This window comes from Coenobita brevimanus, chromosome 61 (genome assembly GCF_032717465.1).
Source record: "Coenobita brevimanus isolate Jiangsu-jjx chromosome 61, ASM3271746v2, whole genome shotgun sequence".
Classification (NCBI taxonomy): domain Eukaryota; kingdom Metazoa; phylum Arthropoda; class Malacostraca; order Decapoda; family Coenobitidae; genus Coenobita; species Coenobita brevimanus.
Window position 1 is genome coordinate 35,144,440 of NC_137014.1, and position 546,371 is coordinate 35,690,810.

A 546,371-nucleotide genomic window follows, 5' to 3' on the forward strand; every position below is an offset into this window, starting at 1 on the left:
TTTCTATCTCTTCCTTTTGCAAGTGCATTTGCTTCTTTATTTCATCAATTTCATTTTTGAAAGCCATTTCTAGTTTGTGTACACGTTCAACCAGTCTATTGTGAGTCTCCACTTCAACCAGTTCTTGGTAGAAATCATCATTTTGCTTTTTACTTTTATCCCTTTTCTTTTCCAAATTTGTTTTACTGAAGTATGTATCCATTTTGTAAAACTAAATGAACAGAGTGTGTACTTACAAAGTATGCACGCTTTCCCCGTCTTGCTGTAGTATAAACAAACCCAGCTGACTCAACGCATCGTGGTTCTTTGTTGTTTGAACCAGTCTTATTTAAACTTATTATTTCTTTTCCTTTTAATAATGAAAAATCATTTAGTCTAACCTGGTACAGAGCTTGACTCATTCAAAGATACTTATTTAGGTAATGCCTCTGGCCGTGTTGAGCTGGTATGGAGCGCCGGTACAGACGTCCACCTCCGACGATGCCGTGTGTGTGTGTGTGTGTGTGTGAAGGTGTATTTGTGTGTGTGTGTGTGTGTGTGTGTGTGTGTGTGTGTGTGAAGGTGTATTTGTTTGTCGATGTGCGGATGTGTTGTGGTTCCGTGTTCTGAAGACTAGGCTGTCACCTGCTGTCTGTACCCTGGCTGTCAGTGTGACGTAAGTGGTGATAACTGACCCTTCTCTCACAGTGCAAACATCACCTACTATACCTCATACCAATTAATCTGGCCAGGCATGTATGGCAACACTGTTCCTGCCGAGATTCTGATTGGCTGGAGGTGTTTGTTCGATTTCGTTGTTGCTAAAACTGATACTCTTTTTATTATCAGATGTGATACTGAGTTTGTCGACAATACAATCGTCAAAAGCAATAAGAAATCCGTTATATACTTATCAATAATGAAATTTTCGTAGGAAGAGAGAGATATGAGTCAACAAAGTATTATACCAGTCCAAGTCAAGGTCAGCATTCGACCAATTCCTTTAAATCTCCGACACTCCGTAATATAACAGAAAATTAAGGAAACCTGCTTAATCTAAGCGTTGGTGTAACACACATTTAAATTTTAAGATCAGTCCGCACTGTGATAATAGAGGATATATGATGAAATAGTTTTCCTTTAGCCTACTTTGATATTTCGCGATTTTTTCAAACCTCCCTCCCCGCAGAACTCGTCTTTTCATTAGAATTTCTAATTATTCAGAGTTGTGGCACGATTTAAGGGTGCGGACTGATCTTAAAATTTAAATGTGTGTTACACCAACGCTTAGATTAAGCAGGTTTCCTTAATTTTCTGTTATATTACGGAGTGTCGGAGATTTAAAGGAATTGGTCGAATGCTGACCTTGACTTGGACTGGTATAATACTTTGTTGACTCATATCTCTCTCTTCCTACGAAAATTTCATTATTGATAAGTATATAACGGATTTCTTATTGCTTTTGACGATTGTATTGTCGACAAACTCAGTATCATATCTGATAATAAAAAAAGTATCAGTTTTAGCAACAACGAAATCGAACAAACACCTCCAGCCAATCAGAATCTCGGCAGGAACAGTGTTGCCATACATGCCTGGCCAGATTAATTGGTATGAGGTATACCTGCACCGACACACATCTGTCCACCCAATAGCGTCCAATATTCAGCCCCTTCAGGCAGTTTTTTTTTTTTTTTTTTTTTTCCATCTGACAATTTTGCTCGGCTTTTTTTTTTTTTTTTTTTTTTCCCCGACGTGGAAGCTTAGACTGTTCGGTGGCTCTCCTGATTAATACACAGTCGTCTATCAGTAGCAAGAATAACGTAGCAAGTACGTCATCGCTGTGAAGCTGTGAAGGGGTTTTACCTCAACTTTAGTGGGAAAATTTTCCGCAAAATCTGGTTTTGTAATCTTGTGGAAAATATGTTTATCATCAAATCATTTTAGGTATTCGTATAAGCTTTGCAAATGAAGATTATGTAAGTTAATTACACAACGGCTCTTCCTAAGAAACCGAAACAAACACTACTGAGTATAGAATATCCATCACCACACAGAAAAGACTTCATCCATCCATCCATCATCCAATCCTATGTCGCCCCATAAGGAGCGTAGGAACCCGGGGCTAGGCAAGTTGGTCCTAACACTTAAGATGAGAGTTACCACCCTCACTCATCCCTGAGTGGCATTACGTGAGAATAAATCCCAACCACCCCTTTCATATAAACCTACACAGGCTCAATCCGAATTGGAGCACCTTAATTACCCACTAAACCACCAGGAGCCATAATTTGGGTTACCACCCAGCGTAATAAATGGTTTCCTGGAAATCATTTTTTTTTTTTTATGCGAGGAAGAAGGAACCAAAGGCCATGAGCCCGCAATAACAGTTCCCTCCAAGAGAAAAACAAAATACAATAGAGAGCCAAATTGAAGATCCGATCATTTTGAGATGCCTGGACACACTGCGTTTGAAAGACTGGAGATCATAGGCAGCAAGAAATACAGAGGGAGACAGTTCCAGAGTTGACCTGTTGCATAAATGAAAGACTGGGAGTAACGGTTAACTCTTGCATTAGAGAGTTGGACAGAAAAGGGATGAGAGTTTGCTCCCAGACGGGTGCTACGCGCCCGTCGTAGAGGTGGAGGAATGCAAGCAGACAGTTCAGAGGAGCAGTGACCATTAAAGTAGCGATAGAAAAGAGATAAAGATGCAACAGTGCGGCGAAGAGACAGAGGTTGAAGGGAGTCAGTAAGAGGAGGAGAGTAAATGAGACGAAAAGCCTTTGACTCCACCCTATTGAGAAGAGCTGTATGTGGGGACCCTCCCCACACATGAGAGTTGTACTCCACACAGGGGTGGATAAAACCCCTGTGTAGAGTCAACAATTGTGCAGGGGTAAAGAAAGAGCAGAGTCGGCTTAGCACACCCAATCTCTTGGAAGCAGATTTTACAAGAGATGTAATATGATCTTTCCAAGGTAAGTCCCGAGTAAATGAAACTCCAAGCATGTTCAAGGATGATGCAGGATTAAGCTGAATATTATTAAACATTAATGGGTATACCTGTGGAAGATTTTGTCGGGTTGATAGGTGTAAGAACTGAGTCTTAGATGCATTAAAAACAACCATATTATTTTTACCCCAGTCAGAGATACGAGCCAAGTCAGACATTAGGTGTGCCATAGCCTCATCCCTTGTTTGTTGAAGTAACTGTTGAGATGGGCGTTGCGGGAACCGAATGGAAAGGTGAAGGGTGGAGTCATCAGCATATGAGTGGATAGGGTTAGATGTACAGCTTAGAAGATCATTGATGAATAAAAGGAAGAGAGTTGGTGATAGGACAGAGCCCTGAGGAACACCACTGTTGATAGATCTAGGAGAAGAACGATGGCCGTCTACAACAGCGGCTATAGAACGACCAGAAAGGAAGCTAGCGATGAAGGCACAGATAGAAGGATAGAAACCGTAGGAGGGCAGTTTGGAAATTAAAGATTTATGCCAGACTCGATCGAAAGCCTTTGAGATGTCAAGTGCAATGGCAAAGCTTTCGCCAAAGTCCCGAAAGGAGGATGACCAGGAGTCTGAAAGGTAGGTGAGAAGATCGCCCGTGGAGCGTCCCTGACGGAACCCGTAGTGACGATCAGAAAGAAGGTTGTGATACCACTCAGTGTAGAGCTGCCCATAGACAGAAGGAGGAGGAAGGAATGGAGGAAAGAAAAACAGAAGAGGGAGTGTTAAGTCACCTGCAGGCAGGAGGAAAGAATGAAGGAAAGACAGACAGAAGAGGAAGAATGGAAGAGAGGAAAGGGCAGGCACCTCAAGCAGCACTCCATCGAGGACTTCACATGTAATTATAGGCTTCTCTACAGACTCTAAGCCTCATACCGCAGCCTGCATATTTCCAAAGTTAATGAACACATTATACTCCCTTCCACATTGACATTAACATTATTGTATTCGTCTGACCAGATTATAAAATTAAGGTAAACCACAAAACCATACAACAAAGATCACTCACAAAGTGCAACGTCTTCGCCCTGAAATTGGTGCAAAAACTGAACATGTGACTTTGTATTGTGACGGTGATTTTAGAATTTCCTTGAAATCGACTTGCTTCATCGTTTTCATACCATCAACATTTTTACCAAATCTAGTCTAAATCTGATCAGATCTGTTCGAGTTGACCTTTCCCTGAGAATTTGGTCATTGACTCAGTTTTCTCAAAATCGGATATCTTAATCCTTGACTAACCCTCAACACATCCATCAATTTAGTTCAAATCGAATATAAATTGCTTGTGTTATATGGTCAAACTTTTGACCTCGACCTGTGACCTTGGCTTCAGACTAATTAATTGATCTGAAAACCGATTACCTTCATTCTAGCCTGACGATCACCAACCCATCCGCCAAGTTTGGTCTAAATTGGATCAAAGCTGTTCAAGTTAACTTTGCCGTTTGACCTCGAACTTTGATATATTGTTCTCAAAAACACTTTGTCTGCATGGAAGACCTTTAACCTTTCCATCAAGTTTGGTCGAGATCAGATGAAATCTTTCTGAGTTATTCGTTTGCACACCAATAGAGGAACAGAATGAGATCTGCATACATGCCGCACTCTTGCGTGCAGCAGAGACCTTATAGGGTCTCTAGTTCGTATGGGGTCGGTGAGTGATGAAAAAAACACCCACCTATACACCTCTCTCTCTCTCTCTCTCTCTCTCTCTCTCTCTCTCCAACTTCATTACTTTTATTTTTTTTTTATGTCCTTCATTGGTACACTCTAATGACTTTAGTATGTTTGTCAGCGGCATAAGCGGATCTAGACGGCTATTCTGGGGGGGAGGGGGGGAAGGAAGAAAGGGGCGCCAGAGACAGCTATTCTGGGGGGGAGGGGGGAAGGAAGAAAGGGGCGCCATAGACGGCTTTTTTTGGGGAGGGAGGGGGCAAGAAATGAGCGCCCGCTAGTAGCCAGCTTATTTAAATTTTCACTACTTATTACGCATATATCTAATTCTTATGAGTAACTTTTGAAGGGTTAGACTAGATATACAGTGAACGTTTTCTGCAGGAAAACGTTCAATACGACCCCTTTTCCACACACACACGAACACATTTAACGTTGTTTTTTGTGTGTGACATCAATATGTCTGGGTGAGGGTAAAGGTGCCCGACGCTTCTTCTTGCCTATGGCCCTAGGAGTTGAAAGGAACAAGAGGCGCAAACAACTAGAAGGAATTACAGAGGGGCGCCAACATAACTCCTGGGGGGGCCATGGCCCCAATGCCCAACCCCCCTCCACTGAATCCGCCAGTGGTTAGGGGCTATGGTCAGGCTGTATAAGACGGAGTTTATGATGTAAATATACAAGCAAAATATGTACTGGATCTAGTGACGTAATGAATGTGGCAATTGCTAATCAGTGTAGGACAGACTGAAGAATATTGTTGAGAAGCAGGATTTACTAGAAGTTTCTCACAGATTCTCGTACCGTCGTTCCGTAACGAGCAAAAGTTGCCAGTTAGCCTGCTGTCTGTGTACATTAATTTTTATGTTCTTTTTCTCTATGATGTTTTGTTTATGTGATTGTGAGACTATGTAATTATATCTCAGTGTGTATGCTAAATTATTTAGAGTGTTATGAAATATAAGGATGCTCTGGCATGTTTTGGATTACTCCAAGTTGGTAACCATTGTAACCATTTCTCCTTTCGGGAATGCACGAGAAATGTGGAGAAGTGTAGAACACTCTAGAATATTGGAAGCTTATATAACGATGAGGAAGAAACTAGATCAGGTTCAGTCGGTTTTCAGTTCAGTTTGAGTGTAGTGCAGTGTCAGTGCAGTGCAAACAGTTCAGAGGAGCAGTGACCATTAAAGTAGCGATAGAAAAGAGATACAGATGCAACAGTGCGGCGAAGAGACAGAGGTTGAAGGGAGTCAGTAAGAGGAGAGTTAATGAGACGAAAAGCCTTTGACTCCACCCTATTGAGAAGAGCTGTATGTGGGGAGCCTCCCCACACATGAGAGTTGTACTCCACACAGGGGCAGATAAAACCCCTGTATAGAGTCAACAATTGTGCAGGGGTAAAGAAAGAGCGGAGTCGGCTTAGCACACCCAATCTCTTGGAAGCAGATTTTACAAGAGATGTAATATGATCTTTCCAGGATAAGTCCCGAGTAAATGAAACCCCAAGCATGTTCAAGGATGATGCAGGATTAAGCTAAATATTATTAAACATTAATGGGTATACATGTGAAAGATTTTGTCGGGTTGATAGGTGTAAGAACTGAGTCTTAGATGCATTAAAAACAACCATATTATTTTTACCCCAGTCAGAGATACGAGCCAAGTCAGACATTAGGTGTGCCATAGCCTCATCCCTTGTTTGTTGAAGTAACTGTTGAGATGGGCGTTGCGGGAACCGAATGGAAAGGTGAAGGGTGGAGTCATCAGCGTATGAGTGGATAGGGTTAGATGTACAGCTTAGAAGATCATTGATGAATAAAAGGAAGAGAGTTGGTGATAGGACAGAGCCCTGAGGAACACCACTGTTGATAGATCTAGGAGAACGATGGCCATCTACAACAGCGGCAATAGAACGACCAGAAAGGAAGCTAGCAATGAAGGCACAGATAGAAGGATAGAAACCGTAGGAGGGCAGTTTGGAAATTAAAGATTTATGCCAGACTCGATCGAAAGCCTTTGAGATGTCAAGTGCAATGGCAAAGCTTTCGCCAAAGTCCCGAAAGGAGGATGACCAGGAGTCTGAAAGGTAGGTGAGAAGATCGCCAGTGGAGCGTCCCTGACGGAATCCGTACTGACGATCGGAAAGAAGGTTGTGATAGGAAAGACGCTTTAAAATTTTTCTATTGAGAATTGACTCGAAAACTTTTGAAATACAGGACGTTAAAGCAATTGGACGATAGTTGGAGGGTTGGGAGTGGTCACCCTTCTTTGGGACTGGCTGAATGAGAGCAAACTTCCAGCAAGAAGGAAAGGTACAAGTTGACAGACAAAGGCGAAAGAGTTTGCCTAGGCAGGGTGTAAGCACAGAAGCACAGTTCTTGAGAACAACAGGAGGGACCCCATCAGGCCCATATGCCTTGTTAGTACTGAGGCCAGTGATGGCAGAAAATACATCAACTGAAGAAATTTTAATGTCAGCCATGAGAAAGTCAGAGGGGGGAAGTGATAGAGGAACAGCACCGGAATCGTCTAAGGTGGAATTGGAGGAGAAAGTCTGTGCGAAGAGATCTGCTTTATCAGTAGAAGAAATAGCTACAGAACCATCAGAGTAGAAAAGAAGAGGGAAGGATGATGAGGTAAAATTGTTAGAAAGATTTTTGGCAAGGTGCCAGAAGGAGCGGGAAGAATTCGATTTGGAGAGTTGAGAGCATTTAGTATGGATGAAATTATTTTTAGTAGAGCGAAGAGCAGACTTAGCACGGTTCCGGGCAGAAACATAAAGATAATGTGATTCAGGGGTGGGTTGGCTCCGGTACCTTTTGTAGGCCCTCTCCTTGTTGCGGACAGCATTAGAACAAGCGTGATTAAACCAAGGCTTTCTTGCGTTAGTCAAAGGATATGAGAAAGGAATGTATGATTCCATGCCCGAGAGAATAACCTCCGTAATGCGCAAGGCACACTCAGATGGCTCACGGCCATGGAAGCAATAATCATTCCAGGGAAAGTCAAAGAAGTACTGCCTGAGGGCCTCCCAGTCCGCGGCTCCAAAATGCCACAGACGACGTTTCCCTGGAGGGTCCACAGGCCGTACTGGAGTGATAGGACAGGTTAAGGTAATAAGGTTGTGATCGGCGGAGCCCAACGGAGAGAAAAGATTAACAGAGTAAGCAGAAGGATTAGTTGTGAGGAAGAGGTCAAGTATGTTGGAGCTCTCTCCAAGGTGGTCAGGGATACGGGTAGGGTGCTGTACAAGCTGCTCTAGGTCATTAAGGATAGAAAAGATGTAGGCTTGTTCACCAGGTGGATCCGTGAAAGGAGAGGAGCCAAAGGTGGTGGTGAACATTGAAATCTCCTAGAATGGAGATTTCAGAGAAAGGAGAAAAGGATAGAATGTGTTCCATCGTAGAAGTAAGATAGTCGAAGAATTTTTGATAGTCAGTAGAATTAGGGGATAAGTAAACAGCACAGATATATTTAGTCTGAGAATGACAGGAAAGCCGAAGCCAGAGTGTAGAGAATTCAGAAGAATCGAGTTCAGGAACACGAGAGCAAGATAAGTCGTTGCGTATATATACACAACAGCCACCTTTGGCTTTGAAATGAGTATAGAGAAAGTAGGAGGATACAGAAAAGGGTTTGCTGTCAGTTGCCTCAGACAGTTGAGTCTCAGTTAGAAAAAGAAGGTGAGGTTTAGAGGAGGAGAGGTGGTGCTCAACAGAGCGAAAGTTAGAGGAAAAGCCGCGAATGTTGCAGAAATGAAGAGAGTCAGACAGTGGTTCCAGGCACCTCGAGTCATCACCGGGAGAGGGGCGGATGGTGGGGGCATTTATGATCCCTGCCCCTGGGAACTCCGAGGCTTGGTATATATATATATATATATATATATATATATATATATATATATATATATATATATATGTATGTATGTATATATATATATATATATATATATATATATATATATATATATAATTTTTATTTTAGTTTATTTTTTTGGTATTTTTATTTTTATTATTTTATTATTTTTAATATTTTTTGAACTTACATTATTTATAAACACAAATACCTAATCTAAAGACCCTAAAACTAATAACCTAACAGACAAATCGCTAACCTATACTAAATCCTAATAAGACAAATAGCTAAACCTACAGTAATTATTAAAATAAAAATACCTCGACCAAGAGAACACCATCGACTGCAGATATGTAATGCTTTTCTACATTACATACCTGCACTCATCACCTGCTGACTCAGTCGAGGCACAACCTAATACAGGGGACATCAAAATATGAAAGGGAACCAGATGAGTCAGGAACATTTCCACATACGTCGGTTGTCGGCCCTAATTAGAATGACTTAAACAAGATGATATAATACATTTACGTAATATGTACAAAAAGTGAAGGACCTCGCCCAACCGACCACCATCGACTGCAGGTGCCCAATACCTTTGTATATTGCACACTTGCACTTATCAGGTGGTGACTGTCAGGCGAGGAACGGGGTTTAATGTAGGGGACAACAATATTAGAAATAGATCAGTGGGAAGGAGGAACTATTTCAAATATGTCAACTGTCAACCCTAATTAATATTACAATATATATGTATTTAAAGTCGATAAAAACCATAACCATACAGTAAAAACGTCACATCACTCTGATCAGTTCGGTCTCTCTCAAGAAAGCCATCAATTTATCAGTTATAACAATGTCCCCATCACCCAGGATGGTGGAAAGGGTGAAGGGGATGTCTGCTGCGCTGCAGTGATTTACAAGTGAAAGCCTTTCACGAATAAATCGCCGACAGCACAGGATGATATGACTGATAGATAACACCGCATCACAGATGTCACAGTGCGGTGGGAAGCATCTTTCCATATAAGGTTTCATATGTGTTAAAACGGTGGCAGCCGTAATCGTGCCAACACTTTTTCTTCCAGGCGACTGGGACGGTTGGCAGTGTCTCAGTCGCCCAGGTACGGCTTGCATGTTGAAATATTTAGTCTGATTCACTGACCTTGCCACAGAAGATTTATTGATTTCTTTCCGAGAGAGAGAATCGACCGTAGATCACGAGGAACGTCCCAAGTCTCCTCGAGCTCTACAGTCGACTTTGCAAGTAAGTCAGCCTGCTCATTGCCGTAGATACGACAATGACCAGGCACCCAGATCAGCGTGAAGGACTTGTTGCATGAATGCAACTTATTAACGATGCGGCCCTGGATCTCATTAGAATCCGTAGTGCAAGAAGCAATCGCCTGAAGGGCTGATTTTGAATCTGAAAATATGACAAATGAGTCATGCCTAGAATTTAAAGCATAGTCTATGGCTCTGTCAATAGCAAAAAGTTCGGAGGTAAACACAGATATATGAGTCGGCAACCGATACCTGAGGGCACATTCGGTCGACCATACACTTGCACCCACACATTCACTCGACTTGGAACCGTCGGTGTACAATTGTAGAGGTGTATGGTATGTAGAAGGACTGCTGGGCCTTGATAGCAGGCTGTGAAGCCTATGCCCAAAGTCGGACACATAAAAAAAAAAAAAAAAAAATTGGTGGGACCCCAAGTGACGCAAGATGATATTACGAAACAAGTGGTGGACCTCCTCCTCCGGCGCCTTGGTCTTTGGTGCTGGGAGCCACGACACATCAGTGAAACCAGGTGGCTCCCAAGGCGCTGTATTTTTACTCACCAACTTGTCACAGTCACTGAGGTCCACACCAAGCTCCTGAGTCAGTAAGTGGAGGCGAACAGCAAGTGGCCAACGCACCCCCCACATAAGATTGTGGTATTGACGCAGGGGGGTACAGGCCACATTGCCGATATTACTCTTCCTTGATGTTCTTAACCCGTGCGATAATGCCAGGTTGTCACGGCGAAAATGGAGGGGAGGCACATTCGCCTCCACTTCCATACGAGCTACACGGGTACACCGGACGGCTCCAAGACACATTCGCAAACTTTTATTCTGCAACACATCCAATCCATTCAGTGTGGCATCGGTTGCCGATCCATACACCTGTGCACCATAGTCTAGCTTCGATCGAATAAGGGACTTATACACCATTAATATACACCATTAATAAAGATTTTCTGTCGGCACCCCATGTAGTACCTGCTAGGTACTTGAGGACATTTACCGATTTATCACAATGAGCAATCAAATTATTAACATGAATTTTGAAGTTCAAATGACGATCAAAATGTATTCCTAAAACTTTACAGAATTTTGAAAAGGTACCGCCCGATTATCCAAAGTTAAACACAAATTAGGTACGTTGCGATTAGTGAAGACTACAGCGGCACACTTAGGGACAGAAAACTTAAATCCCCACTGCAAGGCCCATTGATGGACGGAATCAAGGGCTACTTGAATCCGCCCAGCCGAAAATTGTGCATTGCGGGAGGAGTGCCATGTTGCACAATCGTCAGCGTAGAGCGAGTATTTAAGATTCCTCGGGATGGGAGCTGATGACAGAATATCATTGATTATAATAATAAATAAAGTGGGACTAAGCACACTTCCCTGCGGCACCCCGTTTTCCTCGATAAATATATCCGATGTTACGTTACGGGGCAATTTGACAGAGAAAGTTCTGTCCGTTAAGAAATTTGAAATAAAAATAGGCAAATTTCCTTTAAAACCATAAGCATAGAGCTTCATCAGTATACCGCGTCGCCATGTCATGTCATAGGCTTTATGATGTCCTAGAACACCCCTATCATGAATTCTTTATTGGCAAATGCCTCTGCAATACAATGCTCCAAATTTATTAAATGATCTAGTGAACTTCTGTATTTACGGAAGCCACATTGTTGATCATTTAACAAATTCTTCGACTCTAAAACAAAAAGAAACCTGTTATTAACCATACGTTCCATGACCTTACATGGACAAGAAGTCAACACGATAGGACGAAATGAAGTGGGATTCATAAGACGACCAGCCTCTTTGGGCATCGGTATGACGTGCGCAAAGTGCCATGAGTTTGGAAACGTTCGAGACGCCCAAATCTCATTGTACAATGCTAACATCTTAATCAGGCTGTCCTGATTAAGATGCTAGATCATACCGTACGTGATGGTGTCTGGTCCAGGGCTGGTGTCTTTACAGGATTTAAGGGCCAGGAGCAGTTCATCTAGCGTAAACTCATGGTTGTACGGGGAATCTATGTCTTCTGTGGCAAAGTCTATTAACCGTAGCTCAGCCCTGCGTTTATGATGTTGGAAACTATATATCTATCTATTGCCAAACGCCACAATCCCGCAAGGGGTGGCCATTTGACTCTGAGTTATTTGTTTTACGGGGAGGGGCAGTAACCCCCCACCAACCCACTTGTTGACACGTAGGGAGCACGTATGGTTTGGTTACATGGTTACCATCCAGCGTTGTAAATGGTTTCTTGGCTTACAGGAAACCATTTGGCTTGTCACTCAATGTAAAGCCACTGTAAAGGAAAGAAAAGCAATAAGAAGTGACAGGAAAGGTGGGAGAAATAGGAAGACAGGAGGGCAGGCACAGAAAAAGAATGATAAAGGCTGAGGAAGAAAAGCTAGTCATAATTGGCTGAGCTACTTACATGAGAAAAACCCCTGGCGAGGATGTTAGCAACGTCCACGGGCTCGTCATAGGTGGTGTTATTCACCTGCAAGGTGGTGACAGGGAAGTATGGGCGTTTATTATTTAATAATCTTATAGTGGACCAGACTTTATGTAATGGTGTTGTGCGAGTCACCGTGGACACAAAGGACCGCCAGGAGCCACGTTTGGCCCTTCTTATTATTCTCCTTGCTTCAGCCCGTGCCTGTTTGTATGCAATAAAATTTTCCTCAGTGGGCTGACTATAAAAAAATCCTGTATCTCCTATTGCGTTTCCTTAATGCTTGTCGGCAATCCGGTGTCCACCAATGTGCACTATGCTTTGCATGAACTGTAGAAGTCTTGGGAGTAGCAGCCTCAGCTGCGTGTAATATGGATTTGGTTAAACTTTCGACCTTAACATCCATGGTCTCCCCAGATATATCTAAATTGGCGATCCTTGAGAAGGATCCCCAATCTGCTTTCTTACAGTTAAATTATGGAGGTGGAGGGTACGAAACGACGTCGCGTGTATAAGAAAGACAGATGGGTATATGATCACTTCCCAAGGAGTCGTCATAAGGGTCCCGTGAGAAATCTTGATGTATACCAGGGGAGGCCAGAGATAAGTCTATGGCCGAAAAGTTACCAGTATGATCATCTACACGAGTCGCTCTACCATTGTTCAGATGACAGGTTGGACTGTAGTATTAGGTCGGCTACTTACTCCCCACGACCATCGGTCCTCAAGCTACCCCATTGATAGTGATGGGCGTTAAAGTCGCCCAATACTAACTTATTTCCAAGTAGATGTTCAAATAGTGAATTTAAAGCATCACTATCAATGAGGCCATGTGGAGGACAGTACAGAGAACAAATAGACAGATATGTGTTATTAGATTTTACTCTGCACGCAACAGCTTCCAGAGTAGAATTTAGAATCACTTCCGTTTGTGGGTGTGATTTGTGTGTGTATATGGCAACTCTGTGACCCTCATATCTTCTATACGAATGGTAGTGTTTGAACTGTGGAGGATCAGGATGATCCTCCAGGCGCATCTCCTGTAAACAACGTCTGGCCTGTGTAGGGAAAGCAAGATTGCTATATTTTGTAACTTATTCCCAACACCTCTACAATTCCATTGTAATATAGTGAAAGCGACGGTTTAAGATTTACGAGGGTGGTCGGTGCTTAGTTTTTTTTTATGCCACCTGCCAACAGGCGAGTGGCTACCGGGGGACCTTTCCCGGTACTTGCTGACGGAAACCTCCATATTTTCGTCAGTAACAAGACTCCCAGACTCCACCGAGGAAGAGCTATTCTTTCTCTCCCTTGCTGGACCAGGAGCAGGAAGAACATGAGGACGTGACTGTTTGGTGAGGGTGGTCAGATTTATCTTATCAGACTTGTCGGCCTTCGATTTTGGTAGCAACGACTGCGAAGGAGCAGTGGCAGCCTGAGAATATAGGAGGTAGCGACAGGGATGTCTGTAAGAGAGCTGGAATGTACAGGGGGTCTAGACTGAGAGGTAGGGCGAGTGGCATGAGAAGCGAAGGTAAGGTCAGTCTGTGTCTCCACGGTGCACATCACGGGACGGGACACAACCGCCGATGCATAGGAGATATTAGGCTTGGGAGTTGCATGTAACTCCTTCACCTTCCTAGCATCGTAGAAGGAAATGCCCTCTGTTGCTTTCACTGTGCAGACTTCCTTCTCCTCCTTCCATTTGGGACAAACCCTCAAGGAAGTGGAGTGAGCATCCTTGCAGAGAAAGCAGCACTGAGTCTCAGATGTACATTTGTCAGCAGAGTGACCTACAGCCGCGCACTTGCCACACGCAACGTTGGAAGCCCGACAAGTCTTTTCGTGGTGTCCATAAAGCTGATATTTTCCACAACGAAGGGGATTGGGAATGTACAGTCTCACATTGATAATTTCATATCCTACTTTCACATTAGTAGGGAGAGATACTTTTCCAAAAGTCAAGACTATTGTGGCTGTCTTCGTCCTTATGCCTTCCTGGAAACGAGTTATGAAACGGGCATCAGTTACATCTTGCTGAGCAAGTTCACAGATGATGTCGTCCTCTTCCATTACCATGAGGTCCCTGCAGGTGATAACACCTTTACAGGAATTCATGGAATGAGGGATCCTCGGCACAACATCATAACAGTGGAATTTACTCAACATCATCAAATCCTTTACCTGGCGCGAGTTTACGGTCTTTACTTGAAGGTCCCCACTAGCAAGTTTTTTCACTTGTTCCACCTCACCGGCACACCCATCAATCACCTTCTTGATGATGAAGGGATTGAGGCTGGACAGGGGAGTGGAACCAACCGCATGAAGTAAGGCAAAGGATGCGTTATTTACATTAATGTCTAGCGGGGTGTCTGGGGCATTCAGTCTCGGGGCAGTCTGTCCGTGCAGCAGTCGGGGGTCGGTCAGGACTACCTCCCCCCCTGCAGGGGAGGGAGGCAGTAGGGGCGTCTGCCATAGGAACCACTTCCCCCTCGCGGGGGAAATGGGAAGAAGGAGGAAAACAAGCAAGGGACAAGGTACCCGGGAAAGACACACCTAGTCTAAGATTACCCTCTCAAACCACTCTCGGGAGGACGCGCCTGTGTATAACTCACACCCCATAGCGATCAGAGGAGGGTACACTCCAGAGGTGAGTAATCAAAGGCAATCTCAGTGAGTAGAAACAGACACCTACTATATCTCTAAGAAAGGTAGGGAGGAATATGAGAACTAGCTAACCTAACTTTATTAGGGAAAAATGCAAAAAAAACTATTGCCGGTGCAACAGCCCTAGAATCTGGAGGAGAGTTCAGCCCGTTGTTAGACGCCGCTCCCTGCCTTTTTATACTCATCATCTCAGTATTCAGGAATCGACTAGAACTTTAACTGATTACCTTGTAACATTATTATTTCTACCAAGCTCTCCAAAAGAATACGAAGAATACGTTTGCACTCGACATATGTAGGAAAAATGGCTTACGATGTTTAAATTTTTTTGTAATAGGTATATAGGAACTTTAATCATAACGAAGCCGAATCAGTTAGGAATCCAAACAATTTATTTCCATGCCGGTTTCATGTGCTTACGTGATTGACAACACGACGACAATAATATGAATTTTGCGCTTCACAAATGACTATCATCAACAGTCATATAACTCAATTCTCCACTGCAGGGTTCAAAAGGGGAATACTATTAACTTTGGCATGTAAATTTCTGGATCAGAATATGAAGGAAGACATTCGCGATTATTAATCCCTACTAAAATTTCCGCGGTTACACGTCTTTGTCATAACGGCTGGTTCATATGTAATAAAAGTTACTGTAATCATATTCACACCAATACTCGACTTAGTAACATCAATAACAGAATCATGCTCACATTATGAATAACAACTAAGACTAAAATTTAGGACATAACGGCTAAATTATGAACTGTACAAATTGTATATACAACAATACCTAAGCTTAAGATAACATTTGCAATACTAGGTTATACTAACTTATGTTAATACTTAATATTATGGCACTGCATGGGTCCCTTCCTCCGCAAAAAAAAACAATAAATAAATAAATAACATCGCAAGTCAACATTCAATTCATTCATCTACATTTCCCAGAGACGTGTGTGCGGACGGGACAGTCTTACCAAATTTTGACTGTGAGCCTCTCTATGAACTTCTCTTTAAAATGGGATAAGTTTTTCTTGACTCTTCCCCCAATAAGTGGCACCTGTCGGTCCACAAGTAAATTCACGCATCCCAGGGGGTCGCTTCTGTCACGATAAACTCTCGAAATTCAGTGGAAAGATGTGCCCCAGTCAACCTCCTGCCTGGGTGGCAACATTGTCGTCTCACCCGGACAGACCCGTACTCTCGCTGCCAGGATCATTCCAGGGGCGCTTCCCATTCATACAACCTAGCAACTAACCCCATTCACGCTCCCATCCGCTCAATCTACGCTTCCAGCTCTCCACCTAGTAACTGACGAGAGCCTGTCAGGTCCCTGAAGTCACTGTTCCACCCTAGACCGTGTCAGCTGTAATGTGAGAGGTTATATCAAATACCAATATGCAGTTGACACTATTTTAAACTTCACTTCATCCAGTTTTGATTACTCATTATATAAATTAATTTGTCAAAACATTACCAAATATATTTGTGTAGTTTATCGTTCCCCCAATGCTTCTTCGGAACCCAGTGTATTTGATTCCATATCCACTCAGTTGAGTAACCTTGACCTTGCCCTTGGCACCGAAATTACCATATTGGGTGATTTTAACATACACAATGTTGAATGGTTATTGCATTCTGCCCGGACTGACGACGCTGGTCTAGAGTGCGAGCTGTTTGCGGAATCGTTTAATCTCACCCAGTTGGTAAAGCAACCAACCAGAATACCTGATAATCCTGACCATAATGCCCATCTCTTGGATTTATTCTTGACAAATAATCCAGATCAATACAGGATAGTGGTACTGTCACCACTTGGATCCTCTGACCACAATCTCATCAAAGCCTCATTAGTTAACCCTCCCACACCTCCCCGTTCTGAACCTGTCAGGGTGACCCGATGGCACTTTGACAGGGCAGACTGGGATGGATTTAGAAATTATCTTGCTGATGTTCCATGGCAGTCTTTCTTCTCTAGTGATCCCAGTTCTACCCAGTCCCACATTTGCGACTTAATACTAGCTGATATGGATTTATTCATACCAGCTCAACAGTTCACTGAAAGATCGAACTCTTCAAAATGGTTTGATGGCAATTGTGCCAGAGCAACAGCCCAAAAGTGATTAGCATATAACTCTTACTTAAAATCAAAAACATCTGAATCACTCTCCCAATTTAAAATTGCTAGAAATCATGCAAAGGCTGTATTAAATCTATCTAAATCAAACTTTCATCAAAAGCAAGCATCAAAATTACTTAACAACCCTAATGACAATAGAATATTCTGGTCAACTCTTAATTCTTTCAATAATAACTTTAACAAGTCATCTTCCATTCCCCCACTAAAATCTGCAGGTGGCAACATTAGAAATGACCCACGTGGGAAAGCAGATATCTTTGCCAGTACCTTTACCAGAATCTCTACCATAGACGATACCAGCCAGAATGTCCCAGTACTGGACCTTGATTCTCCCGAAATTGCCCCACTTAAAATACAGACAAGATACGTAAAATCCATCCTAGACAATTTACCTACCAACAAAGCTCCAGGCCCAGATGGAATTCCGCCAATTGTTTTGAAAAAGTGTTCCCCTGAACTTGCCTCTGTCCCAGCTAAATTATTCAGACTATGCATACGTACTTCTTTATTCCCAAATTCATGGAAAGAAACCAATATCCACCCAGTTCCGAAGAAAGGAAGTTCGTCTGACCTCTCCAATTACAGACCAATAGCTGTCACATCTTCTCTTGGTAAGGTATTTGAAACTTTAATTAATAAGCACATTGTTAAACATCTTGAATCCAACAACTTAATTAGTGATAGACAATACGGTTTTCGCCACGAAAGATCCACCATTGACATACTCAATCTCTTAACTCATACCATCCATCAATCAATTGATCTTTTTGGAGAAATTCATGCAGTAGCTCTTGATATCTCTAAAGCTTTCGACAGAGTATGGCACCGTTCCCTGCTGTCCAAACTCCCTTGCTATGGACTAACGTCTTTTGTTCCTTTGATTTCTTCATATCTTAGTGACAGGAAAATAAGAGTAAAAGTAGATGATGTATATTCCAAATTCCACTCAGTTAACGCCAGCGTGCCGCTGGGATCAGTTCTGGCACCAACCCTATTTCTGGTTCATATTAATGATCTCTTATCTGTCACCCACAATCCCATTCACTCATATGCAGATGACTCAACACTACATAGTTCATTCACACTCAGACATCCATTTACAATGTCTAATATCTCTACCTCTCAACTCAATACAGCCATCTCCATAAATCAAGATCTATCTACAATTAGTGAATGGGGACAAAACAACCTTGTCGCTTTTAATTCTAGTAAAACTAAATATATACAGTTTACTAATAGACAGATATTGCCAGATTCGTACATTACCTTCAGTGCTACTAATATTCCCATCTCCAAAAGTATTGAAATTCTTGGTGTCTCACTTAACAGTGCCCTCAGCTGGACCTCTCATGTCAGATCACTTGCTAAAACCTCCTCAAAGAAACTTGGATTATTGTACTGAGTCCGCAACTTCTTCGCCGATGAGCAGTTAGCTATAATTTATAAGAGTCATGTGCGCTCTCAGCTTGAATGTTGCTCACCCTTGTGGAATGGTTGTGGAGAGGTTGCATTAAGACAACTAGACAAAATTCAGAATAAAACTGTTAGAATCATTAACAACCCTGCCATTACATAAAAACTACCTCCCGTGCAAGTAAGAAGGAATGTTGCCTCCCTTGCATTATTTTACAGATATTTTTTTGGCAAATACTCTGACAAAGTTGCGTCCATGGCGCCACCTCTCCATGCCTTCCCTCGTGCTACACAGGCATCTGGTAGCGCTCATGACTGGAATGTCACTCAACCATATTGCAGAACTTCTGCCTATCAGAATTCTTTCATTCCCCGAACTGCATCTCTCTGGAACTTGCTTCCCCAGAGTTGTTTTCCTCCGAATTTCAACCCACAACTGTTCAAGTCTAACTGTTACAGATATTTTTTGAACAGAGGACACCAGTAATCTGGTGTATGGATTATTTTTTTTTTACTCATTTGCTTTTCTTTCCTCCGTTTTGTTATTTAAAAAAAAAAAAAAAAAAAAAGGTGCACATTGCCCCTCGAATTAAGGCAACCTAATATTCCCACTGAACTGGGCTGCGCCCATAACCCAAACTCCTATGAACACTCTAAACTGTCACAGTCAATAGTCAGACAGTCCGACCCGCACACATTTCTCTATCCATCTCTTAATACTGCAAATAGCAGCTTAAACACTCAACACTCCTCAATAAGTCTCCGGGGAGGGCGTCTCTCACGGGGTGGCAACTATTCATCCACCGGATCAGGCTCAAAGGCCCCCTCCAGGGGTTCCAAGAGCCATTCTTCTCCGTAATAGGGCTTCACTTGTCCTGCGACTCTTTGTATCATTTTCCCCGTGAACACATCCACCATATACACACCTCCTCCATTAACACTTCCACTACACGATGGCGTGATGTGTGTGAATTGCCTTGTTTTGAGGGGGGGGGGGACATAACGAATCGGCTATAATGGTCCATTCAGCTACACTCGTTCTTCTTGACATGTGACCCCCAGTTTCCGTCAACAACTCATCCTCGACTTTACTCCTCCTCTCATCAGACCAAACCACAAAATACGTAAGTTGTGTTTCCATCTCGGTATTCATTCTATTATCAGTGAAGAATATTTTGCTCGTCCTCTTGGAGATTCAAAAATTATTAATTCTAGAAATATCGCGATATTAAGTGGGCCTCCAGTATACTGAAGGATTCTATCTCACAACAATATCTATCCCTCAACAATATCTTATCCCACAGCTATATCTAATCCCATAACAATAGCTTATCCCACAACAATGTCTTATCCCACAACAATATCTAATCCCACAACAATATCTTATCCCACAACAATATCTTATTCCACAACAATATCTTATCCCACAACAATTCCCACCGCTTTAGCCACCAGTGTAATGTTCAGTATATTTGATACCGCCAGTGTAATGCTGGGAATTTTAGTCACCGCTAATGCCACCTTAGCAATGATGAGAAATTTTAATCACCAGTGCAATGATGACAATTGGTCACCAGTGTAGATGAGAAATTTAGTCACCCAGTGAACTGATCAGAATTTTAGAGATTATGAGGGAATCAGGTGACTAAATTGCTCATCATTACACTGGTGACCAATTCTCATCATTACACTGGTGATTAAAATTTCTCATCATTACTAAGGTGGCATTAGCGGTGACTAAAATTCCCAGCATTACACTGGTGGTATCAAAAATTCTGAACACTACACATGTAATGTAAGTAATGCTTTCTATAACCCTGGTACAAATTCAGGATATTCACGGAGAATAGAATAATCACATTCTCATTGATTAATCACGAGATTTGCTCATAGTTAGCGTAATAAGTTGTGGATTCTTAGATTTCGTAGTCAGAGGACATTTCATAATATAGTGATGCAATGTACAGTATGTGTACAGGAGGAAGCAGTCCGAACAAAGGGCGAGGAAAGGTTGCAGGAGGATTTTCAAAAAATGTAAGAGAGAAGTGGAGATTCAATTGGGTAAATATGATTTGGAGCAGATGGGGGAGGTGGAGGGCCTGTGCAAGGTATTCACAGAGGAAATTTGTGCAGCATGTGAGGTGGTGTGTGGGAGGAAGAGAAGACGAAGTGGGGTGCAAAGAACAGCAAGGTGAAATCATAAATGAAGATATGAGACAGGCTGTGGTTCAAAAGAAGAAAGTATATAGTGAGTGAATGGGAAGTAAAAGCATGGAAGAAGTTGAGAGGCCGAATTGAGTTATGTGTAGAGAAGAGGAGAGAGGTGAAAAGATTAGTGTGAGAGAGAGAGAGAGAGGAATTTGGAAGGAATGTAAAGCGAGGAGAATGTAAGAAATTGTTCTAGAAGGACGTTCAGTCAGACAGGGTGATAAGGTAGCAGGGGAGTGGAAGATAAAAATCGCAGATTGCTGGTGAAGAACGGAGAAAAACTGATCCATCTGGTGAACAATCCTACACCTTTTCTATCCTCAATGACCTAAAGCAGCTTGTACAGCACCCTACCCGTATCCCTGACCGCCTTGGAGAGAGGTCCAACATACTAGACCTCTTCCTTACAACTAATCCTTCTGCTTACACTGTTAATCTTTTCTCTCCGTTGGGCTCCTCCGATCACAGCCTTATCACCTTAACCTGTCCTATCGCTCCGGTACGGCTTGTGGAAACTCCAAAGAAACGTCGTCTGTGGCACTTTGGAGCTGCGGATTGGGAGGCCCTCAGGCAGTACTCCTTTGATTTTCCCTGGAATGATTAATGCTTCCATGGCCGGGAGCCATCTGAGTGTGCCTTGCACATTACGGAGGTTATTCTTTCGGGCATGGAATCATACATTCCTTTCTCATATCCTTTGACTAATGCAAGAAAGCCTTGGTTTAATCACGCATGTTCTAATGCTGTCCGCAACAAGGAGAGGGGCTATAAAAGGTACCGGAGCCAACCCACCCTTGAATCACATCTTTTATACGTTTCTGCCCGGAATCGTGCTAAGGCTGTTCTTCGCTCTGCTAAAAATAATTTCATCCGTACTAAATGCTCTCAACTCTCCAACACAAATTCTTCCCGCTGCTTCTGGCACCTTGCCAAAAACCTTCCTAACAACTTTACCTCATCATCCTTTCCTCCTCTTTTCTACTCTAATGTCTCTGTAGCTATTTCTTCTACTGATAAAGCAGATCTCATCGCTCAGACTTTCTCCTCCAATTCCACCTTAGACGATTCCGGTGCTGTTCCTCCATCACCTCCTCCCTCTGACTTCCTCATGGCTGACATTAAAATTTCTTCAGCTGATGTGTTTTCTGCCATCACAGGCCTCAATACTAATAAGGCAAATGGGCCTGATGGAGTCCCTCCTGTTGTTCTCAAGAACTGTGCTTCTGTGCTTACACCCTGCCTAGGCAAATTCTTTCGCCTTTGTCTATCAACTTGTACCTTTCCTTCTTGCTGGAAGTTTGCTTTCATTCAGCCAGTCCCAAAGAAGGGTCACCATTCCCAACCCTCTAACTATCGTCCAGTTGCTTTTAACATCCTGTATCTCAAAAGTTTTCGAGTCAATTCTCACTAGAAAAATTTTAAAGCGTCTTTCCTATCACAACCTTCTTTCTGATCGTCAGTATGGGTTCCGTCAGGGATGCTCCACTGGCGATCTTCTCACCTACCTTTCAGACTCCTGGTCATCCTCCTTTCGGGACTTTGGTGAAAGCTTTGCCATTGCACTTGACATCTCAAAGGCTTTCGATCGAGTCTGGCATAAATCTTTAATTTCCAAACTGCCCTTTTATTATTTCTATCCTTCTATATGTGCCTTCAGCTCTAGCTTCCTTTCTGGTCGTTCTATAGCCGCTGTTGTAGACGGCCATCGTTCTTCTCCTAGATCTATTAACGGTGGTGTTCCACAGGGCTCTGTCTTATCACCAACTCTCTTCCTTTTATTTATCAATGACCTTCTAAGGTGTACATCTAACCCTGTCCACTCATACGCTGATCACTCCACCCTTCACCTTTCCATTCGGTTCCCGCAACGTCCATCTCAGCAGTTACTTCAGCAAACAAGGGATGAGGCTATGGCACACCTAATGCCTGACTTGGCTCGTATCTCTGACTGGGGTAAAAATAATCTGGTTATTTTTAAAGCATCAAAAACTCAGTTTTTACAGCTATCAACCCGACAAAATCTTCCACAGGTATACCCACTAATGTTTAATAATATTCAGCTTAATCACACATCATCCTTGAACATGCTTGGGGTTTCATTTACTCGGAACTTATCTTGGAAAGATCATACTACATCTTTTGTAAAATCTGCTTCCAAGAGATTAGGTGTGCTAAGCCGACTCCGTTCTTTCTTTACCCCTGCACAATTGTTGACTCTATACAGGGGGTTTATCCACCCCTGTGTGGAGTACAACTCTCATGTGTGGGGAGGCTCCCCACATACAGCTCTTCTCAGTAGGGTGGAGTCTAAGGCTTCTCGTCTCATTAACTCTCCCCCTCTTACTGACTCCTTTCAACCTCTGTCTCTTCGCCGCACTGTTGCATCTTTAACTCTTTTCTATCACTACTTCAGTGGTCACTGCTCCTCTGAACAGTCTGCATGCATTCCTCCACCTCTATGACGGACACGTAACACCCGCCTAATAGCAAACTCTCATCCCTTTTCTGTCCAACTCTCTAATGCAAGAGTTAACCGTTACTCCCACTCCTTCATTTATGCAACAGGTCAGCTCTGGAACTGTCTCCCTCTGTCTGTAATTCCTGCTTCCTATGATCTCCAGTCTTTCAAATGCAGTGTGTCCAGGCATCTCAAAATGATCAGATCTTGAATTTGGCTCTCTCTTGTATTTTGTTTTTCTCTTGGAAGGAACAATTTTGCTGGCTCGCGTCCTTTTGTTCCTTCTTCCACACACACACACACACACACACACAAAAATATGAAGAGAAAACACTTTAAGGAATTATTAAACATACAGAGTGAGAGAAACGCGAATATAAGGATGGAAGTAGTAGAAGGAATGAAGAAAGTCAAAACGTGGAAAGCCCCATGCAGGGACTGATGGAGTGTGTGGTGAAATGCTGAAGTTCGGGGAAAAGAGAGTAGTAGAATGGATATAGAAAATGTGCAGATTGGCCTGGGAGGAAGGTAGCGTCCCGGAGGATTGGAAGTCAGGTATAATTATTCCCCTGTACAAAGGAAAAGGGGGGGGGGAAGTGTGGTAATCATTGGGGCATATAGGAAAAGTATATGGTAGGATACTTAGTGACAGTGTTATGGAAATAACAGAGGAAGTAGTTGGAGAAGAAGAGGAAGGTTTCAGGAAGGGAGGAGGTTGTATAGATCAGATATTCATCCTTAAGTCTTTGGTAAAAAAGTTTTTAGAGAAGGAAACGAAGTTGCATGCAGCCTTCATGGATTTGGAAAAAGCATATGACAGAGTGGATAGACAAAGAATTTGGAAAAATATTTAATATATACGGAGTAAAAGGGAAGCTGTTGAATGCCATTAAGAGTATGTATGAAGACGCTAGGGCTGCAGTGTGTGTGGATGATGAACTAAGTGAATTTTTCTATCTGAGTGTTGGATTGAAACAGGGATGTCATGTCTCCATAGCTGTTCAGTCTGTAGGCTATATGGATGGGGTTATAAAAGAGATACAAAGGTAGAGCAGTGGATGAGAAAGCTGTCCAAATCAGAGGGAGCAGCTTTAGGAAACTTCCTGTTCTACTGTTTGTTGGCAGATGATACTGTGTTGTTAAATCAAGAGGAAGAGGAACTGCAGGGCTTGGCGAGTGTGTTTGGGAGAGTTTGTAAGAAACTGAATCTAAAGGTGAATGAAGAGATAAAAGAAATTGTGGTCTTCGAGAAAAAGGAAATCACTGAATGCATAGTGGGGCTGGATAGTGAGGAGATGGAAAATGGGAGTGGACTTTAGTACTTGGATAATGTGATGAGTAAGAATGGAAGCTTAGAGGATGAAGCGCTTGAAAAGATACAACAGGGAAGAAAGGTTGCCGGTTCATTGAAAACAGTGATAAGAAATAGGGAAGTGAGCATGGAAGTAAAATGGTAGCTGAATGACAGTCCTGTGACACCCACTCTAACGTATGGAAGCGAAGCTTGGACCGTGTTGGAAGAGCGCAAGTCAGGAGTGTAGAGCAGGGGAAATTAGTTATCTGATAGGAGTATGTGGAGTTACATGGAACCTAAGAATATAAGAAGAGAGGATAACTGCAGTAGGCCTGTTGATCCATGCTAGGCAGCTCCTAGAAGAGTAACTGAACTACTAGAATGATATAAAGACTTCAAAGAAGGCTCTCCCCCGTCCCCCAAACCCTCCAGCCGAAGCCGGCAGGAAAAAGTCAGAAAGAACACCACGCAGTACAGAAAAACTGCATTGACATTTTATAGGAAAGTGTGAAAGGAGAAAAAGAGATATAATGTAACCTGAAAAGGAAAACGAATGAATTAGTATTGGTTACAAGATTCTTTTTTCTATACCCACTCCTTATTTGCCATATGCTTTTCTAGCCTATGTTTATAACTCAATGGAGGGGCAGCAACTACATAACTAGGTAGTTTATTCCATTCGTCTACAACTTTATTGCCAGACCAATTTCTACCTACTTCCTTGCTGAAACGGAATTTTTCTAGTTTGAAACCTTTACTTCTAGCTCTGACCTGTATGTTCACTTTAATTACCTCGCTAATATCACCCTTATTTATTTCCTTCATCCACTTCAGCACCTCAGTTAAGTCTCCCCTTACTCTACGCCTCTCTAGTGAGTGAAGACTTAGTCTTTTTAGTCTGTCTTCATATGATAGGTTCCGAACATCATGTACCATTTTTGTCATTCTTCTCAGTACGTTTTCTAGCGAGTTAACCCTTTAACCGCGGGTGTCATTCCAGATTGACATTGCAAAAACTGGACCAAACCACGGGTGTCATTCTGGAATGTTTGTGAATATTTTGAATACCGCATGTTTTTTCCACGTGCCAATTGTTTCAAGGGAGAGTAGCTATTAAGTTCTTTCACTCCAGCCGACCCCCACCTCCCTCCTCCCACCCCCCGGGCCCCCCACCCCACCCCTGACCAAACACGCATCAGTATGTGTCCAGCTTTGTGAGTGACAACACCGCTGATGTGGCAGTGAAGTGCGGGCAATTACAGTGCCTTTTACCTGCCTCAGTGAACACAGAGTGGGTGTTTATCGTATGTGCAGTGTTCATATATGGTTATATTATTATTATCAGAATGAGGTTGGCATTTGGTAATGGTGTGTGAGCGAAAAATAGTGATTTTAGATCGCTCACTTCTACTGGCATTGCCCATCCAGTGATAGTCAATGAAATCATGAAACCTACATCATTGCAAAGCCGAAGGTTAGTACTTTCTAATGGTACCTTATTTTTTGCTCTAGATTTATTCTGTGCAGAGTTATGAAGGTTTAAAGTTTGTTTACATTTTGGCTGGAACCCCCGCGGGGGGGGGGCCAGTCGGGTCAAAACATTGCCCACGTTTAAGGGTTAATATCCATTCCATAGTAAGGACACCAAAATTGTAGGGCGTAGTCAAAATGCGGCCTTACAGATGCTAGATAAAGTTGCAATATTACTTTTTGAAATGCAGCATAGTGTCCCCGGGAATGCCCAATCACCTCCACCATGGATTCAGCATAGTGCCCCCGGAAACTCCCCGACACCCCCACAAGGACCCCACGGAGGAGCAGCAGCAGTACACCGAGACTCGGCGCGACAACGACACAAGTCAGCCCGGGCCATATGCCCCTATGACTCGGAGCCGCCCCGCCATCGCCATAGCAGGAATCCTGCACTACCTTCCGGGCGAGGTTCCACCAAACCATCTCGGGGTGGAGCTGTCTGTCCAGCACCGATCAGCGCTCCTCAGGAGTTGACCTGTAGCCACTCCCGCCTTCTACAGGAGTGTGCCAGTAGCCTCTCCGAAGGTGTCTTCCCTCTTGGGACGGCTGGTAGCCATCCACCCCTCATAAATGAATTGGCCAAAAGCCGACCTGAGGGTAATCAGGAGACGGCCTGTAGTTGCTCCCACCTTCGTCAGAAGGTATCCTTCCAGAGATGGCCGGTAGCTGCTCCACACCCCCTCCTGAAGGAGTCGGCCCGTAGCCGCTCCACACCCCCTCCTGAAGGAGTCAGCCTGTAGCCGCTCCACACCCCCTCCTGAAGGAGTTGGCCCGTAGCCGCTCCCACCTTCGTCAGACAGCTGGTAGCCACTCTGAAGGTATTGCCCCCGAGTCGGCCTGTAGCCGCTCCACACCCTTCCTACAGGAGTCGGCCTGTAGCCGCTCCCACCTTCATCAAACGGCTGGTAACCGCTCCGAAGGCATTGCCCCTGAGTCAGCCTGTAGCCATTCCACATCCCTCCTGCAGGAGTTGGCCTGTAGCTGCTGCCGCCTTCGTCAGATGGCCGGTAGCCGCTCCAAAGGCGTTGCCCCTGTCGACCTGTAGCCACTCTTCATACCAGCTGAAGGAGACGGCCTGTAGACGCTCCTGCCTTCGTCAGACAGCCAGTAGCCGCTCCGAAGGTGTTGCCCTTGAGTCAGCCTGTAGCCGCTCCCCACCCCTCCTGCAGGAGTCGGCCTGTAGCCGCTCCCCACCCTTCCTGCAGGAGTCGGCCTGTAGCTGCTCCTGCCTTCATCAGACGACCAGTAGCCACTCTGAAGGCGTCCTGAGGTGCACTGGTACTTATTTCACCTCTCAGGCCACGGCCAGTAGCTGGGCCTCGGCTCCTTATGGTCACCCCCCTGGGAAGCCACAGCCAGTAGCCGGGTCCCACGGCCGGAAGCAGTCGAGAGCATCCCTGCCGCCCCAGTGTGAGACGAGTATCCTGACTCCCAATGCAGTGGACGTAGGAGAGTACTGGAGAGGCCCTATCGCCTACCCCAGTCTCTACTCCCTACGCCTGGCCCTGGAGAAAACCCACCTGACGGACCCTGACTCAGACTGGTGCCGTAGCCCCTCCCTGAAGGTGCCGCCTGGCTCTGGAGACCGCAGTCCTCAGGAACTCCAGGCCCTCCCCAGAACACCCAGGCGGGACCTCCCTACGCCCCAACAGGGGAAGACCTCCACCTCCAACTGAGACCTGACTGAAAGGTTCAGGGAATTGTTCGGCCCCAGTCCTGAGGGCCATACTCCTGTTCCTAGCCCAGAGAACTCGGGCCCCTTCACCACCTGCAGCCCTGGACGAGAGAAGACGCCCCTGTGTGTCATCCCATGCCCTCTCGGCACGACCTCCCCTGGCGGTGTCCCTGCCCCGGCAGAACTGTCGCCAGTGTGTCTCCCTGCCGCACCCGCCGTCCAGTAACTTGAGACAGTGATTGTACCCTGAGTACAGTGTAACAGTGACGAGGTAATAGTGTACTTTCCTAGCACCAGGCCAAGTGTTTACATGACGTTGGAATAATGGTCTAATGTACAACAGGGCGGAGTAATGAATAACCCATGTAGAATCCAAGTGATAGTGAATAAGACTCATGTGTGACTCCCTTCATGTTATAATCAGTGAAACGCCCAAGCCTTGGAATTCATATTAGTAAGTTACCCAAATGTCCCTTGCTCTTAGAAAATAAGAAATCGAACACGCTATCAGTACCCTCCACTTCATATTACTATAAATATAATTAGACCCCAGTGCCTTACACCCTCCCCTAGTGAGCTTTATCTCTAACTCCTCCACGCACACAGCAACCTTGGACCTTATTGAGATCATTAACCAGTAACCCTTTGCTCTTAGAAAATATAAGTGAATGCGCTATCAATAACCTCCGCCTCATACTACCATAAATTCAATTAGACCCCAATGCTTTACACCCTCCCCTAGTGAGCCCTATCGCTCACTCCTCCACGTGCACCGAGACCCTGGACTATACTAATTCTGTACACTACCCCTCGAGTGTTATTCCAAGTGCATACTACTGTAGTATCCTGCGAGATACTGAGAATCTAGTTATAAGAGTTTGTAATTGACCAAATATTGTGCTGTATCATCTGCTGTTGTCCCTTGTCTGACTAAGTAATACACATGTAAAGGTTATTGCCTGAAGTTTTTGTGTCCTGCCTCTCTTATTTGTCCCAAGCCCCGGTCTCGGAAGAGGACCCCGCTACACGGTAGGTGTTCTAGGAACGAGAAGTTGAGCCTTAAACACCTACCATTACACTTTTTATGACCTGTTGCTCATGCTTCTCGCAATAAATCCTAGGAGCTTTATTTCTCGCATCAATACAATGTTGCCTTGATTAGACGTCTTTACTAACCATAACTCCTAGATCTCTTGACTCGCATTCCGATTTACACATTTCTGTGTTATCTAAGCTGTATTTAGTATCTCCAATGGTCTTGCCTACATTAAGAACTTTACATTTTTCAAAGTTAAATTCCCTTTGCCAAGTTTTAGACCATTTGGACAATATATCAAGGTCATCTTGTAAGTTATGGCAATCGTCAGTCACGTTAATGATACACCTACGCCCTATTTTTGTGTTGTTGGCAAATTAGCTGATACTGCCAGTGATTCCTAAGTCTAGATCATTTATATATATAATAAATAATAAGGGACCGAGTACTGAACCCTGTGATACACCGCTAGTTACTAATCCCCAATCCGACTTAGTTCCATTTATTAATCAAAATGCCGGGAATAGTGACTGAGGGCAGGACGACACCCCCGGGAGGAGCCTACGGAGGGGCAGACAGAGTGCGACACGTCCCCGGGCGACAGGGACATAAGTCCGCCCGGGCCGCATGCCCCTATGACCCGAAACTTGCCCGCCTCCACCATAGCAGGAAAAGGAGACTACCTTGCAGGTGAGCTGATCCTTGACAGGATCGGGGTGGAGCTACTTCTATAGCTCCAAGAAGCACCCGTGTGATGACCAGCAACCGCACCCTTTGTGAGACAGCCAGTAGCCACTCTGACCTTCAGGAGATGGCCAGTAGTCGCTCAGAAGGCTTAATGGAGACGACCTGCAGCTGCTCTGCCCTTCAGAAGACGGCCAGTAGCCGTTCCCCGTTAATAGCCATAGCCTGTAGCCGGGCTCAGGTGACGACTGGTAACCGCGCCCCTAAATGGCCACAGCCTGTAGCCGGGCCACATGGCAGGAAATGGCTGGTAGCCACCTCTCCGTCAGGTGCTGCTCTACCCCCCTACAGGAATCACCGACGGCCAGTAGCCGCGCTGGGGAAAGAAGGGTACGTCCCCTCTCCTCCTGTAGTTGCCTCAGAGAACAGGACACAGGCAACGGCTGGTACCCACGCTTGTCGGCGGGAGATGGCTAATATCCCCTCCTCATCAGCACGTCGTTCTCTATACGGGGATAAGGCGACAGCCAGTAGCTGCGCTGTCAGCCAAGTGATGGCTGGTAGCCACACTTTGCCTGCTCCCCCATCAGGGAGTTGGACCTGGGCTACGGCCGGTAGCCGCGCCTATGACGAAGGGATGGCCAGTAGCCACCCTCACTTCATTGCCCATGGGAACCCACACAACGGCCGGTAGGTGCACCGGGGAGGAACATCAAAGCTTCTCGCCCCCTGTGACTCCGCTACGAGAGGATCCTCTGCCATCAGACCTGCCAACAGGTGGGGGTGCAGACGACCCTATCGTCCACCACCAGAGAGGCAACCTGCAGGAGGAAAGCCTCAGTCCCGAGGACCTGTGGGGAGGCCCTGTACTATCCTTGGGTTGTTCTCTGCCCAACCGGCTCCAGAGGGACCCTATCTGACATACTTTGATGAAGGCTGACGCCGCAGTTCACCCCTGACAGCTTCCCCAAGGGCAGGAGACCGCAGCCGATGAGCCCCCGAGGCTGTCCCCAGGACTCCTGGGCGAGGCCTCTCCCCACCCAGACACAGACGACCCTCGTCCTCCATCAGGCTCCTAAGCGAGCGCCTCAGAAGCCTCTTCAGCCCCAGCCCTGAGGGCCACACTCCAGTTCCCAGCCCCGACAATGAGGGGCCCTTCGCCGCCCATAGCCCTGGACGAGAGAGGACGCCTCTACGAGTAATCCCGTGGCCGTTGGATTCAGAGGCCACAGGCGGGACTCAACCCCCATCAGGAGTCGGGCTGTGAGCTCTCCACGCCGCCACCCTACCCAGTGCCGACAGTGAGTGACAGTGAAAGTGCAGTGACTTTATAACAGTGACCTAAAACATCGGGCAGTGTGGTATATTACTAGAGGGAAACTAAACCTAAAGATCTATTGGTGTTGTGGCAGCTACAGTGGGGCAAACAGTGAAACAGTTAGGAAATAAAGAAAACTCAAAAGTGACTCCAGTGAACATTTGTCTCGGCCATAGCAGTTAATTCCCCCTTACCATAAGACCTGTGAACAAGTTGCCCATTCTAAGTACAGTGTAAACTTCCCTCAAAGTGACAGTGCTCGATTCCCCTGCCCAAAGACCTTAAGCTCTGTTCATTTTGCTATTCACTTTTTGCCCTGAACTATTGTCCACCTAGTAAACTGGGCAATACTATTGCCCACGATCTCTGTATATGACTTTTAATTGCCTAGAATTCCTGTTTTGTGACAGCTGCCTGTTCCACATCTAGAATTTGTCAATACACGTGTAAGGTTGTTGCCCTGAGTGTTTATGTCCTGCCTCTCTTATTTGTCTAAGCTCCGGTCTAGAAAGGGAACCCAGCTGCGCACTAGGCGTTCAAGGGACGGAAAGCTGACCCTTAAACACCTAGCATATAAGATTAATACTCTGCTTTCGTCCTTTCAGCCAGGATTCTATCCATTTTAAGATAGCACCGTCTATACCTTGTGCTCAAACCTTTCTAACTAATCTTTCGTGTGGGACCCAATCAAAAGCTTTACTAAAGTCCTGATAAATAATATCGTAAGTTTTATCGCTATCCACTGCCTCCTAGACCTCCTAGAAGAATGACAAGTTTGTGAGGCAGGATCGTCCTTGCCTGAATTCGTGCTGACTTGCATTGATTAAATCTTCCTAAATGTTCTCTAATCTTATTTGCCAAAACTGACTAGCATTTTTTCCTACTATTGACGTTAGACTTATCGGACGATAATTCGACGCAGCTGCCTAATCACCCTTTTTTAAAAATGGGCACTACTTTTGCGGTCTTCCACGCCTCTGGAACTTCTGAAATTAAAATCACTAAATAACGTTAAAAGTGGCAGGCATAATACTTCTTTGGTTTCTTTTATAATTTTTACATATATAAAGTCCGGACCTGGCGATATTTGAGGTTTTATCTTATTAATTTCTTTCAATACGTCCTCTTAGTAATGGTTATTTTACTAAGAATATTTTCCGTATTATCTGTCTATCTATTGCCAGACGCCTCAATCCCGTTCGGGGTGGCCACAAACAAATCGTCTCCACGTCGCCCTGTCCCCCGCCATTTCACTGCCCCGCTCCCAACCACACCCCCCTCTCTTATATACCTCTCCACCCCATCCCTCCATCTCATCCTCGGCCTCCCCCTTCCTCTTCCCCCCTCCACCTCACATACACTCTCTTCGTGAGTCTTTCACCCTCCATCCTCTCCACGTGGCCAAACCACCTCAGTGTATTCCTCCTAACGCTTCCTATCACATACACATCCACACCACAGCCTTGCCCTTAGATCGGACTATATGAGCTCTCAGCTCCCTTCCGGGAGGGTAAAAGCTGACGATCACGACCATCAGGTGATCCTGACCGACCCGGTGAATTACCACAATGCTCCTTTAATATCCTTATTTGTCAGCCTCTCTCTCCATGTGACTCCACAGGCTCCTCTTAAATAACTCATATCCACTGCTCTCACTCTTGACTTGTGTCCTTCCAGCAACGTCCAAGCTTCACTTCCATACGTTAAAGTTGGTATCACAATACTGTCATGCAGTAACTTTTTCACTTCCATGCTCACTTTCCTGTTTCTTATCACTGCTTTCAAGGAACCAGCAACCTTTCTTCCCTGCTGTACCCTTTCAAGCACTTCACCCTCCAAACCTCCATCCTTACTCATCACACTACCCAAGTGTAATGCTGGGTAGAATTAGGCTCGACTTCTCGTACCTATTTCACCCAACGTGGAGCGGGGTCCTCTTTCGAGACCGGAGCTAGTGCAATAAAGAGAGGTAGGACATAAAAACCTTCGGCAACACCATACACGTATATTACCACAGTCAGATACAGGACACTTCAGCAGATATTACAACACAATATACAGCAATACAAAAACCTTATCTAAGATATGTGTATCTCGCAGGATACTAGCTTTCTAGATACTAATGACAATACAACAAATCTTAGTACTAGGAGTGCAGTAAATACAGGTGCGCGCGGAGCGCGTAAGGGGGAGGGGGGGAGTTTTTTTTTTTTTTTTTTTTTTTTTTTTTTCCTATCGACCATTGAGGCCGGAGCCTCTGGTCATTAAGGCAAATTATATATATGTATATATATTTACACATATATACATATATACATGAACATATATATATATACATACATACATACATACACACACCCATGCATATGAACATACACACTTTCATGCACACGTACATATATATATATAATAAGTTTTATTTTATTTTTTTGTAATTTTATTTTTATTATCTTTTTTATTTTTTATTTTTTTATTTTTTTAACCTTATATTACTTATAAACTAAAATACCTAATGTAAAGACCCTAAAACTAATCACCTAACAGACAGATCGCTAACCTATACTAAATCCTACAGAGACAAATAGCTAGACCTACACTAATGGTAAAAATACCTCGACTAACAGAACACCATCGACTGCAGATATGTAATGCCTTTCTACATGACATACCTGCACTCATCACCTGGTGACTGTCAGTCGAGGCACAACCTAATATAGGGGACATCAATATATGAAAGGGAACCAGACGAGTCAGGAATATTTCCATATACGTCAGCTGTCGTCCCTAATCAGAATAACTTAAGCCAGATAATATAATGTATTTACATAATTTGTACAAAAAGTGAAGAACCTCGGCCAGCAGACCACCATCGACTGCAAGTGCCCAATACCTTTCTATATTGCACACTTGCACTCATCAGCTGGTGACTGTTAGTCGAGGAACTTGGCTTAATGTAGGGGACATCTATATTAGAAATAGATCAGTGGGAGGAGGAACTATTTAAAATACGTCAACTGTCAACCCTAATTAATATTACAATATATACATATTTACTGTTGATAAAAACCACAACCACACAGTAAAAAAGTCACATCACTCTGATCAGTCCGGTCTCTCTCAAGAAAGCCATCAATTTATCAGTCATAACAATGTCCCCATCACCCAGGATGGTGGAAAGGGTGAAGGGGACGTCTGCTGCACCGCAGTAATTTATAAGTGAAGTACGTTCACGAATAAATCGCCGACAGCGCAGGATGATATGACTGATAGATAACACCGCATCACAGATGTCACAGTGCGGTGGGAAGCGTCTTTCCATATAAGGTTTCATGTGTGTTACAACGGTGGCATTAAGCCGTAATCGGGCCAACACTTTTTCTTCCAGGCGACTGGGGCGGTTGGCGGTATCCCAGTCGCCCAGGTACGGCTTACAGGTTGGAATATTTAGTCTGGTCCACTGACCTTGCCACAGAAGATTTATTGATTTCTTTCCGAGAGAGAGACTCGACCGTAGATCACGAGGAACGTCCCAAGTCTCCTCGAGCTCTACAGCCGACTTTGCAAGTAAGTCAGCCTGCTCATTACCGTAGATACGACAATGACCAGGCACCCAGATCAGCGTGAATGACTTGTTGCATGAATGCAACTTATTAACGATGCGGCCCTGGATCTCGTGAGAGTCCGTAATACAAGATGCAAGTGCCTGAAGGGCTGATTTTGAATCTGAAAATATGACAAATGAATCATGCCTAGAATTGAGAGCATAGTCTATGGCTTTGTCAATGGCAAAAAGTTCTGAGGTAAACACAGATGTATGAGTCGGCAACCGATACCTGAGGGCACATTCAGTCGACCACACACTTGCACCCACACATTCACTCGACTTGGAGCCGTCGGTGTACAAGTGGTGGGACCCCAAGTGACGAATGATGATGTTACGGAACAAGTGGTGGACCTCCGCCTCCGGCGCCTTGGCCTTTGGTGCTGGGAGCCATGTAACATCAACGGTAAAGGCAGGTGGCTCCCAAGGCGCTATATTTTTTAACACCAACTTGTCACAGTCACTGGGGTCCACACCAAGCTCCTGAGTCAGTAAGTGGAGGCGAACGGCAAGTGGCCGACGCACCCCCCGCAAAAGGTGGTGGTATTGACACAGGGGGGTACAGGCCACATTGCCGATATTACTTTTTCTAAATGTCCTTACACTATAAGACAAGGCCAGGTGGTCACGGCGAATACGGAGGGGAGGCACATTCGCCTCCACTTCCATACGAGCTACACGGGTACACCGGACAGCTCCAAGACACATTCGCAAACATTTATTCTGTAACACATCCAATCCTTTCAGAGTGGCATCGGATGCCGAGCCATACACCTGTGCGCCATAGTCTAGCTTCGATCGAATAAGGGACTTATACACCATTAATAAAGATTTTCTGTCGGCACCCCAGGTAGTACCCGCTAGGTACTTGAGGACATTTAACGGTTTATCACAACGAGCAAGCAAAGTATTAACGTGAAGTTTAAAATTCATTCTACGATCAAAATGTATTCCTAAAAATTTTACAGAATTTTGAAAAGGTACCGCCTGATTATCCAAAGTTAAGCACAAATTAGGTACGTTACGATTAGTGAAAACTATAGCGGCACACTTACGGACGGAAAACTTAAATCCCCACTGCAAGGCCCATTGGTGGATGGAGTCAAGGGCTGCTTGAATCCGCCCAGCCGAAAATTGTGCATTACGGGAAGAGTGCCATATTGCACAATCGTCAGCGTAGAGTGAGTATTTAAGATTCCTCGGGATGGGAGCTGATGACAGAATATCATTGATCATAATACTAAATAAGGTAGGACTAAGCACACTTCCCTGCGGCACCCCGTTTTCCTGGATAAATATATCCGATGTTACGTTACGGGGCAATTTGACAGAGAAAGTTCTGTCCCTTAAGAAATTTGAAATAAAAACAGGCAAATTTCCTCTTAAACCATAAGCATAGAGCTTCATTAGTATACCGTGTCGCCAGGTCATGTCATAGGCTTTATGGATGTCCAAGAACACCCCTATCATGAATTCTTTATGGCAAATGCCTCTGCAATACAATGCTCCAAATTCATTAAATGATCTAGTGAACTTCTGTATTTACGGAAGCCACATTGTTGATCATTTAACAAATTCTTCGACTCTAAAACAAAAAGAAGCCTATTGTTAACCATACGTTCCATGACCTTACATAGACAAGAAGTCAACACAATAGGACGAAATGAAGTGGGATTCATAAGACGACCAGCCTCTTTGGGTATCGGTATGACGTGCGCAAAGTGCCATGAGTTTGGGAACGTTCGAGACGCCCAAATCTCATTGTACAGTGCTAACATCTTAATCAGGTTGTCCTGATTAAGATGCTGGATCATACCGTACGTGATGGTGTCTGGTCCAGGGCTGGTGTCTTTACAGGATTTAAGGGCAAGGAGCAGTTCATCTAGCGTAAACTCTTGGTTGTACGGGGAGTCTACGTCTTCTGTGGCAAAGTCTAATATCTGTAGCTCAGCCGTGCGTTTATGATGTTGGAAACGCGGGTCATAATTGGCTGAGCTACTTACATGAGAAAAACTCCTGGCGAGGATGTTAGCAACGTCCACGGGCTCATCATAGATGTTATTATTAACCTGCAAGGTGGTGACAGGGAAGTATGGGCGTTTATTATTTAATAATCTGATAGTGGACCAGACTTTATGTAATGGTGTTGTACGAGTCACCGTGGACACAAAGGACCGCCAGGAGTCACGTTTAGCCCTTCTTATTATTCTCCTTGCCTCAGCCCGTGCCTGTTTGTATGCAATAAAATTTTCCTCAGTGGGCTGACTATCAAAAATCCTGTATCTCCTATTGCGTTTTCTTAAAGCTTGTCGGCAATCCAGCGTCCACCAATGTGCTCTATGCTTCGCATGAACTGTAGAAGTCTTGGGAATAGCAGCCTCAGCTGCGTGTAATATGGATTGGGTTATATTTTCGACCTTAACATCTATGGTCTCCCCAGATATATCTAAATTGGCGATCCTTGAGAAGGATCCCCAATCTGCTTTCTTATAGTTAAATTTTGGAGGTGGAGGGTCCGAAATGATGTCGCGTGTATAAGAAAGACAGATGGGTAAATGATCACTTCCCAAGGAGTCGTCGTAAGGATCCCATGAGAGATCTTGATGTATACCAGGGAGGCCAAAGATAAGTCAATGGCCGAAAAGTTACCAGTACGATCATCTACACGAGTCGCTCTACCATCGTTCAGAAGACAGAGGTTGGACTGTAGTATTAGGTCGGCTACTTGCTCCCCACGACCATCAATCCTCAAGCTACCCCATTGATAGTGATGGGCGTTAAAATCGCCCAACACTAACTTATTTCCAGGCAGATGTTCCACTAGTGAATTTAAAGCATCACTATCAATGGGGCCATGTGGAGGACAGTACAGAGAGCAAATAGACAGATACGTGTTATTAAATTTTACTCTGCACGCGACCGCTTCCAGAGTAGAATTTAGAATCACTTCCGTTTGTGGGTGTGATTTGTGGGTGTAAATGGCAACTCCGTGACCTTCATATCTTCTATACGAGTGGTAGTGTTTGAACTGTGGAGGATCAGGGTGATCCTCCAGGCGCGTCTCCTGTAAACAAACAACGTCTGGCCTGTGTATAGAAAGCAAGATTGCTATATTGTGTAACTTATTCCCAATACCTCTACAATTCCACTGTAATACAGTGAAAGCGACGGTTTAAGATTTTCGTTGGGGGCCAGTGTGCTTTGTCTTTTTTTGTCTCCCGCCGGCAGGCGAGCGACTACCGGGGGACCTATCCCGGTGCTTGTTCACGGAAACCTCCATATTATCGTCAATAACGAGGTTCCCTGACCCCCCCGAGGAAGAGCTAACCTTCCTCTCCCTCGCTGGAGTGGGAACTGGAAGAACGTGAGGACGAGACTTTGTGAGGGTGGTCATGTTACTTTTACTAGACTTGTCGGGTTTCGCTTTAGGCAGTACTGATGGAGAGGCAGCAGCAGCCTGAGAGTACGTTGAAGCCTTAGGGATGTCAGTGAGAGAGTTGGAGCGGACAGGAGGTCGAGATGGAGAGGTACTGTGAGTGGCAGGAGGGAGAAAGACAGGGTCAGTCTGGGTCTCTACAGAGCACATCACAGGACGGGACATTACCGCCGAAGCATAGGACCTATTCGGCGTGGGAGTTGCATGCAACTCCTTCACCTTTTTCCTAGCTTCGTAGTAGGAAATGCCCTCCGTTGCCTTCACTGTGCAGACCTCCTTCTCCTCCTTCCACTTGGGACAATCCCTAGAGGAAGTGGAGTGAGCGCCCTTGCAGTGGAAGCAACAGACCGTCTCAGATGTGCAGTGTTCCGCATCATGACCCTGGCTTGCACACTTGCCACACACTGGCTGGGAAGCCCGACAAGTCTTTGAACCATGCCCATATAACTGGCATTTCAAACAACGGAAAGGGTTGGGAATGTATGGCCGCACATGAACAATTTCGTAACCAATTTTTACATTGCTAGGAAGTGATACTTTACCGAATGTCAAAACAATGGTCGCTGTCTTTGTCCTGACACCTTCCGAGTAGCGAGTTATGAATTTAGCATCAATGACATCTTGCTGAGTGAGTTCATCTATGATCTCTTCCTCACTCATCACCATGAGATCCCTGCAAGTGATAACCCCCTTGCAGGAATTCATGGATGTTGGGATCTTGGTTTCGACATCATAGCAATGAAACTTGCGCAGCTTCAACAAGTCCTTAATTTGAGATGAGGTACAAGTTTTTATGAGGAGGTCTCCGTTCCCAAGTTTTTTGACTTGTTCCACCTCCCCAGCACAGCCATCAATAACCTTCTTGATCATGAAGGGATTGAGACTGCTCAAGGGAGTGGAACCTAGAGCAGTGATGATCACATATTCGGCATTATTTACAGGGACATCACGGGGCAAACGAGTCTGGGGCCGTTCTGTCTGGGGGCTGTCAGTCCGTGTAGAAGTCGGGGGTCGGTCAGGACTACCTCCCCCCCTGAGGGGGGGGGAGGCAGTAGGGGCGTCCTCCATAGTACCACTCCCCCCTAGCGGGGGAAGTGGGAAGAAGGGGAGAAAACAAGCAAGGGACAAACAACCGGGGACCACACACCTAAGTCTGAGGTTGCCCTCTCAAACCACTCCAGGGAGGCCCGACCGTGTTTCTTCACGCCCCAGAGCGATCAGTGGGGGGGACCCTCCGTGGGCGATAAGCAAAGGTAAACTCAGGAAATAGATACAAAAACCTATTGTATCTCTAACCGGGAGGGGAGGAAAATGAGAACTAACTAATCCTAACTTTATTTAAAAAACGCCCTAGTGGCGGAAAAGCAAAATCTATGCCGGTGAAGCAGCCCTATAGCTAGAGGAGAGCTCAGGAAACACGTCTGTACTCTCCACGACCATCCATCAAAGTCCCCCGACTGCTGCAGCCTGACTCGGGGTTTGTGACACACCAGGAGGAGGTAGGGGAGACGCGGAGAGTGACTTAAAACGGCGAGGAGAAAGTTATGGTAATATTGAAGGATGCCCGATATTAGCAAGGGAGTTTAGGTGTTTCCTGTTGGCGAAGATTCTTTGACAAATAACTCTGATTCTTACTTTGGCTTTAAGAGCGTGAGCGAGGAATGGATAGAGTTTTTAGGAGTAGCGTGCGGAGGGGGGGAATATCGTTAATACTCTCCTTCCTTGATATTTAGGGTGGGAACAGGTTTCTGTAGGCACAAGCTTATTAATTACACATCTTCTAGGTATGATATGTAGACTCTCGCTTTATAACGCGTAACAAAGTCGGAATACGCGTAAATACTATTCCACAATATTACTTAGAGACTAGCCAATAGAACTCCAATAATATTTTAGTCTTTCTTCTGGTTCTAGAGATATGTCTTTAGAAAGATTCGGGGTGACACTCGCACGTATTTTCACTTTAGGTCTCAATCCACATTCTCGTCCTTCAACTGGATATTGTGTTCTGATTTACCCCAATGGAGATAACATAAAGTCACTGCACAATACTTATTCTAAGAGAGGGGGGAGTCACACTTAACCTACTTCACGATTGATACAGGGTCACTCGTATTTCCTCATGGAGAGAAACAAGGACACGTCATCGGTGATCCGGTCGGACTGAGGGCGTCGTCAGGGCGGGGCGAGCCGAGAGGGCACGGGGCGGCTCGTGAGGGCGTCCTCTAGCGTCCGGGGGTTTCCGGACTGGGCTCCGGCGTAAGGCCCGTAGGACTGGGGCCGAAGAGGTCTAGGAACCTCTGGGTCAGGTCCCGGCGTCGCGGGGGCGTGGTGAGGTCTCGCCCGGGTGTCCTAGGGAGGGCCGGAAGAGGCGACAGACTGCGGTCTCCCACAACCAGAGGCGCCGTCAGGGGAGGGCTGCGGCAGCGGTTGTCACGGGGGCCCGACAGGTGTGTCTGCTCGAAGGCCAAGCGTAGGGAACAGAGACCGGGGGAAGCAGGGGGGTCTTTCCGGGATATTCTGGAGCGAGACCCCTGAAGTTCAGTCTCCGGTTGTGGAGACGTCCCTTTCCTAACTACGCCCTGGGAGCGACCATCGATCGTCTCTACCTGGACACTGGGGGAGCGACCATTGATCGTCTCTACCCGAATATTGTGGGAGCGACCATTGATCGTCTCAACCGGAGTGCTGAGGGAGCGACCGTTGATCGTCTCTACCTGGACACTGGGGGAGCGACCGTTGATCGTCTCTACCCGAGTACTGTGGGAGCGACCATTGATCGTCTCGACCGGAGGGCCAAGGGAGCGACCATTGATCGTCTCTACCTGGACTTTGGGGGAGCGACCATTGATCGTCTCTACCTGGACTTTGGGGGAGCGACCGTTGATCGTCTCTACCTGGACGTTGTGGGAGCGACCATTGATCATCTCGACCGGGGTCCTAAGGGAGCGACCATTGATCGTCTCTACCTGGACGTTGTGGGAGCGACCATTGATCGTCTCGACCGGGGTCCTAAGGGAGCGACCATTGATCGTCTCTACCTGGGAATTGTGGGAGCGACCATTGATCGTCTCGACCGAATCTCTGTGGGAGCGACCATAGATCGTCTCTACCAAATCACTGTGGGAGCGACCATAGATCGTCTCTACCAGAGGGGCGCTGCCTGGAGCGTTATTTCTGACTCCACCCCTAGCTAACTCAGTGATTCTGCCACGCGAAGGTAGTGTCTTTCGCCTACGGTAGCGGCGGCGTGGTGGTTGAATGTCACAGGGGCGCACGGCCCGGGCTGACATGCGTCGTTGTTGCCCGGAGTGGTGGTGGCTAGTGGCGGCTACCCCGTGGGGTCCGAGTGGGGGTGTCGGCATTCTCGTGGGCGAACTCCGTTGTTTCTGGTTCGCCCTGTTGTAGGGAATACTATGGTATTCTCCGGGAGTTTCTTCGGGAGTACCGTATATGCGTCTGTTAAAGCCACGCATTTCACCAAGTACTTGAACGTACTCACATTTTCCAATTCCTCACCATCCAACCTCGCTGTACATTCACTGACTTCACATCTCTCAAAGACCATCACTTTACTCTTCCCTACATTCACCTTTAGATTCCGTTTCTTACACACTCTCCCAAACTCATCCACCAAGCCTTGCAGCTCCCCTTCGTCTTCACTCAATAACACAGTATCATCTGCAAACAACAGTACAGGGAGTTTCCAAACACTACCCTCTCTCACCAGGACCACTCCAACGTCCACTACCCTACCTTGTACCTCTTTTATTACCCCATCCATGTACAGACTGAACAACCATGGAGACATGACACATCCCTGTTTTAACCCAACCTTGAAAGAGAAAAATTCACTCAGTTCACCATTCACACGCACTGCAGCCTTGGCACCATCATACATACTCTCCACAGCATTCAACAACTTCCCCTCCACTCCATATATTCTTAATACTTTCCACGATCCTTGTCTATCCACCCTGTCATATGCTTTCTCCAAATCCATGAAAGCCGCATACAATTTCTTTCCCTTCTCTAGAAACTTTTCCGTATTACCATTGTAAATATTTGCTGCTTGAGGGACAAGGTCTAGATTTTCCTTGGTAAATACTGATACGAAATAATTACTTAGGATGGGGCACATTTACGTCACCTGATTCTGTTCTGAAAGGTCCTATCCTATCTATTTTTCGTACGGTACATTTTGAGCAAAAACCCTTGGGGTTCTCTTTCGATTTACTAGCAACCTTAATTTCATAACTTCTCTTTGCTTTCCGTATCTTCCTCTTTGCTTCTCTATTCAAAATCGCGTACCGGTTACATAAGTGTTCCTCTCCATGTTTTATTTTTCTATAAATATTCTTTTCCTTTGGCCTATGAGAGATTTTAATCTGTTGTTTAATGATCTTGGTTCTGAATTATTCGTTCTAAACAGTTTTGAAGAGATATATCTATTTTGGTCTCCGTGTATTTTATTTATTAACTCGTTATATTTCTCACTGGCCGAATGGGTGCTTGGTACTGGACATGACCTAACCTTCTCTAGAGACGGGCATTCCCACCCGTTTCCTGCCCCTTCACCCCTGTGTAGGCTACTGTACCTTCCCGGCCAATACCTACAGTATACTGTACCTGGTAGGCTGGTATTTATTGTATTTTATGTCAATTCATTTGCTAATTGTATTAAAAAATGTATATTTAAGTAATGGTTAAGTTAGCATAATGTAGTTTTCCGTTTGGCATGGTTTGAGCTAAGTTAGCACATTCCCAAAACTGGCTTAGCATAATTTCGTTCCTGTGATATGGTAACACTGAGCTCTGCTCACGCAAACGGCGAGGGGTTTATATTGTTCGTTCAGTGGCACGTTGGAGCATTTAGCTGCAATGGTAATGTTATAATTCGATTGTCATGTATTACTTTGTTATGAGGAAGGAACATTTTTCACGGCACGTTGAAATGCGGTTAGATTTATTTTCCCCCTAGAAATTTGAACTTTAAGGTTGTCGCTGATTAGGTTCACGAGTTACAAACAAACTAATTAACCTGTTCTTAACCTCGAAATGATAGCAGGCTATTACTTGGCGATTTAGTTTAGAGATATACCAACAGTCAGAGAATCAAGGTTTACCATGACAACCTGTCTTAGATATATTCAAACCAGACCTACGTTATACCGGTATACCTTTTAGGCAGTCAAGTTAAGGGAATGCAAACATTCAGAGTTAGGAGCAGATTAGTAGTTGTAGGCTCAGGTTCATGTGAAACATGAACCAAGTGGTCTGTAAACCGCAGCTAGCCAGAAGTTGCTCCCACCAGGAAGTTCACCATCCTTTTGATGTGTAGGGAGGGAGTTGGGGAACATATGTATAAGTGGGTAGAAGAGTTTTAAGATTAAATGCTGTCATTACATGTCTAACCATAACTTGCCATCCCTGCCTGGGGGATGTAATCATTCCTCAGGTGGATGGTTTAGGACTGGGGCAAGAAGCTCCATGATTGCATCCATGTCTCTCTCTTGTGCATGCTGTCTGGAAAATGGAAATAATGGTGAATATTGAAAAAAAGAAAAAGAAACTGCAGGAGCCCCCATGCATGAAATTAACAGCTGTATTTGGTGAAACTACAAGGGTGCACCCATGCATAAGATTTACTGTTGTATTATTTTCTCAATAAACTCTAACTTAATTATCATCTTGAGAGCTTTAAAAGTTGCAGAAAGGTGTAATTTTGAAGCTATCAGTTATAAAACCACCAGTTTTACTCTCAAATTGTGGTAGGCGTCCACCTGCTATATCGGACTTTTAGGTTGAGTCATCTCCAGAATCAATCCATAACAAATCATTCGTCCCAGCTGAACCTAATGTGACCTAACTTAACCTAGTTCAGCCAAACCTAACAATTTAAACTAACCTAACTAACCAGAATGATTTTGGGACGAATGACTTCTTGGTCTGAATTGACCCATCACTCTCTGCAGGACACCACCGACGATGTCAACGAACCTAACGATGCTGTTGAGTAACGTGTTATATTTGCAGAATTTGGGTGTCATGAATGAATTATACAGTCTTCATTAACTTAAAGGATATTTCCATGGAATCTTGATTGTCCATCCATCCATCCATTGCCAGACACCATGTATCCCAAACGGGGTGGTCAAGGGCTTAGAGTTCATTGTTTTACAGGAAGGGGCACTAATCCTCCACCAGCCCCACTTCTTGGTTGTCATTAATGAATTTACAATTACATCATTTGACAGTGTGAGCTCTCCTGAAGTTTGCCTCTTTTATTTTTTCTTCAGTAAACCATAATGTAATAATCATTGTGTTACCTTTATAAAGTTGTGGAAATGTGTGATATTGAAGATGTCAATTAGGCAACCTCAGCATTTTACACACAAACTGTGTCAAGCAGCCACCCACTGTGTTGGACTTTCAGTTTGATTTGGCTTTATAGTCAGTCTCTCACTAATCGTTCATCCTTACCAACCTAATCTAATATGATCTGACCTAAGCCAACACAGCTAAACCTAATTCAACCTAACTTAATTTAACCAAACCTAACCACAGTAAGTAGCTACGCACAGTCTGCGAATTGCATAGTATGTGAGGACCTAATTTTTATTGAATTTTAGTGTAGTTTTTAACTACGCAAATTGAACTCGTAATATGCAAGATGGCAGCGAAGAGTGGCCCAAATCTTGGGTTACCCTGAGGCCGATGCAGAGCAGGAGACCGCAACAGAACAGCCAGGAGCACCAGTGATGGAGAGTGGAGACTTGTCGGTGATGGGGATCAACTGGGTGCTGTGTGCCCTAGATAAATTCAAGGAAGAATTCAAGGACATTGAACACTGTCAGTTGCGAGTGGAGGAAGTGATGACTTCACTGGACAGAACCTTCTGCTACTACACAGACAAGCACAAGCAGGAGGTTAACAGAAGGAAGCAAACCCTCATCATCTGTTACCTGTGGCTTCAAGAAAGTGAGGAATCACTCCCTTCAACATCAGAAGAGCCATTTCCTGGGGAGGATCAAGAGGATGATGCGATGTCTGGGGTGTCAAAAATAGCCTTTGAAGGGTTTATGAACGAAGTGAGTGCCTTAGCTAGTGAAAGCATCAAAAGTGCTGGTGACGAGAGTGGTGAGGAAGGTGGTGTGCCGGGTGGTGCAGGAGGTGCATGCCAGGTGCTTCACCCTGCCTTGGATCCCCTTCTTACATCCATCAAGCCTGTTGTCCTCTTGGGTTAAGGTGAGCAGCCATCTTCTTTATCCTTGTTGATTTAGTAAAGCCATAATCTTGTTGGTTTACTTTATCTTAGGTATTATGTCTTAGTTTCCCTGTAGAGTACAATACTTATGTCTGAAGGGGGGTGCCACCCATATGTAATGTTTCCCAAAAGTTTATGTATTCACAGTATGCGAAATCCTAGTAGCTACGTGGCCTCCTCTGCCGCCCATAAACTCGCGTCCTACGAGTGCCTACTGAAGGTGGAACGATATAGGGATGAATGAGTTTCAAGTCTGAATAAACCTATTGCACTCTATAGGATGCCACTGCTGATGTCAGCAGACCAGCTTGGTGTTCGTTAGTAACATAAATGTTATTTCCGCAGAATGTCGGTGTCATGAATGAATTATAGTTATATACAATTAACCCCTAATGCGTGGCCATCGACAGCTGACCCCCCCCCCCCGGGTGGCAGCGTTCGATCGCGGTCTGAGTACCTGTAGGAAAATATTAGCCAAAAATCAGAGATTAACCCTAGAACATTATACTTGGTATGGCAGATAGTACTTACATTCAGCTTTCTCCAGAGACAGGTGTTGAGCCTTCGTGGACTACCCAAGGACTTGTGGAGACTTGCAATGTTGGGTAACAAAATCTTCACTTTCACACCTCCAGCAACCTGGTTTCCCCTCTACCACAGCCTCATTCTGTCACAGTAAACTTTATACTACAACGTACAGGTAGTTTGGAATCCGTATTTGTACAATAAGCACTGAAAGTAAGGCTAAAATCAATGAAGCGCACAGCCGACATGCAGAGCGGCGGTGGTCTTCCCGTCACTCAACAAACATTTCCATTTTCACAGCTAAAAACACGTATACTACATTATTTTCAATCATATTACTTCCCAAAAGATTACCGCAGCGCGCTTTTTATTCTGCCTTACGCCCGTCACTTTATTCTCATTCCTGTTGGCTACTCGCACTGACTCGGAAGAGCTAGAACTCGCCATACTGTCACTTTGAAAGCCTGCGGTAAACTGACGCTAAACAGGGGCAAACCGTGCGAAAAAAAGCTAGTATTACAACGGGAAACAAGCGTTTCCGATTAGCATAAACTGCTTGTGAGAGGAGAGCGCAGATTTACAGTTCTGAGCAGTCAGAGCGCTGCCATGTATCACAGCCAGGCTGGCCGGGCCGTGGTGGGGGGGGGGGAAACACGATACTTGGCAACAACGGAGGTCAGTAGTACAAAGGTAAAGTATGCTAATTGTAGCTAAAGGGTGGTGGTACTGATAGACAATACCAGCTGGAACATCCTTGCCCACGTTTATTCAAAATTAACTCGAATCGCAAATGCGACGCTCCGCCGTTATGTCCTTTTTGGCGAGCGTCGCAAATGCGACGCCCATGTTTTAGGGGTTAAGAAAGATATTCTTGTCATTAAATTTTCATCATTTGTTAATGGGAGCTCTCCTGCAGTTTTTTTTTTTTTTTTTTTTTTTTTTTCATTAGTGGTATTCTTTGAGCTACTGATACATTGACAATTTCATGGGGAAACCCTTGCCTGTAATTTGAGGTCAGTTGCAACCATTACCGCTGCACTTGCTATCAATCTTGAAACTTAGCTACAGAGGGGACAGCTTTAAAGATCAGGAAAAATGAGCGGTTAAGACATGCTGTACCCTTGGAAAACAACATGATAAAGAAACGTGGCTGTGACTTATAAGAATAGACTATAGCAATTTCCAAGAATTTCAGAGAAGTGTTGAATGAATATGACCCAAGTTTTAGTCAGACTTGGTTTAAATTTAAAGTACTCTGGTATTACAATGTAAAATACTAAAAGTAGGAAATTTGAACCAACTTTTACCCCAGCCTGCATAACTCGGGAGCTAACCAGACCTAACCAAGGTGGAGTATATACCATTTTGGTCCCGGTGTCTGTTCGGCCCTTATCTGAGCACCCTTTTAGTCTTGACCTAGACATCCTTTTGGTCTTGACCTTGGCATTCATTTGGTCCTGACCATGGCATCCTTTTGTTTTTTTGAGCTTGAGCATCCTTTTTTCCTAACCTGATTACCCATTTCTTCATGACCTAGGCACACTTTTGGTCCTAATCTGAGCTTTTATTTTGGTCCCAACCAAGGCATTCTGTTGATCCTAACCTGGGCATTCTTTTAGTTGTAGGTTGGGCATTCTTTTGGTCTTAGGCTGAACATCTATTTGGTCCCAACCTAGGCATCCTGTTGGTACTGACGTGATATCCTGTTGTTCTTTTCCTGGATTTCCATTTAATCTTAACCTGGATAATTCTAAGCTAAGCATCTAGGCCTAATGGTTCTTATCTGGGTACTGTATCCTTTTGGTCCTAAAGGGGCTCTCATTTTGGTCTTAACCAAGGTATTTTTTTTTAAAGAGTCCTAATCTGGGTGTTCTTTGACCCTAACCACAGCATTCTGTAGCCTTGATGTTGGCACCTTCAGTCTTAACCTTGGCATTGTTCAGTCCTTAGACTATATTGGCATCTTTCAGTCCTTAGATTATGTTGGCATCCTGCAGTCCTTAGACTATATTAGCATCCTTCTGTCCTAACCTTGACATCCCCTGGCCAGTAGGCTGACATACGGTAGGCATTCTTTACTCCTTACATATCCTTTGGCTTTGTTCTAGGCATCCATTAGTTCAAACATGGCCACTCTTCAGTCTTGTAAGGTTTGTCTGGGATTTTCCATTTTTCACTTTCTTTCCCTTGAAAATCATAAATTTAAAATAAGATTTGGCAGGGACTTGGTGTGGATTTCCAGCTGTATAAGACTTTAATTTTATGATTTATGGTATAGCCATCTGATTTTTTCTTTTTTTCCTAACTTGTCATTTTCTCTATCCACCTGATCTTCAAAGTCCATTGTACATTTGTTGAGGTTCAGTCCTTGCAAATAAGACTTTTATTTTATGATTTACAGTATAGCCATCAGATTTTTTCCTGTTTTCCTAACTCGTCATTTACTTTATCCGCCTGATCTTCAAAGTCCACTGTACATTTGCTGAGGTTCAGTCCTTGCAAATTGACCTGAGCATGATACACAAAATAAAAAGGTATACTTTATATCTCAGAAGGGGTAATATATGGTTGAGTATAAGCATTTTCAGCTTTTTTTTTTTTTTTTTTTTTTTTTATTAAATATTGCTACCACCAAAACATACTGGTACCTAACTTTGTACCTTCATACAAGGTTGAGTGACTGAAAGGCTTGTGCCTGTATGCCAGGTTATTCTAATATTCTTGTTAATGGTGTTATTTTGTGTGGCAGCACAGTAGGACTTAGTTCATAATATTCAGAAGCATTATGTTTTCCAGTGGAGAGGTATATGAGAGAAGGGGGTGTTAGTTGGGAGCAGGGCAGTGAAATGGCAGGGGACAGGATGACATGAAGGCAATTTGTTTGTGGCTACCCTATGTGGGATTAAGGCGTCTGGCAATAGATAGATAGATAGAGAGATTATATTTTCTTGTAAAAGTCTAATTTCTTTAAACCCCTCAGCACAGAGCTGACACAACATCATGTGGTAATGAATTCCAGTCATTTGCAACTCTCCTGGAAAATGAGTATTTCTGAACATACATGCTGTTTTTTTAATGTGGTGGTGTCCAGTTGTAATGAAATCCTGGAGGTCAAAAAAGGTTCCCTTCCCAATTCACACTAGATCATGCATAATTCCTGCTGAGACAGGGAGCAGTTTAAGGATTTGAATTTTGTTAAAGTAGACTTTAGTTACTTTGCTGATCTACCGTAGGAGCTGCCGATATGTCAAAAAAATTTTGCTGTTGATACCACTGTACACCAGTCCTGTATGAGACAGCCCTACCATGTATTTAGTGTGGATGGTGGGCTTTAGTGCCAAAGTGGTGACAAGTGGAGGTGTATGGTTCATAGGAGGGCTTCTGGGCCTCAGTGAACAGGTTGTTAAAGCCTATTCCCAGAGTGTGACGCATAAAAAAAAAAAATCATACAGTAGCTACCAGTATACTTTAATCATATCGTTCCTTTTCCTTTGGATTCACCAAACTGTTTCCTGCAGTAGCCTGGGAATTAGGAATTGAACTTGCATCATTGCAAAAACAGACGATTTATCAAACCACTCAGCCACCACAGTCGTCACAAGGAAATACGGGTATACCCCGATTTAACAATGCAGTTGGTTAAGTAAAAACCTATTGCTTGGCGGGATATCATATCTTGGGGTAGATTTAACATGTAAAGTATAGGGATGTGTTTTTGAGCCTTGGGTTTCCCCCCAGCCAAGTCCTAAATCCACCCAAATGAGTCCAAGAACAAGTTTCTAGCTAACCGAAACCCCCAGATAGCTTTAAAACAAGCTAAACTAAGCCTAAAAACAGTTTATAACTCACCTAAACCCAAAAATAAAATCTGAAAATTGTCAAATATAACGGCCATACCACGTTGAGTACACCGCTTCCCATCCGATCAGCGAAGTTAAGCAACGTTGGGTCTGGTTAGTACTTGGATGGGTGACTGCCTGGGAACACCAGATGCTGTTGGCATCCCTACGTGTCAAGTGGGGTTGGTGGAGGATTAGTGCCCCTCCCTGTAAAACAATTAACTCTAAGCCCTTGGCCACCCCGTTTGGGATACATGGCGTCTGGCAATGAATGAATGAATGAAAGTCTGGAAAAAATCAAACAGTAAACTGTGCCCCAAAATGACAATGTTCGCTCTACCATTGACTAAAACACATTAATCTGAAAACATGTGGAGGTGTAGGAGGACTACTGGGCCTTGGGATAGGCTACTGCCCCCAAGATATAGGCCCTGAAGCCTTTGCCCAGAGTCGGACACATAAAAAAAAAAAAAATAAAAAAATAAATAAATAAATAAACCTAAACATAAAATTTGAGTCTAAAATATCATCAAAATTGGTAAGAAAAATCAAAACTCATCATTAAACCGGGGTTTGGCCATCGTTAGGTTGGGTATGGTGGTATTTCTACCCCCATCGCTAAGCCGGGGTATTGTATCTCGGGGTGTACGTGTAGTTATTTGACAAAATGTTTCTCCTGTTTTATCACCCCTCCCCCCCCACAGTTGTAAGTATAATAGCAGAGGTAGCCTTTAACCTATGGTAAATGTTGTGAAATGTGGCAGGGTAACCTATTGTGGTGGATAATGCCCCTTTTGTATTATGCTTGCTGCCAGCAAATGATTTTATTCGGCATAGGGCAGCCCCTACCATTGTAGTGAAGAGGTTAATCAGTGCATGCCAGGGACATCTTACCCAAGCTGAGTAAAATCATCTGGCATTAATCAGTATAAAAAAAAAAAAAAAAAATGTATGGTCTAAATGGTTTATTGACAGTGTAGGAACGGTTGGGCAAATATGAATTGGAGCAGATGGGGGACGTGGAAGGTGTGTGTAGAATATTTACAGAAGAAATATGTGCAGCATGTGATGTGGTGTGTGGAAGGAAGAGAAGATGGAGGGGGGTGCAAGGAACAGCGTGGTGGACTGAAGAGGTGAAACAGGCTGTGGCACAAAAGAAGAAAGCATACAATGAATGGATGAGAAATAGGGGCGTGGAAGAGGTTGAGAGGCAGAAGAGAGAGTTATATGTAGAAAGAAAGAGAGAGGTGAAAAGATTAGTAAGAGAGAGTAAGAAGAGAGTGGATGAGGAATTTGGAAGGAATTTGAGTGTAAAGTGGAGGGACTGTAAGAAAATGTTCTGGAGAGAGGTGAAAAGAGTAAGACAGGGTGGAAGTGAAGTTAGCAGGGGAGTGAAAGATAAAAATGGTAGATTACTAGTGGAGAAGGGAGAAAAAGTGAGCAGATGTAGAGAACACTTTAAGGAATTGTTGAACGTAGAGGATGGAAGTAATGCGAGTATAAGTGGCTGGGGAATGGCTGGGAGAAGGAGGGAGGTGAGAAGACAGGAAGAAATCAGTAGGATAGAAGTTGTGGAAGCAATGAAGAAAGTTAAATCAGGGAAGGCCCCTGGAATTGATGGAGTGCGTGGTGAAATGCTGAAGCATGGGGGAGAGATAGTAGTAGAATGGATGTGGAAGATGTGCAGATTGGCCTGGGAGGAAGGTAGAGTCCCGGAGGATTGGAAGTCAGGTATAATCATTCCCTTGTACAAAGGAAAAGGGGAAAAAGAAGTGTGTGGTGATCATAGGGGCATTTGTCTTCTTAGTATAATAGGAAAAGTGTATGATAGGATACTTATTGACAGAGTTAGAGAAAGAACAGAGAAATTAGTTGGAGAAGAACAGGGAGACTTTAGGAAGGGAAGAGATTGTGTAGATCAGATATTCATTCTCAGATCTTTAGTGGAAAAGTTTCTAGAGAAGGGAAAGAAATTGTATGCGGCTTTCATGGATTTGGAGAAAGCATATGACAGGGTGGATAGACTAGGATTGTGGAAAGTGTTAAGAATATATGGAGTAGATGGGAAGTTGTTGAATGCTGTGAAGAGTATGTATGATGGTGCGAAGGCTGCAGTGCGTGTGGATGGTGAACTAAGTGAATTTTTCTCTTTGAAAGTTGGGTTGAAACAGGGATGTGTCATGTCTCTATGGTTGTTCAATCTGTACATGGATGGGGTAATAAAAGAGGTACAAGATAGGGTAGTGGATGTTGGAGTGGCCCTGGTGAGAGAGGATAGTGTTTGGAAACTCCCTGTACTGTTGTTTGCAGATGATACTGTGTTGTTGAGTGAAGACGAAGGGGAGCTGCAAGGCTTGGTGGATGAGTTTGAGAGAGTGTGTAAGAAACTGAATCTAAAGGTGAATGTAGGGAAGAGTAAAGTGATGGTCTTTGAGAGAGGTGAAGTCAGTGAATGTACAGCGAGGTTGGATGGTGAGGAATTGGAAAATGTGAGTACTGTACGTTTAAGTACTTGGGTAATGTGATGAGTAAGGATGGAGGTTTGGAGGGTGAAGTGCTTGAAAGGGTACAGCAGGGAAGAAAGGTTGCTGGTTCTTTGAAAGCAGTGATAAGAAACAGGGAAGTGAGCATGGAAGTGAAGAAGTTACTACATGACAGTATTGTGATACAAACTCTTAACGTATGGAAGTAAAGCTTGGACGTTGTTGGAAGAACACAAGTCAAGAGTGAGAGCAGTGGAAATGAGTTATGTAAGAGGAGCCTGTGGAGTCACATGGAGAGACAGGCTGACGAATGAGGATATAAAGGAGCGTTGTGGTGTTGATGTGGATGTGATAGGAAGCGTTATGAGGAACACACTGAGGTGGTTTGGCCATGTGGAGAGGATGGAGGGTGAAAGACTGACGAAGAGAGTGTATGTGAGTGAGGTGGAGGGGGAAAGAGGGAGGGGGAGGCCGAGGATGAGATGGAGAGTGGGGTGGAGAGGTATATGAGAGAGGGGGGTGTGAGTTGGGAGCAGGGGAGTGAAATGGCGGGGGACAGGGCGACTTGGAGGCGATTTGTTTGTGGCCACCCCAAATGGGATTGAGGCGTCTGGCAAGAGATAGATAGATAGATAGATAGTATCTTAGTTTGACAGCTGGGAGATATTTGACCAAAGCTGAATAGATTTTCTGGTGTTAGCTAGGAAAAAAAAAAAAAAAGATAGACATTCCAAGCTGAAAGATTTAATGAAGGGTATTTACCAGTATGTCTGATGTCTTTGGCCCTAAAATTGTAATGTCCCTAAAGATGAACCAGACTGTCTTGTGATGGTAAGAATGAAACATTGAAGTCATTGTACAGGATTTACTGAAAAGGTTAAAGATGGATTGGTGCTGGAAGTATGGATTGAGGCTAATAAGAAAATATAGTCAACTTGGAATTAGTGCTTCCTATTCCAGTAGATAGATTTAGTGGCATATTTGCATGATAGATTGGTTGGGTAGATAGATAGATGGTGATGTGGAAGAGGTGAAAATGATTAAGAAGCTGAATGGGCAATGTTGCAGAGGGGAGTATGGTTTGACTCAGCTTCCACCATCTGTTTGCCCTTACTTGCTTTACAGTAGTTTTTCGTTTTTCTTTACTTCTCTTGTCATGTCATATTTCTTATCCTCATTATATCTTCCACTTTAGTTTTTCCATTCCTTCTGTATTCTTGTTTTCCACCACCCTCTTTTCTTCTTTTCTGTCCTGTCTTCTCTTTCCTCTTTACTTTTCCTTCTCTTTTCCTTCCCACTCTTCTCCCTTTTCCCTTCTTGCTTCCCACCTTATCATATCTTCTTTCCCCTCCCCCCCTTTTTTTCTTTATATGTTCCCTTCTCCTCATCTGTCCTCTTCCCATCCCTTTCACTTTTCTTGTATTCCCCGTAGTTTTCAGCTTTCATCTGTCATTATTCTCCATACCATCTTAGCATCACCATACTTTAGATATCTACTGCTAATTTACTCACCTTGGTCTTCACATAGCCTTTCACAGACCTTGTTCATTTTCATTTGTATGCATTTATTAACCATTTACATGTTCTTTTGTTTGCTATGTACAGGCATTCACTAATGCTTACACTTTTACTGTACAACCTAACCATCCATTGAAGCATTCACAAGCCACCTTGTTAGGTATCATGCTCATCCATCTTCAAACACACACACACACACACACACACACACGAAATTCACCTTCACAGTCTCCATCTCAGGGTATTTGCCCTGTATTGGCCTGGCTACTGTTTGTGCTGACTGGACTAATGCTTAGTCAGTAACACTCAAACGTCACATGTCCTGTACCCCCTCACACGCTGCAATCCTCCTCCTCCTCCTCCTCTCTCTCTCTCTTTCTCTCTTTCTTTCTTTCTTTCTCTCTCTCTCTCTCTCTCTCTCAAAATTTTCTCTTGCTCCATATCCCCCCTCATCATCTTCACCTGCACCCTCTCTCTGTCTCTCTCTCTGTCAAAGTTTTCTTCTCTTGCTCTCGATCCCCTCTCCCCCCTCATCTTCTTCACCTCCTCTCCCTCTTAACCTTCTTATCATCCTTCCTTGTCCCCCCCTCCCCTTTCATCCCCTCTCTATCACACCCATCTCCTTTCCTCCTGTCCCCCTCATAAAACCCCCCTTCCCCTGCCCTAAGCTGTTAGTGGCAGCACCTCACTTGTTTTTCATTAGTGCCCAGGATAGCTTGGTCACTGCTCAGTCCTAGTGTTTTAAGAGATTTTTACAGTGGGTTGTGATACTGTTTCACTTTTAATTCTATATTTCACAACCCATCAGGGCACAAGATTTATAGCTAGTGCTTTTATAATACAGTATTATCTTGTGGATACACTAGAGATCATCACATAGATTAACTAATTTTCATCCATGTAGTATGGAGTAACAGTATTAAGACTTACAATAATGGAAAAAGAATTTATGAATCTTTACTGGGAGAGATCAGAGTTCCAGAGCTTTGGTTCCCTCCCACAGTGTTACTGCAGTTATGAAGTTGAGGAATGTGTCACTCTTGAGGTGAGTACTGTACTGAGTTGCATTAGGGAGTTACTGTTGTGGATGGTGGATTGGGGGGGGGGGTCTGCAGATTGAACCCCCACCCACACTTTTTGAGATGTGCTATTAATTTTGTAGACTTCCCCCCCACCTTCCCCAGAAGGAAGAGATAACTTTCCTTTTGATAGTATAGACAGCATTGCACATTTTTCAGCCTCTTGTATTAATTTAGCCTTATTGATAATAGGTAAAAAAAGAGAAAAGGTACAGTACAGTATTGGACCTTCTTCCCTGTCCCCCTGCTTTTTTTTTTTTTTTTTACTAGTGATCTGTTGTGAGCCATTTTCATTTTGACTCTACAAATCCTCATTACTGGTTGGCAGTACTGTACAGTACTACCTGTACTCTGCAGTGGTAGTCTCACAGTTTGATTTTCTGACACCTTACTCATACTAATCTTTAACTCTGCCAATGAAATTAGAGGTGGTTACAAATTCATCTGTGTTTGTCCATCTTCTGTTTGGACAAGATGCCTCAAAAAGTTGTTACTGGGTTTAAGGGAAATCTTTGGTGGATAGGTGAGTATTCCATGAAGGAAGTATAACCGCCTGCACTCTTGGAGGGGGAAACAGGGTAATGAAATCCGCCCAGCTGGACTCAACTATTTATTTGGTCATAGGAATTGGAATTTTACTCTCTCAGTATGCTATAATGGCATCACTCGTCATTGTTACAACACTTGGTCATACACATAATTACAATTTACCAAAGCTTACTTCGTATACACATATTGCTTTAATTCTCGTCCTTATTTTCCTACATTTATAACTTGATTATGTCGTGACATCAACCACGTGCAGATCAATAAGCATTCTTAAAAGTAAGCAAGGGCAACTCACTTGTGGCAGGTCCAATTTTCGTCTTTCAGTATCAGTGTGTGGGTAGGGGTGTGAAGTACACAACACTAGTCCCTCACGGGCGTAATACAGTGAGTCCTCGAAATACGAAAGGGATAGGGACCAAAAAAAACTTTCGTAATCCGAAATTTCATGTATCGGAACAATTTTCCCCATTGAAATATACAGTACATGTAAAGGGGGGGATGCGTTCCAGGACCCCCACTAAAACTTTACCCCTCCTATTTAGAAGTATGCAATAGACGTATACAGTACTATACTATTGTACAGACATAAAAAAATAAAACATACAACTAATTACTGCAGTACCGGGTATTACTGTAGTACACTGTACATTTAAATACAGACCTGTGCTGCAGCTGGAGATTCGTGTCATTGATATGGTGCTAAGTCCATGCGAAAGCTGCAGGTCCTCGTGGCTTGGCAGGCAGCTGAAGATGAAGAGAAGGAGGTGGCCATCTTCTTGTACATTTCCTTTTTCTTCATCACAGTCCCAATGGTTGATGGTGCAAGGCCAAAAGCTCACCCAATCTCCGAGACTCCCTGCCTCTCCTTGTGGCATCTTATTATTTCCAATTTCCTCTCAAGAGTAAGAGTACGATGCTGTTTCTTCTTTGGTCCTGGTTCCCTGGATGCTGGAGATGATGCAGGGCACTTGGGAGGCATGGGGAAAATACGAAAAGGTGAAGAACAGCGAAAAACAGAATAACGTACACCGAAGCTGAGAGGAGAGGATGGACGTGACTCGACTGGGAAGCGCGTGAAAATGTGTTTACCAGAGAGGGGTTAGTTCGTTTTCTCGCCGCAAGCGAACGCGGCGCTGTGCAGCGCGCCCATTTTGAATTTTTTGTATTTCCTCTCGTATCGTTTTTCATACCATCGAGGCAAATACTTTCGTATTGTGGAATTTGTCCTACATTTATCGCTTTCGTACTATCGGAAATTTGTACTTCGAGTTTTCAAATTTCAAGGACTCACTATATTCTCACAGCAATAATACTTTCACAGGATGGTCGTGGAGTTGCACATCGCTTGAACTCCACCCTTTTGGAGTATCCGTCTAGTAAATCCAGGGATCAACGTCACCTAGTCCCTCACTCGTCCCCGACTACCCACACACTGCCCGCACACTCACCCATAGCGTCTGTTCTAAGGCCTGGTGTTCATTACTGCTAGGCTAATGGATGTTATGCTTATGCGACCGTACATACATAAAAACACTATGTCAGCATCCTTGTGCCTCTCTCTCTCTTCCTCTGTCTCTCTCTCTCTCTCTCTCTCTCTGCATTAGATGCAGTAAGACTTCCCTTATTGGTCAGTTACGACCAATACCACATACACTTTCACTCGCCGCTCCCTTCCAGCAGACACAGCTTGTTCAGAGGGCTGGTTAGAGTTTTGTGTGTTGACGTCCTGACCTTGACATGCCTCACCACACCATCATCACTGGGATTCACCTCTACCAATCTTCGCAGAACCCAGTGATTATGGGGTACATTCCAATCCGTCACTAATACCAGGTCCCCCACTTGGAAATTACCCAACCGCTTGAATTGCTTCTGGTATTGTCATAAGGATGGTAAGTACACCTTCAACCATCTCTTCCAGAACTGGTTCGCTTGGAACTGTGCATGCTTCCAACTCTTCCGGTAGATGTCCCCTACAGGCTCTTCAGCCTTACCTCCTAATGGGAAGTGGGGTACCATCTTAGGGTGCAGAATATGCAGTGGAGTAAGTGCTTCGGGGTCGCTGACGTCATTGGAGGTCGGGGTGATGAGTCTTCCATTGACTATCCTCCACTTCACAGAAGAGTGTGTGGAGTCGCTCATTGTCCATAACTTGCACGCCTACTATCGCTTGCAAGACCTTCCTGACTGTCCGGATCTGTCGCTCCCAGACACTTCCCATGTGCGATGCATCCAGTGGGTTGAACTCCCACTCAAATCCCTTCCCCAGCAGTGCATTGTGGACCTTGTCATTCTTCTCCCAGCTGAGAGCTGCAGCCCAGAGCTCCTTATTTGCTCTAATCATGTTTGTTCCATTGCCGGAACGAATGTGCTCTAGTACACCCCTCCTTGCTGAGAAGTGTGTTATTGCATTGAGGAGTGAATCAGTGTCTAGTCCGTCAAGAATCTCCAGGTGTATGGCTCTTCAGTTCAGACAAGTGAACAGACAACCCCACCGCTTCACCCGTTTCCTACCCTGCTTTGCGATGAATGGTCCAAAGCATTCCACTCCAGTGTGTGTGAACGATGCCTTCACCATGCATACCCTGTCGGCAGGGAGGTTAGCTTGTCTTTGCAGTGACTCCTTCCAATTGACTCGGCGACGGACGAGACACTGTTTTAGCACCCGGTCAATCGGCCTTTGTCCCTTGGGCACCCAGAACTCCTGGCGCAGTACCGCTAGTGTATGTTCTCTTCCTGAGTGCCCAGCCTTGTTCTCATGGGTTTCTCTTACAATTAGCTCTGTGACATGGTGGTCCTGCAGCAACAGCATGGGGTATTTGCTGTCCGTCATCAAGGGGGCTTTCTCCAACTGTCCACCTGTATGGAGGAGTCCGTCCTCCCCCAAGTGCGGCTCCAGCTTGAACATTGGGCTCGTTTTCCTAAGTGCACCCTGCTCCTTCAGGTCCTTTATCTCAGATTCATAATATTCCCGTTGTACACAACCCAACAGTGTTACTCGAGATGCTCAGAGCTCACTCACCCTCAGTCTTGATTTGTCAACTTGCCTTGGTCCTTCCATTTGCCTCCAATATAAAAACCTAATCCATGAAACTCCCTGCAGCAGTCTGTGCTAGGATGAGTATCTGGACCACAATCTTGCCAGCAGGTCTTCTCCTTGCTTAGCTCCCATTGCCATAGTTGTAGCATCGCCCTTTACCTCTGGATCCGTCCCCAGGTCGAGTATAAGTCATGGCTCTTGCGGCCAGTAATTGTTCTCTCGCCGGAGAAAGTTGGGCCCTTCAATCCATCTACACCCTCTGTTCATTTCGTAGCAACTTAGTCCTCATGTCGCATCATCTGCTGGGTTCAGTACAGTATTGAACCCATGTGCCTCCACTGGGTCGCTTCTGATTGTTCGTGTATGGCCGCCACTCGATTGGCTACAAACGTGTGAAACTGCCTCTCTGTGTTACGTATATACTGTAGTACTAATACATTGTCTGTCCAGAAGACGGACCCTCCCGCATCCACCGACAGCTCGTGCCTTAATGTCTCGTCAACCTTGACAGCCAACACAGCAGCTTGGCCTTTCCGTAGATGAAAGCACAACGACCATCTCCGGTCCCATCTGAGATCCTTAGGTATGATACTACTCCATACGCCACTTGCGAAGCATCACATAAGTGATGTAGTTGAAATGACATTCCCTGCACCTGTCAGGTCATAGCACCGTGGTATCCCGAAATCTGTGAGGTGAGTTAATTCTACCAGTCACCGTCGCCACCATACCTCATTGCTGTCAGTTATAGCCTCATCCCACCTTTTCTTCCCTGCATTCCTCTTGGAAGATGACCTTGGCCCGAATGAGGAATAGCGCAAGGAATCCAAGCGGATCATATACTGAGCTGATTACACGCGAGAGATCCCTCCTTGTAACTGACCCCCCTTGCTCAAAGCGTTTGATGACCACTGCCATTTGGTCCTTCTCTAGGTCCCACCTTACTCCAAGTGCTCGTTCCGCAGGAAGAGGCTTGCGTTCTTTGTTGATCTCCTTTACTCCCTTATGCTTCTCTGATTCAGGAATGGATTCGGGTACTTCCTTACTATTGCTCTCCCAGTTGGTGAGTCTGAAGCCGCCCAGCGAGGTGATGTGTCACAGTTGTTCTGCCAACCTTATTCCTTCGTCAGCAGATTGCATTGAGATAAGCAGGTTGTCCGCATAAAAATTCCTCTGGACATCCACCACGTCGTCAGGACATACATCTCTGTGATCTAGGAAGGTTCATTTTAAAGCATACGAGGCACATGACAGACTCCAGACTCCACCGAAAAGTGTACCGTCATCCGGTATGTCAGGGGGGGTCTGCTTTACATCCCCTTCCGGCCACCAAAGAAATCGTAGGGCATCCCTGTGTTCCGGAGCTACCCTGACCTGGTGAAACATAGTCTCTTTGTTCGCCATGAGGGCCACTGATTCTTGGTGAAACTGGGGGAGTACCCCCAGCAGTTTGTTATTTAGATCAGGCCCTTGTAGCACCTGGCTGTTTAAAGACACCGACCCACATTCTGCTGCACAGTCGAATACGATGCACATCTTTCTGAGCTTGTTCAGGTTTAACACCGGATGGTGTGGCAGATACCAGGTCACGTGAGGCCTTGCGTGAAGTTCATTATGAGGCACCGATTTGACATACCGTTTATCTAGCAGCAGCCACATCTCTTCTGCGTAGCGCTGGTGTAAGGGCGGGTCTTTGAGCAGCCTCTTCTTCAGGCCCTTTAACCTCCTCAGTGCCATTAACTTGTTGTCTAGGAGCTTTGGGTGGATTTTGCCTGAATGGTATAAGGAATTGGTAGTGCCCCATCACCTTTGTCACCGTGCTTGACCACAATTTCATCACCCTATTGTCTTCAACGGACAAGCCATCTCCCTTCTTCAAGTAACTTGCATTCAGTTCCCAAAACTGTCGTACTTGCTCCTCCAATCGTGTTTCCTGGGAATTGTAGTCCACTACAGCCACACATCCTACCTCCTCTGGTCTGTCTTCCACCTCAGCACAAGGTCGTACAGGTCCGCTGACGGTCCATCTCAGCGGCGTCCTTATTGCAAAGGGTTCTCCACTGCTTCCTGCCCTGACCTCCAAGGGCGTCAATGCATGCGGAGCATCAAGACCAATCAGTAGTTGCACCTCATCTTCGTGTTCAGTGGCTCTAATCCCACCAAATGACTCCATTGTGCCATGTCCTGTACAGAGGCTACTGAATCCTTCAGTGTTGCAGGGAGTCACTGAGGGACAATCACCCCATGCAGCAATATCTGCCAGTTCAGTTTACAGGAACACCCACTGCTAACTACTAAGTCTATCTCCTCAGTTCGCTGCACCGTCACCTGAGTTATAGTGTCTAGTGTTACCCATACGGTTCTCAGTGGTGCCCCCAGCCTGCTTGCCAACTGGGTCGTACAGAAGGTTCGGTTGCTGCCAGAGTCCAAAAGCGCTCTCGTCTGTACTACGGCATCCGAGCCTTTACTAGCCGCCTTTACTTCAATAATGGGCAACGCCACCTTGCAAAGCTCCCCATGTATCCACGTTGTCCCTGCCGTAGCAGTGAGTCATTCGTTCCCGCATTTGCCCCTTGCGAGCTTGGGCCTCTTAAATGTTCCCTCCATGCTTGCTTCATCACGTTTGTCGGTCTGTCCACAGGAAGCACTTCTCTTCTCCGGTTCTGCTTGGTGTACTCCCTGCTCTCTTCCATGCACCTGTTCCTGCTGAATGTATCAACAACAATCATCTCTCGGCCTCCTCTTATCCTCCATCTGTGGTTTTGCTCTGTCTCCCTTCCTGGGTTCCCAGTGGTACCAGGACTCCTGCCTTTGCCTCATGGGGCCGGTCGGATGTATCCATCGCGAATGTTCTCAGTGCAACCCTCTATGTCTCACCATACTGAGGCCTGGCACTCAGCTGCCAGGTGGGTATCATTCAAGCAAACATAACAACATTTGAGCCGTCTGACCGTGGCCTTCCTTTCCTCCACTCTCATGGTATGGAATTTCTCGCAACCCACCAGGGTGTGCAGCCACCCACACAGCTGACACGTCTCTGTCACTCGCAGGTTCGTCATCACCAATGGTGGCCAAGCCGATCAATGCCCATCTGGATTCCTTCTAACACCAACCTTGGTGGCTCGCTTGGTGGTTGCTCCCCTTTCCTCGATTCGCCTCCTCACACACACTCTGTCCGCTTCCTCCAGTATAAAAGTTTTCAACCATTTAATGCCGGGATAATACCCATATCGTTTGTTGTGGGCAAAAGTTTCGTCCTCATACGGCATAAGTTCCCTCTCGGGTAACTGACGCGACAGCACGTCCATCGAGCGAATGGTATCCAACTCTTGCAATCTCCCTATGGTCTCCAGACTCAAAATACAAGACCCCAACTCGTCGGCAAATTTTCTAAGGCCACCCTCATCCTCACCTCTGAGCATGGACCCTTCAAATATTCCTTCCACAATCTCTCCAACATACTGATGTATGTCTCCGTATCTGTCCCCCAATATGGCCATCGCCTTCTCATAACCCTGTCTTGGGTCCAAATAGTTGCATGTTTGTGGCGTGTTCCTGACAAGCATTGCGCATGCTTGCTTGAGCGCCTGCAGCTTATATTCCTCTGGGACTGCAGCCCTCCCTATGTGTTGTTTGAATGCACAAATGAACTCCCAATACTCCCTCCGGCAATTCCCTTCGAAGGTTGGTAGTTGGGTCTGTGGCAACCTCATGGCAGCAATCAATTCCTTCAAGCCAGAACCTATCACCTCCATGCCCATGGGGGCAGCGCATGGCAGCTCTTCTGTTCTTGATCTAGTCAGTTTCGAATTCCCTGATCTCTGCCACCCTGGCCTTTGTCCGCTAACTGTTGACTTTTTGAGGTAGAGTTGCGGCCTCTTGCATCTGTTCCTGCTTTCCCTGCTGGGATCCTCTAGTCTTCCACATTTGTTTGTCTCCCGTGCCATCACTAGATCTTGGCCTCTTGCTGGTCCTTCGTGTACCACTACAGTCTCTGGTTGCACTTTTGACCTCAAGCTCATCTCATTCCTCCCTTCCATTCCCATCAAGTTCTCCAACTGTGTCAAGCGATCATGGATCGCCTTGTTCTGTTCTTGCAGGGTTTGCAGAGTCAGCTGGAGGACTCTCATGCACACGTTCTCACGTGCCTCATCCAGTCTCCCTTCAACTGCCGGCCACTTCTCTAAGCATTCTTGCAGCCCAGATTCGGCCCTTTCCTCCTCTCTTTGTTCCATCATCATCCCCGCAGCCTCCGTCTCGTACTTTTCTTCCGCCATTGCTTCCTTGGCCTCCTCGACTATCCTTCGAGCTGTTCCATGGGTTACATTCTGCTCGCCATGTTCCTAACGTTCCTTTCCTTCTGGGTTGTCCATGCCGATATGTTCTGCCCGGTATGTTAGGTTGGGTTCCTCCCAGTATGTTGGGTTCCTCCCGGTACGTTAGGTTGGGTTTCTCCCAGTGTTAGGTTGGGTTCCCCCTGGTATGTTAGGTTGGATTCCTCCTGGTATGGTAGGTTGGGTTTCACCTGGTATGATAGGTTAGGTTCCGCCCGGTATGTTCAGATTCCCCCCCCCCCATCTCTCCCCCCCCCCTTTTTTTTTTTATATATAAACTCTCTTAGTCACATTCTCGTTCCTGCAACGTTTAAAGCCAGACAGCGAGCACTGAGCTTAGCCTTTAAAGTACAGTGGCACACCAGAACCTTCTCTATGATAGCCTAGTATCATTCACAACTCTTAATATCCAAGGTGCACTAATTAGTTTTGATTCACAACCTTATAGCATATAAGCGACGTTACGATATCAATACCGACCTCCAGAATATTACACTCACATTTCTCATATTTAATGTGTCACAATTAATTAACATTGTCTGGCACACGGGCGATAAATTCCTACCCCAGCACGTAAACTAACGTGTTTTCTTCACAATGCACCAGACGTAACATATCAGCTCCCGGCTTTCAATCACCTGAGTAAAGTTGTTTATCAATACTCGCAGTCCTGTGGAGTCTACCCACTCGCAACCCAAGATGTCATGAGTGGCGGTGTCGCCGATCATAGGTAGGCCACCTCCGTAGACTTTGACACCTCCCAGCAGCTGTCGTAGGTCATGGTTGAGCCCACTCCTGCCACCAACGGACCCACAAGTATGACTGTAACCGCCTGCACTCTTGGAGGGGGAAACAGGGTAATGAAATTCGCCCAGGTGGACTCGATTATTTATTCGGTTGTGCCTGGAATTGCAATTTTACTCTCTCAGTATGCTATAATGGCGTCACTCGTTATTGTTACAACACTCAGTCATACACATAATTACAGTTTACCAAAGTTTACTTCGTATACACCTATCGCTTTAATTCTCGTCCTTACTTAAATACATTTATAATTGGGTTATGTCGTGACATCAACCATGTGCAGATCAATAAGCATTCTTAAAAGTAAGCAAGGGCAACTCACTTGTGGCGGGTCCAATTTTCATCCTACAGTATCAGTGTGTGGGTAGGGGTGTGAAGTACACAACACTAGTCCCTCACGGGTGTAATATTCTCACAGCAATAACACTTTCACAGGATGGTCGTGGAGTTGCACTTTGCTTGAACTCCACCCTTTTGGCGTGTCCGTCTAGTAAATCCAGGGATCGACGTCACCTCGTCCTTACTCGTCCCTGACTGCCCACACACTGCCCCCACACTCGCCCATAGCATCTATTCTAAGGCCCAGTGTTCATTACCGCTAGGCTAATGGATGTTATGCTTACACGACCGTACATACATAAAAACACCATGTCAGCATCCTTGTGTCTGTCTCTGTCTCTGTCTCTGTCTGTCTGTCTGTCTGTCTGTCTCTCTCTCTCTCTCTCTCTCTCTCTCTCTCTACCGCTTTAGTTGCGGTAAGAGGAAGAGTTAATTAGATTTTGAAGTGAATTTGTAGGTTGTTTGGATACAAGAGTAACTCATAATTTTATTGATGTCAATGGAGGTGTGTCTTCTCTAGATTGACCCATATAGTCATACCCCGCTCTACAATCCATCGCTATATGATGCCCTGCTTTAGCGATGTAAATAAAATTAACACCTTTCCCGCCTATTGATGGCAATCCCTGGTTATCCAGTGGGCTTTTTTTAACCAATTTTGATGATATTTTAAACATAAATTTTGTGTTTAGGTTGCTTTATAAACTTTTTTAAACTTAGATTAATGTGTTTTAGCTGTAGATGGGATGAACACTCATTTTTGGGTACAGTTTAGTAAGTCTGATTTTTTTCCAGACATTTTTGATGATTTTCAGACTTTATTTTTGGGTTTAGCTGAGTTATATATTGCTTTTAGGCTTACTTTAGCTTGTTTTAAAGTCATTTGGTGGTTTAGGTGAGCTAGAAATTTGTTTTTGTACTCATTTGGGTGGGTTTAGGACTTGGTTGGGGGGGAGATCCCGAGGCTCCCAAACACATCCCAATACTTTCTATGATATAACATCCGTGTTTAACGATACCCCAACTTAGTGATGGGTTTTCTCAAGTGCCATCTCATTGTTGTATGGTAACGAGGATGGCCTGTACTTAATATATGCTGTAACCATTTATTGATCGTACTGTATTTAAGTTTGTATTACCGTACTTCAGTAACAAATGCACGCATTTCTTTTTTGTAGTATGGTACAGTATTTACTGTTATTGTATCATAAATTGTATAAGTTTGCATGCATTGCTATACTTTACAGTTCCCTAGAATCAAATGATTGCATTGGGCTTTTTATATGGTTTTCTGAGACTGGTTCAGTATAGTCAGGTCATATTATATGCTAGTTTGTTATACGATAAATTGCTACAGCGATATATTAAAGTTATACTGTTTTCGGAATAACAGTGAAAAAAATCATCACAGATTCAGTAGAATTATATTAGCAACAGCTGCCAGTGAGAATCTCATGCGGATACGGTGATGCACACAAGCCGACAGTCTGCTGTCTAAGCCAACATGGCCACCCAGTGTTTACATGTGCACAACCCCAATCTTGGGTTTCTGAGCTGGCAGCAGTCTCCGTGCTGCCTCTCTAAAAACTCTTGTCTCACTAGCCCACTAACTCATACGTCCCACACCTTTAAGTGTCTCCCTTGTGTTCTCTGAGTTACCGTACATAACCTCACTTGCATAAGGCCATTGCAACACCATGGCTATTGCCAATTAACCATGCAAGTATGCAACAAATAGTGCTGTGTGCAGTAGTAAATCAAGAGAACTTTTAGTGTGTAAGATAAATGACTAACTTGGAAATCATGTCTGGTGCTACCCCTGATGAAAAGTGTGGTGCTACTGATGCTGCTGAGAGCAAGGCTAAAAGGGCAAGGTGTAGCCTTTCCCTTGAGGTAAAATTAGACATTGTTAAGTGCCATAAGAATGGGCAGGGACCAAATAAGATTGCTGGTGCTCTAAAGCTGCCACAGTCCACGGTCTTACTGATGATAAAGAAATCAGATGCTGTAATTGCAGTGTCACAGAACATGCCTGCCCTGACTGGTGAAGATGGAGTGTCTCCTAGCTCTGTGGGTTAATGAACAGAATCAAACAAAGTAGCCTCTTCACCAAACTTCTATCTTCACAAAAGATCTTGATATGTGGAAGGACCGGAAGGATAAGAAAGGTATTGAGGTCATAGAGGAATTACCAGCACAGGTTGGTTTGAGAGGTTTAAGGCTCATGCTGGTCTTAAACATGTGATCATGCATGACGGGGCCGCTGGTGCAGGTCATGTGGTGGCTGAGGCCTTCCATGCGTAGTTGAAAACAGTTATACTGTAGAGGAAGGGGAATACTCTCCTCTCCAAAACAGGTCATTATCTTTGATTAGACAGTCCTGTTTTGGAAATGCATTAAAAAGAAGAATCACATGTGCCAGGGTTTAAGGCAGCCAAGGACCAACCCACCCTCCTCCTTGGTGTGAATGCAGTGGGGGACCTGAAGCTCAAATCACTCTCAGATTACCATTGGGAGAACCCCCCCCCAAGCAGTGGCTGGGTTTGTAAAGAACTGTTGAGTTATTTGGAAGAGTAATCCCAGGGTCTGGCTAACCTCTGCACTCTGCTGCTTGTACATGGCAGGATACTTGTCCCCGTCTGTGTGACTAACCCACCCGAAGCAGTCTTGCTAGTTGTTTCTCCTGCTAGTTGACAGTGCCCCAAGCCACCCTGAGAGCATAGAGGACTGGGGAGATAATTTCAAAGTGATATACTGTCCTTCAACACAAGATCGTTGCTCCAGTCCATGGATCATCATGTCACTTCAACATTCAAGGCTTGCTACCTCTGCCTCACCATGGAGCAAATGGTGAGGGTGAGTGATTCTGGGGTAAGTGACAGCATGTTATTCTGGAAGAATGACATCAAACATGCCATTGACAACATTATGGCAGCATGGAAGGAGATGCAGCTGAGCACATTGAATGCTGTCTGGTGCAGGGTATGGTCGGAGTGTGAACACTCCTTCACTGGGTTGCTGGCGGTGGAGAACTTGCATCATGACATCCTCAATCTCTCGCATGAAGCAGAATTTGAGAAGGCTGACAAGATTTGCAAGAGGTCCCAGACAGCCACACAGAGTAGCTCATTGAACTAAGGGAATGGGTGGTGGTGGCACAGGAAGGTGACAAGGATGGGCACCTTTGTATTCATGACATAAAGATCTTGAAGGAGTTCCTTGTGGTAATGAACAAAGGAATTGCATTCACTCAGGACTAGACCAAAACTTGGTGAGGAGTGACACATCAGCCCATGGTACTGAACATCACTTGAAGGCATACATTTAGCTCCTGGCAACTAGGAAAAAGGCAGGATGGCAGACCACAGTCACCTCCTTCTCCCCTGTCAGCAGCACCGAGGAAGAGCCAAGGCCATCAACGAGTGGTGTGCAAATGCAGTGTCCTGCATCATTGTCCCCTGCGATATCTGTCTCATCTTCATCACTGCCAGGCACACTTGTATGCCACGTTGTCAACTACCACGCTCACCCTTGCCTTCATCATTGCGCTCTCCATTGGCCTTATTGCATTGTTATCCATCAGCCTCATCACATCACTCTCCATCGGCCTCATTGCATTACTCTCCCTTGGCCTCATTGCATTACTCTCCCATGGCCTCACTGCATCACTCTCCTTGTCTTTCTTCACCTCCCGAGGACCTGGAGTGATCGTCAAGATGCCCCAGCTGTCCCCCAGCTTTGGGAGGAGGACCCTTGGTGACAACTTTTCCTGATGTAGGGTATAGGCTACTTTAGGTGGGTGGCAAGGTTTTTTTTTTTTGGGGGTGGGGGGAGCCTTTTAGGTTTCATGGTTAAGGGCACCCCTCCGTTACCCCATTGAACCCATGTTATGTTGATCTCTTTTTATGATAATTCGTTATGTGATAGGTTTTCACCTGAAATAACTTCATTGCATAACTAGTTGTGACTGTACTGTCTAGTGTATATCCAAAATTTTTTTTATATAGTGAGAGCTCACTCTTATCTGACTAGTGTTTTTATCAGGCTTTGTGTTTCCCCGGTTAGGCTGATAAAGTAAGGCTTAAGGGTATTATAGTTGAACCTGGAAGGTATTTACTATAACAGCTTAACCACATGGTGTTGTAAAATGTAGTTGCCAGGAAATTAAGTATTCTGTCAAGTTTGGGTCTTTTGAATAATGGTTCTGTACTTTGTATAAATGCTGGTACCACCTATATTCCTTGTGTTAACTGAGGCCCCTAATTAGATGATGCCTGCAGTTGATTACACTCAGTCATGCATGAGCGTACTGTACAGTCATTACTCGTTTTACGATGGGGTTACATCAGGTCATACCTTATCGTATACCGATTTTATCGTAAATCGGGAGATTGAAACCCATTATAAAAGGGGGTTATGCCAACTCAACTTCCCAAAGTCACCTAACCAAGATTGAACCATAAATGACTACCCACCTTCATTCCTACCTGTGTTGGTCCAAGTCGTCTCCAAGTCGTCCCCTCCGAGGCTGGGGGACGGCCTGTTCTTACAGGCACTAGTGGTCAGCCTCTGAGTCAGACAGGAACAGGTTAGGGGGAGGGGAATCCAGTCCATACCTGCACCAACCTTAGCACTGGAACCCATACCTGCACCAGCCATAGCACTGGAGCTTACACTGGCACTGACCTTACCACTGGGCACACAAATCCACAGAAGTAATCCCTTAATTCACACGAACTTTTTTCACGCAGTTTCGGTTATCCACAAATTTTTTGTACAATAATTAAAACATAAACTTATAGTATTCAAATAAATAATTTTAAAATACGAGAGAAATAAATAAAATATAAAAATGCCTACCCGCTGCCCATGTGCATACATTTGTGTGTGTGTGGGAGGTCAGTCTACCATGCACCACACAATCAGTTTGAATCTGATGGTCGAACTGTGCGTGATTCGTGAATTGTTATTTGTGGCTTATTTTTCTGCCTTCCAGTGATTGCTTGCCTTGTTTGCCAACATGGGCCCTAAGCGTAGTGCTAGTAATGCATGTGGTAACACACCAAAACGGACTCGTAAAGTGATATCGCTGACAGAGAAAGTTAAAGTGTTGGACAAACTTTGGGAAGGAATGTCGGTGACAGTTCACTGTCAGGACGATTCCCCGTCTTTTATTTACATACCAGTTTATTTAGCAAGTACAGTACACTAGTTTTTTACTTATATGAGTTATAAAATCCTCCTGAAAATTAGTTATTAAAGTATTAATTAATCAATAATAAGTATACTGTATTTGTAGAATGACGGGGAATCGTCCAGGGTGCGAATTGTCCTGACGGGGACTCATCCATGTTTTGATGGTGAATTGACTTGACGGCGAATTGTCTAGGAACCGTATGTTTGGGGTGAATGAGTCAACTGTTGGTACAATAAAGAAGGCAGAACGTAGAATACGGGAGGCAGTGAGGGCTAGTGCACCAGACTGCTAAAGTGTCTCCACCTACGCCTGTGCCTGGTGCATTCCGATGCCAAAATCGTTATAGCAGGAAATTTATTGTAAATCAAATTTTGGGGTGGAACTTTTCTATTATCATTGTTGCAAATTATCATAAACCGAATCATCGTAAAACGAGTAAGGACTGTACATACTGGTAGATATTAAATATTTGTGTACCAGCCACTGGTAGGCTGGTGGGCTAGGGGTCCCAGATCCATTGCCTGGACCTGGGACTGTGCAGTGAGTGGGGCCTGTGGTATGTCTACCCCCTTTATTAATACTGACTATGACCAAAAATAAGTTTCAGAGCAAGCCTGAGGACAGTAAATCATCCAGGGGGATGAGGGTGGCTTCGTAGAATGTGGGAAGTTTGAGAAGAAGAGCAAGAGAAGTCGTTGAGGCATTCAGTAGGAGGTGGGTGGATGTGGCATGTTTGCAGGAAGTCTGGTACAGGGGTGGATCAGCCAGAAAGATTGTTGGGAAGGTTTGTTATTATAAGTTGTCTTGGCAGGGGGGAAACAACGGATATGGGGGTGTTGTTGTTATGGTTGTGGAGAAGTGGGTGGAATATGTCATGAATGTTATGCGAGTAAGCGAAAGGATATTGGTAGTGAAAAATCTGGTTGGTGGAATGATAACTGCAATTATATCGGCATATGCCCCACAGACAGGCTTGGATGAAGTAGAGAAAGGTAGATTTTGGGATGACTTAATACGTGTAGTAGGTGGTATGTGGGATGTTGAGATAGTGGTTTTGGGAGAGGACTTAAATGGTCATGTAAGTGAAGCAGCTGAAGATTATGAAGGAGTACATGGGGGACGTGCGTATGGTATAAGGAATGCGGAAGGGGAAAGGATACTCGAGTTTGGGGAGGCAACAGACATGATTGTGTGCAACACAAATTTAAGGGAAAGAGAGAGTAGGTTAATTACGTATGAGTCAGGGGGAAACAAAAGTCAGATAGATTATTTTCTGGTTAGGAGGGCTGATAGGAGGTTAATGAAGGATGTTAAAGTTATAGGAAGTGAGGAGTGTGTGCAGCAGCACAAACTATTGATTTGTGATGTGGTGCTTAAGGAACGAGTGATGAAAAAGAGGACTTATGTACCCAGGAGGAATATATGGAAGCTGAAAAACCAAGTAGTAAGGGATGCCTTCTACAGTGAGATGAGGAGAGTGATGGCTAAACAAAGAGCTGTAGACAGAGGTGTTAATGAACAGTAAGAGCCCTCAAGAACAACCTCTTGAGATTTACTGATGTAATATGCGGTTGGACTAGAGGCCCACCAAGACATAAAGTAACTTGGTGGTGGGATGAGGATGTAGAAGCTGCAGTTAATGGAAATGAAGGCTTTTCCGTGAATGGAAGAAGGGTGGTAACAAGGAGGAATACTTGGCTGCTAAGCGTAGGGCTAGAAGAGAGGTATACGGGGCGAAGTCTGAGTCACAGAGACTTTTACTTGATAACCTAAATCATGGGGAAAGGAAAAATATGATATTTAAGGTGGCATATCAAATGAAGAGGGATAATCGGGGATATTATAGGTGAACAGTATGTGAAGAATGATGAAGCAAGGGTAGTGGTGAACAGTGGGGATATTAAAGATGCATGGAGAGAGCATTATAACCGGTTGTTGAATGAGGATGGTTTGGACCCAGCAGATCCAGTGTTTGGCCCTTGGCCATTGATTGACGCTGCTACTGTGAGTGAGGCAATAGGCAAGATGCAGGTGTGGAAGGCAGCAGGTGTGTCGGGGTTGACTGCCGAAATGTTGAAGGCCTCAGGAGATACAGGGTTGAGGTTAGTCACTAGCCTGATAAATATGATTATATATGAGTGTGTTGTCCCAGATGATTGGTTGAAGAGTGTAATTGTAAATGTATATAAAGGGAAGGGTGATGCCCTGGAAAGAGGAAATTATAGAGGTATAAAGCACTTAGACCAGATAATGAAGGTAATGGAGAAAGTTCTAGAAGGCATTATTAGAGAGAGCGTGAATATTGATGAGATGCAGTTTGTGTTTATGCCAGGCAGGGGGACCACTGATGACATATTCATTGTTTGACAGCTTCAGGAAAAATATATTGGGAAGAGAAGGGATCTGTATTTTGTTTTTGTTGATTTAGGCATTTGACAGAGTCCCTAAAGAGGTGGTGAAGTGGGCAATGAGAAAGCTTGGCTTGGAGGAGTGGCTGGTTAGGGTGGTTATGACCATGTATGTGGGTGCTTACACCCAGGTAATAGTGAATGGAAATTTGAGTGATGAGTTTTCTGAGAATGTTGGTGTGCATCAGGGATCAGTTTTGAGCCCCTTGTTGTTTATCATGGTACTTGAAACCTTCTCATGTGACTTCAGAAACGGACTCCCGTGGGAGATGTTGTATGCTGATGATTTGGTGTTGATTGCAGAGAATGAATGAAGTCAGAGGAAAGATTTTGGAAGTGGAGAGATGGTATGGGGCATAAAGGCTTAAGAATAAATGCAGATAAAACAAAATTGATGATATCTAAGGTTGGTGGCGGTACTGTAAAAGACAAGAGAGAGTGGCCATGTGCAGTTTGCCACAAGGGCATGGGAAGTAATTCCATCTTGTGTAGTGTTTGTGATAAATGGGTGCATAAGTGGTATCAGAGGTAGACTGCCAGATAATGCTGATTTTATGTGTGCGGTGTGTCGGGGAGAGCAGGTGGAGATTGTCAGGTGTGAAAGGATTGAACTTGCTGGTGAGTCTCTTGAGTGTGTGGAAGAGTTTTGTTATTTGGGAGACATGTGTGCTGGAGGTGGGGCTGGAGCTAGCTCTGTGGCTAGGGTAAGAAGTGGTTGGAAGAAGTTCAGGAAGCTGTTGCCTCTCCTGACATTGAGAGGACTCTCCCTGCATGCTAAGGGGTCTTTGTATGCAGCATGTGTTAGGAGTGTAATGCTGTATGGTAGTGAGACCTGGGAAGTAAAGGAAGAGGATATTCGCAGGTTCAGATGTACAGATATGAAAATGATTATGTGGATGTGTAGTGCATCCCTTCATTCAAGGCCTGGGGGGGTTGGGTTAACCATGGAAGAGTTGAGAGGTAGGATGGGACTGGAGTGTATTGGTGTTGTGATGAGGAGAGGTAAATTGAGATGGGATGGGCATGTGGAGAGGATGGGTGATGATAATTGGGTGCAGAAGGTCTATCTATCTATCTATTGTTAGACGCCTCAGTCCCATTTGGGGTGGCCTCAAACAAATCGCCTCCATGTCGCCCTGTCCCCTGCCATTTCACTGCCCTGCTCCCAACTCACACCCTCCCTCTCTCATATACCTCTCCACCCCATCCCTCCATCTCATCCTTGGCCTCCCCCTCCCTCTTCTCCCCTCCACCTCACTCACATACACTCTCTACCACCTCAGGGTGTTCCTCATAACGCTTCCTATCACATCCACATCCACACCACAACGCTCCTTTATATCCTCATTTGTCAGCCTTTCTCTCCATGTGACTCCACAGGCTCCTCTTAAATAACTCATTTCCACTGCTCTCACTCTTGACTTGTGTCCTTCCAACAACGTCCAAGCTTCACTTCCATACGTTAGAGTTGGTATCACAATACTGTCATGTAGTAACTTTTTCACTTCCATGCTCACTTCCCTGTTTCTTCTCACTGCTTTCAAAGAACCAGCAACCTTTCTTCCCTGCTGTACCCTTTCAAGCACTTCACTCTCCAAACCTCTATCCATACTCATCACACTACCCAAGTACTTAAATGTACTCACATTTTCCAATTCCTCACCATCCAACCTTGCTGTACATTCACTGACTTCACCTGTCTCAAAGACCATGACTTTACTCTTCCCTACATTCACCTTTAGATTCCGTTTCTTACACACTCTCCCAAACTCATCCACCAAGCCTTGCAGCTCCCCTTCGTCTTCACTCAACAACACAATATCATCTGCAAACAACAGTACAGGGAGTTTCCAACCACTATCCTCTCTCACCAGGGCCACTCCAGCATCCACTACCCTACCTTGTACCTCTTTTATTACCCCATCCATGTACAGATTGAACAACCATGGAGACCTGACATACCCCTGTTTCAACCCAACCTTCAAAGAGAAAAATTCACTTAGTTCACCATCCACATGCACTGCAGCCTTAGCACCATCATACATACTCTTCACAGCATGCAATAACTTCCCCTGTACTCCATATTTTCTTAATACTTTCCACAATCCTAGTCTATCCACCCTGTCATATGCTTTCTCCAAATCCATGAAAGCCGCATACAACTTCTTTCTCCTCTCTAGAAACTTTTGCACTAAAGATCTGAGAATGAATATCTGATCTACACAACCTCTTCCCTTCCTAAAGCCTCCCTGTTCTTCTCCAACTAATTCCTCTGTTCTTTCTCTAACTCTGTCACCCGTGAGAAGTGTTAATATTGGGGGTGGGGTTTGAGGGGTAGACCGAGAAAGACATGGGATGAGGTCATTAAGTATCACCTCAGGGTTGAGGGACTGAACAGGGAGGCTGCAATAGATCGTACAGCATGGAGAGCCGCCATTAGGTGGAGCCTTCAAAAACAAAATGACGATGATTAGTACATGTGTTTTAGATTCAGCTCGTTTGTTAATACCTCTTCATAGGCTTCCTTGTCTGGAATAGCAAAACTTATTACAGCTGAATATGCAGTAGCCTATCCATATTTGCATGGGTTACTATACTGCTGTGTTATAAACTTCCTTGCAAGCAGTGAATTCCTTGAATTTATCTCCAAATAATGGCCCATACAGTCATAATCTGGTTACAATATTGTATATAATTGCTTAAAAACCCTTTGCATTGCCCATGAACATCATCAGAGATTAGAATATACTTCCTTTAAAGTGTATGTTAAGAGGATGTAATAACAGGCTTTTGATTCCTCCCAGAATTCATCATTGGAGAGTGTATTCTGATTAGGTTTATTAACCTTGCCAAGCTGAATATTTGTAAGGTAGTTTACCTCCCCTGAGTCATTGTTTTATACCTAGTATAAATTTGTCTTACATGAGGTGTAAAGCTTTGTCTGTGCAGACCATCATTGTGCCTCATATGAGGTTTGCAGCATGGCAGGAGTTAACCTGTGAATATATCCTGAGGTGGTTTATTAGCTGCTGCAGGGTTCAGTATTTGTAAGGTAGTTTACCTACCCTGAGTCATTATTTTATACATACGTACATACATACATCATCTAATCCTGTGTTGCCCCATGAGGAGCGTAGGAGCCCGGGGCTAGGCAAGTTGGTCCCGACATTTAAGATAAGAGCGACCAGCCTCAGTGGTGTTACTTGAGCAGTAAACCCCAACCACACCTTGGATATAAACCTACACAGACTCAGTCTGGTTGGAGTGCCGTAATTACCCACTAAACCATCAAGCATCATAGTTTGGTTATATGGTTACCACCCAGCATAGTAAATGATTTCTTAGTGTACAGGAAACCATTTGGCTTGTCACTCACTGTAGAGTCACCCATAGACAGAAGGAAGAGGAAAGAAGGAGGGAAGAAAGACAGAAGAGGAAGGGAGGAAAGAAGGAAGGAAGAGAGGAAAGGGCAGTCACCCGAGAGCAGCAGTACATCAAGTGAGTGGATGGTGAGCACTCCCACCTACCACTGTTATTTTATAACTAATGTAAATTGTACTTCATGTGAAACTTATTATTATTATTTTTTTTTCAAATGCAAGGAAGAAGGAACTAAAGGCCAGGAGCTCATGTTGACTTTCATTGTGCCTTACATGAGGCCGACAGCTCAGCAAAGGTTAACTTGCAAATATATCCAAGGTGATTTATTAACCCCTGTTGGGCTGATTTGTTTTATAGCCAGTGTAACTTGTTCCTCATATGAGGCAGCTTTGCCTGTGCAGGCCATCATTGTGCCTCATATGAGGTCTGCCTCACGGCACAGGTTAACCCCTAAAAGACGGGTGTCCACATATGCTGTTCTAGTGTACTAGGGCCAAAAAGACAGGTGTCCGCATGTGCGGTCATGTCCCCCCACCCCACCAACCCCACCCCCTACCACCACACCCACACACCACCCACCCCCACCCCCACCCTAACCTCCCCCCAATGACTGCCACCATCCCATCCCCAAACCTCCACTGCCCCCCAAATCCACCCACCGTCCTCCCAATACCCTCCATAGCTCCCTACCACCCCTAACCCCCACCCTCTCACCACCCCTACCATCCCTACCCCCCTCCCCATCCCCCCCACAATCTCCAATCCCCCCAACAGCTCCCCCACCATCCTCCCACCACCCCCCACAACCCCCCACCCCCCACAACCCACCACCCCCTATCCCCAACTCCCTACCACCCTCCCCCTACCCCCACCACCTCCAATCTCCTACCCTCCTCTACCCCTCACCCCATACCCCCCAAACCACCCCCCCCAAAGCCCCCCACACCCCCCAAAAAAACCCACACCTCCCAAAAAAACCCACACCTCCCAAAACCCCCCACACATCCCAAACACCACCACCCCTCTAACCCCTACCACTACCCCCACCCCCTCCTGACCCCCACTTACCACCCCCACACCGCCACCTCCCCCAAGTACCTAGTCCCCATCCCCCCCCCACACCCTGCCACACCTCCCCACCCCCACAAATCCCCCACCACATCACACCCACTGATTATGCCCGTCCTGAACATATGTCAAAACATTATGGTGCCTGTCCTTTAGGAGTTAACCTGTGAATAACCAGAACTGCAAATGCCAAGCCAAGAATAAAGTTCGAGTTTGAAATTATATTGAGGGAGAGGAGAGCTGAAATATTATCACCTTGCAATAAGTCACAGAGGAAAATACTTTAGATACTGTATATAGAGAGATTTTATGTTGAGGTGGACAAATAATCACTGTTGCACCAGCACTGTTACATACAAGGTATGTTGTAGTATTGCAGATTGATACCGTAGCCTACATTATGAAATGCATTGCTCTATGCATGCATAAGGCACCCTTGTTAACACAAATACACACACACACACCATTTCTTTAGTGAGAATGAAGTTATGATGATGTTGATAATGATGATGAACTTCCCTTTTTGCTTACGCCAGAGTGGAACAATACTTCTGCCACCCTCTCCAAATTGGTTCCTGAGTGATACAGTAGACTGTCGCCCAGAGGATGGCCTGCTGGTTGCGGCTGCCTTCAAAACTATTGTTGTTTTTCACATCAGCACAGAAGAGCACCTACCAAAAATACTTAAGGTATGTCAGTTAGTAGACTGTGTGATATTTGCTGATTTCATGTGTGCGGTGTGTCTGGGAGACCATGTGGAGGTTGTCAGGCATGATAGGATTGATCTTGCTGGTGTGTGGAAGAGTTTTGTTACTTTGGAGACATGTTACGTGCTGGAGGTGGGACTGGAGCTAGCTCTGTGGGTAGAGTGAGGAGTGGTTGAAAGAAGTTTAGGAAGCTGTTGCCCCTCCTGTCATTGAGAGGACTCTCCCTCTGTGTTAAGTGATCTCTGTATGCAGTATGTGTTAGGAGTATAATGTTGTATGGCAATGAGACCTGGGCAGTAAAGGAAAAGGATATTAGCAGGCACAAATGTACAAAAATGTCAATTACTAGGTGGATGTACAGTGCCTCCATGAATGCAGGGACAAGGGGGGCTAGGTTTTCCATTGAATTGTTAATAGGAAGGATGGGACTGGAGAGTATTGGTGTTGTGATGAGGAGAGGTAGGTTGAGATAGTTTGGGCATGTAGAGAGGATGGGGGATGACTGTTGGGTTCAGAAAGTGAGAAGTATGAACATTGAGGGTAGGGTTGCAAGTTCATTTGTTCGTTTTTGAAAGCATCAACATGGCTTGCATGCGTTGGCCTTGGTCACCTAATTTTGGCTTTCTTTGCTGCCCAGTCTCTGGCAGCTTCCCTGTTCAGTCCCTTATCCCTGAGGTCACACTCTATGACCTTGTCCCAGCTCTTTTTCGGTCTGCCTCTTGCAACCCAACCTCTAACATTATCGCTTCTCACTTTCTGCACCAATTATCATCCTCCATCCTCTCCACTTACTCAAACCACCTCAATCTACCTCTCCTTATCACAACACCATTACACTCCAGTCCCATCCTACCCCTCAACTCTTCCATTGTAAACCTAACCCTCCCAGGCCTCACACTTAGGGAGGCACTGCACATCCACCTCATCATTGTCATTTCTGTACATTTGAGCCTGCGAAAATCCTCTTCCTTTACTGCCCTGGTCTCAATACCATACAGCAGTACACTCCTAACACATGTTGCGTACAAAGATCCCTTAGCATGGAGGGAGAGCCCTCTCAATGTCAGCCAAGGCAACAGCTCCCTGCTAGAGATTTACATTAGCCAGAAATGCTTTCACCTCGCTTAGTCCGACTTCACCCAGCCTCGCGTGACACGATAAAACGGCGGTTTGGCGGTCCGTTCAAAATGGCGCACAGTTATAACTTACTGACGTTTTTACCAGCCCTTGAATTTTCCCGTTTTTCTGAGTACAGTAAAAGTCCAATATTTCGGCATCCAATTCCCCGGCAAATCTGACATTTCGGCAGTTTTGAGAAATAGTCCCATTTACGAAAATCTCCGATCGTTCGGCAGATTCTCCGATTTTTTTCGTCAGTCTTGAAATTCTCCATGAGGCTCGCCAGCTAGCTACCCGCCTTTACCCGCCTTAGTGAGTGAGATAGTGAAAGTGATGGAACGAGTCTACCACTGCCATGAAGCTCAGAGGCTAGCTCTTTCTCCTATAGCATAAAGAGAGGACAAACATGTAGTGAGTCTAGCATGGGAAAGAGAATCTGTTTCGCCATTCTTCCGCCATTCTTCCGAGTTGTTGCCGTGCTGCTGCCGACTTCTCTTGATTCTTCTGTGTGCTTTGTGAACTTCGTACCGAAATACCTCTGAAATTACTATTCGAGTGTGCTGTAAGCACTGTAACATCAGACAGGAGCTTTGTAACACCTGAGTGGACCAGCCGTGTGTTGTGAACAGCATAAACATCTTCTGCGTGCTTTGAAAATGGCCTCCACGTGTGGAAAGTTAACTGGTGTTAGCAAGAAGCGTACACATAAGTGTAGGACTACATAATAGATAGATAGATAAATAGATAGATAGAGAGACAGATAGAAGCAGGAAGTCAAATGATGAGAAGGTGTTGTGTCTGCGAGAATCGAGCAGTGCTAAACATGCTTACACACTCTTAACACTGAGGAAAGCTGACGACAGCGGCCAGTAAGGAGATGATGCAGTTAGCTGTCAGCAGTCCTCTCGTGAACAAAGATCTGGTAACCATGAGGAACATACGTGACACACCCCTGCTACACCAGATTTTAGGAAAGAGAGTTTAGAAGGAGACAAGCGACCCTAGAGAGAGGTCGAGACGGAGATTAGCCTTAGAACAGAAAGAGAGAGAGAGACAGCGAGACAGGGAGGTAGCTACCCGGGACTTATACTCTTCCCATGGGAGAGACCTGTTTAATATTTCCAAGACAAATAAAAATAGTCCCATACTATTCTTTACCTCTCCCGTCACTACATGACATCTGGTGGGGAAGCTACTACAAGATATAAAAGCCGCTTGACCACAAGTCTAAAATATACTTCTCTACAAGTAACTACAAAGTCTTTATGACATAAGTTGTTGACTATTGCTCGGAAAATTGAGCTGTTGAAAAAATTAGAGGCTGGCATGAGTAGGAAACAGATTATGGATGAGTTTAACGTAAGCTCCTCTGCTCCCTCCTCTCCATCACCAACAGCAGTCTCTGAACCTCAAGCTCTACTGCCGCAGCAACAGGGAGAAGAGTCCTTAGAGCCTGTTGCAGGACCCTCTACTGCTGGGGACTTCTTCCAGCAGTAGCAGACTCCAATCAACCCCTTCTATTGTACATATGTAAATAAGGAACCTACTATAAGTTTAGGTAAGTGCATGTGAACTTGTAGGCCTTCTGTACCATTACATTTATATACAGTGTGTTCACTAATTTCTTTATTTTTCATATTCATGTATAGTACTGTATTCATTACAGTATTGTACAGTATCAAACAGTATACAGTACTCTCTCCAAACACATTTGTAATGATATGAGTAGTGATGATAGTGTTCACCGAAACATATAAGGTACTGAGTGGGTAGGGTTTTCGATAATTCGGCAATTTTGATATTTCGGCACTTGCCTGGTCCCATAGATGCCGAAAAATCGGACTTCTACTGTATTCCGTTTGTCTGGATACCGGATAGCAGGAATTGTACTGTATTTAATAGAAATAAACAATGTTAAGGGATCTCACCTTAATCCTATGACGATATTGCTTAAATGAATGGAGTGGGGTGGTGTTGGGAAGAACTTAGAACCTCTCAGCATGAGGTGGGGGTGCTCCCTCATGTTGTTCTCCCTTCTCCAGCTCCTCTGCCTCCCTCAGGAAGCCCTCAAAGTCTGCCTCAGAGATGACTGATGCTACGTCATCCACATCCTCAGTGTGTGAAGGGCCAGGCTGTGGTTCAGGCTCAGCTTCTGCCCTTACCCAGGCAGAATAATGGGTGATGAGGTCCTGATGTTTCTCATTAACTCTGCGGCATTAGTATGCACACTTGCCACCAGGGACGGGTGGTGATTGGTTGTTGGGTCGCGATTTTCAAATTGAATGCTGCGGTTTACGATTCTCCTCGGAAAAGACCCACTTCGGTGCCTAGGTCCGCGATTTTCGTGACTTAACAGCGATTTAAGGGTGCCGGCATATATATATATATATATATATATATATATATATATATATAAGCTTAGGAGTAATTTAGGGAGTACTAAGTGAGATGTTTTGCTATACATGAATTTTTGGCTTTTTGTGAGGCCTTGGGAATGTAACCCTCATGGAAGCTGCAAGGTGACTGTATTTGGCTTGAGGCATCAAGAATAGAGTGAAAAATGTCATTGTAGTGAAGGGGATAGTTTTCTGAAGCTGGAGTACTTGGCAAATGTTCTGATGTTACCTTAAGAGTACACTAATATATAGTGCTTGTAGTTACACCAAATCTTTAAATGCAGATGATAATTGTAGAGTGAGTCCCTGCTATGTTATTACCTCTGTCCATTTGTTTGTTTGTTGGTTGGTTGGTTTGTGGGCAAGATTACACAAAAACCACTGGATGGATTTCCACGAAACTTGGTAGAAAAATGGGCCTTGGCCCAGAATAGACTCCATTAAATTTTGGTGCAGATCCAGTAATTTTTTTTCACTTTCTTTAACATTGTGAGATAGGGCATTTTTCGACATTTTTGTAAATTTTGCAGTGAATATTGCATGGATTTTGATGAAAAAAATCAGGCATATTTAGGATGTTGGTATCTACGAATGTTTACAGTTTGGCGCGAATCCATATAAAATTCTGGATCTAGTCGATTTAAACATGATTTTATAAGGGGGTAGTCTTTTTCCAGCTGCTGTACAATAACAAATAGAGCTACAAACTTACAGAGCTGTACATAATAACAAAGATGTTACAACTTACAGAGTCATGAGTTTGATATTGGAGTAGACTTGATTGAATTAAAAGGAACTGCATGTTGGGCCTTGGTAGAGGTATGCTTTCTACTGAGTGCCATTCTAGTTTTTTTAATGTTTTTTTATTGCATGATATCCTCAGTTACTTGAAGAAAAAATGCACATTAAAGTTCCATTGCAACTCATAAAGATGATTTGCCATTTTCTTCAGTTTTCAGTACCAACTGTATGAAAGTAGTTGTGATAATTTGGTGCACATCTCTGATTTATGAGGACTGCTGGTACGAGGAAAGTATTTGTTTTTATTTCTTATTCTCTCTGTGCTTTCTGTCTCATTTCCTTTTATCTTGAAGATGATTCGTGACTGCTGGTACTAGGAAAGTATTCATGCTTTGATTTTTTATTCCCTCTGTGCCATCTGTCTTATTTACTTTTATCTTGAAGATGATCATTTTACCAGAATAAGAAGTTCCATGTGGTGAAATTAGGAAAGTATTTTTGTTTTTTTATTTTTTATTCCTCAATACTTTATTTGCTTTTATCTTGAAGATGGTCCCATATCAGAATAAAATTTTGGTGAATTTGTTGTTTATTTTTTAAAACCTTCGTACTCTGTCTCACTTTTAATCCTACAGATGATCCCATACCAAAATGAGAAGGTTCTTGTGGTGAGATTGCATCCAAATGTAAGTGATGTTGACTATGGACATTCAGTGGCCAGTGTGGGCGACGAAGGCAGTGTACGGCTCCACAGCTTGCACACTGGCACCCTCACCTCACAACACACTCAGCATAAGGTTCAGTAATTACTCTCATACTGTATTGTTGTAGTTTGTTCACCTTAGCTTGAGGAGATTATTCTTTTGCAGGCAGTTTCTTGCAGCTGAGTGGCAAAATATTAAAGTACTGTACCTGTACTGTGACTTTACATCCTTCCCATAGGACTTCCTCTATCACTAGCTTAATATTATAGTGTTTAATCTTGTTTTGAAGCTCAGCATTTAAGATGGAGAGGTGGCTGCATTAGGGCAAGTTCAGGTTGACAAACTATGTAGTTATACATATATAGTACACTGAATATGTTTTCCTATCATTGTGAGATAATTTTTATAAGAAAAAGTTTTCAATCTAAAGCTGAATCTGATTGTGAAAATCTGGTTTAGGAGATCAGCTCGTCAGTTTACTGGAAATCCAGTGCAGTTTGATTTTTTAACTACAGTTTTGTTGAGCATTACAAGTACTCTACTTACTTTCAAGTTACACTTACAACTCTTACATAATATGTAGAAGTGTAATGGTGAACTTTTGCTGTGTATATACTGTACATAACTATCTGTATCACGTTATCTATAGCTAGACATCCTAATCCTCCAGCTTACACCCCTCAGACTCTTGTATAGCACCCCTCCACTCCATCTGTTCCTCTCATCCTTGGTGTAGCTGATATACTACAGCAGTAGCCTTGTGTTTCTGTGTGTGTGTATTTTGGGCAGCCGAAACTACACATTCAAATCGCACCAGAATTGGCACAAAAATTGCAAAAAATTCGCTGATGTAAAAAAACTTGGTCCCATCACAGTTGAAAAACTTTTACTATATTTAACCCCTTAACCGCGGGGCGTCACTTTCGTGATGCTCCTGAGCAAGGGATCATACCGCGTGGCGTCAGTATTGTGATTCTGTGTTATTTTGAATTCCCCGGGCTTTCAAGTGGTGGCTTGTATCATCTATCAGTACTACCAGTGTCCAGCTATACTCAGTTCTGCTATTGTCACATGTACTCCCATCCACTGTTGACAATTTAGCCATTTTTCTCCTGTCCTTGACTCCCCCCCCTCCTTACCTCCCCTCCATTACCCTCTCCTCCTGCCTGACCAGCTGCGCTGTGCTACACAAATGCTGGACGGATTTTTCCACTCATTTTATCCATTGAAATGTGCCCTTTGCCCTAATCTTATACAATATAATATATGAAAGAAAGAGAAAAGGTAATTGATACTGCCATACATCTGGAATGGGCTAATTATCACCTGGCAACACGTCACATGCACTCGTTCGCTGATTTTCCCTGTTTATTTCCCCTTGAAATATGCCATATGACCTGTTCTCATAATAAAAATTTATATAAGAAAGGAAGGGAGAAACCTAAGTGATACTTACATTCACCCGGAACTACCTAATTTATTATGTATTGTCTAGATTTCCTGCTAGTCAATTCATACCTTATATATTAGCAGCTGTCACCACGCTGGCATTGGCAGCCCTTCACTTCCCCCTAGGCAACAGCATTCAGTTTACTGTCGTCTTTCAAGGTGAAACCAAGTCGGATTCACGCCTGTCCAATTCCGCAGCTTTGTAGCCCCATGCAAAAGGCCCTGTGACCTCTACCCTACTAAACCTCGTGTGGAAAGGGGTAAAGGGCTAAGTGACTGCTGTGAACGTGAACTGGCTAATTTATCAATGAAAATGATGGACAGTGACTACGATCTTTCTGGTGACTCTAAAACAGTGCAAGAGGATATGTAAATAATGTGTAAATAATGTGTAAATAGCTAGTGAAAGCAATGAATGTAAATATAACTGAACAGTGGAAAATAGTTTTATAAGTTACTGCAAGTGACAGTGCATAACAGTGGAAAATAGAAATGTAAATTATGTAAATGAAATAGAGAATGTAAATAGGAATATAAATGAGTAGTAATATAAGAATACGAGTATGTATACGGTACTAGGAGTAATGTAAGTGAAAGTTTCACTCTAGCATGTATGAATAGTGGGAGTTATGAAAGTGACAGATTCGCTCTCAACGCTAGTATACAGGACGTGGAAGTGAATGCCTTGAGTGAAAATAAACTACTAGTACTGAAAGAAACTTGTAGATAAATATTGTATATATAAATAAGTGTAATAAAGTACTAGGAATATAAGGTGCGAGTGTTTATAAATAATAAATGACAGCTCCGCCTCAGAATACCATCAGGGAACCAGCACTGGAGGAAAGCTCGTATGCGCTCATAATTTACATTGCTTTCACAGTGTTTTTTTTGGGGGGATATGGATTCCAAACTACTTGAAATTCATAGAATAATGTTTGTAGTTATAATATCAGGCAGTGGTAACCATATTATGGGGTATCGGGATGTGTAAAGTGGAGACTTCGTTACCCAACTTCAGAAGTCTCCACAAGTCCTATGGTAGATGTTGAAGGCTCAACAAACATCCCAGGAGAAAGCTGAAGGTATGTGCCATATGCATATTTAATTTTAATATTCTAGGATTAATAACTGATTATTGGCAAATATTTTTAAAAAGTCAGTTGGAGCGCGAATATCCTTGCGGGATGCGGAAGGAGCACAAAAACAACCACGTGGTGTAGGGGTTAATGAGCGATCACATTTTGACTAAAATAAGCTCCTCCCGGAGCCCGGCATTGGATCTCCGTTGAATTTTTTGCCCAGAGGTAGAACTGAAATAAACAATTGGGTTCCATTCCCGAAGCTGCAGATAACATGATCAGTTGGTTAGCTGCAAAAAATCCAAGTGACAACATTACACTAGAACAGCACAAAACGTGAGAGCCCTCCACAGGAGCAAGTGCAAGGGGCCCGAAGGGCCTATGAGCACTTGTATACCCTATAGTGTATTGCATTTGAAAGGCAAAACATTATATCATTCATTCTGATTGTGTATTTTTTATTTCATTCCTGCTGTCTGTAGACATTTACTTAGCTGAGAGAGAGAGAGAGAAGCAAAACCAGATGAAGTTAGCTAAATGAAATATATGGAAGTTGTTTACTATATCTCAGAATTTCACTTCTAGCAGCAAGGATCAGGTAGACTAAAAATAAAAACTGTGTGATAAAGAGGGAGTAACTATATTTCAGAACTTCGCAGGAGTCTGGCATAAGTGGATCTAACAGACTTTAGAAATATATTATCAGACGGAGGAAATGAACTTTGTCTCAAAACTTTGCAGGTGCCCATCATAAGTAGATTGAATAAACAAACAAACAAACAAATTATCAGATGGTGAGGTGGTAACTGTATCTCAAATCTTTACAGGAATCTGGAGTAAGTGGTTTGTGCTGGGGTAGTGTGGGAGGTGAGGAGGTGGTGGCAAGTGTCGGGAATGGAGGCCGGATGGTGGTGTGGCAACCCAAGTATGGAGTCACTCGGGTCTTTACGCTGAAGAACTTTAATAACCTCTCACTGGTGGAAGCAGACCCCAAGGACCGTTCACGGGCACTGACTGTAGCTGAGAAGAGTATCGCTTTGGTGTCACTCAAAGGTAAGGCTGAAGAGTGTATAAGGGGCTTAGTACTGTAAATCGGTATGCAAAAGCATTGGTATTGGTATCGGTGGGGAAAAATTATCCGACGATCAGAATTGTCTGTATAATGATGAAAAGTACATAAATGTTTGTTTTACCCTGTGACCCTAGATGCTGGCACTTATTTCTCCACCATTGTAGGTGTGAACTAGGCTGTAATTATTTTCCAAAGATAAGGTCATATCCCACATTCTGTCGATTATTAATGGTCATATGCTTGAACTAAAACATAGAATATTTATGACATACCATAATAATATCTCCATGGTTTGAAAGAAACTCAAAATAAATGCCCAGACAGCAGCCTTATGTTATGGAGCTGTGGGAGACAGAAATAGGCTTTCGAATCTCTCACACACACACACACACACACACACACACACACACACACACACACACACACACACACACGAGTCGGATGTATATCACTGAGTTCCGCTCTGGGGATACCTAAGTTGTGTCTATTTATGAGTCAGGCTCAATTAGGCTAATTTAAGTGATGACCCAACATAGTAAAACAAGAAACAGCAAAAAAGGGTAGCCTAAAGTAAGTAAACATAAGTAAACATCTATAAATCAGTCTCCAGGAATGTACTGAGTTTCCTTATGTCAGCTTGATAACACCAAGGCAAGCAGATGACAGTAATGCAAAAACTGTAAGCAGAGATTATCTTTTCTTTAAGATGGCTTCATATTTTGGAAAGATGCCTTTAGAAGGTGCTAAGAGAAGAAAAGAAGGTAAAATCAGGATGATGACATCTACTCACAACTGGTTGAAAAGGAAACTTATGATAAGTTTGTTGAAAAAGTAAGTAGACTAGAGAGAACTTTTCAAATGGAAATCAGTGAAATCAAGAATGAGCTACACAAGCAGAAGGAAAATAATGAAGAATTAATAAAGGAAATAAACAGAAAAGCCACAACAGTTGATGAGCTATCAGCAGAGGTAAATTCACTGAGAACATGGGCTAGGGAAATGGGATGTACAGTTATCACCCATGAGCAAAGTATGGGTGATTTCAGAAGTGATTCGGAGAAAATCAGGCAAGCAAACAGTCTGATAGACCAGAGTAGTAATATTAACGAGAAAGTAACACAGGTAAATGAAATGGTGAGAAATTACAAAGATGGAGGGATAGAGTGGAGAGGTATATGAGAGAGGGGTGTGTGAGCTGGGAGCAGGGCAATGAAATGGCAGGAGACAGGGCAACATGGAGGCAATTTGTTTGTGGCCACCCCATACGGGATTAAGGCGTTTGGCAATAGATAGATAGATAGGTACAAACTACTTATGCTGAAATGGTGAAAGTAAAGAACGATTTAGATACAAAGGTAGAAGAAAAAAGCTAAAGCTAAGAGGGGAAGTGAAAGAAATCATAAAAGACAACCCAAAACTATTCACAGAAGCTGTCGAGATTAACATATCTGTAGTAATCTGGCATAGGGGAAGAAGAAATAAAAAACAATCTCCATCCATCCATCATCCAATCCTACATTGCCCCATGAGGAGCGTAGGAGCCCAGGGCTAGGCAGTTGGTCCCGACATTTAAGATGAGAGTGACCAGCCTCACTCATCCCTGAGTGGCATTATGTGAGCAATCAACCCCAACCATCCCTTGGATATAAACCTTCACCGGCTCAATCCAATTGGAGCGCAATAATTACCCACTAGACCACCAGGCACCAAAATTTGGTTACATGTTTACCACCCAGCATAGTAAATGGTTTCCTGGTGTACAGGAAACCATTTGGCTTGTCGCTCAGTGTAGAGTCACCCACAGGCTGAAGGAAGTGGAAAGAATGATGGAAAGAAAGACAGAAGAGGGAGTGTAAAGTCATCTGTTGGCAGAAGGACAAGGAAAGTTTGAAGGAAAGAAAGACAGAAGAGAATGGAAGGAAAGAAGGATGGAGAGGAAAGGGCAGACATCTGAGATCAGCACTACATCGAGTGAGTGGATGGTGAGCGCCCCCACCTAAGGAGATGGAAAATATAATGAACATACTGAAGCAAGTAGCAGAGGATATCTGTGGTAAAGATATAGAAAAAGGCTAGGGTAATATGAGAGAAGTAGGTCAAGGCCTCTGAAAGTAACCTTCCAGAGCACAAACACTGTAGAGGAGATATTAGAAAATGCCAACAAACTCATGGAAAAAGGAATTTCAAAAAGTAGTTTAGTGGGTAATTATTGTGCTCCAATCGGATTGAGCCAGTGAAGGTTTATATCCAAGGGGTGGTTGGGGTTTATTGCTCACGTAATGCCATTCAGGGATGAGTGAGGCTGGTCACTCTCATCTTAAATGTCAGGACCAACTGCCTAGCCCTGGGCTCCTACGCTCCTCATGGGGCAACGTAGGATTGGATGATGGATGGATGGATAAAAAGATGCCTAACTCAAGAGGAATTAGGAACACTAAAGGAGAAGAGGGAGGAAGCAAAACTAAGAATGAGGAAAGATCAGAGGAAGATTGGTGTAAATTTTTTTACAAAGCAAGTGGATTTCAGTTGATAGTGGTACGTAACCAGCAGGGAATAAAAAGAAGGAAGGTAGTACACTCAAGCTATGGCAAGTATGTAAACAAGATGGTTAAGTTGATGTACTCAAATGTAGATGGAATGGTATCTAAATTATTAGAGATGAAAGACTATACCAGGGTAAAGGAACCACATCTTATTTGCCTAGCCGAAACAAAATTAACCCCAAGGTATCAAACAATACCCTAAACTTAGAGGAATACAGTATATGGAAAAGAGGTAGGAGTGTAAAAAAACGAGAAGGAATGATAATATTAACAAAGGAAAATCTACAAGTCAGTGAAATAGAACTAGATATACCCTCACAAGTAGAACTGATTGCAGTAGAGATTAACACATCTGAATGGAAAGTAATTATGGCTAATTTATACCTGCCACCCAGAACAAACACTTTGGAAAGAGGCGAATATGAAGACCTGGCAGAAAGTACAGTTCAGAGTTTAAGAGCATTATTACATAGAATGGAAGAGAAATCTGAAAGAACTATATTAACTGGAAATTCCAATACAGATATAAATTGGAATACTCTAGATATAAGCTGTTGGGACCAAAAGCTCCTGGATCGTTCTGGAATTTTTCTTAACACGACATGTAGAGTAAAATGCCAGAAAAGAGGACTTGATGATCCATCAGTACTAGATCTTATATTTACTAGGCAAGAAAATGATGCTGACAATATAATGTATCACCCTCCATTTGGCAGAAGTGACCATGCAGTATTAAATTGCAACTTCAGGATTTTATTTTACTTACTGTAGTTACAAGTAATGGGAGTTACAAAAAGAGTCTAAACTACAAAAAGGGCAACTATCATGCCCTGAAGAAATACTTCTTAGAAATAGATTAAGAAAACGTGCTTACAGGACAAGATTTAAATGTTATATATAGAAAATTCTGTGGTTTTTATGAAATAGGAGTCCAAAATTACATCCCTCAGCACAAAGAAACAGAAATGAAAATAAAGAAGTTGTTTAATGCAGAATGTAAAAAAATCAAAAGTAAAAAGATATGCTGTGGAATAGATACAGAAGACAGTTGTGAGAGGGCATATAACAACTGTAAACTGGCAAGAAATGATGATACAAGGATAAGGAGGGACGCTCAAAGGCAGTTTGAGGAAGACATTATAATTAAAAGTAGTGATCAACCTAAGCTATTTAACAGCTACATCCAAACCAGAGTTAAAGATAAAATACAGTCCTTTACGAATGAGGGGATCATCTATACACAAGAATGATATTTGTGAAGCACTAAATAAAAACTTCCCATCAGTTTTTACAGAAGAAAATAATTTTGAAAGAGAGGATATGGAACATGCATGCCTATACATATTACCAGATATACAGATATCAGAAGAAGAAGTACAGGAAGAGTTAAATAAATTAGACAAAGGAAAAGCATATGGTCCTGACAAAATTTCAGGTTGGGTGCTACATGAATGTGCAAAAGAGTTAAGCAGACCATTGTGTTTAATATTCAAGGATTCCTTAGGTCAAGGTAAACCACCTGATATTTGGAAGAAAGCAAACATTATTTCCCTAATCAAGAAAGGGAATAGACAGAATCCACTCAACTACCAACCAGTATCACTGATCAGTGTTGTAAGTAAGATACTAGAAAAGCTGAAGTTTGGGTAAACCATCTAGAAGAAAACGGTTTGATAACAGAAAGGCAGTTCGGTTTTAGAAAGGGAAAATCATGTGTTACTGTTAAGCTACTATGATAGAGTTACAGAAACATTACAGAAAAGAGAAGGATGGGTGGACAGTATCTATTTAGATTTCAATGAAGCATATGACAGAGTACCTCACCAAAGACTTTCATGAAAACTGTACCATCAAGGAGGTATCCGAAGCAAGCTGTGCTGTTGGATGCAAGATTTTTTCAGAAAAAGGGAAATGAGAATAGTAGTAAGGAGAAATTACTCATCATGGAAGCAAATGACTCGCAGTTCTACAGGGCTCAGTGCTGGCACCAATTATGTTTTTAGTGTATATAAATGACATTGACAGTAACATTGGAAATCGAAGCTAACTAAATATGTTTGCTGATGATGCAAAAATAAAAAGGAAAATTGGTAACACAGATTCTTGCGGAGAGCTACAAGAAGAATTAAAAAATCTCCATGAATGGAGCAGTAATTGGCAAATGGAATTTAATGTGGACAAGTGTCATGTAATTAAGTTCGGTAAGAGTGTAAAACGACCAGACTGGGATTATGAGTTAGGAAGTTCAACACTACACATATCAGAGAGGGAGAAGGACCTAGGAGTGATTATCAGTAACAGACTATCTCCAGCTGACCACGTCAGTGAGATGGTGCATAACATGTATACACTGCTTGCTAATATGAGAATAGCATTCACATATATAAATGAAGACATGCTGAGAAAGAGGATGACATCATTCATCAGACCTCCCTGGGCTGAGCATCAGTAATCTGGAATCCTCATCTCAAAAAACACACAGATATGTTTGAAAAAGTACAAAGGGCAGCTACAAGATGCGTACCAAGCTTAACCCATCACGTCCCAACCGATTTTCCACCACTGACTCCCCCCATCCCAACCAATTTTGGAAAAAATTTTTTTTTGGCTCAAACCTCCGCTTTTGGTGAGAAACATAAAAATTCAAAGAGAAATTGCTTACCTGAGGTTTTAAAGACTCGATACAGATAGGAGTACTCCTTACCTTACTGGGTTTTCTATCAGGCTGGCTCCAAAGAAAACGAGTTCTGTGGGAGGGTAACTATTCCACACCACTCATAAACGGTATTTATTTATTTATTTGGTACGAATTTATATGTAGTACAAGAGTATATTGGTTTTCAAACAGTAATATAGGCAATATAAGCATTGTTTCACTCACTAACACATCAACATACCTGACCTTTTTTGGCGACATTACCTGATCATCATTTCTGACTGTTTCTTCCTCCAATGCTACGTAAACTTTGTCCTCCACATTATCATCGATTGGGGAATCACTCTGGCCCTGAATGCCTTTATTGGCCAGGTCACTGGTAACAGGTGAATTGCCGAGACAATGGTGTGCGGGGGGGGGGGGGTTATGCAGGGTAAGGCATTGTCTCTGCCTGGCATCTTGTAGAGGAATGGAGGAAGATGTCCCGTGTATACGTACCAAAAATCTCGCATGAAAATTGAAAATTGTGCAAATTATGAGCTTTGCAATTGCGCAATGTACAAGGACGTCGACGGGTCTAGCTGTGACAAAATGTTGCGACGTACCCATACATCGATGGGATGCCTCGGGTTAAGGGATCTAAGGTATGAAGAAAGACTAGAAAAATTGAATCTACCAACACTACAGGAGAGAAGGAAAAGAGGAGACATGATTATGCTACATAAATGCATTGCAGGGAAAGAGGAAATAGACATAAATGAATATATAACCTATGGGGAAGCAACAGCAAGATGACACTGCAAAATCCGTGTAAAACGAGAGGCAATAAAGACATGAGGAAATTCAGTTTCCCAAATAGGGCAGTTAATCAGTGGAATGCTCTGCTGAGTGAAATAGTGTGTGCCAAAACTATTGAAAAGTTTAAAGATATGTATGATAAAAATGGCTTAATACACAGGACAGTACGAGCTTGACTCATTCCTGTAAAGATACATTTAGGTAAGAACACACACACACAGGTACGAAAGTGGTACACAAACAGGATGGAATAAAAAGGAGGAAGGTAGTAGAACCATGTCATGACAAGTATATAAACAAGATGATAAAGTTGATGTACTCAAATGTGGATGGAATGGTATCAAAATTACTAGAGATGAATGATTATGTCAGAGAAAATGAACCACAAATAATATGCCTAACTGAAACAAAATTAACACCAAGGATATCCAATGACATACTAAACTTAGAGGAATACAATATATGGAGAAGAGACAGAAATTTAAAAAAAGGAGGAGGAATTATAATATTAACTAAGAAAAATCTAAAAGTCAATGAAATAAAACTACATATACCATCACAAGTAGAACTGATTGCAGTAGAGATCAACACATCTTAAGGGAAAGTAATTGTAGCCAATTTGTACATGCCACCCAGATCAAACACATGGGAAAGAGACGAATATGAGGACCTGGCAGAGAGTACAATTCAGAGTGTAAGATCATTACTACATAAAATGGAAGAGAAATTGGAAAGAATTATACTAACTGGAGATTTTAATACAAATATAAATTGGAATACTCTAGATATAAATAGCCAAGAAAGCTGTTGAGACCAAAAGCTCCTGGATCTCGTGCAAGAGTTTTTCCTAACGCAACATGTGAGGAAAACCACCAGAAAAAGAGGACTCGATGTACCTTCAGTGCTAGATCTAATATTTACTAGGCAAGAAAATTATATTGACAGTTTAATATATCACCCTCCACTCGGCAAAAGCGATCATGCAGTACTAAATTACAACTTCAGGATAGCATATGACATAGTTAACAGCAATGAAAGTTACAAAAAGAGCCTAAACTATAAAAAGGGAAATTATCAAGACCTAAAGAAGTATTTCTTAGAAGTTGATTGGGAAAATGAGCTTAGAGGACAAGATTTAAATGCTGTATATAAAAAATTCTGTGAATTTTATGAAATAGGAGTCCAGAAGTACATCCCACAGCACAGAGAAGCAGATAAGAAAATACAGAAATGGTTCAATACAAAATGTAAAAATTCAAAAGAAAGAAGAGATTTGTTGTGGAATAGATACAGAAGACACAATAGTGAAAGGGCATATAATAATTACAAACAGGCAAGAAACGATTATACAAGAATAAGGAGGGAAGCCCAAAAACAGTTTGAGGAGGACATAATAAATAAAAGTAGTGATCAACCAAAGCTGTTTTACAGCTACATCAGAAGCAAAACCAAAGTAAAAGATATAATACAATCCATTACGGACGGGGGAATCATTTATACACAAGAGAAAGATATTTGTGAAGCACTAAATAAGAATTTCCAATTAGTTTTTACAGAAGAAAAAAATTTTGAGAGGGACTATGTAGAACATGCATGTCCACACATACTACCAGATATACAAATAGAAGAAAAAGTAATACAGGAGAAGTTAAATAAATTAGATAGAGGAAAAGCAAATGGTCCTGATGAAAGTTCATGTTGGGTACTACGAGAATGTGCAAAGGAGTTAAGTAAACCATTATTTTTAATTTTCAAGAAATCCTTGAGTCAAGGTAAACTACCTGATATTTGGAAGAAAGCAAATATTGTCCCCTCATTCAAGAAAGGAAATAGACAAAATCCACTCAACTACCGACCAATATCACTGACCAGTGTTGGAAGCAAGGTATTAGAAAAGCTTATAAGAAAAGCTTGGGTAAATCATCTAGAAGAACACAGTATGATAACAGAAAGACAGTTTGGTTTCAGAAAAGGAAAATCATGTGTTACTAATCTGTTGAGCTACTATGACAGAGTAACAAAAACAATACAGGAAAGAGAAGGATGGGTGGACAGTATGTATTTAGATTTCAAGAAAGCTTTTGACACAGTACCACACCAAAGACTTTTATGGAAACTGTACCATCAAGGAGGAACTCGAGGCAAACTGTTTTGTTGGATGCAAGATTTTCTCATAAAAAGAGAAATGCGAACAGTACTAAGAGGAAACTACTCATCATGGAAAGAAGTGACTAGTGGAGTACCACAGGGTTCAGTGCTGGCACCAATCATGTTTTTAGTGTATATAAATGATATAAACAGTAACACTGGAAATGAGAGCTATCTGAATATGTTTGCAGATGATGCAAAAATACAAAGGAGAATTACTAACACAGACTCTTGTAAAGAGCTACAAGAAGAATTAAATAAACTTAATGAATGGAGTAATACATGGCAAATGGAATTCAATGTGGACAAGTGTCATGTAATCAAGTGGTAAAAGTTTAAAAAGACCTGATTGGGATTATAAGTTAGGAAATAAAACCCTATACACATCAGAAAGAGAGAAGGACCTAGGTGTGATTATCAATAACAGACTCTCTCCGGCTGACCACATCAGCGAGAAGGTACGGAACATGTATACACTGCTTGCAAATATGAGAATAGCATTCACATACTTAAATGAAGACATGCTAAGAAGGATAATAACATCATTCATTAGACCAACCCTGGAATATGCATCAATAGTCTGGAGTCCTCATCCCAAAAAACACATAGACAAGATTGAAAAAGTTCAAAGGGCCGCTACAAGATGGATACCAAGCTTAAGGGACCTAAGCTACGAAGAAAGACTAAATAAACTGAATCTACCAACACTACAGGAGAGAAGGAAAAGAGGTGACATGATAATGCTATATAAATGCATATCAGGAAAGGAGAAAATAGACATAAATGATTACTTAACATATGGAGAAGCATCAGCAAGAGGACACTGCAAAAAACTGCATAAGAAGAGAGGTGATAAAGTCGTAAGGAAATTCAGTTTCCCAAACAGAGCAATTGATCAATGGAATGCACTACCGAATGAAATAGTGTGTGCCATAACAATTCACAAATTTAAGGATATGTACAATAAATATGGTTTAAGACACGGGACAGTACGAGCTTGACTCATTCCTGTAAAGATACAATTAGGTACAATTAGGTAAGAACACACAGGTTGCCGACAGAGATGGAGCTCTTCCTGGATCGTGGGGAAACAATCGCTGAATCAACGGCAAAAAGGTGACCAGCCTATTGTGATTATGTGAATGAGTGTGTGAGTGGTGGTCCCGTCAGACAATAGTTAAAAAAAAAAAAACAGGTTTTGGTCATGAAGAGTACAAGGTACAGTGGAAATAGAAAGTTTCCATGGGGTTGCATCATGGCGGAGAGGGACGGTGCTTTGTTTACATTTGGTGAAAGGGAATTCGTGGGGTTCTCCGAAAATGATGTGGGAAATGGAGGTACTAAGTTGAACCAAATAAGAGTAACAGGAGTATAGAAAACAGCAGAGAGGAATGCCCGGTAGTTAAAAAAGGTATGGGCAGTAATTAGAGAGTTACAGGAACAGACCTTTGAGCAGGAGAAAGAAATCAAAGTCCTACATAATAAACTGGAAAAGTTTGCACACGCAGTGCTGAACAAGAAAGAGAAGTAACAGAATTAACCCTTTCAGGTCTCAAATAGGTCCCAAGGTCATGTTTGAGAGGCGCATTTTTTTTTTTTTTTTTTTTTTTTTTAAGTTAAGGTTTGCAAAGAAAGAAAAAAAATATCATATTCATGCACAAGGAAGTAATACACATCTGCCTATAAAACATTAGAGCTCTACTCACTATGCAGGTTCTGCAAAAATGATGTGAAGTTGCATAGCAAGTGGTGTGTGGTAGCGTGATGAGTATTGCCATCTCAGTGTGTAGATGATTTCTTGGTGCATAGGCGACATGATTGCATTGTTTGTTTCCATATTTTTCCATAGAAAACAGTGCACTAATATATGTACATTATATCTCATGTGATTTGTGAATGATTCTTGAGATGTTTTCTTTACAAAAAACAAAAATAATTACAAGATCCATATAAAACTATCACTTACTTACTAGTTACTACTGACTAATTTATTTTCCTTTGCTCTTATTTTGCTTAGTACTGTCCAAGGCTGTGGGGGTGAGGACATGGGGGTAAGCCTACAAGCTTGCCTTTTGTATGTACATATGTTTGTTTTGTTGCTAACTATATCATCCTGTGTACTTACAGGCAGCAGTAGAGACAGTGATCAAATATTTATTATTTCTCAAAATTGATGGTGTTATAAGTATAACCAGGAAATGTGAGAAGCTCATGAAATCTAAATCAGAAAAAAGTGTGGAGACACTAACAATCATTTTTCAATGAAAAAGGCAACACTCGCTGCACATGTATATCCACCTGGTAAGAAATAAATGCGTGGTACATGTATAAAAGGCTACAGAAACAACCTTAGAAACCTAAAATCATAAATCTGTAATTATTTTCCCTCAATCAGACACACTAACCCCCAGGAAATGAATAAATAATGAGACAAACAACGCGGAAATCTCTTGCTTGCCTGTGACGCGCCAGCTATATGTGTAGGCAGGAGGCAGGGGGTGGGGGATTGGAGGGAGAGTGGAGAGTGGAGGGTGGGAGGGAGAGGGGTGGGGTATTGGTGGGAGGTAGGAGAGTGGAGGAAGTAGGGGGTGTGGGATTGGAGGGAGAGTGGAGGGTGGAAGGGTGGGAGGTAGAGGAGTGGGGAATCGGTGGGAGGTAGGGGGATGGATGAAGGGGGATATGAAAGAGAGGAGGGAGGTGAGAGCTATATATCCTCCAGAGCAGTAAAAATATATTGCAAACAATATTCTTTTGCTAAATGAACTGTCGATACCAAACTGTTAAAAAATATTGCCAAATCAACAGCATACTAAAACCAATATGTGCAACCCAACCCCCCACCATGATTAGCTCTTCCCAGTCTGTTTAAACTAAAATATTGTGATCTGCGCATGCCTGGTAGGTGTAGAGGGGTCTGGGGAGTGGCTCATATCCTTATTTCATTCACCAGCCTTATGCAACAGTTTTCATTCATGCCTAAATATGCTGCCACGTGAGTGGCTAGGAGACCCCAACCGAGAAAGCGATTATAGTGGCCAGGACACCTGAAAGGGTTAAAAGTGAGTAACGAATCTGCCTCAGATGATATAAAACAGCTCAGAAGAGAGAATAAGAAGTTGGAAGAGGAAAGGGACAGAATGAAAAGTAAACTAGATGAATATGAATAAAAATCAAGGATGCATAATGAGCACATTAAGGAAATCAAGGAGCAACATAAGGGTTGGAAGAAAATTCAAGAGGAAGGAAATGTAAATTTAAGAGAGATCATAGAACAACAAAGTAAGGAAAAGGTGGAGATGGAAGTGGTTAGGGTACAGAGAAGTAGAGAATCTTTAGTCAGGGATGTAGCAGATAAGAAAAAATGTGTAATAATTTCAGGAGTAAAAGAAAAACTTATGACAGTAAGATCAGAAAGAGAAAGAGAAGAACTAAGTAAGGTTAAAGAATTAATATCAGTAGTTATGGAGGGGAAATGACGAAGCTCAGGAAGAGATTGAGGAAGCATTTAGGTTAGGAAAGTATGAAGGAGGAGGAGCGAGGCCATTGAAGGTAAAGTTTAAGTCCCAGGTGATGATAAATGAAATCATCAATAAAACATGGAAATAATCAGACAAAGAGGGGTTCAAAATTGTTTGGATAAGGAGAGATGCAAATGAAGAAGAACGAGCTAAAATAAAGGAGTTAGTAGAGGAAGCAAAGGCAAAAAACGAACAGAGAACGGAGGAAGAGAAGACAGTGTTTTTATTGGAGTGTTATGGATCAGAAATTGAGGAAGTGGTACCGACAGAGAGAAGGAGAGAAGAAGGTATAAAAAACAACAAAAAAAAGTTTGAAAGTGGCATATACTAATGTTGATGGTTAATATCGGCAAGGTTAGAAATCAACGATTTCTTGAGGGTACATGAACCTGATGTTATGTGCATTGTAGAGACCAAGTTAAGAGAGGATATTGATATCCATATGTGAGGTGGTAAATTAAAACTGTGGAGAAGAGATAGAGAAGAAAAGACAGGAGGAGGAGTGATGGTAGCAGTGAAGAACAACATAAATGTAGATACTGTGGAAATGGGAGAGGGTAGGGCTTAAGTGATAAATATGAAATTAAAAACTGAAGAGAATGGCAAGGGAGATATGGCAGTAGTATATGTTCCCCCTAAGACAAGAGCATGGAATGACGATGTATACCAGGAGATGTGTCAGACATGGTTAGTTATTTACAGAAAGTTATTGAGAATAGCAACAATATAATTCTAATGGGTGATTTCAATTGTAAAGAAGTGAACTAGGAAGAATGGGACTCAGGAGGCAGTAAAGATTCATGGGACTTTATAATATTAAATATAGCAATGAATAATGTAATGTCACAGTGAGTCAAAGAAGAGACATGATTCTAAGGTGAGGACACACCAGCAAGATTAGGTTTACTACTGACCAAAGAACCTGATGTAATTGAATCCTTGAAATATCTGTGTCCCATAGGAAAAAGTGATCATGTGGTCATTGAGTTCCAGATGATAATAGGGAACGTGGTGCCAAGAGACGAGCTTTATAGGCAGGGAAGTACAACTTTGGGAACATTCTTTACAGGATTGAGAGAATTTTTCGAAAATGTGGGTTGGAGAAAATTCAGAGAAATGAGAGATACAGAGGAAGTGAGATGTCTTTCTAGACCTCTGTAATTTGGGAGTGGAAAAATATGTGCTTAGAGTAAGGGGGAAAGAAAACAGGAAAAAGGAATGGTTTAATAGAAGGTGTATGATAGCAAAAAAAAGAGAGAGACACGGCGTGGAACAACTGGAGAAAGAGAGGTAATAACAGAACAAAGGAAGAATATAAAAGAGCTAGAAATGAATATACAAGAATGCGTAGAGAGGAAGAAAGGAACTTTGAAAAAGGTATAATAGATAATTGTAAGGATGAAACCAAATTGTTTTATAGATTTGTCATTGGCAAATTAAAAGAAAACAAAGGAATCACTAAACTAAAAGTAGAAGGAGAGGTCTATAAAGATGTGACAATGCAATCTGAAATAATGAATAACTGTTTCCAATTGGTTTTCATGAATGAACGGGAGTTTGTGGAAGGGGAGGGAGTGACTAGAAATGTAGTGATAAAAGATAAGAAAGTGGATGTGCAGAAAGTGTATAACTTACTGGAAACTCAAGATGTAAGGAAGGCCCCAGGACCGGATGGAATCTCTAATTGGATACCAAAGGAAAGCAGAGAACAACTGGTGGATAAGATTCACAGTTTAATTGTGTGTTCTCTCAAAGAGGGGAAAGTGCCTCGGGAATGGAAGAGGGCAAATATGGTACCAATATATAAGGGAGGAAACAAAGGAAGAACCCCTGAATTATAGACCAGTGTCCCTAACCAGTATGGTCGCAAAATTGTGCAAGAGAATCCTGAAAGATGGGTGGATAAAGTATCTGTAAGAGATGAATTTTTTGGCTGAAAGTTGGTTTGGATTCAGAAGTGGAAGATCATGTGTTTCCAACTTGAGCTTTTACTCAAGAGTAATTAATGCACTACAGGAGAGAGACGGTTAGGTGGATTGTATGTATTTAGATTTGGAGAAGGCCTTGAACAAGGTACCTCATAAGAGACTAATGTGGAAATTTAGAGCATATAAGAGGACTAAAGGGAAACCTCCTGGAATGGATGAGAGACATTTTGAGAGACAGACAAATGAGGACAGTAATAAAGGACAATATGTTTGGATGGAGGGAAGTAACAAGTAGAGTCCCACAGGGCACAGTGTTGGCACCAGTAATGTTCCTGATTTATGTAAATGATATGGTAGATGGAGTGAACAGTTATGCAAGTCTGTTTGCTGATGATGCAAAGATCTTGAGGAAGGTAGAGGTTGAGGAGAACTGTAAATTGCTGCAGGAGGATCTGGATAGGATACATGATTGGAGCTGGATATGGGAAATGAAATTCAATGCGAAGAAATGTAAAGTATTGGAAATGGGTAAAAGTACCAAGAGGCCATCGCTAAATTATTTGATGGGTAATGAACCAGTCACAAAAGTGAGAGAAGAGAAAGCTTTGGGAGTGCTGGTCCAGGATAGTTTGTCACCTGAAAAACATATTAACAAGACAGTTAGAGAGACATATAAACTCTTGACGAACATAAGAGTAGCATTTCATTACGTGGATGAGGAGATGATGAAAAAATTGATTGTGGCCATGATCCGCCCTAGGTTGGATTATTCGGCAGTAGTGTGGTCCCTACACAAGAAGAAAGATATAAATAAAATCGAGAGAATACAAAGAACAGCAACCAAGATGGTCCCCAGTCTGGCAAATCTGTCATACAGAAAGAGGCTGGAAAAGTTGGATCTACCTTCCTTAGAGGAAAGGAGAGAGAGAGAGGGGCGACATGATTGCAGTGTTCAGGACCATGATGGAAGTAGACAAAATTGACAGAGAAGATCTGTTTGTATGGGATAAGAGAGTAACAAGAGGACATGGAATGAAACTGAAGAAGCCAAGCTGCTTGAACGATATCAAGAAATGCAGTTTACCTAATGGGTGCATAGAGCTGTGGAACAGCCTGGACAAAGAGATTATCCAGTCTAAAAACTTAAATGACTTTAAAGCAAAATTTGACTTACTGAGAAACAGAGTCGGGACCCCACGAGCGTAGCTCATTACCTGTATATCACAATTAGGTAAATTAGCTAAATTACAGTAGCTAAATACACACACACACACACACACACACACACACATTCCATCCCACAATATGATTACAATATCAGTACTGTACAGTAATTTCTGTACCAGTTCATATCATAATACTGAGTATAGTATGGTATGTGTGTATGTACAGTACTGTACATTGCACTTCCATTCGGTATGGGTACTCGTTTCAACATCACAGTCAGCCACCTTAGCCAAGCAGCCCTATTAGGATTGGTTAGGTTTGGTAAGGTCAGGTAAAGATATCCTATGTAATTTTGCTTGGGAAACACATTGAGTGTATCTTCGAGAAAATCCTGTGTGTTTTTTTTTTGAAAGGACGATGCTCGCTTGGTTCCCGGCTGAGGGGTACCGGTGACCACCGCGTGTGTAACACAGGCCACAAGCCACAAGTACATATTCAGTGACAGTGCCCATCCGCCTCTCTACCGAAGGTTGAAAGTCACATGGCCACCGGGAGAGAGAGAGAGAGAGACACACACACACACACACACACACACACACACACACACACACACACACACACACACACACCGCATACTCAAAGAGAGAGAGAGAGATTCCCTCCCACAATATCAGTAAAGTGATTTCTGTACCAGTGCATATGATAGTACTGTACTGTACACAGTACAGTACTGTATGTGTGTATGTACAGTACAATACTGTACAGTACACTTCCATTCGGTATTGGGTATTTGTTTCAGTACCACAGTCACCCACCTTAGCCAAGCAGCCCCGATGGGATAGGTTAGGTTTGGTAAGGTTAGGTAAAGATGGCGGTGGCTCAATCGGTAGAGAGGTGGCCTGCAGTCCTAATGGACCCAGGTTCGAATCCCGGCTGGGGCAGGGAACAGTTTAAGGATTTGAATTTCATTAAATCAGGCATTACTGATCTACCAGGAGACCCGCTGACATGTCGTAAAAATACCCCCGCTAATACCAATACACCAGTCCTGTATGAGACAGCCCTAGCATGTATTCAATATGAACGGTGGGTGTTAGTGCCGAAGTGGTGACATGTGAGGTGTATGGTATGTAGGAGGACTGCTGGGCCTTGATAGCAGGCTGTGAAGCCTATGCCCAGAGTTGGACGCTTTAAAAAAAAAAAAAAAAAAAAAAAATGTAATTTTGCCTGGGAGACACATTGAGTATATCTTCGAGAAAATTCTGTGGTTGTTTTTGAACGGAGGAGGTGAGCTTTGTTCCTGGCTGAGGGGCACCGGCTACCATCCTGCGTGTAACACACCACAAGCCATGAGTAAACGTATGGTAAAACCACCCATCCGTCTTTAGACCGTATGGCGGGAGTCCCCCGGCCTCCGGTATTAGTGTGGAAACCCCCCACCACACACACCTGTCCGCTTCCCTACCAAATGGTCAGAGTTGCCCAGCAGGCCGCATTAGTCATACACTGCCTGAGGCGGTGATCTACTGGTCATCCGATGTTGCCATTACGTACTAGCCCTTGCCTAGGCAAACGGAAGTGAACCTCATATGCAGATGTCAGTTTGCTGCCTGTTGCTTCCTCTGTGCTCAAAAGCAACTGTTGGGTGTGGTATGGCAGCACTGTACTGCTTGCTGGTGAACAGAAGCCTGCACCTCAGTTCCTGCCTCTCTGCCCCTCGTGAGTGGTAGCACGTGCAATGATGGCCATGACTGCAGTTGCGTTTGTGGTAGTTCTGTACGATCTTCAGGTTGTGGCCCTGCTCTGCTGTATTCTCGTGTGATTGATGATGGCCCCACCACCACCTGAGAAGCGGAAGAGGAAGGTTCTGAGTCTGGAGAAGAAACATGACATATTGGGCAAGGATGATGCGGGCTGGAACATGGGATGCAGTCTTCGTGAATATGATCTAGCCCATTCAGCATTGTTCAATATCAAGAAGTCACATGACAAGCTTATGCAGTATGGACAGGACTTTGCCGAACGCACATGTCACGGTGACAGGAAGGTAATGACCCAGGCCGGGCAGGCCATTATCAACCAGTCGACATTGATGTGGTTTCGTTAGCAACGTGGTGCCGGGTGCTAGTGCGTGGGACCGAGGTGAAGGCTGCTGCTGAGAAGTTTGCACACCTGCACAACGTGCATGACTTCAAGGCGTCCGAAGGATGACTTTTTCGCTTCAAACTTTGCCATGGACATCCTGGCTGCAAGGCACACGGTGAGGCCATGGATGTGGCAGTGGAGGAAGTAGACCCATTTTGCCGGAAAGTGCATCACCTGATCAAGGACAAGGACCCTGCCATTGGTCAAGTCTATAACGCTGACGAAATTGGTCTGTTCTATTGCTCCTAACCCACCAACACCCTGGCTGAGGAAAGGGAGAAGTCTGTGCCTGGTCAGAACTTGTCCAAACAACGTGTCTCTGTTTTGTGCTGTGCCAATGCTAACGGGACACACTGCCTCAAATCTGTTCTTGTTGGGCGTGCGAAACAACCATGTTGTCTCCATTGGTTGATGGATAGCCTGCCTCTTGTGTGGTACCATTATGTGAAGGCCTGGTTTACCTCTAAGATCTGCATAGATTGGTTCCTCAAACATTTCATCAAGGAGGTTATCCGTTATCAAACAGAGGTCCTTGGAATCGCTCACGGCCAGGTGAAGGCACTCCTGCCACAATGCCCTGCTCATCCGTCTGAGAAGGATTTGGTTGCTTTTGATGGGCGGATTAGGTGCACGTTTCTGCCACCTAATATGACTGCTCTGAGTCAACCAATGGAGCAGGGTGTTATTGTGGCTGCAACTGCCAATGGAGGTTCCTGAATGAGCCGATGGTGGTGCTGGAGGATGAGGACACAGTCGAGGACACACTTGAGGATCAGACCTTGCAGAATCTTTGGCGTTACTACCTGAAGTCTGCAGTGTTCAGCTGGGCGAATCCCTGGAAGGAAGTCTCCGTCAAAACCCTCAAATGCAGTTTTCTTGTGTCCTGCAGGGAATTGATGCCAAGCACGACTTCGAGGGGTTTGACGTGGACGATTTCCATAGTCGCATTAGAACATAAGGAGAGCAGGTGGACATTGATGACTTGCGGGAGTGGCTGGATGACGACGGCAGTGATCCTGGTTACCAGACCATGTCTGATGAAGAGATAGTCGCTGCTGCCTCTGCAGGCACAGAAGAGGACAACGGGACTGATGAGAACCAGGATGAGGACAGTGCCTTGCAGCCCTCCACAACTCCTTCAGTCCCTCATGTCATTGTCCTCCATGGTTACCTGGAGGGGGTGCTGGAGTATGCTGAGCACCCACACTGTGACAGTGAGTTGGTGCCACTCTTCATAGCAATGGAGCTGTGGGGAGTCCGGGACACTGTCATCCTCCGGCAGAATCACTGGTCCTATCGTCAGATCAGGATCGACTCATTCTTCAAGCCTGCTAGCCCCCTCTCATCACCACCACCACAACCACCACCACAACCACCACCACCACCACCAGCTTGTTTCCGGCCTTCACCTTTGGACCCTCACCCAAGCACGTCGACAGCCGTTGAGTCTCCATTGGACGTAAGTTTGCGGCTGTCTTTGGAGTCTCCTGAGGTGGGTAGGCCACCATCACCGCACCGCATTTCACCAGTCATTGCCCAGCTCCAGCAGGTTGAGGATGACGAGGGGGAGTTTCTAGACCTTTGTTAGGCACTACTGTTTGCCACTAAACCACACGGGACAACTCTTCACCTACTGGAGGTGGCAGGTTACAAAGCATGGCAGCAGTGCCAGATAACTTTAGGTTTCTTTCATAGTTTCCATGGTGCTAAAATTTATTTAGGATATTCCTATGTGTGTTTTGAGGTCACAATATAGCAGAATGACCTGAAAACTGTTCCAAAAATAGGAAGGGTACTGTACATACAGTAGTGGTTAGGTAGGGTGTTTTTTTTTTTTTTTTTTTTTTTTTTTTTTTTTTTTCCCCATGGTTTTGTTGGTGTTGAAAATTATTTTGGATAATCCTGTGTATGTTTTGATGTCAAAATATTCCAGAATGACTGGAAAACAGTGACAAAATACGGTGAGATACTGTACATACAGTTGTGTTTAGGTAGGGTGTTTTTTGGTTTTCAGTGTTTTTTTCCACTCACTTGATGATGTGCTGCTTACTTCTGCCTTTACCATTATCACTGTTTTTCTGTGTCTGCCCTCTTCTCTTCCTTTTTCTCCCATCATTCCTGTCGCATTTTATTACTCCTCTTTCTATTTCAGTAGGCATTACATTGAGTGACAAACCTAATGGTTTCTTGTAAGCCAGGAAATCATTTACAACGCTGGGTGGTAGCTATGTAACCAACCCACGTGTTCCCTACGTGTCAACAAATGGGTTAGCAGAGGGTTAGTGTCCCTCCTTGTAAAACTGCTAACTCAAAGACTGAAGGCCACCCCTTGTGGAATTATTGCGTCTGGCAGTAGATAGATAGATAGTGTTTTTTTGGATCATTTTCTTGGTTTTGAAAATTATTTTGGATAATCCTGTGTATGTTTTGATGTCAAAGTATGCCATAATGACCTGAAAACACTACCAAAATAAGGAGGAGTACTGTACATACAGTAGTGTATAGGTAGGGTGTTTTTTTATTTTCAATAGTTTTCCTGCATGGTTTTCTTGGTGTTTACCATTACTTTTCATATGCCTATGTGTGTTTTGATGTCTGAATGTGCCTGAATGACGAGAAGACACTGCCAAATTAAGCATAGGTACTGTACAAATAGGTTAGGTATAGGTTGGAGGTGGGTATAGGTATGGTCTGGGTATGGTAGTGGAATAGTGTTCGTTATCCGGATGTTGCCATTACCCGGACATGCGCTTGGCTCTATTATGTCCGGATAAATGAGAAATTACTCTGTGTGTATATATATATGAATACATATATATCTTGAATTTGGCTCTCTATTGTACAGTAATCCCTCCACTATCCGACATAATAGAGCCAAAGGCATGTCTGGAAAGTGGTCCTGTCCGGATAGAGGCCACCAGCCTCCTGGACTGGTACTTATGGACCCTAACCAGCCTAACTTTGAAAGCCACCTAAATAACTCCCTACCGGACATGCATAGCACCTATTTAAACCTATTTAAGACCTTATTCACACCAATAATGGACATAAAGCATGAAATAAATGAAAAGGAAACAAAGAATGAGGAATTAGGAGTGACTGTACCTCAGCCATTACTTACATCACGTTTGTGGCTGCCTTTCTAAAGTTTTGGCAGTGGTGAAAATGCTCTTGAAGCACGTACAGTAATCCAGCGTTGTGCTGCACTTAATTCTTTGGTGAGGATATGGAAAGTGTGAGTGCATTCAAGTACTTGGGTGGTGTGATTAGTAAGGATGGAACTTTGGGGGATGAAGTGCGTGAAAGGGTACAGCAGGGAAGGAAGGTTGTTGGTTCATTGAAAGCATTGATGAGAAATAGGAAGGTGAGTATGGAAGTTAAGAAGTCACTGCACGATAGTATTGTGATCCCTACCCTGACGTATGGAAGCGAGGCATGGACCTTTGCAAGAGGGGAACAAGTCAAGAGTGAGAACAGTGGAAATGAGTTACTTGAGAGGAGCATGTGGAGTGACATGGAGGGACAGGTTGACGAATGAAGAAGTGAAGGAACGTTGTGGGGTGGATGTGGATGTGGTTGAGAAGATCAGGAGAAATACACTGAGGTGGTTTGGACATGTGGAGAGAATGGAGAAAGAAAGACTGACTAAGGGGGTGTATGTAGGTGAGGTGGAGGGAGGGAGAGGGAGGGGTAGACCGAGGATGAGGTGGAGGGATGGAGTTGAGAAGTATATAAGGGAGAGGGGGATGAGTTGGGGGGAGGGAGGGCAGTCAAATGGTGGTTGACAGAGCGACTTGGAGGTGTTTTGTCTGTGGCCACCCTTTGTGGGATTAGGGCATCGGGCTATAGATCGATAGATAGATTTATCGCTCGTAGAATATTTTGGCTCGTAGTAGGTTTGGCTACTAAAAATTTATTTGGCTCGTAAATCTGAAACCTTATGAGCCAAAGGACTCACAACCATTGGCAATTAACAAGAGCCCTGACTTGGTCAGCGCCAGGGCAGTGTAATAATTATCGATATACAGAATGTGGTGCCTGTTGAAATGCCTTTCCATGAGCACTTTCCTGACTGATGCTGAGAACCCATGAGGATTGTCACTAGGTATATCAGCATCTGTTGCTGAATGAACTATCACATCTAGCACATATGCTGTTTTGCAGTCGCAAAGAACAAAGAATTTGAGGCCAAATTGGTGATGCTTTGATGGCACATACTGAATAAATGCCAGCCTCCCCCTGAATAACACCAGCGACTCATCGATAACCACTTCTGGAATGGACAACAAACCGTGGAATATGACTCCTTGAGCATTTTAGGATTGGTCTTATTTTCCACAACCAGTTGTTTGGTGCAGGCCCGTAATTTCTATTGAAATGAAGGAACCTTAGGATGGCCAGGTACCTGTCATGGGCCGTGTACTCACCAAAGACACGTATGTCCACAAGTTTATCAACCGACCAATTGTCATAGAGCACATGTTTCCTTGTGTGCACCATCAACATGGTAAGGGCTAGCCACACAAACATCTCCCCCACCTCCACAAGTATCCAGTCACGCATGTGCGTGCTCTCACTGGCAGCCACATCCAGCCATCGCACACATAGCCTGGTGGAAATTGATTTCCTCCACCAGGTATTGCATGATAGCAGTTGTGAAAATGGCACTAAGTAAACTGCTAATAGTCCAGGACCTGGGGGGAAGTTCATCCTTCTGCACACGTGCTCCCTCCTCATCAAATACCGGCACAGTTGGCTCAAAGCCGGCACCGTCCTCCCACACAAAGGTATTGACTCTACCTCCACGTGGTAAAACCGGCCGTCTGGCAGTTGCAGGACATTTTTTCATCACTCGTGCACGCCCACAGGCAGGGGGTGAAGGGGAAGGAGAGAGGTGTCGGCGGTAGGGGGGGTAAGCGGGTGATGACTCACCTGATGTGAAACTTGCCTGGGGAGACGCTCGGTGCTGAGTATCTCCACGTGGGTCTCATGTGGGAAATACCGCTCCCACAGGGCCTGGTTGTGGAGAATCAACCCTTGAGGTGCTAGGTTGAGGTGTTGGGAATCATCGTAGGACGAGATGTTGGCGAGCAGGCGACAAGAGTGTGGAAGAGATGGCTCTTCAGCGTTTGTTCCACAGATGACCAGCTCCACGACCACCTACCTGATGTTCTGGGTCATCAGTCACCTCCTCCTCACCGAATTCGTCACCTTCATATGCCCTTCCCTCTTCTAGAAGCAGTTTCACAGCCTTCTCTGGCATCGGAAAGTGGGTAGGGGTCAGAGGACGAGAGAGGTCGCTCTCCACGTGGTAGCTCTTCCTCTCCTCTGAGAACGTGCCTCTTGCTGTGTGTCTGTAAGGACACGGTGTCATCCAAGGCATGTCCAATAGCACTATCACTAAACCCTTTCCCCAGCACTATGGGCAGAACTTCCCCAGCACTATGGGCAGAAATTTCACAGAGGTCGATGAGGCAATTGGCCCTTCACACAGTGCTATAGAATTGGATGATGACGAGGAAGAAGACATGGCTCCTCACGCTACCACTGCCATGTACAGACTGAACCGTGCAACTGCGGGGTACCTGGGGGTCCTACCTACCCAGTGGGTATCACAGAAAATGGTCATGAGTTCAAAGGGTGGCGGGAAGGTGAGTCTGGTATATGCTGTCAGCCGGCAGCGATCCACGCCTTGAATCTTGATGGCTGTACGTGGCAGCCGGTAGTTAGGGGTTAAATATTATGACTAAACAAAGAATATAAAAACTAATGGATGCGGTCAGTTCATGCTTATTTAAACTCTGTGCATACACTGTTTACGTACACAAACCCACACAGCCAGCATACTTACACACCACCAGTATGCGGAGTACCTCGTTCTCAACTCGTTGCTTTAAGCCATCAGTTCTTATTTTCTTTTCTTTTCTCTTTTCCCACCTACCCACTTATAATAATGAACCTTTAATAGTTTTCAGTAAGACTGTTAACCCTTGAACACCAGGGTATTTTTAACGCAGTCGTAATCTCACTTCGGGCAATTTCCCAGAAACCGCTGAAAATGGCTTGTTTTCAAACCTTAATATCTCGGAAAGCATAGCACTGAGGGAAATGAATTAAGGACCATTTTACTCACAAACTTTTCCTCTTGCAAATGAAAATATCACAGGTCTGTAGGTCTTTGCGTTGATGAGTAATGATGTGAGAAATGAACTAATTTTTGGCACGGGAGCATGGCATGTTCGTGCGTCTGCTGGTGGCGCCATCTATGGCTTTGCTCCTAGTGTGATAACTTCTCCACTACGAGATAAACTAGACACTGTTGCATCCAAGGCGTGACTTACGGCACTATCACTAGGCCATTTTTCTAGTATCCTTGGAAGGAGGCTTGGCAGGGGTGGATGATGCAATTGGCTGCAAGTGGCGTCGACAGAATCAGACAGATAGGAACCTGAAGACATCATTATACACATGCTAAAAGAACGGGACAGACTGACTCTGCCTGTGTGCTATGGAGGGACTCCCTCCCTACCCTTTGGTGGCGAGATGAAATGGCGGCCAGTTCAAATGGTGGCTGGAAGACATTTGCATGTATAGCCACTAGTGGCCGTCTAGCACCCCTATTGTGATGTGTATAGATGTTACCAATCAGTTAGGGGCTAAGCTGAAAAAGTGTCAGGGTAATAACATTCTTTCATGCAGGATCGAACAAAACAATGAACGAGATCTTCTATGAGAGTAATCCATATCCGATATCCTGATATTGGCTGTAGATATCGGTATCGGTTAGTGTCTGAAAAAATGCGAATACGGTATTGTCGATATATCGGTTCAGTGTATTACAGCACTTAAGGGATTTGTTGTGGTTGGATTGTTAGATGGCCCTAGTTGGAGTGACAGCCTTTCATACTGTAGGTTCAGTCCACGAGAGCTGATTTTTTTCTTTTTCCCCCAGCCATGATTGAAATAAGGTAGTCATCAACCCATACATGTGGTGGACTGTGGTAGTGTATCTTCAGATCTGAACATCTTGAAGGGGTAATATGGGATTGTATCTAACTGTTACTTTGTCATAAGTAAGGGACATGTTCTGTAATTTGACAGCTGTTTGAATTCGGGTGGTGCAGTAAATGAGGAAAACATGTCCAGTCAGCACTATAGGTAGCTATTGATCATCCATTGTCTGATCCTTTTCTGCTCATCAGGAGCATAGAAGCCAAAGGCTAGGTACTCAGTCTCAACATTGAAGATGAGGGTGGCTAGCCTCATTCATCCCTGAGTGGCATTATGTGAGTACGCCCGCAACCTCATCTTTTTGGAGTGCCATAACCCACTGGACCACCCGGCATCTTTTGGTTATATGGTTACCACTGAGCATAGTAAATGGTTTCCTGGGTTATTGTGAACCATTTGGCTGGTTACTCAGTATAGAGTCACAAAAAGGCAGTGTTATATTGTTACTACAGATAGCATTGGAATTTTATTGGCAGTCATGTTTGGTTTACCATGGACATTTTAGAAGGTCAACAAAAAGGTGACTTTAAGCTAGAACATACTAACGTTGTGGAGTTGAAATTGTGGTAACTGGAATAAGAATGAATGGATATTTAGTCCATTTCATGTTGAACTCTGTTACCCTAATAGGTTGCCTTTGTTATTTTGCTACTTGTCCCATTGGTTTGATGATGCTGAAGATGTTAGAACATTTTTTTTTTTTTTTTTTTTTTTTTTAATAGGTGAAAAAAGTGGTAGGTGGAAGTGTCTGCCATCCATTTACTCCTTGTGCTGCCTTTGATTATCTCTTCACTGAGTGATGAGTCAAATGGTCTCCCCTGAACTGGTTAGCCAGATAGTATGGTGGGCAGTAACCACATAACCTAATGATTCTTTGTGGTCTAGTGGGTTAAATTGCTTCTACCAGATTTAGCCTGTAAGGGTTTCCATCTAGGGAGTAGTTGGAGTTTATTGCATACTTACTGTCACTCAGGGGCCAGTGAGGTTGGTCACTTTCACCTTAAATGTTGGGATTTGGTAGCCTAGTTTCGGACTTCTATGTTCCTGACAAGCAAAAAGGATTGGATGATGAATGGATGACAAAAAAGGTAAAAGTATTGTAGGTGACAACCGTCCTTTACAGGCACTGATATTTTAATTCCTAATGATAATGTCTTATTACAGCTCGGTATTGAAGATCAAGAGACGACAGTTTTGTAACTGACATTGTAGCATCATGTTCTAGTGTTAGTCTCATGTAACAGAGATGAGAATTTTAAGGAAGGTTAAATCAGAGCATAGGCAGTCTTATTTGTGTTACTTTTTCTTTTTACTCAAGATGGGAGAATACTAATGAACCTCCATGGACATGACTGTAGCATCTACTGCTTGCGATGGTACCCAGAAGAAAGCAGTCCCTTTTCACAGAAAGTTCATGTCACAAATTGTCGGGCCGAGGCTATGATAGAGGATGGGAAGAATACAGCCAAACAGCCAGAGGAAGAGAAAAAGAGAGGTAAGAAATGTTAGTGATGTAAAAAAAAAAAAAAAAAAAAAAAGTGGGCAGGATGATGACAACTTAGCAGGTGAGGAAGAGAAAAAGTAATGTAAAAAACTGCATCATTGTGGATATGAATAATAACTTTGTTATATTTTGTATTGTGCATTCACGTACATGTACCTGGATAGAACACATCGTTATGGTCTGTCTATTTTATGAAGTGCATTTAGGCGTTGTCCCTCTTGGGAATTTCCTAGGCCGCCTCTCTGCCAAACGTGTACACCTCTCTGTCTCAAGTCAGCTATTTACTACTTCGAGATGAAGTTTATTTACAGTATATATATATTTAATTCTCCAGTAAGGCTATATAGTGTTATAAATGTCTCTTTTTTTTCTGATAATAACAATGACTTTTTATAAATACCACAACACTTGGCAACGTTGGAAAGCAACGTTGCCATGCTTGTAAGGGTAGAGTGACCGTGTTAATCCAGGTTATTTCCACTCTGGCCGCTACCTGAGATGGACGCTCTTACTCCTGCTACTCGCTCTCGTGTGCTCCACAGTAGAGAAAAAGAACTTATTTACAACGTAAATAAGTATTTTTTAGACTTTAAGGAAAGTATCGCGTTCATAAGAAAAACATAATGTTGACGGACAGACAGTAACAGAGAGAGAGAGAGAGAGAGAGAGGAGGGAAAGGGAATGGAGAGAAGGGAGATAGGTAGACAGCGAGTGAGGGAGGTTGGAGAGGCCGGCGATAAGGGAGAAAAGGCAAGACGGAGGGAGGGAGGGAATGTGGTGGAAATTGAATAGGAGTGCAGCAAGATAGTCAGGAGGCTTTTCCTCAAATTCTAATAATTCATAAACCCGTATACACTTTTTATAGAAATAAATCTACAAAAAATGCAATTTCTATATGGAGAGAGAGAGAGTGGTATGCTGGGGGGGAGAGTTGTCATTAGCGCCTTGTCTCTAATCCGATTAAGTTGCCCAGTACAAAGTATGGCAACACTGTGGGACGGGGACTCCCCAAGAGGGACAATGCCCAAATGCTCTTCATAAAATAGACGGACCATAGGAGTGACAGCCTTACCTAGACCCCCCCTGGGGGTAGTTTTTTTTTTTCTTTCTCAAGAATACTCCCCCAGTATCCCTGCTTGTCGTACGAGGCGACTAAAAGGGTTGGCGGAGGGTTAGTGCCCCTCCCTGGAAAACAGCTAACAAAAAAAACGAACAAGAAGCCTCAGACAAAGACTGACCAAGAGATGACGACCAAGGACTGGACAATGGACATGGTACGGATCGCAACATGGAATGTAAGGGGTACGAATGATGAGGTAAAAGAAATAGAGATTGTTCAGGTGCTTGAGGGGGCGAAAGTGGATGTATGTGGAGTAACTGAAACTAAATGGAAAGGAGAGTGTGAGAGAATGGGAGTATGGATGGGGTATATGTGCAGGAGTAGGTGAGAATGAGAGGGCAAAAGAAGAGGTGTGTATTGTTGTGAGTAAAAGATGGAAGAAGAACATAAGAGAATATGGATCAGTTGGGTCAAGAATTGTGTGGGTAAGATTGAAACTTGGAATACGAATGTGGGCGATTGTGTGCTTGTATGCGCCAACACAAGATCGTGCAAGCAGAGTGAGAGAAGAGTTCTGGACAAATGTGGAAGTGTGCATGGAAAAGTTTGAAAGGAATGAGAGAGTGTTTTTGATCGGTGATACGAATGGTAAAGTTGGGAGATTGAAGGTGGATGGAATATTTGGTGAGTGGGGTGTGCCTGCTGAGATAGATGAGAATGGCAGTGCGATAGTGGACACTTGTGCCAGGAGGGGGTTGGTGATAGCCAATACCCTCCTCAGGCACAAAATGATCCACAGGTATATATGGCGAGTGATGAGAAGAGTGGGTGGTGAACTGAATGAAAGGAAGGCAATGATTGATTATGTGTGTGTGGATGAATGGATGTGAAGATGTGTAATGGATGCAAGAGCTTATAGAGGTTGGGGGAGTGGACTTTCTGACCACTACTTGGTGGTGGCCAGTATCAAGATCCAAACAAGATGGAGAAATAGAAGAAGGGAAGGATGGGAAGAAAGAGTAGTTGCAAGGAGAGTGGAAAGGTTACAAGAGGATGAGAAAATGGCAGAATATAAGAGAGAAGTAGCAGAACAATTGGGTAAATATGAATTGGAGCAGATGGGGAATGTGGAAGATGTGTGCAGGATATTCACAGAAGAAATATGTGCAGCATGTGATAATATGGTGTGTGGGGTGAAGAGAAGACGAAGGGGGGTGCAAGGAACAGCTTGGTGGAATGACGAGGTGAGACAGGCTGTGGTACTAAAGAAGAAAGCATACAATGAATGGGTGAGAAATAGGGGTGCGGAAGAAATTGAGAGTCGGAAGAGAGAGTTACATATAGAAAGGAAGAGAGAGGTGAAAAGATTAGTAAGAGAGAGTAAGAAGAGGGTGGATGAGGAATTTGGAAGGAATTTGAGTGTAAAGTGGAGGGACTGAGAAAATGTTCTGGAAAGAGGTGAAGAGAGTAAGACAGGGTGGAAGTGAAGTTAGCAGGGGAGTGAAAGATAAAAATGGTAGATTACTAGTGGAGAATGGAGAAAAAGTGAGCAGATGGGGAGAACACTTTAATGAATTGTTGAACATAGAGGATGGAAGTAATGCGAGTATAAGTGGCTGGGTAATGGCTGGGAGAAGGAGGGAGGTGGGAAGGCGGGAAGAAATCAGTAGGATAGAAGTTGTGCAAGCAATGAAGAAAGTCAAATTGGGGAAAGCCCCAGGAATTGAAGGAGTGTGTGGTGAAATGCTGAAGCATGGGGGAGAGATAGTAGTAGAATGGATATGGAAGATGTGCAGATTGGCCGGGGAGGAAGGTAGAGTCCTGGAGGATTGGAAGTCAGGTATAATTATTCCCTTGTACAAAGGAAAAGGGGAAAAAGAAGTGTGTGGTAATAATAGGGTCATTTGTCTTCTTAGTGTAATAGGAAACATGTAGGGTAGGATACTTATTGACAGAGTTAGAGAAGTTAGTTGGAGAAGAACAGGGAGGCTTTAGGAAGGGGAGAGGTTGTGTAGATCAGATATTCATTCTTAGATCTTTAGTGGAAACTTTCTAGAGAAGGGAATGAAGTTGTATGCGGCTTTCATGGATTTGGAGAAAGCATATGACAGGGTGGATAGACAAGGATTGTGGAAAATATTAAGAATATATGGAGTAGATGGGAAATTGTTGAAGGCTGTGAAGAGTATGTATGATGGTGCTAAGGCTGCAGTGCGTGTGGATAGTGAACTGAGTGAATTTTTCTCTTTGAGGGTTGGGTTGAAACAGAGATGTGCCATGTCTCCATGGTTGTTCAATCTGTACATGGATGGGGTTTGAAAGAGGTACAAGATAGGGCAGTGGATGTTGGAGTGGCCTTGGTGAGAGAGGGTAGTGTTTGGAAAGTCCCTGTACTGTTGTTTGCAGATGATACTGTGTTATTGAGTGAAGACGAAGGGGAGCTGCAAGGCTTCATGAATGAGTTTGGGAGAATGTGTAAGGAATGGAATCTAAAAGTGAATGCAGGGAAGAGTAAAGTGATGGTCTGAGAGAGAGGTGAAGTCAATGAATGTACAGTGAGTTTGGATGGTGAGGAAATGGGAAATGTGAGTACGTTTAAGTACGTGGGTAGTGTGATGAGTAAGGATGCAAGTTTGGAGGTGACGTGCTTGAAAGGGTACAACAAAGAAGAAAGGTTGCTGATTCCTTGAAAGCAGTGATAAGAAGCAGGGAAATGAGCATGGAACTGAAAAAGTTACTACATGACAGTATTGTGACACTAACTCTAACGTATGGAAGTGAAGCTTGGACATTGTTAGAAGGACACAAGTCAAGAGTGAGAGCAGTGGAAATGAGTTATTTAAGAGGAGCCTGTGGAGTCATATGGAGAAACAGGCTGACAAATGAGGATATAAAGGAGCTTTTTGGTTTGGATGTGGATGTGATAGGAAGCATTATGAGGAACACACTGAGGTGGTTTGGCCATGTGGAGAGGATGGAGGGTGAGAGACTGATGAGAAGAGTGTATGTGAATGAGGTAGAGGGGGGGGAGAGGGAGGGGGAGGCCAAAGATGAGATGGAGGGATGGGGTGGAGAGGTATATGAGAGAGGGGGATGTGGGTTGGGAGCAGGGCAGTAAAATGGCGGGGGACAGGGCGACGTGGAGGTGATTTGTTTGTGGCCACCCCAAATGGGATTGAGGCGTCTGGCAATAGATAGATAGATAAATGAATAAGTGTAGGGTAGCCAAGTATAAAGTGACAGGTTTGTACATTGAGACCTTCATTTACTAGCTCAAAGAATTCATTGCCTGAAAAGTTATAGCATATCCATATCATGCCTAGATTGGGCTCAGTCCTTTTCTGATTGCTTTGGTTACAGAGAAAATCACTTTCTCTTCACTATTTGCATATGCTGACTAATTCTTCTTATATTTTTCTCATTCCTTGCCTTCTGGACCCAGCCTTACCCCATCGTTAGGTGTGAAAATGTGGTCTGGATGATGATGAGGATGATTTTATAAACTTTTTCATCAGAGACTGGCACAGAAAACTGGCGAAGTGAACCAAGTGGAATGGAGACCTCCGGCCCATATTTTGCCTCCTCAGACTATGGTCGGAACATCTTCATCTGGGATCTTGCCTCCAAGAAATATGTTACCAGGTTCAATGTCCCACTTTCAGCTTCAGGATATAAGAAACAATTGGCAGTAAGTGTATTATTAGCATCGTTTTCATTTTCTTTCATCTTCTGTAGGATTAACCTCTCTAGTCTGGTGATATCTAATTTAGTTTTAGTCTTGCTCTCTGTTAATAATGTTATTCAGCCTAGGATAGACTTCTGGAACTTGAGGAGTTTGATATAGCTTGCACAGATCCTTTCAGTACCAGAGAATATTCTTGTTAATATCATCTTGAAGTGACAAGAATAAACATAAATCACTGTATTCAAGGATTAAAGTCTCACACAAAATTAAGAGAGCAAACTGGTGAAACATGATTTCAGAAATGGTGGTAGATGTGATTGCCCATCATCCACTCACTCATTGTAGGGATGCCTTATTGCCTCTACACTGAGTGACAAGCCAAATGGTTTCCTGTACCCAGGAAACTATTTACTATGCTGGATGGCAACAATATAACCGAGATTTTTCGCCGGGTTAAGTGTCCCCCAGATTCCCCTATCTAGTATCAGTTAATCATGGCAAATATTACGGAGAGCCTCAGAGGGCCCAATACCTGCCCAAGGCCCCAACCAAATGGGGAGATTCACATGGCCATGTAGAATGTGAGAAGTGTGAATGAGGAGAACAATAGGGTGTAAGTGGTGAATGTGGTGCTAGAGTGCGAGATATGCTGTGATGGCATTGTGTGGAACAAAGATGAAAGGGTGTGAAGTGGAGGAGTGGGAGGATGTAAGGTGTGTAAGGTCAGACATGAATGGGCGAGGAAGATGCAAAGAAGGAGTTGCTTTGTTGGTGAATGAAGTGTGACTGAGTGGACTGAGAGATTACAAATGTGTTAGCTAGAGATGTATGTATGTCAAGTTCAAGTTTGAGAAGGTGAAAGTGGCAGTGGTTGTAGCATGTGCACTATATGATGACAGGAGTGAGAGAGACAAAGACTGGTTTTGGGATGAGCTGGATGAAGCAGTGGGAGGAATGCAAAGGAGAAGTGATCATAATGGGCGGCATGAATGGAAGAGTAGGCACTGGTCCTGAGGAGGACATTATGGGTTGTAATGGAGTACCCATAGAAAATAACAGTTGGAAGCAACTGAAGGATATGTGTCAGGAAAGAAGTTTTTGCATTTGTGACTCGTATTTGAAACACAAAGATGCACATAGGTATACATAGTATAGAGGGAATGTGATCATGCTGAAAGGAGCCTGATTTATTACATGCTCGTAGAGAGTTTCGATGCTGGGAATGGCTGCTGATATGAGGACAGTCAGAGGACGATGTGGATGTCTGTCAGATCATATGACTGTGGTGTGCAAGGTCAAGCTGAGAGGAGTGGAGTGGACCAGGAGAGAGAGGAACAGTGAGGGAAAAAGACTGAAAGTCGAGAAGCTGAGGATCAGTGAAATGGCAGATAAATGCAGGACCAAGCTAGGGGAGGAGTTAGAATAAGTGAATTTGAATGAAATGGATCTGGATGACCTGTGGAATGCTTAGTTAGGAATCCTAAAGTGGTGTGTGGCATGGCAAGAGTAACAACAAAGAAGAAAGGTGCAGCATGGTGGGATAAAGAGGGTAAGACAGCAGTGGAGGAAAAGAGGAAGAAGTGGCTAGAGTGGTTAAAGGACAGGGATTCACTTGAAATAAGACCTGGGTATATTGAGAGCAAGGAGCATGTAAAGGGACAAGTGAAGAGGTAAGAAGGAGGTAAATGATGATCTAGGAAGAAAAGTGAATGCAAATTACTCTGAATCTTCTGGAAAGAGGTGCTGAAATGTAGAACCAGCAGTGGAAAGAAATGTGAAAGTGTGAAAGATGTAGATGGTAGATTATCAACCCATGGGGATGAAGTAAGGACCAGATGGAAAGAATATTTTGAAAGCCAGATGAATGGGAACAGAGAGGGCAGAGTGGCTATAAGAGTGAGTGATTTTAGGAGTGTGCAGAGAAGGAATGCAATGCCAGGAAATGTGACTCTCGCATAGGTGAAGAACTCTGTGAAGCTGCTGAAAAATGGGAAAGCAGCTGAAGTTAATGAAGTGTATGCAGAGATGATTAAGTGTAGCAGAGAAAGCAGAATGAATTCTTGTTGGAGATATGTAAGAAGGCATGGATGAGTGAAACTGTGCCAGCAGAATGGAAAAAGGCTGTTATTGTACATCTGTACAAAAATAAAGGTGAGTGAAGTAAGTGCAAGAATTATTGTGGCATAAGTGTATTGAATGTTATAGGGAAGGTATATGGAAAAATTATTATAAAGTAAGAGAGATATCGGAAGTCCTAGTGAGTGATGAACTGGGTGGCTTTAGGAGTGGCAGAGGATGTGTGGATCAAGTATTTGCAGTAAGACAGATACTGGAGAAGGCTTGTGAGAAGGACTATAAGGTGTTTATGGCATTCATGGATCTGGAAAAAGTATACCACAAAGTAGACAGAGAAGGATTGTGGAAGATTTTGTGCATGTGTGGTGTAGATGGTAAGATCCATGGTGCCGTCAAGAGTTTTTGTAATGGTAGTGAAGCATTTGTAACAGTAAATGGGCATCTAACTGAATGGCATGTGTGGATCAAGTATCTGCAGTAAGACAGATACTGGAGAAGGCTTGTGAGAAGGACTATGAGGTGTTTATGGCATTCATGGATCTGGAAAAAGTATACCACAAAGTAGACAGAGAAGGATTGTGGAAGACGAGGTCTTGGCTGGTGGAGGAAGTAGTACCAAGAAGGAGTATGAAGATAAAGTTATTGGGCCAATCTTTCAAGCAATCAGAGACGTATCAAATAGACTGGAGGCACTAGAGACCAAGGTCTCATCACCTATGGCAGTCACACAAGATCAGGCCAAGTCATTTGCGGATGCTGTTCGTGGGTCTCTCGTGGGGGGAGGGAAGGATCTGCCTGGGGGCGTGATTGAGATCAGTGCTCATGGCCAGAAAAAAGCCATTCGTAGTCAGCATGTACTGATTGTGAAACCAGAGAGTGGCGCTAGTGCCCTGACAAATCAGATGGGACCAGAAGACATCAGAGGCGTACTTAACTCGGTACCGGTTGACGGCTGCCTTAAGACCAAGGCTGGTGGGCTGGTAATGAAGTTTCCGTCGGCTGAGGCCAAGAGAGAAGCAACTGGGGTGCTGACTGATTATTTTGGCTCTGAGGGCACTTTTTGCATATCAGAGCCAAAGAAAATGTTGCCTAAAATGACCGTGACAGGCCTTTCCTCTTCTTTGGATGACTCTGACATCATCCCAAATATTCTGAGAAAAAACAATAAAATTAAGATGCTCGTTGATCGAGGTTGTACCCTCAACCTTCTCTTCACAAGGACAAGGAATGACACCAAAACTGCTGTCTTGAAGATGTCGCCAGAGGTGAGATCCTCCATTGTAGAACAGGGCAATTACATCTATGTGGATCTTACAAGATGCCGCGCTTTCGATAGATTCTGGGTTACACAGTGTCATCACTGTCAAGGCTTTGGTCATACATTTGAGAGATGTTCTAGGAAAAGTGATGAACCTAAATGTGTCTTTTGTGCTGGAGCCCATAAATCTAAGGACTGTAGTAACAGAAATTCTTCCAAATGCATCAACTGCTCCTCTTTAAGACAACAAGATCCTAATTCAAAGTCACAGGTGGTTGCCCATTTTGCTTCAAGTAGAGAATGTCCAATTATGTGATCTCTTAGGAATAAATTGATTGAGAACACCAATTTTGACCATTCAAAAAACTGACTACATCCCTCTTGAATCAGTTAAGGATGGGTCTTTTAAATATTCGTTCCATCCGTAATAAGATAGACTATATTAATGAAACCCTAAATCAGCATGAGCTTGACATATTGTGCTTGACTGAAACCTGGTTGTATGAGTCTGATACCGATATTATTCGTAATGCTTTGCCTAAGACACATTCTATTATTAGTATTCCCAGGCCTGCTGCTGACTATCCGGGAGGAGGCGTAGCATTCATCTATTCGGTAGCACTTGCAAACGTTTCTCTCATTGACTCAGACCTGACCCCATCATCATTTGAATTTATGGAAGTATTAATAAATTTCCATCAGAATACCATTAGAATTGCAATTGTCTATCGACCAGGTCATCCGGGCAGAGATCGAGGTTTTATGGAGGAGTTTGGGCAGTTTCTTGAAGGGTTTTCTCTTAAACCTGGAGGACTTCTTGTTTGTGGTGATTTCAATTATTGGGTTGACTGTCCAGTCAAAACCATTTTCTTCAGAATTCCTTGAGTTGATCACCCAGAACAATTTTTTCAATCATGTGAGTAATCCAACTCATGTCTCAGGACATGTCCTTGACTTGATCTTGTCCCCTGTTGGTTGCAGGCGCGTATCAGATGTGGAGGTTGACTCATTTGACCCCCTCATCTCTGATCATGCTCTGATCACTCTTAGTTTTGGTGTCCCGAAATCCCCTTCATATAAAAAGGTCATCAGGTTCAGAAATTACAACAATGTTGACCGCCAGTTGATGTGTTTTGAAATTGATCAACGTTTAAACTCCATCGATTCTTCAAGTCTTTCTTCTGGTGAATTGGTTGATATTTACAACAACGAGCCCAGGTCAATTTTTGACCATTATTGTCCTGAGGTAGTAAAAACAATCACTGTTCGTGATAATTCTCCGTGGTATGGTCCATCCATTAATTCTTTGCGTAGACAACGTAGAAGGGCAGAGCGTGAGTGGCGCTTGCAGCGGACTGAAGTAACTCGTTTGCGTTATGTTTTTGCGAGAAGAGCAGTCGTTCACACTGTAAAAGCCCAAAAGGCTAGGTATTATCAAAATAAAGTTGATTCATGTGGTGGTGATAAAAAAAAATTGTCTGCAGTTGTGAACAATTTGGTTGGTTGGAGGAATGTAATTGTTAAACCAACTTCTTTATCTGATGCCCAATTGGCTTCTGATTTTGCTTCATTTTTTACAAGTAAGATATCTCGCATAAGAAGTGATTTAGATAGCAGTCCTCCTAGCGAAGCGTACTCAGTTGACTTCCAGCCACGGTGCACCGGGGATCATTTGCTTTCAACATTTCATCCACTGGATGTAAACAAAGTCAAATGTTACATCAGAGAACTTAATAAAACATTTTGCTCACTCGATCCATGTAACATGTCACAACTGCCTGATGTGTATGAGCATGCTGCAGACTTTATCTGCAACATAATAAATAGATGCTTCTTAGAAAGTAATTTTGTGCAGTCTAAGAAACGTGCTTTGCTTAGGCCCCTAATTAAGAAACCTGGCCTTGATGTCGAGAGCATGACAAATTATCGTCCTGTCTCTAACCTGTCTTTTTTATCCAAGATTATTGAGCGGGCCATACTCAACCAACTCTTACCACTACTGGAACACAACAAAGTTGTTCCTGTTGTTCGATCAGCATACAGAAAATACTATTCGACTGAAACTGCACTAACAAGGATTCAGAGCGACTTGGTGGCAAACACTTGTAGTGGGATGTCCTCTCTCCTAGTTCTTTTGGATCTGTCTGCAGCTTTTGATAGAGTAGATCATAAACTATTGTTGGATGATCTGTATTTTTATGGCATTCGTGATGGTGCCCTTTTGCTCCTTAAGTCGTATCTGTTGGACAGATCTCAGAGAGTGGTTGTTGATTACGCTAGCTCTGATTCTGCTCCTCTTCTATTTGGAGTCCCTCAAGGATCAGTTTTGGGTCCAATTCTATTTACTATCTACATAAGTAGTTTATCGTCTCTTCTTGATGCTCATGATGTGTCCTATCATTTTTATGCTGATGACACCCAGCTCTATGTTAAGATGTCAGATATCAACGATACTAAGATAAAGTTTGAATCTCTAATGTCTGATATTAAGATTTGGATGGCTAAGAGGAAACTTAAGCTGAATGATGGTAAAACTGAGATCATCATCATTAGAGGAAACAGAAGGGGTGATGACACTGACAATGCCCTGGCTTTGAACATTGGCGTGTCACAGCTGCATCCAGTCAGTTCTGTTCGAAATTTGGGTGTTTATTTTAATTCTAAGTTAAATTACAAAGAACGCATTAATCAGGTTGTAAGAGGGTGTAACTTGCATATCAGAAATCTGTACTCTGTGAGAAGATTCCTGAATAGACAGTGCCTCTTAACATTGGTCCATGCAGTGGTCTTGTCTCGTGTTGATTATTGTAATTCACTGTGGGTTGGTCTTCCAAATAATATACTAACAAAAGTTCAGTCTGTGTTGAACAGGGCGGCACGGCTTATCTTTGGTCTCCCCCCGAGAACCTCAACTACCCCGTTTCTGATTGAGTTGCATTGGTTACCAGTAAAGGCTAGAATTGAATTTAAACTGTGTCTTATTCAAGGTTCTTAAGTTTGGTGAACCGAAGTATCTTGCTGAATTGTTAAAACTCCCATCGACACGCCCGGGTGTGATGTTACGCAGTGAAGATGATTCCTTGCGACTTGATGAGCCAGGAGCCATTCACCAGTCATCTTTCTCTGATCGCTCTTTTGCACATAGAGCCCCTAGATTATATAACAGATTGCCATTGTCCATAAGACAACTCTCTACTGTTGAATCCTTTAAGAGACAGCTGAAAGCCTTTCTTTTTTCAAAATGCAACGACCTGGAGAGAGGTACTATGACGGATGATTATAGGGTTTAATTTTTGCCACTTTCATGTATATATGATGTAGCTTGTATTATATACAAGAAATGTCACAATTCTTATAATTGTAAAAATAATTTATGTGTGTCGAGCGCTAGTGAATTCCCAAAAGGAAGAACTGGCGCTTTTGAGAAAAAAAAGGCCAGATTATTATTATTATTATTATTAAGATTTTGTGCATGTATGGTGTAGATGGTAAGATCCATGGTGCCGTCAAGAGTTTTTGTAATGGTAGTGAAGCATTTGTAACGGTAAATGAGCATCTAACTGAATGGCTCACGATTGGTGTGGGTGGGCAACAAGGTTGTGTGATGTCCCCGTGGTTGCTTAATATACATAAATATGGATGGGATGATCTGTCTGTCTGTCTATAGCCCAACGCCCTAATCACTCAAAGGGTGGCTGCAGACGAAACACCTCCAAGTCACTCTGTCAACCACCATTTGACTATGCTCCCCCCAACTCACTCCCCCCTCCCTCATATACCTCTTAACTCCATCCCTCCACCTCATCCTCGGTCTTCCCCTCCCTCTCCCTCCCTCCACCTCACCTACATACACCCCCTTAGTCAGTTTTTCATTCTCCATTCTCTCCACATGTCCAAACCGCCTCAGTGTATTTCTCCTAATCTTCTCAACCACATCCACATCCACATCCACCCCACAACATTCCTTCACTTCTTCATTCATCAACCTGTCCCTCCATTTACTCCACATGCTCCTCTCATATAACTCATTTCCACTGTTCTCACTCTTGACTTGTTGCCCTCTAGCAAGGTCCATGCCTCACTTCCATACGTCAGGGTAGGGTTCACAGTACTATCATGCAGTGACTTCTTAACTTCCATTCACTTTCCTATTTCTCGTCACTGCTTTCAGTGAACCAACAACCTTCCTTCCCTGCTGTACCCTTTCATGCACTTCATCCCCCAAAGTTCCATCCTTACTCATCATACTACCTAAGTACTTGAATGCACTCACACTTTCCATATCCTCACCATCCAACTTCACTGTGCATTCTGTGACTTCAATCCTCTCAAACACCAGAACTTTACTCTTGTTTACATTAACTTTCAGATTCCTCCTCCTACACACTCTCCCAGATTTATTCACCAAACCTTGCAACTCCCATTCATCTTCACTCAACAATACTGTATCATCAGCAAACAGCAACACTGGAATCTTCCAAATCTCACCCTCATTCATTAGAGCCACCCCCACATCCACTGCCCTACCTTGCACCTTTACAACCCCATCCATGTATATATTAAACAGCCATGGAGACATCACACAACCCTGTTTCAGTCTCACATTTAGATCAAAGAACTCACTCAGCTCACCATCCACTCGCACCGTAGCCTTAGCTCCTTCGTACATACTCATCACAGCACTCAACAGTTTCCCCTCCTCTCCATATATTCTTAGTACCTTCCACATACCTTGCCTATCTTGCCATAAGCTTTCTCTAAGTCCATGAAGGCAGCATACACTTTCTTTCCCTTCATAGATACTTCTCCACTAAACATCTTAGAACAAATATCTGATCTACACACCCTTTTCCCTTCCTAAATCTCCCTTGTTCTTCTCCAACTAGCTCCTCTCTTATATGCCTAACCCTGTCAGTGAGTATTCTACCATACATTTTTTCAGTCACACTAAGAAGGCAAATACCCCTATGGTTACCACATGCTTCTCTCTCCCCGTTTCCTTTGTATAAAGGAACAATTATACCTGGTTTCCAGTCCTCCGGAACCTTCCCTCTTCCCAAGGCAGTCTACACAACTTCCATATCCACTACAATCTCACCCCCCATACTTCAGCATTTCACCACACACTCCATTAATTCCTGGGGCCTTTCCCATCATGATATTCATTGCTTCCACTACTTCCGCCCTACTGATCTCTTCCTCTCTCCTCTCATCTCCTCTTCTCCCAGCCATTCCCCAACTACTTATACTCGCACTGCTCTCTCTCTCTACATTTAACAGATCCTCAAAGTGCTCCTTCTCTCTCCTTAATTTCTCTCTCTTCTCCACCAGCAGTCTGTTATTCTCTTACCCCCCTACTATTTCCCCTTTCACACTGCCTTACTTTCTTTACCTCCATCCAAAACTTCTTACTCTCCCTCCATTTCACACTCAGATTCCTCCCAAACTCTTCATCCATTTTCTTCTTACTCTCCATCACCAGTCTCTTCACCTCCTTTCTCCTGCTCACATATACCCCTCTCTTCATCTTCTCCCCTACCTTTGCTCGTTAGCCATTCACTGTATGCCTTCTTCTTTTGTTCCACAGCACATTTCACATCATCATTCCACCTTGCTGTCCTCCTCCTCACACCCCTGCATCTCCTCCTCACTCCACAGACCACCTTACATGCTGTGCCTATCTCCTCCATGAATATCTTGCATACATCTTCCACCCCTTCCATTTGCTCTAACTCATACCTTCTCAGTCTTTCTTCCACTATACTCTTATACTCTGCCATTTTCTCACTATCTTGCAACTTCACCTTTCTCACAGGAGCTGTTTCCTCCTGTCTTCCCCTTCGTCTCTTCACCCATTTTCTTTACAGCCTTACCATGGCCATCACTAAGTGGTTGTCCGAGATTCCATTCCTCCACCCTCTCCACACTCTTGCATCCAACAAGTACTGTACACTTGTCTTCTCATTTGCTCATCCACACACACGTAGTCAGTCATTGCCTTTCGTTCAACAAGTTCACCATGCATCCTCCTCATGACTCTCCATGTATACCTGTGGATCATCTTGTGCCAAAAATAGGTGTTGGCTATTGCCAACCCCTTACATTCACAGATGTCCTCCAAAGCACTACCATTCCCATCTACTTCAGCTGGCACACCCCACAGACCAACCACTCCATCCACTCATACATTCCCAACTTTGCCATTCATGTCTCCAATCAAAAAACACTCTCTTGCTCCTCTCAGACTTGTCAATACATGCTTCTACACTTACCCAAAACTCATCTTTCACTCTTGCCACTCAGTCCCCAGTCGGCGCATATGCACATAAAATCGCCCAAGCTTGTATGTGTACTTTCATCCTCACCCATACAATCCTTGCACCCACTGTTCCATATTCTCATATATTCTCCATCCACTTCTTGCTTATCATCAGACATACTCCCTCTCTTGCCCTCTCATTCTCATTAACCCCCGCACATATTCCTAAACCGTATTCCCATTCTCCCACCCTTTCACCTTTCCATTTAGTTTCAGTCAGTCCACACACATCCACTCTTTCATCCTCAAGCACCTGAACAATCTCTCTCCCTTTCACTTCATCCTTCACTCCTCTCACATTCCATGTCCCCACCTTCAGAATGTCCTTTGTCTGTTCCTTAGTCGTCAACGTATGGTCCATCCTGGTCCGAGGTGCTTTATTCGCTTGTTTAGTTAGTTCTTTTTACGGAGTGGGGCACTAACCCACCACCAACCCTTTTAGTCGCTTCATATGACAAGCAGGGATACTGGGGGAATATTCTTGATGGGATGATGAAAGAAGTAAAACATGAGTAATGGAGAGAGGGATGACGTTGGTAATGAATGGTGATGGATGGGATGTCTCAAATTTGTTGTGTGCTGATGATGCAGTACTACTTCCAAATACCAGACATGAACTTGGTAGACTAGTGCAGAGTTTTGCTGATGTCTGTGAGCGTCGTGCCTTGAGAGTAAATGTAGAAAAGAGTAAAGTGATGGTTATTGAGAGAGAAGGTGACTCCCAGTGCGATGTTACAGTGAACGGAGAGAGACTGGAATTGGTGTGAGAGTTCAAGTACCTGGGTACAGTGATAGAAAAAAAGAGAGGAAAATGTGCAAAAGAAGTGGAAAGTAGAGTGACACAAAGATGGAAAGTAGCTGGTACCACGAAGGCCTTGATAAGAAACAGAGGCTTGAGTGTTGTAGCTGCACAAGGCTTACATGAAGGAGTGTTAGTGACAACTTTAACATGTGGATGTGAGACAATGGTGTGGCATGAAAGTGAAAAATAGAGTGAAAGCAGTGGAGATGGGATTGCTGAGGAATGTATGTTGAATACAGAGAGTGGATAGGATGTGAAACAATGTGATTCGTGAAAGATGCGGAGTGAGGAAGTCTGTGGACACCAGAATTGAAGAGAGTGTACTGAGATGTATGGTCAGGAGGAGAGAATGGATAATAATAGTGTTGAAAAAAGTATATCTGGGCGAATTTGAAGGAGGGAGGCGGCGAGGTAGGCCAAGGAGAAGGTGGAGAAATATGGTGGATGAGTGTGTGAGGATGAGAAGTATGGAAGTCGTTCAGGCTAGGGGACTGACAAGAGATCGAGCTGGCTGGATGAATGTTGTGAGAAAGAGTGCATGATGAGGGATTTGGCACCCTTTTTTAATTTGACAGCATCCAGGTTGACTCTCAGATATGTTTATGTGAAAGTACAGAACATGGTGAATGCTTTGGTGTATCCGATAGAGCCAGGATTCTGGGGCCTTGAATGATGAGTGAATGGAAGCCTGGCCCATTGGATTGGTCAAACTTGGGCTGTCTAGACATTCCTACTCCTCACCTAGCCCTTGGGTGGGAAAGGAGGTCCGGATGATGATGATGGTGGTGGTGGTGGATTAATTATTCTGGTTATGGACATGTGGAAAGGGTTGAGAATGTTTAATTGACAAGGAGAGTTTGAGTGAGATGGAAGGAGAGAGCGGGAGGGGAAGATTGAGGATAATGTTGAGGGGTGGGGTGGAGAGGTACTCTATATTAAACACTTAGGGTGGTTTAAGAAATGGCAGCCTGATGGTGGAGGAGAGGTAGCACTGACGTGATTTGTTCATGGTCACTTCTCCCGAATGTAAGGGTCAGGCAATAGATAGATAGACCATTTTATTGACATCTTTTTTTCCTAGTTTGAAAAATATGCATTCTAGTACCGTAATTGTGGGAACTCTGATTGTAGTTGTAGTAGTAGTAGTAGTTGTTACCTAGGCAGTTTTTCCGAACAGCCCCGAGTCCCTTAGGAAGGCCATGGCCGAGACCGGGCTTTGCCACAGAGCTCTCGAAGAGCGTATGTTGTGTTGTTGGCGTAGGTGATTGTGTGCAATGCAGTCTTCCATAATGTGCTTAATAGTATGGGGTGCTGTGTTGCATCCTGGACAGGCATCAGCGACAGAGTCATCCAGCCTCTTCTGGTAGCTTAAGAGGGCTGGATGGTGCCCACATCTCAGCCTGGCCAGGTGGACCCTGTCCTCACGAGGAAGATAGGATTCGGAAGGGTGGATGTCAGGAGGCCGTGCATGCAGCTGTGTGTTGTCTTTAACCTGCCCCATCCTGACCACTTTTCCACCACTGACTCCCCCTAATCCCGACCATTTTAGGATTTTTTTTTTTTTTTTTTTTTTTTTTTTTTTTTTGCTCAAACCTTCGCTTTTGGTGAGAAACATCGAAAATTCATAGAGAAATCGCTCACCTGAGGTTTAAAATACTCATTACAGGTAGGAGTACCTCCTTACCTTACTAGGTTTTCTATCAGGCTGGCACCAAAGAAAACGAGTTCTGTGGGAGGATAACTATTTCATCATCATCATCATTGCCAGACGCCATGTATCCCAAATGGGGTGGCCAACGGCTTAGAGTTAATTGTTTTACAGGGAGGGGCACTAATCCTCCACCAACCCCATTTGACACGTAGGGATGCCAACAGCATCTGGTGTTCCCAGGCGGTCACCCATCCAAGTACTAACCAGACCCAACGTTGCTATTTCACACCACTCATAAACGGTATTTATTTATTTACTTGGTACGAATTTACTGTATATGTAGTACAAGAATATATTGGTTTTCAAGCCGTAATATAGGCATTATAAGCATTGTTTCACTCACTAATACCTGACCTTTTATTTGCCACATTACCTGATCATCATTTCTAACTGTTTCTTCCTCTAATGCTATGTAAAGTTTGTCCTCTACATTGTCATTGATTGGGGAATCACTCTGGCCCTGAATTTCGTACCGTGGCATGACATGGCTATACTGGCCAGGTCACTGATAACAGGTGAATTGCTGAGACAATGGCATGCAGGGGGGGGGGAGGTCATGCTGGGTAAGGCATTGTCCCTGCCTGGCATCTTGTTGAGGAAAGTGTCATGTGTATACGTACCAGAAATGACTCGCGAAAATTGAAAATTGTGCAAATTTGGGACCTTGCAATTTTTTCGCGTTTATGTATGTCGACGGGATTGGCAGTGACAAAACGTGTGGACGTTAAAGAATGTCGACGGGACGCCACGGGTTAAGTGACTGAATGGAGCGGCGAGTGATCTGAGTGTGGATATGCTTCTGGAAGCTGGTCTGAGGTGGGCGAGAGGGGAGAGATGACAGTATTTGTGTATGGTATCGTGTGCTGGGTGTTGTTTTGATGTTTCTTGGTGTGGGTGGATGTGCTGCCATGTACTGTAGTGGATGTTGTGGGTTTATGGAGTTATGGAGGCTGCAGCAAGAAACTGGGTGCCTCTCATGTCTAAGTGATCCTTGGCTTTGAGGACTTGATTGTAGTAGTTTTAACCGTGAATCTTAGAGAGTAAGAGTAAGGCATGCCATCAGTTTTGAGGATAATTTCCAAGTCAGATAAGAAAGAATGTGTTTAGCTTCCCCTTGTCATTGCTGACTGCACACTGTGTAATTTGGGATGTTGGCTGACCACAGCTGATTATTATAGATGTTCATTAATAACCATGAAAAATTAAGGACATAAAAAATTAGGGACTAGCCTCTCTTTGTGATGTAAAGTTTAAGCATTTGGTCTTTTGTGTCTGTAGATTCCTTGGATACGATTGTCTCCCAACCTCCTCAGGGAAAAGATCGGGGGTCTGGAAAGCAGCATATCCCACTGGCCTGGTACAAGGGGGGACTGTTGTCCTCAACGATACGAGGTGAATTGCTTCAGTGGACGCTTTCATTGGGTCAGGCAAATTATAAGGTGAGGTTTTTCGTATTTATATGTGTTTCTACGGCTTTCTCAATTTTTCAGTGTGTGATATCCTTGTTACCCTGATACAGTTTTATTCAGCTTAGTAATGATATCTAGAAATGAAGAGCTATTTGAAGGTTATGTCTAATCCCTCTATCTTCAAATCCTATCAAAAGTAAATAAAATTTTCTCGAGATGTCATGAATAATGTGTTATAGTGATGTCATCAGGCTGAAGGGGTAAAACATATTCTGCATGACCTTCACTCCCTCCCAGTCATCATACACTGCCAGAGTAACCACTCATTCTTACTACTTACTTGAGTGGAGAACAGTTGTCATGGGAATAATAAGGATAAGGAGATCATTGTGGGTAAGATACAGAAGCCTTTGAATCTCTTCCCTGCCCCCATCAGTGAAGGGGGCAGTGTAATGATGGCCCAGTCTAACCCAAGAATGAAGTCCCCATCATACTTAGCCTCATCTCTGTAACTTAGGCCTTTAGGCCTTTGAGTGTGTGACTGGTTATTCATCCACTCTCTATACACACAAGTCCACTGCATCATCTAGGTTACCATAGTTACCTCTCGTAGTTGTTACTCTATTTACTCCTTTTACCACAAGCCCATAAATGGTAGATGGACACCTAAGGCAAGTGGCAAGAGTTGCCAGGACCAAGATTTGATCCCTAGTGCTGTTGGACCAATGGCTTGGTGACCAGTAATGGTGACCACTTGCATACCATACCAGTATACCTGTTTAACCGATGATATGTGACCTAACTCTGTAAAGGAAGCTGTCCTGATTGCAACGTTGCTCTTAAGAGACCCACATTCAATTAAAATTCCTGGTAATGGGAGTGATCACCCTCAAGCTCTTGTAGAGATTTATGATGCATGCGAGCTCATTGCATATGCTGGCATGTGTGCTGAGGGCTCAGTGTTTGTCCAGCTACGTGTCAGGTGATTCTTGGCCTTCAACCTCCTCTGGAGCTGATTCTGGGAGGTTTTGATGGTGTCCACAGCTGAAAAGAAGGCTTGACTCTGTTCCATTGGATCAAGTGATGTGAAGAGTGAACAGAATCCAAGAAAATAACATAAATATGAGGGTGATCATGGAAAGTCATGAATGAAACATGCCTATCTCATATTTATTCCACACCCACTGTACCTTGCACAAACCTGTTGCTTTTATGACTACTGCTTCTGCCAATTATAAGTGATGCCAGATGTGTATGAGATAAGTAGAAACAAAGACATAATGAAAAGTGAAATCTGTAAATGATTAATAGTGACCTAGTGACTAAGTTTAATAGTGGAGGTTACTACATAATAAGTGGAGTAACTAGATAAAAATAAGTGGAAACAACGACATAGCTAATGATTAGTGAACTAAGTGATGTAACTAGACAGTAGTATGTAGAATGAAAGAAATCATGATAAGTGTAGTAAGGGAAGTACTGTATCTAGGTAAGTAGAAACAAAGAAATGATGATAAGTGAAGTAAGCAGAAAATAAGTAAGTGCACTTGGACCTTCAGTTATGCACAGATATGGTTGACAGTGCGCACCACATTTTTGAAAATGCGCATAATTCAAGTACTATAAACAGTGCAATAAATAGAATATGGAACGTCCTCCCCAGTCGACACATTTTCTCTGCATTTTACTCATCTTTTCATACACACAGACACATTTTAAAGAATTGTATAGTTGTATATTTGTTACAAAAGTTAACCATAGTAAATAAGGGAAAAAAAAAAAAAAAAGTCAGTTGTTGCATTCGTGTATATTTGTTACAAAATGTTAACCATAGTAAATAAGAAAAAAAAAAAAAAACAAGTTAAATGTTGTATTCATGATACAAAAAGTTAACCACAGTAAGAAAGAAAAAAAAGTCAAATGTTGTATTCGTGGGCTGGCGGGGCTGGGGTGGGGCTACTGGGGCCCCACGAGGCTTTGATCGTCGCCACAATCGCTGTCGCTTCTGTCCAAAGAAACCCTTTCACTTTCTTGCTGGGTGGCTACTTCACTCATAAATCCCTCAAAATCTTGGCTTCTAGCTTGAGTTTATCAGCATTCTTTGAAATCAGCCTTATGGTTGATTCACCCAAGCCAAACACCCGAGTGATTTCACAATTTCTTGTTTCTTCATCTCAGTAACCTTCAGTTTAGTTTCTAACTTAATCTTCTTCTTCTTGGCAGGTGGCAGTGCCATTGTGAGAATTCACAATTCAGTGAACACAATGTATAACACGGGAATTATGCCTGGTAGACCCGAACAATGTGAGAGCGTTTGAATACTGAGCAGGAGTCGGGATGCCTAGAATAAGGTGACCTGAGTCACGCTTTTAGGAGGGGCAGTCCCGCTATTTTTAAGTCTGTCCCGCTTTTTTAATTGTGACTAAAATGTCCCACTTTTTGTGCATATTTTCTTAAATTTCCTGCTTTTAGAAAATTACTCTTACATTAGTTATAACATGACCTTCTTTTATGAAATTATGATACATTAGTAAAATTATGAATAATCCAAACAAAATGAAATACTGAACTGTCTGGTCACCTTATGCATTCATCTGCCTTGTATAGTACGGAATGTAGTTGGAATGGCTCGGTCTTCCCAGACGTGCCTGCACAGTTTAAAAATACGCTCATAATATGAAAATTATTTAATCATATTTTTTGGGAGCATATATTTTAGGAGCATGTGGAGTCCTATAGAGAGAGAGACTGACAAATGAGGAAGCAAAGGATTGTTGTGATGTGGATGTGGATGTGATAGGAAATGTTACAAGAAACACATTGAGGTGGTTTGGTCATGTGGAAAGGATGGAGAATGAGTGACTAACAAGGAGAGTGTGTGTGAGTGAGGTGGAGGGGGGAAGAGGGAGGGGTAGGCCAAGGATGAGATGGAGGGATGGAGTGGAGAGGTATATGAGAGAGGGGGGTGTGAGCTGGGAGCAGGGCATTGAAATGGTGGGGGGATTGGGTGACATGGAGGCAATTTGTTTGCGGCCACCCCTTATGGGATTAAGGCATGTGGCAATAGATAGATAGAGATTTTTTTGGGACGGTGCCTGCATAATTGGCGAATCACACAATTCAAATGCGCATTTTTCAAGGATGTACTGTAGATAATAAGTACAAACAAAGAAATAACAGTAAATGAAATAAGTAAGTAGATGGTAAGTAACTAGAAAATAATAAGTAGAAACATAAAGAATGCTGGAAGTCGCTAGAAAATAAGTGCAATACCATAATAATTCTACTCCCCATCCTCGCTCCACCACACGCCACCACTAGGGCATTTCGTAATCACAGGGTGATGTTTCCAAACTGGACGTGGATGAACGCACACACACATATTAGTTTCTGTTTGGAAAGAAATGCAAACAGATGAAGTCTCATTTTATTAACAGTGGCGAAAAAAGAGGAAGAAGTGGTTAGAGTGGTTACAGGACAGGGGTTCAGTTGAAATAAGAACTGAACATACTGAGAGCAGGAAGCATGTAAAGAGACTAATGAAGAGGAAAAAGGAGGAGGTAAATGATGATCTAGAAAGAAAAATTAATGCATATTACTTTGAAGATAGGAGGTTATTCTGAAAAGAGTTGCAGAAATGTAGAAGTGACATTAGAAATAAATGTGAAAGGTGAAGGTTGTAAGTGGTAGATTATTAACCCATGAGGATGAAGTAAGAACCAGATGGAAAGAATGTTTTGAAAGCTTGATGAATGGGAATAGAGAGGGCAGTGTGGCTGTAAACATGATAGGTTTTGGGGGCATGCAGAGAAGGAATGCGGTGCCAGGAAACATGACACTTGCACAGGTGGAGAGTGCTGTAAAGCGGCTGAAAAATGGGAAAGCAGCTGGGGTTGATGAGGTGTTTTCAGAGATGATTAAGTGTAGTGGAGAGAGCGGAATGAAGTACTTGTTGGAGATGTGTAAGAAGGCATGGATGAGTGAAACTGTGTCAGCAGAGTGGAAAAAGGCTGTGATTGTACCCCTGTACAAATATAAAGGTGAGCGAAATGAGTGCAAGAATTATTGTGGCATAAGTTTATTGAGTGTTGTAGGGAAAGTATATGGAAGAATTATCATAAAGTAAGATAGATTATCAGAAGTCCTAGTAAGTGATGAATAGGGTTGCTTAGGAGGGGCAGAGGGTGTGTGGATCAAATATTTGCAGCAAGACAGATGCTGTAGTGGAGAAGACTTGTGAGAAGGACTATAAGGTGTTTATGGCATTCATGGAGCTGGAAAAAGCATACAACAAAGTAGATGAGAAGGATTGTGGAAGGATTTGCACATGTATGGTGTACATGGTAAGGTGCTAGGTGCTGTCAAAAGTTTTTTAAGGTATAGTGAGGCATGTGTAAGGGTAGGTGGGCATCAAAGTGAATGGTTCCAGATCGGTTTGGCGTGCGACAAGGTTGTGTGATGTCCCCGTGGTTGTTCAATATATATATGGATGGGGTGATGAGAGAAGTAAAAACACGAGTAATGGAGAGAGGGATGGCATTGGTAATGAATGATGATGAATGGAATACCTCAAATTTATTCTGTGCTGATGATGCAGTATTACTTGCAAATACTGGACAAGAACTTGGTAGACTAGTGAAGAGTTTTTCTGAAGTCTGTAAGCGTTGTACCTTGTGAGTAAATATAGAATAGAGTAAAGTGGTGGTTATTGAGAGAGAAGGTGACTCTCAGTGTGATGTTACAGTGAACAGAGAGAGACTGGAATTGGTGAGAGAGTTCTGAAACCTGGGTACTATGATAGAAAGAAAGGAAAATGTGCAAAAGAAGTGGAAAGTAGAGTGACACAAGGAGGAAAGTAGCTGGTGCTATGAAGGCCTTAAAAAGAAACAGGCTTGAGTGTTGTAGCTACACGAGGCTTACATGAAGAAGTGTTATTGCCAACTTTAACATTTGCATGTGAGACTATGGTGTGGCATGAAAATGAAAAGTCAGAAATGAGAGCAGTGGAGATGGGACTGTTGAGGAATGTATGTGGGGTACAGAGTGAGTAAGATGTGAAATAATGTGATTTGTGAAAGATGTGGAGTGAGGAAGTTTGGATCACCAGAATTGAAGAGAGGGTATGGTCTTGTGGAGAGAATGGATAACAGTAGAGTGGTGACAGAGGTATATCTGGGCGAATTTGAAGGAGGGAGGAGGTGATGTAGGCCAAGGAGAAGATGAAGGGATATGGTGGATGAATGTGTGAGGATGAGACGTATGGAAGTTGTTGAGGCTAGGGGACTGACGAGATGAGCTGGCTGGATGAATGTTGTGAGAAAGAGTGTATGATCAGGGATTTGGCACCCCTTTTTAACCTGACAGCTCTGGATTGACTCTGTTGGATACGTTTATGTGAAGCTACCGAATGTAATGAGTGTCTTTGGCATATCAGATAGAGCCAGAATTCCGGGGCCTTGAATGATGAGTGAATGGAAGTGTGGCTCATTAGATCGGTCAGCTTGGGCTGTCTGGTCATTGCTATTTCTCACCCTGCCCTAGGGTGGGAAAGGAGGTCTGGATGATGATGATGATAAAAGTAAGCCACCTGCATAGGGTGTCTTGTTTTACACTAATGGCCCATGAAGGCAATTACGAAATCAAGACAAGAAAATGAAGACATTTTCTGACAGAAAGATCAAAGCTTGATTATAGGACAATAACCTCCCTTGCACAGTATCGCCTGAGGGCAAAATTCCCCCAGACAGTATCCCCCCATACACGATATCCCTTGAGGACAAAATCTTCCTGGGCAGTGCCCATATGATTGAGCCAGAGCAGGTTTACATATCCAAGGGGTGATTGGCGTTTATTGCTCACGTATTGCCACTCAGATGAATGAGGCTGGTTCATCTCGTCTTAATGTCAAGATCAACTTGCCTAGCCCCAGGCTCCTACGCTCCTCATGGGGCAAGAGAGGATTAGATGATGATATATATACATACAGTAGGCTCGCACAGTGCATGTCATCACAGTGCGCGATTCGCATTGTGCGTGAGTGACCAAAAATCATAACAAAAAACCTTGAATGCGCGAGTTTACCTCACAGAACGTGAGGTAGAGGCAAGGAGTGGCTCAAAAATGCCATTTTCTATTAGTACGCGACCATCCCTCACACAACGCGTCACGTGTCGTCATGTTGATGCACAGAAATTCCCAGGCATTCTACTGCGCAGCTTGGGGTACAAGGCGGCGGGCGCACCATAACAATCCTGGCTCATGCACAGTGCGGATCCGCTCTCTGCAACTAACCTGTCATGTACAATGTGTGGCAGTTTTTTTGCTGCTCCATCCTGGCCTGTACTTTGCCGCACCATGGCTCCAACCCCAAGAGTTAAGAAACTTTTGACGCACGCCACCAAGTTAGAGATTATCAAGATGAAGGAGGAGGGTCAAGGAAACACTGCCATCGGGAAAGCCCCGGGACTGGCTGAATCAACAGTGAGAACAGTGTGGAAGAACCGTGATGCCATAAGGGCTGTAGTGAAGACGTATGGTGCCTCTGACCTAGACAGCCATTCGCGGGTGGGAAATCGTGCGTTGATACCAATGGAACAGTCTAGCCACTTTCATAATGAGGAAGGAGAAGAAAAGTGTTCCACTGAATGGCATATTTATTCGGAACCAAGCCCAGCTCTTTTATAAGGCAGCATCTCACAAGTTAAATGTGGACAAACCTTTCAAGGCATCGGTTGGATGCCTGGACCGCTTTCTGTAGCTCAAGGAAGTCCGTCACGTCAAACTGTTTGGTGAACGTGCCTCTGCCGACAAGCTGGCCACGAGAGACTATCCTGCGATATTTAGAGCGCTTTTTGAAGAGGGACAGTACACCAAGGACCAGATCTACAATGTCGACGAAACGTTGTTATGCTACAAGGCCATGCCCAAATCAACTTACATCGCTAAAAGACAGAAATTAGCCCCTGGTCGCAAGCTCCAGAAGTGTAAGATGACTGTAATGTTTTCTGTAAACCTGTCTGGGAGCCACAAGATGAGGCCAGTTGTTGTACACACAGCTTCACACCCAAGGTGCTACAAAAACCTCACGAACATGGATGCAAGTGGCGTGTACTGGTACAAGTTTGCAAATGGTTGGATGACCAGGAACATTATGGCAGACCGGTTAACGAGGCGCTGCTTCCCCGATGCCAGGGCCAAGTGTTGGGAACTGGGCATTCCATTTAAGATGCTCATTGTGCTGGACATGCATCAGGTCACCCTCCATACATAGAAGATCTGAACTTGGATTGTATTGTTGTGTTTCTGCTGCCCTGGACAGGGTCACTAGTGCAGCCACTGGATCAAGAACTGATCGCCACTGTGAAGAACTTCTACCTTAAGCAAGTGTACGACTACCTACGCAGGAAAACCGACACCCAAGAGGAGCTTCTTGCCCTACAAGAAGATCATGACGAAGACCTCGTTGAGGCTTCTGCTCTCGTTCCATCTTCGCCAGCAGCTGTATCTTGACCCACCACAGGTGCCATGACTGTTGAGGCATTTTGGCGTCATTTTACAGTGAAGGACGCAGTTGACTTTCTCCTACAAGTATGGCACCAGATTACACCTGCAACGGTGAACGATGTGTGGCGAATGCTCATGCCTCACTTATGCATGACCCAGGAGACGGCCATTCAACCACTGGCTGAGGCTGAGGCAGCAACACTGACAGCAGCACAAGCTGTACCAGGTTTCGTGGACGTTACATTGGCGGACATACAGGAAGTGCGCGCTGCTAATGAGGAACAGCCTCCCGAGGAAGTGTTGCAACGGATAGACAAGGCTGACGCAGAGCCTGACACCAGGCAGAGTCAGGTTGAGCAGCCTAGTGTGATGGAGGGGAATACAGAGCTGTGTATGTCAAGAATAAGCAAGATCTTTGCTGCCGTGAATAAGCTCAAGGAAGAGGTGAAGGAACAGGAAGTGAGCAGCCTAAGAACGGAGGAAGTTCTGGTTGGTATCGACAAAGTCTTCTGTTTCTACACAGGCAGGCACAGGCAAGAAATAAACAGAAGACTGATGCTCATAACAGGTTACACACAGCGGGCTCAGGTTATTGAAATTAAGGATCCAGCTTCATCGTCTGCTCCTGTTCCTGTTGAGGATGAAGAGGATGCTTTGTCAGAAGTGTCAGCATTGGACTTTGAGGAGTTTATGGCCGAAGTGAGTGACTTTGCGGCTCCTGGGGAAGGTGCTCAAGAGGAGTCTGTGGAGGGAAGTGTTGGTGCGGCAGGGGGTGCGGCGCTGTAAGTGTTGCCCTGCCTTGGAACTCCTATTATTTAAGTCCATCAGGCCGGTTGTCTACTGTTGTTAAGGTGACTACCCATATTTTTGTCATTGTAGCTATATCTGTAGTACATTGTGTGAAAAATTTGACCTTTATTATGTCTTTAAGGGCCACAAAATATTTAGGTATGAGGGGATACAGTGCATATGTAATTTTTCCCACAAGATTATGTATTCACTGTGCGCGAGGTCGTGGACTGCCCAATCTCTCACGCACTGTGCGAGCCTACTGTATATATAGTATACAGTATATATACATATATATATGTGTATATATATATATATATATATATATATATATATATATATATATGTATATGTATATATATATATATCCATCCATCCATCTTGCAGTCCTATGTTGCCCCATGAGGAGCATAGGATTCCGGGACTAGGCAAGTTGCTCCTGACATTTAAGATGAGAGCGACCAGCCTCACTCATCCCTGAGTGGCATTACGTGAATATAAGCCCCAACCACGCATTGGATGTAAACCTTCTCTGGCTCAATCCGATTGGAGCGCCATAATTACCCACTAAACCACCAGGTGCTAAAATTTGGTTGTATGGTTACCACCCGGCATAGTAAATGGTTTCCTGGTGTACAGGAAACAATTTGGCTTGTCACTCAGTGTTGAGTCATTCACAAGCAGAAGGAAGAGGAAAGAATGAAGGAAGGAAAGACAGAAGAGGTAGTGTAAAGTCACCTGTAGGCAGAAGGACGAGGAAAGAATGAAGGAAAGAAAGACAGGAGAGGATGGAAGGAAAGGAAAGGATAGACACCCGAGAGCAGCACTACATCGAGCGAGTGGATGGTGAGTGCCCCCACCTATATATATATATATATATATATATACATACAGTACATCCCCACAGTATGCGAGTATATGGGCGGCAGAGGACGTCGCGTACCAGGAATTCGCGTACTGTGAATACATAAACTTATCGGAAAAATTACATATTGGCGGTACCCCACCTTCATGGGCAGCTCTTGAGTCCCCTTTCAGACCTAAGTAATGTACTATACAGGGAAGCTATCTAAGACCTATTACCTAAGATAAAGTAAACCAACAAGATTATGGCTTTACTAGGTAAATCAACAAGGATATAGCTTAACTAAACCAACAAGAATATGGCTGCTTACCTTTACCCAAGAGGACAACAGGCGTGATGGAGGTAAGAAGAGGATCCGAGGCAGGATGAGGCACCTAGTGTTCATCTCCTGCATCACCCACCACGCCACCCAACGCACCACCTTCCTCACAACTTTCGACACTTGCGCTGGCTAATGCACTCACTTCATTCATAAACCTTTCAAAATCTATTTCTGACACCTCAGACATCGAATCAGTCTCTTAATCCTCCTCAGGATATGGCTCTTCTGATGTTGAAGGGAGTGATTCCTCACTTTGTTCAAGCTGAAGGTAATGGGTGATGAGTGTTTGCTTGCGTCTGTTTACTTCCTGGTTGTACTTGTTGGTGTAGTAGCGGAAGGTTTTGTCCAGTGAAGACATCACCTCCTCCACTCATCACTGAGAGTGTTCAATGTCCTTGAATTCTTTCTTGAATTTATCAAGGGCACACAGTACCCTGCTGATCTCCATCATGGACAAATCTTCACTCTCCATCACTTGTGTTGCTGGCTTTGCTGCGATTTCCTGCTCTGCGTTGGCCTTGTCCACTCGCTGTACGATTTCCTGGGATCCTGCTCTGCTGCTGAATGTAAACCCCTGATCTCCTCCAGTGAGACGGCCTGAAACTCGGGCACAGCCTGTGCACTTGTGAGGGTGGCTGCCTCGGCAGCGGCCAGGGACTGAAGCTGCTTCCCGGTGCTATTTCACACAGGTGCAGTACGAGGAGGCACCAAGCATGGTTTATTTTTGCAGTGGTTTTATCTGCCCAAGAGGACAACAAGAGAGTGATGGCATCCTTGAGGTTGAATGACCGCCAAAAAGCCATAATAGTCTTCTCAGGAGTTGAAGTTGGTTGTGCGGGTGCTGTGCATGGTGAGGATGAAGCGGGTGGCGAGTCCAAACCATCCGGCATCCATGACATCACTCCAAACTGTGTTCAAGTCAAGAATTGCCTGCAGTTCCTCACAGGTGTCAGTCTTGCTGTGGAGGTGATCGTAGAGGCGTTGGTGGTATAGCTGCTTGACCGTTGCAATCAACTCCTGGTCTAGTGGTTGAATGAGAGAGGTTGTTCTTGGGGGCAGAAAAACGATCTTGCATTCCTTAATAAGGTCTGCTAGCCAGGTTGGATGACTTGGGGCATTATCAAGGATGAGCAGCACCTTGAAGGGGATGCCAAGTTCCCGGGATTATGCCTTGGCATCAGGGATGAAATGCTGCAACAGTCACTCGGAAATGATGATGCTTGTCATCCAACCATTGGAGTGTCTGTACCACTATACGCTGCTGTCATCCATGCAGTACAGATTCTTATAACATCTGGGGTAAAGGCCGCATCTTGTGTGAGCCTGATAAGTTCATGGCAAACATGACTGTTATCCTGCTCTTGTCGATTTTTCTGCCCTGGGCCTGGCACTGGTACATACAAATATAAGTACACTTCGGCATAGCCTTGTAGTATGGGGCTGTTTCATCAATGTTATAATTTTGGGCCCTGCTGTAGCTGCCTTCGTCGATTATCCCCTTTAGGATGGCCAGATAATCCCTGGCCGCCATTTCATCCGCTGATGCACGCTCCCCCGTGAGCCGAATGAGACGTAGCTCCTTCCTTTTCAGAAAGCGGCAAAGCCATCCCACGGAGGCTTTAAATGGTTTCTTAAGAGCAAGCTTCAGAGTTGCAGCTTTGTAGAAAATCTTGGCCTGGTCCTTGATGTAGTGCCCGTTCAGTGGAATTCCTTTCTTCTCTTTTCTCAGGATAAATGTAGCCAAGTACCGTTCCATAAGAACTATAGCCTGGTTGGTCAGCCTGCTTCTTCCGTCCAGTGCCACCGTCCCATGTGTTTTCACAGTCTTCTTTATGGCCTTCTTGTTAGCCCATATAGTTCGCACGGACAATTCTGCCAAGTCTAGTTCCTTGCCAATGGCTGTATTACCCATCCCACTCTCCTTCTTCTTAATGACTTGCGTCTTCATGGCATGGGTGATGCACTTCTTCTTCCTGGAGGAAGGGGCAGACATCTTGGCTCACAGAAAAAAAAGCCTCAGAGTACACGGGGATGTACCTGGAACAGCGAGTGTACCCTCTGTGAAAATGTGTTTCTTCTGCTGGAACTCCCACCTCACCACCCTCCAAGCGGCGCATATGGGCATCACGTGACGAGTGTGCAGCATCAGCGTCATAAGGTGGGCGGAGCGTAAGTAACCATTATTGCTTCTTGGAGGGGGGCAATGTCGTGTACTCGGGGTAACCCCGGATTTGGGCCACTCTTCACCTCCCATCTCGTTTACAAGGAGTTCAATTCGCGTACTAATAAAAAATACACTAAAAATATAAAAAAATAGGTCCTTGTGTACAAGGGGGATCACGTACTCGGAACTCGCACACTGTGGGGATGTACTGTATATATATATATATATATGTGTGTGTGTGTGTGTGTGTATATGTAGTAATATATATATATATATACAGTAACCCCTCCAATATCCGACGTAATAGGGCCATAGGCAGGTCCGGATAGTGGTCCTGTCCGGATATTGGGCCCCAGCTTATGGACTTGTACTTATGGACCCTAACTCAGAGAAACACCTATACAACTCCCTCTGGACATGCGTAGCACCTATTTAAGACCCAGATCACACCAATAAGGGACATAAAAGACTGAAATAAATGCAAAAGAACCATAAAATGAGGTTTTAGAGGAGAGTTTATACAATATAAAACATTGTGGGTACTTAAAAGTCCTGGCTCCTGGACTGGTTTGAACCGCCAGTTTGCAGTCCACAGTTAATCCTCTGCACTCTAAATTCTAATTTCTTAACACTGCACAACACTGTAAATTCCTGTGTGTTCTAGTGGCGAGATATTGCAGTTTATTCACTGTTTATTCACAAAAAACAAGCACCTGTGGCTTGCACTGCTATGAGCATCTGCTCTCGATCGGAGTTAGACTGTGACTGTTGATGATGGCGGGGTAACAGAGTTGCCAGATCGCAACAGCCACATTACCAATCTCCTTAACTTTCATTACCAAATTCATAAAGCTAGCATTTATTCTTCACTAATTATATATACAAGTGGAAATACATGTAATCACTCTCCTTATAATTAACACCATGTTGATTATTTTCACGCTATGTAGGGTAGCAGATTAATCAGAGAGAGCAAACAATCCACCATCTCCATCCTGTGTATCCTCATACATGTCAAAAATCCACTTGGTAATGCGTTATTCTGATTCATTACCAAACGAATTTTTCATTACCAAATTGGCCCAGTCTTGGTAATGAAAAATACCAAATGGCAACCCTGACAGGGGAGGGGTGAGGGGGGAGGAAGGAAGGGGTGAAGGGACCATGGTGTAACAGCTGTTCGGCGCCAGGCGGCAATTTCAAATTACGGGTGGGAAAAAAGTCAGATTTTTTTCGAATTTTTTGTGGTTTTTGGCCCATTTTGGGAATATTAGTGGAGAAGTATCTAGAGAAGGGAAGGAAAGTGTATGCTGCCTTCATGGACTTGGAGAAAGCTTATGACAGAATAGATAGGCAAGGTATGTGGAAGGTATTAAGAATATATGGAGTGGAGGGGAAATTGTTGAGTGCTGTGAAGAGTATGTATGAGGGAGCTAGGGCTACGGTGCGAGTGGATGGTGAGCTGAGTGAGTTCTTTGATCTCAATGTGGGACTGAAACAGGGGTGTGTAATGTCTCCATGGCTGTTTAATATATATATGGATGGGGTTGTAAAGGAGGTTCAAGGTAGGGCAGTGGATGTAGGGGTGGCCCTAATGAATGAGGGTGAGATTTGGAAGCTTCCGGTGTTGCTGTTTGCTGATGATACAGTATTGTTGAGTGAAGATGAATGGGAGTTGCAAGGTTTGGTGAATGAATTTGGGACAGTGTGTAGGAGGAGGAAGCTGAAAGTTAATGTAAACAAAAGTAAAATTATGGTGTTTGAGAGGAATGAAGTCACAGAGTGTGCAGTGAGGTTGGATGGTGAGGATATGGAGAATGTGAGTGCATTCAAGTACTTGGGTAGTGTGATGAGTAAGGATGGAACTTTGGGGGATGAAGTAAATGAAAGGGTACAGCAGGGAAGGAAGGTTGTTGGTACACTGAAAGCAGTGATGAGAAATAGGGAGGTGAGTATGGAAGTTAAGAAGTCACTGCATGATGGTATTGTGATCCCTACCCTGACGTATGGAAGCGAGGCGTGGACCTTGCAAGAAGGGAACAAGTCAAGAGTGAGAGCAGTGGAAATGAGTTACTTGAGAGGAGCATGTGGAGTGACGTGGAGGGACAGGTTGACGAATGAAGAAGTGAAGGAACGTTGTGGGGTAGATGTGGATGTGGTTGAAAAGATTAGGAGAAATACACTGAGGTGGTTTGGACATGTGGAGAGGATGGAGAATGAAAGACTGACTAAGAGGGTGTATGTAGGTGAGGTGGAGGGAGGGAGAGGGAGGGGTAGACCGAGGATGAGTTGGAGGGATGGAGTTCAGAGGTATATGAGGGAGGGGGGGGTGAGTTGGGGGGAGGGGAGTCAAATGGTGGGTGACAGAGTGACTTGGAGGCGTTTTGTCTGCGGCCACCCTTTGCGGGATTAGGGCGTCGGGCTATAGATAGATAGATAGATAGATGATTATGTCTGGTTAGTGGGGATGTTAGGATATTGGGCGTTCGGATATTAGAGGGATTACTGTATATATATATAATATATTATCATCATATCATCATGAGCTGTTTGAGTATCCACTTCAGGACTGGCCTATCCCGACTGAAGCCGGGACGATACAGCCAATGTATCTCTACCAAGTGGCTTAGACTGTCTGGTAGAGATTGTATGTAGGGTGAGTAGTGCTTGTAAGTGTAACCTTAGTGTTGCAGTGGCTTTGGATGCGTGTGTAGTCTGTGAACCAAGTGTAATCAGCCCGCACAAACCGACTGAGTGCAAGCATACTTTACAGTAAGCGACACTGGTTCAACCACATCACCCCTTGTGTCCGCCAATGCAATGCATGGCCGGGTGAACACTCCCAAAGTTTATTACCCTGGTGGGACTCGAACCCTGGTTCTCCCTTGTACGAAACACACACTCTACCACTGTACCACAGAGGCTCCATATATATATATACAGTAATCCCGTATGTTTCGCAAATTTTTTTTTTACGATTTTGCTCTCTTGCGGATTTTCTTAGCATTAATAAGTTCAACTAAAATATCCTTGAATATACGGAAAACAAAAAATTTGAAATTCCTGCCATTTCCAATTGTAGTGTGGTAAACTCGCCACCCTCTATCCCCTTCCCGCGGTCCCTCTGCCCTGCATCCCTCAGTCCACGCCTGTCTGCCTCACCTGCTTGATGCACTTGTAACCGCGCTGTGATACAAGCCACTTGCCTCCCACTTGCTTTCCACATGGCCCCAGGACATAAGCCAGCCTCACTGAAGGCTAATAATACAATCAGTAAGAACTCCAAAGTGACAAAACGATCAAGAAAAGTTATGACCTTAGCAGAGAAAATTGTGTTACTGGACAAGCTAAGAAGTGGCATGAGCTACGCTGCATGTAGTCGTGAGTATGGAGTGAACGAATCGACAGTGCGTTACATTAAGAAAAGTGATAAATAAATAAGACATGCAGTTGCTAGCTGTGCATCAGCGTCAGCAAAGGTATCACAACATGTTCGTGATAATGCTCTGATTAAAATGGAAAAGGCGCTGAACATATGGATTGAAGATTTGAACCGCCGACATATTCCTGTTGACAAATTCAATAAGAGAAAAGGCCAAGGATTTGTACAATCATTTCAGTGATGGAGAGAGAGAGATGGGAAGCACACATTTATGGCTAGGAAAGGCTGGTTTGAGAACTTTAAGAAGAGATGCTCACTCCACAGTCTCAGGATTACTGGCAAATCAGCCTCTGCTGATCATGTGGCAGCAGAAACGTATCCAGCAGAATTTGAAAAATTAGTGAAGGACAAAGGGTATCTGCCGGAACAAGTTTTCAGTGCCGATGAGACTGGGCTGTGGTGGAAAAAAATGCCCAGCAGAACTTTTATATCTCTAGAGGAGAGACAGGCACCTGGATTTAAAGCTCAGAAGGACAGAGTATTGCTGCTATTCTGTGGGAACGCAGCTGGTCATATGATCAAGCCTATGCTGCTATATAGGGCTATAAAACCACGTGCACTTAAAGGGAAAGGATTAAATCAGCTGCCAGTGTTTTATCGTAGCAAGAAGAAAGCGTGGATGACGTCAGAATTGTTCAGTGACTGGTTCCATAACTGTTTTGTTCCCGAGGTTGAAAGATACTTGAAGGCAAAGGGGATAGACTTTAAAGTGCTGCTGGTAATAGATAACTGCCCAGGTCACCCTGAATCAATTAAATTTGCACTCCCTAACATCGAGGTAGTTTTTCTACCAAAGAACACCACATCACTCATTCAGCCACTTGATCAGGGAATCATTGCTGTTTTCAAGGCAAAATACGTGGCACGAAGCTTTGTTATGATTAGACAAGACAGAAGAAGGAGATAACATCAAAATGTGGTGGAAGAAATTCAACATAGCCAACTGCATCATGTTAATTCAACAGTGCCATGAGGAACTCTCTGCTAGCTGCATCAACTCCCGTTGGAAGAAATTGTGGCCTTCAGTCGTGAATGACTTTGCAGGATTCCCAACTGTTGATGCTGAACTTGTAAGAATTAAAAATCTCTCGAGGACTGTCGGAGGTGAAGGGTTTTCTGACCTGCAAGAAAATGAAGTTCGGGAGGAACTGCTGGGGAATGCAGGAGAAGAACTGACGACACAAGAATTGGAAGAACTGCTCAATGAAGAAGAGAAAGAGGAAGAGGAATCTGGTAGAAATGATTTACCACAGGCGTAGACACTAGAAAAGCATGGGGAAATCACTCGCAGTATGAGGCATACCATCTCTCTGCTAATGTCGTATGACCCATCACTGGACAGGGCATTAAAAGTGAAGAATGGGTTGGAAGCTGTGTTTGCTCCCTACCATGATGAAGGAGATGAAACGTGAAAGGGAGCAACTTCCAATAACTATGTTTTTCTCAAAGAAAAACCAACGCAGCCCTGCATCTGCCCTGCCATCTACATCCGGCAACTCATCCTCTCCTGCCTCACCACGCATGGAGGACGAGTCAGCTGATGATCCCTCTCCTAACTCCCCTGCCTCATCTGATGTCTCTGAGTGAAACTCTTCTGTAACTAAAGGTATGTAAAATGATAACAAACAGACATTAACTAAAAATATTACTGTACTTATAGACGTGAATTAGTGTTTTATGTGGTGCACACCTTGGGGGAAAAAAAAAAAAAGTACAGTACGTGATACTGAGCAAAAAAGTTAGGTAACAAGTTTAATAATTTCAACTTAACTTGTGGTGTAATGATTGAAAAATCATTTTGTCAGATTGTGAGTCTTCGAGTGGCGTTGGTGGCTGGCAGCAAACAGTAAATAGCTGGCAGTGGTCGGGGGAGGTGCGACTGTGTGAGTGGGGGGACATGTGACCATGCGAGTCTTTGCTATCACCAGTTACTGCATCATTTTATTTTGTACTGTTTTGTGAATAAATGTGTAGATAATTGTGTGTTACAGTACGGTGTTTACGTTTTTCCTTTATAATGGAGTATGTGCTTTCAATCTTGTAAAAAGGTATTTCGGGATGAGTATGGAGGTTTCAGTACAATTCGCCGTCAAGGCAAATCGCCGTCACAACAGAAACAAGACAATTCGCCTTCATTAATGAAGATAGCTATGGACGATGCTAGAATATAATTCAAATGCGACTACAGCAAGGAAGAAACAAGTTAATTATTGACTAAAGGTGCAACTAATAATATCCAGAGCCTACGCTATTGAATGTAGACTTTGCTGGATCCCCCTGAAATATAGTTGTTAACCCTTTAAACGCGGAGTGTCGCGTTTGCGACGCTCGGCAAAAAGGACATAACAGTGGAGCATCGCGTTTGCGATTCTAGTAAATTTTGAATAACCGCGGGCAAGCAGGCTTCAGCTGGTATTGTCTATCAGTACCACCACCCATTAGCTACAATTAGCATACTTTACCTTTGTACTACTGACCTCCGTTGTTGCCAAGTATCGCTTCCCCCCCCCCCACGGCCCGGCCAGCCTGGCTGTGATACATGGCAGCGCTCTGAGTGCTCAGAACTGTAAATCTGCACTCTCCTCTCACAAGCAGTTTATGCTAATAGGAAATGCTTGTTTCCCCAGTTGTAACACTAGCTTTTTTTCACACGGTTTGCCCCTGTACCACCACCCTTTAGCTACAGTTAGCATACTTTACCTTTGTACTACTGACCTCCGTTGTTGCCAAGTATCGCGTTTTTTCCCCCGTCCCCCCCCCACCACCACCACCACGGCCCGGCCAGCCTGGCTGTGATACATGGCAGTGCTCTGAGTGCTCAGAACTGTAAATCTGCGCTCTCCTCTCACAAGCAGTTTATGCTAATAGGAAACTCTTGTTTCCCCAGTTGTAACACTAGCTTTTTTTCGCACGGTTTGCCCCTGTTTAGCGTCAGTTTACCGCAGGCTTTCAAAGTGACATTATGGCGAGTTCTAGCTCTTCCGAGTCAGTGCAAGTGGCCGACAGGAACGAGAATAAAGTGACGGGCGTAAGGCAGAATAAAAAGCGTGCCGCGGTGATCTTTTGGGAAGTAATATGATTGAAAATAATGTAGTATACATGTTTTTAGCTGTGAAAATGGAAATGTTTGTTGAGTGGCGGGAAGACCGCCGCCGCGCTGCATGTTGGCCGTACGCTCTGTTGATTTTAGCCTTATTTTCAGTGCTTATTGTACAAATACGGATTCCAAACTACCTTTACGTTGTAGTATAAAGTTAACTGTGACAGAATGAGGCTGTGGTAGAGGGGAAACCAGGTTGCTGGAGGTGTGAAAGTGAAGATTTGGTTACCCAACTTTGCAAGTCTCCACAAGTCCTTGGGTAGTCCACGAAGGCTCAACACCTGTCTCTGGAGAAAGCTGAATGTAAGTACTATCTGCCATACCAAGTATAATGTTCTAGGGTTAATCTCTGATTTTTGGCTAATATTTTCCTACAGGTACTCAGACCGCAATACAACCCCACCACTCGGGGGGGTCAACTGTTCACGGCCGTGTTTAAGGGGTTAAAGTATCGATTCATTAATAATAAGTATATTTATAAAAGAATTGATTAATTAATAATAAGTATATTTATAGAATGGCGGGGAATCGGCCATGTTTTGAAAGGGAATTGTCTGACGGCGAATTCTCTCGCAACCAGTATGGACATGGACTGTGTGATGGATAGCATGGTGGACACAAGTGCAAGATTCAATTGTTAATAGAGTATTCGCAAATTTGGCTTTTCGCAGGGGTTACAAGAACGTAACTACCGCAAAATATGTGGGATTACTGTACAGTATATATATATATATATATATATATATATATATATATATATTCATATATATATATTTCATTCATTCATTCATCATCCAATCCTACTTTGCCCCATTAGGAGTGTAGGAGCCCAGGGCTAGGGAAGTTGGTCCAAACATTTAAGATGAGAGTGACCAGCCTCACTCATCCCTGAGTGGCATTTCATGGGTAATAATCCCCAACCATCCCTTGGATATAAACCTTCGCCGGCTCAATCTGATTGGAGCTCTGTAATTACCCATTAAACCACCACGTGCCAAAATATGGTTATATGGTTACCACCCAGTGTAGTAAATGGTTTTATATATATATATATATATATATATATATATATATATATATATATACTGTATATCTATCTAACTATCTATTGCCAGACGCCCTAATCCCGTACGGGGTGGCCACAAACAAATTGCCTCCACGTCGCCCTGTCCCCCACCATTTCACTGCTCTGCTTCCAACTCACACCCACCTCTCTTATACCTCTCCACTCCATCCCTCCATCTCATCCTTGGCCCCCCCCTGTCCCCCCCTTCCACCTCACTCACATACACTCTCCTCGTCAGTCTCTCACCCTCCATCCTCTCCACATGGCCAGACCACCTCAGTGTGTTCGTCCTTCCTATCACATCCACATCTACACCACAATGCTCCTTTATATCCTCATTTGTCAACCTGTCTCTGCATGTGACTCCACAGGCTCCTCTTAAATAACTCATTTCCACTGCTCTCACTCTTGACTTGTGTCCTTCCAACAACGTCCAAGCATGACTTCCATACGTTAGAGTTAGTATCACAATACTGTCATGTAGTAACTTTTTCACTTCCATGCTCACTTCCCTGTTTTTTATCACTGCTTTCAAGGAACCAGCAACCTTTCTTCCTTGTTGTACCCTTTCAAGCACTTCACTCTCCAAACTTCCATCCTTACTTATCACAGTACCCAAGTACTTAAACGTACTCACATTTTCCATTTCCTCACCATCCAACCTCACTGTACATTCACTGACTTCACCTCTCTCAAAGACCATGACTTTACTCTTCCCTACATTCACCTTTAGATTCCGTTTCTTACTCTACCAAATTCATCCACCAAGCCTTGCAGCTCCCCTTTGTCTTCACTTAACAACACAGTTTCATCTGCAAACAACAGTACAGGGAGTTTCCAAACACTACCATCTCTCACTAAGGCCACTCCAACATCCACTTCCCTACCTTGTATCTCTTTTATTTCCCCATCCATGTACAGATTGAACAACCATGGAGACATGACACATCCCTGTTTCAACCCAACCTTCGAAGAGCAAAATTCACTCAGTTCGCCATCCACACGCACTGCAGCCTTAGGACCATCATACATACTCTTCACAGCATTCAGCAGCTTCCCATCTACTCTATATATTCTTAATATTTTCCACAATCCTTGTCTATCCACCCTGTCATATGCTTTCTCCAAATCCAGGAAGGCCACATACAACTTCCTTCCCTTCTCTAGAAACTTTTCCACTAAAGATCTAAGAATGAATATCTGATCTACACAACTTCTTCCCTTCCTAAAGCCTCCCTGTCCTTCTCCAACTAATTCCTCTGTTTTTTATCTAACTCTGTCAATTAGTATCCTACCATATACTTTTCCTATTACATTAAGAAGAAAAATGCCCCTATGATTATCACACACTTCTTTTTCCCTTTTTCCTTTGTACGAGGGAATAATTATACCTGACTTCCAGTCCTCCGGGACTCTACCTTTCTCCCTTTCAATCTGCACATCTCCCACATCCATTCTACTACTATCATCAATAGAACATGGAAATTATCAGACAAGGAAGGGTTTAAAAATGTTTGGATAAGGAGAGATGCAAATGAGGAAGAAAGAGCTAAAATAAAGGAGTTAGTAAAGGAAACAAAGGTAAAAAACGAAGAGTACGCAGGAAGAGAAGACAGTGTTTTATTGGAGAGTTATGGATCAGAAATTAAGGAAGTGGTACCAACGGAGAGAAGGAGAGAAGAGGGTATGAAAAACATCAGAAATTACTTGAAGGTGGTATATACTAATGTTGATGGTTTAATATCAGCAAGGCTAGAAATCAGCGATTTCTTGAGGGTCCATGAATTTGATGTTATGTGCTTTGTAGAGATCAAGTTAAGAGAAGATATTGATGTTCATATGGGAGATGGTAAATACAAACTGAGGAGAAGAGACAGAAAAGAAAAACCTGGAGGAGGAGTGATGATAGCAATGAAGAATAACATAAATGTAGATACTGTGGAAATGGGAGAGGGTAGGGCTGATGTGATAAATATGAAATTACAAACTGGAGAGAATAACAAGAGAGAGATGGCAGTATGGTATGACAACTCTAAATTTGCAGCTAGGGTGGAGTGCAAACCTCTGTACAGTGGTGCTATGTTTCCCAAACCTGCGATGTGAAACGGCTTTTATACATGTAAAAGGCATCACAAGTAAGGTAAACACATATGAATACAATGTGAACGTGTGTATTATAATACATGAACGAACAGTAATCTTCTATCTATCTATCTATCTATTGCCAGATGCCTCAATCCCGTTTGGGTTGGCCACAAACAAATTGCCTCCAAGTTGCCCTGTCCCCTGCCATTTCACTGCCCTGCTCCCAACTCACACACCCCTCTCTCATATACCTCTCCACCCCATCCCTCCATCTCATCCTCGGCCTCCCCCTCCCTCTTCCCCCCTCCACCTCACTCACATACACTCTCTTTGTCAGTCTTTCACCCTCCATCCTCTCCACATGGCCAAACCACCTCAGTGTGTTCCTCATAACGCTTCCTATCACATCCACATCCACACCACAACGCTCCTTTATATCCTGATTTGTCAGCCTGTCTCTCCATGTGACTCCACAGGCTCCTCTTTAACTCATTTCCAATGCTCTCACTCTTGACTTGTGTCTTTCCAACAACGTCCAAGCTTCACTTCCATACGTTAGAGTTGGTATCACAATACTGTCATGTAGTAACTTTTTCACTTCCATGCTCACTTCCCTGTTTCTTATCACTGGTTTCAAGGAACCAGCAACCTTTCTTCCCTGCTGCACCCTTTCAAGCACTTCACCTTCCAAACCTCCATCCTTACTCATCACACTACCCAAGTACTTAAACGTACTCACATTTTCCAATTCCTCACCATCCAACCTCGCTGTACATTCACTGACTTCACCTGTCTCAAAGACCATGACTTTACTCTTCCCTACATTCACCTTTAGATTCCGTTTCTTGCACACTCTCCCAAACTCATCCACCAAGCCTTGCAGCTCCCCTTTGTCTTCACTCAACAACACAGTGTCATCTGCAAACAACAGTACAGGGAGTTTCCAAACACTATCCTCTCTCACCAGGGCCACTCCAACATCCACTGCCCTACCTTGTACCTCTTTTATTACCCCATCCATGTACAGATTGAACAACCATGGAGACATGACACATCCCTGTTTCAACCCAACTTTCAAAGAGAAAAATTCACTTAGTTCACCATCCACACGCACTGCAGCCTTCGCACCATCGTACATACTCTCCACAGTATTCAACAACTTCCCATCTACTCCATATATTCTTAACACTTTCCACAATCCTTGTCTATCCACCCTGTCATATGCTTTCTCCAAATCCATGAAAGCCGCATACAACTTCTTTCCCTTTTCTAGAAACTTTTCCACTAAAGATCTAAGAATGAATATCTGATCTACACAACTTCTTCCCTTCCTAAAGCCTCCCTGTTCTTCTTCAACTAATTTCTCTGTTCTTTCTTTAACTCTCTCAATAAATATCCTACCATACACTTTTCCTATTATACTAAGAAGACAAATGCCCCTATGATTACCACACACTTCTTTTTCCTGTTTTCCTTTGTACAAGGGAATAATTATACCTGACTTCCAATCCTCCGGGACTCTACCTTCCTCCCAGGCCAATCTACACATCTTCCACATCCATTCTACTACTATCTCTCCCCCATGCTTCAGTATTTCACCACATGCTCCATTAATTCCTGGGGCTTTCCCCGATTTAACTTTCTTCATTGCTTCCACAACTTCTATCCTACTGATTTCTTCCTGTCTTCTCACCTCCCTCCTCCCAGCCATTCCCCAGCCACTTATACTCGCATTACTTCCATCCTCTACCTTCAACAATTCCTTAAAGTGTTCTCTCCATCTGCTCACTTTTTCTCCCTTCTCCACTAGTAATCTACCATTTTTATCTTTCACTCCCCTGTTAACTTCACTTCCACCCTGTCTTACTCTTTTCACCTCTTTCCAGAACATTTTCTTACAGTCCCTCCACTTTACACTCAAATTCCTTCCAAATTCCTCATCCACTCTCTTCTTACTCTCTCTTATTAATCTTTTCACCTCTCTCTTTCTTTCTGCATATAACTTTCTCTTCCGCCTCTCAACTTCTTCCACGCCCCTATTTCTCATCCATTCATTGTATGCTTTCTTCTTTTGTGCTACAGCCTGTTTCACCTCTTCACTCCACCACGCTGTTCCTTGCACCCCCCTCCGTCTTCTCTTCCTTCCACACACCACATCACATGCTACACATATTTATTCTGTAAATATCCTACACACACCTTCCATGTCTCCCATCTGCTCCAATTCATATTTGCCCAATCGTTCCTCCACTTCTCTCTTATACTGTGCCTTTTTCTCATCCTCTTGTAACCTTTCCACTCTCCTTGCAACTACCCCTTCCTCGCATCTTTCCCTTCTTCTATTCCTCCATCTTACTTGAATCCTAATTCTGACCACCACCAAGTAGTGGTCAGAAAGTCCACTCTCCCAACCTCCATAAGCTCTTGCATCCGTTACACATCTTCGCATCCTTTCATCCATACACACATAATCAATCATTGCCTTCCTTTCATTCAGTTCACCACCCACCCTTCTCATCACTCGCCATGTATACCTGTGGATTATATTATGCCTGAGGAGGGTATTGGCTATTACCAACCCCCTCCCAGCACAAATGTCCACTAACGCACTCCCATTCTCCTCTATCTCAGCAGGCACACCCCACTCACCAACTATTCCATCCACCTTCACATTCCCAACTTTACCATTCATATCACCGATCAAAAACACTCTCTCATTGCTTCCAAACTTTTCCATGCACACTTCTACATTTGTCCAGAACTCTTCTCCCACTCTTCTAGCACGATCTTGCGTTGGCGCATACACACACACAATCGCCTACATTTGTATTCCAACTTTCAACTTTACCCACACAATTCTTGACCCTACTGATCCATACTGTCTTATGCTCTTCTTCCATCTTTTACTCACAACTATACATACTCCTTCCTTTGCCCTCTCATTCTCACCTACTCCTGCACATGTACCCCATCCATACTTCCATTCTCTCACATGTTCTCCTCTCCATTTTGTTTCAGTTATTCCACATACATCCACTTTCGCCCCCTCAAGCACATGGACAATCTCTCTCTCTTTCACCTCATCATTCGCTCCCCTTACATTCCACGTAGCCATTTTCAAGTCCTTTGTCCGGTCCTGGGTCGTCATCGTTTGGTTAGTCCTTGTCCGAGGCTTCTTGTTTGTTTTTTTTAGTTAGTTGTTTTCTGGGGAGGGGCACTAACCCTCCGCCATCTTATTATGCGTAAAATATGTATACGGCATTACAGAAATGTGGTATAAATATTTTGCGGTGTTGCCAAAAAAGATGTACAGTAAAACCTCTATTCAAAACGGCACCCTAGGGGGCCCTGAGCATGCTGAAAGAAACGAAATTCCGTTAGATTGGGGCTTACACCTATTGATACCCCCAGAACTCATGCTAACACATTTTTAAGCATATATACATGTGCAGACATACAAAATCAATAAAAAAAATTTATATTTAGAGCAAAAGAAAGCAGGTAGGTGTGGTGTTGTAGTAAAATACTGTACAGTAATCCAGGTAAGTGCGGTACAGTAATCCAGATAAGTACAGTACAGTAATCCAAATAAGTACAGTACAGTTGAGTCTTCATAAAACACAAGACCGTTTGTGCAGAACCACGTGCAAAATCGATTTCATGCTAAAACGTGACATATATTTACATGTAAAATAGGGAGTTAGGTTCTAGGAGCCTCATATTTTTCTTTAAAAATATATTTAAAGATAGATTATTAGAAATACATCTGCCTTAAGATACAGAAGATTGTGTTGACATATAACCTCACCGACTGGACACATCGATGCATAGCTACTGCATTCTAACCTAACCTAACCTAACCGATTAGTTTTGCCCCCTAATACTCCCCATAAAAATTTTAATCACCAAGGATTGCCACTAAGCCTCTTGACAATCCTCATTAGAAATCAAGCATAAACTTGACCTAAACAACACTTGAATAATGGCCTTCCAGTAGAGTAGACTGTAGCACCAGTCGAACAGGGCAGTACTCCCGAGGTTGATGGCAAGCTGGTGATAGGGAGAGCTGGAGCTCCCGTTTCACCAACCCTCAGGACTTGATCCTGACCATCTCCTTTTGCTGAACATTTTCAGTGCATTCATTTACACAGAGAGTAGGTCAGCATGCTCTCATAATACCTCTACCTTCAACTGTCTACACCACACTACATGCGCATAACATATCACACCTTCTATTCATGTCTTTAGTAATGGCCGCTGCAATCTCACTATCAAGTGAGGTGGTACCTCGGATTACCACCACCGGCAGGGTAGGGCTGGCGGCACAGGGTCCTCCCGGTCGCCATCAAGTGACTGTGCCGGCAACGACTTGCTATTTCTGGGAGTGCTTGTCAGCGAAGAGATGACAGTGCGGCCTTATTCTTTACCAACATCCGCAGCCTTACCACAAATTTGAACTCAGTTCATTTTTTCCTTCAGTCCATATCCCCTTTAGCCCTTTTCCTCACAGAACCACGAATCTCACCCTCTACCGATATATCTCCATTTTGTTTTCCTGATTACCATCTCCTTACAAACTTCCGTAACAAGGGCGGCACCTATTGTTATATCAAATCCCAATATGCAATTGACACAATTTTAAACTTCACTTCATCCAGTTTTGATTACTCATTATATAAATTAAATTGTCAAAACATTACCAAATATATTTGTGTAGTTTATCGTTCCCCCAATGCTTCTTCGGAACCCAGTGTATTTGATTCCATATCCACTCAGTTGAGTAACCTTGACCTTGTCCTTGGCATCGAAATTACCATTTTGGGTGATTTTAACATACACAATGTTGAATGGTTATTGCATTCTGCCTGGACTGACGACGCTGGTCTAGAGTGCGAGCTGTTTGCGGAGTCGTTTAATCCCACCCAGTTGGTAAAGCAACCAACAAGAATACCTGATAATCCTGACCATAATGCCCATCTCTTGGATTTATTCTTGACAAATAATCCAGATCAGTACAGGATAGAGGTACTGTCACCACTTGGATCCTGTAACCACAATCTCATCAAAGCCTCATTAGTTAACCCTCCCACACCTCCCCGTTCTGAACCTGTCAGGGTGACCCGATGGCACTGTGACAGGGCAGACTGGGATGGATTTAGAAATCTTGCTGATGTTTCATGGCGGTCTTTCTTCTCTAGTGATCCCAGTTCTACCCAGTCCCACATTTGCGACTTAATACTAGCTGGTATGGAATTATTCATACCAAGTCAGCAGTTCACTAAAAGATCGAACTCTTCAAAATGCTTTGATGGCAATTGTGCCAGAGCAACAGCTCAAAAGTCATTAGCATATAACTCTTACTTAAAGTCAAAAACATCTGAATCACTCTCCCAATTTAAAATTGCTAGAAATCATGCAAAAGCTGTATTAAATCTATCTAAATCAAAATTTCTTCAAAAGCAAGCATCAAAATTACTTAACAACCCTAATGACAATAGAATATTCTGGTCAACTCTTAATTCTTTCAATAATAACCTTAACAAGTCATCTTCCATTCCCCCACTAAAATCTGCAGATGGCAACATTACAAATGGCCCACGTGGGAAAGCAGATATCTTTGCCATTACCTTTGCCAAAAACTCTACCATAGACGATACCAGTCAGAATATCCCAGTACTGGAACTTGATTCTCCCGAAATTGCCCCACTTAAAATACAGAAAAGATACGTAAAATCCATTCTAGACAATTTACCTACCAACAAAGCTCCAGGCCCAGATGGAATTCCGCCAATTGTTTTGAAAAAGTGTTCCCCTTAACTTGCCTCTGTCCTAGCCAAATTATTCAGACTATGCATACGTACTTCTTTATTCCCAAATTCATGGAAAGAAGCCAATATCCACCCAGTTCCGAAGAAGGGAAGTTTGTCTGACTCCTCCAATTACAGACCAATAGCTGTCACATCTTCTCTTGGTAAGGCATTTGAAACTTTAATTAATAAGCACATTGTTAAACATCTTGAATCCAACAACTTAATTAGTGATAGACAATACGGTTTTCGCCACAAAAGATCCACCATTGACATACTCAATCTCTTAACTCATACCATCCATCAATCAATTGATCTTTTTGGGGGAACTCATGCAGTAGCTCTTGATATCTCTAAAGCTTTCGACAGAGTATGGCACCGTTCCCTGCTGTCCAAACTCCCTTGCTATGGACTAACATCTTTTGTTCCTTTGATATCTTCATATCTTAGTGACAGGAAAATAAGAGTAAAAGTAAATGATTTATATTCCAAATTCCACTCAATTAACGCCGGCGTGCTGCAGGGATCAGTTCTGGCTCCAACCCTATTTCTGGTTCATAATACAGTAAAAGTCCTATTATTCGGCAGCTGATTGTTCGGTAGATCCGACATTTCGGCAGTTTTGAGAAGTAGTCCCATTTACGAAAATCATTGATTGTTCGGCAGATGTCTGGAATCATCTCGGCAGTCTAGGAAGTGTTATCTGTGGCTTGTAGGCCTAATGTTTCATTACACTTCTGTATGTTCACTAATTTCCATATTTTTATTCAGATTCAGATATAGTACTGTATTGATTACAATATTGAACAGTATCATACACTACAGTAACCACCCCCACCAAATTAGTGAGGGTTACTTTCCAAGCCCCCACGCTAATTCTTGAAATTCTTTTTCTTGATGCCTTCCTGAAAATGACACTTACCGGTAATTGAGTAGCCCATGAACCACTGACACTGTACTGCATTACCCATAAATAAATGTTGCTTGTTAAATCAGTTTTCCCGTTGTTTTTAACTGTACCGTTGTAACAGCCCTATTATTTTTATTCCTCAGCATAATGGTGGAAGGGACTGTCCTGTTTAACTAAACCTAACCTAACCAAGTTTAACTGTACCTAATAATTTAACCAAACCTAACCTAACCTAAAGTCAGAAAAATACTTAAAAATAAACTGGAGGAATATGAATTGCTAAGGTCTCTCTGATGAAAGTTAAACGTACATTTAGTGCTCATTCTTTTGTTTGTTTTTGTGCTTAACGTAGAGGAGAGAGCATTGATGCAAACAGTAATATATCCTATTAACCCCTTAATAACCTCCGGCACTGAACAACCTTTTACAGTACCGATGTCAGTGATGTTAAGTTAGTGTGAGGTATAAAGAAAACTGAACAATTATGGGGAGGGAACGAAGGTCACTGGTATGTTTACATGACTACGCTACGATTCCAAGCAGTTAGGCGGTCGGTTAATCTCAGATGTTTTCGCCCATTTGGTAAATACACCGTAACTTCATCAATCTTTCCGTGACTCATAGCGAATCATAGCATGGGTTTAGGAAGCTAAATAACACATTGCTAGGTGAGCCAGACGATTATCTTCCCATCTTTAAGAAAAATAAATTGATTTCAGAAGAGGGATTTAATTTCTTCCATTTTCTTATAAGATGTGAAGATAATCGTCTGGCGCACCTAGAAATGTGTTATTTAGCTTCCTAAACCCATGCTATGATTCGCTATGATTGACTGGAGAATTGATAAAGTTACGGTGCATTTACCAAATGGGCGAAAACATCTGAGATTAACTGACCCCCGGACTGCTTGGAATCGTAGCTTAGAGTTGTCTAAACATACCAGTGACCTTCGTCCCATTCCCATAATTGTTCACAGTTTTTCCATAGCTCACTAACTCGACATCGGTTCTGTAAAGGGTTGTTCAATGTCGGAGGTTATTAAGGGGTTCATGGAATACATTACTGTTTCCATCAGTACTCTCCTTTCACGTGTAAACAAAAAAACGAACAAAAGAGTGAGTGCTAAATGTAAGTTATAACTTTCATCAGAAAGACCTTACCAATTCAGATCCCTTTATTTTATGCAATTTTCCGTCTATTTTATTTTGTTTGGAAAAAGTACTGTATACAGTCCTCACTCCAAACATATTTGTAATAATATAAGTAGTGATGAGTTCACCAATACAAGTGATGTACTGAGCTGGTAGGTAATATTCCGTATCATTTCGGCCATCCAGGAAGTGTCATCTGACTTGTAGGCTTACTGTGTCATTACCCTTGTATATGTTCACTAATTTATATATATATATATATATATATATATATATATATATATATATATATAGATAGATTTCAGATTCAGGTAATAGTACTGTATTGATTGCAGTATTGTACAGTATACAGTACTCTCTCCAAACACAGTTGTAATACCGTACCATAAGTGGTGATGAGTGTTCACCAATATATTTAAGGTACTGAGTGGGTAGGTTTTTTATTATTCGGCAAATTTAATTTCTCGGCATCATCCTGGTCCCATAGATGCCGAATAATGGGACTTGTACTGTAATGATCTCTCATCTGTCACCCACAATCCCATTCACTCATATGCAGATGACTCAACACTACATAGTTCATTCACACTCAGACATCCATTTACAAAGTCTAATATCTGTACCTCTCAACTCAATACAGCCATCTCCATAAATCAAGATCTATCTACAATCAGTGAATGGGGACAAAACAACCTTGTCTCTTTTAATGCTAGTAAAACTAAATATATACAGTTTACTAACAGACAGATATTGCCAGATTTGTACATTACCTTCTGTGCTACTAATATTCCCATCTCCAAAAGTATTGAAATTCTTGGTTTCACATTGAACAGTGCCCTCAGCTGGTCCTTTTATGTCAGATCACTTCCTAAAACCACCGCAAAGAAAATTGGATTATTGTACAGAGTCCGTAACTTCTTCGCCGATGAGCAGTTAGCTATAATTTATAGGAGTCTGGAGCTAGCACTGTGGCTAGAGTGAGAAGTGGTTGGAAGAAGTTCAGGGAGCTCTTGCCTCTCCTGACATTGAGAGGACTCTCCCTACGTGCTAAGGGGTCTTTGTATGCAGCATGTGTTAGGAGCGTAATGCTGTATGGTAGTGAGACCTGGGCAGTGAAGGAGGAAGATATTCACTGGCTCAGACGTACAGAAATGACAGTGATTAGGTGGATTTGCAGTGCATCCCTGCGTCCAAGGCCTGGAGGGGCTGGGTTTACGATGGAAGAGTTGAGAGGTAGAATGGGACTGAAGTGTATTGGTGGTGTGATGAGGAGAGGTAGATTGAGATGGTTTGGACATGTGGAGGATGGGGGATGATAATTGGGCGAGGAAGGTGGGAAGTGTTAATATTGGGGGTGGGGTTTTGAGGGGTAGACCGAGAAAGACATGGGACGAGGTCATTAAGTGTGACCTCAGGGTTAAGAGACTGAACAGGGAGGCTGCGATGGATTGTGCAGCGTGAAGAGCCGCCATTAGGTGACCAAGGCCGACACATTCAAGCATGTTGGAGCCTTTAAAAACGAAAACGAAAAAGTCATGTGCTCTCTCAGCTTGAATATTGCTCACCCTTGGGGAATGGTTGTGGAGAGGTTGCATTAAGACAACTAGACAAAATTCAGAATAAAGCTGTTAGAATCATTAACAACCCTACCATTACATATAAACTACCTCCCCTGCAAGTAAGAAGGAATGTTGCCTCCCTTGCATTATTTCACAGATATTTTCTTTGAAAGCAGTGATAAGAAACAGGGAAGTGAGCATGGAAGTGAAAAAGTTACTACATGACAGTATTGTGATACCAACTCAAACGTATGGATGTGAAGCTTGGACGTTGTTGGAAGGACACAAGTCAAGAGTGAGAGCAGTGGAAATGAGTTATGTAAGAGGAGCCTGTGGAGTCACATGGAGAGACAGGCTGACGAATCAGGATATAAAGGAGCGTTGTTGTGTGGATGTGGATGTGATAGGAAGCGTTATGAGGAACACACTGAGGTGGTTTGGCCATGTGGAGAGAATGGAGGGTGAAAGACTGACGAAGAGAGTGTATGTGAATGAGGTGGAGGGGGGAAGAGGGAGGGGGAGGCTGAGGATGAGATGGAGGGATGGGGTGGAGAGGTATATGAGAGAGGGGTGTGTGAGTTGGGAGCAGGGCAGTGAAATGGCGGGGGACAGGGTGACTTGGAGGCGATTTGTTTGTGGCCACCCCAAATGGGATTGAGGCGTCTGGCAATAGATGGATAGATAGATTTTTTTGGCAAATGCTCAGACGAAGTTGCGTCCATGGTGCCACCTCTCCATGCCTTTCCTCGTGCTAAACGGGCATCTGGTAGCGCTTATGGCTGGAATGTCACTCAGCCATATTGCAGAACTTCTGCCTATCAGAATTCTTTCATTCCCCGAACTGCATCTCTCTGGAACTCGCTTCCCCAGAGTTGTTTTCCTCCAAATTTCAAGCCACAACTGTTCAAGTCTAACTGTTACAGATATTTTATGAACAGAGGACACCAGTAATCTGGTGTATGGATTATTTTTTTTTCTATTCTATCTATCTATCTATTGCCAGACGCCTCAATCCCGTTTGGGGTGGCCATAAACAAATCGCCTCCAAGTCGCCCTTTCCCCCGCCATTTCACTCCCCTGCTCCCAACTCACACCCCCCTCTCTCATATACCTCTCCACCCCATCTCTCCATCTCATCCTCGGCCTCCCCCTCCCTCTTTCCCCCTCCACCTCACTCACATACACTCTCTTCGTCAGTCTTTGACCCTCCATCCTCTCCACATGGCCAAACCACCTCAGTGTGTTCCTCATAACGCTTCCTATCACATCCACATCAACACCACAACGCTCCTTTATATCCTCATTCGTCAGCCTGTCTCTCCATGTGGCTCCACAGGCTCCTCTTAAATAACTCATTTCCACTGCTCTCACTCTTGACTTGTGTCCTTCCAACAATGTCCAAGCTTCACTTCCATACGTTAGAGTTGGTATCACAATACTCTCATGTAGTAACTTTTTCACTTCCATGCTCACTTCCCTGTTTCTTATCACTGCTTTCAAAGAACCAGCAACCTTTCTTCCCTGCTGTACCCTTTCAAGCACTTCACCCTCCAAACCTCCATCCTTACTCATCACACTACCCAAGTACTTAAACGTACTCACATTTTCCAATTTCTCACCATCCAACCTCGCTGTAAATTCACTGACTTCACCTCTCTCAAAGACCATCACTTTACTCTTCCCTACATTCACCTTTAGATTCCGTTTCTTACACACTCTCTCAAACTCATCCACCAAGCCTTGCAGCTCCCCTTCGTCTTCACTCAACAACACGGTATCATCTGCAAACAACAGTACATGGAGTTTCCAAACACTATCCTCTCTCACCAGGGCCACTCCAACATCCACTACCCTACCTTGTACCTCTTTTATTACCCCATCCATGTACAGATTGAACAACCCTGGAGACATGACACATCCCTGTTTCAACCCAACTTTCAAAGAGAAAAATTCACTTAGTTCACCATCCACACGCACTGCAGCCTTCGCACCATCGTACATACTCTTCACAGCATTCAACAACTTCCCATCTATTCCATATATTCTTAACACTTTCCACAATCCTGGTCTATCCACCCTGTCATATGCTTTCTCCAAATCCATGAAAGCCGCATACAAATCCATGAAAGCCGCATACAACTTCTTTCCCTTCTCTAGAAACTTTTCCACTAAAGATCTGAGAATGAATATCTGATCTACACAACCTCTTCCCTTCCTAAAGCCTCCCTGTTCTTCTCCAACTAATTTCTCTGTTCTTTCTCTAACTCTGTCAATAAATATCCTACCATACACTTTTCCTATTATACTAAGAAGACAAATGCCCCTATGATTACCACACACTTCTTTTTCCCCTTTTCCTTTGTACAAGGGAATAATTATACCTGACTTCCAATCCTCCGGGACTCTACCTTCCTCCCAGGCCAATCTGCACATCTTCCACATCCATTCTACTAATATCTCTCCCCCATGCTTCAGCATTTCACCACACACTGCATCAATTCCTTGGGCTTTCCCTGATTTAACTTTCTTCATTGCTTCCACAACTTCTATCCTACTGATTTCTTCCTGTCTCCTCACCTCCCTCCTTCTTCCAGCCATTCCCCAGCCACTTATACTCGCATTACTTCCATCCTCCACGTTCAACAATTCCTTAAAGTGTTCTCTCCATCTGCTCACTTTTTTTCCCTTCTCCACTAGTAATCTACCATTTTTATCTTTCACTCCCCTGTTAACTTCACTTCCACCCTGTCTTACTCTTTTCACCTCTTTCCAGAACATTTTCTTACAGTCCCTCCACTTTACACTCAAATTCCTTCCAAATTCCTCATCCACTCTCTTCTTACTCTCTCTTACTAATCTTTTCACCTCTCTCTTTCTTTCTACATATAACTCTCTCTTCCGCCTCTCAACTTCTTCCACGCCCCTATTTCTCATCCATTCATTGTATGCTTTCTTCTTTTGTGTCACAGCCCGTTTCACCTCTCCAGTCCACCACGCTGTTCCTTGCACCCCCCTCCGTCTTCTCTTCCTTCCACACACCACATCACATGCTGCACATATTTCTTCTGTAAATATTCTACACACACCTTCCACGTCCCCCATCTGCTCCAACTCATATTTGCCCAATCGTTCCTCCACTTCTCTCTTATACTCTGCCTTTTTCTCATCCTCTTGTAGCCTTTTCACTCTCCTTGCAACTACTCCTTCCTCTCGTCTTTCCCTTCTTCTATTCCTCCGTCTTACTTGAACTTTAACTCTGGCCACCACCAAGTAGTGGTCAGAAAGTCCACTCCCCCAACCTCTATAAACTTTTGCATCCAATATACATCTCTTTTGTTTTTCCTTCCTCCGTTCTGTTATTTATAAAAAAAAAAAAAAAAAAAGAAGAAAAAAAAAAAAAAGAAAGAAAATGCATATTTCGTCATGATTCACTTTCGGTACTAAAAAAAAAAAAATGCAGTGTGAAACTTTTTGAAAGCTGTTAGTCATCAACAATAAAGGAAAAAAAAAATAACTATAAAGAAGTCATCAGGATAGAGTGATTGCGTATCTTACTTCTCAGATACACACGAATGCAGAAATTGTGAAAAATAAACAAGTCAGTATAATTTGTATGACAGTATAATTCACAAGAACTGAATTCAAATAATTATTTTGCCTAACTGTTTATGTCAACACGTAGTGTCTTCACGTATCGTAAGATCCAAATTTACTTGACCAAAGATCATCGGTTTATGATAAAAATATTAAGCACAAAGCCTTTTTTTCTTCTTTTTTTCACACTTGTAACACTAAAGATGAATACATGAATTTTACAGCTCCATCATTAACATTTTTTTTTTCCAACAAAGAAAACTGTCCACATGTTAAACATCCAAGACTCATTTTGTCTCTCTGATCGTTTGCATTTAAGCTGCAACACTAAACACCACTTTGTCCAACAATTTTACATTTTCATTTAGAATAAATGCTTTTCTTGTGTTCATAGCACTTTCAGGGTGCTTAGGCATAACTAAAGTTAGTTTGGAACCACGTGCTCAGTTATGAGAGGAAACGAGGAGCAAGGAAATAAGCAAATAAACTTATCACAGCGACTGTTCACACAACACTGAGGTAGGCAGCAGGATGTGCCTGGTGGTATGGGAGTCATGTGGGTCGATTGGGTTGAGGAAACCAATCAGTGACTGACAGAAGCATAACACATGAGTTATATCTGGAAATTCAGTACCAAAACACTCATTTCCCACAGTTTCTCTCGCTCAGTTGAATGGTATTACCGTGTTATTATATAATTGTGGGAGAAATTAAATGCTCGTGTTATTGTAAGATCGTTGTTTCATTTGGTCTTAAATCATGGCTCTACTGTACAGTAATCCAGGTAAGAACAGTAATCCAGGTAAGTTAGTTGGAGTAAAATAGATGGCACTACGTAAATAAGTTCACTAAGTTATGAAGTCTGTAACACTATTTCTTAAATCTAATCGTACATGCTAATTTTTTTTCACTTTGGGGTCAGGCTAGGCGGGAGGAAGACTAGGTGAGCATAAACATACCCAGTTGGCGGGAAACTGCAAACTGACGATTGAGATGCAAGCCCGCCACATTTGAATTTCTTTATAATTTTTACCCATTTTGGGGGAATTTTAAAATTTTTTTTGCATAAATATTCCTCGGGAGATTTGTGCTGTTAGTTTGGGGTTGCCGTTAGAATGAATGCCGTTAAATCGAGGTTTTATTGTAGTCACTTTTATTGGCTTTACCTTATTTCTGGGGTGGGTAATAATGTCACAATTATGATTCTAAGATAATGTCCACTCACTCAATGTAGTGCTGCTCTCGGGTGTCTGCCCCTGTCCTCTCCTCCATCCTTCTTTCCTTCCATCTTCTTCTATCTTTCTTTCTTTCGTTCTTTCCTTGTCCTTCTGCCTATGGGTAACTTTTCACTCCCCTTCTGTCTTTCATTCCTTCATTCTTTCCTCTTTCTTCTGCCTATAGGTGACTCTACATTGAGTGACAAGCCAAATGGTTTCCTGTACACCAGGAAACTATTTACTATGCTGGGTGGTAACCATATAACCAAATTTTGGCACCTGGTGGTTTAGTGGGTAATAATTGTGTTCCAGTCGGATTGAGCCGGTGAAGGTTTAGATCCAAGGGGTGGTTGGGGTTTATTGCTCACGTAATGCCACTCAGGGATGAGTGAGGTTGGTCACTCTCATCTTAAATGTCAGGACCAACTGCATAGCCTCGGGCTCCTACGCTGCTCATGGGGCAACGTAGGATTGGATGATGGAAGGATGGATGGATAGATAATGTGCTGGAATATAAGTAAAAATATGCCAATTTCTTAGTTAAAAAAAAAATAATACGTTAAACCGCCGTGAGCAGCAACACTCACACAGACCCAGTCTAAACCGGCCAGAGCTGCTTGTGTCACTTTCCTTTGTTTCCTTGACTCAGAGCTCATCTGGTGACATATGTAAAACAATAAGAAATATTTTTAGATATAATTAGATACAATAAAAACAAAATAAAGAAATGAAAGCGTAAGTTTATAGCAGTCACTCATAAGAGAAACAAAATTCCCCAGGGTGAAGCACATCTCCCCCCAGGAGAGAGAGAGAAAGATAGCGAGGGGGAGGGAGGGCAGGCCAGGGACAGTGTTGAGTGCATTGTCAAGGTGAGGGAGAGATGGAGAAAGGGAGGGAAGGAAGGAGGGAGAGAATGATTGAATGAAAACAAATGATGGCACCACAACAGCAAGGTCATCTGGCGCCATATGTAAAACAATAATAGTTTTAAATATAATTATATCTAATAAAAACAAAATAAAGAAATGAAAGCACAAGTTATAACAGTCACTCATAAAAGTAACAAAATTCCCCAGGGTGATTCACATCTCCCCCCAGGAGAGAGAAAGAGAGGGAGGGAGAGAGAGAGAGAGGGGGGGGGAGGGCATTGCAGGTATGGAAAACGTGGCAACGCTATACAGAGATTCGTACCACACCCTAGCTGCCAGTTTAGAGTTGTCATTCCATAGTGTATGTTCCCCCTAAGACAAGAGCATGGGAGGATGATGATGAATATCAGATGTTGTTGTCAGATATGGCTAGATATTTACAGAAAATGATTGAGAAAAGCAACAATATAATTTTAATTGATGACTTTAACTGTAAAGAGGTGGACTGGGAGGAATGGGACTCAGGAGGCAGCAAAGATTTGTGGGGCTCTGTATTATTAAATATAACAATGAACAATGTGATGATGCAGTGGGTCAGAGAAGAGACATGGTTCCAAGGTGAGGACACATCAACAAGATTAGATTTACTGTTTACTAAAGAACCCGATGTAATAGAAACTTTGATATATCTGTGTCCTGTAGGGAAAAGTGATCATGTTGTCATTAAGTTCCAGATGATAATAGGGAACGTGGAGCCAAGAGACGAGTTTTATAGGCAGGGAAGATGCAACTTTGGGAAAGCAAATTTTACAGGATTGAGAAAATTTTTCAAAAATGCGGATTGGAGAAAATTCAGAGAAACAAGAGAGATACAGAGGAAGTGGAATATCTTTCTAGACCTCTATAATTCGGGAGTGGAAAAATTTGTACCAAGAGTAAGGGGGAAAGAAAATGGGAAAAAGGAATGGTTTAATAGAAGGTGTATGATATCAAAAAAAGAGAGACACTGGATGGAACAACTGGAGAAAGAGAGGTAATAACAGAACAAAGGAAGAATCTAAAAGAACTGGAAATGAATACACAAGAATACGTAGAGAGGAAGAAAGAAATTTTGAAAAAGGTATAATACACTAATGTAAGAATGAACCAAAACTATTTTATAGATTTGTCATTGGCAAACTGAACCAAAAGGAAGGCTTCACCAAACTAAAAGTAGAAGGAGAGGTCTATAAAGATGCGGCAATGCAAGATGAAATAATGAACATATGTTTCCAATCGGTTTCCACTAATGAAAAGGAGTTTGTGGAAGGGGGGGAGAGTGACTAGAAATGTAGTGATAAAAGATATAAAAGTGGAAGTACAGGAAGTGTATAAATTACTGGAAACTCGAGATGTAAAGAAAGCCCCAGGACCGGATGGACTCTCTAATTGGGTACTGAAGAAATGCAGAGAACAACTGGCGGATAAGGTTCATAGTTTAATTGTGTGTTCTCTGGAAGGGGGGAAAGTGCCTCGGGAATGGAAGAGAGCAAATGTGGTACTAGTGTATAAGGGAGGAAACAAAGAAGAACCCCTGAATTATAGCCCAGTGTCCTTAAACCAGCATGGTCACAAAATTGTGTGAGAGAATTCTGAAAGATAGATGGATAAAATATCTGGAGGAGGTGAACATTTTGGCTGAAAGTCAGTTCGAATTCAGAAGTGGAAGGTCATGTGTTTCCAACTTGTTGAGCTTTTACTCAAGAGCGATTGACGTGCTACAGGAGGGAGACGGTTGGGTGGATTGTGTGTATTTTGATTTGGAGAAAGCCTTCAACAAGGTACCCCATAAGCTACTAATGTGGAAATTGGAGCACATAGGAGGACTTAAGGTTAAGCTTCTGGAGTGGATGAGAGATATCTTGAGAGACAGACAAATGAGGACAGTAATAAAGGATAGGATGTCTGGATGGAGGGAAGTAACAAGTGGAGCCCCATAGGGCTCGGTGTTGGCGCCAGTAATGTTCCTAATTTACGTAAATGTTATGGTAGGTTTTTTTTTTTTTTTTTTTTTTTTTTTTTTAAATGCGAGGAAGAAGGAACCAAAGGCCATGAGCCCGCAGTAACAGTTCCCTCCAAGAGAAAAACAAAATACAATAGAGAGCCAAATTCAAGATCCGATCATTTTGAGATGCCTGGACACACTCCGTTTGAAAGACTGGAGATCATAGGCAGCAGGAAATACAGACAGAGGGAGACAGTTCCAGAGTTGACCTGTTGCATAAATGAAAGACTGGGAGTAACGGCTAACTCTTGCATTAGAGAGCTGGACAGAAAAGGGATGAGAGTTTGCTGCCAGACAGGTGCTACGCGCCCGTCATAGAGGTGGAGGAATGCAAGCAAACAGTTCAGAGGAGCAGTGACCATTAAAGTAGCGATAGAAAAGAGATAAAGATGCAACAGTGCGGCGAAGAGACAGAGGTTGAAGGGAGTCAGTAAGAGGAGGAGAGTTAATGAGACGAAAAGCCTTTGACTCCACCCTATTGAGAAGAGCTGTATGTGGGGAGCCTCCCCACACATGAGAGTTGTACTCCACACAGGGGCAGATAAACCCCTGTATAGAGTCAACAATTGTGCAGGGGTAAAGAAAGAGCGGAGTCGGCTTAGCGCACCCAATCTCTTGGAAGCAGATTTTACAAGAGATGTAATATGATCTTTCTAAGATAAGTCCCGAGTAAATGAAATCCCAAGCATGTTCAAGGATGGTGCAGGATTAAGCTGAATATTATTAAACATTAGTGGGTATACCTGTGGAAGATTTTGTCGGGTTGATAGGTGTAAGAACTGAGTCTTAGATGCATTAAAAACAACCATATTATTTTTACCCCAGTCAGAGATACGAGCTAAGTCAGACATTAGGTGTGCCATAGCCTCATCCCTTGTTTGTTGAAGTAACTGTTGAGATGGGCGTTGCGAGAACCGAATGGAAAGGTGAAGGGTGGAGTCATCAGCGTATGAGTGGATAGGGTTAGATGTTCAGTTTAGAAGATCATTGATGAATAAAAGAAAGAGAGTTGGTGATAGGACAGAGCCCTGAGGAACACCACTGTTGATAGATCTAGGAGAAGAATGATGGCCGTCTACAACAGCGGCTATGGAACGACCAGAAAGGAAGCTAGCGATGAAGGCACAGATAGAAGGATAGGAACCGTAGGAGGGCAGTTTGGAAATTAAAGATTTATGCCAGACTCGATCGTAAGCCTTTGAGATGTCAAGTGCAATGGCAAAGCTTTCACCAAAGTCCCGAAAGGAGGATGACCGGGAGTCTGAAAGGTAGGTGAGAAGATCGCCAGTGGAGCGTCCCTGACGGAACCCGTATTGACGATCGGAAAGAAGGTTGTGATAGGAAAGATGCCTTAAAAATTTTCTATTGATAATTGACTCGAAAACTTTTGAAATACAGGACGTTAAAGCAATTGGACGATAGTTGGAGGGTTGGGAGTGGTCACCCTTCTTTGGGACTGGCTGAATGAGAGCAAACTTCCAGCAAGAAGGAAAGGTACAAGTTGACAGACAAAGGCGAAAGAGTTTGCCTAGGCAGGGTGTAAGCACAGAAGCACAGTTCTCGAGAATAACAGGAGGGACCCCATCAGGCCCATATGCCTTGTTAGTACTGAGGCCAGTGATGGCAGAAAATACATCAGCTGAAGAAATTTTAATGTCAGCCATGAGGAAGTCAGAGAGGGGAAGCGATGGAGGAACAGCACCGGAATCGTCTAAGGTGGAATTGGAGGAGAAAGTCTGTGCGAAGAGATCTGCTTTATTAGTAGAAGAAATAGCTACAGAACCATCAGAGTAGAAAAGAGGAGGGAAGGATGATGAGGTAAAGTTGTTAGAAAGGTTTTTGGCAAGGTGCCAGAAGGAGTGGGAAGAGTTTGAGTTGGAGAGTTGAGAGCATTTAGTATGGATGAAATTATCATTAGCAGAGCGAAGAACAGACTTAGCACAATTCCGGGCAGAAACGTAAAGATGATGTGATTCAGGGGTGGGTTGGCTCAGGTGCCTTTTGTAGGCCCTCTCCTTGTTGCGGACAGCATTAGAACAAGCGTGATTAAACCAAGGCTTTCTTGCGTTAGTCAAAGGATATGAGAAAGAAATGTATGCTTCCATGCCCGAGAGAATAACCTCAGTAATGCGCAAGGCACACTTAGATGGCTCACGGCCATGGAAGCAATAATCATTCCAGGGAAAATCAAAGAAGTACTGCCTGAGGGCCTCCCAGTCCGCGGCTCCAAAATGCCGCAGACGACGTTTCCCTGGAGGGTCCACAGGCCGTACCAGAGTGATAGGACAGGTTAAGGTAATAAGGTTGTGATCGGAGGAGACCAACGGAGAGAAAAGATTAACAAAGTAAGCAGAAGGATTAGTTGTGAGGAAGAGGTCAAGTATGTTGGAGCTCTCTCCAAGGCGGTCAGGGATATGGGTAGGGTGCTGTACAAGCTGCTCTAGGTCATTAAGGATAGAAAAGATGTAGACTTGTTCACCAGGTGGATCAGTAAAAGGAGGGGAGAGCCGAAGGTGGTGGTGAACATTGAAATCTCCTAGAATGGAGATTTCAGAGAAAGGAAAAATGGATAGAATGTGTTCCATCATAGAAGTAAGATAGTCGAAGAATTTTTGATAGTCAGTAGAATTAGGGGATAAGTAAACAGCACAGATATATTTAGTCAGAGAATGACAGGAAAGCCGAAGCCAGAGTGTAGAGAATTCAGAAGAATCGAGTTCAGGAACACGAGAGCAAGATAAGTCGTTGCGTATATATACACAACAGCCACCTTTGGCTTTGAAATGAGTATAGAGAAAGTAGGAGGATACAGAAAAGGGTTTTCTGTCAGTTGCCTCAGACAGCTGAGTCTCAGTTAGAAAAAGAAGGTGAGGTTTAGAGTAGGAGAGGTGGTGCTCTACAGAGCGAAAGTTAGAGGAAAGGCCGCGAATGTTGCAGAAATGAAGAAGAAGAGAGTCAGACAGTGGTTCCAGGCACCTTGAGTCGTCACCGGGAGAGGGGCGGATGGTGGGGGCATTTATGGTCCCCCCCCCTGGGGTCTCCGAGGCTTGATGATGAGACGCCATTTTAGTGAATTTTGAATAGGAAGTGTAGTGTGTACTGTGCATGTAGTTTGGTGTAGATAGTTAGAGAAATCTGTACTGGAGAGCATGCTGGCCTACTCTCTCTGTAACTGAGACACTGAAAAAGTTCAGGAAAGGGGGATGGTCAGGAACTAGTCCTGAGGGCTGATGAAACGGGAACTCCAGCACTCCCTGTCATCAGCTTTCCATCCACCTCGGGAGTACTGCCCTGCTCGACTGGTGCTACAGTCTACTCCTCTGAAATGAACAGTTATGCAAGTCTATTTGCTGGTAATGCAAAGATCTTGAGGAAAGTACAAGTTGAGGAAGACTGTAAAATGCTGCAAGAGGACCTGGTTAGGATACATGATTGGAGCCAGATGTGGGAAATGAAATTCAACGCAAAGAAATGTAAAATATTCGAAGTGGATAAAAGTACGAAGAGGCCATCACTGAATTATTTGATGGGTAATGAACCAGTCACATAAGCAAGAGAAGAGAAAGATTTGGGAGTGCTGGTCCAGGATAGTTTGTCACCTGAAAAACACATTAACAAGACAGAGAGACATATAAACTCTTGACTAACATGAGAGTAACATTTCATTACATGGATGAGATGATGAAAAAATTGATAGTGGTCATGATCCACCTCAGGTTAGAATGTGCAGCAGTAGTGTGGTCCCTACACAAAAAGAAAGATATGAATAAGATTGAGAGAATACAAAGAACAGCAACCAAGATGGTCCCTAGCCTGGCATAATTTTCATGCATAGAGAGGCTGGAAAATCTGGATCTGCCTTCCTTAGAGGAAAGGAGAGAGAGGGGGGAACATGATTGCAGTGTTCAGGGCGATGATGGGAGTAGATAAAATTGACAGAGAAGATCTGTTTTGGGGGGATACGAAAATAACAGGAGGACACAGAATGAAACAGAAGAAGCCAAGCTACTTGAAGGATATCAAGAAATATAGTTTTCCTTATAGATGCATAGACCTGTGGAGTAGCCTGGACAAAGAGATCATCCAGTCTAAAAACTTAAATGAGTATAAAGCAAAATTTGACGTTTGAGAAACAGAGATGGGACCCACCGAGCTTAGCTCACTTCCTGTATATCACACCTAGGTAAATACAACCAGGTAAATACACACACACACACACACACACACACACACACACATTAGACAAGCAGGGGTGGGGGAGAGTGGGGGAATGAAGTGGGAGACAACCTGGGGTGGGGGGAATGAGGGGGAGATGGAGGGAGACATGCCTGACAGTACTGTGGTGGTGGGATGGAGGAGAAATGTGGGGTTGGGGGAGAGGAGAAGGGATGGAGGGAGGACAGGAGGACCAGGAGAACCTTCTTTCAAACTTAGGGAGAGGGGGGATGTTGGACTAGCGAGACAAGGGACATTCAGATTGTTCAGATTTTGGGAATATTCCCCCATTTCTTGTGTTCGGTCGGTTATCAGAGCCCCAGCTAACGGGGTATGGGTGTGTGTGTGTGTGTGTGTGTGTGTGTGTGTGTGTGTTTGTACATATATATATGTATGTATATGTGTATATATATATATATATATATATATAAATATATATATATACGGTACATCCCCACAGTACGCAATCCCTCTTGTATGCGATGACCTATTTGTGTGTTTTTTTTTTAGTGTATTTTTTATTAGTACTCGAATTGAACTCCTTGTAAGTGAGATGGGAGGCGAAGAGTGGCCCAATTCCAGGGTTACCCCGAGTACACGACATTGCCCCTCCAAGAAGCGATAATGGTTACTTACTCTCTGCCCACCTTGTGACCTCGATGCTGCTCACTTGTCACGTGATGCCCATATGCGCCGCTTGGAGGGTGGTGAGGTGGGAGTCCCAGCAGAGGATACACACGCGCACAGAGGGTACACTCGCTGTTCCAGGTACGTCCCCGTGTACTCTGAGGCTATTTTTTCTGTGAGCCAAGATGTCTGCCCCCTCCTCCAGGAAGAAGAAGTGCATCACCCATGCCATGAAGATGCAAGTCATTAGGAAGAAGATGAGTATGAAGGGTAACATGGCCATTGGCAAGGAACTAGACTTGGCAGAATTGTCCGTGCGAACTATATGGGCTAACAAGGAGGCCATAAAGAAGACTGTGAAGACATGGGACGGCGGCATTGGACGGGAGAAGCAGGCTGACCAACCAGGCTATAATTCTTATTGAGTGGTACCTGGCTACATTTATCCTGAGGAAGGGGAAGGAAGGAATTCCACTGAACAGGCACTACATCAGGGACCAGGCCAAGATTTTCTACAAAGCTGCAACTCTGAAGCTCGCTCTTAAGGAACCATTTAAAGCCTCCGTGGGATGGCTTTGCCGCTTTCAGAAGAGGAAGGAGCTAAGTCTCATTCGGCTCATGGGGGAGCGTGCATTAGCGGATGAAATGGCGGCCAGGGATTATCCAGCCATCCTAAAGGGGATAATCGACGAGGGCGGCAACAGCAGGGACCAAATTTATAACATTGATGAAACAACGTCTTACTACAAGGCTGTGCCGAAGTGTACTTATATTAGTAAGCACCAGCGCCAGGCCCGGGGCAGAAAAATCGACAAGAGCAGGATACAAGTCATGTTTGCCGTGAACTTATAAGGCTCACACAAGATGTGGCCTGTTGTGGTGCATACTGCAGCACACCCCAGATGTTACAAGAATCTGTGCTGCATGGATGACAGCAGGGTATACTGGTACAGCAACTCCAATGGTTGGATGACAAGCATCATCATTTCCGAGTGACTGTTGCGGCATTTCATCCCTGATGCCAAGGCATAATCCCGGGAACTTGGCATCCCCTTCAAGGTGCTGCTCATCCTTGATAATGCCCCAAGTCATCCAACCTGGCTAGCAGACCTTATTAAGGAATGCAAGATCGTTTTTCTGCCCCCAAGAACAACCTCTCTCATTCAACCACTAGACCAGGAGTTGATTGCAACGGTCAAGCAGCTATACCACCAACGCCTCCACCCCCACCTGCCACCCTCCCACCATTCCCTCACCCCCACCCCCACACTAATCCCCCATCTCCACCCTACCCCGTACTGCCTCCCACAAACCCCCCAACATATCACACCTGCCGATTATGCCTGTCCTGAGCGTATGTCATGCTGTTCTGATGCCCATCTGTAAGGGGTTAAACAAGAAATCACTGCAGTTACACTGAATTCAGGGAGAGAATGGTGGGTACAATGAAAGGGCTGAATGGATTGATGTCATGAACGGCACTGTTGTGTGAGCAGGGTGGGTGGCATTTGTGGGTGGAGAAGGTGGGTGACCATGGTTGGTAGGCAAGATGGGTTGTTGGAATGTGTGGGTTGCCAGGGTGGCTGAGAAGATTGTGTGGCTGGGGTGCTCTGTGTGGGTGGTTGGGCTGGTGGGTTGGGTGGTTAGGTGAGTTCATTGTGGGTAGATATGTTGGGTGGCATTGTTAGATGATCTTGGTGGATGACATTTGTGTGTGGGCTGGGTGGATGACTGAGATTGATGTGCTTGGTGGGTCACACAGGTGGTTGGGAAGGGTGAGTGTTGGATGGGTTGAATGAGCAGGTGGATGAGAGGATGGATGAATATGTAGCTCCTCACATTACAAGGCTAGTAGTCATATAATTTGTCGCTATTAATTAGATTTTAGTACATTGTTTACAAGACAAATTAATATTTGGAATAAAATTCTGTACAGCTGGGTCATTCAATTGAAATCTGCCAAAGCCTCAGTATAATTATTTCTCACAGAGCTGTAGGTGGATGTATGTATGAATAGTAGAATGAATTACTGTATACTAATATTACATGTGGCAAGATATGAGAGAGTGAAGCTTCAGATCTCTGATCCATTCACCTAACAAGTCCATGGTTTTGTGGGGATATGGAGGGGGAGTTGGGAGGTGGACATGTGTGATTAACCTGCCCTCTTGTGGCAGACCACCCTGTCCCCTTATTAGTGTTCGTTGATGTACTGGTTCACTATACAACCAAGAAGTTGTTTAAACATTATGAACTGCAGTCATTGCATGATCAGAGTTAATTACCTCGGAATGTTGGACATCAGCAGAGTGGGTCATACTCAGTTTCATTTCCCTGACCACCCAGACTGATGAGATAGCAGAAGGCAGGGATGTGCAGGCTTTGCCAACTCCTCAAATGTCAAGAATGGTACATACAGTCAAAGGGGTGACTTTTCCCTCCTTGATGAACTAGTCTGTGTTGATGTCATGTTGATGTCATTTGAATATGTTGATGTCACTTAAACAGGAATTGTCTTCTGGTTAGTTCATTCATTCATTCATTCTTTTTTCATCATCTAATCCTGTGTTGGCCCATGAGGAGCGTAGGGGAGCCTGGGTCTAGGCAAGTTGGTCCTGATATTTAAGATGAGAGTGACCAGCCTCACTTGTCCTTGAGTGGCATTACGTTAGCAGTAAACCCCAACCACCCCTTGGATATAAACCTGGCCTGGCTCAATCCAACTGGAGCATCTTAATTGTCCACTAAACCACCAGGCACCATAATTTGGTTATATGGTTACCACCCAGCATAGTAAATGGTTTCCTTGTGTACAGGGAACCATTTGGTGTGTCTCTTAGTGTAGAGTCACCTGGAGACAGAAGGAAAAAGAAAGAATGGAGAAAAGAAATACATAAGAGGAAGGATGGAAAGAAGGAAGAGAGGAAGGGCAGGCACCCGAGAGCAGCAGTGTTGCCCCTTGAGGCATGTAGGAGTCTGGGGTTAGGCAAGTTGGTCCTGATATTTAACATGAAAGTGACAAGTCTCAGTCATCTCTGAGTGGCATTACATGAGCAGTAAACCCCAACCACTCCTCGGATATAAACCTGCACCCAGCTCAATCCGAGTGGGGCGCCTTAATTGCCCACTAAACCACCAGGCACAATAATTTGGTTGTATGGTTACCACTCAGCATAGTAAATGGTTTCCTGGTGTACAGGAAACCATTTGGCTTGTCACTCATTGTAGAGTCACTCATAGACAGAAGGAATGAAGGAAGGACAACCAAAAGAGGAAGGATGGAAAGATGGAAGGAAGAAAGGAACGGGGAGGCATTTGAGAGCAGCACTACATCAGGTGAGTGGATGGTGAGTGCCCGCACCAACCACGCTCTGGTTAGTTTATTACGGTATGTAAATTTCACATCAGTACACGTTTTGTTTATGTTTGTGATAATTACAGTTTTGGTCCTCACCCTGGCTTAGGCTGGAAAAGAAGGTCTGGGTAATGATGATGATGATGATGATACAATTACTGTAACCATAAAGAGAATTGATTGTAAAATTATATTTCAATAAAAATTGTACAAGTAACGTTTTCACTTTTTTGGTAACATCTCATGATCATATTTTCTATAACAGCACATCAGTTATTAGCGGTAATCAAAGTTGCTGGGTATGGTTAAGATTCTTATCTATATGAAGCACTCCTTGATTGAACCAGTCAAATCATAGACTCACTGAAATTACTTATGCCAACTAAAAGAGGGTTAGCATTGCAATAACATTCCTCTTGCAACTTTTAAAAATCTATGTAACATCCAAATTAAAACATATAAACAATCCTACTGTGGTATGATGTAGAGTGAAGTGTTGGTTATATAGCTTGTTAAAATCTCATGTTAAATGTCAAGACCAACTTGCCTAGCCTCGGGCCCCTACGTTCCTCATGGGGCAACGTAGGATTGGATGATGGATGGGTGGATGAAAAACCATTTGTTAATATTGCATACTTTTGCAGATATAACTAAGAGTATTTCAGTAACTTGTCTTCAAATTTAATGTTCCTCACGATGGAATGACCCACCACCCTCTCTGAGCTTCTAAAATCTGCAGGGCAAAAAACAGCTCCATCTTGTGCAGTGCATGTAATAAGTTGGTGCATCAGAGATGTCATGGTATTAGAGGTAGACTATGAAGTAATGCTGATTTCATGTGTGTGGAATGTCGGGAGAGCTTCTAGAGATTGTCAGGCATGAAAGGATTGATCTTGCTGGTGAGTCCCTTGAGTGTGTGGAAGAGTTTTGTTATTTAGCAGACATGCTGTGTGCTGGAGGTGGGGCTCTAGCTAGCTCTTTGGCTAGGGTAAGGAGTGATTGGAGGAAGATTAGAGAGCTGCTGCCTCTCCGGACATTGAGAGGGTTCTGCCTCCATGCTAAGGGATCTTTGTATGCAGCATGTGTTAGGAGTGTAATGCTGTATGGTAGTGAGACTAGATCAGCAAAGGGAGAAGATATTCATAACCCAAATGTACAGGGATGACAGTGATTAGATCGATGCATAATGTGTCCTTGAATGCGAGGCTTGAGGGAGGAGGTTTATGATTAATGAGTTGAGAGGAAGGGTTAGACCGGAGTATACTGGTGTTGTGGTGAGGAGACATAGTTTGAGATGGTTTGGACATGTGAAGAGGATGGAGGATGAGAGAAGTGTGAATGTCAGGGGTAGGATTGTGAGAGGAAGATGGAAAAAGACTCGGGATAAGGTCATAGAATGTGACGTCAGGGATCAGGGATTGAATAGGGAGGCTGCCAGAGATTGAGCAACGTGGAGAGCTCCCCTTAAGTGACCAAGGCTGATGCATGCAAGCATATTGTTAAACAATACGATACGAAAAACCAAAATGAGGCAAGACCTCAGATTTTGCATACTACTTTAAACAGTAATGATGTCCTTTTTCAGATAGCAAGAGGAAAGCACGATTTATAAACTTTGGAAAAAATATGCTTTTATTTTTGTGCATAGGAGGAGATGACCAAAATTGCTTAGCCTTATACTATAGGTTAAACCTGTGATGTATAGATGCATACTGTTTAGACTTAAACAAAAGCTTATGAAAGCAGCACATGATATACACAAAAAATCCATAAAGATCATTTTAGTATGTGATATGCAAAAAAAAAAAAAAAAAAAAAAAAAAAAAACATTAAGGTAACATGTCCATTCATTTCTTCAACATTTAATCATACCAATCAGTGGAATATCAGTTTTACTAACCATAGTTATCTGTGTAGTTCAGTCTAACCTTTTCCTGTCTGCCTTATCAGGCGCTGCACCACCTCCATACACGTGCCGTGTATAGTTTGCATGTAGCTGGAAATAATGTCATCACCACTGGACAGGACCGTCTTATCCAAGGCTACAACATCCCATCTGCAGCCCACATCTTTACTATCCCTACACTTGGGGGATGTGCCATTGCACTTGCCTTCTGCCCTCATGATGCTAACAGGTAAGGTTCCAGAGTTCATGGTAAAGTTATCATGTTAGTTTCATTTTGTTTTTAAAGGCTCCAACATGCTTGCACGTGTTGGCCTTGGTCACGTAATTGCAGCGCTCCATGCTGCTCGATCTCTAGCAGCTTCCTGATTTAGTGCCTTATCCCTGAGGCCACACTCAGTGATCTCATCCCATGTCTTTTTCGGTCTACCTCTCTCTACCTTACCCCCAACATTAACACTTCTCACTTTCTGCACCCAATTATCATCCCCCGTCCTCTCCACACCCCCAACATTAACACTTCTCACTTTCTGCACCCTATTATCATCCCCCATCCTCTCCACACCCCCAATATTAACACTTCTCACTTTCTGCACCCAATTATCATCCCCCATCCTCTCCACACCCCCAACATTAACACTTCTCACTTTCTGCACCCAGTTATCATCCCCCATCCTCTCCACACCCCCAACATTAACACTTCTCACTTTCTGCACCCAATTATCATCCCCCATCCTCTCCACACCCCCAACATTAACACTTCTCACTTTCTGCACCCAATTATCATCCCCCATCCTCTCCACATGCCCGTGTCATCTCAGTCTACCCCTCCTCATCACAACACCAATACGCTCCATCCCCATCCTACTTCTCAACTCTTCTATCTTAAACCTAGGCCCCCCAGGCCTTGCACTCAGGAACGCACTGCACATCCACCTAATCATTGCCATTTCTGTACATTTGAGTCTGCGAATATCCTTTTCCTTTACTGGCCAGGTCTCACTACCATACAGCCCTACACTCTTAACACATATTGCATACAAAGATCCCTTAGCATGGAGGGAGAGCCCTTTCAGTGTCAGGAGAGGCAGCAGCTCTTTGAACTTCTTCCAGCCGGACCTGGAGCAGCGGCGTTTGCTGTGGGTCTACCCCCAAGAGGCTGTTGAAGCAGAAGAGGACAGGATGGGGGCCAAACCACCGCAAACCCCCCCGGCCCCTCACAGGGCCCAAGAACCTGGGAGTGGCTTCGGTCGCTCGAACAAGTACCACACCTCTCAACACAGCACACACAACAACACCGTTTTTCCTACACCAAGAAATGACTTCCTGGTGGTCATTTCTTGACGACTTCCTCTAGCCGGGGACATTGAGAGCAATCCAGGACCCACCAACAAATACATATGTCCAACATGCTCAAAACCTATCACTTTGAGCCGACAGACAAAGGGTTCAGTTCAGTGGAATTCCTGCAAGAACTAGATCCATTACACCTGCACAACACTTGCATCCAGAAAACATTCTCAGACATCTGGACCTGCTCCTTATGCTCCTTCCCCCCACCCACCAACCCTACTCCTACTTCATCAACACCTCCACAGCCTAACCTACCGATCCTTCCCAAACCATCCAATTCCCCAACCCCTCCCATTCCACCCCAACCCTTACGTCCATCACAACCTTCTCCTACTCCTTCCCCTCCACCCACACCACCACCTCCCTCCTGTGCTGCAGCACCCAACACATATCACACACAACAAAAACATCCTTCAGTTAAACATAGATGGCACAAACACCAAAAAACAAGAACTCACACAAATCATCAAACAACAAAACATACATATTGCCATCTTATAAGAAACAAAACTACACAGAATACAAAAGACATCTACATTTAATAATTTCACCACCATTAAACAAGACCGGGCCGACGGCGGTGGCGGTGGACTCATCACCCTGGTACACAAATCCACCAACTTTTCAGATACCAGTGCACATACAAAGTAACTTCTCCCCCCACATGACACCACAACAGAAATACCATCAGTTAAAATGTGCTCTAGTAACAAATCACATACTGTATAACAATCGCCAACACATACATTCTGCCCCAATCGTCCCCCACAGTACCACAATTACTCTCCACAAATACACCATATTCACAAACATACTCAACATCATCCTGGGTGGTGATTTCAACACCAAGGCGTCGGCCTGGCATGTCAGCAACCCTGACACAGGCAGAGGGCTGGTACTACAATCCCAAACAGATAATCTGTCCATACCGAATAATTTCCATCAACATACCCATATCCCACACCAAGCCTCCTTCCTCCCATCATCCCCAGACATCACCTTTTGCTCCCCAAACCTCGCCCGCACAATATCCTGGAGAGTGGTCAAAACCCTTGGCCCTGACCACCTCCCAATCATCATCAATACCAAAACCAGAATCACCCCAGCTGGCCACAGACACACATACTGTACACTAATTATAAGAGAGCCAACTGGGAGGCCTTCACAGCTGAAACAGAACAGCATTTTCAAACATCAAACAGTACATCCATCACAAACATCAACACCACTGTGCACACTTTCAGTACAGTTATACAAAATGCAGACAAAAGACACATCCCTAGAGACAACAGAAATAGACACAACACCAACTTCACACCAGAAATTCAAGGCCTCATCAGTCAACAGGACACACTATGACACTCCCCAACACCCCATACATAAGACACTGTACAACAAAAACAAGAATTAACACTCATATAAACAATAAAATATCAAAACAGCAAACACTAAACTGGAATAATTTTCTCGAAACACTTGACCACAAAACATACTCCATCAAACTCTGCAAAACACTTAACAGCATCACACTCTCCAGCAGCAACACTACAGAGTCATATGCTGTCATCACAACAACAGACACCATACCTTCAAACAAACAACGAGCAAACAATTTCATCAGTCACTTTTCACATGTCAGCCATCTAAACCCCAGTCACGACAACCGACATATCTTCCGACGTAAGAGACAGTTCTCCACAGACCCACACTTCGCACCTTTCACAGCCAGATGAAGCACATCATTAGCAACCTTAAGCACTCATCTGCTTGTGGACCAGACAACATAAGCAACATTCACCTTAAACATCTTGGACCAAAAGGCATACAAGCACTCACCAACATATTAAGCTACAGCTACACACACAACAGAATACCCAACATCTGGAAGCATGGGATTATCTTCACTGTCCCCAAACCCAACAGAGACTCCACGTTACCTTCCTCACACACCCCCATCACACTCCTCTGCACCTCTTTCAAAGTCACTGAATCACTGGTATTACAACTAGTTACACGTCACACCCCCCTAGCCCCATCACAACATGGTTTTAGACCACTACACTCCACAAACACTCTTCTTACAGACCTTACACAGAGATCTTTTGATGGCATGAATTTAGCTTGACCACAACACTGAACACTTCTAGTCACGCTAGACATTAGCAGAGCTTTTGATGCCATCCCCTGCCACAACCTCACAAACAAAATATTCAACACAAACATGGACAATAACACAAAAAGATGGCATGCAAACTACTTACCAGGCAGATGTGCATATGTAACATTTTCTAGTCAGTCTTCGAACATCAGAAACTTCAGAAATGGCATCCCCCAAGGATCTATTTTGTCCCCTACACTCATTAACCTATACATGCACGACATACCCACACCCCACACACCACAGATACACATAGCTTCCTTTGCAGACAGCATAACGCTTAGATGTACAGTACACACCAAAACGCAAACACATCCGCACACATCCTCCAACCTTACCTCAACACACTACATGAATGGTTCTCCACAAACAGGCTCAAAATAGCCCCAGCCAAACCTACAGTGACCCTTCTCACAAACTGGACAGCAGAACACAGTCACATTCCACACCTCACCATAAACAACACTCCCCTAAAACACACACACACACACACTCACACACACACACACAGAAAAGAAAAAACGGGAGGAGGAGTGATGATAGCAGTGAAGAACAACATAAATGTAGATACCGTGGAAATGGGAGAAGGCAGGGCTGAAGTGATATATATGAAATTAGAAACTAGAGAGAATGTTAAGAGAGATATGGTGGTAGTGTATGTTCCCCCTAAGACGAGAGCATGGAATGATGACGAATACCAGGAGATGTTGTCAGATATGGCTAGCTATTTACAAAAAATAATTGACTGACGAAGAGAGTGTATGTGAGTGAGGTGGAGGGGGGAAGAGGGAGGGGGAGGCCGAGGATGAGATGGAGGGATGGGGTGGAGAGGTATATGAGAGAGGGGGGTGTGAGTTGGGAGCAGGGCAGTGAAATGGCGGGGGACAGGGCGACTTGGAGGCGATTTGTTTGTGGCCACCCCAAACAGGATTGAGGCATCTGGCAATAGATAGATAGAATTGAGAAAAGCAATAATATAATTTTGGTGGGTGACTTTAACTGTAAAGAGGTGAACTGGGAGGAATGGTACTCAGGAGGCGGCGAGGGTTTGTGGGGGCACTATGTTATTAAATACAGTAATCCCTCTAATATCTGAACGCCTAATATCCGAACATCCCCACTAACCGGACATAATCCTCCTGGGATCCAATATTCCCAAAATGGGCCAAAAACTGCAAAAAATTCGAAAAAAATCTGACTTTTTTCCCTCCCATAATATGAAATTCCCGCCTGGCGCCAAACAGCTGTTACACCATGGTCCCTTCACCCCTTCCTTCCTCCCCCTCCCCCCTCCCCTGTCAGGTTGCCATTTGGTATTTTTCATTACCAAGTGTGGGCCAATTTGGTAATGAAAAATTCGTTTGGTAATGCATTAGAATAATGCATTACCAAATGGATTTTTCACATGAATGAGGATACACAGGATGGAGATGGTGGATTGTTTGCTCTCTCTGATTAATCTGCTACCCTACATAGTGTGAAAATAATCAACATGGTGTTAGTTATAAGGAGAGTGATTACATGTATTTCCACTTGTATATATAATTAGTGAAGAATATATGCTTGCTTTACGAATTTGGTAATGAAAAGTTATATTTGACAATGAAAGTTGAGGAGATTGGTAATGTGGCTGTTGCGATCTGGCAACTCTGTTACCCCACCAACATCAACAGTCACAGCTTAACTCCGATGGAGAGCAGATACTCATAACAGTGCAAGCCACAGGTGCTTGTTTTTTGTGAATAAACAGTGAATAAACTGCAATACCTTGCCACTAGAACACACAGGAATTTACAGTGTTGTGCAGTGTTAAGAAATTAGAATTTAGAGTGCAGAGGATTAACTGTGGACTGCAAACTGGCGGTTCAAACCAGTCCAAGACCAAGGGACTTGTAAGTACCCAGAATGTTTAATATTGTATAAACTCACCTCTAAAACCTCATTTTATGGTTCTTTTGCATTTATTTCAGTCTTTTATGTCCCTTATTGGTGTGATTTGGGTCTTAAATAGGTGCTATGCATGTCCAGAGGGAGTTGTATAGGTGTTTTTCAGAGTTAGGGTCCATAAGTACTAGTCCATAAGCTGGGGCCCAATATCCGGACAGGACCACTATCCGGACCTGCCTATGGCTCTATTGATCCGGATATTGGAGGGGTTACTGTATAAAAATGAACAATGTGATTACGCAATGGGTCAAAGAAGAGACACGGTTTCGAGGTGAGGACACACCAGCAAGGTTAGATTTACTGTTTACCAAAGAACCCGATGTAATAGAATCATTGAAATATCTCTGTTCTATAGGAAAAAGTGATCATGTGGTCATTGAGTTCCAGATGATAACAGGGAACGTCGAGCCAAGAGACAAGCATCATAGACAGGGAAGATACAACTTTGGGAAAGCAAACTTTACAGGATTGAGAAAATTTTTTGAAAATGCAGATTGGAGAAAATTCAGAGAAACAAGAGAGATACAGAGGAAGTGGGATATCTTTCTAGACCTCTATAATTTGGGAGTGGAAAAATTTGTTCCAAGAGTAAGAGGGAAAGAAAACAGGAAAAAGGAATGGTTTAATAGAAGTTGTATGATAGCAAAAAAAAAGAGAGAGATAAGGCGTGGAACAATTGGAGAAAGAGAGGTAACAACAGAACAAAGGAAGAATATAAAAGAATTAGAAATGAATACACAAGAATACGTAGAGAAGAAGAAAGGAATTTTGAAAAAGGTATAATAGACAAATGCAAGGATGAACCCAAACTGTTTTATAGATTTGTTAATGGCAGACTGAAACAAAAGGAAGGAATCACCAGACTGAAAGTAAAAGGAGAGGTCTATAAAGATGCAGCAATGCAAGGTGAAATAATGAACAAATGTTTCCAATCGGTTTTCACTAATGAAAAAGAGTTTGTGGAAGGGGAGGGAGTGATTAGAAATGTACCGGTGATAAAAGATATAAAAGTGGAGGTACAGGAAGTGTATAAATTACTGGAAACTCAGGATGTAAGGAAAGCCCCAGGACCTGATGGAATTTCTAATTGGGTACTGAAGGAATGCAGAGAACAACTGGCGGATAAAATTCACAGTTTAATCGTGTGTTCTCTGGAAGAGGGGAAAGTGCCACAAGAATGGAAGAGGGCAAATGTGGTCCCAATTTATAAGGGAGGAAACAGGGAAAAACCCCTGAATTATAGACCAGTGTCTTTAACCAGCATGGTCGCAAAATTGTGCGAGAGAATCCTGAAAGACAGATGGATAAAATATCTGGAGGAGGTGAACATTTTGGCTGAATGTCAGTTTGGATTCAGAAGTGGAAGGTCATGTGTTTCTAACTTGTTGAGCTTTTACTCGAGGGCGATTGACGTGGTACAGGAGAGGGATGGTTGGGTGGATTTTCTGTACTTAGACTTAGAGAAGGCCTTTGAGAAGGTACTCCATAAGAGACTAATGTGGAAACTAGAATATACTGTGTATAGGAGGACTGAAGGGGAAACTCCTGGAATGGATGAGAGACTTTTTGAGAGACAGACAAATGAGGACAGTAATAAAGGATAGGATGTCTGGATGGAGGAAAGTAACAAGTGGAGTCCCTCAAGGCTCGGTGTTGGCGCCAGTAATGTTCCTAATTTACGTAAATGATATGGTAGATGGAGTGAACAGTTATGCAAGTCTGTTTGCTGATGATATAAAGATCTTGAGGAAGGTAGAGGTTGAGGAGGATTGTAAAATGCTGCAGGAGGATCTGGATAGGATACATGATTGGAGCCGGACATTGGAAATGAAATTTAATGTAAAGAAATGTAAAATATTGGAAATGTGTAAAAGTACCAGGAGGCCATCACTGAATTATTTGTTGGGTAATGAATTAATCACAAAATTGAAAGAAGAAAAAGGTTTGGGAGTGCTGGTACAAGATAGTTTGTCACCTGAAAATCACATTAACAATATAGTTAGAGAGACTTATAAACTCTTGACTAACATAAGAGTAGCATTTCATTATATGGATGAGGAGATGATGAAAAAATTGATAGTGGCCATAATCTGCCCCAGGTTAGAATATGCAATGGTAGTGTGGTCCCCACACAAAAAAGAAGGATATAAACAAGATTGAGAGAATACAAAGAACAGCAACCAAGATGGTCCCCAGTCTGGCAGATCTGTCATACAGAGAGAGGCTGGAAAAGCTGGATTTGCCTTCCTTAGAGGAAAGGAGAAAGAGGGGAGACATGATTGCAGTGTTCAGGACCATGGTGGGAGTAGATAAAATTGACCGGGAAGATCTGTTTTTATGGGATAAGAGAGCAACAAGAGGACACTGAATGAAATTGAAAAAGTCAAGCTTCTTAAAGGATATCAAGAAATATAGCTTTCCTTACAGAAGTATAGACTTATGGAATAGCCTGGACAAAGAGATCGTCCAGTCTAAAAATTTATACGAGTTTAAAGCTAAATTTGACTTACTGAGAAAGAGCGATGGGAACCCACGAGCATAGCACATTTCATGTATAGCACAATTAGGTATATTAGGTAAATACATAAGTATTTGGAACGACTTTGAGAAAAAGGTGGTGCCTGAGAAAAACATTCATGTGTGTAAAGGTAGACTAGATAAAGGTGGATATGGAGACAGGACAACACGAGCATTGCTCAATTCCTGTATACTACAAATAGGTAAATACACACACACACACACACACACACACACACACACACACACAGGGATTCAATCTAGGTGGACGTGTGACACCGGCGCTCCATACCAAATCATCACGGCCAGTGGCATTACCCAAATAGTATCTTTGTATGAGTCAAGCTCAGTACCAGGTTAGACTAAATGATTGTTCATTATAAAAAGGAAAAAAATAATAAGTTTCAAGAAGACTTGTAAAAACAGGAAATAGAACCAAGACGAAAGAATACGCTGAGTCATCTCTGAGGTTTGTTTACAACAAGACGGACATTGTAAGTATATGCTTTGCACTTTAAGTATTGCAAAATGGATACATACTTCAGTAAAACAAATTTGGAAAAGGAAAGGGATAAAGGTAAAAAGCAAAATGATGATTTCTACCTAGAACTGGTTGAAGTAGAGACCCACAATAGACTGGTTGAACGTGTAAACAAACTAGAAATGGCTTTCCAAAATGAAATTGATGAAATAAAGAAGCAGATGCACTTGCAAAAGGAAGAAATAGAAAAACTAGGAAGGGAGGCCAATAAGAAAGACACAACCATCAGTGAACTAACCGTGGAATTGAGTACACTTAGGAAGAAAATTAGTGAAATGGCAAGTACAGTAGTCAATCACAAGAGTGTTATGGAAGAGTTCAAAAATGACACAGAGACAATTAGGCAAGTTAGCAGTCTTATTGACCAGAGCAGTGATATTGAGGAGAAGATAACACAGGTGAATGAAGCTGTGCAAAGCTACAAAAATGATGTAGAAATCACGTATGCAGAAATGGTGAAAGTAAAGAAAGACTTAGAAACAAGGGTGGAGGAAAAAAGCATTAAAAAGGAGGGGAAAAGAATAATCCAAAACAATCCAAAGTTAGTCAGAGATTCAGTAGAGATAAACAAATCAATAGTAATCACTGGTATAGAAGAGGATGAAGTTAAAAACAAGATCACAAGAGACAAAAAGGAGATGGCAAATGTAATGAGCTTACTGAAAGAAGTATCAGAGGAAATCTGTAGTAAAGACATAGAGGAACACAAAAGGTTAGGGAAATACGAGAAAAGCAAGACAAGACCTCTAAAGGTGACTTTCCAGAGTGTAAACACTGTGGAAGAGATACTAAAAAATGCAAAGAATCTTAAGGAAAAAGAGGAGTTCATAAATGTATGGATAAAAAGATGCCTAACACAAGAGGAACTGGAATTACTGAAAGAGAAAAGGGAGGAAGCAAAAACAAAAAATGAGGGAAGATCAGAAGAGGACAAGAAGAATTTTTTTTTTACAAAGTACTGTAATAGGATTGCAGGTACGAAAGTGGTACACAAACAGGATGGAAGAAAAAGGAGGAAGGTAGTAGAACCATGTCATGACAAATATATAAACAAGATGATAAAGTTGATGTACTCAAATGTGGATGGAATGGCATCTAAATTACTAGAGATGAATGATTATGTCAGAGAAAATGAACCACAAATAATATGCCTAACTGAAACAAAATTAATACCAAGGATATCAAATGACATACTAAACTTAGAGGAATACAATATATGGAGAAGAGACAGATATTTAAAAAAAGGAGGAGGAATTATAATATTAACTAAGAAAAATCTAAAAGTCAATGAAATAAAACTAGATATACCATCACAAGTAGAACTGATTGCAGTAGAGATCGACACATCTGAAGGTAAAGTAATTGTAGCCAATTTGTACATGCCACCCAGATCAAACACATGGGAAAGAGACGAATATGAGGACCTGGCAGAGAGTACAATTCAGAGTGTAAGATCATTGCTACATAAAATGGAAGAGAAATCGGAAAGAATTATACTAACTGGGGACTTCAATACAAATATAAATTGGAATACTCTAGATATACTGTAAATAGCCAAGAAAGCTGTTGGGACCAAAAGCTCCTGGATCTCGTACAAGAGTTTTTCTTAACGCAACATGTGAGGGAAACCACCAGAAAAAGAGGACTTGATGTACCTTCAGTGCTAGATCTAATATTTACAAGGCAAGAAAATGATATTGACAGTTTGATATATCACCCTCCACTCAGCAAAAGCGATCATGCAGTACTAAATTATAACTTCAGGATAGCATATGACATAGTAAACAGCAATGATAGTTACAAAAAGAGCCTAAACTATCAAAAGGGAAATTATCAAGACCTAAAGAAGTATTTCTTAGAAGTTGATTGGGAAAATGAGCTTAGAGGACAAGATTTAAATGCTGTATATAAAAAATTTTGTGAATTTTATGAAATAGGAGTCCAGAAGTACATCCCACAGCACAAAGAAGCAGATAAGAAAATACAGAAATGGTTCAATACAGAATGTAAAAAATCAGAAGAAAGAAGAGATTTGTTGTGGAATAGATACAGAAGACACAATAGTGAAAGGGCGTACAATAATTACAAATTGGCAAGAAACGACTATACAAGAATAAGGAGGGAAGCCCAAAAACAGTTTGAGGAGGATATAATAAATAAAAGTAGTGATCAACCAAAGCTGTTTTACAGCTGTATCAGAGGCAAAACTAAAGTAAAAGATATAATACAATCCATTACGGACGAGGGAATCACTTATACACAAGAGAAAGATATTTGTGAAGCACTAAATAAGAATTTCCAATTAGTTTTTACAGAAGAAAAAAATTTTGAGAGGGACTATGTGGAACACGCATGTCCACACATACTACCAGATATACAAATAGCAGAAAAAGTAATACAGGAGGAGTTAAGTAGATTAGACAGAGGAAAAGCAAGTGGTCCTGATGAAATTTCATGTTGGGTATTACGAGAATGTGCAAAGGAGTTATGTAAACCATTATTTTTAATTTTCAAGAAATCCTTGAGTCAAGGTAAACTACCTGATATTTGGAAAAAGCAAATATTGTCCCCTTATTCAAGAAAGGAAATAGACAAAATCCACTCAACTACCGACCAGTATCACTGACCAGTGTTGTAAGCAAGGTATTATAAAAACTTATAAGAAAAGCTTGGGTAAATCATCTAGAAGAACACAGTATGATAACAGAAAGACAGTTTGGTTTCAGAAAAGGAAAATCATGTGTTACTAATCTGTTGAGCTACTATGACAGAGTAACAAACACAATACAGGAAAGGGAAGGATGGGTGGACAGTATCTATTTAGATTTCAAGAAAGCTTTTGACACAGTACCACACCAAAGACTTTTATGGAAACTGTACCATCAAGGAGGAATTCGAGGCAAACTGTTTTGTTGGATGCAAGACATTCTCATAAAAAGAGAAATGAGGACAGTACTAAGAGGAAACTACTCATCATGGAAAGAAGTGACTAGTGGAGTACCACAGGGTTCAGTGCTGGCACCAATCTTGTTTTTAGTGTATATAAATGATATAAACAGTAACACTGGAAATGAGAGCTATCTGAATATGTTTGCAGATGATGCAAAAATACAAAGGAGAATTACTAACACAGACTCTTGTAATACAAAGAGCTACAAGAAGATTTAAATAAACTTCATGAATGGAGTAGTACATGGCAAATGGAATTCAATGTGGACAAGTGTCATGTAATCAAGTTTGGTAAAAGTGGAAAAAGACCTGATTGGGATTATAAGTTAGGAAATAAAACCCTAAACACATCAGAAAGAGAGAAAGACCTAGGTGTGATTATCAATAACAGACTATCTCCGGCTGACCACATCAGCGAGAAGGTACGGAACATGTATACACTGCTTGAAAATATGAGAATAGCATTCACATACATAAATGAAGACATGCTAAGAAGGATAATAACATCATTCATTAGACCAACCCTGGAATATGCATCAGTAGTCTGGAGTCCTCATCTCAAAAAGCACATAGACAAGATTGAAAAAGTTCAAAGGGCCGCTACAAGATAGATACCAAGCTTAAGGGACCTAAGCTACGAAGAAAGACTAAATAAACTGAATCTACCAACACTACAGGAGAGAAGGAAAAGAGGTGACATGATAATGCTATATAAATGCATATCAGGAAAGGAGAAAATAGACATAAATGATTACTTAACATATGGAGAAGCATCAGCAAGAGGACACTGCAAAAAACTGCATAAGAAGAGAGGTGATAAAGACGTAAGGAAATTCAGTTTCCCAAACAGAGCAATTGATCAATGGAATGCACTACCGAATGAAATAGTGTGTGCCAAAACAATTCACAAATTTAAGGATATGTACGATAAATATGGTTTAAGACACGGGACAGTACGAGCTTGACTCATTCCTGTAAAGATACAATTAGGTAAGAACAATTAGGTAAGAACACACACACACACACACACACACACACACACACAAAATCCGTGGTGTAACATACAATACGTCAGTGTCATTTAAACAACACATCATAAACATTAAAGATAAATTAACACCAAGACACAATGCCTTGAGGTCACTTGTCCATACAACATTTGGACGCAACAAAGAAACCACCACCACAGTACAAACATTATATATGTTCAGTGATGAATTATGCAAGCCCTGCTCATGCTCCTAACCTCACTGAAACACACTACAACACTCTCTGGACCATATAGAATGAGGCCCTAAAGATAATCACAGACTGCACAGCTACTACACCCACAGACCACCTACATCAAGAAACCAAAGTCCTCAAAGTGAAGTCTCATCTAGACATGAGAGGCACCCAAATTCTCGCTGCAGCCTCCACAAACCCACAACATCCATTGCACTATATGGCAGCACATCCACACACACACCAAGGAACATCAAAACAACACCCAGCACTTGATATCATACACAAATACTGTCAACTCTCCCCCCTCGCCTGCCTCAGACCAGCTGCCAGAAGCATATCCATACTAGAATCACTTGCCTCTCCATTCAGTCACTTAAGTGCAACACACAGCTGCATGCACGGCCTCCTGATAACGACCTTCTGAATCCTATCCCCCTCATGAGGACAGGGTCCACCTGGCCAGGCTGAGATGTGGGCATCATCCAGCCCTCTTAAGTTATCAGAAGAGGCTGGATGACTCCGTTCCTGATGCCCCTCCAGGATGTAACACAGCACCCCATACTATTAAGCACATTATGGAAGATTGCATCGCACATGATCACCTACGCCAACAACACAACATACACTCCTTGAGAGCTCTGTGGGAAAGCCCGGTCTCGGCTGTGGCCTTCCTTATGGAATCGGAGCTGTTCGGCCAGGCTGCCTAGGGAACAACTACTACTACACTTTCCAACCACTCCTCACTCCAGCCCTACCTCCAGCATATAACATGTCTCCCAAATAACAAAACTCTCGCACACTCACGAGACTCACTGGCAAGTTCATTTCTTTCGTGCCTGGCAGTCTCTACTTGCTCTCCCAGACACACCGCAGATGTGAAATCAGCATAATGTCAATGTCTGCCTCTAATACCACTACATCTCTGATGTGCCCATTTATCACAAACACTGCACAGGATGGAATTACTTCCCACACTCTTGTGGTAAATTGCACATGGTCACTTCCCCTTTTCTTTGTCAGTATTGCCCCAGACCGTAGATACAATCTCTTTTGTTTTATCTGCATTTACTCTTAAGCACTTGTAACCCATACCATCTCTCCATTTCCTAAATCTTTCCTCTGCTTCTTTTCATTCTCTGCAATCAACACCAAATCATCAGCATACAACAACTCCCATGGGAATCCATTTCTGAAGTCACGTGAGAGGGCTTCAAGTACCATAATAAACAACAAGGGGCCCAAGACTGACCCCTGCAGCACAGTAACATTCACAGAAAATTCCTCACTCAAAACTTCATTCACCCGTGCAAGCACCCACACAACTGGCCATAACCATCCTAGCCAGCCACTCCTTGCTCCCAAGCTTTCTCATTGCCCACTTCACCACCTCTCTAGGGACTCTGTCAGAGGCCTTCTCTGAATCAATAAAAACTAAATACAGTTCCTTTTTCTTTCCTGTATATTTTTCCTGAAGCTGTCAAACATTGAATGATGCATCAGTGGTCCCTTTGCCTGGAATAAGCCAAAATTGCATCTCATCAGTATTCACTTTCTCTAATCGTACCTCCTAGAACTCTCTCCTTTACCTCCATTATATGGTCCATAAGCTTTATGTCTCTATAATTTCCTTTTTCCTGGGCATCATCCTTCCCCTTGCACACATTTATAGTTCAGCCAGTCATATGGGACGACACTTTCAAGTATACTGTAATCATGTTTATCAGGTCATTGACTAAGCTCACACCTATATCTCCTGAGGCTTTTAACATTTCAGCAGTCAGCCCAGACACACCTGCTGCCTTCCCCACCTGCATCCTGCCTGTTGCCCAGCTCACAGTAGCATTATCAATCAAAGGCCAAGGATCAAACACTGGATCTGCTGGCTCCAAACCTTCCCTGTCCCAGTCAAACTCCTCATTCAAGAACTGTTTGTAGTGCTTTCTCCAGGCGTCATAAATATCCCCATTGTTCATCACTACCTTTCTTTCCTCATTTTTCACCTATGATGTCCCTATTCTCCCTCTTCATCTAATTTGCCACCTTAAATATATTCTTCCTTTCCCCACTATATAGGTTATCAAGTAAAAGTCTTTGAGATTTAGACTTTGCCCTGTAAACCTCCCTTCTAGCCCTTCACTTGGCAGCCAGGTATTCCTCTCTGCTACCACCCTTTCTTCACTCCAGAAAAAGCCTTGTTTTCACCTTAACTACAGCTTTTACACCTTGATCCCACCACCAAGCTACTTTATGGCTTGGAGGGACCCCTTGTCCATCCACACATTGAATCAGTAACTCTCACGAGGTAGTTCTTGAGGGTTCTGCACTGTTCATTAACACTTCTGTCAACAGCTCCCTGTTCAGCCACCACTCTATTCGTCTCAGTTTAGAGAGCATCCCTTACTGCTTGTTTTTCATCATCCTTATTCTCCTCCAAGACACATATGTCCTCTTTTTTATCACCTGTTCCTTGAGCATGATGTCACATAGCAATGGCTTGTGTTGCAGCACACACTTCTCGCTCCCTATAACCTTAACATCCCTCACTAACCTCATGTCAGCCCTCCTGACTGTGAAATAGTCTATCTATCGGCTATTTCCTCCAGACTCATGTGTAACCAACCTACTCTCTCGTTTCCTGAAATGTGTGTTGCACACATTCATGTCTATTGCCTCCCCAAACTCGAGTATCCTCACCCCTTCCTCTTTTCTTGTACCATATTCATGTCCCCCATGTGCTTCTTCATATCCTTGAGCTGCATCACTTCATGACCATTTTAACCCCTCCGTGGCCGCTGGCGTCAAATGACGTTTAGCTGATAAATGGCCTTAGCCGCAGCCTATAAAAAGTGGCAAAAATTTTTGGGAAGTGAATGAGCATTCTGAATGTCTTCAGACTGACCTACACTACACTCCCATATATGTCATCAAGCAGTTCAGAGCCTGCTGCTGTAATGAGTGGATTTTCAAATTTTTCACTCCTGGCCATGCCTAAACAAGCACAACTACATCCATTATCCTGACTCGGACAGAAAAATCATCTTTGTCCTCTCTTGCAAAACACACACAACCACCCTGTTTATGATTATGAAATGATATAGACACAAATAAAAAAAGACATGATAATAAGAGAAAAATACAGTACAATTTTTGTCCTGGTATCTTTACCTATTTGCTCAGATTTGTTGTACTGGTTTGGATCATTTGATGCAGTGTGACTTATATAAAACTGTGAAAACTTTCGGGAAGTGAACGAACATGTGGGACATGAGACTGACCTTCACTTAATGCTCTCGCACCTCATTTGTCAGTTCACCACCTGCTGCCATGATTAGTGGATGTACGATTTTTGCACTCGTTGCCATGCCTAAATACGTGTAGTTACACCCATTATCTCAACCCAGAGAGAAAATATCATCTTTCTCCTCCCTTGCCAGACACACACAACCACCCTGTTTACGATTATAAATAAACATAGGAATGAACAAAAAAGACATAAAAAAAAATAATAATAATGTTTGGTATCTTCACCTATTTGCTCAGGTTTGTTGTACTGTTTTGAATCATTTTACATAATTTTTGCCTTTTACAAGCATTACGGGCAAGTTTTCTGTGTTCGCGTGATGCTTTCGTGGGTGAAAAGGCCATCCCTCCCTTCCTGCTAATCAATCAATCAAGGTGCGAATGGCAGGTCATCTTGCAATTCAACCCTCACTGTCCAGCCTGTACACTCAAGGGATGACGTTTATCTCGTTTAGGTCTGAAAACTGACACTCTCACCTCTCTTTTCCAACATACTCCACCACCCGGACTAAAAATAAGTTGATACTACCGTAAACACAATCTATCTGTTGCCAGACGCCTCAATCCTGTTTAGGGTGGCCACAAACAAATCGCCCCTATGTCGCCCTGTCCCCCCCCATTTCACTGCCCTGCTTCCAACTCACACCCCCCTTCTCATATACCTCTCCACCCCATCCCTTCATCTCATCCTCGGCTTCCCCCTCCCTCTTCCCCCCTCCACCTCTCTCACATACACTCTCTTCGTCAGTCTTTCACCCTCCATCCTCTCCACATGGCCAAACCACCTCATTGTATTCCTCCTAACGCTTCCTATCACCTCCACATCCACACCACAGCGCTCCTTTATATCCTCATTTGTCAGCCTGTCTCTCCATGTGACTCCACAGGCTCCTCTTAAATAACTCATTTCCACTGCTCTCACTCTCGACTTGTGTCCTTCCAACAACGTCCAAGCTTCACTTCCATACGTTAGAGTTGGTATCACAATACTGTCATGTAGTAACTTTTTCACTTCCATGCTCACTCCCTTGCTTCTTATCACTGCTTCCAAGGAACCAGCAACCTTTCTTCCCTGCTGTACCCTTTCAAGCACTTCACCCTCCAAACCTCCATCCTTACTCATCACACTACCCAAGTACTTAAATGTAGTCACATTTTCCAATTCCTCACCATCCAACCTCGCTGTACATTCACTGGCTTCACCCGTCTCAAAGACCATCACTTTACTCTTCCTTACATTCACCTTTAGATTCTGTTTCTTACACACTTTCCTAAACACTGAAAAATGCAAAATAAATTCATAATATAATTTTTTTTTTACATTCGAACCTTGCATATCATGTACTGAAAAACTTCAAAATACACATATTTAGTTATTTCGCACCTTTTCAGAACCATTGACAATGTTTTTTGGTAAAGAAAAAAAGTGTGATGTTGTGTCACTACCATACCTATGTGTGACTAGTATCAGCTGCCTAAATTTACACAACTTCCGTGTTCGATTGCATGACACAGGATGGGTCTAGGAAGCTGAAATTTGTACTGCCAGGTGCATAAGAACTTCCTCTTCAATATCGTAAAGGAAAAAAATCATTTGTCGAAACTTCAGAAAATGGCCTCGTTGTCGGCCAGGGGCGCACGTAAAATTCCAGACCCACGGCCATGGAGGGGTAGAGTCCTCTCCCAAAACTACAATCTCATCATCCTTCATACCACATACCACACATATTAAATCATCCTAGAATCTTTCTCTGTCTCATCCAATCCTGCCTCTGGAGCATTCGCCAATATAAAGGCAAACGTAATTCCACCGAACAACATTTTTCATTACTGTTATTCTTTCGCAGACTCTTATTACATTCATGATGTATTCCACCCATTTCTCCCCAGCCAACACACCCACATCACCATACCCATCTGCCCTACCCTGCCAAACAACTTGTTATGTGTATCCTTCTCGGCAATCATTTTGGCTGATCCTCGTCTATAGGCCACCTGACTTCCTGCGCACATCCAACATCCACCCACCTCCAACTAAATGCCTCAGTTACTTCCCCTGCTCTACCTTTCAGATTTCCATATTACATGTATTATTTTCTGTTCATCCTACTAAAGCTTTGTTTCTCCTTTTAGCATGCTGCATATAACTGGAGCATGGATATCATATTGTTACTTGTGTGGCTGTTATGATATCTCATTTGCCATCTGTTTTAATATAATGTTCTTTATGGACACGAGGTTCTCATAAGTGTTTATCCAGAATCCTTCATTAAAATAATTGGTGCATGATGATCTAGTATTCCGGGACATCAGACAGGGGTGATATGATGGTCACTTGTCATCATCTATCATCCGGACCTCCTTTCCCACCCTAGGGCAGGGTGAGGGGTAGCAATGTCCAGACAGCCTAAGTTTGTTCAATTCTTGGACAGGGTTGAATTATCTTGAGAGTTGGCTGGAGATTTCTAATCATGAAACATCACGAAAGCAGTGCCACTTTTTGTAATTTATTTTCATTCTAGCCACCACCAGATTATTTTATTGAGGGAAATGCCTGCCCTCTAAAGCATTAAGGGATGATTATGGTACAGTAATTGAAAGGGGTCTACTTACAAATATTATAATACAGTGCAGCCTTGAAAATTTGAATATTTTATTACAGTGCAGCCTTGAAAATTTGAATATTTTATTACAGTGCAACCTTAAAAATTTGAAGTGCTTATGTCCACACACTGTTCAAACTTTTGAAAAAGTTGAACTTTAGAAGGACTGTCACCTGGATGTCCTTGTCTTATTTTCATAGTTTAGAAATACCTTTAATGTGAGCTGTGTAGTATGTGCTGATTAGTTTATTGGAGGAATCCCGTTCTCCAATGTGTGCATAACACAACTGTTATAATTTGTCTCTTGTAAGTAAAGATAATGATACTTTTCAGTACATGGCAACCTTGAAAATTCAAATGTCTGAAGTTTGGAAACATCTAAAGTTCGTATACCATAATGTATGAAAACTATCATTTTTATATCCCAAAATTAGCTCAGAAATGACAGCAGACTTTAGCATCTAAAATTGACAGCTACACTCAGCTGATACTGATCTTACTATAAAGCATCTGGTCACCCATAATTAAAGTTTCCTCTCTTGCTTGTGATCAAGAAACTATTTACTCATTGATTCAATTTAATCATATTCAGATTCACTATAACTGTGGCTATAAAAAGATATCCTAAATTTACAGATTAGTGTCTTGCTGTGAAATAAATAATGCAACATGACAATCCAGGCACAAGTATGTAGTGTGTGTACATGTATTGTGAGACAATTGTGGTGATTGAAGCACAACCATGTATGACATGAAAACATGGAAGTATTCCAAAGTTCTGTACAGACTAAAACTAGAATAAATACACTAATTATCCTTGGCTGTGTTCTTACAGACAGTTATGTGTTAGAAACTTGACAGTATCTGACATTACAAAGCAGTGTGATAAGATTTTTAACCCCCGAAATGCCATGTAATTTATAGTGGGAGTGTCCTCTCACTACAGACAATTTTCCCCAAATAGTCTGTTTTCAAACCTTCATGTTAGGGAAAGTATAGCAGCAAGGAAAAACAAATTAACACTTTGGCCGGCTCTGTGCTTGTGCCTCGCGACACCTCAAGGTCAGCTGGCGGTTGCCAGTCAGCGTGTAGTTACTTGCATGTTTTTAAATACTTTTCTTATTTCTGACCTTATTTTTTGTGCTAAATTATTCATTTTTGTATAAAATTGTTTGCAGATGATTTTTCTATAAGGATATATGCATATAAAGTTGATTAGCATACCAGCATTACCAGTACAGTACTGCCTCTAACTGAATGTACAATGACACTTGAAAAAACATGGGCAGTTTGTGTAAGTGTTTATACTCGTTCTGTACTTTCAGTTTTATTTTTTGTGCTATTTTGTTTATTATAGTCTCTCTTTGTTTGCAAGTGTTTCTTCTACAAAAATATATGTATAAAATAGTGAGCAGACGACCAGCATCACTATTACTGTACTAACACCACAAAAACGTGTGAAAAAAGAGGCAGTTTGCATAAATGTTTATACTCTTTATTTTTGACATTATTTTTTGTGCTGTTTTATTCATTTTAGTCTCGTTGTTTGCAAGTGTTTGTTTTACAATAATATGTGTATAAGATAATGAGCAAACAACCAGCATCACTATAACTGACACCATAAGGAAGGCTAGGCTTGCTCCATTAGCATGCCGTCTTGTAAATATCTATACTCACATCTTACTTTATTTCTTTATTTGTGTTTGTTCTACAGTAACATATGCATACAAGAATGAACAAACATGAACTCACTGCTACTATCACAGTACACCCATACCCCGATATCTGGCAGTGTTGTGTACCAGTAGGAGTGTTCGGTCAGTAGGTATGTAGGATACCGAAGCAGTTTTCCCCATAGGATACTGAAGAAAAGCCAGAGATGTGTTCCAGACCCAAACTCTCATATACCTTACTCAGTCAATAGAGACTGACACAGAAACATCATAGGTAATGTTATCCTCAAACAATGCCATTGCTAAAAAATAAGACAGCAAACATCACATAGGAGTAGACTGTAGGACCAGTCAAGCAGGGCAGTACTCCCAAGGTGGATGGAGAGCTGATGACAGGGAGAGCTGGAGCTCCCGTTTCATCAGCCCTTAGGACTAGTTCCTGACCATCCCCCTTTGCTGAATTTTTTCAGTGCTTCAGTAACAGAGAGAGTAGCCCAGCATGCTCTCCTATACATGTTTCTCTAACTGTCAACACCCAGCTACATACACAGTACACGCTACACTACCTTTTCAAAATTAAAAAAGGAAAAATGGCATCAATAAATCATGCCTCAGAGTCCCCAGAGGGGGGGGGGACCATAAATTCCCCCACCATCCGCCCCTCTCCCGGTGACAACTCAGAGAGATGCCTGGAACCACTGTCTCACTCACTTCTTCATTTCTGCAACATTCGTCGCCTTTCCTCTAACTTTTTCTCTGTCGAACACCACCTCTCCTCCTCTAAACCTCACCTTCTCTTCTTGACAGAGAGTCAGCTATCTGAGCAACTGACAGCAAACCCTTTTCTGTTTCCTCCTACTTTCTCTGTACTCATTTCAAAGCCAAAGGTGGCTGTTGTGTATACGGTATGTACAGAACGATTTATCTTGCTCTCATGTTCCTGAACTTGATTCTTCTGAATTCTCTACTCTCTGGCTTCGGCTTTCTTGTCATTCTCTGACTAAATATATCTGCGCTGTTTACTTATCTCCTAATTCTACTGACTATGAAAAATTCTTCGACTATCTTACTTCTATGATGGAACACATTTTGTCCATTTCTCCTTTCTCTGAAATCTCCATTCTAGGAGATTTCAGTGTTCACCACCACCTCTGGCTCTCCTCTCCTTTCACTGATCCACCTTGAGAATAAGCCTACATCGTTTCTATCCTTAAATACCTAGAGCAGCTTGTACAGCACCCTACCCGTATCCCTGACCATCTTGGAGAGAGCTCCAACATACTTGACCTCTTCCTTACAACTAATCCTTCTGCTTACACTGTTAATCTTTCCTCTCCGTTGGGCTCCTCCGATCACAACCTCATTATCTTAACCTGTCCTATCGCTCCGGTACGGCCTGCGGACCCTCCAAAGAAACGTTGTCTGTGGCACTTTGGAGCTGCAGATTGGGAGGCCCTCAAGCAGTACTTCTTTGATTTTCCATGGAATGGTATGATTATTGCTTTTGTGGTAGGTGGTGGCAACCATCATCCACTCACTTGATGTAGTGCTGCCCACTTCTTTCTTAGCCTTTATCATTCTTTTTCTGTGCCTGCCCACCTCTCTTCCTGTTTCCCTCATCTTTCCTGTCACTTCTTATTGCTTTTCATTCCTTTACAGGTGGCTTTACATTGAGTGACAAGCCAAATGGTTTCCTGTAAGCTAAGATACCATTTATAACCCTGGGTGGCAACCCATAACCAAACAATACCTGCTCCCTACATGTCAACAAGTGGGGTGGTGAAGGGTTAGTGCCCCTCCCCATGAAACAAATAACTTAAAAGTCAAATGGCCATCCCTTAGGGGATTATGATGTCTGGCAATAGATAGATAGATAGCTTATTACTTCCATGGTCAGGAGCCATCTGTGTGCCTTGCGCATTACGGAGGTTATTCTCTCGGGTCATATATTCCCTTCTCATATCTATCTATGTATCTATTGCCAGACGCCTCAATCCCATTTGGGGTGGCCACAAACAAATCGCCTCCAAGTCGCCCTGTCCCCTGCCATTTCACTGCCCTGCTCCCAACTCACACCCCCCTCTCTCATATACCTCTCCACCCCATCCCTCCATCTCATCCTCGGCCTCCCCCTCCCTCCTCCTCCCTCCACCTCACTCACATACACTCTCTTCGTCAGTCTTTCACCCTCCATCCTCTCCACATGGCCAAACCACCTCAGTGTGTTCCTCATAACGCTTCCTATCACATCCACATCAACACCACAACGCTCCTTTATATCCTCATTCGTCAGCCTGTCTCTCCATGTGACTCCACAGGCTCCTCTTAAATAACTCATTTCCACTGCTCTCATTCATGACTTGTGTCCTTCCAACAACGTCCAAGCTTCACTTCCGTATGTTAGAGTTGGTATCACAATACTCTCATGTAGTAACTTTTTCACTTGCATGCTCACTTCCCTGTTTCTTATCACTGCTTTCAAAGAACCAGCAACCTTTCTTCCCTGCTGTACCCTTTCAAGCACTTCACCCTCCAAACCTCCATCCTTACTCATCACACTACCCAAGTACTTAAACGTACTCACATTTTCCAATTCCTCACCATCCAACCTCGCTGTACATTCACTGACTTCACCCGTCTCAAAGACCATCACTTTACTTCCCTGCATTCACCTTTAGATTCCGTTTCTTACACACTCTCCCAAACTCATCCACCAAGCCTTGCAGCTCCCCTTCGTCTTCACTCAACAACACAGTATCATCTGCAAACAACAGTACAGGGAGTTTCCAAACACTATCCTCTCACACCAGGGCCACTCCAACATCCACTACCCTACCTTGTACCTCTTTTATTACCCCATCCATGTACAGATTGAACAGCCATGGAGACATGACACATCCCTGTTTCAACCCAACTTTCAAAGAGGAAAATTCACTTAGTTCACCATCCACACGCACTGCAACCTTCGCACCATCGTACATACTCTTCACAGCATTCAACAACTTCCCATCTACTCCATATATTCTTAATACTTTCCACAATCCTTGTCTATCCACCCTGTCATATGCTGTCTCCAAATCCATGAAAGCTGCATACAACTTCTTTCCCTTCTCTAGAAACTTTTCCACTAAAGACCTGAGAATGAATATCTGATCTACACAACCTCTTCCCTTCCTAAAGCCTCCCTGTTCTTCTCCAACTAATTTCTCTGTTCTTTCTCTAACTCTGTCAATAAGTATCCTACCATACACTTTTCCTATTATACTAAGAAGACAAATGCCCCTATGATTACCACACACTTCTTTTTCCCCTTTTCCTTTGTACAGGGGAATAATTATACCTGACTTCCAGTCCTCCGGGACTCTACCTTCCTCCCAGGCCAATCTGCACATCTTCCACATCCATTCTACTACTATCTCTCCCCCATGCTTCAGCATTTCACCACACACTCCATCAATTCCTGGGGGTTTCCCCGATTTAACTTTCTTCATTGCTTCCACAACTTCTATCCTACTGATTTCTTCCTGTCTTCACACCTCCCTCCTTCTCCCAGCCATTCTCCAGCCACTTATATTCTCATTACTTCCATCCTCTACGTTCAACAATTCCTTAAAGTGTTCTCTCCATCTGCTCACTTTTTCTCCCTTCTCCACTAGTAATCTACCATTTTTATCTTTCACTCCCCTGCTAACTTCACTTCCACACTGTCTTACTCTTTTCACCTCTTTCCATAACATTTTCTTACAGTCCCTCCACTTTACACTCAAATTCCTTCTAAATTCCTCATCCACTTTCTTCTTACTCTCTCTTACTAATATTTTCACCTCTCTCTTTCTTTCTACATATAACTCTCTCTTCCGCCTCTCAACTTCTTCCACGCCCCTGTTTCTCATCCATTCATTGTATGCTTTCTTCTTTTGTGCCACAGCCTGTCTCACCTCTTCAGTCCACCACACTGTTCCTTGCACCCCCCTCCGTCTTCTCTTCCTTCCACACACCACATCACATGCTGCACATATTTCTTCTGTAAATATCCTACACACACCTTCCACGTCTCCCATCTGCTCCAATTCATATTTGCCCAATCGTTCCTCCACTTCTCTCTTATACTCTGCCTTTTTCTCATCCTCTTGTAACCTTTCCACTCTCTTTGCAACTACTCCTTCCTCTCGTCTTTCCGTTCTTCTATTTCTTCATTCTAATTGGACCCTGATTCCACCAAGTAGTGGTCAGAAAGTCCACTCCCCGAACCTCTATAAACTCTTGCATCCATTACACATCTTTGCATCCTTTCATCCACACACACATAATCAATCATTGCCTTCCTTTCATTGAGTTCACCACCCACCCTTCTCATCACTCGCCATGTATACCTGTGGATCATTTTATGCCTGAAGAGGGTATTGGCTATCACCAACCCCCTCCCAGCACAAATGTCCACTAACGCACTCCCATTCTCATCTATCTCAGCAGGCACACCCCACTCACCAACTATTCCATCTACCTTCACATTCCCAACTTTACCATTCATATCACCAATCAAAAACACTCTCTCATTCCTTCCAAACTTTTCCATGCACACTTCTACATTTGTCCAGAACTCTTCTCTCACTCTTCTAGCACAATCTTGTGTTGGCGCATACACACACACAATCACCCACATTTGTATTCCAACTTTCAACTTTACCCACACAATCCTTGACCCAACTGATCCATACTGTCTTATGCTCCTCTTCCATCTTTTACTCACAACTATACATACTCCTTCCTTTGCCCTCTCATTCTCACCTACTCCTGCTTATATATCATTTGACTAATGCAAGAAAGCTTTGATTTAATTACACTTGTTCTAATGCTGTCCACAACAAGGAGAGGGCCTGTAAAAGGCACCAGAGCCAACCCACCCCTGAATCACATCTTGTTTATGTTTCTGCCCGGAATCGTGCTAAGGTTTTTCTTTGCTCTGCTAAAAATAATTTCATCTGTACTAAATGCTCTCAGTGGTAGGTGGGGGCACTCACCATCCACTCACTCGACGTAGTGCTCCTTGGGGTGTCTGCCCTTTCCTGTCTTCTTTCCTTCCTTTTCTGTCTTTCTTTCCTTCGTCTTTCCTCTTCCTTCTGCCAACGGGTGACTTTACATTCCCTCTTTTGTCTTTCTTTCCTTCATTCTTTCCAATTTCTTCTGCCTATGGGTAACTCTACACTGAGTGACAAGCCAAATGGTTTCCTGTACACCAGGACACCATTTACTACGTTGGTTGGTAACCATATTACCAACTTATGGTGCCTGGTGGTATAGTGGGTAGATAAGGTGCTCCAGTTGGATTGAGCCTGTGTAGGTTTATATCCAAGGGGTGGTTGGGATTTATTTCTCATGTAATGCCACTCAGGGATGAGTGAGGCTGGTCACTCTCATCTTCAATGTCAGGACTGACTTGCCTAGCCCCGGGCTCCTACGCTTCTCATGGGGCAGCATAGGATTGGATGATGGATGGATGGACTAAATGCTCTCAACTCTCCAACTCGAATTCTTCCTGCTCCTTCTGGCACCTTGCCAGAAACCTTTCTAACAACTTTACCTCATCATCCTTCCCTCCTCTTTTCTATTCTGATGGCTCTGTAATTATTTCCTCTACTGATAAAGCAGATCTCTTCACTCAGACTTTCTCCTCCAATTCCACCTTAGACGATTCCGGTGCTGATCTTCCATCACTTCCCCCTTCAGACTTCCTCGTGGCTGACGTTAAAATTTCTCCAGCTGATGTATTCTCTGCCATCACTGGCCTCAATACTAACAAGGCACATGGTCTTGATGGAGTCCCTCCTGTTGTCCTCAAGAACTGTGCTTCAGTGCTTACACCCTGCCTAGGTTAACTCTACCTTTGTCTGTCAACTTGTACCTTTCCTTCTTGCTGGAAGTTTGCCCTCAAGCAGCCGGTCCCAAAGACGGGTGACCATTCCCTACCCTCTAACTATCATCCAATTGCTTTAACATCCTGTGTCTCAAAAGTTTTCAAGTCAATTCTTAACAGAAAAATTTTAAAGCATCTTTCCTGTCACAACCTACTTTCCGATAGTCAGTATGGGTTCCGTCAGGGGCACTCCACTGGCGATCTTGTCACCTACCTTTCAGACTCCTGGTGATCCTCCTTTTGGGACTTTGGCGAAAGCTTTGCCATTGCACTTGACATCTCAAAGGCTTTTGATCAAGTCTGGCATAAATCTTTAATTTCCAAACTAACCTCTTACAGTTACTATCCTTCTATCTGTGCCTTCATCTATAGCTTCCATTCTGGTTGTTCTATAGCCGCTGTTGTAGACGGCCATCATTCTTCTCCTAGATCTATCAATAGTGGTGTTCCTCAGGGCTCTGTCCTATCACCAACTCTCTTTCTTTTATTCATCAATGACCTTCTAAGCTGTACATCTAACCCTATCTACCCGTACGCTGATGATTCCACCCTTCACCTTTCCATTCAGTTCCTGCAATGTCCATCTCAACAGTTACTTCAACAGACAAGGGATGAGGCAATGGCACACCTAATGTCTGACTTGGCTCGTATCTCTGAATGGGGTAAATATAATCTTGTTGTTTTTAATGCATCAGAAACTCAGTTTTTACACATCAACCCGAAACAATCATCCACAGGAGTACCAACTAATGTTTAACCCTTACACCGTAGGCTTGTTTTGGTTTGACTTGCGGCTCCCGCGAGCATATTCGCGCTCCGACAGACTCTAAAAATATTTGCCAAAAATCAGTTATTAGTCCTAGAATATTAAAATCACATATACTTATGGCACATACCTTCAGTGCTCTCCTTGGGTGTTTGTTGAGCCTTCATCGAGTACCGTAGGACTTGTGGAGACCTCTGAAGTTGGGTAACAAAGTCTCCACTTTACACTTCCCGACAACTCATAATATGATTACCACAGCCTGATATTACCACTAAAAACACTCATCTATGATTCTCAAATAGTTTGGAATCCATACTCCCCAAAAAAAGCCCTGTGAAAGCAATGAAAATTACGAGGGCGTATGACCATCCCACTTCTGATCGTTTGCCACTAGTGTTGTCTGTTATTCATAAAAACTATCTATCTATCTATCTATAGCCCGACGCCCTAATCCCGCAAAGGGTGGCCGCAGACAAAACGCCTCCAAGTCACTCTGTCACCCGCCATTTGACTCCCCTCCCCCCAACTCACCCCCCCCCTCCCTCATATACCTCTCAACTCGATCCCTCCACCTCATCCTCGGTCTACCCGTCCCTCTCCCTCCCTCCACCTCACCTACATACACCCTCTTAGTCAGTCTTTCATTCTCCATTCTCTCCACATGTCCAAACCACCTCAGTGTATTTCTCCTAATCTTTTCATAAAAACACTCTCAGTTTATATTTCTGTCACTGTTTAACACTTATATATATCTATAGTCTTTATCCATAAGTTTCCTTCAGTAATAGTAGTTTATTGTCACTGTAGGGATTCAATTTCTTTTGGTAATATATGTAGCATTCACTTTCTCGTCCTGTATACTAGCATTGAGAGTGAATGTCACTTTCACCTTCACTCTCATAACTCATAGTATTCATACATGCTAGAGTGAAACTTTCACTTTCACTACTCCTAGGGTATATACTCGTATTCTTATAATACTACTCATTTGCATTTCTATTTACGTTCTCTATTTTATTTACGTTATTTACATTTCTGTTTTATTTACACTGTGTCATGCAATGTCACTTGAAGTAACTTATAAAACTATTTTCCACTGTTCATGTATATTTACATTCATTACTTTCACTTGCTGTTTACACATTATGTACACATTATTTACAATTCCACTTTCACTGTTTTACTCAATAGAAAGTTCGTAGTCACTCTTTTGTCAATTGTCAGCCCTTTACCTCTTTCCACACGAGGTTTAGTAGGGGGTAAAGGTCACAGGGCTCTTTGTATGGGGGTGAAAAGTGGCTGAAGTTAGCAGGAGCAAACAGACATACCTTCACATTGGAAGATGACAGTGAACTGATAGGGGTGGACCAGGGTGGTCTACCTAGGGAAATGCATTACTGCCAGCGTCAGCCTCTTGACAGCTGCTAATATATAGCAGTGAAATAATTGGCAGGAAATCTAGACAATACATTATAAATTAGATAGTTCCAGGTGAATGTAAATATCAGTTAGGCTTCTCCCTTCCCTCCTTATATGTATATTTATTACGAAAATAGATTATACGGCATATTTCAAGGGGAAATAAACAGCGAAAATTAGCAAACGAGTGCACGTGAGGTGTTGTCAGGTGATAATTAGCCTATTCCAGGTGTATGGCACTATCACTTACCTTATTTCTTTTTTGTATATATTATTTGGTATAAGAATAGGGCATAGGGCTTGTTTCAATGGATGAAATCAGTGGAAAATTCCAGGGAAGATTTACGTAGCTTAGAATACAGTGTGGTGGCCTGCAATAATTAGGTAGTTCCAGGTGAATGTAAATATCACTTAGGCTTCTCCCTTCCTTTCTTATATATATTTTTATTACGAAAATAGATTATACAGCATATTTGAAGGAGAAATAAACAGCGAAAATTAGCGAACGAGTGCACGTGAGGTGTTGTCAGGTGATAATTAGCCAATTCTAGGTGTATGGCACTCTCACTTACCTTATTTCTTTCTTGTATATATTATTTGGTATAAGAATAGGGCATAGGGCTTATTTCAATGGATGAAATCGGTGAAAAATTCCAGGGAAGATTTACTTAGCGTAGCACGGCCGGGCAGGCGAGAGGATAGGGTAATGGAAGGGGGGTAGGGAGGGGAGTCAAGAACGGGGAGAAATGGCTAAATTGTCAACAATGGATGGGAGTACAGATGAGATTAGGAGTGCTGACTAGTGTTGGACATTGGCAGTGCTGATAGATGATACAAGCCACCACTTGAAAGCCCGGGTGAATTCAAAATAACACAGAATCACAAAAGTGACGCCCCGCGGTATGATCCCTTGCTCCCAAGCATCACGAAAGTGACGCCCCGCGGTTAAGGGGTTAATAATACCCAGCTCAATCCTGCATCATCCTTGAACATGCTTGGGGTTTCATTCACTCGGGACTTATCTTGGAAAGATCATATTGCATCTCTCGTAAAATCTGCTTCCAAGAGATTAGGTGTGCTAAGCCGACTCCGTACCATATTTACCCCTGCACAGTTGTTGACTTTATACACGAATTTTATTCACCCTTGTGTAGAGTACATCTCTCATGTGTGGGGAGGCTCCCCACATACAGCTTTTCTCAATAGGGTGGAGTCAAAGGCTTTTCGTCTTATCATCTCTCCTCTTCTTACTGGTTCTCTTCATCGCATTGTTGCATCTTTATCTCTTTTCTATCTTTACTTCCCTGATCACTGCTCCTTTGAACTGTCTGGTTGCATCCCTCCACCTCTACGATGGGTGTGTAACACCTGTCTAGCAACAAACTCTCATCCCTTTTCTGTCCACCTCCCTAATGCAAGAGTTAACCGTTACTCCCAGTCCTTCACTTATGCAACAGGTCAGCTCTGGAACTGTCTCCTGTTTGTATTTCCTACTTCCTATGATCTCCAGTCTTTCAAATGCAGTGTGTCCAGGTATCGCGAAATGATCGGATCTTGAATTTGGCTCTCTTTTGTATTGTTTTTGTTTTTCTTGGAAGGAACGGTTTGTGGGCTCCTGGCCTTTGGTTCCTTCTTTCTTGCATTAAAAAGAAAAAAAAGAAAAAGACATGCAGGAAGGACTTGTGGGTGGGACATGTAGTGTGAGATGCTTCTGGGCAACTGAGAGGCATGCAGCTGGCAGCAAGCCAAGTAGGGGTGGGGGTGGGCAGAGGGATGGGGAGGGAGACAAGAAGGAATAAGGGAGGGTGGGGGGACTGGGGAGAGACAAGTGGAGGTGGGGGAGGGTGGGGGGACTGGAGAAAGACAAGTGGGGTTGGGGTAGGGTAGGGGGACTGGAGAGACACAAGTGGGGGTGGGAGAGGGTGGGAGGAGGATGGGGGGATGGGCAGGGAGCTGGCAGTGTGCCAACTGGGGGTGGGGAAGGGAGACAAACAGGGATGAGGAAGGGAGACAAGTGGGGGACAGGAAGGAAACACAAAGGCCAAACAGCTCCACTAACCATCCCCCCCTAGTCTTACTCACTCACTTACTCACTCACTCAATCACACACACAAACACACACACACAGGTTGCCGACGGAGACGGATCTGTTTATGGATAGTGGGGAATTAATCGTCGAACCAGTGGCGAAAAGGAACCCAGCCTATTGTGATTATGAAAATGAATATGTGAATGGTGGTCCTGTCTGGTAATACTGAAAAAAGTGCAGATTTGGGTCCAACAAGAGTATAAAATACAGTGAAAGTCTAAAGTTTCGTAGGTTGCGTTATGGCGGAAGGAGGTAGCTCTTTGTTTACACTCGATGGCAGAGAATTTGAGGGCTTTACTGACGAGGATAAGGGCGAAGGAAGTGTTAAACTGAATCTAACAAGAGTTGCAGGAGTGGAGAAAATGGCAGAGAGAAATGTCCAGGAATTAAAGAAGGTATGGTTAATAATTAGAGAGTTACAGGAATGGACCTTAGAACAGGATAAAGAGATTAAGATACTTAAGGACAAGTTGGATAACGTCTGTTCACGCAGTGGTGACCAAGAAAGACAAGTTACGGAATGAAAATTGAGTAATGAATCTGCCTTTAATGAAATAAAACAGCTAAAGAAGGAAAATAAGAGGTTGGAAGAAGAAAGGGACAGAATGAAAAGTAAACTAGATGAACATGAATCAAAGTCAAGGATGCATGATGAACATATTAAGGAAATCAAGGAGCAGCACAAGGGGTGGAAGAAAATCCAGGAGGAAGGAAATATAAATTTGAAGGAGATCATAGAACAACAAAGCAGGGAAAAGGTGGAAAAGGAAGTGGTTAGGGTATTAAGAAGTAGAGAATATTTAGTCAGGGATGAAGCAGATAAGAAAAAATACGTGATAATTTCAGGACTAAAAGAAAATCGAATGACAGTAAGGTCAGAAAGAGAACAAGAAGAACTGAATAAAGCAAAAGAGATATTATCAGTAGTTATGGAGGGTAACAGTGAAGCTCAAGAAGAGATTAAAGAAGTGTTTAGGCTAGGAAAGTATGAGTAGGGAGGGGCGATGCCACTTAAAGTAAAGTTTAAGTCTCAGGCAATAGTAAATGAAATTATAAACAGAATATAGAAATTGTCAGAAAAGGAAGAGCTGAAGAATGATTGGATGAGGAGAGATACAAATGAGGAAGAAAGAGCTAAGAGAAAGGAGCTATTAAAGGAAGCGAAGGCAAAAAATGAACAGAGAACAGAGGAAGAGAAGACAATGTTTTATTGGAGAGTAATGGATGAGAAATTGAGGAAGTGGTACTGACAGAGAGAGGGAGAGAAGAGGAAATTAAGAACAGTGAAAAAAGTTGGAAAGTGCCATATACTAATGTTGATGGTCTAATATCGGCAAGCTTAGAAATAAACAATTACAGTAATCACTCCAATATCCAACGTAATAGAGCCATAGGTAGGTCCGGATATTGGTTCTGTCTGGATATTGGGCCCCAGCTTATGGACTTGTACTTATGGACCCTAACTCAGAGAAACACCTATACAACTCCCTCTGGACATACATAGCACCTATTTAAGACCCAAATCACACAAATAAGGCACATAAATGACTGAAATAAATGCAAAAGAAACATAAAATGAGGGTTTAGAAGTATGTTCATACATTAATAAACATTCTGGTACTTATGGACCCTAACCTAGCCTAACTCAGAAAAACACATTCCTACTGCACATGCATAGCTACTAACACCCTATTCACACGAATAAAGGACATTAAAGAGTGAAATGAGGTAAGTATAGTATGAAAAAAAGCACAGTATGAAACATTCTGCCTACTTACAGCAAGTCCCTGGCCACCTCGATGAATTACCGTCTCCTCTCGGACTCTGACAGTAAGAAGGATTTCCTGAAGCACTTGCAGTACACTGTTCCTGAAGTCTTGCACTGAACTTAGTCAATCACACACAGAAGTCTGTTCTCTTCACAGTATGCACGCTTGTCTAAATATTGCTCCATTGTAACTTACTAAGTGTTGCACTTTAACTTTTCCCAATCATATAATTTTCCAAAGCCAAAACAAACAAGTCTATTTACATTAATTTTTTTTTCTATTGAGTCTTTTCTCTCACAGCTTTAAATCCTTAACACAACACACTGTTTTTTCACTGCACAACACTCTAAATTCCTTTGTGGTCTAGTGGAGAAGTTCTTGCTGTTTATTCACTGTCAGAGTCCGAGAGTATCACTGGCAGGCGACCTAGGGGTGCATCACTGGGTCGTGGTGATGGCGTACCCACTGCAGACGACTCTGAAAACAGCCGCAAACTCACGTCGAGCGGTGACTCCACCGTGGCTGATGTGCTGGGTTGTGGCTCGGAGCATGAGGGCCTGTCTTGAGGAGGCAACGGAGTGGAGCCAGGGCTGGGCACAGCGGGGGTCACGGGCCTGAAAAAACTGTCAATGGTTGATTGACACAATGACCGACGATTCTGACGATTGATGATGCGCTGCCTGAAAGCACGCACTTCCTCCATGAGTCCCAAGGGCCCCATCTTCCTGTCGCAGTCCGGGTGTTCCAGGTAGTCTAGGATGAACTCTAGATGTTCCCGGAGGGCGCTCAGCTTGGGGATGGCTGGAGTAGTGTCCTGCTGAGAGGAGTCCGCGTCATCGTCGCCTTCATCGTCGGAATCATCAAGTTTGGTACTGACACCTGCAACCGAAGACGCGATCTCGATATCAGACAACGTCTGATACCCAGTATCGCCCTCGTCGTCATCCAACCACTCACGAACATCGTTCACATCTACATCGTCGCCGTGTGTACGTAGCCGTGCATGGAAGTCATCCACGTCAAATCCTAGAAAATCGTACCCCACATCCATTCCAAGAAGCAGACGAGACCAACCATTTTCCAGAGTCTTCACAGGGACTTCCTTCCGTGCACTAGCCCAGTTGTACAGCGCAGACTTGATGTTGTAGTGGCGAAGGTTTTCCAAAGTCCGCTTGCCTCGTGTGTCCCGTCCCTCCCTGCGCTCGTCCTCGTCCTCGAGAACAATCATCACCTCGTCCAGGAACTTCCGACGGTATAGGCGCTTTCTTGCCACGATCACTCCTTGGTCCATTGGTTGGATGAGAGCAGTCGTATTAGGTGGCAGAAACATGCACCTAATACGGCCATTTTCAGCAACCAAGTCCTTGTCACACAGATGGGCAGATGCATTGCCGAGGAGAAGGAGGGCCTTTACCTGGTCGTGCGGGATTCCCAGTGCCTTCGTCTGGTAATTGATGACCTCCTTGACGAAGTGACGGTGAAACCAGTCTTTGAAGATCATAGTTGTGTACCATGCCTTCAAAGAATGGTACCAGACGACAGGAAGGACATCCATCACCCCACGAAGGCACCGAGGCTGCTTTGCGCGGCCAACAACAATGGGCTTAAGCCGGTGCATGCCGTTAGCACTGGCACAACACAAAACAGATATCCGTTCCTTGGAGAGCTTGCGGCCAGGTACACGCTTCTTCGTCTCCTCGCCTAGTGTGTTCGTTGGCAGCGAGCGATAGAATAGGCCAGTTTCGTCAGCGTTGTAGACTTGACCAAGAGTTAGGCCCTCCCTGTCGATCAAGCCCTTCACCTTGTGCCGAAACTCGTCAACTCCATCCTCGTTAGCGTTCAATGCTTCGCCATGTGCTTTACGGTTGGTAAGGCCATGCCGCAACTTGAACGCGAAGAGCCAACCCTCGGATGCCTTGAAGTCTAGGGCATCGTGAAGCCTGGTGAACTTCTCAGCAGCAGCCTTCAGCTCCGTTCCACGTACCATCACACCAGCAGCACGTTGTTGTCGATACCAAATCAACGTGGATCGGTCAATTTCTGCAAACTTGGGGGTAAACATAACCTTCCTTTCCACGTTGCGTTTGCTTCTCGACGAGAAGTCAGCCGTGTACTGCATGAGTTTGTCTCGGGATCTCTTGATATCGAACAAAGTAGACCGGGCCAGGTTAAACTCGCGGAGAATGTGGGAAGAAGACCACCCCGCATCTACTTTCTCCAATATCTCCCGCATCTTCTCCAGAGTCAACACCACTCTCTTCCTTTTCTCAGGTGGCGGGGCCATCATCACACACACTAAGAGGAGGCCCGAGAGCAGCAGGAGGCCCTGCAGCAGGTAAGGCACCACCACAAACGCAATCACGTGGGCAGCCACAACGACGAGCGTGCACTCGCAGCGAGAGACAGGCGGAAAGTGGGGAGGATGCAGTGGCGCTCTATCAGACGTCGGAGGAATGACGCGCCACAACAATGCTCTCCCGCGTCGCGCGCGGCAAGTTCAAATTACGGGCGGGAAAAAATTCTTTTTTTTATTTTTATTTTTTGGGGTTTTCGGACCATTTTGGGAATATTGGATCCCAGGACGATTATGTCCGGGTAGTGGGGATGTTTGGTTATTGGGCGTCCGGATATTAAAGTGATTACTGTACTTGAGGGTTCACGAACCAGATATCATATGCTTTATAGAGACCAAATTAAGAGAGAAAATTGACATCCATATGAGAGATGGCAGATACAAACTGTGGAGAAGAGACAGAAAAGGAAAAATGGAAGGAGGAGTGATGATAGCAGTGAAGAACAACATCAGTGTGGAAAATATGGAACTGGGAAAGGGTGAGGCTGAAGCGATAAATATGAAACTAGAAACCAAAGAGAATTGCAAGAGAGACATCGCAGTGGTATACGTTCCCCCTAAGACAAGGGCATGGAAGGACAGTGAATATCAGGAGATGTTGTCAGATATGGTTATCTATCTCAAGAAAGTGATTGAGAAAAGCAATAACATAATTATGATGGGGGATTTCAACTGTAAAGAGGTGAACTGGGAGGAATGGGACTCGGGAAGCAATGAAGATCATGGGGCACTATATTGTTAAATATTGTAGTGAGTAATGTAATGACCCAATGGATCAAAAAGGAGACTCGATTCAGAGGAGATGACATGCCAGCAAAATTAGATTTACTACTAACTAAGGAACCTGATGTAGTTGAAAATTTAAAATATCAGTGTACTATAGGAAAAAGTGATCATGTGGTCATTGGGTATCTTTTTAGATCTCTTGGATATCTTTTTAGATCTCTATAATTTGGGAGTGGAGAAACATGTTTCAAGAGTAAGTGGGAAAGAAAACAGGAAAAAGGATTGGTTTAGCAGAAGGTGCATGATAGCAAAAAAGAAAGAGACATGCCATGGAACAGATGGAGAAAGAGGTAATAATAAATGAAAGAACTAGAAATGAATATACAGGAATATGCAGAGAGGAAGAGAGAAACTTTGAAAAAGGTATAATTGACAAATGTAAGGAAGAACCCAAATTGTTTCATAGATTTGTTAATGGCATATTGAAACAAAAAGAAGGAATCACCCAACTGAAAGTAGATGGAGAGGTCTATAAAGACGCATCAGTGCAAGCTGAAAAAATGAACAAATGTTTCCAATCGGTTTTCACTAAAGAAAGGGACTTTGTGGAGGGAGAGGATGTGACTAGAAATGTGATAAAAGACATAAAAGTGGAAGTGCAGGAACTGTATGAATTACTGGAAACTCAAGATGTAAGGAAAGCCCCAGGACTGGATGGAATCTCTACCTGGGTAATGAATGAATGCAGAGAACAATTGGCAGATAAGATTCACGATTTAATTGTGGGTTCTTTGGAAGAAGGGAAAGTGCCTGGGACATGGAAGAGGGCCAATGTGGTACCAATTTATAAGGGAGGAAACAAGGAAGAACCCCTGATCTATAGACCAGTGTCCCTGACCAGCGTAGTTGAAAAATTGTGTGAGAGAATCCTGAAAGACAGATAGATAAAATATATGGAGGAGACGAACATATTGGCTGAGAGCCAGTTTGGATTCAGAAGTGGAAGGTCATGTGTTTCCAACTTGTTGGGCTTTTACTTAAGAGTGATTGATGTGTTACAGGAGAGAGACAGCTGGGTGGATTGTGTGTATCTAGATCTGGAGAAAGCCTTTGAAAAGGTACCCCACAAGCGAATAATGTGGAAATTAGAACACATAGGAGGACTGAAGGGAAACCTCCTGGAGTGGATGTGTGACTTCTTGAGACAAATGAGGACAGTAATAAAGGACAAGATGTTCGGATTGAGGGAAGTAACAAGTGGTGTCCCACTGGGCTCAGTGTTAGTGCCAGTAATGTCCCTGATTTAGGTAAATGATATGGTAGATGGAGTGAACAGTTACACAAGTCTGTTTTCTGATGATGCAAAGATCTTGAGGAGATTAGAAGTTGAGGAAGAGTGTAAAATGCTGCAGGAAAACCTGAATAGGATCCAAGATTGGAGCCAGATGTGGGAAATGAAATTTAATGCAAAAAAATGTAAGATATTGGAAATGGGTAAGAGTATCAAGAGGCCATCACTGAATTATATGATGTGTAATGAACCAATAAAGATAGTGAGAGAAGAGAAAGATTTGGGAGTGCTGGTCCAGGATACTTTGTCACAGGAAAAACACATTAACAAGATAGATAGAGAGACGTACAATCTCTTAACTAACATGTGAGTGGCATTCCATTACATGGATGAGGAAATGATAAAAAATTGATAGTGACCATGATCCGTCCCAGGTTGGAGTATGCGGCAGTAGTCTGGTCCCCGCACAAGACAGATATAAATAAGATCGAGGGAATACAAAGAACAGCAACCCCAGCCTGGAGGATCTGTCTTATGGAGAGAGGCTGGAGAAGGTGGACCTGCCTACACTAAAAGAAAGGAGAGGAAGGGGCGACATTATTGTAGTGTTCAGGGCCATGATGGGAATAGATAAAATTAATAAAAATTATCTGTGTGTATTGGATAAGAGAGTAGCAAGAGGACATGGAATGAAACTGAAAAAGCCAAGTTGTTTGAAGGATATCAAGAAATATAGCTTTCCATATAGATGCATAGACCTGCGGAACAGCCTGGACAAAGAGATCGTCCAGTCTAAAAAGTTAAACGAGTTCAAAGCAAAATTTGACTTAACGAGAAAAAGAGACGGGACCCCACGAGCGTAGCTCATTTCCTGTATATCATAACTAGTTAAATACACACACACACACACACACACACACACACACACACACACACACACACACACACACACACACACAAATGTAGATACCGTGGAAATGGGAGACGGCAGGGCTGAAGTGATATATATGAAATTAGAAACTGGAGAGAATGTTAAGGGAGATATGGCGGTAGTGTATGTTCCCCCTAAGACGAGAGCATGGAATGATGATGAATACCAGGAGATGTTGTCAGATATGGCTAGTTATTTCCAAAAAATATTTGAGAAAAGCAACAATATAATTTTGGTGGGTGACTTTAACTGTAAAGAGGAGAACTGGGAGGAATGGGACTCAGGAGGCAGCGAGCATTCATGGGACACTATATTATTAAATATAATAATGAATAATATGATGACACAATGGGTCAAAGAAGAGACACAGTTCCAAGGTGAGGACACACCAGCAAGGTTAGATTTATTGTGTACCAAAGAACCCGATGTAATAGAATCATGGAAACATTTTTGTCCTATAGGAAAAAATGATCATGTGGTCATTGAGTTCCAGATGATAATAGGGAACGTCGAGCCAAGAGACGAGCTTCATAGGCAAGGAAGATACAACTTTGGGAAAGCATATTTTACAGGATTGAGAAAATTTTTCGAAAATGTAGATTGGAGAAAATTCAGGGAAACAAGAGAGATACAGAGGAAGTGGGATATCTTTCTAGACCTCTATGATTTGGGAGTGGAAAAATTTGAACCAAGAGTAAGGGGGAAAGAAAACAGGAAAAAGGTGTGGTTTAATAGAAGGTGCATGATAGCAAAAAAAGAGAGAGATAAGACATGGAATAACTGGAGAAAGAGAGGTAACAACAGAACAAAGGAAGAATAAAAAATAACTAGAAATGAATACACAAGAATACTTAGAGAAGAAGAAAGGAATTTTGAAAAAGCTACAATAGACAAATGCAAGGATGAACCCAAACTGTTTTATAGATTTGTGAATGGGAAACTGAAACAAAAGGAAGGAATCACCAAACTGAAAGTAAAAGGAGAGGTCTATAAAGATGCAGCAGTGCAAGCTGAAATAATGAACAAATGTTTCCAATCGGTTTTCACTAATGAAAAAGAGTTTGTGGAAGGGGAGGGAGTGACTAGAAATGTAGTAATAAAAGATATGAAAGTGGAAGTACAGGAAGTGTATAAATTACTGGAAACTCAGGATGTAAGGTAAGCCCCAGGGCCTGATGGAATTTCTAACTGGGTACTGAAAGAATGCAGAGAACAACTGGCAGATAAAATTCACAGCTTAATCGTGTGTTCTCTGGAAGAGGGGAAAGTGCCACAAGAATGGAAGAGGGCAAATGTGGTACCAATTTTTAAGGGAGGAAACAGGGAAGAACCCCTGAATTATAGACCAGTGTCTCTTAACCAGCATGGTCGCAAAATTGTGTGAAAGAATCCTGAAAGACAGATGGATAAAATATCTAGAAGAGATGATTATTTTGACTGAATGTCAGTTTGGATTCAGAAGTGGAAGGTCATGTATTTCCAACTTGTTGAGCTTTTACTCAAGAGCGATTGATGTGGTACATGAGAGAGATGGTTGGGTGGATTGTGTGTACTTAGAGAAGGCCTTCGACAAGGTACCTCATAAGAGACTAATGTGGTAACTAGAATATATAGGAGGACTAAAGGGGAAACTTCTGGAATGGATGAGAGACTTTTTGAGAGACAGACAAATGAGGACAGTAATAAAAGATAGAATGTCTGGATGGAGGGAAGTAACAAGTGGAGTCTCTCAAGGGTCGGTGTTGGCGCCAGTAATGTGCCTGATTTATGTAAATGATATGGTAGATGGAGTGAACAGTTATGCAAGTCTGTTTGCTGATGATGTAAAGATCTTGAGGAAGATAGAGGTTGAGGAGGATTGTAAAATGCTGCAGGAGGATCTGGATAGGATACATGATTGGAGCCGGATGTGGAAAATGAAATTTAATGTAAAAAAATGTAAAATATTGGAAATGGGTAAAAGTACCAGGAGACCATCACTGAATTATTTGTTGGGTAATGAATTAATCACAAAAAGGAGAGAAGAGAAAAATTTGGGAGTGCTGGTCGAAGATAGTTTGTCACCTGAAAAACACACTAACAATATAGTTGGAGAGACTTATAAACTCTTGACTAACATAAGAGTAGCATTTCATTATATGGATGAGTAGATGATGAAAAAATTGATAGTGGCCTTGATCCGCCCCAAGGTAGAATATGCAGCGGTAGTGTGGTCCCCACACAAAAAGAAAGATATAAACAATATTGGGAGAATACAAAGAACAGCAACCAAGATGGTCCCCAGTCTGGCAGATCTATCATACGGAGAGAGGCTGTAAAAGCTAGATTTGCCTTCCTTAGAGGAAAGAAGAAAGAGGGGAGACATGATTGCAGTGTTCAAGACCATGGTGGGAGTAGATAAAATTGACCGAGAAGATCTGTTTTTATGGGATAAGAGAGCAATAAGAGGACACAGAATGAAATTGAAAAAGTCAAGCTGCTTGAAGGATATCAAGAAATATAGCTTTTCTTACAGAAGTATAGACTTATGGAATAGCCTGGGCAAAGAGATCATCCAGTCTAAAAACTGAAATGAGTTTAAAGCTAAATTTAAACTTACTGAGAAATAGAGACGGGAACCCACGAGCATAGCACATTTCTTATATATCACAATTAGGTATATTAGGTAAATACATAAATATTTGGAACGAGTTAGACAGAAAGGTGGTGCATGAGAAAAACATTCATGTGTGTAAAAGTAGACTAGATAAATGTGTATATGGAGACAGGACAACACGAGCATTGCTCAATTCCTGTATGCTACAAATAGGTAAATACACACACACACACACACACACACACACACACACACACACACACACACACACACACACACATGGCCGAAAATATAAACAATGAGGGACTAGAATTTCAAGGATTTGATGCTAATACCAATGTCATGGACCTGGTTAAAACATTAATTATGAGGATTAGTGAACTCGAAAAGAAAGTAGAGAATCTAGTGATAAAGGATGTGTCAGTAAATACGGAAGCTACCATACAGAGTCTGATCCAGTCCAATGAAACGGCCAATGAAGAGATTAGGAATTTGAAGCGGGAAAATGTTGAACTGAGGAGGAAACTAGAAGAGAGTACTAATAAAACGGAGAAGGTGAGTAATGTATTAGAAGAACATAAGGCAAAGTGGGCACATGTAGAAGAAGAACAGAAAGAAGTGGTCAGCTTAAGAGAGATCATCCAGGAAGAAAGGGAAATGAACAAGAAAGAAATGGAAGAAAATGTAGTGAAAATACTGAAGAAAAAAGAGAAAATAGTGAGAGAAACTGTAGAAAGGAGCAGATGTGTGGTAGTACAGTAATCACTCCAATATCCGGATCAATAGAGCCATCGGTAGGTTCGGATATTGGTTTTGTCCGGATATTGGGCCCCAGCTTATGGACTTGTACTTACGGACCCTAACACAGAGAAACACCTATACAACTCCCTCCGGACATGCATAGCACCTACTTAACACCCAAATCACACCAATAAGGCACATAAATGACTGAAATAAATGCAATAGACACATAAAATGTGGGTTTAGAAGTATGTTCATACATTAATAAACATTCTGGTACTTATGGACTCTAACCGAACCTAACCTAACCGAACCTAACCGAACTCTGAAAAACACATTCCTACTGCACATGCATGAGGTAAGTTTAGTATGGAAAGAAGTACAGTATGACACTTTCTGGTAAGTATAGTATGGGAAAAAATACAATATGAAACATTCTGGTAAATATAGTATGGAAAATAGTACAACATGAAACATTTTGGCTACTTACAGCAAGTCCCTGGCCACCTCGATGAATAACCGCCTCCTCTCGGACTCTGACAGTAAGAACGATTTCCTGAAGCACTTGCACTACACTCTTCCTGAAGTCTTGCACTGAACTTAGTCACTAACACACAGAAGTCCGTTCTTTTCACAGTGTTCACTTTAGTCCAAATAATGTTCCATTAAATTTAAGTGTTGCACATTAACTTTTCCCAAGTTTTCTTAAGTTTCCAAAGCCAAAACAAAGAAGGTTAGTTACGTTAAATTTCTTTTCTACTTAGTCTTTTCTCCCAACTTGAAAACCTTAACACAACACACCGTTTTTTTCACTGCACAACACTCAAAATTCCCGTGTGGTCTAGTGGAGAAGTTCTTGCTGTTTATTCACTGTCAGAGCCCAAGAGTATCACTGGCAGGCGTCCAAGGGGTGCATCGGTGGGTAGTGGTGATGGCATACCGACTACAGAAGACTCTGAAGACAGCCGCAAACTCACGTCGAGCGGTGACTCTTGTCGCGGTGAGAGACAGGCGGGAAGTGGGGAGGATGCAGCGGCGCTCTATCGGACGTCAGAGGAATGACGAACCAAAACAATGCTCTCACGCGGCGCGCGCAGCAAGTTCAAATTATGGACGGCAAAAAATCGATTTTTTTCCCAATTTTTTTGGATTTTCGGACCATTTTGGGAATGTTTGATCCCAGGACGATAAGGTTCGGTTAGTGGGGATGTTCGGATATTGGGCGTCCGGATATTAGAGTGATTACTGTATTTGGAAACAGGGAAGAGGAAGAAAAGGTTAGGTTCGTAAGACTCGAGAGAGACACGAACCTGGTGAGAGGAATATTAGGCAAGATTGACCCCGAAGGAGACAAGTGGGTAAAAGAAATTAAGGAAGTAAGGAGGATAGGGCCTTACAAGAAAGGGGAAACAAGACCAATGAGAGTCAAGTTTACATCAGAAAGTGTAATAAATGAGATACCTAAAGTGACCTGGAAATTAAGCAAAGAGGCGGGGATGGAAAATATTATAATAAGAAAAGATCTGAATGAAGAAGAAAGAGAAGTTTTAAAATCATTAAAGGAAGAAGTAAAGGAAAAAAATGATAAGAGGACAGGGGAAGAATGTAATACTTTTTTTTGGAGAGTATTGGATATGAAAGTAAGGAAATGGTATTTAAGGAAATAGAAGTGAAGGAAACTAAGGGGGATGGTTGTGAAAGATCAGAAGTTGAGGAAGTGGTACGGACAGAGAGTAGGAGAGAAGAGGGTATTAAAAATGTCAAAAATAATTTGAAGGTGATATATACTAATGTTGATGGTTTCATATCGACAAGGATCGAAATTAATGATTTCTTGAGAGAACATGAACCTGATGTCATGTGCTTTGTAGAGACCAAATTAAGAGAAGATATTGATGTTCATTTGGGAGATGGTAAATACAAACTGTGGAGAAAAGACAGAAAAGAAAAAAAGGGAGGAGGAGTGATGATAGCAGTGAAGAACAACATAAATGTAGATACTGTGGAAATGGGAGAAGGCAGGGCTGAAGTGATATATATGAAATTAGAAACTGGAGAGAATGTTAAGAGAGATATGGTGGTAGTGTATGTTCCCCCAAAGACGAGAGCATGGAAGGATGACGAATACCAGGAGATGTTGTCAGATATGGCTAGCTACTTGCAAAAAATAATTGAGAAAAGCAATAATATAATTTTGGTGGGTGACTTTAATTGTAAAGAGGTGAACTGGGAGGAATGGTACTCGGGAGGCGGCGAGGATTCGTGGGGCACTATGTTATTAAATATAATAATGAATAATGTGATGACGCAATGGGTCAAAGAAGAGACACGGTTTCGAGGTGAGGACACACCAGCAAGGTTAGATTTACTGTTCACCAAAGAACCCGATGTAATAGAATCATTGGAATATCTCTGTCCTTTGGGAAAAAGTGATCACGTGGTCATTGAGTTCCAGATGTTAATAGGAAACATCGAGCCAAGAGACGAGCTTCATAGACAGGGATGATACAACTTTGGGAAAGCAAATTTTACAGGATTGAGAAACTTTTTTTGAAAATGCGGATTGGAGAAAATTCAGAGAAACAAGAGAGATACAGAGGAAGTGGGATATCTTTCTAGACCTCTATAATTTGGGAGTGGAAAAATTTGTACCAAGAGTAAGAGGGAAAGAAAACAGGAAATAGGAGTGGTTTAATAGAAGGTGTATGATAGCAAAAAAAGGGAGAGATAAGGCGTGGAACAATTGGAGAAAGAGAGGTAACGACAGAACAAAGGAAGAATATAAAAGAACAAGAAATGAATACACAAGAATACGTAGAGAAGAAGAAAGGAATTTTGAAAAAGGTATAATTGACAAATGCAAGGATGAACCCAAACTGTTTTATAGATTTGTTAATGGCAAACTGAAACAAAAGGAAGGAATCACCAAACTGAAAGTAGAAGGAGAGGTCTTTAAGGATGCGGCAATGCAAGCAGAAATAATGAACAAACGTTTCCAGTCAGTTTTCACTAAAGAAAAGGAGCTTGTGGAAGGGGAGGGAGTGATTAGAAATGTTCCGGTGATGAAAGATATAAGAGTGGAGGTACAGGAAGTGTATAAATTACTGGAAACTCAAGATGTAAGGGAAGCCCCAGGACCTGATGGAATTTCTAATTGGGTACTGAAGGAATGCAGAGAACAACTGGCGGATAAAATTCACAGCTTAATCGTATGCTCACTGGAAGAGGGGAAAGTGCCAAAAGAATGGAAGAGGGCAAATGTGGTACCAATTTACAAGGGAGGAAACAGGGAAGAACCCCTGAATTATAGACCAGTGTCTCTAACCAGCATGGTCGCAAAATTGTGTGAGAGAATCCTGAAACACAGATGGATAAAATATCTGGAAGAGATGAATATTTTGGCTGAATGTCAGTTTGGATTCAGAAGTGGAAGGTCATGTGTTTCTAACTTGTTGAGCTTTTACTCAAGAGCGATTGATGTGGTACAGGAGAGAGATGGTTGGGTGGATTGTGTGTACTTAGACTTAGAGAAGGCCTTCGACAAGGTACCTCATAGAGACTAATGTGGAAACTAGAATATATAGGAGGACTAAAGGGGAAACTTCTGGAATGGATGAGAGACTTTTTGAGAGACAGACAAATGAGGACAGTAATAAAGGAAAAGATGTCTGGATGGAGGGAAGTAACAAGTGGAGTCCCTCAAGGCTCAGTTTTGGCGCCAGTAATGTTCCTGATTTACGTAAATGATATGGTAGATGGAGTGAACAGTTGTGCAAGTCTGTTTGCTGATGATGTAAAGATCTTGAGGAAGATAGAGGTTGAGGAGGATTGTATAATACTGCAGGAGGATTTGGATAGGATACACAATTGGAGCCGGACGTGGGAAATGAAATTTAATGTAAAGAAATGTAAAATATTGGAAATGGGTAAAAGTACCAGGAGACCATCACTGAATTATTTTTTGGGTAATGAATTAATCACAAAAAGGAGAGAAGAGAAAGATTTGGGAGTGCTGGTCCAAGATAGTTTGTCACCAGAAAAGCACATTAACAATATAGTTGGAGAGACTTATAAACTCTTGACTAACATAAGAGTAGCATTTCATTATATGGATGAGGAAATGATGAAAAAATTGATAGTGGCCATGATCCGCCCCAAGTTAGAATATGCAGCGGTAGTGTGGTCCCCACACAAAAAGAAAGATATAAACAAGATTGAGAGAATACAAAGAACAGCAACCAGATGGTCCCCAGTCTGACAGACCTGTCATACAGAGAGAGGCTGGAAAAACTGGATTTGCCTTCGTTAGAGGAAAGGAGAAAGAGGGGAGACGTGATTGCGGTGTTCAGGACCATGGTGGGAGTAGATAAAATTGACAGAGAAGAACTGTTTGTATGGGATAAGAGAGCAACAAGAGGACACGGAATGAAATTGAAAAAGTCAAGCTGCTTGAAGGATATCAAGAAATTTAGCTTTTCTTACAGAAGTATAGACTTATGGAATAGCCTGGACAAAGAGATCGTCCAGTCTAAAAACTTAAACGAGTTTAAAGCTAAATTCGACCTACTGAGAAACAGCGACGGAAACCCACGAGCATAGTACATTCCGTGTATATCACAATTAGGTATATTAGGTAAATACTTAAATATTTGGAACGACTTAGACAAAGAGGTGGTGCATGAGAAAAACATTCATGTGTGTAAAGGTAGACTTGATAAATATGGATATGGAGACAGGACAACACGAGCATTGCTCAATTCCTGTATACTACAAATAGGTAAATACACACACACACACACACACACACACACACACACACACACACACGTCGCTGATAGAGACAGAGCTCTTTGTGGATCGTGGGGAAATAATCACTCAGTCAGTGGTGAAAAGAGATCAGCCTATTGTGATAATGTGAATGAATACATGAGTGGTGGTCCCGTCGGATATTAGTAAAAAAAAAAAAAATAAAAAAAATAAAAATAAAAAAGCCATAAAAAGAGTACAAGACCCAGTGGAAGTATAAGGTTTTCGTATGGTTGCATCAGGGCGGAGAGGGATAGTTCATTGGTTACATCTGGTGGCGGTGAATTTGTGGGCTTCTTGCGATGAAGTTGAGGGTATAAGAAGTACTATACTGAACTAAAAAGAGTAGCAGGAGTGTAGAAAATGGCAGAGAGGAATGTCCAGGATTTAAAAAAAGTTATGGTCAGTAATTGGAGAGTTGCAGGAATGGACCTTAGAACAGGAGAAAGAGATCAAAGTAATGCAGAGCAAGTTGGAAGACATCTGCATGTGCAATACTGAACAAGAAAGACAAGTTGTAGAATTAAAAGTGAGTAACAAATCTGCTCCAAATGAAATAAAACAGCTCTATAGGGAAAATAAGAGGTTGGAAGAAGAAAGGGACAGGATAAAAAGTAAACCAGATGAGCATTAATCAAAATCAAGGATGCAATATGAACACTTTAAGAAAATCAAGGAGCAACACAAGGGGTGAAAGAAAATTCAGGAGGGAGGAAATATAAATTTGCAAGAGATTATAGAACAACAAAGGAAGTGGTTAAGGTGCTGAGAAGTAGAGAATCTTTAGTCAGGGATGTAGTGGACAAGAAAAAATGTGCAATTTCAGGAGTAAAAGAAAAACTTATGACAGTTAGATTAGGAATGGAAAGGGAAGAACTGAGTAAGGCTAAAGAGATAATATCAGTAGTTTTGGAGGGTAACAACGAAGCTCAAGAAGATTTTGAAGAAGTGTTTAGGCTAGGAAAGTACATGGAAGGAGGGGCAAGGCCACTTAAAGTAAAGTTTAAGTCTTAGGTAATGGTAAATGAAACCATCAACAGAACATGGAAATTATCAGACAAAGAGGGGTTCAAGAATGTTTGGATAAGGAGAGATGCAATGAGGAAGGAAGAGCTAAAATAAAGGAACTGGTAAAGGAAGCAAAGGAAAAAAATAAACAGAGAACGGAGGAAGAGAAGACAGTGTTCTATCGGAGAGTTATGGATCAGAAATTGAGGAGGTGGTACCAACGGAGAGAGGGAGAGAAGAGGGAATTAAAACAACAAAAAGTTTCAAGCTCATGCTGAGAGTGAGTGTCTCATTTAGTTGACACATGACAGGCATGGTGAATGTCAAGCCCATCAATCCAGTGATGTATGAGATCTGACCAAAAGAAGCTAAACTTTTTAAATAGGACACTAGCTAGCCAGCTTAGCTTGATCGTGATGGGAGCACTGTGTAGCAGCGACTTTGGGCTTTAGTCTGACACTAGCCACATCACGCCACATCACTTAGTCATCAAGGTACACACACTTGAGTGAATATGTGTTTAGTTTACAGTCAGGTCGCCTAATCCACGGCAATTATAGATTGGTACCCACCCACGGAATGGGAAAAAAGGATATTTAGTCTCAACTCTCGTGGAACCCCCGTACAGCACCCTACCTACACCTAACTAGCCAACAGCGAACACAAACAAATATTCAGTGCATGTATTTAATGGAAATAATGATTAAGTGGAAATAAACAATATGTTAGCCATGTTCTTGTAATGTTGACTTGTTCAGGCTTTACTCCCTGGCCAAGTGTGCAAACTTCTCTCCTTTCTCCACACAATGAATAATGTCCAAATGCTGCAGATAACTGAGAGGAGCCTTCTTCTTGAACCCCAACTGGGTTGAACATCACCTTGGGCCGTCCGTAACAGAGCCCAAGGAGAGGTAACCTTGACAAAAAAGGCCAGGTAGCACTCAGAACTCACGGGGAAGCGCATGTAGTTGGCGGGACAGGAGGTAAATAAAACATGGCGTCTGTAGTGTGCACACTTGCCACCAGGGCCGGGCTGTGATTGACTGCTGGGTCTAGGTTGTCTGTGATTGGCTAGCATCCGCAAAATACATCATGGGTGCCCGGATATTATAAATCTCCTCAGAAATGAGCCACTTTGGAACCTAGGAACGACATTTTTCGAGTTTTTTCCATGGAGTAAAGAAAATGGGACCTGGTTGGGCAAAGGACCACGGATTACACAGATATGCAAATTAAGCGACTTGACTGTACTTGGCAAACATTCTTATATCTTTTTTATTGTCTGAGATCTGTGACCTCTCAGGGTGGGTTTCACCTTTGGGAACAAAAAAAAAAAGTCCACAGGGACCAAATCTGAAGAGTAGGGCAGCAGAGGGGACGATAGTTGTCTCGTGCTTCACCAAAAATTCACAGATAAGGAACAACGTGTGGGCAGGTGCATTGTTGTGGTATAGCATCCAGGTTTTGTTTGTCCATGTCTTTGGCCTCTTCCTTCTCACAGCCTCCATCAAGTGTTTAGAACATCCAAGTAAAACTCTTAATCGACTGTCTATCACGTGGAACTAACTCATGATGAACAATGCCCTTCCATTAAAAAAAGACAGTCAACATTGCCTTCACATTTGAGTGACACTGATGTCCCTTTTTTTTAGGTCACAGTGACAGTGTTCCAGCCCACTGTGATGACTGCCCATTGTTTCGACATCTTAGCCATACACTCACGTTTCATCACCTGTTATGACATTTTTCAGAAAATTTTCATCAGCATTGGAGCAGTCAAACACCTCATAACTTAAGTGTGACATGGTTCTCTTTTTGCTTATCTGTCAGCAGACGCATCACAAATTTTGCGGCAACATGATGCATCTGAAGTTTTTGGTTAAAATTGTATAGCATGAACTTTAACGGATGTCTGCTGCATTGGAAACTTCTTGGATATTCAGGGGACAGTTTTCAGGGATCACAGCACACACTTTCTCAACGTTATTGTCATCTGTTGATGTGAAAAGCTGTCCCAATTTGGGATCATCTTTGGTAGATGTTGTTTCTGATTTGAACTGCTGGAACCACACATAACATTGCATATGGCTCAGACAATTCTCGCCATAAACCTGTTGCAGCATTTGAAAAGTCTCCATAAAAGTTTTCCCCAATAACATTGGGTCTGGTTAGTACTTGGATGGGTGACCGCCTGGGAACACCAGATGCTGTTGGCATAACGTTCTCCCTACGTGTCAAGTGGGGGTGGTGGAGGATTAGTGCCCCTCCTTGTAAAACAATTAACTCTAAGCCCTTGGCCACCCCGTTTGGGATACATGGCGTCTGGCAATGAATGAATGAATGAAAATTTTACGCAAGCACGTTGCTTTTTAAGATCCTTCATTATTCAACTCGCAACAAATCACCAAGCACACTAAACACATGTTTAATCAAGTGCATATACCTCAGTGACTAAGTGGCATGGCATGATGTGGCTAGTGTTGGGCTAAAGCTCAAAGTCGTCACTACTCAGTGCTCCTGTCACCATCACGCAAGGCTGAGGAGTTGGTGCAGTAATTCAGTACAGTAGTTCTGTTTTTTTTTTGGACAGACCTAGTATGTATAAATGTAATAGTTTCGTTGATGCTTCTAAAGAAAAAGAAAACCTCACTTTTTTTTTAGGATTGCACAAAGGAAAAGAATTCTTAAACTCTGTTACCTCTTTCTCTGCTAAGTGGGACTCAATCTCTTTCCTGTTTGTGGCTGTGGCATCGATTATTCATTTGTTTTTCCTTCCTCTGTTCTGTTATGTGAAGAAAAAAGAAGTGCTGGAGCTAAAGGAATCAAAGTGAGTGGCCGGGACTTGCAGAGTTTTTGTTATTTAACAGGGGAAATAGAAGTAAATATAGGCTAAATGTATTTGTGTTGCATGTAATATCTTTGACTAAGGTGTGATAAAGTGCTTGATAGCAGATATTCAGGAATGTGTAACCTTTGGTGCTGAATTACAATGCTAATATGAGCTGATGAATACATTCAAATATCCTGATTGTGGGTATTTCTTGCCTTTTCAATTTTATGGCCAGTATGCACTTACAGAAATAAACTGCTACAAGGATTAAATAAGTGGTTTATCTTAACCCCTTAACCGCGGGTATTGTTTTGGTCTGACTGTCCTCTCCCATGGGGGTTTCAGCCAAATGTAAACAAACCTTTAAACCTTAATAACTCTGCACAGAATAAAGCTAGAGAAAAAAATAAGGTACCATTAGAAAGTACTAACCTTCAGCTTTCCATTGATGTAGGTTTCATGACTTTGTTGACTTTCACAGGACGGGCAGAGCCGTTAGAAGTGAGGGGTGTAAAATCACTATTTTACGCCCCACACACCAGTACCAAATGCCAACTACTCTCTGATAATAGTAATATAAACATATATGAACACTGCACATACGATAAACACCCACTCTGTGTTCACTGAGGTAGGTAAAAGGCACTTCACTGCGGCTGCGCCCGCACTTCACTGCGGCATCACCCGCTCACTGACGTTTCAGGCAATCTTTTCATTATTTCTAACTTCTAATATTCTTTTACAAATAATCTGGGCAATATACATTATATTTACACTGCACTTATTACTATATTGCATCACTGTCGCATCACAGAATTACACAAGTGCCGCAGAATTACACAAGTGCCGCAGATTCTCTTATTACAATATCACTTATTATACTGGCCAATATTTACATTTTTTTCTAGGCAAAATATCCCTTATTACTACATTATCCATTATACAATTATTGGTAAAGCACGTCACTGTCGCATCACTGTATATCACTGTCACTTTCAGTATTTACTCAGAGAGTGGTACTCAGCAAAGCACGGAGTCACACAGAGAGCGACTTGGCATTCCAGGCACTGGTGTGTGCTCATTTTTCTCGTCCGAGGCCTCCGTGTGGTGTTATGACATACTCTGCAGCGGCCCTGTGACAACCTGCCACCTGCTGTAAGAGGCAATTTCACAAGCTGGTGCCGGCTCATGTAATTGCGGCACTCAAGACGGTCAGGTTGTGTGTCAGAGTGTCGCCTCGGGATCAGTGCCGTCACCTGACCAAATCGTGCAAGCAGCTGCTGCACGACAGTCTTGGAGAACTGTCTCAGGGATGGTTGCCTTATGCCCCCGACTTGTGTCTTGTAGAGGATGAAGGCGTTGAGCATGCACATATCGAGCATGTGCAGGCAAGCCTTCCTGTACCATCGGGTGTTTCTCCTGAGACAGTCTATTTCGCCAGTCATCATATCAGACTTATCAACAAGTCTCATGTTGACATTGTAATCAATGACGGCATCAGGCTTCATGATTGGCTCTCCTGTCCTGTAGCTGACCTTCCCAGTTCTCTGCAATTCCCCCTTGTGGATGGTGCTGATCATATTCACGACCTTCTTGTCATGCCACCTGATCGCCAGAAGCTTGTCTGACTTCTTCAGGTGCACATCTCCCTTGGATGAGGATGATGCTTCTGGGAAACTTGGCCACTCTTTCCTATAGCTCCGTACAGTGCCAACAGTGCCAATGCCGTGTTCAGCCAGGTATTTGGAGAGTTTCGGTGCTGTGTAGTAATTGTCTGTGTACAGCACATGATTCCCACCAAAATACCTCTCCATCAGCACTTTTACAGTGGAGCCAGAGAAGCCAAGGGGGTCTTTCCTGTTCACGTCCATTGTACTTGCAGAGTAGATGACGAAATCAAGGATATACCCCGTCTCACAGTCACACAGCACAAAGAACTTTATCCCAAAGCGGTGGCGTTTGCTGGGAATGTACTGCATGAATTTGAGACGTCCTCTGAACAATACCAGGGATTCGTCTATGACGACTTTCTGCATAGGCCTGAAAAATCGCATAAATCGATCCCTAATCCTGTTGAGAAAATCCCTCACTTTCCACAAAGGGTCAGTTTGGGACGGGTTTCCATTGTCAGCGAAGTGCAGGTATCCTAGCAGCTGTCGGAACTGATCCTGTGACATATACTTCCCAAATATTTGGGATAGAAGTAATGTCATCCACGAGCCAGTACTCCTCCAACTCATGTCTCTTGATATGGGGCATCAAAAACATCAGTGCAAAGAACACATACAGCTCTCTGATCCCGACAGGCAACCACGACACTTGCTTTGGTGAGCCAATAGGTCCCAGCCCTTCTGCTGCACACTGAGCTGCATACCTATTGGTCTCATCGCTGACATGCTGCACGATTTCGTCATCCATGAAGGCCAGGAAGTAGTCCACAAAATCATCTCCTGCGTTGCATGGAAAGGCAGGCTGTATTCCAGCATTTGTCATATCAAACGGCGGATTGTGTGGCTGAAAATCTGCACCGTCAGACCAAACAAATGCATCAACTTTCCCTGTGCGTGGTTCAGTGGAAGTGGCAGGTCGCATTGCACTCGTTTCCCCGTGAGAAGGAGCTGAGGTGGAGGCAATGGGTGAGGCAGGAGGCGAGCGGGAGGGGGGTGAGTGCGGGGGCGGTGAGTGGGGGGGTGGCAAGGGTGAGGGAGCTGAGCGGGGGGCAGGCGGGGGGGTTACTGACCTGGTGCGTGGTGAAACTTGACCCTTTCTTCCCCGCTTATCACCTCGCTTATCGCCCAGCTTTTCCTCCAAGTGCCACGCATCCCCTTTGTTCTAGGCCGGCCTGCCCTGCCTGCACAGCCTGCACGGCCTGCCTTCCCTCGCTTTGCAGGCTCTGGGAATTCATATTCCTCAGATGATGTAGACTGAGGAGAGGGCATGGCAGAAGATGAAGATGATGTGAGGGCAGTAGGGCTAGGGGAACGGGAAATGCTTACTAGGGGCTGGTGTAGGAGACGTAAGTCTGCGCTTCACTCCCTTCCCACATGCAGTACCAATTTTCCTCATAGGCGCCTTCCCTTTCCCAGAGTAAGTTGGGGGTGGTGGGGGGGAAACTACACAATCACTTTCATCACTGTCACTGTCAATGGTAAAGGGTTCACCACCAATCACATCAAAATCGTCACTACTTGCTGTAAGTGTATCACTCTCACTGCCACAATCCAGAGTTGTACTTACAGTTTTGTCCAGCTCTGTTCTAATTTCTGGATTGCTCAACCCCTTCTGCCTCGCCGTCGGCAGTTCCTTCACCGGTGTAGAGGTCGAAGGCACACTAGCACTGATCACTTGCGAGGAGGAAGCGAGCGACGATGAGTCTGGACGGAGCGCCATTCTCACGCACAGAGCTGGACAGATACTGACTGACACGGGTCAGGGCAGGGTTGGGGGGGGCCCCCTCGGGGTTGGAGGAGGGAGGTGTGGGATGGCTGGCGTGAAAGAACTCGACAGCTACTCTTGCGTGAGACAATTTGCGCACAGGAAAAACGCGCGGTGTTCAAAATATTCACGATCATTCCAGAATGACACCCGCGGTTTGGTCCAGTTTTGTCAATGTCATTCTGGAATGACACCTGCGGTTAAAGGGTTAAATCAGAGTGCATGGTTTGTAAAATATCCTGTGTGTGGTACCCTTAGGTTACTGGAGTGTGTAATTTATTCTTGGTGCCATCATATAATTTTATTAATCTCAGAGAGCCCCTGATGGTGAAGGCATTAAAGACTGTATCTAATCTCTCCTGTAAAAAAAGACTTTCCAAAACTAAATAAAATCATCTGCAGGTTGAAAAATGTATCCCCATATTCAAGGGAATAATTCTGAACAGCAGTCAACTTTGCTTTCATTACCTAACAGTTAATCAGTAAGTTCAAATGATCCCTTGCGTCTTTTTAAGAAATCTCTTTATTGAGGTTCATCATCGTACAGTTGATGTTTTCTATGGCCTGGAAGCTAAGCCAAGTACTAAAACTAGCTATTTACTTCCTAGCAGTTGTAAGAAGCATTTGAGAGAATAGAAACATTAGGTTTGTTCTGTACAGTATAAAGATTTGTTACAGCATTACTTGTGCCCAAGAGTCATGCTTAGGCCATTTCCAGTTCAAATGCTTGCTGACGCAGGTGGGTATGGGCTGGAATTTTCTTAAGTGAAACCCCCCACAAGCAGCCACTGGATGCAGGCAGTTATGGGCAAGAGCTTCTTTTGGTTACAGTTATGCAGAAATCCCGTCCATTGCCATGGTGGTACTACTCTAAACTGGCGGCTAGGGTGTGGCACCAACCTCTGTACAGTGGTGCTATGTTTCCCAAACTCGTGATACGAAACTGCTGTTATATATGTAAAAGGCATCACAAATAAGATAAACACACATGAATACAATGTTAACATATGTATTATGATATATGAAAGAACATTAAACTTATTATGCATGAAATATTTATACGGCAATGCAAAAACGTGGCATAAATATTTTACAGCGCGCTAAAAAAAAATGTTACTGTAGTTCTGGGGTGGGTAATAATGTCACAGTTATGATTATAAGATAATGTGCAGGAATATAAGTAAAAATATGCCAGTTTCTCAGTAAAAAAATAATACATTAAACCCTCGTGAACGGCAACACACAGACTGACCCGGCCAGAGCTTCCTCATGTCACTTTCCTTTTTGTCCTTGACTCAGGATGGCAGCTCAGCTAGCCCACTCCTCACAATTACATAGTCAAGCTAAATATAATGTACAATATAATGTAAAAGAAAATAACCAAAATGTATCCTAAAACACCATAGATGAGAGAGAGAGAGAGAGAGGAGGGGGGAAAGGCAGGCCAGGGGCAGTGTTGAGTGCATTGTCAAGCTGAGGGAGAGAGATAGGAAGGGAGGGAAGGAAGGAGGGAGAGAATGATTGAATGAAAACAAATGATGGCACCACAACAGTGAGGTCATCTGGTGCCATATGTAAAACAATAATAGTTTTAAATATAATTAGATATCAATCAATCAATCAATCATTTCCTGTGGCACCCCATGGGATGCATAGGGCCTCAATGAACTCTCTCCACCAATATTTGTCTCTTGCCATCTCCTTCAGGTCCCACCAACACTCCTCTCCTGCTTCTTTTTTCATTGTCCTCAACCAGGTTTCCCTCGGCCTACCTCTACCTCTTCTTCCTCTAGCAATCCACTCTGGCACATCCTGTATTAAACAACCTTCTTTTCTGTATATGTGCCCCAGCCACTTCCAGCGAGACAGTCTCACATATTCATTAACTGGTTCCACTCTCGTAATATCCCTTACTCTTTCATTTGCAACTCTGTCTTGCCACTTTACCCCAAGAATCCTTCTCAGTATTTTATTCTCAAATCCTAATACTTTCTGATCTGTTGCAATTGTACTGTACCATGACTCATGCCCGTAAATTAAAATTGGTCTAACCATGGACTTGTAAATTTTCACTTTAGTATGTACCGAAAGCATATTATTATTCCAAACAGATTTCAACATTCCAACAGCTCGCCAAGCCTGTCTAATCCTCTCCTCAATTTCATTGTTCAGTGATCCATTAGATGATACAATTGTTCCCAGATATTTAAAGTTTTCTACATTCTTCACCACATTATTCCCAATTACACAATCGATTTGGTTCTCCACGTTCATATTAATAATTTCAGTCTTTCCACAATTTATTACCAATCCCACTTTTTCTCCTTCCTCCACCAGACAATCGAGCACCCTCTGCATCTCGCAAATACTTCCGCAAATCAGTACAATATCATCAGCATAGTCCAAATCCATCAGCTTCTTATTTTCTTTCCAGTTAATTCCTGCACCTGTTCTCCTTACAACCTTTTTCATAACATAATCCATAACCAAAACAAACAACAATGGCGAAAGAACTCCTCCTTGAATCACTCCTGACCTAACTTGAAATGGATCACACAAAGAACCACCCACCATTACCTTACAAAGTACCTTCATGCAGGCTTCTAATAATACTTACAAACTTTTCTGGTATACCATAGACTCTCATAATTTTCAACATAGCTCCACATGAAACACTATCAAACGCCTTTTCAAAATCCACAAAACACATGTTAAGTGGCATTTTCATCTCATTAGCTTGTTGCATTAGATGCCTTACAATAAAAATCTGATCATTACAACCTCGACCCTTTCTAAATCCCGCTTGTTCTTCTCTTAAAATTTTATCAATTACTGGCTCTATTCTGTTCAACAAGATTCTGAAAAAGACTTTTGCAACTACAGGTGTCAAAGTTATCCCCCTCCAATTGCCACACACACTTAAATCTCCCTTTTTTGGTATTTTTATAATAAAAACAAATAAATTAATGTAATAAAAACAAATAAATTAATGTAATAAAAACAAATAAATTAATGTAATAAAAACAAATAAATTAATGTAGGCACAAGTTTATAACAGTCACTCATGAAAGAAGCAAAATTCCCCAGGGTGATGCACATCACCCTGGGGAGAGAGACAGAGGACTGGGGTATGGAAAACGTGGCAACACTGTACAGAGGTTGGCGCCCCACCCTAGCTATCTGTTTAGAGTAGTGCCACCATAGCACAAATTTGGTGAGGATGTGGTCTAAGAGTGATAGTTATGTTGCATGTCAAGCTTGTCCCACATTACAGCTGACTTTATTTATATCTGCTTTATTCCTGTTCTGTTTAGGCTTGCCATTGGAACCCAGGAGAACATTAGGATACTGAACTTTGGGAGTGAAGTTTCTTTCCAAGCACTGACCATCTTTCAAAACATCAAAGGAAAAGTTATGTCTGTAAGTATATGTACAGGTATATTTGCATTTGTGTATGTATAGTTAATGGTTATACAGTAGACCAGTTCTTGACTACTGGTACTGGTATTGTACGGCACAAAAGTTTACCATAGTCATGTGACTGTATCCAGTTTATTTCAGCTTGATGGAACTGGGCCACTCCACAACTTGAATACGGAAGTCCTGATGGCATGAAATATCATTAGCTTTAAGTATGAGGTAGATATGAGTCTTCTTAATAATACTGTAATTGACTCTTCATTCTAACTACACTTGGCCATCAGCTGTGCAGAAAGGAGTTCAGAACCCTTGTCAGATTAGAACAAACATGTACTTTGCTGTGGATTGTTCCCTTGGAAAGAAAAATAACTTATCATTTGTAACCCCATCAATCCAATGTTGTATTATTATATTGTATATTTGCTTCCGCCAGATGATTTTATTCATTTCATTCATTCATTCATTCATTGCCAGATGCCATGTATCCCAAACGGGGTGGCCAAGGGCTTAGAGTTAACTGTTTTACAGGGAGGGGCACTAATCCTCCACCAACCCCACTTGACACGTAGGGATGCCAACAGCATCTGGTGTTCCCAGGTGGTCACCCATCCAAGTACTAACCAGACCCAACGTTGCTTAACTTCGCTGATCGGATGGGAAGCGGTGTACTCAACGTGGATTTTATTCATCTTAGAAAAAACCATAAGTTGTGAAGTGGTTATTGTAGGCTGTAAGTGCCCCTCCCTGTAAAACAAATAACTCAGAGTCAAATGGCCACCCTGTACGGGATTATGGCATCTGGCAGTAGATAGATAGATAGATCTATATTTTCCATTCACGAAGGCCCTTCATCTGATTAACATTGTCTGGTGGTAGGAAAACAGTAACACAGTACAAAATATGTTGATGAGTAGTAAAAGTTTTCTGTATGCTAGCAAGCATATTTTGCATCAGTTCCAAAGAAGGGCACCTTCCAACTGGGGCGTTGATATAAGAGGGTGATGGAGCTGCTTGATTGTTCAGATGCCCATCAGTTCTTTCTCTGTCCTCCAAAAGGAAGATGGTGGACTCGGGAGAAGGCATTTTCAGCCACCAGCCCACTGGGTTCATATTTAGATATTCACTGCATCGCTCATCATTACAAAGTGACAGATTGGACTGCCAGCCTTTGGCTCAGTAACGTGGCAGTGGACTCATTTTGGCTGAGGATTAAAGAAGAATATCCAGTCGTGTGTGTGTTTTTACCTGTGATATACAGGAAATGAGCTACACTCGTGGGGTCCCGTCTCTGTTTCTTAATAAGTCAAATTTAGCTTTAAACTCATATAAGTTTTTAGACTGGACGATCTCTTTGTCCAGGCTATTCCACAGGTCTATACATCTTTAAGGAAAACTATATTTCTTGATATCCTTCAAGCAGCTTGGCTTCTTCAATTTCATTCCTTGTCCTCTTGTTACCCTCTTATCCCATACAAACAGATCTTCTCTGTCAGTTTCATTTAGTCTCATCATGATCCTGAACACTGCAATCATGTCATCCCTGTTTCTCCTCTCCTCTAAGGAAGGCAAATCTAGCTTTTCCAGCCTCTCTCTGTACGACACATTTGCCAGACTGGAGACCAACTTGGTTGCTGTTCTTTGTATTCTCGCAATCTTGTTTATATCTTTCTTTTTGTGTGGGGACCACACTACTGCTGTATATTCTAACCTGGGGCAGATCATGGCCACTATCAATTTTTTCATCATTTGATGAGATGCAGTTTTAGTTTATGTCAGGTAGGGGGACCACTGATGCTATACAATATTCATTGTTCGTTAGCTTCAGGAAAAATATATTGGTAGGGGAAGGGATCTTTATTTTGTTTTTGTTGATTTGGAAAAGGCCTTTGACAGAGTCCTTAGAGAGGTGGTGAAGTGGGCAATGAGAAAGCTTGGCTTGGAGGAGTGGCTGGTTAGGGTGGTTATGGCTAAGTATGTGGGTGCTCACACCCAGGTAAAAGTGAATGGAGATTTGAGTGATGAGTTTTCCGCGAATGTTGGTGTGCATCAGGGGTCAGTCTTGAGTCCCATGTTGTTTATCATGGTACTTGAAGCCCTTACATGTGACTTTAGAAACGGACTTCCATGGGAGTTGTTGTATGCTGATGATTTGGTGTTGATTGCAGAGAACGAAAGGGAGGCAGAGGAAAGGTTTAGGAAGTGGAGAGATGGTATGGGGCACAAGGGTTTAAGGGTAAATGCAGATAAAACAAAAGTGATAATATCTAGGGTTGGTGGTGGTACTGTCAAAGAAGAGGGAGAGTGGCCATGTGCAGTTTGCCACAAGGGCGTGGGAAGTAATTCCATCTTGTATGGTGTGTGTGATAAATGGGTGCATAAGAGATGTAGTGGTATCAGAGGTAGACTGCAAGATAATGCTGATTTTATGTGTACGGCGTGTCGGGGTGAGCAGGTGGAGATTGTCAGATGTGAAAGGATTGAACTTCCTGGTGAATCTCTTGAGTGTGTGGAAGAGTTTTGTTATTTGGGAGACATGTTGTGTGCTGGAGGTGGGGCTGGAGCTAGCTCTGTGGCTAGGGTGAGAAGTGGTTGGAAGAAGTTCAGGGAGATCTTGCCTCTCCTGACATTGAGAGGACTCTCCCTATGTGCTAAGGGGTCTTTGTATGCAGCATATGTTAGGAGTGTATTGCTATATGGTAGTGAGACTTGGGCAATGAAGGAGGAAGATATTCGCCAGCTCAGACGTACTGAAATGACAGTGATTAGGTGGATGTGCAGTGCGTCCTTGCGTCCAAGGCCTGGAGGGGCTGGGTATACAATGGAAGAGTTGAGAGGTAGGATGGGACTGGAGTGTATTGGTGTTGTGATGAGGAGAGGTAGATTGAGATGGTTTGGACATGTGGAGAGGATGGGGGATGATAATTGGGTGAGGAAGGTGAGAAGTGTTAATATTGGGGGTGGGTTATGAGGGGTAGACCGAGAAAGACATGGGACGAGGTCATTAAGTGTGACCTCAGGGTTAAGGGCCTGAACAGGGAGGCTGCAATGGATCATGCAGCGTGGAGAGCCGCCATTAGGTGACCAAGACCAACACATGCAAGCATGTTGGAGCCTTTAAAAATGAAACTAAACGAAACTATTCCTCATCCATGTAATGAAATGCTACTCGTATGTTAGTCAAGAGTTTATACGTCTTTCTAACTATCTTCTTCTTATGTTTTTTAGGTGACAAACTATCCCAGACAAGTACTCCCAAATCTTTCTCTTCTCTCTCTTTTGTGATTGGCTCATTACCCATCAGATAATTCAGTGATGGCCGCTTGGTACTTTTACCCATTTCCAATATTTTACACTTCTTTACGTTGAATTTCATTTTCCATATCCGGCTCCAATCATGAATCCTATCCAGATCCTCCGGCAACATTTTACAGTCTTCCCCAACTTCTACTCTCCTCAAGATCTTTGCATCATCAGCAAACAGACTTGCATAACTGTTCACTCCATCTACTATATCATTTACGTAAGTCAGGAACATTACTGGCGCCAACACCAAGCCTTGTTGGACTCCACTTGTTATTTCCCTCCATCCAGACATCCTATCCTTAATTACTGTCCTCATTTGTCTGTCTTTCAAAAGTCTTTCATCCATTCCCAGTTCCCCTTCAATGCTCCTATATACATGTATACTAGTTTCCACATTAGTCTCTTATGGGGTACACTGTCGAAGGCCTTCTCCAAATCTAAATACACACAATCCACCCAACAGTCTCGCTCCTGTACCACGTCAATCGCTCTTGAGTAAAAGCTCAACAAGTTGGAAACACTTGACCTTCCATTTCTGAATCCATACTGACTTTCAGCCAAAATATTCATCTCTTCCAAGTATTTTATCCATCTACCTTTCAGGATTCTCTCGCACAATTTTGCGACCGTGCTGGTTAGGGACACTGGTCTATAATTCAGGGGTTCTTTCCTGTTTCCTCCCTTATAAATTGGTATCACATTTGCCCTCTTCCATTCTTGAGTCACTTTCCCCCCTTCCAGAGAACGCACAATTAAACTGTGAATCTTATTCACTAGTTGTTCTCTGCATTTCTTCAGTACCCAATTAGAGAGTCCATCTGGTCCTGGGACATTCCTTACATCTTGAGTTTCCAGTAATTTATACACATCCTGTACTTCTACTTTTATATCTTTTATCACTACATTTCTAGTCACTCCCTCCCCTTCCACAAACTCCTTTTCTTTAGTGAAAAACGATTGGAAACATTTGTTCATTATTTCAGCTTGCATTGGCCTATCTTTATAGACCTGTCTTTCTACATTCAGTTTGGTTGATTCCTTCCTTTTGTTTCAGTTAGCCAATGACAAATCTATAAAACAGTTTGGGTTCATCCATACATTTGTGTATTATACTGTACCTTTTTCAAAATTCCTTTCTTCCTGTTTGTGTGTTCTTGTGTATTCATTTCTAGTTCTTTTATATTCTTCCTTTGTTCTGTTGTTATCTCTCTCTCTCCAGTTGTTCCACACCGTGTCTCTCTCTTTTTTTTTTTTGCTATAATACACCTTCAATTAAACCACTCCTTTTTCCTGTTTTCTTTCTCCCTTACTCTTGGTACAATTTTTTCCACTCCCGAATTATAGAGGTCTAGAAAGATATCCCATTTCTTCTGTATCTCTCTTGTTTCTCTGAGTTTTCTCCAATCCGCATTTTCGAAAAATTTTCTCAATTCTGTAAAATTTGCTTTCCCAAAGTTGTATCTTTCCTGCCTATAAAGCTCATCTCTTGGCTCTATGTTCCCTATTATCATCTGGAACTCAGTGACCACGTGATCACTTTTTCATGTAGGGCACAAATATTTCAGAGATTCTGTTACATCAGGTTCTTTGGTAAACAGTAAGTCTAATCTTGCTGGTGTGTCCTCACCTTGGAACCGTGTCTCTTCTTTGACCCATTGCATCATCATATTGTTCATTATTATATTTAATAATATAGTGCCCCACCAATCTTTGCTGCCTCCTGAGTCCCATTCCTCCCATTTCACCTCTTTGCAGCTAAAGTCTCCCATCCATATTATATTGCTGCTTTTCTGAATTATTTTCTGTAAATAACTAGCCATGTCTGACAACATCTGGTATTCACCATCATTCCTTGCTCTTGTCTTAGGGGGAACATACACTACTGCCATATCTCTCATGCTATTCTCTCCAGTTTCTAATTTTATATTTATCACTTGAGCCCTGCCTACTCCCATTTCCACAGTATCTACATTTATGTTGTTCTTCACTGCTATCATTACTCCTCCTCTCATTTTTTCTTTTCTGTCTCTTCTCCACAGTTTGTAATTACCATCTCCCATATGAACATCAATATCTTCTCTTAACTCGGTCTCTACAAAGAGACCGAGAATAGCATGAGAGATATGGCGGTAGTGTATGTTCCCTCTAAGACAAGAGCATGCAATGATGGTGAATATCAGATGTTGTCAGACATGGCTAGTTATTTACAGAAAATAATTCAGAAAAGCAGCAATATAATATGGATGGGAGACTTTAGCTGTAAAGAGGTGAAATGGGAGGAATGGGACTCAGGAGGCAGCAAAGATTGGTGGGGCACATATATATATATATATATATATATATACAGTAAATCCTCATTTTTCGCAGCATGGATGTTCCCCCAGAACCACGCGAAATGCGAAATGTTGAATTGTGAAGTTAAGAATCAATGGGACAAGTAGAGGAGCGTTCCGGTGGGACATGTACCTACCCTATCAGAAAGTACTATAACACCAAACAGGCCCTACCCAAAATTAAATGAAGAGTGTTTACTATTGCTAAAACAGCATAACACAATATGTGTCTGAAAAGACATTAAAGCTTTTATAGAGAGCTGCAACACCAAAAATCCTTCCTAGAAATAAAGTGAAGACTGGCCTCTCTGGGGAAGCCCCATCGCCTATGCCGAAGCCCTCGAAGTTGAATTCAGGCTCCAGCACTCCACTTCTCCTCTTTCATGCACCCGTGCTGGCACGTCTAAGTCTTTCAGAATAGCAGCCACATTCTGTCTCTCATGAAAATATTGTGTGATCTGGGCTTGTCTCTGCTCCTTTATGTTTCTGTTGTAGACGGCCATCACTTGAGACTTCAGATCACTCAAGGTCGATAGGATGTTGGTTGCCTCAGGCATAGTTCTGGTGTATGCATCGAAGGTGGTTGCCATGTCGGTTATGGTGGACAGGGTGGTTGCAAGATGGCTGCCAACAAATAAGCATTGGTTTGTGTCATTGACTGCCAGCTGGGAGCATTGAATTGTGGGGAAATTCGCGAATTATGAGACAACTTGGAAACTGTTTCTTGCACGAAAAACGAGACCTCGAAGTAAAATGTGTCCAAATACGGGGACTTTAGTGTATCTTCTTCTTCTTTTCCTTTCGGCTCTCCCCTTAGGGGTCACCAAAGCGGATCACCCGTCTCCATCTTGCTCTGTCTTCTGCATCTTCTTCTCTTACACCTACCACCCGCATGTCCTCCTTCACTACATCCATAAACCTTCTCTTTGGCCTTCCTCTCTTTCTCCTGCCTGGTAACTCCATTTCCAGCATCCTCCTCCCAACATACTCCTCATCCCTCCTCTGCACATGTCCAAACCATCTCAGTCTCACCTCTCTAGCTTTGTCCCCAAACTGACTTACCTGTGCACTCCCCGTAATATGTTCATTTCTAATTTTGTCCATCCTTGTCACTCCTAGTGAAAAATTCAACATCTTCAATTCTGCTACCTCCAACTGTGCCTCCTGTCTTTTTGTCAGTGGTACTGTCTCCATTCCGTACAACATGGCTGGCATCACTACAGTCTTATAAACTTTCCCTTTCATTTCTGCAGAGACCCTTCTGTCACAGATCACTCCTGTCACCTTTCTCCACCCACTCCATCCCACGTGCACTCTCTTATTTACCTCTCTGCCACTCTCTCCGTTAGTTTGTACAGTTGACCCCAAGTATTTGAATTCATCTACCTTTGTCACCTCTACACCTTGCAGCGTCACGGTTCCCCTGTCATGTCTCTCATTTACACACATGTACTGAGTCTTGCTTCTGCTTTCTTTCATTCCCCTTCTCTCCAGTGCATATCTCCACCTCTCAAGCTCTGCCTCAGCCTCCTCCTGGCTCTCACTACATATCACAATGTCGTCCGCAAACATCATTGTCCACGGAGGCTCATGTCTAATCTCATCTGTCCATCACCATTGCAAACAAGAAGGGGCTGAAAGTCGATCCTTGATGCAATCCCACCTCCACCTTGAAACCCTCAGTCATTCCTATTGCACATCTCACTGCTATTACACTATCGTCGTACATGTCCTTCACCACCCTCACATACTTCTCTGCCACTCCTGACTTTCTCATACAGTACCACACCTCCTCTCTTGGTACCCTATCATAAGCCTTCTCCAAGTCTATAAACACACAGTGCAACTCCTTTTGGCTTTCTCTGTACTTCTCCATCACCATTCTCAAAGCAAATATGGTGTCTGTAGTACTTCTCCCTGGCATGAAACCAAATTGCTCCTTGCAGATCCTCATTTCTCATCTCAGCTTAGCTTCCACCACTCTTTCCCATATCTTCATTGCATGGCTGATCAGCCCTATACCTCTGTAGTTGCTGCAGCAGTGCACATCACCCTTGTTCTTGAAAATCGGAACTAGAATACTTTTTCTCCACTCCTCCGGCATTCTCTCACCCTCCAGGATTTTGTTAAACAATCTGGTGAACCACATGACAGCCGTCTCTCCTAAGCTCCTCCGTGCTTCCACTGGTATACCATCTGGGCCCACTGCCTTACCATCCTTCATCCTCTTCATGGCATTCCTCACTTCCTCTCTGCTGATCTCTTGCACTTCCTGATATTCTTAGTACACTCTCCTCACTTGTCAGTACATTGCTATCTGCATCCTTTATCATTCTAACGTGCTGCACATCCCGCCCAGCTCTGTCTCTCTGCCTGGCTAATCGGTACAGATCTTTTTCCCCTTCTCTACTATTCAACTTCTCGTACAGCTTCTGGTATGCCTTTTGCCTTAACAACCTCTTTCTTGGGTATGTTCTGCGTCTCCTTATATTCCCGAATGCTTTCTTCATCTCTGTGTCTGTCCATATTCTTCTTTGCCTGCTTCTCCCTATTTATGCTATCCTGTACCTCCTCATTCCACCATCAAGTCTCCTTGTCTTCTCTCCCCTGTCCTGATGTCACCCCAAGTACCTTCTTGGCTTTCTCCCTCACCACTTCTGAGATAACTGCCCATCCGTCTTCATCTTCCCTGCCTTCGAAAGCCTGGCTCATCTCATCCCTAAATTTACTATTGAAGTCTTGCTCCTTCAGCATCCACCACCTAATCCTTGGTTCAGCTCTCACTTTCCTCCTTGTCTTCACTTTCTTACTCATCTTTCCAACCAACACCCTATGCTGTTTTACTGCACTCTCCCCTGGCACTACCTTACAATCACTGAATTCTTTCAAATTGCATCTCCTACTTAGGATATAATCTATCTGCGACCTTCTTCCCCCACTTAGTGTATACTGTATATATATATATATATATATTTAAGTCCTATTATTCGGCAGCTGATTATTCGGTAGATCCGACATTTCGGCAGTTTTGAGAAATAGTCCCTTTTACGAAAATCTTTGATTGTTTGGCAGATGTCCGGAATCATCTCGGCAGTCCAGGAATTGTTATCTGTGACTTGTAGGCCTAATGTTTCATTACACTTCTGTATGTTCCCTAATTTCTATATTTTTTCAGATTCAGGTATAGTACTGTATTGATTACAATATTGCACATTATCATACAGTACAGTAACCACTCCTACCAAATTAGCAGGGGTTACGTTCCAAGTCCCCTTGCAAATTCTTTCATTCTTTCATTCTTGACGTCTTCCTGAAAATGACATTTACCAGTAATTGCATAGCCCATGAACCTCTGATACTGTAATAAATGTTGCTTGTTAAATCAGTTTCCCCGTTGTTTTTAGCTGTATGGCTGTGACAGCTTTAGTATTTATATTCCTCAACATAATGGTGGAAGGGACTGTCCTGTTTAACTAAACTCGACCTAACCGAGTTTAACTGTACTTAATAATTTAACCTAATGTAACCTAACCTAAAGTCAGAAAATACTTAAAAATAAACTGGAGGAATATGAATTGCTAAGGTCTGTGATGAAAGTTAAATGTACATTTAGCGCTCAATCTTTTGTTCGTTTTTGTATTTAATGTGAAAGAGAGAGTATTGATTCAAACAGTAAAATATCCCATTAACCCCTTAATAACCTCTGGCACTGAACAACCCTTCACAGTACCGATGTCAGTGATGTCAAGTTAGTATGAGCTATAAAGAAAACTGGACAATTATGGGGAGAGAACGAAGGTCACTGGTACGTTTACACGACTCTACGCTACGATTCCGACAATCAGGCTGTTGGTTAATCTCAGATGTTTTCGCCCATTTGGTACATGCACTGTAACTTTATCAATTTTTCCGTGACTCAAAGCGAATCATAGCATGGGTTTAGGAAGCCAAATAACACATTGCTAGGTGAGCCAGACGATTATCTTCACATCTTTAAGAAAAATAAATTGATTTCAGAAGAATGGAAGAAATTTACTCTATGTACTCAGAGAGGGATTAAATTTCTTCCATTTTCTTAAAGATGTGAAGATAATCGTCTGGTGCACCTAACAATGTGTTATTTAGCTTCCTAAACCCATGCTATGATTCGCTATGATTCACAGGAGAAATTACAAAGTTACAGTGCATTTACCAAATGAGTGAAAACATCTGAGATTAACCGACCCCCTGACTGTTTGGAACCGTAGTGTAGAGTCGTGTAAACATGCCAGTGACCTTCGTTCCATTCCCATAACTGTTAACAGTTTTTACATAGCTCACTAACTCGACATCACTGACATCGGTACTGTAAAGGGTTGTTCAATGCCGGAGATTATTAAGGGGTTAATGGAATACATTCCTGTTTCCATCAATACTCTCCCTTTCACATGTAAACAAAAAACGAACAAAAGAATGAATGCTAAATGTATGTTTAACTTTCATCAGAAAGACCTTCCCCAATTTATATTCTTTCACTTTATTTTATGAAATTTTCCGACTACTTGATTTTGTGTTTGGAAAAATTATTGTAAACAGTACTCACTCCAAACATATTTGTAATAATATAAGTAGTGATGAGTTCACCAATACAAGTGATGTACTGAGCTGGTAGGTAGTATTCCGTATCATTTCAGCCATCCAGGAAGTGTTATCTGACTTGTAGGCCTACTGTGTCATTACACTTGTATATGTTCACTAATTTATATATATATATTTCAGATTCAGGTATAGTACTGTGTTGATTGCAGTATTGTACAGTATACAGTACTCACTCCAAATACAGTTGTAATACCATAAGTGGTGATGACAGTGTTCATCAATATATTTAAGGTACTGAATGGGTAGGTTTTTGATTATTCGGCAAATCCAATTTCTTGGCATCATCCTGGTCCCATAGATGCCAAATAATAGGACTTTTACTATATATATATATATATATATATGTATATGTATATACTGTATATATACAGAGAGAGAGAGACAGACAGACAGAGACAGAGAGAGTTGTGGTGAGTCAGCGTCATGCCGACATAATTTTGGATCAGTTCTCAAAGAGAAAAGCAAGAAAACTGAATCTCCATTAATGTATATACAGTGCTATCATGGCATGCAGAATTGCTGATGGCAAATTTATGTAACTAGAATTGGTGTTGTTTTTTCATTTTAGTTGATATAGCAGTTATAGAGTACCAGTATACATTTACATTTATTTGTCTGAGTTTGATAATCTTATGTTTTTGTTAATCATTGTTTCCTTCTAATATATATATATATATATATATATATATATATACAGTAATCACTCCAATATCCGGATCAATAGAGCCATCGGTAGGTTCGGATATTGGTTTTGTCCGGATATTGGGCCCCAGCTTATGGACTTGTACTTACGGACCCTAACACAGAGAAACACCTATACAACTCCCTCCGGACATGCATAGCACCTATTTAACACCCAAATCACACCAATAAGGCACATAAATGACTGAAATAAATGCAATAGACACATAAAATGTGGGTTTAGAAGTATGTTCATACATTAATAAACATTCTGGTACTTATGGACTCTAACCGAACCTAACCTAACCGAACCTAACCGAACTCTGAAAAACACATTCCTACTGCACATGCATGAGGTAAGTTTAGTATGGAAAGAAGTACAGTATGACACTTTCTGGTAAGTATAGTATGGGAAAAAATACAATATGAAACATTCTGGTAAATATAGTATGGAAAATAGTACAACATGAAACATTCTGGCTACTTACAGCAAGTCCCTGGCCACCTCGATGAATAACCGCCTCCTCTCGGACTCTGACAGTAAGAACGATTTCCTGAAGCACTTGCACTACACTCTTCCTGAAGTCTTGCACTGAACTTAGTCACTAACACACAGAAGTCCGTTCTTTTCACAGTGTTCACTTTAGTCCAAATAATGTTCATTAAATTTAAGTGTTGCACATTAACTTTTCCCAAGTTTTTTTAAGTTTCCAAAGCCAAAACAAAGAAGGTTAGTTACGTTAAATTTCTTTTCTACTTAGTCTTTTCTCCCAACTTGAAAACCTTAACACAACACACCGTTTTTTTCACTGCACAACACTCAAAATTCCCGTGTGGTCTAGTGGAGAAGTTCTTGCTGTTTATTCACTGTCAGAGCCCAAGAGTATCACTGGCAGGCGTCCAAGGGGTGCATCGGTGGGTAGTGGTGATGGCGTACCGACTACAGAAGACTCTGAAGACAGCCGCAAACTCACGTCGAGCGGTGACTCCACTGTAGCTGATGTGCTGGGCTGTGGCTCGGAGCATGAGGGCCTGTCTTGGTGAGGCAACGGAGTGGAACCAGGGCTTGGCACAGCGGGGGTCACGGGCCTGAAAAAACTGTCAATCGTTGACTGACGCAAGGACCGACGATTCTGGCGATTGATGATGCGCTGCCGGAAAGCACGCACTTCCTCCACGAGTCCCAAGGGCCCCATCTCCCTGTTGCAGTCCGGGTGTTCCAGGTAGTCTAGGACGAACTCTAGATGTTCCCGGAGTGCGCTCAGCTTGGGGATGGCTGGAGTAGTGTCCTGCTGGGCGGAGTCTGCATCATCATCGCCTTCGTCGTCGGAATCTTCAAGTTCGGGACTGACACCAGCAACCGAAGACGCGATCTCGATATCAGACAACGTCTGATACCCAGGATCGCCCTCGTCGTCGTCCAACCACTCACGAACATCGTCCACATCAACATCGTCGCCGTGCGTACGTAGCCGTGCATGGAAGTCATCCACGTCAAACCCTAGGAAATCGTACTCCACATCTGTTCCGAGAAGCAGACGAGACCAACCATTTTCAAGAGTTTTCACAGGGACTTCCTTCCATGCACTAGCCCAGTTGTACAGCGCAGACGATGTTGTAGCGGCGAAGGTTTTCCAAAGTCCGCTTGCCTCGAGTGTCACGTCCTTCCCTGCGCTCGTCCTCGTCCTCGAGAACCACCATCACCTCGTCCAGGAACTTCCGACGGTACAGGCGCTTTGTTGCCACGATCACTCCTTGGTCCATTGGTTGAATGAGAGCAGTCGTATTAGGTGGCAGAAACATGCACCTAATACGGCCATTCTCAGCAACCAAGTCCTTGTCGCACGGGTGGGCAGGTGCATTGTCGAGGAGAAGGAGAGCCTTTACCTGGTCGCGAGGAATTCCCAGTGTCTTCGTCTGGTAATGTATGACCTCCTTGACGAAGTGATGGTGAAACCAGTCTTTGAAAATCACAGCTGTGAACCATGCTTTCAAAGAATGGTACCATACGACAGGAAGGACATCCATCACCCCACGAAGGCACCGAGGCTGCTTTGCACGGCCAACAATAACGGGCTTAAGCCGGTGCATGCCGTTAGCATTGGCACAACACAAAGCAGATATCCGTTCCTTAGAAAGCTTGCGGCCAGGTACACGCTTCTCCGTCTCATCGGCGAGAGTGTTCGTTGGCACCGAGCGATAGAATAGGCCAGTTTCGTCAGCGTTATAGACTTGACCGAGAGTGAGGCCCTCCCTGTCGATCAAGCCTTTCACCTTGTGCCGAAACTCGTCCACTCCATCCTCGTTAGCGTCCAATGCTTCGCCATGTGCTTTACGGTTAGTAAGGCCATGTCGCAACTTGAACGCGAAGAGCCAACCCTCGGATGCCTTGAAGTCTAGGGCGTCGTGAAGCCTTGCAAACTTCTCAGCAGCAGCCTTCAGCTCCGTTCCACGTACCATCACACCAGCTGCACGTTGCTGTCGATACCAAATCAACGTGGAGCGGTCGATCTCTGCATACTTGGGAGTAAACATAACCTTCCTCTCCACGTTGCGTTTGCTTCTCGACGAGAAGTCAGCCGTGTACTGCATGAGCTTGTCTCGGGAACGCTTGATATCAAACAAAGTCGACCGGGCCAGGTTGAACTCGCGGAGAATGCGAGAGGAAGACCAACCCGCATCAACCTTCTCCAATATCTCCCGTTTCTTCTCCAGAGTCAGCACCACTCTCTTCCTTTTCTCAGGAGGCGGGGCCATCATCACACACACTAAGAGTAGGGCAGAGAGCAGCAGGAGGCCTTGCAGCAAGTATGGCACCACCACAAAAGCGAGCACGTGGGCAGCCATGACGAAGAGCGTAGGTCTTGTCGCGGTGAGAGACAGGCAGGAAGTGGGGAGGATGCAGCGGCGCTCTATCGGACGTCGGAGGAATGACGAACCAAAACAATGCTCTCACGCGGCGCGCGCGGCAAGTTCAAATTACGGACGGAAAAAATCGATTTTTTTTTCCAATTTTTTTGGATTTTCGGACCATTTTGGGAATGTTTGATCCCAGGACGATAAGGTTCGGTTAGTGGGGATGTTCGGTTATTGGGCGTCCGGATATTAGAGGGATTACTGTATATCCATAACATGTATGCAATAGGTCAACTCTGGAACTGTCTCCCTTTGTCTGTATTTCCTGCTTCCTATGATCTCCAATCTTTCAAACGCAGTGTGTCCAGGCATCTCGACATGAGCGGATCTTGAATTTGGCTCTCTCTTGTGTTTTGTTGTTCTTTTAGAAGGAACAGTTATTGCGGGCTTGCAGTCTTTGGTTCCTTCTTCCTCGCATAAAAAAATAAAATTAAATTAATGAGAACTATGGTTACTTAAGCAATATCTGTTCAAAGTATTAAAATGATCAGCTCGAATGAGTGCTAGAGCTCTTGTTACCTGTGATCAAAGTAGAAATCAGGTACTATATATATATATCTGCCCTTTCCTCTCTTCCATCCTTCTTTCCTTCCATCCTCTTCTGTCTTTCTTTCCTTCATTCTTTCCTTGTCCTTCTGCCTACGGGTGACTTTACACTCCCTCTTCTGTCTTTATTTCCTTCATTCTTTCCTTTCCCTTCTGCCTGTGGGTGACTCTACACTGAGTGACAAGCCAGATGGTTTCCTGTACACCAGGAAACCATTTACTACGCTGGGTGGTAACCATATAACCAAATTTTGGCACCTGGTGGTTTGATGGGTATTTATTGCACTCCAGTTGGATTGAGCCAGTGAAGGTTTATATCCAAGGGGTGGTTGGGGTTGATTGCTCACATAATGCCACTCAGGGATGAGTGAGGCTGGTCACTCTCATCTTAAATGTCGAGACCAACTGCCTAGCCCCAGGCTCTTACGCTCATTATGGGGCAATGTAGGATTGGATGATAGATTGATGGATATATATATATATATATATATATATATATATATATATATGGAGCCTCTATGGTATAGTACCATGTGTTTTCGTACATGGGAGAACGAGGGTTCACGTCCCGCCAGGGTAGTAAAATTTGAAAGTGTTCTTCCTGCCGCGTACTGCATGGCGGACATAAAGGGTACCGTGATCGAACCCGTGTCGCATACTGTAAAGTATGCTTGGAACCAGTCAGCTTGCTTGGGCCATTTACACTTGGTTCACAGACTACACACACATCCAAAGCCACTCCAGCACTACAATCACACTTACAAGCACTTCTCACCCTACATATCGTACAATCTATGCCAGACTATCCTAGCCACTTGGTAGAGCTACATAGGCTGTATCATCCCCACTTTGGTCGGGATAGGCCAGTCCTGCAGTGGACAATCAAATGGCTAATGATGATGATGATGACAGAGAGGGAGAGAATCTATCTATCTATCTATTGCCAGATGCCATAATCCCATACTGGGTGGCCATTTGACTCTGAGTTATTTGTTTTACAGGGAGGGGCACTAACCCTCCACCAACCCACTTGACACGTAGGGAGCACGTATGGTTTGGTTATATGGTTACCACCCAGCGTTGTAAATGGTTTCTTGGCTTACAGGAAACCACTTGGCTCGACACTCAATGTAAAGCCACCTGTAACGGAAAGAAAAGCATTAAGTAGTGACAGGAAAGATGGGAGAAATAGGAAGAGAGGAGGGCAGGCACAGAAAAAGAATGATAAAGGCTAAGGAAGAAGTTGGCAGCACTACATCAAGTGAGTGGATGATGGTCACCACCACCTACCACTACATAAAAGAGAGAGAATATAATTTTTTTTCTTAGAACAGTCGGTTAAAATTAGCAGACAGATCTAAGTAATTTAGCATATTTTAAAGGCTTATCCTTTTAGTTTAACCAAGTAGGTAGAATTCCAATGCATGGTGTATTTAAAATTATAGTAGATGCATGGACTGTGGAAGTGTTTCTTAAAATGATATATGATACTTGAGTCTTGAGGTACCAAAAGAATTTTGAAATATTTAAAAATATATTGCTTTCCTTTAGAACACACTAATATGTTTTTGTTACCACCTTTTGTCAGATATTTTGACTTTTCCAAGTTCCAACTAACTTAACTAAGATTATTATGCTCTCAAAAGCGGGGAAAATTCACATGAGACTCCTAGATGCATTGTTGTTTTATTCCATAAGGATCATTAAAAAACTTTTCTCAGTCAAAATTATTTCTCAGGTCTATTTTTTGCCATTTTCACTATTATGAGTTATCATCTAAGTACACTCAAACCTCGATTTAAGGGACTAAATGGGGAATCAGCTTGTCCCTTACTTGAAAATGTCCCGTACTTGAAAATGTCCATCATTTTACCACATATAAAGACAGTCCTATTATGAAATGGAATGATTGTTTCACTTATCATACTTATTTATATGATTATGAGTATTATTTTATGGGTACTGTATAAAGAAACACATTTATGTATATAACCTAGACATTACATATCAGTTTTGAATGGTCCTGTCCGTTTGTCAGGTAGAATATGGAGTCCCTTAAATCCGAAATCCCTTAAATCGAGGTTTGAGTGTATTCCAATACTGTACATACCTTCATAGGTCTCAGAAAGCCCCTAAAGGTACTTAATTTTCAAAAATTATCCTGGGGGGGCTCACAGCACCCCCCCAGACCCCCCAGCTGCAGAGGCTTGCATTTCAAGAATCTATAGACATCTTTTCCTGCTCCCCCCACCCCCCCTTTGTGAGTTTTATGGGGACACCCCTGTATACAGATATTGGTATAAGCTAGCATCTTTACATGGTTGTTGGATATTTCTTCAACACAAATATGATACAGCCAGTTAATCATTCATGACTGTAAGTTGCACATCCATATTCGCATTTTTTTTTTCCTGGTTCTGTAAACTGAAAACATTTACATTTTTTAATATCAAGTCTTCCTTCTTTCCTTCCTTCCTCATGTCTTTCTTTCCTTCCTTCATATCAAGTCTTCCCTCTTTCCTTCCTTCCTCTTCCGTCTTTCTTTCCGTCATTTTTTCCTTTTCCTTCTGTCCGTGGGTGACTCAGCACAGAGTGACAAGCCAAATGGTTTCCTGTACACCAGGAAACCATTTACTACGCTGGATGGTAACCATATAACAAAGCTATGGCGCCTGGTGGTTTAGTGGGTAATTAAGGCGCTCCAGCCAGATTGAGCCTGTGTAAGTTTATATCCAAGGGGAGGTTGGGGTTTATTGCGCTTGTAATGCCAGGGATGAGTGAGGCAGGTCACTCTCTTAAATGTCAGGACCAACTTGTCTAGGCCTGGGCTCCTACACTCCTCCTGTGGCTACACTGGATTGTATGATGATGATGATGATGATGATGATGAAGTGTTACTTCATCAACTGAGAGACTGTCTATCTATCTATAGTATCTATATAACTAGGCTGCTTCCCCCAAAGAAAGGGAGGTACCCGAGACAGGACAACGCACTCCCAATTTACTCAACCACAACAACACATTCATTCGCATCTTATCCCCAAGGGGAGAAGGGGCAGATCTTCACCGCACCACACTGCACAAGGGTCAATTGCCAAGTCCTTATTACCAAAGAAACTGATATGGGCAGCACCATAAAAGTATTCCTGGATTTGCCCATGCCTTCCCTTTTTTCTGAGTCAAATTTAAATAAAGATATATTCTAGAACAAATATAATGAAATAATTTTAAATCCAAATACTGTATGTCTTTAATATCCCTCTCCTGCCCTTCTAGAACAATAATAATGAAAGCACTTTAAAGTCAAGTACTGTATGTCTTTTATTCTCATCTCCCCTACAGCTAATGTGGCACCCAGAGCACGAAACCCGGTTGCTCTTTGGAACTGTGTCTGGCCAGGTTGGGTGGACAGATGCAGCAAACAGTCGAACCACTACTTTCGCCTATTATCACCAGAGGGCTGTGTACAAGGTGGAGTGGGGTCCTCCTGTGTGCCCAGAGAAGACAGGTTAGACAGACCAGGCACAGTTTACCTTCATTAAACCCCTTGATTCCTAATCAGTTTTATTCAGTTTATGAAAGGCTTCTGATATTGAAGGGGTTTATGAAAAGATATCTCTAACTCTTGGAAGTTGAAAATTCAATTCCAGACTAGATACAATCATCAAGAGATGACACAAATATACATGTAATGAAGAAGCTACCTGGGCTTCTGAGTTAAAGGTGTTTCACTTTTGTTTGTTTCATTATTATATTGCTGCGTGTGCTCACCATCTACCCACTTGATGTAGTGCTGCTCTCAGGTGACTGCCCTTTCCTCTCTTCCATTTTTCCTTCCTTTCTCTTCTGTCTTTCTTTTCATTCTTTCCTCTTCCTTCTGTCTTTGGGTGACTATGCTAAGTGACGAGCCAAATGAATCCCTGTACACCAGGAACCATTTACTGTGCTGGGTGGTAACCATATAACCAAATTATGGTGCCTGGTGGTTTAATGGGTAAATAAGGTACTCTGATCGGATTGAGCCTGTGCAGGTTTATATCCAAGGGGTGGTTGAGGTCTGTTTCTCATGTAATGTCATTCAGGAATGAGTGAGGCTGGTCACTGTCAATTAAATGTCAGGACCAACTTGCCTAGCCCCGGGCTCCAACACTCCTTGTGGGGCAACACAGGATTAGATGATGATGATGAATTAACACCTCTTCATTTTTACATTTCTTGTTTATAAGAGCTCCATCATGCTTTCATGTGTCAGCCTTGGTCATCTAATGGCAGCTCTCCATGTTGCTTGATCTCTGGCATCCTCTCTGTTCAGTCTCTTATCTCTGAGGTCACACTCCATGACTTCATCCCAGGTCTTCTTTGGTCTGCCCCTCACAACCCTAACCCTGATGTTCATACCTCACCTTCTGTACCCAATTGTTATCCTCCATCCTATCAATATGCCCAGACAGTCTCAGTCTACCTGTCCCCATCACAGCATCAATACACTCCAATCCCTTCCTTCCTTCCTCTCAACTCTTCAATCATAATCCTAGCCCCCTCAGGCCTTGCACTCAAGGACACACTGCATATGCATCTAATTATTGTCATTTCTGTACGTCTGAGCCTCTGAATATCCTCTTCCTTTGCTGCCCAGGCCTAACTACTATACAGCATTACACTCAGAACCCATGCCGCATACAAGGATTCCATAGCATGATAGGAGAGCCCTCTCAATGTTAGGAGAAGCAGCAGCTCCTTGAACTTCCATCAACCACTTCATACCCTAGTCAGAGAGGTCCAGCCTCACCTCCAGCACATAGCATGTTTGTTTCATTTTTTTTTCGTTTTTGAAGGCTCTGACATGCTTGCATTCGTTAGCCTTGGTCACATAATGGCGGCTGTCCATTTTGCGTGATCTTTGGCAGTTTCCCTATTTAGTCCCTTAACCATGAGGTCATGCTCAATGACCTCATCCCAGCTTTTTTTCGGTCTGCCTTTCACTACCCTGCCCCTAACATTAACACTTCTCACATTCTGCACCCAGTTATTATCCCCCATCCTCTCCACATGCATATACTGTCTCAGTCTACATCTCATCACAACACCAATACACTCCAGTCCCATCCTACCTCTCAACTCTTCCATTGTAAACCTAGCCACCCCAGGCCTTGCACTTAAGGACACATTGCACATCCACCTGATCATTGCCATTTCTGTACGTTTGAGCCTGCGAATATCCTCTTCCTTTACTGCCTGTGTCTCACTACCGTACAGCATTACACTCTTAACACATGCCGCATACAATGATCCCTTAGCATGGAGGGAGAGCCCTCAATGTCAGGAGAGGCAACAGCTCCCTGAACTTCTTACAACCACTCCTCACTCTAGCCAGAAAGCTAGCTCCAGCCCCACCTTCAGCACATAAGATGTCTTCCAAATAGCAAAACTCTTCCACACACTCAAGAGACTCACCAGCAACTTCAGTCTTTTCACGCCTGACGCATTCTAAATGCTCTCCCTGACTTATGCATGCACAAAATCAGCAGTATCATGCATTCTTCCTCTAATACCACTGCATCTCTTATGCACCCACGTATCGCAAAAAAATACACAAAATGGAGTTAATTCTGACACCCTTATGGCAAACCACACATGACTGCACTCCTTGTGCTTTGACTGTACTGACATCAGCCCTAGACACAGTAATGTCACATCTGCTTTATTTGCGTCTACTCTCAAACCTGTGTGCCCCATTCTGTCACTCGATTTCCTAAATCTTTCCTCCACCTCCTTTTATTCTCTGCAGTCAACACCAAGTCATCAGCATACATCATTTCCTATGAGAGTCCATTTCTGAAGTCATGTGAGAGAGCTTCAAGAACCATAACAAACAATAAGGGGTTCAAGACTGACTCCCTGATGCACACCAACATTCATGGAAAACATCCCTTAAATCTCCATTCACTCTCACCTGGGTGCGAGCACCCACATGCATAGCCATAACCACTCAAACCAGACACTCTTTAATCCCAAGCTTTCTCATTGTCCACTTCAACGCCTCTGTAGGGACTCTGTCAAAGGCCTTCTTAACCCGCCCCGTGCCAACAACGTACATGTACATCGACCCCTATATGTGCGGACAGTGCCATTGACATACATGTACATCGGCAATTTGATACATTTTCCAAAATTCGAAAATTCAAATTAGGCACCAAAAAATCGACTGAGATATTCCCGCACCTCTCTAGGCCTCTTTAAGCCTTCATATATCATGTATATACCCAACAAGAGTGTTTTTGGCTCGAATAGCATAGTTACTGATGAAAAAGACAAAGATCTCCTACCTCAACTTAATGGGTGTCTGAGGCGGCTGATAAAGTCTATGGGCGTTACTCCGAAGTTTTCTGCCGCCTGGTCAGGGAGAGTCAACCTCAAAATTGACCTAAATGGCATCTGCGAGTACTTTTATGATTCTCCATATTTTCCAATCATTTCTAACCTGTCTAGAAAAAAAAAAAAAAAAAAGTCAAAAATTGGCCGGCACCATGGCTCCATGAGGGTCCAAAGTCTGCTGGCACTCAGCAGGTTAAAATCAACAGAGACAAAGTACAGCTCCCTTTTCTTTCCTATATAATTTTGCTGAAGATGTTGGACAGTGTACAGTATATGGCATCACTGGTCCCTTTGCCTGTTATAAACCATGACTGCATCTCATCAATATTCATTCTTTCCCTAATCAGACATATCCCTCTCTCTTATTCATTTTTGAGCCACATCCAGTGGTCATAGAAGCAATGCTGTATGGTAGTGGGACCTGGGCAGTAATGGAAGAGGATATTGGTAGGGTCAGGCCTGCAAAAAGGACAATAATTATATGACTGTGTAGTGCGTCCTTGATTTTGAGGCGTGGTGGGCTAGAATTACAATTGAAGAGTTGATAGGAAGGATGGGAGTGGAGTGTATTGGTGTTATGATGAGGAGGGGTAGATTGAGATGGTTTGGGCATGTTAAGAGGATGGAGGATGACAGTTGGGTGGGGAAGGTGCAGGGCCGGATGGCCTAGGGCCTCGCGAATTTTTGGACCCCTCTCATATGGGGTAATACCCCAGGGGTTTTGCAATTTTAATATAATGGACATATGATATATGCCTAATGAAGTATCATTTCTACTCATGATACCACCTTAAATTGTAAGCTGTTTATAGAAACATTGTCATTTCCAAACGAAAATAAAAACAGTAAACGTAAAGAATATTGCAGCACAAGGTTTAAAATTCCCGCTCGTTGACATCTGCGGCCTTCTGCAGTGCCTCCTGCGATTATATTTAAAACTAAGCATGTTTTCAAAACACGGCTGACACATGATGCTTTGACTCCACTCGGCTTTCATGAATCATGATCCTCCCTTTGCCTCTAGGTTTCAGACTGATTAGGTGTGTATAATGTATACCATTATATCTGTAACTTATGTACTGTACCGTACTGTTTATACTGATTATAGCGCGGGATCATTGATATACTGTAACTGCAAAATAACCACAGCCTAGGATCCTAAGCCAAATCCATTAAGTAGCCTACTGGTAGCGAAATCTTTTTCACATGCTCCCTCACTGAATTGTGCTTTACTGACACTTTTCTACAAATGACTCATACAAAATGTATTGCCAGAGCATTGCTGTGGCCTATGGAAACTGCTTGGGAGGTCTTTGATTGGAGGGGGCTGGGGGGGCCTGGTTTATGCAAGTTTATGGGATTGTTGGCTTATTTTTTTCCCATATAGTAAGTCTATATTAATATATCAAGAATAACCATGTTATCATCGCATTTCCATCTTGTTTTGCCTGAACTCGAGTGGATTTTTATTCTATTGCAGATATCTGAGTTATGGCTTCTCGTGAACATGATATTGGACAGACATATGCGAGTGGGTCACAGAAACGAAAAAAGAAAATACAGGAAGAAGAACCGAAAAAGAAAGGTTCAGCCAGTTGCGGAAAGATTACTGATATGTTTGTGAAACCTACAGCAGTTTCTACTGGTGCCCTCGCAACTGAACTGGACAGCTCAGAAGTGGAAGATACACGTACACCTCCTTCTGTGCCAGCATCTGCTTCCTCACTGTCTGCTTCAAATGTGACAGACATTTCACCCACAGACTGTCTTAAGTGCCCCTCACTCTTGGCCAAAGAAAATATCGCACTCTCTTTGTCAGTTATTCATCGCAGAAAACCTCAGCCAGACACTCGACATCGACTTCAAAAAGTCGGTAAAGATTTATGATGGTAGAATTCATTATTTGAATTCGTCTATGTTTTTCACGAAACTTGCAAATTCTGAAACTGTGAAACGAACGTGGACGGTACACTCTGAAACCTCGGGAAAAGTGTACTGTCGCCATGCAATCTGTTTCCGACAAAGAAAGTGCATTCGGATTCAATGACTGGAAAAATATTCAGTGAATCGGGGAACGTGAAAATAGCACTACTCGTAGGAACTGTGTTATTTCCAGTACAGTATATCTCTTGCACAAACGAAAGGTCGCATGGACACACATTTGGAAATTCAAATTGAAAAAGAGCACGTTTATTGGAGAAATGTTCTTGGAAGTGTTGTTGCAGTTGTGAAATTCTTAGCTCAACGAGGACTTGCTTTTCATTAGGAAAATGAGGTTTTTGGATCTAACAACAGTGGAAACTTTCTGGGGTTCATTGAATTGTTGGCACAATATGATCCATTCATTGCAGATCATGTGTCATGTTTTGGGAGTGCCAGAAGAGGCAATGTTACTTTCATGTCATCCACAATCTGTAATGAATTTATTGAGTTGATGACAAAAAAAGTTCTCTCTAACATCATCTCCAATGTGAAAACCTCTAAGTACTTTGAAATTAGTGTGGATTCAGCCCCAGATATATCACATGTGGATCAACTGACATTCATTGTTCGCTTTGTGGTTATTTTTAATGCATCTAAGACTCAGGTCTTACACCTATCAACCCATCAAAATCTTCCAAAGGTATAACCACTAATGTTTAATAATATTCAGCTTAATCCTACATCATCCTTGAACATGCTTGGGGTTTCATTTACTCGGAACTTATCTTGGAAAGATCATATTACATCTCTTGTAAAATCTGCTTCCAAGAGATTGGGTGTGCTAAGCCGACTCCATTCTTTCTTTACCCCTGCACAATTGTTGACTCTATACAGGGGTTTTATCCGCCCCTGTGTGGAGTACAACTCTCATGTGTGGGGAGGCTCCCCACATACAGCTCTTCTCAATAGGGTGGAGTCAGAGGCTTTTCGTCTCATTAACTCTCCTCCTCTTACTGACTCCCTTCAACCTCTGTCTCTTCGCCGCACTGTTGCATCTTTTATCCCTTTTCTGTCGCTACTTTAATGGTCACTGCTCCTCTGAACTGTCTGCATGCATTCCTCCACCCCTATGACGGGCGCATAGCACCCGTCTAGCAGCAAACTCTCATCCCTTTTCTGTCCATCTCTCTAATGCAAGAGTTAACCGTTACTCCCAGTCTTTCATTTATGCAACAGGTCAACTCTGGAACTGTCTCCCTCTGTCTGTATTTCCTGCTGCCGGTGATCTCCAGTCTGTCAAACGCAGTGTGTCCAGGCATCTCTAAATGAATGGATCTTGAATTTGGCTCTCTTGTATTTTGTTTTTCTCTTGGAGGGAGCTCTTATTGCGGGCTCATGGCCTTTGGTGCCTTCTTCCTCGCATTTAAAAAAAAAAAAAAAAAAAACGTAGAACGATTCCTAAAATTCTTTCCTATTTCGGGTCATGATGACGAGACAGTGATGAAGGTGGTCCTTGATACTCTGCATGAACATGATCTCTCTGTTATGAATTGCCGCAGCCAAAGCTATGAAAGTGCAAGCAACATGTCCGGTAAATATCAAGGACTTCAAGCCCAAATCAAACAGACCCACTGGCTGAATATGTTCCTTGCTCAGCACATTCTTTGATTCTCGTTGGATCAAGTGCTGCTGAGTTTTGTGCCTGTGCAGTCTCATTCTGTGGATTTGTACAAACACTCTTCATCTTTTTCTCTGCTTCTCCTCATCGCTGGAGCATTCTGAAATCAACAATTCATGGAGATGTCATCAAGTCATTATCAATCACAAGGTGGTCAGCATGAACTGATGCAACACATGCTTTGAAAGAGAACTTTGTTGAAGTACGTACTGCTTTGATTCACTTGGCAGAGGATGAAGACCAGACAACAAATACTGGAAGTGAGGCATCAAGTTTGGTGTAAAAAAAAATGGAATATTTTGAAACAGTCTTTCACTGCGTACTTTGTGAGTGTATACTGGAACGGTTCAGTGCCATGAGCAAGAGTCTCCAGAAAACCGAGATTGAAATAGTGACCTGTGTCTCTCTCTATGAGAGCTTATTGGGATTTGTAAGTTCAGTGTGCAGCGATCAAGCCTTTGACAACTTTGAAGAGAAGGCTAAACTACTTGTAGAGGACTGCAGTTACCGGGCTGAACATCAGCAGTCAGGGAAGAGGAAACTAAGACAGAAGTTGAAGACATACATACTTCTTCAGATTAGATTCACTGACAACAGAATTAAAAGGAAAGAAATCAACTGCAAACTCCAAGATAAGATTGGATTTCTGTTTAATATCACTACTTTGTCAGATTCTGACCTGAGGGAAGTTGCTTCAAATTTGCAGGAACATTTCTTGGCAGACGTGGAGCACACATTTGTAGAAGAGATGGTTCAATTCTCTAGATATATGAAGCAAGTTCCACCTGAAAACTGTTCACCCCTAGCTGCTCTGAGGCATATCCGAAATGCTGGAATTAACACTTCTAGCTGCTAACACTGAAGGAAAACGATCTTTTTCTGTGTTAAAAAGAATGAAGAACCAGCTTTGATCAACATTATGGCAAGATAAATTGTGTAACCTCTCTTTGTTGACCATTGAATCAGGTTTGACAAAAGAGGTCCCTTAAATCGAGGTTTGTATGTATATACATATATATAAAAGACGGTGTTTGTGAGAACTGGCTGAGTGCCACCGGGACCAAAATCCAGTTTTTTGCATAGCGTGCGTTCTCGAACACTTCTCTACCTTACTCAGGCAGTTAGCCGGTTCTGGAGGAGACCGATAAAGGGTGAAAACGGGCTCAGATTACAAGTAATTATTGTCCATTCGTCACCTCCACGCATCCAGTGATTGTAGCCACTTAAGAAGCATGCCTTCAAGCACTCTCAAAAATGCAAGAAAGATTGTATTAGATCTCAGTTACTGTGAGGGGTACCTCCTGATGCCAGACTCTGACAGTGATTTAGAAAGTGGTTTCAAAGTCAGGCTCATGCCTGGGAGACCAGCATGCCAGTGGAAGCTCTTCAACTTCAGCATTGTCAAGTTCATCCCAAGTATCCTTGCCGATTACTTCTGACAGATGAGAAGGTGCGTGACCTCGTTGCCTTAACATCCCTCATACCAGCAGCCAAGGCAAAAGTCTTCCAGAATATTGCTGATTACCACCAGGATCCTGCCATTCTTACTGCAGATGTTGGTGGTGAAGAAGATGGTGATGACTTGGATTATGTCACAGATTATGAGTGATTAGTGCTGTGCTGTCATGAAGATAGTATGAAAAGATGAAAAGTTTTTGTTCACAGTGTTTGTTGTGTTGTGTCTGTTATTGTGTTTTGTGTACAGTGGAGGATGCATTCCATCTCTCACCTAGAGCTGAAATATGTAAATTAATTTAACAACAGAAGACATAAAATTCCACTGTTGATGCTTATAACAAGCACAGTGAGTGTCTAACGGATTTATTTCCTCTAACATTACTGTGCTTATGTGTTCAAATAGTAACTAGTTCAGGCATTCATTTGTTAAACTTAGGGTGCTGTGCAAACCAGTACAGAGCAAGCCCCAAGTACAAAGGGATTAGTTTTTTCCATTATAAAACCTCATTGTGTCACTCCTCCTCACTTCCTATTTCTCCCATCTTTCATGTCACTTTATTACTCTTTTTTTCCTTTTCAGGTAGCTTTACACTGAGTGACAAGCCAGTTGGTTTTCTGAAAGCCAGGAAACCATTTACAATGCTGAGTGGTAACCCTGTAACCAGCCCTTACTTGTTAACAAGTGGGTTGGCAGAGGATTATTGCCCCTCCCTGTAAAACAACTAACTCAAAGTTGAACGGCCACTCCTTATGGGATTAGGCTTCTGGCCATTTAGATAGATATATAGAGACATTGGCAGACCACAGATTTACTCATCTCCATTTTTATCCTATGTTTTTTCTTCGACTTTTCTACTTTCCTAATCCCTTTCCTACTCCTGTCTGTCCCTCTCTCTAACCCATTTTTTAATCACATCTGAAGGTTATAAAAGAAAACAATAAAAGAAAACTCATTGAATGAGAAAGTCCACAAGATATTTGCATATCTCATCATCTCATCACTTTACCTTGATAATGTTTACATAAGGCCCACACAGGCAATTTTATCCTCTGTGAGGTTGCCAGAAGGGATACATTCTCTCTCTCTCTCTCTCTCTCTCTCTCTCTCTCTCTCTCTCTTTCTTTCTTTCTCTTTCTTTCTCAGCCCCTTACCTCAAGCCCTCTGTTATTCTGTCCATGCCTATGTGTTTTTCTGATACTTGCCATAACAGTATATTTATTTTGTATTATGTTGTGTTTCAGGAATAAAGGATGCATGGTGTGTGTACTCCTATGGTGACAAGGAACTGGTGGTCAGGAGTCCTAGTGATCCCATGGCTGGTAGGTAGTTATTCTGTACGGGAATTCATCATCATCATCATCATAACTGTGGTAGGATAAGTTGTCCACAATCCACTAACTTGATGCAGAACTATCTTCAGTTAACTCTACACTTAGTGACAAGCCTGATGTCTTCTTATAGCCCAGGAAACCATTTTTTAAAACTGTATGGTAACCATATAACAAAATGAACACATGTTGTGGGTCATAAGTGTTTACATCCAAGGGTTGGGTAGGATTTATTGGCATCACAATGACACTCAGGTAAGAGCAACTGGTTACTCACCTTAAGTGTCTCAACTAAGTAGATTAACTCTAGGCCTTAATGCTCCTTATGGGGCAAGAAAGTATTTAATGACAGATAGCATTTTTTACCTTCATAGTCACTGTAATTTAATTGTGAAGTTGTTTCTATGAGCGAAAATAAAAGTATAACTGGATGATACACACAAACGAGGTTCAATATTATCCCTCTGCATATTCAGGAGGTAAATACTGGTTTGCAGAATCCTGAAAATATACTGTACATTGCTTTTTATTTTAATGAGATTGAGGTCCTATTTCCATATGATGTTCAAACAAAAAAGTGGTGTGTCCTTAAAGGAAAAAAAAATGTGCTTATTTACCTAGGATTTTGAGGGCTTGAATGGTGAGTCAGTGGGTGTCTGGCCCATTTGACTAGGCATACTGTTAACACTTCTTCCTACCTTATATTTTCTCCTTCCTTAACTTCTGAACTCCTCCTCATCCCATTTTTCGGTATGAAAAAGAGATCAGGATCAGGATGATGATGATGTCACTATTTCATCTTTGTAGTTGCTGTATATAAGGACGATTATTGTAGTTGTCTCATTATATTTCTGTATATTCTGTATGCTAAAGAACAGTATAAATCCTCTGTAGCTGGGAAACTTAGAGAAAGATGAATATTATGTGGTAATCGTAAAACATTACATCAGAGAATTAAATGTTCAAACAAGTGAAAAAAACAGAAAGGAAATATAATGATACAGGCTGAACATTGTTTAAGAAATAAGATACCGTAAGATGGGGTAACTGGACACTTAGCAGGGGGAACCGGGCACCCACGTAAGTTATTTGCAAACTTTCCTATATAAAATTTATAAATCTTTAATTTTTAAACTTTTCTGGAGCTAATTGTATAGGTAAGTCCCCCAGCAATAACATACCTCAAAATCTGCTGTTAGAAATGGGAAAAAGTAGTCCACTGATCCTTGCATGTATAAGAGTGACATTTTCGAGAATTCACAGAAGCCCCAACACTGGAAATGCAAAGGGTGTTACCTAAGTTAGAAGTTAGCTAGATCACTCTACTGATGCTCATTTATTGGACATTATCAAAGGTCGGATGGGAACTATTAACATGTTTCTACAGTTAAGCATTACCTGGTAATGACGAGGGTAATTCAATTGCGGTAACTGGGCACTTTGGGGAGTGCAACCGGTCACATTAACTAATGATCATTATTTAGTTTCTAAATGTCTCAAAGACTCCTCGTCACCTATTTCTATATTGCTAAGTTTCAGGGATGCACCAGTCTCTGAATCTTTTAGCTCGTTTGCCAACAGAACCACAATGAGGATGCAGAAATACAAAATCCTGAGTAGCAGGAGTACATCTGTTTTTCTTGCATAAGTTTATGTTATATATTATGTTTACCTGCCTAAGTTTATGTTATTTAGTATTAGTCAACAGTACAGTAATGAGCACCTTCATGCAATAATAAAAAGGTCTGGGTGCCCGGTTGCCCCATTGCTTGGGGTAAACGAGCACCCACCTTATTTTATTTCTAAGCAAGTTGTTTTTGTATCCTTAAGTATGTGTCTGGTTCCAAAGGGTAGCCCTAAATGAGTTATTTAAACACATTTTTCATTTTTTCCAAAGTCCTCCACATCTGTATAATATTGACCAAAAAGAGGTAAAAATGGTGCCCAGTTATCCCATCTTACGGTAGATATAAGTAGTCTTATGAGTTCTGGTCCTTGAATTACACTGAATGTGTAAACTGTCAAAACTGATTGGCAAATTAACCATCTCATAATGGGGACCCTTCTGACACCAGAGGGTGGTTGGTGGAGGTGTCCATCATTCACTCACTTGCTGTAGTGCTTCCTACTTCTTCCTTCACTTTTATAATTCTATTTCTTTTTCTGGCCTCCTCTCTTCTTACTTCTTCCTTTCCCTCGTGTCCATCCATCCGTCCATCATCCAATCCTGTGTTACCCCATGAGGAGCATAGGAGCTCATGGCTAGGCAAGTTGGTCCTGACATTTAAGATGAGAGTGACCACCATCACTCATCCCTGAGTGACATTACATGAGCAATAATAACCCCAGCCTCCCCTTGGATATAAACCTGCACCGGCTTAATCCGATTGGAGGGCCGTAATTACCCACTAAACCACCAAGCACCAAAGTTTGGTTATATGGTTACCACCCAGCATAGTACAGTAAGTGGTTTCCTGGTGTACAGGAAACCATTTTGCTTGTCACTCAGTTTAGAATCACCCACAGGTAGAAGGAAGAGGAAAGACTTAAGGAAAGAAAGACAGAAGAGGGAGTGTAAAGTCACCCGTAGGCAGAAGGACAAGGAAAGAATGAAGCAAAGAAAGACAGAAGAGGATGGAAGGAAAGAAGGATGGAGGAAAGGGCAGACGCCCGAGAGCAGCACTACATCGAATGAGTGGATGGTGAACCCCCTACCTGCCACAATCACTTGTTACTACTTTTCTTCAGGTGGCTCTTATAACCAGGATAACATTTACAGTGCTGGGTGGTAACTATAAAACCAAATAACAGGTGATGTGGAGCCAATTATGGATCCTTTGTTAACTGAGTGGAGAGATGCAAAGACATCCAACCAGAACCAAAACCTCCACACTTTTTCCTACACCTCGTTGTTGTGAGGCACCGCCAGCTTCAAAAGATCATTGGCTCACTGCACAGGTCAGTCCTGCTGTGACTGTTGCATACCTCTGGTTGATGGGTCTGCTCAGTCAGATAGACAGGGGTCGACCAACAACAGCAGCTGACACTAGATGATTTTATTGTACGGAGAGTGTGTCATTTGAGCTGGATAGTGTTAATATTGTTATTTTTAACTCTCCTCATGATTAGGGTAACTGTGGTACCCTCTTCCAGGTAACATGAGATGATTTTATCCAGCTGAGATTGTATCATATGAACTTGAGAAAGATAACCCAGCAGAAAATACCTCCTACAGATCCAATTCGGCTTCATTCCTTGGTCCCTGAAGCTGAAGGTATGAGTATTCCTAAGGACATCACTGAGTTCTCCTTCTCTCGAGACTACAAGTTCATCGCTATTGGTACACTTGATGGGTGAGAATGAGTAGGATCTTTGTTGATATAATTCTGTAAGTTTATTGTTCATATTAACCCTTATCCAAACACTGGATAAGATTTTGTTCTGACTCAGCCCAACAATGTAGGCTGCATAGAGAAATGCCATTTCTAGACACTGGATACAACTTCAGGGTTTTAGTCTGACTTGTAAGAGACAGACTTTTATTCAGCAGGAAAACTGCTGTGGGTTATTGTAGTTAGTTGGCTTTTTATTTAATTCTGGCTAATGTTGTTTGGTTTTAGTCAGCTAGGTGAAACTTCAGCCCCAACCATGCATCCACTAAAAAGTATTTAGGATCAATTGAACCTAGGGATATTTGTACTTTTACCTAATGAACTTTGGCTATATTGTTAGATTTTTCTCCCAGTTAGTTCAGTACATAGAGGTTTTACTTTAGACAGGGTATAATTGTTTATAGCACTGTATACCTTCTTTTTAGAAATGCTGTGCTGTTGCAGTAACTTTTGTCTGTGGTGTTAGGCAGGTGGTGATAGTGCGGTGTAGTGACATGGTAATGGTAGTGAGACTGACAGTGATAAGGAAATCCATTCAGCACCTCTTGTGGCAACCCTCAGCACAGAACACTCCACTCTACACACTGGCTGTAGCATCCAATGAGAACAAGATATACATCTTCTACCTGGACACCGTATTGAATGGTAAGTGGTGATGATCAGTTGTTCTTAGTACAGTATTAGGAATCACCTGAATTTTAATGTGTGATTTAGTTTGATCACCTTAATTTGGTGAAGATAGACAGGGGTCTATTTTGTAGCACATTTCCCATACCTCTCTGAGAGAACTAAAATGTATAGACAGCTTGCTTACAATGCACTCTTCTGTGTAACGCTGATTGTCTATAATCTGTTGGGCAGTTCGTTAGGTCCTAAGAGGTACCACAGCGTGGTTGTATCCACCACAATGTGGACCAAAGACCTAAACAGAAGTAAATTTGGTTTTATGCCACTGCTTGGACGTATCTGCTGCACGTTGGGCCACGTGACTGCTCAGTAGCTCATTGTACACCTGCTGACCAGGGATGTCACCCCTGCCACCCTTGCATGTTCTGGGAAGAGCACTTACAGCTCTCAAAGCATGCACTGTTTCCCAAGGTTACAGCATGTTGTAAGCACCAGTTTAGCTTCCCCAGTGATCTTGCCTCATCCAGACTAAGGGAAAAAGACACACAGCTTGCTGAGCCTGGATGTCAAGATTGTGAGCTGAAATGGTGCTTGGAAGGAAATATGCAACATTGCCAAGGACTTCAGTGTCAACATATCCATCATCTTAACCATTTACAATAACTAAGAGAAGATTCTGGTTGCTGTCAAGGCCATCAGCACCTCAGCAATAGATGGGAAAATAAAGCTGTCTGATGCAGCACTATTTATAGCAGGGTGCAAGATAGGAGAGGGAAGGAGTTCCCATCAACTCAGCACATACTGTGTTTGGCAGCAGATGATGACTTTCTACATAGTGGTGGCACATCACCTTGATCAAGAATCCAAGAGATTTAAGGCATCCTGTGGATGTTTAGCCTTTTCAAGAGACAGGGCTTGATATGGGTATGCATCACAAGTGACTTGGGAAGTGTGGACAAGAAAATAGCAACTGAATTCCCATGGATTTTGAAGCCACTTTTTGAGGAAGGAGGGTACATAAGCCACCAGGTACAGTGTATAACCTTGATGAAATGGCATTTTTTCTAGAAGGCTTACGTCTCTGTTCAGTGTATATTTCCAAGCAGCAGTGCCAAGCAAAGGGAGTGCATGGCAGACGAGCTGAGGTATCTCTGTAATGTTTGCCCTCAACACATAAAAGTGATATATACACATCACTGAGTAGTCTTGTTGTTTCAACAACTTACACAAGGAGGACTTGAACATTCATTGGTACAATCATAAGAAAGGATTGATGACATCAGGTGTTTGCCTGAACTAGGTTGACAGGTACTTTGTGGCAGAGGCATGCAAGAAGTGAGAGGAGCACCCAGTGAAATACTTCTGGCATACGGCTCACCAGGACACCTTACCTTCCTCAAAGATCAGCACCCTTGTGTCCATATTATGTTTCTGTCTCCACAAACATCTACCTTAATTCAGCCAATTGACCAGGATGTAAAGCTTTACTAGCATAAGCCGTATGATCATCTTTGTGCTCAAACTGACTACCCTTCGAAGAACTCATGGATGTCTTTACTGGCTGTGACGATTGCCAAGACTTAAACATAGATGATCCTAACCCAGTTCCCACAGCGTCTAACAGAGTTGGAAATAATGAGGTTGAGGGTAATGAAGTCGAAAAGTTGAAAATGTTGGGAGTGTTGTTGACAATGATATTAATCTAAAGTCATTAAAAAAATAAATAAATAAAATGCAATAAAAAGTTCTCGAGTTCCTGTTTGAGTTGTGGGGAGAGGTCAGTGGAGCTACAATTAATCATGCCCAGCAACCATTGGTTTCCCACCTCTGCATTCCTCCAACCATCAGATGTACAGTGCCTGCATGCAGCTACTGAAGAGGCAGTAGCCACGGCAAGAAAGCTGCCAGGTGGGGCGTCAGTGACCACACAGATCTTGGAGGTGACTAACAAGGCAGAGGCAGAGATGGTTGTGATGGAAAGATTTGCATCAAAACACAGCTTTGAGAATGTACAGCCATCACCCGTGAGGGAAAGTGAAAATGAAGAGTCACAGTTTAGGTGCCTTGATCACAAGCATCTCTGCTGATGAAACCCTCAAAGAACAGGTTTTGCTTCATGAGACATCATTAGAGAAGAGAGCTGAAGTGCTTTCAAACATAGATAGAGCTGTGCATTACTGTAAGGATTTGCTCAGAGAAAATAAACATGTAAACTAACTAGTCACTCACTGGCTTGTCCAGCTTAACCCTCCAGCAGGACTTCATGAGCTAGCTAAGGATGTTGATGATGATGCAGTGTCATTGAGTCTGCAATATGGCTTTGAGGAATATTTGTTGGAGGTAGAATGACAGCAGCAGCTTTAACAGTTAGGAGGCATGACAAGATGGGCATGCCAGGGGATTGTAGATGTATCTACCAGCCTCGGAAACCCCCTCACATCAAACCATTCTGCCTCTCTAGTTACAGTTAGTTCATCATCATCATCATCATCCAGACCTCCTTTCCTACCCAAGGGCAGGGTGAGGAGTAACAATGTCCAGCTAGCCCAAATTTGCCCAGTCCAATAGGCCACGCTTCCATTCATTCATCATTCAAACCTCCGGAATCATGGCTCTATCAGATACGCCAGAAACATTCACCACGTTCTGTAACTTCACATAACTTATCCAATTGAGTCAGTCCAGACGCTGCCACATTAAAAAGGGGTGCCAAATCCCTGATCATCTTCATACAACATTCATCCAGCCAGCTGGATCTCTTTGTCAATTCCCTAGCCTTACCAACTTCCAAACCTCTCTTCCCCCCACACTCATCCACCATATCACTTCACCTTCTCCTTGGCGTACCTCACCTCCTCACCCCTCAAATTTGCTTAGATATACCTTTTTCACCACTCTATTGTTATCCATTATCTCCACGTGACCATACCATCTCAGTACACTGTCTTTGATTTTGGTGTCCACCAACTTCCTCATTCCACATCTTTCACGAATCACATTATTTCGTATCCTACCCACCGTCTGTGCTCCACATACATTCCTCAGCAGTCCCATCTCCACTGCTCTTACTCTTGACTTCACATTTTCATGCCACACCATACTCCCTCATGTAAATCTCATGCAGCTGCAACACTCAAGCCTCTGTTTCTTATTAAGGCCTTCATTGCACAAAGTACTTTTCTTCCTTGTGTCACTCTACTTTCATCTGCTTTTGCACATTTTCTTCTCTTTTCTATCACTGTACCCAGGTATTTGAACTCTCTCAGCAATTCCAGTCTCTTTCCATTCACTGTAACATAACACTGGGAGTCACCTTCTCTCTCAATAACCATCACTTTACTCTTTTCTACATTTACTCTCGAGGCACAACGCTTATAGACATCAGCAAAACTCTGCGATAGCCCACCAAGTTCTTGTGCAGTACTTGTAAGCAGTACTGCATCATCAGCATACAACAAATTTGGGATATTCCATCCATCACCATTCATTCCCAATGCCGTCCCTCTCTCTACTACTCGTGTTTTTACGTCTCTCATCACCCCATCCATATATATATTTAACAACCATGGGGACATCACACAGCCTTGTTGCACGCCCGCACCAATCATGAACCATTCACTTAGTTGCTCATTAACCCTTAAACATGCTTCGCTACCATCATAGAAACTCTTGAGAGCACCTAGCAGCTTACCATCAACACCATTTATGCGCAGAACTTTCCACAATCTCTCTCTCTCTACTTTGTCATAAGCTTTTTCCAGATCCATGAATGCTATAAACACTTTATGGTCCTTCTCACAAGCCTTCTCAGCTTTCTGTCTCAGTGTAGATATTTGATCCACACATCCTCTGCCACTCCTAAAGCCACCCTGTTAATCACTCACTAGGAATTCTGATCTCTCTCTTACTTTCTGTATAATAATTCTTTCATATATCTTCCCTAGCACACTCAGTAAACTTATGATAATTCTTGCACTCACTTCGCTTACCTTTATTTTTGTACAGGGATACAATCACAGCCTTCATCCACTCTGCAGGCACAGTTTCACTCATCCATGCCTTTTTACTTATCCCCAACAAGCACTTCATTCCACTCTTTCCTCTACGCTTAAGCATCTCTGCATACACTTCATCAACCCCAGCTGGTTTCCCATTTTTCAGCTGCTTCACAACATTCTTCACCTGTGCGAGTGTCACGTCTCCTGGCACTGCATTCCTTCTCTGCTCATCCCCCAAACCAGTCATGTTTACAGCCACTCTGCTGTCTCTATTCCCATTCATCAGACTCTCAAAATATTCTTTCCATCTGGCCCTTACTTCATCCCCATGTGTTAATAAAATACCACCTACATCCTTCACATCATCACATTTCTTCCACTTTCACTTCGACATTTTCACACCTCTTTCTAGAATAACTTTATAGATTGTTTTCGATTCTATTTATCATTGTTTGGTATGGTACATTTAAGTCAAGTTCGAGGTGGTTAGGGAAGGTTTGGGACATCGCCAGGGGTGATTGGGGAGGGTGTCAGCCATAAGCTGTTTTTCCCAAAGGTTTTGTATCTCCCATGAGTTGGATTTCCATAACGCTGTCCCTGATGTTGTCCAGTTAGTTGTGTTACAGGCGAGCTGATTTTACTATGTTCTACATCTTTCCATAGCACTACTTTGTTACTAGCATAATTTCTAGTGTGCATCTCCTGTTACCGCTCAGCAGTCAAGATGGGGAGATGACAATTTTAGGTCAAAATAAAGTGATTTGAGTACAGGATAGTGAATTTTTTTCGGAGGTGAAATAAATTTGATAAATGTATACTAGGTATTTACATGTATAGCCTGATGCCATAATCCCATGAGAGGTGACTGATGTCTTTGAATTAGTTGTTTGATGGGGAGGAGCACTAACCCTCCACCAACACACCTGCTGATGCATAGGAAACACTCATGGATTGGTTATATAGTCACCATCTAGTGTTGTAGATGATTTTCTGGTGTACAGGAAACCACTAGATTTGTCACGCCTGGAAAGGAAAGTAATATAAACTGATAGGGAAGATGAGAGATATAGGAAGAGAAGAGGACAGACAGAAAAATAATGGTAAAGGTGAAGGAAGAAGTAGGCAGTGCTACAGTATATCATGTGAGTGGATGTTGGTCACCACCACCTGCCATCAGTTTTTTCATTTATTTCATTTGCAAGATAAATATCTGTACTCTCTCCATTTTAACTTGGCCAAAAATTCTCATTTCTCCATTTTGACTACTTTTAGCCAAAAAAAAAAAAAAAAAAAAAAAAGGGGGGGGGGGTCTATTCAGAAGGAGTCTAACTTTAGGGTCTAAAAAGATAAATAGCTCCCCTGTTTAGCTAGGACATTAATCCCTCTCAAAGTAGGCCCATTCTGACTTAACACACACAGCCCAGTGTTCTTTCCACTGTCTGAAACATTTTTCAAAGTCAGTTTTTGGTATCTCCATCAGGTGCTTTGTTGCATTCATCATGATCTCTTCTCTTGGATGAATGTTGCTCAAGACATGTTGGAGTGTGCAAATTGCGATCCAGATTTTCTGTAGACTGCTATCACTGGAGATGAGACTTGGACGTACAGGTACGACCCAGAAACAAGAGCATAGTTGTCCCAGTGTAAGCATGTGGGGTTGCCTTGGCCCCCCAATAAAGCACAACAGGTCCACAGCTAAGTGAAATGCACTCACAGGTTGACAGTTTTTTCACTACCGTGGTGTTGTGCATCACAGATGCACACCAGAAGGCCAGACTGTCAACAAACAGTACCACCTCTACATTATCCGTTGTCTTTGTGATGCAGTTTGGCGGAAGAGACCATACCTTTGGAAAGCGGCAAGTTGGAAGCTGCACCATGACATCGTCCCTGTTGATCCTTCTCAACAGATTCAGGAATTTTTGGCCAACCACAACATCCCGCCGGTCCGGCAGGCTCCCTACTCACCAAACATGGCTCAGTGTGACTTTAGGTTTTCCCCAAACTCGAAACTTCGCTGAAGGGATTACAGTTTGAGACTAGAGAAGAGATCATGACAAATGTGACGAATCACCTGGAGGGAATACCGAAAACTGACTGAAAACCATTTCAGGCAGTGGAAAGAACACTGGGCTGTGTGTGTCAAGTCTGCTTTGAGAGGGATTAGTGTCCTAGCTTAATAGGTTAGCTGTTAATTTTTAGAGCCTTAGGTCGGATACCTTGTAAAGTGTTGTCTGTTGCATGCTGTACAGTTTTCTCTTTCCTTGTTTTCTAGACACCTACCACACCTTGTTCCTAGGTCGGTAATAGAGGTCAGGATGATGATGATGAGGTTGATGAAGATGATGATGAAAATCATGTCCATTGGTAGGTGATGATGTTGGTCAGGTAGTGACCCAGGCAGGGGGCGAGTTGTGTGGGCATGAGTCGCGTGTGGTGTGGCTGGCCTGGTCACCCCACAGCCCTCCCATCCTTGCATCAGCCTCCTACGACCACACCATACAGATCTGGGACACAGCCAAAGGTTAGCAGTGTACTGTGTAAGTTTATTAAGTGTCTTTACTGTTGGATACAGTCTTTCCATAAAATGTACTGACAGTATGTATCAGCAGCCTCCATTATATGCAAGGGACATGTTAAAGAATATGAAGTTCTTCCAAATATTTCATAGCTACTGTAGATTAGGAGAACTGGCATATCACCTTGTTAAGAGGCAAGTCAACTATTACTGGCATTTTTCTGTGATTTACTGAGGATGTAATAGTAAAGAACAGAATATGAAAGGCAACTATTAACAAAAACTTTTTGTAATTTGCTGTTTTGACTTCATGTTTTTCCAGTTCACACATGGTACATTATTTCTAATTGATGTGTCATATACAGCACCGGTAATCTCTCAGAGGGAACATTCACAGTAAGGCACAGATACTAGATACTGCCAGAATTTTTAATTTCCAATTTTATTTTGCAGACAATGCAGAATGCCCACAAACAGGTGTTTTTTTCATAATGATATGTACATATTTTTCTCATTCATTTAAAGTGGGCCTTTGACTAATAATGAGGTCACAGAATACTTTGTGAGGTTAGTCGAATGTTTTGTGGCATTGGCTGTAAATACATTAGCCCGCCGCGTCCCGTTAATGTGTGGATACGTCAAAACGTCTTGTCGCGCTGAGTCCCGTCAACGTATCCATACATTTTTCAATTGCGAGGTCCGTCATTTGCACGTTTTTCAAACTTCATGGGTGATTTTTGATACACATACACGGGACACCTTCCTCTGCCCGCCGCCAGGCGGGGACACTCCCCGACCAGTGTGTCCCCCCCCTGCACCATCTGCTCTGCAACTCACCTGTTAGCAGTGACCTGGGCAGTAAAGACCGGTCTCTCCAACGACGAAATTCAGGCCACCCTTGATGCCTTCACAGGCAAGAGTGATTCCTCAGTCGATGATGTGGAGAACAAAGATGACGTGGCACCGGAGGAAGAAATGAGCAGAAGTGATGAGGGGGTAATGTCGCCAAGGAAGGTGTGGTATGTTGATGTGTTTAGTGAGTGAAACAGTGCTTCTGTCGCCTATATTATTGTGTGAAAACCAGTATGTTCTTGCACTATGTATAAAATTCATATCAAATGTACAAATATCAACCTATTCTGAGTGGTTTGCAATAGTTACTGCTACCGTAGAAAACTTGACAGCTGCAGCATGGCTCCAGAGAACACTGTACCAGGTGTTGAAAGGGTCACCTGTATAGCCCATTTCTAAGCTCAGGTGAGCACTTTTGGGGGGTGTATTTTCCAGTGTTTCTTGTAAAAAGCAGAGGTTTTAGCCAAAAAAAAAAATTTCAAAAATCTGCCAGGATTGGGGGGTCATTGGTGAAAAATCTGCCTGGATGCAGCGGGTTAAGGGATGAAGAGTTATCGGTTTTGCACCTATGTACGAATATTTCTTGATTTATACTTTTATTCAAATACCCAAAGTGGTCACCATCAAAGGTATTAAAAGAAAAAAAGCATTGTGTCACCAGGTAGTCACTGCCTGTGTTACCTGCACTACAAATCAAAACACATCCAGATGTTCTCTCAGATGTTCCCCATTCTTTTCTTACTTGATCTTTCTTGGCAGATGGGGACTTGGCTCAGCCTCTGACATCCCTCACACCCTTCTTTCTGGTTATCTTCTTTCTTGAGTCCAATTTGCAGTCAACCATGGCACATATAAAGTGTGTCATATTTAATGTTGACATAGTCCGTTGACAAACACTCGTACACCAGGCACCTTGGGGCTCTGGAGCCAAGACTGCATTCTCCACCTTTGTACAACAGACAAATCCGTTAATTTAGCTTGACAGCAATATCCCTGACTTTACGATTGTGTCAGTTCATATAAAGACAAATACTAATATAGCTCCTTAGTCCATCCATCCATTGCCAGACGCCATGTATCCCAAACGGGGTGGTCAAGGGCTTAGAGTTAATTTTTTACAGGGAGGGGCACTAATCCTCCACCAACCCCACTTGACACGTAGGGATGCCAACAGCATCTGGTGTTCCCAGGCGGTCACCCATCCAAGTACTAACCAGACCTCTATACATAACGGATTCTAGCAATGGTTATAATGGCTGGTATTTGTGAAATACAGTATAAGCAGTTTTGCACATGTTATCTCGGAATAATAATACTTTAGATATATATTAACTACAGTACAAGTCCCATTATTCGGCATCTATGGGACCAGGATGATGCCGAGAAATTAGATATGCCGAATGATCAAAAACCTACCCACTCAGTACCTTAAATATATTGGTGAACATTGTCATCTCTACTTATGGTACGGTATTACAACTGTGTTTGGAGAGAGTATTGTATACTGTACAATACTGCAATCAATACAGTACTATACCTGAATCTGAAATATATATATATATATATATATATATAAATTAGAGAACATATACAAGGGTAATGGCACAGTAGGCCTACAAGTCAGATAACACTTCCTGGATGGCCGAAATGATACGGAATATTACCTACCAGCTCAGTACATCACTTGTATTGGTGAACTCATGGTCTTTCTGATGAAAGTTATAACTTACATTTAGCACTCACTCTTTTGTTCGTTTTTTTGTTTACATGTGAAAGGAGAGTACTGATGGAAACAGTCATGTATTCCATGAACCCCTTAATAACCTACGACATTGAACAATCCTTTAGAGTACCGATGTCGATTTAGTGAGCTATGGAAAAACTGTTAACAATTATGGGAATGGAATGAAGGTCACTGGTATGTTTACACAACTCTACACTACGATTCCAAGCAGTCAGGGGGTCAGTTAATCTCAGATGTTTTCGCCCATTTGGTAAATGCACCGTAACTTTATCAATTCTCCAGTCAATCATAGCGAATCATAGCATGGGTTTAGGAAGCTAAATAACACATTTCTAGGTGCGCCAGACAATTATCTTCACATCTTATAAGAAAATGGAAGAAATTAAATCCCTCTGTGAGTACGTTCTTCCATTCTTCTGAAATCAATTTATTTTTCTTAAAGATGGGAAGATAATCGTCTGGCTCACCTAGCAATGTGTTATTTAGCTTCCTAAACCCATGCTATGATTCGCTATGAGTCATGAAAAGATTGATAAAGTTATGGTGTATTTACCAAATGGGCGAAAACATCTGAGATTAACCGACCGCCTAACTGCTTGGAATCGTAGCGTAGTCATGTAAACATACCAGTGACCTTCGTTCCCTCCCCATAATTGTTCAATTTTCTTTATAGCTCTCACTAACTTAACATCACTGACATCGGTACTGTAAAAGGTTGTTCAGTGCCGGAGGTTATTAAGGGGTTAATGGGATATATTACTGTTTGCATCAATGTTCTCTTTCACGTTAAGCACAAAAACAAACAAAAGAATGAGCACTAAATGTACTTTTAACTTTCATCAGAGAGACCTTAGCAATTCATATTCCTCCAGTTTATTTTTAAGTATTTTTCTGACTTTAGGTTAGATTAGGTTTGGTTAAATTATTAGGTACAGTTAAACTCGGTTAGGTTAGGTTCACTTAAACAGGACAGTCCCTTCCACCATTATGCTGAAGAATAAAAATACTAGAGCTGTCACAGCCGTACAGCTAAAAACAATGGGGAAACTGATTTAACAAGCAACATTTATTTATGGGTAATGCATTACAGTGTCAGTGGTTCATGAGCTACTCAATTACCAGTAAGCGCCATTTTCAGGAAGGCATCAAGAATGAAAGAATTTCAAGAATTAGCGTGGGGGCTTGGAACGTAACCCTCGTTAATTTGGTGGGGGTGGTTACTGTAGCGTATGATACTGTGCAATATTGTAATCAATACAGTACTATACCTGAATCTGAATAAAAATATAGTAATGAGTGAACATACAGAAGTGTAATGAAACATTAGGCCTACAAGTCACAGATAACACTTCCTAGACTGCCGAGATGATTCCGGACATCTGCCGAACAATCAGTGATTTTCATAAATGGGACTGTTTCTCAAAACTGCCGAAATGTCGGATCTACCGAACAATCAGCTGCCGAATAATAGGACTTTTGCTGTATTATGGTGCCTGTTGGTTAAAGGTGCTTCAGTCAGATTGAGCTTGTACAGGTTTCTGTCCAAGGGATGGTTGCAGTTTATTGCTCATGTAATGCCACTCAGGGATGAGTGAGGCTGGTTACTCTCATCTTAAGTGTCAGGACCAACCTGCCTAGCCCCAGGCTCCTATGCTCCTTATGGGGCAACATAGGATGAGATGATGGATGGATGGAATTGCATCTCAGATGCATATGAGTTGAGAGACGAATCATAGATTCTTTGTTGATTTGTGTTCCATTGCCCCTGCGATGTCTGTCCATGGGAACTGCAGCTTCTTTGATGATTTTTTTTTTTTTTTTTTTTTTTCTTTTTTTTAACCCTTGCTGTTGACCACTGGGAGTATTTGAATAAAAGCATAAATCAAGAAATATTCGTACATGTGTGTAAAAATGATAAATCTTCATCCCTTGACATATATAGCCAGCACCACAAAACATTCAAACATCGCAAAGTATTTTGTGACCTCATTATTAGGCAGGGGGCTCACCTTAAATGAATGAGAAAAATTTATACATAATATCGTTATGAAAAAATCACCTGTGTATGAGCATTCTACATTGCCTGCAAAATGAAAGTGGAAATTAAAAATTCTGGCAGCATGCAGTATCTGTGCCTTGTTTTGAGCATAATGCGGCAGCTCCTATTATCCGATAGTGCATTACCAGACATATGCCATTATCTGACAAAGCAAAAAATCTGACTGAATTAAAATAGTATCCATTTTTGACAGTGTCAACTGGCAGTGTGCATGGAAATCAAATTTTTTAAGCTGTCCACAGTTCCCTACAACACGTACGTGCCATTGATGAACCCTGCCAAAACAAAGGGGGCTTATGCTGCTTGTCCTTTTGCTGGCATGTACAGTTAATGGAGCTCGATGTGTCCAGAAGGGGATGTGGGCACATCAGCTTGCCAGGTCATATTAGGAATCTTGCAGCTGGGGGGGGGGATTTTTTTTTTTTTTTTTTTTTTTTTTTCTAGCTACAAAATGAACAGTGGAAGTAAAAAACAAATTTTAAAAAAAATCCATACACCAGATTACAGGGGTCCTTGGTTCACTAAAAAATCAAACAATTGAACTTGAACTGCTGTAGTTTGAAGTTTGAGGGGAAACTAATCTGGGGAAGCAAGTTCCAAAGAGAAGCAGTTCTGGGAATACAGTAATCCCTGTACTTTCTGGACACCCCACTTACCGGACATTGTGGGCCTGGACCTTCGGAACCCAAAACTGCCCCCCCTCACCACCACCACCCCAAAAAAAAAAAAAAAAATCCCCCCCCCAAAATCCAATTTTTTTCCCCATCTGTAATTTGTAATTGCCGCGGGGCGCCGAACGGCTGTTACACCATGGACCCTTCACTCCTTCCTTCCTTCCTCCCCCCTCCCCTGTCAGGGTTGCCATTTGGTATTTTTCATTACCAAATGTGGGCCAATGTGGTAATGAAAAATTCATTTGGTAATGAATCAGAATAATGCAATACCAATGTGTGAGGATGCACAGGATGGAGATGGTGGATTGTTTGCTCTCTCTGATTAATCTGCTAGCCTATATAGCGTGAAAATAATCAAGATGCTGTTCATTATGAGAAGAGTGATTACATGAAATTCCACTTGTATATATAATTAGTGAAGAATAAATGCTAGCTTTACGAATTTGGTAATGAAAAGTTAAATTTGGTAATGAAAATTGAGGAGTTTGGTAATGTGGCCGTTGCGATCTGGCAACTCTGTTACCCCATCATCAACAGTCACAGCCTAACTCCGATCGAGAGCAGATGCTTATCATAATGGAAGCCACCTGTGCTCATTTTTTGTGAATAAATAGTGAATAAACTGCAATACCTCGCCATTAGACCACACAGGAATTTACAGTGTTGTGCATTGTTAAGAAGTTAGAATTTAGAGTGCAAAGGATAAACTGTGGAGTGCAAACTGGCATTGAAACCAGTCCAGGAGCCAAGGACTTGTTGTAAGTACCCAGAATGTTTAATATTGTATAAACTCACCTCTAAAACCTCATTCTCTGGTTCTTTTGCATTTTTTTTCTGTCTTTTATGTCCCTCATTGGTGTGATTTGGGTCTTAAATAGGTGCTATGCATGTCCAGTAGGGAGTTGCATAGGTGTTTTTCTGAGTCAGGGTAGGTTAGGGTCCATAAGTACAAGTCCAGGAGGCTGGGGCCCACTTTCCAGACGGGACCACTTTCCGGACATGCTTTTGGCTCTATTACATTGGAAAGTGGAGGGATTACTGTATATGAATTTGATAGACAGAAGTTCTACAGTATGGCAGTGTGACAGTCGAGTCATGAGCACTACCAGATGCCTGTGTAGCATGGGGGAAGGCATGGAGAAGTGGCACAGTGGATGCAATTTCATACAAGTACTGTATTTACCATCAAAATATCTGTAAAATAATGCAAGGGAGGCAACTTTCCGTCATATTTGTTTGGGGGTAGTTAATTTATAATTGCTGGGTCATTAATTATTCTCATAGCTTTGTTCTGAATTTTATCCAGTTATTTTAGTGCAACCTCTACACATCCACTCCACAACTAACCTCTCACCCTCACTCATACCCCCCTGAATGATAGAAATGGTCAGTATAAAGAGGTAAGTACATATTTTGGGATGTCATAATGTTTTACCACCTGATTGACCCCCTCCTCCTTCATGCACTTAGTGTCTAAATTAACAAGTGTCACTTGTTAGCCCTGCATAAGCCTTATACAAGTCGTGATTAATGAGTGTCGTATAATAGGAATAGTCGTCAGATAAGTGAACAAACTGGTGTTAATGAACATTCATTATGCCAATTAGTGTTGATAGATGTAGCCAATGTGTTAATTGGATAGAGAGAGATTTGTAGATGTATCATAGATTAATTGTCTGCCACCAGTGTAGATAGGATAAAGTAGGGAGTTATGTAGGTAGCCAGGTTGATATGTGAACACCAGTGTCGAAAAAGTTGTGAGGTGTTGGATAGCTTGTTGTGGGGTAGGTGCTGCTCTGTCTCACTGGCCTCTCTATCTTGTATCGTTGATGAGGTGAGTTATAGGCATCCTTGGGTTACGGAGTTGATTGTACACAGCTACTGTATATGGACAGCATAATGTAGTGTAATGGCAAATTTCCTGACTAACCCATCTCCAGGCTTCTGTCTTTGATCGTTCTCTTGGGCTCTTTGACTATGCCCTCCGAAATCTGAGAATATATGCGGCGTCTAGAGCCACAGGGGCATCCCTGCCAATATACTGGTTTTGAGTTAGGTAAGGGAGACAACAGGCTTAACCCTCTTCTCAGTGACAGCACTGGTTGCCATACAAGATTCGGCCTTCTGGACAGTGATAGAAGGGCTCAAAGTCACGTGGTTTTGTCCATGCTGCCGGGCGAGCAAATCAGAGCAGGCAGGCATCTAAGCCACACAGCCCAAACCAATCAGCATTCTCGCTCTCTGCCACTACCTCAGAGCAGCCAATCAGCAAGCGTGTGGCCCAACCGGTGTGCCAGTGAGGCTTCCCTCCCGTGTTCACTGAGGTGTATAATTATTACATATTGGATTTTTACCCCATTTATCGTAGATTATTGGCGACAAGATGATCTGTTGTTATTGGGGTTGAAGGGGGGGTGACAAGATGAGTTCATCACATAGTTACAGTGAGGAGGTGATGTCTATAACCTCTCATAAGCGTCAGAAGTGTGTGGAGAAGTGGAAAAAGGTAGAAAGGAAGAGGATAAGAGAGTGGTGAGGGGAGACAGCGGGAGGGGGCATGGCACCGAGGAGGCAGAGTTGGATGTCGATCTTCTAGATGATGACCCCACCATTTAACCCCCCACTGCCCCTTCTCAGTTTACTTAAGCACTACACTACTTTTTTTTTTTTTAGTGTTATTATTTCAATCTATTATTGTAGAGGAAAAATAATAACTGCATTGATTTTAGTTTTAGTTGTCAAAAACGTGAAATTACAGTAATAATTATTCGTTTATTAATATTAAGTGAACTGGAATCTTCAGTTAATAAAGTTTTGTACATTAATACATTCGTTGATGTTTTTTCTGCTGTGTATTTAAATCCCTACAATATGTTATTATGCCCACTTATAAATTGGGGGTTTGGTTTACTGCATATTTTGTGGATACGGTTATTATTGTTTTGTTTTTTTTGCTGATGATCATTTTGATGTATAAAAGGTTTGTTTATTGCCTTCTGGTTATGACGTTGCCATAAACATAACTTTAAAGTGTCATAACTCAGAAGTACATTTTGGCGCCGATGCCCCTTTGGTTCTAGATGCCTCATATATGGCTCAGTGGTGATGTAGTGTCTGGTAGATTTCCATGGGTAGTTTCCATGAGATCAGGTAACTGGCTCAAGTTGGTTAAACTGCTCATATCATGAAATTCTTATATTGTGTGATCTAAAAGAGATTGAGATACATTGTCATGACATTCTTGATGGTCTGGGGCAACAGGATTGTTGACATACATCCTGTGGATTGACATTCCTAGTGAGAAGCTCTGTGTCACCAGGAGACACTACATACTGCACATTGTGATATGAGATGTATTCTAGTGCCTGTAATTACAGTAATCCCTCTACTGTCCGACGTAATAGAGCCAAAGGCATGTCCAGAAAGTGGTTCCATCCGGATAGTAGGCCCCAGCCTCCTGGACTTGTACTTAAGGACCCTAACCCAGCCTAACTTTGAAAGCCATATAAATAACTCCCTACCAGACATGCATAGCTCCTATTTAAACCTATTTAAGACCCTATTCACAGTAATAATGGACGTAAAGCATGAAATAAATGAAAAGGAACCAAAGAATGAGGAATTAGAAGTGACTGAACCTCAGCCATAGTGCTTGCAGCACATCTGTGGCTGCCTTCTCTAAGGTTTTGGCAGTGGTGAAAATACTCTTGAAGGATGTACAGTAATCCATTGTTGTGCTGTGCATACAGTAATTCTTTGCACTGTGAGTTATAATTGTTTAACACTGCACATTCTATTAATTGCACCATGCCAGTTTCAACCGGCAGTTCGGACTCCACAATTAATTCTTTGCACTGTAAATTCTAATTTCTTAACACTAAACAACACTGTAAATTCCCGTGTGGTCTAGTGGGGAGGTATTGCAGTTTATTCACTGTTTATTCACAAAAGACGAGCACGTGTGGCATCCACTGCATTAAGCATCTACTCGTGATCGAAGTTAGACAGTAACTGTCGGTGAGGGGGAAGCAGGGTTGCCAGAACGCAACTTGGCCACATTACCAAACTCCTCAAATTTCATTACCAAATTTAACTTTTCATTACCAAATTCGTAAAGCTACCATTTATTCTTCACTAATTATATATACATGAAAAAATACATGTAATCACTCTCCTTATAATTAACAGCATGTTGATTATTTTCTTGCTCTGTAGGCTAGCAGATTAATCAGAGAGAGCAAACAATCCACCATCTCCATCCTGTGTATCCTCATACATGTGAAAAATCTGTTTGGTAATGCATTATTCTGATTCATTACCAAACAAAATTTTCATTACCAAATTGGACCACATTTGGTAATGAAAAATACCAAATGGCAACTCTGACAGGGGGGTAGGGGGAGGAAGGAAGGGGTGAAGGAGCCATGGTGTAAATAGCTGTTCGGAGCCACACAGCAATTTCAAATTCTATCTATCTATTGCCAAACGCCTCAATCCCGTTCGGGGTGGCCACAAACAAATCGCCTCTACATTGCCCTGTCCCCCTCCATTTCACTGCCGTGCTCCCAACTCACACCCCCCTCTCTCATATACCTCTCCACCCCATCCCTCCATCTCATCCTTGGCCTCCCCCTCCCTCTCCCCCCCTCCACCTCACTCACATACACTCTCTTCATCAGTTTTTCACCCTCCATCCTCTCCACATGGCCAAACCATCTCATTGTATGCTTCCTAACGCTTCCTATCACATCCACATCCACACCACAATGCTCCTTTATATCCTCATTTGTCAACCTGTCTCTCCATGTGACTCCACAGGCTCCTCTCAAATAACTCATATCCACTGCTCTCACTCTTGACTTGTGCCCTTCCAACAACGTCCAAGCTTCACTTCCATACGTTAGACTTGGTATCACAATACTGTCATGTAGTAACTTTTTCACTTCCATGCTCACTTCCCTGTTTCTTATCACTGCTTTCAAGGAACCACCAACCTGTCTTCCCTGCTGTACCCTTTCAAGCACTTCACCCTCCAAACCTCCATCCTTACTCATCGCACTACCCAAGTACTTAAACGTACTCACATTTTCCAATTCCTCACCATCCAACCTGGCAGTACATTCACTGACTTCACCCCTCTCGAAGACCATCACTTTACTCTTCCCTATATTCACCTTTAGATTCCGTTTCTTACACACTCTCCCGAACTCATCCACTAAGCCTTGCAGCTCCTCTTCGTCTTCACTCAACAACACAGTATCATCTGCAAACAACAGTACAGGGAGTTTCCAAACACTACCCTCTCTCATCAGGGCCACTCCAACATCCACTGCCCTACCTTGTACCTTTTTTATTACCCCATCCATGTACAGATTGAACAACCATGGAGACATGACACATCCCTGTTTCAACCCAACCTTCAAAGAGATAAATTCACTCAGTTCACCATCCACACGCACTGCAGCCTTAGCACCATCATACATACTCTTCACAGCATTCAACAACTTCCCATCTACACCATATATTCTTAATACTTTCCACAATCCTTGTCTATCCATCCTGTCATATGCTTTCTCCAAATCCATGAAAGCCACATACAACTTCTTTCCCTTCTCTAGAAACTTTTCCACTAAAGATCTAAGAATGAATATCTGATCCACATAACATCTTCCCTTCTTAAAGCCTCCCAATTCTTCTCCAACTAATTCCTGTTATTTCCATAACTCTGTCAATAAGTATCATACCATACACTTTTCCTATTATACTAAGAAGACAAATGCCCCTATGATTACCACACACTTCTTTTTCTCCTTTTCCTTTGTACAAGGGAATAATTATACCTGACTTCCAATCCTCCGGAACTTTACCTTCCTCCCAGGCCAATCTGCACATCTTCCACATCCATTCAACTACTATCTCTCCCCCATGCTTCAGCATTTCACCACACACTCCATCAATTCCTGGGGCTTTCCCCAATTTAACTTTCTTCATTGCTTCCACAACTTCTGTCCTGCTGATTTCTTCCTGTCTTCTCACCTCCCTCCTTCTCCCAGCCATTCCCCAGCCACTTATACTCGCATCACTTCCATCCTCTATGTTCAACAATTCCTTAAAGTGTTCTCTCCATCTGCTCACTTTTTCTCCCTTCTCCACTAGTAATCTACCATTTTTATCTTTCACTCCCCTGCTAACTTCACTTCCACCCTGTCTTACTCTCTTCACCTCTTTCTGGAACATATTCTAACAGTCCCTCCACTTTACACTGAATTTCCTTTCAATTTCCTCATCCATTCTCTTCTTACTCTCTCTTACTAATCTTTTCACCTCTCTCTTTCTTTCTACATATAACTCTCTCTTCCGCCTCTCAACGTCTTCCATGCCCCTATTTCTCATCCATTCATTGTATGCTTTCTTCTTTTGTGTCACAGCCTGTCTCACCTCTTCATTCCACCACGCTGTTCCTTGTACCCCCTTCTGTCTTCTCTTCATTCCACACACCACATCACATGCAGCACATATTTCTCCTGTGAATATCCTGCACACACCTTCCACGTCCCCCATCTGCTCCAATTCATATTTGCCCAATCATTCTTCAACTTCTCTCTTATATTCTGCCTTTTTCTCATCCTCTTGTAACCTTTCCACTCTCCTTGCAACTACTCCTTCTTCCCATCCTTCCCTTCTTCTATTACTCCATCTTATTTGGGTCTTGATTCTGGCCACCACCAAGTAGTGGTCAGAAAGTCCACTCCCCCAACCTGTGTAAGCTCTTGCATCCATTACACATCTTCGCATCCTTTCATCCACACACACATAATCAATCATTGCCTTCCTTTCATTCAGTTCATCACCCACCCTTCTCATCACTCGCCATGTATACCTGTGGATCATTTTATGCCTGAAGAGGGTATCGGCTATCACCAACCCCCTCCCAGCACAAATGTCCATTAACACACTACCATTCTTATCTATCTTGGCAGGCACACCCCACTCACCAACTATTCCATCCACCTTCACATTCCCTACTTTACCATTCATGTCACCGATCAAAAACACTCTCTCATTCCTTCCAAACTTTTCCATGCACACTTCCACATTTGTCCAGAACTCTTCTCTCACTCTGCTTGCAGGATCTTGCGTTGGCGCATACACGCACACAATCGCCCACATTTGTATTCCAACTTTCAATCTTACCCTCACAATCCTTGACCCAACTGATCCATACTCTCTTATGTTCTTCTTCCATCTTTTACTCACAACTATACACACTTCTTTTGCTCTCTCATTCTCACCTACTCCTGCACATGTATCCCATCCATACTCCCATTCTCGCACACTCTCACCTCTCCATTTAGTTCCAGTTACTCCACATACATCAACTTTCGCACCCTCAAGCACCTGGACACTCTCTCTCTTTCACCTCATCATTCGCACCTCTTACATTCCATGTTCCAATTACCATGTCCTTTGTCCGGTCCTGGGTCGTCATCTTTTGGTCAGTCCTTGTCCGAGGCTGCTTGTTTGTCTTTTTAGTTAGTTGTTTTCCGGGGAGGGGCACTAACCCTCTGCGAACCCTTTTAGTCACCTTGTACGACAAGCAGGGATACTGGGGGAGTATTCTTGAAAACCCTCCCTACCCCCAGGGATTCTTTTCTTGTTTTGGCCATTTTTGAGTTCCAAATGTCCAGGCCCACAATGTCCAGTAAATGGGGTGTCCGGAAAGTGGGCGTCCAGGTAGTACAGGGATGACTGTATTACATATCTGTAACTATTACATATGACATATTAATGCCTATGCATTGCTTGGTCGTGCCAAACTGCTATACCTATGACCTGTTTGCTATTACAATTTGCATAATTATACAGAAATATGTTACATAGCAACTTTGGGTCTGGTTAGTACTTGGATGGGTGACTGCCTGGGAACACCAGATGCTGTTGGCATCCCTACGTGTCAAGTGGGGTTGGTGGGGAATTAGTGCCCCTCCCTGTAAAACAATTAACTCTAAGCCCTTGGCCACCCCGTCTGGGATACATGGCGTCTGGCAATGAATGAATGAATGTTACATAGCTATTTATATAATTGTAAAAAACTCATGTTATTGTAAATTCATGTTATTTGTTATAATATTGTTGAATTGAATATAGCAACATAATTGTGGAAACATAGTAACATTTTTTTTTGTGTGTGTATGTGTCCGACTCTGGGCATAGGCTTCACAGCCTGCTATCACGGCCCAGCAGTCCTCCTACATACCATACACCTCTACATGTCACCACTTCCACGCTAACATCCACCGTCCATATTGAATACATGCTAGGGCTGTCTCATACAGGACTGGTGTATTGGTATTAGCGGGGGTATTTTTACGACATGTCGGCGGGTCTTCTGGTAGATCAGTAAAGCCTGATTTAATGAAATTCTAATCCTTAAACTGTTCCCTGCCCCAGCCGGGATTCGAACCTGGGTCCGGTGGGACTGCAGGCCACCTCTCTACCGATTGAGCCACCGCCTCCCCATATATAACATAACTGTAACCATTAGGTCATTGTGACTCACGCCTATTTTCATTTGTTTTTCCAGGAGAGCCAATAATAAATTATGGTGGTCACACATCAAGGGTGTTTCGTGTGGAATTCAGTCCGTGTGACCCAGACCTCATGTACAGCCTGGCTGAGGAAAGCTGTGTCCATACCTGGCGACCATCACACCAGAAGGCCAAAACTCCAGGCGATAGCAATGGTTAGTTTTTTTTTTTTTTTTTTTTTTTTCCGTGTTATGGTGTGTTACAATTTTGAAAGAGTAATATATACAGTACTATAGTATTTGTACACTTCCAGCTTTATTCTTGACCCCATTAATACTGTGACTTTTTAGGTACATGCTTGTTGATGGTCTGTTAGTTCTGTTTTGCCTGACTGAAATTCTGGATACAAGCACCTGTAAATCTACATTCTTAATGGACCCTTATTTAACTAAATTTAGTCTGTGTATATTTTTTAGATATCATAAGCAATGAAGAAAGTTAAATCGGGGAAAGCCCCAGGAATTGATGGAGTGTGTGGTGAAATGCTGAAGCATGGGGGAGAGATAGTAGTAGAATGGATGTGGAAGATGTGCAGATTGGCCTGGGAGGAAGGTAGACTTCCGGAGGATTGGAAGTCAGGTATAATTATTCCCTTGTACAAAGGAAAAGGAGAAAAAGAAGTGTGTGGTAATCATAGGGGCATTTGTCTTCTTAGTATAATAGGAAAAGTGTATGGTAGGATACTTATTGACAAGAGTTAGAGAAAGAACAGAGAAATGAGTTGGAGAAGAACAGGGAGGCTTTAGGAAGGGAAGAGGTTGTGTAGATCAGATATTCATTCTTAGATCTTTAGTGGAAAAGTTTCTAGAGAAGGGAAAGAAGTTGTATGCGGCTTTCATGGATTTGGAGAAAGCATATGACAGGGTGGATAGACAAGGATTGTGGAAAGTGTTAAGAATATATGGAGTAGATGGGAAGTTGTTGAATGCTGTGAAGAGTATGTACGATGGTGCAAAGGCTGCAGTGCGTGTGGATGGTAAACTAAGTGAATTTTTCTCTTTGAAAGTTGGGTTGAAACAGGGATGTGTCATGTCTCCATGGTTGTTCAGTTTGTACATGGATGGGGTAATAAAAGAGATACAAGGTAGGGTAGTGGATGTTGGAGTGGCCCTGGTGAGAGAGGATAGTGTTTGGAAACTCCCTGTACTGTTGTTTGCAGATGATGCTGTGTTGTTGAGTGAAGACGAAGGGGAGTTGCAAGGCTTGGTGGATGAGTTTGGGAGAGTGTGTAAGAAACGGAATCTAATGGTGAATGTAGGGAAGAGTAAAGTGATGGTCTTTGAGAGAGGTGATGTCAGTGAATGTACAGCGAGGTTGGATGGTGAGGAATTGGAAAATGTGAGTACGTTTAAGTACTTGGGTAGTGCGATGAGTAAGGATGGAGGTTTGGAGGGTGAAGTGCTTGAAAGTACAGCAGGGAAGAAAGGTTGCTGGTTCTTTCAAAGCAGTGTTAAGAAACAGGGAAGTGAGCATGGAAGTGAAAAAGTTACTACATGACAGTATTGTGATACCGACTCTAACGTATGGAAGTGAAGCTTGGACATTGTTGGAAGGACACAAGTCAAGAGTGAGAGCAGTGGAAATGAGTTATTTAAGAGGAGCCTGTAGAGTCACATGGAGAGACAGGTTGAAGAATGAGGATATAAAGGAACGTTGTGGTGTTGGTGTGGATGTGATAGGAAGCGTTATGAGGAACACACTGAGGTGGTTTGGCCATGTGGAGAGTATGGAGGGTGAAAGACTGACGAAGAGAGTGTATGTGAGTGAGGTGGAGGGGGGAAAAGGGAGGGGGAGGCCGAGGATGAGATGGAGGGATGGAGTGGAGAGGTATATGAGAGAGGGGGGTGTGAGTTGGGAGCAGGGCAGTGAGATGGCGGGGGACAGGGTGACTTGGAGGCGAATTGTTTGTGGCCACCCCAAACAGGATTGAGGTGTCTGGCAGTAGATAGATAGATAGCTTAATGAGGCTTGCCTGAGATCATCTCTTGTTTATATTTCCTGAAATATACTCAGGGCTTCAAAATTGCAAATTACTACAGTCTTGTTGAAACACACACACACACACACACACACACACACACACACACACACACACACACACACACACAGGAAGTGTATAAATTACTGGAAACTCAAGATGTAAGGAAAGCCCCAGGACCTGATGGAATTTCTAATTGGGTACTGAAGGAATGCAGAGAACAACTGGCGGATAAAATTCACAGTTTAATCGTATGCTCACTGGAAGAGGGGAAAGTGCCACAAGAATGGAAGAGGGCAAATGTGGTACCAATTTACAAGGGAGGAAACAGAGAAGAACCCCTGAATTATAGACCAGTGTCTCTAACCAGCATGGTCGCAAAATTGTGTGAGAGAATCCTGAAAGACAGATGGATAAAATATCTGGAAGAGATGAATATTTTGGCTGAATGTCAGTTTGGATTCAGAAGTGGAAGGTCATGTGTTTCTAACTTGTTGAACTTTTACTCAAGAGCGATTGACGTGGTACAGGAGAGAGATGGTTGGGTGGATTGTGTGTACTTAGACTTAGAGAAGGCCTTTGACAAGGTACCTCATAAGAGACTAATGTGGAAACTAGAATATATAGGAGGACTGAAAGGGAAACTTCTGGAATGGATGAGAGACTTTTTGAGAGACAGACAAATGAGAACAGTAATAAAGGATAGGATGTCTGGATGGAGGGAAGTAACAAGTGGAGTTCCTCAAGGCTCGGTGTTGGCGCCAGTAATGTTCCTGATTTACGTAAATGATATGGTAGATGGAGTGAACAGTTATGCAAGTCTGTTTGCTGATGATGTAAAGATCTTGAGGAAGGTAGAGGTTGAAGAGGATTGTAAAATACTGCAGGAGGATTTGGATAGGATACATGATTGGAGCCGGACATTGGAAATGAAATTTAATGTAAAGAAATGTAAAATATTGGAAATGGGTAAAAGTACCAGGAGGCCATCACTGAATTATTTGTTGGGTAATGAATTAATCACAAAAATGAGAGAAGAGAAAGACTTGGGAGTGCTGGTCCAAGATAGTTTGTCACCAGAAAAGCACATTAACAAGATAGTTGGAGAGACTTATAAACTCTTGACTAACATAAGAGTAGCATTTCATTATATGGATGAGGAGATGATGAAAAAATTTGTAGTGACCATGATCCGCCCCAGGTTAGAATATGCAGCGGTAGTGTGGTCCCCACACAAAAAGAAAGATATAAACAAGATTGAGAGAATACAAAGAACAGCAACCAAGATGGTCCCCAGTCTGACAGACCTGTCATACAGAGAGAGGCTGGAAAAACTGGATTTGCCTTCCTTAGAGGAAAGGAGAAAGAGGGGAGACATGATTGCAGTGTTCAGGACCATGGTGGGAGTAGATAAAATTGACAAAGAAGATCTGTTTGTATGGGATAAGAGAGCAACAAGAGGACACGGAATGAAATTGAAAAAGTCAAGCTGCTTGAAGATATCAAGAAATATAGCTTGCCTTACAGAAGTATAGACTTATGGAATAGCCTGGACAAAGAGATCGTCCAGTCTAAAAACTTAAACGAGTTTAAAGCTAAATTTGACTAATTGAGAAACATCGACGGAAACCCACAAGCATAGTACATTCCGTGTATATCACAATTAGGTATATTAGGTAAATACTTAAATATTTGGAACGACTTAGACAAAGAGGTGGTGCATGAGAAAAACATTCATATGTGTAAAGGTAGGCTTGATAAATGTGGATATGGAGACAAGACAACACGAGCATTGCTCAATTCCTGTATACTACAAATAGGTAAATACAAATAGGTAAACACACACACACACACACACCAATCGGCAGAGAGTAAAAACGTCATATCACCTCGCTCCGAGCTGAACACTGTTGGATACAACTGGCTGTACCTAAATAATATCTCTATATGAGTCAGACTATGTACAGGGTTTATCTAGATGGTATTATAAAATATTAGAGCAAGTTTAAACAAATCATTGCCCAAATAACAGAACATAACTGGTTAGTACAGGAATGTGTTGATCGTCACAGCCGTTTCGACTACGGTACCACAGGTGAGTTAAGATGCACAATTATCAGTAAAAACTTTTCCTTATCTTATTATTAACACAAAAGGACCATTATATTAAGTGAAGTGAATATGGAAGGAGCTGGGAAGAGAGAAAGGGTTAGAAAGCAGGATGATTTCTACCAGGAACTGGTCGCAATGGAAACATTCAACAAATTAGTAGAAAGGATGAACAGATTGGAAAAGGCACTTTAGAGTGAAATGGATGGCATTAAGAAGCAATTGTGCATGCAGAAGGAAGAAAATGAAAAATCGGTAAAAGAATTAAACAGGAAAGAGACATCAATAGATGAGCTGACAGTTGAGGTAGGTTCACTTAAAAGGAAGATTAGTGAAATGACAAGTGCGGTTGTCAACCATGAGAGTATTATAGAGGAATTCAAAAATGATACAGAGACAGTTAGGCAAGCAAGCAGTCTGATAGATCAAAATAATGATACTGAAGAGAAGTTAACCTAGGTGAATGAGGTGATGCAAAGTTATAAAGACGATGTGGAAACTGTGTATCCTGAAATGGCGAAAGTTAGGCAAGACTTAGAAAAAAGAGTCGAAGAAAAAAGCATTAGAAAGGAAGTGAAAAAAAAATCCCAAATAACCCAAAATTGGTCAAGGATTTCAGCAGATATTAATAAATTTATAGTAATCACCTCCTGGAGGAGGAAGAAATAAAAGATAAAATTTCAAGAGACAAAAAGGACATGGCAAATATAATGAACATATTGAAGGAAGTATCAGAGGAAATATGCGATAAAGACATCGAGGAACACAAAAGGTTAGGGAGATATGAGAGAAATAAGACAAGGCCTGTGAAAGTAACCCTCCAGAGTGTGAACACTGGAGGCAGTACTAAAAAATGCAAATAAGCTCATGGAAAACGAGGAATTTAAAAAAGTATGGATATAATGATGTCTAACTCAAGAGAAGAGGGAGGAGGCAAAAACAAAGAACAAGGGAAGATCAGAAGAAGAGAAGAGTACTTTTTTTTTTTTACAAAGTAATTGGACAGCAGGTAAGAAAGTGGTACGTAACCAACAGGGAACAGAAAGGAGGAAGGCTGTAGACTTAAGTCATGGCAAGTGTGTAAACCAGATGGTTAGGTTGATGTATTCAAATGTAAATGGAATGGTGTCTAAATTATTAGAGTTAGAAGACTAAATCAAAGAAAAGGAACCACACATTATCTGCCTAACTGAAACAAAATTAAAACCCCAAATATATCAAACGATACCCTATAATTAGAAAAATACAATATATGGAGAAGAGACAGAAATTTAAGGAAGGGAGGAGGAACTATAATCTTAACAAGGGAAAATCTGCAAGTCAAAGAAATAAAATATACCCTCACAAGTAGAACTGATTGCATTGGAAATTGACACATATGAAGGGAACGTAATTGTGGCAAATTTATACATGCCACCTAAAACAAACACCTAGGAAAGAGACAAATATGAAGACCTGGCAGAAAATGCAATTCAGAGTTTAAGAACATTATTACATAGAATGGAAGAAAAATCTGAAAGAATTGTAATGAAATTGACAGTATATCACCCCCCATTCAGCAAAAGCGACCATGTAGTATTAAATTGTGCCTTCTGGATTGCATATGACGTTACCAGCAATGAGAGTTACAAAAAGTAGGGATGTGCATTTCAGTCCGTGTAGTACTCAGTTTACTCGGTTCTTGAGTTTGAGTGAGTACTGCTCAGTTTACTCGGTTCGGGCAGTTCAGTTACTTGATCGATTTAATCCCCAAAACAATGCAAAATAGACCCTCAAATGATTCATTGATGTTACAATAATGTTAAATAATTTCTTTTGTTTTCTTAAATCTTCCATGTTCACCTTATATTTTATGAATACTTGAAAACAGTGTTGGGAATTACAAAATACTGATAGCGAGTTACGCAATGACCTGTACCCGTACTGTACCTGACACATTCCCATTCGAGCTCTCATCGCCCTCGCATTTCTTTTCCTGATTAAAGGCATTACATTCTTGGTCGAAATGAGTATGTTATGTGTTAATAAATTTGAAATATTCTCATCTTTGGCAACCCATTGGCTCCCCTAGCCTCCTGCTTATCAGACTGCCATCCACTTCCCCTCCACCCTACACTTTTCTCATTTCTGTTTTCCACCTGAGTGAAAAGTAATAATTCGGTACTCGGTTTACTTGGTTTTGAAGAGTAATCAATACCGAATTACTTGGTTTGCAGAAAGTACTCGGTTTGCCCATCACTAACAAAAAGAGTAACTTACAAAAAGGGCAATTATCATGACCTGAAGAAGTACTAATTAGAAATAGATTGGGAAAATGAAATTAGAGGACAAGATTTAAATATTATGTATAGAAAACTCTGTGATCTTTATGAAACAGGAGTCCAAAATTACATTCCACAGCACAAAGCAACAGAAATGAAAATAAAGAAATGGTTTAATACAGAGTGTATAAAAGCAAAAGAAAAAAGAGATTTGCTGTGGAATAGATACAGAAGACACAATAGTGAGAGGGAATATAACAACTATAAACAGTCAAGAAATGATTATACAAAGATAAGGAGGGAGGCTTGGAGACAGTTTGAGGAGAACACTGTAAATAAAAGTAGTGATCAACCCAAGCTTTTTTACAGCTACATCTGAAGTAAAACCAAAGTTAAAGATAAAATACAGTCCATTACGGATGAGGGGATCATCTATACACAAGAAAAAGGTATTTGTGAAGTACTAAATAAAAACTTTCAATCAGTTTTTACAAAAGAAAGAAATTTTGAGAGAGATGGAATGGAATATGCATGCCCACATGTATTACCAGGTATACAATAGATAGATAGATAGATAGACAAATATCAGAAAAAGAAGTACAGGAAGAGTTACGTAAATTGGACAAAGGAAAAGCAAATGGTCCTGACGGAATTTCTGGTTGGGTGTTACATGAATGTGCAGAAGAGCTAAGCAGACTGTTGTATTTAATATTTAACCTCTTAACCGCGGGGCGTCACTTTTGTGACGCTTGGGAGCAAGGGATCATACCGCGGGGCGTCGCTTTTGTGATTCTGTGTTATTTTGAATTCGCCTGGGCTTTCAAGTGGTGGCTTGTATCATCTGCCAGTACTGCTAATGTCCAACACTAGTCAGCACTCCTAATCTCATCTGTACTCCCATCCATTGTTGACAATTTAGCCATTTCTCCCCGTTCTTGACTCCCCTCCCTACCCCCCCTCCATTACCCTATCCTCTCGCCTGCCCGGCCATGCTACGCTAAGTAAATCTTCCCTGGACTTTTTCACTGATTTCATCTATTGAAATAAGCCCTATGCCCTATTCTTATACCAAATAATATATACAAGAAAGAAATAAGGTAGGTGAGAGTGCCATACACCTGGAATTAGCTAATTATCACTTGACAACACCTCACGTGCACTCGTTCGCTAATTTTCACTGTTTATTTCCCCTGGAAATATGACGTATAATCTATTTTCGTAATAAATATACATATAAGGAGGGAAGGGAGAAGCCTAAGTGATATTTACATTCACCTGGAACTACCTAATTTATAATGTATTGTTTAGATTTCCTGCCAATCATTTCATTGCTATAAATTAGCTGTGTCAAGAGCTAACGTTGGTAGTACTGAATATCCCTAGGTAGGCCACCACCCCGGCCCTCCCTTATCAGTTCACTCTCATCTTCCGAAGTGGAGGTACGTCTGTTTGCTCTTGCTGACTTCAGGGACTTTTCACCCCCATGCAAAGGGCCCTGTGACCTTTACCCCCTACTAAACCTCGTGTGGAAAGAGGTAAAGGGCTGACAATTGATAAAAGAGTGACTACGATCTTTCTATTGAGTAAAACAGTGCAAGTGGAATTGTAAATAATGTGTAAATACTGTGTAAACAGCAAGTGAAAGTAATGAATGTAAATATACGTGAACAGTGGAAAATAGTTTTATAAGTTACTTCAAGTGACAGTGCATAACACAGTGTAAATAAAATAGAAATGTAAATAACGTAAATAAAATAGAGAACGTAAATAGAAATGTAAATGAGTAGTATTATAAGAATACGAGTATATACCCTAGGAGTACTGAAAGTGAAAGTTTCACTCTAGCATGTCTGAATACTATGAGTTATGAGAGTGAAGATGAAAGTGACATTCACTCTCAATGCTAGTATACAGGACGAGAAAGTGAATGCTACGTATTTTACTGAAAGAAATTGAATCCCTACAGTGACAATAAACTAATACTACTGAAGGAAACTTATGGATAAAGACTGTAGATATATATATGTGTTATATAGTAATAGAAATATAAAGTGTGAGGGGTTTTATGAATAATAAATGACAGAGTATCAAGAGCGAACTAGCGCAAGTGCGACGGTCAGACGCGCTTGTAATTTTCATTGCTTTCGCAGTGTATTTCTTTTTGGAGTATGGATCCCAAACTACTTGAAAATCATAGAGTAGTGTTTATAGTGTTAATATCTGGCTGTGGTAATCATATTACGGGTTGTCGGGAAGTGTAAAGTGGAGACTTCGTTACCCAACTTCAGAGGTCTCCACAAGTCCTACGGTAACCGACGAAGGCTCAACAAACATTCCAGGAGAAAGCTGAAGGTATGTGCCATAAGCATATATAATTTTAATATTCTAGGACTAATAACTGATTTTTGGCAAATATTTTTTGAGAGTCTGTCGGAGCCCGAATAACCCCGCGGCACACGCAAAACATTGGTAAACATGCCCGCGGTGTAGGGGTTAAGGACCCTAATCCAGCTTAACCTGTACCCTCCCGACATCGTACGTCATACGACAGTACATGATAGCTGCCATGAAGCCATTGTTGTACACCGTTTGATTCACAATTGCTAGGCACGTTGCATGCACATTTTTCAAATTTCGCAGATGATTCATGGCAGGCAGACGCGTTAGACCTTCCTCTAGTGTATGATAGTAGAAACAACAGTATCAGCTAGTCAAGTGTGCTAGAAATCGGCGATTTATGGTTGGTACCATTACGAACCTACGTTATTTTCACTCATTTTTTTTTTATGTATATACCACAATATTGTTGATGTATATGTACTTTTGTAGCAAATAAATTTAAATTTATGTATTTAGGATGGTTGTGAGTGTGAGTTGGGAGCAGGACAGTGAAATGGCGGGGGACAGGGCGACGTGGAGGCGATTTGTTTGTTGCCATCCCGTACAGGATTGAGGCAATAGATAGATAAATAGGTTGGTTTTGATTAGTTACCCTCCTCCTTCCCACTGTAGAAAACGGAGCAGCAGCACCGGCCCGGCCACAGAACACCTGGCTGAGGTGAAGGGGGATCCACCTTAGGACCACTTGGGGGTGACGAGAGCAGCTTTCTTGATTTTCATTAGTTTCTCACCAAAAGGGAATGTTTTACCAAAAAAAATAATAGTTCGAAAATTAATCGGATTTTCAGGGGGTGGGGGGCCCGAAAAAACTGGGAGGGTATGGGTTACCTCAGAAAACCACCTACATAACTGCCTACCGGACTTGCACTGCCCCTATTTAAGACCCTGTTCACACAGATAAGGGACATAAAGCATGAAATAAATGAAAAGGGACCAGAGAATGAGGAAAAACTGGGAGGGTATGGGTTATCTCAGAAAACCACCTTCGTAACTGCCTACCGGACTTGCACTGCCCCTATTTAAGACCCTGTTCACACAAATAAGGGACATAAAGCATGAAATAAATGAAAAGGGACCAGAGAATGAGGAATTAGAGGTGAGTATGGAAAATATTTAGCAGTGTACAGGGTACTTACAGAACGTCCGCGGCCGCCTCCTCTAAGGCTCTGACAGTGGTGAAAATACTCTTGAGCACATACAGTAATCCAGTGTTGTGCTGCACTTAATTCTTTGCACTGTGAGTTATAATTGTTTAACACTGCACATTTTGTTCTTAATTGCGCCACGCCAGTTTCAACCGCCAGTTTGCGCTCTGTACTTAAGCTTTGCACTCTGAATTCTAATTTCTTAACACTGCACAACACTGTAAATTCCCATGTGGTCTAGTGGCGAGGTATTGCAGTTTATTCACTGTTTATTCACAAAAATGAGCATGTGCAGAATCCATTGTGATGAGCATCTACTCACGATGGTAGTTAGGCGGTAACTGGGGAGGGGGTAGGAACAGCAGGGGGCCTGCGGCCGTGCGTAAACACAGCTGTTCAGTGGCGTGCGCCAAATTCAAATTACAGGCGGGTAAAAAATTCGCATTTGGGGGGGATTTTTTTCTTTTTTTGGCCATTTTTGGGGTCCGAAGGCCCTGGCCCAAAATGTCCAGGTAGTGGGGGGTCCAGATAGTGGGCGTCTGGATAGTAAAAGGATTACTCTACTTCAATGGTCACTGCTCTTCTGAATTTTCAGCTTGCATCCCTCCACCACTATGCCATTCATGTAGCAGCCATCTAGAAGCAAACTTTCATACCTTTTCTGTCCATTTTCTAATGCAAGAGTTAATCATTACTCCCAGTCCTTTATGTATGCCACAGTTCAACTCTAGAACTGCATTCTTCTGTCTGGACTTCCTACTATCTATGACCTCCAGTCTTAAACACAGTGTGTCCAGGCATCTTGAGGTGAACTTATTTTAAATTTGGCTTTCTGTTATCGTGTTTTTATTTTTTCTTGGAGGGAATGATCATGTGGGCTTGTGACCTTTGATTCCTTCTTCCATACATTAAAAAAAAAAAATTATAAAGATGAAAATAGAAACATGATGAGTCTTCTGTTAACCAAGTTCTTCTCATAATGACCGCCAATCAGCTGCAGGAATGGAAACTCAGATAGGGTTCAGTTGCAAGGTTCAGATGAATTTGCCGTGGTCAAATTGTCTCTTCAGTCAACTACACTTAAGCCATCAACTGAGCTGATAGAGGTTAGGAATTTTTGTGTGGTTAGAACAAATATGGTGTAGAACTCTTTCAGATCTTGTTATTGCTGTATCAGCCTGCCTTTAAGAATTTCTAGTAGTTTTTTTAATGCAATAAGCAAACACTGAAGATTGAAAATTGACAAGAAAACATTGAAAAATCTAAAATGAATTGGCTAAATTCTGAGTGACTGGATGATATTGAGTATGTTTTGAATAATTATGTAGATGGGGAAGGGAGATGCATTCAAATGTGGCAGTTATGCGGAGCTGAAGCTGTTTTACCAGACAGTTGAAGTTCCTGAATGGGACTTAAAGAGCAAGTGATGACTGAGGAGATGCAGTGTGAATTTTGCCATGTAGAGGTGCAATTGATAACATAATTTTAGTAGCCAAGTTACGGAAGGATTTCCAGAAGAAGATAAGAGCTCAGTGTTATTTCTGTTGTCTTTGTATTCATTTGTGTTGTGTGGCTTAAAATGGCTCCAACATGCTCGCTTGCATCAGCCTTCGTCACCTCATGGCAGCTTTCCATGCTGCTTGATCTTTGACAGAGTCTCAGTTTAGTCCCTTACCCCTGAGATCATGCTCTATGACCTTGTTCTGTGTCTTTTTTGATCTGCCTTTTTTTTTTTTTTACCCTACCCCTGACTTTCACACTTCTCAGTTTTTGCACTCAGTTGTCATTCTCCATCCTCTCCACATGCCCAAAACATTTCAATATGCCCCTCATCACAGCACCAGTGCACTTCAATCCTAGCCTTTCTTTCAACTCTTCAATTTGAAACCTAGCCCCCTCAGGCCTTGCATTCATAGACTCACTACACATCCATCTAACCATTGTCATTTCTGTACACATGAGCCAATGAATATCCTCTTCCTTTACTGCCTAGGTCTCACTACCATACGGCATTATATTTGTAACACATGCCACATACAGAGATCCTTTTGCACCGAGAGAGAGCCCTCTCAATGTCTGGAGAGGCAATAGCTCCCAAAACTTCTTCCAACCACGTCTTGTCCTAGCCACAGAGCTAGCTCCAGCCACACTTTCAGCATATAACATGACCCCCCAAGGAACAAAACTCTTCCACACCAGCAAGATCAGTCCTTTCACGCCTGACAATCTTTATATGCTCTCCCCTGCAGCTGCACATACAGAATCAGCATTATCACACAGTCTGTCTGTAATACAGTACCATGACACCTCTTTATGCACTCACTTATCACAGATACTGTACAGGATGGTATTACTTTCCGTACCCTTGTGGCAAACCACACTTGGCCACTCTCCCTCTGCTTTGACAATATTGCCACCATGGAGAAGGAATGTGATAGAATGCCCCATGATGATTTATACACAGTTGCTACTGTGTATTAGAGAAAACTGTTAAATCAGCTTCATAGGTGATAATGTGTAGTGGGTAATTTTCTTCAATTATAGTGATCTTAGTAGCAAAAAAGAATATCATTTGTGTAACTTATAATGAGGACTTATTGTATAGCGGTGCTGGAGAGGAATCCCTTCATATAATGGCATCATTATGAGTGGATGGCTCAGTTACATGCTGATACAAATGTCCCTCATCTACTTCATATCCCCAAAAGGAGAATGGTAGACTGCAGGAGAAGGGCAGCTTAATCCAGAGTTCACCAGGTTCATATTTCAGATGATCCTAGGGCTACTACAACAACAGCTCAAGTCTGGTAACAACCATGCAATAAATGCAACAATTCAGACCATTTAGAAGTGATTATAGAGTAGGCTTCTCTATCATGTAAAAATTCAGAGGAGGAAGTAGATCAGTCTTCTGCCCTTAACCTTTTCAGTGTGGTTACACATTTATTATATTTTTCATGTCTCTATATGATTTTATTTAGTGTAGGATATTCAGTATTTTCAAGTTGGAGAGGCTAGATGTAGTCTTCAGTCACCCTTTACTACCAGGGTGTTCTAAGGTTGAATAAAATCATATGGTAGCAGCAAGAATAAATAGAAATACAGTGCCTGTATTGGTGATCAGGACTATGGTAGCCTAGCTTCAGGGACCCCTACACTCCAAAAAGGGTTATAAGGCCTTGGCTTTTACTGCTTTCTGTCAGTGTCTAATGGTGCTTGAAGACTTTATTTGGGGATTTCAGACCCAGATTGCCTTGAGAGCCGCTGTATTAATTTATTTATACTTTCTCATATTTTAACTTGGCTTAATATTACCATCTCTCCATTTTTCATAGTAAATTGAGACAAAAGAATAATACTCCAGTATGATGTTATTCAAACAGAAGTGCAGTGGAAAAGATGTAGTCATAGTATTGGCTTATTGTAATTCACGTATTTGAAATAAGCTGCCAAAGGAAAAATCTGGGCTGGTTAGAGTGGTTATGGCTATGTACAGTATGTGGGTGTTTGCACCGAGGGGAGGATGAACGGAGATGACTGACGGATTTTCCGTGACTGTTGGCAAGCATCAGGGTTCTGTCTTGAGCCCCTTATTGTTTATCATGGTGCTTGAAGCCCTCTCACATGATTTCAGAAATGAACTCCTGTGGGAGATGTTGTATACTGATGATTTGGTGTTGACTAAAGTGAATGAAAGATTTAGGTAGTGGAGAGATGATATGGGGCACAAGGACTTAAGAGTAAATACAGATAAAACAAAAGTGTTGGTATCTAAGGCTGGTCAAGGTACTGCAAAAAGGGAGGGAGAGTGGCCATGTGCAGTTTGCCACAAGGACATGGGAAGTAATTCTATTGTGTCAGTATTTGTGATCATTGGGTGCATAAGAGATGTAGTGGTATCAGAGGTAGACCGTGAGATTATGCTGATTTCTAGTGTGCGGTGTGTTGGGGAGAGCATGTGGAGATTATCAAGCTTGAAAAGATTGAGTTTGCAGGTGAGTCTGCTGAATGTATGGAAGAGTTTTGTTACTTGGGAAACATGTGCTGGAGGTGGGGCTGGAGCTAACTCTGTGGCTAGAGTGAGGAGTGATTAGAAGTTCAGGGAGCTGTTGCCCCTTCTAACATGGAGAGGGGTCTCCCTCTGTGCTGTGCTAAGAGATCTTTGTATGTGGTATGTGTTAGGAGTGTAATGTTGTATGGTAGTGAGACCTGGGCTTTTGAGGAAGAATATATTCGTGGACTCAAACATACAGAAATGCCAATGATTAGGTGTATGTACAGTGCATCCATGAATGTGAAGCCTGAGGGGACTAGGTTTACAATGGAAGAGTTGAGAGAAAGGATGGAGCTGGAGTGTATTGGTGTTGTGATGAGGAGGGGTAGATTGAGATGGTTTGGGCATTTAGAAGGGATGGAGGATGACAGTTGGGTGCTGAAAGTGAGGAGTGTGACTACTGGGGGTAGGGTTGTGAGTAAACTGAAAAAGACCTGGGAAGAGATTATAGATAGTGACCTCAGGATAAGGAGGCGAATAGGGAGGCTGCCAGAAATCGTGCAGCATGGAGTTTGACCATTAGGTGACAAAGGCTGATGCATGCAAGCTTGCTGGCACCTTTTTTAAATGAAATAAAGCTAAACAGTATTAAAGTGAATAAACTATGGCTGTTGTTGTTGCTCTGCCCTGGTCTGATTGCCCAAACAGACCCATTAACTACAAGCAAGCAGCAGCCTTCCTGTAGTAGACATCGCCCCACAAAAGTCAGAACGGGATTCTTCTACATGCCGAGCTGCAGGGAAAATAGAAGAGCCATAGCCCCCAGTAGGATGAGCTGTGTATAGGAGATATGTATGCATTGTAGCCTCAGGCCAAACTTTGACTCCCGTACTTGGCCACCAGAAAGTGTTGTGCAAGGCCAGCTATCAGACCTTGGTCCCACATCACTCCCATGTAGTACCTTCCAGGGACAGTTGTAATCACCCATATACTACCTTTTTGGCAGAATAATGAGAGCTACACCATGCCCAAGGGTGACTTGGGACAATGCAGGGCGGAGATGTCAATCTTCACTGAGCCAGATAAATGCTTTGGCCACATGAACAGTAGTACAGCTGATTAGTATTATTGGTCTAACCATTGTATCCATTATATTTTTGCAGCAGTTTTGAAGAACTACAAGAAGGAACAAGGAGGAGAAGCCACTTCTGAAGACTCTGGAATATCCCTGGAGCCTGCAAACAGTAAGCATTTTGCCTTCACCTCCGTACAGTAGATCCATGCTCTATTGAACCTTGATATTACAGATTTTGGATTTATCAAATGCCTCAGAGCCCACCAAACTTTCATTGACATAACTGAACAATGGTTGATAAGTGAGGTGCATCACATGGCACTTTTGAATGCCTCTGAACCCACCAAACTGTTTTTTAGCTATATTGAGCAATGGTTAATAAACGGGACTCATTACTGCCCTTCCGAACTGCTCCCCACAACTCACTGCCAAGTTGGCAGCAGATGACAAGTTGGGTTATTTGGGAGCAATATCTGGTAGGCTTTGGCTGGAACAGAGTTTGTGGACACACTGTATTACATGTGATTGGTCTTGGTCTTGCCACTCTTTCAGTGCATTCAAACAGCCACCCTAGCATCTCTTGTCTCTCAACCTTGCCAGGTGTTTTTCCACTGTGATTGTGAATAATGGCTTGTAGTAAGGAATCTTCCAATATCTCCTTCTTTGAGAAAGCAAAGAGGAGGAATCTTTCAATACCAGACATAACATCAGAGCCACCAGAAGTCATCTTTACTGACAGAAACAGTGAATGACAGTTCACATAGTGTACAGCCTACAAGATGAATGGCAGTGTAAGCAGGGTACAGTCATCTATACAGATACAGTTTACAATAAGTGTGTTTCATACTCTTTTTACTCTAATCTTGCCTGAAATTGCTTTCTCTCCATTGTGATTGTTGAGTTGTAATAACAGATTGTAATACAGTACTATACTAATCACGAGAACTGATACGACAAGGATGTGAAATAAGCTGCAAAAGGGCAACATTATGGGCCAAGTTAGAGTAAAATTGGTATAGTTTCCATTTTTTAGTACTAGAATAACTGGTTGCTCAATGAGGAGTGTGACTGGAATAGGGAAGGTTTGGAGGCAGTGGATCCAGTGTTTGGCCCTTGGCATTTGATTGATGCAGCTACTGTGAGCAGGGCAGTAGGCAGGATGCAGTTGGGGAAGGCAGCAGGTATATCAGGGTTGACTGCTGAAATGCATAGAGCTGCAGGAGATATGGGAGTGGGCTTAGTTACTACAGTAATTTGATAAATATGATTTTATATGAGTGTGTTGTCCCTGATGATTGGCTGAAGAGTGTAATTGTAAATGTGTACAAGGGGAAGGGTGATGCCCTGGAAAGAGGTACAGTAATTATCCATCCATTGTCTAATCCTATATTGTCCCATGATGAGTGTTGGAGCCCGGGGCTAGGCAAGTTGGTCATGACATTTAAGATGAGAGTGAAAAGAGATCATTACAGAAACATATAAGTTTTGAACCAGATAATGAAGGTAATGGAGAGAGTCCTAGAAGGTATGATTAGGAAAATAGTGAATATTGATGTGATGCAGTTCAGGTTTATGCCAGGCAAAGGGACCACTGATGCCGTATTCATTGTGCATCAGCCTCGGGAAAAATGTATGGGAAAGAAATGGAAGCTGTACTTTGTTTTTGTGAGTTGGAGAAGGCCTTTGACAGAGTTCATAAGAATTGGTGAAGTATGCAGTGAGGAAGCATGGGATCAAGGAGTGGCTGGTTAGAGTGGGTATGGCAGTGTTTATGGGTGCTCACACCTAGGTTAGAGTGAATGGAGATTTGAGTGATGAGGTTTCCATGAGTGTTGGTGTGAATTAGGGACCAGTCTGGAGCCAGTTATTGTTTGTCATGGTGCTTTAAGCTCACTCATGTGACTTCGGCAATGGACCTCCATGGGAGATGTTGAGTACTGATGACTTGGTATTGATTGCAGAGAATGAAAGGGAGGTGGAGGAAAGATTTAGGAAGTGGAGAGATGGTATGGAGCACAAAAGTTTGAGAGTAAGTGTAGATAAAAGTGATGATATCTTGGACTGGTGGCAGTACTGTCAAACAGGGAGGGTGGCCTTATGTGCTTTGCTCAAGAGTGTGGGAAGTAACTGCATCTTGTGCAATATTTGTGATAAGTGGTTGTAAAAGAGATGTAGTGGTATTAGAGGTTGACTACAAGATAATACTGATTTCATGTGTGTGGTGTCTTAGGGAGAGCATGTAGAGATTGTCAGACATGAAAGGATTGATCTTACTGGTGAGTCTGTTGAGTGTGTGGAAGAGTTTTATTATTTGGGGCCCATGTTATGTGCTGGAGGTGGCTAGGATGAGGAATGGTTGGAGGAATTTCAGAGAGCTGTTGCCTCTCCTGACAGTGAGAAGGCTCTCCCTACATGCTGAGATCTTTTTAAGTGGCATGTGTGAGAAGCATAATGTTGTAGGGTAGTGAGACCTGGGCAGTATAGGAAAAGGATATTCATAGGCTCAAATGTACAGAAATGACAGTGAATAGGTGGATGTGCAGTGCATCCCAGAGTGTGAGGCCTGTGGTGGGCTAGGTTTACAGTGAAAGAGTTGAAGGGTAGGATGGGACTGGAGTGTATTGGTGTTGTGATGAGAAGAGGTAGAGTGAGATGGTTTGGGTTATATGGAGAGGATGGCAGTTAGGTGAGGAAAGTGAGAAGTGCGACTGTCAGGGGTAGGGTTGCGAGAGGCAGACTGAAAAAGGCCTTGGATGAGATCCTAGAGTGTGACCTCAGTGACAAGAGACTGAATAGGGAGGCTGCCGGAGATTGAACAGTGTGGAGAACCGCCATTAGGTGGCCAGGGCCAATGCATGCCAGCATGTTGGAGCCTTTATAAATGAAACAAAACAAAATGAATATGATATTGTATTCACTTACGGGTGTTTTCAAACATGTGCTAAGCCAACTCCGTTCCTTCTTTACCCCTGCACAATTGTTGACTCTATACACGGGCTTTATCCACCCCTGTGTGGAGTACAACTCTCACGTGTGAGGAGGCTCCCCACATACAGCTCTTCTCAGTAGGGTGGAGTCAAAGGCTTTTCGTCTCATTAACTCTTCTCATCTTACTGGCTCCCTTCAACCTCTGTCTCTTTGCTGCACTGTTGCATCTTTATCTCTTTTCTATTCAATGGTCACTGCTTCTCTGAACTGTCTGTTTGCATTCCTCTACCTCTACGATGGGCGCGTAGCACCTGTCTAGCAGCAAACTCTCATCCCTTTTCTGTCCAACTCTCTAATGCAAGAGTTAACCGTTACTCCCAGTCCTTCATTTATGCAACAGGTCAGCTCTGGAACTATCTCCCTCTGTCTGTATATCCTGCTGCCTATGATCTCCAGTCTTTCAAACGCAGTGTGTCCAGACATCTTGAAATGATTGGATCTTGAATTTGGCTCTCTCTTGTATTTTGTTTTTCTCTTGGAAGGAACAGTTATTGCAGGCTCGTGACCTTTGGTTCCTTCTTCCTAGCTTTATAAAAAAAAAAAAAAAAAAAAAAAAAACGCTTGAATTATTACCTGGGGAGGGTACCCATGGATCTGTTGACCTTTTGGCTATATTGAACCTGGCTTCCCACCAGTTAGTTCGTTATATTTAGGGTCTACTGTACATGGATGTTATGGGCAACATTATACAGTATGTTATTTTGTGGTTTATAAGTTATAGTAAGAATAGTTTGGTACATCATCATGATTGGTTTTTGATCTCTCAAGATGTTAATCAGAGGAGAATGAAAACCCAAGGTATAGTGCTGTATTGCAGATATTTGCATTTTATCCGATACCAAACCGATACTGATACTTACTGTCGATATCAGGATATCGGATATAGATGGAAGATACATTAAAACGACTTTTGTTGAAGATTTTGTTGTTTTGCCTGATTCTGTGTGAAAGAATACTGTTACCTTGACACTGTTTGCAGCATAATAAAGTCTTTTTGAAAACCATTAAAGGTTCAGAATAATAAATGGGTTACTGGGAAAGGAGAAAAGGAAAAGAAAGAAAAGAACTGAAGGCCAGATGCAGCAAGTTGAGTGAGGTATACTGTGTGGTGTGCAAGTGTTGTGGCCTTGTGGATTTATGTACATAAATGTACTTACATACACCCATTAGTTATTGTATTCATTGTTTAGTCATAATATTTAAGTCAGTCTTCTCACTGTAGTCTGTAAAATATAAGTATTTTACTACATATGAGAAAAAAGGCAGTAGATGGGGATAATAAGGGGACGGTAACTGCGACTAGGAGATGAACGACATATGGCAATTTCATGTGTAAGCTACTAGTTAGTGTTCATGTGTGTAAATGATGTGCAGATTTGAGTGTAACTTCATAATGAATATTTAGTGTGGCAGAAGGCAATGCGACCATAAGATGTTGCTCACTTCAACCAGAGAACCTTCAGTGCTAAGCTTTTCGAAGTAAATAAGGTATCCTGTACTGTACTTGACTGCAGACTGTCTCAAAATCAAGAAAAGGATGAATTTTTGTGTGTAATGTGAGCCAGTATAGTACACTATACTACACATGTATGTATTTGACATACATTGGACGTAGTCATTCATACTTTATTTAATGGAAAGTGGTATTAACCCCTAAAGTCCACAATTATTTCAGGTGGGGTACCCAGCCGCAATTCGGTGTCTTTTGGCGACTTTCACCAAGGGCTAATTGATTGTGTTCTGGCTAAAGAGGAAGAATTTACATGCCTGACAACACAATCCGCACTCCTGTAGGCCTAATGGTTACCACACAGTCGTTCGTCAAAGTTCAAGAATGTTTAGTTACCCCTCGAAAACAATCTAAAACATGAAAATTTTGATAATTGCCTATTTTTCTTATTGACACAGGTCATTTGAGAATGTTTTGTCACACCAACTATGAAAACAGGTGTATGTAGGTGTGGGGAGATTACTAGGCTGTGGGGAGATAAGGTAGGCTGTGGTAAGTAGGCCTATGGATACGGGGGTTGGAAATAACCAACTTTTCGCATGAAAAGAAAGCACTTCAGTGTGTTCTGTAACATCTACCATGAAAACAGGTGTGTATGTAGGTGTGGGGAGACAAAACAGGTGTGGGGAGTAGACTGCAAGGCCTCACAATCTTTCAAAAACTCAGACATATATAAATGTTTATAACCATCAAGGACATCACAATTAAGTTGAATAATGCTGTAGAGGCATGCATATGAAAGGGGGAAAAAAATATAACAATAATTTTACTTACGTTCTGTCTGGCAGGTGTATGTACGATGCGAGAAATGAACAGAGTGAGGTGTACTTATATGAAAATTAGGGAAGAAGTAAAAATGATACCTAACAGGTATGTACATCACGCCAGAATACAAGGTGAGGCAGGTCAGATGTGGCGAAACCCCCTTCCCCCCAAAATAAAAACAAACAAACAAACAAAAAAAAAGGATTACAAAGACACAACAAAAAATGGAAAGAAACAAATGTCCATACTTAAATGGAAGTATTTTCCTTCATATAACACGAAGTAATCCCTCCACTATCCGACGTAATAGAGCCAAAGGCATGTCTGAAAAGTGGTCCTGTCCAGATAGTGGGCACCAGCCTCCTGGACTGGTACTTATAGACCCTAACCCAGCCTAACTTTGAAAGCCACCTAAATAACTCCCTACCGGACATGCATAGCACCTATTTAAACCTATTTAAGACCCTATTCACACCAATATTGGACATAAAGCATGAAATAAATGAAAAGGAACCAAAGAATGAGGAATTAGAAATGACTGTACCTCAGCCAGAGTACTTACATCATGTTTGTGGCTTCCTTTCTAAGGTTTTGGCAGTGGTGAAAATGCGCTTGAAGCACGTACAGTAATCCAGTGTTGTGCTGCACTTAATTCTTTACACTGTGAATTATAATTGTTTATGCCCCCGCCATCTGCCCCTCTCCCGGTGACGACTCGAGGTGCCTGGAACCACTGTCTGACTCTCTTCTTCTTCATTTCTGCAACATTCGCGGCCTTTCATCTAACTTTCGCTCTGTTGAGCACCACCTCTCCTCCTCTAAACCTCACCTTCTTTTTCTAACGGAGACTCAGCTGTCTGAGGCAACTGACAGCAAACCCTTTTCTGTATCCTCCTACTTTCTCTATACTCATTTCAAAGCCAAAGGTGGCTGTTGTGTATACATACGCAACGACTTATCTTGCTCTCGTGTTCCTGAACTTGATTCTTCTGAATTCTCCACTCTCTGGCTTCGGCTTTCCTGTCATTCTCTGACTAAATATATCTGTGCTGTTTACTTATCCCCTAATTCTACTGACTATCAAAAATTCTTCGACTATCTTACTTCTACGATGGAACACATTCTGTCCATTTCTCCTTTCTCTGAAATCTCCATTCTTGGAGATTTCAATGTTCACCACCACCTTTGGCTCTCCTCTCCTTTCACGGATCCACCTGGTGAACAAGCCTACATCTTTTCTATCCTTAATGACCTAGAGCAGCTTGTACAGCACCCTACCCGTATCCCTGACCGCCTTGGAGAGAGCTCCAACATACTTGACCTCTTCCTCACAACTAATCCTTCTGCTTACTCTGTTAATCTTTTCTCTCCGTTGGGCTCCTGCGATCACAACCTTATTACCTTAACCTGTCCTATCGCTCCAGTACGGCCTGCGGACCCTCCAGGGAAACGTCGTCTCTGGCATTTTGGAGCTGCGGACTGGGAGGCCCTCAGGCAGTACTTCTTTGATTTTCCCTGGAATGATTATTGCTTCCATGGCCGTGAGCCATCTGAGTGTGCCTTGCGCATTACGGAGGTTATTCTCTCGGGCATGGAAGCATACATTCCTTTCTCATATCCTTTGACTAACGCAAGAAAGTCTTGGTTTAATCACGCTTGTTCTAATGCTGTCCGCAACAAGGAGAAGGCCTACAAAAGGTACCGGAGCCAACCCACCCCTGAATCACATAATCTTTACGTTTCTGCCCGGAATCGTGCTAAGTCTGTTCTTCGCTCTACTAAAAATAATTTCATCCATACTAAATGCTCTCAACTCTCCAACTCGAATTCTTCCCGCTCCTTCTGGCACCTTGCCAGAAATCTTTCTAACAACTTTACCTCATCATCCTTCCCTCCTCTTTTCTACTCTGATGGTTCTGTAGCTATTTCTTCTACTGATAAAGCAGATCTCTTCGCACAGACTTTCTCCTCCAATTCCACCTTGGACGATTCCGGTGCTGTTCCTCCATCACTTCCCCCCTCTGACTTCCTCATGGCTGACATTAAAATTTCTTCAGTTGATGTATTTTCTGCCATTACTGGCCTCAGTACTAACAAGGCATATGGGCCTGATGGGGTCCCTCCTGTTGTTCTCAAGAACTGTGCTTCTGTGCTTACACCCTGCCTAGGCAAACTATTTCGCCTTTGTCTGTCAACTTGTACCTTTCCTTCTTGCTGGAAGTTTGCTCTCATTCAGCCAGTCCCAAAGAAGGGTGACCACTCCCAACCCTCCAACTATCGTCCAATTGCTTTAACGTCCTGTATTTCAAAAGTTTTCGAGTCAATTCTTAATAAAAAAATTTTAAGGCATCTTTCCTATCACAACCTTCTTTCCGATGGTCAGTATGGGTTCCGTCAGGGACGCTCCACTGGCGATCTTCTCACCTACCTTTCAGACTCCTGGTCATCCTCCTTTCGGGACTTTGGCGAAAGCTTTGCCATTGCACTTGACATCTCAAAGGCTTTCAATCGAGTCTGGCACAAATCTTTAATTTCCAAACTGCCCTCCTACGGTTTCTATCCTTCTATCTGTACCTTCATCGCTAGCTTCCTTTCTGGTCGTTCTATAGCTGCTGTCGTAGACGGCCATCGTTCTTCTCCTAGATCTATCAACAGTGGTGTTCCTCAGGGCTCTGTCCTATCACCAACTCTCTTCCTTTTATTCATCAATGATCTTCTAAGCTGTACATCTAACCCTATCCACTCATACGCTGATGACTCCACCCTTCACCTTTCCATTCGGTTCTCGCAACGCCCATCTCAACAGTTACTTCAAGAAACAAGGGATGAGGCTATGGCACACCTAATGTCTGACTTGGCTCATATCTCTGACTGGGGTAAAAATAATATGGTTGTCTTTAATGCTTCTAAGACTCAGTTCTTACACCTATCAACCCGACAAAATCTTCCACAGGTATACCCACTAATGTTTAATAATATTCAGATTAATCCTGCATCATCCTTGAACATGCTTGGGGTTTCATTTACTCGGGACTTATCTTGGAAAGATCATATTACATCTCTTGTAAAATCTGCTTCCAAGAGATTGGGTGTGCTAAGCCGACTCCGCTCTTTCTTTACCCCTGCACAATTGTTGACTCTATACAGGGGTTTTATCCGCCCCTGTGTGGAGTACAACTCTCATGTGTGGGGAGGCTCCCCACATACAGCTCTTCTCAATAGGGTGAAGTCAAAGGCTTTTCGTCTCATTAACTCTCCTCCTCTTACTGACTCCCTTCAACCTCTGTCTCTTCGCCGCACTGTTGCATCTTTATCTCTTTTCTATCGCTACTTTAATGGTCACTGCTCCTCTGAACTGTCTGCTTGCATTCCTCCACCTCTACGACGGGCGCGTAGCACCCGTCTGGGAGCAAACTCTCATCCCTTTTCTGTCCAACTCTCTAATGCAAGAGTTAACCGTTACTCCCAGTCTTTCATTCATGCAACAGGTCAGCTCTGGAACTGTCTCCCTCTGTCTGTATTTCCTCCTGCCTATGATCTCCAGTCTTTCAAACGCAGTGTGTCCAGGCATCTCAAAATGATCAGATCTTGAATTTGGCTTTCTATTGTATTTTGTTTTTCTCTTGGAGGGAACTGTTACTGCGGGCTCATGGCCTTTGGTTCCTTCTTCCTCGCATTTAAAAAAAAAAAAAAAAAAAAAAAAACACTGCAGTTCTGACCGCCAGATAAACTGCCAATTTGCACTCCATAGTTGATACTTTGCACTCTAAGTTCAAATTTCTTAACACTGCACAACACTGTAAATTCCCATGTGCTCTAGAGGCGAGGTATTGCAGTATATTCACTGTTTATTCACAAAAAACGAACACGCGTGGCATCCAGTGTCTATTCACAATCGAAGTTACAGAGTAACTGTATTGTAACTGGAGATTTCAATACAAATATAAATTGGAATACTCTAGATCTAACAAGCCAGGAAAGCAGTTGGGACCAAAAGCTCCTGGACCTTGTGCAGGAGTTTTTCCTAAAACAACATGTAAAAGAAAGCACCAGAAAAAGAGGATTTGACATATCATCAGTACTAGGTCTTGTATTTAATAGGCAAGAAATGATGTTGACAATATAATGTATCACCTTCCATTCGGCACAAGTGATCATGCAGTATTAAATTACAACTTCAGCATTGCATATGACATAGTTAATAGTAATGAAACTTACAAAAAGAGCCCAAACTATAAAGAGGGCAACTATCATAACTTAAAGAAATACTTCTTAAAAATAGATTGGGAATAAGAGCTTAGAGGACAAGATTTAGATGTTATATTGAAAATTCTGTGAACTTAATGAAATAGGAGTCCAGAAGTACATCCCACAGTACATCCCACAGTACATCCCACAGCGAAAGCTTTGCCATTGCACTTGACATCTCAAAGGCTTTCGATCGAGTCTGGCATAAATCTTTAATTTCCAAACTGCCCTCCTACGGTTTCTATCCTTCTATCTGTGCCTTCATCGCTAGCTTTCTTTCTGGTCGTTCTATAGCCGCTGTCGTAGACGGCCATCGTTCTTCTCCTAGATCTATCAACAGTGGTGTTCCTCAGGGCTCTGTCCTATCACCAACTCTCTTCCTTTTATTCATCAATGATCTTCTAAGCTGTACATCTAACCCTATCCACTCATACGCTGATGACTCCACCCTTCACCTTTCCATTCGGTTCCCGCAACGCCCATCTCAACAGTTACTTCAAGAAACAAGGAATGAGGCTATGGCACACCTAATGTCTGACTTGGCTCATATCTCTGACTGGGGTAAAAATAATATGGTTGTCTTTAATGCATCTAAGACTCAGTTCTTACACCTATCAACCTGACAAAATCTTCCACAGGTATACCCACTAATGTTTAATAATATTCAGATTAATCTTGCATCATCCTTGAACATGCTTGGGGTTTCATTTACTCAGGACTTATCTTGGAAAGATCATATTACATCTCTTGTAAAATCTGCTTCCAAGAGATTGGGTGTGCTAAGCCGACTCCGCTCTTTCTTTACCCCTGCACAATTGTTGACTCTATACAGGGGTTTTATCCGCCCCTGTGTGGAGTACAACTCTCATGTGTGGGGAGGCTCCCCATATACAGCTCTTCTCAATAGGGTGGAGTCAAAGGCTTTTCGTCTCATTAACTCTCCTCCTCTTACTGACTCCCTTCAACCTCTGTCTCTTCGCCGCACTGTTGCATCTGTATCTCTTTTCTATCGCTACTTTAATGGTCACTGCTCCTCTGAACTGTCTGCTTGCATTCCTCCACCTCTACGACGGGCGCGTAGCACCCGTCTGGCAGCAAACTCTCATCCCTTTTCTGTCCAACTCTCTAATGCAAGAGTTAACCGTTACTCCCAGTCTTTCATTTATGCAACAGGTCAGCTCTGGAACTGTCTCCCTCTGTCTGTATTTCCTCCTGCCTATGATCTCCAATCTTTCAAACGCAGTGTGTCCAGGCATCTCAAAATGATCGGATCTTGAATTTGGCTCTCTATTGTATTTTGTTTTTCTCTTGGAGGGAACTGTTACTGCGGGCTCATGGCCTTTGGTTCCTTCTTTCTCGCATTTAAAAAAAAAAAAAATAAAAAAAAAAAAAAAATAAAGAAATGGTTTAATACAGAATGTGAAAAATCAGAAGAAAAAAGAGATTTGTTTTGGAACAGATACGGAAGACACAATAATTAAAGGGCATGTAACAATTATAAAGAGGCAAGAAACGATTATACAAGAATAATGAGGGAAGCCCAAAAACAGTGTGAGGAGGACATCATAAAAAACAGTAATGATCAACCAAAGCTATTTTACAGCTACATCAGAAGCAAAACCAAGGTAAAAGACAAAATACAATCCATTACAGATGAGGGGATCATCTCCACAGAAGAGAAGGATATTTGTGAAGCACTAAATAAGAATTTCCAATCAGTTTTTACAGAAGAAAATAATTTTGAGAGGGATTATGTGGAACATGCATGTCCACACATACTACCAGATATACAAATAGGAAAAGAAATACAGGAGGAGTTAAGTAAATTAGATAAAGGAAAAGCGAATGGTCCTGATGAAATTTCATGTTGGGTGTTACATGAACGTGCAAAGGAGTTAAGTAAACCATTATCTTTAATTTTCAAGGAATCCTTGGGACAAGGTAAACTACCTGATATTTGGAAGAAAGCAAACATTGTTCCCTTATTCAAGAAGGGGAATAGACAAAATCCACTCAACTACCGACCAGTATCACTAACCAGTGTTGTACGCAAGGGATTAGAAAAGCTGATAAGAAAAGTTTGGGTGAATCATCTAGAAGAACACAATATAATAACAGAAAGACAGTTTGGTTTCATAAAGGGAAATCATGTGTTACTAATCTATTGAGCTACTATGACAGAGTAACAGAAACATTATAGAACAGAGAAGGATGGGTGGACAGTATCTCTTATGATTTCAAGAAAGCATTTGACAAAGTACCGCACCAAAGACTTTTATGGAAACTGTACCATCAAGGAGGAATCTGAGGCAAACTGTATTGTTGTATGCAAGATTTTCTCAAAAAAAGAGAAATGAGAACAGTACTAAGGGGAAATTACTCATCATGGAGGGAAGTGACTAGCGGAGTTCCACAGGGCTCAGGGCTGGCACCAGTTATGCTTTTATTATAAATAAATGATATAGACAGTAATACTGGAAATGAAAGCTACCTAAATATGTTTGCTGATGATGCAAAGACACAAAAGAGAATTACTAACACAGACTCTTGTAAAGAGCTACAAGAAGAATTAAATAAACTTCTTGAATGGAGTAATACATGGCAAATGGAATTCAATGTGGACAAGTGTCATGTAATCAAGTTTGGTAAAAATGGAAAAAGACCTGATTGGGATTATAAGTTAGGAAGTAAAAACCTACACACATCAGAAAAGGAGAAGGACCTAGGTGTGATTATCAATAACAGATTATCTGCGGCTGACCACATCAGTGAGAAGGTATGGAACATGTATACACTTCTTTCAAATATGAGAATAGCATTCACATACATAAATGCAGACATGCTAAGAAAGATAATAACATCATTCATTAGACCAACCCTGGAATATGCATCAGTAGTCTGGAGTCCGCATCTCAAAAAACACATAGATAAAATTGAAAAAGTACAAAGGGCTGCTACAAGATGAGTACCAAGCTTAAGGGAGCTAAGTTATGAAGAGAGACTAGAAAAACTGAATCTAGCTGCACTACAAGAGAGAAGGTAAAGAGGAGACATGATTATGCTATATGAATGCATATCAGGGAAGAATAAAGAGACATAAATGATTACATAACCTATGGGGCTGCATCAGCAAGAGGACACCGCAAAAAACTGCAAAAAAAATGAGGCGATAAAGACATAAGGAAATATAGTTTCCCAGATAGGGCATTTGATCAGTGGAATGCACTACCGAATGAAATAGTGTGTGCCAAAACAATTCATAACTTTAAGGATATGTACAATAAAAATGGTTTAATACATGGGACAGTACGAACTTGACTCATTCTTGTAAAGATACAGTTAGGTAAGAACACACACACACATGGTTTAATTGTTTGTTCTCTGGAATAGAGGAAAGTGCCTTGGGAATGGAAGAGGGCCAATGTGGTACCAATTTATAGAGGAGGAAACAAGGAAGAACCCCTGAATTATAGACTAATGTCCTGACCAGCATGGTCGCAAAATTGTATGAGAGAATCCTGAAAGACAGATGGATAAAATATCTGGAGGAGGTGAACATTTTGGCTGAAAGTCAGTTTGGATTCAGAAGGGGAAGGTCATGTGTTTCCAACTTGTTGAGCTTTTACTCAAGAGCGATAGACATCTTGTGTGAGAGAGACGGTTGGGTGGATTGTGTGTATTTAGATTTGGAGATAGCCTTTGACAAGGTACCCCACGAGCGACTAATGTGGAAATTAGAACACATTGGAGGACTTAAGGGAAACCTCCTGGAGTGGATGAGAGACTTTTTGAGAGACAGACAAATGAGGATAATAATAAAGGACAGGATGTCTGGATGGCGGAAAGTAACAAGTGGAATCCCACAGGGCTCGGTGTTAGCACCAGTAATGTTCCTGATTTATAAAACGACATGGTAGATGGAATGAACAGTTATGTAAGTCTGTTTGCTGATGATGCAAAGATCTTGAGGAAAGTAGAAATTGAGGAAGACCATAAAATGCTGCAGGAGGACCTAGATAGGATTCGTGGTTTGAGCTGGATATGGGAAATGAAATTCAATGCAAAAAAATTTAAAATACTGGAAATGGGTAAAAGTACCAAGAGGCCATCACTGAAATATTTGATGGGTAATGAACCAATCACAAAAGCGAGAAAAGAGAAGGATTTTGGAGTGCTGGTCCAGGATAGTTTGTCACCTGAAAAACACATAGATAGATAGAGATAGATAGAAAAACACATTAACAAGACAGAGAGACATACAAACTTGTGACTAACATAAGAGTGGCATTTCATTGCATGGATGAGGAGATGATGAACTGATAGTGGCCATGATCCACCCCAGATTGGAATATGCAGTAGTAGTGTGATTCCCACGCAAAAAGAAAGATATAAACAAGATCGAGAAAATGCAAAGAAAAGCAACCAAGATGGTCCCTAGCCTGGCAGATCTGTCTTATGGAGAGAGGCTGGAAAAGCTGGATCTGCCTTCCTTAGAGGAAAGATGAGAGAGGGGCAACATGATCACAGTGTTTAGGACAATGATGGGAGTAGATAAAATTGACAGAAAAGATCTATTTGTATGGGATAGGAGAGTAAGAAGAGGACACAGAATGAAACTGAAGGAGCCTAGTTGCTTGAAGGATATCAAGAAATATAGTTTTCCATATAGATGCATAGACCTGTGGAATAGACAGGACAAAGAGATCATCCACTCTAAAAACAAACGAGTTCAAAGCAATATTTGACTTACTGAGAAGCAGAGATGGAACCCCACAAGCATAGCTCATTTCCTGTATATCACAACTAGGTAAATACACACACACACACACACACACACACGCACACACACACACACACACACACACACACACACACACACACACACACACACACACACACACACAGTGGACAGAGATGGAAACAATGCACATCCACCCTCCTGTGATCAATGCCCCATGAATACAGAAGGCTTTTGGCAGGCAGGGCATGAGAGTGGATATAGGTGAGTAACCAGATACAGTACAGTCAAACGTCAGTTGGAGAATTTCAAAAACCAGAAAATTCCTAAAAATAATTCAAAACCTTATCCTTATCCTAGAGGGATGAGTCTTGCTATCTTTTTGATGGTGGGAATAGAAATGCTGAGCAGGTACTCTAATACAAAGAGGGAAGGTATCCAGCCCAATCCCCTGTCTTATTTTTAGCATGCCTTTGGAATACATGAATGAAGTATGGCAATTGAAGTGCATTATAAGAGTTCCAAATACAGCTTATTGTCTACAGACTCATTCACTCTTTCATTCATTCATTCATAATTTTTCTGTTGCATGATCATCCTTATCCTCTCCCACACTCCACAGAGAAGAGTGGTACAAACAACACTGATGCAGGGGGTGCTGTTAATGTAACTGGGGGCACAGGGGTTGGCAACTCAGCTGATGTTGGTGTTAAGAAAGTGGCACAAAAGTCATTCTTTCCCAAGCTGCATAAAGTGACCTCACGCAAGAAGAGTTTTCACCATTTGCTCCTTCTTAGCATGCTGGCTGCACAAAGTAGTGATGGGGGCCAGGGAGAGAACAGCCAGGAGACTGTCACAGCACTAGAAGATGACCTTGAGGAAGGAACTGAAGTTGAAGGGTAAGTGAGGCATACTGTTCTTTCTTCACATTAAATATCAGTAGTTCAAGTACAGATTAGCTCATGTAAGCCCTTGTTACTTCAAGATTATACAGCATATTCATTTAATTTGTGGAACTGATGGATTTTACTAGACTAAGTTTGGATTAAGTTATTACAGGTCATAGATTGTATATTTTCCATTTCCCATTTCCCAAATGGAAAATGTGAGTGTGTTTAAGTACTTGGATAGTGTGATGAGTAAGGATGGAAGTTTAGGGGTGAAGTGCTTGAAAGGGTACAACAAGGAAGAAAGGTTCCTGGTTCCTTGAAAGCAGTGATTAAAAAACAGGGAAGTGAGCATGGAAGTGAAAAAGTTACTACATGACAGTATTGTGATACCAACTCTTGACGTATGGAAGTGAAGCTTGGACCATGTTGGAGGGACAGAAGTCAGATTGAGAGCACTGGAAATGAGTTATTTGAGAGGAGCATGTGGAGTCATATAGAGAGACAGACTGACAAATGAGGAAGTGAAGAAGCTTTGTGGTGTGGATGTGGATGTGATAGGAAACATTAGGAGAAACACACTGAGGTGGTTTTGGCCATGTGGAGAGGATGGAGAGCCATTGACTGATGAGGAGAGTGTATGTGAGTGAGGTGGAAAGGGGGGGAGAGGGAGGGGGAGGCCAAGGATGAGATGGAGGGATGGAGTGGAGGGGTACATGAGAGAGGGGGAGGTGAGCTGGGAGTAAGGCAATGAAATGCCAGGGGACAGGGCGACATGGAGGCGATTTGTTTAAGGCCACTCCTTACAGGATTAAGGCATCTGGCAATAGATAGATAGATAGCCTGTGTTTAATTTTTATGCTGCTCCCCACCTTCATGTTCATTTCACTGACAGAAGTTTTGAGTATGGCCCCACTTTACACCTGTAACCTCATTGAAATGTGGATTGTTATGGTTCATTTTCACTTGCTTTCCATAGCTTCACTTTTTGGTCTTCCTGTTCATCCCATCCACTTATGTTTCTGTTTTACGTTTACTCTGCTTTCTTTAGCTTCATTGTCTTCCTGGTATTCTCATATGCTTTTGTTGACCTTCGTTCTGCGTTCACATGCTACAATGTCAGTTCTTGCTCCATTCTGTTGCAGAGCCTGTGAAGAGAGTGGTGAGAGCATCCTTCAGACCATTTCAGAGACCTTAGAGAAGTATCAGTGTCTGCTAGAAAAGGATGGAGAAATGGCTGACCCAACAGAGTTTAGATATGCCCTCAGCATGTATGGAAGTTTGGAGCAGGTGGATTCAGTAGTGGCAGCTGAGAGTAAGTAGCTAGTCAGCTAAGTAATTTACTTAGTATTTTTGTTTTTGTCATGAATGGGTAGTGGAAGATAAAGGGGTAGAAGTGGTTGGACTGAATCCAAAAAGAGGAGTTTAAGGAAGGGAAAGAATAATGGTGGAATATAACTCAAGGATAAAAATTATACTTATCCAAAATTTATGATCCTTGGTAAACAGCACTGGAAACTGTAATTATTATTTAGTGCAGTGTTTCTTAAACCTGTACAGCTTTCCTACATTATATATATATATATATATATATATATATATATATATATATCATCATCATCATCATCATCATCATCATCATCTGGACCTCCTTTCCCACCCAAAGGCAGGGTGAGGAGTAGCAGTGTCCAGACAGCCCAAATTTGCCCAATCCAATGGGCCACGCTTCCATTCACTCATCATTCAAGTCCCCTGGAATCCTGGCACTATTGGATATTCCAGAAACATTCACCACATTCTGTAGCTTCACATAAATGTATCCAATTAAGTCAATCTGGATGCTGCCATGTTAAAAAGGGGTGCCAAAATCCATGATCATGCACTTCTCCTCACAACATTCATCCAGCCAGCTCGATCTCTTGTCAGTTCCCTAGCCTCACCGACTTCTAAACCTCTCTTCCTCACACACTCATCCACCATATCTGTCCATCTTCTCCTTGGCCTACCTTGCCTCCTTCCTGCTTCAGATTCGCTCAGATGTACAGCTACCGCAAATTGACTTACGACCTCCCCCCTCAATGTATTAAAAAACACAGAAATCATAGTATATCACAATGTTTGTTCATGAAATGCCATTCATTAATATGAAATCATGTTTCCCTTGCTGCTGTCAGTCGAGGATTCTTGATTACTTCCCTCTTCAGAAGCGTATCTGTACCTCTGGAAGTCGTCCTCTTCTTTCCACCACCATGCTTGTGCTCTGGTGGCAGGTGGCACGCTGCAGCAAGAATCTTTATGATGGTCGACTTTGCGTATCGAGTACATTCACAAATCGTGTTGATAGGGATATTATCCTGCCTCCATGCAATGATACGGACCCTTTCATCCCGTGAGCAGTAGTTTCCAAGCATGACAGCTCAACTCTTGGAAAATAACAGTGCAAACAGTAATGCTTACGAAACAAGAGGGAGGTGTAAGCTCAGAGTGAAGGAAACATATACTTCCACTCTTGCTTTTGGGCAAGCTCTGATGTGCTGAGTGTTTCACCACCTCCTGCCAGTACCAGAGGAGTTGCCAGTTACATCTTGCCCCAGAAATTCACTTGGTAGAGGTGGAAACACAAAGGAAAAACAGCAACTCTCCCGTAGCAATTCTGTGTGTAGGTCTTAAGTCAATTTGCAGTGGGTGTACCATTTTCACCAGTCTCTTGTTATCCATTCTCTCCACATGACCATAATATCTCAGTACAGTCTCTTTGATTCTGGTGTCCACCGACATCCTCACTCGGCATCTTTCACGGATCACATTATTTTGTATCCTATCCACCCTCTGTACTCCACATACATTCCTAAGCAGTCCCATCTCCACTGCTCTTACTCTTGACTTTTCATTTTCATGCCACACAATAGTCTCACATCCATATGTAAAAGTTGGCACCAACACTCCCTCATGTAAGCCTCGTGCAGCTGCAACACTCAAGCCTCTGTTTCTTATCAAGGCCTTCATTGCACCAGCTACTTTTCTTCCTTGTGTCACTCTACTTTCAGTGTCTTTTGCACATTTGCCTCTCTTTTCTATCACTGTACCCAGGTATTTGAACTCTTTCACCAGTTACAGTCTCTCTCCATTCACTGTAACATCACACTGGGAGTCACTGTCTCTCTCAGTAACCATTACTTTACTCTTTTCTGCATTTACTCTCAAGGCATGATGCTCACAGACATCAGCAAAACTCTGCACCATCCTACCAAGTTCTTGCCCAGTACTTGCAAGCAGTACTGCATCATCAGCATACAACAAATTTGAGATATTCTATCCATCACCATTCATTACCAACGCCATCCCTCTCTCCATTACTCGAGTTTTTACATCTCTCGTCACCCCATCCTTATATGTATTGAACAACCATGGGGACATCACACAACTTTGTCGCACGCCCACACCGATTGTGAACCATTCACTTAGATGCCCATTAACCCATACACATGCTTCGCAACCATCATAAAAACTCTTGACAGCACCTAGCAGCTTGCCATCTACACCATACATGTGCAAAAGTTTCCACAATCCCTCTCTGTCTACTTTGTCTTATGCTTTTTCCGGATCCATGAATACCATAAACACCTTATGGTCCTTCTCACAAGCCATCTCTACTATCTGTCTCACTGCAAATATTTGATCCACACATCCTCTGCCACTCCTAAAGCCACCCTGTTCATCTTTCACTAGGACTTCTGATATCTCTCTCACTTTCTTTGTAATAATTCTTCCATATACCTTCCCTACCACACACAATAAACGTACACCATGATAATTCTTGCACTCACTTCGCCCACCTTTATTTTTGTACAGGGGTATAATCACAGCTTTTTTCCTCTCTTCAGGCACAGTTTCACTCATCCATGCCTTCTTACATATCTCCAAGAAGCACTTCATTCCACTCTCTCCACTACACTTAAGCATCGCTGCATACACCTCATCAAGCCCAGCTGCTTTCCTATTTTCCAGCCACTTCACAGCACTGTTCACCTGTGCGAGTGTCACGTCTCCTGGCACTGCATTCCTTCTCTGCACACCCCCAAAACCAATCATGTTTACAGCTGCTCTGCTCTCTCTCTCTCTCTATTCCCATTCATCAGGGTTTCAATATATTCTTTCCATGTGGTCCTTACTTCATGTCCATTGGTTAGTTTTTCTGTTTATCAGAATGTACAGTATTCATATTACCCCGTTACTGGCTTCCTTGTCCATCCATAACTGCATAGTGACATTTACATTTCCATATACACTATATATCATATATTGCAGTTAAATGTAACAGGGATAAAATATCGTTGGTTTTTGTGTTCATATCAATAAAAAAATGTTTAAGTTTCAGAGTTTTATGAACATTATAAAAGAAAATTGTAGAAAATAAGTTGATCTGATGTTATTGGTACTGATACCAGTTCGGCAGCATGAGGTTAAGGGCAACCTGAGTCAGGCGAGTATGATGCACTGCTGGCGTGGCTCTCTGGACGAGCATATACAGTGGGCTGCACGTCATCACAAACTCACACCCTTCCTGGTGGCCTCTGCTCCACAGGTCTCGCACAAGTAAGTTATTGAATTTTATATTTTACTTTGTGGCTTATGGAGGGACTACTTCTCATGGTGGAATTGGTCTGCCTGGTTATAAAAACATTCTTCAGCTCCCTCCCTATTCCTTAAAAGGAGAATGGTGAACTGTTGGAGATGCTAAATGTTGAGTAGCATCCTCCCCTTTAGTGCTGCTTGTACAAATACAAATTGTACTAATAGCACACTGCATATGAACATGGTGAAGAACTACACTCTCTCCTACAAAAGTGGGGAATATTAGTTGCTAGATTAATTTTTATGTGCAAAATGGTTTGCAAAAAAAGTGATGGAGCTGTACACAATAGCACACCTCAGATAAGCCTCAGTTGTTACAGTGCACCCATTGAGCATGTGTTTTGGGAGGAAATGGAGAAGGTAGTAGTTCTATGGTTTGGAAAATAGTTCATTGTCAGAAAATATGCAAGTTTGATCCCAAGCAGGATAAGGAACACCTTGATTATTTGAGTTTTGTTAAAGCAGACTTATCTGATCTTCCACAAGGCCCATGGACATCATAAAACACCTTCACTAATACCACTACCTGTATATCCGTCCCAGCTGAGGTAGTCATAGCATCCATTCAGTATGAGCAGTGGGTATTAGCACCAGAGTGGTGAGACATTTGAAGATGTATGGCACATAGAAGGATTGCTGGTCCTTAGGGAGGGGGCTATCAAATTTGTACCCAAATTCAGATATATCAGTAATAAATATGAGTTGAAGAGAATTGCAGTATAAACTAACCCTACCTATTGTGTATGACTGAAGGCTGTGGGAGATAGCATGTGAGGCCTACGCTGAGCAGCTGGTGGAAGAGGGAGATGTCATCACTGGAGCCACCTACCTAGTCAACATTAACAAGGTTTGGACTTTCAGAGAGAATGGAGGATGAAAGTTGAGTGAAAAGATCTGAGTGTGAGTGTGGAGGGTAGAGCATCAAGAGGTAGATGTAAGAAGACATGGGATGAGGTTCTACAGAATGACCTCAGAGTTAGGAGATGGAGCAAAGATGCTACCTGAGGTCATGTATAATCAGAGACGAAAGTCATCATGTTTTCGCCGAAGATTAAGTGGAAAATGTGAACCATTATGACAGCTCTACTATAGTTACATGTTCGTGGTTGGCTAGCCTGACTTTCCCAAGCTTCATATTTGCTGGTGATGGAATGACATTATGAATGAACCTTGGACATTCTGAAGCCTTAACATCAGTTCACAGAGATTGCTGCGTCCAGTAGACAACGTGTAAACCATACATGGTCAGGCAATGATCTCCTGGCTATTTCTTTTTACACCTTACCAAAAAATTTCAACCATACTTAATATATATATATATATATACTTAATATATCAATCAATCAATCAATCATTTCCTGTGGCACCCCACGGGATGCATAGGGTCTCAATGAACTCTCTCCACCAATATTTGTCTCTTGCCATCTCCTTCAGGTCCCACCAACACTCCTCTCCTGCTTCTTTTTTCATTGTCCTCAACCAGGTTTCCCTCGGCCTACCTCTAGCTCTTCTTCCTCTAGCAATCCACTCTTGACACATCCTGTATTAAACAACCTTCTTTTCTGTATATGTGCCCCAGCCACTTCCAACGAGACAGTCTCACATATTCATTAACTGGTTCCACTCTCGTAATATCCCTTACTCTTTCATTTGTAACTCTGTCTTGCCACTTTACCCCAAGAATCCTTCTCAGTATTTTATTCTCAAATCCTAATACTTTCTGATCTGTTGCAATTGTACTGTACCATGACTCATGCCCGTAAATTAAAATGGGTCTAACCATGGACTTGTAAATTTTCACTTTAGTATATATATATATATATATATATATATATATATATATATATATATATATATATATATATATATATATATATATATATATATATATATATATATATATATATATATATATATACATACATACATATACATGATACTGTGTTGTTAAGTGAAGACAAAGGGGAGCTGCAAGGCATGGTGGATGAGTTTGGAAGTGTGTGTAAGAAACGGAATCTAAAGGTGAATGTAAGGAAGAGTAAAGTTATGGGCTTCGAGAGAGGTGAAGTCAGTGAATGTACAGTGAGGTTGGATGATAAGGAAATGGAAAAATGTGAGTACGTTTAAGTACTTGGGTAGTGTGATGAGTAAGGATGGGAGTTTGGAGGGTGAAGTGCTTGAAAGGGTACAACAAGGAAGAAAGGTTCATGGAAGTTTGGAGGGTGAAGTGCTTGAAAGGGTACAACCAGGAAGAAAGGTTCCTGGTTCCTTGAAGGCAGTGATAAGAAACAGGGAAGTGAGCATGGAAGTGAAAAAGTTATTACATGACAATATTGTGATACCAATTCTATCATATGGAAGTGAAGCTTGGATGTTGTTGCAGGGACACACGTCAAGAGTGAAAGCACTGGAAATCGAGTTATTTGAGAAGAGCCTGTGGAGTCACATGAAGAGACTGACTGACAAATGAGGATTTGAAGGAGCATTGTAGTGTGGATGTGGATGTGATAAGAAGCGTCAGGAGAAACACACTGAGGTGGTTTGGCCATGTGGAGTGGATGGAGAGTGAGAGACTGATGAGGAGAGTGTATGTGAGTGAGGTGTTGGGAGAGAGAGGGAAGGGAAGGCCAAGTATGAGATGGAGGGATGGTGTGGAGAGGTATAGGAAAGAGGGGTGTTTGAATTGGGAGCAGGGCAGTGAAATGGCGGGGGACAGGGTGATGTGGAGGCGATTTGTTTGTGGCCACCCTGTATAAGGGATTAAGGCATCTGGCAATAGATAGATAGGTAGATATATATATATCTATATATATTTATCTATATCTATCTATCTATCTATCTATCTATCTATCTATATATATCTATATCTATATGTATATATACAGTATATATATATATATAGTTGGCTCGCCTACTGTGCGAGCTCAGAGTGCGCGAATCGCATTGTGTGCGACGACAAAAAATCATAACCAAAAACCTTGAATGCGCGAGTTTGTCTCACAGAACATGAGGTAGAGACAAGGAGTGGCTCAAAAACACCATTTTCTATTAGTATGCAACTCCCCTCCCGCCCACTATACAATGCGTCAATCATCATGTGTCGTGATGTTGATGTGCAGAAATTCCCGGGGCATTCTACTGCGCAGCATGGGGTAGGAGGAGGCAGGCGCGCCATTACAGACAATGCTCGTGCACATTGTGGATCCACTCTCTGCAGCTAGCCTGTTGTGTACAACGTGTTGCTTTTTTTTTTTTGTTCTTACCTTACCTAATTGTATCTTTACAGGAATGAGTCAAGCTCGTACTGTCCCGTGTCTTAAACCATAATTATCGTACATATCCTCAAATTTGTGAATTGTTTTGGCACACACTATTTCATTCGGTAGTGCATTCCATTGATCAATTGCTCTGTTTGGGAAACTGAATTTCCTTACGTCTTTATCACCTCTCTTCTTATGCAGTTTTTTGCAGTGTCCTCTTGCTGATGCTTCTCCATATGTTAAGTAATCATTTATGTCTATTTTCTCCTTCCCTGATATGCACTTATATAGCATTATCATGTCATCTCTTTTCCTTCTCTCCTGTGGTGTTGGTAGATTCAGTTTATTTAGTCTTTCTTCGTAGCTTAGGTCCCTTAAGCTTGGTATCCATCTTGTAGCGGCCCTTTGAACTTTTTCAATCTTGTCTATGTGTTTTTTGAGATGAGGACTCCAGACTACTGATGCATATTCCAGGGTTGGTCTAATGAATGATGTTATTATCCTTCTTAGCATGTCTTCATTTATGTATGTGAATGCTATTCTCATATTTGCAAGCAGTGTATACATGTTCCATACCTTCTCGCTGATGTGGTCAGCCAGAGATAGTCTGTTATTGATAATCACACCTAGGTCCTTCTCTCTTTCTGATGTGTATAGGGTTTTATTTCCTAACTTATAATCCCAATCAGGTCTTTTTCCACTTTTACCAAACTTGATTACATGACACTTGTCCACATTGAATTCCATTTGCCATGTATTACTCCATTCATTAAGTTTATTTAATTCTTCTTGTAGCTCTTTACAAGAGTCTTTGTTAGTAATTCTCCTTTGTATTTTTGCATCATCTGCAAACATATTCAGATAGCTCTCATTTCCAGTGTTACTGTTTATATCATTTATATACACTAAAAACATGATTGGTGCCAGCACTGAACCCTGTGGTACTCCACTAGTCACTTCTTTCCATGATGAGTAGTTTCCTCTTAGTCTATCTATCTATCTATAGCCCAACGCCCTAATCCCGCAAAGGGTGGCCACAGACAAAACACCTCCAAGTCACTCTGTCACCCACCATTTGACTACCCTCCCCCCAACTGACCCCCCCCTCCCTCATATACCTCTCAACTCCATCCCTCCACCTCATCCTCGGTCTACCTCTCCCTCTCCCTCCCCCACCTCACCTACATATACCCTCATAGTCAGTCTTTCATTCTCCATTCTCTCCACATGTCCAAACCACCTCAGTGTATTTCTCCTAATCTTCTCAACCACATCCACATCTACCCCACAACGTTCCTTCACTTCTTCATTCGTCAACCTGTCCCTCCACGTCACTCCACATGCTCCTCTCAAGTAACTCATTTCCACTGCTCTCACTCTTGACTTGTTCCCCTCTTGCAAGGTCCACGCCTCGCTTCCATACGTCAGGGTAGGGATCACAATATCATCATGCAGTGACTTCTTAACTTCCATACTCACCTCCCTATTTCTCAACACTGCTTTCAGTGTACCAACAACCTTCCTTACCTGCTGTACCCTTTCACGTACTTCATCCCCCAGAGTTCCATCCTTACTCATCACACTACCCAAGTACTTGAATGCACTCTCATTCTCCATATCCTCACCATCCAACCTCACTCCACACTCTGTGACTTCATTCCTTTCAAACACCATAGCTTTACTTTTGTTTACATTAACTTTCAGCTTCCTCCTCCTACACACTGTCCCAAATTCATTCACCAAACCTTGCAACTCCCATTCATCTTCACTCAACAATACTGTATCATCATCAAACAGCAACACCAGAAGCTTCCAAATCTCACCCTCATTCATTAGGGCTAGCCCCACATCCACTGCCCTACCTTGCACCTCCTTTACAACCCCATCCATATACTGTATATATTAAACAGCCATGTTCTCATTTCTCTCTTTATGAGAAAATCTTGCATCCAACAAAACAGTTTGCCTCGAATTCCTCCTTGATGGTACAGTTTCCATAAAAGTCTTTGGTGTGATACTGTGTCAAAGGCTTTCTTGAAATCTAAATAGATACTGTCCACCTATCCTTCTCTTTCCTGTATTGTGTTTGTTACTCTGTCATAGTAGCTCAACAGATTAGTTACACGTGACTTTCCTTTTCTGAAACCAAACTGTCTTTCTGTTATCATACTGTGTTCTTCTAGATGATTTACCCAAGCTTTTCTTATAAGCTTTTCTAATACCTTGCTTACAACACTGGTCAGTGATACTGGTCGGTAGTTGAGTGGATTTTGTCTATTTCCTTTCTTGAATAAGGCGACAATATTTGCTTTTTTCCAAATATCAGGTAGTTTACCTTGACTCAAGGATTTCTTGAAAATTAAAAATAATGGTTTACTTAACTCCTTTGCACATTCTCGTAGTACCCAACATGAAATTTCATCAGGACCACTTGCTTTTCCTCTGTCTAATTTACTTAACTCCTCCTGTATTACTTTTTCTGCTATTTGTGTATCTGGTAGTATGTGGACATGCATGTTTCACATAGTCCCTCTCAGAATGTTTTTCTTCTGTAAAAACTAATTGGAAATTCTTATTTAGTGCTTCACAAATATCTTTCTCTTGTGTATAAGTGATTCCCTTGTCCGTAATGGATTGTATTATATCTTTTACTTTCGGTTTTGCTTCTGATATAGCTGTAAAACAGCTTTGGTTGATCACTACTTTTATTTATTATATCCTCCTCAAACTGTTTCTGGGCTGCCCTCCTTATTCTTGTATAGTCGTTTCTTGCCTGTTTGTAATTATTATACGCCCTTTCACTATTGTGTCTTTTGTATCTATTCCACAACAAATCTCTTCTTTCTTTTGATTTTTTACATTCTGTATTGAACCATTTCTGTATTTTCTTATCTGCTTCTTTGTGCTGTGGGATGTACTTCTGGACTCCTATTTCATAAAATTCACAGAATTTTTTATATACAGTATTTAAATCTTGTCCTCTAAGCTTATTTTCCCAATCAACTTCTAAGAAATACTTCTTTAGGTCTTGATAATTTCCCTTTTTATAGTTTGGGCTCTTTTTGTAACTTTCATTGCTGTTAACTATGTCATATGCTATCCTGAAGTTGTAATTTAGTACTGCATGATCGCTTTTGCCGAGTGGAGGGTGATATATTAAACTGTCAATATCATTTTCTTGCCTAGTAAATATTAGATCTAGCACTGAAGGTACATCGAGTCCTCTTTTTCTGGTGGTTTCCCTCACATGTTGCGTTAGGAAAAACTCTTGCACGAGATCCAGGAGCTTTTGGTCCCAACAGCTTTCTTGCCTAATTATATCTAGAGTATTCCAATTTATATTTGTATTAAAATCTCCAGTTGGTATAATTCAATCTGATTTCTCTTCCATTTTATGTAGTAATGATCTTAAACTCTGAATTGTACTCTCTGGCAGGTCCTCATATTCGTCTCTTTCCCATGTGTTTGATCTGGGTGGCATGTACATATTGGCTACAGTTACTTTCCCTTCAGATGTGTTGATCTCTACTGCAATCAGTTCTACATGTGATGGTATATCTAGTTTTATTTCATTGACTTTTAGATTTTTCTTAGTTAATATTATAATTCCTCCTCTTTTTTTTAAATTTCTGTCTCTTCTCCATATATTGTATTCCTCTAAGTTTAGTATGTCATTGGATATCCTTGGTGTTAATTTTGTTTCAGTTAGGCATATTATTTGTGGTTCATTTTCTCTAACATAATCATTCATCTCTAGTAATTTAGATAGCATTCCATCCACATTTGAGTACATCAACTTTATCATCTTGTTTATATACTTGTCATGACATGGTTTTACTATGTTCCTCCTTTTTATTCCATCCTGTTTGTGTACCACTTTCATACCTGCAATGCTATTACTTTGTAAAAAAATTTCTTCTTCTCCTCTTCTGATCTTTCCTCATTTTTTGTTTTTGCTTCCTCCCTTTTCTCTTTCAGTAATTCCAGTTCCTCTTGTGTTAAGCATCTTTTTATCCATACATTTTTGAACTCCTCTTTTTCCATAAGATTCTTTGCATTTTTTAGTATCTCCTCCACAGTGTTTACACTCTGGAAAGTCACCTTTAGAGGTCTTGTCCCGCTTTTCTCGTATTTCCTTAACCTTTTGTGTTCCTTTATGTCTTTACTACAGATTTCCTCTGACACTTCTTTCAGTAAGCTCATTACATTTGCCATCTCCTTTTTGTCTCTTGTGATCTTGTTTTTTACTTCTTCCTCTTCTATACCAGTGATTACTATAGATTTGTGTATATCTACTGAATCTCTGACTAACTTTGGATTGTTTTGGATTATTCTTTTCACTTCCTGTTTAATGCTTTTTTCCTCCACCCTTGTTTCTAAGTCTTTCTTTACTTTCACCATTTCAGCATACGTGGTTTCCACATCATTTTTGTATCTTTGCACACCTTCATTCACCTGTGTTATCTTCCCCTCAATATCACTGCTTTGGTCTATCAGACTGCTTACTTGCCTGATTGTCTCTGTGTCATTTTTGAACTCTTCCATAACACTCTCGTGATTGACTACTGTACTTGCAATTTCACTCATTTTCTTCCTAAGTGTACTCATTTCCACTGTTAGTTCACTGATGGTTGTGTCTTTCTTGTTGGCCTCCCTTCCTAGTTTTTCTGTTTCTTCCTTTTGCAAGTGCATCTGCTTCTTTATTTCATCAATTTCATTTTTGAAAGCCATTTCTAGTTTGTGTACACGTTCAGCCAGTCTGTTGTGAGTCTCCACTTCAACCAGTTCTTGGTAGAAATCATCATTTTGCTTTCTACCTTTATCCCTTTTCTTTTCCAGATTTGCTTTACTAAAGTATGTATCCATTTTGCAATACTAAAAGTACAGAGTATGTACTTACATGCCCCGTGCTGCTGTAAACAAACCTCAGCTGACTGAGCGCATTTTTTCGTCTTGGTTCTTTTTTCTGTTTGAACAAGTCTTGTTTAACCTTCTTCTTATTTTTTTTTTCTTTTAATAATGAAAAATCATTTATTCTAACCTGGTACAGAGCTTGACTCATACATAGATACTAATTTAGGTAATGCCACTGGCCGTGTTGGTTCGGTACGGAGCGCCGATGTCGCACGTCTGCCTCCTTTGTGTGTGTGTGTGTGCTCCATCTTGGGCTGCACTGTACCTTCGCCGCACCATGTCTTCAGGCCCAAGAGTTAAGAAACTCCTCACGCACACAACCAGGTTGGAGATTATCAAGCTCAAGAAGGAGGGACAGGGAAACGCAGTTATCGGGAAAGCCTGGGACTGGCTGAATCAACAGGGGGGACAGTTTAGAAGAACTGTGATGCCATCAGGGCACATGTGAAGATGTATGGTTCATCTGAGATTGACGGCCGTTCCTGGGTGGGAAATCGTGCTATGATACTTATGGAACGGTATTTTGCCACCTACATTATGAGGAAGGAGAAGGAAGGTGTACCACTGAATGGCAGATTTATTCGGAACCAAGCCCAGCTCTTTTACAAGGCAGCATCTTGCAAGTTATCTGTGGACAAACCATTTGAAGGCTTCAGTAGGATGGCTGCACTGTTTTTTAAAACGCAAGGAACTCTGACACATTAAACTGTCTAGTGAACGTGCCTCTTCCGACAAGCTGGCCGTGAGAGAGTATCCTGCAATATTTGGAGTGCTTCTTGAAGAAGGACAGTACACCAAGGACCAGATCTACAACGTCGATGAAATGTCATTATACTACAAGGCCATGCCCAAATTGACATCACTAAAAAACAGAAACAAGCCCCTGGTCGCAAGCTCCAGAAGTGTAATATGACAGTAATGTTCGATGTAAACACGTCTGGGAGCCACAAGATGAGGCCAGTTGTTGTACGCACAGCTTCACACCCGAGGTGCTACAAAAACCTCACAAACATGGATGCAAGTGGCATGTACTGGTACAAGTCTGCAAATGGTTGGGTGACCGGGGACATTTTGTCAGACTGGTTAGTGAAGTATTGCATCCCCGATGCCAAGGCCAAGCGTCGGGAACTTGGCATTCCATTTAAGATGCTCCTTATGCTGGACAGTGCACCAAGTCACCCTCCATACGTAGAAGACCTGCACAAGGATTGTTTTTGTTGTGTTTCTGCCGCCCTGGATGACGTCATTAATGCAGCCACTGGATCAAGAACTGATCGCCACTGTGAAGCACTTCTACCACAGACAAGTGTATGACTACCTATGCAGGAAGAATGACACACAAGAGGAGCTTCATGCACTACAAGATCATGATGTAGACCTCGATGAGGCACCTGCTCCCGTACCATCTCCGCCAGCAGCTGTATCCCGACCCGCCACATGTGCCATAATTGTTGAGGAATTTTGGCGTCGTTTCACAGTGAAGGGTGCAGTTGACTTTTTCCTACAAGCATGACACCAGATTACACCTGCAACGGTGAACCGTGTGTGGCGAATGCTCATGCCTCATTTGTGCATGACCAACGAGACAGCCATTCAACCACAGGCCAAGGCTGAGGCAGCAACACTGACAGCAGCACAAGCTGTACCAGGTTTCGAGGATGTTACATGGGTGGACCTACGGGAAGTGTACACTGCTTCTGAGGAACAGCCTTCCGAGGAAGTGCTGCAATGGATAGACGAGGCTGACGCAGAGCCCGACGCCAGGCAGAGTCAAGTTGAGCAGCCTAGTGTGATGGAGGAAGAACAGAGCTGTGTATGTCAAGAATAAGCAAGATCCTTGCTGCCATGGATTAGCTCAAGAAAGAGGTGATGGAACAGGAAGTCAGCAACCTAAGAATGGAGGAGGTTCTCGTTGGTATCGACAAAGTCTTCCATTTCTACACAGACAGGCACAGGCAAGAAATAAACAGGAGAAGGCAGATGCTTATAACAAGTTACACACAGCAGGCTCAAGTTAATGAAAGTGAGGAACCAGCTACATCATCTGATCCTGTTCCTGTTGAGGATGAAGAGGATGCAGTGTCATGTGTCAGCATTGGACTTTGAGGAGTTTATGGCTGAAATGAGTGACTTAGAGGCTCCTGGGGAAGGTGCTTAGGATGAGTCTGTGAAGGGAAGTGTTGGTACGGCGGGGGGTGTGGTGCTGTAAATGTTGCCGCACCTTGGAACCCCTGTTATTTAAGTCCATCAGGCCTATTGTCTACTGTTGTTAAGGTGACTACCCATATTTTTGTTATTGTAGCTATATCTGTAGTACAATGTCAGAAAAATTTGACCTTAAATTACATATCTAAGGGCCAAAAAATGTCCAGGTGTGAGGAGGTCGCGCCCATATGTTATTTTTCCAATAAGATTATGTATTCTCAGTATGCAATTTCGCAGTGCACGAGGACCAGGACATCCCAATCTCTCGCACACTGTGTGAGCCCAGTGTATATATATACAGTACAGTAATCACTCTAATATCCGGACGCCCAATATCTGAACATCCCCACTAGCCGGACATATCGTCCTGGGATCCAATATTCCCAAAATGGTTTAAAATCCCCCAAAAATAAAAAAATAAAAAGAATTTTTCCTGGCCGTAATTTGAACTTGCCACGCGCGGCGCGGGAGAGCATTGTTGTGGCGCGTCATTCCTCCGACGTCCGATAGAGCTCCGCTGCATCCTCCCCACTTTCCGCCTGTCTCTCGCCGTGAGTGCACACTCGTTGTTATGGCTGCCCACGTGATCGCTTTTGTGGTGGTGCCTTACCTGCTGCAGGCACTCCTGCTGCTCTCGGGCCTCCTCTTAGTGTGAGTGATGATGGCCCCGCCACCTGAGAAAAGGAAGAGAGTGGTGTTGACTCTGGAGAAGAAACGGGAGATATTGGAGAAAGTAGATGCGGGGTGGTCTTCTTCCCACATTCTCCGCGAGTTTAACCTGGCCCAATCTACTTTGTTCGATATTAAGAGATCCCGAGACAAACTCATGCAGTACACGGCTGACTTCTCGTTGAGAAGCAAACGCAACGTGGAGAGGAAGGTGATGTTTACCCCCAAGTTTGCAGAAATCGACCAATCCACGTTGATTTGTTATCAACAACAACGTGCTGCTGGTGTGATGGTACGTGGAACGGAGCTGAAGGCTGCTGCTGAGAAGTTCGCCAGGCTTCACGATGCCCTAGACTTCAAGGCATCCAAGGGTTGGCTCTTTGTGTTCAAGTTACGGCATGGCCTTTCCAACCGTAAAGCTTATGGCGAAGCTTTGGACGCTAACGAGGATGGAGTTGACGAGTTTCGGCACAAGGTGAAGGGCTTGATCGACAGGGAGGGGCTCACTCTCGGTCAAGTCTACAACGCAGACGAAACTGGTCTATTCTATCGCTCGCTGCCAACGAACACTCTAGCCGAGGAGACGGAGGAGCATGTACCTGGCCGCAAGCTCTCCAAGCAACGGATATCTGCATTGTGTTGTACCAATGCTAACGGCATGCACTGGCTTAAGCCCATTGTTGTTGGCCGCGCAAAGCAGCCTCGGTGTCTTCGTGGGGTGATGGATGTCCTTCCTGTCGTCTGGTACCATTCTTTGAAGGCATGGTTTACAGCTGTGATCTTCAAAGACTGGTTCCACCGCCACTTCGTCAAGGAGGTCATCAATTACCAGACAAAGACACTGGGAATCCCACTCGACCAGGTAAAGGCCCTCCTTCTCCTCAACAATGCACCTGCCCACCCGTGCGACAAGGACTTGGTTGCTGAGAATGGCCAGATTAGGCGCATGTTTCTGCCACCAAATACGACTGCTCTAATCCAACCAATGGACCAAGGAGTGACCGAGGCAACAAAGCGCCTATACCGTCGGAAGTTTCTGGACGAGGTGATGGTTGTTCTCGAGGACGAGCGCAGGGAGGGACGGAACACACGAGGCAAGCGGACTTTGGAAAACCTTTGCCGCTACATCATCAAGTCTGCGCTGTACAACTGGGCTAGTGCATGGAAGGAAGTCCCTGTGAAGACTCTGGAAAATGGTTGGTCTCGTCTGCTTCTCGGAACGGATGTGGAGTACGATTTTCTAGGGTTTGACGTGGATGACTTCCATGCACGGTTACGTACGCACGGCGACGATGTTGATGTGGACGATGTTCGTGAGTGGTTGGATGACGACAATGGCGATCCTGGGTATCAGACATTGTCTGATATCGAGATCGCGTCTTCAGTTACAGGTGTCAGTACCGAACTTGAAGATTCCGACGAGGAAGGCGACGATGATGCGGACTCTTCTCAGCAGGACACTACTCCAGCCATCCCCAAGCTGAGCGCACTCCGGGAACATCTAGAGTTCATCCTAGACTACCTGGAACACCCGGACTGTGACAGGGAGATGGGGCCCTTGGAACTCGTGGAGGAAGTGCGTACTTTCAGGCATCGCATCATCAATCGTTAGAATCATCGGTCATTGCGTCAGTCAACCACTGACAGTTTTTTCAGGCCCGTGACCCCCGCTGTGCCCAGCCCTGGCTCCACTCCATTGCCTCCCCAAGACAGGCCCTCATGCTCCAAGCCGCAGCCCAGCACATCAGCCACGGTCGAGTCACCGCTCGACGTGAGTTTGCGGCTGTCTTCAGAGTCGTCTGCAGTGGGTACGCCATCACCACGACCCAGCGACGCACCCCTAGGTCACCTGCCAGTGATACTCTCGGACTCTGACAGTGAATAAACAGCAAGAATTTCTCCACTAGACCACACGGGAATTTAGAGTGTTGTGCAGTGAAAAAAACAGTGTGTTATGTTAAGGATTTACAGTTGTGAGAGAAAAAACTCAATTGGAAAAAAATTTAACATAAATATACTTGTTTGTTTTGGCTTTGGAAAATTATTAGAAGAATGGGAAAAGTTAAAGTGCAACACTTAGTAAGTTACAATGGAGCATTAGTTAGACAAGAGTGCGCACTGTGAAGAGAACGGACTCCTGTGTGCGTTTTACTAAGTTCAGTGCAACACTTCAAGAACAGTGTACTGGAAGTGCTTCAGGAAATCCTCCTTACTGTCAGAGTCCGAGAGGAGGCGGTTATTCATCGAGGTGGCCAGGGACTTGCTGTAAGTAGGCAGAATGTTTCATACAGTTCCTTTTTCCATACTATACTTACCTCATTTCACTCTTTAATGTCCTTTATTGGTGTGAATAGGGTGTTAGGAGCTATGCATGTGCAGTAGGAAGGTGTTTTTCTGAGTTAGGCTAGGTTAGGGTCCATAAGTACCAGTCCGGGAGCCAGTCACCAGAATGTTTAATATTGTATTAACCTACTTCTAAACCCTCATTTTATGCTTCTTTTGCATTTATTTCAGTCATTTATTTGCCTTATTGGTGTGATTTGGGTCTTAAATAGGTGCTATGCATGTCCAGAGGGAGTTGTATAGGTGTTTCTCCGAGTTAGGGTCCATAAGTACAAGTCCATAAGCTGGGGCCCAATATTCGGACAGGACCACTATCTGGACCTGCCTATGGCTCTATTACGTTGGATATTGGAGTGATTACTGTATATATATATATCCATCTTCTCACTCAATGTAGTGCTGCTCTCAGGCATCTGCCCTGTCCTCTCCTCCATCCTTGTTTCCTTCCATCTTCTGTCTTTTTTTCCTTCATTCTTTTCTCTTCCTTCTGCCTATGGATGACTTTACACTCCCTCTTCTGTGTTTCATTCCTTCATTCATTCCTCTCCCTTCTGCCTGTTGGTGACTATACACTGAGTGACAAGCCAAATGGTTTCCTGTACACCAGGAAACCATTTACTACGCTGGGTGGTAACCATATAACCATATTTTGGCGCCTGGTGGTTTAGAGGGTAAATATTGTGCTCCAGTCGGATTGAACCGGTGAAGGTTTATATCCAAGGAGTGATTGGGGTTTATTGCTCATGTAATGCCACTCAGGGATGAGTGAGGCTGGTCACTCTCATCTTAAATGTCAGGACCAACTGCCTAGCCCCGTGCTTCTACACTCCTCATAGGGCAACGTATGATTGGATGATGGATGGATGTATATATATATATATATGTATATATATATAGTAATCCCTCATCATACAATGCCTCTTTATACGATATTTCGCTTGTACAGTGTCAAAATTTTAGTACCCTGAGCCCACTATACTATGGGAACGACTTGCTACAACGATGGATCATTCGCGGCTCAGTGAACAGCAAATGTGCGAACGCAACACAAACGTCCTCACACTGTCGGTGCCGGACAACACACACTTGTCCACCGGTCCAGCCTCATCAGCTAGCCCTGCCCAGCCAGCCAGCCCTGCCCAGCCAGCCAGCCCTGCCCAGCCAGTCAGCCCTGCCCAGCCAGCCAGTTCTGAGAGTGACGAGTGAGGGCTGTGACTGTGAGGCCAAGTCGGGACAATTCGCCGTCAGGACAATTCCCCATCGTTTATTTACATATCAGTTTATTTAGCAAGTACACTAGTTTTTGAATTATGTAAGTTATAAAAGTGATGGTGGTTTATTGTTTATATAGTAAATGTAAAATATGGCATCAGATCATGGGTATTAAATGAAAAAATATGAATACAGTATATTGAAACATGAATCAGCTGATTTACGATCGTTCCTTCATCTTAACATAAGGCTACATACGAGACATTGGCATTTATATAAATGCCTAATGACCTTAAGTGAACGATTGACATACTTTGAAATTATATGAATAATCTTCATATTACGTCTATATAAACGTTTCGGGACAATTCGCCATCAAGTCAATTCGCCATCACAACAATAACAAGACATTTCGCCATCGGGCCTTTTCGCCGTCAGGATGATTCCCCGTCGTTTATTTTCCTATCAGTTTATTTAGCAAGTACACTAGTTTTTGAATACTGTACTTGTGCCTCTTCAAATTCATTTTAAAATATACCCAGGATGTTGTAGTACCAATGGAAATTAATGAAGACAGCTATGGGTGATGCTATAGTGTTCCTCCTCGTAACATAGGGTTTGGGTGGAGTCACCCCCTCCCTACACTATTGCCATGTTTCCTAACCCTACGATGTATAACGCCTGTGGTTTGTGTAGTAGGAATGATACATAAACATAACTCATACTAATATAACTGTAATGAAAGTGCTGACATGTATCAAGGAAGAATAAAACTATTCTGCATACTATATTATACGATAATAGAGAAACGTGGCATAAAAATTTGGCAGTGTTGCTCTAAAAATATTCTAATTATTATTTACTTCCCCAACACTTCTAACATTGCTAATTAATTTAGCAAGTATAATTGCAAGAAAATTTGAAGGGATAAAAGTGGGAAGAGGCGATCCTTTCATAATTAAAATAAATATATCAAACAGCTCTGGGGTGGCAGCACTCACGCGACACGTGTTTGTGTGTACGCTGTGGGAGGTCACCAACCCCCTACAGGATTTAGGCCTATTGGGGAAACCTCTATAAAAAAACGCGCCGTGACTTTTACCTCAAGGGTGGTGCGGAAATAAAGTCAAAATTATAATCCATACATAAAAATGGAAGTAAAAAACCATGGATGACACATAACAAAATCTAGCGAGAGAGAGAGAGAGAGAGAGAGAGAGAGAGAGAGAGAGAGAGAGAGAAATAATAATAATAATAATAATAATAATAAAACTTTATTTCCACTAAACAGTGGGTATTCTTATACATTATACAGTAGTACAGCATACAGTATGAAAGTTCTATACACAATATAATACAAGTTGATACATATGGTGGAGAATAGTGACAGAGAGGTAAATGGTTTAAAAGGTGTGGGGACACTTAGGTTAAAAATAGATCAATTAAGGGATTTAGGAACGAAGGCAGTGGGAAGGATTAAGACAGATGGGATTGTAAGATTAGGGAGTTTGAGCAATAGGGTAGAATGTATGCTCTCAATAAAAGTATAGCAATTATCAACGGCTAATTATTATACAGGTGTTGATGGTGGGGGTCTATATTTATAGGAGGTGTTGGTGGTGGAGGTATAGCGGGTGTTGTTGATGGGGGTGTTGTTGGGGGTAGGGGTATAGGGGGTGTTGGTGGCAGGGGTATAGGGGGTATTAGAAAAACGGAGATCACAAGAGGGAAACAGTGTCAAGGTCATCGCTGATGGAGAGGTCAGCTCGGAAACGTGGCAACAGTGCAGGGAGGGGGTGACTCCACCAAAACCCTACGTTTCGATCTGTCAGACTATAGAATATAATTCAAAGTCAACTACAGCAAGATAGAAACAAGTTAAATATTGTCTAAAACTGCAACTTACAAGTGATATCCAAAACCTACGCTATTGAATGAACATAGACTTTGATAGATCCCCCTGAAAATTAGTTATTAAAGTATCAGTTAATCAGTAATAAGTATATTTATAGAATGACTGGGAATTGTCCTGACGGTGAATTGTCGACTTCACGGCGAATTGTTTAGGAACCACATCAGCAACCCTACTTGCTTCAGTAAAGGTAAAAACTACTGTATACTGTGGTTTTCATGTTTTTTTCCTCTTTATTCACTATTAATGTGTTACTTTAAATGTTTAAACATAAGGATTTTTCATGTATGTTAGTGCTAAGGTGTGTGTATGTGAGAGTTTAGGCAGGTCTGGGAACGTATCCCCATTGACTCCATGTTATAATGGGCTTGCTATATGATGGATCGCATTACGATGGGGTTTTCAGAAACGGAACCCCATTGTATAATGAGGGATTACTGTATATATATATATATATATATATATATATATATATATATACAGTATACAGTAATACCTCGATGTACGATACCCCTAGATGCAATACCCCAGCTTAACGATGGGGGTAGAAATTGCATCATACCCCTCCTAACGATAGCCAAACTCCAGTTTAATGATGGGTTTTGATTTTTCTTACTGATTTTGATGATATTTTAGACTAAACATGTGTTTAGGCTGATTTATAAACTGTTTTAAGACTTAGATTAATGTGTTTTAACCATCGGTGGGGTGAACCTTGTCATTTTGGGGTACAGTTTACTAAGTTTGATTTTTTCCAGACTTTGATGATATTTTCAGATTTGATTTGTTGGTTTTAGTGAGTTATTTACAGGTGTTAGGCTTAGGTTTGCTTCCTTGACAGCTGTTACCATTTAGATTGCCTTTAAACCTGTTTTGGGGCTCATCTGGGGGGGTTTTGGACTTGGTTTTGGGGGATAATCCAAGGCTGGTAAATGGTCCACATTGAAATACATGTTAAAGGCACCCCGATAAACAATACCCCGCCTAACAATGGGGTTTTACCTAACCAATTAGATCGTTAAACTGGGTTATGCCTTTATATATATTTATGTATATATCAAATTTTTATGTATACAGCCACCTCTCACATAACGCGCGATCAGGGAGCACGGAAACAGTCAAAGCACGGCCCTTTTCTTTTTGAGTCCAAGATATGATCAAAATGCGATTTTGACAAATATTACGCGTATGGAAAAACTGTCCATTTCTTAAAAGAACGTACTACGCTGCTATGATAATGAAAACGCGGCCTGAAGCCAAAAATTATGCAATATTTAGTCATTACGTGAGACAACTGGTCAAAACACGGTTAAAAACAGATAAAACTCGGGCAGATTTAGTCATAGCGCGCGTTGCATCTGCCCATGACATATCCCCTGATCCTCCCTGCCTCTTGGTGGTTTTCCCGGGCCAAGCCACAGGTTATGCCGATTTTGCTAGGTTCTAAAATGCATGTATGAGATTTGGTACTTACAGTAGTGCTAAGCACATCTGGTACGACTTAGAAAAAAAAATACCAACCAATTTTCTGTTAATGATCTGTGATGAGCATAATATAATAGAAATAAGCTGTTCAACTTTATTTAAAAAGTGGCACCAGCTTCCATACAGGACGTGTCTTTATGAAACTTCAGTACGTATTAGACCTACATAGTGCACACGACTCACTCAGTCACGAGCCTACTATGAGCCCAGAAGAAAGTGCTTGGAATTACTTAAAAATGGGCAAGCCACAATATTCGCAGAAATTTAGAAAGTCGTGGCTAAAAGACGAAAAGTACAAAAACTGGCTGCTCAGGGTCCCTGGAGATGATAGTAATGGATTTTGTAAAATTTGCAAGTGTACTTTGCAAAACTGTGTGACCTTGAGAAACACAGAAACACAAACAAATATAGGAAAGCTGTAGAGCCTTTTAGTAGAGTGCAACACACAGTTCTCCCATTTAAGAGACTTGGTGAAGCAAAAAAAGTGGAGAAAACTCTGGCCATGTTTAACCTTTTGATTAATATTGACCTATTTTGTCAATATTGTGCAGAATAAACTGCTATAACTTGATTACAAAAATGTGTGTAGGGGGGGGAGAAGTAATATTAGCAACTTTTGATTGAATGGTTAGCGATTTTTAGGCATGAGCATAGCGACATTTGAAAAGGTGAGTTGGCAACCCTGATTCCTGTGCCACTCCAGTCAACCCTCTGCCCGCTTTCTTGCCTCCACATGTGCTGTGTGTTAACTTTGCTCTTTTTTTTGGCCACCTGACCCAGCCTAACCATGCCGCGGTACCGTGACTCAGCAAGACGGTGGAAGAGTTTGACCCAGGAGCAAAAGCTTGACGTGATCAAGCAGAAGGAGAGAGGAGAACGTTATTGTGCCATCGCCAAAAAGTGCCAAGTCAACGAGTCAACTGTTCGTCTGACCCAGCGCTTGTTGTGATGGAAAGATACCTGGTCATGTACTGCAACCAATGGGAGAGGGAAGAAGTTCCAATCGACTCTGTAAACACACACAAACTCATCAATTCAAGATGAGGAATCCTTCAGTGTTTGTGGGTGCTGAAGTCTTTTTCAGGTAGGTAAATGTCCTGGGAAAAATCCCGGAAACTTGTCCCAAAAGGTGAAGTTGGGGCTGGCTTGGATACCATGAAACCCTTTAACATGTAAACATGTGACTGTATAACACGGAATTTTCATAAAGCAGAACCTGACAGGAACAGTATTCGCGCATTATGTGAGAGGTGACTGTACATATATATTTATATATACAATTTACCAAGCTTGATTTTTTCTATCTAGATGCCATAATCCCATAAGGGGTGGCCATTTGACTTTGAGTTATTTGTTTTACGGGGAGGGGCACTAACCCTCCACCAACCCTCTTGTTGACATGTAGGGAGCACGTTTGGTTTGGTTATATGGTTACCACCCAGTGTTGTAAATGGTTTCTTGGCTTACGGGAAACCATTTGGCTTGTCACTCAATTTAAAGCCACCTGTAAAGGAAAGAAAAGCAATAAGAAATGACAGGAAAGATGGGAGAAATAGGAAGAGAGGAGGGCAGGCACAGAAAATTAATGAGAAAGACTAAGGAAGAAGTAGGCAGCACTACATCAAGTGAGTGGATGATGGTCGCCACGACCTTTGACGGTTTTCAGATTTTATTTGTTGGTTTTATTGAGTTATTTACAAATGTTAAGCTTAGATTTGCTTCCTTGGCAGTTAGGCCATTTATATTGGCGTTAAACTTGTTTTTGGGTTCATTTGGGTGGGTTTTGGGCTTGGTTTGGGGGAAAACCCATGGCTGATAAATGCTCCACATTCCTTTACATGTTAAAAGTACCCCGATATACGATACCCCTCCTAATGATGGGGTTTTACCTAATCCATTACATCATTTAACCGGAGTATGCCTGTATATATATATCTGTCTATCTATCTGTTGCTAGATGCCTTAATCCCATAAGGTGTGGCCATTGCCTCCATGTCACCCTGTTCCTCGCCATTTCACTCCCTTGCTCCCAACTCACACCCCCCTCTCTCATATGTCTCTCCACTCCATCCCTCCATCTCATTCTTGGCCTCCCCCACCCTCTTCCCCCTTCCACCTCACTCACACTCTCCTTATCAGTCTCTCACTCTCTATCCTCTCCACATGGCCAAACCACCTAATGTGTTTCTCCTAACACTTCCTATTGTATCCACATCTACACCACAATGCTCCTTCACATGATTATTTGTCAGGCTGTCTCTGCATGTGACTCCACATTCTCCCCTCAGATAACTCATTACCACTGCTCTCACTCTTGACTTCTGTCCCTCGAACAAGGTCCAGGCTTCACTTCCATACATTAGAGTTGGTATCACAATACTGTCATGTAGTAAGTTTTCACTTCCATGCTCACTTCCCTGTTTCTTATCACTTCTTTCAAGGAACCAGGGACCTTCTTCCTTGTTGTACCCTTTCAAACACTCCACCCTCTAAACTTCCATCCTTGCTCATCACACTACCCATGTACAGTCGTGGTCATAAATAATCATCTATCCTTCGCTACCCGTTGCCTCAGGTTGGCTCATTTATGCGCGGCAAGTCACACTGAAGTAAGAGGGGCTGAGAGGGAGGGGCCAGAGAGAGAAGGGAAGGTGGTTGGGGGGACGAATTATGGTTTGTGGGTGGAGTGAGGGAGGGGAGGGATTGTAAGTAAGGGAGGGAGAATGAAAAGTGATGTGGTGGTCACATTATTTGTCTATTTTCCATCATTCAGGGCATGATGTAATGGAGTTAATATTCTGTAGAAAATGTTGCATTACACCTGGTATAGCAGCGTCAGATCACAAGATTTCGATAGGAGGAGGTATCAAGGGCAGGCTGAGAGATATATACTAATGTGATAGATCAACATTAGTGCTGAGCCATAGAGACTGTGGGCCCCAATTGTCAATGCATGGGAACCAGAGAAAGGGAGGACACGGGCCTGCCTCCTCCAGCACACCAAGGACGAGTGGGAGCTGTTCAGACGAGACCAGCAAACCATTAACAACACTTGTTTACTTGGTGCCGCGAAAACAGCAAGGGATGAGGCAGGACGCCACTGGACTAATTACAAAGGCTTTCCTGGTTGCTTTGGCTTGACCAATGTCAGTAAGCATTGACACAGGTATATTTGGGGAGTTTTGGTAGAATTTTATTTCATTTTCCTTTTAAGAGATTATGAGAGATATAGTTATTATAGTGACCCATGTGCACAGACATCAAATTTATTTACCTTTTATGCACAGTTATTTTCAACTGCCTTTTCATATAGAGATGCCATAAAATAGCTGACATGATATTGACTGTATAGATGGGGTGTATACCGAGAAGACGATCATATTTATTGTGGATACAGCCATGTCAGAGGTTGCATATGCTATTTAGTTCCAGAAATTAATTACATGTAAGGATAGAGAATGTTTCTTTTACAACCATTAGGGAAATCTAAGCCAACCAGATTCCACTCTGCGCCCAAAGTCAAAATAGATGGATAAACACTAATATCTGGCTCCGCACCAATGCTTGATGTGTCACGTCAGTATATTTCTCTCTCAAGCCAGCCCTTGATATCGCCACTCTAAAGCTTGTTATCTGACGCCACTATACAAGGTGCAATGCAGCATTATCTACCGAATATTAACCCCATTATATCATGCCCTGAATGACAGATAATAGACAAATAATGTGACTACCACTTTACATTTCATTCCCACTCCCCTTCCTCACTACAACCCCGCACCATTACTCGCTCCCCCATCTGCCTTTCCCTTTCTCTCTGGCCCCTCCCTCTCAGCCCCTCTTACTCTAATGCGACTTGCCACGCATGAAGGAGCCAGCCTGGGGCACAGGGTAACAGAGGATAGGTGATTATTTATGACCATGACTGTACTTAAATGCACTCATATATATATATATATATATATATAGGTAGATAGATAGATAGATATATGAATACAGGTACAGTAAAACCTCGATATAATGGACTTCAGTAGACCGGAATTCGCTTTTATCAGACTCGAGGAGCTACCGGACTAAATTCTTATACAGTATATCGGAAAAAGTCTGATAAAGCCAGAAGCAGTCCGGACTGCCTGACCACTTCAGCTATGTTCACCACAATAAGGTAAATAAAAGTCATGTTTATCAGTGTACAGTACAGAATTATTATATATATTATACCATTTGATTAATGTAGTGAAGTTATAACACAGTACAGTACTGCAGTAGTAGTCAAAACACTTTAAAAATCATTCATTCAATCCGGACTAATGTCTGATATATCGGAAAAAGTCCGGAATAGCTGGGGGAAGTCTGGATGTTGCTTTTATCAGAATTTTGCAATTTATGGAATGGTTTGGGCCCCAATTAGTCCGTTATAGTGAGGTCATACTGTATATCTTTTGCCAGAGCCTTAATCTCGTAAGGGGTGGCCACAAACAGACCACCTCCAGGTTGCCCTGTCCCCTGTCATTTCACTGCCCTGCTTCCAGCTCACACCCCCCTCTTTCGTATACCTCTTCACTCCATCCCTCCATCTCATCCTTGGTTTCCCCTCCCTCTCGCCCTCTTCCACCTCACTCACATACACTCTCCTCATCAGTCTCTGGCTCTCCATCCTCTCCACATGGCCAAACCACCTCAGTGTGTTTCTGCTAATGCTTCCCATCCATTCCACATCCACACCACAATGGTTCTACACTTCCTCATTTGTCAGTCTGTCTCTCCATGTGACTCCACATGCTTCTCTCAAATAAATCATTTTCACTGCTCTCACTCTTGACTTCTGTCCCTCCAACAAGGTCCAAGCATCACTTCCATACATTAGAGTTGGTATCACAATACTGTCATGTAGTAAGTTTTTCACTTCCATGCTCACTTCCCTGTTTCTTATCACTGCTTTCAAGGAACCAGCAACCTTTCTTCCCTGTTGTACTCTTTCAAGCACATCACCCTCTACTCTTCCATCCTTACTTATTACACTACCCAAGTATTTAAATGCACTCACATCTTCCATTTCCTCCTCATCCAGCCTCACTGTACATAGACTTACTTCACTTCTCTCAAAGACTACAACTTTACTCTTCCCTACATTCACCTTTAGATTCCATTTCTTACACATCCTCCCAGACTCATCCACCAAGCCTTGCAGCTCCCCTTCATCTTCACTTAACAACAGTGTATCATCTGCAAACAACAGTACAGGGAGTTTCCAAATACTGCCCTCTTTCACTAGGGCTGCTCCAACATCCACAGCCCTTCCTTTTATCTCTTTTATAACCCTATCCATATACAGATTGAATAGCCATGAAGACATGACACATCCTTGTTTCAGTCCAACCTTCAAATAAAAAAATTCACACTTTTCACCATCCACACACACTTCAGTCTTAGCACCCTTATATATACTTGTCACGGCATTCAGCAACTTCCCATCTTCTCCATATATTCTAAATACTTTCCACAATCCTCGTCTATCCACCCTGTCCATGAAGGCCGCATGCAACGTCTTTCCCTTCTCTAGAAACTTTTCCACTAAAGATTAAAGAATGAATATCTGCTCTACATAACCTGTTCCCTTCCCAAAACCTCCCGGTTCTCTCCTAACTAATTCTTCTGTTATTTCACTAACTCTGTCAATAAGTATCCTACCATATACTTTTCTATTGCGCTGAGAAGACAAAAGACCCTATGATTACCACATACTACTTTTTCCCCTTTTCCTTTGTGCAGGGGAACAATTATACCTGACTTCTAATCCTCTTGGACTGTACCTTCCTCCCATGCCAATCTGCACATCTTCCACATCGATTCTACTACTATCTCTCCCCCATGTTTCAGCATTTCACCACACACTCCATCAATTTCTGGGGCTTTCCCCATTTTAACTTTCTTCATTGCTTCCACAGCTTCCGTCCTACTGATTTTTTCCTCTCTTCTCACATCTCTCCATCTGGCAGCCATTCGCCAGCCACTTACACTCGCATTACTTTCATTGTCTATGTTAAACAATTCATTAAAGTGTTCTCTCCATCTGCTCACTTTTTTTCGCTTCTCTACTAGTAATCTGCTATTTTTATCTTTCACTCCCCAACTAATTTTTTTGGCACGTGGTACTTGAAGATGAGAGAGGGCAAGATCTACCTTTTTTGAGGAGGGAATCCTGGTCAGGTAGTGCAAACTTTCGATGTAAGCAGAACCATAGAAAGGTGGATTAAATGATTTCAGGAGGATTGCAGAGTGGAGAGTTGTCATCATTAAGGTCGGCTCAAGTTACCACATCACTACCGGATGAGGAAATAATCACAGCAATGGAAGACAGCACATGCAGGCAGTGCTTATGCTGTAAGAGACAGATCGAGCCTGGAATGAATCAGAGAAACGGTTGTGCATAGACCTCGGTCTTCTGGGTTATAGGCTTGAACTGCAGCCTGTGAGATTGATTTTGCCACTTATAACAAAACATTCAATTATCATACAGTAAGGCGACCATCATCTACTCATTTGATGTAGTGCTGCCAACTTCTTCCTTAGCCTTTATCATTCTTTTTCTGTGCCTGCCCTCCTCTCTTCCTATTTCTCCCATCTTTCCTGTCACTACTTAATGCTTTTCTTTCCGTTACAGGTGGCTTTACATTGAGTGACAAGCCAAATGGTTTCGTGTAAGCCAAGAAACCATTTACAACGCTGGGTGGTAACCATATAATCAAACCATACATGCTCCCTACGTGTCAAGTGGGTTAGTGGAGGGTTAGTGCCCCTCCCTGTAAAACAAAAAACTCAGAGTCAAATGGCCACTCTGTACGGGATTATGACGTCTGGCATTAGATAGATAGATAGATAGAAATATATCCTCATATGTAAAATACAGTAATCCCTCTTCTTTCCGGACGCCCACTTTCTGGACATCCCCACTTACCGGACATCCCCACTTACTGGACATTGAGGGCCTGGACCATCGGAACCGAAAAATGGCCAAAAAAAGAAAAAAATCCCCCCAAAATCCTAATTTTTTTCCCGCTCATAATTTTAAATTGCCGCGCAGCGCCAAACAGCTGCTTACACCATGGCCCCTTCACCCCTTCCTTCCTCCCCCCTCCTGCCTTCCCTGTCAGGGTTGCCGTTTGTTATTTTTCATTACCAAATGTGGCCCAATTTGGTAATGAAAAATTCGTTTGGTAATGAATCAGAATAATGCATTACCAGACGGATTTTTCACATGTATGAGGATACACAGGATAGAGATGGTGGATTATTTGCTCTCTCTGATTAATCTGCTTCCCTACATAGCGTGAAAATAATCATGCTGTTAATTATAAGGAGAGTGATTACGTGTATTTCCACTTGTATATATAATTAGTGAAGAATAAATGCTAGCTTTATGAATTTGGTAATGAAAAGTTAAATTTGGTAATGAAAGTTAAGGAGATTGGTAATGTGGCCGTTGCGATCCGGCAACTCTGTTTCTCCGACATCAACAGTTCCAAACTTCGATTGTGAATAGATCCTTATCACACTGGAAGCCACACGTGCTCGTTTTTTGTGAATAAACAGTGAATATACTGCAATACCTCGCCTTTAGACCACATGGGAATTTACAGTGTTATGCAGTTTTAAGAAATTTGAACTTAGAGTGCAAAGGATCAACTGTGGAATGCAAATTGGCAGTTTAAACTGGCGGTTAGAACTGCAGTGGTGCAGTTAAGAACAATGTGCAGTGTTAAACAATTATAACTCACAGTGCAAAGAATTAAGTGCAGTACAACACTGGATTACTGTACTTGCTTCAAGAGCGTTTTCACCATTGCCAAAACCTTAGGAAGGCAGCCACAAACTTGATGTAAGTACCCTGGCTGAGGTACAGTTACTTCTAATTCCTCATTCTTTGGTTCCTTTTCATTTATTTCATGCTTTATGTCCATTATTGGTGTGAATAGGGTCTTAAATAGGTTTAAATAGGTGTTATGCATGTCCGGTAGGGAGTTATTTAGATGGCTTTCAAAGGGAGGCTGGTTAGGGTCCATAAGTACCAGTCCAGGAGGCTGGTGCCCACTATCGGGACATGCCTTTGGCTCTATTACGTTGGATAGTGGAGGGATTACTTTGGACAGTTTTGATGACGCTGACAAGTAATGACAGTCACAGTTTATAAGTACAATATCAACTTAAGCTAATTTGAAGTGAAATTAATAAAGAAGGAGAACAGATTTATGGATGGATGGATGGAGAACAGATTTCAGGAAAGTTCTTTAGCTAATTGAATGGCAGTGTTCCTGATATGGCAGTAAAACAAGAGAACAGATGAGAAACTGTTCATATGTATCTATCAAATAAAAGTAGCATTAGGAAAAACAGTATATGAAAGTGTTTTGCTTAGTTACCAACATATGCTCACATCCACAGGTTTATCGCCTGAAACAAATGGCATCTCTTGTCAGTGCTACCAGCCTTCCGTATGACACAAAGCAGAGTGCGTGAAAACTTTAGCCTTTCAACAGATGTTTTCACCAGATTTCACAAGACTGTTGTCTTTGTACATAGGAAACCATCATCAGGTGGACAGTTCTAACACCTGCAGGCATGCACAGAACCTTTCAAGGTGTAAATGAACACAAGTCTGCAGCTGTTTCCATGTTCACCTGATGCCAGCCCAGCATCAGCTGGCTCAATCCAACTGGATCACCTTTATTACCCACTATACCACCAGGAGCCAAAATTTGGTTATATGGTTACCACCCAGCATAGTAAATGGTTTCCTGGTGTACAGGAAACCATTTGGCTTGTCACTCAGTGTAGAGTCACCCACAGGCAGAAGGAAGAGGAAAGCAGTTCATTGCTATGTAATAATAAAAAGAACAAAAATCAACAACATACTAACCACTATGACAGTATTCTGAAGGAACGGTGCAGTAATTAAAGATACAAAATCAAATTTTGTAATAATAGGGTAGACCATGAGCCGAAGCTGTAACAAGTTTTTAAAATCAACACTTAAGCATATATTACAATAAACCCTCAATATACTAAACTCTCTTTTGATAAGTTTCGGTTTTAAGAACCACCATGAGCCGGCAGAACATTATGTTCATTTAACGAATTTTGTTTAGTGCAGGAAACACCAACCAGTGTGGTGTCCCTACACACACACACACACACACACACACACACACACACACACACACCTCACAGAATGCTGCATCAGTCTGTGGGTGACCAGCATTGTGAAAGGAGCTGTAAATAGAGCATTTATTGAGAAAAAGATTCATTAGACCTAGCTGTACATGATTGTTTATGATTGTACAGCCAACAACGCTCTGTATTTAATGATCTTTGTTCAGTAAAAGCCATAACGCCTGGGACTTACCGAACAGCACGATGTTCTGGTTTAACATCAAGGGTCTGGTACCAATTAGTTTGTTGTATCGAGGGTGTACCGTACATCAGTATTCTTATGTAGAACTATTTTATATACAGGACATAGTGAACTTTTGCACAAGGAGACTGTTGTCTATCATCTTGTTCTCACCTGTCCCATAAGAAGTGTGTGGATCTGGGGCTATGCCACTACGTCAGTGCAGACATTTGTACTTTTTTATTTTTTTATTTTTTTTAACCCCTTAACTGCAGGGCGTCACTTTCGTGACGCTCGGGCGCTATGGATCATACCGTGGGGCGTCACTTTTATGATTCTGTGTTATTTTGAATTCTCCCGGGCTTACAAGTGGTGGTTTGTATCATCTATCAGTACTGCCAATGTCCAGCACTAGTCAGCACTCCTAATCTCATCTGTACTTCCATCCATTGTTGACAATTTAGCCATTTTTCCCAATTCTGGACTCCCCTCCCTACCTCCCTTCCATTACCCTCTCCTCTCGCCTGCCTGGCCGCACTGTGCTAAGCAAATCTTCCCCGGAATTTTCCACTGATTTCATCCATTGACTTAAGCCCTATGCCCTTTTCTTATACAAAATAATATATACAAAAAAGAAATAAGGTAAGTGATAGTGCCATACACCTGGAATTGGCTAATTATCACCTGACAACACCTCACGTGCACTCGTTCGCTAATTTCCCCCGGTAATTTCCCCTTGAAATATGCCGTATAATCTATTCTCGTAATAAAAATATATATATGTGAAAGGAAGGGAGAAGCCTAAGTGATGTTTACATTCACCTGGAACTACCTATTTTTTTATGTATTGTCGAGATTTCCTTCCAATCATTTCATAGCATGTAAACTAGCAGCTGTCACCCTATTGACCTTGTCAACCCTTGCCTACCCATATACGCCGCGGGAATCAGTTCCTTGTCGTCCTCTGAGGTGAAACCATGTCGCACTCGGGCCCCGCCATTTCTGCCGCTTCTGCGTCCATTGCAAAGGGCCTTGTGACCTCTACCCCTAGAAAAACTCATGTGGTAAGCAGTAAAGGACTTAAGTGACTTGGCAGTGAAACATGAACTGGCAGAATTATCTATGATAATGATGGATAGTGACTTTGATCCTTCGGGTGAATCGTGTGGTGAGCCTAGGGAGGAAATTGTTACAGAAACTCCTAGCACGAGTGCTTCAGTGTCCCAAGTTATCCTTAGCTCCAAGGGAAAGGAGCCATTAGTGCAAAGAGGGAAGGAATTTGGGAAGGGAGTGAAAAGGTGGCGGGTTAGCCCCAGAACAATGGCCCCGCGTGACCCAGGCCGCCATGAGTCCCGAGGTGATTCACTTCCCCGCTCCCCCAGCCCCACTTCACTGATTTCTTCCTCATCTTCAGCAGAATTTTCTCCTGAGTTTTCGTTGTCGGAGTCTCCACCCTCACCTACAGTGAAGGTAGGCCATAGGGGACGAGGTAAATCCCTGACTCGTAAAAGTAGAGTAGCAACTAGAGTAAGGGCTGCTAGTGCTACATGGCAACCTAGGGTCAGTGAGAGTGGCCTTGAAACAACCCAGTGTGCCTCACAGCCACCCTCCACCCTCACCCACCCTACACCGCCACGACAGGGAATCCTGGACGCCTTCATGTGGACGGAAGGTTCCGATTTCGTCCCTGAACATCTTCATTATGACGAGAGTTCCTCAGGGATACAGCCTGCCTTCACTCTTGATGAGGATGCTGAGTGTGTGGACTTCCTTTTGGCCTTCCTTGATGATGAAGTCATGCAGCACATATGTGATGAGACAAGCAGGTACGAATCACAACGTGATGCAAGTGGTGCAGGTGCAGCGAAGATGCAACAGTGAACCGTGCTGGGAGTGCAGGAGCTGTATGTGTTCTTTGCCCTCATGCTTCTCATGCCACACTCAAAGAAGCATGAGTTGGAAGAATACTGGTCCATGGACCCCGTACTACCCCCATCCACCTTCAATAAGTACATGGCCAGAGATCGCTTCCGGAACATCATGGGAAACCTGCACTTTGCCAACAATGATGTACCTTCCCAAACCAACCCACTCTGGAAGATCCGGGAGATTCTGAGCAGAATGAAAGATAAGTTTATGTTATTCTTCCACCCCTTTCAGAAGGTTGTCATAGACGAATCCCTGGTTTTGTTCAGAGGATGTTTTAGGTTTGTACAGTACATTCCAAGCAAATGCCATCGCTTTGGAATTAAGTTCTTTGTACTGTGCGACTGTAAGATGGGGTACATCCTTGGCTTCGTCATCTATTCAGCCAGCACTGTCGATCTGGACAAAACGCACACCCTTCTCAGGCTGTGTAGTGAAAGTGCTGCTTGAAAGGTATTTTGGTGGGAATCGTGCTGTATACTGACGACTATTATACAGCACCGAAACTTGCTAAATATTTTCAGAGCACGGCATCGGCTCCTGTGGCACTGTGAAGAGCAATCGCGCCCACTTCCCCAAATTCCCAGAGGCAGGAAACTCGCAGCAAGGAGACATGCACCTACGTAAGTCTGAGAAGATGCTGGCAATACGGTGGCATGACAAGAGGGTCTTGCACATGCTTACCACCGTACACAAGGGGGAAATGAAAGACAGTGGGAAGGTCGACCGTAGGACAGGCGAACCTGTGAGGAAACCTGATGCTGTCTTAGACTATAATATCAACATGCGGCTGGTGGACAAATCCGACATGATGATTAGAGAGATCGACTGCGTCAGGAAGAACACTAGGTGGTACGGGAGTTTTTCTACATCTCATAGACATGATGATGCTGAATGCCTTCATCCTGTACAAGATGAAGGTAAAGCCACCCAAGTCTTTCTGCCTGTGTTCACCAGGACTTGTGCTCAGCAGCTGCTTGAGAGATATGGTAGGGTGACAACAGCAGCTCCAAGGCGCCATGCAGTAAGACTTCTCGACAGACTTGAGCAGAGGGTGTACATGGATCGTCACAGACTGGTGCAAATGCCTGCCACAACCAAGAGGAAGGCTGTGATCCACAGGTGCCAGGCGTGTGCACATACCACCCGACGCACACCTGAGCACAAACGCACCTCTTAGCAGTGCTCTGAGTGCCAGGTTCCCCTCTGCTTTACCTGCTTCTTTGATTACCACAGCCTGAAGCAGTTCTAAAATTGCAAGTGGAAAATGTAAATAATGTGTAAATAGCAAGTGAAAGCAGTGGATGTAAATATGAAGGAACAGTGTAATATAGTTTTATAAGTTACTGCAAGTGACAGTGTATTACATTGTGTAAGTAAAATAGAAGTGTAAATATTGAAAATACAACAGAAAATGTAAATAGAAATGTAAATAAGTAGTAATATAAAAATATGAGTACATATACTTGAAGTTATGACAGTGAAAGTGAAACCGTGGCTCTCTACGTATTTTACTGAAAGAGAAGTTGAATTCCTATAGTGACAATAAACAACTATTACTGAAGGAAACATATGGATAAACACTGAAGATATATATAAGTGTTACATAGTAATAGGAATATAAAGTGTGAGTATTTTTACGAATAATATATGACAGAATACCAGTGGCGAACGAGCGCAAGTGGGAAGGTCATACGCGCTCGTAATTTTCATTGCTTCCACAGTTTTTTTTTTTTTTTTTGTATGGATTCCAAACTATTTGAAAATCATAGAATAGTGTTTCTAGTGATAATATCAGGCTGTGGTAATCATATTACGGGTTGTCGGGAAGTGTAAAGTGGAGGCTTCGTTAACCAACTTCAGAGGTCTCCACAAGTCCTATGGTACTTGACGAAGGCTCAACAAACATCGCAGGAGAAAGCTGAAGGTATGTGCCATATGCATATATAATTTTAATATTCTAGGACTAATAACTGATTTTTGGCATATATTTTTGGAAAGTCTGTCGGAGCGCGAATATCCCAGCGGGACACGCAAGTCAAGCCAAAACAACCCCACGGTTTAGGGGTTAAGGCGCTGTTATCCATCATCATCATAATTGTCATTGTCAGGTTGTCATCGTCATTCACCTTCCCCCTTCCCCCCTGCAGTGGAGTGTGGAAGGGTAAAAGTAGCGAGGAAAAGGGAATAATACAATAGTGGGAAAACTGATCAACAGCATGAAATGGACCAAACATATTCATTCATCATTCAAGCCCCCCAAATCCTGGTTACATCTGACATGTACGCTTATCCACATGTACCTTCATATTATGTATCTGGCAGAGTCAAACTCTTATTTTTCTCTAGTTTCATTGTCTGTTTGTACTGCTTTTTGTGGTGCTGAAGAAGGGTACCATCACTCAATGGCACTGTCATAGCTTGGTGGCTCCACTACCTGGTTATGCAAACACCCCGCAACTCCCTATCCTCTGAAAAGGGGATGATGGACTTCAGGTGGGGGGCAGCTTCAACATATAGTCTACCAGGTTCACAGTCAGATTAGCCTTGGGTAGCAACTGCTACTACTTTTACTACTGTTTTTTGTATTTGCTTTTTTTCTGTTTAGTTTCACTATGCTTTCATTAGCTTCATTGTCTGTTCTTGCTCCATTCTGCTGCAGAGCCAAGAAAAGAGTGGTGAATGAATCCTTTAGACCATTTCTCAGACATATTGTGCTCATGAGTGTTTATCCAGACGCCATAGGCGTCAGGATGTAATGTACTTTTTTTTTTTCAAGCTAAATAATAATAGCCAGTAAGCATTTCACTACTTTTGCTTTTAACTAGAGTTGTGTAAAGCTGTTGGGGTGGGGCAGATGAAGGAGGGGTATTCTGATCTGAAGTATGCAAATGGTTCTGTGCTGCTTTGTTACAGTGAGGAAGACCTTTGTATTGGGGTTGATGAGAACAGAGCAAAGGTAAACATGATAGGTTGTGGTGGTGCACAGTGAAAGAATGTGGTGCCTTGGAATGTAACATTGGTAAAAGTAAAGAATGCTGTCAAGAGGTTCAGGAATGGGGAGCCTGCAGTAGCTCATGAGGTATATGCAGAGATAAAATAATGTAGTGAAGGTAATGTGAAGAAACATTTTCTGGAATAACTCCAGAATGCTTCATGAGTGGAATTGTACTTGTGAAGTGCTGGAAGGCTTTGCATGTACAGAAACAAATGTGACCAAAGTGAGTGCAAAGAATTTAATGGAATAAATTTCCTGAGAGTTGGAGGAAAGGTGCACGTAAGTAAAGTTGTAAGGAAGGTAAGTAATATATCAGAATCCCCAGTAAGTGATAATTTCATTTTAAACATGAAGCAGAGAAACAAAGAAGCCCCATATGCAGCCTCCTTCTTTCATGTTCTATGCCACGAAGGTTGTGGAGTTGCTTACATGACAGGTGTTGGTAGTAAGGAAGTAACATCGCCCCCCCTAAATTCAAGGAAGTGATATTTCCACCCACTGTGTTTCCACTCTAATTGCCTTTTGTAAGTGGCATTTTTTTTTTTTTTTTTTTTTTTTTTTTTTTTTAATGCGAGGAAGAAGGAACCAAAGGCCACGAGCATATGAGTAGTATACTTTCACTTCATGCACTTTATTCAGTCATTTACATTGGTCACTTCTTTGTATGTATACTCATTTACATTGGTCTCTTCTTTGTATGTAGTGGCTGATTCACAGTAGTTTTTGGATTTTACAAAAAGAAAAACAATTCCTGTTGGCTGTTTATTGAAGGACCAAAACTGGTGATTGTATTCAGGATTTGTACTGTTTGGCAGATGAAGGAGGCTGTAGATGTGTTGATGAGGCACAGGCACTTCCGAGAGGCATACACAGTGGCACGGTGTCGGTTGGGCTACGATGAAGAACTACGGGCAACAGTTGTGAGCAGATGGGTTTCCTGTGCCATTTATGAGGGCAACTATGACCTGGCTGCGATTCTGTAAGTCAGTGCAAAAAGAGAGTTTATAATTAAAAGTGTTGTTCAACTTTCGTTTTTACTGCCATATACTGTACAGTGCTGACTATGTGTCTACATTTGGTGGTGCTGTGCATCTTAGGTGGAACAATTGTGCCAGGGAGCCAAGCCTCCTCTTATTTCCCTGCACCTTGCTGTGGGAAGGACCTTTGTCCGACTGTGGTAAGTGGATGTCGACCACAATCGGATGTTGGATTCCAGCGTGATGTAAATACGAGGTCTGTCCAGGAAGAAACCAAATTTTTTCAGGAGTGCATCAATTAGCAACTTTGTCATGATCGCAGTGGGAGCACTGTATAGGAGAGACTTCGAGCTTTAGTCTAACACAAGCCATATCACCCAACATCACTTAGTCATCGAGGTACACACACTTGAGTGAACAGGTGTTTAGTGCATTTCAAGAATTTTCTTCAGTCTCCTTTATCAACTGAAATCGGTAATCTTTGAGGATGAATTTCAAATTTGAGAGGGGGAGGGGAGTCCCCAGGGGCCAAATCCAGAAATTAGGGTGGCTGGGGGACGATAGCCTAAAAGTCACTGATAAGGAGTGACATGTGATTAGGTGCATTGTCATGGTGTAAGACAGTATGGATCAGTTGGGTCAAGGATTGTGTGGGTAAAGTTGAAAGTTGGAATACAAATGTGGGCGATTGTGTGTGTGTATGCGCCAACGCAAGATCGTGCTAAAAGAGTGAGAGAAGAGTTCTGGACAAATGTGGAAGTGTGCATGGAAAAGTTTGGAAGGAATGAGAGAGTGTTTTTGATTGGTGATATGAATGGTAAAGTTGGAAATGTGAAGGTGGATGGAATAGTTAGTGAGTGGGGTGTGCCTGCAGAGATAGATGAGAATGAGAGTGCGTTAGTGGACATTTGTGCTGGGAGGGGGTTGGTGATAGCCAATACCCTCTTCAGGCATAAAATGATCCACAGGTATACATGGCGAGTGATGAGAAGGGTGGGTGGTGAACTGAATGAAAGGAAGGCAATGATTGATTATGTGTGTGTGGATGAAAGGATGCGAAGATGTGTAAAGGATGCAAGAGTGTATAGAGGTTGGGGGAGTGGACTTTCTGACCACTACTTGGTGGTGGCCAGAATTAGAATGCAAGTAAGATGGAGGAATAGAAGAAGGGAAAGACGAGAGGAAGGAGTAGTTGCAAGGAGAGTGGAAAGGTTACAAGAGGATGAGAAAAAGGCAGGGTATAAGAGAGAAGTGGAGGAACAATTGGGCAAATATGAATTGGAGCAGATGGGAGACGTGGAAGGTGTGTGTAAGATATTTACAGAAGAAATATGTGCAGCATGTGATGTGGTGTGTGGAAGGAAGAGAAGACGGAGGGGGGTGCAAGGAACAGCGTGGTGGACTGAAGAGGTGAAACAGGCTGTGGCACAAAAGAAGAAAGCATACAATGAATGGATGAGAAATAGGGGCGTGGAAGAAGTTGAGAGGCGGAAGAGGGAGTTACATGTGGAAAGAAAGAGAGAGGTGAAAAGATTAGTAAGAGAGAGTAAGAAGAGAGTGGATGAGGAATTTGGAAGGAATTTGAGTGTAAAGTGGAGGGACTGTAAGAAAATGTTCTGGAGAGAAGTGAAAAGAGTAAGACAGGGTGGAAGTGAAGTTAGCAGGGGAGTGAAAGATAAAAATGGTAGGTTACTAGTGGAGAAGGGAGAAAAAGTGAGCAGATGGAGAGAACACTTTAAGGAATTGTTGAAGGTAGAGGATGGAAGTAATGCGAGTATAAGTGGCTGGGGAATGGCTGGGAGAAGGAGGGAGGTGAGAAGACAGGAAGAAATCAGTAGGATAGAAGTTGTGGAAGCAATGAAGAAAGTTAAATCGGGGAAAGCCCCAGGAATTGATGGAGTGTGTGGTGAAATTCTGAAGCATGGGGGAGAGATAGTAGTAGCATGGATGTGGAAGATATGCAGATTGGCCTGGGAGGAAGGTAGAGTCCCGGAGGATTGGAAGTCAGGTATAATTATTCCCTTGTACAAAGGAAAAAGGGAAAAAGAAGTGTGTGGTAATCATAGGGGCATTTGTCTTCTTAGTATAATAGGAAAAGTGTATGGTAGGATAGTTATAGACAGAGTTAGAGAAAGAACAGAGAAATTAGTTGGAGAAGAACAGGGAGGCTTTAGGAAGGGAAGAGGTTGTATAGATCAGATATTCATTCTTAGATCTTTAGTGGAAAAGTTTCTAGAGAAGGGAAAGAAGTTGTATGCGGCTTTCATGGATTTGGAGAAAGCATATGACAGGGTGGATAGACAAGGATTGTGGAAAGTGTTAAGAATATATGGAGTAGATGGGAAGTTGTTGAATGCTGTGAAGAGTATGTATGATGGTGCGAAGGCTGCTGTGTGTGTGGATGGTGAACTAAGTGAATTTTTCTCTTTGAAAGTTGGTTTGAAACAGGGATGTGTCATGTCTCCATGGTTGTTCAATCTGTACATGGATGAGGTAATAAAAGAGGTACAAGGTAGGGTAGTGGATGTTGGAGTGGCCCTGGTGAGAGAGGATCGTTTCGTTTCGTTTTTAAAGGCTCCAACATGCTTGCATGTGTCGGCCTTGGTCACCTAATGGCGGCTCTCCACGCTCCACGATCCATTGCAGCCTCCCTGTTCAGTCCCTTAACCCTAAGGTCACACTTAATGACCTCGTCCCATGTCTTTCTCGGTCTACCCCTCACAACCCCACCCCCAATATTAACACTTCTCACCTTCCTCACCCAATTATCATCCCCCATCCTCTCCACATGTCCAGACCACCTCAGTCTACCTCTCCTCATCACAACACCAATACACTCCAGTCCCATCCTACCTCTCAACTCTTCCATCGTAAACCCAGCCCCTCCAGGCCTTGGACGCAGGGATGCACTGCACATCCACCTAATCATTGTCATTTCTGTACGTCTGAGCCAGCGAATGTCTTCCTCCTTCACTGCCCAGGTCTCACTGCCATACAGCATTACACTCCTAACACATGCTGCATACAAAGACCCCTTAGCACATAGGGAGAGCCCTCTCAATGTCAGGAGAGGCAAGAGCTCCCTGAACTTCTTCCAACCACTTCTCACCCTAGCCACAGAGCTAGCTCCAGACCCACCTCCACCACACAACATGTCTCCCAAATAACAAAACTCTTCCACACACTCAAGAGATTCACCAGCAAGTTCAATCCTTTCACGTCTGACGATCTCCACCTGCTCACCCCGACATGCCGTACACATAAAATCAGCATTATCTCGCAGTCTACCTCTGATACCACTACATCTCTTATGCACCCGTTTATCACACACACTGCACAAGATGGAATTACTTCCCACGCCCTTGTGGCAAACTGCACATGGCCACTCTCCCTCGTCTTTGACAGTACCGCCACCAACCCTAGATATCATCACTTTTGTTTTATCTGCATTTACCCTTAAACCCTTTTGCCCCATACCATCTCTCCACTTCCTAAACCTTTCCTCCGCCTCCCTTTCATTCTCTGCAATCAACACCAAATCATCAGCATACAACAACTCCCACGGGAGTCCGTTTCTAAAGTCACGTGAAAGGGCTTCAGGTACCATGATAAACAACATGGGACTCAAGACTGACCCCTGATGCACACCAACATTCACGGAGAACTCATCACTCAAATCTCCATTCACTCTCACCTGGGTGTGAGTGCCCACATACATGGCCATAACCACCCTAACCAGCCACTCCTCCAAGCCAAGCTTTCTCATTGCCCACTTCACCACCTCTCTAGGGACTCTGTCAAAGGCCTTTTCCAAATCAACAAAAACAAAATAAAGATCCCTTCTCCTACCAATATATTTTTCCTGAAGCTGTCGAACAATGAATATGGCATCAGTGGTCCCCCTACCTGGCATAAACCCAAACTGCATCTCATCAATATTCACTCTTTCTCTAATCATACCTTCTAAAACTCTCTCCATTACCTTCATTATCTGATCTAAAAGCTTTATACCTCTATAATTTCCTCTTTCCAGGGCATCACCCTTCCCTTTATACACATTTACAATTACACTCTTCAGCCAATCATCTGGGACAACACACTCATAAATAATCCTGTTTATCAGGTCGGTGACTAAACTCACCCCAATATCGCCTGAGGCCTTCAACATTTCGGCAGTCAACCCAGACACACCTGCTGCCTTCCCCACCCTCATCCTGCCTATTGCCTCACTCACAGTAGCAGTATCAATCAAAGGCTAAGGGCCAGACACTGGATCTGCTGGCTCCAAACCTTCCCTGTCCCAGTCAAACTCCTCATTCAACAACCGGTTATAATGCTCTCTCCATGCATCTTTAATATCCTCACTGTTCACCACTACCCTTCCTTCATCATTCCTCACACACTGCTCACCTATGATATCCCGATTATCCCTCTTCATCTGACCTGCCACCCTAAATATATATTTCCTTTCCCCATGATTTAGGTTATCAAGTAATTGTCTCTGTGACTCAGACTTTGCCCTGTATACCTCTCTCCTAGCCCTACGCTTGGCAGCCAAATATTCCTCTTTGCTACCACCCTTCTTCCATTCCCGGAAAAGCCTTCTTTTCTCCTTAATTACAGCTTCTACACCCTCATCCCACCACCAAGTTACTTTATGTCTTGGTGGTCCTCTTGTCCAGCCGCATGTTACATCAGTAACTCTCAAGAAATTGTTCTTGAGGGCTCTGTACTGTTCATTAACGCCTCTGTCTACAGCTCCCTGTTCAGCCACCACTCTCCTCAACTCGCTATAGAAGGCATCCCTTACTACTTGGTTTTTCAGCTTCCATATTTTCCTCCTAGGTACATAAGTCCTCTTTTTCATCACTTGTTCTTTAAGCACCATATCACAAATCAATAGTTTGTGCTGCTGCACACACTTCTCACTTCCTATAACTTTAACATCCCTCACTAACCTCCTATCGGCCCTCCTAACCAGAAAATAATCTATCTGACTGCTATTTCCCCCAGACTTATACGTAATTAACCTACTGTCTCTTTTCCTAAAATATGTGTTGCACACAATCATGTCCGTTGCCTCCCCAAACTCGAGTATCCTATCCCCTTCTGCATTCCTTAGACCATATGCACATCCCCCATGCACTCCTTCATAACCTTGTGCTGCTTCACTTACATGACCATTTAAGTCCCCTCCCAAAATCACTATCTCATCATCCCGCATACCACCCACTACACGTATTAAATCATCCCAAAATCTATCTTTCTCTGATTCATCCAATCCTGCCTGTGGAGCATATGCCGATATAATCACAGCTATCTTTCTTCCCAACAGAATTTTCACTACCAATATCCTATCGCTTACTCTCAAAACATCCATAACATATTCCACCCATTTCTCCGCAACCATCACACCAACACCTCCATATCCGTCTGTCCCTGTACTGTTGTTTGCAGATGATACTGTGTTGTTGAGTGAAGACGAAGGGGAGCTGCAAGGCTTGGTGGATGAGTTTGAGAGAGTGTGTAAGAAACGGAATCTAAAGGTGAATGTAGGGAAGAGTAAAGTGATGGTCTTTGAGAGAGGTGAAGTCAGTGAATGTACAGCGAGGTTGGATGGTGAGGAATTGGAAAATGTGAGTACGTTTAAGTACTTGGGTAGTGTGATGAGTAAGGATGGAGGTTTGGAGGGTGAAGTGCTTGAAAGGGTACAGCAGGGAAGAAAGGTTGCTGGTTCTTTGAAAGCAGTGATAAGAAACAGGGAAGTGAGCATGGAAGTGAAAAAGTTACTACATGACAGTATTGTGATACCAACTCTAACGTACGGAAGTGAAGCTTGGACATTGTTGGAAGGGCACAAGTCAAGAGTGAGAGCAGTGAAAATGAGTTATTTAAGAGGAGCCTGTAGAGTCACGTGGAGAGATAGGCTGACGAATGAGGATATAAAGGAGCGTTGTGGTGTGGATGTGGATGTGATAGGAAGCGTTATGAGGAACACACTGAGGTGGTTTGGCCATGTGGAGAGGATGGAGGGTGAAAGACTGACGAAGAGAGTGTATGTGAGTGAGGTGGAGGGGGGAAGAGGGAGGGGGAGGCCGAGGATGAGATGGAGGGATGGGGTGGAGAGGTATATGAGAGAGGGGGGTGTGAGTTGGGAGCAGGGCAGTGAAATGGCGGGGGACAGGGCGACTTGGAGGCGATTTGTTTGTGGCCACCCCAAATGGGATTGAGGCGTCTGGCAATAGATACATAGATAGTCATGGTGTGGCAACCAGGTTTTGTTTTTCCACACCTTAGGCCTCTTCCATGACACTGCCTCCCTAAAATTCTTCAGGACATCAAAGTGAAACTCTTATTGGCTGTCTGACCACGTGGAACCAATTCATAATGTATGCCGCTGTCCCAGTTAGAAAAGACAATCAACATTACCTTCACATTGGAGCAACTTTGACTTGCTTTTTTTTTTTTTGGTTGCAGTAACGTTGCTCCAACTCACTGAGATGACTGCCTTTTGGTTTCTACATTGTAGCCATACACCCACATGTCATCACCCGTTATGACATTTTTCATAAAGTAAAAGTTTTTCCCAGTTGAAACAAAATTTCATGCAAACATATTGCTCATCAAGATCCTTCATTGTTCAGCTTTCAATAAATTTCCAAGTGCACTTAACATGTGTTCATTGAAGCTCGTGTAACTCAATGATGCGGCAGTGTTAGACTAAAGCTCAGTCACCAGTACACAGTACTCCTGTCGCGATCACAATACAGCTGCCAGTTGGTGCGCTATTTAAAAACTTCATTTTCTTTTTGGACAGCTCTTATACTGTACTGTACTGTACCTGTAGGATAACCCAACAGAAGCAGTCACTTGCCTGTGGTCCACAGGTCTACTCAGCCAGACTGACTGGGATTAAACAATAACAGTTACAGGCCCTTACATTTCAGATTTCTTATAAAATACATCAGTTTGAGGAGTCTCTTGTCTGTGCTGAGTAAAACTGTCTGGCAGTAGTTCCGTCTGTCTGACTATTGCCAGATGCTTTAATCCCATAAGGGGCTGCCACAAACAAATTGCTTGCACATTGCCCTGTTGTCTGTCATTTGGTTGTCCTCCCTCCAACTCACCCCTGCCCCCCCCTCTTCACTCCTGCCCACCATCTCATCCTTTTGGTCTCCCCCTTCCCCCTCCCTCCTCCATCTCATCCTTTTTGGTCTCCCCCCTCCCCATTCCCCCTCCATCTCAACATTTTGGTCTCCTCTCCTCCTTTTCCCCTCCTTCACCTCACTCAGATACACACATCTAGCGAGTCTCATTTTCCATCCTCCACATGGTCAAACCATCTCTTAGCATTTTCAGTCACATCCACATCAACACGACAGTGCTCCATTGCTTCCTCATTTGTTTGTCTGTCTCTCCATGAAACTCCATATGCTCCTTTCGGATGACTAATTTCCAGTACTCATAACATTCATCACAATTTTGTCGTGCAGCAGCATTTTTATTTCCATACCCACTTCCCTATTCCATATCACTGCATTCAGTGAACCAGCAACCTTTCTACCCTGCTGCACACTATTAAGAACTTCATCCTCCAAACTTTTGTTCTTACTTTTCACTACATAGGTATTGTACTTGAATGGACACACATTCTCCATTTCCATGTTTTCTGACCTCTTTGTGCATGCTGTGGCTTCATTTCTCTCAAAGACCATAACTTCTATTTACATTCACATTGGATTCTATTTCCTATATACATTCCTATTCTCATTCACCAGACCTTGCAGCTCACATTCATTGTCACTTCCCAGAACAATGCAGTATTGTCAGCAGACAGTAATACTGGAAGCTTGCCGTCTCTCTTTAGAGTCACTCCAGCATCCACCGCCCAGTCTATTATTTCTTTTGTACCTCCATCCAAATGCAAATTGAACAACCATAGAGACATGACAACCTGAGCAGTAGTTAGAATAGAATAAGTAGATAAGACATCCTTGAATTACAGGGATTAATGGAGACTTTCTGACTCCTTTAGTCCAAGAGATAATTCATAAGGTGAATAAAATTGTGTAGCACCAACCAGATTGATAAAAGATAAACATGTCCTCAAACTGGAGGGTTATGAAGATTAAGTAGGGTGGTGGAAACTCCATTTTGCCATTACCATTTGTCAGGTTTCAGCAGTTTCTCCCCTCTAGGTTTAAGGAGTTGGTGCTACAGTTGTAACAGGATTTAAGAATTTTCTTAAACATTGCTGCTTCAATCGAGACAGGTAGGTGGTTCAGAGTATTGTTTTAACTCCGTAGTATCAGTTATACCAGGTTTATTCTTGATACTGTCACACTTTGTCATATTATGAGAGATCTATGGGTGTGATGAGGTTAGAACTGGACTCCATTAATCCCTTTATTATCAGAAAGTCTTTTACATTTTAATCTTACTTAGGTCAGATTGTTATTTACAGTATTTATTTATTTTTTAATAGAACAGAGGAAGGACAAATGAATAAAGAGATATAATGCACCAGATTACTGGTATCCTCCATTCATAAAATATCTAACAGTTGGACTTGAACAGCTGTGGGTTGAAGTTTGAGGGGAAACAACTCTGGGGAAGTGATTTCCAGATAAATGCAGTTCGGGGAATAAACGAATTCTGATAGGTAGATGTTCTGCAATATGGCTCTGTGACATTCAAGTCATGAATGCTACCAGATGCCCATGTGGCATGAGGGAAGGCATGGAGATGTGGCACAATGGATGCAACTTTGTCTGAGATTTTGCCATAAAAGTAGCTGTAAAATAATGCAAGGGAGGCAACATTCCTTCTTACTTGTAGTGGAGGTAGTTTATTTATAATAGCAGGGTTATTGATATTTCCAACAGCTTTGTACTGAATTATGGTATGTCTGGTTGTTTTAATGCAACCTCTTCGCATCCATTCCACAAGGATGAGCAATATTCAAGCTGAGAGCGCACACAACTCTTATAAATTATAGCTAACTGCTCGTCAGTGAAGAAGTTACGGACTCTGTACAATAATCTAGGTTTCTTTGAGGCGGTTTTAGCAGGTGATCTGACATGAGAGGTTCAGCTGAGGGCATTTTTAAGTGAGACACTGAGAATTTCATTACTTTTAGAGATGGGAATATTAGTAGCATTGAAGGTCATATATAAATCTGGCAATATCTGTCTGTTAGTAAATTGTATATATTTGGTTTTACTAATATTAAATGAGACAAGGTTGTTTTGTCCCCATTCATTGATCTTAGATGAGCCTTGATTTATGGAGATGGCTGTACTGAGTTGAGAGTTAGAGATATTAGACTTTGTAAATGGGTGCTTGAGTATTAATGAACTGTGAAGTGTTGAGTCATCTCCATATGAATGGATGGGATTGTGGGTGACAGATAAGAGATCATTAATATGAACCAGGAACAGGGTTGGCACCAGAACTGATCCCTATGGCACACTGGTGTTGATTGAAAATTAGAATATACATCATCTACTTTAACTCTTATTTTTCTGTCGCTTAGGTATGGGGAAAGCAGAGGAGCAAAAGACATTAGTCCATAGCAAGGGAGTTTGGACAGCAGGGAACCGTGCCACACTGTTGAAAGCTTTAGAAAAATGAAGGGCTACTGCATGAGTTTCTCCATGTTGGTCAGTTGATTGATGGATGGTATGAGTCAGGAGATTGAGTATGTCAGTGGTGGATCTTTCTTGGTGATAACCATATTGTCTATCACTAATTAAGATGTTGGATTCAGGATGTTTAACTATGTAATTATTAATTAAAATTTCAAATACTTTACCAAGAAACGATGTGACAGCTATTGGTCTGTAATCAGTGGGGTCAGAGGAACTTCATTTCTTTGAAATTGGGTGGATATTGGCATCTTTCCGTGAATTAGGGAATGAAGACGTACGTGTGCATAGTCTGAATAATTAAGCTGGAACAGAGGCAAGTTCTGGGGAACACTTTTTCAAAACAATTGGTGGAATTCCATCTGGGCCTGGAGCTTTGTTGGTTGGTAAATTGTGTAGCCTGGATTTTACACACATCTGTATTTTAAGTGGAACAATTTCAGGAGAGTCAAGTTGTAGTACTGGGACATTCTGGCTGACTTCCAAATGTACTGGCAAAGATATTCACTTTCCCACATGGGTCTTTTGTAATGTTTCCATCTGAAGACTTCAGTGGGGGAATGGATGATGACTTGTTAAAGTTATTATTGAAAGAATTGAGAGTTGACCAGAATATTCTATTGTCATTAGGGTGTTAAGTAATTTTGATGGTTGATTTTGAAAAATGTTTGATTTAGTGAGATTTATTACAGCTTTTGCATGGTTATTAGCAATTTTATATTGACAGAGTGATTCAGATGCTTTAGGATTTTATATAAGAGTTATATGCTAATGACTTTTAGGCCGTTGCTCTGGCGCAGTTGCTATCAAACCATTTTGGAGAGTTCAATCTTTTAGTGAACAGTTGACTTCTATCTATCTATCTATCTATTGCCAGACGCCTCAATCCCGTTTGGGGTGGCCACAAACAAATCGCCTCCAAGTTGCCCTGTCCCCCGCCATTTCACTGCCCTGTTCCCAACTCACACCCCCTCTCTCATATACCTCTCCACCCCATCCCTCCATCTCATCCTCGGCCTCCCCCTCCCTCTTCCCCCCTCCACCTCACTCACATACACTCTCTTCGTCAGTCTTTCACCCTCCATCCTCTCCACATGACCAAACCACCTCAGTGTGTTCCTCATAACGCTTCCTATCACATCCACATCAACACCACAACGCTCCTTTATATCTTCATTAGTCAGCCTGTCTCTCCATGTGACTCTACAGGCTCCTCTTAAATAACTCATTTCCACTGCTCTCACTCTTGACTTGTGCCCTTCCAACAACGTCCAAGTTTCACTTCCGTACGTTAGAGTTGGTATCACAATACTGTCATGTAGTAACTTTTTCACTTCCATGCTCACTTCGCTGTTTCTTATCACTGCTTTCAAAGAACCAGCAACCTTTCTTCCCTGCTGTACCCTTTCAAGCACTTCACCCTCCAAACCTCCATCTTTACTCATCACACTACCCAAGTACTTAAACGTACTCACATTTTCCAAATCCTCACCATCCAACCTCGCTGTACATTCACTGACATCACCTCTCTCAAAGACCATCACTTTACTCTTCCCTACATTCACCTTTAGATTCCGTTTCTTACACACTCTCCCAAACTCATCCACCAAGCCTTGCAGCTCCCCTTCGTCTTCACTCAACAACACAGTATCATCTGCAAACAACAGTACAGGGAGTTTCCAAACACTATCCTCTCTCACCAGGGCCACTCCAACATCCACTACCGTACCTTGTACCTCTTTTATTACCCCCTCCAAATGCAACGTTGGGTCAGGTTAGTACTTGGATGGGTGACTGCCTGGGAACACCAGATGCTGTTGGCATCCCTACGTGTCAAGTGGGGTTGGTGGAGGATTAGTGCCCCTCCCTGTAAAACAATTAACTCTAAGCCCTTGGCCACCCCGTTTGGGATACATGGCGTCTGGCAATGAATGAATGAAAAATATACAGATTGAACAAGCATGGCGACATGACACATCCCTGTTTCAACCCAACTTTCAAAGAGAAAAATTCACTTAGTTCACCATCCACACGCACTGCAGCCTTCTCACCATCGTACATACTCTTCACAGCATTCAACAACTTTCCATCTACTCCATATATTCTTAACACTTTCCACAATCCTTGTCTATCCACCCTGTCATATGCTTTCTCCAAATCCATGAAAGCCGCATACAACCTCTTTCCCCTCTCTAGAAACTTTTCCACTAAAGATCTAAGAATGAATATCTGATCTACACAACCTCTTCCCTTCCTAAAGCCTCCTTGTTCTTCTCCAACTAATTTCTCTGTTCTTTCTCTGACTCTGTCAACAAGTATCCCACCATACCACCTTTCCTACCATACTAAGAAGACAAATGCCCCTATGATTACCACACACTTCTTTTTCCCCTTTTCCTTTGTACAAGGGAACAGTCATACCTGACTTCCAATCCTCCGGGACTCTACCTTCCTCCCAGGCCAATCTGCACATCTTCCACATCCATTCTACTACTATCTCTCCCCCATGCTTCAGCATTTCACCACACACTCCATCAATTCGTGGGGCTTTCCCTGATTTAACTTTCTTCATTGCTTCCACAACTTCTATCCTACTGATTTCTTCCTGTCTTCTCACCTCCCTCCTTCTCCCAGCCATTCCCCAGCCACTTATACTCGCATTACTTCCATCCTCTACGTTCAACAATTCCTTAAAGTGTTCTCTCCATCTGCTCACTTTTTCTCCCTTCTCCACTAGTAGTCTACCATTTTTATCTTTCACTCCCCTGCTAACTTCACTTCCACCCTGTCTTACTCTTTTCACAGTTGACTTGGTATGAATAAATCCATGCCAGCAAGTATTAAGTCATTAATGTGGGACTGGGTAGAATTGACTTCACTAGAGAAGACAGATTGCCATGGAATGTCAGCAAGATAATTTCTAGATCCATCTCAGTTTGCCCTATCAAAGTGCCATTGGGTCACCCTGACAGGTTCAGAACAGGGAAGTTTGGGGAGCTGACTAATGAGGCTTTGATGAGATTGTGGTCAGAGGATCCAAGTGGTGACAGTACCTCTATCCTGTATTGATCTGGATTATTTGTTAGGAATAGAGCCAAGAGATGGGCATTATGGTCAGGATTATGTGGTATTCTGGTTGGTTGCTTTACCAGTTGCGTGCGAATAAATGATTCTGCAAACAGCTCGCACTCTAGACCAGTTTCATCAGTTCTGGCAGAATGCAATAACCATTCAACATTATGTACGTTAAAATCACCCAAAATGGTAACTTCGATGCTAAGGGCAAGGTTAAGCTCACTCAACTGTGTGGATATGGAGTCAAATACACTGGGTTCTGAAGAAGTGTTGGGGGAGCGATAGACTACACAGATATATTTGGTAATGTTTACATTATTTAGTTTATGCAGTGAGTAATCAAAATTAGTTGAAGTGAAGTTTAGAACAGTGTCAACTGCATATTCAGATTTGATATAACAACAGGTGCCACCCTTGTTACGGAAGTTTTTGACGAGATGGTAACCAGGAAAACAAAATGGGGATATTTCGGTAGAGGGAGAGATTTATGGTTCTGTGAGGAACAGGGCCAGAGGGGATGTGGACTGTAGGAAAATATTAACTGAATTCAGATTGGTGATGAGACCACGGATATTGTGAAGAATAAGGGCGCACCTGCACTTCTCTGCTGACGAGCATGAATGGAATTTGCAACAGTCGCTGCTTGCACAGTCGCTTGATGGTGACCTGGATGACCCTGTGCCACCAGCCCTACCACAGTCTGAGATACCACCTCGTTTGCTAGTAATAATGCAGCGACCATTGCAAACGGAGTGAAAATAGGTGTGATATCTAATGTGCATGTAGTGTGGTGTAGACAGTTGAAGGTAGAGGTGGCATAGACAGTTGAAGGTAGATTGTTGTACCCAACTCCAGAAAGACTTCTGGTAGTGTGGGGATAAGGAGGATTGTTTGCTATGTGATTCTAATTCACCCAAGGAACTCAGCTGTATTATTATATATTTGAAAATATGGTAAAGTGGAGTTGGGGCCCCTCTGTATGATGAGGTTTACATTAAGTGAAAATCCTTTGCATAGTGATTTAGCACATACTGTAGTGAGGCAATTATAACATGGGTCCAATGGGGATATGTTTTTGGTCAAGGGCCACACACCCACAAAAGCCTGAAAGAAAGTTTCCAAGATACTTTAAGTGAGTCTTTGACCTGTCTGATTTATCACCATCCCTCCCCGATGCAAGGGGAGAGCTGGCATCCCTAGGTATTCACTTGAGATCGTCAGGAGCAGACAAGGAGAGCGATGCGGTGAGGTGGCGGGAGAACGATGTGGGGAGGGAATGGTGGGGAAGTGTTGAGGGGGGAAGGGAAGCCAGGTTAATAGGAGGAGGAGATGGAGGCAGGTGAGTCAGGATGGTGCATCAGTGCTCCACTGGTGGAGGGCATCTGCTCTTCCTGCATGCTGCTGGATGTCTTGGGTGGGAAGAATGATCTTATCAGTGTTTGCCTAACATCACATTCTTGTCTGCAAGTAGCTTGAAGTACATACACAAGCCGTTCTCTATTACATAGCAGTGTTGCATCACTCTGGGCAGGGTTTGGATTGTTTGTTTGTGTGAATGTGAGGGTGTAGTTCATCATTCATAAAAATTCCTTAAGAGTCTTCAAATCCAACACTAATGCAGGGCTCATCGTTCTACCTCCTCTCCATCTTCCTCTCCTTGTGCCATCTGCTCTTTTACTTCTGTCAACTCCTTGTTGGAAATAATTTTGGTGTGACTGTTGAGGTCCTCCTGAGTGTCTTCTTCATCCATCTTCTCAAACCCTGCCTTGTGGGAGAGATCAGTGATGTCCCTGCAGATCTGCCTAACAGGAGGAAACCTGGCAAATGGGTAAACGCACTCAGACTACACCTTGTGCCTTACTGCATTTAGGGTGCTCTCCTTAACCTTTTTACACGCAGTAGTATATTGTCCACAGCATTCTTGGTGTTGTACTTCTTCCATAAGGCCTTGGCCAAGTTCCTCTCCCTGAATTGCTTGCTGTCACCAGCTGCCCCATCATACATCACAGGTAATGCACGTCAAATGAGGCTGTCACCCTTTGGTCCGTGGTTGGAGCATGTGGGATATTATATATATATTGTACATGTGTAATAATGTGGGTTGTATATTCGACTAGTTGGCTACCCTGCCAAGAGGCAGCGCTGGCGTCATTCAGGCCCCGCCACTCGTGCTGTAAGGACTCTCTGTTTTGTTAAGGAGCATTACCCCCCTTAACTTTTGTGTTGTGCACTTGTACTCATATTGGGCAAAACAGAACCTACGTTTAAGTAACTCAGTGTTTCTGTGACCCAGCCAAAGTGAAGGTAGTTCCAGGCCCTTGAGAATAAGACACATGGCTCAGTGAGTTACCCAGAGTACAGCATGCAAGTGCATCCACCATTAATGGCTAGTATCATCTCCCCATCACTCCTGACGACGTGGGATAATGCCCTTCAGTGACTTCCTGAGTGTGTGTGTAGTGCAGTTCTGTAGTGTCTAGTGTAGTGCAGAGCAGTGCAGTGCTGTAGTGCCAAGTGTAATGCAGTGCAGTGGTGTTTTATGGTGGTCAGGACCCAAGCGAAAGCACAGTGTCTGAGAGAGGTGTGGCATACCCCCTCTTCCCACTGTGGCTAAGCACACACTGAGGCTGCCAGAGTCACATATGGCCGTGCATCACCACCACCACCTCCCACGCACTCATGTGCACCCAAACATTTAATGGTAGAAAAGATTTCTTATTCATGGGTTTTCATCTGTCTGCTTTGCATCAATCCGAGCCATGGAGGAGTTGACCGCAGAGCAGACCACGCACACAATCATGGGTAAAGGGCAAAAGAAACCTACAGCAGCAACAGGGGAGAACCAGCCCCCTCCCATGTCACCAAGGAAGGAGAAAGACTCACCCCATTTTCAAGCTGCCTCCCCTCCACAAGCATCACTGGATATTGCAACTCTTTTATGTTGGGGAGGACCAGGAGGAGCAAAGGGCATTACAAAAGCGAGCATGTCATGCTGAGGAAGAGGAGCACCGTCGAGAGGAGGAACAGTGCTGTGCACCAGATGAAGCGGCACGTTTTCAAGCCCTCATTTCACAGCTGCGCCCCCCACACTCCAGCACCTTTCCACCCTCACTGCCCACAACCAGCCATTCCACCTCGCCCAGTCACACCCCACGCCCAAATCCTCCCAAGGCGATCGTCAGCCTACCACCAGCACTCCTTCCAGATGTATCCTTTCAAAATTTCAGAGAATGGAAATGGAAATTGGTGGACAATTCTATGATGGCTGACCTCCCAAGCTTGCCACTTAGGAAACAACTGATCCAGTTACGTTTGTGCCTCTCTCACAAGACCCAACACATATTAGAGCACAAGCTACAGGTGCTGCCAGATGACACACTTCCTTTTAATGAGGTGCTGGACAAGCTGGAGCAGCACATTAACGGCCAGACAAATGAGGCGTTACATCAGCGTGAGCTTTTCTGTTGCAAACAGATGGCAGGCGAATCTTTTAATGACTTCTGTGTTAGGCTCAAGAATGCAGCTGTAACTGTTGAGATTTGCCAAAGCCAGAGTAAGGTCTGTAAGGAGACTCAGCTCAAGCAAGTGATTCTGATGGGAGTACGAGAGAGTGAATTAGTCCAACGCCTAATCTCACTTGCCCCTGCCAGCTTGCTGGATGAGGTGGTACAGGAATGTTATACAGTACTTATGAGGCTACAAGAAACACCGCATCAGCAATAACATCTCCTCCTACTGCAGTAAGGGCCACCTCCCAGTACAAGGACAAAAAGAAGACCCACAACGTTAAGGTTGGCCTACCCATAGCAAAGACACCCGACACCCCCTGCACCAGTTGCAGCCGGCTACACGAGGTGCAACCATGCCCAGCCGCAGAGTCATTATGCGACAGTGGTGGGCAAAAGAGGCATTGGTCCAGGACAGTTAGGTGCCCAGCCAACAATGTTACCTGCAAAATATGTGGTCAAGATGGCCACTACAAAAAGTGCTGCTCTGCTTCCAAGTCCAAACCTCAATGGCAACGAGGTAGGCAGCCCCCACATGCTAGCACAGGATACATTCAGTCCCCCAGTAGTGGCCCACACACCTATGGTCAGCACCCGAGCCACATCAGGAGAGTGAGCTCCACCTCACGCGCCAGAGCTGAGTGTCCTCAGCCATTCACAATCACCATCACCTATGGCAAGGTGTCAGGACATTTACAGATGCTCCCCGATACTGGCGCTGATTCCACAGCTGTAGGCCTGGATCACTTCCAGCACCTAGGCTTGTCCAGGCATGACTTGAAGCCACCGCCCAAGGGTAAATGCTTCACAGCTGACGGGTCTGAAATGGCTCCAGCTCTCGGCACGTTCAAAGCAAAAATTATATTTGCCAAAAAGACAACTATAACATGGATCGATGTCCATGAAGGCATGCCGACCCCTTTGCTGTCCTGCCATGATTGCAGGGAGTTGGCAGTCATCTCGGGGAAGTTCCCAAGCCAGTCCTCAAGGTGACTTATGCCAAAAGGCTGCATGCAGTTGGCAGCAACGAGAGTGGCCCAGCATTAACACACACACACACACACACACACACACACACACACACACACACACACACACACACACACACACCTGCGGTCGACCATGACACTGTCCCACCCCTCGCTTTGTCACCACCACTACCTCTCACAAACAACACAAGCCCCTCACAGGCTAAGGAGTGCCTCATGAGGAAGTTCAGTGATGTGCTTGTGACCAAGGGGACTTGAAAAATAAGCCACTCAGGAAAATGGTTGGTCCACCCATGAAGATCCACCTAAGGGAAGATGCAAAGCCTTTTGCCATACATACCCCTCACCTGATCCCCCTCGTTTTCCGAGAGTCAGTGAATCAAGAGCTGGACTCTATGGTAGCCCAAGGCATCATTACTCCCACAGGTGATGACTGGTCTCAGTGGTGCCACCCCCTTGTGGCTGTTCTCAAGCCCAACAGTGGTGTGAGGATCACCAGTGATCTGTCCAAGCTGAATAGTCAAGTGTCACGCCCAGCACATCCCTCGCCCACTTCCTTTGCTGCCATCCACAGTGTGGACCCGAAGGCACGTTTCTATTTGACGATAGATGCCCTGTGCGGCTACTGGCAAATTGAGCACGCAAAGGAGGACCAGCCACTGACCACATTCATCACTCTATACGGCTTTTTCTGATGTTGCTGCGGTCCCTGTGGGTTTTACTGCAACGGGAGATGCCTCTTGTCTCCGAGAAGATGTAGCATTACAAGGTGGGACAAACTGTGTGAAGGTCGTTGGTGATGTTCTCCTGTACGACGAAGACTACCTCACACACGTACTTTGCATCCACGATGTGCTGTTCAGGTGCCAGAAACGTGGGACCACACTCAATGCAGACAAGTGTATTCTAGCCACATCTGCAGTATCTTTTTGTGGATATATCCTCTCCATGGATGGCACAGCAGCTGATCCAGGAAATATCAAGGCCATAACAGACTTTGCCACTCCTGCCAGCCTTACAGACCTGAGGTCATTTATGGGCCTGGTGAACCAGTTGGCAGAGTTCTCCCCAGACATCTCATCTGCTGCACAGCCCTTGCGCCCCCTAGTTAGCCCAAAGTGGACATTCCTGTGGACCCCAGATCATGATGAGGCATTCAAGATAGTGAAGGAGGCCCTCAAAAGACCACCTATTTTAGCAATGTTTGACCCAGCTTTACCTACCATCTTGCAGACAGATGCATCCGGCCTACATGGCATTGGCTACACCTTCTTGCAAGACTATGGTTGAGGACAGTTCAGACTGGTCCAGTGTGGCTCCAGTTCCTGATGGATGCAGAGACGTGTTATGCCACAAATGAATGAGAACTATTGGCTGTGACTTGGGCTGCCTCAGAGTGCAAGTTTTACTTAACAGGACTACAACATTTAAATTTATCACTGACCACTGCCCACTGATACCAATCCTCAGCCATTACTCACTGGAGAAGCTCTCACCATACCAGTTTACAGCAAAATGTCAAGGAGGCCAACAGCTCTGCATTCCAGATCTCTCCTGTTATCCTGTCAGTCATCCCAGTCCTGAGGATGATATGCTGAGCACAGAGACAAGCATCTCCATCAGGACAGTTGTCATGCTTCAGGCAGTGTGCTCCCTAGCCAGTTTTCATTTCCAGGAGCCTTCTTTGGATGACATAGTTATGGAGGACTTCAAGAAAGCAGCCCAAGACGACCTACACAAGGCTCCTAGACTGCATGAAGAATGGCTTCCCTCATCAGCACTATGACCTCCACACAACACTGCTCCCATACTGGGAGATAAGAGAGGGTGTCTACATTGGTGGAGACCTTCTGCTTTACGGGCCACGTGTTGTTGTTCTCGCAGCCCTGCGCCGCACTGTCTTGGTCCACCTCCATGACAGCCATCATGGGGCAGAGGCCACCAAGAGGCATGTAAGGCAGACTGTCTACTGGCCCGGCATTAATGCAGACATCACCAACACTGTCCGTACATGTGAGCCATGCCAGGTACTCCAGCCCAGTCAGCAGCAGGAACCACTGCTTTCTGATGACACTCCAACCAGCACCTTTGAGTGTGCATCAGCTGACTTCTTCAGTGTTGCAGGGAAGTCTTTCATAGTCATAACTGACCATCTTTCAGGCTGGCCTGTTGTCATGAAGTCTGCCGCCACCATACAGCAGTTCCAGCAGTCTTTCGTGATGTAGGCATCTCCGTGCGACTCAGGACTGACAGAGGGCCCCAGTTCACGAGCCCGGACTTTGCAACATTTTTAGACCGTTGGGGAGTCCGTCACATGACCTCCTCACCACACTATCCACAGTCCAGTGGCCATGCCGAGGCTGTTGTCAGGTCAGTGCAGCATCTTATTCTCAAGGTGGCTCCAAGGGCAACATCGACTGTGAGGACTTCAAATGGAGTCTCCTAGAGCTTCGCAACACCCTGAACCACACCGGACATTCCCCAGCACAATTAGTGTATGGACACCCCCTCCACTCCTGTGTTCCTGCCCACCCGGAGTCCTTCAAGAAGAAGTGGCAAGCCAAGACAGAGGAATGTGACCATCAACCCCGATACAATCGACATGCCTGTCTTCTCCCCAGGTTGCAGATCAATACGCAGGTTCACATTTAGGACCCAACTTCAAACCGCTGGGACAAGGTGGGCGCCATTATGGGCATAAGCAAGTCGTGGGACTACTAGGTCAGGCTCCCCAGTGGCTGTGTGTGGTGGAGGAACCACCACTTCCTCCACCCAGTGCAGTCAACCCCTCTACTGCTTAAGTCTCCACCTGTGGCCCAGATCCTCGCTGTTCAGAGCAGATCCACCAGCGGCAGCAGCCCACTCAAGACTTTGCTGTGAGCATTTATGGGAAGGGAGGTGTGGGATATTATGTATATTGTACATGTGTAATAATGTGGGTTGTATATTCAACCATTTGGCTACGCTGCCAAGTGGCAGCACCAGTGTCAGTCAGGCCCCGCCACTCATGCTGTAAGGGCTGTCTGTTTTGTTTATGAGCATTACCCCACTTTACTTTTGTTTTGTTGGGCAATAATAAAACCTACGTTTAAGTGACTCAGTGTTTCTGTGACCCTATGAAGGTGAAAGTAGTTCCAGGCCCCTGAGAATAAGACACAGAACAAAGGCATGGTTTTAGGGAACAAACAGACCACCGTAATGTTGTCCACCCAGTTTTCAAGCTCTCAGGGTGGCATGGGGCACTGTCGATTAGGAGGAGAATCCTCTTGGCCAGATTCTTCCTGCTGGCATAATCCTGGAATGTGGGGGAGAGGTACCTTGCCATGTAGGAGCGATTGAGGGAGGTGGCGAGCCACGCCTTGGGATTTTATTTCTGAATAACCCCATGGTTTTCTTTGCATCGCTGGCCAGTGCCCTGTGGTTCTCCCTGTGGCAGATTAGGAGGGACTTTAGTTTAAGCATCCCAATGTTCAGCCCCAGGAGAAGTGTGAGGTGGTCCTTCATTGCCCTGAACCCAGGCACACATTTTTTTTCTTGACTAATGCACATTTTCTTTAACCCGCCCAATCCCGACGTTTTCTGAGCTTTGGTCCGCCCCAGTCTCGGCTTTTTTTTTTTTTTTTTTTTTTTTTTTTTTTTTGTTTGCTCAAACATTCACTTTGGTCAGAAACTAAGGAAAATCACAAAGAAAGGTGTCCCTTGTGTCCAGAAATGGCTTACCTGGAGCACGTAAGTTTGACAAATACTGCCATGCTCTATAAGTAGTCTTTTCGCCGTACGTTTTCTATGGTGGAACGGGTACTCTGAACTGATGCAGTATACGTTTATTATCATGTATTCATATGTTGGAAATATCTATACCACAAGTATATTGGGTTTTATACAGAAAAAAATGAGAAATAAGGTATGTACCATTGTGCGACCCTAGCGAAATCGGTCGATTATGTCACCGATGGTAGCAAACATCGTTATTTCATCAGCTATTGTATTTTTTCATGTTCCATATTACTTCCACAATTACATCATACCTTTTTCAACTTTACATAATTGTTTGTACATATTTTGAGGCATTATGACAAGAATTAGCATAAAAGTAGCGCTTATTTACCAAGTGAGATCATTTTATGTCATTTTTTTTCACCTCAGATTCTATTTTTTCGCCTTTTGGATTACTTATAATATATAACCGACTTACATGTTATACAATTAGTTTTATAGATGTACTTGCTGTACGAAAAGAATTAGCATAAGAATAGCGCTTATTTACCAAGTGACAACTTGGTCTTTCATGTTTTTTTCAACTCAGATTCTATTTTTTCACCTTTTTGATTACTTATAACATAACATATTACCCATTTACATGTTAGACAATTGCTTTTACAGAAATACGTGCTTTATGAAAAGAATTAGCATAGAAGTAGCGCTAATTTACGTAGGTAAATCATGTCATTATTTTTTCACCTCTGAATTTATTTTCTCCCCCTTTATAGTACTTCTCACATTACATTCTGGCCTTTTCCATGTCAAACATTTGCTTTCACAGTAGTACACGATTTACAGTAAGCCTTATCCTAATATATATATATACATATATATATATAGAGAGAGAGAGAGGGAGTGAGGTGGGATGGTGGTACACTGGGAGACAGCTTATCCCATAATTGGTGGCTAAATTTAGAGCCCTTGGGGAATTTCCCACTCCTCTTACACCGTGAACAAAATTCTTCCTAGCGCTTATTTACCTACTGACTGTGTTCTGTGACTTTCAACTTAGACTGTTTGTCAACTTACATACTAACTTTACAGTAACTATACAATTGCTTTTATAGATGTACATGCTTTATGAAAAGAATGAGCATAGCAATAGCGTAACCAGGTGAGTTCAGGTCACCTTTTATAATACTTCCAATATAACATATTACCCCTTTACATGTTATACAATTGCTTTTGTAGATGTACATGCTTTACGAAAAGAATGAGCATAGCAATAGCATAACCAGGTGAATTCAGGTCACTCGAAATCTAATTATTCACCTTTTATAATACTTCCAATATAACATATTACCCCCTCTACATGTTATATATATATATATAGAGAGAGAGAGAGAGAGGTGGAATGGTGGTCCACTGGGAGACAGCTTATCCCATAATTGGTGGCTAAATTAGGAGCCAGTGGGGAATTTTCCACTCATCTTACACCGTGAACAGAATTCTTCCTAGCGCTTATTTACTTACTGAATGTATGTCGTATGACTTTCAACTTAGACTATTTTTCAACTTACATACTAACTTTACAGTAACTATACAATTGCATTTATAGATGTACATGCTTTACGAAAAGAATGAGCATAGCAATAGCGTAACCAGGTGAGTTCAGGTCACCTTTTATAATACTTCCAATATAACATATTACCCCTTTACATGTTATACAATTGCTTTTGTAGATGTACATGCTTTACGAAAAGAATGAGCATAGCACTAGCATAACCAGGTGAATTCAGGTCACTCGAAATCTAATTATTCACCTTTTATAATACTTCCAATATAACATATTACCCCTCTACATGTTATAGAGAGAGAGAGAGAGAGAGAGGTGGGATGGTGGTCCACTGGGAGACAGCTTATCCCATAATTGGTGGCTAAATTAGGAGCCAGTGGGGAATTTTCCACTCATCTTACACCGTGAACAGAATTCTTCCTAGCGCTTATTTACTTACTGAATGTATGTCGTATGACTTTCAACTTAGACTATTTTTCAACTTACATACTAACTTTACAGTAACTATACAATTGCTTTTATAGATGTACATGCTTTACAAAAAGAATGAGCATAGCAATAGCGCTACAACGTGACTTCAGGTACCGTCATTATTTTTTCAACTCAAAATCTAATTATTCACCTTTTATAATACTTCGAATATAACATATTACCCATTTACATGTTAGACAAGTGCTTTTACCTTCTGCTAACTCACACTACGCCTAACATGAACACCACGTTGATGTGTTGCCTCCCCCACACCACTCTCGCTTTCACGAATCTGTCTGAGCTCTCCCACCCCAACACTTTCACTTTCTACTGCCCTAACCATCCCCACACCACTACTTCCTGCCACAGAACACACAAAAGGAACATACCTGTGGAACAGTCGCGATGTGCCGTCTGTCCCAGTCCCAAGTGGCGATATCTTTTCCTTCCCCAGCCAGGAAAATACGCCACCATGTACTGTTTCCTCGTCCTCGTCCTCATCTGATGGTAGGTGTTGCTGCTTAGATGCAGCACGTGGTGCAGGCTGGCCGTCCCCTGCCCTCCTATATGTAATATATTTGACTTTCCTTGGGGAAGGGACCTCCTCATCACTGCTGCTGGTTACCTCCTCAGGCTGCACATAATCAACATCGAGGGTGTCATTGTCCATTGGGGAATCACTATCCCCTGTAAAAGTATCCAGGGCGACTTGTATCTCCTCTGACAGCCCACGACGCACCATATCTGACCTGGGTGACTGCTGAGGGGTAAGTGGAGGATCAAGGGGTCTGGTGAGGTTAATCTGGGTCTAGTGGATTATCCGCCTGGCGGGGAGTAGGTGAGGCTTGCGTAGGCGGGCAAAACAGAAATCAGGCGCGATTTTTGAAAAATGTGAAAATTATGCAACTTGCAATGTTGCTGCGTTAATTCACGTCGCCGGGACATGAGTGCACATCATGTGCAGACGTTAATTCACGTAGCCGGGACGGCGCGGGTTAACATCCTCTTTCAACAAAGCCCCATTTCATCAAAGGTCAGAACTTGCTTAACTCTGGATCTCCCTTCCTCGATCCTGTTATTTATCTTTGCAGGGAACACTGGTACCACCACATAGTCTGTGCTTACCACCTGTCCATGCATCATGATATTTTTGAGGTCAGCACAAGCCTTGAATTGATCAAACCAGCCACTGCTAGCTTTGAAATCCTCGTTAACCTCATCCCTCTCCCATCCTTCAGGTCCTTCCAGAGGGACAGAGCCTTGGCACAGGTGAAATTTTTACCTATGGTTGCCCTAGCTTAATTCTTCTCGTTTACCCACAACATAAGTAACTGCTCCATCTCCATTATCAGTTCCCTTATTGGACAGGGCACCTGTTACCCAGCAATGAGGACTGCTGCAGACTTCTTGAGCACAGTCAAGACAGTTGACTGGGGCAGCTTCATAGTTGTCAGCGATCGTATTTGCCCCATCTCCAGCCATTTGGCACTTGACATTGTCCAGCTTAACATCGAGGAAAAGGGTTTACTTTACCCTCTCGGCATTTCCTTCAGTGCTTTTATAAGCACTGTGCTTTCCACTCGGCCCTTCACTATCACCATGCTTACCACTGGGTTTTGCACCCTAGCCAGACATGATTTCAAATTTTCAGAATGCTGTATTTCACTTGTAAATGGAATCTTCCCACTGTATATTCCACACTGCAATGACAGGTGCTCACTTGCACTGCAATATTGTGGTAGCACTGGTGGTCTGATGACAATGCAGTGGTGAGATGATGATGATGTAACACCATAAGCATAATAAAAGACGATTGCTGTGATGCACTGGTGAGATGATGTAACACAGTGAGCAAAATAAAAGACGATCACTGTGGTGGGACACATGAGAGAGTGGCCAAGCAGGACACAAAGTCCAAAGGAGTACAGGAGGGAGAGAGCATGTGCAGAGGCTTTAAAAAAGGGTTCTGTTCTCGTATATACAGGTGGCCATCTTCCCTCAAATGTATGGCTGTCGTCTTGCTTGTGGCTGTGCTTACACATGGGATCATCTGAGGGGCAATCACTCCTACCATTGCTATAGCAATTTTTTGCAGTTGCTCAGTAGGGCCAGGTAGAACTTTTATACGTCATTCTATACTCAGTTTTTTTTATTGAGGTGAAGATGCACTTGATAGGTTGGTGACGGTTGGCTGAATGCAACATGTCCGAAAAACATTTACTAACCCAAATTTCCCCATCAGATATATGTTGTCAATTAATAATAGAGAGATTATGAACTAACGTTGCATTCAGCCAATCATCACCAATCTGTAAGTGCATCTTCGCCTCGATAAAAAAAACTGAGTATTGTGATTCATCACATAGTGATTTAAGTAATCCCTCTAATATCCGAACGCCCAATATCCGAACATCCCCACTAACTGGACATAATCGTCCCGGGATCCAATATTCCCAAAATAGTCCGAAAACCGCAAAAAATTCGAAAAAAAATTGAATTTTTCCCGCCTGTAATTTGAACTTGGCATGCGCAGCGCAGGACAGCTCTGTTGTGGCGCGTCATTCCTCCGACGTCCGATAGAGCGCCGCTGCATCCTCCCCACTTTCCGCCTGTCTCTCGTCGCGAGTGCACGCTCGTCGTCATGGCTGCCCACGTGCTCACTTTTGTGGTGGTGCCTTACCTGCTGCAGGCACTCCTGCTGCTCTTGTGCCTCTCCTTCGTGTGTGTGATGATGGCCCCGCCGCCTGAGAAGAGGAAGAGAGTGGTGTTGACTCTGGAGAAGAAACGGGAGATATTGGAGAAAGTAGATGCGGGGTGGTCTTTTTCCCTCATCCTCTGCGAGTTCAACCTGGCCCAATCTACTTTGTTTGATATCAAGAGATCCCGAGACAAACTCATGCAGTACACAGCTGACTTCTCGTTGAGAAGCAGACGCAACGTGGAGAGGAAGGTGATAATTACTCCCAAGTTTGCTGAAGTCGACCGCTCCATGTTGATTTGGTATCGACAGCAACGTGCTGCTGGTGTGATGGTACGTGGTACGGAGCTGAAGGCTTCTGCTGAGAAGTTTGCCGGGCTTCACGACGCCCTAGACTTCAAGGCATCCGAGGGTTGGCTCTTCGCATTCAAGTTACGGCATGGCCTTACCAACCGTAAAGCTCATGGCGAAGCTTTGGACGCTAATGAGGATGGAGTTGACGAGTTTCGGCACAAGGTGAAGGGCTTGATCGACAGGGAGGGCCTCACTCTTGGTCAAGTCTACAGTGCTGACGAAACTGGTCTATTCTATCGCTCTTTGCCAATGAACACTCTAGCTGAGGAGACGGAGAAGCGTGTACCTGGGCGCAAGCTCTCCAAGCAACGGATATCTGCTTTGTGTTGTGCTAATGCTAACGGCATGCACCGGCTTAAGCCCGTTATTGTTGGCCGTGCAAAGCAGCCTCGGTGTCTTCATGGAGTGATGGATGTCCTTCCTGTCGTCTGGTACCATTCTTTGAAGGCATGGTTTACAGCTGTGATCTTCAAAGACTGGTTCCACCGCCACTTCGTCAAGGAGGTCATCAATTACCAGACGAAGACACTGGGAATCCCGCACGACCAGGTAAAGGCCCTCCGTCTCCTCAACAATGCACCTGCCCACCCGTGCGACAAGGACTCGGTGGCTGAGAATGGCCGGATTAGGTGCATGTTTCTGCCACCTAATACGACTGCTCTCATCCAACCAATGGACCAAGGAGTGATCGTAGCAACAAAGCGCTTATACCGAAGGAAGTTCCTGTACGAGGTGATGGTTGTTCTCGAGGACGAGGACGAGCGCAGGGAGGGACGGGACATGCGAGGCCAGCAGACTTTGGAAAACCTTCGCCGCTACAACATCAAGTCTGCAATCTACAACTGGGCCAGTGCATGGAAGGAAGTCCCTGTCAAGACTCTAGAAAATGGTTGGTCTCATCTGCTTCTCGGAATGGATGTGGAGTACGATTTTCTAGGTTTTGACGTGGATGACTTCCATGCACGTCTTCGTACGCATCGCAATGAAGTTGATGTGGACGATGTGCGTGAGTTGTTGGATGACAATGAGGGCGATCCTTGGTATCAGACATTGTCTGATATCGAGATCGCATCTTCAGTTGCAGGTGTCAGTACCCAGCTTGAAGATTCCGACGATGATGTGGACTCCTCTCAGCATGACACTACTCTAGCCATCCCCAAGCTGAGCGCACTCTGGGAACACCTAGAGTTCGTTCTCGACTACCTGGAACACCCGGACTGCGACAGGGAGATGGGGCCCTTGGGACTTGTGGAGGAAGTGCGTGCTTTCCGGCAGCGCATCATCAATCGTCAGAATCGTCGTTCCTTGCGTCAATCAACGATTGACAGTTTTTTCAGGCCCGTGACCCCCGCTGTGCCCAGCCCTGGCTCCACTCTGTTGCCTCCCCAAGACAGGCCCTCATGCTCTGAGCCACAGCCCAGTACATCAGCCACGGTGGAGTCACCGCTCGACGTGAGTTTGCGTCTATCTTCAGAGTCGTCTGCAGTGGGTATGCCATCACCACGACCCAGCGACGCACCCCTAGGTCACCTGCCAGTGATACTCTTGGACTCTGACAGTGATTAAACATCAAGAACTTCTCCACTAGACCACACGGGAATTTAGTGTTGTGCAGTGAAAAAAACAGTGTGTTGTGTTAAGGATTTACAATTGTGAGTGAGAAGACAATTTTTGAACAAAATTTAACGTAAATAGACTTGTCTGTTTTTGCTTCAGAAAATGGTTAGAAGAGTGGAAAAAGTTAAAGTGCAGAGTGCAACACTTAGTAAGTTACAATGGAGCATAAGTTAGACAAGAGTGCACTGTGAAGAGAACGGACTTCTGAGTGCAATTGACTAAGTTCAGTGCAAGACTACATGAACAATGTACTGCAAGTGCCTCAGGAAGTCCTTCATACTGTCAGTGTCTGAGAGGAGGCGGTTATTCATCGAGATGGCCATGGACTTGCTGTAAGTAGGCAGAATGTTTCATACTGTACTTTTTTCCATACTATACTTGCCTCAAACACCTCATTTCACTCTTTAATGTCCTTTATTGGTGTGAATAGGTTGTTAGGAGCTATGCATGTGCAGTAGGAAGGTGTTTTTCTGAGTTAGGCTAGGTTAGGGTCCATAACTACCAGTCCAGGAGCCAGGGACTTTAAGTACCCAGAATGTTGAATATTGTATGAACCTACCTCAAAAGACTCATTTTATTCTTCTTTTGCGTTTATTTCAGTCTTTTATGTGCCTTATTGGTGTGATTTGGGTCTTGATAGGTGCTATGCATGTCCAGAGGGAGTTGTATAGGTGTTTCTCTGAGTTAGGGTCCATAAGTACAAGTCCATAAGCTGGGGCCCAATATCCGGACAAGACCACTATCTGGACCTGCCTATGGCTCTATTACGTCGGATGTTGGAGGGATTACTGTATATAGCAAGGCCCGACTGTATCGTGTTTAGCTTTGCATCAGAGTCTGTCATGTGTCCATCCATGTATCACCTAGTTCTTGAGGACCCCATCCAGAGTTTAGGGACCAGTCACTCATCTTTGAGTGTCATTTTATGGGCAATAAACCCCAACCACCCCACACTGCCATATTCACTTCCCTATTCCATGTCACTGCTTTCAGTAGTATGTAAAAAAAAAAAAAATCACTGCATGATGGTATTGTGATTTATACGCTGATGTGAGGAAGTGAAGCTTGGACACTGTTGGAAGGGCACAAGTCTAGAGTGAGAACAGTAGAAGTGTGTTATTTGAGAAGAGCATGCAAAGTGACATGGAGAGGCAGACAGATAAATGAGGAAATGAAAGAGGATTGTGGTTTGATGTGAATGTGATTGGAAGTGTTAGGAGAAATACTCTAAGATGGTTTGGCCATGTGGAGAGGATGGAGCATGAAAGGCTGACTAGAAGTTGTGTGAGTCAGGTGGATGGGGAAACTGAGGATGGGGTGGAAAGATATATGAGAAAGGAAGTGTGTTAGTTGAAGAGAGGGTAGCCAAATGGGAGAGGACTGGGTGACATAGAGGCAATTTATTTCTGACCATCCCTTATGGAATTTAAGTTTCTGGCTGCAGATAGACAGGGAGATAGGTAGGTAGATAGACCCTTGTAAGTGCTCATGGGCCACTATACCACATGGCATCCATGTGTTGATTACAGGAATCCTTAAGGTGACCAGAGTCCTACATTTAGGCGGGACAGTCCCGCTTTTTGGACTTATGTCCTGCTTTTTTAATTGTGACTAGAATGTCCTGCTTTTGGAGCAAATTATCTCAAATGTCCCACTTTTAGAAAATTACTATTACATTAGATATAACATGACCCTCTTTTATGAAATTAAGATGAATTAGTAAAATTATGTATAATCCAAACCAAATGAAATACCAAATTATTAATATAATATCTGTAATACTCACTAGCTGGTAACATTTGTTGGCCATTCGCTGTACCATATTGTATGTTCAGAGTTCGTATGAGACATTAGTGTTTGATTAGCAGCCTCAGGGTGAGGTGTAGCGCAGCAGTGGTCGCTGTCACTCACAGAAGTCAATATATTTACTGTATTTATGTATATATATGTATACACACACACACACACACACACACACACACACAGGAGAGGTCTGTAAAGATGCAGCAATGCAAGCTGAAATAATGAACAAATGTTTCCAATCGGTTTTCACTAATGAAAGAGAGTTTGTGCAGGGGGGGATAGTGATTGGAAATGTACCGGTGATGAAAGATATAAAAGTGGAGGTATAGGAAGTGTATAAATTACTGGAAACTCAAGATGTAAGGAAAGCCCCAGGACCTGATGGAGTTTCTAATTGGGTACTGAAGGAATGCAGAGAACAACTGGCGGATAAAATTCACAGTTTAATCGTGTGTTCTCTGGAAGAGGGGAAAGTGCCACAAGAATGGAAGAGGGCAAATGTGGTACCAATTTATAAGGGAGGAAACAGGGAAGAACCCCTGAATTATAGACCAGTTATAAGGGAGGAAACAGGGAAGAACTCCTGAATTATAGACCAGTGTCTTTAACCAGCGTGGTCTCAAAATTGTGTGAGAGAATCCTGAAAGACGGATGGATAAAATATCTAGAGGAGATGAATATTTTGGCTGAATGTCAGTTTGGATTCAGAAGTGGAAGGTCATGTGTTTCCAACTTGTTGAGCTTTTACTCAAGAGCGATTGACGTGGTACAGGAGAGAGATGGTTGGGTGGATTGTGTGTACTTAGACTTAGAGAAGGCCTTCGACAAGGTACCTCATAAGAGACTGATGTGGAAACTAGAATATATAGGAGGACTGAAGGGGAAACTCCTGGAATGGATAAGAGACTTTTTGAGAGACGGACAAATGAGGACAGTAATAAAGGATAGGATGTCTGGATGGAGGGAAGTAACAAGTGGAGTCCCTCAAGGCTCGGTGTTGGCTCCAGTAATGTTCCTGATTTACGTAAATGATTTGGTAGATGGAGTGAACAGTTATGCAAGTCTGTTTGCTGATGATGTAAAGATCTTGAGGAAGGTAGAGGTTGAAGAGGATTGTAAAATGCTGCAGGAGGATCTGGATAGGATACATGATTGGAGCCAGATGTGGGAAATGAAATTTAATGTAAAGAAATGTAAAATATTGGAAATGGGTAAAAGTACCAGGAGGCCATCACTGAATTATTTGTTAGGTAATGAATTAATCACAAAAATGAGTGAAGAGAAAGATTTTGGAGTGCAGTTCCAAGATAGTTTGTCACCTGAAAAACACATTAGCAAGATAGAGAGACATATAAACTCATGACTAACATAAGAGTAGCATTTCATTATATGGATGAGGAGATGATGAAAAAATTGATAGGGGCCATGATCCGCCCCAGGTTAGAATATGCAGCGGTAGTGTGGTCCCCACACAAAAAGAAAGATATAGGCCTAAACAAGATTGAGAGAATACAAAGAACAGCAACCAAGATGGTCCCCAGTCTGTCAGATCTGTCATACAGAGAGAGGCAGGAAAAGCTGGATTTGCCTTCCTTAGAGGAAAGGAGAAAGAGGGGAGACATGATTGCAGTGTTCAGGACCATGGTGGGAGTAGATAAAATTGACCGAGAAGATCTGTTTTTATAGGATAAGAGAGCAACAAGAGGACACGGAATGAAATTGAAAAAGTCAAGCTGCTTGAAGGATATCAAGAAATATAGCTTTCCTTACAGTAGTATAGACTTATGGAATAGCCTGGACAAAGAGATCGTCCAGTCTAAAAACTTAAACGAGTTTAAAGTTAAATTTGACATACTGAGAAACAGCGACGAGAACCCACGAACATAGCACATTTCGTGTATATCACAATTAGGTATATTAGGTAAATACGTAAATATTTGGAACGACTTAGACGAAAAGGTGGTGCATGAGAAAAACATTCATGTGTGTAAAAGTAGACTAGATAAATGTGGATATGGAGACAGGACAACACGAGCATTGCTCAATTCCTGTATACTACAAATAGGTAAATACACACACACACACACACACACACACACACACACACACACACACGTGACAGTGTCCCGCTTTTAGCTCTATTAAATCTGGGCACCTTAGTAATACGTCATTTATCCAGACATGCAGGATTTGGACCTGTTAGTGGTAGGTAGTGGCGACCATCATCCACTCACTTGATGTAGTGCTGCCTACTTCTTCCTTAGCCTTTATCATTCTTTTTCTGTGCCTGCCCTACTCTCTTCTTATTTCTCCCATCTTTTCTGTCACTACTTATTGCTTTTCTTTCTGTTACAGGTGGCTTTACATTGAGTGACAAGCCAAATGGTTTCCTGTAAGCCAAGAAACCATTTTCAACACTGGGTGGCAACCACATAACCAAACCATACGTGCTCCCTATGTGTCAAGTGGGTTGGTGGAGGGTTAGTGCCCCTCCCTGTAAAACAAATACAGTATAAACTCGTTATAACGGATTTCAATATAGCGGAATTCGCTTTTATCGGACTCGAGGAGCCAACTGGACAAATTTCTTATGCATCAGAAAAAGTCCGATAAAACCAGAAGCAGTCCACCTCTTGGAATAATGAATAAACAGACAAACGAAGGAGATACCATAACATCGGTCCCTCCTCCCTCTTTCCTCCTCCAATTCTTCTCTTCCTCCCTGAGAATAGAGAGAGGTGAAGGTGAAATTGAAAATGAAAATTAAAGTAATCGTGAAAATGAGTGTAAAGGTGAAGGTGAAAGAGCATGGAAGTGAATGTGAATGTCAGAGTCAACAGAGAGAGAGAGAGGGAATAAATACGGGAATGACAAGTGGCGTCCTCTTTCCCATAAACAAATGAGGGAGATAGGCATAACATTGGTCCCTCCTCTCTCTCTCTCCCTCTCTCTCTCTCTCTCTCTCTCTCTCTCTCTCTCTCTCTCTCTCTATCTCCCCCTCTCTCTCTCTCTCTCTCTCTCTCTCTCTCTCTCTCTCTCTCTCTCTCTTCAGGAGAGAGAGAGGCGAAAGTGAATTTATAAATGAAGGTAGTGTGAGGTGAAAGTAAAAGTGAATGTGAAAATGGTGAAGGTGAAGGTGAAAGTGAAGATGAAAATAAAGTGAAAGTGAAGGTGGAAGGTGAAAGTGATTGTGAAAGTGAAGGTGAAAATGAAATCAAAAGTGAAAGTGAAGGTGAGGTGAAAATGAAGGTGAAAGTGTAGGTGAATGTGAAAGTGATGGTTAAGATGAAAGTGAAGGTGAAAATGAATGTAAAAGTGAAGGTGAAAGTGAAGGTGAAGGTGAAAGAGATGAAAGCGAAGGTGAAGGTAGAGAGGTGAAAATTTAAGTGAAGGTGAAGGGGAATGTGAAAGTAAAGGGGAGGGTGAAAGTGAAGGAGAGTGAAAGTAATTCTAAAGGTAAACATGAAAGTAGTATTGCAAGTGAAGGTGAAATGGAAATTCAAAGTGAGTGATAGTGAAAGTAAGTGTGAAGATGAAGGTGAAAGTGAGGAAGGAACTGAATATGAAAGTGAATGTGAATGTCAAAGTGAACTGAAAACAAAGGCTAAATGAATGGGAAGGTGAAGATGAAGGTGACGAGGAAGACAAAAAATATGTGAAGTAAAATGGAAGTGCCCAGTGCGAGAGAGAGAGAGAGACTGTAGAATAAATGCATGAATGACAAGCGCTTCTCTTTGCATAAGGAGGAAGAAGTCCAGGGAGGAGTTCAGATGTCGCTTTTTTTGGACTGGCTTGTGCCCCAATTAGTCCGATATAGTGAGGTTTTACTGTAACTCAGAGTCAAATGGCCACCCCGTATGGGATTATTGCGTCTGGCAATAGATAGATAGATAGAATTACCCTAGTACAGGACCTTGGCTCTGTTCAACCATTATTCGAATATACTTACTATTATCCAGACGTGAAAGTCCCCGAGAACTTCAGTCGGCCAGCTGACATGTTCAAACATTCAGCATTGTGGCTGCTGGGCTCGAGCCATGAATGGGAAATAACCCACAACCAGAGCTAAAATGTCCATCCGCCCCTGTACTGAATGGTCCAAGTTGTGTGCTGGTCCGATCACTCCCAACAAACCTTCAGCACCTGAGTAATACGACCGTAACCCACAAGCTGTGTCAAAACGTGTGTACACATCCCCACCGAAGGTCCACAGTCGCACGGCCACAGGGCTAAGTCATTCTCAACTGCCACCACACTTTGAACACAGACCACAAGCCATGAGTACTGTACATGTTCATTGACAGCAGCCGTATGCCTCTCTACCGAATGTCCAAAAGTCGTCTGGTCACCAAGAGTTTTGTTTCTGAATGGCCACCACGCGTCTAACAGACCACATGCCATGAGTAAATGTACGGTAAAAGCACCAATCCGCCTCGTGACGAAAGGGTGAAAATCCTGCCCACAGCCTTGCTTCTCCCCTCCTCCCGTCCCTTCTCCATACCCTCCTGGCTCCCCCCTCATTCCTTCAGTCCCTGCCCTCCTGCGTGCTGATAGTAATGACTCGTGAGTTTTTAATTTTTTTGCGATTTATTCGAATACTATTGGTCATATCAAAATTCCGAAGTAGCCACTAGCAAGCTCATGAAATTTTGCATCTAGACATTTGCTTAACTCTGGGATGGTTTTGACAGAATTTTGCACTAGGATTGTGGGAAGTTACTCAAGTACACTATTTATTCTCACTGCATTTCTGTACTTTTACTCATCAGTTTTTTGTGTTTTTATTAGCTTATTGACACCAGCAAAGATGATGGGATACCATTTATACCAACTTAACTAATTTCTAGTGACACATTTGCCTATGGATTTGTGTGTGTGTGTGTGTGTCAGGAGCAGTTATCCCTGGTGTCTGATAACTGATTTTCCAACCTTCCTGAGGCTTTTTGTGGATCTTTGTTGTATATGCATTGTTTTCTTGGTGTTTTGCATTAATATGGATAATCCTATGTGTGTTTTGATGCCTAAATATGGCAGAATGATCAGAAAACAGTGCCAAAATTAGAAGGGATACTGTACAGTCGTGGTCATAAATAATCACCTATCCTCCGGTACCCTGTGCCTCAGACTGGCTCCTTTATGCGTGGCAAGTCACAGTGGAGTAAGAGGAGCTGAGAGGGAGGAATCAGAGAGGGAGGGGAAGGTGGGTGGGGGGACGAGTGATGGTGCAGGGGTGGAGTGAGGGAGGGGAAGGATGGTAGGTAAGGGAGGGAGAATGAAATGCAAAGTGGTGGTCACTTTATTTGTTTGTTTTCTTTCTTTCAGGGCATGATATAAAAGAGTTATTATTTGTTAGATAGTGCTGCATTACACCTTGTATAGCGGTGTCAGATAACAAGCTTTAGAAAGATGGTGATATCAAGGGCTGACTCGTGAGAGAAATATACCAACGTGGCAGATAGCAGAGTCATATAGCTGAGTTTATCCTTGTATTTTGACTTTGGATGCGGATTGGAATCTTGATGGCTTTGACTAACATAATATTTCTGTCAGAAATGTCCTCTACCTTTACATGTAATTAATTTTGGAACTAAATATCTTATGCAGCCTTTGACATGGCTGTGTCCACAGTAGATGTGATCATCCAGTCGGTATATGCTCCCACTATACAGTCACCATCATGTATAATATTTTATGGCATGTCTATATGAAAAGGCTATTTAAAATAATTATGAATAAAAGGTAAAAAATTTGATGTCTGTGCACTTGGGTGGATTTAACAACGATATCTCTCATTATCTGATGCATGGACTCCATGCATGTATGGGTTTGAATGGCCGTCCAACAACCCCAACATCCTCTCATCACCTTGGAATGATATTTTCCTTCAACAAAAAACAGCTACTTCCAAATTGATGGACAAGACAGTAGTGTGTTGTGGCAGAAACTTCTGACTCTACACTAATGTTTGATCTGTCACATCAATATACAGTATTTCTCTAGTCAGGCCTTGATATCCCCACCTATCTAAAGCTTGTTATCTGATGCTGCTATACAAAGTGTAATGCAGCATTATCTACCAAATTTTAGCCCCTTTATATCATGCCCTGAATGAAAGAAAATGGACCAATAAATGTGACCATCACTTTGCATTTCATTCTCCCTACCCCACAGACCCTCCCTCCCCCTCCCTCACTCCACCCCAGCACCATCACTCGTCCCCTCACTCTCGGGCCCTTCCTTCTCAGTTCTTCTTACTCCATTGTGACTTGCCATGCATGAAGGAGCCAGTCTAAGGCACGGAGTACCAAAGCATAGGTGGTTATTTATGACCATGACCATACATATAATAGTGTACTGTATAGGTAGGGTGATTTTTGGTTTTCAGTGTTTTTTTCTTTTCATGTTTTTTCTTGGTGTTTAGTAGTACATTGGATATTCCTATGTGTGTTTTGATGTCTGAATATGGCAGACTGACCTGAAAACAGTGCCAAAATTAGGAGGGTTACTGTACATACCATACAGTAGTGTATAGGTAAGGTGTTCTTTGGTTTTTAGTTTCATTTTTTCATGATTTTCTTGGTGTTTAGCATTACTTTGGATATTCGTATGTGTGTTTTGATGTCTAAATATGGCAGATTGACCTGAAAATGGTGCCAAATTTGGGAGGGGCACTGTACATACGTTATAGGTAGGGTGTTTTTTGTTTTTAATTTTATTTTTCATGGTTTTTCTGGTGTTTACCATTGCTTTGGATATTCCTGTGCATGTTAAGAAGTCTAAATATGGCAGAGTGATTTGAAAACATTGCCAGAGTTAGGAGGGGTACAGTACATTCAGTATAGGCAGGGTGTTTTTTGTTTACTTTTTATTCTTTTCATGGTTTTCTTGGTGTTTAGCATTACTTTGGATATTCCTATGTGTGTTTTGATGTCTAAATATGCCTGAATGACTGGAAAACACTGCCAAAGAAGAAGAGGTTTTGTGCAAATATGTTAGGTATTGGTTGGAGGTTGGGTATAGGTAGGGTCTGAATATAGTAGGGGGATATTGTTCATTTTCAGGACATTGCCACTACCCGGACATGCCTTTGGCTCTGTTATGTCGGATGATTTAGGGATTACTATACAGGTTATCCCTTAATTCACGCGAACTTTTTTCACGCGATTTCGGTTATCCACAAATTTTTCATACAATAATTAAAACAAAATTATAGTATTCAAATAAGTAATTTCAATATACAAGAGAAATAAATGAAATATAAAAAAGGCCTACCTGCTGCCCGTGTGCACACATATATGTATGTGTGCGTGTGTATGTGTGTGTGGGAGCCTGGGAGGTCGGTCTACCACGCACCACACAGTCAGTTTGAATCCGACAGTCTAATCATGCATGACTCGAGATCGAGAATCGTTATTTGTGGCTTATTTTTTTGCCTTCCAGTGATTGCTTGCCTTGTCTGCCAACATGGGGCCTAAACGTAGTGCTAGTGATGCATGTGGTAACACACCAAAGCGGGCTGGTAAAGTGGTGTCACTGACAAAGTTAAAGTGTTGGACAAACTTCAGGGTGGAATGTCGGCGACAATTCTCCTTCTGGATGATTCCCCGTCATTTATTTACATACCAGTTTATTTAGCAAGTACAGTACACTAGTTTTTTACTTATATGAGTTATAAAATCCCCCTGAAAATTAGTTATTAAAGTATTAATTAATCAATAATAAATATATTAATCGAATGACGGGGAATTGTCCATGTTTTGATGGTGAATTGACTTGATGGTGAATTATCTCAGAACCGTATGTTTGGGTTGAGTCAACTGCTCATACAATAAAGAAGGAGAACGTAGCATACGGGAGACAGTGAGGGCTAGTGCACCAGACTCTGCTAAAGTGTCTCCACCTACGCCTGTGAATTGTCTTGGAACCGCATGTTTGGGGTGAATGAGTCAACTGTTCATACAATAAAGAAGGCAGAATGTAGCATACGGGAGGCAGTGAGGGCTAGTGTACCAAACTGCTGAAGTGTCTCCACCTACGCCTGTGCTTGTCATGTTTCAGTTTTAAATTTCTTACATTTTTGTTGTTTTTAATACTTTATGCTAGTTTATAAGGTGTATGTAGTGTATAAACAGTATTATCCAGGTGTAATATACGTATAGACATGCGTAATTATGTGCACACAAGGGCAGAACATATACGCGAATTTACCACATACGCGAAGGGTCTGGGAACCTAACCCTCGTGTGAATTAAGGGCTTACCTGTACATGGTTAGTATGCAATATAATAGCTGGTTTCCTGGTTTCACTTGATTATTTTCTCTTTCATATGTGAACAGGCAGATTGATATATATGGTTAGCATCTAATATAGTAGCTGGTTTCCAGGTTTCACTTGATTATTTTCTCTATCTTATGTGAACAGGCAGCTGAGCCAGGGAGGAATCGAGGATGCAGCACGCACCTTGTCTCGTCGCACTGACCCAGGCTCTCTGTTTGTAGCAGCCCAGCTGTACCAAGCTGCCGGACAGAGTAAGCTAGCAGAGGCCATGGGGGTGGCTGCACTAAGAGAAGCTTCCATCAAACAAGAGATGACCAAAATTAACCCATATTTGTTCCACATGCCAGAATTAAATGTGAGTGAAGTGATGGAGTAGATGGGAAGTTGTTGAATGCTGTGAAGAGTATGTATGATGGTGCTAAGGCTGCAGTGCGTGTGGATGGTGAACTAAGTGAATTTTTCTCTTTGAAGGTTTGGTTGAAACAGGGATGTGTCATGTCTCCATGGTTGTTCAATCTGTACATTGATGGGGTAATAAAAGAGGTACAAGGTAGGGTAGTGGATGTTGGAGTGGCCCTGGTGAGAGAGGATAGTGTTTGGAAACTCCCTGTACTGTTGTTTGCAGATGACACTGTGTTGTTGAGTGAAGACTAAGGGGAGCTGCAAGGCATGGTGGATGAGTTTGGGAGAGTGTGTAAGAAACGGAATCTAAAGGTGAATGTAGGGAAGAGTAAAGTGATGGTCTTTGAGAGAGGCGAAGTCAGTGAATGTACAGCGAGGTTGGATGGTGAGGAATTGGAAAATGTGAGTACGTTTAAGTACTTGGGTAGTGTGATGAGTAAGGATGGAGGTTTGGAGGGTGAAGTGCTTGAAAGGGTACAGCAGGGAAGAAAGGTTGCTGGTTCTTTGAAAACATTGATAAGAAACAGGGAAGTGAGCATGGAAGTGAAAAAGTTACTACATGACAGTATTGCGATACCAACTCTAACGTATGGGAGTGAAGCTTGAACGTTGTTGGAAGGACACAAGTCAAGAGTGAGAGCAGTGGAAATGAGTTATTTAAGAGGAGCCTGTGGAGTCACATGGAGAGACAGGTTGACGAATGAGGATATAAAGGAGCGGTGTGGTGTGGATGTGGATGTGATAGGAAGCGTTATGAGTAACACACTGAGGTGGTTTGGCCATGTGGAGAGGATGGAGGGTGAAAGACTGACGAAGAGAGTGTATGTGAGTGAGATGGAGGGGGAAGAGGGAGGGGGAGGCCGAGGATGAGATGGAGGGATGGGGTGGAGAGGTATATGAGAGAGGGGTGTGTGAGTTGGGAGCAGGGCAGTGAAATGGCAGGGGACAGGGCGACTTGGAGGCGATTTGTTTGTGGCCACCCCAAACGGGATTGTGGCGTCTGGCAATAGATAGATAGATAGATAGAAGTGAGTATGTCAGTGTAGAAAATGACACTTACCCTGTTTGTTAGTGGAAGATATGGTTATGATGGCATCACCATGGAAGGTTACTGTACCCTCTGCTGTTGCAGCCCAAGGCTGATATGAACATGAACCCAGAGAACTGAAAACTGAAGTTGCCCTCCTGCAGTCCACCAGACACCTCTTGGGGGGATAGGGAGATGAAGGTATTTGTTTTGCCTGGTAGCTTTGCTACCTGGTTATTTCAGTGCTGCCACTTGAAGGCATACCTTTCGAGAACCACTATATTATCTCAGTTTGTCAATGAAATATAGACTTTTTCTTTTCATGTATTTTTAATTATCAGTTTTTTGAGAGTGTCTATTTCTGTACAATCACATTTCATTCCCTTTAACTAGTAATGATTGCCTGGTTTACATGGATCAGTCACAGGCAGACTTGGTTCCATCTGAGATAAGTATATATGTTCAAGATTTCCATTCATATTGAATATGCAATTATGGTGACAAAAGTGAATGATTTAAAGAAAATGGTTTGTGAGTTTGAGAAGGTATGCAGAAGAAAGAAATTGATACTGATGGTGCTTGGAAGAAATAAATATGACAAAGTGGATTTTAGTTTGCAACATTAGGTAATGGAGGCAAGAAGGAGAGATAGAATGGGGTTCAAGGATTTGAAAGTAAACGGATAAAATAAAAATTGTGATACCTGGGGCCTGCAGTGGTACTGTGACAAAAGTAGTTTGTGTGCAATTTGTCATCTTGTGCAGTGTTTGTGATGTGGGTGCTTAAGAGATATAGGGATATTAGAGGTAGGCAACAAAATAATGCTGACCTTGTATGTGTGGTTTGTAGGGGAGAGCATGCAGAGACAGAGATGAGAAAGAATTGGCCTTGCTAAAGGTCTCTTTAGTGTGTAAAGGAGTTTTATTGACTGGGGGACTTGATATGTGCCGGAGATGGGGCTAGAGCTAGCTCAGCAGTCAGGGAAAGGAGTGATTGGAAGTTCAGGGAGTTGTTGCCTCTCCTCACACTGAGAGGGCTCTCCCTTCCTGCTAAGGAGCCCTTGTATGTAGCTTGTGTTTGGAAGTAATGTTGTACAGTAGTGAGACTTGGGAATTAAAGGAAGAGAATATTTCTTAGGCTCACATGTACAGAGATGGTAATGATTAGGTGGATGTGTCCTGAATGGCAGGCCTGGGATGGGTTAGGATTATGAATGAAGAGTTGAGAGGAAGGACAGGGCTTGAATCAGGGGTAGATTGAGATGGTTTGTGCATTTGGAGAGAATAAAGGATGACAACTGGGTGTGGAGGGTGAGAGGTGTGAATGTTGAGGTTAGGGTTGCAAGAGGCAGACTTTAAAAAAAAAAAAAAAAAAAAAAAAAAAAATGGGACAAGGTTGTAGAGTGTGACCTCAGGGATAAATGATGGAATAGGGAGGCTGCTAGAGATTGAACAACATGGAAGCTACCATTAGGTGATTGAGGTCGATGCTTGCAAACTTGTTTGAGCCATTATAAATGAAACAGAATGAAAGCGAAATAAATATAAGAAAAAAAATACTGTATGTGTAGGTAACAAATTAGTGGCTACCATCAACTGTGGCAAGTCTATCTATCTATCTATCTATTGCCAGACGCCTCAATCCCGTTTGGGGTGGCCACAAACAAATCGCCTCCAAGTCGCCCTGTCCCCCGCCATTTCACTGCCCTGCTCCCAACTCACACCCCCCTCTCTCATATACCTCTCCACCCCATCCCTCCATCTCATCCTCGGCCTCCCCCTCACTCTTCCCCCCTCCACCTCACTCACATACACTCTCTTCATCAGTCTTTCACCCTCCATCCTCTCCACATGGCCAAACCTCCTCAGTGTGTTCCTCATAACACTCCCTATCACATCCACGTTAACACCACAACGTTCCTTTATATCCTCATTCGTCAGCCTATCTCTCCATGTGACTCCACAGGCTCCTCTTAAATAACTCATTTCCACTGCTCTCACTCTTGACTTGTGTCCTTCCAACAACGTCCAAGTTTCACTTCCGTACGTTAGAGTTGGTATCACAATACTGTCATGTAGTAACTTTTTCACTTCCATTCTCACTTCCCTGTTTCTTATCACTGCTTTCAAAGAACCAGCAACCTTTCTTCCCTGCTGTACCCTTTCAAGCACTTCACCCTCCAAACCTCCATCCTTACTCATCACACTACCCAAGTACTTAAACGTACTCACATTTTCCAATTCCTCACCATCCAACCTCGCTGTACATTCACTGACTTCACCTCTCTCAAAGACCATCACTTTACTCTTCCCTACATTCACCTTCAGATTCCGTTTCTTACAAACTCTCCCAAACTCATCCACCAAGCCTTGCAGCTCCCCTTCGTCTTCACTCAACAACACAGTATCATCTTCAAACAACAGTACAGGGAGTTTCCAAACACTATCCTCTCTCACCAGGGCCACTCCAACATCCACTACCCTACTTTGTACCTCTTTTATTACCCCATCCATGTACAGATTGAACAACCATGGAGACATGACACATCCCTGTTTCAACCCAACTTTCAAAGAGAAAAATTCACTTAGTTCACTGTGGCAAGTGCTGCTATGAAAATGAGTGACTCTGCATGGATTCAGAATCCAGGCTGGAACTGTTACATTTTTACAAATCTTATTACATATCTCAAATTCCCATTTTCCCAACAGGCACCAGCACCTTGTAAATGGCAGATTTTGGCATCGGCTGTGACCAGTCTCAATGTCAGGATTCCATAGGAGGAAACTTGGCATCATTTTTAGATGAGATTAGGTTGGAAAATATGTGCCAGGAGTTTGAAGATGTTGGTACAGTAGTTTTACATATGAGCAACAATGTAAAAACATGGCAAAATGAAGTGTTAAAAAAAATGGGGTGGGGGGGGGAAGCCAGTGAAGAACTTTACAGTATTTTGATGCTGGTGGTGACAGCCATCATCCAGTCACTTGATGTGGTGCTACTTACTTCTTTCTTCACTTTTATCATTCTTTTTCTGCCTGCTGTCCTCACTCTCTGTTTCTGTCATCCTTCCTGACACTGTTTATTACTCTTCTTTCCACTTCAGGTGGCTCTACATATAGTGACAGGCCTAATGGTTTCCTGTAACCCAGGAAACCATTTACAATGCTGGGTTGTAACTATATAGCCGGATAATGAGGTGATGTGGAGCCTACTATGGTGTCCCTCTTAACTTTGTGGAGAGATGCAAATGTGGCATCCATCAAGGAACCATACCTCCACACTCTTCCCTGCTCCTTACTGTGGTGAGATGCTAGTTACCAGAACAGAACACTGGTTCACTATATGGGATGGTCCTGCCGCAAGAGCAGTCTGCTTGGCCAGACAGATCAGGGTTATGCAACCACAACAGTATTTTGAAGAGCATCGCTATTTTCTTTTTTTGAGAAACTCTACCAACATTACAAGCCAAGGTTGAGGCAGATAAGGGATGCAGAGGGCTATAAGGTACAAAAATTTCACCTATAACCAAAGTCCATAATTTACCACACATACAGTTACAGCGTGATGGCACAGCATAGACAGAGACTGATTCGTGGTATAGGGTAAGCAGGTGTGAATACCAAGATGCTTACTGGGCAGCTGTAAAGAGTATTATAGTGACAATTTTTACTAATTTGAATTTAGATCACACATAAAAACCAGTAGCAATGAACCTGTGAATAGTCAGAATTACGAATTTTATGGATATGATATACCTCAGATAGGGGTTTTGTTATCTATATCGTGGTATGGAAAACAAAAAATCTTTAGATAAACTAGTGTAATAGATGAACTTGTGTAATTTGGTCATAAATAATTTTAAACATTATAAAGTGTTCAATAATTTTTTAAAACAACTATAGACTAGTGTAATTTAATTGGAATAATTTCATTCTGTTTTATGGTATCCTTAATGGATTTTTTTAAACTGTAGTCTATCTTTCACAGTGGTATCTGGCTATCTTCTGCTGCCACCAGGTGCTCTTGAGTGTGGTAGAGCAGGCAAACAAGCAGGAAATGTACAGTTACCTTTTGAGGGGTGGTCAGAGCCTGAATGAACAGGATGATGAAGAGGAACACAGTAAAGCAAAAGGAGACAAAAGTACTGAGAAGAAAAAATGCCCTAAAGGTGGTGAGAGTATTGACAGTAAACTGAATGAAGGCACAGGCAATAAGGAGATAAGTGCCAGTAGTGTGAAAAACAATGTAGGTGGGTGTGCAGACAACATAGAGGCAAATTGTGTAACAGTTAATGGTATGGAAGCTGAAAGTCCACATACCATAGCTGCCTGCCAAGGGGTGAAGCAGGAACACGAAATGAATTGGGTAACAGCAGTGGAGCGAGTGAGGCAAGAGTGGGAAGCTCAGGGCATTACCCAAGACCAGCATAAGGACATATACCGAGCAGTCCTTACAAACTTCAGCACACAGCTAATGCCATCATCCCTTAAACAAGTAAGTACTTGGGACAGATCTGCTACATCAGGTGCCCATTTTTGTAGCCTGTCATCTCTGTATCAACTATTAGTAGAATCTAAAATTTAAGACACCATTTGATACTGTAAAAACCTTGCCAAATTTAATTTCTCCAAATTTAAATGGACTTCTTATGGAAAAAAATAAGTTGGTGCTAAGGGTGACTGGTGACAACTTACACACACACACACACACACACATAAAAAGACTTTTATGGAAACTGTACCATCAAGGAGGAATTCGAGGCAAACTGTTTTGTTGGATGCAAGACTTTCTCATAAAAAGAGAAATGAAAACAGTACTAAGAGGAAATTACTCATCATGGAAAGAAGTGACTAGTGGAGTACCACAGGGTTCAGTGCTGGCACCAGTCATGTTTTTAGTGTATATAAATGATATAAACAGTAACACTGGAAGTGAGAGCTATCTGAATATGTTTGCAGATGATGCAAAAATACAAAGGAGAATTACTAACACAGACTCTTGTAAAGAGCTACAAGAAGAATTAAATAAACTTCATGAATGGAGTAGTACATGGCAAATGGAATTCAATGTGGACAAGTGTCATGTAATCAAGTTTGGTAAAAGTGGAAAAAGACCTGATTGGGATTATAAGTTAGGAAATAAAACCCTACACACATCAGAAAGAGAGAAAGACCTAGGTGTGATTATCAATAACAGACTATCTCCGGCTGACCACATCAGCGAGAAGGTACGGAACATGTATACACTGCTTGCAAATATGAGAATAGCATTCACATACATAAATGAAGATATGCTAAGAAGGATAATAACATCATTCATTAGACCAACCCTGGAATATGCATCAGTAGTCTGGAGTCCTCATCTCAAAAAGCACATAGACAAGATTGAAAAAGTTCAAAGGGCCGCTACAAGATGGATACCAAGCTTAAGGGACGTAAGCTACGAAGAAAGACTAAATAAACTGAATCTACCAACACTACAGGAGAGAAGGAAAAGAGGTGACATGATAATGCTATATAAGTGCACATCAGGGAAGGAGAAAATAGACATAAATGATTACTTAGCATATGGAGAAGCATCAGCAAGAGGACACTGCAAAAAACTGCATAAGAAGAGAGGTGATAAAGACGTAAGGAAATTCAGTTTCCCAAACAGAGCCATTGATCAATGGAATGCACTACCGAATGAAATAGTGTGTGCCAAAACGATTCACAAATTTAAGGATATGTACGATAAATATGGTTTAAGACACGGGACACTACGAGCTTGACTCATTCCTGTAAAGATACAATTAGGTAAGAACAATTAGGTAAGAACACACACACACACACTCACATGAATCTAAAATATCTGTGTCCTATAGGAAAATGTGATTATGTAGTGATAGAGTTTCAAACGATAGAAGGAAATGGAGAGACTTGACATGAGCTGCACAGGCATGGAAGATACAACTTTGGGAAAGCAAACTTTACAGGACTGAAAATTTTTTTTCAAAGAAGTGGATTGACGAGAATTCAGGGAAACATGAGAGATACAGAAGAAGTGGGATATCTTTCTGGACTAATATAATATGGGTGTGGAAAAGTATGTGCCAAAAGTTAGTGGGAAAGAGAACTGGAGAATTGACTGGTTCAACAAAAGGTGTATTATAGCAGAAAACGAAAGGGATAAGGCATGGAACAAATGGAGAAAGAGAGGTAATGATAGAACAAAGGAAGATTATAAAAGAACTAGAAATGAATATACAAGAGTACGAGGAGAGGAAGAAAGAAACTTCGAGAAAGGTATAGATGGCAGTGTAAACTGTTTTACAGGTTTGTTATTGGCAAATTGAAACAAAAGGAAGGAATCAGTAAGCTGAAAGTAGAAGGAAATGTCTATAAAGATGTAGTTATGCAAGTTGAAATAGTGAACAAATGCATCCAATCAGTCTTCACTAGAGCAAGTGTTTTTGTGGAGGAGGAGGGAGTGACTAGACATGTGGTATTAAAGATGTAAAAGTTGAAGTGCACGAAGCATACAAATTACTGGAAACTCAAGATTTAAGGAAGGCCCCAGGACCAGATGGGATCTCATATTGTATACTTAAAAAAATGCTGAGAACAGCTGGCGGATAAGATTCACGGTTTAATTGTGTTTTCTGTGGAAGAAGGGAAAGTGCCGCGGGAATGGAAAAGGGCCAGTGTGGTACCAATTTATAAGAGAGGGAACATGGAAGAACCCCTGAATTATAGACCAGTGTCCCTGACGAGCATGGTTGCAAAATTATGCGAGAGAATCCTGAAAGACGGATAAAATATCTGGAGGAGATGAGCATTTTGGCTGAAAGTCAGTTTGGATTCAGATTTGGAAGGTCGTGTGTTTCCAACTTGTTGAGCTTCTACTCAAGGGTGATTGACATACTAAAAGAGAGAGATAGTTGGGTGGATTGTGTGTATTTAGATTTGGAGAAAGGCTTTGATAAGGTACCTTACAAGTGACTAAAAACGAAATTGGAACACACAGAAGGACTGAAGGGGTACCGTACCTCTTGGAGTGGATGGGAGACATCTTGAGAGACAGACAAATGAAGACTGTAGTAAAAGACAGGATGTCTAGATGGAGGGAAGTACCAAGTGGAGTCCCACAGGGCTTGACGTTAGTGCTCGTAATGTTCCTGATTTACATAAATGAAATGGTAGATGGAATGAACAGTTATACAAGTCTGTTTGCTGACAATGCAAAGATAGAAGTTGAAGAAGACTGTTAAATGCTGCAGGAGGACCTGGATAGGATTCATGATCGGAGCTGGATGTGAAAAGTTAAATTCAATGCAAAAAAAACGTAAAATATTGGAAATGGGTAAAAGTACAGTCGTCAGCATATATTCGCTGCAAGTCTACTCGTGTGATGTGAGTCCTTTTGTCTGGCAACAGTATAAGGGGACTAGTTGCCACATAGCCTTTTATACACTTTAACGACGTGTTTTTTAAAAATGGTACTAGAGGCTGGCTAGAGTACAATATTATGTATACCGTATTTAGTCAGTATAAAAAAAAAGTGCAAAAGCTGACAGAATGTTATGAAACGACGTACGAACGTAATACTCTAACATTCCTCATAACCGTGTCTAAACTCCATTCCCCTCTCTCCCCCTTTCTCCTCCTGTTGTCCCCCCACCCCTCCTTCCCCCTCCTACTCCCCACTCACGTTCATGTCTCTCCACTTTCTCTCTACCTTCATTCATTTATCCTTGGCACTAACGCGACTGGTGCATCACGATTCTCTCGACTGTTTACTAAACCAATATTGTCCTGTTTTCAATTGCTCGAAAAGCTTTAATAAAATGTATCCAAGGCTAATTACCAATATTCCCTCCTGTTCTAATCCCATTCTCACCCTCCCCATCTGATTCCCACTCTTTTTATTCCAGTTGTCATTCATTTCTCCACCCCTTGTCACTACCAACAGCTGCTAGATACAGAAACGTTTGAGGTCCTCTTCTTGTGATGTATTATTCCTTACTGTGTGTGTGTGTGTGTGTGTTTAGTGAGCCTGGCAGTTGGTGGCTATTATTTCAGTAGGCAAAATTAAACAAACATTTGTGCCCATTCCTCCTACTTCCTCCGTCTGTCTGTCTGTCTGTCTCTCTCTCTCTCTCTCTCTCTCTCTCTCTTGTTTCAAGGAAAATGTTCCCGTCCTCCTCATACTGTTCACTGATTCATGAAGCAGGATCAGAACCCATCATGTTTCGAACTACTGTATCACGTTTGGAGTAAAGAGTGGGTGAAAAAGACTGAGGCATGGGAAGATACTCTCGAATGTAAGGAGCTAAAAGGTTACAGGAATAGACAAGAAATGGAGAAGAGTGCAGTTCATTACGTAGATCTGCGCCGTGGTTAAGGTAGACAGGGTGCGGAGAGAGGGGAGCGGAAATGAAGGAGCATGGGGGGGGTTGATAGGTAGGGTGGGGAGGAGCATGGGGTGGGTACGAGGGAGAGAGCAGAAGTTTCATCGCTCTACAACATTTTTCTGTCGTCTTTTGCTCACTTTTATGCTAATCAGATATAAAGACTATTGCATTCTGGTCGATTTATAGCACTAATTCTTACAAACACGTCTTTAAAGCGTATAAAAGCCTGTGTGTCAACTAGTTCCTATACACTTTTGCCGGACAAAACAACCACATCACACAAGCAGGCTTGCAGCGAATTTGTGCTGACGACTGTACCAAGAGACCATCATTGAATTATTTGATGAATAATGAACAAATCACAAAAGCGAGTGAAGAGGACTTGGAAGTGCTGGTCCAGGATAGTTTTTCACCTGAAAAGCACATTAACAAGATATATAGAGATACATATAGTCTCTTGACTAACATAGGAGTAACATTTCATTACGTGGATGAGGAGATGATGGAAAAATTCCTAGTGGCCATGATCCTGCCCCAATTGGATTATGAGGCAGTAGTTTGGTTACCACATAAAAAGAAAGATATAAACAAGATTGCCACTCAGGGATCAGTGAGGCTGGTCACTCTCATCTTAAATGCCAGGACCAACTTTCCTAGCCCCGGGCTCCTACGCTTCTCATGGGGCAGCGTAGGATTAGATGATGGATGGATGGATGGAGAGAATACAAACAACAGCAAGCAAGATGCCCCCTAGCCTGGTAGACCTGTTGTACATGGAAAGGCTGGAAAAGCTAGATCTGCCTACCTTAGAAGAAAGGAGAGAGAGGTACAACATGATTGCAGTGTTCAGGGCCGTGATTGGAGTAGAAAAAATTGACAAAGAAGGTCTGTTTATATGGGATGGGAGAGTAACAAGAGGACTCGGAATGAAACAGAAAAAGCCAAGTTGCTTGAAGGATATCAAGAAATATGGTTTTCCTTATTGATGCATAGACCTGCGGAAGAACCTGGACAAAGAGATCATCCAGTCTAAAAACTTAAATGAGTTCAAAGCAAAATTTGACTTATTGAGAAACAGAGACAGGACCCCACAGTCGTAGCTCATTTCCTGTGTATCACAACTAGGTAAATACAAATGGTTAAACACACACACACACACACAACAAGAGGACACGGAATGAAATTGAAAAAGTCAAGCTGCTTGAAGGATATCAAGAAATATAGCTTTCCTTACAGAAGTATAGACTTATGGAATAGCCTGGACAAAGAGATTGTCCAGTCTAAAAACTTAAACGAGTTTAAAGCCAAATTTGACTTATTGAGAAACAGCGATGGAAACCCACGAGCATAGTACATTCCGTGTATATCACAATTAGGTATATTAGGTAAATACTTAAATATTTGGAACGACTTAGACAAAGAGGTGGTGCATGAGAAAAACATTCATGTGTGTAAAGGTAGATTTGATAAATGTGGATATGGAGACAGGACAACATGAGCATTGCTCAATTCCTGTATACTACAAATAGGTAAATACACACACACACACACACACACACACACACACACACACACACACACACACACACACACACACACACACGTCGCCAACAAAGACGGAGCTCTTCCTGGATCGTGCAGAAGTAACTGCAAAATCAGCGGCGAAAAAGGAGACCAGCCTATTGTGATTGTGAAATGAGTGCATGAGTGGTGGTCTTGTCGGTCAATAATAAAACAAAAAAACAGCAAGTTTCGGTCAAAGAGGTCAAGATACAGTGGAAATAGAAAGATTCCATATGGTAGCACTATGGTGGAGGGCAACGGAGCTTTGTTTACATATAAAGAAAAGGAATTTGAGGGTTTTTCCAAAGACGATGTGGGAAATGCAAGTACTATGTTGAACCAAATAAGAGTAGCTGGAGTAGAGAAAACAGCTGAGAGGAATGTCCAGGAAATAAAAAAGGTATGGGTAGTAATTAGAGAGTTACAGGAATGAACCCAAGAGCAGGAGAGAGAGATCATAGCTTTACGAAGTAAACTGGAAAAAGTTTGCACATGCAGTGTAGAGCTAGAATGAGAAGTCACAGAATTGAAAGTAAGTAAAGAATCAGCATCAAATGAAATAAAACAGCACAAGAGGAAGAATAAGAGGTTGGAAGAAGAAAGAGATGGGGTTAAAAGCAAACTAGATGAATAAGAATCCAAATCAAGAATACAGGACGAACACATTAAAGAAATCAAGGAATAACATAAGGGGTGGAAGAAAATTCAGCAAGAGGGAAATGTAAATTTGAAAGAGATTATAGAACAACAAAGCAAGGAAAAGGTGGAGAGGGAAGTGGTTAGGGTGCTGAGAAGTAGAGAATCTTTAGTTAGGGATGTAACAGATAAGAAAAATGTGTACTATAATAATTTCAGGAGTTGAAGAAAAACGTATGACAATAAGATCAGAAAGAGAAAGAGAAGAACTGAGCAAGGTTAAAGAAATAATATCAGTTGTCATGGAGGAAAACAACGAAGTTCAAGAAGAGATTGAAGAGGTGTTTAAGTTAGGAAAGTACGAGGAAGGACGGGCAAGGCCATTGAAGGTAAAGTATAAGTCTCAGGCTACAGTAAATGAAATTATCAGTAGAACATGGAAATTATCAGACAAGTAAGGGTTCAAAAATGTTTGGATAAGGAGAGATGCAAATGAGGAAGAAAGAGCTAAAATAAAGGAATTAGTAAAGGAAACAAAGGTAAAAAATGAACAGAGAACGGAGGAAGAGAAGACAGTGTTTTATTGGAGAGTCATGGATCAGAAATTAAGGATGTGGTACCGGCAGAGAGAAGGAGAGAAGAGGGTGTAAAAAACATCAAAAAGAATTGGAAGGTGGCTTATACTAATGTTGATGGTTTAATATCAGCCAGGCTAGAAATCAACGATTTTTTGAGGGTACATGAACGTGATGTTATGTGCTTTGTAGAGACCAAATTAAGAGAAGATATTGATGTTCATATGGGAGATGGTAAATACAAACTGTGGAGAAGAGACAGAAAAGAAAAAACAGGAGGAGGGGTGATGATAGCAGTGAAGAACAATATAAATGTTCATACCGTGGAAATAGGAGTAGGCAGGGCTGAAGTGATAAATACGAAATTAGAAACTGGAGAGAATAGCGAGAGAGATATGGCAGTTGTGTATGTTCCCCCTACGACAAGAGCATGAAGTGATGATGAATACCAGGAAATGTTGTCAGACATGGCTAGCTATTTACAGAAAATGATTGAGAAAAGTAACAATATAATATTAATGGGTGACTTTAGTTGTAAAGAGGTGAACAGGAAGGAATGGGACTCAGGAGGTCACGAAGATTCATGGGGCACTACATTATTAAACATAACAATGAATAGTGTTATGACGTAGTGGGTCAAAGAAGAGACACGGTTCCGTACACCTTCAAGACTAGACTTACTGTTTACCAAAGAACCTGATGTAATAGAATCCTTGGAGTATCTGTGTCCTATTGGAAAAAGTGATCATGTGGTCATTGAGTTCCAGGTGATAACAGGGAACGTGGAGCCAAGAGACGAGCTTTATAGGCGGGGAAGATACAACTTCGAGAAACCAACTTTGCAGGATTGAGAAAATTTTTCGAAAATGCAGATTGGAGGAAATTCAGAGAAACAAGAGAGATTCAGAGGAAGTGGGATATTTTTCTAGCCTTCTATAATTCGGGAGTGGAAAAATTTGTGCCAAGAGTAAGGGAGAAAGAAAGCAGGAAAAAAAAAAAAAAAAGTGGTTTAATGGAAGGTGTATGATAGCAAAAAAAGAGAGAGACACAGCATGGAACAATTGGAGAAAGAGAGGTAACAACAGAACAAAGGAAGGATATAAAAGAACTAGAAATGATTACACAAGAATACGAAGAGAGGAAGAAAGGAATTTTGAAAAAGGTATAATAGACAAATGTAAGGATGAACCCAAACTGTTTCATAGATTTGTCAATGGCAAACTAAAACAAAAGGAAGGAATCACCAAACTGAAAGTAGAAGGAGAGGTCTATAGAGATGCGGCAATGCAAGGAGAAATGATGAACAAACGTTTCCAGTCAGTTTTCACTAATGAAAGTGAGTTTGTGGAAGGGGAGGGAGTGACTAGAAATGTAGTAATAAAAGATATGAAAGTGGAAGTACAGGAAGTGTATAAATTACTGGAAACTCAAGATGTGAGGAAAGCCCTAGGACCAGATGGAATCTCTAATTGGGTACTGAAGGAATGCAGAGAACAACTGGTGGATAAGATTAACGGTTTAATTGTGTGTTCTCTGGAAGAGGGGAAAGTGCTTCAAGAATGGAAGAGGGCAAATGTGGTACCAATTTATAAGGGAGGAAACAGGGAAGAACCCCTGAATTATAGACCAGTGTCCCTAACCAGCATGGTCACAAAATTGTGTGAGAGAATTCTGAAAGATAAATGGTTAAAATATATGGAAGAGATGAATATTTTGGCTGAAAGTCAGTTTGGATTTTTTTTTTTTTTTTTTTTTTTTTTTTTTTTTTTTTTTTTTAAATGCGAGGAAGAGGAACCAAAGGCCATGAGCCCGCGGTAACAGTTCCCTCCAAGAGAAAAACAAAATACAATAGAGAGCCAAATTCAAGATCCGATCATTTTGAGATGCCTGGACACACTGCGTTTGAAAGACTGGAGAGCCCTGAGGAACACCACTCTTGATAGATCTAGGAGAAGAACGATGGCCGTCTACAACAGCGGCTATAGAACAACCAGAAAGGAAGCTAGCGATGAAGGCACAGATAGAAGGATAGAAACCGTAGGAGGGCAGTTTGGAAATTAAAGATTTATGCCAGACCCGATCGAAAGCCTTTGAGATGTCAAGTGCAGTGGCAAAGCTTTCGCCAAAGTCCCGAAAGGAGGATGACCAGGAGTCTGAAAGGTAGGTGAGAAGATCGCCAGTAGAGCGTCCCTGACGGAACCCGTACTGACGATCGGAAAGAAGGTTGTGATAGGAAAGATGCCTTAAAATTTTTCTATTGAGAATTGACTCGAAAACTTTTGAAATACAGGACGTTAAAGCAATTGGACGATAGTTGGAGGGTTGGGAGTGGTCACCCTTCTTTGGGACTGGCTGAATGAGAGCAAACTTCCAGCAAGAAGGAAAGGTACAAGTTGACAAAGGCGAAAGAGTTTGCCTAGGCAGGGTGTGAGCACAGAAGCACAGTTCTTGAGAACAACAGGAGGGACCCCGTCAGGCCCATATGCCTTGTTAGTACTGAGGCCAGTAATGGCAGAAAATACATCAACTGAAGAAATTTTAATGTCAGCCATGAGGAAGTCAGAGGGGGGAAGAGATGGAGGAACAGCACCGGAATTGTCTAAGGTGGAATTGGAGGAGAAAGTCTGTGCGAAGAGATCTGCTTTATCAGTAGGAGAAATAGCTACAGAACCATCAGAGTAGAAAAGAGGAGGGAAGGATGATGAGGTAAAGTTGTTAGAAAGATTTTTGGCAAGGTGCCAGAAGGAGTGGGAAGAATTCGAGTTGGAGAGTTGAGAGCATTTAGTATGGATGAAATTATTTTTGGTAGAGCAAAGAACAGACGTAGCATGATTCCGGGCAGAAACGTAAAGATGATGTGATTCAGGGGTGGGTTGGCTCCGGTACCTTTTGTGGGCCCTCTCCTTGTTGCGGACAGCATTAGAACAAGCGTGATTAAACCAAGGCTTTCTTGCGTTAGTCAAAGGATATGAGAAAGGAATGTATGCTTCCATGCCCGAGATAATAACCTTCTTAATGTGCAAGGCACAATCAGATGACTCCCGGCCATGGAAGCAATAATCATTCCAGGGAAAATCAAAGAAGTACTGCCTGAGGGCCTCCCAGTCCGCGGCTCCAAAATGCCACAGACGACGTTTCCCTGGAGGGTCCACAGGCCCTACCAGAGTGATAGGACAGGTTAAGATGATAAGGTTGTGATCGGAGGAGCCCAACGGAGAGAAAAGATTAACAGAGTAAGCAGAAGGATTAGTTGTGAGGAAGAGGTCAAGTATGTTGGGGCTCTCTCCAAGGCGGTCAGGGATACAGGTAGGGTGCTGTACAAGCTGCTCTAGGTCATTAAGGATAAAAAAGATGTAGGCTTGTTCACCAGGTGGATCCGTGAAAGGAGAGGAGAGCCAAAGGTGGTGGTGAACATTGAAATCTCCTAGAATGGAGATTTCAGAGAAAGGAGAAATGGATAGAATGTGTTCCATCGTAGAAGTAAGATAGTCGAAGAATTTTTGATAGTCAGTAGAATTAGGGGATAAGTAAACAGCACAGATATATTTAGTCAGAGAATGACAGGAAAGCCGAAGCCAGAGTGTAGAGAATTCAGAAGAATCGAGTTCAGGAACATGAGAGCAAGATAAGTCGTTGCGTATATATACACAACAGCCACCTTTGGCTTTAGAAGTGGAAGGTCATGTGTTTCCAACTTGTTGAGTTTTTACTCAAGAGCGGTTGACGTCCTACAGGAGAGAGATGGTTGGATGGATTGTGTGTATTTAGATTTGGAGAAGGCCTTCGACAAGGTACCTCATAAGAGACTGATGTGGAAACTAGAGCATATAGGAGGACTGAAGGGGAACCTCCTGGAATGGATGAGAGACTTTTTGAGCAACAGACAAATGAGGACAGTAATAAAGGATAGGATGTCTGGATGGAGGGAAGTAACAAGTGGAGTCCCACAGGGCTTGGTGTTGGCGCCAGTAATGTTCCTGATTTGTGTAAATGATATGATAGATGGAATGAACAGTTATGCAAGTCTGTTTGCTGATGATGCAAAGATCTTGAGGAGGGTAGAGGTTGAGGGGGATTGTAAAATGCTGCAGGAGGATCTGGATAGGATACACGATTGGAGCCGGATGTGGGAAATGAAATTTAATGCAAAGAAATGTAAAATATTGGAATTGGGTAAAAGTACCAAGAGGTCATCATTGAATTATTTGATGGGTAATGAACCAATCACAAAAGTGAGTGAAGAGAAAGATTTGGGAGTGCTGGTCCAGGACAGTTTATCACCTGAAAAACACATTAACAAGGCAGTTAGAGAGACATATAAACTCTGACTAATATAAGAGTAGCTTTTCATTATATGGATGAGGAGATGATGAAAAAATTGGTAGTGGCTATGATTCGCCCCAGGTTAGACTATGCAGCAGTTGTGTGGTCCCTACACAAAAAGAAAGATATAAACAAGATTGAAAGAATACAAAGAACAGCAACCAAGATGGTCCCCAGTCTGGCAGATCAGTCGTATAGAGAGAGGTGGGAAAAGCTCGATTTGCCTTCCCTAGAAGACAGGAGAAAGAGAGAAGACATGATTGCAGTGTTCAGGACCATGGTGGGAGTAGATGAAATTGACAAAGAAGATCTGTTTTTATGGGATACGAGAGTAACAAGACGACACAGAATGAAACTCAAGAAACCAAGCTGCCAGAAGGATATCAAGAAATATAGTTTTCCTTATAGATGTATAGACCTGTGGAATTGTCTGGACAAAGAGATTGTCCAGTCTAAAAACCTAAATGAGTTTAAAATTAAATTTGACTTACTGAGAAACAGAGACGGGACCCCACGAACGTAGCTCATTTCCTGTATATCACAGTTAAATACAATTAGGTACAGTAAATACACACACACACACACACACACACACACACACACACACACACACACACACAAGATGCAGGACTTTCTGAGAAAAAGGGAAATGAGAACAATATTAAGGGGAAATTACTCATCAAGGAGGGAAGTGACCAGTGGAGTGCCACAGGGGTCAGTGCTGGCACCAATTATGTTTTTAGTATATGTAAGTGACAATGGAAGTGGAAGCTATCTAAGTATGTTTGCAAATGATGCAAAAGTTCGAAGGAAAATTACTAACACAGATTCTTGCAAGGACCTGCAAGAGAAATTGAACAAGCTTTATGTATGGAGCAATAAATGGCAAATTGAATTTAATGTGGATAAGTGTCATAATTAAATTTGGTAAAAGTGAGAAACGACCAGATTGAGATTATAAGTTGGGAAGATCAACCCTACACATATCGGAAAGGGAGAGGGACCTAGGAGTAATTATCAATAACAGACTATCTCCAGATGATCACATCAGTGAGATGTTACAAAACATGTGTACATTGCTTGCTAATATGAGAATACCATTCACATATATCAATGAAGATATGCTGAGGAAGGTAACATCATTCATCAGACTAACCGTGGAGTATGCATCAGTAGTCTGGAATCCTCACCTCAAAAAACACATAGATAAGATTGAAAAGTACAGAGGGCCGCAACAAGATGGGTACCAAGCTTAAGGGATCTAAGCTATGGAGAAAGACTAGAAAGATTGAATCTACCAATGCTGCAGGAGAGAAGGAGAAGGGGAGACATGATTAGGCTATATAAGTGCATCTCAGGGAAAGAGAAAGTAGACATAAATGAATATATGTCATATGGCGAAGCATCAGCAAGGGGACTTTGTAAAAAACTGCATAAAAAGAGAGGTGATAAAGACGTAAGGAAATTCAGTTTCTCAAATAGGGCACTTGATCAGTGGAATCCACTACCGAATGAATGTGTGTGTGCCAAAACTATTAATAAATTCAAGGATATGTATGATAAAAATGGTTTAATACATGGGACAGTACTTATTCCTGTAAAGATACAATTAGGTAAGAACAGTTAGGTAGGAACACACACACACACACACACACACACACACACACACACACACACACACACACACACACACACACACACACACACACACACACACACACACACACACATTGAATTTATTAGTAATAACATACTGAGGAAGTCATGTTATGGCAGTGTTTAAAATATACGGTATGAAATGTTAAAGCTGAAATGATTCCATCATCTGGGACATACAGTAACCTCCCAGCTGTTGCTTTTTATCTTGTCCAATAACCACATCTTGTGGTTTTATCTGCCTCTTTTATCGTGCATTTTCTTCTTATATTTCGGCCATTGTCGCCAAGCGTTGTTATTTTGAGTGAAATATGGGCCAGTATTTTTTTTTATTACTGTTATTTTCCTATGCTCCTCATGGGGGAACTTCTGCCCTGGGGAGGGAAAGGAGGTCTAGATGATGATGATGGTGATGATGATTTAATTAATGCATTCTTGAAAGCAGACATTATCCACTAGGTTAGGCTTGTTTGTTCTTGTACATATATCTGGTACCTGCACAACTATTCACTCGAGACCCTTATTACACTCATTTTAATGTTATATTGCCTGTAAATAATGCAGTGTCAATACATGACTACTGTTCACATGTTGTTTTGCGCAGGCTAGATCGGGACTTAAGCATCTTAATATTTAACTGAAAGGATGCACAGAATGCACACAACTGGTACCTGTGCAGTCATTTACCCAATGTCTATCTCACTCATTTTTAATGCATATAATGTGCAATGAATGATGCTGCTATACATGTGTTTTCACAGGTCTAGAGTGTCAGCACCTGCATCCTTGACCCACATAAGATGGTCTCCTTGTTCTTGTGAACAGCTGATGCAGTTCATGCCATTAATGGTGCAGGTCTTTTTACACCGGTATATCTGTCTTTACTTAATTAATTTTGAATGATGAAAATTTGATGTAAGTATGAATACCATATGAGTGTAACAGTTTTCATCCATCCATTCATCATCTAATCCTATGTTGCCCCATGAGGAGTGTATGATCCCGGGGCTAGACAAGTTGGTCCTGATATTTTAGATGAGAGTGACCACCCTCACTCATCCCTGAGTGGCAATACGTGAGCTATAAACCCCAACCATCCCTTGGACATAAACCTGCACCTGCTTAATCCGACTGGAGCGCCTTAATTATCCACAAAACCACCAGGTGCCATAATTTGGTCATATAATTACCCCCCAGCATAGCAAGTGGTTTCCTGATGTACAGGAAACCATTTGGCTTGTCACTCAGTGTAGAATTACCCATAGACAGAAGGAAGAGGAAAGAATGAAGGAAGGAAAGACAGAAGAGCAAGGAAGGATGGAAGAGAGGGAAGAGCAGTCACCCGAGAGCAGCAATACATCAAGCGAGTGGATGGTGAGCACCCCCACCTCCCATCAAAAAAATAAGTTTCCAACTTTTATAATGTACATCTTCACTTCATCACAAATGATGGCCAAGATCTTTTAGTCACATGATCTTTTATAATAACCCATGTTTATGTTTTGATTGGTGGCTGTGATTTTTTGGTCATATGTAGCCAGACTGTGTTTCCAGACAGAAACCAAGTGGCCCTAGTCACATTTCAGGTCTGAAACTTCAGCCTCAACCCATCAAAAATTGCAAGATTGTGGTAGAAAATTGCAATTTAGTAAATATATGTTGTGCCATTGAAAATCAATTTGTCCAGATCTAGTCATGCTAAATTTGAGATTCTACTGTAGGTATCTTTCCAGAGCCAGATTCCCAATACCAGCATAACAACATGTATCAAGCAATCCTTTCAAACTTCAGCATTCAGCTAATATCATCCTCACTCAAGCAGGTTAATGCTGGGGACAGGTCTGCTGTATTGGGTACCTACATGTATATCCATTTATCTGTCTGTCTGTTTTGTGTCTGTCTGTTGCCAGATGCCTTAACCCATTCACATCCATCCATCGTCCAGTCCTTTTTTGCCTCATCATGAGTACAGGAAGTCCTTTGACCAGAATAACATTTTTCTATTTTATTTTTACTTCTGTTCTTATAGATGATTTTATTCGGCTTTGGAGAGAAACATAGTAGTGAAGGAGTTAATGGAGGATGTATGTAACTTGCCCCACTTTGAAAAGTTTTGCTTTAATTGAATAAAAGTATATGAAAGAAGCGAGAATAAAATTTTAAAATTTGTCATTGGAGTGAGGGAGTTAATCCTGGAAGTGTATATATATATATATATATATATATATATATATATATATATATATATATTTCTAAATGCAAGAAAAATGGAGCCAAAGGCTAGAAGCCTGCAAGTCATTCCCTCCAAGAAAAAATAAAGGTAAGATAATTGAGAGCCAAATTCAAGATCCATTCATTTGAAGATGTGTGGACACACTGTGTTTAAAAGACTGGAGGTCATAGGCAGTAGGAAATACAGACAGAGAAAGACAGTTCCAGAGTTGACTTGTTGCATACATGAAGGACTGGGAGTAATGGTTGACTCTTGCTTTAGAGAGTTGGACAGAAAAGGGATGAGAGTTTGCTGCTAGATGGATGCTACATGCCCAGTGTATTGATGGAGGGATGTAGGCAGACAGTTCAGAGGAGCAGTCCATTGAAGTAGCGTTAGAAAAGATAAATATGCAGCAGTGCGATGAAGAGATAGAGGTTGAAGGGAGCCAGTAAGAGGAGGAGAGTTAATGAGACGAAAAGCCCTTGACTCCATCATGTTGAGAAGAGATGTATATGGGCAGCTTTCCCATACATGAGAGTTGTACTCTACACAATGATAAGAAAAACCCATGTATAAAGATAACAGCTGTGCAGGGGTAAAGACAGCTTGGAGTTGGCTTAGCACACCTAGTCACTTGGCAGCAGATTTTACAAGAGAGGTAGCTAATGTGATCTCCCCAAGATAAATCCCGAGAGAATGAAGCTCCAAGTGTGTTCAAAGATGATGCAGGATTGAGTTGGGCATTCTTAAAAATTAGAGGATATTCCTGTGATAGATTTTGATGGGTCAAATGATGTAAGAACTGAATTTTTGATGCATTAAAAGTGGCACGATTACTTTTATCCCAACAGATATGAGCCAAGTCAGATATTAAGTGTGCCTTAGCCTTATCCCTTGTTTGTTGAAGTAACTGCTGAGATGGATGCTGCAAGAAGCAGATGGAAAAAGGAAGGATGGAGTCATCAGCTTATGAGGGAACAGGGTTAGATGTACAGCGCAGGTCATTGATGAATAGAAGGGAGAGGGCTGGTGATAGAACAGAGCCCTGAGGAACACCACTATTGATAGCCCTAGGAAAAGAACAATTACTGTCTTCAACAGCAGTTATAGAATAACCAGAAAGGAAGCTAAAGATGGAGGCACAAATAGAAGGATTGAAACCGCAAGAAGGCAGTTTGAAAATTAAAGATTTTTTGCCAGACTTGATTAAAAGCCTTTGAGATGTCAAGTGTAATTGCAAAGCTTTCCCCGAAGTTCTGAAAAGAGGGTGACCATGAGTCTGATAGGAAGGTGAGAAGATTGCTAGTGGAGTGTGCCTGACAGAACCCATACTGATGACGGAAAAAGTTACGATAGGAAAGGTGGTTTAAAATTTGTTTTGCTTAGGCAGAGTGTTTGCATAGAAGCACAGTTCTTGAGGACAACACGAGGGACTTACAGTATATGTTTTGTTAGTATTAAGGCCATTGATGACAGAAAACACATCAACCAAAGAAATTTTAATGTCAGCCATGAAGAAGTCAGAGGGAGAAGCGATGGAGGAACAACACCATCACATTACTCAAGTTTCCTTTGGGTATACTTTAAGTAATTTCCATGGTTCAGCTACTGTTTGTGCAGCTGTTATAATGTCATTGATACCACATCAGGTATAGGCATAGTGCAATACAGTAACCAGGTAAATATGATGACATCTATTATAGTTTATTTCAATCACTGTTGAATAATTTTATGCACATCAGAGATGCCTGTGATAGTGAAGGAGTAGATGCAGACTTCAGGAAACTCAGTCAGTAATATGGCACCAATTTTTTACTGCTCCTCATCAGTTTTACTTAAATTCCTGTTTAAACTATTTGGGAGGCTCTGGTAACACCAGTGAGGTACTGGATATTATTGGCGTTGCTTAACCCTGGTTTGTCTGGCCAAGCACACCTGTCAACCACAAGTAAGCAGCTGCTTCTCTGAGGCTGTCTTACAGGTACAGTACAGGACATACCCTGTTGTAGTAGATAGAAAACACCTCATCAGGGTCAGGGCAGGATCCTTCCCCATAGTGAGGTGCAGGTTAATTTGAGGAAATTTGGCTCCTGGGTGGATGCCGCAGCTGCTCCACCCAGAATATGCAGCAGTAGCATGTGTAGACTCCTTGTCAGAACCTGAGGTACCAGTAAGACATAGGCTAACTTATTTGCATGTAATGGGTTTGTGTTTCCACCATCTCACATCTATTGGTCAGGTTGGTAGTGTGTTCATCTACCAGTCTTCCTGACCTGGATGCAGTCCTACCCAGGGGTGGAGATTTTAGATGGTGCATTAGTGCCAGTACCTTGTCTTTTTGTGTTCTCGCACACTGTACCAAGTTGAAATTCCCTCAGTGACAGTATGCAGAGTCTCTCTTAGACAGTCACTTCAACACAGTTTCCATTTGCACTCTCACGCAATACTGTAGCAGCTTTACATACTGTGCTATCCCATGTATGAAGCATTAGGTGGGAGTGGGTCACTTCTCCAGTTACAGAGTGATAATCCTCACAGCCACCTGTTAGTTACCCTTCAGGGCCTAAAAAACATGGCTTGAAAATGTGTACAGTAATAAAACTGCTCACTCATGTTTGGTGTATGCTACCCAGCTGTTACCAAAAGTAAAGTACAGTACATAACATTAACATATTATGAATATACAGTACTATAATTGAATGATGAAGATATGTTTACATTACCATTGTGTATCTGTTCCAGTATGTTAATTTCTTCCCTCAGGTATGGTTCCTTGTGTCTGTAGCACTGACAAAGAGTCTCTTAGCTGAAACCACTGAAGCATACAGCCAACACATATCTACAGCCCTCCAGTACACTTTATCTTGGGGCAAGGCTGATCAAGTTCTCCACCTTACACATCTTCTTCTACCCAGAGGTCAGTGTTTTGTAGACCCCTTTCACAGAGGTCCTTGTTATATGTTGTCTTTATTGTCATTCTTCTTTGCTGTTAATTCCACAGTAAATTGCACAGTTATTGCCATTGAAGTTCCGTTGCTACCTATAAAGCTGATTTACCAGTTTCTCCCAGTTTACATTAAGAGTTGAAGGAAAAAAATTGTGACACATCCCTGACTGACAACGAGACTTTTATAAAGGCATCAACAAGCTTGCTTGCATTGACCTTGGTCATCCAATGGCAGCTCTCCATGCAGCTCAATCTCTGACAGCCTCCTTCTTCAGTCCCTTATTCCTGAGGTCACACTTTATGACTTTGTCCCATATCATTTTTTATTTGCGTCTTGCAGTCCTACCCTCGATGTTTATCCCTCTCACCCTTCGCACATAATCGTCATCCCCCATCCTCTCATCTTGCCCAAACCACCTCCATCTACCCCACCTCATCACAGTACCAGTACATTTAAGTCACATCCTTCCTCACAACTCTTCAGATTTTATCCTGGCCCCCTCAGGCCTTGCATTCAAGGACACACCACACATCCATATAGCCATTGTCATTTCTGTACATTTGATCCTTTAAATATCCTCTTCGATTGGTGCCCAGGTCTCACTATGGTACAGCATGACACTCCTAACACATGCCGCATGCTCTTCAGATTTTATCCTGGCTCCCTCAGGCCTCGCATTCAAGGACACACCACACATCCATATAGCCATTGTCATTTCTGTACATTTGGGTCTTTAAATATCCCCTTCGTTTAGTGCCCAGGTCTCACTAAGGTACAGCATGACACTCCTAACACATGCCGCATATGAGGATCCCTTAGCATGGAGGGAGAGCCTGCTCAGTGTTAGGAGAGGCAACAACTCCTTGAACTTCTTCCAACTACTCCTTATCATAGCCACAGAGGTAGCTCCAGCCCCACCTCGAGCCTGTAACATGTCCCTCAAATAACGAAACTCATCCACACGATCAAGAGACTCTCCAGCAAGATCATTCCTTTCAAAATTCCTCCATGCACTCAAAAGACACTGCAGAAAGATCAGTCCATTCACGCCTGTCAATCCTTACGTGCTCTACCCGACACACCGAACACATGAAATCAGCATTATTTCACAGCCTACCTCTAATTCCAATACATCTCTTATGTACCCACTTACCACATACACTGCACAAGATGGAGTCACTTCACGTACCTCTGTGGCAAACTGGACATGGCCGCACTCCCCCTGCTTTGTCAGTACAGTAATCCCTCATTTATCCAGACATAATAGAGCCAAAGGCATGTCTGGGTAGTGGCAATATACGGATTATAAACACTATTCCCTTACCATACCCAGACCCTACCTATACCCATCTCCAACCTATACCTAACCTAGTTGTACGGTACTTATGGTTAATTTGTCATTGTTTTCTGGCCATTCAGGCATATTTAGACATCAAAACACACATAGGAATATCCAAAGTAATGGTAAACACCAAGAAAACCATGCAGAAAACCATTGAAAACCTAAAAACTCCCGACCAACACACTACTGTATGTACAGTACCCCTCCTTATTTTGGCAGTGTTTTCAGGTCATTCTGCCATATTTTGACATCAAATTGTACATAGGATTATTGAGAATTTGCAACACCAAGAAAACTATGCCAAAAAAAAAAAATTGAAAACCAAAAAACACCCTACCTAAACACTACTGTATATACAGTACCCCTCCTTATTTTGGCAGTGTTTTCCAGTCATTCTGCCATATTTTGACATCAAAACATACATAGGATTATCCAAAAATATTTTCAACACCAAGAAAACCATGCAAAAAAAAAAAAATTGAAAACCAAAAAACACCCTACCTAAACACTATTTTATGTACAGTACCGCTCATATTTTTGGCAGTGTTTTGAGGACATTCTGCCATATTGTGACGTCAAAACATACATAGGATTATCCTAAATAAACTTTAACACCAAGGAATCCATGAAAGAAACCTAAAGTTACCTGCTGAAAAACATACAGTTGGGGTACTTACCACCCAGTGCACCGCAGACAGGCTTCTTAACCTGCACACCTCCAGCAGGCGTACAGTTGTCCCATGTGGTCTAGTGGCAAACGTTTGTGCCTCGCAAATGTCCAAGAAGTCCTCCTCCTCCTCTTGAACCTGCTGGAGCTGGGCAGTGAGCTGTGACGTACGGTGCAGTGATGGTGGCCTACTCACCTCAGGAGACTCTGAAGACAGCCGCAAACTAACGTCCAGCGGCAACTCAGCGCCTGTCAATGTGCTTGGTTGCGGGTCTGATGGTAAAGTCAGAGAAGGAGATGGTGGTGGTGGTGGTGGTGGTGAGAATGGGCTGGCACTCACAGGGGTTGCAGGCTTGAGGAATGGGTTGATCCTGGTCTGACGGTAGGACCGACGATTCTGCTGGAGGATGACAGCGTCCCGGACTTCCTGCAGCTCCATTGCCAGGCAGAGCAGCACCAACTTCCTGTCACAGTGCAGGTTCTCGGCATACTTCAGCACCCCCTCCAGGTAACCACAAAGGACACTGAGACAAGGGATTGAAGGAGTTGCAAAGGGCTGGGAGTCAGGGTCCTCATCCTCGTTGGTCCCGCTGTCCTTCTCTGTGTCCTCAGAGGCAGTAGCGGCGATCTCTTCTTGAGACATGGTCTGTTAACCCTTTCAGGTCTCCTGGCCACTATAGTGGCTTACTCGGTAGGGGTCTCCTAGCCACTCCCATGGCAACATATTTAGGCATGAATGAAAACTGTTGTGTGAGGCTGGTGAATGAAATGAGGATATGAGCTGCTCCCCAGACCCCTCTGCTTCCACCAGGCATGCGCAGATCAACAATATTTTAGTTTAAACAGTCTGGGAAGAGCTAATCATGGTGGGGGGTTGGGCTGCACATACTGGTTTTATTATACTGTTGATCTGGCAATATTTTTTACTATTTTGGTATCAGACAGTTCATTTAGCAAAAGAATATTGTTTGCAATATATTTTTACTGCTCTGGAGGATACATAGCTCTCAGTTCCCTCCTCCCTTTCATATCCCCCTTCCTCCAGCCCCCTACCTCCCACCGATTCCCCCACCCCTCTACCTCCTACCCTTCCACCCTCCACTTTCCCTCCAATCCCCCACCCCCTACTTCCTCCACCCTCCTACCTCCCACTGATCCCCCACCCCTCTACCTCCCACCCTCCACCCTCCACTCTCCCTCCAATCCCCCACCCCCTGCCTCCTGCCTACGCACATAGTGCCGCATCACAGGCAAGCAAGAGATTACCGCGTTGTATGTCTCAATATTTATTCATTTCCTGGGTTTTAGAGTGTCTGACTGAGGGAGAATAATTACAGATTTATGATTTTAGGTTTCTAAGGTTGTTTCTATAGCCTTTTATACATTTACCATGCATTTATTTGTTACCAGGCAGACATACATATGCAGCGAGTGTTGCCTTTTTCGTTGACAAATGATTGTTAGTGTCTCCTTACTTTTTTCTGATTTATATTTCATGAGTTTCTCACATTTCCTGGTTACACTTATAACACCGTCAATTTTAAGAAATAATAAATATTTGATCGCTGTCTCTATTGCTGCCTGTAAGTACACAGGACGATATAGTTAGCAACAATAAACTAAACATACATACATAAAAAAGACAAGCTCGTAGGCTTATCCCCATGTCCTCACCCTCACAGCCTTGGACAGTACCAAGCAAAATAAGAGCAAAGTAAAATCAATGTCAGTAGTAACTAGTAAGTGATAGTTTTACATTGATCTTATAACTGTTTAGTTTATTTTTTGTAAAGAAAACATCTCAAGAATCATTCACAAATCACATGAGATATAATGTACATATACTGTATTAGTGCACTGTTTTTTTTTTTAATGGAAAAACATTCAAACAAACAATGCAATCATGTCGCCTATGCACCAAGAAATTACCTACCCACCGAGACGGCAATACTCACCACGCTACCACACACCACTTGCTATGCAACTTCCCATCATTTTTGCCGCACTTGTATAGTGAGTAGAACTCTAATGTTTTATAGGCAGATGTGTATTATTTCCCTGTGCATGAATATGATATTTTTTTCTTTATTTGCAAACCCTGACTTTTTTTTTTTAAATGCGTCACTCAAACATGACCTTGGGACCTATTTGAGACCTGAAAGGGTTAACAAGGATCGCCGCTGTCATCGTCCAGCCAATCCCTTATGTCTTCGACGTCCACCTACTTGTTCTAAGGCAACTGGAAATCATCCACGTCAAACTCCTCAAAGTGGTGTTCAGATTTGATTCCCTGCAGGAGAGGGGACCAATCGCTTTCGAGGGTTTTCACGATACTTCCGTCCACATGTTTGCCCAGTTGAACACTGCAGACTTCGGGTTGTAATGCCAAAGATTCTGCAAGATCTGCTCCACATGTGTGTCCTCGATCGCGTCCTTGTCCTCCAGCACCACCATCACCTAGTTCAGGAACCTCCGTCGGCAGTCTCTTGGCACCCATTATAACACTCTAGCTATAGGTTGAATGAGAGTAGCCATATTAGGTGGCAGAAACATGCACCTATTCCGCCCATCAAAAGCAACCTAATCCTTCTCAGATGGATTTGTAGGGGCATTGTCCAGGAGCAGGAGTGCCTTCGCCTGGTTGCGAACGATACCAAGGACCTTGTTTGATAATGGAAAACCTCCTTGATGAAATGTCGGTGGAACCAGTCTCTCTAGATCTTATTGGTAAACCAGGCCTTCACAGAATGATACCACACAACAGGCAGGCTATCCATCAACCCATGGAGACAACGTGGTTGTTTTGCACGCCCAGCAACAACGGGTTTGAGGTGGTGTGTCCCGTTAGCATTGGCACAGCACAGAACAGAGACATGTTGTTTGTACAAGTTGCAACCGGGAATAGTCTTCTCCTCTTCCTTAGCCAGGGTGTTGTTGGGCAAGGAGTGGTAGGACAGACCAGTTTCGTCAGCGTTATAGACTTGACGAAGGGCAAATCCCTCGTCTTTGATCAGGTGCTGCACATTCTGGCGAAACAGGTCTACTTCCTCCACTGTCGTGTCCAAGGCCTCGCTATGTGCCATACAGCAAGTAAGTTCTTGGCGAAGCTTGAAGCGGAAGAGCCATCCCTCGGATGCCTTGAAGTCATGCACGTTGTGCATGTGTGCAGACTTCCCGACAGCAGCCTTCACCTTGGTCCCACGCACTAACACACCGGCACCACGTTGCTGGCGAAACGACATCAGTTTCAAGCGGATGATAATGGCATGCCTGGCCTGGGCCATTACCTTCCTGTCACTCTGACATGTGCTTTTGCCGAAGTCCTGTCCATGCTGCGTAAGCTTTATCGCGTGACTTCTTGATATCAAACAGTGTTGAACGAGCTAAATCATATTTGCGAAGACTGTGTCCTATGGTTCAGCTGCATCAACCTTGCCCAGTTTCTCACATTTCATCTCCAGAGTCAGAACCTTCCTCTTCCGCATCTCAGGTGGTGGTGGGTTCACCACCACACACACGAGAATACAGTACAGCATAGGAGGGCCACAACCTGAAGAAGGTAGGGGACCACCACAATAGCAACCACATTCACAGCCATTCTTGCAAGCAAGTGACTGAGGCAAAACAAAGGCAAGAACTGAGTCGCGGGCATGTATTGCCAGCAAGCAGTAGTGTGGTCATATCGCACCCAACAGTTGTGTCCAAGCGCAGAGGAAGCAAAACACAGCAAACTGTCATCTGCATATAAGCTTCACTTTTGTTTGCCCAGGCAAGGGTAAGTGCGTGACGGCAACAGCGGATGACCAGTATGTCACCACCTCAGGTAGTGTATGACTAATGTGGCCTGCCAGGCAACTCTGACCATTCGGTAGGGAAGCGGACAGGTGCGCGTGTTGGGGGGTTTCGCACTAATCCTGGAGGCTGGGGGACTCCTGCCATTTGGTACAGAGGCGGATGGGCACTTTTACCATACATTAAGTCGTGGCTTGTGGTCTGTGTTACACACATGGTGGGCACCAGTACCTCTCAGCCAGGAACAATGCTCACCTCGTCCGTTCAAAAATAACCATAGGATTTTCTCGAAAATATGTTCCATGTGTTTCCCAGGCAAAATTACAATACATAAGTTATCCTAACCAGCATGGCTAAGGTGTCTGACTGTAATATTTAAACAAATACCCATACCGTATTGAAATGTACTGCACAGTACATATGCACACAGTACTGTACTGTCATATGTATTTGTACAGAGATTATTGTACTGATATTGCAAGCATATCGTGGGAAAGAATCTCTCTCTCTCTCTCTGTTTGTTTGTGTGTGTGTGTGTGTGTGTGTCTCCTGGTGGCTGTGAGACTTTCAGTGTTCAGTAGAGAGGTGGACAGCTGCTGTCACCAAACATGTACTCATGGCTTGTGGCCTATGTTCGATGGTGGTGGTGGTTGGGCAAGACATAGCCCGGTGGCCGCATGACATTCAGCGTTTGATAGGTGGACGACTGCTCTGACCGAACAGGTACAAGTGGCTTGTGGTCTGTGTTGCAATCACAGTGGCAGTTAGGAAAGACTTAGCCCAGTGGCCACACGATACTGGACGTTCAGTGGGGATGTGTATGGATGTTTTGAAAGCACTTGCGGGTTATAGTTGTACTATTTGGGTGCGGGAGGTTCATTGGGAGTGATCAGACGAGCGCATGACTTTGACCACTCAGCACAGGGGCAGATGAACATTTTAGCTTAGATTGTGAGTTACAGACTACTTCCTGCTCACAACTCGAGCCCAGCAGCCAAGATACCAAATGTTTTGACATGTTCGCTGGCTGGCCAAACTTCTTGAGCACTTCTGCTTCTGGATAATAACAAGTAAATTCAGATAATGGTTTAATAGAGCCAAGGTCCAGCGTCCGGATAATTGAGGGATTACTGTACAGTACACTCTCATTATCGACGGGGGTTAGGTACCTAAGATACCCGTCGATGCCTAAAACCGTCGATACTGATTTTTGTCTGGTCAGGTACCCTTTGTTTATATATTTTGGTATCCCTTCAGTCACTCGTATGTAATATGCAATTTAGTTTTAGTGTTTCTTAGAAATAAATTAGTTAGGCAATTGAAAAACTGAATATCATAATAAAACTACTAATATTAAGTAAAGAATTATGGAAAAAATAGCATAATCTCTGATGTTGATGAGTAATGGTCGTACACTGGACCTCAACTTGTAATGGCTGCTGTATCGTCACTTCTCTCTCCACTTACACCTCACTCCATCTAAAAATAAAAGGCGAAACCAGCAGTTGTAGCCATCCATATGTTTACATAACCGAGTGTGTAAAAAAAAAACCACACAAAACAAAAGCAGCAGTGGTGGTCATTCATCTATCTATCTATCTATATACCTAGGCTGCTTCTCCCAAGGAAAGGGAGGTAGCCGAGACAGGATGACACACTCCCCATTTACTCATCCATTCAAACACATTCATTCGCATCTTAGCCCCAAAGGGGAGAATGGACAGATCCTCACCGCACTACACCGCACAAGGGTCAACTGCGCAATGCAATCAGTGGTCATTCATACGTTCTAATAACTGAGAGTATGAGGCAAATGTTACGTTAGATCAGCTGTTCGCGACGATCTTCACAACACACACGTGGTGCTGCTAGCTCATACCAGAGAGATCACACTCTCCCATTTACTTTCATTCTCAAGAGCTTCCTTTCATTCTTGTATTCCATTTCTCCCAGACCTAAATTTTCACGACTGTATGGCAGTTTATGCTATCAAAGATGAATCAGCCTAGCTTTCGCTAGGATCTTCTTTTAGGAAAATTCAACTCTATGCTCGTATATTTCATATTTAATCTCAGCTTAACTTTTGCAAGAAATATCCTTTATTGACAAAAAATCCAACTCGTCTTTAACATTATAACAAATTCCATATCTTAAACAGTAAACTATACAGAAATGTAATTCTGCTCACCATTCAGTTTATTGTAGTGCTGTCAGTTTTTGGAGACTGGTCTGAAGAAGTGCTCAATTTTGGTCTGAGATATTTCTTCCTCATAGATCGCTGAATCTCCACGTAGGGCATCATGGCACTTTCCAGCAACCTCTTCGTTTTAAGTGACCTCTCAAGCGATGGATCTGTTTCAAACAGATGATCAGTGAAGGCCTGTGTCATTCTTAACACTTCTCCTAGGTTTTCCAGAGTAAGTGTCGGGAGCTGTTCCTCTTCTAGTTCATCCTCAACCTGCTCTCGAACCTCGATGAGTTGTTCTAGTTCCTCATCTGTCAGGGCTTCACCAGCATGTCCCAGAAGTTCATCTTCTATCTCCTCAGGTCGTAAATTTGAAAAACCGTCACCACCAACTTCATGAGCCAGCTTCACGATGTTGAGTAACTGGGGAACAATAGAGGGGAATCCTTGGAAATCGTTTACGACGTCAGGCCTATAATTTTCTCCAACACGAGTTCACACATTTTGTTGTCAACTCGTCATGACTTTCTTTAATGAAAGCTATGCACTGGGCGATATTATACTGCCTCCATATTTCCCTGCTTGTGGCCTCACTTTTCTCATCAAGAGACTCCCTGATCATGGCAAGTGTTTTCTCTGCATATTTTGCTTTGAAAACAGCGATGACTCCCTGATCCATTGGTTGCAAAATTGAGGTTGTATTCTTGGGGAGGAAGACAACTCCAACGTTGGGGTGGGCAAATTTTAAACTTTCTGGATGCCCAGGACAGTTGTCCAAAACAAGTAAAACTTTAAATTCCATTCCCAGGTTTGCCAAATATTTTTCCACCTCTCGGACAAAACAGTTGTGGAACCAATCAAGAAACAATTCAGCTGTCATCCATGCTTTCTTGTTTGATCGGTAAAACACAGGCAAGAGGTTCATGTCTCTATTTTTTAAAGCACGTGGACGTTTGGAATGATACAGGAGCATGGGTTTTAACATATGTCCTGCTGCATTACCACACAACAGCACAGACACACGATCTTTTGCTGCTTTAAAGCCTGGCGCACTTTTCTCCTCCTTCGAAATGTACGTTCTTTTAGGCATTTTCTTCCACCACAGGCCTGTTTCGTCTGCATTAAACATTTGTTCAGGCCTGTACCCTTTCTCCCTTATAAGTTCAGCGAAGTCACGTGGGTAAGATTCTCCTGCTATCTGATCTGCTGAAGCTGCTTCACCAGTCATCCTAATGTTATGTAGGCCATACCTTTTCTTAAAATTCTCGAACCAGCCCTTGCTGGCTGCAAATTTCTTTTGCCTAGAAGCACCAACGTTACTAGGCCTATCACCATCGTCATTACTTTCATCACTATTTTCACCTGCCTCACTTTCATCACCATTATCTTCACCAACACCACTGCTTTCACCACAAACCGAGCATAGAGTTGTTTTACTTTGTTTCTGATGAGCTGGGAGTCTAGCGGCACGTGTCGGCGGTTTAAGTCCTCAGTCCAAATATTCAGTGCCTTTTCCATTTTCACCAAGGCATCATCTCTCACATGCATCGTTTTATGCCACGAACACTGGACTCATTCTTGCCATACTCGCAACCAACCGCTGCATAGCTCATTCCACTTCTAAGTTTTTGTAATATTTCGTTCTTTATTTCCAGGGTAAGTACTTTCCTTGCTCTCTTAGCTGCCTTATTTCCAGTTGGAGTGTTACAAGGGCACTTCGGAGCCATGATGATCGCGAAAGCACGTTAGATGTGGCCGAACACGATGTGAGAACAACAGACCAACGTGGACTGATGCTGTTGTTTGTTGGGTTGGCGGGAACATGCCGCGAGCAGCCAGAGACACCTGGCGGGATGGCGCGCAAACTTGCTAGGAGGTGCCAATACAATTCTTTATTTTTTTATTTTTTTAATAATAATAATTTAAATAACTCCCAGCAGAAAAAAAAAACGTCGATAAAAAAAACGTCGATAATGAGGGAGTACTGTACTGCCACCAGCCTTAGATATCACTTTTGTTTTATCTGTATTTATTCTCAAACTTTTGTGCCCCATACCATCTCTCCACATACGAAAGCTTTCCTCCGCCTCCCTTTCATTGTTTGCAATGAGCACCAAGTCACCAGCAACAACATCTCCAATGGGAGTCCTTTTCTGAAGTCAGGTGAGAGAGCTTCAAGCACCATAACAAACAATAAGTGGCTCAGTCACAAATGCTGCTCAAGATGGAGTTACTTCCCACACCTTTGTGGTAAACTTCACATGGACACACTCTCCCTGCATCGACAGCACCGTCACAGGCCCAAGGTATCACTTTTTGTTTTAGTCAGCTCTACTCTCAAACCTTAGTCCCCCATTCCATTTTTCTGTTCCCAGATCTTTCTTTCACCTCACCATTCATTCTCTGCAATCAACACCAAGTCATCAGCATACAGCATACCCCTGGGAGTCCTTTTTGAAATCACATAGAGAGCCTCAGGCACCTTGACAAACAGTAAAGGACTCAAGACTGGCCCCTGATGCATGCCAGCATCCATGGAAAACTCATCACTTAAATTTCCATTCACTCTCACCTGGGTGCGAGCACTCTCATGCAAAACCATAACCACTACCCAGCTGCTCCTTGATCCCAAGCTTTCTCATTGCCCACTTCATCATCTCCCTAGGAATTCTCAGTGGTCTTCTCCAAATCAACAAAAACAAATTACATCTCCCTTTTGTTTCCTGTATATTTTTCCTGAGGTTGTCGGACAGTCAATATGGCATCAGTGATCCCTTTGCCTAGCATAAACCCAGATTACATCTCACCAGTATCTATTCTGTCCCGTATCATACCTTCTGGGACTCTTTCCATTACTGTCATTATCTGGTCAAAAAGTTATGTACCTCTATAATTTTCTGTTTCCAGTGCATCACCCTTTCCCTTGTACACATTCATGCACACTCTTCAGCCAGTCATCTGGGACAACACACTAATTTATAATTTGTTTTATCAGATCAGTAACTAAACCCACTCCTATATTTCGTGAGGCCTTCAACTTTTCAGCAGTCATCTTTGACACACCTGCCGTCTTCCCCAACTACATCCTGCCTATTACCTTACTCACAGTAGCATCATCAGTCAGAGGCCAAGGGCCAGACACTGAATTTACTCATTCCAAACCTTCCCTGTTCCTGTTAAATTCCTCATTCAGCAGCTGGTTATAATGCTCCCTTCAGATGTCTTCAATATCCTCACTGTCCACCCCTGCTTTTCCTTCATCATTCTTCACACACGGCTCACCTATGATACCACTCTTTTCCCTCTTCATCAGATTTGTCACCTTAAATTGAACATTCTTCCTCTCAGCACTATTTAGGTTGTTCAGTAAAAGTCTGCTGACACTCAAATATTGCCCTGTATACCTCCTTTCTGGGCCTACACTTGGTAGCCAGGTATTCCTCTCTGTTACCACCCCATTTCCATTTGCAGAGAAGTCTTCTTTTCTCCTTAACTGCTGCTTCTACACCCTCATCCTGCCACCACAATCTTACCTAATATCTTGGAGGGCCCGTTCACACACTATATCAGTAACTCTCAAGATATTGTATTTGATGCTCTATACTACTCATTGACACTTCCATTAACCCTTTCGCGCGTGGTAAGTTTTAAAAAGTTTTATGTTCCATGACACATTGCCTTCTCCCCACACCCTGCCGCCCGCCGCCTGCTCCAAAAATGTATTCTCGGCATATTTTCACCACCCAAACATATTTATTTTGCCACAAAACCCACATATTCCTATTCATCGACGTTTGTTCAACACAATAAGCAAAAAAAAAAAAAAAAACTATGCATACGTTAGAGCGGTGTGAATAAACATTCGCGAACCTTCATCTCACTTCCCAACATCATAACTCAGATGTTTACTAAACTATCTGTACATGTTATACCATAATTGGAAAAAGAATTTTATTAGCTTTCAAATGGGATCATTGGCATTTTGATGTGAGGTATGGTTTTCGAGTAATAAGCGAAAAAATAAAACCCATTTCCGACAGACAACAGTGTTTATTTGGGGAGCTCTAGCTAAAAACTTTTCTTGGCAGTGTAACGTTTTTATTTTATCTTCTTATGCAGAATTTCATGGTCTTTCATTTGAGACCAGAATGGTGATCCAGTGCCTCATAGTTTTTGAGAAAAATACAAAAAAACTATGGTGTACCCACCCACGCGCTGAACTGCCATCAGCCGTGGCTACTTACGGTATTTTCCCATAGTGTACAAATATTTTTATGCTTGCTAGGTATGCTTTTTTTGGTTTTATTCCAACTACTACTATAAAATTACATCTGATTTTTTTTTTTTTTTTAATTCCACTCAGAAACCACACATGAACACTACACCTGTTGCTGGCAAATGAAACAAGCAGAACTTATTTCCCTCTCATTTGTGTTGATGAAAAGAACAGTATATATGTACTGTATGTGTAAATATACAGACATAAAGATAGGTAAATAGATAAATAAAAAAGAAAATCACTTACTTCTCCAATGATGATGCTCTTCCTGCATGACCAGATGGGTTTGGAGGTGAGGAGTTTTGTACTGTGTATGGGTATTTGAGTGTGTGTGTGTGTGTGTGTGTGTGTGTGTGTGTGTGTGTGTGTGTGTGTGTGTGTGTGTACCTAATTGTATTTACCTAATTGTGATATACAGGAAATGAGCTACCTCGTGGGATCCTGTCTCTGTTTCTCAATAAGACAAATTTTGCTTTAAACTCATTTAAGTTTTTAAACTGGACGATCTCTTTGTCCAGGCTATTCCACAGGTCTGTGCATATATAAGGAAAGCTATATTTCTTGATATCCATCAAACAGCTTGGCTTCTTCAATTTCATTCCGTGTCCTCTTGTTACTCTCTTATCCCAAGCAAATAGATCTCTGTCAATTTTATCTACTCCCATCATGGTCCTGAACACCACAATCACGTCATCCCTCTCTCTCCTATCCTCTAAGGAAGGCAAATCCAACTTTTCTAGCCTCTTTCTGTACGATATCTGCCAGACTGGGGACCATCTTGGTTTCCGTTCTTTGTATTCTCTCAGTCTTGTTTATATCTTTCTTTTTGTGTGAGGACCACACTGTTGCTGCATATTCTGACCTGGAGCAGATCATGGCCACTATCAGATTTCATCATCTTTTCATTCACGTAATGAAATGCTACTCTTATATTAGTCAAGAGTTAATACGTCTCTCTGTCTTGTTAATTTGTTTTTCAGGAGACAAACTATCCTGGACCAGTACTTTCAAATCTTCCTCTTCTTTTGCTTCTGTGATAGGTTCATTACCCATCAGATAATTCAGTGATGGCCTCTTGGTACTTTTACCCATTTCCAATATTTTACATTTCTTTGCATTGAATTTTATTTCCCACATCCGGCTCCAGTCATGTATCCTATCCAGATCCTTCTGCAGCAATTTATAGTCCTCCTCAGCCTCTACCTTCCACACGATCTTTGCATCATCAGCAAACAGACTTACATGACTGTTTGCTCCATCTACCATGTCATTTACGTAAATTAGGAACATTACTGGTGCCAGCACTGAGCCCTGTGGGACTCCACTTGTTACTTCCCTCCATCCAAACATCTTGTCCTTTATTACTGTCCTCATTTGTCTCTCTCTCAAAAAGTCTCTTATCCATTCCAGGAGGTTTCCCTTCAGTCCTCCAATATGCTCTAATTTCTACATTAGTCTGTTATGGGGTACCTTGTTGAAGATCTTCTCCAGATCTAAATACACACAACAGAGGGCTCTCGCGCTGCACGCTCGCTTTCTCTTGCTTCTCACTTATTTCCTCGTGCTTCACGCGCGCGTTGCGATAATTTCAGGTAATCTGAGACACGTTTATGTTCTGTTCTAGTCTAACGTTGTCACTCAGCCGTCAATGCGACATCGATATAAAGCCGTCAAAAACTCTACGGAGAACGCAACCCTAATTTCACACACTAATGCCGGGAGCAGTGTTTTTTGGTCAAACTTTGATCGCTCATTAATTATAGTAAAAGTTTTCAGTTATGATGGGACCAAGTTTTTTCATATCATCAAATTTTTTGTGATTTTTGTGCCAATTTTGGTGCGATTTGAATGTGTGGTTTTGGCTGCCCAAAATACACACACACACACACACACACACACACACACACACACACACACACACACACACACACACACACACACACACACACACACACACAGCTACTGCTATAGTATATTAGATGGGGTACCTTGTCGAAGACCTCCAGATCTAAATACACACAATCAACCCAACCGTCTCTCTCCTGTAGCATGTCAATTGCTCTTGAGTAAAAGCTCAACAAGTTGGAAACACATGATCTTCCACTTCTAAATCCAAACTGACTTTCAGCCAAAATGTTCATCTCATTCAGATACTTTAACCATCTATCTTTCAGGATTCTCTTACACAATTCTGCGACCATGCTGGTTAGGAACACTGGTCTATAATTCAGCGGTTCTTCCTTGTTTCCTCCCTTATAAACTGGTACCACATTTGCCCTCTTCTATTCCCGAGGCACTTTCCCCTCTTTCAGGGAACACACAGTTAAACTGTGTATCTTATCTGCCAGTTGTTTTCTGCATTCCTTCAGTACCCAATTAGAGATTCCATCCAGTCCTGGGGTTTCCTTACATCTTGAGTTTCCAGTAATTTATACACTTCCTGCACTTCCAGTTTTATATTTTTAATCACTATTTCTTGTCACTCTCTCCTCCTCCACAACCTCTCTTCATTAGAGAAAACCAATTGGAAACATTTGTTCATTATTTCAGCTTGCATTGCCGCATCTTTATGGACTTCTCCTTCTACTTTCAGTTTGGCGATTCTTTCCATTTGTTTAAATTTGCCATTGACAAATCTATAAAACAATTTGGGTTCTTCCTTAAATTTGTCTATTATACATTTTTCAAAGTTCCTTTCTTCCTCTCTGTGTATTATTGTATATTCATTTCTAGTTCTTTTATATTCTTCCTTTGTTGTGTTATTACCTCTCTTTCTCCAGTTGTTCCATACCATGTCCCTTTCTTTTTTTTTGCTATTATACACCTTCTATTAAACCACTCCTTTTTCCTGTTTTCTTTCCCGCTTACTCTTGTCACATATTTTTCCATTCTCGAATTATAGAGGTCTAGAAAGATATCCCACTTCTGTATCTCTCCTGTTTCTCTGAATTTTCTCCAGTCCACATTTTCAAAAAATTTTCTCAATCCTGTAAAGTTTGCTTTCCCAAAGCTGTATCTTCCTTGCCTATAAATCTCGTCTAATGGCACCACGTTCCCTGTTATCATCTGGAACTCAATGACCACATGATCACTTTTTCCTATAGGACACAGATATTTCAAAGATTGAATTACGTCAGGTTCTTTGGTTAGCAGTAAATCTGATCTTGCTGGTGTGTCCTCACCTCGGAATCGTATCTCTTCTTTGACCCACTGTGTCATTACATTATTCATTGCTATATTTAACAACGTAGTGTCCCATGAATCTTCACTGCCTCCTGAATCCCATTCCTCCCAGTTCACCTCTTTACAATTGAAATCACCCACTAGAATTATATTGTTGCTATTCTCAGTCACTTTCTGTAGATAACTAACCATGTCTGACAACATCTGGTATTCATCGTCATTCCATGCTCTTGTCTTAGGGGGAACACATACTACTGCCATATCTCTCCCACCATTCTCTCCAGTTTGTAATGTCACATTTATCACTTCAGCCCTACCCTCTCCCATTTCCACAGTATCTACATTTATGTTGTTCTTCACTGTATCATCACTTCTCATCTTGTTTTTACTTTTCTGTCTCTTCTCCATAGTTTGTATTTACCATCTCCCATATGGAAATCAATATCCTCTCTTAACTTGGTCTCTACAAAGCACAATACATCAGATTCATGTACTCTCAAGAAATCTTTGTTTTCTAACTTTGCCAATATTAAACAATCAACATTAGTACAGTATATGCCACTTTCAAACTTTTTTCTTTGTTTTTTATACCCTCTTCTCTCCTTCTCTTCGTCGGTACCACTTCCTCAATTTCTGATCAATAACTCTCCAATAGAACACTCCTCGGTTCTCTGTTCATTTTTTGCCTTATCTTCCATCACTAACTCCTTTATTTTAGCTCTTTCTTCCTCATTTGCATCTCTCCTTATCCAAACATTTTTGAACCCCTCTTTGTCTGACAGTTTCCATGTTTTATTGATGATTTTGTTTACAATTACCTTGGACTTAAACTTTACCTTCAGTGGCCTCGCTCCTCCTTCTTCGTACTTTCCTAACCTGAACACTTCCTGTCTCTTCTTGAGCTTCGTTGTTACCCACCATGACTGCTGATATTATCTCTTTAAGCTTACTCAGTTCTTCTCTTTCTCTTTCTGATCTTACTGTCATACTTTTTTCTTTTACTCCTGAAATTACTGTATTACACATTTTTTCTTATCTGCTACATCCCTGAATAAAGATTCTCTACTTCTCAGTACCCTAACCACTTCCTTCTCCACCTTTTCCTTGCTGTGTTGTTCTATGATCTCTTTCAAATTTACAGTTCCTTCTTCCTGAATTTTCTTCCACCCCTTATCTTGCTCCTTGATTTTCTTAATGTGCTCATCTTGCATCCCTGACTTTGATTCATATTCATCTAGTGTACTTCTCATCCTGCCCCTGTTTCTTCTGACCTTATATTCTCTCTCTTGAGCTGTTTTATTTCATTAGAGGTAGATTCGTTACTCACTTTTAATTCTGTGACTTCTCTTTCTTGTTCAGCAGTGTGTGTGCAAACTGTTTCCAGTTTATTCTGTAGGACTTTGATTTCTTTCTCCTGCTCTTGGGTCCATTCCTGCAACTCTCTAATTACTGCCCATACCTTTTTTAACTCCTGGACATTCCTCTCCACTGTTTTCTCTACTCCTGCTACTCTTGTTTGGTTCAACTTCCATTTCCCACACCATCTTCAGAGAAGCCCACGAAATCCCTCTCGCCAGATGTAAATAAAGCATTGTCCCTCTCCGCCATGATGCAACCATATGGAAACTCTGTTTCCACTGTATCTTGTACTCTTTATGACTGAAACCTGCAGTTTTATTAACTGTTGTCTGATGGGCCCACCACTTATGCACTCATTTACATAATCACAATAGGCTGGTCTCCTTTTTGCCGCTGATTCAGCGATTATTTCCCCACGATCCAAGAAGAGCTTCGTCTCTGTCAACAACCTGTGTGTGTGCGTGTGTTTGTGTGTGTGTGTGTGTGTGTGTGTGTGTGTGTGTGTGTGTGTGTGTGTGTGTGTATGTGTCTGTATGTGTGTGTGCTCCACTGGTGAAGGTATCGCTCAGCTTCGTGTCACATGAAACAATCACCCGTGCAAAGTGGCACATCACGTACAGGATACATGTTCCTTATGTCTCTCCTCACCTCCAACCTGAAGCACAAGGTACACCTGAGCCTCTTCCCATTGGGGAACCTCACCTGGTGGTGGCCCAGAGTGCAGTCCAACATGATGTTGTCGTCTATCACATGGCGACGCTTGATTGGATGCCCTGGTGCTCCATGGTCCTGTCATGTGAGAGTGTTAGCTGCAGGCCCAGGCATAGGTTCTCCCGATGGACCAGCAACTGGAGGTTGTGGCAGTGCTGGCACTTGTGGTGGTCCTCCTGCAGGTGGTGCTGGTGGCAGTGCTGGCACCTGTGGCGGTCCTCCTGCAGGCAGTACTGGTGCTGGTGGTGGTTGCACCTGTTCTGTGGCTGGTACCTGTGCCTGGTGGATGCCAGGTCTTGGTGGTGCTGGCCGTCAGGTTGGAAGGTCTGGGGCGTGGTGGATGATGTGTCCAGACGTGGGCCAATCCTCCTCATGAAAACGCAGAAGATCGTAGATGATCAGCTCCATAAATTCAAGAAGAGTTACTGTTGTGCATCTGTACTTTTTGCATGAGGCGTACGCGTTGAAGAATGCCATGTAGACGAGGTAGAATGTGATCTTCTTCATCCACTTGACGGTTTACCATTGGATGGGGTAGTACTGGACCAACTGATGGAAATGATCCGCCCCATCCTTGTACCTGTTGTAGTCCTGCTCACCAACGGGCTGTTGACAACCTTCCCCACATAGGTTGTCCGCCTGTCCCTCGAACCCTCTTGGGAATAGTGTTGGCGCTATGGAAGATGGACACCATGTTAACAGCGCGCATGTCCCTCCACAGCAAGACGAGCACATTGTCCTTGTGCATGTATGCCATGCCCCCATTGGGCAGGCTCTTAACTTTGGCGAAGGCCTGCAGCTGGGGTGGTGCTCCTCTAGGCAGCCGTAGCGTCCCACACATGTAAAGGTCTGCAGTGAAGAGTTGTTCGCTTAGGGCTACAGAATTGTAGTAGTTGTCCATGAACAACGTGTAGCCCTGGTTCTTCAACGGTTCCACGAGGCCCCACACGGTGTTCTCGAGGGTCAGCTCGAGTAATCCCTCCACTATCCGACGTAATAGAGCCATAGGCATGTCTGGAAAGTGGTCCTGTCCGGATAGTGGGCACCAGCATCCTGGACTTGTACTTATGGACCCTAACTCAGAAAAACACCTATACAACTCCCTCCGGACATGCATAGCACCTATTTAAGACCCAAATTACACCAATAAGGGACATAAAAGACTGAAATAAATGCAAAAGAAGCATCAAATGAGGTTTTTGAGGTAGGTTCATACAATATTAAACATTCTGGGTACTTACAAGTCCCTGGCTCCTGGACTGGTACTTATGGACCCTAACCTAGCCTAACTCAGAAAAACACCTCCCTACTGCACATGCATAGCACCTAAGATGAACATATTCACACCAATAAGGGACATAAAAGAGTGAAATGAGGTGTTTGAGGTAAGTATAGTATGGAAAATACAGTACAGTACAGTATGAAACATTCTGCCTACTTACAGCAAGTCCATGGCCATCTCGATGAATAACTGCCTCCTCTCAGACTCTGACAGTAAGAAGGATTTCCTGAAGCACTTGCAGTACACTGTTCATGAAGTCTTGCATTGAACTTAGTCATTCGCACTCAGAAGTCCATTCTCTTCACACTGCGCACTCTTGTCTTATGCTCCATTGTAACGTAATAAGTTTTGCACTCTGCACTTTAAGTCTTTCCACTCATAAAACCAATTTCAAAACAAATCACAAGTTTATTTACGTTAAATTTAGTCCAAAAATTTTGTCTTTTCACTCAAATTTCTACTTTCTTTACAATGCTGTATGCACTGTTATTCTTTCACTGCACAACACTAAATTTCCGTGTGGTCTAGTGGAGAAGTTCTTGCGTTTAATCACAGTCAGAGTCTGAGAGTATCGCTGGCAGGTGACCTAGGGGTGCGTCGCTGGGTTGTGGTGATGGGGTACCCACTGCAGATGACTCAGAAGATAGACACAAACTCAGGTCGAGCGGTGACTCCACCGTGGCTGATGTGCTGGGCTGTGGCTCAGAGCATGAGGGCCCGTCTTGGGGAGGCAACGGAGTGGAGCCAGGGCTGGGCACAGCGGGGGTCACGGGCCTGAAAAAGCTGTCAATCGTTGATTGACGCAAGGAACGACGATTCTGACAATTGATGATGTGCTGCCTGAAAGCACGCACTTCCTCCACAAGTCCCAAGGGCCCCATCTCCCTGTCGCAGTCCGGGTGTTCCAGGTAGTCGAAAACGAACTCTAGGTGTTCCCAGAGTGCGCGCAGCTTGGGGATGGCTGGAGTTGTGTCATGCTGAGAGGAGTCCGCATCATCATCGCCATCCCCGTCGTAATCTTCAAGCTGGGTACTGACACCTGCAACTGAAGATATGATCTCGATATCAGACAGGGTCTGATTCCCAGGATCGCCCTCGTCGTCATCCAACCACTCACGCACTTCGTCCACATCAACATCGTCGCCGTGTGCACGTAGACGTGCATGGAAGTCATCCATGTCGAAACCTAGGAAATCGTACTCGACATCCATTCCGAGAAGCAGACGAGACCAACCATTTTCTAGAGTCTTGACAGGGCTTTCCTTCCATGCACTGGCCCAGTTGTAAATGGCAGACTTGATGTTGTAGCGGCGAAGGTTTTCCGTCTCCTCGGCTAGAGTGTTCGTAGGCAAAGAGCGATAGAATAAACCAGTTTCATCAGCGTTGTAGACTTGACCGAGAGTGAGGCCCTCCCTGTCGATCAAGCCCTTCACCTTGTGCCGAAACTCATCTACTCCATCCTCATTAGCATCCAAAGCTTCGCCATGAGACTTACAGTTGGTAAGGCCATGCTGTAACTTAAACGCGAAGAGCCAGCCCTTGGATGCCTTGAAGTCTAGGGCATCTTGAAGCCGTGCGAACTTCTCAGCAGCAGCCTTCAGCTCCGTACCACGTACCATCACACCAGCAGCACGTTGCTGTCGATACCAAATCAACGTGGAGCGGTCGACTTCAGCAAACTTGGAAGTAAACATCATCTTCCTCTTCACATTGCGATTGCTTTTCGACGAGAAGTCAGCCGTGTACTGCATGAGTTTGCCTCGGGATCTCTTAATATCAAACAAAGTAGATCGGGCCAGGTTGAACTCACGGAGGATGCGTGAAGAAGACCATCCCGAATCTACTTTCTCCAATATCTCCCGCTTCTTCTCCAGAGTCAATACCACTCTCTTCCTCTTCTCAGGCGGCGGGGCCATCATCACACACATGAAGGAGAGGCACAAGAGCAGCAGGTAAGGCACCACCACAAAAGCAAGCGCGTGGTCAGCCATGACGACGAGCGTTCACTCATGACAAGAGACATGTGGAAAGTGGGGAGGATGCAGGGGCGCTTTAGCGGACGTCGGAGGAATATATATATATATATATATATATATATATATATATATATATATATATATATATACATATATATATATATATATATATATATATATATATATATATATATATATATATTGTACATATTTAAGTTCCTTTCATTTATAATGGCTCCATTATGCTTGCATGTATCTGCTTTGGTCACCTGATGGTGGCTATCCATGCTGCTCGATCTCTAGCAGTCTCCCTGTCGAGTCCCATGTTCCTGAGGGCACACACTGTGACCTCATCCCATATCATTTTTGGTCTGCCTCTCGCAGCCCTACCCTCAGTGTTAACACTTCTCACTTTCTGCACCTATTTGTCATCCCCCATCTCTCCACTTGTCCAAACCATCTCAATCTGCCTTTCCCCATGACAACACCAATACACTCAGTCCCATCCTTTCTCTTAACTCTTCCATCATAAACCTAGCCCTTCTAGACCTTGCATTCAAGGACGCCACTGCACATCCACCAAATCATTGTTATTCCTGTATGTCTGAGCCTGCAAATATTCTCTTCCTTTACTTCCCAGATTGTACTACTATACAACATTACACTCCTAACACATGCCGCGTACAAGAATCCTGTAGCATGGAGGGAGAGCCCTCACAGTGTCAGGAAAGGCAACAGCTCCCTGATTTTCTTCCATCCACTCCTCACATTAGCCACAGATCTAGCTCTAGCCCAACCTCCACCACATAATGTGTCTCCCAGATAAAAAAATTCATCTTTAGGCATTAATATGTCATAACACAAAATGTACCAGTTATAGGCTTAAAATAACCATAGGCATTACTATACAGTATATCATAGCACAATATGTACCACTTTTATAGTATACAGTGTCTGGTGTTCAGGTGGGGATGTACACATCCCATAGCCAGAATGCAAACAGAATGTATGGCAAACATTTTCCAGATGATTAAGAATCCCATTAGGTAATAAACGTGCGGGGTAACTGATGAAAGCCAGTTAGCCGTTGCGGCAGAAAAGTACTAGACATTACACCCTTTCCCCCACCGGGCAGTATATATTCCTAGAAATCAGTTGTAGCAGTCAGAGAGCCAGGGAGAACCAGAGAAGGCAGAAGGGGATAGAAGAGACAAGATAAGGAAGCTTTGGAGATGGGGTGGTGTAGGAGGTTTCGCCGTCATGCTGACAATACGTGGGTCCGTCACTCTGTCCATCACACCAACGATACAACTATATCATAGTAAACCCTGTAACCCAAGAGTGTCTATAACCCACCTTCACCGACGATAAAAGATAGACTGAGGAGCAAGTGAGACAGAGCAGCACCTACCTCAAGTTAAAACCCCACAGCAAGCTATCCAACACCTCACGCCTGTATATTGATAACAATGATTCTCCACATCATCCACATCATCGACTCTGGTTTTCACCTGTCTGCCTGGTTACCTATATACCTCCATATCTTTCCTGTTAACACTTCTACACAGTCCATATTTGAGACTCACCAGCAAGATCAATCTTTTCGCACCAGCCAATCTCCATATGCTCTTTAGTGACACATCGCACACATAAAATGAGGATTATTTTGCAGTCTACCTCTAATACCACTGCATCTCTTATGCACCTACTTATCACAAACACTGCACAAGATGGCATTAATTCCCACACCCTTGTGGCAAACCACACATGGCCACTCTCTCTATGCTTTGACAGTACTGCCACCAGCCCTAGATATGATCACTTGTTTTATCTGCATTTACTCTCAAGCCTTTGTGCCCCATGCCATGTTGACTCATCCTAAATCTTTCCTCTGCTTCCCTTTTGTTCTTTGCAGTCAGCACCAAATCATTGGCATACATCTCCTGTGGTAGTCTATTTCTGAAGTCATATGAGAGGGCATCAGGTGCCATGATTAACTATTTTTTATTTATTTTTTTATTTTAAGCACTAGTGATTTTATCAGGAAGAATTGTCACTGGCTAACTGAATCCTACAGATGAATTCGAACACACAAACCAGACAACTGAAGTCTACATACAACTGTTCGTGTGCTTCATTCTAGGTGCAGTTCATTTCTTACTCCTTTAAGCACTGCATGCAGGTTCTACTTCCATCGTTGTGATTATTTCCTATCTAATATCACTAAAGTATGCAAACATTCTGGAGAGCCTCGGAGGGCCCAATACCTTCCTAGGGCCCAGACCAAATGGTCAGACTCGCATGGCCATGCAAAATGTGAGTTGTGAATGAGGAGAGTAAGAGGGTGGAAGTGGTGAATGTGTTCAAGAGTGCGAGATATGCCGTGATGGCATTGTGTGAAACTAAAATGAAAGGGTGTGAAGTGGAGGAGTGGGAGGGTGTAAGGTGTGTAAGGTTGGGCGTGAATGGGCGAGGAAGATGCAAGGAAGGAGTTGCTTTGTTGATGAATGAAGTGTGGCAGAGTGGAATGAGAAATTACAAATGTGTCAGCTCAAAATGTATGTATGTCAAATTCAGGTTTGAGAAGATAAGTGGCAGTGATTGTAGCATATGCACCATGTGAGGACAGGAGTGAGACAGAGAAAGACAGGTTTTGGGATGATCTGGATGAAGTAGTAGGACAAATACCCAGGAGCTATAAAGTGATTGTAATGGACGATATGAACGGCAGAGTAGATACTGGTCCTGTGAATGAAATACTGGGTAATAATGGAGTACCATAGGAAAATGATAATGGTAAGCAACTGAAAGACATGTGTCAGGATAGGAGGTTGTGCCCTTGTAACTCTTATTTTAAACATAAAGGTGCACATAAATATACATTTTATAGAGGGAATGGAGATCATGTTGAAAGGAGCCTAATTGATTACCTGCTCGTAGAGAAACCGATGGTGGGTAGTGTTGCTGATACGAGGGCAGAGAGGAAGATGTGGAGTTTTGTCAGATCATATAATTGTGTTATGCAAGATCAAGCTGAGAGGAGTGAAGTGGACCAAGAGACAGAGGAGCTATCAGGGAGAGAGACTGAAAGTCGAGAAGCTGAGGATCAAAGCAATGGCAGATGAATACAAAGCCAAAGTAGGGGAGGAGTTAGAATCAGTGAATTCGAATGAAATGGATCTGGACAGCGTGTGGAATGTATGTGGGAACTGCTCAGTTAGGAATGCTAAAGTGGTGTGTGGTGTGGCAAGAGTAACACCGAAGAAGAAAGGTATTGCATGGTGGGATGAAGAGGTTAAGAGAGCAGTGGAGGAAAAGAGGGAGAAGTGGAGAGAGTGGTTACAGGACAGGGGTTCAGTTGAAATAAGAACTGAGTATATTGAGAGTAAAAAGCATGTAGAGAGACTAGTGAAGAGGAAAACGGAGGTAGATGATGATCTAGGAAGAAATATAAATGCAAATTACTCTGATAATAGGAAGTTATTCTGGAAAGAGGTGTGGAAATGTAAAAGCGACTGTGGAAAGAAATGTGAAAGTGTGGAGGATGTAAGTGGTAGATTATTAACCCGTGGGGATGAAGTAAGGACCAGATGGAAAGAATGTTTTGAAAGTCTGATGAATGGGAATGGAGAGAACAAAGTGACCATTAACATGATTGGTTTTGGGGTGTACAGAGAAGGAATGCAGTCCCAGGAAACGTGACAGTCGTAGAGGTGAAGAATGCTGTGAAGTGGCTGAAAAATGGGAAGGCTGCTAGGGTTGATGAGTTGTATGCAGAGATGATTGAGTGTAATGGAGAGAGCAAAATGAAATGCCTGTTGGAGATATGTAAGAAGGCATGGATGAGTGAAACTGTGCCAGAAGAGTGGAAAAAGTTGTTGGAGATATGTAAGAAGGCATGGATGAGTGAAACTGTGCCAGTTGAGTGGAAAAAGGCTGTACATAAATAAAGGTGAGTGAAGTAAGTGCAAGAATTATCGTGGCATAAGTCTGTTGAGTGTGGTGGGGAAGGCATATGGAAGAATTATTATAGAGAAAGTAAGAGAGAGATCAGAAGTCCTAGTGAGTGATGAACAGGGTGGCTTTAGAAGTGGCAGAGATGTGGGGATCAAATATTTGCAGTAAGACAGATAGTAGAGAAAATGTGTGAGAAGGACTATAAGGTGTTTATGGCAGTTATGGATCTTGAAAAAGTATACGACAAAGTAGACAGAGAAGGATTGTGGAAGGTTTTGCGTATGTATGTGGTAGATGATAAGCTGCTAGGTGCCGTCAAATGTTTTTATGATGGAAGTGAGCATGTGTAAGGGTAGATGGTCATCAAAGTGATTGGTTCACGACCAGTGTGGGTGTGTGACAAGGTTGTGTGATGTCTCCATGGTTGTTCTCTCTCTCTCTCTCTCTCTCTCTCTCTCTCTATGTATATATATATATATATATATATATATATATATGTATACAGGTACTGTATATATGAAGCCTCTCTGGTACAGGTACAGTGTGCGTTTCGTACACGGGTGGACCAGGGTTCGCGCCCTCCAGGGTAATAAACTTTGGGTGTGTTCACCTGGCCACATACTGCATTGGCGGACACCAGGGGTGCTGTGGTTGAACCAGTGTCACTTACTGTAAAGTATGCTTGCACCCAGTCGGCTTGCGTGGACCCATTACACTTGGTTCACAGACTACACACACATCCAAAGCCACTCCAACACTACAGTTACACTAACAAGCACTTCTCACCCTACATACAATCTCTACTAGACAGCCTAAGCCACTTGGTAGAGATACATTGGCTGTATCGTCCCGACTTCAGTCGGGATAGGCCGGTCCTGCAGTGGATACTCAAACGGCTGATGATGATGATGATGACTGTATATACTGCATATACATAAAAGTAATCCCTCAAATACCTGAACGCCCAATATCCGAACATCCCCACTAACTGGAGATAATCGTCCCGGGATCCAACATTCCCAAAATGGTCCGAAAACTGCAAAAAAAAAAAAAATAAAAATAAAAAAAATGAATTTTTCCCGCCCGTAATTTGAACTTGCCGCACGCGGCGCAGGACAGCTTTGTTGTGGCGCGTCATTCCTCCGACATCCGATAGAGCGCCGCTGCATCCTCCCCACTTTCCGCCTGTCTCTCGCTGCGAGTGCACACTCGTCGTTATGGCTGCTCACGTGATCGCTTTTGTGGTGGTGCCTTACCTGCTGCAGGCACTCCTGCTGCTCTCAGGCCTCCTATTAGTGTGTGTGATGATGGCCCCGCCGCCTGAGAAGAGGAAGAGAGTGGTGTTGACTCTGGAGAAGAAACGGGAGATATTGGAGAAAGTAGATGCGGGGTGGTCTTTTTCCCTCATCCTCCGCGAGTTCAACCTGGCCCGATCTACTTTGTTCGATATCAAGAGATCCCGAGACAAACTCATGCAGTACACGGCTGACTTCTTGTCGAGAAGCAAATGCAACGTGGAGAGGAAGGTGATGTTTACTCCCAAGTTTGCTGAAATCGACCGATCCACGTTGATTTGGTATCGACAGCAACGTGCTGCTGGTGTGATAGTACGTGGAACGGAGCTGAAGGCTGCTGCTGAGAAGTTCGCCAGGCTTCACGACGCCCTAGACTTCAAGGCATCCGAGGGTTGGCTCTTCGCGTTCAAGTTACGGGATGGCCTTACCAACCGTAAAGCCCATGGCGAAGCTTTGGACGCTAACGAGGATGGAGTTGACGAGTTTTGGCACAAGGTGAAGGGCTGGATCGACAGGGAGGGCCTCACTTTCGGTCAAGTCTACAATGCTGATGAAACTGGTTTATTCTATTGCTCTTTGCCAACGAACACTTTAGCCGAGGAGACGGAGAAGCGTGTACCTGGCCGCAAGCTCTCCAAGCAACGGATATCTGTTTTGTGTTGTGCCAATGCTAACGGCATGCACCGGCTTAAGCCCATTGTTGTTGGCCGTGCAAAGCAGCCTCAGTGTCTTCGTGGGGTGATGGATGTCCTTCCTGTCGTCTGGTACCATTCTTTGAAGGCATGGTTTACAGCCCAGATCTTCAAAGACTGGTTCCACCGCCACTTTGTCAAGGAGATCATCAATTACCAGACGAAGACACTGGGAATCCCGCGCAATCAGGTAAAGGCCCTCCTTCTCCTCGACAGTGCACCTGCCCACCTGTGCGACAAGGACTTGGTGGCTGAGAATGGCCGGATTAGGTGCATGTTTCTGCCACCTAATACGACTGCTCTCATCCAACCACTGGACCAAGGAGTGATCGTGGCAACAAAGCGCCTATACTGCCAGAAGTTCCTGGACGAGGCGATGGTTGTTCTCGAGGACGAGGACGAGTGCAGGGAGGGACAGGACACACGAGGCCAGCTGACTTTGGAAAACCTTCGCCGCTACAACATCAAGTCTGCACTCTACAACTGGGCCAGTGCATGGAAGGAAGTCCTTGTCAAGACTCTAGAAAATGGTTGGTCTCGTCTGCTTCTCGGAATGGATGTGGAGTACGATTTTCTAGGGTTTGACGTGGATGACTTCCATGCACGGCTACATATGCATGGCGATGATGTTGATGTGGACGATGTGCGTGAGTGGTTGGGTGACGACGAGGGCGATCCTTGGTATCAGACATTGTCTGATATCGAGATCGCGTCTTCAGTTGCAGGTGTCAGTACCGAGCTTGCAGATTCCGACGAGGAAGGCGATGATGATGCAGACTCCTCTCAGCAGGACACTACTCCAGCCATCCCCAAGCTGAGCGCACTCCGGGAACACCTAGAGTTCGTCCTTGACTACCTGGAACACCCGGACTGCGACAGGGAGATGGGACCCTTGGGACTTGTGGAGGAATTGTGTGCTTTCGGGCAGCGCATCATCAATCGTCAGAATTGTTGGTCCTTGCGTCAATCAACAATTGACAGTTTTTTCAGGCCCGTGACCCCCGCTGTGCCCAGCCCTGGCTCCACTCCGTTGCCTCCCCAAGACCGGCCCTCATGCTCCAAGCCACAGCCCAGCACATCAGCCATGGTGGAGTCACTGCTCGACGTGAGTTTGTGTCTGTCTTCAGAGTCGTCTACAGTGGGTACGCCATCACCACGACCCAGCGACACACCCCGAGGTCACCTGCCAGTGATACTCTCGGACTCTGACAGTGATTAAACAGCAAGAACTTCTCCACTAGAGCACTCAGGAATTTACAGTGTTGTGCAGTGAAAAAAACAGCGTATTGTGTTATGGATTTACAGTTGTGAGTGAAAAGACTAATTTGGAACAAAATTTAACGTAAATAGACTTGTTTGTTTTGGCTTTAGAAAATTATTAGAAGAATGGGTAAAGTTAAAGTGCAGAGTACAACACTTAGTAAGTTACAATGGAGCATTAGTTAGACAAGAGTGCACACTGTGAAGAGAACGGACTTCTGTGTGCGATTGACTAAGTTCAGTGCAAGACTTCATGAACAGTGTACTGGAAGTGCTTCTGGAAGTCTTTCTTACTGTCAGAGTCCGAGAGGAGGCGGTTATTCATCGAGATGGCCATGGACTTGCTGTAAGTAGGCAGAATGTTTCATACTGTACTTTTTTCCATACTATACTTACCTCAAACACCTCATTTCACTCTTTAATGTCCTTTATTGGTGTGAATAGGGTGTTAGGAGCTAAGCCTGTGCAGTAGGAAGGTGTTTTTCTGAGTTAGGCTAGGTTAGGGTCCATAAGTACCAGTCCAGGAGCCAGTAACCAGAATGTTTAATATTGTATGAACCTACCTCTAAACCCTCATTTTATGCTTCTTTTGCATTTATTTCAGTCATTTATGTGCCTTATTGGTGTGATTTGGGTCTTAAATAGGTGCTATGCATGTCCAGAGGGAGTTGTATAGGTGTTTCTCTGAGTTAGGGTCCATAAGTACAAGTCCATAAGCTGGGGCCCAATGTCCGGACAGGACCAGTATCTGGACCTGCCTATGGCCCTATTACGTTGGATATTGGAGGGATTACTTATATATATATATATATACACAGTAAGACCTCATTATAACTGACTAATTGGGGCCTAAACCATTCCGAAAAATGCGAAATTCTGATAAAGTGACATCCAGACTTCCCCCTGTTAACCCGGACTTTTTCCAATATATCAGACATTAGTCCAGATTGCATGAACGGTTTTTAAACTGTTTTGACTACCGATACGGTACTGTACTGTGTTATAACTTCACTACAATAATCAAATGGTATAATATATATAATAATATTGTACTGTACACTGATAAACATGTCTTTTATTTACCTTATTGTGGTGAACGTAGCTGAAGTGGTCAGGCAGTCCGGACTGCTTCTGGGTTTATCGGACTTTTTCTGATATATAGGCATTTAGTCCGGTAGCTCATTGAGTCCGATAAAAGCGAATTCCGGTCTATTGAAGTCCGTTATATCGAGGTTTTACTGTATATATATATATATATACATATGGGGTGATGAGAGAAGTAAAAGCACAAGTAATGGAGGGAGGGATGGCATTGGTAATGAATGGTGATGGATGGAATATCTCAGATTTGTTATATGTTGATGATGCAGTGCTACTTGCAAATACTGGACAAGAGCTTGGTAGAGTAATGCAAAGTTTTGTACATGCCTGTGAGCACTGTGCCTTGAGAGTAAATTTAGAAAAGAGTAATGCGATGGTTATTGAGAGAGAAGGTGACTACCAGTGTAATGTTACAGTGAATGGAGAGAGACTGTAATGGTGAGAGAGTTCAAATACTTGGGTACAATGATAAAATGAAAATATGCAAAAGAAATGGAAAGTAGAGTGGCAGAAGGAAGGAAAGTAGCTGGTGCTACGAAGACCTTGATTAAAAACAGAGGCATGAGTGTTGCAGCTGCGGGAGGCTTGCATTAAGGAGTGTTAGTGAGAACTTTAACATATGGATGTGAGGCTATGGTGTGGCATGAAAATGAAAAGTCAAGAGTAAGAGCAGTGAGGATGGGACTGCTGAGGATTGTATGTGGAGTACAGAGAGTGGTTAGGATACTGAATACTGTGATTTGTGAAAGATGTGGAGTGAGGAAGTCTGTGGACATCAGAATCGAAGAGAGTGTACTGAGATGGTTTGGTCATGTGGAGAGAATGGATAACAATAGAGTGGTGAAAAAGGTATATCTAGCCGAATTTGAAGGAGGGAGGAGGTGAGGTAGGCCAAGAAGAAGGTGGAGGGATATGGTGCAGGAGTGTGTGAGGAAGAGAGGTATGGAAGTTGGTGAGACTAAGGAACTGACAAGAGACCAAGCTGGCATGATGAATTTTGTGTGGAGAAGTGCATAACCAGGGATTTGGCTCCCCATTTTAACATGACAGCATTTGGATGGACTCTGTCCGATTGGTACTGTGTATGTGAAGCTGCAGAACGTGGTGAAATTTTTTTGGCCTATCTGATGAAGCCAGGATTCCGTGGGCTTGAATGATGAGTAAATGGAAGCCTTGTCCACTGTACTGGGCAAACTTAGGCCGTCTGGATATTTCTGCTCCTCACCCTCCCTAGGGTGGGAAAGGAGGGTTGGATGATGATGATAACGATGAAATTAGCTAAACAAGTTGATAACTTTGAGCCTGGATTGTCATTATTTAACAGTGTTATAAAAAGTTGACTAAAGTATTGTACACTCGAGGACAGGTTTTTTTTTTTTTTTTTTTTTTTTTTTTTTTTTTAGTGGCTGGGTAACTGAATCCTACAGATGAATTCGAACACATAAACCAGACAACCGAAGTCTACATACAACTGTTCTTGTGCTTCATTCTAGGTGCAATTCATTTCTTACCCCATTAAGCACTGCTTGCAGGTTCTGTGTCCATCGTTGTGATTACCGTATTTCCTGGTCCAACAGTTGTGTAATAACATGAGGGTGACCTGAATGATGACAGTTCTCCATTGTGCCTTTCTTCTGAATTCACCTAATCCACCTCCCTATGGTTATACTTACAATAAATGTTTGAACTGTCTGTTCAGGATTTGCATCCTGCAAATAAAGGAAGATCATGCCAACTCTCATCTCCCTAATAGTTGGATGCATGTTGCTTGACCTCTCGATCAAGGTGTGCTTGATGTTTTGTGATAAGGTGTAAGATGAAATGTCCAGGCGATCATCACTTGATCATTTGCATTTCATCTTTCATACAAAATTCAGACTCAGTATTTCTCATGAGTTGATGTTAAGGCTTCAGAATTTCCTGGGTTCATTTATACCATCATACCATCTGCTGCAGATAATGAAGCTTGAGGAAGTCAGGCTAACCAACCACAAATATGTGACTGTGGGAGAGCTCTCAAAATGTTTCAATATTGCATTAATCTTCAGACAAAACCATAACATGACTTGTGTGTTTAATTGTACATGGTACATACAAACCAAATTTCACAAAGATCTGCGGAATTCAGTCACCATGTTTCGCAAAAAAAAGTCCAATATAAAATATATGGTGGCTGGCATTTGGTTGTATTTGATGAAATCGTCATCAAAAGTAATAGGCCTCTGCACATCCAAATACAGTACTTGCTATTTCCTTAAGATTTGGTGAAAATTCGCTCACAACATTTCATGATATTATAGCATCACACACTCATGCACGCATGCACTAAATCGCTTTGCTTTGCTAAAGGTGGGCGATAAATATAGATGCATTTCTGACAGCATCCATTTCTACTACCTCCCATTCAGTGTATTACCAAATGAAGAATTACATACCACTAGATTATTAATAACAACACACAAGCAGTAATGTTCTGGCAGTGTTAAAAATGATGTTAAAGGAGGGGTGAGTTGTGCAAATAGAGTGAAAGAAGAATTCTGGACAAATGTGGAAGTGTTAATGGAAAAGTTTGAAAGGAATGAGGGAGAGTTTTTGATTGGAGATATGAATGGAAAAGTAGGGAATGTGAAGGTGGATGTTGTCGGTGAGTGGGGTGTGCCTGCAGAAGTGAGTGAGAATGGCAGTGCTATAGTGGACTTTTGTGCAGGGAGGGGTTGGCGATAGCCAATACCCTCTTTAGACACAAAATGATCCACAGGTATATGTGGCAAGTGACGAGAAGGGTGGGTGGTGAACTGAACAAACGGAAGGCAATGATTGATTATGTGTGTGTGAATGACATTGAGAAGGTGTGTAATGGATGCAAGAGCATATAGAGGTTGGGGGAGTGGACTTTCCAACTGCCATGTGGTGGTGGTGAAAGTCAAGGCTCAGATGCGGTGGAGGAATAGGAGGAGGGAAGGACAGGAGGAACTAGTCCATGCAAGGAAGGTAGAAAGGTTGCAAGAGGATGGACAAAAAAGGCAGAATATAAGAGAGAAGTGGAGGGATGATTAGTTAAGTGAAATGGAGCAGATGGGGGAGGTGGAAGGTGTGTGCAAGATATTCACAGAAGAAATCTGTGCATCATGTGAGATGGTGTGTGGAATGAAGAGAAGATGAAAGGTGGTGCAAGGAATAGCATGGTGGAATGAAGAGGTGAGACAAGCTGTGGCACAAAAGAAGAAAGCATATAGCGAGTGAATAGGAAGCAGGGACGTGGAGGAAGTTGAAAGATGGAAGAGAGAGTTATATGTAGAGAGGAAGAGAGAGGTGAAAAGATTAGTAAGAGAGAGTAAAAAGAGAGTGGATGAGAAATTTGAAAGGAATTTGAGTGTAAATTTGAGGGCATGTAAGAAAATATTCTGGAAAAAGGTAAAGAGAGTTAGACAGAATGACAAAGAAGTTAGTCAGGGAGTGAAAGATAAAAACGGTAGATTGCTAGTGGAGAAGGGAGAAAAAGTGAGCAGATGGAGAGAACACTTTCAGGAACTGTTAAACATAAAGAATGATAGCGATGCATGTATAAGTGGCTGGGGAATGTCAAGGAGGAGGAGGGAGGTGAGAAGTTTCGTTTCGTTTTTAAAGGCTCCAACATGCTTGCATGTGTCGGCCTTGGTCACCTAATGGCGGCTCTCCACGCTGCACGATCTATTGCAGCCTCCCTGTTCAGTCCCTTAACCCTAAGGTCACACTTAATGACCTCGTCCCATGTCTTTCTCGGTCTACCCCTCATAACCCCACCCCCAATATTAACACTTCTCACCTTCCTCACCCAGTTATCATCCCCCATCCTCTCCACATGTCCAAACCACCTCAATCTACCTCTCCTCATCACAACACCAATACACTCCAGTCCCATCCTACCTCTCAACTCTTCCATTGTAAACCCAGCCCCTCCAGGCCTTGGACGCAGGGACGCACTGCACATCCACCTAATCATTGTCATTTCTGTACGTCTGAGCCGGTGATTGTCTTCCTCCTTCACTGCCCAGGTCTCACTACCATACAGCATTACACTCCTAACACATGCTGCATACAAAGACCCCTTAGCACGTAGGGAGAGCCCTCTCAATGTCAGGAGAGGCAAGAGCTCCCTGAACTTCTTCCAACCACTTCTCACCCTAGCCACAGAGGAAGAAATCAGTAGGATGAAAGTAGTAGAAACAATGAATAAAGTCAAAATGGGGGAAGCCCCGGGAATTGATGGAGTGTGCGGTGAAATCCTGAAGCATGGGGAAGAGTTAGTAGTAGAATGGATATGGAAGATGAGCAGAATGGCCTGGGAGGAAGGTAGAGGCCCGGAGGATCGAAAGTCTTGTATAATTATTCCTGTGTGCAAAGGAAAAGAGGAAAAAGAAGTGTGTGGTAGTCATATGGGCATTTGTCTTCCTAGTGTAATAGGAAAAGTATATAGTAGAATACTTACTGACAGAATTAGGGAAACAACAGAGGAATTAGTTGTTGAAGAACAGGGAGGTTTAGGAAGGGAAGAGGCTGCATAGATCAGATTCATTCATAGGTCGTTAGTGGAAAAGTTTCTAGAGAAGGGAAAGAAGTTTTATGGGGCCTTCATGGATTTGGAGAAAGCATATGACAGGCTAGATAGACAAGGAATATTGAAAATATTAAGAGTATATGGAGTAAATGGGATGTTGTTAAATGCCGTGTAGAGTATGTATGAGGGGGCTAAGGCTGCAGTGCATGTGGATAGTGAATTGAGTGAGTTTTTCTGTTTTAGTGTTGGACTAAAACAGGGATGTGTCATGTCTTCATGGTTGTTCAGTCTGTACATGGATGGAGTTATAAGAGATTCAAGGTAGAGCAGTAGATGTTGGAGCAGCTTTAATGAGAGAGGCCAGTGTTTGAAAACTCCCTGTACTGTTGTTTGTAGATGATACTGTACTGTTAGGAGAAGACATAGGGGAACTGCACGGATTGGTGAATGAGACGAAGTGTGAAGAGTCTAAAGGTAAATGTAGGGAAGAGTAAAGTTATGGTCTTCAAGAAAAATAAAGTGACTGGATGTACAGTGATGTTGGATGATGAGGAAATGAAAGATGTGAGTGCATTTAACCCTAGAATGCTTACGTTATTATCCTCACAGTGCTGCTTTCGCCGGGAGATTTTTTTTTTTTTCGACATTTTATTTCAGTTTAGTCTATTTTAGTCTCTGTACACTTTAGTCTCTTTGATATAATCATACTCTAATTATACACCTGGGAAAAAAAAAAAAAAAAAAAAAAAAAAAAAAAAATGTAACGTGCTTTTGTCGGGTAAAAAACACTTAATCCACATTATACCTGTGAAACACCTTTTTTATCAATTTAGACTCTTTTATATTGTTTTCACCCTTTAGTCTCTTTGATTTAATTAGAAACTAATTATACAGCTGGAAAAAAAGGAAAACACACACACAAAAAAAATGTAACACAAATGCTTTTGTCGGGTAAAAAACACTTTAAACCCAAATATCATGGTGATAAATGTGAGATGAAACCACACCACTACCTATGTAGGTAGGGGGTAGGGTGGATTGAAGGTATAGGGAAGGACAGCTCCAAAGCTCTTATCATAACAAAATAGCAAATAAATAAATCGCCAAACAGGGAAATTAACCCGACGTAAGCATACTTGGGTAGTGTGATGAGGAAGGATGGAAGTTTAGAGGGTGAAGTGCTTGAAAGGGTACAGCAAGGAAGAAAGGTTGGTGGTTCTTTGAAAGCACTGGTAAGAAACAGGGAAGTGAGCATAGAAGTAAAAAAGTCACTGCATGACAGTATTGTAATACCAGATTTAACATTATGGAAGTGAAGCTTGGACCTTGTTGGAAGTCAAGCGTGAGAGCAGTGGAAATGAGTTATTTGAGAGGAGCATGTGGAGTTACATGGAGAGACAGTCTGACAAATGTGGAAGTGAAGGAGAATTGTGGTATGGATGTGGATGTGATTGAAAGCATTAGGAGAAATATATTGAGGTGGTTTGACCATGTGGAGAAGATGGAGAGCGTGAGACTAAGGATAGTGTATGTGAGTGAGGCGGAGGGTGGGGGAGGGGGAGGGGGAGGCCAAGGATGAGATGGAGGGATGGAGTGGAAAGGTAGAGAGAGAGGTTTGTGATCTGGGAGCAGGGCAGTGAAATGGCTGGGGATAGGGCGAAATGGGGGCGATTTGTTTGTGGCCATCGCTTAAGGGATTGAGGCATCAGGCAATAGATAGATAGAGTCAGTCAGCCAGCTGGTGCATACAGACACTTCCCAGCTGCCACTTCCATCAATGTCCAGTCACCAATGGATGCGGTCATATCTCTGCCTCTCATTTGTTTTAGTTATTATGCATTTTCTTCTCTTATTTTGGCTTATGCCACCAAGAATAATTAATTTGAGTGAAAGTTGGGCTTTGTAATTCAATAAATCTTTTATTCATACCCTCTTGAAAGCAGTTATTATCTGTTAGTCTAGAATTTTTCGTCTTGGTTCATATCCAGTAGCACATAAATACATTTTGTCATATAAAAATGAATGCATGGAATACACATAGCTGCTACCTGCACAGCTGTTCTTTCAGTGTCATTATGACAGTAATTTGCGATGTTATATTGCCCATAAATAATGTAATATGTGATGTACGATGCTGCTATTCATGTTGTTTCTGATTGGGACTGAGTTGTAAATTCTTACGGAAAGAATACCCAGAATGCACGCAGCTGGTGCTTGCACAGCCATTCACTTAGTGGCTTTATTCCACTCACCTTTAATTATATGATGTCGGTTAATCATGTGTGATATGTGATACTGCTCTTCATATGTGTTTTGGAAGAGGCTACATCAAGACTGAGTTGTAAAAGAGGATACACAGAATGCACATAGCTGGTATCTGCATATTATTCACTTGGTCACTTTATAAATATACTTTTATTCCATCTCATTTTTAATGTTGTTGTATGTAATGTGCGATGTACAAGGGTGCCCTTCATGTGTTGTTTTGGTGGGGCTAGATTGGGACTGAGCAGTACTGCCCTCATCCCTGACTCACATGAGGCCGCTTCCTTGACCATGTGTACAGCTTATGCAGTAAATACCATTGTTGTTGCAACTCATGTTATATATGTATCTATTTTTAATTAATTTTGAAATGCAAAATATTGATGCAAATGCGAATACCACGTCATTGTAACTTGAATCAGTCCCTAACTTTTATAATGTCGAAAATCTGAAACATTGCAAAAAGTCATTGTAACTCAAGGATTTATTGTAGTCACTAGACTGTCATCATACTTATAATGTAAGAAATATGAATACTTTAAGTACCACGTATATATGTATACTGTATGTATATATATAAATATATATTTTTTTACTTTGTGTCCTAGGAACTGAAGATCTGAGTACATTGGAATCTGCATATTTGAACCAAGAAGATCTTGCAGTCTCACCTTGTATTCAAGCCTTACGCAAGCTCTATCATTTTTCGGAGCTCGCTGTCATCCACTCCCATATCCAAAATGACAAGCTGTGGCCAGCAGTACAAGATTCCACATCAAGCCACAAGTCTGAGACATCAGTATCAGTTACTAATGCTCAAGAAATTTTTAGAAATTGCCAAGAAACACAAGACACTGTTACTGCAGAAATGGAAAGCTTGGCAGTCTCTGAAAGTACAGACAGACTGGACACCTATACTTCAGAACTGGCAGACCCATTATTGGTTGAAGTTCTGAAAGAAGACGAGAATCAAATTGGTGATTCTGGTGTACGAGGAAAAGTATTTCAGCTTCCACATTCAGTTCCTGAGCCATCAAAACTGGCAGGTACACCATCAGTTGAGGCTCTGATAAAAGATGTGAATAAAGCTGGTGACTTTAGTTTACCAGGAATAGCATTTCGGATCCCACCCTCAATTCCTGAGCTTTTGAGTACTCTTAACTCTTGTCTTGATAGTTTGAATCAAGAACCCGAGCTGAAAGTGGAATTGGGATCAGGATTTTCTAGACCTGACAAATTGATCTTGGATATTGCAAATCATTTAAGATGGAAAGGATGTTCTGAAGATGAAATACAGACTCTGAAAGCCAGAGTTCACCATGACAGTAGTGAGTCTTCAGAGTTGCTGTAAAGTGCTATGCAGGTACTACAATGTTATAGTCAGCCTGTTTCTACCTGATGGAACTGGGCCATGCAAACAACTTAGTGCTTAGTATCAAGTTGTGGTTGCATGAAATTTGAAGAGCCTTTGTTACGAGGTAGGAATGAGTTTCCTTGTTCCCTTGTCAAATCAGCCATCCAGTTTGACTACACTAGGTTGTCAGCTGAGCTGGAAATGGGTTGGGACCTTCATCAGGTTTGAACAAACTATGATTATGGCATTACAGTACATTCTCATTTAAAGTTGTATCCCCTAATATTTCATTATTAACCCCTTCACTCTGATGGCAGATTTTCATTGTAATCATATACCACTGGATTATTTTATTCGAATTTAAGTGATCGTCATTAACCCCTTCACTCTGATGGCAGATTTTCATTTTAATAATATACCACTGGATTATTTTATTTGACTTTAAGTGAGTCCCTTAGTAGAGAGGAAATTAATGAAAGATATACAGTATACAACAGCTCCAATTTGAAAAGTCTGCTCTAAGGTGAGTGAAATAATCTGGGGATATATATATCTAAAATAAAGTGAAAAATATATCACTAGATTCCAGGGGTTCAGTTGCTGATTAATTGAGACCCATTATTCCCTTAAAGTTGCTCTTGATTCTTTTAAAAGTTAGTTTGAAGTCAGAGAGAGAGAGAGAGAGATGCATGTGTGTGTGCACATGCATGCTTAAGTTTGTGCAGTCCTGTCTCCACATTTTAAATTATCCAGTCTGCTTTTAAACACATGAATGTTCTTTGCTTTCACCAACTCCTCTTCCAAAGTGTTCCAAATGAATGTACCTCTGTGTGTGGAACTAAATTTTTTCACGTCATTTAAACAACTACATATTCTTCTTTAGTTTATATTCATGTATGTGTTTTGTTTGTTTCAAACTCCTCCTCAATCATGAACCAGAAACATTTACAATTATATGTTTGTTTAGAGAGCTTAGTCTGTGCTAGCATTTTTTTTTTTTTTTTTTTTTTTTTTTTTTTTTTTAAATGCAGCACTGCACCACTTTTAGGAATTATCAAGACAGCAGTTACAGTGTCATGTTTGGCATATGCACTGAGCTATAAGGTCAACCACCTTGGTGTAATAAATGGTTTCTTGGACAACAGAAACCATTTGGTTTCACACTTAGTGTAGAATCAACCTGAAGGGAGATTTACATCAAGTAAGTAAATGGATGACGCTCCAATCTACCAAGATTCATGAGCCAAAAACTTTTCTCACCTGAAGCTGTCAAGCATACAGTAGTATTTTGTCTTCCTAAACTTTTAATGAGGACTGACTACTGTAAAACTGTAGCTATATGTAAGGTGTATCTGTGCAGATATTGGTGCTGTTTGCCACAAAAATATCAGCACATTCCCACTGTGATCAGAATGTAAATGAAAACTGTAAAAGTTGCGGTTAGCTTACTTAGTTTGCATTACTTTACCAGAGTCAGTACTCATATCAGCTGGTATGTTTAGATTAGCACAAGAGGTAATTATATTTTGGAAATTATTATGGTATTGGTTTGATAATTTTTTTTACTTTATACTGTACAGACCAATAAACGCAACCTCCACTAAGAACAGAAAGAGGATAATAACTACATTAGTCCTTTATGTTTGAAATGAGTTTTACAATATACTTTGAATATTAGAGCTGTATTATTAACCCTTTCTGTCCAGATAATCTCCTTCTTAGTTTAATCATGCCAGTGCCAGGCAATTAAATCCAGCTTAGGAAATGCATCTCATGCTGATGGGGTTGATTATGCCCGTAGCTAACCTCTTCATTTTGAAAAGTTTATCCTAAGCTGAGTAAAATTTCAGGAGATGAATAAAATTAAAAAGATATTCCCAGGCCCTGTGGGTTACTGAGAGCATAATAGCGTGGACAGACTTCCTGTTTTTGACAATAATTTCAGAGGCCTGTGATGGTGATAGAATATGTCTGACTTTTCTGTATTGCTGACTACACTCAGTAATGTGGGATGCAAGCTGATCACATTTAACCTTTACAGGAGTTTGGTGAATCACTGTAAAGAATTAAGGACTTCTTTACACTTTTATTCACTCACTTTTAATAATTTGTTCAGTAGGTCTCACTTGAAGGACACCTGAACTCTGTCAGTTAAACAATTTTTTGCATGGCCAGTAGTTTGTTAAATAACTTAGTTCACTTGCATCTGACTTGAAGTTGATGCACCCACAGACTCGATGGATTCAGGTCATTTACTAGGGCATATACTGGGCAACAGAAAGAAATACTTCTTACCCTACAAAGAACACATCAGATCAGTGATGTCTTATACCTCAGCATGGGTTCCCATCCATTCTAATACTGCAACACCTTGCAAACCATACAGAACAATGTTCTGTGCCTCACCACTGGTTGTGCCAAAACCATTCCCACAGCTCACACAGAAACTAAAATCCTCCCTGTTGGAGACTATCTTAATATGAGAGGCACACAAGTCTCTGCAGTAGCCTGTTCTAACATACAGCACCCCCACTACATGACAGACACACACAACGCACACAGGCACATAAAACAAGCACCACACAAGCATTTTCAAACCTACAAACCCTCTACAACAACCTCCCAACAGTATTAATAAAGAAATGCCAGGATACTCACTTCATGTGCAGAACAATACAACACCTCAGTCAGAACACTGTAATATAAGTCCCTTCTTCTGATATTCATCCGTTGAAAGTGTTCATAAATAAAGATGATTGCACTCGCCCAGCTAAGCTATGATCAGGTCATTACCCAGCCCTCCTCAGCTACCAACTTAAGTTTGTATTGGGAGGGATCACAGATGACATGTGCCCTGCTTGTAGAATAGGCCCACACAACATAACACATAATGAAGCACTGCACAGCATAAGACACAGACATGTCAACTGTGTAGGGAATCTGTGGGACAACCCCATTGGGTCAGTTACTTACCTGTGGTTGATAGGTGTGCTTGATCAGATGGACTGGGGTTGAGCAACAAAGGCAACAACAATACAGAAGTAGAAATCCCAGAGAAATTGTTTACAGTAGAACCTCACTATAGTGGATCAATTTGGGGAAGCCCAATCCGATAAAGCCAAAAATCCGTCATATCTAATATCCCCCTCTGAGATGAGATTGCTAGCACATGTTTAAAAGTAAATTAGTACAACACCATATTCTAGTACTAATTACCTTGCCTGTAATTTTGCCCTTTGGCATTTTTTTTTTGTTCACATACAGTACAGTAAAACCTTTCTATAATGGACTAATTGGGGCTCAAGCCATTCCAAAAAAGCGAAAGTCCGATAAAAGCAACACCTGGACCTCCCCCTGCTAACCCGGACTTTTTCTTATATAACAGACATTTAGTTTGGATCTCGCAAATGGTTTTTCACTACCAGTCCAGTACTGCAGTGTATTATTCATTCACTACAAAAATCAAATGATATACAGTATATAATAATACTGTACTATACACTCATAAACATGTCTTATATTTACCTAATTGTGGTGAACATAGCTGAAATGGTTAGGCATTCCAAACTGCTGCTGGCTTTATCAGACTTTTTCCTATACATAAGAATTTAGTCCAGTCGGCTCCTCGATTCCGATAAAAGGGAATTTCGGTATATTGCAATCCATTATATTGAGGTTTTACTGCACTTGTCATTGCACTTCATGAAACTCATGTATTGCAACCCATTGTGACCCATTTACTGGACATTGTTTGTTATAGCCGACGGAAGTCTAGTGACTTTGTAGTGTCTGTTAAATCTATTCAGTCTATCAAGGTACATTAAATTAAAATTTTTCTGTACTTGCCTTACTTTAAGGAAGCTCATTTTATTTGTATTTATTAAATATTGATTTGTTCCCTACATGTCAAAAAGTGGGCTGGTGGAGAGTTAGTAAAACAGCTATCTTAAAGACAAACAGCCACCCCTTGTGGAATTATGGCATCTGGCTATAGATAGACTGATACAGGAATATTGATTAATTATTCAGATAATTTGAAATATCAAGCCATAATGTGAATAAATAACGAATTACTGTTTAGAGTTCAGTGTGTTATCATCCCATGAATCATGCATTAACCTTAACAGGCGGGCGACGTTATGTAACATTCATGCGTAAGGAGTTGGGCAACGTTACTTAACGTCCAGCAATTTTCAGTCCTAAATTATTGGTGAAACTGGGTGATAAGGCATCCTTGTCACCTATTGTCCTGCCCTCTACTCTTCCAAGCCTTGAAACAAGTAAAATAGAATATACATAATGTATAATTTGTAGTGTTATAATTGTTCAAGTAAAATAGTATATATGTACGTAAGTTTTATTGTTATAAGTATTCAAGTAAAATAGAAAACACATACATAAGATTTTGAAGACAATGAATAGTGTAAAGAATGCATAAATGATAAATATGGTGTTCAGTGGTGAAGAAAAAGCAAATGAGTGAATAGTTTGCTAGCCTCACCCCAGGCACGCCTGGTGATAAGCTGCCTGCCAGCCCTCCTCCCTCACTCCTCCCCTCCTCCTCCCACAGCCAACAGAGATGTATTACCGTGCATATAATACCTCTTGCCTTCATTTGTCATCCATTTTTCATCGATTTATGCATGTTTAGGCTTATTCCTTGATACTTTATTTTTCCGAAAATATGCCATCCCACACGGTCTTATAATTGGTAAGTTGCCCGGCCAAAAGGGGTTAATGTAGGAAACAAACTTGAGCCATGAGTAATGGAAAGTATGTATTCTGCAGGTTTGTAGTGTAGAACAGTATTCCCTGGAGTGACGCTGTACAGTATAGTACAGCCAGCTCGCTTATGTTGCGGGTTTGTTAGTCACAGTTTTCTAATTCATGGTGCTTTTCCAGCCAAACCGTGATCGCTTTGTATACCACAGTAATGAATTTGATAGCCATGATCGCTGCAGTCATTGTCCCAAGTGACTCTTTTTTCCGAGGAGTTTTCCAGGTTTCAGTGTCATTTATGCTAGTTTGCAGCCAGAAGCCAATCATATTCAAGCATAACAACTCAATCACAGCACTTCCCACCCATGCCTAGCAGCAGGTAGGCTTGCTTGTCCACCTTGTTGTTCCTGCTACTACCACATTCACCACATGCTGAGAGGCCATAGTATGCCTCAAGCCTTACAATCCCTCCCCTTTCCCCATCCACTTATGCTTTGTTGTCAGTTGGAATCAAGTAAGAACCTTCAATATTGTTCATTCACATTAAATACAGTATATGCATTACATACTGTTTTGAAAGGGTGTTAGTGTTTGCTGGTGACTAGTCAAGTGTAAGTATGGTGGTAGGGGGCAACTTTGCATAGAGATTAGACTCATAAGTAAGTTTAACCATAAGTTGTGTAATTTATAATTCTAAGAATTTTTGGGTCATGGTAGGTATTAAGACTAAAATAACCACAAATTACCAAAGTTGACTATTTTTTTTTTTTTTTTAGCACAACTGAGAGATTACTTGTTCATTTATTGTAGTTTTACAGTAAACTCTTTATCATGTAACATTTGGCTTTAGTTTTCTTATTATTTTACTTTAATCTCTTTTCATCAACAATCTGGGTTAAATTACCATATTGATTTTTACAAAAGTACTGTGTTGAAAATGTTTACAGAGTGGCTCAATGTTACTTTTTTATGTTAATCATGTGTGTGATTTCATTATTGTTCTATAGTCTTATATTGTAATCTGTACAGGACTGTACTGTAATGATAATGTAAACTTTTCATAGAAAAAGATGTTGCCCCTTTTCGTATTTTAGCATGAGTTGTATACTAAAGTTGGGAGTACAGTAATCCCTGTACTTTCTGGACGCTCACTTTCCAGACATCCCCACTTACCGGATATTTTGGTCCCGGGATCCAATATTCCCAAAATGGGCCAAAAATCGCAAAAAATTATTTAAAAATCCGACTTTTTTCCCACCCATAATTTGAAATTGCCACGCAGTGCCAAACAGCTGTTACACCATGGTCCCTTCACCCTTCCTTCCTCCCCCCTCCCCTGTCAGGGTTGCCATTTGGTATTTTTCATTACCAAATGTGGGCCAATTTGGTAATGAATTAGAATAATACAATACCAAACAGATTTTTCACATGTATGAGGATACACAGGATGGTGATTGTGGATTGTTTGCACTCTCTGATTAATTTGGTAGCCTATATAGCATGATAATAATCAACATGCTGTTAATTATAAGAAGAGTGATTACATCTATTGCCACTTGTATATATAATTAGTGAAGAATAAATGCTAGCTTTACGAATTTGGTAATGAAAAGTTAAAAATGGTAATGAAAATTGAGGAGTTTGGTAGTGTGGCCATTGCAATCTGGCAACTCTGTTACCCCATCATCAATAGTCACAGCCTAACTCCGATCGAGAGCAGATGCTTATCGCAACGCAAGCTTCGCAATGCAAGCCACATGTGCTCGATTTTTGTGAATAAACAGTGAATAAACTGCAATACCTCGCCACTAGAACACACGGGAATTTACAATGTTGTGCAGTGTTAAGAAAGAATTTAGAGTGCAAAAGATTAACTGTGGAGTGCAAACTGGCAGGTCAAACCAGTCCAGGAGCCAGGGACTTGTAAGTACCCAGAATGTTTAATATTGTATAAACTTACCTCTAAAACCTCATTCTCTGGTTCTTTTGCATTTATTTCAGTCTTTTAAGTCCCTTATTGGTGTGATTTGGGTCTTAAATAGGTGCTATGCATGCCCAGAGGGAGTTGTGTAGGTGTTTTTCTGAGTTAGGATCCATAAGTACAAGTCCAGGAGGCTGGGGCCCACTATCCGGATAAGACCACTTTCCGGACATGCCTTTGGCTCTGTTACATCAGATAGTGGGGGGATTACTGTATACTGCAATTCTGAAAAAGTCAGTACAGTGATCACTCGGTTATAGCACTTTTTACCATTCTATCTATCTATCTATTCCCAGATGCCTCAATCCCATTTGGGGTGGCCACAAACAAATCGCCTCCACGTCGCCCTGTCCCCTGCCATTTCACTGCCCTGCTCCCAACTCACACTCCACTCTCTCATATACCTCTCAACCCCAACCCTCCATCTCATCCTCGTCCTCCCCCTCCCTATTCCCTCCTCCACCTGACTCACATACACTCTCTTCGTCAGTCTTTCACCCTCCATCCTCTCCACATGGCCAAACCACCTCAGTGTGTTCCTCATAATGCTTCCTATCACATCCACATCCACACCACAACGCTCCTTTATATCCTCATTCGTCAGCCTGTCTCTCCATGTGACTCCACAGGCTCCTCTTAACCCGCCCCATCCCGACGTTTTTGGACCTTTTTTTTTTTTTTTTGGCCCAAACATCCGCTTTTGGTGAGAAACATCGAAAATTCATAGAGAAATCGCTCACCTGAGGTTTAAAATACGCGATTTAGGTACAAGTACTTCCTTACCTGACTGGGTTTTCTAACAGGCTGGCACCAAAGAAAACGAGTTCTATGGGAGGGTAACTATTTTATCCACTCATAAACAGTATTTATTTATTTGTTTAGTACGAATTTATATGTAGTACAAGAGTATATTGGTTTTCAAGCAGTAATATAGGCATTATAAGCATTGTTTCACTCACTAACTCATCACCATTCATGACCTTTTTTTTCCCACATTACCTGATCATCATTTCTGACTGTTTCTTCCTCTAATGCTATGTAAACTTTGTCCTCCACATTGTCATCGATTGGGGAATCACTCTGGCCCTGAATGTCTTTATTGGCCAGGTCACTGGTATGGCGTGCAGGGGGGGGGGGAGATATTATGCGGTGTAAGGCATTGTTCCTGCTTGGCATCTTGTAGAGGAATAGAGGAAGGTGTCCTGTGTATACATGCCAAAAATCACTCGCGAAATCACTCGCAAAAATTGAAAATTGTGCAAATTAGGGACCTTGCAATGTTGCCGCGTTAATTCATGTCGCCGGGACAGCGCGGGTTAAATAACGCATTTCCACTGCTCTCACTCTTGACTTGTGTCCTTCCAACAATGTCCAAGCTTCACTTCCATACGTTAGAGTTGGTATCACAATACTGTCATGTAGTAACTTTTTCACTTCCATGTTCACTTCCCTGTTTCTTATCACTGCTTTCAAAGAACCAGCAACCTTTCTTCCCTGCTGTAACCTTTCAAGCACTTCACCCTCCAAACCTCCATCCTTACTCATCACACTACCCAAGTACTTAAACGTACTCACATTTTCCAATTCCTCACCATCCAACCTCGCTGTACATTCACTGACTTCACCTCTCTCAAAGACCATCACTTTACTCTTCCCTACATTCACCTTTAGATTCCATTTCTTACACACTCTCCCAAACTCATCCACAAAGCCTTGCAGCTCCCCTTCGTCTTCACTCAACAACACAGTATCATCTGCAAACAACAGTACAGGGAGTTTCCAAACGCTATCCTCTCTCACCAGGGCCACTCCAACATCCACTACCCTACCTTGTACCTCTTTTATTACCCCATCCATGTACAGATTGAACAACCATGGAGACATGACACATCCCTGTTTCAACCCAACTTCCAAAGAGAAAAATTCACTTAGTTCACCATCCACACGCACTGCAGCCTTAGCACCATCATGCATACTCTTCACAGCATTTAGCAACTTTCCATCTACTTCATATATTCTTAATACTTTCCACAATCCTTGTCTGTCCACCCTGTCATATGCTTTCTCCAAATCCATGAAAGCCGCATACAACTTCTTTCCCTTCTCTAGAAACTTTTCCACTAAAGATCTAAGAATGAATATCTGATCTATACAACCTCTTCCCTTCCTAAAGCCTCCCTGTTCTTCTCCAACTAATTCCTCTGTTCTTTCTCTAACTCTGTCAATAAGTATCCTACCGTACACTTTTCCTATTATAGTAAGAAGACAAATGCCCCTATGATTACCACACACTTCTTTTTCCCCTTTTCCTTTGTACAAGGGAATAATTATACCTGACTTCCAATCCTCCGGGACTCTACCTTCCTCCCAGGCCAATCTGCACATCTTCCACATCCATTCTACTACTATCTCTCCCCCATGCTTCAGCATTTCACCAAACACTCCATCAATTCTTGGGGCTTTCCCCAATTTAAGTTTCTTCATTGCTTCTGCAACTTCTATCCTACTGATTTCTTTCTGTCTTCTCACCTCCCTCCTTCTCCCAGCCATTCCGCAGCCACTTATACTCGCATTACTTCCATCCTGTATGTTCAACAATTCCATAAAGTGTTCTCTCCGTCTGCTCACTTTTTCTTCCTTCTCCACTATTAATCTACCATTTTTATCTTTCACTCCCCTGCTAACCTCACTTCCACCCAGTCTTACTCTCTTCACCTCTTTCCAGAACATTTTCTTACCATTGCAAGATGAAAATCTATCTATTGCCAGACACCTCAATCCCATACGCAGTGGCCACAAACAAATTGCCTCCATGTCGCCCTGTCCCCCGCCATGTCACTGCCCTGCTCCAAACTCACACCCCCCTCCCTCATATACCTCTTCACCCCATCCCTCCATCTCATCCTTGGCCTCCCTCTCCCTCTCCCCCCCTCCACCTCACTCACATACAGTACACTCTCCTCGTCAGTCTCTCACCCTCCATCCTCTCCACATGGCCAAACCACCTCAGTGTGTTCCTCCTAATGCTTCCTATCACATCCACATCCACACCACAACGCTCCTTTATATCCTCATTTGTCAGCCTGTCTCTCCATGTGACTCCACAGGCTCCTCTTAAATAACTCATTTCCACTGCTCTCACTCTTGACTTGTGTCGTTCCAACAACGTCCAAGCTTCATTTCCATATGTTAAAGTTGGTATCACAATACTGTCATGTAGAAACTTTTTCATTTCGATGCTCACTTCCCTGTTTCTTATCATTGCTTTCAAGGAACCAGCAACCTATGTTCCCTGTAGTACCCTTTCAAGCACTTCACCCTCCAAACTTCCATCCTTACTCATCACACTACCCAAGTACTTAAACGTACTCACATTTTCCATTTCCTCATCATCCAACCTCACTGTACATTCACTGACTTTACCTCTCTCAAAGACTATCATTTTACTCTTCCCTGCATTCACCTTTAGATTGCGTTTCTTACACACTCTCCCAGACTCATCCACCAAGCCTTGCAGCTCCCCTTCGTCTTCACTCAACAACACAGTATCATCTGCAAACAACAGTACAGGGAGTTTCCAAACACTACCCTCTCTCCCCAGGGCCACTCCAACATCCACTGCCCTACCTTGTACCCTTTTTATTACCCCATCCATGTACAGATTGAAAAACCATGGAGACATGACACATCCCTGTTTCAACCCTACCTTCAAAGAGAAAAATTCACTCGGTTTACTATCCACACCAACTGCAGCCTTAGCACCATCATACATATTCTTCACAGCATTCAACAACTTCCCATCTACTCCATACTGTATATTCTTAATACTTTCCACAATCCTTGTCTATCCACCCTGTCATATGCTTTCTCAAAATCCATGAACGCCGCATACAACTTCTTTCCCTTCTCTAGAAACTTTTCCACTAAAGATCTAAAAATGATTATCTGATATACACAACCTCTCCCCTTCCTAAAACCTCGCTGTTCTCCGACTAATTCCTCTGTCATTTCCCTAACTCATTCAATAAGTATCCTACCATACACTTTTCCTATTACACTAAGAAGACAAATGCCCCTATGATTACCACACACTTCTTTTTCCCCTTTTCCTTTGTACAAGGGAATAATTATACCTGACTTCCAATCCTCCAGGACTCTGCCTCCCAGGCGAATCTGCACCTCTTCTGCATCCATTCTACTACTATTTCTCCCCCATGCTCCAGCATCTCACTATACACTCCATCAATTCCTGGGGCTTTCCCCAATTTGACTTTTTTCATTGCTTCCATAACTTCTATCCTACTGATTTCTTCCTGTCTTGTCACCTCCTTCCTTCTCCCAGCCATTCCTCAGCCACTTATACTCGCATTCCTTCCATCCTTTGTGTTCAACAATTCCTTAAAGTGTTCTCTCCGTCTGCTCACTTTTTCTCCTTTCTCCACTAGTAATCTATCATTTTTATCTTTCACTCCCCTGGTAACTTCACTGCCACCCTGTCTTACTCTCTTCACCTCTTTCCAGAACATTTTCTCACGGTCCCTCCACATTACACTCAAATTCCTTCCAAATTCCTCATCCACTCTCTTCTTACTCTCTTTTACTAATCTTTTCACCCTCTCTCTTCTTTTCTACATATAACTCTGTCTTCCACCTCTCAACTTCTTCCACGCCCCAATTTCTCATCCATCCATTGTATGCTTTCTTCTTTTGTGCCACAGCCTGTCTCACCTCGTCATTCCACCATGCTGTTCCTTGCACCTCCCTTCGTCTTCTCTTCATCCCAAACACCACATCACATGCTGCACATATTTCTTCTATGAATATCCTGCACACACCTTCCACGTCCCCCATCTGCTCCAATTCATATTTACCCAATGGTTCTGCTACTTCTCTCTTATATTCTGCCATTTTCTCATCATCTTGTAACCTTTCCTCTCTCCTTGCAACTACTCCTTCTTCCCGTCCTTCCCTTCTTCTATTTCTCCACCTTGCTTGGATCTTGATACTGGCCACCACCAAGTAGTGGTCAGAAAGTCCACTCCCCCAACCTCAATAAGCTCTTGCATCCATTACACATCTTTGCATCCTTGCATCCACACACCGCTCGCTGGTGCAGTGGTAACGCTCTCGCCTGCCAACTGGTGGACGGGAGTTCGCGCCTCGCTCAGGTTGCGAAAAGTTTCACCGACGAAGTGGGTGGTTACTGTCCCCCTTGAGCAAGGGGACGGGTGTGTGGGTGTGTGAAGATCACAGCCTTGCCCTTAAATCGGACTATATGAGCTTTCAGCTCCCTTCTGGGAGGGTAAAAGCTGACGATCACGACCATCAAGTGATCCTGACCGACCGGTGAATTACACACATAATCATTGCCTTCCTTTCATTCAGTTCACCACCCACTCCTCTCATCACTCACCAAGTATACCTGTGAATCATTTTGTGCCTGAAGAGGGTATTGGCTATCACCAACCCCCTCCATGCACAAGTGTCCACTAACGCACTGCCATTCTCATCTATTTCAGCAGGCACACCCCACTCACCAACTATTCCATCCACCTTCACATTTCCTAATTTACCATTCATATTGGCACTGCAGTTATCATGCATTTTTTTGCTATAAAACATCATTATCTCACACTTGAGCTGGTTTCTGCCAACAATGATAATGGAAAATCTGTGGTTTCTGATGGCTTTGAGGAATTCAAAGATGAAGTCATACTCAGGGAGTTAATCTGAGGTGGTGGAGACCACTAACTCTCCACTCCCTTGCCTCAGAACCCCTAACCTCAAGCCCTTCTCAGATCTCTGCATGGTTCTAAAAAGACATTTAAAAGTCACTAAGGAAAAAAATTCACAAGAACTATGCTTGACTTTCAAAATTATTGGAAGAATGTGGGAAATATTTGCTAAAAACTGTTGATAAGATAAATAATAAGCACTAGATCTAACCATAATAACCATAAATTGGTAGCTCCTCACCTCACAAGTAATTAGGTTCTCATGAAAGGAATAATTAACTGGTTATATTCAGAGGTACATTGGTGGTTATCCTATTATACATTAGGAAAAGAAATAAGTAGTATGATAAATCATATAGTTTGGCCATGGGAGATATTGTGCGTGATATTTTTTCAGGGCAAGAGAAGGTTCTGTTGAAATATGGCATCATTACAGTAAAGACGTCACATCACCGCCTTCCGCACACCACAGTCAGAGGGGTGAGGATATTCCCACAATATTTGGCAGCCATTTGCCATAGCGAAATTTTTTCCAAAACCCCATTGTTATTATATCATGCCCTTTCATAACTGGGAACATTATTTCTAGTACATTCAGTCACATCAGTGGGAAGAATTAAGGCAGGTATGAGGGCACAGATTTGATCATCATTAAATGGTTCTGTGAAATTAATGTCGCCCTTCCCAGTAGTAAAAGTGAGGTGCCATACAAGAAACTACTTGGAATCTGTGGTCTGACTCGAGCACTGCTGAGTATGATTCTGATCAGTAGTATGTAATCTAACATGCCATAGCAGTAGCCATGTGTGTGTGTGTGTATTTTGGTCAGCTGAAACTACACATTCAAATTGCACCAAAATTGGCTCAGAAATCGCAAAAAATTCGCTGATGTGAAAAAAAAACTTGGTCCCATCACGATTGAAAAACTTTTACTATAATTAATGAGCGATCACATTTTGACCAAAAAAACGCCGCTCCTGGCGCCAGGCATAGGAGCACCGTAGAATTTCTTGCCCACAGGTACAATTGAAATATTTATGACTGGCATTCGGACAACTTGGGTTCAATTCCCGAAGCAGCAAATAATGCGATCAATTGGTCAGCTGCAAAAAATCCAAGTGACAACGTTACACTAGGACAGCACATAAACGTGAGAGCCCTCCGCAGGAGCAAGTGCGAGAGGCCCAAAGGGCCCACGAGCACTTGTTACTCCTATACCAAAGACTGATTTCTTGCACTTAAGCATACTTTACTGAGCAGTTATATGGATTACAATATCATGGTGGAGAGTTAGTACCTGATGAGCCGCAATTAATTTAACAAAGATAAGTTTTCTCTCTTGGTATCGAGGCAGTCGATTTATTACTGACTCATTCACTATACTTCTCCGCCATCAAAGGTGCGATATCTTGGTTCACTGTAGAATGATGATATAATTGATATTGTGTGGTTGAAGAAAATATCTGAAAAGAAGTATGCTAACGAAATATATCCTTTCTTCATTAAGAACAATCTTAAATAACATATAATTTCTTGTCCATTTTGAAGGCATAGTTTGAACTGTTTTTGGTGCTGGATAAATCTGTGACTTGGTAACAATGACCTACATTGTTTTTCACCTGTAATAAACTTCAAAAACTTGAATCAGTACATTTAATCGGTGTAATGATCAGAATAACCTTAAGTACAGATGGCTGCACCAAAGAATCATGGCCATAGTCAATATATAAACCAAAACCAAAATTTCTGTCCCTACCACTGCTGCGTGAACACCAATACTAATGGCTCCCTTAACACCTTCGCATCCAGGACATTGATTTTATTTTTTGCAAGGGTCTTAATTTAAGTGTCTGAGCTTTCGTAGCACCTCTTCCCACGTGATTTATTTTGCACATTACACCTCAGTATCCTCTTGTTCCTTTTTAATGCAAACCTTGTCATTAACCCTCTCGCGAACGGCTAAGTTTTGTAAGTTTTCCCGACACAGTTTTACTCCACACCCATCCATGCCAGCCCACCCGGGCGCTGCTGAGAACACATATTCTCGCCTTATTTTCGCCAACCAAACCTCTATATATTGCCATGAAACCTAGGTCATCTTATTTGCTGATGTTTGTTCTAGCCGATAAGTGAAAAAAAAAAAAAAAAAAAAAGAATATAAGTACATTAGGCTGGCATGAATAAACATTTTGGAACGTCATTGTCACTTCCCAACATCCTAGTTCGAATGTTTTCCATCATACAGAAAAATGTTATTAGAAGTTTTGATAGAGAATTTCATCAGCTTTCTAATGAGAAAGTCTGGTTGTGATACGATTTGTAGCTTTTGAGAAAACAGCAAAAAACTGAAAGCCATTTTTTGAAAAAACTGATTTTTGTTCAGGGAACTCTACTGCGAAAGTTTTCTTACACACATTATGTTTTTATTTTATAATCTTGTGTAGAATTTCATGAGCTTTCTCATGGTACCTGCTGATTTTTGATATGCCTCATAGTTTCCGAGTAAACCGCAATAAACTAATGGGTACTCACGTCCGTGCTGCATTTTCGTCATGCGTGCACAATAACTGTCATATTCCCGCCTACGTAACAACAACTTTTCATCAGAGATATTACATTGTTATGTCCTGTACCTACGTAGAATTCACTGATCTTTATCATGGTTCTTACAGGAAATCGATATGTCCAATAGTTTTGGAGTAATTGGATGACAAACATAGAATACTCCTCCTTGCCTGCAAGCAAGATAAAAACATTGTTTTTCCCTACCTCACCCACACCTACATATTTTTGCTCGTTAGGTTGTATTATTTTCTTTTTTTTTACTCAAAATATACACATAAAATATCGTAAGCTTTTTGGTAGTGCTCTCAGAAACTCAACATGACCACTAGTCTTTTTGCTAGGTACAGATACTGAAGCTGAACTTTCTTCCATCTCGTATGTGTTTTTGTAAAAAAGTACTTATTTGTGTAAAAAATATAGAAATAGGTTAATATACAAATCAACAAAATACAGATAACTAACTTCTTCCAGAGGTGTTGAGATGCTAGCAGGACCTTGAAGGGTTTGAAGATGAGGAGTTCTGTAGTGTGTGAACGTTTGTGCGTGTGGGTGAGTGAGTGTGTGTGTGTGGGTGAGTATGTGTGTCTGTGTGTGTGTCCTGTGGCTGTGGCATATTTTGTTCTCTCCTCCTTGCACTATGTTTGCCTAACGCATATGATGCACACAGTAGATTTCTTCACGAATATTCACTGCACAATGGACGTGTATATATGTGGCTGTGGCATATTTCTTGTCTCTGATCCTTGCGCTAGAATTCGCTAAGTCAGTCAATGCATGCAACATTTCTTGGTGAACACTTGCTGCACTATTTTATACGTATGTTTCACACAAAACCATATGCAGTATAGCACTGTCTGAGATTGGTACAATACTTTTTCACTGAAGTCTGTGATTGTGTGGGATATTTGTTGTCTCTGATACTTGTGCCAGGCTTGCACTAAGTCAGTCAATGCACGCAATATTTCTCGACGAACACTCGCTGCACTATTTTATACATATATTTCATGTGGAATATAAAACACTATCACATGATTCCATCCCAACCTCCTCTATTAAACCCCTTTATAATAAACCAGACTCCTGCCTCCAGGCCTAACGACTGATATTGGGCCCCAGTGCTTTACAAACAATATATCTATGTTACATAGACACAATCCCTTCACATTATAGTAAAAAACACTGTACGGTCACAATATTTCAATAATGGCTTCTGCTTTGGGTGGGAGGGGGAAAATGGCATTTTTAAAGGGACAACTGACAGCAGCACTACCCTTCAGCCTGGCTGGTCGTGAGATACTGAGGTTTTTCTGCTGTGCATTGTCTCATCAGAGCAGTCACAGTGTTTACCTCGGAAGAGGAACACGCCGGCTAGAACGCATCAAAGTTTGATGCAAATCAGCCTAAAACTTTCCTTTTGATGGCATTTTTTCTGCTCAACAACGCAATTCGCATCTACCTGCTTTTATACACCAAACCACAAAGAACGTGATTCGCGTCAGCGTGCCTGGGAAGGTTAACTAAATGTAGAAACTAACTATCATATAAGGGAATGTCTTGGGTGTGATTTAAAATAAACCGCTGAGGAAGAGACACTACACAGTCCTGAAATATACCTGGTCACCCCTGAAATGTACCTGATCATCCCTGAAATATCCATGGCCACTCTTGTAGTATCCATGGCCACCCCTGAAATATACCTGGCCACCTCTGAAATATACCTGACGACCCCTGAAATATACCTGGTCACCCCTGAAAAATACCTGACCACCCCTGAAATATACCTGACCACCCCTGAAATATACCTGACCACCCCTGAAGTATACCCGGCCATCCTGAAATATACCTTGGTATGGCCCCTTGTTATTCGGATACCGTATTTTCATCATCATCATCATCATCATCACAACCACAACCCTTCCATTCTCACATTTCCTCTCTCTCTCTCTCTCTTTTCATAGTTTTTCATATTTTCATTTCTCCATCCTTCCATTTTCACATTCTCTCTCTCTCTCTCTCTCTGTCCATTCATATTTTCTTTATTTCCATTTGTCCTTCCCTCCATTCGTATCTTTCCTCCATTCCTCTCTTCTTCTTTTCATTCTTAGCTCTTCTTCATCCATCTTCTTTTCCCTTCATTCATTGTTTTCTCCCTCCCTTCACACCATTTCCACTGGTTGCCATGGATACGCTGCCACCACCACCCTGATGCCTCATCCCACCTCAATCCTTGTCTTACGCACTTCCCTCCTCTATATCATCCACTGCATACCTACACAGCCTTTATGCCATGTCAAACCCTTGATTTGAGATATGGGTAAAAAAAGTGGTTAATAAAACTTTGATGCAAGTCACTCCTCTTCCTTCCTCCCAGTGAAAATGAAATGCCGGTTGCCTAATTGTACTACCATAATCAAAATCAGACCCCAGTGCCTTACACCATCCTTCCCAGTGTAAATTAACCTTAGTAACCCCACACATATAGAAACCCTGGACTTCCCTAATGGAGAACACTCTGCTTTAAGTGCTATTCACTGTGACGTAAAACAGTATCCTGCGAGATACTACTAACCATATCTAGATGTAAGAGTTTATAATCGCCTAGTATATCTGTGTCTGTAACATCTGCTTATTCCCCTGTCTAACTAAGCAATACACATGTAAGGTTGTTGCCTGGAGTTTTTGTGTCTTGCCTCTCTTATTTGTCTAAGCCCCGGTTTCGAAAGAGAGCCCCGCTATACGCTAGGCATTTACGGAACGGGAAGCCGAACAAAAAACACCTAGCATTATGCTGGTGGACAGCGGTGGTTCTTGACCTGGGCATACGAGAGAGGTAATCAGGAAATACTGGAGAAATGGCAACCAAACCGCACATGCAATTGCCTATGTTCGACCCCAAACAGTATGATGTTCACACATATGTGGCGATTATTAAACCTTTGCTAGATATCGAGTTTGAAAATGACCAACAAAAAATCGCAGTTACACACCCACTGATGCGCAAAGCAGCGGCTAATATAGCACCCAAAATCGTCCAGGAGCTTACCTGGCAGAATTTCACGAGACTCGTGATCCAAGCCATCACCCTATCACTAGGGAAAGTGGTGGCACTATCCCAACTGGATAGTTTGACTATCAATGGGAATCTAGATGATACCCTAATCCAGGCAAGACGCCTGGTCACCATTGCCTACCCGGAGGCAGATGACAAAACCTGGGAACAGCATACCTTTATTACTCTCCTGAGAGTGCTCCCCAGTGTAGCAAAAGAGCACTTTACGATCCATGACCCTACGGGAGACATGAATAGAGACGTCCAACTGATACGGCGCCTCCTGACCTCCCGCCCTGCACCCCAGCAGATCAATGTGGTAAGGAAGTTTCCCACCAAAATTCCAGCTCCCCCAGTCAAGCCACGTCCGCTTATGACCCGCACCAGCCCCACCCCAGCACCTAGCCCACCTAGGACACACCCCACACACCGATGCCCTGCCCACAGGGAGAACCCCAACCTCATCTTGGTGAATCGCTGGGAATTCTCAGCGTGCGGCTCCAGGTGCCCACTGCTCAATATCTGACACCAGTTAAAGGCTGCACATCGGAAAGCTACCACCCCAGGCCAACGCAAAGTCTTCTCTCTAGAGGACGAGGCTACAGAGGACGAACCTGCACCTGTGGAAGAGACCGACCCCGGGGACCAGGAGCTGGAGCAAGAAGGAGGAGGCCCCAGACAGCTGGATTTTTAGGCCCGCCCCCGCACCCTCCCATGGTGGCAGGGGCCATTTCCCCCAAATATCGCCCCCCAGTTTACCACAAGATGAAGCTAAACGGGATGAAAGCCAGACTTCTGGTCAATACGGGAGCGGCCAGATCCTGCCTTTATAGCCATTACTTCCCCCATCACAAGTCGACCTTTGGCCCGTTCTGCCCCACAACTACTCACCTTGTGGATGCGGGGGATGGCCCCCTGCCTATCCGTGGGGAGACACGGGCCCTAAAAGTCAACACTCACCAACCGGTGTCAACCCAACACCAGTTTATAATATTTGACTCTTCCTGCCGGAATAACAACGGATACCTGGGGTTGGATCTGTTGCAGAAGTTAAGAGCCACCATCAATTGCTGCAAAGACAGCTTCAGTTCCGTGCACTCCCTGACCCCCCTCCCCCCTGGGCCGTCTGCACCTTCACGCCATGGCCCCGGGTGGAAGACTCTGCCCCCTCCCTTCCTCCCCCTCATCTTTCCCCCCCTCCCTCTTTCCCTGCCACCGTTTCCGCCACGGTCACCATTCCCCTCCACCATGAAGCTTGGGTGCCCCTTAACCCTTTAACCGCGGGTATTGTTTTGGTCTGACTGTCCTCTCCCGCGGGGGTTTCAGCCAAACGTAAACAAACCTTTAAACCTTAATAACTCTGCACAGAATAAAGCTAGAGAAAAAAATAAGGTACCATTAGAAAGTACTAACCTTCAGCTTTCCATTGATGTAGGTTTCATGACTTTGTTGACTTTCACAGGACGGGCAGTGCCGTTCGAAGTGAGGTGTGTAAAATCACTATTTTTCGCTCACACATCATTACCTTCGCTCATACACCATTACCAAATGCCAACCTCATTCTGATAATAATACTATAAACATATATGAACACTGCACATACGATAAACACCCACTCTGTGTTCACTGAGGCAGGTAAAAGGCACTGTAATTACCTGCACTTCACTGCCACATCAGCGGTGTTGTAATCACTATTTTTCGCTCACACACCATTACCAAATGCCAATCTCATTCTGATAATAATACTATAAACATATATGAACACTGCACATACGATAAACACCCACTCTGTGTTCACTGAGGCAGGTAAAAGGCACTGTAATTGCCTGCACTTCACTGCCACATCAGCGGTGTTGTAATCACTATTTTTCGCTCACACACCATTACCAAATGCCAATCACATTCTGATAATAATACTATAAACATATATGAACACTGCACATACGATAAACACCCACTCTGTGTTCACTGAGACAGGTAAAAGGCACTGTAATTGCCTGCACTTCACTGCCACATCAACATGTGTTGTCACTCACACAGCTGGACAGATACTGATGCGCGCTTGGTCAGGGGTGGGGTGGGGGGCCCAGGGGGTGGGAGGTGGGGCCCCAGGGGGGGGAAGAGGGAGGTGGAGGTCGGCTGGAGTGAAAGAACTTAATAGCTACTCTCCCTTGAAACAATTGGCGCACGGAAAAAACGCGGGGTATTCAAAATATTCACAAACATTCGAGAATGACACCCGCGGTTTGGTCCAGTTTTTGCAACGTCATTCTGGAATGACACCCGCGGTTAAAGGGTTAACCGGCCCTCTGGCCCCTCCGTCCTATTTTCCCCACTCCTGCCACCAGGAACCCTCTCGGCCTGCCTTCTGCCCCCAACCTTCCTTCCCCTACATCACATGGCGGTCCGGATCTCCAACCTTGCCCCCTCATCCCTCACCCTCCCAAAAGGGCTCGTAATCAAAGAGATGGAGGAAGCCGAGGCCTGCGCCCCTTCCCCTTCCCACTCCCCTGCCCCCCTGCCTCCTATCCCCAATCATCTCTCCTCCCATCAGTCAGACACCCTTCACTGCGTACTCCTGGATTTCCAGGACCTGTTCACAGCAGGACCAGCAGACATCGGACATACTACTTTCCTGGCTTACGAAATTCATACAACGGGCCTGCTGATCAGACAGCCATCCTAATGGAAGAACCCCAAACAGGGGGAAGAGGAAGACTGCCAGGTGCAAGAGATAATCAAAGCTGGAGTTGTCTCCCCGTACACCAGCCCCTGGTTCTCCCCCGTCGTCCTCATAAAAAAGAAGGATGGCACAATGCGGTTCTGTGTCGACTACTGCAGACTTAACATCTTAACCACCAAAGACGCCACTCCACTCCCTCACATAGACGATTCCCTGGATTCCCTGTATGGACCCTCCTGGTTCTCTACCCTGGACCTCCAGTCTGGGTATTGGCAGGTTCCCGTGTGACAGGAGGATTGAGGCAAAACTGCTTTCTCGACCAGCAACAGGAAACATTACGAGTTTAACGTCCTGCCGTTCGATCTCTGCAACACCCCCGCCACCTTCTCCAGGTTAATGGAATCCGTCCTCAGCAGTCTCACGTGGGAAATCTGCCTTGCGTACTTGGACGATGTCATTGTCTTCAGTCAAACCTAGGCCGACCACCTGCAGCACCTCCGCAGGGTTTTTACCAGGATCTGACAAGCAGGCCTCAAACTCTGGCCCACCAAGTGCGTTTTAGCCGCCAGGACCGTCTCGTTCCTGGGGCACATCATCTCCCAGGCAGGAATATCTCCTGACCCTGACAAACTCCACACCATCGCGGATATACCCCCACCACAGGACGTCCATGGGATCAGAGCCTTCCTATTACCGCTGTTTCGTGAAGGGGTTCGCCCACATCGCCAAACCCCTCGACGACCTGACCCATAAGGGGGAGCTGTTCCTCTGGACAGACGAGAGACGAGCTGCCTTCTAGCAGTTTCCACCCCCATCGTGGCCTTCCCCGACTATGCCCTCCCGTTTCACCTCTATACTGACCTCCCTCCTTGCCATCGGCGCTGTGTTAGCACAAATCCAGGAGGGCCGCGAACACATCATCGCCTATGCCAGCCGTACCCTAAATCAGGTGGAGAAAAACTATCCCGCCACCAAACAGGAATGCTTGGGCATAATCTGGGCACTCGAGCACTTCCGGGCGTATCTCTCCGGGACCCAAGTCGCCATCATTATAGACCACCAATCCCTCCAGTGGTTACGACAATCCGACACCCACAATGCCCAGCTCATCCAATGGCGCGAAACCCTGGAGGAATTTAATTACGAGATTTCATACTGCCCCGGCAAACTCCATACCAACGCGGACGCTCTCTCTCAGCTCCCCATCCACGCCGCCCAGCCCGAACCAGACCTCCAACAGTGGCACTGCAAGTAGCGGCCCCTTTGGATTCCTCACCACCTTTTCAAAAAACTGTATCGCCAAGGCGACCACTCATAACACCATCAGGCCATATCCTCCTAGACCCTGATGCTGCCCGCGACGCCCTGCGACACCTTCACACCCACAAAGGCATTCACCTGAGTACCAAAAAACTGCTGCAGGTGTTCAATGACACCTACTGGGTGCCCAACCCCTCCACCCCTGCCAAGTAAATTATCCAAACCTGCCGCGCCTGCGCCCTTGATAAAGACATTACCTGCACCGCAGGACCATCGGGCAATATCACCGCCCACAAACCCTGGCAGCTGTTAGCGATTGACATGGTAGGGCCCTTATCCCCAAAATCGGGCTACAGATACGTCATCACTTTCATTGACACATATTCCAAATTCGTTGTGGCCTGCCCAGCAAAAGAACATCATGCTGTTGCAGTAGCCGACGCCCTCCTTCGGCATGTATTCCCCTACTTCAGCATTCCCCAAGCAATCCACTCAGACAATGCACCCGAATTCACCGGTAAGGTCTGGGAGGAACTAGCCCTTATCTTCGGATACAACATCTCCCACTCCTCCCCATACTGGCCACAAGGAAATGCAGTGTGCGAGCACAGCCATCGTTTGCTGATGAACCAGCTCCGCACACGAACAGAGGTGACTAAAGATGATGACTGGCCCATCCACGTAAAAATCATACAATGGGACATCAACTCCTGCCCCCGAGAGGACGGAATTTCACCATATGAGCGAGTGTTTGGAGAAACACCCCTCCTTCTGCCCCTCCAGCAGCACCTACAACCCCCCGCCTCCGCTCCCATGACGGACCCACTACACCACCTCAAATGCCATTTGACCTACCTCCAACACAACCTAGACCTCAGCCCCGACACTGCCTCTAACCCCTACAAGCCAGGTGACAGTCATGATAGCTCAGCTCCATACCCCGACAAGCTCACACCCCGCTTCACAGGACCCCACACCATCACCCGCATCCCTAACCCCTATCAGGTCACCATTAATTACCACGGCACTCCTTGCACCCTCCGAAACCAGCACGTGCGCCCCTTCCGCACTCCTGCCCCCGATGCCCCAGCCCGGCACCCTGTCCCACCCTCTACTCCCGTGCCACCCCCTCTTACTACCTATGAATGCTACATCTCCTCCTCCCCATCCCCCTAGCCCTCCTCCACCACTTCCGCCTCACCAGCCGTCACGCCGCATCACACTTCACCTGACACCACCAACACCCCGCCGCTCCCCCACCCCATCTCTACCCACCACCCCCTCCCCCACACCCAGCACCACATGTCCCACCCCCACCCCCACACCACCTCAGCCACCACCCACCACCACCCCTACACCCTTCAGCCCACTGCATACACACACCCCCACCTTCAACTCCCCCCGCCCTGCCCCAACCACCCCCCACCCACCCGTACATGCCCCACACACCTCACGCCCACGCCAGCCCCGCACACCCACATCACCACCCACACCTACACTCAGAACAACCACCACCCGCTCCGGGCACCTCTCCCGCCCACTCCACCACCCCACCCACCTTGCCGCAAAATCACACCCCCACCCCTACTTTAAACCATCTCACACTCATGGTACATCAAGCACAAATCCCAGCCACCTACACTCCCTCGAGACACTACGTCGCATTACCCTGGCATAATACCCGACTCTCACCATCCATCTCAAGCATCCAACACCACACCACACCACGAGCAACAACTACCACCATGAAGATGCGGCGAGCTGTATGGGCACCGTCACTCGGACGCAACCAGCGAGTCCAAGGACCACACCACCTTCTCCAAGTCCTCCGCTCCACCACACATCCACCCTCTTCCTGACCTGCGATGAGGAACAGGACGAGAACACCACCACCACCACCTGGCACGCCCTCCTCCGACATCTGCAGCCAGTCTACGCCACCTACGATACGCAAGTCTATCACCTCCAGTCACGGGGACGTGACTTTTTCCCAGCAGACGGTGGTAAAATGCAGCATAGTGCCCCCGTGAACACCAAGACAACCCCACAAGGAGCCCACAGAGAAGCAGCAGCAGCGCACTGGGACTCGGTGCGACAACAGCCTAAGTCAGCCCGGGCCGCACGCCCCTATAACCTGGAGCCCACCCTCTGTTACCATAGCAGGAATACCACAGTACCTTCCGGGCGAGCCTTCACCAACCAACTAAGGGGTTGAGCTGCCTATCCAGCTCCTGCCAGCACCCCAGAGACGGCCTGTAGCCGCTCACCCCTCTTTAAGGAGATGGCCTGTAGCCGCTCTGAGGGTTCTAAGGAGACGGCCTGTAGCCGCTCTGAGGGTTCTAAGGAGACGGCCTGTAGCCGCTCCCACCTTCATCAGGAGACGGCCTGTAGCCGCTCCCACCTTCGTCAGGAGACGGCCTGTAGCCACTTGCCCCTTGCTAAGGAGACGGCTTGTAGCCGCTCTGAGGGTAAACAGAAGACGGCCTGTAGCCGTTCTGAAGGTGTTCCCCTTGAGACGGCCTGTAGCCGTTCTGAAGGTGTTCCCCTTGAGACGGCCTGTAGCCGTTCTGAAGGTGTTCCCCTTGAGACGGCCTGTAGCCGCTCAACACCCCTCTTGAAGGAAACGGCCTGTAGCCGCTCTGAGGGTAACGAGGAGACGGCCTGTAGGCACTTCTGTCTTCGTCAGACGGCCTGCAGCCGCTTCGAAGGTGTTCCCCCTGAGATGGCCTGTAGCCGCTCAACACCCCTCCTGCAGGAGACGGCCTGTAGCCGCTTTGAAGGTGCCCCTGGGTTTGCTGGCAGCCACCCACTCTCTCAGGCCACGGTCAGTAGCCTGGCCCTGGTGCCAGCCTGTAGCCACGCCCCTAGGAAGCCACAACCAGTAGCTAGGCCCTACGGCAGGAGATGGCCTATAGCCGCTCTGCCGCCTGTAGCTGACGCCTGTTCCCCGACCTCTGACACAGAGGGAGTCTTGGGCGTAGAGGAGCATTGGAAAGGCCCTGCAATCTCACCTGGCCTCTGCTCCCTACAACTGGCTCTGGAGGAGACCCACCTGACGGACCCTGATGCAGACCGGTGCCACAGCCCCTTCCTGTCAGCGCCGCCAAGCCCCGGGGACTGTAGCCCTCGGGAACCCCAGACCATCCCCAGAACTCCCAAGCGGGAACTACCCTCACCTCGACGGCGGAGGTCCTCATCCTCCGTCAGGAGCGTGAACAACCATTTCAGGCAATTGTTCGGCCCCAGTCCTGAGGGCCACACTCCTATCCCCAGCCCTGATAGTGCTGGACTTTTCGCCACCCACAGTCCTGGGCGAGAACGGACGCCTCTGCATGTGGTCCCATGCCCTCTGAGTACGGAGGCCCCTGGTGGTGTCCAGCCCTGTCAGTAGCAGAGCTGTGCCGCCCGTCTGCCCGCTTCCTTGGTGGCAGACGCAGACCGGAGTGACCTAACTGTGAAATATTAGTGATCAAACAGTGCCTATAGGCAGAACAGTGAATTGCCCTTATCAGCGACAATACCCAGTGTTGGAGAGACTAATAGATACCGGGAACAGGGTATAGAATGATACAGTGACAAGATCAAAGTGGTATAGGAAGTGATGATAATTAGTCAAAAGCAGAATACGAGTGGTGGGTAATAAACACGCTACCATCACGCTACCATCAGAAATTATCTCGTACTACCATAATCAAAATCAGACCCCAGTGCCTTACACCACCCTTCCCGGTGTAAATTGACTTTAGCAACCCCACACATATACAGTAGAAACCCTGGACTTACCTAATTGAGAACACTCTGCCTTAAGTGCTATTCACTGTGACGTAAAACAGTATCCTGCGAGATACTGCTAACCATATCTAGATGTAAGAGTTTATAATCGCCCAGTATATTTGTGTCTGTAACATCTGCTTATTCCCTTGTCTAACTAAGCAATACACGTGTAAGGTTGTTGCCTGGAGTTTTCGTGTCCTGCCTCACTCTTATTTGTCACAAGCCCCGGTCTCGAAAGAGAGCCCCGCTATACGCTACGGAACGGGAAGCCGAGCCAAAAACACGTAGCATTACATGAGGCCTTTTATGTAAACACCCTACTCCATCGCTAAACATACATGCCTTATTAAAAAACAATTTTTAGGTATAAACAAGTGAAAAAATATCGGATGGTCCGCAAACTTAAGCGTTTTGGTTTAATTATAAGTTTGTAGTACGGAGGTATATACATTTTGTTTAGCCCCCAAAACCTGTTGAAAATTACAGGCCTGAAGAATGAGACATGTATGTGAGTATTGGGCTAGCCTAGGTAGCTTAAAGATGCTGTATACGGGCCATGACTTAGATTTTCTTTTTCTTTCTTCCTTTTTTTTTTTTTTTTTTTTTTTTTTTAAATCCACGAATGGGTGCAATGGTATATTCAGAGCCACAAATATCGCAAAAAATTGCCCTCAAAAGTAGTTAGATTGACGCTAAATTAAATTATCTCAAGAAAATAATCAGAAATCAATGCTAACTCTCTAGAATATTGTTAATTCTATTTAAAACAAAAATAGAATGTAGTCAGATTACTATGTGGCTAGAGCATAATCCAGACACAAAAATCGCTAAATATTGCCCAAGAAACGCTAGATTGTAGCAAAAAAAAAAATCAGATAACCGCCAGAAAACTGCAAAAGTTCTACAATGTCGCCTATTCTTTGAAAACAAAAAAATGCACAGTGAAACAGTCAAAGTCCCTGTAGTTAGGCGCTAAAATTTATTGATAAAAGGAGGCGAATATCTAGGGGCTCCGACGAAACTCTTTGAGCGACCATCAAATCCTACAGAAAATTGAAAACACCTGGTTAATCAGCACTTATTGAACTATATTACTGGCTTTAAAAGTTAGAGTGGCTTTTCAATAATTTATATGCACTTTCTTTGCGTTTATATAGACTTGCGGTGACGAAAAAGCCGTGTTTATGTGGTATATTTGTACTTTAATTAAGACTTTAATGGACCTAACTATTGGCTTTATAGTGCTCTTCAGACTTTTCGATAATTCATATGTACTTTTTCAGCATTTATATAGACTAACATCGATAAAAAATATGAATTTATTCTTTTGTGACCTCTTGGAAGTTCGACCGTTACTGGAACAAAGATGACGCGTCCGAGGAGGGAGGTAGTGTGCTGGTGAGCTCTCATCCCTTTTATTTAGCCATAATCCCTTATTTAATATTGTATCAGGCAATGTTTGAGTATGTACCGATTATTCTGATAAGCACATAAGGTCTATTTAAAGTTAGGCATAAGAAATTAGGTTGAGGAAATTATCAGACTGAGAAAGAGTACTTACCCAACTGGTGGATATAGTGAAGCCGATATATTTTTCCTCCATCCCGGCAAGATATGAAGTTCATTTTGCATATAAGACTCGAGATTACAGATAGATTGCCAGAAATTTGAGTGCAGGATTAGGTATTTTTGGAGCTAGGTAAGAGTAGTGTAAGACGGTTTTAATGCTATGTGGTAAGCAACAATATCCACCGTTTTCTCAGTCGCCACGGACTGCATACAGGTTGTCTGCTAGCTCCCGAGAACGATTTGGTTTTCTCAGGCGTTTCCGAGGCCTGTGACACGGCCATTATTGGAACAATCGGGTGGAGGCACTCAACTGTTAATCCGGCAGGCGTGCAGGGTACACCGTCCGAGCTGGGCAGGCAGCTGTAAAATTTGTTTACTTTTAAAAATAATATATAAAAATAAGTGTGGTATGTACTGGGTAACGTCAGTACATATTATTTCGATGTTTTGGTGCAGAGTATTGTTAGAAATTTGTACACTCAAAATGCAGCCATAATACTACTACTGTAGCTATCGTCAACAAACCAGCTCCATAGTCTGCCTTGACTGCAAGTCACCACTGCAGGCGGTTGGAAAAAGTAATATGTACCTATTGTACATTAAGATATACGCTTAAAACAATAAATAATGTTTTCTGCCTAAAGTAAGATGCCTTAAACCATTGGTAATGTGGGTAAATGTTCCGTGAGTGACCTTGGCTCCTCTTACTGACCAATCATTCAAAACACAATTTTAAAATGATTTTGGCAATGCAAAAAACTACCCAAAATATAATATATCTACATTTATGCAAAATTAAATATGATTGGTCACTATTTGGTAGTAAAGTACTGCTGACTACCACAGGCGGGCCCTGGGCTGGATTCACTAACATGGTCGTAATTTCAGGTGCCTGAGCAAGATCTGGCACCACAGATAGAGAGATAAATGTTTATTGTTGAAAAATTACAACAAAGGAGAAGGTCGGTTCTTGCCGGCCTTCCCCCATTCAATATAAAGGTACAAAATACAGTATGAATCCTGCTAATTGTAAATACAGTTAACTAGTCTATATAAAGAATGAGATACATTCTTTTGTAGCTAGGTATATCACCTCATATCCAAAAAAAAAAAAAAAAAAAAAATTAACCACAGCCAGATACATACACATATATATATATATATATATATATACATACATACATGCACATATACATACATACATGCACACACACATATACACATGTACATACATATATATAAGTACATAATATACATACATATACATACACACACATATACACATGCATACATATATATGAAGAGAGAGATACACATTACAGTGAGGTATATCATGTCATTTTAACCACAGCCAGGTATTTATGTATAAAAAAAGGGGGGTACATGTCTTTTAGTGAGGTATATCATTTCTTGTATAAAATAAAAGGTATATTTCACAATGTATAAAAAAGGGAGATACATGTCTTTCAGTTAGGTATATCATGTCTTGTACAAAAGAAAAGGTATATTTCACAGCCAGCCAATCATTTCATAAAATTAAAGGCATATTTCACAGCCAGCAAACATTTGAGATATCACTTCATATGTATGAAATAAGATGTATATATTTACAAAATCACCACCTAGGAGCAAACTTGGGAAATTCTTTAAGTATATTTTTAAGAATGTTATTATTAAAGAAGTAGCAGATCATTTCTGTGAGATCAAGTTCATGTTGTGGTCTAAATTCATCAATGTAGGGACATTCCATGACATAGTGGTACAGTGTGTGACCCCCTGGTGTATCACATAATTTACAGGCAACAGCAGGGGAGCCACTCACCTCCCAGTAATATTTATATCCCAGCCTAAGTCTCACTGCTGTCCCATCATGAGATGCACTTAATATGCCATAACTATAGGTACTATTTTGCATTACTTCAGCATAATGATTGCTACTAGAGCTACCTATGTCACAACAATGTTGTAGCTCATCCTTAGCAGTATTAATTACATGATCTTTAATTTTCTTTTTAATATATCCCAGGGTGTACTCAGTGCCAGGGTCCACTGTATTGTCATGAAGTGCCTTACGAGCAAGACTATCCGCCTTTTCATTAAACTGTATGCCTATGTGAGATGGAACCCAGATGAAATGGACCCTGGCACCAGTCTCCTCAATGGTATCTATGGCAGCAAGACGCTTTTTAACTAAATCACAGTCACATGGAGAGGTAGACAATAGTTCATACAATGCAGCTTGACTATCTACAAACAAGTATACATCTTTATTTAAAGCTATCACGGTGTGAAGAGCTTCAAGAATGGCATAGAGTTCTGCCCTAGTGGAGGACAAATAAGCAGGCAGCCTCCTGGACACCTCTGTGTCAGTGTATTGGGTGGGGGAGGTATAGTCACGAATGAAAATGCCACATCCAGATTTACTGTCATCAACTGACCCTTCACAGTAGACATGTACAGCCTGTGTATATGGGTAGTTTGACAATTTCATCAAGAACATATTCTTTAATATTTGAGGAGCCCAGCCACTTTTGGGAGAAGACAAGTTCTGGATATCCACACTAACACGTTGAGGCCTCCAAGTGGCCTGTCTAGGGGATTTCAGTACTCCTAAGGTTGCCTCCATGATGCCTACCTGTCTTAACACTAATACTATCCTTCTTATATATGAGGTAGCAGGAGTCCTAGGATTGTGGTACAAAGATGTCAATGTCTGTGTGAAAGAGGTGGATCCATTACTTATTAAACGGCTAGATGAACGACAAGCAATTTCTTGGATCCTTGAGACAATGCTAGGTAGTCCCAGTTCTGCTCTCAGGACTTCTATCTTTGCAGTTCTGGGACAACCTAATATTATTCTCATAGCCTCATTTTGTATTATTTCTAAGGGGGTAAGCTGTGTTACACTAAACTGAACTAAAACAATGGCTGCATAATCAATCAATGATCGAATTACTGAAATATAAAACATTCTAAGTACACCAACACCAACTCCATGGCCTCTATTTGCCAATACCCTTAGTGGGGCCAGCCTAGGTAGACAAAGGTCCCTCACCTTAGTCACTGATTGTACAGACTTTTTGTAGCTAATATTCACACCCAAATACTTATAGGTAGGAACTCTTGCTATGGGTACACCATTAATCCTAGGGGAACGACAGACTCTGTGTTTGTTTGAAATTTTGTCTTTCTTTCATTAATAACTAGGCCCATCTGAATACAAAGCACATTTAATTCTTCCAAAGCAATGGATAAAAGCCTAGGTGATTTGCACTGTATTAATATGTCATCAGCATAAATAATAACCTCAGTACCCTGTGGAAAGGGGTGTCTAGCTATCTTGTCCATCAAAACATTAAAGAGAGTTGGGCTCAGAACACCACCTTGCGGTGTTCCTAAGTCAAACATTTCTTCTGTAGAAACAGCACCCTGGAACCATACCTGTGCCTTCCTATTGTACAAGTAATCTCTTATCCACCCCAACAATTTACCCTTAACACCTTTGACAATCAGTTCCTCCATGATAATTTCTTTATTAGCTCTATCAAAAGCACCCTTCAGGTCTATGAAAGCTCTACAAGTTGACTGATTATTACTTAGACATTTTACAAAACAGTCACTTGTCGAGTGTCCCTTTCTGAATCCATGTATGTTCTCTGAAAACTTGTTTCCAATTTTATATAGCAACCTATTTAGCACTACCCTTTCCATCATCTTGCACAAACAACTCGTAAGGGAGATGGGACGAAAGGTACCATCACCTTTCGGGATGGGGACAATCATGGCAGCCTTCCAACCTGAGGGCAATTCACCTGATTCGAAGGAAAGGTTAAATAAGTCTAATATGGAGTTATTGTCCTTCACAGTTAACAGGGAGTTTAACACTTTGTACGTAAGTCCATCCGCACCCGGGGCTGTTGACTTTCCCCTTTTTACTGCATACAAAAGTTCATCTTGGGTAAAGAGTACGCACGTATGATCCTCAAGTGTGACATTGTGTTGTACGAGGTCCACCCTACGTTGTCTGTGACGGGAGAGTTCTGTCTGGTGAGAGTCAGGCAGTCCAGAGAGTGAAGAGGCTTCCCTCCATTGAATTATGAGCTCTTGAGCCTTAGTTTCTGGGTCAGGGGTACTCACTTGGCGCCTAGTCTTGCCTCTGGCCTTGTTCACGTGGTGCCATACCTCTTGAAGGGACTTTGTCTTTCTCACATTCTCTAGGAAGTCATTCCAATACTTTTTCCGCATTTGCTTCCTAAGTTCAGTCAGGCGGCGTGCCACAACAACCATGGCTTCACGGGCTTGATTGTCACCTGGATTTTGTTGCCAGCGCTTTTGGTATGTTGCCAGGGTCTGCTGACAGTTTATGATGACTGGATCTCTTGCATAGGTCTTACGGCAAGAATTACTGGGATGCTAGGAAGGCCTACTGTCCATCACAAATTCTTCAGTGGTGTCAACGAGACCCTGGTAGAGCGTGTCTGCATCAGAGAAGGAGTGCTTCATCATACAATACCATTCATCCACGTGGGTGCAAAGTCAAGGCAGTCTTGCAGCAGGGACATCCAGCTTCTTTCTTGTTACAGGGGCCCTTGTACATATGGAAATAGTTGTCTCCAAGGCGAAATGATCACTCAACAAGTTCCTGACTAGATGGGTTTCTACAATATAAGTGGGCATATTAAGTGTAACCACATAATCTAATCTCCCTCCTTGAACGTGTGTAGGAGCATTTTCCCCCGTAAGGACAGCTATATCTGTTGTGTCAAGGAATGTTTTCCATCTAACCCCATTAGCATTGGTAGTGAGGTGGCTACCTAGTTCTCTGTGTCGTGCATTAAAATCCCCCATTAGAACTGTGGGCTCCTCTAAAATATAATTTTGAAAATTGGATACTGAGAGAGCCTCAGCAAGCACATAAACATTAACAAAAAATATTTTTTCACCCCTATTATGCAATGAAACAGTTATGTACTCAATACCATCAGTGATACCCATTTCCTCAAATGTTATTGGTGACCCCTGCCTTACATATGTTGTTAATCCTCTGGTGCTGCCATCTCTACAACCCAAAGTGTAAGGTACATATCCCTTCAGGTCTGGCACCTCCGTCCCAACTTCCTGTAAACAAATTAAGGATGGTGAATTATTTAACACATATGCATGGAGGTCTGTAAATCTCGTCTTGAGTCCATTTATGTTCCAGGTTACTGTTTTCATTAACTTATGTTCCATTATGTGGGGGATTCTCATTGCTTAGATGTCTTTTTATGCCAGCCACTTCTTGTGCCAAGGTTTCAAACAGGTGCAACAGGTCCCCATCATTGCGGTTTAAGACAGGCTTTTTCCTGTTATTGTGTTTCTTCTTCCTCCTCCCTTTTGTTCTTGTGGCCGTGGCTGTGGTGTAGCTGTCCTGTTGGTCATGCGGCCCAGGTGTTGACTCCTCTAGGCCACTTGCGTCATCTCCTTCAGTATCCATTTCGTCCTCTGGTAATGAGATGTTGGCTGCTACAGTAATGTCTGTATTGTCCTCCGTTGTAGGGGAGACGTCTTCTTCATTTTGCTGGGCATGGGGATGTTCTAAGTTTGATACCTTCTGCTGAAGCTGTATAACGTTCTGTTCAGTGGCTGTTAATCTTTTGATAGTTTGGTCAAGCAGCTCGGATATCACATCAAGTCTTGCAAGTACCTGTTTCATGGCGTCATCCATACCCCTCACCATTACTGGTGGTTGTAGGGGGGGCAGGTGCAGGTGGAGGCGAAACAGGTTGGCCAGCATGCTGATGTGGTACTGGAGCTGTATGGGTTTGTGTTGGTGCTGGTGTTGGAGTGTTTACCTGCCATTGAGCTGGCAAGGGACTAGGCAGTGGTGGAAATGTAGTAGCTGCTGGTGCACCCATGGTCCAGGGGTTGTGCTGGGGTGGAGGTGCTGGTCAAAAGATTAATTTAGGTCTAACAGAGGTAGTCTGGGGGTTTGGGTCTTGCACTCTCTGTGGTACAGGTTTATTTGGGCATTTATGGGAGTTTGCATTATGGTCCCCCCCGCAGTTGCAGCAATGTGGTGGAATAACAGTACCATCCTGAATTTTCTGGTAGCAGACCATAGAGTTGTGCTTGCCAGCACAATATTTGCATCTAGGTGCTGACCTACAGCACCACTCCCGGTGTCCCCAACGGCAGCATTTACGACACATTACCGGTTCTGGTACATAAAGTTCACATTTAAACCTACCAATCCCAGCAATGTATACTTCTCTCGGCACTTCTCCTACCACCACCCCAATCAACTGAGGGCGAGAGGCAGTGCCTACAGTCCTGCGCTTAAGTGACAGGAAATTCTCCGGTGTGGCCATCAAAGCCACATTCATATAGCATGGTACATTATGCATTATGACAGTGTGTGTTTGTTGTTGCACACTGGGTACCATAATGATGTCATCATACCCTTCAGTAATTAGCTGGTCATAACTAAGGGTGTCATTCTTAACAGTGATGTATGGTTTGATCCTATCTATCTATCTATCTATCTATTGCCAGACGCCTCAATCCCGTTTGGGGTGGCCACAAACAAATCGCCTCCAAGTCGCCCTGTCCCCCGCCATTTCACTCCCCTGCTCCCAGCTCACACCCCCCTCTCTCATATACCTCTCCACCCCATCCCTCCATCTCATCCTCGGCCTCCCCCTCCCTCTCTCCCCCTCCACCTCACTCACATACACTCTCTTCATCAGTCTTTCACCCTCCATCCTCTCCACATGGCCAAACCACCTCAGTGTGTTCCTCATAACGCTTCCTATCACATCCACCTCAACACCACAACGCTCCTTTATATCCTCATTCGTCAGCCTGTCTTTCCATGTGACTCTACAGGCTCCTCTTAAATAACTCATTTCCACTGCTCTCACTCTTGACTTGTGTCCTTCCAACAACGTCCAAGCTTCACTTCCGTACGTTAGAGTTGGTATCACAATACTGTCATGTAGTAACTTTTTCACTTCCATGCTCACTTCCCTGTTTCTTAACACTGCTTTCAAGGAACCAGCAACCTTTCTTCCCTGCTGTACCCTTTCAAGCACTTCACCCTCCAAACCTCCATCCTTACTCATCACACTACCCAAGTACTTAAACGTACTCACATTTTCCAATTCCTCACCATCCAACCTCGCTGTACATTCACTGACTTCACCTCTCTCAAAGATCCTACCTTCCTTAAAAAGTGGTTCAAGTTCTGGATGGTTTGTTTGTAGGCCTACAAACCAAGTAAACAGCTCGGCAGGTGTTGAGGTACAATCGTCTGGGAACGACAGCCTTACCCTGCGGGAGGGGACTGTCTGTTTCACCTGTTTGACAGTTTTCAACGGGTCGTCAGGTGTGTCCGTCAGCCCCTGCTGCACTTCCTCTGCTACGTCCATAGTCTCGTCGTCAGGAGTAGATACCTCAGTACTGGGGATGTCTGGCCTCATGCGTTTTGTTACCACGTCTGTTTCAAGGTCGTGCTGTTTGTTGGCATCATTAACACTTGCTTGGCAACGATCTTCTCCTTTACATGGCTCCTTAGCTTCCACACAGTAAGAATGTTCTCTCACCACCTCAATCACCTCCCCCCCACGCCTCTTCATGAGAGAAAAAGGATATTTTTCTCTCAGCTGATCAAAATGGCCGTCTACTCGGTTCAGCTAGCAGACGAAACTGGGGCACCACAGATTACACACTCCTGTGGGGCCGTATCTCTCACCAGAGTTTGGTATTCACTAAGGTTTTTTTTACGGCGCCGTACCCTGGTCGTAAGATGTACGTGCCAATGACAGAGAATCTTATAGGTGAGGCTTTGTCATGATCAACCAATCACGGAGCGAATCTTCATATCAGCTGTTTGTCTCCCTAATGTAAACACAAGCGCAGAGGGGAGATCATGCACAACACACAAAACACAGTCCTCAACCCAACAGAAGGAAGTGACATCAGAAACTAACTCGACATATGTTCTTTTAGCAAAATAAATAAAAACTCCAAGTCCAACAGAACAAAACAAGGAACTTCCTAACCTTTCAAGTGACGAACTTTCAGTGGTATTTCCTTTACCAGCCGTTTCTTTAGCGCGCAATCTTACCATACCCAGTGGATTTGTGCTATCATATAGTGTATGCCTGTATGTGTTTTATTGTGTGCAAATGAGTATTACCGAATCTTGCTTAACATACTGAAAGGAGGATTTCATTTCCCAACTTCCCAACTGGGTGCTGAGTTAGGTTAGGTTAGGCTGGGTTGGGTTAGGTTAGGGTAGATTAAATTATTAGGCACAGTTAAGCTAGGTTAGGATGGATTAATTATTAGGCACAGTTAAGCTAGGTTAGGGTAGATTAAATTATTAGGTACACTTATGCTAGGTTAGGTGTAGTTAAACACTTAGAGTAGGCTGTTTCTTTCCACAATTACTAATATGTCCAGTCATATTGTCTTAGTCATATTATGGTTATTATTCATTTGCACATCAAATGAGGCCTCAAAACACTCATATGAACTAAAAAAAAAAAACTATCAAATGGAAAAACAAACACCAAAAATAGGAAACGACAATAAAGGAAATATATATTTACCCTCTTAGTCTCCAAAACAAAAACAATTTTTTTTTCCTTACTATACACAAACATTACAAAGAAAGCAGATACTAGCATGGGAAACTATTACCTATAGGGTGAACAGTGTTAGCAGAGTGAAAAGGGAGAGCAATGAAGTGAGGAAGAAATTTCGTGATTTCAGATCACGAGTTAAGGGGAAGGCAGCCAAAGCAATGAGGCGGGCAAAGAAAACTTTAAGCATTTAAAAAAAAAAAAAAAAAAAGGCACATTTCTCTTGTTAGTTACATAGTGCCTGTGAGGATGTAAGCTGTTTTTTTTTTTTTTTTTTTTTTTTTTTTTTACCATACCAAACAAACCTAACCCATTCATGAGGCGTTACTGGTAGAGGTAGGGTTTGATTATAACACTTTGGTTAGCTTGATCATAAAAGTCTAAAACTAAGAAGTCATCTTATTTTTTGGGGGGGAGGGAGGTGAGTTATGTTTTTGGCATTAATGACTAAGACTCATTTGGTATTGTAAAGAATTACCTTAGAAAAACTTCCTATATCCCAAAGGATAAAATTGATCCCATAAATCAGTAATAATTTTGCTTTGGTCTAATGTTGAGCATTCATAATGTTAAAGAAGTCATTCCTCTTGATTTTCCTTGTTACCTTATCCAGTATATTGATCCATGAAATTGTTTGTATCGCATAGGCTTTGTTTAGGTATTGTTTGTTAGGTTTATTTAACACCTTAACCCGCCCCGTCCCGTCGACGTATGGGTACGTTGCAACGATTTGCATTTGCCAGTCCCGGCGACGTACCAGTACGTTGTGCAATTGCAATTTGCATAATTTCGACAATTTTCAAATTTTGCGCTTGATTTGCGGTACGTACCCTCGCCTGACCTTCCCCTACCTGCCACCAGGCGGGGACACTCGGCGACCCCACGCGACCCGCGCTAGCCCACCACTCGTCCACTCACCTGGTAGCCACGGTCCTGCTCAGACATGACTAAGAGAGGTCTCTCAGACAGCGAAATTCAAGTCGCCCTGGACACCTTTACCGGCGACAGTGATTCCCCACTGGACGACGAGGATATGGACAAGGATTATGTGCAGCCAGAGGAGGAAGAAACCACCAGCAATGACGAGGAAGTTCCGTCTCCCAGGAAGCGGCAGTACATGACTTACCGTGCTGCTAGAGAGGGGCAGGAGGCAAAGAAGGCACGTGGTATATCCTATCCCTATCCCCAGCGTGATTTGGAACCAGAATTCGAGGACAAGGACGAGGACGGAGCCGTGGGACGTGCTGCCACGTGGTATGGACGGGAGGTGATTACACATCGTGGCCTAGAGCGCACACCACGTCGTATGAGCAGGTATGGGCCTAGCATTCTGTTTGGGGAGCTAGGAAGTCAAGTGGAGGGAGTGGGGAGTGAAAGGGAAAGTCCAGGGAGGATTAGGGAAAGTGAGAGTGACGTGAGTGAGTCATTGCTCTCCCTACGTAGTGTGAGGCGGCGTAGTGGATCATGTGGGCCAGTGCGGGTGCGTTCCTTATCACGTGGGGTTGTGAGGGAGGGGGAAGGTGGGGAGGAACCACTCCCCAGCACGTCTTATGATCCCCAATATCCCCTATCACGTGGTCGAGCTAGGTTGCATGAGAAAGCACGTGGCGTTGTAATGGAGGAGGAAGGTGGGGAGGAACCACTCCCCAGCACGTCTTCTGCTCCCCAATATTCCCCTATTTCATCCCCACAGCCCCCTAATGTTCCTCAAGGCCGTAAAGGTAAGGGAAAGGGAAAGGGTAAAGGCAGAGGGAAGAGGAGTGACAGTGGGGAAGCCCTCCGCACTCCTTCTCCCCCACCTCCCCAACCAGGATCTCCTCCCCACCCAGACGAAGGCGGTGATGGGGCTGATTGGGACGAGGGATTTGTGTCATGGGATTGGGAGGATGGGAGTGATTTTTCTCCCCTCATTCACCCTTTCACTGAGCAGGGGCGATCTGGCTGCATTGCACCAGGAATTCACCGTAGGTTGGATTTTTTCCACCTGTTTTTCAGTGAGGCATTTGTTGATCAGATTGTATACCAAACAAACTTGTTTGCAAGCGCCCAGCGCCTAGAGAGTGAAAGATTAGGAACAAGGAGTAGGCATTCTATGATCTATGATTACCCTGTCTCCCTTCCAGATATGTTCTTATTTTTTGCCCTGGTCCTTTTGATGGGTATTATAAGAAAGAATAGAATTCCTGCTTACTGGACTAGGGACCCTGGTATGTTTACCTCCATATTTGGTCAAGTGATGAGACGTAATCGGTTTCAACAAATTCTAAGTCGCCTCCATTTTTATGATGCTCATGACCCTGCAAATGCAAACAACACTGATAAAATGAGGCGAATTCGGTTGGTCTTTGATCACCTCAGGCAAACCTTTCGTTCCTCATTCTATCCCTGTAGAGACCTCGTCATAGACGAGAGTCTCGTGTTGTGGAGAGGTAATATTTCATTCAGACAGTATATACCCAGCAAAAGGCACCGTTTTGGGTTCAAGATCTTTGTTATGTGTAACTGTAGGACTGGATACGTGCAAGACATAGTCTTGTACACCGGTGCACAGACAGACATAATAGAAGATCGAAGTATTGGACTGTCGGGAGCAGTGGTAAAGACAATGATAGAAGACTACCTTCATCGTGGTCACGTTCTCTACCTCGACAATTGGTACACTAGCCCTCTTCTCGCTCGTTATCTTCACACACATGAAATGGGAGTCTGTGGAACCGTAAAGGTGAACCGGCGTCACATGGCCAAGGTAGGGCGGAAACTTGCAAGGAATGAGGTTGTCTTCTTCAAAGCCAACAACATCCTTGCAACAATGTGGAACCACAACAGAGAAGTAAGCCTCTTGTCCACGGTTCACCGCCCCTTGATGCACCGTACTGATTCAGTAGATTACCGTAGCGAGAGGAGGCATCGTGTTTGGAAACCTGAGTGTGTCATGGATTACAATACAAACATGCGCCTCGTGGACCAGTCAGACTCCATGATATCGACGGTAGAGTGTGCCAGGACCACGATGAAGTGGTATAAAAAACTGTTCTTTCACTTGCTAGATATCACTGCTCTGAATGGCCATCACCTTCACGCCATGACCACAGGAGTTTAGGAAACATTTGAAGGGTTTGTGAGGGAGCTCACAAGAGAAATCTTTGCAAAGTATGCTGTTGAAAGGCCCCAACATCGCACCCGCACTGCCCATATTGCCCAAACTCCCCAGAGAATATCCGGCCGCCATTTCCCCACTCCTATCCCTCCCCAGCCAAACAGACCTAGGCCCCAACGCAGGTGTCACGTGTGCAGTAATTCCCAGGTGAGACTCACGACACAGAGGAAGGACACCTGCTATGAGTGCGTGCGGTGTGACGTGGGTCTCTGTCTTCACCCATGTTTTAGTAAATATCACACGGTGATGCAATTTTAGTATGGTGTGAATGTGAAAGGACGCTCAAATTATGAGGTAAATGCGACAGACAGACGCTCCGTGAAATTATCAGTCATGTTGATCTCCAAATATTAGTATAAAGTGCATACGGGTAGAACATAAGTGAAAACATTGTATGCAAGTATATAAATCTGCCCTAAGTTGAAACTTACATAGCGAGGGTTTTATGATGCGATATTCTGTCGCTCAGTGCAATGAATACGGCCCGTAATAATATAATTATTATTATGGGAAATTCTTACGGTTATAATGTAAGTTCAAATTACTGTATGTGATGATATATATTCTAAGTCAAATATTCATAGCGTGTGTATAGAGATGCGATTTCCTGACGCTCAGTTGAATGAATAAGGCACGTATTAGTCAAAATAAAAGTCAGCAAGTGATAAAGTGAATAATTAGTATATAAGTGTGTGAGTGAATTAGTAAATAAGTGTGTGAGTATTATGTTTGTCGAAACATTCCTTGCGAGGGTATTTTCAGGCGATATTCTCACGCTCACTTGAATAAATAATGGCAGTAAGTATGTACAGTGCATTATAGGGGTGTAAACGTGTGTAATGTAAGTGGGAAATTATAAGTGGAGTGAATAAATAAAGTAGATGATGAAACACGAGTGTTTGAGATCGTGGTTGCTACGTGAATATGCGCTAGCATATCGCTAAATGCCCTCGTAATGAATGAAAATAATTGAAAACCTTTACAGTGGTGGAGGAAAGGTTCTATGTAAAGGGGAAAATAATTGGAAAGTGATAAAACAATTTGGTATGTTGAAATACGAGTCATAGCGAGTGCGCTTACTAAGCTGATGTGCGCTATACTTATGCTGCATGTCATCATAATGAATGAAAACATCTGAAAACACTTACAAACAGTTGTAATTGGTAAAATGTCATTGAAACAGAAGTATACAAGTAGAAAAAATGATAGGTTGACTCATACCAGACACTTAGCATATAGCATGTTACGACTTGGACCAAACTCGCTATGCTCACGCGATGGTACAATGCTTATTTTTCATATATATGTGTCTGAAATCCATTATATTGTTACTTATTGTTTATTAGTTCAAATTCAATAAATATAGAGGTGTTGCGTGTTGTTTCTCCCATTATTCCTTACTGTAGAAAACGTAAACGCATATCCAGACCATTACAGAACACCATACCTGCGGGGGGGAACCGCACCTGTACGGACCACTTATAGACCGCGGGAACCACTCTCTTTGTGATTTTCCTTCGTTTCTTGACCTAAGTGGAAGTTTTAGCAAAAAAAAAAATTTTCCTAAAAGGCTCGGGACTGGGGGATGTCATAGGTGCGGAAAACCTCGGGACGTGACGGGTTAATTCCACTGCCATGTCTGAAATAAAGTTATTGTCTCCATGTAAGTTTAATCACCTTAGTATATCAAACCGTCATTGTTTAGCACATCCATTATCAACCCATGAACTGCCAAACGTCTGATCATGTCGTGGAAACCTATAATACCGTTGCAAATGCTCATCAGGCACATGGAGAGGGTCTAATGGGTGTCTGAACCTTCTCTCTCGACGTAAATGTCGGTGAGCTATATACATAGGCATGAGCTCCATCACTGTACTGTAAACATCAGCAGCTGACTGCCCAAGCGGCCTCAGTGGAGGCTTTCCTGGTGGCATGTTTATTTTTGACACATTCATATTACCTTGCAAAGAAATACCCGGTAAGTATTGCCAGAGTTCTTAGCAGCAATAAAAACAATTATGGCACATCCTTTATCTTTCGGTCTGTTCAATTTCTTCTTTTACGACGTTGGTTAGAGGTGAAGAGGGACAAAAGCAAACAATAGGCCGAGAGGTTGCATACTGGTACTTGATAAACACACTGACTCAGGGTTGTGATGTAGATTAAGGTATGTACCCCAAGTGCTTAACTTCAGGTGCCAGATCTTGGTGCAAGTTGGCGGCGCCCATGCTTAGTGAATGACTGATTTATGCCTCAGCACCGTATCTTTAGGCACCGTTAGGAGATCCGGCGCCTTAACCCCTTAACCGCAGGGCGTCACTTTCGTGACGCTTGGGAGCAAGGGATCATACTGCGGGGTGTCACTTTTGTGATTCTGTGTTATTTTGAATTCGCTCGGGCTTTCAAGTGCTGGCTTGTATCATCTATCAGTACTGCCAATGTCCAACACTAGTCAGCACTCCTAATCTCATCTGTACTCCCATCCATTGTTGACAATTTAGCCATTTCTCCCCATTCTTGACTCCCCTCCCTACCTCCCCTCCATTACCCTCTCCTCTCGCCTGCCCGGCCGTGCTACGCTAAGTAAATCTTCCCTGGAATTTTCCGCTGATTTCATCCATTGAAATGAGCCCTATGCCCTATTCTTATACCAAATAATGTATACAAAAAAGAAATAAGGTAAGTGATAGTACCATACACCTGGAATTAGCTAATTATTACCTGACAACACCTCACGTGCACTTGTTTGCTAATTTTCGCTGTTTATTTCCCCTTGAAATATGCCGCATAATCTATTCTCGTCATAAAAATATATATAAGGAGGGAAGGGAGAAGCCTAAGTGATATTTACATTCACCTGGAACTACCTAATTTATAATGTATTGTTTAGATTTCCTGCTAATCATTTCATTGCTATAAATTAGCTGTGTCAAGAGCTAATGTTGGTAGTACTGAATATCCCTAGGTAGGCCACCACCCCGGCCCTCCCTTATCAGTTCACTCTCATCTTCCGAAGTGGAGTTACGTCTGTTTGCTCTTGCTGACTTCAGGGACTTTTCACCCCCATGCAAAGGGCCCTGTGACCTTTACCCCCTACTAAACCTCGTGTGGAAAGAGGTAAAGGGCTGACAAATGATAGAGAGTGACTACGATCTTTCTGGTGAGTAAAACAGTGCAAATGGAAATGGAAATACTGTAATGTGTAAATAATGTGTAAACAGCAAGTGAAAGCAATGAATGTATATATAAGTGAACAGTGGAAAATAGTTTTATAAGTTACTGCAAGTGACAGTGCCTAACACAGTGCAAATAAATTAGAAATGTAGATAATGTAAATAAAATAGAGAACGTAAATAGAAATGTAAATGAGTAGTATTATAAGAATACAAGTATATATACTAGGAGTAATGAAAGTGAAAGTTTCACTCTAGCATGTATGAATACAGTACAAGTCCCATTATTCGGCATCTATGGGACCAGGATGATGCCGAGAAATTAGATTTGCCGAATAATCAAAAACCTACCCACTCAGTACCTTAAATATATTGGTGAACACTTATCACCACTTATGGTACGGTATTACAGCTGTGTTTGGAGAGAGTACTGTATACTGTACAATACTGCAATCAATACAGTACTATACCTGAATCTGAAATATATATATATATTAGTGAACATATACAAGGGTAATGACACAGTAGGCCTACAAGTCAGATAACACTTCCTGGATGGCCGAACTGATACGGATTATTAACTACCAGCTCAGTACATCACTTGTATTGGTGAACTCATCACTACTTATATTATTACAAATATGTTTGGAGTGAGTACTGTATACAGTACTTTTTCCAAACAAAATTAAATAGTCGGAAAATTGCATAAAATAAAGGGATCTGAACTGGTAAGGTCTTTCTGATGAAAGTCATAAATTACATTTAGCACTCACTCTTTTGTTCGTTTTTTTTTTTTACATGTGAAAGGAGAGTACTGATGGAAACAGTAATGTATTCCATGAACCCCTTAATAACCTCCGACATTGAACAACCCTTTAAAGTACCAATGTCGAGTTAGTGAGCTATGGAAAAACTGTGAACAATTATGGGAATGGAACGAAGGTCACTGGTTTGTTTACACGACTCTATGCTACGATTCCAAGCAGTCAGGGGGTCAGTTAATCTCAGATGTTTTCGCCAATTTGGTAAATGCACCGTAACTTTATCAATTCTCCAGTCAATCATAGCGAATCATAGCTTGGGTTTAGGGAGCTAAATAACACATTTCTAGGTGCGCCAGACGATTATCTTCACATCTTATAAGAAAATGGAAGAAATTAAATCCCTTTCTGAGTACGTAAAGTTCTTCCATTCTTCTGAAATCAATTTATTATTCTTAAAGATGGGAAGATAATCGTCTGGCTCACCTAGCAATGTGTTATTTAGCTTCCTAAACCCATGCTATGATTCACTATGAGTCACGGAAAGATTGATAAAGTTACGGTGTATTTACCAAATGGGCGAAAACATCTGAGATTAAGCGACCGCCTAACTGCTTGGAATTGTAGCGTAGTCATGTAAACATACCACTGACCTTCGTTCCCTCCCCATAATTGTTCAGTTTTCTTTATAGCTCACACTAACTTAACATCACTGACATCGGTACTGTAAAAGGTTGTTCAGTGCCGGAGGTTATTAAAGGATTAATGGGATATATTACTGTTTGCATCAATGCTCTCTCTTTCACGTTAAGCACAAAAACAAACAAAAGAATGAGCACTAAATGTACGTTTAACTTTCATCAGAGAGACCTTAGCAATTCATATTCCTCCAGTTTATTTTTAAGTATTTTTCTGACTTTAGGTTAGGTTAGGTTTGGTTAAATTATAAGGTACAGTTAAACTCGGTTAGGTTAGGTTCAGTTAAACAGGACAGTCCCTTCCACCATTATGCTGAGGAATAAAAATACTAGAGCTGTCACAGCCGTACAGCTAAAAACAACGTTGAAACTGATTTAACAAGCAACATTTATTTATGGGTAATGCATTACAGTGTCAGTGGTTCGTGGGCTACTCAATTACCGGTGTCATTTTCAGGAAGGCATCAAGAATGAAAGAATTTCAAGAATTAGCATGGGGGCTTGGAACGTAACCCTCGCTAATTTGGTGGGGGTGGTTACTGTAGTGTATGATACTGTGCAATATTGTAATCAATACAGTACTATACCTGAATCTAAATAAAAATATGGAAATTAGTGAACATACAGAAGTGTAATGAAACATTAGGCCTACAAGCCACAGATAACACTTCCTAGACTGCCGAGATGATTCCGGACATCTGCCGAACAATCAATGATTTTCGTAAATGGGACTATTTCTCAAAACTGCCGAAATGTCGGATCTACCGAACAATCAGCTGCCGAATAATAGGACTTTTACTGTACTATGAGTTATGAGAATGAAGGTGAAAGTGACATTCACTCTCAACTCTAGTATACAGGACGAGAAAGTGAATGCTACGTACAGTAATCACTCCAATATCCGGATCAATAGAGCCATCGGTAGGTTCGGATATTGGTTTTGTCCGGATATTGGGCCCCAGCTTATGGACTTGTACTTACGGACCCTAACACAGAGAAACACCTATACAACTCCCTCCGGACATGCATAGCACCTATTTAACACCCAAATCACACCAATAAGGCACATAAATGACTGAAATAAATGCAATAGACACATAAAATGTGGGTTTAGAAGTATGTTCATACATTAATAAACATTCTGGTACTTATGGACTCTAACCGAACCTAACCTAACCGAACCTAACCGAACTCTGAAAAACCCATTCCTACTGCACATGCATGAGGTAAGTTTAGTATGGAAAGAAGTACAGTATGACACTTTCTGGTAAGTATAGTATGGGAAAAAATACAATATGAAACATTCTGGTAAATATAGTATGGAAAATAGTACAACATGAAACATTTTGGCTACTTACAGCAAGTCCCTGGCCACCTCGATGAATAACCGCTCCTCTCGGACTCTGACAGTAAGAACGATTTCCTGAAGCACTTGCACTACACTCTTCCTGAAGTCTTGCACTGAACTTAGTCACTAACACACAGAAGTCCGTTCTTTTCACAGTGTTCACTTTAGTCCAAATAATGTTCCATTAAATTTAAGTGTTGCACATTAACTTTTCCCAAGTTTTTTTAAGTTTCCAAAGCCAAAACAAAGAAGGTTAGTTACGTTAAATTTCTTTTCTACTTAGTCTTTTCTCCCAACTTGAAAACCTTAACACAACACACCGTTTTTTTCACTGCACAACACTCAAAATTCCCGTGTGGTCTAGTGGAGAAGTTCTTGCTGTTTATTCACTGTCAGAGCCCGAGAGTATCACTGGCAGGCGTCCAAGGGGTGCATCGGTGGGTAGTGGTGATGGCGTACCGACTACAGAAGACTCTGAAGACAGCCGCAAACTCACGTCGAGCGGTGACCCCACTGTAGCTGATGTGCTGGGCTGTGGCTCGGAGCATGAGGGCCTGTCTTGGGGAGGCAACGGAGTGGAACCAGGGCTTGGCACAGCGGGGGTCACGGGCCTGAAAAAACTGTCAATCGTTGACTGACGCAAGGACCGACGATTCTGGCGATTGATGATGCGCTGCCGGAAAGCACGCACTTCCTCCACGAGTCCCAAGGGCCCCATCTCCCTGTCGCAGTCCGGGTGTTCCAGGTAGTCTAGGACGAACTCTAGATGTTCCCGGAGTGCGCTCAGCTTGGGGATGGCTGGAGTAGTGTCCTGCTGGGCGGAGTCTGCATCATCATCGCCTTCGTCGTCGGAATCTTCAAGTTCGGGACTGACACCAGCAACCGAAGACGCTGATCTCGATATCAGACAACGTCTGATACCCAGGATCGCCCTCGTCGTCGTCCAACCACTCACGAACATCGTCCACATCAACATCGTCGCCGTGCGTACGTAGCCGTGCATGGAAGTCATCCACGTCAAACCCTAGGAAATCGTACTCCACATCTGTTCCGAGAAGCAGACGAGACCAACCATTTTCAAGAGTTTTCACAGGGACTTCCTTCCATGCACTAGCCCAGTTGTACAGCGCAGACTTGATGTTGTAGCGGCGAAGGTTTTCCAAAGTCCGCTTGCCTCGAGTGTCACGTCCTTCCCTGCGCTCGTCCTCGTCCTCGAGAACCACCATCACCTCGTCCAGGAACTTCCGACGGTACAGGCGCTTTGTTGCCACGATCACTCCTTGGTCCATTGGTTGAATGAGAGCAGTCGTATTAGGTGGCAGAAACATGCACCTAATACGGCCATTCTCAGCAACCAAGTCCTTGTCGCACGGGTGGGCAGGTGCATTGTCGAGGAGAAGGAGAGCCTTTACCTGGTCGCGAGGAATTCCCAGTGTCTTCGTCTGGTAATGTATGACCTCCTTGGCGAAGTGATGGTGAAACCAGTCTTTGAAAATCACAGCTGTGAACCATGCTTTCAAGAATGGTACCATACGACAGGAAGGACATCCATCACCCCACGAAGGCACAGGAGGCTGCTTTGCACGGCCAACAATAACGGGCTTAAGCCGGTGCATGCCGTTAGCATTGGCACAACACAAAGCAGATATCCGTTCCTTAGACAGCTTGCGGCCAGGTACACGCTTCTCCGTCTCATCGGCGAGAGTGTTCGTTGGCACCGAGCGATAGAATAGGCCAGTTTCGTCAGCGTTATAGACTTGACCGAGAGTGAGGCCCTCCTGTCGATCAAGCCTTTCACCTTGTGCCGAAACTCGTCCACTCCATCCTCGTTAGCGTCCAATGCTTCGCCATGTGCTTTACGGTTAGTAAGGCCATGTCGCAACTTGAACGCGAAGAGCCAACCCTCGGATGCCTTGGAAGTCTAGGGCGTCGTGAAGCCTTGCAAACTTCTCAGCAGCAGCCTTCAGCTCCGTTCCACGTGCCATCACACCAGCTGCACGTTGCTGTCGATACCAAATCAACGTGGAGCGGTCGATCTCTGCATACTTGGGAGTAAACATAACCTTCCTCTCCACGTTGCGTTTGCTTCTCGACGAGAAGTCAGCCGTGTACTGCATGAGCTTGTCTCGGGAACGCTTGATATCAAACAAAGTCGACCGGGCCAGGTTGAACTCGCGGAGAATGCGAGAGGAAGACCAACCCGCATCAACCTTCTCCAATATCTCCCGTTTCTTCTCCAGAGTCAACACCACTCTCTTCCTTTTCTCAGGAGGCGGGGCCATCATCACACACACACTAAGAGTAGGGCAGAGAGCAGCAGGAGGCCTTGCAGCAAGTACGGCACCACCACAAAAGCGAGCACGTGGGCAGCCATGACGAACAGCGCAGGTCCAGTCGCGGTGAGAGACAGGCGGGAAGTGGGGATGATGCAGCGGCGCTCTATCGGACGTCGGAGGAATGACGAACCAAAACAATGCTCTCACGCGGCGCGCGCGGCAAGTTCAAATTACGGACGGCAAAAAATCGGTTTTTTTTCCAATTTTTTTGGATTTTCGGACCATTTTGGGAATGTTTGATCCCAGGACGATAAGGTTCGGTTAGTGGGGATGTTCGGTTATTGGGCGTCCGGATATTAGAGTGATTACTGTATTTTACTGAAAGAGAAACTGAATGCCTACAGTGACAATAAACTACTATTACTGAAGGAAACTTATGGATAAAGACTGTAGGTATATATAATTGTTATATAGTAATAGAAATATAAACTGTGAGTGTTTTTATGAATAATAAATGACAGAACACCAGCGGCGAACGATCGCAAGTGGGAAGGTCATATATGCGCTCGTAATAGTAGTAGTAGTTGTTCCCTAGGCAGTCTGGCTGAACAGCCCCGAGTCCCTCAGGAAGGCCTTGGCCGAGACCGGGCTTTCCCACAGAGCTCTCAAAGAGTGTATGTTGTGTTGTTGGCATAGGTGATTGTGTGCAATGCAGTCTTCCATAATGTGCTTAAAAGTATGGGGTGCTGTGTTGCATCCTGAACAGGCATCAGCGACGGAGTCATCCAGCCTCTTCTGGTAGCTTAAGAGGGCTGGATGGTGCCCACATCTCAGCCTGGCCAGGTGGACCCTGTCCTCATGAGGAAGATAGGATTCAGAAGGGTGGATGTCAGGAGGCCGTACATGCAGCTGTGTGTTGTCTTTAAGTGACTGAATGGAGCAGCAAGTGATCTGAGTGTGGATATGCTTCTGGAAGCTGGTCTGAGGTGTGAAAGAAATGAAAATTACGAGCGATATGCGCTCGTAATTTTCATTGCTTTCATTTTTTTTTTTTTTTTTTTTTTTTTTTTTTTTTTTTTTTTTTTTAGTATGGATTCCAAACTACTGTATTTGAGAATCATAGAATAGTGTTTCTAGTGATAATATCAGGCTGTGGTAAGCATATTACGGGTTGTCGGGAAGTGTAAAGTGGAGACTTCATTACCCAACTTCAGAGGTCTCCACAATTTCTACGGTACTCGACAAAGGCTCAACAATCACCCCAGGAGAAAGCTGAAGGTATGTGCCATAAGCATATGTGATTTTAATATTCTTGGACTAATAACTGATTTTTGGCAAATATTTTTAGAGAGTCTGTCGGAGCGCGAATATGCCCACGGGAGCCGCAAGTCAAAGCAAAACAAGCCTGCGGTTAAGGGGTTAAATGCTTAGTGAATCCAGCCCCTGGTCAGTATTGCCAGCTCAGTGCTGGTCACTCAGGTGCTAGGTTCCGAGGCTCGGGTGCTCGCACCCGAGAAATTCATTGACTGAGAAACCCAATTGAATTGATGAAGTGTGTGGTGAAATGCTGAAGCATGGGGGAGAGATAGTAGTAGAATGGATGTGGAAGATGTACAGATTGGCCTGGGTGGAAGGTAGAGTCCCGGAGGATTGGAAGTCAGGTATAATTATTCCCTTGTACAAAGGGAAAGGGGAAAAAGAAGTGTGTGGTAATCATAGGGGCATTTGTCTTCTTAGTATAATAGGAAAAGTGTATGGTAGGATACTTATTGACAGAGTTAGAGAAAGAACAGAGGAATTAGTTGGAGAAGAACAGGGAGGGTTAAGGAAGGGAAGAGGGTGTGTAGATCAGAATATTCATTCGTAGATCTTTAGTGGAAAAGTTTCTGGAGAAGGGAAAGAAGTTGTATGCGGCTTTCATGGATTTGGAGAAAGCATATGACAGTGTGGATAGACAAAGATTGTGGAAAGTATTAAGAATATATGGAGTAGATGGAAAGTTGTTGAATGCTGTGAAGAGTATGTATGATGGTGCTAAGGCTGCAGTGCGTGTGGATGGTGAACTAAGTGAATTTTTCTTTTTGGAGGTTGGGTTGAAACGGGGATGTCATGTCTCCATGGTTGTTCAATCTGTTCATGGATGGGGTAATAAAAGAGGTACAAGGTAGGGTAGTGGATGTTGGAGTGGCCCTGGTGAGAGAGGATAGTGTTTGGAAACTCCCTGTACTGTTGTTTGCAGATGATACTGTGTTGTTGAGTGAAGACGAAGGGGAGCTGCAAGGCTTGGTGGATGAGTTTGGGAGATTGTGCAAGAAACAGAATCTAAAGGTGAATGTAGGGAAGAGTAAAGTGATGGTCTTTGAGAGAGGTTAAGTCAGTGACTGTACAGCGAGGTTGGATGGTGAGGAATTGGAAAATGTGAGTACGTTTAAGTACTTGGGTAGTGTGATGAGTAAGGATGGAGGTTTGGAGGGTGAAGTGCTTGAAAGGGTACAGCAGGGAAGAAAGGTTCCTGGTTCTTTGAAAGCAGTGATAAGAAACAGGGAAGTGAACATGGAAGTGAAAAAGTTACTACATGACAGTATTGTGATACCAACTCTAACGTATGGAAGTGAAGCTTGGACATTGTTGGAAGGACAAAAGTCAAGAGTGAGAGCAGTGGAAATGAGTTATTTAAGAGGAGCCTGTGGAGTCAAATGGAGAGACAGGCTGACGAATGAGGACATAAAGGAGCGTTGTGGTGTGGATGTGGATGTGATAGGAAGTGTTATGAGGTGGTTTGGCCATGTGGAGAGGATGGAGGGTGAAAGACTGACAAAGAGAGTGTATGTGAGTGAGGTGGAGGGGGGAAGAGTGAGGGGGAGGCCGAGGATGAGATGGAGGGATGGGGTGGAGAGGTATATGAGAGAGGGGGGTTTGAGTTCGGAGCAGGGCAGTGAAATGGCGGGGGACAGGACGACGTGGAGGCGATTTGTTTGTGGCCACCCCAAACGGGATTGAGGCGTCTGGCAATAGATAGAGAAATCCAATCTCAGCTATCGGGTGCTGGCGTTGGAGGCTTGGGAGCGGGTTCCCAATTCGGGTGCTTAGGCGACTGAGAAAACGGCTGTATGAGTGTATATTGCATTATTTTGGGGGGTCACACTAGTCAGAATGATGAATGACAGAGATTAATCAGGCCCTATGTTGACACCCCACTGCATTTTTCGGGAACCGAATGACAATATCACATGGAGTGACACATATTACCTGACATTCCAGTGTAAACCCTCTGTTGACACCTGCTTTCATATTAAGCAAACAGAATGACTGATATTACATGGAATGACATTGATATTATTTGTCATTTCAGTGTAAACCCTCAGTCGACACCCCTTTGCATCTTTAGCAAACCGAATGACATTAATATCACATGGAATGACATTGATATTACCTGTCATTCCAGTGTATACCCTCTCCACACCTCAGTCTTTCTTTAGCAAAGTGAATGACAGTGGTATCACATGTAGTGACACTAATACTATCCGTGTCATTTCAGTGGAAATCCTCTCTCAGCACCTCATTCCTTCTTTAGGAAGATGAATGACATCACATGGAATGAGTGATATTACCTGTCACTCCAGTGTATAATTTCTCTCCGCCTCATTCCGTCTTCAGGAAACTGAATGACATTAACATCACAGGGAATGACACTGATATTACCTGTCATTCCAGTGGATAGCCTATCTACACCTCTTATATATCTTTAGCAAACAGATTGACAGTGATGTCACCTGGATTGACACTTATATTACCTGTCATTTCAGCCTGTAGCCTCTCCGCACCACATTCCATCTTTAGAAAAACGAATAACATTAATATCACATGGAATGACACTGATATTCCCTGTCATTCCAGTTTATACTCTGTTGACACTTCATTGCATCTTTAGGAAACTGAATGCCATTCGTATCACATGGAATGACACATAGTACCTGTCATTCTTGTATATAGTTTCTCTTTACACCTCTTTCCATCTTTTGGAGAAAGAATGACAGTAATATCACATGGAATGACACTGAAATTACTTGTCATTCCTGTATATAGCCTTGCCCTGCACCTCATTCCATCTTTAGCAAACTGAATGACAGTGTTATTACATGGAATGACACAGATATTACCTATCATTCCATTGTATACTTTCTCTTTACACCTCATTCCATCTTTAGGAAAAAAGAATGACATTAATATCACATAGAATGACACTAATATTAACTGTCATTGTAGCGTACTCTGTACATCTCATTTCCTCTTAGGAAACTGAATGACATTAATATCACATGGAATGGCACTGATGTTACCGGTTGTCAGGTTGTATTCGTATATTAGTACCACTCTCTAGTCTTTATTCCATCAGTAGGAAATCTAATGACTCTTGACACTACATACAATGTTATTGATTCTGCCTGATATTTCTAGTGCATGTCCATTTGTAGACGTTGTTTTACTCAGAAACGTGAACAACAAGGGTTACTGGTACACCTCGCTTTTGTAGCCATGTGAGGCATAACTACATGTGAAGGTAACATGCGCTGGTTGACCAGCTGGTCATACTGGCAGGCGAGGTGGAAGGCAGCATCAAAATTGCCATCCAAGAACTCCTGCTGAATTGCATGTTTTGAACTTAAGTCAGGTACATGTAGCTCGCTGACAGAGGTTATAAAAAAAAACAAAAAAGTACAAGCCACTTACTAAGATAGTAATGTTTGTTATTTTGGTGGATTCTCTCATGAATTGCAGTTCTCTGACATTAACTTTTTGCTTAACCCTTACACCGCCGGCTTGTTTCCCAATGTTTTGCGTGCCCTGTGGGGTTATTCGGTCTCCAACAGACTCTCAGAAAATATTTGCCAAAAATCAGTTATTAGTCCTACAATATTAAAATTACATATGCATATGGCACATACCTTCAGCTTTCTCCTGGGATGTTTGTTGAGCCTTCGTCGATTACCGTAGGACTTGTGGAGACCTTTGAAGTTGGGTAACGAAGTCTCCACTTTACACTTCCCAACAACCCGTAATATGATTACCACAGCCAGATATTATCACTATAAACACTATTCTATGATTATCAAGTAGTTTGGGATCCATACTCCAAAAAAAAAACACTGTGAAAGCAACGAAAATTACGAGCGCGTATGACCTTCCCACTTGCGCTAGTTCGCTGTTGGTATTCTGTCATTTAATATTCATAAAACCCCTCACACTTTATATTTCTATTACTATATAACACTTTTATATATCTGGAGTCTTTATCCATAAGTTTCCTTCAGTATTAGTTTATTGTCACTGAAGTCATTCAATTTTTCATTCAGTAAAATACGTAGAGAGCCACGGATTCACTTTCACTGTTATAACCTCAAGTATTTGTACTCATATTCTTATATTACTAATTACTTACATTTCTATTTACATTTTCTATTGTATTTTCAATAATTACACTTCTATTTTACTTACACTATGTTATTCACTGTCACTTGCAGTAACATAAAACTATTACACTGTGCAATCATATGTACTGTACATCCATTGCTTTCACTTGCTATTTACACATTATTTTCACATTATTATCCTTTCCCACTTGCACTTTTAGAACTGCTTCTGGCTGTGGTAATCGAAGAAGCAGGTAACACAGAGGGGAACCTGGCACTCAGCGCACTGCCAAGAGGTGCGTTTGTGCTCAGGTGTGCGTCAGGTGGTATGTGCACACACCTGGCACCTGCGGATCGCAGCCTTCCTCTTGGTTGTGGCAGGCATTTGCACCAGTCTGTGTCGATCCATGTACACCCTCTGCTCAAGTCTGTCGGGAAGTGTTACTGCATGGCGCCTTGGAGTTGCTGCTGTCACCCTACCATATCTTTCAAGCAGCTGCTGAACACAAGTCCTGGCGAACAACCTCAGGGAGAAGGACTTGGGTGGCTTGACCTTCATCTTGTACAGGATGAAGGCGTTCAGCATCGTCATGTCTATAAGATGCAGAAAAACTTTCCTGTACCACCTAGTATTCTTCCTGAGGCAGTCGATCTCTCCAATCATCATGTCAGACTTGTCCACCAGCCGCATGTTGATATTGTAGTCTAAGACAGCGTCAGGTTTCCTCACAGGTTCGCCTGTCCAACGGTCGACCTTCCCACTGTCTGTCATTTCCCCCTGTGTACGGTGGTGAGCATGTGCACGACCCTCTTGTCATGCCACCGTATTGCCAGCATCTTCTCAGACTTACGTAGGTGCATGTCTCCTCGCTGCGAGGTTCCTGCCTCTGGGAATTTAGGGAGGTGGGCATGATTACTCTTGACAGTGCCGCAGGAGCCGATGCCGTGCTCTGAAAGGTATTTGGCAAGTTTTGGTGCTGTATAATAGTTGTCTGTCTACAGCACATGATTCCCACCAAAATACCTTTCAAGGAGCACTTTCACTACACAGCCTGAGAAGCCAAGGGGGTGTGTTTTATCCAGATCGACAGTGCTGGCTGAATAAATGATGGTCAAGGATGTACCCAGTCTTACAGTCGCACAGTACAAAGAACTTGATTCCAAAGCGATGGCGTTTGCTTGGATTGTACTGCACAAACCTAAGATGTCCTCTGAACAAAACCAAGGATTCGTCAATGACAACCTTCTGAAAGGGGTGGAAGAATGTCATAAACTTATCCTTCATTCTGCTCAGAATCTCCCAGATCTTCCAGAGTGGGTCGGTTTGGGAAGGTACATCGTTGTCGGCAAAGTGCCGGTTTCCCATGATGTTCCGGAAGCGATCTCTGGCCATGCACTTATTGAAGGTGGGTGAGGGTAGTAAGGGGTCCATGGACCAGTATTCTTCCAACTCATGCTTCTTTGAGTGTGGCATGAGAAGCATGAGGGTGAAGAACACATACAGCTCCTGCACTCCCAGCATGGACCACTGTTGCATCTTGGCTGCACCTGTACCACTTGCAGCACGTTGTGATTCATACCTGTTGGTCTCATCACATATGTGCTGCATGACTTTGTCATCGAGGAAGGCCAAAAGGAAGTCCACACTCTCAGCATCCTCGTCAAGAGTGAAGGCAGGCTGTACTCCTGAGGAACTCTCGTCAAATTGGAGATGTTCAGGGACAAAATCGGACCCTTCCGTCCACGCGAAGGCGTCCAGGATTCCCTGTCGTGGCGGTGTAGGGTGGGTGAAGGTGGAGGGTGGCTGTGAGGCAGATTTATCAGGTTCAAGGTCACTCGGACTGACCTTGGGTTGCTGTACAGCACTAGCAGCCCTTACTCTACTAGCAGCTCTACTTTTACGGGTCAGGGATTTACCTCTTCCTCTATGGCCTGCCTTCACTGTTGATGCTGGTGGTGACTCCGACGATGAAGACTCCGGAGGAAATTCAGCAGAAGAAGAGGAAGAAATGAGTGAAGTGGGGCTTGGGGAACAGGTAAGTGAATCAACTCGGGACTCATGGCGGGCTGGGGGTCACGTGGGGCCATTGTTCCGGGGCTAACCCGCCGCCTTTTCTTTCTCTTCCCAAATTCCTTCCCTTGCTGCACTAACGGCTCCTTTCCCTTGGAGCTAGGGATAACTTGGGACACTGAAGCACTCGTACTAGTAGTTTCTGGCACGATTTCCTCACCCAGCTCATCACACGAATCGCCCGAAGGGTCAAAGTCGCTATCCATCATCACCATTGATAATTCGGCTAGTTCACGTTCCACTGCAGAGTCACTTAGTCCTTTCCTGCTTCCCCCACGAGTTTTTCTGGGTGTAGAGGTCACGGGGCCCTTTGCAATGGGCGCAGAAGTGGCAGAAATGGCGGGGCGTGAGTGCGACATGCTTTGACCACAGAGGAGGACAAGGAACTAAATGGCGTGGCTTATCTGAGAAGGCAAGGGTTGACAGTGACAATGGGGCTGACAGCTGCTAACTTACATGCTAATAAATTATTGGTAGAAAATCTCGGCAATACATAAAGAAAAAGGTAGTTCCAGGTGAATGTAAATGTCACTTAGGCTTCTCCCTTCCTTTCTGATAAATATTTTTATTACAGAAATAGATTACAAGGCATAATTCAAAGGGGAAATAACCGTGGGAATGTAGCAAATGAATGCATGTGAGGTGTTGTCAGGTGATAATTAGCCAATTCCTGGTGTCTACCACTATCACCTACCTTATTTTTTTTTGGTATATATTATTTGGTATAAGTATAGTGCATAGGGCTTATTTCAATGGATGAAATCTGTGGAAAAATGCGGGGGAGATTTGCTTAGCGCAGCGCGGCTGGGGAGGTGAGAGGACAGGGTAATGGAGGGGAGGTAGGGAGGGGAGTCAGGAATGGGGGAAAATGGCTAAAATGTCAACAATGGATGGGAGTACAGATGAGATTTGGAGTGCTGACTAGTGTTGGACATTGGCAGTACTGATAGATGATACAAGCCACCACTTGAAAGCCCGGGATAATTCAAAATAACGCAGAATCACAAAAGTGATGCCCCGTGGTATGATCCATTGCACCCGAGTGTCACGAACGTGACGCCCCGTGGTTAAGGGGTTAAGAACGACTTCACATTATTAGCGTCATTCCTTGTGATATTAATGTCATTCGGTTTCCTAAAGATGCTATAGGATGTCAACAGAGGGTATACACTGGAATGACAGGTAATATCACTGTCGTTTCACCTGATATTACCGTCATTTGGTTTTTAATAAATGCAATGGGGTGTCAACAGAGGGTATACACTAGGATGCCAGGTAATATGTGTCATTCCACTTGATATTAATGTCATTTGGTTTCCTTAAGATGCAGTGAGTTGTCAACAGAGGGTATACACTGGAATGACAGGTAATATTAGTATCATTTCATGTGACATTGTCATGCGGTTTCCTAAAGATGCAGTGGGGTGTCAACAGAGGATATACGCTGGAGTGACTGGTAATATCAGTGTCATTCCATGTGATATTAATGTCATTCGGTTTCCTGAAGATGCGGTGGGGTGTCGACAGAGGGTTTACACTGGAGTGACACTCTAACAGCAATGTGCACTAACACTCTCTTTCTCTCTTCTTAATTTGGTGAACGATTCCAGGGACGAAGCTGATTGGATAATTGGCGTCCAATACACACTATGTATCCAATACATAGACTTTTGTTTAAGTGCCATTAAGACCCAGTCTGTAGCCACATACAAATATTTGGTGTCCCTTGAAGTACTATAATCCCTCTAGTCCCAGCTGACTGCTGCACATAGCCGCTCAGTCGAGGCACCTTTCTTGGTGAGACAGTCAGCCAGTTGTTGTGATGTGTCCATCCAAGACACTTCATCAGTCCCCCCTCGCTCCAACATGTCTTGCAATGCAGCAATATCGTTGTGCAATCTCCTGTCTTCAACGTTCCTGCAGGAGTAAAGGGCGTCCACCAAACTCTTGTTATCGATGAAACACTTGATCTTGAAATCTCCACACCATCACAGAATTTGGCAGTTGCATGTCCTGCTTGATAAATTTGCCACAGGCAACCTGCCATCTTCCTTAAATGCCCAGAAAGTTTTTTTTTTTTTCCCCACATCCCCTGGGGAGGGGGGAAAGAATACTTCCCCAGTATCCCTGCTTGTCGTAAGAGGCGACTAAAAGGGGCCTTTTTGTCTCCAGTCTTTCTCTCCATATTGTCCTCTTCTGCTTTTCTGTCCTACCTCTCTTCTTGATATTTCTGTGTTTCTTCTGGCCTTTATTTTCCCTCTACTCGTACAGTGCCATATTATGAGTTGGTGCTAATTCTTTGCTTCAGACAGAAACCATAAATCGGGGTCACAGACTTTAAGTAAGGCACTGACATGCATTGTGTTTTAATTATGACAGTTCTTTCATCTTGACCTGGCCTAGATTTCAGCCTCTTGTAGCTTTATTTCATTCAGCTCTGACAGAAAAAAGTGTTGTGACTCAAAATCCTTTCCATGGCACTTCTTTGTGACTGGCATTGTACCGTATTATTTCAGCTCAGTTTCAAGGTGATTTTTCAATTTTATGCCAAGTTTGTAGTATAAGTAATAGTAGTTGCAGCCCCCGGTTCATTGAGCAACATGAACCGAGTGGGCTGCAGGTGGAAGTTCCTCTTCTGCAGTCCACCATTACATCAGTGCCACCCCATGAAGGCTGCAGGGTTATTCCAGGCCAACTCACCCCAAACCTCCCAGTTCATGCCGTCAATTTTCTTGGAAATATTCAGGAAAATGCTTGTACAGTACAATCCCAGTTAACCGGGTGGCTTGGGGAATTTACCTTCCCGGTTACAGATTTTTCCCGTATTTCTGATTTTCAAGTCAAATCTATACAAAGGCTATCACAGCAGTAAATACAGTTCAGGTACTCACCAGTCACATTAGGGGTTACACTAAGAGATTCCGCCTGAAAAACTGCCTTGTAAACACACACCATGGTCATAACGCACGTGTGCAATGTCTAGCAACTTGCAGTACTGCAAATTACACCAGTCCATTGTTTACCGAATTACTGTATTCATTATATGTACTGTACTCATAAAAATTGAAAAATAAAATAAAGAAATAAAAGCTTGAACATTTATTAGTGAACTGATGATGTGTTAAGACTGCACTGTAGAATTATCACAACACTTGTGCCCTCACGTGAGTTTGTTTACGTTTCCGACTTCTTCTTCTTCCCTACCTGACCTCCATCACTCCACCCCTCACCCGCCACTCAGCTGTTTTGCAGAAAATAAAATAAATGATGTACGTATGAAATGGAGGCATATTATTTATTTTTCTTCCAACAAAGTAAACTTTCATTCCTATTAACATTTATATTCAGCCATTAGTGTTTTATAATGTTCGCCTTTTTCAAGTCTGTTGCATATGTCCAGCTTCTGTTTCAAGGTAAGCACGATACGCTTACGTATAGTTTGCACTTCAGGCATTTTGGAGTGTACAAATTACCGTCTATCAGAGGAACACAACAGCAAAAGACCTTGTTTACTGTCTGGTGGCAAAACGCAGACTGGTGATTTTTGGAGGGTGTGGAGGATGACTGAATTCAAGTAGGGGAAAGAGGGGGAGAGGAGGGGTGGTTAAGAGGATTTGCTAGGGATTTACATCAGCCGGAAATGCCTTCACCTCGCTTTGTCTGACTTCCCCCAGCCTCACGTGACACAATCAAACGGCGGTTTGGCGGTCCATTCAAATTGGCGCACAGTTATAACTTACTGACATTTTTACCAGCCCTTGAATTTTCCCGTTGTTCTGAGTATTCCGTTTGTCTGGATACCGGATAGCTGGGATTGTACTGTATTTGTTTGTGGCCACCCCTTTTGGGATTAGGGCATCTGGCAATAGATGGATAGATAGAACCATGCAAAATCTTGCTGTCTTCAGAGAATGTTATGAACTTAACCAGAGACTGAAAAGGTTAATATATAATTTTCACTTTCAGGTTAGAGTTGACTCAGCCGTGGAAACTGCCATGTCATCGTATCATATCGTACATAACGGCTCCAACATGCTTGCCTGCGTCAGCCTTGGTCACCTAATGGCGGCTCTACACGCTGCCTGATCTCTGGCAGTCACCATGACAATTATCTCCACTGTCTAGTAAGTACCTGAATGTGGTTGCATTTTGTTCAAGACTAAATCTGGGGGTTTGCAGGCTGATGTTGCCTTTCTGCAGTCCACCATGCTCCTCTTGGGGTTTAGGAAGTTAGGAATGTTTGTCTATTGGCACCACTGCATGAAGACATTCCTTTCCAGTACCAGAGTGGTTTTATGCTCCATATTATTGACTAAGGTGCTCATTATTCACTTTATCATATTTTTCTATTCTTCTGCATTCTAAACCCTACCTTACCCTGTCTTTGGATGGGAAAAGATGGAGGGATGATGGTTTTCTTGCACGTAATATTACTTTCCAATTGTTTATCATGTATTTTCCGTGTAATATAAGTCACCATATTTGCCTCAGTTTCCTAGCCTTATCAGCTTCCGTACCTTGCCTTCATATATGATCATTTACTATATCCATCCATCCTCTTGCCCTGTGAGAGAGAGGGGTGTAAGTTGGGGGAAAAGCAGCAAAATAGCAAGGGACAGGGTGACATGGAGGCGATTTGTCTGTGGCCACCCTTTACACGATTATGGTGTCTGGCTGTAGATAGATAATTATGATAGATTCTTGTCCTACCATGCCTCCTTTCACCTCTAAACTCTTTTCACCACCATATCTGCATCCATTCTCTCCATGTAATTATTTCTGTCTAATGTCACACTCGTTAGGAGAAACACATTGAGGTGGTTTGGCCATGTGGAGAGGATGGAGAGTGAGAGACTGACAAGGAGAGTGTATGTGAGTGAGGTGGAGAGGGAGGGGGAGGCTAAAAATGAAAAGGAGGGATGGAGTGGAGAGGTATGTGAGGGAGGTGGGTGTGTGGGCTGGGAGCAGGCCAGTGAAATGGTGGGGGACAGGGCGACATGGAGGCGATTTGTTTGTGGCCACCCCTTATGGGATTAAGATGTCTGGCAATAGATAGATAGACACACTCTTTAACACTTACATCACCAAGTTTCCTCACTTCGCATATAATTTTTACCTCAGTTGTTGGCTGCTCCAAGAAGTGTCTCAGCTCCATGCCTTTTATAAAACTGACATTTCATCACTCTTACAAGAATTTGTAAGCCCCAGCCTTGATAGTGTGTCGTGTAGTGCTGTGTGTAGGAAGAAAATTGGTAGATAACTTAAGCGTAGATAGGAGCTTGAAGTCAGATGATTTTTTTGTCTCAGAAGGAACAGCAAGTTGGTCAGGGATGGGAAGGATACATTTGGTGAGCAATTTGTGTCATAGGATTAACTGCCAGACTCACACCTCAAGCTTAGGAACAAATTTAGGAAGTAAAGAAGCCATGAAGTCAAGAAGCTTTGTGTAGTGGAGGGAGGTGTGGAAATTTAAAGAGTAGGGGGGGGTAGACTATCTATCTATCTATCTATTGCCAGACGTCTTAATCCCACAAGGGGTGGCCACAAACAAAGCACCTCCATATTGCCCTGTCCCTCCACTATTTCACTGCCTTGCTCTCAGCTCACACCCCTCTCTCTCATATGCCTCTCCACTCCATCCCTCCATCTCATCCTTGGCCTCCACCTCACTCACACACTCTCCTTGTTAGTCTCTCACTCCATCCTTTCCACATGGCCAAACCACCTCAGTGTGTTTCTCCTTAACGCTTCCTTTCACATCCACATCACAACACTCCTTCACTTCCTCATTTGTTTCTCTCTCCATGAGACTCCTCATGCTTCTCTTAAATAACTCATTTCCACTGCTTTCACTCTTAATTTCCTCTAAACCTGGAAAGCATTTACAACACTGGGTGGTAACTCTATAACCAACCAATACGTGTTCCATACGTGGCAACAAGTGGGTTGACGAAGGGTTAGTGCCCTTCCCCGGAAATCAGCTCCTGTAACTAAAAATACGAACATGGGAGGTAGACAAGTAGACAAAATAAACTTAAGATGAGTTACTGAAGATGGCAATGAGTACAGCATGAAGTAGAGTAGAAGCCAGAGATGTAGTCTGGCTGGACAAGGGAATCCCTAGGTATAAGGTGACTTTGTGATGGAAGTATGAAGTGAAAACAGGACAGAATGTAGTGCTTGATACATAGCAGAAAGGTAGAGTGAGGGAGAAGGAAGGTAAGAGTTAGGGAGAAGAAAGATGGAGTCAGGGAGTTTACCCTTTTTTTGAGCTGTACTCCATGTCCCCTTTTTTCGAGAAGGGCTAAGGCATTGCCCCTGGGTAGAGGACCTTGTTTTGGAGCATATAGCTTTTTATGACCAGATGCCCTTCTTGATGTCTACCAGTGACCCTTGGTTGGATGCGAACCTCTGACCCTTCAGTCAGACCTGAACACTCTTAACTCACTGAGCCATGGAGGGTACATTCCCCCACCCCCCACCCCCTGAAGGAACTAACGAACAAGACAGGTGCCAGAGGAGGGGGGGGGGACATACTGTACTGCTGTATTTGTGGATTTGAGGAAAGCATTTAATACAGTGTCATGGTTGACAGTAAAAATGGGCTGTGGAAAGACAGGTTAGTGATGCAGCTGCTGTATGAAGAGGCAACTGTGTGTGTGAGAGGATGGAGGGTGAAGCAAGGAATTCTGTGAGTGGGGTGCATCAGAGTTCTGTGTTGAATCCTATGCTGTTATTCTGGCACTTAATGTCATTGTCAGTTAGTTACTACCTTGGGAGCTTTTATGTAATGATGAATTATCTTTGAATGCCGAGAGTATTCAAAGGGCCAGAGAGAAATATGAGAGGTGAGAGGATGGAGTGGAAACAAAGGAACTGAAAATTAATGCTTTACTAATAAACAGAGGTCATAGTCAGCTGGTGTGAGTAAAGTAGAACAGGGTATTGTGCCTTCTGCTGTATGCAAAAATGGGGAGGGAATTCTGTTGTATTCAGGGTATTACTGAATGGCAGCACTGGCAAACTTTGGGAATAAATCTCTTATTGAAAAACAAAATCACATTATTCTACAATGATATGGGGGGAAAAAAAAAGAAATGAGCCACTGATGAGATGCAGGACATGAACTGAAAACAGTAAAGCGGGTATCACACGGGGACCCGTGAACGTTTTGTGCAGCACAAAATGGACGTCCAAACTGGGCTTGGACGTCCATACCCTATCACACGGTGGATGTCGATGGCCACCTTCTTCTTTATCGAGTTCACCCCACGCGACTGGGAGGTCACTTCCAACTCCCTGACAGATGACGTGTTTATCAACAAGAACAATGGACGTGAACCTAGATTGTGACTTTTGCAATGGGTGCTGCAGTCCTAACCCTGCAGGGAGAGGAAGAAGCCTCTGCAAGAAGACAAAGGAGAGGGAGAAGGAGGGCACTGTGGATGAGAGAATGGCTTCCACAGAGAGAAGTAAGTAGCCAGTATAGAAATCTGCGCAGTACTACTTTCTTCCCGAGTATGCCTTTCCAACATGTGCGGGTCTTTCTTGTAAACAATCAATCCACATTCCATCATTTTTACTACATTTTGGTATATATGAAAAGTTTCTGTGACAGAAATATTAAAACTACAAAGTTTACTGACTGTTTTGAATTAATCATAATATACCACCTTAACTGACTACAGAGTTCAAGATAGCAGACGACACACGCTACATGTAAACTCCATAGAGAAGGAGACTACCAAGTCATGGATGTCCATGATCACCATGGATGTCCATGAACTGCTCTGGCGGCCTTCCACCCATGGACGTCCATGACCCTCCCGCAGGGGCAAATTTGGACGTCCATGGCCAGTTTGGACATCCACGAGTCTCCCGTGTGATAGCCCCTTAAGTGCCGTACCAGGCCAAGCCTATGGATACTTAGTACCAATCCGAACACTGGTGCCTCGTCCCTCACCCCGTCCCCCTCCCGCTTCCACTTGTTATACCCATGTGCTGTCCATAGTTACGGTCGAATGATGATAATACTGTACATAATGTTTATTATGGTGTATAATAAATAAAACATCAAGTCCTTGAACAGTTTAATTATTATTGTAATACACTTATTACATGGCCATTTAAAGACTGTCTATCTATCTATCTATCTGTTGCCAGACGCCTCACTCCAGTTTGGGGTGGCCACAAACAAATCGCCTCCACGTCACCCTGTCCCCCGCCATTTCACTGACCCGCTCCCAACTCACACCCCCCTCTCCACCCCATCCCTCCATCTCATCCTCGGTCTCCCCCTCCCTCTTCCCCCTTCCATCTCACTCACATACAATCTCTTCGTCAATCTTTCACCCTCCATCCTCTCCACATGGCCAAACCACCTCAGTGAATTCCTCCTAACGCTTCCTATCACATCCACATCCACACCACAACGCTCCTTTATATTCTCATTTGTCAGCCTGTCTCTCCATGTGACTCCACAGGCTCCTCTTAAATAACTCATTTCCAGTGCTCTCACTCTTGACTTGTGTCCTTCCAGCAACGTCCAAGCTTCACTTCCATACATTAGAGTTGGTATCACAATACTGTACTGTCATGTAGTAACTTTTTCACTTCCATGCTCACTTCCCTGCTTCTTATCACTGCTTTCAAGGAGCCAGCAACCTTTTTTCCCTGCTGTACCTTTTCAAGCACTTCACCCTCCAAACCTCCATCCTTACTGATCACGCTACCCAAGTACTTAAACGTACTCACATTTTCCAATTCCTCACCATCCAACCTCGCTGTACATTCACTAACTTCACCTCTCTCAAAGACCATCACTTTACTCTTCCCTACATTCACCTCTAGATTCTGTTTCTTACACACTCTCCCAAGCTCATCCACTAAGCCTATAATAAATCGTGGTGTAGTACACAGCATTCGGTTGTGACCTGCTCACCGATGCAGATATGCTACCATTTCCACATTAACTCCCAGCTCTCTGACATCAGCATAACATTCAGTATGGTAGCAAAGTAAATGGAGTATGATTCTGAAAAATAACAATCAGTATTTCTAGCAATCTAAGTGTCTGTCACTGAGAAATGATTTTGTTAACTGTATCATAATGTTTGACATTAGGGGAATTAAACAGTCCCTGCCAGACTAATGTAAATACATGAAAACAGACTCATGTACGTACATTACAACAGGGGTTCCACATGTCTCCCTCCACCTTCATTATACACTTGACATCGCTGAACCATAGACTACGCACACGCGCCAATGCACGTTGTGTAGTACATACACAATCACATGAACGGGTACAGTAGTTCATCCTCAGTGTCAACAGACATTTCATAAACTAGTGATTTTAGATGGCCCTACAGGTAGAAATCAAAGGGATTTAGGTCAGGGGATCATGCTGGCCAGGAGATGAGACTGCCATTTCCTATCCACCTGTTGGGAAACTGGGCATCAAGATATTCCCGTACAGTCATGCTGAAGTGCGCAGGTGCACCGTCGTGCATGTACCACATGCTTCTGCACCTTGCTAGAGGTACATCATCTAGTAATGGCAGTAAATCATGCTTTAAGAAATCACGATGCATAGGGCCTGTTAGGCGACCAAGAAGTACATGTGGACCTATGATACAATCACCACAGTAATTATGCTGCACTATACATGCATACAACAGCGATGCTGATATCTTCCCCACCATGTAATTTAGGGATTGGCCTCACCCCATGCATGCATTTTGTGACTATTGAACATTCCTGTTCTTGTGAAAGATGCCTCATCTGTGAACAGCATCATGCTAGAAAAATCTGGATTGAGTGCTGTTTGGTTTAGAAACCACTAACAGAAATCTGAGTGTTGGGGAAAGTCCTCTGGAGTAAATACTGAACTCTCTGAAAAAGGTAGGGATGAAGGAGCTGTTTGTGAAGTACACTCTATATGGTAAAATGACTGACCCCCACATCACTTGCCACATTGCGAGTCCGTGCTTGTGGATTCGTTGCAACTGCCTCTAGGATCTTCTCAGGTTGGAGTGTGCGAACAAAGCATGGTAGTCCTGTTTCTGACAGATTGCAACTAAAGTTTCCTGTCTCCCTCAGCCTTCTGTGTATGGATGTGAATGTAGTGTGATGTGGATGCTGCCACTGGGGGGAATCTTTCTATATAAAGACGTGCAGCTTCCCTACCATTTCCGTGCACAGAACCGTAGGTCAGGTGCATATCCACGAGCTCCATTTACTGTACGAGTACTGCTGCATCCTGTTAACCTGGGGGAACCATGATAATCCAATCAGTAAGGTTTCGTAAAGAAGAATATTGTCTCTTTAGCCTTACGTAATGGACAGGTTGTTTGACTGTAATAAGACAGTGCTGTGTTATCAGTTCAAGGTCTGCCATTAGTGAACAAAGCCAGAGTAATCATTTGGCTCTGAGGCTTTATTACACACGATAAAATAGGTCTGCAGTTACATGAATAAGGGTTGCTTTATTGTTGTTACTATATTCTTAAAAGTGGCTTACGTTTACAGTAGTGCACATGTGTAACATGCTGGTTAAAGATAAAATACATAACGTTATGACCTAAATCAGTTGACTGGTAATGTAGTGCATTGTTAAATGTACACATACATAAAACCTTACATGCACACAGCACATGGACATTATGAATGTTCAAGAAGGCTTCTAGCATTGTGTACTGGCATTCATTACCATACAGGTGTGGATAAAATCTTGTTCACACACACACACACACACACACACACACACACACACACACACACACACACACACACACACACTTGATCTCCCTTTGGCCAGCAGAGACAAAGGGGAAAGTACTAAAGCATGTGTTCTTTATTCATGTTTGATTTTTTGGTACAGACACATTACACATAAATAGTATCAGCAAATAATGATGTTTTGTGTACTGAAATAAGCTGTTTGCTAAGGTCTGTATAGTTATAGTAGTAGTTATAGACCTAGGCTCATCTCAAATGTGTGTCCAGTCAACTACAGGCTGAAGTGGCCCTCCTGTCAGGGAAATAGGTAGGGAGTTGAGGGATGTTTGTACAGCCAGGCAGTGGAATTGACAGGTTATAGAGTGCCACCCCAAGAATGCATCCCTGTAATCTTTTAAACTCATTGTGTCCAGGCATCTCAAAATGAACGGATCATGAATTTGACCCTCTTATCTTATTTTCGTTGAGCTTCTAGCTGTTAGTTCCTTCTTCCTTACATAAAAAAGAGAGAGAACACCAGTCTATCACAAAACAGTCCTTCATACTTTTTCTGTCCCCATTCTGCCCTGTTTGCCCTGTAATCTTTTATTCTTATCACCAGGGCCCTTTTTTATTTACTTGATTCATTTCCTTATATGCTGCTATCAGAGGCACATTTTGGTGCTCCCTTAAACCCCTCAATACATTTTTCTTGAATGAGTAGCAGAGTGGCTAGCAATACTGGTAGAGAGAGAGAGAGAGAATAATACAAAAGGTAAAATGAGTACCCGGATGACAGAGTGCCCTTGTATCCCAGGATGATTTAGGAAATGCCACAGACACAAAGGTCAGTTGCACAGAGGAGCACTGCAGCATAATTATCTCTGTATCTATCAGACTGTCTGTCAGGCTGTCCGTTTATTCTTCTGTCAAACTTCCTGTTTATCTACCCAGCCATTTTTTGATCTATTATTGCTCCCAGCTTTACAAACAGATAGGGAGCTGTACTTGGTGGCCAACTGTAGGGGTCGGGAGGAAGGGGAAAAGCTAGGACAGAAGGAAATAGCTTACTAGTAAAATGATCGGGGTTGGGTAGGGGGTGATGTTCCATAATTTTCAAATACCCCCTCTAAAATATGGAGATGGTCTGTCTGAGTGAGGAAATAGCATTGGTTGACTAAAGAATCAAGTCTAACCCTCTGTACATATCCCTTGATATGTGGACCCCCAAATTTAGCATTTTACCTTCCCAAAACGCCTCCCGATAGTCGTAAAAATTGAAATCCAACACAGGAGACCAAATATATGGCTTTTTATTTACAGGAGACAGTAGGCATAAACAGCAAAATAGTTCTTAACAGCAAACATACATTTCAGATAGAATAATGCTAGGATTTAAGTCCATAATGTTGAGTTTGAGGGAGTCGAAGTCCACAGTTTGTGTCATGGTACATAGCCTGTTTACAGACAGTTAGTTCTGCTGGCTCAGAATTGTGTCCATGGCTTGACTAAAGTCATTCAGGGTCACCTCTGCATTACAGGTAATGTTATTAATATACAGCTTAAGATTGGCTGCATACGTGTTCATTGGCAGCTTCTTGTGGTCTTTCATCAACCGGAACAGATCACTGGACTTTGGGAGGGAGAGTGATGTGTCCCGGGCATAGCGAACCTCCAGGTAGAGCCGTCCTACCTTGATGCCCTCATCTATGTCGGTGGCTGCAACGTATCAACTTCCAGCAGCTGATGTCAAAGGGCCTCCCATTCCCTTCGGTATATCAAGGTCTTTGTTTCTCCGACGATCTACTGCTACATTAGCAATCTCCTTGTCTTGTAAGCCCTGCTTCTTCAGTTCCTCTTTGTGTTACGCCAGCATGATTTCTGGCCTCCTTCCTCCTTTCCTGATCATGCTGCCATTGTTCCTGAAAGACCCTGGTTGTCTTGGGCCAATGAGGTCTGAAGATTTGGCATTCACCTGTGCTGCAGATGCACCCTCGAGCTGTTTGGTAGCCCTTCCTGACAGCTCATAGTTAACAAGCTCACACTGCACCCTGCATTCAGGTTGTGGACTGGTGCCTTCTCCAACATCTTTGGATCCATCTGAGTGACAGCTTTCTGCAGACATGTCACAGTCTGCAGAGCTGAAGATATTACCCTTCTGCCTCTGAAAGCCAGTAGCCAGCTTGGGGATGATCATCTTCAGGAGCCTGATTACCTCAGGTTGGAATGAGGTTGCTACTTCAAGCATGCCACTGCAGTTGTCCTCATCATACTTTGTATGCTGGAACCTTTCCTGAGGAACAAACTAGAATGCTGGTTGCTCTGTCTGCACAAAGATGACTGGCACTACATCCCCCAGTTCCTGGTGTAGCTGTTGATATGCTGGCATGATCTTGCTGTGTGTTGTTTTTCAGCAGATGTCATCAGAGACAGGTGTGGTTCAGTCAGATGAAGTCCAAGGAGACCACCTGCACAGTACATCACCTTCAGGAAATCTAAGTCCAGAAAACACCTCACAATGCAGGCCAGCTGATTGGTAACATACTCATACTTCTGCAGATAGGATGCCACAGTAGCCAGATAGTACAGACTGATAGCGCAGGTCATTGTCAAGTGATTGAATGCTCATCCTTGAGGCTGACAGACTTGTTTGATGATGGGGCTGTGTGGAGGTCAGATTCATGCCACTTGTCCCATGATTTGTGATCAAAGTCATGATAAGTTGAGTCATGCAGTCCCGGGCTTGTTCAGTGCCACTCATTGCTGCTGCTGTTGCACTGACAAGGAAGTTTTAGTAATCTTGTCTCTACCCAGTGTGTTCTCTATTTCAGCCCATTGCTTGGTAATGACCCTGTTGAACATCAGAGTTGGTGCTCATTACAGAACAGATGATCATGAATGTGCTCAGAATCCAGACTCTCTCCCGTGGTTCATCCACTTTGATATTGTGAGTTTTTTTTATATTTTTTTTTATAATGTGAGGAAGAAGGAACCAAAGGCCATGAGCACGCAATTATTGTTCCTTCCAAGAGAAAAACAAAATACAAGAGAGAGCCAAATTCAAGATCCGATCATTTTGAGATGCCCGAACACACTGTTTAAAAGACTGGAGATCATAGGAAGCAGGAAATACAGACAGAGGGAGACAGTTCCAGAGTTGACCTGTTGCATAAATGAAGGACTGGGAGTAACGGTTAACTCTTGCGTTAGAGAGTTGGACAGAAAAGGGATGAGAGTTTGCTGCCAGATGGGTGCTACGTGCCCGTCATAGAGGTGGAGGAATGCATGCAGTCAGTTCAGAGGAGCAGAGACCATTGAAGTAGCGATAGAAAAGAGATAAAGATGCAACAGTGCGGCGAAGAGACAGAGGTTGAAGGAGTCAGTAAGAGGAGGAGAGTTAATGATACGAAAAGCCTTTGACTCCATCCTATTGAGAAGAGCTGTATCTGGGGAGCCTCCCCACACATGAGAGTTGTAATCCACACAGGGACGGATAAAACCCCTGTATAGAGTCAACAATTGTGCAAGGGTAAAGAAGGAACGGAGTCGCCTTAGCACACCTAATCTCTTGGAAGCAGATTTTACAAGAGATGTAATATGATCTTTCCAAGATACGTCCCGAGTAAATGAAACCCCAAGCATGTTCAAGGATGATGCAGGATTAAGCTGAATATTATGAAACATTAGTGTTTATACCTGTGGAAGATTTTGTCGGGTTGATAGGTGTAAAAACTGAGTCATTGATGTAATAAAAACAACCAGATTATTTTTACCTCAGTCAGAGATACGAACCAAGTCAGACAGTAGGTGTGCCATAGCCTCATCCCTTGTTTGCTGAGATGGAAGTTGCGGGAACCAAATGGAAAGGTGAAGGGTGGAGTCATCAGCATATGAGTGGATAGGGTTAGATGTACAGCTTAGAAGGTCTTTGATTAATAAAAGGAAGAGGGTTGGTGATAGGACGGAGCCCTGAGGAATACCACTGTTAATAGATTTAAGAGAACGATGGCCGTCTACAACAGCGGCTATAGAACGACCTGAGAGGAAGCTAGAGATGAAGGCACAGATAGAAGGATAGAAACCGTAAGAAGGCAGCTTGGAAATTAAAGATTTATGCCAGACTCGATCAAAAGCCTTTGAGATGTCAAGTGCAATGGCAAAGCTTTCACCAAAGTCCCGAAAGGAGGATCACAGAGTCAATTTTCTCGAACAGAGTTTTGGCTGCAACACCACTTGCTGCCTCCTGAATTTCCAGGACCACCACCCAGAGAGCAGCTAAGTTCTTTCTGGACTCTGAAGCAATGCTTAGTGTGGACAGTGACCTGTATTTTCCGTTAATGGTGATACCCTGAACGGAAAATGACCCAGCACCCTGCTTCTTTGAGCCATCATCAGAATAGGTCACCACGACTTGTTCATCAGAGTTTATGATCTTGACAGTCTCATCTACTGTGCACACCTCAATGCTCTAGCCTCCTTCCCTGACTCTCTTGGATTCTGGCAGGGTGTCCAGATCAGTGACCTCTGGGTTATCGTGTGCCTTCCAGTTTGTGTCAAACATGCGGTTTCCAACTGTGATGATAGCTGCTACAGCCTGTGCTTCACACATGTGGTAGCAGCTCTCCAGTTTATAAACGCTCTCAATACAGTCATTACTCGTTTTACAATGTTTTGGTTTACAATATGTCGCTACAACGATAATAGAAAAGTTCCACCCCAAAATTCGATTTACAATAAATTTTCTGCTATAACGATTTTGCCATCGGTTGTGGCAAACAGTTTTTCCACTTTTTATGCATTTCTGTAAGTCTGGGCACATTTTAACCGACATAGCTGAGTTCCTGGACATCAAAAACATATATTTAGACACCAAAACAATATTTTCATGTGAATTAGAAGCAGAGATTGAGGCATATTGTCGTTGATTATACCTTCATTTTTGGCGAAAAAAGTTGCATGTATATGTCGAGTTCAAAGGCCATTTACTGGAAATTGACCATTTATCCAGATGTCTACCCAAGATTTTTCTGAACCTTAGATGGTATACTTGATAAATCTGAAGAGTAATTTTCTGCCTCTCCTATGCATGCAAACCACCCCCCAGCTCCAGTAGGGTGGAGTCAAAAGTTTTTCTTCTCTTTAACTCTCCTCCTCTTACTGGCTCCTTTCAACCTGTGTCTCTTTGCCACATTGTTGCATCTTTTTCTCTTTTCTGTCACTACATCAGTGGTCACTGCTCCTCTGAACTGTCTGCTTGCATCCCCCTACCTCTACGACGGCTGCGTAGCACTCGTCTAGCAGCAAACTCTTATCCCATTTCTGTCCAACTGTCTAATGCAAGAGTTAACCGTTACTCCCAATCCTTCATTTATGCAACAGGTCAACTCTGGAACTGTCTCCCTTTGTCTGTATTTCCTACTTATTATGATCTCTAGTCTTTCAAACACATTGTGTTCACGCATCTCGAAATGAACGGATCTTGAATTTGGCTCTCTTTTGTATTGTTTTTGTTTTGTTTTTTTCTTGGAAGGAATAGTTTGTGGGCTCTTGGCCTTTGGCTCCTTCTTCATTGCATTAAAAAAAATAAATAATAAAAAAAAAAAATGAGGCACAGGGAGTATTATGGAGGCTTGGTTTCTGGATGGACTCTGGATATGCATCAGTCCAACCAGTTGACAGTCACCATAGAAGGCTGCACATCACCCCATCATCTGGTTATATGGTTACCACCCAGCATTGTAAACAGTTTCCTCAGTTACAGGAAACCATTAGGCTTGTCACTCAGTGTAGAGCCACCTGCACGGGAAAAATAATAAAATGTGACAGGATGGCAATGGAGAAGTAGGAAGAGAGGACACACAGAATGAAAAAGGGGAAGGAAGAAGTAGGTGGGACTATATCAAGGGAATGAATGATGGTTGTGGATTTGGAGAAGGCATTTGATAGAGTTCCATGGGTGATAGTAAAAAGGGGCTGTGAGAGACCAAGGATGGGATGGGGGAATGGAGTGGAGAGGTATACGAGAGAGGGGTGTGTGAACTGGGAGCAGGGCAGTGAAATGGCGGGGGACAGGGCGACACGGAGACAATTTGTTTGTGGCCACCCCTTACGGGATTAAGGCGTCTGGCAGTAGATAGATAGATAGAGAAAACTGTATCTTAATGGATTGTCAGGTTGATGTGAAATTTTATGAATGGGCAGCTGCTGTACATGTGAGAGTGAATGGAGAGTTATGTGAGGAATTATCAAGTTCATACTGGCATTCACATGAAGCAGGAATAACAGGGGGCTTATTGCCACATGTTAAGGTTACCTATTTATCTATTGCCATAAGGGGTGGTCACAAACAAATCACCTCCATGTTGCCTTGTCCCCTGCCATTTCATTGCCCTGCTTCCAGCTCACACCCCCCTCTCTCATATACCTCTCCACTCCATCCCATCTCCTTGGCCTCCCTCTCCCTCTTCCTCCCCTCCACCTCACTCACATACACTCTCCTCATCAGTCTCTCATTCTGGTGAGAAAAAAAAGAGTGGATGTGAGGCTACAAAGATTTAACAAACATGTGAGAAAAGAATAGACAGGATTATCTCCCACCCTCCACACCATCCAGGAAGGGAGGGAGGCAGGAAGAAAGGTAGGGAAGTGTTTTTAAAATGATCAAGCATTAGAATTTTTATAGGAAAAGGAGAAGCTGTGCATTAAATAATCACTAATGTACTCTTATAAATAAATAAATAATGTTTCAATATGTAAGTGTCTGACCCATAGGGCATGATTTATTTATTTATTTATTTTTTTATAGCCAAGATTGAGGTCATAGTAACAGACATTTACAGGAAGTCATGCATTACCAGCAGATTACCTTTGACCTTGTCTGTTTATCTACCTGTATCTATCTGTATAACTTACCAGACATGTTAATCCTTCAAGGGGTGGCCACAGACAAATCGCCTCCATGTCACTCTGTCTTCTGCCATTCACAAATCCTCTGATATCTCTCACCACTCCATCCCACCATCTTAGCCTTAGTTTCCCCTAATACCTCACTCATACAGTCTCCTGGTCAGTCTCATTCTCTGTTCTCCACATGACTGAACCATCACAGAGTATTTCTCGTAACATTTTCAGTCACATCCACATCACAGTGCTTGTCACCTTCATCATTTGTCGTTGTTTTTCCATATAATTCCACATGCACTTCTCATATACTTCTTTTTCACTCCACATGCTCCTCTCAGATAACATTTTTTCACTCTTTGCCACTCTTCCACTGCTCTCACCCTTAACCTGTGTCCTTTCACCAGGTATGAGACCAGCATGTTAACCATGTGGAGGAGTCTGGTACTACCCAAGCTTGAATAAAAGTTCCGTAGCAAGAGGGGAAGATCCTGCCACGTCAAAGGATATTTCACAAACGTGTTAACCTGCACCATAGAAGCCTTCAAGCCGAAATCAGACGCCTTCCTGCGAAAGATGGGAGACACACCACCTCTTGCCGCATAGTGAGACAGGCTAGGGTATTTGCAAGAATATATTGATGCCACGGCACTGCGTAACTGAGGCTTAATGGCTGAGATCTCAATAGGGTGTCATAAGGTAAGGCTAAGCTTCACTTCCATATGATAGAGTAGGGATCATTGTACTGTAATAAAGTTTCTCCCTCTTTCTCTCTATCTCTATCTGTTTATCTATCTACTTGTCTTTTTCTCTCTCTCTTTGTCTTTCTAAGCTCACTTCCCTATTCCTTTGGACCTTTTACTATCTCATATTCTCCATCAGCTCTGCCTACACAGTGTCAGTCATCAGTAAACTCCATGTAGGGTAATTGCCTTGGGTGTGCTGTGTGGCAGATCATCTGTGCTGCACCATCTATCTATCTCTTTATAGCCCGACGCCCTAATCCCGCAAAGAGTGGCCACAGACAAAACGCCTCCAAGTTGCTCTGTCACCCACCATATTACTGCCCTCCCCTCAACTCACTCCCCCCTCCCTCGTATATCACTCAACTCCATCCCTCCACCTCATCCTTGGTCTCTGCACCATACTGTCACATATAAACAGACTGTCAGGATTATAAAATGAAAGCAAAAAAACTTATATTTATGGAGGGGTAAACAGCACTCTTAGAAACCAAAGTGTTTGTGCAGGTACATGGCCGAAAATTCTGGTCAGTACCTGGTGTGACTAGTTTCGTTTTTGAAGGCTCCAACATGCATGTGTCAGCCTTGGTCACCTAATGGTGGCTCTCCATGCTGCTCAATCTCTAGCAGCCTCCCTGTTCAGTCCCTTAACCCTGAGGTCACACTTAATGACCTTGTCCCAGGTCCTTTTTGCTGTACCCCTTGCAACCCCACCCCTAAAATTAACTCTTCTCACTTTCTGCACCCAGTTATCATCCCCCATCTTCTCCACATGCCCAAACTACCTCAATCTACCTCTCCTCATGACAACACCAATACACTCCAGTCCCACCCCACCTCTCAACTCTTCTGTCGTAAACCTAGCTCCCCCAGGCCTTGCACTCAGGGATGCACTGCACATCCACCTAATCATTGCCGTTTCTGTACATTGAAGCCTGTGAATATCCTCTTCCTTTGCTGCACAGGTCTCACTTCCATACAGCATTACACTCGTAGCACATGTTGCATACAAAGACCCCTTGGCTCATGTGAAATCTTTTGTGATTGAAAGTGTTTAGAGAAGTACTTTGATGTGGTTTGGCCAAGTGGAAAGGATGGAGAATGAGAGACTGGCTAGTAGAATGTATGAAAGGTAGACTGGCTGAAAGAGTGTGTAAGAGTCTGAATAGCTGGAAGTTTTTTTTTTTTTTTTTTTTTTAATGCGAGGAAGAAGGAACCACAGTCTGAGCCCACATTAATGTTCCTTCCAAGAAAGAAACAAAAACAATACAAAAGAGAGCCAAATTCAAGATCCGTTCATTTGGAGGTGGAAGGGGAGACCAAGAATGAGATGGAGGGATGGAGTGGCAAGATGTATGAGACAGAGGAGTGTGAGTTAGAGAAGGGTAAACCAAGTAGAAGAGGACAGGGCAACATGGAGATCTGTTTGAGTCAGGTGGAGGGGGAGACCAAGGATGAGATGGAGTGGAGAGAGATCGGAGAGCGGATGTTGAGTTGCAGGGAGGTCAGTGAAATAGCAGAGGACAGGGCAATATGGAGATTTGTTTGTGGTCACCCCTAATGGGATTAAGGCGTCTTGTAACAGATAGACAGACATCAGATGAGTTAAAGCTAAGGACTACTGTAACCCCCCAATGTTGCACAAATGAACCTGTGTGTGTGTGCAAATTTTAAGGGTACAAATAAATGAGAAAAGTAATCATGAAGTATAAACACACCCTCAGTAGTTGACTAAATTATACCCAGCAAGGAGATATCATGTAGATGGTTAGTTCTGCACTTTCTAAGGTAAAAATATAGAAATGATCTTTTATTTTTTCTGTCTTTGTATGCCCACCATGTCATACATAATTAGGGATTTTTTAGTTTCATCATGTAAGTTGATTATTGTTGCAACAGGAGTTAGGGTATAAAAATGTACATGAAAACATTATTGTGATGAGGATTGATAGACTGAGATGGTTTGGGCATGTGGAGAGGATGGAAGATGACAAAACTGGTATGGTGAGAGATGTTGATGAAGAGTTGAGAGGAAGGATGGAACTGGAGTGTATTGATGTTGTGATGAGGAGGGGTAGCTTGAGACGGTTTGGGCATGTGGAGAGGATGAAATATGACAACTGGGTGTGGAGGGTGAGAGGTGTGAACGTTGAGGGTAGAGTTGAGATGAAGGATCGGACCGAAGTGTATTGGTGTTGTGATAAGGAGGGGTTGATTGAGATGGTTTGGGCATGTGGGGAGGATGGAGGATGGCAATTGGGTGGGGAAAGTGAGAAGTATGAATGTCAGGTAGGGTTGTGAGAGGCAGACTGTAAAAGACCTGGGACGAGGTTATAGAGTGTGACCTCAAGGATAAGGGACTGAATAGGGAGGCTGCCAGAGATCAAGTAATGTGGAGAGTTGCCATTAGGTGACCAAGGCGAATGTATGCAATCAGGCTGGAGCCTTTATAAACAATATGATATGACACAATCTTATTTCACTTGCACTTTCCAGTATGATGCTTTAAGTGTATTAAGGGGTAAATCTACCAGGCATTGCCCCCTTTTGTGTGTGTGTGAGAGAGAGAGAGAGAGAGAAAGAATGCTGAGTCTGTTCCTGAATGTTGTTAAGTCTGATTCCATTATTTGTTTTGAAACACATTAATTCAGTCTATGGTGACATTTTTTTTTTTTTTCACTCTGTAATATGTAAACTCTCAAATGCAAGAGTTAACCATTACATTCAGTACTTCATGTATGCAACAGGTCAACTCTGGAACTGTCTTTGTATTTCCTACTGTCTGTGATCTTTAGTGTTTTAAATACAGTGTGTCCAGGCATCTTGAAATGATTGGGTCTTGAATATGGCTTCTGTTATCGTGTTTTTATTTTTTCTTAGAGGGAACAATCTTGTGGGCTTGTAGCCTTGTGTTCCTTCTGTGCATTAAAAAAAAAAAAAAAATCAATCTATTGCCAGATTCCTCCAGGGGTGGCCACAAACAAATTGCCTCCATGTCACCCTGTTGTTGTCCCCAAATGATATTGTTCTTGATGCCACCAGATACGTTTCTTACCAGGTAATCTTAAGGTTCAGAAGGAAAGGACTAATTGTGTAAATATATTTTTCAGGTGCGTGAGTTGATTGTCACCCGTGGAAGCTGCCTAGAGAGAGGCGGAAAGAAGAAGAAGAGGAATCCCCAGCTAACTTGAAACTGTAATGGACGTTAACCCCCAACACCTGCCTGTAGAATGTGGTAAGTGTGTGAATGTGATGCCTCTTTGTTCTTGTTATTGCTTCAGGCCCATCAGGATGTGAATCTTTGTGTGTGTGTGTGTGTGTGTGTGCATGTGCGCGCACTTATAGTGAAGGTATGTGTGGCATGTTACCATAGGGCACGTGTGGTTTTGTTGCTTTCATGTATCTCGGTTTGTTTATCTGTGGGTGAAGCGATGAAAGTGAAGCAAAAGGTAGATTATGAAATATAGTGGACTGCATGCTGATGTTGCTCTTCTCCTGCAGTCCACCATCCTATCTCTCTGTCTATCTATTACCAGACGCCTTAATCACATAAGGGTTGTCCACAAGCAAATCGCCTCCATGTTGCCCTGTCCCCCGCCATTTCACTGCCCTGGTCCCAGCTCACACCCCTCTCTCTCATCTTCCTCTCCACTCCATTCCTCCATCTCATCTTTGGCCTCCCCCTCCCTCTCCTCCCCTCCACCTCACTCACACACATTATCTTCATTAGCCTCTCACTGTCCATCCTCTCCACCATCCTCCTTATTTGAAATTGTGGGTTGAGGGAGGTTTTATATTAGTGTCACCAGGTGAAGGCATCCCTCTTTAGCGTCAGTTCTTTTTTTATTTTAATATACACTGTTAGTGGATTTATACAAACCAAGGATGAACATTTTTTTTTTTTTCCATCATCCTCCATGCAGAGATAGGGAAGGTGTTGAGGAATGTTTAAATACCTGGGCAGCTCCACCACTCTCACACCAGTGCCACCACATGAAGGCACCTTAGGCTAAGTAAAGGAAGTCTAGTATTGGACCTTATGTCGTATATGTGTTGGTCAGGAAATTATATTCATCTTGGACATGTGTTAGGAGTGTAATGCTGGATGGTAGTGAGACATGGGCAGTAAAGGAAGAGGATATTCATTGGCTCAGACATACAGAGGACAGTGGTTAGATGGATGTGTTGTGTGTTCTTAAATGCTACGCCTGGGAGGGCTAGGTTTACAATGGAAGAGTTGAGAGTAAGGAAGGGACTTGAATGTACTTTTGATTTCACTTCTGTAACCCAGGAACACACTTACACCTGTGAGTGGTAACCATTTTTGTGAGGCGAACCATTTTATGAGGTGAAGTGGAGCCAACTATGGTGCCCCTGTTAACTGAGTGGAGAGATGTAAATGGGTCATTCCATCGTGAGAAACGTTATATTCAGAGATAAGTTACTGATCTACTCTCACTTGAATTATGTAGGCAATATAAATAAATGCTGTTTGCAAGGTATACTACCAACACCTCACAATCCATTATGCCATGGTCAGATTATTCATATGTTTTTATTCTGATTTTATATAAATTTTTAAAAGTGGCGTGAGAAACGTTACTGCGATGCTACTCCACCTTTTACTTTGCGTGAGTATTTTCAATAACTCTGTGATTTTACTGGTTAGGTCAAGAAGTGCTTTATATCAGTCATATGTCAGTGTATGAGGATCATAATCATAGCCAGCAAATTCTGTTTCCCCTAAGAATTTTGCTACTGTTAAGGAAAATGTGACCATGAGACACGTAACAGGAAAAGTGAGAAACGTTACTTGTGCGATTTATATTTCTCATATAATTACAAAATCATCTTTTATGAAGGTTACAGTAATTGTATCACAAAACAATATAAGTCATGTATTAATGTGAAACACGATAAATTAACCAAAACATGATTCTTGTAAACCAGGGTTGGGGGTGATGCAGCGGAAAAGAACAATGTAATTTTGAATAGCATGAACAGAAATTACCTTATAACATGTAGGTAACCCTACAGCCAGTAAGAGATGTGAAAGTTACATGATAAGCTTACCTGTATATCACAACAGCGATATAAACAAGACAAAGATCAACTACTTGCTCATCGAAGATGGAAAATTCATCCTTTTAGACTAATTAATTGAGGAAGGAAAGTTCACTCCTTTGAATGTGTGTGTCATTCTTGACACATGAGGAGTTGGGAATACCTGCACAACCATATCCTCTGAGATCTCGTCTCTGTCCAGGTTGTCAGGAAAATGAAACTGACTATCACCCATTTTGTCAGTGCCTCTCTTTCTTAAATAATTAACTTCAAACATGCCTGGCTCCGGAACTGATTCTACCACTGCAACATAATACTTCGACAGCTTCTTGGTAGTGTAATGAACTAGTACATAGTTACCTGGGGATGGTTTTTGTGTTGCCTCAATATCAGTAGTACTCTGTGGCTCAGGCTGGGACATGAATGACTCTGACATTTCTGCAAGAGATGGTGTACCTTCCGTATCACTGCTATTACTGGAGTCAGATTGTGGGTCATAGCCAGTCTCCTGAAGTTAGCACTGCTTAAAAGGTGATTGGTCTGCAGTCAAATGATACAATGCTACTTTACAGTGGCCAAGAGGTTTTACTGACCTGCACTGCTGAATGGATTTTGCTGCCTTACAGTTTTTCCAGATCTGTACATATCTTGTCTTCTCAGTGTTTATATGTTCAGTAGACACATACATTAGTTCAGTTTTATCTGTTATTTGTTCAGCCTCCTCATAAAATTCTACAGCAGACCTTACTGTACAGCGACCTTGCAAAACTCGCTTTTAGACATTCCGTTTTAGTAAAGCCCCAATCCTATCATGAGGGCCCTTGCCATGATAACTTTCTTGAAAGTTCCATTTAGCAGTGCAGTTGTGGATGGCTTTGTAAGAGGTTAGAGCTGCCATAGAATACCTATTCTTGAAGTGGGCTGCTGCCCCATCAGTCCACAATGATACATGTGTAAAATGAATACCAGCAGAATCCAAATAATCAGCTGGAGTCATTGGAGACATGATGGTAAAGCACACTCACCAGGTACCAGGCAAAATCAATTTACTGTTTGGAAAGAATAAAAACTTAAAGATAACATACTAAATTACAAACACAGGGGTTTTATCATTGGACTTCAGTGCAGGTACTTTGATTTTTTGTTCAAAGGTGTGTGTGAGAAACTTTACATCATTTTCTGGTAACGTTCCTTACAGTGGGCATGTAACGTGTGTGACAGATCATATGGCTTACCAGGGTTCATTTCAAAGTATCCCAGCATTACATTATTAAGGCCTTGGGATGCCTGTTTATAATATAAAGTTATGTTGGTATTCTCCAGTTTGTTAGTTGTGTATGGGAAAAATGGGGAAAAAACATGAGACACGTTACTCCTGAAATACTTCCATTTAAAGGTCATGCTACATTCTGACCACAACATACAGTATATGTAGACAACTGTAGTGTCAGTCACAACTCAAATAGACACATTTTCAGTAAAACACAGTGTCAGCACAAAACATACTCTGGTCAATGATGTTATGAAAGTTCCTATATTCAGCACTGGTTTTTCTTTGGTGACATAACGTGACAGTATTTTATGCAGCTCCCCAAGTTGACAGTTTAGGCTATCTTTCTCTTCAGATTCATAAAATTCAATGATTAAGCTTTAAAATGATGTATAACTTATATACTTTTAAGCAATTCTGATTTTGACACAAAAGGTTGACATCTTCGTGGAATTACCCAAATGTGACATCCATCCAGGAACTAAACTTTTACACTATTCCCCGCTGTCAGCCGCAAGGGAATACAGACTCAGTGCATGGGAAGGGCAGTTGCTTCCCTGCAGTTGATGGGTCTGCTCATCTAGACAGACAAGGGTTGATCAACAGCAACAACCCTGGAGTGTGATATAGGCAGATTTCTGTAATTCTTTGTATTGGAAGGCAGATTAATTCAGCATATGGTGAAATTTTTTTTGTCCCTGCAATATGTAAATGTAGCCAGCGTATACTGTATGTGGACTGCAGACTGGGGTACTGCATTTTTATTATTATTATTATTGACTCTCGGGTACGTTTATGTGAAGCTACAGAACGTGGTCAATGTTTTTGGCGTATCATACAGAGCCAGGATTCTGGGGGCTTGAATGGTGAGCGAATGGAAGCGTGGCCCATTGGATTGGGCAGATTTGGTCTGTCTGGACATTGCTACTCCTCACCCTGCCCGGATGATGATTATGATTATCATTATAGCAAGGAGGAATACTTGGCTGCCAAGCGTAGGGCTAGAAGAGAGGTATACAGGGCGAAGTCTGAGTCACCGAGACTTTTGTTTGATAACCTAAATAGTGTGGAAAGGAAAAATATGATATTTAAGGTGATGAAGTGATCAGATGAAGAGGGATAATTGGGATATTGTAGGTGAGCAGTGTGTGAAGAATGATGAAGGAAGGGTAGTGGTGAACAGTGGGGATATTAAAGATGCATGGAGAGAGCATTATAACCGGTTGTTGAATGAGGAGCTTGACTGGGACAGGGAAGGTTTGGAGCCAGCAGATCCAGTGTTTGGCCCTTGGCCTTTGATTGATGCTGCTACTGTGAGTGAGGCAATAGGCAGGATGAAGGTGGGTAAGGCAGCAGGTGTGTCTGGGTTGACTGCCGAAATGTTGAAGGCCTTAGGAGATATAGGGGTGCGGTTAGTCACTGACCGGACAAATATGATTATTTATGAGTGAATGCCACTCAGGGATAAGTGAGGCTGGTCACTCTCATCTTAAATGTCGAGACCAACTGCCTAGCCCCGGGCTCCTACACTCCTCATGGGGTAATGTAGGATTGGATGATGGTTGGATGGTGTTGTCCCAGATGATTGGCTGAAGAGTGTAATTGTAAATGTGTATAAAGGGAAGGGTGATGACCTGGAAATAGGAAACTATAGAGATATAAAGCTTTTAGATCGGATAATGAAGGTAATGGAGAGAGTCTTAGAAGGTATGATTAGAGAGAGAGTGAATGTTGATGAGATGCATTTTGGGTTTATGCCAGGTAGGGGGACCACTGATGCCATATTCATTAACAGCTTCAGGAAAAATATATTGGTAAGAAAAGGGATCTGTATTTTGTTTTTGTTGATTTGGAAAAGGCCTTTGACAGAGTCCCTAGAGAGGGGGTGAAGTGGGCAATGAGAAGGCTTGACTAGGAGGAGTGGCTGGTTAGGGTGGTTATGGCTCTGTATGTGGGTGCACGCACCCAGGTAAGAGTGAATGGAGATTTGAGTGATAGAGTTTTCCGTGAACGTTGGTGTGCATCAGGGGTAAGTTTTGAGTCCTATGTTGTTTATCATGGTACTTGAAGCCCTCTCACATGACTTCAAAAGCAGATTCCTGTGGGCGATGTTGCATGCCGATGATTTGGTGTTGATTGCAGAGAATGAAAGGGAAGCGGAGGAAAGATTTAGGAAGTGGAGGGATGGTATGGGGCACAAGGGCTTAAGGGTAACTGCAGATAAAACAAAAGTGATGATATTTAGGGTTGGTGGCGGTACTGTCAAAGACGAGGGAGAGTGGCCATGTGCAGTTTGACACGAGGGCGTGGGAAGTAATTCCATCTTGTGCGGTGTTTGTGATAAATGGGGGTGCAAGAGATGTAGTGCTGTCAGAGGTATACTGTAACTGTGAGATACTGCTGATTTTATGTGTACGGCGTGTCGGGGAGAGCAGATGGAGATTGTCAGGCGTGAAAGGATTGATCTTGCTGGTGAATCTCTTGAGTGTGTGGAAGAGTTTTGTTAGTTGGGAAACATGTTGTGTGCTGGAGGTGGGGCTGGAGCTAGTTCTGTGGCTAGGGTGAGAAGTGTTTGGAAGAAGTTCAGGGAGCTCTTGCCACTCATGACATTGAGAGGACTCTCCCTACGTGCTAAGAGGTCTTTGTATGCAGCATGTGTTAGGAGTGTCATGCTGTATGGTAATGAGACCTGAGCAGTAAAGGAGGAGGATATTCGCAGGCTTAGACGTACAGAAATGACAATGATTAGGTGGATGTGTAGTGCGTCCCTGTGTGCAAGGTCTGAGGGGGCTGGGTTTACGATGGAAGAGTTGAGAGGTAGGATGGGACTGGAATGTATTGGTGTTGTGATGAGCAGAGGTAAATTGAGATGGTTTGGGCATGTGGAGAGGATGGGGGATGATAATTGGGTGAGGATGGTGAGAAATGTTAATATTGGGGGTGGGGTTATGAGGGGTAAACCGAGAAAGACATGGGACAAGGTCATTAAGTGTGACCTCAGGGTTAAGGGACTGAACAGGGAGGCTGCAATAGATCGTGCAGCATGGAGAGCCGCCATTAGGTGACCAATGCCGACTCATGCAAGCATGTTGGAGCCTTTAAAAATGAAACGATTATTATTATTATTGTTGTTATTACTATTATTATTATTTATTATTATTATTACTACAGACTTCGCAAATTCTTACTGCCATGTAAGTAAACCTTACTGTTCCCAGGTTATATTGTTCTTGCTGCTAACCAGATACTTTTGTTAATCAAGGTTTGGAAGGAAAGGACTAATGTGTACTATTTTTTCAGGTGTGTTAATTGACCCAGCTGTGGAAACTGCCAACAGAGACGGAGAAAGGGAAGAAGAAAACCACAACCAGCTGCCAAACTAATACCAGCCAGCTTCCCAGTCACGGTAATACCAGCCATCTGCCTCCATTCTTAGGTAAGCGTCCTATTGTGACTTTTTAAAATTTCGCCAAAGGGACCTGTAGTATGGGGCCTTCTGCTCTTGTCATAATATACTTGCTACCACCAGACTCTTTCATTTATATTAGGAGACGGCCATCATTGTGAAGGAATCTATCTGCTACCCAGTTTCCCAGTATCTATCTGTTTAAACTGCCATCTGTCCTTATTCAGTGCTGAGTTGTAACAAAAGATTAACACAGGAATAAAGCCAGTCATGAAGAGTTCGGTAAATAATGCAGAGCCATCGGAATTTCTTGTTCTGCTGGGAATAAGGAAGTACTTGAGGGACTATAACCAAGGAATTGAGCTAGACAGATGATGTAAAATGGATTTGTTCATCTTAGGTCTTGTGTACTAGTAGTAGTTGAACCCCAGGCACAGCAGAACATTATCCCAGTGGACTGCAGGCTGAGTTACCCTTCTGTAGTCCATCATTCTTCTCTTGCGGGATAGGTGTGGCATTGAGAAATGTAAATGTAGTCAGGCAGCCCTCCCCCCCCATCCAGCACCAATACACTAGGGGTTAATTAAGATTCATATTGAACTCCTCCACAGACAAAAGGATTAAGTTTGAACACACTTGAGATTATCTCCTAAAACCTTGCCTTATTTTCAGGGTCCGTCTGTGTTACTCAGGCTGCTGTTCCTGCGATTGCTGAGTAGGTGCTGCCGTGCTGGCGTTGATCCTGGTGGTGCTGCCTGCTGGAGCCGGCGGTGCTGGCTCAATTTTTCTCATCATGCAATATCTATACCCAAGGGTAGTTGGGGTTTATCATTAACGTAATGCCACTCGGGGATGAGTGTGGCTGGTCACTCTCATCTTGAATGTCGGGACCAACTTGCCTAGCCCTGGGCTCCTTTGCTGCTCATAGGGCGATACAAGATTGTGTGGTGAATGTTGAAAAATACTGAGTGGCCTCAAAACTCGGGAAATACCTCTGATAGATATAGAGGTTCCCAGCGCCGTTGATCCTGAAAACCCTTTCTACATCTCAGTTCCTTCTACTACAACTACAGCTACAACCACTCGTCTGAAATGTGAGTTAGAAAATTTTTGGTTGGTCCACCTTGACTTGGCGGAGAGTTTTGTCCTTGGCAGCCTAATTTCATCGGCCAGAAGCAGAGTAAGACAAGGCTAGCAATACTGTGGCTCTGCATCCTTTCCAGATCACTTTTAAGCCAAGTTGAGATGGACAGAGTATAACAGTTGCTTCCCTACTTACGATATTTTAATAGAGAACTCCTGACCCCATCGTTGGGTGGGAAGAGGAGTCAGGAATGATGATGATAATGCCTAATGATGATTTTAATTATGATCAGTGGCAGTGCTGGGCTGCATAACTAGATCATTCCACCACTAGGGTATACAAGACCAGTTAACTTAGTCTAGGTACTGATTTTACTTGCCTATTGATGACGACGACAATGATTGATGATAGAATAGTTAGTGCTAGGCTCCATAACTAGGTCATTCCACCACTAGGATATAGAAGGCCAGTTAACTTAATCTAGGTGCTGATTTTACTGGCCAATCAACGACGACGATGATTGATGATAAGCTAGGATGATGCAGTGCCAGGAGTCAATCCCTGGCACTATCAGGCTGGCAACCACACAGCCAAATGAAATCTCAAGCCGATAAGTGTTTAATCTCAACAGCAATTCTTCTTAGCTCTTGTTCGTAAGTGGGAGAGCAACTGTCTTTATTCCAACTAACACCAGATGGTTTTATTCAGCTGAGAGTGATGCATTAGGGGTCTAAGGATAATAATGAGCTTTATTTTTAACTTATTTTCATCTTAAATGTCAGGACCAACTTGCCTAGCCCCGGGTTCCTACGCTTCTCTGTGGGGCGACGTGGTTTTGGATGATGGCTGATTGGATGGATTTTTAACTTATTTATATTCGTCTATGCCCAATTATCATACTTCTTGCACCGTAATGTGGCCTGGGATTTGTCCATTCACTTGCTTTTTTCATATATCTCTGTGGTAGAATAACACAGTACTACATGTCTACATCCATCCCACTGCACTTCTTCATGACTAGCATTCTGCTTGATAAACTATTGCTAGAGTCTCACCAATCTAAAACTAAGGTTTGGGTGGAGTCCAGCCGGGGATTTCCCGGCGTACAGCGTTGCCTTGTTTCCTATACTCTGATTGGGTAGTGGCTGACCTGACACAGTTAGAGCTCGCCGCTCACATCTCGCCACCTGGCCTGACATGACTTCACCCACTTCTGTGTGTGTGTGTGTGTGTGTGTTTTTGTATGTGTGTATGTGTAAAGACAAACTAATTTAAGTTATAAATATAACCAAAATAATGAATTTAAAAATCGCATTCTCTCTCTCTCTCATATAATTTATGATTCCTAGTATGGGCCTGGATGTTGCCGCTCGTTAGTGTTTTAACTTATTTATTTCTATTAAGAAAATAGCGTATGTTCTACTGATTCCTTCAAATTTTATTATAAACGTAATTGTTACATTACTTACCCAACTTAGAACTACCGTGAAAGTCGGTAAAAGTAACTACATTTTTTTCAGCAACACTGTAAAATATGTATGCCACGTTTCTTTATTGATGTACAAGAGCCATATGCATTACGAGTTTACCTTCCTTTGATATGCTAGAATACTTACGTTTATATTGTATTAGTATGTGTGTACCTACAGTATCTGTGATGCCTATTACATATATAACAGAATCTACTCATCGCTCGTTTAGGAAGTATGGCATGGCTGGACCCAGCGCCAGACCCCACCCAAACCTTGGTTTTAGATTGGTGAGATTATAAGATGCTTATTTTATGCCTGGGTAGAGTAACAAGAGTACAGTAAGTAAATTCCCCAGGTTTACCAGTAGCAGATAGTTTTGAAACCTTTCCCCTGCACTTCATGATTAACATGTCTCCTTGCTAAGGTGTTGCCTCAGCTCAGCAATATTTCAAGCTGATAGATAAAGTACACAGATAGGTAAACATTACACAGATACACATAGATAGTAGATATATTGCAGTTAATGTTAGCTAGGTAGATACCTGGTATACTGCAAGAATTTTGTGATGGAAAGGTTCCTCATGTTATTTTTGATGCCTTTGACTACTAGTAGTGTTTCTCTCAGTTGAACAGTGTCTGGTATTAGTTCAGTCAAAGGGGCTTGTCTTCTTTGTGGCTGGGGTGATTTCCTAACGTGATTCCTTAGCAAGCCTCCTGAGCCACCTAGAAGACACCCAAGTGAATTATGCATATGATTATTGCTTGATTATTATGTTGATGTTTGTATTGTAATTGATGCACAGTGGACAGATTTTTTATGGCCAGTTGTTTGATACTTGTGTATATTGTCGCTATGTTGTCCGTTTAAATCACCCACACCAATCGACCCTGCAGTTCTGGCGTTACTCATTGTTTACGAACCTTGGCCTGTCGATTCCCCTGTGTGGAAGTTGGAACACTAAGTACCGGTATGCCTTTTTAAAAAATTAGCGCCAAGTCAGACTGAGGAGATTAAAGTTTTGTGCCAGCAGTAAATGAACAAAAAGTCTGCATCGTAAAGATAAACTTTAAAAATTGTGCGCCGAATTAGTTGCCATAATACTGTCGTGTAGCCAGGCCCCAAGTTCCTTTGCTACTAGTGGGGTTTTGGGGGATTGGGGATGCCTGGGGGGTTGGGTCAATACATTTACAGCACACACAACCCACCATTGTGTGCCATGATTTAAATCCGTTTTGACGTGGGTAATGGGGGCTGTCGGACAGTGAGAAGGAGTCCATCATTGCATATGTTGGAAGGATAAGTGGCACACAGGTGGATGATTATATAGGTAAACATGCACTCAGGCCTTGCTTTACCCAATAACCACGTTGTGGCCGTACAGTAAGGGGCGGAATGCTCTATGAGGGGTTGTATTTGATGGCCAGTTTTTTTGTTTATTTTTTACGGCCTAGGCAATGCCTCAAGGATTGGGCATACGTTCTTAAGTGGATATTGCAAGCCAGACGTTGCACACTTTGTTCACATCTATCAGATGCTGGACCTCACATTCACAGCCACCCAGTCATTCACCAATTTTTTGTTTCCCCATTTTGTGAAAAGACCTGGGACTAGCTACTGACTAATTTAATACCGGATATTGCCACATGCAGCTGGAGTGCCGTAACTCTTTACACCACCACGTGACTGTCTAGTTGTATGTTACCACCAAGTGTAGTAACTTTTATCCTGGGTAGCCAGAAGCCACTTGGCTTGTCACTCATGATAGTCACAAGATGTCCAGTTTGATTAGTAATCGTATCAAACAACCAGTTTCTTTACCTGCTGCCGTCAGCTCTGAAAGAAGACATCTTCACCCGATTCGAGTAAAGCCAGTAAGGTTATAGACAACTGACCAGCCGTACACAACCATTGGCTATGAAATGTTGTGCATAAATCCTGTCCTGAGCATGAGCAAAGTATGTAGACACTTCTCTGCCAGCTGTAGGAATGGAAGGTGTTGTTTGAAATATTTTATGTGGTAAGGACTGCACATCAATGTTACTATTCTTTCCTAGTCCACCATTCTCCTGTATGGGGATAGTAAAGGAACTGAAGGCTGTTATTTTAATCTGACATTCAATATCTGATCATTGCCATATGAAGGTGTCTGTTCCAGGCATCAGGAAAACAGGCAACAGAAGGAATGTTACCCTCTAGTCATTTGGGGAAGAGTGGTAAATATGAAATACAAGTTAGTGCTGGCAGAGTATTGTTGGCATACTTTTGCACATGCCTGTACATCACAAACAGATGCAGTTAAGTCCTGGTTATGTGCCACAGATGCTAAAAAATACAGGGTGGTTCATATATAACATGTCTGATCCCATGTGTTTTGTTGTTGCATTTTGAACCATACCTTACCCCATCCTTAGGTGGGAAGAAGAGGCTGGGATGATGATGATGACGATTGCAGTGATGATTTTAATAATAATGAATGATGATTATTATATTGATTTTGATTATTTGATGATTGATATGGTGGAGGCTCAGTCGGCTTTACCATCACTACCCTGCATCATTTTCTCTTTCCCATAACCCTTTCTTACTTGATAGTGATTGCTTGTTTGCATCCATTGGTTGCATTTTTTTATCAAGTAATTTAATATCTCTTGCATTTTCTTCAATAATTGCTTAAAGTTCACTCATTTTGGTAATAAGAGATTTTTACCCTCCACTGACTTTTATCTATTGCCAGACATCTCAATCGCATAAGGGGAGGCCACAAACAAATTAACTCCATGTCATTCTGTTATCTGCTGTTTGACTGCCCTCTCTCCAACTCACACCTCCCTCCCTTGTATCTCTCCACTCCAGTCTTCCGTCTCTGCCATGGTCTCTCCTCCTCTTCACATCATACACATACCTTCTAGTCATTCTCTCATTCCCCATCCTCTACATGGCCAAACTATCTCAAAGTATTTCTCCTAATAGCACCACAGCACTTTTCCACTTCCTCATTTGTATATCTGTCTGTCCATAAAACTCCACACATTCCTCAGGTCATTTCCACTGCTCTCACTCTTGTGCCCTTCCAACAGGATCTAAGCCTCATTTCTCAACGTCTTATCACAGCTTTCAGTGATCCAGCAACCTTTCTACCCTGCTGTACCCATTCAAGCACATCCTTCCATCCTCACTCATCACTCTAAAGTACTTGGATGCACCTTCATTATCTATTTCCTCACCATCCAGTCTCACTCTGTATGCTGTGATTTCCCTCAAGACCATAACTTTACCCATACGTATATTCTCTTTAGGATTCTGTTTCTTACATCCTCAGACTCATGCACCAAGCCTTGCAGTTCACATTCATCACAATACAGTATCATCAGCAAGCAACAGCTCAAGAAGTTTCCACATCTTACCCTCCCTCACTAGATACCAATATATTCTCATTCCTTCCTATTTCCTCTCTTATAGCTTCATCCATGTACAAATTGAAGAGCCACTGAGACATGACATGCAGCAGCACGACACACACAGACATGACACACAAAAGCATGGCACAAGGTATGACACAAACATGACACAAAGAGACAAGATTTGTGTCCTTATGCAGATTCATTTCCCTCATGTCACTGGCAGAATAAGATAGCACTGTGGCCCAACATCCTTTCCATAGCACTTCTTCATGACTAGTGCCATATTAGTCATGTTTCATCTAGCATTTACAAAGGAATGATGGTAATTTAATACCCAGTTAAACGGAGCATAATTAAGTTGTCAAAATACATGCTTCCCTCATACCCGCAGACTGAGCCGACAACACCAGATATATATGGGCAGCCCTGTATTTTGGTTTAGTAAATTGTGGGCTGCTGTTGCTGTGGCCCTGTATTCCTGGCTAAGTAGGACAGTGGCAGGTGTTTGGATATGCCTGTGTAGTTGTGCTGTAATCAAACCACTTCTCTGAACCAACATAGCATCAATTTCAGCTTTTTTGCCAGTACAGTATTTGCTGCCTAAGTAAAACAGTGTCAGTTGGTTGTAGCTTATCTGTGTGTGCTGATCATCTACCTTCTTGAATGAGATGTGGCTAAATGAGCTATGAAACTTTGCTAAGGATATATGCGTGTCATTTTCCAGAGTAAACTCCTGAAAGATGCACACACACGTCTGAAGAATATTAGAGGATAATCTTGGTTGTAAGAATTTTGGAGCTCCTATTGCCTCTTTTCTTTGATTAAATTCGAGTATTTAGTTTCTCCAGCATTGACTCTGATTCTTAGTAATTAAAATGAGCCAGGGACCACCACAACAGCAGGTATTATCAGCCCAAAAGATCGTAAATAACTGTGGCAAATAAAAGGACTCTGCAAAAAAGCCATAGTGCTTGTTTACCCAACAATAAAAATGGGTGTTTTGTATATATTATCCCTCCTGAACTGTTGATGTTGGCTATTGTATTTATACGCCAATTGTTATGCCCATTTTCTTGTTATATTTGCATTATTATTATTACCATGTCATTGTGATGTACTGCACAGTCAGCCACAGGAAAAGATATGCTGAAAAAAATATGTACTCTTGTCCTTTGGTTGATTGTAATTGGCAACAGGTCAACTTTAATTTATATTTCTCAATCTCTATTTCCCTCTGCCTGTGACCTCCAGTCTTGTAAATGCAATGTGTGCAGGAATTTCAGATGTAAGTTATCTTGCATGTGGCTCTCTTTTGTGTATTATTTCTTGCACTCTTCAGTTTCTGCTTCTCTGCATTAAAAAGAAAAATGTATTGTCCTAAATAGCACTGAGATTTTAAAACTAACAAGCATCCTTAGTTAACGACCATTTATGTCAAAGGTTGATGAGCAACTTGAGTCGTTTCCCTTCATTTATATCCAAGAATAACAATCATTCTGAGTTTATTCCCCTCATTAAACATAGCAGTTGATTCCCTTCATTTAGGTGAGAGATTAACGAGATTTTTCCCTGCATATATATGAACATTTATCGTTAATATGGTTTATGTTTTTCATAATTTTTTTCCTGTGGCTGACTATGTTTTATATATTGATGTGGGAGTGTTTTTTTGGTGTCTTTATTTCTGTTTATTTATTCTATAGTCAGTTTGCTTCACCTGACAGAGATAACCGTTAGCTTTATGGCCAAGTGTAGTCAGACTGGAGAGTTAATTTGACTAGTAACCAAGGAGACTCATCCGTACCCCATCACTTAGGCATACTGAATTTTATATGTCAATGATTTAGTACAGAAGTGATAAAAGTTGCCTTGTTTTGTCAGATGGAAATAAACTGACTATAGTTATATGTTGAATTGGAATATGTTATACTCTTATCGGTATGTGGGAAAATGTGCCACGTGTTTGAAATTTTATAACTATATGGATTAGGGCGTCAGGCTATAGATAGATTGATAGATAGGTAGGGAGAGATCCTAGGGTGCCCAAAGACTAAACTATTTTGATATATCTCTTCCTATCACACAGTCATTTGCCATATTTTCCTAAGCATGAGCAAGAACCAATTTGCCTGTCAGGTCTCTATCGTCTTTCAACCCAGAGCATCTCAGAAATCAGCAGTATTATGTGTTGAGCAGATAATTTTGTGCAGTATGCCTAGCCCTGGCTTCCTACGCTCCTTATGGGGTGACATAGGATTGGATGATGGCAGACGATGTTGTATAAAGTTGCAAGGTCTCCACAGCCAATGGTTGATACATTTTTAGAATTACTATTGTTATGCTGATTCTTAGGCTATGCTGTTGATATTTCTCCTTCATTGTTGCGTTTTCTTGGTCTGTGTATCGTTTGGGTGTTTGTGATGGTGTTGATGTCTGTTGGGTTGGGTTGTCGTGGTTTATGATTAGAGAGAGCAAGGATGTGTGATGTCCCCATGGTTTTGTGTGTGTGTGTGTGTGTGTAAGATACTAGGATTTGAATGGTAAGTGAATGAGTGTATGAGCCATTTCATTGGGCTTGCAGTTAGTTTCACTCTCTCTTGGGTTTCCTCTTTGCTTTATGGGCCCTATGCATTTTATCCATGTGTAAAAAAAATAAATAAACAGGATAGGAGTGACTGCTTGAAAAAGAAAAAAAAAATGGTTACGATGATTGCGAAATAATTGGTTACGAAGATGATGATGATGATGATTAGTCCACTTCACTAGGCATGGTACTGATAGTTGGCCCCCTTAATGCTTGTTTATTCTTTGTTCTTTGCTCCCACCTCAAATATTTCTGTCATGAGAGATAGAGAGACCCTGTTGTTGTAGTGCTAAAATCATTACATGCCTCTGACCCTCCTATCACCGGTATTGGCCGTCATAACCTTCCCTTCCAGCAAATTAATTCTCATGATAAATTGAATTCCTTTGTCAGTGGATGATAAACCTATTATCTCAAAATTATGCTGTTTTGAAGAATATTTGTTAGGTATTAGTAAATCTTGGCTTGTAATCCCACTTGACTGACTACAGAAACCCTGGCAGCCCCAAAGGTATATGTTGAAGGATTGTCTGTTGTTATAGTGTGGTGTGGTGTGTGGGAGGAGGCCTACACTGTGGTACATGTGGTGAGTGTTTGTAATAGTGTGTTGTGGTGAGGGGGGGAGGCCTTACACTGTGGTAAATGTGAGTGTGGTGTGGTGTGGCAGGAACCATTACACTGTGGGCATAGTGCATTGTGTGTGAGTTGTGTATTGTGTTGGCATTGAAGTAGAGAAAGATGATGATTGTGTTGAAGTCTGGGTATACTCATTTCACTCTAACTTGGCACAAATTTTCATGTTTTGGTATTTTTTTTTTTTTAACGTGTCCCACTGGCAGACACAAAACATTAGACCTGCATTCACTCCATAGCTTTTCATTGTGACAGGCATCATATTTTAATGACTGTTTACTGTATTCTTACAACTCAGCATTCATGAGAGAGCATAAGCCATTTTTAGACCAAGTTAGAGTTGTGTTTCTCTGGGTATGGTTGAGTCTGAAGGGTGGGTGTCTGGTGATGGTTTTTGAAGGTTTCTGTTGTATATCTAGGTAGTAGCTATGTACCGTCTGAAATAGTAGAAATAAAGTTTAAAAAGAAAGAAAAATAAAAGTGGATGACGGCCACAGCCACTTGGCGGACTGCACTTGGGCTACTGGACTGCACTTAGGCCACCGGTATTGCAGATGGTCGGAGCCAGTGACCTGTACTGTGAAATTCCATATGCTTTTCACAGCACAGTTCCTTTGGAATGGGGGCCGTTTTAAGGGGGTAGGAAAAAATGTGTATCCTTCTGAAAAATAGTGTTCGGTATAGGATGAGAATAGGTTGTAAGTACTCTTTGTAATGTAAGTTGTTATTACATGCTTTCCATAGCTGTTCTTCAAAACCAGCGGCATATTTCAGTGCTTATATACTGTATTCTTACAATACAGCATCCATGAGAGAGAGCACAGGGCATTTTTAGACCAAGTTAGAGTAAAAAGAGAGAGAGAGCATAGGTTGTGTTTTTCTGGATGTGGTTGTGTCTGAAGGGTGGGTGTCTCATGATGGTTTTTGAAGGCTTCTGTTTGGCTGTAGTGGCCATGTATATGTAGGTAGTTGCTATGTACCGTCTGAAGTAGTAGAAATAAAGTTAGAAAAGAGAAAAAAAAAAGTGGATGACGGCCACAGCCACTGGTGGATCTGCACTTCGGCTACAGGTATTGCAGGTGGACGGAGTCAGTGACCTGTACTGTGAAATTCCATATGTTTTTCACAGTATGGTTCTGTTGGAATGGGGGCTGTTTTAAGGGGGTAGGAAAGAACATATGTATCCTTGTGAATTTTAGTGTTGGGTATAGGATGAGAATATCTATCTGTATGTCTGCCTACGGCCAGCTGCCATAATCCCATAAGGGGGGGCCATTTGACTGTTATTTATGGGGAGGGGCACTAGCCCATCACCAACCCACTTGTTGACACATAGGGAGCACATATGGTTTGATTATATGGTTACCACCCAGCATTGTAAACAGTTTCTTGGCTCATAGATTTTTTTAAAGTACTTTTTGTAATGCAAGTTTTTATTACATGCCTTCCATAGCTCTTCTTCATAACCAGCATCATATTTTAGTGTTTATATACTATGCTTACAACCCAGCATCCATGAGAGAGGCGATACGTTTGTGGCCATCCCGTACGGGATTAAGGCATCTGGCAATAGATAGATAGATAGATCCATGAGAGAGAGCACATGGTATTTTTAGACAAAATTAGAGTAAAGAGAGGGTGAGAGAGAGTAGGTGTATTCATGTTTCTCTGGGTAGGGTTGTTTGTGAAGGGTGGGTGTCTGGTGATGGTTTTTGAAAGATCCTGTTTGGCTGCAAATTTGTGGATGTCTGTAGTGGCCTTGTGTGTATAGGTAGCTAGGTACAGTGTGAAATAATAAAAATAAAGTACTGTATATATATATATATATATATATATATATATTTATTTATAAAAGAAAATCTGTGTACACTCTAAAATAATAAAGTACTGGAATTAAAAAAAAAAAGAGGTTGACGGCCACAGCCATCGGCGGACTGCGACAAGTGCAGGTGTTCGGAGCTGATGACCTGTACTGTGAAATTCCATGTATTTTCACAGCACAGTTCCTTCTGAATGGGGGCCGTTTTAGGGACGAGAAAAAAAATATTGACTATATCATGTGAAATGTAGTGCTGGCGTGCAGTGTTATAGGCTTTGAATGGCTGTAGTGGCTAGGTAGGCAGTATGTACAGGATAAATTATTAACAGAAAAAAAAGGAGGAAAAATAAAAATGGTTGCAAATTTTATTTGGATTTAGGTAACTTTCTAATTTGGGGCAGTGGTCAAGTAATAGGTCTAGTACAACTTCCTTGGTGGTTTGAATGGCCGTAATGCTTTTATGTTCCTCTGACAAAGTGGGGCCAGACTGGAGGGTCAGTTGAACTAGTAATCAAGGAGACTCATTCCT

General features: G+C 42.8%; 1 protein-coding gene, 1 non-coding gene and 1 pseudogene across 2 annotated transcripts; 2 read left to right on the forward strand and 1 right to left on the reverse strand.

Moving 5' to 3' along the window:
* Window positions 1-42,587: 42,587 nt before the first annotated feature.
* Window positions 42,588-452,858, forward strand: LOC145403746 (gem-associated protein 5-like). The gene is made up of 27 exons (XM_080275424.1): window positions 42,588-42,635; window positions 76,119-76,271; window positions 81,181-81,342; window positions 84,608-84,833; window positions 110,085-110,261; window positions 114,846-115,018; window positions 128,495-128,620; window positions 177,225-177,409; window positions 233,434-233,539; window positions 251,299-251,464; window positions 260,633-260,710; window positions 263,955-264,072; window positions 264,578-264,756; window positions 266,587-266,797; window positions 270,493-270,719; window positions 271,108-271,260; window positions 285,168-285,326; window positions 300,222-300,302; window positions 315,005-315,281; window positions 316,415-316,584; window positions 319,718-319,865; window positions 320,658-320,751; window positions 353,035-353,198; window positions 391,057-391,267; window positions 396,329-396,835; window positions 414,465-414,618; window positions 451,141-452,858. Exons 1-27 carry the CDS (start codon window positions 42,633-42,635, stop codon window positions 451,881-451,883), a joined length of 5,151 nt encoding a protein of 1,716 aa, XP_080131550.1. The 5' UTR covers window positions 42,588-42,632; the 3' UTR covers window positions 451,884-452,858.
* LOC145403885 (5S ribosomal RNA) lies at window positions 49,427-49,545 on the forward strand. Its single transcript, XR_013898078.1, has one exon. It is a non-coding gene; the product is annotated as a 5S ribosomal RNA (ribosomal RNA).
* LOC145403847 (5S ribosomal RNA) lies at window positions 234,112-234,228 on the reverse strand (annotated as a pseudogene).
* Window positions 452,859-546,371: the final 93,513 nt, after the last annotated feature.

Excerpts from the sequence above, each read along its gene's own strand:
- LOC145403746 (XM_080275424.1), top strand. Across the intron at positions 233,540-251,298 it reads TCAAAGGAAAAGTTATGTCT|CTAATGTGGCACCCAGAGCA; the intron begins GTAAGTATATGT and ends TCTCCCCTACAG. Across the intron at positions 266,798-270,492 it reads AATGAAGAGTCACAGTTTAG|ATGCACACCAGAAGGCCAGA; the intron begins GTGCCTTGATCA and ends TGTGCATCACAG.